This window comes from Notolabrus celidotus, chromosome 6 (assembly GCF_009762535.1).
Source record: "Notolabrus celidotus isolate fNotCel1 chromosome 6, fNotCel1.pri, whole genome shotgun sequence".
Classification (NCBI taxonomy): domain Eukaryota; kingdom Metazoa; phylum Chordata; class Actinopteri; order Labriformes; family Labridae; genus Notolabrus; species Notolabrus celidotus.
In genome coordinates, this window is record NC_048277.1 from 556,795 (window position 1) to 1,104,882 (window position 548,088).

General features: G+C 42.1%; 4 protein-coding genes across 6 annotated transcripts; 2 read left to right on the forward strand and 2 right to left on the reverse strand.

Moving 5' to 3' along the window:
• Positions 1–154,172: 154,172 nt before the first annotated feature.
• galnt18a (UDP-N-acetyl-alpha-D-galactosamine:polypeptide N-acetylgalactosaminyltransferase 18a) lies at positions 154,173–486,433 on the forward strand. Its single transcript, XM_034686506.1, has 11 exons — positions 154,173–154,682; positions 329,641–329,845; positions 330,047–330,213; positions 343,835–344,021; positions 392,086–392,283; positions 399,866–399,980; positions 419,142–419,327; positions 422,356–422,493; positions 433,063–433,158; positions 465,126–465,290; positions 484,706–486,433. Exons 1-11 carry the CDS (start codon positions 154,439–154,441, stop codon positions 484,850–484,852), a joined length of 1,848 nt encoding a protein of 615 aa, XP_034542397.1. The 5' UTR covers positions 154,173–154,438; the 3' UTR covers positions 484,853–486,433.
• On the reverse strand, positions 455,249–456,900 carry LOC117814923. The gene is made up of 2 exons (XM_034686505.1): positions 456,678–456,900; positions 455,249–456,614 (listed from the first exon to the last, which is right to left on the reverse strand). Exons 1-2 carry the CDS (start codon positions 456,689–456,691, stop codon positions 455,330–455,332), a joined length of 1,299 nt encoding a protein of 432 aa, XP_034542396.1. The 5' UTR covers positions 456,692–456,900; the 3' UTR covers positions 455,249–455,329.
• Positions 486,434–519,518: 33,085 nt separating the features above from the next.
• Positions 519,519–522,442, forward strand: zgc:162634 (uncharacterized protein LOC555881 homolog). Its single transcript, XM_034686317.1, has 2 exons — positions 519,519–519,794; positions 521,569–522,442. Exons 1-2 carry the CDS (start codon positions 519,592–519,594, stop codon positions 521,711–521,713), a joined length of 348 nt encoding a protein of 115 aa, XP_034542208.1. The 5' UTR covers positions 519,519–519,591; the 3' UTR covers positions 521,714–522,442.
• A 1,905-nt stretch (positions 522,443–524,347) lies between these two features.
• LOC117813771 lies at positions 524,348–540,215 on the reverse strand. Of its 3 annotated transcripts, none has more exons than XM_034684803.1 (3): positions 540,166–540,215; positions 530,700–532,119; positions 524,348–524,911 (listed from the first exon to the last, which is right to left on the reverse strand). In XM_034684803.1, the coding sequence occupies exons 2-3, from the start codon at positions 532,113–532,115 to the stop codon at positions 524,774–524,776; spliced, it is 1,554 nt and encodes a 517-aa protein (XP_034540694.1). In that variant the 5' UTR covers positions 532,116–532,119; positions 540,166–540,215; the 3' UTR covers positions 524,348–524,773. The 3 variants fall into 3 exon arrangements, with proteins under 3 accessions (XP_034540694.1, XP_034540693.1, XP_034540695.1); XM_034684802.1 differs by lacking the exon at positions 540,166–540,215 and adding an exon at positions 539,863–540,114; XM_034684804.1 differs by lacking the exon at positions 540,166–540,215 and adding an exon at positions 539,863–540,121 and having other exon boundaries at positions 524,778–524,911; positions 530,720–532,119.
• Between the last annotated feature and the right edge of the window lie 7,873 nt (positions 540,216–548,088).

Consider the following 548,088-nt stretch of genomic DNA (forward strand, 5'->3'; position numbering starts at 1 on the left):
CTCCGATGAATCCCCTTTCCGATTGTTTGGGGCATCTGGAGGAAGGCTTGTTCGGAGAAGACGAGGTGAGCGCTACCATCAGTCCTGTCTCTTGCCAACAGTGAAGCATCCTGAGACCATTCATGTGTGGGGTTGCTTTTCGGTCAAGGGAGTGGGCTCTCTCACAATCTTGCCTAAAAACACAGCCATGAATAAAGAATGGTACCAGAACGTCCTCCGAGAGCAACTTCTCCCAACCATCCAAGGGCAGTTTGGTGATGAAGAATGCCTTTTCCAGCATGATGGAGCACCTTGCCATAAAGCAAAAGTCATAACAAAATGGCTCGGGGAACAAAACATTAAGATTTTGGGTCCTTGGCCAGGAAACTCCCCAGATCTTAATCCCATTGAGAACTTGTGGTCAATCCTCAAGAGGCGGGTGGACAATCAAAAACCCACAAATTCTGACAAACTCCAAGCATTGATTATGCAAGAATGGACTGCCATCAGTCAGGATTTGGTCCAGAAGTTGATTGACAGCATGCCAGGGAGAATTGCAGAGGTCTTGAAAAAGAAGGGTCAACACTACAAATATTGACTTATTGCATGAATTCTGTGTAATTCTCAATAAAAGCTTTTGATACTTATGAAATGCTTCTAATTGCATTTCATTATACCATAGAAACATCTGACAAAAACACCTAAAAACCCTGAAGCAGCAGACTTTGTGAAAATGTAATATTTGTGTCATTCTCAAAACTTTTGGCCATGACTGTACTTCAAAAACAGCTCCATTTTCTGGCCATCCCTTTTGAAGGCTGGGAAAACGAGGGAAAGAAGTTGCTCGGCTGTAAGCCGGCAAAGATTGAAAAATATATGTGCAAACTCAGGGCTGTGCCTGTGTCCTTTACATTATGTCCCAACACAGTAACTTATAAACAAGATGTAACTGCAGCTTTCAAGATAAGACCTAAACTCCCAGACTAGATTTAATTCAGGGGAGATAAAGTAAAATGAATGTTTAAAGAAAATGCAAAAACTAATTTACTCTTAATTCTCTTTGTGGAGTCCCGCAGGGCTCTCACACCTTTTGTACCTCAATTAACTGTGTGTCATGTGGTTGCTTCACCTTAATGTCCCAAACTTTCACTGTGATTTTCAAAACTAACAAGTCGCTCTCTCACAACTTTATGTCAGAATGGAGATGGCTCTGCCAAGGGGAATTTATGAAATCCTTGATAGTTAAGCATCAAAGAGCAGACTGATGCATTAAAACGGGCTCTGATGAAACTCACTGGAAAAGTTGCTTGTACTTCTCATAAAAATGGCAATTTATTTCTCAAAGGAGACAGAGTGCAATGCATCAAAGAATGTATACCATGCCATAAAAATCAATGCCACGATATGCAGCCGAGTGAACAGAAAGACAAACTACCTTAAACTTAGTTTGTCAGCATGTCAGAGGATTATTTTGTGTTATTATTTAGGATTATTTAATGTTTCTCAACATCATCAGTCACACTGTCCCTTAATGAGGTTGAAGAAATGATCCCAGTGAATGATCACTACTTACTGTATTTCATATTTACAGGCATCTGATTGATTCAAAACCAGGCCTTCCATAACTCAGCTTCACCTGTGTCACTTCTCCAGACCAATCTGTATGACAGCATCTCACATTTTCTCATTCTTTTCTGTGAAGTTTCTCTTTTTGTTCTAGTGGTGATACAGTTCTAGTTCCTGGTTCTTTACCTGCTTGTCAGTGCTTTCCATCCCACTGAAGCTTTTAGGCATTTCCCTCTCATTTGCTACAGGATCAGAGTGACTAAGAGGCTTTTCCACTCAACTCAAAGTCAAAGCAGAGGGGTGGAGTGTTCTCTTAATTGTGCTGTGTCTGTATATTTGAATACTGCCTCTTTTTCTTGCTTCTTTCCATAATTTAAAAAAAAATTCTACTCATAGTTTAATACGTCATTTAGCCATACCTGATAAATGTGCCGTACTTAAAGGGGACATACATAGCAGCAAACAGGAAGGTGTACAGTACAAGAATCTCAACAAGAATATATATTCTATATATATATATATATTCTATATATATAGATTTCCACATTAAGATATCATGAGAGCGTTTCCTCAGTTCGTTCAGTAAATTATTTAGATTTTTTATTTAATCGTTTTGGTAACACTATACAATAAGGGTCCCTTAATTAGCGTTAGTTAATGCATTATTAAGCATTAATTAACAGTTTAATAATAGTTTAATAATCGTTATAATGTATTACCTAACATTAACTAACACATTAGCTAATGCATTAATAAGCAGTTAATTAATGTCCACTGCTCAGAGTTAGTTAATACATTATAAAGCATTAATAAAAGTTACAAAACTTAATTAGTTAACCATTAGTGAATGCTTTCTGGACTCTTATTGTAAAGTGTAACACATGCATCACTTAAGTAACACATTATAAATGCTAAACTGCCTCATAAGCATTACTTAACCATAATTAAGCATTAGTGAATGCTTTTTGGACCCTTATTGTAAAGTGTAACACATGTATCTCTTAGGTACTGATGCAAAATGAGTTGAAATGTAGTTGAAGCAACACATAGAAAGAATTTAACACATTTTATTTAGAATAAAACAGATAATCACAGATAACATCTCAACTGGCACAGAGAAGTACGGTGGCCCTGAGAGCTCACAGCACTGCAACTTAAGAAAACACATGCAAAAAGACAAAACACAAGAAAATTAAGAAAACATCTTCACCAATTTGACAACACATGCGCAGCATTTAGAAAACGCGATGCAAAGACAACAGCACTACACATTAAAAAAAGTGCTGCAAATAGACAGCAACACAACAGAAGTGTTTCCAGAGGACACTTAAAAGTGATGCACACGCTTATGCTTATGCTTATGAGGCAGTTTAGCATTTATAATGTGTTACTTAAGTGATGCATGTGTTACACTTTACAATAAGGGTCCAGAAAGCATTCACTAATGCTTAACTAATTAAGTTTTGTAACTTTTATTAATGCTTAATAATGTATCAATTAACTCTGAGCAGTGGACATTAATTAACTGCTTATTAATGCACTAACTAATGTGTTAGTTAATGTTAGGTAATACATTATAACGGTTATTAAACTATTATTAAACTGTTAATTAATGCTTAATAATGCATTTACTAACGCTAATTAAGGGACCCTTATTGTAAAGTGTTACCCGTTTTTATTACTATTGTTGCATATTGTGTTGTTAACCTTAGGATTGTGGGGTGGGTTTGGGGTCGGGGCTTGGGCTGGGATTTTTTTCTTAATGTATTCTATTTGAAGTTGTTTTTCTTGTACAGCACTTTGTGTCACAATGGGTACGGTTACATGATGTTTTTTAATTCTGAATTAATAATTCTGAATTAAATAATTCAGAATTAAAGTTTTCTCCCACGTGTTTACATGGATATAGTAATTCCGAATTGAGGTTTACATGGAAAACACGTTTAATTGTTTTTATTTAATTCCTCTTAACGTCTGGGGGTTGGGAAGGGTTCTGGTTGGACAGTGGCGGGCGTGACGTATTTACGTTTACCGGAAGAAAACAGACTCCAGTTCCTGCTTCTTTCATTTTCGGTTACAACATGGAAGACCACACAACAAGTTCAATTTTCACTTTGATTTTGACTGTAGTTGTTAAAAAGCAGCTCGACACAAACGTACTGCTTCCCTTTCGTCAGCTGAGGAGGAGAAGAGAGATAGACAACCGGAGAAGGGAGGTGGAAGACCGGACTGTGGCGATTCAAAGCCGGTTAGTGCAACGCTGCTCTACCTCAGCCTGGAATATGTGCCCGCCAGCGCGGAGTATGTACGTCATCGCGACAGGACAAGAGAACGAGCATGCGCAGAACGACCGGAATTAATTTAAAGCGGAATGAACGTATACATGATCGAGGAATTATTCAATTCAGATTTAAAATCAGAATAAACCAGACACTTACATCAGATTTAAGTTTAATTCGGAATTATCATTTTCATTCAGAATTAGGTGTTTACATGGTCATTTTAAATCTTTTTAAAGAGGATTTAATCTTAATTCAGAATTAAAGAGGAATTAAAAGTCTCATGTAAACGTAGCCAGTGTCATTGTATGAAAAGCGCTTTTTAAATAAAGTCTGATTGATTGATTGATTGATTGATATAGAAAAACATGTCAATCAAAGACGACAGCTTGGCCATAATCCTCCTGTCAGCTACCACCTCCACAGGGTCCAGGACTTAGCTGGCCTTCTTCACCAGTTAGTTCAGTCTTGCTCTCCTGTATCCTGTCTTCTCACAGCAGGTGAAATCCTTCCGATGTGGCGTTCATGTCCTGTGTGACCAGAGCTGTTTCGGTACTTATAAAGGGATAATTCACTTATTATAATTGTAGGTTTGTCAGTAGCTCGGCAGTTGAACTGGAATGGAAGCAGGGACAACTCTCCCAGTTCTTCTGCTTGCAACACACTGATTAGCTGTTTGGGTCTGCTAGCTTGGAGAGAGACAAAATAATACTACACTAACATATGAGCGACAGGGCCAATGACATGCTGTTTACGGCAGACACAGCAGACATCGTTACGAGCTGGAGTTTACAGATCAGACAAGACTCAAAGGACCAAAAGAAGGGAGGAGAACTTCTGAGCTCAATGGAGAGCAGGAGAGATTCCAAGTTACGTGATGGAGCCGGTGTGTGAACTGTGAGCCCATGCACAAGGGCTGAGAAAACTACTGCTGCCATGAGAGAGAACTGGTAATGACAGTATTTCAGGATTCAAGATTCCTTTATTTGTCATTTTCATGTTCACATGAAAACGAAATTGGTTCGCTCTGTGAGTGAACTGCACCAGGTTCAAATTGATTGGGAGGCAGGACTTAATGTGATTCATGACCAGCCGCTCCAAGCATTCCATGGCTACAGGGGTCAAGGCCACAGGGCGAGAGTCACTCATGGAGGCTGGATTTGATGTCTTGGGAAGAGGTACTGTACTATGGTGGCATTTTTGAAACAGATAGGCACTCTGGCTTGGCCGGGGGAGATGTTGAATATGTCTGTGAAGATGTTCTTCAGCTGTTCTGCTCAGTCCTTTAACACACGACCCGGGATGTGATCTGGACCAGCAGCCTTACGAGGGTAAACTTAGTAAGTTTTCTCTGTTTAATTCACCATGCTCTCTTTTATCCTGATAATCACAGTACTGCTGAAATGAATGAAATGACCACTGAACAAAAAGAAAAACACAACTTTTACATGATCTGAGTGTGTCAGCAATGTGACAGTTCCTCTACAGTCCTCACTGAGTGTGTCAGTAATGTGACAGTTCCTCTACAGTCCAGAATCAGAATCAGAATCAGAATCAGAATCAGCTTTATTCGCCAAGTATGCTTGAACACACAAGGAATTTGACTTTAGCAAACTGTGCTCTCTTTGTACAAGGCATAAGAATAGGAATAAGAATAAGAACTACAATAAAAAATAAAATAAAAATATAATAACAATAACATCAGCTATAAATACAAAGAAACAACAAATAGGCTTGACTAATATGTACAGGCTAAAATAATATGATAAAGTGCAGTGGTGAGTTGCAGAGGTAGTTTTACATTATAAAAATAGAAGTTAAATAATACAAAAAATAGAAATATGGAATTCTGCTTGAGAATTGTTGCATTGTGTATCTACATGTATATTTACAGAGAGTATTTATCTGACAGGTATGACACTGTTATGGTTTAGTGTTCATCAGAGTGACAGCCTGGGGGAAGAAACTGTTCTTATGGCGGGTTGTTTTGGCGCACAGTGATCTGTAGCGCCTGCCGGAGGGGAGGAGTTTGAAGAATTTGTGTCCAGGGTGTGAGGGGTCAGCGGTGATGCTACCTGCCCGTTTCCTGGCCCGGGACCAGTACAAGTCCTGGATGGGGGGCAGGTCGACACCGATGATTTTTTCTGCAGTCCTTATAGTCCGCTGCAGTCTGTGTTTGTCTAGTTTGGTTGCAGAGCCAAACCAGACAGTGATGGAGGTGCACAGAACAGACTGGATGATGGAGGTGTAGAACATGATCAGCAGCTCCTGGGGCAGGTTGAACTTCCTGAGCTGACGCAGGAAGTACATCCTCTGCTGGGCCTCTTTTCTGATAGTGTCTATGTGGGAGGTCCACCTCAGGTCCCGGGAAATAGTGGATCCAAGGAACCTGAAAGAGTCCACAGTAGACACAGTGCTGTTCAGGATGGTGAGGGGGGGGATTGGGGGGGGGCTTCTCCTGAAGTCCACTGTCATCTCTACCGTCTTGAGCGGGTTCAGCTCCAGATGGTTCTGACTACACCAGAGAGCCAGCTGTTCCACCTCCTGTCTGTAAGCAGACTCGTCTCCGTCCTGGATGAGACCGATGACGGTGGTGTCGTCTGCAAACTTCAGGAGTTTCACCGAGGGGTCCCCTGAGGTGCAGTCATTGGTGTAGAGGGAGAAGAGCAGTGGGGAGAGAACACATCCCTGTGGGGCGCCAGTGCTGATGGTCCGGGTGCTGGATTTGATGCTCCCCAGCCTCACCTGCTGTCTCCTGTCCGTCAGGAAGTTGGTGATCCACTGACAGATGGAGGCCGGCACTGTGAGCTGGGTGAGTTTCTGGTGCAGGATGTCTGGTATGATGGTGTTGAAAATAGAGTGTGTCAGTAATGTGGATCTGACATTAGCTGAGGCTGTTTCCCATCCTACTTTCTTTTACTCCTGATGCATATGTTGCACACCCAAACTAGGTGACCACTTTTGTGTTTATATAATGACTCTGAAATAGAGCGGAACTTTAGGTGGAACTGTTGACGCCGGAGCGGTTGTGACCCGGTTGGGGGTCATATGTGGGGAACACTTCCGCCCACATCTCAGACTCATTCTGGAGGACAAATGATTATCCTGTGTCTTCATTGTTCCCAGTGTTACCTGTATCTTACAGGTTGGTTACATGTTTACCCTCAGAGCACTAAGATATATACAAGTAACTTCTGTGTAATTTCTAAAGTGTTTAAGAGTGTTTATTTAGCAAAACAGATAGTTTGAAAGTCGTGGTATTTTCCCACCACAGGCACAGGCTTTGCTAGGCTGCCTGTCTGCCCCTCGTGCAAAATAAAAGTTTGTATACTAGAGTTTTGTCTTGCAGACACGTCACTAGGTTTGTCAATACTAAGAAGGAAGGCTCCCAATACTATTAACCCATGTGGAGTTAGATAAGTAGAGTTTTATAAGGTTTTTTTACTGAAGGATGTTATTGTAGGTAAAGAATGTAATGTACTCTCATCTGTGAGAATCTGAAACTGAAATATGTATTTGTCTATGTTCTAAGTGTTACAAAAGCTTTTGAATAACAGACTCATTCTGGATGACAAATGATTATCCTATGTCTTCCTTGTTCCTCAGTGTTACCTGGATCTTACAGGATTCATTTTTGTTGCGGCAACATTCCTGGGATTCATAACACATAGAAGTCCAGAATCTCTTCTGCAGGCTGCTCCATGCTGATTGGGAGGATTGACTTTGCTTTACCTTTGTGAATAAAACAGTATAACCACTCAATGTAAAAGCAGCTCTGCTCTGTCCTCACCACCATCATTATATCTAATTATTATAAAAGGCTCAGTGCAGGGCCAGTCCTTTGCTAAGAATGTTTCTTTTCCCCAAATGAAGTGGTTTCAAGCTGTGCATTGTGATCACACAGACTTCAAGTCATCTCTGCACAGGAACTTCTGACAAAGGAAACCTTTGTAGTCAAATGAACTTACATCCATTCATGCAAGGAAACTTTGGTGCAAGCATTTCATTTATTCAAAGATGTGTATAGTTTGAAAGTTTTACCAGTCCTAACACTGACATTAAAGGACCAAATCTACCTGGAAGATTTGACTCTCCACCTCACTGAACTATTCATCTATTCAAGTATTTTATGTTCCTCTAGGGTTCATTCTCTCTCTCTCTCTCTCTCTCTCTCTCTCTCTCTCTCTCTCTCTCTCTCTCTCTCTCTCTCTCTCTCTCATATATGTATATATACACATAGACACATATATATATATATATCTTACCCGATCTAAACCCGGCTGAGAACTTGTGGTCAATAATAAAGGAGATAATTTACAGTGATGGTGAGAAATACAGCTCAAAAGAGCCTCTTTGGAAAGCCATACAAGGAACAGGTCACAGAGTCTGCAGAGAAGTCATCAGAAACCTCATTAAATCATGTACTTCCTGCGTCATCAGAAACCTCATTAAATCATGTACTTCCTGCGTCAGCTCAGGAAGTTCAACCTGCCCCAGGAGCTGCTGATCATGTTCTACACCTCCATCATCCAGTCTGTTCTGTGCACCTCCATCACTGTCTGGTTTGGCTCTGCAACCAAACTAGACAACCACAGACTGCAACGGACTATAAGGACTGCAGAAAAAATCATCGGTGTCGACCTGCCCCCCCATCCAGGACTTGTACCGGTCCCGGGCCAGGAAACAGGCAGGTAGCATCACCGCTGACCCCTCACACCCTGGACACAAATTCTTCAAACTCCTCCCCTCCGGCAGGCGCTACAGATCACTGTGCGCCAAAACAACCCGCCATAAGAACAGTTTCTCCCCCCAGGCTGTCACTCTGATGAACACTAAACCATAACAGTGTCATACCTGTCAGATAAACACTCTCTGTAAATATACATGTAGATACACAATGCAACAATTCTCAAAGCAGAATTCCATATTTCTATTTTTTGTATTATTTAACTTCTATTTTATAATGTAAAACTACCTCTGCAACTCACCACTGCACTTTATCATATTATTTTAGCCTGTACATATTAGTCAAGCCTATTTGTTGTTTCTTTGTATTTATAGCTGATGTTATTGTTATTATATTTTTATTTTATTTTTTATTGTAGTTCTTATTCTTATTCTTATGCCTTGTACAAAGAGAGCACAGTTTACTAAAGTCAAATTCCTTGTGTGTTCAAGCATACTTGGCGAATAAAGCTGATTCTGATTCTGATTCTGATCAGTTTACAGTGACCTCTGACCCTCACTGAAAGAAAAGGAGGTTATATTGGACATTTGAGAAACACTTTAGATTTGAAATGTTTTAAAGACTGGAACAGTTTTATTTTGTAAACAAATGTAAAGAAAACAGTTGTTTTTGTTGAAGTTTGAAAACAGTTGTAGTAAATATTATTATTTTCAATCAATAGAACATTTAAAATGGTGCCTAGTTTTTCATTTTCACAAGTTATATGCTCATATCACCAACTTGCATAATAATTTGGCACGCTCATTTCTGCAGATTCTGCATTTATTTAAAAATACAGCCAACGTACTTTGAAAAGAATCATTTTAACCACACAGTTAAAGAAATATATTCACTATCTGACTTCTTGACAATTTTGAAAATGACTGTTAACATAGTTTTTGAAATATTCACAAAAATGCAACTTACCTAACAATTGTGCATGCAGTGTATATATATATATATATACATATATATGTCTGTCTCACTTTCTCTCTCTCTCTCTCTCTCTCTCTCTCTCACACACACACACACACACACAAAGAAGCAAAAACAGCCTCTGAGTATTCACAGATCATTAATATGTAGAGCTTTGTGTTGCCACACACACACACACGTACACGCACACACACTCTCTCTCACACACACACTCTTACAGGCAGAAGTGCAACAGATCCACCTTGTGAGCGACCTCATGGGTGCAGATCACATTAGGATTTGTTTACAGCCGAACACTTTGAGGTTTGCACTCGCTCATCTACATCTACACAGTCGAGCTAAAAACAGACAGTTCACCTGAGGTCCCTTGTTATCAGTTACCATGGTTAACGCTGCCTTAAATGACCCACCAGGTTAACTTCACACCAAGTTGTTAAATAGGAGTTTTTATCAGATGTTGAGTTGCACCGTTCAGATTTAGAAAGACCAGGATGTGATGTGTAATAAATGAATACAGCTAATCTGTGGAGGAGTGCACGTCAGAATGAACTGTTTTGGATGAGTTTGAGGACAAACACTCCAAACAGCTTCTCTCAGGTATCAAACCCTGAGTGACACACGCAGGAAGAATTTCACAACTAAACCCAAATGAACAGATCAGGCAGGTATTTCAGGTTGTGCACTGGCGTTCTCAGAGGTTAGGGATATCAGAAAAAAGATCCTTACAGAGACAAGGCTTCAGAAAACAATTACTGTGATGAAATGTGTTATTTCAAAATTTTACTTTTTGATTCAGTTCAGAAACTGATTTTATTAATTTGGGTTATTTCACATTGTGGAATAAAGGCTTGTTTTAGAAAACCCATCACAATCACTAAACACTTAAAAACAAAAGATGCTTTTGTGGCAAGATAGGGAATTACACTCCTTACCGTGGGGGGGCAGTGTGGCTCTTAATCACTGGGAGGTCGCCTATGAATTCACCTGTAAAGGTGGTACCTGTGACTCCGTGCATAAACAATTCACGTCAGCCTCACCAACGCCTAGGTAATATACAAGCGGGACTGCAGGGCCCTTGGTTTGAACAGTATGCCTATGAAAAATTTCAGGATCCAGGTGTTCAGGGGTGCAAGCAGCCAGAGGCCAGCCCAGTCCTACTTCTCCATGTCTGTCTGAGGGCACCGCAGCCACACCCCATACAAGGCTGTGTGGTTTGATCTGTCCCTCTTCCATGCTCCTGTGCATGACAAACGGCAGACCTGCAAGTACTGCAGCAGGAAAGGGAACATTGTGAGGTCGAAAGTGGTCTGCGATGTCTGCAAGGTCCACCTCTGCATGAATGCAGAGCGTAACTGCTTCGTTAGTTACCATCACCATTATAATGAGATATAATCCTGCCCAATGTACCTCTTTGACCTCCTCCACATAAAAATAGTCGTAGTCTCAGGTCCTCCTCTTCCACCCAACTCACCCTCCCACCTGCTCACTTGACCACCATGGGGTCGAGAGCCTTCAGCCGCTCGGCTCCCGCCTCTCGAACTCTCTCCCCATGGATGTAGAAAATTCCACCTCACCCACCACCTTTAAATCTCGCCTCAAGACTCACCTTTTCCACTAAGCCTTCTCACTCTAATCTGTCTCTTTGGGACTGAAAGGACTTCCCTTCCCCTTTCATTTTTCTAATATTGTATTTTTAGTCTATTGTATTTATGTATTTACTTGCTGTTGAGTGTTGTTTTTATTATTATTGGTATGTTGTAAGGTGACCTTGAGTGTCCAGAAAGGCGCCTATAAATAAAATGTTAAAAATATATATTATTATTAATGGGATATGTTGCAAGTAACTGTAAAGTGCCCATGTTATGTTCTTATGTTCTTATGTTATTAAATAAATGTTCTTATGTTCTAATGTTGTTAAATAAATGTTCTTATGTTCTAATGTTGTTAAATAAATGTTCTTATGTTCTTATGTTATTAAATAAATGTTAGAATGTTCTAATGTTGTTAAATAAATGTTCTTATGTTCTAATGTTGTTAAATAAATGTTCTTATGTTCTAATGTTGTTAAATAAATGTTCTTATGTTCTAATGTTGTTAAATAAATGTTCTTATGTTCTAATGTTGTTAAATAAATGTTCTTATGTTCTAATGTTGTTAAATAAATGTTAGAATGTTCTAATGTTGTTAAATAAATGTTCTTATGTTCTAATGTTGTTAAATAAATGTTCTGATGTTATTAAATAAATGTTCTTATGTTCTAATGTTAAATAAATGTTCTTGTGTTCTAATGTTGTTAAATAAATGTTCTTATGTTCTAATGTTGTTAAATAAATGTTCTTATGTTCTAATGTTGTTAAATAAATGTTCTTATGTTCTAATGTTGTTAAATAAATGTTCTTATGTTCTAATGTTGTTAAATAAATGTTCTTATGTTCTAATGTTGTTAAATAAATGTTAGAATGTTCTAATGTTGTTAAATAAATGTTCTTATGTTCTAATGTTGTTAAATAAATGTTCTTATGTTCTAATGTTGTTAAATAAATGTTCTTATGTTCTAATGTTGTTAAATAAATGTTAGAATGTTCTAATGTTGTTAAATAAATGTTCTTATGTTCTAATGTTGTTAAATAAATGTTCTTATGTTCTAATGTTGTTAAATAAATGTTCTGATGTTATTAAATAAATGTTCTTATGTTCTAATGTTAAATAAATGTTCTTATGTTCTAATGTTAAATAAATGTTCTTATGTTCTAATGTTGTTAAATAAATGTTCTTATGTTCTAATGTTGTTAAATGTTCTTATGTTCTAATGTTGTTAAATAAATGTTCTTATGTTCTAATGTTGTTAAATAAATGTTCTTATGTTCTAATGTTGTTAAATAAATGTTCTTATGTTCTAATGTTATTAAATAAATGTTCTTATGTTCTAATGTTGTTAAATAAATGTTAGAATGTTCTAATGTTGTTAAATAAATGTTCTTATGTTCTAATGTTGTTAAATAAATGTTAGAATGTTCTAATGTTGTTAAATAAATGTTCTTATGTTCTAATGTTAAATAAATGTTCTTATGTTCTAATATTAAATAAATGTTCTTGTGTTCTAATGTTGTTAAATAAATGTTCTTATGTTCTAATGTTGTTAAATAAATGCTCTTATGTTCTAATGTTGTTAAATAAATGTTCTTGTGTTCTAATGTTGTTAAATAAATGTTCTTATGTTCTAATGTTGTTAAATAAATGTTCTTATGTTCTAATGTTGTTAAATAAATGTTCTTATGTTCTAATGTTATTAAATAAATGTTCTTATGTTCTAATGTTGTTAAATAAATGTTCTTATGTTCTAATGTTGTTAAATAAATGTTCTTATGTTCTAATGTTGTTAAATAAATGTTCTGATGTTATTAAATAAATGTTCTTATGTTCTAATGTTAAATAAATGTTCTTATGTTCTACTGTTGTTAAATAAATGTTCTTATGTTCTAATGTTGTTAAATAAATGTTCTTATGTTCTGATGTTATTAAATAAATGTTCTTATGTTCTAATGTTGTTAAATAAATGTTCTTATGTTCTACTGTTGTTAAATAAATGTTCTTATGTTATTAAATAAATGTTCTTATGTTCTAATGTTAAATAAATGTTCTTATGTTCTAATGTTAAATAAATGTTCTTATGTTCTAATGTTGTTAAATAAATGTTCTTATGTTCTAATGTTGTTAAATAAATGTTCTTATGTTCTGATGTTATTAAATAAATGTTCTTATGTTCTAATGTTGTTAAATAAATGTTAGAATGTTCTAATGTTGTTAAATAATGTTCTTATGTTCTAATGTTGTTAAATAAATGTTCTTATGTTCTAATGTTGTTAAATAAATGTTCTCATGTTCTAATGTTGTTAAATAAATGTTCTTATGTTCTAATGTTGTTAAATAAATGTTCTCATGTTCTAATGTTGTTAAATAAATGTTCTTATGTTCTAATGTTGTTAAATAAATGTTAGAATGTTCTAATGTTGTTAAATAATGTTCTTATGTTCTAATGTTGTTAAATAAATGTTCTCATGTTCTAATGTTGTTAAATAAATGTTCTTATGTTCTAATGTTGTTAAATAAATGTTCTGATGTTATTAAATAAATGTTCTTATGTTCTAATGTTAAATAAATGTTCTTATGTTCTACTGTTGTTAAATAAATGTTCTTATGTTCTAATGTTGTTAAATAAATGTTCTTATGTTCTGATGTTATTAAATAAATGTTCTTATGTTGTGATGTTATTTAATAAATATTTCTTTTACCGTCCATGATTTTTTACTGTATTTCCCATATAAACTGTTCTTTTAATTATTTTTTTTACCCCTACAGGACAAGGAAACATATTTGATAACTTCGTTGACTACGATTTTCTACATGAAAATGAAAAAAATTTGAAAAATGTCACAAATGAGAAATAGTCTTTTTATGTCCTCCAATACCACCCACGCCCTTTAAAGGGTTAATCCGTGCAGGTGGCCGCGCAGTGGGAGGCTCTCCCGCTGGATACGAAGGCATGACACAGTGTTTCTCATCGATACCCGTCACAGACCAACCGCGGTCACGCTGTGACCGGCCCCGGGTTACAAACACCCCGTGGGTGACAGCGGTACGGCCGCTGGGAATCATCACACCACCTAAACGCTATATGGCACAGTGCTTCTACATCACACATGCCTAGCGTGTAGCATAAACAGGCGGTTAGCATCAACAAATAATAGGCTAATGAACGTGAAGGGCTAACGTGGTGTCGCACTGTCCTCTTGGTGGCGACATCATGTCACACATGACAACAGACCAGCATGTCATATACACGAGCCCGTCAGTGAACATTGAAGGCTTATTAATGACAGTATCAATAACAATATCAATTTTAACAGAAGAAAAAATGAAACGTTTTCTCCTTAGAAAAGCGTTAGGCTGATGTGCCCTGTTAAGGTCTTCAAATAACTACAGCTGACATCATTTGACCCACCCAGTGCAAATCTTCATGCCTCTCTTACTATATGTTGAAAAGTAGTACTTGAAAAGTTTGAATGTTGACCTTAAAAGTCCTTGAAAAGTTCTTGAATTTGACCATGAAAAAAGTGTACGGACCCTGCATATAGTTCAGAATATTATCAATCAATCAATCAATCAATCAATCAATCTTTATTTGTATAGCGCCAAATCACAACAAACGTTATCTCAAGACGCTTTTACAAACATAGGAGGTCCATAGACCACACTATGTCAAATTATGAACAGAGACCCAACACCAAGACAGGATAAGACTCAGTCTGACCCCACCTTAATCCACCATGAGCATTGCACATCGCAGTATTTAGCTAGTTACAGTGGTGAGGAAAAACTTCCTTTAACAGGCAGAAACCTCAGGCAGAACCAGACTCATGTTAGACAGCCATCATGCCTCGACTGAGTTGGGTCTGGAAGACAGATAGAGGGGAGTAAAAGAGAGAAGTGATCGTGATGAGACGAGTCGTAGAAGATGTTGCCGCTGGAGTCCAGCACGTCCGTATCAGCTGGAGTCCAGATCGTCCACAGCAGGAGGACGTCTACGGCAGCTCAGAGGAATCTACAAGACAATGGAGCTCAGGGACTCCAGAAAGGTCTATGGTTAGTAACTTTAATGGGACAGGCAGAGTTAAAGTAAGTGATGAAGGGGTTGGGGGGAAGGGGGTGAGCTAGGATCCCAGTGTGTCAGTGTGCCAGTTCCCCCGGCAGTCTAGGCCTATAGCAGCATGACAAAAGCTGGTCCAAGCCTGATCCAGCTCTAACTACAAGCTTTATCAAAAAGGAAAGTTTTAAGTCTACTCTTAAAAGTGGAGAGGGTGTCTGCCTCCCGGACCCTGACTGGTAGATGATTCCAAAGGAGAGGGGCCTGATAACTGAAGTTTCTACCTCCCATACTACTTTTGGAGATTTTAGGTACAACTAGCAAGCCTGCATGTTGGGAGCGTAGAGTTCTAGAGGGGTAATAGGGCACTATGAGCTCTTTAAGATACGAGGGTGCCTGATTTTTAAGGGCTTTGTAGGTTAAAAGAAGGATTTTAAATTCTATTCTACATTTTATTGGGAGCCAGTGTAGAGAAGCTAACACTGGAGAAATGTGCTCCCTCTTCCTAGTTCTAGTCAATACTCGAGCTGCAGCGTTTTGAACTAGCTGAAGAATCTTTAGAGACTTATTGGGGCAGCCTGATAAGAGGCAGTTACAGTAATCTAACCTGGAGGTAACAAATGCATGGACTAGTTTTTCTGCGTCGCTCTGAGATAGGAAGTGTCTAATTTTAGAAATATTGCGCAAGTGAAAATAGGCTGACCTTGAGATTTGCTGAATTTGGGAATTGAAGGATAAGTGCTAGCTATGCCTCAAACAGCTGTAAGCATTAAGACCCTGGTTCTATTCAAACCTCTTGTCACCCCCCCTTTGCCCTTACAACACCTCCCACTCACAGTCACCTTCAGACAGACTCGCATACACATATGCACATACAGTACATTGAAACATGTCAGTATTGAACCTGCATCCTTCACACACACACACACACACACACACACACACACACACACACACACACATACACACACACACGCTTTTTTGTGACACCAAAACCTTTAAACTGTGACGCTAATGACGCTAATCTCTTTTTTATCTTTATCAAGACGCGATTATTCGCGAGAGGAGGGGCATTGAATGGTTAAGCGGGTTATGATAAAGGGTGCAAGGCTAACTTCCTACTACAACCCATAGGTGGATTCAAGACAGTCAAAGTTTTTCACCACTCAGCAGATAATCCTCCTCGCTCTCTGTCCTCACAGTGAGCTCCTGTTTATTCCTGATCCCATAAGAACAGGTAGAGTCACAGAGTTCAGGGAAGCTGCTCAGAGATAGAATCTCCGCTGGAATATACCAGGTGATCAGGCTGATTGCCGGTTGCTGAAACAGTATGGTTTCCTATTCTTGTAAAGTCCTCAGTCTCTGCTTCAACTTGTCACTTTATCAATGAGGAAATTGCCTCATATGCAACAGTTTTAGAAGCAGTAATTGTGCCCGCAGTCCACGGCAGCCTTGCTCCACTAATGAATTAGCTCTTTTCAGGTAAATTGGGTTGTCAAAGTTAATATGAAGCAGGGAAATAGAGAGCAGTACGGCTGACAGAGCAAGGGAGAAAGAAAGTGTGAACAATCCCATAGGTGCAGGGTTTTGGTACTAAGCCTCTGGGAGTCTACCTGTTTAAGGAGCAAGTGTGTTGAAATGCACAATTAGATCAGACCTGACAGCAAAGATATACATAGAACAGGGTTGCCCAAGAGAATCTGTTTTGAGTATAGTGACCATTCGATATCAATTCATCAAACTGTATCCCATGTCTTTGTTTTCTAATGTCAACAGAGATGGCTGCACTGGACCATCCACATGTGTGAGAGCATGCATTCTTAGCAAAGACAGCCCTGAAAGAAATGGCATTATGCTCCTTTTTAACATCACCTTAAGGGAACCTATGCAGTGTAACCCTTGACTAATTCCATTGAAAAGTGGAAAAGTGGGAGAAAATGTGTTTTTTATCACCTGATGATTCGAAAGTGTCGTACAAATAGTGTCAACAAACCACGAAAGGTTTCTCCGGAGGCAACATTCATTTGTTATTTCTTTAAAATGAGAGTCACAGAATTGAAAAGATCATTATAAAACATGGCTCTACCAGGCAGTGTTAAAGATGCTATCGTTCACCCTATTGCCTTATACCAGGTAATCCTCTCTCTCTGAGGACCTTCACTGTTAATCTCTCCGCTGCTGTATGGTCCTGTGTACCTAAGGCTTTTCTTAAGCCCCCACTGCAGATAAGTCCAGAGAGAAAACTTGGAGGAAGGAAAATCATGCTTGTTCTTTTATCATACTTTTATCACATCCAACAGGTTAAAGCTGGGGTTGGTAGTCAGATTTAGATACACTTTTTGTTATACTGTTTAAAATTATCTTTATGTCCCGATGACTATAAATACATAATGTGTTCTTTAAAAAGAGGTAAACAAAAAGCTGCTATCTACAGTCATGGCCAAAAGTTTTGAGAATGACACAAATATTACATTTTCACAAAGTCTGCTGCTTCAGGGTTTTTAGGTGTTTTTGTCAGATGTCTCTATGGTATAATGAAATACAATTAGAAACATTTCATAAGTATCAAAAGCTTTTATTGAGAATTACACAGAGTTCATGCAATAAGTCAATATTTGCAGTGTTGACCCTTCTTTTTCAAGACCTCTGCAATTCTCCCTGGCATGCTGTCAATCAACTTCTGGACCAAATCCTGACTGATGGCAGTCCATTCTTGCATCATCAATGCTTGGAGTTTGTCAGAATTTGTGGGTTTTTGATTGTCCACCCGCCTCTTGAGGATTGACCACAAGTTCTCTATGGGATTAAGATCTGGGGAGTTTCCTGTCCAAGGGCCCAAAATCTTAATGTTTTGTTCCCCGAGCCATTTTGTTATGACTTTTGCTTTATGGCAAGGTGCTCCATCATGCTGGAAAAGGCATTCTTCATCACCAAACTGCCCTTGGATGGTTGGGAGAAGTTGCTCTCGGAGGACGTTCTGGTACCATTCTTTATTCATGGCTGTGTTTTTAGGCAAGATTGTGAGAGAGCCCACTCCCTCAGGATGCTTCACTGTTGGCAAGAGACAGGACCGATGGTAGCGCTCACCTCGTCTTCTCCGGACAAGCCTTCCTCCAGATGCCCCAAACAATCGGAAAGGGGATTCATCAGAGAAAATGACTTTACCCCAGTCCTCAGCAGTCCAGTCCCTGTACCTTCTGCAGAATATCAGTCTGTCCCTGATGTTTTTACTGGAGAGAAGTGGCTTCTTTGCTGCCCTCCTTGACACCAGGCCTTCCTCCAAAAGTCTTGGCCTCACTGTGCGTGCAGATGCACTCACACCTGCCTGCTGCCATTCCTGAGCAAGCTCTGCACTGGTGGTGGCCCGATCCCGCAGCTGTAACACCTTCAGGAGACGGTCCTGGCGCTTGCTGGACTTTCTTGGGCGCCCTGGAGCCTGTTTGGCAACAATTGAACCTCTCTCCTTGAAGTTCTTGATAATTGGATAGACGGTTGACTGAGGTGCAATCTTACTCGCTGCTATAAACTTCCCTGTTAGGCCCTTTTTGTGCAATGCAATGATGGCTGCACGTGTTTCCTTGCAGGTAACCATGGCTAACAGATGAGGAACAATGGTGTCATGCACCATCTTCCTTTTAAAGTGTCCAGTCACTCAATCATGACAGATTGATCGCCAGCCTTGTCCTCATCAACACCCACACCTGTGTTAATGTGTGTGACACCTGTGTGTCATTGAAATGATGTTAGCTGGTCCTTTTGTGGCAGGGCTGAAATGCAGTGGAAATGTGTTTTTGGTGATAAAGTTCATTTTCAAGGCAAAGAGGGACTTTGCAATTAATTGCAGTTGAGCTGATCACTCCTCATAACATTCTGGAGTATATGCAAATTACCATTATAAAAACTGAAACAGCAGACTTTGTGAAAATTAATAGTTGTGTCATTCTCAAAACTTTTGGCCATGACTGTACAGCCGGAGTAAACCAACCAATCCCTGCCATCAGGAGCCAAATGATGAAACCAATCAAATCCTGTCCTGCCGTTCTGCCCGCCTCCTGCAAAGCTGCATTTCATGTGTATTTGTGTTTTTACCTTCCACTATGAGAATGTTTTGGTGTTTTCTTACCGCTGAGTGAGACATGAGTTGACGTAGTGCAAAACACAAACCATGTGCCGAGGACCGGTTTTAAATCAGTCACCATCATATGGTCGTGAATCAGTGACCCTCGTGCTTGTGAGTGGTTAGACAGAGTCCTGCGGAAATGCTACATTCAAATTCATGCTAGTTTTCTGTGACTACCAACCCTAGCTTTAAAACCCCGTCATGGCTCCAGTCCTTGCTCTCAGGAAACATCACTGCAGCCTCTGGAGGCAGAGGGAACAGTGGCTGAGCTGGCAAGTGAAGACTCGCCTCTGACAGCTGACATGCAATGCAGGAAGAAACCATGAAGTACCCGGTGTGGATGTCCCCATGTACTTCACAGGGTTCCCACGCGTCCTGGAAAAACGGGAAAACCTGTAAAACAGTTGACCAGTTTTCCAGTACTGGAAAACACCTGGAAAATGGGAGAAAAAGTAAAATGTCCTGGAAAATCACAGATTGTCCTGTAAAATGACTCCAACATGACTGTGTGTGATCTAACAAGGTTAAAAAAACATCCCCATTCAACATCTGTGGCCATTTTTGTCATTCAGATCTATTTAGGTCAATTTATGCACTGATCCTCTGATTATTATTATTATTTATTTATTTCAGTAAGGCAGCTTCCAGAGTCCTTTGCAGGCTCTTTTGTTTTTTACTTAGCTAATTTTATATTTTTTGAGAAAAGAGAAAGCTGAGAAGAGAGTTGCCCATCATTGAAGTGTTGTACGTCTGTGATTGCATTATTCTATCATCAATTTGCCATCATTTTTAAGAATGTAAGAGATGATTTCATCGATAAGCCATAGACTGCATATCTTCAATGTAGACTTCCACTGAGAGGAACATATTAGACTATTTAGGAACTAAATTAGGAACTAAATTTAGACTGTCATACCAACTTGATCATCACTGAAAATGTCCTTGAAATGTCCTGGAAAATGATCTCTGGAAAAGAGTGGGAACCCTGACTTCAGCATCCTGATCATTTATTTCAATAAATACAAAATGCTTTTCAACAACAAATTAATAGATCATGAAAACTTGAATCCTGTAAATAATAAGACTAAAACAATGCATTTCATTACAAATAAATCAACCAGATGATCAAGAAGTTAAATTAAACCCTGACATTGAGCACACTTTTCTAGTCAATTGTTCCTAACCTTCTATGAATCATTGCAAAGACAAAAGTATAAAATGATGAGCAGTTTGTGTGTTTATCTATATACAGTATATATATATATATATATATATATATATATATATATATATATATATATGAGTGAGTAGTTTGGAATCTGGAGAGATTTAGCAGGACCCTGACACGATGCTATGAGGTCTCTCACCCTCCAGCCCTCCTGTACCTCATGCTATGTTCCATTTTTTTTTTCTTTTAAATTGTATTTTAGCCACTCATGTACAAAAAAAAACATACATACATACATACATACATACATACATACATACATACATACATACATACTTAAGTGTCGAGTGTCCAATATGTTGAGTGCTGTTGACATACATTTAAAGTTTTATAGTACAGTGAGGGAGTGTGAGTACGGTTAGGGGACATAAAGGGAGAGGGGTGTTTGCGTGTGTGTGTGTGCCTGTGCATGTGCGTGTGCGCATGTGGTGTGTCTAAGTAAAAGAAGTTGGTCTATGTGTTTGGGTTAATACTGTGGATTGGGAATCAGGCAGTTATAGAGGTAAGTTTATTGATGAATGTAGACCAGGTTTTAGAGAAGCCAGCTGACTTGTGATTGAGAGAGGCAGAACGTTTTTCTAGGGATATATTTTCCATTGAGCAATATTGATGAGCTGTTTTGATTTCCAGTTTAGGAGGATTGTTTTCTTGGCGATAGCTAGAGCTGTGAGTAGTGCACTAGATGTAGGCCACAATCCTCCGTGTATTGTTTTAAAACAGCTGTGGATTGTTTGGTTCTAATGTTTCCTGTGGGATTTGATCGGTCTATGGATGGTTCTAGTACTGTTAAAATCCCCTCCTATTATTACCTTGCTATGTTCTTTGAAGAGTTTACTTGATGTGTCGTCTGCGTGTTTTAGATTAAAGGGGACATATCACGCTTTTTTCATCAATACATATTGGTCTAAGAGGTCCCCAAAATATGTCTTTAAAGTTTATGCTCAAAAAAACACTTTGAAATCAGATTTTGGCATGCCTGAAAAACCCTCTTCTTCATTCCTCATCAGAACACTCTGTTTTCTCTCTGGCAGCAGGACCTTTTCTGAAGGATTGGTCACAGATTCTGTGTTTCTTGTTGTTTTATTTGTCAGTATGTCGACGTGTGTCTTGGTACACAGCTACAGCTACAGCTATGAACATATAGCTATGTGGCTATGCTAACTAGCGCTAGCACTTATCCATGACAAATAAAAATCATCCACTAGATCTTCAAATCTGCAGACGTGGGGAGTAAAACCGACCTTTGTGTTTATTAAGACAGCCTACAACTAGCATGCCTCCCTCCTAAGCTCCTTGTTAGCACACATTTGTGCAGGTAATGAAAAACAGAGGAGGGGTTGAGTTGTATTTTATACAGGCTCGTTTCACACACATTTACAGAAAGGTGGAGAAATCAGAACAGGGGCAGAATGGATTTTTTTCATTCTCGGGGGGTTTGTAGACATGCCAGGGACACATATTTCAGGTAGAGAACCATTAAAAAGTCCATTTTGCATGATATGTCACCTTTAATTTATAGATTTAGGATTTTCTTCTTTCACCTCTCCTGTCTTTTCTCTGCTGCTATTTTTCCATTTTGGTTTTCATACCGTAAAAACAAGCCAACGTCCAAATAATGAGACTCCTTTCTGTGCATTGATATAGTTACATTTGGTCCTTCAGTGTTTCGATTATGGTTAAACTCCACCAGATCAATGTTTGGTCTGCCTCCACTTAATCACAGCACCGGAGCTGATGGTTTCAATTCTAGTCAATGCGTTTACTTCCACTCTCCCTCCTCCTTTGCGTTGAGGCATCCAGCCATTCAGAGCTCTCTGCAACCGATAGGCAAACTTCTCTCTATCCGTCTTACCAGACCCAACTCAGTCAGTCAACTCAGAGGCAGATGGCTGTCTAACATGAGTCTGGTCCTGCTCGAGGTTTCTGCCTGTTAAAGGAAGTTTGTCCTCTCCGCTGTAACTAGCTAAATACTGTGAGGTGCAATGCTCATGGTGGATTAAGGTGGGGTCAGACTGAGTCTTATCCTGTCTTGGTGTTGGGTCTCTGTAAGTAATTTAACATATAGCCCTTTTCGACCGAGGCAGTTTCAGGGCCGGTGTTCAATTGAGAACCAGTTTTTCGTGTTTTGACTGCGAGTTCCAGAGCGGCTCCAACTCTTTGCTGGTCTAGAACCGCAAACGCAGGGATACTTGTTTCCTCCATTGTCCTGCAGCGAGAGAATTAAAGAGACTACTGGATTCCAAGGCAAAGCAGTGGTCGGCTGAGGAGACAAGCTGCCGTTGTCCGCCATCGTTGTTGTTGTAAGGGAAAGTTCGCACTTCTGACGTCATGACGTGCCTCTTCCACGGGTTTGAGCGGGCGGAAATACTGGTGCCGCGCTGGTTCGTGGGTTCAACCAGCTCTGAACCAGTGCGAGCACCAGCCATGAAATACAACCCGATTCACATTGGTCACAAAGAGTTAATAGAGTGGTCTAGACCTCCTATGTTTGTAAAAGCGTCTTGAGATAACGTTTGTTGTGCTTTGCTGCTATACAAGTTCAGCATGAGAAACCATGGTGGTCTACAGGTAAGGAGTAAACCACCTTAGTAGTACTACAGATCCAGAGTCAACCCTGAATTTACCTTAATAACCGCAAATCCGGCTTCATAATATATCCCTCTGGAGTCAACAGGTCAGGGTTTTTTTAGAGGCTGATAAAGACAACATGAAAGAGGACCCAGCATGGAGTCTGAAAACTGCTGATTCAGTACTTACCCTTGGGGAATCCATGGTCTCGTGACTCCAGCTGTCCAGCTCTGTGCTGAGTTCTGAAAACACAGCCGGTGGGTGTTGACAGAATAGGGAACGCAGGGCCAAACCGCAGTCAAGCAGAGACGGACCGGACACAGATCTGGTGGAAGTCCGGAGCCACATCCCGTGTTGTGCATGAATGGGCTAATAAGTACATTCATTGAATGGCAGCCAATTTCCTCTGGCAGCCAACAGGTGAGGGAGACAGAAAATCAAGCTGAATGAAAATCAACTCAACGGTTACTCAGTGTGTACTTTTAATTATTTGTTTGAGATGTTTTGACAAAAGCCTTGAACTGTTTCATCTTAAATGCAAAGATTACATGTGTTTTGTATAAGAAGTTATGAAAGTAATAAACTTAATGTTGTGTTCTTTTGGCCTTGATAAGTTTAAAGTAATATATGAAGGCACTCTTCAATCAAGTGAGCTGGGCCTCCAATTATGGAAAACTCGTTATCTTAACACCTTCAAAACTGCTGCGTTATGAAAAAATTCACCCCCGTACAGTGTGTGCTGATAGAGAAATGAGCTATTCCATCCATCCATCCATCCATCCATCCATCCATCCATCCATCCATCCATCCATTTTCTTCCACTTATCCGGGGTCGGGTCTCGGGGGTAGCAGTCCAAACAAATTGACCCAGACATCCCTCTCCCCGGCGACACTTTCCAGCTCCTCCTGGGGAATCCCGAGGCGTTCTCAGACCAGGCGGGAGATATAATCCCTCCACCGCGTTCTGGGTCTACCCCGGGGCCTTCTCCCGGTTGGACGTGCCCGGAACACCTCTAAAGGGAGGCGTCAGGGAGGCATCCTTATCAGATGCCCGAACCACCTCAGCTGACTCCTTTCGACGCGGAGGAGCAGCGGCTCTACTCCGAGCTCCCTCCGGATGTCCGAGCTCCTGACCCTATCTCTAAGGCCGAGCCCAGACACCCTTCAGAGGAAACTCATTTCAGCCGCTTGTATCCGCGATCTTATCCTTTCAGTCATGACCCACAGCTCATGACCATAGGTGAGGGTTGGAACGTAGACAGACTGGTAAATCGAAAGCTTCACCTTCCAGCTCAGCTCCCTCTTCACCACAATGGTGGCTGACGCCGCACCAATCCGCCTGTGGATCTCACGCTCCATTTTACCCCCACTCGCGAACAAGACCCCGAGATACTTAAACTCCCCCACTTGGAGCAAAGTCTCACTCCCCACCGAGAGAGAGCAATCCACCGTTTACCGGCAGAGAACCATTGCCTCAGACTTGGAGGTGCTAACTCTCATCCCAGCCGCTTCGCACTCAGCTGCAAACCGCCCCAATGCCCGCTGGAGGTCCCCGCTCGAGGAAGCCAACAGAACCACATCATCTACAAAAAGCAGAGATGAGATTCCAAGCTCCCCGAACTGGAGACCCTCCTCCCCCAGGCTGCGCCTTGAGATCCTGTCCATAAAGATTACAAACAGGATCGGTGACAAGGGGCAACCCTGGCGGAGTCCAACACGCACCGAGAACGCGTCCGACTTTGTGCCAAGTATGCGGACACAACTCTCACTTTGGTCGTACAGGGACCGGATAGCTCGCAATAGCGGCCCCCGAACCCCATACTCCCGCAGTACCCCCCACAAGAGCCCCCATGGTACACGATCGTAGGCTTTCTCCAAGTCCACAAAACACATGTAGACTGGATGGGCAAACTCCCATGCCCCCTCCAGGAGCCTCGCAAGGGTAAAGAGCTGGTCCATTGTCCCGCGGCCAGGACGAAAACCACATTGTTCCTCATGTATCCGAGGTGTGCTGATAGAGAGATGAGCTATTCAGGATACATTTTATGAACCAGGCTGTAATCAGGTTTATTTCTGCTGTAAAGATCCTCTTTTTTGAATGTGTGTGTATGTGGTTTCTGGTACTTTCGGAGTCAGTCTCAAGTGGACACTTGAGGAACTGCATTTTTCAAAAACAGATTTCAATCTGTAGGGCAGTGGTTCCCAAAGTGGGGGTTGCTAGACAACAAGCAGAGGTCATGAGATGCCTTTAAAAATAAAAAATAAAAATGATAATGATAAATAACCATATTTTATTAATTTTGTAAAAACATATGCATACCTAGTAGTTAAGAGGAAATGAAATCATGCAATTAAAAATGTTTAATCAGTTTTCAACATTTTCATTGGTGTTGACACATGACCCCTGAGGGGATTACGACAGTGATGTGCAGCAGGTCAATTTACAGCAGCACAGGAAACACAACAACCTGTGCCTGTAAGTGGGCAAATTTCCCTCAAGTTTTACCAGCAAGATTAAATAAGCTTCTGGCCAGTAGGAAAGGGGATACCCACAGCTTTCTAAGGCGGCTATGGATGTACAGATGCCTTTTGGCTCTACCCACTTATGCAAGAAGACTTTCTCAGCCCTGACTAACGTGGAGGATGATCTCTGAGTGGCCCATCTCTAAAATTAAACCCAAAATGGACTTGCTCTGTTCCATGCATAGTGTCCACTCATCTCATTAGGTGAGTGTGAAGTTGAAATAAAAGTATTATTGTGTAAAATGCCTACAATGTGAGTTTTCACATGAAAACACTAACCATGTACTCTATGTACACGGAAATCAAGTGCGTCTGTTTGCTCAATACTGTCTGTCCACGCAGTGCTACAGCCTATACATGGTGGTAACTTGTATTGTGTAATAATATGATGTTTGTTAAACATACTTTACTTTAACTTAAAATCAGGCCAGTGACGTATGGAGAGAAAAAAAAAGTAAATACACTACACCACCAGACCAGTAGAGGGCGGTAAAACAAAGAGGAATGCCATTCATCACAGATGACAGCATAGAAGCAGACGGACAGGCAGGTATCATTATGAGCAACACAACAGTTAGCCTGTTAGCATGAAGAGACTCAGCTGGTCTGTTTTAGATGGTGCTATATTTCATCACAGATGGATTCACTGAATCAACACGTGAGAGGAGATAAGCGCGAGTAGCAAAGACGTTTCAACACGGCTTTAAAATCCTTTGGAACTCAAAATGCCGTGGCAGAGATCGGCCGGTGTTTTGGTTTAAACAGCGACCCTGTTAACTGGAGACTTTCAGCCGGATGCATCCCTCATAAACGTCTTTAGACCATCATTAAATATCTGATGAGGATATTTTGAAATCTTAATAAAAACTAAACTAGTTTACATTCCCAGGAACTCTCTCTGACATGTTCAGCTGAAGGTCTCCAGTTTACAGGGTCACTTTTAAAACCGTAACACCGGGAGAGACGCATTCACGGTGGGCTGAGAGAAGACTACTGTTACAAGCTGCTAAATCAAGAGAATCACAGCTTCTTCTTTTGAAAAGTACACACACATACAAAAAAGATAGAACAAATAAAAACTAATGAAAGAAAGAGAAATCAAGTGAATCACAGATGTGTGTGATGTTATTGTGGACGGCGGAATAAAAACACTGTGGTTAATCTACCAATCAGACACGTTCAGCATTGCAGGCCCTGCCCCCGAAAGTCCTGGGACCTTTGAAAAGTACTACCCCCCTACGAGGGCTTTGTAGGGGGGAGATTATCTACCCTTGAACTAAATTTAGACCCAGGGTCGACTGGTCGAAACGCAAGTAGTTCAGGGTTAAGGCCCTAGTTCAGGGGTAAAGTTGCTGCGGTTGAAAAACACCTTTTGGCACCATTATTTTGGGGGCGTGGTCTGAAAAGTTTGAGAACCCCTGCTTATGGGACCTGTAACAGCCTATTCAAGCTAAAGACTGTTTAACTCAAATAATGAAGACAACTTAATTAATTATTAAAGTCTGCAACATATTAACATCTTGCAAAATATTCATAGTGGAAATATTTGAAAGCACTTTGTATGATTGTATTTTTTAATTAATTTCCCATAAAAGCACTCACAGCAACGTGATGGCTGGGGTGACAATTTAAAGCACTGATCTGTTAATCTCAAAAGACACACTGCTGTCCAGCCCGCTGTTGAGCATTTTTGAAGCTAAAGTGAATGTGATCTTAATTTTTAAATTTTCATTATAATCTGGTTTCATAATCTCAGATTGTAGCCCTGACACTTATGTCCACCATATGTGAGAAATGGACCTGATATTAAGGTGATTAGAAACAGCTGCAGATAAATCTAAAAGGACAGAGCTATAATTTGACTGTGTTGTGTGACTTCAGGGAGGAACTACTGACTCTTGATAAAGACAGCATGTGTGACAATCTGATCCAAAACATCAGCAGAGCAAGAAGTGTGCTTGTGACAAAATCATCGTTTTGCATTTCAGCTCTGATATCCAGAATCATGTCGAGCTTGGTGATACTTTTTTCCAGTCTTAGCTCAGCCAGTCACATGTTCTCACTCCAGTAATGAGGCAATGAAAGAAGTGACAACAGAGCTGTCAGTGGTAACACACTGATTATCATGAGTGTAAAAACCAGCAGAGTGTTGATGGAGACCATATTAACTCCAGCCTATTCCCCACACGCAGTGAGCTCTATATCAAATCAGCTTTATTAGCTGTCAGATACGTTCCAATCAACACTTGTCGACTCAAAATAATAACCTTCAAATGTCACCATGTTTCAACACTGGAAAAGTTACTGTGTGAACTTATAAATATCTGGAGTTGTAATTAATCTTGCCATGTGCCGAAATGTTGTCACTGCTTCACAAGGCTAAGAGTCAGCAGCCATGTAAGAAGTGTAGTGAGGCTGCACTCTGCCCAATGATGCTATAAGCCTGAAGATAACAGGCTTTCAATAACAACACCAACATCTTGATCTTTAGCAGTTTTTTTTTTTTTACATGTGCACCATTAAAGTTGAGTGTTTGAATGTACAAACCTTTGCTCAGTCTCATTTAGTTACTGTATACATTGTTCAAGTACATGTGGAATCTATACTCGTTTGTGGTGGGTTTATTCTAGAGCAGTATGGACCAATCACACAAGAGCAGGCTCCAGTGTATACAGGAAATGGATAGAGACATGGAAAGTATAATGCAATATCTAAGTGCAGTGCAGTGCATTTGCGCATGCGTCGAGCCGCCAAGTTGGGTTATGAACCGACGCTACACTCTTTAGATTCAGTTCACTTTTAACCCCCTCTTTTACTGGGTGTACATTTTGTTAATCAGTTCTCTAGATTACGGTGGCCCTGAAGGACAAAATAAATTTACAAAAGATAAGATAAGATAAGATAAGATAAGATATTACTTTATTGATCCCCCGGGGGGGAAATTCAGTTGTTACAGCAACCCAGACATAAGTACAATCAAGAAAGAAGTTTCAATAAGTACAAAATAAGATAAAAAAATAAGTACAAAATAAAAATAAAAAATAAAACAAAAAATAAAACAAAATAACATAAAATAAATAAAAAATAAAATAAAATAAAAATAAGTAAAATAAAATAGATAAATAAAGCTAGAATACAATTTAGATATATGCAATGTTACAAATGGAATTTAAATTAAATAGCAGTAATTACAGGCAGTATTAAAAAATGTTTCAGTAGTGACAGGTTGACATGGTGTGATTATGGTTGGTAATGACAAATTAAGCAATAAATAGAAAGAATATTTGTATGTAATATGATCATGGGTTGTACTTAGAATAGTAATGTAATTTAACAAAATATAATAAAGCAAGATAATTATATAATACAGTATATTATACATTATAATGCCAGCAGCAGTCAAGAGAGAGTTCAGGATGGGATGATGGAGTGTGACAGACAGAGCAGGGATGTTATGGATCTGTTCAGGGGAGGGGGGGGGGGGGGGGGGGCATGGTGCAGTCTGTGGCCTCCTCAGTCTGATGGCAGTGGGCACAAAGGAGCGCCTGAAGCGTTCAGTCTTGCACCGTGGTGGAATGATGCGCTGACTGAACGAGCTCCCCATCAGCCACAGCTCATCATGGAGAGGGTGAGAGGGGTTGTCCAGGATGGCTCACAGTTTGTCCATCAACCTCCTCTCAGCCACTGACTCCAGACTGTCCAGTTCTAGGCCAACCACAGAGCGGGCCTTCTTAACCAGCTTGTTGAGCTTGCTGGCCTCACCCGTCTTGATACCTCCACCCCAGCACGCCACAGCAAAGAAGAGAGCACTGGCCACCACAGACTGATAGAAGGTCTTCAGAAGCCTGCTGCAGACACTGAAGGACCTGAGTCTCCACAGGAAGAACAGTCTGCTCTGTCCCTTCCTGTAGATGGCATCAGTGTTGGTGGACTAGTCCAGTTTATTGTTTATTTGGACCCCAAGGTACTTGTATGAGTCCACCCTCTCCACTTCCTCCCCCTGGATGATGAAACATCTTTACAAAGTTGGAGACAAATTTAAACATTTTGGAAAATGTTTTTTACTTTTCATAAAACAAAATTACAAAATCAAAAAAACACTTTTACAGCGGTGAGACATTTTTACCAACAAAGTAATAATTTTACCATTTCTGAAACAAATTTAAATTCTTTTTAAGCGGAAGTCTGAATTCTGACACATGATGAAGGTTTTCCGGAGATATGATGCTCTTTCGTCTGAGGTCTGACACCTCACTCTGGGACCTGAGGATGTCCACAAGTGGGCTCCTACACTTCGTGTAACGTCCGCTCCATTTGGTTTCTCACCATCAAAACAAACTAAATGACCCTTCACTCGACCACTTCCGGTATTTGGTACATTCCCTTTCCGTAAAAATGAATGTAAATTTGTTACAGAAATGGTAAACGTAGTATGGGAGGTAGAACCTTCAGTTATCAGGCCTCCTTTGGAATCATCTACCAGTCAGGGTCCAGGAGGCAGACACCCTCTCCACTTTTAAGAGTAGGCTTCAAGCTTTCCTTTCTGATAAAGCTTATAGTTAGAGCTGGATCAGGCTTGGACCAGCTCTTAGTTATGCTGCTATAGGCTTTGACTGCCGGGGGAACTGACACACTGGGATCCTATCTCACCCCCTCCCCCAAACCCCTCATCACTTACTTTAACTCTGCCTGTCCCATTAAAGTTACTAACCATAGACCTTTCTGGAGTCCCTGAGCTCCCTTGTCTCGTAGGTTCCTCTGAGCTGCCGTAGACGTCCTCCTGCTGTGGACGTTCCAGACTCCAGCTGATACGAACGTGCTGGACTCCAGCGGCAACAGCTTCTACTACTCGTCTCATCACTATCACCGCTCCCTCTCTCTCTTATTCTCCTCTATCCCTCTTTCCAGACCCAACTCGGTCGAGGCAGATGTCTGTCTAACATGAGTCTGGTTCTGCTCAAGTTTTCTGCCTGTTAAAGGAAGTTTGTCCTCTCTGCTGTAACTAGCTAAATACTGCAATGTGCAATGCTCATGGTGGATTAAGGTGGGGTCAGACTGAGTCTGATCCTGTCTTGGTGTTGGGTCTCTGTTCATAATTTGACATAGAGTGGTCTAGACCTGCTCTGTTTGTAAAAGAGTCTTGAGATAACGTTTGCTGTGATTTGGCACTATACAAATAAAGATTGGTTGATTGAAAAGTGTTCCGTCGTTTGTAAAATTGTCTCACAACTTGTAAAAGTGTTTTCTTGATTTTGTGAATTTGTTTTCTTAAATGTAAAAATGTTTTCCAAAATGTATATTTGTCTCCACCCCTGTCTTAATCCCATCACTTTGCTTATTATCATTGTCTCCTCCATGGAGTCTGTCTCCTGCTCTCTCGACATCATACCAACAAATCTCCTCAAACAAGTCTTAGCCGCTTAATAAAATAACAGAATTCAGATCCTTTAGTCTTCAATAATCATAGACCAAAATCAAAACTCCCATTTCTTTCAAAACCCTAGAAAAAGTTGTGTTTCATCAATTGCTCTCCCATCTGACTCAAAGTTGCTTATTTGAAAAGTTCCTGTCTGGTTTCAAGGTGCTTCAAAGTACTGAATCAGCACTACTGAAAACAACAAATTAACTTTTACTAGCTGCTGACTCAGATAACTGCTCCATTCTGTTACTCCTTAATCTAACTGCAGCCTTTGATAAAGTTGATAATGGTACTCTTATTAATGTGTTACCACAGTGGGCTCTGGCTCTGCCTTGAACTGGTTTTCTCCAAATCCATCCAACAGATCCTTCAGTGTCTCTGCTATAACTCAACCTCTTCATCTGAACCCATTCCCTGTGATGTCCCCCAAAGCTCCATACTCGGTCCAATCCCCTTCTCCATCTATTTGCTTCCACTAAGGCCAAATAATTCAAAACATTTCTTTTCATTGTTACATATATGATATGCAACTCTACCTCCCTGACAACCCAACAATCCCACCGACCTCAAAGACTCTCTTCTAGACGTTAAATCATGGAAGGCTGCATATTTCCTTCAGCTGAATGACAATAAAACAGAAGTGATTTTATTAGCTCCACTGCGTCTGATCAATATTATTTCACCTCATCTTGGCTCACTGGCCCCCTCCATAAAACCTCCAACCTTGGAGTCCTATTTGTTCAGGATTACAATTTGACAAGCAAAACAACCAAGAAGTAAAAATAAGTTTAATGTAGCTCCGCACCATCTCCAAACTCAGATCAATTTGAAGCACTTCAGACCTGGAAACAATTATCCATCCCGCATTGATTACTACGACTCTTTATACTTTGGTATCAACCAAACCCCCCCCCCCCCTTTATCATAGAACTCTTGTCCCCAAATCACCCTGTCAGACAACTCAGATCCCACCAAAACTTTCTGTCTGTCCAGATCTCTCAGACAAAGAGTTTTGGGCCTTTTCTATCTCTGCCCCAAAACTGTGGAATTCTCCCACTGTCAGTCATCTGATAATTTATTAATCTCCATAAACAGTCATCTGCATGCAAATTTGTAACATGTTCTGAATGAGCATGAGTGACAAGTCTGTGTGACGCCATGTCCAAAAAGCTGATCATGTCAGATTTCTTGACTCCCTTGAATGTATCAGCAAGTATTGATCCGACCTCCATTCAGTAAAGAAGCAATTTAAAAGTTGTTTTCTTCAACTCGGTTGTGTTGTTTACCTTCAATCAATCAATCAATCAATCAATCAATCAATCAATCAATCAATCAACCAACCAACCAACCAACCAACCAACCAATCAACCAATCAATCAATCAATCAATCAATCAACCAACCAACCAACCAACCAACCAACCAACCAACCAACCAACCAACCAATCAATCAATCAATCAATCAATCTTTATATAGCGTCAAATCCCAACAAATGTTCTCCTCTTTCCAAACAGAGCAGGTCTAGACAGTACTCTATGTTCTATTATTAAAAAAGACCCAACATCAAGACCGGATCAGATCCAGTCCCATCTTCCAGACAGGACTCAGTCTGATCTCATCTTAATCCACCATGAGCAGAGCACTTTGCAGCATTTAGCAAGTTACAGTGGCAAGGACAAACTTCCTTTAACAGGCAGAAACCTCCAGCAGGACCAGACTCATGTTAGACGCACATCTGCTGAGACCGTGTTGGAGAGAGGGATAGAGGGAGATGAAGAGAGAGAGAGATGATAGTGATGAGACGGGTAGCAGCAGCAGGACGTGACCCAGTAGATTTTTTTAATATGACATTTTTTCATACCTTAATTTAATTTTTATACAATCTATTGAAATACAATCCTCTAATCACTAACAGTTTTTTAAGAAGTTCTCTACATGAGCCATATATTCAGACCAAGTAAGCCACTGCCACTGCTACACAACTAATGACTGCTGCTTTTTCTACTAGAGTTGAGTCATGCTGCTTCCTGTGCCTGCATCTATTCAGAGTCACCTACTCCTGGAACAGGTCTCTTTAAATCTATTTGAAACTTCCTTGGGGTTCCTGTCTTTTTCTCAGAATGAATGTATGCACATAGTATATGGCAAGCTTTGAACAGTTAAGTTTAGGGCAAAATGTTGAACTTGTTAATAACTATTCACAATAGTATTCCAGGTCTGGACAACTGACACAACAAAAACTCCCCCCAAAGTGTATTTTTTTTAATTTATTAGTTTATTTGACAGGGGCCATGCAAAACAAAAACTGTCAAGCCAGAGTTAGCTATAAGCTAATTTTCATCTGTGGTCCCTGGGCAGGAAGATGTTAACAAATGTACAATACAAACGAAAAAAACATACTAGCATTTAAAACAATACATAGACTACTCAACACAGTCCATCACTAATAACAACACATTTAAAATTACATTTCATTGTCTCTAATTTGATGCATTCAGATGATCACATGATTGTTTTTCCTTGAGCCATAATTTCAGTTTACTTTTAAAAACACTGAGGCTTGTACAGTCTCTAATGTGAGTCGGGATTGAGTTCCATTTTCCTGCTGCTCTGACTGAAAATGCAGACTGTCCAAATGCAGTCTTCCTACGTTTAGCTGAACAGTCTCCTCTTGTTGATGCCCTGGTCTCCCTAAGATTGTTCCTGCAGAGTAACACACATTGTTTAAGTGGTGGTGGGGCCTGATCATTAATTAATTTATACATCAGACACATATCTACATAACAAAAAAAACTGTCAAGGGTCATTAAGTTATATTTCGTAATGATTTTACAGTGGTGGTACTTCCTTGGTTTTTTTATCTAGAGTTTTCAGTGACTGTTTGTAGAGGGTGTATAGTGGTTTTAGAGTGGTTGCTATATAAGGTACATACAATCCGGAGTTAGCATTGGATAGACAGCAAACAGCTTAGATTGGTTACATTTATCAGAGTGAGTATAGTGATGAAGCAGAGAGCACCAATCCTTCAAACTGGCAAGACTGTAGAAAAACAACAGACTTAAATCCCACTTCAGCTTTATTTAGAAAGAAGCTGGAGGCATTGGTGTAGTGCTGGGCGATAATTTAATAGCAATAATTATTTTAACATAATTTAAATTGATATATATGAAAAATGTTAGGTAAAAATTCGATATAAATAAACCTGTAATTACACCTCCCAACCACTTACAATAGAGGGGGCGCTAATGAGCCTTAAACACTAGTTACCACCCAACATTAGACAGAAGAAGACTGCATTGAACAGCCAATCATGTCGCAGGATGAGAGGTAGGCGGGGTTTGGAGCGGAATGTAAACACAGCTGAAATGAGCGACAGCGACACTGAAGAAAACTGAAAACCTAGCAGCTCAAAGCAGAGTCGTTAGTCTGACACTGAGTCGACTCTGTGTTAACTATTAACTTCATACACTTCATTAAATCTACTTTCAGGATGTGAGGAAAGGAAGAGCACAGAGACAACTTCTGCTGTGAACACGTTCAATGTCCACTACGACCGTAGGACAACTGAACACTGAATAACCGTGATGCATTCACTGCACTGTGGGAAACAACATCACTCTGCCTGTAACCCTTAGTAACCTTAAAGGGGAGAGTACAACTCAAAACGATCCTCTATAAACTGATACACAGAATACAGTTTGATATATCTTTGTTGTAAATTTAAATCAAATTATGGAAATAATCTCAACCTGAGAAAAATAAGAATCTACAAACTAAAACTTCACAAAAATCTCATCTTACATTAAAGACCTGCTTCCTGTTAGCACCGTCAGAAATGATGGATTCAAGAAGTTTAACTTTAAATGAAATAATGATTTGATATTTATTGTGATAATTAGCGATATCAACTGATATGAAATATTTGATCGTGATAACATCATTTTCAATATCGCCCAGCACTAATTGGAGGCACTCTTCCCTGAGGTAGGACTAAACATGGGGATTACAAATGACCATCACCAGGTTGACTGAGGGCTAGGAGACCTACATTTGGAGATGTTCTTTAGTTTATTTTAAGACAGGCTGAATGAGATAACTACTCCTCCACACCCATCAGTTGACTCTCACCAGCAAACCATCAAAAACATGTGTAGTGCAGTGGCTGCGGATGCAATGAAGGAAATAATAACTTTACTTTTTGGACATCTCTGAGGAAAAATGCATTTTCCCATATATTTACCAAAATCTGCCAAGTTTAAGGACAGCTACATTTTCATGTCATTACAGATGCCTCTGCTCCTCCTGTTGTTTTAGCACTGGCTTGCATTTCCCTCTCTATTAACTGCAAGAGCCCTAAGGATTTATTCCACATTGGACGAGCTGCTGTTCTTTCCTCGATTAAAACCCTGGTTGTCAGCAATCAGAACCGTTCCTGTGTTACAGCTCAGCCTGCCAAGTTGTTTTCCAAGATGCTCATTTTTCCCCCCAAGAGCAAAGAGTAATGATGAGCAACTGAGTATTAGATCAAGTAAACTTTGCCCAAAGCGCTTACACAGACAGGTCCAGAGCCAATCTGTAAATGGTGATACCAGACTGTTGGTGCATGATGTTGGTGTAAATTGAATTGTCTCTACAACATGGTTTGCCATAAACTTTGGTACAGACTATCATGGTATATAGAGGACCCCTTTGTCCAAGAGGATCCCCTGACTCCCTACTCAGCACCACAATTAGCCTGACATCATAATGTTATTATTGAAAGTTTGGTATTTGGTGAATTAATTGTGAACAACTTACTTTAGTTGCCTCAGAATATTTGACTTTAGATGGAGAACGAGGACATTTCTGGTTTAGGGCAAACAATTAGAATATTCATTGCCATGAAATTTGGAGCAAAAATGTTGCTATCCAAAATATCCCTACTGACATCCACTACCATTTAAAAGTTTGGACACACCTTCTTATTCAATGTTTTTATTTATTTTAATTATTTTCCACATTGAAGATTAATACTGAAGACATCAAAACTATGAAATAATCTGGTTTTGCCATAATCTGGATTACAACAGTAGTCAAATAGGGCTATCCATTGTGTACTAACCCTACCTCTGAACAACACAACTGATGGTCTCAAACACATTAAGAAGGCAAGTCATTCTACAAATGAACTCTTGACAAGGCTCATGTTCATTAGAAACCATTCCAGGAGACCACTTCATGAAGCAGACTGAGAGAATACCAAGAGTGTGCAAAGCTGTCATGAAGGAAAAAGGGGGCTACTTTACAGAATCTAAAATATAAAACAGATTCTGCTTTGTTTAACACTTTGTTGTTCATTCAATAATTCCATATATGTTCTTTCATAGTTTTGATGTCTTCAGTATTAATCTACAGTGTTTACAATCATTACAATAAATACAAACCCTTGAATGAGAAGGTGTGTCCAAACTTTTGACTGCTAGTGTATGTAGCTTTTTTTTTATTTCTCTTTAAATAACTATGTATGACAAATTTACTGCAAAACTGTTAGCATTCCTATCAGCCTCAGCAGGACTTTGTTTGTAGTTCTTAGTGTGCAGGTATTCATTAAACAATTAACAGGCTAGAGAGAAAACACTGCTGTTCTGGCTCTGATAACTCTGGGCCTCATTAGTATTAGTACAGTGCACTTATGTGCAGACACAAAGTCTATCAAAAGTCTCCTGAGCTGTTACAGCTGACTGAAAGCTGACCCAGCTGGGATCAGCTGCTGCTGCTGGCATCAGGAACCGCCTTCTAACCACATGACACTCATAATAGATACTTTTTTTTAATATAGACATTTTATTCACAAAAAGATAAGGAAGTAATAAAACATGCACTTTTCCACTCCACTCCACTTTACTATGTTAAGGAAATGATCTATGCAGTATCAGGTAACAATCGAAGCTTACCTATATCAGAATCAGAAATACTTTATTTATTCCACCGGGGGAAATTCAGTCATTACAGTTGTTCTATACACAATAAGTTAAACAACTACAATAATAAGCTCTGTATAAAATAAATACATGGTTGAAGTCCCCGGAGATCAGGAAGAGGGCACTTTGGTGGTCTGTCTGGAGATCAGGAAGAGGGCACTCTGGTGGTCTGTCTGGAGATCAGGAAGAGGGCACTCTGGTGGTCTGTCTGGAGATCAGGAAGAGGGCACTCTGGTGGTCTGTCTGGAGATCAGGAAGAGGGCACTTTGGTGGTCTGTCTGGAGATCAGGAAGAGGGCACTCTGGTGGTCTGTCTGGAGATCAGGAAGAGGGCAATTTGGTTGTCTGTCTGGAGATCAGGAAGAGGGCACTCTGGTGGTCTGTCTGGAGATGAGGAAGAGGGCACTCTGGTGGTCTGTCTGGAGATCAGGAAGAGGGCACTTTGGTGGTCTGTCTGGAGATCAGGAAGAGGGCACTTTGGTGGTCTGTCTGGAGATCAGGAAGAGGGCACTCTGGTGGTCTGTCTGGAGATCAGGAAGAGGGCACTCTGGTGGTCTGTCTGGAGATCAGGAAGAGGGCACTTTGGTGGTCTGTCTGGAGATCAGGAAGAGGGCACTCTGGTGGTCTGTCTGGAGATCAGGAAGAGGGCAATTTGGTTGTCTGTCTGGAGATCAGGAAGAGGGCACTCTGGTGGTCTGTCTGGAGATGAGGAAGAGGGCACTCTGGTGGTCTGTCTGGAGATCAGGAAGAGGGCACTCTGGTGGTCTGTCTGGAGATCAGGAAGAGGGCACTCTGGTGGTCTGTCTTGAGATCAGGAAGAGGACTCTCTGGTGGTCTGTCTGGAGATCAGGAAGAGGGCACTCTGGTGGTCTGTCTGGAGATGAGGAAGAGGGCACTCTGGTTGTCTGTCTGGAGATCAGGAAGAGGGCACTTTGGTTGTCTGTCTGGAGATCAGGAAGAGGGCACTCTGGTGGTCTGTCTGGAGATCAGGAAGAGGGCACTCTGGTGGTCTGTCTGGAGATCAGGAAGAGGGCACTCTGGTGGTCTGTCTGGAGATCAGGAAGAGGGCACTCTGGTGGTCTGTCTGGAGATCAGGAAGAGGACTCTCTGGTGGTCTGTCTGGAGATCAGGAAGAGGGCACTCTGGTGGTCTATCTGGAGTCTGGCTATGGCAGCGTTGAGAATGTTGGACGCCGTAGTCTGGTTGGCAGAGGGGGGATGTAAACAGCTACCAGTATGACATGTGAGATCTCCCTGTGCAGATAATATGGTCAGAGGCCAACAGTGCTCTCGCTGCTGTTAAGAAGTCCAGTACCCACAGGTAGATGTTCTCCTGTATGCCCAGGTCGGATGTCTTGGAGAGCAGTCAGTCTGGTATTAATGCAGAGATGTAGCCCAGTGGAGATGGCGTCGTCCGTCGACATGTTGGTCCTGTGTGCAAACTGGTGGGGGTCCAAGGTGGGTGGCAGAGCAGCCTTGATGTGTTGCTGAACCAGTTTCTCCAGACACTTCGTGATCAGAGGTGTCAGCCTGTAATCATTGAGGGATGTAAAGACAGTCTGCTTTGGAACTGGTACGATTGTTGATGTTTTCAGGCAGGTGGGGACTGAGCACTGTAGCAGAGAAAGGTTCAAGAAACTTGTAAAGACTCCTCCTAACTCTGCAGCTCAACCTCTGAAGACCCGCCCGGGACATCTCAGGGCCAACTGCTCTCCGTGTGTCGATCTCATGGAGTGCGCATGTCACTTCTGCAGACTGGATGATAAGGGCCCAGCTGTTGGTTGCTGGAGTTGGGTCGATGATCGTTACTGTCCTCTCCACCTCTATGTTGTCTTCACTGCAGCGTAGGAGCTGCGGCTATCCAACCAGCTGAACTCTAACTTGTACAAAGACGACTTGAGTCATCGTCATCTTCAGACACAGATAGAGTGAAAACTGTGATAGACAATACAAAAAAAATAAAAATCACAATTTGCTGACTTCACCTGTTTCTCACAATGCAATTACATGAAATAATATGATGACATAATAATACATTCCCTTTCTATATACGACAAATTAAATGCTTTTTAAATGTAAATAATACATCAATAATATTTCAACCTTAACTTATCAGTAAAACTATGAAATACATCAGTTATGCACTTACGTCATTGCGTCTTTGGCGTGTCAGAAAAGGAAGAAACAAAGCCATGTGCTCTCACTGAGCTGACTCTCTGGAAAGGACAAGAAAAAAGTTGCAGTCTACAAACATCAGATGCATCTTAACCTCAATAGAACAGGACATCACAAATCCACTAAACACCCACCTCATCCCACTCCCCTAAGGGCACAGATACATGGCACTGAGGTGAGGTCGCCCTGGCAAAAGCCTGATCCCCTGCTGTTATAGCGACCCTGAACAACAGGCCTCGCTGAATGATACGACTTTGTTTGTTTGAGTGTTGATGCCTTTGCTGATGGTTTGTTGAGCTTACAGTGTATCTACCGTGAATGTCTTTGTCTATGTCTGTGGAAACGCAGAAGGTGCTGTGGAAAAGAATTTCCCCAAGGGGACAATAAAATCTAAAGTCTAAAGTCTAGCATGACCAAATGACCTTCAAAATAAAAGTGGACTTGTCAAAATAAAAGTCTAAACAATCTTTTGCCTGAAAGGCAACACAACCGCAAAGCAGCCAAAGAACTGGTTGAGCTGCTCTGCCACTAAAGCGCTGTTGCTGTTGAGGCTGCTGGTGTTATTCTGCTTGGTGATGTGACGTATCCCCTGTCATGTCCAGCCTAGGTCCAAGTTGCAGAAGTGGTCCTCAATCCTTCACTTGTAGGCTGCTTTTTCATCCCCGATTCCCTTTTTCAGGATGGCCCTGGCTGCACTGTACTGTTGCGAGTCACCAGAACAGAAGGCAGTGTTGCGGGCCTTCAGCAGGAGTTGTACATGTGTGACGTGAGGCACCGGGCTTGTATGTGAATCGGCAACGCCACCTGGGGGAATTTCACCCCTGGGAAATATTAACCATAAATTTAACTTGCTAACTGAAAGCTACAGGTTCAAGAGACCATTGGGCAGAGGCAGGTTACAATTTGAAAACTCTTTATTTCAAGACATGGTTCTTTTTAAAACACACAATATAATATTCAAACAACCCCAAACAAAACAATACTGAAGTAACTAAACTCACTCAAATAAATCCAAACAAATCAATTAAGGAAAACAACCAAAGCGATGAAAATAAACACACTCATGCAAATCAAAATACTGAATCAAATAACGGAATGCAACATAACCAAATAAAAATAACGGTCACAGTCTGCTCACCTCCTCCCCTCTGTCAGTAATTTTCCACTCTCCTTGCCTCTGCTCCACTCTGCTGGCCAGCCACGCCCCCTCATCAGGCAACCCAGTTCACCTGCACACTCACCTGCTCCTCATCTGCAATCAAGCCGGTTTATAAGCACCAGCCACTCTCCACTCCTTGCCAGATTGTTCTTTGACCTCATGCAAGACTTTCCAGCGTTCTTCTCCGGACTGATCTCCCGTTGCCTGCCCGTGACCATCCCTCCTCGCCGCTTCCCAGGAAAACACCTACGCCTTCTGTCCCTGACAGGTTCTGCCTGTCCGTCCTCGTGGCCGTTTGGTGTCCTGTCCTCCTGTGGAGTTCGAGTGAGTCTGTTCTTCAACTCCCTCCAGGATCTGTCTGTCACCGGCGCTTGATTCGTCAGGCTGTCATCGAGCCCAGAGAGACTCGATTCCCTACCTGTGTTCGAGGTACAGAGACTATTCACCTGTTGCTCGTGTCTATTGATGAACTGTTCAATAAAGGTCATTACCAACTGATCTCTTGGTTTCCGGTACTGCTTGTGGGTCCTAACTCAACCCGTTACAGTACAATCTGGCCAAGAATGGACCCAGCACATCCGGAATCGCCACAAGCTCGCCTGGGAGGCGTTGAGAGCGCAGTTCAGCGACACGAGGCTATGCTAGCTTCCGCCGAGGTTCGGCAAGCAGCCAGCCGCCAGGAATAGGCGCTAGCCATGTTAGCGTCTGAAGTGCAGCAACTCACCGCAGTCCTTGCTCAGTCCGCGGCTCGATTCCCTACCTGTGTTCGAGGTAGAGAGACTATTCACCTGTTGCCCGTGTCTATTGATGAACTGTTCAATAAAGGTCATTACCAACTGATCTCTTGGCTTCCGGTACTGCTTGTGACTCCTAACTCAACCCGTTACAATAATCACACTCATGAAAATGAAGAGAAATACAACAAAATACCCACAAACAACAGATTAACACAAAATACCTGAATTAAGGAAAAGGAAAATGAATGACTCAAAACCAATATAAAGAAACAAACAACCAAACCCAACATAAAGCAATGCACTATTAAAAGTGAAGAAACCTGCACGCAGCCGACTGATGACCGGGCTGCAGAGCGCTGAGACGCCCCTGCTGCTGACGCGCAACTGCGTCTCCAGCAGATCGGGGAGTAACCGTGCGAACAATGTCCTCCTGTGCAAGAGGATTAACAGTTCGTACAAAGGATCAGGGTCACTACGTCCCCTCTGTCCGATCCTGGATCTTTCATGTAGTTGCAGTCAGAACAAACAGCGCCAGCTGAGTCCAAGGCTGGAGGAAGAGCCGAGTGAGGGCCTGCCGCTCCAATTCACTGAATTAAACAAAAACTACAGTCAGTGTGCAGCAGGGAACCACGGACACAACCAAGGCAGGCAAGAGCCACTTACCTCAGGACACGAGACGCCAAACACAAGGATAGGCTCCCATAGAGCAACTTGTCCACCATGGCAGCCAGTCAGCCTCAGCCACACTGCAACAGGTGCAGGGAAAGTCACAAAGACGCACAGAGCGCACACACAATGGATAGACAAACGGAAAGGCGTTTTGCCTGAACAGGTGATTGTTCAGCACCAGATTGAATCCTGGTCTGATGATCCAAAACCACGCACACCGCAGACGCAGAGCCACACCGGGAAGTGGACGGGAGCGGGAGGAGAGGGCGAGCAATCACTCGCACCTGTATATATAGATGCCCATGGTGCTGCCACAATCAGCGCAGTGGCAAAACCTGGCACAGTGCCAACAGTGGCCGGGAGGTAAACAACCTCCGGTCACACATGCCTGGTCATCTATGGTGTGTTAGGAAACACAGATGTGTTTTGTGGTGTTGACATTGTAGCTCACCCTCTTCCCCCCAACCCCTTCATCACTTACTTTAACTCTGCCTGTCCCATTAAAGTTACTAACCATAGACCTTTCTGGAGTCCCTGAGCTCCCTTGTCTCGTAGATTCCTCTGAGCTGCCGTAGACGTCCTCCTGCTGTGGACGATCTGGACTCCAGCTGATACGGACGTGCTGGACTCCAGCGGCAACAGCTTCTACGACTCGTCTCATCACTATCACCTCTCTCTCTTACTCCCCTCTATCTGTCTTTCCAGACCCAACTCAGTCGAGGCATGATGGCTGTCTAACATGAGTCTGGTTCTGCTCAAGGTTTCTGCCTGTTAAAAGGAAGTTTTTCCTCACCACTGTAACTAGCTAAATACTGCGATGTGCAATGCTCATGATGGATTAAGGTGGGGTCAGACTGAGTTTTACCCTGTCTTGGTGTTGGGTCTCTGTTCATAATTTGACATAGTGTGGTCTAGACCTCCTATGTTTGTAAAAGCGTCTTGAGATAACGTTTGTTGTGATTTGGCGCTATACAAATAAAGATTGATTGATTGATTGATTGATTGATTGTCCATACAGCATTGTATGTACACCAGTACAGAGGAAGTGTAAATGTCAATGTTGTCCTCAAATATAGCCCAGTGAGTGCTATATTTGAGGACAACAACATTAACACCAAAGTCATGTGCTTTACACTTAATGAGAATCCTACAGAGATAACTTTCACCAAGCCCAGCAGTATTTACTGACTCAGAATGAGGTTGTAGTGAGGTTAGACCCTTCTTGTTGACTTCTGAGCACGGCCGTTCACCAGGGCTTGTTTTCAGTCTGGACTCAGTCCATTAAGCTGGTCATTGTGACTGAAGAAGCCATCCATTATCTCCTACTGAACAACAACATACAATCACAACAATATGTATTCTTATCAAAGAAGATGAAAAGTGAAGATTAGGAGTGCAGCAGATGACTGATTTATCTTTACATCTTATTTTATATGGTTATAAAGTTATGATAAACTATTTAGTACATTAACAAAACATACACTATATTTGCAAGGTGTGAGTTCATGAGGTTTTATTTTTGCACTAATGTCTTCTTTGCACACTTTCTTCTTATAGAGCACCACATGATTGAACACCTACAGGCCTTTTTTACATACAACATGTTGACATGTCACCCTCAGAAAAATATAGGTATACTGACACAACATCATGTCTCACAGTGACACTTTAATATAACAAAGTCGTTAACATATCATCTTAACACATGTTTTGACAATTGTGATTTCCATGCATGCATTGTATTTATTCATTTATATATTTCATTGAAAAAATTGAAGAACAATACCAAAAAATGATGCTCAATAACAAGAGCCAAGATAAGACTTGGGAGCTACTTGGGGTTGGTAATCAGATTTAGATCCACTTTTTGTCATACTGGTTAAAATGATCTTTATGTCCTGATGGTAATCAATACATGATGTGTTCTTAAAAAAGAGTGAAAAAAAGCTGCTATCTACAGCCAGAGTAAACCTGGGAAAACACCAACCAATCACCGTTTTTTGGGTCCCAAATTTTAAACCAATCAAATCCCGTCCAGCCGTTCAGCCCTCCTCCTGCGCGTACATTTCCCCGGTGTGCACTCCTCCGAGTCCCCGTCTCCTGCCTCTACTTCCCCTGACTCTATTTACTGCCCCTCTCGCTCGTCCTCGGGCCTGTCCCCTCTGACCTAATGAGGTGCTTTGCTCAGGACTGTAGTCCGGATCAGAGTCTAAAAAGCTCTCACCAACAAGCAGAATAATTAATGACGTTCAGTAAGTCCTACAGAAAATATATATTTATTGTAGCGTCCGTCCGGACGCTGTAGTGATGACGAGCCGATTCGTGAACACGTTGAGTTTTAATAACCGGTCACTGTCGGCCGTGATCACGCCAACCAACAAAACAACAATCAATGTTTGAATGAATGAAGAACTTCTCCTCTTGTCTCTCCTCTCTCCCACTCGCACACTCTACACCTCTCCTGATGCCTTCACTGACCGACAACACTGTAGGAGTTAAGGACATCTACACTGAACACATTTAACAAACAGTAGAGTTGTTACAGTATTATATGTGTTATAACTTTTCTCCTGATATCGTGTCACCATGACAACTGGATACTGCTAGCATGCTAGTTGTGAGTACTAACAGCAGCCATGTTTGTTTGTGTTTTTAACTTTCAGTATGATAATGTTTTGGTGAGGACCGGTTTTGAATCAGTCACCATCATATGGTCGCAAGTCAGTGGCGCTCGTGCATGTGAGCGGGGGGGGGGCGTCGTTTTGGAGGAGCTCCAAGGGAGGAGGGGAGGGGTTAGACAGAGTCCTGAGGAAAAGCTACATTCAAATTCATGCTGGTTTTCCGAGACTACCAACCCTAGCTTTAACTAACCACAAACTTTAGTGAGAAGAAATGTGCCAAAAAACCTGTTTGTGGAGTGAGCCAACAAATAAAAACATTCAACATGAAGACAAAGTATTAACTTAGGACAGTTTTAGACACAACTAAAGACATTAAAGGGGTTAAAAAGAGATTGGTTTTGAAAACAATGAAAAAAAAGAATTGTGCAAAAGTAGGGAGAATCCATGTGTACGTATTAAAACATGAGTTACACTCAGGATCAGACTCATCATGCTGCATTGCTTAACTGACCGAGGGAACTGTGTGGTGTGTTTCTTCAATGAGTTGAAGTTGGTGCAAATTCTAATATGACTTGGTAAACTGTTCAAACAGTGAGGTCCTCTGTATCTGTTTGTTAACCGACCTTGTTTGGTAAAGATGGATCTGAGAGTTAAACTAAAATACATGTTGAAGGCATACTGGGAGTATTTTTGAATATACTGAAAGACAAAAATATTAATGTATAAACTGTTAAGATCAAATATGGGGAGTATAACGACTGAACCAACTGGAGAATGTGATCACTTTAATGAATCCTTTCTGCAGCGACAAACACTATTAAAGAGGTTTTCAACCGCAGGAAATTTATAGTACTTTTCAAAGGTCCTGGGACTTTCAGGGGGCAGGGCCTGCAATGCTGAACATGTCTGATTGGTAGATTAACCACAGTGTTTTTATTCCGCCTGCCGTCCACAATAACATCACACACATCTGTGATTCTCTTGATTTCTCTTTCTTTCATTAGTTTTTATTTGTTCTATCTTTTTTGTATGTGTGTGTACTTTTCAAAAGAAGAAGCTGTGATTCTCTTGATTTAGCAGCTTGTAACAGTAGTCTTCTCTCAGCACACCGTGAATGCGCCTCTCCCGGTGTTCCGGTTTTAAAAGTGACCCTGTAAACTGGAGACCTTCAGCTGAACGTGTCAGTGTTTGTGGAGTTTACACAGCTGTTGAAACACAGAGGGAGTTCCTGGGAATGTAAACTAGTTTAGTTTTTATTAAGATTTCAAAATATCCTCATCAGATATTTAATGATCGTCTAAAGACGTTTATGAGGGATGCATCCGGCTGAGAGTCTCCAGTTAACAGGGTCGCTGTTTAAACCAAAACACCTGCCGATCTCTGCCACGGCTTTTTGAGTTCAAAAGGATTTTAAAGCCGTGTTGAAACGTCTTTGCTACTCGCGCTTATCTCCTCTCACGTGTTGATTCAGTGAATCCATCTGTGATGAAATATAGCACCATCTAAAACAGACCAGCTGAGTCTCTTCATGCTAACAGGCTAACTGTTGTGTTGCTCATAATGATACCTGCCTGTCCGTCTGCTTCTATGCTGTCATCGGTGATGAATGGCATTCCTCTTTGTTTTACTGCCCTCTACTGGTCTGGTGGTGTAGTGCATTTACTTTTTTTTTCTCCATATGTGACTGGCATGATTTACACAATCTACCAGGGACTTCAGACCACTGTCGACACAAAAGACAACAATGGGGGTGCACAGGAACCTTTTAGTTCAGGGTAAAGTCTTGGTTGAAATGTACCTTAAGGTTACTTTTAAAGGTGCTAGCCCAAACATTGTTGCAGAAAGAGATAGACGGATAGATCATAATGTAAGACAGATTGAGGAGGATTTTTCTTGGTAACAGATGCCTTATCCTTCTGATGACTACAATGCTCCTTGCTATTTCACTAGTGATATGAATTATGTGAATTTTCCAGATTAGCTTTCCTTGAAAAAGAACTGCAAGACATTTTGAGATTCAAACCCTCTCTACCATTATTGGCACTATGTATAGAAGGACAATTGTTATTTTCTTGATCGTTCCTTGATGTCAACTTCATGTATGCACAACTATTGATGCTGAGTGATAACTTGTTTGCTTTTTTTTTTCTTTTTTTTTTCTCTTTTTTTTCTTTTTTTTTCTCTATTTTCTTTCTTTTTCTTTTTTCCTCTTGTCTGCATATATATTTCTGGTTTGTGTCATGTTTGTCACAAACTGTCAAATATTAATGCAATTTATTCTTGCAGCAAAAGAAAAGAAAGAAAGCCTTTTTCTTCTGTGCTTGTGACTGTGTGCATGCAACCATCACCATCCCTCTTAGAACTCTGGCCTATCTTTTATTGACAGCTAATATCATGTTCTGTAAAAGAGGGCGTGCACACCTAGGTGGGCCAAAAAAAATAAAAATAATAAGAGAAAGTGAAAGAAAGATTACATAAGGATATACAAAGGGACAGGGAAAGAGAAGGAGAGAGAGACCTAACACACTTAGATGGAGAGGGACCATCTCACCATGATGCCAAAAAAAAAACTCAGTGGGGTGATACCAATGATTAAGCAACCCTTAGTGTCCACAATCATTACTGAAGCTTGGGTTGCAGAGGGTTGCCGCCGTGCTGTGTTCTATTTGTGTAACGAGACCACCACTGGTGCAGATGAAACCACTTGGGTCAGATCAGCCGAGCGGTACGGCTCGGCACCCGGGCCGCGAGAGCAGTCAGACCGAAGGACCCAACCCGCTGCGGGAGACCCAGGCCAGGGGACAAGCCAAGGACCCAGACCGGAAGCAAGCAGGTACCGCCAGAGCACCCAGGGCGACCCCCAGGTCACCCAGTAGGAGGAAAGGGGGGCGAGGGGGGAGAGATCCCGCAGCCCCCCCAAGGGACACCCCCACAACACCGCCCCCACAGCCCCCCAAGACGGAGCCAAAGGAGCCACCAGGGCCGAGGGGGCCCGGCACCGGGAGTAGACAGCCAGGCAGACGGGCAGGACCAGGACCAGAGCCGTAGCGCACTACTGCACCACAATCTGCCCCCCCCCCCCCAGTATAAAACCGGTCCACCCAACCCACACACCCCACCCCATGTCTTTACCTATATCAGTATCTAGTGAGGTTTGCTTTAAATCAGGGGTCAACTTTACTGAACTTATTGTTCATTTTTTATTAACCAGCTTCTATCCCTCTTTGCCCGATAAAAACCCCACATCAAAAATCAGATATAGTGTTATTCCTTGTTGAACAGTAGCTTACGGAGGGTTAATGAAACTAATTGCACTTTTTCTTTCACTGACATCACACAAATGTTTTTGTTTTTTTCTACATTTTTAACCCTTAAATGACTAGGAAGCTGTGTCACTGTGAAACAGTGCTCTCCAATATTCATCTTTGTCTTTATCTGTCTTGTGTTGCCCTAAAGCTTTTTTTTTGTGGCCAGCAAACATAGAATGCAAGTAAAGAGCTTATTTTAACCTGACTTGACCCTGTGTGGACTAAAGCTGTCCCCAAAGCCTGCCTCATTAATCAACTAGACAATCCCCTCAGTTAAAACTCATGTCGTTAGGTGAGTCACACTGATGTTTTTTTTTAGCAGTGTCATTGTACCTTAGATAGAAGAGCAGGTTGGCAGGCTGTAGATTTTAAGGAGTCTAAAGCTGTTACAAAATAACCCAACTACAAACTTAAGTGTGATAGAAACAGCAAACCATCAGTGTGATATTGTTAGACTGATGATCCTTGAAATGTTAGCTGTCAATTTGACACTTGAAATTGCTTTAATTAAAAAACAGAAAAATATGCCTGTATGTAAAAATTGCCAACAACTACTTCATAATTATATTTGAATGTAGTTAATGTGTCAAATGTTTCATTTATAGCCATGAGGATAGTCTTGAGGCACCACGACAACGAAAATGCCAACAGTCTTGCAATAGTCGAAAGCAGGGGTTCCCAAACTTTTCACCCCACGACCCCAAAATATAGGTGCTAAAGACTCGTGACCCCCACTGTCCCTCAAAGTGATTTAATGTGTCTTCATTTAGCTGGTCTGCAGAAAATGACCCTACCTATATGAGCATGTGTCTGTGTTTCCTGTGTTGTTATGAATGAACCTGCTGCTGCTGATGCTTTTGATAATTAACTGTTCACTAACCCTAAACTTAGGAGTCATCTGGAAACAAAGAAAGGAAGAAAACTCATTACATTTTATATTTCCTTGGTTTTATTTCAAGGTTAGCATCTATTTCTGTCAGTTTCATTACTATAATGGGTAAAATGTACTATTTTTTAGATAACTTAAAAAAAAAAAAACATTGTGGAAGACATCTCACGACCCCATTTGTCTCTCGCGACACCCAAGGGGATCCCGACCCACACTTTGGGAACCCCTGGTCTAAAGCAGGGGTGTCAAACATATGGCCCACGGGCCAAAACCAGCCCGCCAGTGGTTCCAATACGGCCCCATACGACTTCCCAAGGTGAACAAATGACAGTGAAGACATTAACTGCAATCTTTGAATAAAACTAACTACTGTTTCAGATTTGTCCTCTGGGGGTCGCATACAATCATAGTTCTGACGGAGCGCACCTGAACGACACCCCTGCATAATCCAGTGGAAATTCATAGACTTGTTAGAGCACTTCAAGATCCAATCAACACTACCATTTTCATATCTCTAAACTTGAAACAGCAGGAGCGGTGGATCAATCTTTTTCTAAAAAAGGAGCCACATATTGTGCGGGTGCTTACCACACATGCGCGTACGTCATAGGTGCGCTCCGTCACTACTAACACTAGCACTACACCCCTTCATACAACTGGAGCAGGGGGTCCATAATAATCAAGTTTACCTTCTTCTTCCTTATTGTAATTTATCTGATATTTTGCTGTAAACATCACACTGTGTCAGGTGACTGGGTAACCTGTGTGCTCGGTGTGTTCGCAGCATATTCAGCCCATTAAGAGACTCATCATGGAGAAAAACTTACCTTTAAATATTCGTTCTATATCTTCTTTTCCCTTATTTAAAAATTATTTGTTTTCCCATTTCAAAACAAACTGTCTATGTTTTCAGTAAAGCTCTCACTGTTCCTCTATTTCCTTTACTTATTTTTTATTCTCCTATATATATTTTTTATTTTTTTTTTTTTTTATGACGATTATTGTTACAATTTTTTCTTTGTTTGTTTCATCAATGCTCCTTTAGTTTAGTTTATTGAATTGTATTCTATTCTGTCCTTGACGATTGTACCTTGTTTAAGGTTGTACCAACCCGTTTTTTTTTGTTGTTGTTGTTGTTGTTGTTGTTGTTGTTGTTGTTTCTGTCGTCAAGTTGGTCTATTGTCTGACTGTTCGTGTTTTTTTTTTTGAGTGTTTTTTGTTTGTTTCTTCTCTTCTGAAGGATTCATGTTTTGTTGTATATTTTGTATTGCACTGTTTTCTATTTGCTATTGTCTGTCTGGGACCCCCTCTAAAACGAGATGGTACATCTCAAGGGGTTTATCCCAATAAATAAAATTTCTTCACAAAAACACAACAGCTGTTTTTGTAAAAAGATAGTTCATGTTCATGTGATGTGAACTTTTTGCATTAAAACAAAGGGACACATTGTGAGTTTTTGTTATTATGTTAAGATTTTACTGGTCTGGCCCACTTCAGATCAAATTGGGTTGTATGTGGCCCCTGAACTGAAATGAGTTGGACCCCCTTGTTCTAACTGATTGCTTCTGGGTTTTTTGGTAACACTTTACAATAAGGGTCCCTTAATTAGCGTTAGTTAATGCATTATTAAGCATTAATTAACAGTTTAATAATAGTTTAATAACCGTTATAATGTATTACCTAACATTAACTAACACATTAGTTAATGCATTAATAAGCAGTTAATTAATGTCCACTGCTCAGAGTTAATTAATACATTATAAAGCATTAATAAAAGTTACAAAACTTAATTAGTTAACCATTAGTGAATGCTTTCTGGACCCTTATTGTAAAGTGTAACACATGCATCACTTAAGTAACACATTATAAATGCTAAACTGCCTCATAAGCATTACTTAACCATAATTAACCATTAGTGAATGCTTTTTGGACCCTTATTGTAAAGTGTAACACATGTATCCCTTAGGTAACACATACGCTGAAGCAAAATGAGTTGAAATGTAGTTGAAGCAACACATATACAGAATTTAACACATTTTATTTAGAATAAAACAGATAATCACAGATAACATCTCAACTGGCACAGAGAAGTACGGTGGCCCTGAGAGCTCACAGCACTGCAACTTAAGAAAACACATGCAAAAAGACAAAACACAAGCAAATTAAGAAAACATCTTCATCAATTTGACAACACATGCGCAGCATTTAGAAAACGCGATGCAAAGACCACAACACAATACATTAGAAAAACGTGCTGCAAATAGACAGCAACACAACAGAAGTGTTTCCAGAGGACACTTAAAAGTGATGCACACGCTTATGCTTTTGCTTATGAGGCAGTTTAGCATTTATAATGTGTTACTTAAGTGATGCATGTGTTACACTTTACAATAAGGGTCCAGAAAGCATTCACTAATGGTTAACTAATTAAGTTTTGTAACTTTTATTAATGTTTAATAATGTATTAATTAATTCTGAGCAGTGGACATTAATGAACTGCTTATTAATGCACTAACTAATGTGTTAGTTAATGTTAGGTAATAAATTATGACGATTATTAAACTATTATTAAACTGTTAATTAATGCTTAATAATGCATTAACTAACGCTAATTAAGGGACCCTTATTGTAAAGTGTTACCGGTTTTTTTTTCAGAAAATGTTTGGTTGTGGTGCGACAGCTTATACACAGTGGAGCTTTTACTCAGGCCACAGTTATCGTTTCTCATTTATTCTTAAACACCGCGCCTTCCTAATCAGTGTGGCTGCAAGCTCCTTTGCGTGTTTGGAACCACAAATATATTTTTGGCACCTGGAAGTGCTCCAAATCTGGATGGATTCAGATTAAGACCTGCCTCACCTCATCCTTCTTTCTCTCTGCTCAACAACAGTGAGTCACGCCCCAACTATAAATCCCTGCTCCAGTCAAGGACAGCGCTGTAATTAACACAGAGATGGGGGGATGTGTGAGGAAAACCAAGAAGCTCTGCGTGTTTGTGTGCACACGTGTCGAAGCACCCTGACAAAATAAGAACTGTCACATCAATACTCTGAGGATTGAATAGACTGTCGTCAAACATGACGTACAGAGAACAAACACTCTGCTCAATGCCAGAGGTTTGCTTCTGCAGCAGCTGGAAATCCTTCATGCTGGTTTATGAGGTTTTGTTCTGAGAAATAATTCCTACGACATATTGTCACCATTTCTGTAACTCGTCTGCTTATATGTATTTGCCCGTCTCCACCCCAGAGCTGATAGAACTAAAGAGTGATGTGGTTTTGGAAAATACAATGCATGGAAGAGCAGAGATGTCCTTACATGGGGTCAATGTGCCTTCAGAATAATGCAGCAGGGTGCATCCTCTGTCAGGCAACGTTACGCTCTCAAAATTTCATACATTTTGAGCCTTCATTGCTGCTCTTCGTTATTTATATGACAAGCCATGCTAACAATGACGGAGGGAACTGCCCTGACTCTGTCACATAGCATTCTCTAGTCCATCAAAACCATAAAACAAAACAAAACCCTCATCTCCTTAATAATTATCAATTATAATACACTGTTCACACTAGAATACCACCATACTGATCAACCCCGTCTGTACTGCATGGGTTGCACAATTTAAATAAAGACTCTTAGTGTGACCTTGACCTATCACTACTCCCTCTCTCTCTCTTATTCTCCTCTATCCCGCTTTCCAGACCCAACTGGGTCTCAGCAGATGGCTGTCTAACATGAGTCTGGTTCTGCTCGAGGTTTCTGCCTGTTAAAGGAAGTTTGTCCTCTCCGCTGTAACTAGGTAAATACTGTGAGGTGCAATGCTCATGGTGGATTAAGGTGGGGTCAGACTGAGTCTTATCCTGTCTTGGTGTTGGGTCTCTGTTCATAATTTAACATAGAGTGGTCTAGACCTGCTCTTTTTGTAAAATAGTCTTTGTTAGGGGTGTGAGGGTGAACCCAAAAGCAGCACACTGGAGCCCGGAGGAAACAGCAGGTAACAGTCTTGAAGCTGGTTTCGCTGTGTGGAGGATCAGGCTGGAAACAGACGAGGAGCAGGCAAATCTCTTGGTCGGGGACAGAAGGCTGAGGTAGTTACCAGGGCAGAAACGAGGAAGGAAGGTCGGGGACAGGCAGGGTCGAAACCGGGAGATCAGTCCGGGGAAAAGTGCTGGAGAGTCTTGCATTTGCAGTGAGAACAATCTGGCACTGAGTGAGCTGAAACCGGGACTTAAATACTGGCAGCAGGTAATGAGAAACAGGTGATTTGTGTTGGCTTAATGAGGAGAGTGTGGTTCAGGTAAACGAAGGGGAGTGGAAATGTAGTGGGCTGAGAGGCTGAGCAGGTGTGGCAGGTGATAACTGTGACAGTCTTGAGATAACGTTTGTTGTGATTTGGCGCTATACAAATAAAGATTGATCCATTCATTCATTCATTTTAAAAACTCGAAACTAAGCAACACCTTTGTGAGATGCTTTACTGTGAAAATCTTTAAGCATTAAGATTTTTCTGTTGATCTTACATTGCATTAGAAAATGTTGAACTGACCCTTAAATTTACTTTGTTGGCATCTTCCTACCTATGTGCTGGACTTTCTTGTGCATTTGGACTAGTCCCTCTACAAAAAAGCACAAGAGGAACTAGAAACACTCATGATGATGATGTCTCCCATTACATTTGTGTGTCCTTGTAAGAATGCATGAACAATAACAATGTAATCAATTGTATTATTAGTCATAACTGTGCCTTTCTCTGCAGGGCTGAGTCAGAAGCTTGTCCTTAATAGGATATGGCCCACACAGGTTTTTACACAAACTCATTCCTTATTTGAATGAGCAGAATAGAGGTAAGGACATACTATCTACTTATTTTAGTGGAGGGCATTTTGATGTTCACTTACAAGCCAATGCCATTGTATGGTATTAAAAGAGTTTATTTTGAAAATGTTTGAGAGTGGAGGTAGGGTGGGATTACAGAGGGACACCGGGACTTCCACCAGATCTGGTGCGGTCCGGCTCCGTGTTCTCTCGTCCGTCAACACCCACCGGTTGTGTTTTCAGAACGCAGCACGGAGCAGGACCTCAGGACAGCTGGAGTCATGTGACCGAGGTTTTCCTGCAGTAATCACTGCATCAAGGATTCTCCTCCTCCTCTTCTCATCCATGTTGTCTTTCTGGTCCTCTGAAAACCTCTGACCTGTTGACTCCAGGCCTGGCTCCGCTCATCATGACTTTGGTTTGTTGTTGGAGTTAAGTGAAATACGATCTGGTGATAACACAGAGTGTTTTATTCTGAAAATTAACCGGATGTTTTCATTTTGTTTTGGTGAAACCTGACTTCCTGTCCCGCTCCATCTGCTCTGTTGAGATTGATGCGTCGTGCTCCGGCATCCAGCTAAAATAGAAGTCTTCCGTATCTGATCCGGAGGACTCAGACCTGCCGGACCAGAGACCCATTACACAACGAGTTAAAGAGGAGGCATTCTGTTACTGAAGCTCTGCTATGTAACTTCATTAAACTGTTGACCAAATGTTTATTATTTCAGGATATAACTCTGTGGTTTCACTGTACAAAGTAAAGCATAAAGATTCTCTCTGAACCATAGTGGACAACAGTATATTTGGGTAAAGTACAAGCACACTGAATCAGACAGTGGACACACAACAACACAAAATTTCATTAGAGGAAAGGTATTACTGTTTTATGTTTTAAGAAGGGCCCGCAAGGGATTCATTTTCAAATCATGATTTAGAGTTTCAATCATTAAGTTAAATCAATCACATTTTAAATCTGATGTTTAAAATTAATTTCAAAATTAAAATTCAAAATTAAAATTCAAAATTAAAATTCAAAATTAAAATTCAGTTTCAAAACTGGTTTCAAGTCCATAACAGCAAAGTAAAGCTATTCTTACCACTGTCTTGATTTGGAAAATAAATAGACATTATGAAATACATCTAATGAACTTGACTTTTAGATTTATTACCAAATAAATGCTCCAATGTCACACTCACGCACCAAAATCCAGTGATCCCATTATTTGCACTCTTCAGGAGTTCCAGTTTGGTTTCTGTCTCTGTTTTGAACAGCTCCTGTATGTATGAAACTACTGTTCTGACATAAATACATAAATCTAATCCAAATAACAATAAATAAATACCAAATAGATAAATAGATATGAAAGTGAGAGAAAAAAAGATATACAGTACATACATATGCATATATACATGCATGAACTGCATATGCAAACACACACACACACACACACACACACACCTAAGCGTACAGATGTTGTTGATGTAGTACGATTGAAGGTATAACTAAAGGTGAATTATTAAAATAGAATGCATATAATACGACAACGAGCGCCAAATCACAACAAACGTTAAGGGTAATAACTGAGAACAGGTCATGGCTTTACTCCACACTGTTCTCATTAACACAGTAAACACATGCAGGAGAGGAAGATGTGATCAGTGTGTGAGGCAGCCGGGGCCATGTCTCTGCGCTCCGTGTGCTCCATACAGCAGTCTTTATTAAAAGTATAACTACACTCAGTGACTCTGCACAGTGTTAAAATCATTGAAAACATGACTGTCACTTTGCTCTGTGGCTGATTTACATCTTCTGATGTTACTTTGGTTTTTGCCTCCAGACGAACACGTTGGAATACGGCCCATTTTGATCCTCTACAATTTGGAGAAATGTAAAGGTGAGACAAAGCTGATTAAATATTTGATAAACTTTAAGACATGCTTTTATCTTTTAATGACAGCTTATTGGAAACGACTCACCACAGACACACATACAAATAGAATATGTAGATTTTAGTGATGATGGTGACACGGGTCTGTTAATGTTGTTATTCAATGAAATGAAATGTGTGAAAGGCATTAAAATAGAATTTGACTTCAGTTGTCCCTCTCACCAACTGCGTCACCAATCTCCCCCTGCCTCTAAAATGTTCGTACGCCTGGGTCAGATTTTGATTACCTGTAGTCACATTTTCACGTCAAGTTTGTTTTTTATAAATCACAAACTTGGCTTGAAAACCAAGTTTTGTGCATAAGCAACGTTTATAAACGAGACCCCTGCTCTGTTTGGAGAGTCTTCAGATAACGATTGTTGGGATGTGCTGCTTTATAAATAAAGACTGATTGATTGATTGATTGATCATTGTCATCAACATCATCACTCGGGTCAATCATTATCAAGTGTGCTGGTGTTCAAGTGTTTGGCCTTTGCTTTCTCCTACAGGGATGTGTTCTCTCCCCACTGCTCTTCTCCCTCTACACCAATGACTGCACCTCAGGGGACCCCTCGGTGAAACTCCTGAAGTTCGCAGACGACACCACCGTCATCGGTCTCATCCAGGACGGAGACGAGTCTGCTTACAGACAGGAGGTGGAACAGCTGGCTCTCTGGTGTAGTCAGAACCATCTGGAGCTGAACCCGCTCAAGACGGTAGAGATGACAGTGGACTTCAGGAGAAGCCCCCCCCCACTCCCCCCCCTCACCATCCTGAACAACACTGTGTCTACTGTGGACTCTTTCAGGTTCCTTGGATCCACTATTTCCCGGGACCTGAGGTGGACCTCCCACATAGACACAATCAGAAAAAAGGCCCAGCAGAGGATGTACTTCCTGCGTCAGCTCAGGAAGTTCAACCTGCCCCAGGAGCTGCTGATCATGTTCTACACCTCCATCATCCAGTCTGTTCTGTGTACCTCCATCACTGTCTGGTTTGGCTCTGCAACCAAACACAGACTGCAACGGACTATAAGGACTGCAGAGAAAATCATCGGTGTCGACCTGCCCCCCATCCAGGACTTGTACCGGTCCCGGGCCAGGAAACGGGCAGGTAGCATCACCGCTGACCCCTCACACCCTGGACACAAATTCTTCAAACTCCTCCCCTCCGGCAGGCGCTACAGATCACTGTGCGCCAAAACAACCCGCCATAAGAACAGTTTCTTCCCCCAGGCTGTCACTCTGATGAACACTAAACCATAACAGTGTCATACCTGTCAGATAAATACTCTCTGTAAATATACATGTAGATATACAATGCAACAATTCTCCAAGCAGAATTCCATATTTCTATTTTTTGTATTATTTAACTTCTATTTTTATAATGTAAAACTACCTCTGCAACTCACCACTGCACTTTATCATATTATTTTAGCCTGTACATATTAGTCAAGCCTATTTGTTGTTTCTTTGTATTTATAGCTAAGGTTATTGTTATTATATTTTTATTTTATTTTTATTGTAGTTCTTATTCTTATTCTTATTCTTATGCCTTGTACAAAGAGAGCACAGTTTACTAAAGTCAAATTCCTTGTGTGTTCAAGCATACTTGGCGAATAAAGCTGATTCTGATTCTGATTCAGATCAAAAAGGACTCTGCAGATAGGATGGACTTTGATCACTCATTCCACCAGAAGAAGAGAAGTGTCCAAGTAGTGGCTCAGGTTCCTGTTGGGATTGGAGTACCAGCTGCCTGTCATTGGCAGAGCATAACGGGCTGGAGGGGATGCAGACCATGACGAGGGTGTTCAGGTAGGCAGGAGCTATTTCTGTTGCAAGAAACTGGGTTCTGAATTTGATGCAAGGAGCCAGTGAAGGGACATGAACAGCAGAGGGACAGGTACTGTTTTGGATTAAGACCAGTCACTGTTCCATTCTGGATCAACTGCAAACGTTTGAATATGCATGTGTTACGGGTCCCAGGCATGGTGACCACAATAACACAAAGAACGATATCTGTAGAATAAAAGTAGAGTCTCAGAACAAGAAGAAACAGGAGCACCCGTATCTTTCTCCAGTCTCTTTAATTTCTTCAACCATATACATTTTACATTCAGTGCATTTCCTTGTCCTGTTAATATAAAGCTCTAGAAACCTAAATAAAGTTCCTTTGCCACAATAGGCATCTGTAACCACTCAAAACTGTTTGTTATCAATGCCTCAAACACTTTCAGGGGAATTACAGACTTGACTTACAGATCACATAGGGCACCTTTAATCATTCATTGACTTCAGTGAACATAGTGCAAAACTGAGGATTACTCATCCAAACTCATCCCAACATTACAATCTGTCACTCACAGAAGTAACACACAGCTGAAAGCTTTCATTTATAGCGATTTGAGCCACTACTAACCTGTAGAATAAAAGTAGAGTCTCAGAACAAGAAGAGCCAGGAGCACTCGGATCTTTTTCCAGATTGCGTCTGAAGGGGGGGGGGGACAGGAAGTCCGTCCACACCAGGGTTTGGGACTACAGTGACAAAGGTTCCGCTTACAGTTTCTCTCTCTTTCACTCACCAATATTCACACAGGACTACATCTCATAAATGTAAAATAATACTTGTCTCGATTATGAGAGCATATTTGTAAAAACTAAGTGCTTATTAAGCAAAGTTCAATTATTCAATTCACAACAAATGTGGTTGCACATATTTGGGTGCACCACACACTCCCCAATAACAAAAGTGGCTCCTGACACTTGACTTATATACCTCAGTGCTAATAAAGATTTAATTAAGTCTCTTAATAAAAATCCCTGGAATGTCCACTTCAAGTGTCTTCCATCTTAGATAGATAGATAGATAGATAGATAGATAGATAGATAGATAGATAGATAGATAGATAGATAGATAGATAGATAGATAGATAGATCTTTATTTGTCCTTAATAAGGAGATTTGTTGCCACCGTCTGTACAGGAATACATGTATGAACACAATAACTATAAACATCCACCCAGCCTCACAGCAATGGTGCACCACATCCCACGAATATACACACCAGACACATATATGCACACCGAACACATATGAACACACTGGACACATATGAACACACCGGACACATATAAACACACCGGACACATATAAACACACCGGACACATATAAACACACCGGACACATATAAACACACTGGACACATATATGCACACCGGACACATATAAACACACCGGACACATTACAGTGGCGTTCTGTTTAGCAGTGCTATGGCCGATGGGACGAAGCTTCTGCCAAACCGGGCTCGCCTACAGTAAGGGGATCTGTATCTGCGACCGGAGGGGAGTAGTGTGAAGACTGAGTAGAGGGGGTGTTGGGGATCCAGTGTTATAATCTGTGCTCTGCGTATGATGGCTCTGTTGTTGAGGTCAGACAGGTTGGGTGTGGGGAGGCAGATGATTTTGGTGGCAGTGTTTGTGGTGCGTATGAGTTTGTTTTTGTTGGAGACAGTTAGCATGTCGTAGTAGCAGGGGGAACAGTAGAGGAGAATGGGTTGGATGATGCTTTGGTACAGTAACAGTAGAAGGTGGGGGGCGACAGAAAGTGCTTTGAGTTTGCGGATGGCAGAGAGTCTTTGTTGGCAGCGTTTGTGAATGTCAGTGGTGTGTTGATCAAAGTTGAGTTTACTGTCCAGGGTGAGTCTGAGATATTTGAAGTGATCCACTATTTTGACTGCTTGATTGTTGATGTGGATGGGGTTGTGGGCCGGGCTGTGAGTGCTGGAGGAGTGAATGACCAGTTCTTTTGTTTTTGAAATGTTCAGCTGAAGGTGATTGTCCGTGCACCATAGTGTGAAGTGGGAGATGGAATCCTGGTAATTTAGAACAGAGTTATTGTCATTAAGGAGGGCAAGTATGGCAGTGTCATCAGAGTATTTGAAATATGTTGTGGTTGTTGAGGGGCTGATGCAGTCATTAATGTAGAAGGTGTACAGGAAGGGCCTCAGGACACAGCCTTGAGGGGCACCGGTGTTGGTGATGGTGGTTGATGATGTTTTTGTGCCTACTCTGACTGCTTGTGGTCTGTTGCTGAGGAAACTGTGTATCCAGTGGATGAGAAGTGGAGAGACGTTGAGATGGTGGTGTTTACTGATCATCTGGTGACGTTGGATGGTGTTGAAGGCAGAACTGAAGTCGATGAAGAGAAGTCTGCCAAAGTTATGGGGTGATTCGAGGTGTTGCAGGAGGGAGTGAAGGAGGCATGCCACAGCATCCTCAGTCCCCCTTTTGGCCTTATAGGCAAATTGATGCTGGTCCAATTGCGGTCCGACTATTGGGAGGATGGTGTTAAGGATCGGTTTCTCCAGGCACTTCATGATTAATGAAGTGAGTGCAACAGGTCGGAAGTGGTTGAGTTCGGAAGGGCGAGATTTTTTGGGTACTGGTATGATGGTGGAGATTTTCCATGATGTTGGTTGGTTGGATCTTCAAGTTCATGTGCAGTTTAATAGCAAGGGATAGCATACGAGAATGGTAGGTAAGGGTTAGGGGGTAAGAAGGGGGGGGATAGAGAGAAGGATAATACTGGAAAGGATATGGTGCAGACTGATGGACATCGACAGCATTCACTGAGGGACAAGGCTGGTAGGCTTCTTGGTGAGGTTGAGGTACTTCCCAATCGTTGTCTGGTTGAGGTAGGTCTGTGTCTTGTTCATTTTGTCCTTAGATTACTTGTTCCTCAGGTTCAGGTTATACATGAACTCCTTCTACTCATCGTGTCTCGCTTATCAAAGTCTGCTTTGTGACTCAACTTGAACTGGTTCAGCTGGACGTGGACTCTCTTGCAGATATCTGGGAAGAAAAAAAATATAAACTGTAATAAGTTTTCTGCCTTTCTTTGTTTCCAGATGACTCCTAAGTTTAGGGTTAGTGAACAGTTCATTATAAAAGCATCAGTAGCAGAATCAGAATCAGAATCAGAATCAGCTTTATTCGCCAAGTATGCTTGAACACACAAGGAATTTGACTTCAGTAAGCTGTGCTCTCTTTGTACAAGGCAGAATAAGAATAAGAATAAGAACTACAATAAAAAATAAAATAAAAATATAATAACAATAACATCAGCTATAAATACAAAGAAACAACAAATAGGCTTGACTAATATGTACAGGCTAAAATAATATGATAAAGTGCAGTGGTGAGTTGCAGAGGTAGTTTTTACATTATAAAAATAGTAGTTAAATAGTACAAAAAATAGAAATATGGAATTCTGCTTGAGAATTGTTGCATTGTATATCTACATGTATATTTACAGAGAGTATTTATCTGACAGGTATGACACTGTTATGGTTTAGTGTTCATCAGAGTGACAGCCTGGGGGAAGAAACTGTTCTTATGGCGGGTTGTTTTGGCGCACAGTGATCTGTAGCGCCTGCCGGAGGGGAGGAGTTTAAAGAATTTGTGTCCAGGGTGTGAGGGGTCAGCGGTGATGCTACCTGCCTGTTTCCTGGCCTGGGACCGGTACAAGTCCTGGATGGGGGGCAGGTCGACACCGATGATTTTCTCTGCAGTCCTTATAGTCCGCTGCAGTCTGTGTTTGTCTAGTTTGGTTGCAGATCCAAACCAGACAGTGATGGAGGTACACAGAACAGACTGGATGATGGAGGTGTAGAACATGATCAGCAGCTCCTGGGGCAGGTTGAACTTCCTGAGCTGACGCAGGAAGTACATCCTCTGCTGGGCCTTTTTTCTGATTGTGTCTATGTGGGCGGTCCACCTCAGGACCTGGGAAATAGTGGATCCCAGGAACCTGAAAGAGTCCACAGGAGACACAGTTCTGTTCAGGATGGTGAGGGGGGGGAGTGGGGGGGGGGCTTCTCCTGAAGTCCACTGTCATCTCTACCGTCTTGAGCGGGTTCAGCTCCAGATGGTTCTGACTACACCAGAGAGCCAGCTGTTCCACCTCCTGTCTGTAAGCAGACTCGTCTCCATCCTGGATGAGACCGATGACGGTAGCAGCAGGTTCATTCATAGCAGCACAGTAAACACTTGCTGAATGGCACTTTAATGCGTTTACTTGCAATTTTGTATAACTTATTTGTGCTCTTGTGATGTATTGTTGTTTTCATTGTCATGCTATCATGATGTACTGTTTCCATCAATTCTGTATTGACCTGCCGGGGGACTGCGGATAAAAACTAGCCTTATGGCTAACTCTGGCATATTTACATTGATGCAATGCTGCAATGTTCATTAATAATCACTGTACCTTTAATTAAATAAACAAAAAGTAAAAACACAGACACATGCTCATATAGGCTTATTTTCTGCAGACCAGCTAAATGAAGCCACATTAAATCACTTTGAGGGTCCTTGGGGGTCGCAGGTCTTTGGCACCTGTATTTTGGGGGTAGCAGGCTGAAAAGTTTGGGAACCCCTGATATAGATTACACCTGGACACCTTGAATACCTCTTTTTGACCAACGTGAACCGGGTTGTATTTCCGGGCTGGTGCTTGTGCTGGTTCAGAGCTGGTTGAACTCGGGAACCAACACGGCACCCGTTTGTTTTTCCGCCCGCTCGAGCCTAGATTTACGTGACCGCTTTCCCCAGCAGCGCTAGCGTGAACTTTCCCTCACAACAACTACGATTGCGGACAACTGCAGCTTGTCTCCTCGGCCGACCACTGCTTAGCCTTGAAATCCATTAGTCTCTTTTATTTTTTCACTCCAGGACAATGGAGGAAACACGTCTGGTTTGTGTTTTTGATCGACACCACACATGACCAAGCAGTTACTGTCATCTGCTGGTCAAATGGCGAATCACATAAAACCTGATGCAAAGAATCTTGGCGTCTGGTTTCACAGCAATTTAACATTTGAACAACATATCACAAAACTTGCACAGTCGTGTTTTTACCACCTCAGAAACATTTCTAAAATTCGGTCCGTTTTAACTTTTAAAGACACTGAGACGATTTTACATGCTTGTATCTCATCACGCCTGGACTATTGTAACCGTCTTTTTAGCAGCCTGCACAACAAATCCCTTGATTGTCTCCAGAATGTACAGAACTCAGCTGCCAGGGTTTTAACCAGAACCAGAAAATTCGACCACATCTCTCCGGTTTTAGCTTCCTTGCACTGACTCCCTGTATGTTTTAGAATTGATTTTAAGATTTTACTGTTACTTTTAAAGCCCTGCATGGTCTTGCTCCGAGCTTTATAGCAGACCTTTTAACACCCTATGAGCCGACACGTACATTGAGATCCTCGGGCAGAGGTTTACTGTTCATTCCAAATACTAAAATGAAAACAAAAGGAGACAGGGCGTTTGCTGTGAGGGGTCCGACACTCTGGAACCTCCCGCCCGCGGAGATCAGGTCTGCTGAGTCAGTGAGCTCTTTTAAATCCCTTCTTAAAACATATTTTTTATCACAGAGCCTTCCCAGATTTTATCTGAATTTTATTTGACTTTATTTTATTTTAACCATCTTAAGAAATATATTTTGGAAGAATTATATTCCTTTGGAGTTCTTTTAAGGGAATTTTTAAAATATGTTTTATTTCTTTATCTTGACTTGTGTGTTTTTTATGATCTGCCTGTTTTATTTTGCTGCCCAGGTAAAGCACTATGTAACCTGGTTTTGAAAGGTGCTCTACAAATAAATTATTATTATTATTATTATTATTATTATTATTATTATTATCTCCATATATTGGTCTAATCTGGTCATGACAGATGGAGGCTGAAATGGACATTGTGTTCTGGACACCTCAAAATACTGCAAACACTCACTTTGTGTTTTACCTTGTACACACATAAATATGTTGTTGTGTGGATTCATTCTCAAGTCAACTCTTTCTCTCTCCCCATAATTAATATGAGTCTTCTAATTACAGAACTAGCAGCTCATGATCCCATGTGCATGAGTGCAACAACAGATCCACCCTCGGATTCACACATGCATGCACACACTCTCACACACGCTGACACACATACACACACACACACAGGTTTGCACTGCCTTGGATAACATTGTTCGCATTTGAAGGGTTGAGTCGATAAAATCAGTGACCTTCAAATTTGATGTGTGTGTGTGTGTGTGTGTGTGTGTGATAGATTTCAGTGTCTAAAGTGCTAGAAAGGGACAGTCAATACGTTTCCTATCAGACCATGAAGTACCTCTCTCTATCTTCCTGCTGCTGACTGCCTGGATGTGAAATATGTCTCTAGCTATTTCATTTTATAAATTAATACTAGGGTTTAAAAGTAAAGGAAACAAACACATCTAAATTCAAGAAGTATTAGAAAACAGAAATGAGCATTAGAAAATGTTGGTGACAAATAAACAAGGCATAACTAGAAAGGACCAATCGGTGAAGAGTTTCTGGCACACACTAACAAACAATGACTGTATACTGTCATGTCAACAGAAGCCGTATACAGCCACTGTTTTATGTAAGTAAAGCTGGACATTAATGATATCAATATTTAAAATGTGATTCTACCTGACGACATACTGTATGTTGACATTACACAGGGTGAAGCAATTTGAAGGAGAAATATGAAGTGTTGTGAGTGAACGCCTTCACAAATGAGCAAACATCCATTCTCCATGATTAAATGAATTGATTGTGCAGAAGTCATGAAAACCTTTCAAAGTAATCCAATTAGTCAAATTCTTAGAATTAAAAAAAAAAAGAAAAAGTTAAAATCATTTTGTGTTTAATAAATTAATAGTTACCATAATTGTCCATGTAATATAAAATTGAATACATTTTATGTGGTTGTTGGGGCAACATATCTCTAATATGCAGACGTGGGTAGAGTAAACCGAAACAGTACTCAAGTAAAAGTACTGTTACTTTCTAATGATGTTACTCAAGTAGAAGTAAGAGTACTCATAGAAATAAGTACTTGAGTAAGAGTAAATAAGTACCTAAAAAAAAATCTACTTAAGTAGTGAGTAACTTGTGAGTAGTATCATATATAAAATTGTACTGTATTGGAAATGCTAATACCAATGTGAAGTGCACACTGCCTTTAATAAAGTGACATAAATAGGAAAATGCCAAAATGAATGCTGTGAGGCATGGTTTACTTTCAAACATTAAAGAAAGAGAAGCTGCAATGTGCACAAACTAATGTACCCGCTTTCATTTTTTAAAACAAGCTAGAACTTCAAACTGTCTGAGATGTGATCAGAACTCCAGAACATCAATACTCCAACATTACAATAAAAAATATATCTATGCTTTCCAAACTTTCTTTTTTAACCTTTAACTTATTTTCAGTACATCTTACTTAAAAACATAACTTGAAAATACTAAAACAACTTGGTTGTGTTTAAAAAGGCCATGAACTCAGTCCTGAAGAATCTCTCTGAGGTGACTGTTGAGCTTCAGAAGCAGCTGTTTTTATTAGCATGCTACCTTACTGCTCTTATAAGTTAGTTTAGATTACTTTCCAACATTTCTAACATGCTTTTAAGATTTTATGTTAACCAGTATGATCCTTAGCTTACCTAACTGATAACTCACCATGACATGCTTTTAAGATTTAATATTAACTAGTATGATCATTAGCTTACCTAACTGATAACTCACCATGACATGCTTTTAAGATTTAATATTACCCTGTATGATCCTTAGCTTACCTAACTGATAACTCACCATGACATGCTTTTAAGATTTAATATTAACCAGTATGATCCTAAGCTTACCTAACTGATAACTAACTATAACATGTTTTTAAGATTTAATATTAACCAGTATGATCCTTAGCTTACCTAACTGATAACTCACCATGACATGTTTTTAAGATTTAATATTAACTAGTATGATCATTAGCTTACCTAACTGATAACTAACTATAACATGCTTTTAAGATTTAATATTAACTAGTATGATCATTAGCTTACCTAACTGATAACTAACTATAACATGCTTTTAAGATTTAATATTAACCAGTTTGACCCTTAGCTTACCTAACTGATAACTCACCATGACATGTTTTTAAGATTTAATATTAACCAGTATGACCCTTAGCTTACCTAACTGATAACTCACCATGACATGTTTTTAAGATTTAATTGTTCTATAAGCTCAAGATTTCCACCGTATAGATAAAGTAAGCAGCGCATAATGTGACTGTTTCTCCTAGTCATTTAGAAGTTATGAGAGAGTCTGGATGTTGGGTACAGGGTAAACATGTTCCTCCAAAGGGGACGCAGGTATTACGCAGCCTCTCTCCCCAGCTGTAGGTGGAGGCGGGGGCGGAGCTACTTCTCCGTTCATTCAGTGTTGAGGCTATTTATAGCTCTGGATCAGAAGGAGCTGCGTGAGAGATCGGCTGAGTATAAAACATATAAAATGAAGAAAAAAAGGAACGGTAAAAGTAGCGACTGGACAGCCCAATGTAACGAAGTAAAAGTACATATTTTTTAACACAAATGTACTTGAGTAGGAGTAAAAAGTACTCTGCAAAACAAATACTCTCAGAAGTACAATTTTTTGAAAAAACTACTCAAGTACATGTAACGGAGTAAATGTAACTCGTTACTACCCACCTCTGCTAATATGCCTGAACAGGTTTTGTTTACTACCTGTATGTTACGTTATTTTCTCCCAATGTTACATCTCTTCCTCCTTGAATTGATGTTAGAATCTGATAAATATGAATAACACTGTGTATATTTAATGTAATAAATAGAATTGTATGATATATTGATTGTTCCTGTAGTTTTAAGGTTTTTTGATGAATATGAAAATGTTTTACCTGTTTGCCAGAATTAGAAAAATGTGGGTGTTCTATTTATATACATGAATAAAAACAGTAAGTGTTTTATATTGAATGTATGTTAACCCTTTTAGTACTCACATGAGATAAGATATACTTTATTGATCCACTTCTTGATCAACACGTGAGAGGAGATAAGCGCGAGTAGCAAAGACGTTTCAACACGCCTTTAAAATCCTTTTGAACTCAAAAGGCCGTGGCAGAGATCGACCGGTGTTTTGGTTTAAACAGCGACCCTGTTAACTGGAGACTTTCAGCCGGATGCATCCCTCATAAACGTCTTTAGACGATCATTAAATATCTGATGAGGATATTTTGAAATCTTAATAAAAACTAAACTAGTTTGCATTCCCAGGAACTCCGTCTGTGTTTCAACAGCTGTGTAAACTCCACAAACACTGACACGTTCAGCTGAAGGTCTCCAGTTTACAGGGTCACTTTTAAAACCGGAACACCGGGAGAGACGCATTCACCGTGGGCTGAGAGAAGACTACTGTTACAAGCTGCTAAATCAAGAGAATCACAGCTTCTTCTTTTGAAAAGTACACACACATACAAAAAAGATAGAACAAATAAAAACTAATGAAAGAAAGAGAAATCAAGAGAATCACAGATGTGTGTGATGTTATTGTGGACGGAGGGAGGAATAAAAACACTGTGGTTAATCTACCAATCAGACATGTTCAGCATTGCAGGCCCCCCCTCGAAAGGCACGGGACCTTTGAAAAGTACTACCCCGGGGGGGCTTTTTAGGGGGGAGATGATCTACCCCTGAACTAAATTTAGACCATGGGCTCACCAGTCGAAACGCACGTAGTTCCCTGGAACTAACTCTTCAACTCTTAGTTCTGGGGTAAAGTCCTTAGTTCTGGGGTAAAGTCCTTAGTTCCAGGTTAAAGTCCTTAGTTCCGGGGTAAAGTCCTTAGTTCCAGGTTAAAGTCCTTAGTTCCGGGGTAAAGTACTTAGTTCCAGGTTAAAGTCCTTAGTTCTGGCGTAAAGTACTTAGTTCCAGGTTAAAGTCCTTAGTTCTGGGGTAAAGTCCTTAGTTCCGGCTTAAAATCCTTAGTTCCAGGGTAAAGTCCTTAGTTCCGGCGTAAAATCCTTAGTTCCAGGGTAAAGTCATTAGTTCCGGCGTAAAGTCCTTAGTTCCAGGGTAAAGTCCTTAGTTCCGGCGTAAAATCCTTAGTTCCAGGGTAAAGTCATTAGTTCCGGCGTAAAGTCCTTAGTTCCAGGGTAAAGTCCTTAGTTCCGGCGTAAAATCCTTAGTTCCAGGGTAAAGTCATTAGTTCCGGCGTAAAGTCCTTAGTTCCAGGGTAAAGTCCTTAGTTCCAGGTTAAAGTCCTTAGTTCCGGGGTAAAGTCCTTAGTTCCAGGTTAAAGTCCTTAGTTCCGGGGTAAAGTACTTAGTTCCAGGTTAAAGTCCTTAGTTCTGGCGTAAAGTCCTTAGTTCCGGCGTAAAGTCCTTAGTTCCAGGGTAAAGTCCTTAGTTCCTGCGTAAAATCCTTAGTTCCGGGGTAAAGTCCTTAGTTCCGGCGTAAAATCCTTAGTTCCAGGGTAAAGTCATTAGTTCCGGCGTAAAGTCCTTAGTTCTGGGGTAAAGTCCTTAGTTCCGGCGTAAAGTCCTTAGTTCTGGCGTAAAGTCCTTAGTTCCGGCGTAAAGTCCTTAGTTCTGGCGTAAAGTCCTTAGTTCTGGGGTAAAGTCCTTAGTTCCGGCGTAAAATCCTTAGTTCTGGGGTAAAGTCCTTAGTTCCAGCGTAAAGTCCTTAGTTCTGGCGCAAAGTCCTTAGTTCCGGCGTAAAGTCCTTAGTTCTGGGGTAAAGTCCTTAGTTCCGGCGTAAAGTCCTTAGTTCCAGGGTAAAGTCCTTAGTTCCAGGTTAAAGTCCTTAGTTCCGGGGTAAAGTCCTTAGTTCTGGGGTAAAGTCCTTAGTTCTGGGGTAAAGTCCTTAGTTCTGGGGTAAAGTCCTTAGTTCTGGGGTAAAGTCCTTAGTTCTGGGGTAAAGTCCTTAGTTCCAGGGTAAAGTCCTTAGTTCCAGGGTAAAGTCCTTAGTTCTGGGGTAAAGTCCTTAGTTCTGGGGTAAAGTCCTTGATTCATGTTGAGCCCAAAATACAGCTATGGATAATCAAGGGACTAAATCTAACCTCTGTGATGCCGGGTTTATTCCAACCTGTGAATGAGAGCAGATAGCAGTGTAGTGCCTGTGACGGAGGGCGGAGCAGAGAGACACACAGCAGGCACCTTCCTGCATGTTTGTGCAGAGGTGAGGACAGGTTCACTCCAGAGTTGCCAACTCCTCAGTGAGCACAGTAGCTATTGGCTGTCCTAAAAGTCCCTAGAAGTCTCTAAATGACGTCATCACTTAATTTGAATAACTGTAATTATAATGGACGCTGCAGGAGAGACGAGTAACGTTGAGGGAGAAACATAAAGAGGTTAAAAAGCACTCTAAATATGTTAATAACTACACTTAGGAACCTCCAACAAATCAAAGTAAACATTACATATTTCAACCAGAACATGTTCAACATGTTTATTGTTTACAATCTACATGAACTATCTAAAGGACCATAAAGAGACAGGAGGCGGGATCAGCCAGCGGTGTCTTCGTACATGTGTGAGACATTAACAGTCTGGATGCTGAGGGGTGAACGCCTCCTGCTCTGAATGCAGCTAGGAGGGACTCACAGCAGCATCCACTGCTTGTTGAGTAAGAACGATACATGCTTTCACATCAGTCTCTAAAGGTCTTAACACCAGAAAAAGTCTCTAGGTTTATCGCGAGTCGCTTTTTTGAAAAAGAGTCACTAGAGGGGTCTGAAAACTCTCTAAAGATAGAGACAAAGTCACTAAGTTGGCCACACTGGTTCACTCCTTCTTTAGTGTTCTCACTGGAAAATGACCAGATGATATGTTTTATTCTCATTTTGTTTTCTTTCTCTCCATGTTGACTGCTGCTCTCTTCTCTCTTTCTGTACTTATAGTAGCTTTAAGGGTAAAATCATGACTGTGGATCTTTTTTCTTTTTCAGAAGCAGTACTTATATTAAAAGTATATTTAACAGTGATTATATCATGTTGAAAAGTATTGAGGATCAAAAATGTTGACCTTTGTCTCTGATAACTGTCACGTGACACCTACCTGACAGAACACGCAACACAGCTTCTGGTTTAGGCTCTTATAATGTCACGCATTGACTACTGCAACTCTCTACTGCAAGTGATCCAGAACGCAGCAGCACGTCTGGTCTTCAACCAGCCTAAGACAGCTCATGTCACTCCCTTGCTCATTTCGCTACACTGGCTTCCAGTTGCAGCTCGCATCAGATACAAAACTCTAATCATGACTTACAAAGCAGTCACCAAAACCGCTCCAGTTTACCTGGAACCCCTCATCCAGGTCTACTGCCCTTCTCGCCCGCTACGCTCAGCCTCTGAAAAGCGCCTAGTGCTTCCAGCACACAAGGCCTCAAAATCAAAATCACTAGCTGGACTCTTCTCCTCTGTTGCCCCTAAATGGAGGAATGAATTGTCCAGCTCCATTCGATCTGCAGAGTCCCTCTCTACTTTCAAAAGACAGCTAAAGACCCAGCTCTTTAGGAAGCACTATGCACTTAGCTAGACTGTTCTCCACTGTTGTCCCCAGTGGCAGATCATGTCCTCAAGCCACAATTGACTCACACTGTCCTGCTCTACTCTGGGAATCTGTGTTCAGCTCTTGAGTGACCCAGCACTTGGTACTTTGGTCATTATTGTGGTGATGTTAATTGTTGATGATGATAATGAAGGTCTTAAATGGTTTGGTTGCTTCAGTTTCGATGTTCCTTACTTACTTTTGTGCATTGCCTTTACACTGCTTGGCAGTACCTGCACCCAAATGGACTTGAGGCACTTTGTTACTCTTACTGATCTTGTTTCCTCTTGTCTAGATCTTTGCTTGTGTTGTTCTTGTTCCCGTATGTACGTCGCTTTGGATAAAAGTGTCTGCTAAATGACATTGTGACATTGTAACATAGTAATTAAGGCCCACAGAGGTCTTGAAAGCAAAACAAAATCTATTCTAATTCCGGACTTATAATAACAAAATAAAAATACCTGGGCCTGCTTTCACTTGGTTTTAAGTCCACTTCTGTTTGCTGTAAGAACATCCATCAGCTCTTTCATAAATGAAATAATAATAGCAAACATACAATTGTAAGACACACTCAAAGCTTGTTCTGTTAGCTCAGGGTAGAAACATCAGTTGATCAACATGCTCAGGTTTAAGGACACTTCTTTGAGCTATGTCTGCAGCAGTTAAAAAAAAAAACCTCTCTGCAGCTACAATTGTACCTGTTCTCTTTGTATTTTTTTTCTTTTCATCCACTGCCTGAACATCTAGTGACGAAGGCGAGCCCTGTCTTTCGGGAGGAGAAAATGCCTCTCCAAATAAATCTGCAAGAGCACAGGTGGAGTCCATTTTGGTGGGAGAGGAACCACTCTCAGCCTCCTCTTGTTCTGATACAGGCTTCTGGTTGTTCTGAAATCACAACATAACATGCTGCTAGTACTATAACCAAGCCCACATGATATTCATAACTGCACTGGATAAGTCTCATATCAATATGTTATACTGCACAGTGAAACACACTGAATCTGTGTTCAGCTCTTGAGTGACCCAGCACTTGGTACTTTGGTCATTATTGTGGTGATGTTAATCGTTGGTGAAGATAATGGAAGGTCTTAAATGGTTTGGTTGCTTCATTGTAGATGTTCCTTATTTGAATGAATGAGGAATGAATTGTCCAGCTCCATTCGATCTGCAGAGTCCCTCTCTACTTTCAAAAGATAGCTAAAGACCCAGCTCTTTAGGAAGCACTATGCACTTAGCTAGACTGTTCTCCACTGTTGTCCCCAGTGGCAGATCATGTCTTCAAGCTACAGTTGGCTCACACTGTCCTGCTCTACTCTGGGAATCTGTGTTCAGCTCTTGAGTGACCCAGCACTTGGTACTTTGGTCATTATTGTGGTGATGTTAATTGTTGATGATGATAATGGAAGGTCTTAAATGGTTTGGTTTCTTCAGTTTAGATGTTCCTTACTTACTTTTGTGCATTGCCTTTACACTGCTTGGCAGTACCTGCACCCAAATGGACTTGAAGCACTTTGTTACCCGTACTGATCTTGTTTCCTCTTGTCTAGATCTTTGCTTGTGTTGTTCTTGTTCTCCTATGTACGTCGCTTCGGATAAAAGCATCTGCTAAATGACATTGTAACATTGTAACGTGTACCCCTACAGATTTACAGAAACAAAACAGCTGCTCTTTCATTTTAAAGGACTCTCTCTCTCTTTACATATGAACAGAAGAAATCCTCCAGAGAATAATGCAGCTGATTACGACAGGCTGATCACAGCATTTCACAGCTTAGAAGAACTCTGTTGCGTCATCCACTCCATACTCCTAGGACTCTCAAATTCATTTACCCTCTGCCTCCCTTTCTTCTCATATTCAGTGTCATTTGCTAAATCATATATGCCTTTTTCATCTTCTTCCTTTCATGTTTCCTTTCTTTGATTGATTGTCTGTCTCATCGTTGTGACATCTACTCTCACTTTGAGTTTCCGACAAGATGGGGACTAGATTTTCCTTTTACACTTTGGCAGCACCAATTTTCTTCTCCGATGAGATGATGTAAAAGTAATTGCACATTTTCTCCCTCTCTCGTGTGAATGTAATGCTTGGTTGGAATAGCCAATAGGTAGCAGGAAGGGTTGATTGCCTTCAATCTCTTCAAACAAGTCCCTGTTATATAAGAGTTGACTTGATCAGCAGTCACAGAAGCTTAATTTCACGAGCAACCCATGAGCCATGGTGGGAAACTCAAGCACTGAAATTATAAAATCAAGTAATAAACTTCTGCGCTGGTAATCTGACCTTCTGTGGATCATTACCTTTGAATCCTGTATACTTCAGTGATTGCAGAGCGTTGCTTTGGGTCAGTGTTTTATGCTATCTCAAACATAGCTTGAGCTTTTAAAAAGGATTTCCTGTGAGGTTTGTCATTGGCTTTATAATAATAATAATAATAATACCTAAGTTTTATATAGCGCTTTTAAATAACTCAAAGACGCTTGACAAATAAATAAATAAATACAAATAAAGACATACAAGACAAGCAGACGACAAGGGAAGAGGTGGAAAAATTAATGTGAGGGGAATGCCTGTTTGAAAAGGTAAGTTTTTAACTGTTTCTTAAATGAAAGGAGTGAGTCAGAAGCACGGATGTGTGGGGGGAGAGAGTTCCAGAGGGTGGGGGCGGCTATGGCAAAGGCCCGGTCCCCCAAGGTACGGTGCTTGGATTTAGTGATGGGAGTGAGGAGGTTGGAGTCAGAGGATCGGAGACGGCGGGAGGGGTGGTAGTACTGGAGAAGGTCAGTGAGGTATGGGGGGGCCAGGTTATTGAGGGATTTGTACGTGGTGAGCAGGATCTTGAAATGGATGCGCTGTTTTACGGGGAGCCAGTGGAGCTGTTGAAGGACAGGGGTGATGTGGTCTCTGGAGCGGGAGTGGGTGAGTAGCCGGGCAGCAGAGTTCTGTACGTATTGTAGTTTTTGTAGATGGGAGGAGGGAAGACCATACAGGAGGCTATTGCAGTAGTCGAGTCGTGAGGATATAAAAGCATGAATTAGGGTTTCAGCAGCGGATTTGGAGAGAGTGGGACGGAGGCGGGCGATGTTGCGGAGGTGAAAGAAGGCAGTTTTGGTGATGTGACGGATGTGGGGTTGGAAGGAGAGAGTCTGATCGAAGATGACGCCAAGGTTCTTGATCTGAGGGGAGGGGGTGACTGAGTGACCGTCTATGGAGAGCTTGAAGTCCTGGGCGGAGGGGAGGAGGGATTTGGGGCCGATGATGATGATTTCAGATTTGTTACTATTGAGTTTTAGAAAATTGGTGGTCATCCATGATTTTATTGCAGATAGGCAGGTGGTGAGGGTGGAAACAGTGGCAGCGCTGATTGTTTTGGTGGAAAGGTAGAGTTGGGTGTCGTCGGCGTAACAGTGAAATTGGAGTCCATGATGGCGAATGATGTGACCAAGGGCTAGGATGTACAGAATGAAAAGGAGGGGACCAAGCACCGAGCCTTGAGGGACACCATGGGTTACTGAAATGGAGTGGGATGAACAGTTGTTAATGGAGATGAATTGCTGTCTGTCTGTGAGGTAGGATGAGAGCCATCATTTATCCCTCTGAACCCCTGGTCACAGCTGTCACCTTTAGTTTTGCGAACACTGGCATGTGTCTTTGCAGTAATGCACTCTGTTTATACCAGTATTACACTGAAACAAGGCTACTTCCCCTGGTAGTAGAATTCCAAAATGACATCGATCTGAGCTTCTGTTTATTTGTGTGTTTGGATATTTTAGGAAAATGTAGCTGGACTTAATTTACATCAAACTCAACTACACACAAACCCTAATGAATGTCAAGTTTATTTAAGCACTGACTTATAATATAAAGAACACTTCCATCTCCTCCCACTGTGAGGAAGTAAAGCATCAAGTAACAAATGAAAAGTTAACTTCTCAGTATAATAAAAGCTTCACGGCACACATATTTCAGGACGATTAATTCGACATGTACTTTGATTTTCTAATCTGACATGACCCATTTGTTAACACTGAGGAAGCAGGCTTAATGACCTGCACTGCAGCCAGTCACCAGGTGGAGCACTTGACATTTTAGCTTTCAGTTGTGCCATCAATTTTTTTTACATGAAAGGGGGTCAAAGATAGGGGTGTAATGATTATTTTTAACAACGATTTGATTCATATCATGATTTGTGGTTGCCGACACGATAAAAGGACGATATGGTTCATTTAGAATGATACGATCTGAAACGATTCAGTGACTTATATATACAATGCAGCAATTCTCCAAGCAGAATTCCACATTTTCTATTTTTTGTATTATTTAACTACTATTTTTTTAATGTAAAAACTACCTCTGCTACTCACCACTGCACTTTTATCATATTATTTTAGCCTGTACATATTAGTCATGCCTATTTGTTGTTCTTTAGTATTCATAGCTGATGTTATTGTTATTAATTTTTTATTATTTTTTTTATTTTGTAGGTCTTATTCTTATGCCTTGTACAAAGAGAGCACAGTTTACCTAAGTCAAATTCCTTGTGTGTTCAAGCATACCTGGCCAATAAAGCTGATTCTGATTCTGATTCTGATTCAGTGACTTGAAATCAATTCAGTAACTCTTTAGCCAAAAATTCAACCAGTGTGACTGTGAAATAAATACATTGATACTGGACAGTCCTAGAGTCCTGTTGTTGTCATGATGTTTTTGGCCCGAGCCCAGTTTTGTCCTAGTCTCTGACTAAACATGTTGGCGAGGCCTGAGGCTTCTGCAGAGCTGATGTTACCTTGATGAACGCTGCAAGGTCGACGTGGATGATCGACGTTGTCTGAAATCCCATGGCGCCTTAGTAGGTGGTTGGATAGATTTGTAGTGTTGCCGTGGTAACTTTACTTGACCTTTACATATCCTACAAACAGAGAGCGACTTATTTAGAACATCTCCGTCTTTGCAAAAGCCAAAGTCTGCTGGCTGTGTGGTGATGACATCACAGACAGGCAGCCTGAATTGAGTAACGTTTAATGTCTTTATCATTAAAAGTGTAAAAAAAAAACCTCTATATGAAGTCTGCCGTGCTGAAATCCAATGTGTTTTGCCGAGCAAGCATTAAAGGGGACATATCACGCTTTTTTCATCAATATATATTGGTCTAAGAGGTCCCCAAAACATGTCTTTAAAGTTTATGCTCAAAAAAACACTGAAATCAGATTTTGGCATGCCTGAAAAACCCTCTTCTTCAGTCCTCCTCAGAACACTCTGTTTTCTCTCTGACCACGCCCCCTCAGGAAGTGGATGTGCCTCGGCTCTCCAGCACGTTGATCTAATGTTTACATGTTGGCTGAATATACACGGCTGCTCACAGATCACGTTACTTCAACCCTCTGAATCTGATCCTGATGGAGAGGCGCCTGTAGCAGGACCTTTCTGAACGATTGGTCATAGATTTAGTGTTTCTTGTTGTTTTATTTATCAGTATGTAGACGTGTGTCTTGGTACACAGCTACGAACATGTAGCTATGTGGCTATGCTAATTAGCGCTAGCACGTATCCATGATAAATAAAAATCATCCACTAGATCTTCAAATCTGCAGACGTGGGGAGTAAAACCGACCTCTACCAGAAAGGCAGCACGACCTTTTATGAAGGATTGGTCACAGATTTAGTGTTTCTTGTTGTTTTATTTGTCAGTATGTCGACGTGTCTTGGTACACAGCTACAGCTACAGCTATGAAAATGTAGCTATGTGGCTATGCCAATTAGCGCTAGCACTTATCCATGATAAATAAAAATCATCCACTAGATCTTCAAATCTGCAGACGTGGGGAGTAAAACCGACCTCTGCCAGAAAGGCAGCGGGACCTCTCTGAAGGATTGGTCACAGATTCTGTGTTTCTAGTTGTTTTATTTGTCAGTATGTCGACGTGTGTCTTGGTACACAGCTACAGCTAGGACATGTAGCTATGTAGCTATGCTAACTAGCGCTAGCACTTATCCATGATAAATAAAAATCATCCACTAGATCTTCAAATCTGCAGACGTGGGGAGTCAAACCGACCTTTGTGTTTATTAAGACAGCCTACAACTAGCATGCCTCCCTCCTAAGCTCCTTGTTAGCACACATTTGTGCAGGTAATGAAAAACAGAGGAGGGGTTGAGTTGTATTTTATACAGTCTATGGGCTGAACAAGCTCTGAGCTCTGACTCTGTTACAGACCGGATATTGTTGTTACGTAACAAAAACACTGAAGTCTGAAACGGCTGGTTTCACACACATTTACAGAAAGGTGGAGAAATCAGAACAGGGGCAGAATGGATTTGTTTCATTCTCGGGGGGTTTGTAGACATGCCAGGGAAACATATTTCAGGTAGAGAACCATTAAAAAGTCAATTTTGCATGATATGTCACCTTTAAACCAATAAAGGTTGATATATTTTGTTTTTACAATCACACTATGGTTCACCCAATTGGTCATAGTGTAACTAAACAAGTTTATTATGAAGTAATCTATGCATGGTAATGGAGATATACAAACTCACACTCCCAGTTGTATTGAGGTCACTTCATGTCACCATCCAGCCTTTTTCTGCTCCTGTCAGTGATAATGATCATCTTGGCTGGTAGTATAGGGAAAGTAAAAGTGTTGGTAAGCTGTACAGTGGTGCTGAGTATGGCAGAGTGTTGGGGAGATGGGGCTTAATGTTGCTGTTCAGGGAGCTTTGTTTTCTCATGGGCATTACACAGTCAGGCTAACAGGACGCAACAGCTGACAATTACCAGCTGAAAGGGGAAACCCAAAATCAAATGGCTAAGGGAAGATTTGAAAAGTGTTCCTACAGCTTGTTTTCATGTCTGGCTTGCTCATTTTTAACATGGGTTTTGGTTGTTACTGTGAAAATGAAGTAATTCCATTTCTGAAAAGCCACCACTGTCACTGTCTGATGATTTCATGATGATTGCAGCAATTCAGAACAGTGCAGCTAAGGCACCATGAATAGAAACTGTTCTATCAGGATTTTTGAGCCAGCTCACTTTGGAAAATGTTGTGTATTTAAACAATGAATAAAATCTTAAGTCAGTGTCGAGGTAAGTTATCCAGGATGCACCCGTACAGCCCAAACAGATATTAGTTAAACTGCTGTCTGATCAACTCAGCAGCTGCTCTCACACAGTCACCAAACCTCGTCTGTGCAGAGAGCCACAAACACACGAGGACACATTTACTGAGGAATACTGAGCACTCTGATCAAGAGAGAGGAGAACTATGTGTACAGGCTTGATAGGTCTGGCTGTGCCATCTCAACTTCAATAAGCTTGCGGGGTGAATTTGTTCTAACGCGACAGTTCAGAAGATATTAAGATTACAAGTTTTTGCCCAAATAAGGACATGACTGGCTTGACTGACGGGGGACACATAGCTGTTGGCTAGGAGGCTCAAACCCCGCCTCTTTAATTCACACTAAGTTAGGTTGAGTTCAGCATTTTCAATATGGCTCCCACTGACGATCAGCTTCAAAACAGCACTCAGAAACAGATGGATGACGTCTAGGGATGTCAACAGTTAATGGAGTATGGATTAATGATTAATATAAACTTACTCAAACACTTTTTTTTGTTTGGATTTTCCATCACGTGGAACAAACATCACATGGTCTCATATTTGGTTCAGCTGTCAGGGAGGTGTTTGAAGTTTAAAGCATGTTTGGATCAGCTGACTGAAGGTGTTGATCACAGCAGAGGCGCTCAGCTAAGGTCTGTGGCTGAGTGACAGGTCTCCATGAGCGCTTCTTTTCTCCACCGCCGGTCTGATTCTGACCCGGTTCGGCTCCCGGCTGACACCTGACCACGTTCACATGCTTATTCTTCTCAATAAGAACGAGTAGACAGAAAACTGGACACTGTGAGTCTGAAATTTGTTTCTTTTCAGTTCTCTTGTTGAAGTCTGAGCCTTCACTTTTATGACTGTTTGTCTGCAGAGATTATGAGCCTGCTCCACACGTTGATATTCAGCATGTTTAACATTTTGAACACCTCAATACAATCCGTAGATATTCAATACTGTCAGTTATATACATTTTGACATGAAGGATAATTTGATTCAGGGGAAAAAACACATTTGGCATTGTTTTTGATGGAAAGCATTTCCGTTTTGTTTAATGATAAATCGATAATTGATCGTTAACATTTCCAAAGATTGATCACAGAAAATACTTGAAATTTACCTCACGAGTGACATGATAGATACTACATCAATTATTTATATAGTCTATGCTTGTAAAAAAAAGGTTTAAGTTAAAAAAAAATGTTTCTTTACAGAACAACTCCAATTCCATAGATGTTGGGACACTGTGTAAAATGTAAATAAAAACAGATTTTAATGATTTGCAAATCATTTAAAGCCTATTTAACTAAAACAGGTGCAAAGACAACATATCAAATCTTAATTCTAAAAAAATGTATTGATCTATTGAAAATAAATACAATTTGATCCAAGCAACACTTTTCAAAACAGTTCGGACAGGGATGTTTGTGTAACAGGTTCTATACTGCATTGGTCCACTTGCTCTAGTGTGAGATGTATGTATTTACTTGAACTTTAAAGGGTATAGAATAGAATAGAATAGAATGTACTTTATTCATCCCCGAAGGGGGAAATTCAAGAAATAAAATATTAAATTAAATATGGTATTGTATATACTTAATGGGTAGCCGTAATACTTTGCCAGTATATGAGAGACATGCCCGTGGTGAGTGCGGCACTGTGTGCAAAACCTGTGTATTAATGTCTGTATTCACACATTATGGACTGGAGAAGCTCTGTGTTCAGATAACTTTCATTGAAATAAGGCCTGGCTGGGTTTACATTATTTTAGAAGTGTTTACTCCCCTCTATCTGTCTTTCCAGACCCAACTCAGTCGAGGCATGATGGCTGTCTAACATGAGTCTGGTTCTGCCTGAGGTTTCTGCCTGTTAAAAGGAAGTTTTTCCTCACCACTGTAACTAGCTAAATACTGCGATGTGCAATGCTCATGATGGATTAAGGTGGGGTCAGACTGAGTCTTACCCTGTCTTGGTGTTGGGTCTCTGTTCATAATTTGACATAGAGTGGTCTAGACCTCCTATGTTTGTAAAAGCGTCTTGAGATAACGTTTGTTGTGATTTGGCGCTATACAAATAAAGATTGATTGATTGATTGATTGATTAATATGCCCAGATGTTTTTTTTTTATCGAAAATAATTTGTACTTGGCCTCGGACTGGGCGGACTCCACATTTTAAATCATAGTTAGCATGCTAACATTAAATCGCGTTATGTTTTTGGAAATCTAGACGGTCATCTCATGCAAAGGACACTTACAAAAACTATAACCTAAATGAGTGTATTCATCTTATGTCTAGTCAAAAATATCCTGTTACTCTTACTACAAGACATTTTCACCTCAGTGAGAAGTTTATGAAGAGAATGTCATTTTATGTCAACTGTGGGAGATCATAAATTTGTATGCACTTTAGAGAATCTGAAACTGAAACAGATATAACATAAATATAAGTGTTACTAAAGCTTAAATCAGAGACTCATTCTGGATGACAAACAGAGTTTCCTGTGTCCTCATGTTACCTGAGTTTTACCTGTATTTTGCAGGATACATTTTTTTTTGCTTTGGTACCATTCCCGGGATCAGTAACTAATACTGTGACAGAGAGGTTTATTAGAGTTTGTTGAGGTCAAAGATAAAACAGCAGCCAGCCTCTCTAACAGCATTAAAAGTGTACTGGACCCACTGAAGCAGGGAGATGATCACTCAGACATATGACGGTGCGGCTGTAATGAGTGGGAACATCTGTGGTGTACAGACATTAACGAAAGAGACATACCGTGTGCCCAGTTTGTTCACTGCTACACCCACAGGCTAAACCTGACTTTGCAACAGCTTTGTTCAGTGAGGACGAGCATCCTGAAGGTGATTTAACTGCTTTTGCAACTTTTTTCTCTGGCTCACCAAAACGTGTGGTGGCACTCGCTGAGGCTACACAGAGACGCATCCCAAAACCACCTGCAGTGAGGTGGAACTTTAAAAGCAGAACTGTCAGTGCAGTTTGGGAGAACCGCACTGCCCTGCTCCAATGCATGGAGGACATAAGCACACACCCAGGATGGGATGAGGCCACCATAAGCGAGGTCTTTCTACAGCTGTTGGAAATGTTTTCTTTGCTCATGCCAGAAGTAGATGTTTTATACAACACTCTACAAAAACGGAGCATCGACACACCTGGGGTCAGCAGTGTGCTCACCCGCTTCAAAGACAGTGTACAGAAGATACAGGAGCAAACTGATGAACTGGCCACCACCATTCATGACGGAGCTGACACACTAAGTCGGCGCGTATCCAATTATCACGAGTTGCTTTTGTTTTGTGTTTTGTTGTTTTCTGTCAATTTCTGTTTTGATTCTGTGGATTGTCCTTGTGTTTCTTCCCTGTTTGGTGTTCTGTATTGGTTGTGTGATCTTTGTCTTGTGTTTTTTCCCTCAATGTTGATTGTCCTCACCTGTGCCTTGTTGGTCTCACCTGTGACCTGTTACTCATTACCCAGGCTGTACGTATATAGTCATGGCCAAAAGTTTTGAGAATGACACAAATATTACATTTTCACAAAGTCTGCTGCTTCAGGGTTTTTAGGTGTTTTTGTCAGATGTTTCTATGGTATAATGAAATACAATTAGAAGCATTTCATAAGTATCAAAAGCTTTTATTGAGAATTACACAGAATTCATGCAATAAGTCAATATTTGCAGTGTTGACCCTTCTTTTTCAAGACCTCTGCAATTCTCCCTGGCATGCTGTCAATCAACTTCTGGACCAAATCCTGACTGATGGCAGTCCATTCTTGCATAATCAATGCCTGGAGTTTGTCAGAATTTGTGGGTTTTTGATTGTCCACCCGCCTCTTTAGGATTGACCACAAGTTCTCAATGGGATTAAGATCTGGGGAGTTTCCTGGCCAAGGGCCCAAAATCTTAATGTTTTGTTCCCCGAGCCATTTTGTTATGACTTTTGCTTTATGGCAAGGTGCTCCATCATGCTGGAAAAGGCATTCTTCATCACCAAACTGCCCTTGGATGGTTGGGAGAAGTTGCTCTTGGAGGACGTTCTGGTACCATTCTTTATTCATGGCTGTGTTTTTAGGCAAGATTGTGAGAGAGCCCACTCCCTTGACCGAAAAGCAACCCAACACATGAATGGTCTCAGGATGCTTCACTGTTGGCAAGAGACAGGACTGATGGTAGCGCTCACCTCGTCTTCTCCGAACAAGCCTTCCTCCAGATGCCCCAAACAATCGGAAAGGGGATTCATCAGAGAAAATGACTTTACCTCAGTCCTCAGCAGTCCAGTCCCTGTACCTTCTGCAGAATATCAGTCTGTCCCTGATGTTTTTACTGGAGAGAAGTGGCTTCTTTGCTGCCCTCCTTGACACCAGGCCTTCCTCCAAAAGTCTTCGCCTCACTGTGCGTGCAGATGCACTCACACCTGCCTGCTGCCATTCCTGAGCAAGCTCTGCACTGGTGGTGGCCCGATCCCGCAGCTGTAACACCTTCAGGAGACGGTCCTGGCGCTTGCTGGACTTTCTTGGATGCCCTGGAGCCTGTTTGGCAACAATTGAACCTCTCTCCTTGAAGTTCTTGATAATTGGATAGACGGTTGACGGTTAACCATGGCTAACAGATGAGGAACAATGGTGTCATGCACCATCTTCCTTTTAAAGTGTCCAGTCACTCAATCATGACAGATTGATCACCAGCCTTGTCCTCATCAACACCCACACCTGTGTTAATGTGTGTGACACCTGTGTGTCATTGAAATGATGTTAGCTGGTCCTTTTGTGGCAGGGCTGAAATGCAGTGGAAATGTGTTTTTGGTGATAAAGTTCATTTTCAAGGCAAAGAGGGACTTTGCAATTAATTGCAGTTGAGCTGATCACTCCTCATAACATTCTGGAGTATATGCAAATTGCCATTATAAAAACTGAAACAGCAGACTTTGTGAACATTAATAGTTGTGTCATTCTCAAAACTTTTGGCCATGACTGTATAGTCTCTGTGTTTCCTTCCTTCTGTGTCAGATCCTTGTCTCCAGTGTTTTTAGTTCAACAGTCAGTAAGTTTTGGTTTATTCAATTCTTATTTTTAATCTGCATTTTGGGTCCTCTACTGTTTTTGGTTGCTGCACCGTGACACCAACACAGTGCGAGTGATGAAGGAGGCATGCGGCACAGTCATCTCCCAAGTGGAACAGAGGTTTTCAGAGAGTGACCACTTGATCGCTGCAAAGCTGGTTGACAGCTCCTATTTTCCACAGTTTGTCCTGTCACTCCCCACATCTGAGCTAGATTGTGCTGTGAAACTATGGCCTGTTGGAGTTGAAGTCTGAGCTGACTACTCTGTACCAACACACCAAGCTTCACAAGCATAAGGCCGCCCTGTTTCTATTTACGTCCTTCTCTGCTAACAACTTACATGAGAATTTTGCTGAAACAGTCATGCTGCAGAAAGTCATCATCACAACTCTGATGACGATCCACTGCACCGCTTTGGGGAGTAAAATTGTATTCAATTATTCTGATGGAGGTATGTGAATTGTTCACTTTTGCTGGACTGATTGATTAAAATTGCGACTAGAGTCCTTTTAGCACTTATCTAAGAAGCTGTTGCCATGGAAAAGATATATATCCCTAAAATATGTATGTGTGCTTCTATGTGGTCAGCAGGGAACTGTTATTTTTGCTGTTCATGAGGATGGAATATTGTGTTCCCAATCTAGGCTTGTGACAATAGTCCCCCCCCCCTCTCTCTTTCTCTGTGTGCAAGATGTGATACAGCAAGTCGCTCTGCAGAGTGTTTTGTGGAGTCATGAATGACCCCTTGACATGTAAACAAACCTACATTAGAAGCTAGAGTACTGTAGTTTTCCAGGTATGTGGCACATGAAGTTGTTATGAATATAAGGGGTAGGTGCCCCACCAATATTTCACATGCAGAGATGCCACTGACTGTAATTACCATTAAAGAGAAATATTGCATTGATAACTCTCAGTGGGTTTGACACTAGAGACAACACCTTTTACATCCAACACAGCATCTATAACCTGTTGTTCATTAATCAACATTCCTGCAGCTGGGGCGCATGGGGCGCCGTTTGTAAAGTTGTGCACACTGAAAATAACAGCTAGCCTCCAAAACTGCCTTTAAAACATTTACGGTGGACAGACTGGTTAGGATATCTGTATTGCTTTATGATGCTTTTATTTTGGTACTAACGGGGCCCAATACAAATTCACACTGCCGCCGAAAGGAAGTACCAAAATAAAAGCTTCATAAAGTGATACAGATATCCCAACCATAGTCTGCCAGTACTGACTCCTACGGGTTATAGCTGAACTGCCAGCCGTAAAAATGCTGGATAGGCAGGTTTGGAGGCCACTAAGAGATATCACAACACTCAGAGACAGAACTGACCCAGTCTATGGGACGGACAAGGTACTTGCTATTGCTAAGTCTGTATCGCTTTATGAAGCTTTTATTTTGGGACTTCCACTAGGCGTCAGTGTGAATCTGCATATGAGCTAAATATTTAGAATCAGAGCGACATTTAACATTTAGATTTAACATTTGGGGCCAATCCCAATTCTCCCTGTTGACCTTTCCTCTTTGTCTTACCCCTTTGTCTAAAAAAAGCCCCTAAGATAGATAGATAGATAGATAGATAGATAGATCTTTATTTGTCCTTAATAAGGAGATTTGTTGCCACCGTCTGTACAGGAATACATGTATGAACACAATAACCATAAACATCCACCCAGCCTCACAGCAATGGTGCCCCGCATCCCACAAATATACACACCAGAGACATATGCACACACTGGACACATATAAAACACACCGAACACATATGAACACACTGGACACATATATGCACACCAGACACATATAAACACACTGGACACATATATGCAGACCGGACACATATGAACACACTGGACACATATATGCACACCAGACACATATAAACACACTGGACACATATATGCACACCGGACACATATAAACACACCGGACACATTACAGTGGCATTCTGTTTAGCAGTGCTATGGCCGATGGGACGAAGCTTCTGCCAAACCGGGCTTGCCTACAGTAAGGGGATCTGTATCTGCGACCGGAGGGGAGTAGTGTGAAGACCGAGTAGAGGGGGTGTTGGGGGTCCAGTGTTATAGTGCGCGCTCTGCGTATGATGGCTCTGTTGTTGAGGTCAGACAGGTTGGGTGTGGGGAGGCGGATGATTTTGGTGGCAGTGTTTGTGGTGCGTATGAGTTTGTTTTTGTTGGAGACAGTTAGCATGTTGTGATGTAGGCGGGCTGTGACGTAGGCAGATGCGACAATTGTTTATTCACTTCCAAGATAGCGTCTCCCATGATGTTACCCTTTGCTTGGGCTCTTCTGGTTTTCTTTCGTCTGACTGTGACACGCAGAAGACAGTTAAGAAGACAACGTTTTCTGCGCAACCTGCGAGTGCTGGTGCATCAGCTTACGGTATGTAACACATGTTTCAATGTGTGTATTCACATTTCTTCTAAAGCTAATGCACAAGAAAGCCTGCAAACAATTTGCTAAAGACAGCAGACTAAGGACATGGATTACTGGAACCATGTCTTGTGGTCTGATGAGACCAAGATAAACTTATTTGGTTTAGATGGTGTCAAGCGTGTGTGGCGGCAACCAGGTGAGTAGTACAAAGACAAGTGTGTGTTGCCTACAGTCAAGCATGGTGGTGGGAGTGTCATGGTCTGGGGCTGCATGAGTGCTGCCGGCACTGGGGAGCTACAGTTCATTGAGGGAACCTTGAATGCCAACATATACTGTGACATACTGAAGCAGAGCATGATCCCCTCCCATCAAAAACTGGGCCACAGGGCAGTACTCCAACATGATAACGACTCCAAACACATCCACAAGACGGCCACTGCCTTGCTAAAGAAGCTGAGGGTAAAGGTGATGGACTGGCCAAGCATGTCTCCAGACCTAAACACTGTTGAGCATCTGTGGGGCATCCTCAAACGGAAGGTGGAGGAGCGCAAGGTCTCTAACATCCACCACCTCCTTGATGTCACCATGGAGGAGTGGTTTAGACATTAATGGCTGTGTGTTGGGTTATTTTGAGCGGACAGTAAATTTACACTGTTATACAAGCTGTACACTGACTACTTTACATTGTATCAAAGTGTCATTTCTTCAGTGTTGTGCCATGAAAAGATATAATGAAATATTTGCAGAAATGTGAGGGGTGTACTCACTTTTGTGAGATACTGTATGTCCATGTTAACCTGGCTAAAAAGTAGCTCACCAGCTGCACCCCCCTTTCATGTTACCGTAATGGCTGGTATTTATACATACGTTTTTGATGTATTTAATGGAATCAGTTCTGTAATATAGCTTATGATGCAATTTGTAACTCACACTCTTTCATTACGTCATGTGTTAGCAGTATAGCATAAGTAGGCTACATGCTATGTACTGAGGGAAGGTATACGTAAACGCCGCTCTGCCATCTTGTCAGCGGGCGTGGTGTATCATGCTAGACATTTATATTTATATTTAACATTTATATTTATATTTAACATTTATATTTATATATAACATTTAGATTTAACATTTATATTCATATTTAGCATTTAAATTTAACAGTGATTTCAACTTGATATATTTTTCTCAACAAAATTAAATGTGAAGAAGATCACAAATATTCCTCTAAATGTGATAAAAAAAATTACTTTTAAAAAGTCACTCTACATTTTTATGAAGTTTTGGAGCTAAATGTGGAGAATTGTTGCTGATATTTTCAGTGTGAACAACTTTACAAACGGCACCCCATAGCTTTAATGATGCTGATGTGTTTTACCTCTGTATATATGATATGATATATGATATGAAGTACACAAGATGGTGTGAATGATTGTCATTACTACGGCTGTAATGGTTTTATTAGTTTACATTCAGCATATGCTTCACTTGACAGATCTGAATCTGATTCATCCATGCGCATGTGTGGTGTGTGTGTTAGTGTGTGTGTATGTGTGTGTGCGTTTGTGTGAGTTGACTGTTCATGATGTAAAATAAAAAACTAGAAGAGTTTTAAGAGTGACGGGGTGGAATAGGACAGATGGGTTGAGAACAAAGAGAGAAAGGGAGTTTTACTGTTAACTCAGTCAACCTCTCCCTGAGCCTCTAAAGAGCTTCTCCTCTGACTCATGACGACTGCCAGTCACAGAGCCTAGGGATTGAAACAGAGGAGTCTCTGGTGTCTTACTGAGAATGAAGATGGAGAATGACTAGGCTTGTGTAGTCATGTGTATGTAAGAGTGACTGTGATAGAGAGATTCAGCAGAGAGAGAAAAAGGAGCCCCATGTGCAGCATTCCTCTCAACACTGGAGGACTGCAGGGACTTGGTGGAGTCTGGATGAGACAGTTTGTCCACAGGGAGAGCACGTGGAGAGGAAAGGCAAAACCAGGGGGACCCACACTGGGCTCAGCCAGTTGTGACACATTCCAAATGAAATTCATTATCCCAAATACCATCATGCAAATGAAGGACAGGTCACTTGGGGCTTCCGGCAATGTACATTTGGGAGTCGTGACTCGACATGCCCGATGGGCCAGCTGTGGGCTCAGTTTAGTAAAAACTTTAACATGAGGCTCTGACTCCCCCTGTCCTCGCTTTTAATAATAATAATAATAATAATACATTTTATTTATAAAAGCGCTTTAAAAGGTTCTCCAAGCGCTTTACATGAAAATACAATTATACAATAGGAAGCAAAAGGAGAACAGTGCAAAAAAGCAAAGAAAAGCAAGGCAGCAAAATAAAACAAAACAAGAAAAAAAAAAAAAAAAAAAAAAAATCAATCAATTATAGTTTAAAAGCCTTTGTAAATAGGTGTGTTTTGAGTCCGGATTTGAAGTTGGTGAGTGAAGGAGAGAATCTGAGGTGTTGGGGGAGAGAGTTCCAGAGGGTGGGGGCAGCGACAGAGAAGGCCCTGTCCCCCCAGGTTCGGTGCTTGGGTTTGGTGAGAGGGGTGAGGAGGTTGGCGTTGGTGGAGCGGAGGTTGCGGGAGGGATTATATGGCTGCAAAAGGTCGGTGAGGTAGGAGGGAGCTAGGTTATGGAGGGCTTTGTAGGTGATGAGTAGGATCTTGTACTGTATTCTGAAGGGGATGGGAAGCCAATGGAGGTTCTGGAGGACTGGGGTGATGTGGTCTCTGGAGCAGGAGTGAGTGAGGAGGCGTGCAGCTGAGTTTTGTATGTATTGTAATTTGTTGAGGAGGGTGTTGGGTGAACCGTAGAGGATGCTATTGCAGTAATCGAGTCTTGAGGTGATGAAGGCGTGGATGAGAGTTTCAGCTGCAGTGAAGGAAAGGGAGGGGCGGAGACGGGCGATGTTTTTGAGGTGGAAGAAAGCGGTTTTTGAAATATTGTTAATGTGTTGTTGAAAGTTAAGTGACTGATCAAAAATGATACCAAGGTTACGGATGTGGGTGGATGCTGAAACAGTGGATTTATCAATAGTGAGTGAGAAGTCTGGGCAGGTGGAAGTGAGGGATTTTGGGCCTATGATGAGAATTTCGGATTTGTTACAATTGAGTTTGAGAAAGTTTGTTTGCATCCAGGAGTTTATTTCAGTGAGGCAGTTTGTGAGGGTGGTGTGGGAAGCAGCGGTGATGGATGTGGTTGAAATGTAAAGCTGGATGTCGTCGGCATAACAGTGGAAATGGAGGCCGTGGCGGCGTATGATGTGACCAAGAGGGAGCATGTAGATGATGAAGAGGAGGGGACCAAGGGGACCAAGGACCAAGGTTTTAGTTCAACTAAAACTACATGTGCCATACGTACATTTTTGTAGTGATTTTTGTGAATATTACATCACCTCGGTGTGACCAGTAATCAATATTAGTTAGATTACAGTTATGTAGTGTAATTTCAATCATCAGGAAAATGAGAACGATGCAGGGGTGAAGTTCTGTCCAAGAAGCAACACCTCCTGTATGATCTCTAGAGTGAATAAAGGAGGATCAGCTGAGAGATCATTCATTTGTCATAAAGTGTTACTGAAATGTTACTAATGCTAACAGAACCGTGTTCATCTTAAAGCTAGGATTCATTATTTATAGGGATGTAAGGAAACACTCAACTCACCATTCGATTTGAATCCAAACTTTTGGTTCACAATACGATTCACTCACGATTCTCTAACGTTTGTCAAGAAAACTGGATTGAACTCTAAATTTAAATAACTATTATTTGATTTCAGTCCTCAGATATGGACAGTTGGGATATATATTTGTTCTCTTATATTTCTTTGTAAACAAAGTCATCCTTTTTCATTTTGAAGGTGTGTTGGAACTCAAATAAAACCACTGCACACTTTTTTTCAGCACCTTGAAAAAAAAACTCAAACTGAGCGTACAAAAATACCTTGTTGGAACATTTCAGAACAATTCTAGAGAAATGGAAAGTGAACAACTCCCAAATTAGAAATTAAATATTCAAACAAATAAGGTCAATCTCTTAAATAAACAAAAGTGCAGCTTCTGCTCCTGGCTGTGAATTGACATGTTGTTCTTCAGGAATATCAGCATATCTACATGTTCAGGCAGCAGCTGAGACCTCTGGACATTCACCATGTCCCCTGCTGTTGAAAAAACTTTGTCACTGGGGACAGAGGTGGCTGGTATAGAGAGACATGCTTTTGCTAGAGGAGACAGCAGTGGGTACAGCTGAGAGTTTTCTTTCCACCACCTGAGTGGACAGCTTGTGAGTGGAATGGCTATGCCAGTTCTGTACTTATCCACTTCTGCCTCAATCCCACTAGTAGGCTGTGGTGCTGCTGGTTCAGCAAAAGTCCCTACAAGGAGATCCTCCAGTGCTGTCTTCTTGAGAGGAGGTTGTTCCACTGCAGCTCTGTTCTGTGTCCTGTGTCTGTCTGGTCAACAGGCTGTTCTGCTACAGATGTGGGGACACTGGCTTGCTGGACACTTAGCTGGCTGGACACTGGTGCTGGCAGGCCTCTCACCTGTTCTCTCTGCTGTGGCATGGGACTGTATAAATAGCACAGACAAAACAACACTAATTAAATCACAACAGAGGGCTCCCATCTTGTCAACACTGAAGCAACAATAGGACAAAATGTAAAAAATAATTTAAGTTCATGTATGGGTGTTAGAAATTGAAAGTCAAAGTTATTACCTGGCTATTTTGCAACAGCACAGCCTTCTTTTTAAAGGTGACATATCATGCAAAATGGACTTTTTAATGGTTCTCTACCTGAAATATGTTTCCCTGGCATGTCTACAAACCCCCCGAGAATGAAAAAAATCCATTCTGCCCCTGTTCTGATTTCTCCACCTTTCTGTAAATGTGTGTGAAACCAGCCGTTTCAGACTTCAGTGTTTTTGTTACGTAACAACAATATCCGGTCTGTCACGGAGTCAGAGCTCGGAGCTTGTTCAGTCCATAGACTGTATAAAATACAACTCAACCCCTCCTCTGTTTTTCATTACCTGCACACATGTGTGCTAACAAGGAGCTTAGGAGGGAGGCATGCTAGTTGTAGGCTGTCTTAATAAACACAAAGGTCGGTTTTACTCCCCACGTCTGCAGATTTGAAGATCTAGTGGATGATTTATCATGGATAAGTGCTAGCGCTAATTAGCATAGCCACATAGCTACATGTTCATAGCTGTAGCTGTAGCTGTGTACCAAGACACACGTCTACATACTGACAAATAAAACAACAAGAAACACTAAATCTGTGACCAATGGTTCAGAAAGGTCCTGCTGCAGGCGCCTCTCCGTCAGGATCAGATTCTGGATCAGATTCAGAGGGTTGAAGTAATGTGATCTCTGAGCAGCCGTGTATATTCAGCCAACATGTAAACATTAGATCAACGTGCTGGACAGCCAAGGCACATCCACTTCCTGAGGGGGCGTGGTCAGAGATTAAACAGAGTGTTCTGAGGAGGACTGAAGAAGAGGGTTTTTCAGGCAGACCAAAATCTGATTTCAAAGTGTTTTTTTGAGCACAAACTTTAAAGACATGTTTTGGGGACCCTTTTAGACCAATATATATTGATGAAAAAAGCGTGATATGTCACCTTTAAGCCTGCAGAACACATCATGGCGCTGGTCTTCATCTAAATGGGGCAGAGCTCAAAATCTGGGAACCAATGCAGTGCATTCCAGCAGGACGTTGTATTCCCTAATGTACCTGTTTGACAGGTTGTTGAGTATAATCTTCTTCATGTTGGTTGGAGTGGTGGAGTCTTCTCTGTTAAATGACATGCTCTGCTCCATCAAGCGCTTGAGAGGGACAATGAGAGACACTGTGGGATTGTTTTCATCACACAGCACTGTTGTGGCTTTTTTCAGAGGTTTAAGAAGCCTCACTATGTCTTCAGCATCACTGATGTCTGTGCTATCCAGAGTGTCAGCTTCACGGGCATTACATCGGATGTCATTGTCGTTTGACCCGTGTGGGTTTCGAAAAGAGGACACGTCTGAAGAACGAAACTCGACATTTCTAACTCACTGGTTAATACATGAGCCGCGATGGTCAGATAACTCTGGGTCGCCCTGGAGGTCCAGCTGTCCTTTGTTATAGAAATGCTATCTGCTTCCCTCAGAGTCTCAGTCACCTTTGATTTAGTTTCCATGTAAAGCGCAGGCATTACAGACTGACTGAAATGAGGACGTTATGGGATATTTAGGCTCAGACTTCATGATGCTGAACAAGCGGAGGGAAATGCAGATAGCGCCCTCTACAGTCATGGCCAAAAGTTTTGAGAATGACACAAATATTAATCTTCACAAAGTCTGCTGTTTCAGTTTTTATAATGGCAATTTGCATATACTCCAGAATGTTATGAGGAGTGATCAGCTCAACTGCAATTAATTGCAAAGTCCCTCTTTGCCTTGAAAATGAACTTTATCACCAAAAACACATTTCCACTGCATTTCAGCCCTGCCACAAAAGGACCAGCTAACATCATTTCAATGACACACAGGTGTCACACACATTAACACAGGTGTGGGTGTTGATGAGGACAAGGCTGGTGATCAATCTGTCATGATTGAGTGACTGGACACTTTAAAAGGAAGATGGTGCATGACACCATTGTTCCTCATCTGTTAGCCATGGTTACCTGCAAGGAAACACGTGCAGCCATCATTGCATTGCACAAAAAGGGCCTAACAGGGAAGTTTATAGCAGCGAGTAAGATTGCACCTCAGTCAACCGTCTATCCAATTATCAAGAACTTCAAGGAGAGAGGTTAAATTGTTGCCAAACAGGCTCCAGGGTGCCCAAGAAAGTCCAGCAAGCGCCAGGACCGTCTCCTGAAGGTGTTACAGCTGCGGGATCGGGCCACCACCAGTGCAGAGCTTGCTCAGGAATGGCAGCAGGCAGGTGTGAGTGCATCTGCACGCACAGTGAGGCGAAGACTTTTGGAGGAAGGCCTGGTGTCAATGAGGGCAGCAAAGAAGCCACTTCTCTCCAGTAAAAACATCAGGGACAGACTGATATTCTGCAGAAGGTACAGGGACTGGACTGCTGAGGACTGGGGTAAAGTCATTTTCTCTGATGAATCCCCTTTCCCATTGTTTGGGGCATCTGGAGGAAGGCTTGTTCGGAGAAGACGAGGTGAGCGCTACCATCAGTCCTGTCTCTTGCCAACAGTGAAGCATCCTGAGACCATTCATGTGTGGGGTTGCTTTTCAGTCAAGGGAGTGGGCTCTCTCACAATCTTGCCTAAAAACACAGCCATGAATAAAGAATGGTACCAGAACGTCCTCCGAGAGCAACTTCTCCCAACCATCCAAGGGCAGTTTGGTGATGAAGAATGCCTTTTCCAGCATGATGGAGCACCTTGCCATAAAGCAAAAGTCAGAACAAAATGGCTCGGGGAACAAAACATTAAGATTTTGGGCCCTTGGCCAGGAAACTCCCCAGATCTTAATCCCATTGAGAACTTGTGGTCAATCCTCAAGAGGCGGGTGGACAATCAAAAACCCACAAATTCTGACAAACTCCAAGCATTGATTATGCAAGAATGGACTGCCATCAGTCAGGATTTGGTCCAGAAGTTGATTGACAGCATGCCAGGGAGAATTGCAGAGGTCTTGAAAAAGAAGGGTCAACACTGCAAATATTGACTTATTGCATGAATTCTGTGTGATTCTCAATAAAAGCTTTTGATACTTATGAAATGTTTCTAATTGTATTTCATTATACCATAGAAACATCTGACAAAAACACCTAAAAACCCTGAAGCAGCAGACTTTGTGAAAATGTAATATTTGTGTCATTCTTAAAACCTTTGGCCATGACTGTACAGTTTAAAAATAATATACAGATACACATTTTGTTGAATCGATTTTAATCCACCCTTATTTGAATTGATTTTTTACCGTCTTGTGATATATCCTTACATCCTTAATTATTTACCATTTCAATCTAAACATCCAATGTTTCACATGGAGAGCTGACGGCAGGATTAAAACAAGGGAATACAGGGAAGAGACTTTTAGGACGCAGGTCATTTGACATCAAGCAACAGTCTGAGAGAGGTCTCAGCTGCTTTCTGGCCAGCAAGGTCCTACAGCCAGATACCCCAAGTTTCCACTACCTGCTATTATTTTTCCTAAAAGCATTTAGTTGACGAATCAATTATTCACTGTCACCCTTGTTTGTTGGCACCACTATTACCTTATTCCTAAGACCTTTGAAAATCAGCATGTCTATGTCCCTTCTGGATTTAATGGCCTTTTTCAGAGCTGAATCTCTATGTTTCATAAGTTTCTTTACATTTTCGTTTAGCCAAGGTAGATAACATTTCCTTTTAGATTTTTTCTTGACTTCCGCAGTAAATTTATCCCTTACAGAGTTAATTTTACAAGTGAAACAACAACTCACGAGGTCCTCAGAGGTGATTAGATCATTCCATCTTAATTTATTAATTTCATTGTCAAATGCAGCTTGATTACCTTTTGGTATCCTACTGTAAAAGACATTTGTACCAGTTTGTTTGGTATGGTGGAATCTATTTTTAGTCAATTTCCTGGCAACCAGGGTCATATTATGATCAGACAAGCCAGCAGTGGCGGCTGGTGGAGTTTTCTCCAGGGGGGGCTATAACTCCAAAATAGTACATGTTTGCTTGCTTTTTGGTAAATGTCTGAGGTATCACACCAGTGTATTTACATACACGAAAACAGCAAAAGAAACATTATAATGTCATGTACTGTTCTATTTTTTGTACATGAATTTTGCTCTTCTTTCCTTGAGAGAAGCAAATTTCTCAATGACTCTATGGTTAAAGTCAGGGATGCTTTTGACAAGTTTCTTCTCCATAGAGAGCATGGCCAATGCATTGAGACGATCCTGTGACATTGTGTTCCTGAGGAAGGTCTTGATTCTCTTCAGTGTTGAGAAGCACCTCTCAGATTCAGCTGTGGTCAGAGGAGTTGTGATGAGGATATTCAGCAGAGCCACAGTCTCTGAGAAGGTGTCCTGAAGATTGTTCCCAATGAAGAGCTGGTACAGAGCCACAGCACCACTGCAGCTCCTGAACTCATCATTCCCGTAAATTAGAGCCAGTTCAGTTTTCAGCTTGTTTTTGTTCAGCACTGGGTAAGCCTCCATGGTGATGTTCAGTGCTGCTTCAGGGAACTGGCTCTGGTACTGCTGGAATCTGTCTGCCTGCAGCAGTGTAGCACTGATCAGATGATTTGTGAAGGCAAATCGGTCTCTTGCATGGCCCAAGATAGTGTCACATACCTAAAAAATAAACGCACCAATTTAATGCAATATGGAGATGGCTATAAATCAGCTTTCCAATATATATATGACTTAGTAATAATATCTAAAAACTATTTATTATATGAATATATGTGCTCATTTAATAGCAACCATGCAAATTAACATATCACCTCTATAAAATTTGTACAAAACTGTGCGTAGGCATCAGATTTCAAATTGTGATTCATTGATTTTATGTTCAGTTGTTCTTAAATGTAATTGTTACGGAGCTGTCAATCAAATAATTAGATGAGTGGTGTCCTGCAGCGCTTAAGATCCGCCCCTGCAGACAGGAGATGATTTTGCATTTTCCTACAGACAGTCAGAAGTTTATAAGTAGTAATCATCTTGTGCCTTTTGGTGTGCGTCTTTCAGTTTAAAGTGAGTCACTTGTTTAGTTGCATTATATTTATCCTGTTCTGTTATTCTAGTATTGTGAGTAGTTTCATACACCAAGGAAATTATCTTATAAATCAACTTCTGCAGGACAGTTGTTTTATATGTAATTCACGTTGTAGTGTTACAGTAAGAATGATGCTAATATTGGTCGATTCGATTCAATTGTCTTGCTGCATCACCTGTAATAGATAAGTGACCATGGTGATGGTGTCTCATGACTGCAGTATTCATGCAACCACTGGTGCAGTAGGCTAAATAGCTACAGTAGATCATTGATTAATCAATCAATCAATCAATCAATCTTTATTTGTATAACGCCAAATCACAACAAACGTTATCTCAAGACGCTTTTACAAACATAGGAGGTCTAGACCACTCTATGTCAAATTATGAACAGAGACCCAACACCAAGACAGGGTAAGACTCAGTCTGACCCCACCTTAATCCATCATGAGCATTGCACATCGCAGTATTTAGCTAGTTACAGTGGTGAGGAAAAACTTCCTTTTAACAGGCAGAAACCTCAGGCAGAACCAGACTCATGTTAGACAGCCATCATGCCTCGACTGAGTTGGGTCTGGAAAGACAGATAGAGGGGAGTAAGAGAGAGAAGTGATAGTGATGAGACGAGTCGTAGAAGCTGTTGCCGCTGGAGTCCAGCACGTCCGTGGCAGCTGGAGTCCAGATCGTCCACAGCAGGAGGACGTCAACGGCAGCTCAGAGGAATCTACGAGACAATGGAGCTCAGGGACTCCAGAAAGGTCTATGGTTAGTAACTTTAATGGGACAGGCAGAGTTAAAGTAAGTGATGAAGGGGTTGGGGGGAAGAAGGTGAGCTAGGATCCCAGTGTGTCAGTGTGCCAGTTCCCCCGGCAGTCTAGGCCTATAGCAGCATGACAAAAGCTGGTCCAAGCCTGATCCAGCTCTAACTATAAGCTTTATCAAAAAGGAAAGTTTTAAGTCTACTCTTAAAAGTGGAGAGGGTGTCTGCCTCCCGGACCCTGACTGGTAGATGATTCCAAAGGAGAGGGGCCTGATAACTGAAGGTTCTACCTCCCATACTACTTTTAGAGATTTTAGGTACAACTAGCAAGCCTGCATGTTGGGAGCGTAGAGTTCTAGAGGGGTAATAGGGCACTATGAGCTCTTTAAGATACGAGGGTGCCTGATTTTTAAGGGCTTTGTAGATTAAAAGAAGGATTTTAAACTCTATTCTACATTTTATTGGGAGCCAGTGTAGAGAAGCTAACACTGGAGAAATGTGCTCCCTCTTCCTAGTTCTAGTCAATACTCGAGCTGCAGCGTTTTGAACTAGCTGAAGAATCTTTAGAGACTTATTGGGGCAGCCTGATAAGAGGGAGTTACAGTAATCTAACCTGGAGGTAACAAATGCATGGACTAGTTTTTCTGCGTCGCTCTGAGATAGGAAGTTAATAAGATTTGTGTTTACCATTTGTATAAGCTGTGTAAGCTAATCATTGTCTCAGTACTTATTTAAAGAGGTGTAGATATTATTCATGTATCACCAATTAATGTGTGTGTAGTAATGATGTTACATGCTCGCCAGCAGAGGGCGCTGTTACACTGTGTATAATGCTTGTTAACAAATAATCTGTCAAATAATAGCATTACTATTCCTGCCAGTTCACTAGTGTTGTTTCTAGTTTGTTATGGTGTAACATAATTCATATACTTTTTAATATTATGCCAGCCTGTAGATCTTTCTGTATTGTTATTATTTGTAGAAGCTTCTATCTCACCTCTGTAGCGACCCTCTGAAGATCACCTGGGCCCAGTGTGCGGCGTTTCTTGGCCAGCTGAGATACACTGCCAATGTGTTCTCCACAGAGAGTAGGGAGGGAATCTCTGAACAGAACCAGAAGAGAAAAGTTAAGCTTTAGATGCCAGGTAAAATAACAAGAAATGTTAAGTTGTTCAAGCATCATAGAGATTAACACAATATCAGTAATATTAAACAGCACAACATACAAATTAATTTACCTGATCTTCTGTATGTTGTCTGTGAACTGCTGCGTGATTCCCTGAACGAACACAGAGTCGATGGTCCGCTTCTGGAGCTGGCTGTAGAGAATGTCCACATGAGGCATGATGAGGTGAAACAGTTTCAGGAAGAAGCTGAAACTGTCATCCTCCAGTAGCCTCACAAACTCTCCAGCTTCTCTCACAGTGGTAGGATCAAACTCTCCTGAGTCCCTGATGGTTTCAAAACACTGGAGCAGGTCTTCTTTGTGCTCAAAAACAGTGTTCACAGCTCAGCTGTGGAAGTTCCACCTCACTGTGCTTGCTCTTGGGAGTCTGTGGGCCACCACTCTATCAAGCACACTGGTTCTCTTTGGAGATCTTGAAAAAAAGCCAGAGAATCCAGCCAGGTCGGAGAAGAAATTCCTCACTTTTGAGAGATGGGAAGTCACCTGCTGCATGATAAGGTTGAGTTGATGAGCATAGCAGTGGACATAGTGTGCATTCACATATACATCCTGGACCTTCTTCTGCACACCACCTGTGGTTCCTCTCATGACACTTGCACCATCATATGCTTGGGCGATGAGCTTGCTCTTCTGGTCATCGGGGAGAATGAAGCTCAATCTATCCAGAAGTTCTGTGGCAATGGAATCAGCTGTGGCACTTTGGAGAGGCATGAACTCAAAAAACCTCTCTTGGACATCATGGGCTTTGTCAATGTAGCGGATCACAAGCACCAGCTGACACTGAGTGGAAATGTCCGTTGTTTCATCAGCCTGGATGGAGATAAAATCTGCACTCCTGATCTCTTCAATGATGCACTCTCTCAAAACTGACAGCATGCAGTCAAGGAGTTCATTCTGTACAGTCTTAGATGTTCCCTTAAACACAGTGGCAGTCTGCAGGTGCTCATGTAGAACTGTGTCCAGTGATGCTACAAAATCCACCAATCCTCTAAAAACACCAGGATTTCTGAGCTCTCACTTTCATCATGGCCACGCAGGGCAAGTTCAAATGCACCACAGAACTTGACCCAGTCTATTATTTTACATAGGATGTGCCTGTTTTTGTCAACCTCCTCATTGTGCTTACGGATCCCCATCCTGTAGCCTTCATCAAGTTGACATGATATGTTTATTTTTCCAAACATTGCTAATCGCAGTGCGTTTTCCATGTGGATCCCAGTTTGTTCATGCCTCTTTAACTTTTCTGAAAAGTGCTTTAAATCAGTGATACCTGTCTTTATCCATGCTGGGTCAGATCCTGACGTTTGAAAAAGGAGGCAGGGAAAGCAGAATAATGCATTAGCATCACTACATGCAGTTAGCCAAGCCTTGTTGCTAAACCAGGTCCTGGAAAAAGACCGGGTGTATTGTCTCCCTCTGTCTTTGGACTGATGATTAATGATGATGTTGGGCTGATCAGGTCCACGCTCTTTCACACCGAGCTTCTCCTGGTACGTTCTCCTCTCAAAAGGTGATGTTTTGAGTGACTTCACTGAATTATTTAACTTCTCTGTCTCCATTTTGCTTCTCTGTCCGATCGTCTCCTACTCCCACGGCTCAAGCTGTCAATCAGCCACGCTTGATGACAGACAGCTGTGACGTCGGCCCTATGGCGGGAGGGTGGTGGTATGTAAATCAAGCTGCATTCAGCTCTGGGCGCAGGGAAGGTGCGCCTCGACACGGCCCTATCTCTTGTATTGAAGAGGAGCTACTGCGCATGTACAACTTTTAACGAGAGTCTATGGCCAAAGATTTCTGCGCCCCGGAGGAAAACCGGAGAAAACCAGTCTATGGGGAAAACCCATGGGGAACATACGTCACCAATCAGACAACACAGATGAACGAAACAGCTTTACTAATAATTATTTAACTATACAATATTAATCTTGCTCATTTTAAAATATATATACATACAGTTCAGAATATTATTTTATTATTTCATTTTTTTTTTTTTTTAATGTCTTGTGGTGGGTGGTGGGGCGGCGCCCTAGCGCCCCTATTGGCCAGCCGCCACTGCTTGTTGTGCACTTTAAGGTTTAAAGGTTATTCATGGAGGAGGTTCTACAGGACAACAGAGATTATTTTATGATTGAGCTCTTTCTCTTCATTCTGCAGAAACAAACTTCACACTTTGACAGCCGTCTGTTTTGGAGGCCGCTGCCGTAGTTTAGTGTCAGACACACTGTAATTTAGCCATAAAGAAGAAAAATGAATGTTTATTTTAGTATTTTCAGTATGCATTTATCATTTTGTGTTTATATCATCATTATTGAAAACAGGTCATCATAAACAGCGGCTCTGTCTGCACAAAAATATAAGTTCACGAGTTTACAGACGTGTGAGGGTTTTTAATCTCTTGTGGTGAGTGGTGGGGCGGCGCCCTAGCGCCCCTATTGGCCAGCCGCCACTGCAAGCCAGTGATCAAGTTATAACTTTTAGTAATTCTCTCTGGTTTATTTGTAAATATCAGGTCCAACTGTGTACTAGAGGTTTTGGAAATCCTTGTTGGCTCTTAAATCAACTAATCTAAATTATATTTGTCTGTGATGATTTTTATCTTTTTCCTCTTTGATTTATCGGCCCAATTTAAATTAAAGTCACCCATCAGGATTAACTCTTTGTTATGATTGCATTCTTTCATGATTTGTGTGAGCTGAATGTATAATTCGCAGAGTGGGGTCTGTATAGTCCTACAATAGTAAATTACATTTGTTTAGACATAATTATTTTCAATGCTACATATTCAAGAGTATTAACCAGTCCCTCCAGGAAGTTGCGATTTCGCGATCGCAACTATCAATGCAAATTCAACCAATCAGCGCGATTTTTTTCACGGCCCTGCAATTTTTTAGAATCACCGCAACTTTCCCGCAAATTTGACCAATTAGCTCAATCTCAGCCCCTGCATGTCATCGGTTTTGTCATCAGTTTGACTTCCTTGGAACATAAACATAAGTCCTCACTTGATCGGCACTTTTCAACAACAAAACACGCACAGAGAACGGATGAAGAGAGAGGACAGCAGGCAGGACAAGTGACCATGACAACGTTGTTATTTATAGATTGAGGGGCTCAGTGTTAGCTTGGTCTCTACCTGCAGCAGGTGTGCTTTATGAACCAGCTCTCCTCACCTCCATGCATCTGTGTCATCTTTATTGAGGATTTTTACCCCCGGTGTGCGTTAGTGACAAAGACACAACCGGCAGACGTCTGTTTACTATTTGATGTTTGACGTTGTTGCCGCTATTACCGTAAAAAGCTCTGCGTCTACAGCTTGATTTAATCCAGTTTGGTGAAACATCAGACACATTCAGTAAGTTTTGATCAACTCCTTGTCATCAAAGATGCAGATTCATTTCAGAGTGCGTGAACTGACTGTGCATCAGTCCCTGCGAGGTGCATTCAGGGACCGTCGTAAATGTGCAATACAGTCCTTTCATGGCATTTTTCTGTGAATCAAGAGAATCAAAATACAGTCAGTGGCCACATCATGAATGCTTTCTAAAAACAACTGTAATTTAGCGTATTTACTTGCCCCTGAGATGTTATTGGGGGACAAAAGCAAAAAAAAAAATCGCAACTTTCACCGCAATTTTTTCAAAAAGCTGTCGCAAATTCAGGCTTTTTGGGACGCAACAATCACAAAAAAATCCTGCGAAATCCTGGAGGGACTGGTTAACAGCTTCAAACATAACACGTTCACATTTGATGTCGTCCTTTATGTAAATAAGCACCCCTCCGCCCCTTCCTTCACTATCTGCTTTAATGGGGAAACAGCACCCCGCTGGTCAGGGCTCTTTTTATACATCGCGGCCCGACCATGGTGCAGAACACAGGAACAGATCGTATAGTATCCAAATAGGTTCTGGTGAAAGCCGTTGGCTGGTATATTTAGCTGACATTTAGCGGCAGAAGGACAGTTTTTAGCCGATTGGAACGTGTGGTGATCATGCTGACTTCCATGGCACAGGTGATCTGCAGTGATTGCTCCAAACAAGCAGAATCCCACAGGTAGTGCAACAATGAGCAGCAGAAGTAAAGTGAAAAGCACACCGTGAATCTCAGTCCGGATCTTGACTTTACTGAATTTCAGAGAATTGCAGCGATTAAAAGAGACTTTGTAGGTTTTATCAAGAGAGGAGCAGCCTTGGTGTAATAAAATGTGTGGATCTGCAGGACCTACCTAGCTGCGTCTCCACTCTGCATCTCCACTCTGCCGCCGATGCAGCGTGTAGCTGTGCACCCCTCAATCCCAAAGCATTACACCATAGAAACTTTATCCGTCTGCCAGGAAAGCTGAAAGCAAAGAAATGGGAACATTTCAGATTTTTGCAAAAAAAACAGGAAGAAACTTGGACATGAGTCATGCTGTATGCAAGCTATGCAAAAACAAAGTAAAGCACTGCAGCTACATGACAAACCTCTGTCTACATATGACCAGACACCATCCTGATCTGCTGCTAGCTACAACAGGTATGCCTACACAGGGCCAGTGTGTGCCTTCCCAAACGAAACTGTACGAAGCTTTTAACTCTGAAGTGTCCTTCGACTTCTCCTTGGGCTCACAAGATCACAAAAGCACCTTTATTCTTTATTTGTAAAGACTTACGTCCCTACGGCGTTGTTCATAACGGAGGCTTCAGGCAGCTGCTTAAAGAGCGTGAGCCGCGCTATACAATCCCCACTTGTCAGTTCATTACAGAAACTGCAGTCTATGCAGATGTTAGAGCAGTGACCAGAAAAAATATATTTTGACAAACAGAGTCATCATTACATGTGATGCATGGACGTCGAGAGCAACCCAGTCATTTGATAAAGCTTATAGTTAGAGCTGGATCAGGCTTGGACCAGCTCTTAGTTATGCTTCTATAGGCTTAGACTGCCGGGGGAACAGACACACTGAGATCCTATCTCACCCCCTTCCTCCCAACTCCCTCATCACTTACTTTAACTCTCCCTGTCCCATTAAAGTTACTAACCATAGACCTTTCTGGAGTCCCTGAGCTCCCTTGTCTTGTAGGTTCCTCTGAGCTGCCGTAGACGTCCTCCTGCTGTGGACGTTCCAGACTCAAGCTGATACGGACGTGCTGGACTCCAGCGGCAACAGCTACTACTACTCGTCTCATAACTATCACTGCTCCCTCTCTTCTTATTCTCCTCTATCCCTCTTTCCAGACCTACATATCTTTTGATATGTAACGGTTACATGCCACCATATTTCTCCTTGAGGGGAAATGGTCTCGCCGTTTTAAAGACCAGAGCCCTGTTTGACAGCCACACCTGGTCAAATATAGCAGATCTGCTACAGGACCTGTAGGCTTGCTGAAAAGGATCCAGCCTTGGTGACAGACAATGCATCCAATATGATGATAGCGGCAGAAGTCGCAGTTAAGTTAGTGCATGTGAAATGCTTTGCGCACAGCATTAATTTGGCTGCTCAACGTGTGCTGAAGTTACCCACTGTTTCCCGTCTACTGGGAAGAATACGCAGCATCTTGGCTTCTTTTTTTTTTAGGAAAAGCAGACCCGAGCCATGTCCTGAAAGCACAGCAGAAACTTCTCAATCTCCCCGAGCACAAGCTCATGACAGATGTTGCTACAAGATGGAACAGTGCCTGTGATAGGTTGGAGCAGTTCTTAGAGCCTGCAATATGCGCTGCGTTGCTCTCCACTGAGGTGTGGAAGAATGCCCAAGAGTTATGGGCTTTAACTGAAGCGGACCTGGCCTGTGCTGAAGATGCGGCTAAAGCCCTGAAGCATAATAGTTGCAACAAAAGTCATGTCGGAAGAAAAGACTTCAACACTGTCTGTTCTAAGCCCTTCCTGTGCATGACCTCAGCACTGATCCACACTTTGATGCACTGTCTTTCTTGGAAGAAGATGGGAGACAGGACATCTACCCCACTATGGAAGCAGAGGCTGCAGAGGCCGAGGTCTCAGGTAAGGATTTAGTTATATCATTTATCACTATTGAATATGTGCCATGTGTTTCACTGTGCAGTATAACATATCGATATGAGACTTATCTGGTGCAGTTATGAATATCATGTGGGCTTGGTTATAGTACTAGCAGCATGTTATGTATATATACAAGAGGAGGCTGAGAGTGGTTCCTCTCCCACCAAAATGGACTCTACCTGTGCTCTTGCAGATTTATTTGGAGAGGCATTTTCTCCTCCCGAAAGAAAGGGCTCACTTTTGTCATTAGATGTTGAGGCAGTGGATGAAATGAAAAAAAATACAAAGAGAACAGGTACAATTGTAGCTGCAGAGAGGTTTTTTTAACTGCTGCAGACATAGCTCAAAGAAGTGTCCTTAAACCTGAGTATGTTTATCAAATGTTGCTTCTACCCTGAGCTAACAGAACAAGCTTTGAGTGTGTCTTACAATTGTTTGTCCGCTATTATTATTTCATTTATGAAAGAGCTGATGGATGTTCTTACAGCAAACAGAAGTGGACTCAAAACCAAGTGAAAGCAGGCCCAGGTATTTTATTTGTTATTATAAGTCCAGAATTAGAATAGATTTTGTTTTGCTTTAAGACCTCCGTGGGCCTTAGTGTTTTAAAAATATCTCTATCTGCAAGAACACAAGAAGAAACAATATGTGAATTGGTTGCTGTTTTAGGGCCACTTTAATATTTTATAAAACATTGTTGTATGTGTTTATAAAAAGGTATATTCTTTATAATATGGTATAGCCACAAATATAAGTGGATTCAAAGTCAAGTGAAACCAGAGGGGTATACTACGAAGCAAGTTCAACATATCCTAGATATCTTCTCCTGATCCGGCTTCACTGAACCGGACAAAGGAGATCACGTTAAACTGTCACACAAAGCTGGTTATCAACATGTTGAGTCAATCCAGAATTACCCTGAGCGCGTTCACATGAATGAGGCAGAGAAGACAACATGTGACCAATCACAGACACGGACAGTCTGCTGTCAGTACATAGACACATTTTTTAAACACTGCACTGATATTAGAAAAATATGAAGAAGTTAAACACATAATCTAGATTAACTTCAACACAGCTGTGATTGAAACATGAAGAAAGAACTGAGGGATTAGACAAAACTGTTTGAATGCACAAATCACGTCTTAGTTCTCATCATTAGTGCAGATATCTGACAATAACAACTGTTTATTCTTCATTAGATATATCTGACTATAATAACTCTGTTTATTCATCATTAGATATATCTGACTATAATAACTCTGTTTATTCATCATTAGATATATCTGACAATAATAACTCTGTTTATTCATCATTAGATATATCTGACTATAATAACTCTGTTTATTCATCATTAGATATATCTGACTATAATAACTCTGTTTATTCATCATTAGATATATCTGACTATATTAACTCTGTTTATTCATCATTAGATATATCTGACTATAATAACTCTGTTTATTCATCATTAGATATATCTGACTATAATAACTGTTTATTGATCATTAGATATATCTGACTATAATAACTCTGTTTATTCATCATTAGATATATCTGACTATAACAACTCTGTTTATTGATCATTAGATATATCTGACTATAATAACTGTTTATTCTTCATTAGATATCATCATCATCATCATCATCATCATCAATCTTTATTTGTATAGCGCCATATCACAACAAACGTTATCTCAAGACGCTTTTACAAACATAGGAGGTCTAGACCACTCTATGTCAAATTATGAACAGAGACCCAACACCAAGACAGGGTAAGACTCAGTCTGACCCCACCTTAATCCATCATGAGCATTGCACATCGCAGTATTTAGCTAGTTACAGTGGTGAGGAAAAACTTCCTTTTAACAGGCAGAAACCTCGAGCAGAACCAGACTCATGTTAGACAGCCATCATGCCTCGACCGAGTTGGGTCTGGAAAGACAGATAGAGGGGAGTAAGAGAGAGAGGTGATAGTGATGAGACGAGTTGTAGAGGCTGTTGCCGCTGGAGTCCAGCACGTCCGTATCAGCTGGAGTCCAGATCGTCCACAGCAGGAGGACGTCTACGGCAGCTCAGAGGAATCTACGAGACAATGGAGCTCAGGGACTCCAGAAAGGTCTATGGTTAGTAACTTTAATGAGACAGGCAGAGTTAAAGTAAGTGATGAGGGGGTTGGGGGGAAGGGGGTAGTCTAGGCCTATAGCAGCATGACAAAAGCTGGTCCAAGCCTGATCCAGCTCTAACTATAAGCTTTATCAAAAAGGAAAGTTTTAAGCCTACTCTTAAAAGTGGAGAGGGTGTCTGCCTCCCGGACATATATCTGACTATAATGACTGTTTATTGATCATTAGATATATGTGACTATAATACCTGTTTATTCATCATTAGATATATCTGACTATAATAACTCTGTTTATTCATCATTAGATATATCTGACTATAATAACTCTGTTTATTCATCATTAGATATATCTGACTATAATAACTGTTTATTGATCATTAGATATATCTGACTATATTAACTCTGTTTATTCATCATTAGATATATCTGACTATAATAACTCTGTTTATTCATCATTAGATATATCTGACTATAATAACTCTGTTTATTCATCATTAGATATATCTGACTATAACAACTCTGTTTATTCATCATTAGATATATCTGACTATAATAACTCTGTTTATTCATCATTAGATATAACTCTGTTTATTCCCTGACATTGATCTCTCTCTCTGATTTCATCTTGTGTCGTGTGTGACAGTTTTAGACTTAATATTTCAGCTGCAGTCCTGACGGTATCAAACTGAGCGCTGTGCTTAAAGGACTAATACAAATGTGAACATGATTCAAAGTGATAAGCACGCGGAATTTTATATTTAATACAGTAGTCCTACAACAACTTCTTCTGAATAGCTTATTTTAGACTTTAGATATATATATATATATATATATATATATATATATATATACATATATATACATATATATATATATATATATATATATATTTATATATATATATATATATATATATATATATATATATATATACATATATATATAAAATCATACAGGTAGACTAAGTGTGTACTGCCAGTCTCTTCTCCACTGCGGGCTTGACCCCTCCCCTCGCGATCAGCTCACAGAGCTCCGTGGTTGAGCGAGCTGATTGGTCAGTGGGTGGAGTTTTCTCGAAACTGATCCCTGATCCTGAGCAGGTTAGGAGTTCAGCATCAGTAACCATGGTGATCTACCCTGATAAGGAGTGATCCACCTTCGTAGTACTGAATATCCAGAGTTAACCCTGAAGTTACCGCAATAACCACAACTCCGGCTTCGTAGTATACCCCTCAGGGTGGCATTGGTGTAAACAATAACAAAGGATGAAAGTTATAGAGAACAAAGACAATACTATTTTAATTTGAAGTTTTTATTTGCATTTGATAACAGCTCTGGAATTATAAACAGAATATTTTTTTAGTTTGCCTGGACTCTCAGGGGGCCTGAATTTTAGGTGTTTTAAGTAGGATCCCTAACGCTGTGTTTACACTGTTTTTCACAACAATAAAGAACATCTATTGTTGTAAATACTGCATAGGATATGGTCATTATCTACAATCAATGTGTATCGTATCGTGTAAATACCATAGACTGCAATGGCGAATAATTGTTGTGTACCGTGTGTACGTGTCCCTACCAATCTCAAACGATGGCTGAAATGTCCCCACCAATATAAAGGCTGAAGGAGAAAAAAATGCGCTTCATGCAGCACACAAAGGGTTAAATCCTTTCCCTCTTTGGCTCCCAAATACGTCTTTGAGACTGTTCTGTTTTTTGATTGGCTTAGCTCCCTGTAGGCTGTTTTGCTTGCAGGTTTTGTCAGTGCACTCGTGTCTGAGGATGTCTGCAGGCAAGAAAAGGAAGATGGACACTAGAAGCTATTTCAACAAACAAAGTGTAAGTCACCAGAGGAAAGTAGTCCCCACTCATAGGCAACAGCTAATGAATGAAAAACATTGTTTCTGTTGCAGCCGGATACACAGGCGGACGTTGGGAGGACGTTTTTCTTCTTTCAACTTCATTCATGGTAAATGGACTTGTACTTATATAGCGCTTTTCTAGTCTTTCTGACTACTCAAGGCGCTTTTACACTACTTGTCACATTCACCCATTCATACCCATTCATCCCCATTCATCCCCATTCACTCACTGATGGTAGAGGCTGCTACAGTAAGGGACCATCAGTGTTAGCTAATCTCATTCGTACACATTCACACACCTCTGAACAACAGAGGGAGCAATTCGGGGCTCAGTGTCTTGCTCAAGGACACTTCGGCATGTGACTGCCGGAGCTGGGATCGAACCGCCAACCTTCCGATTGATAGACGACCGACTCTACCCACTGAGCCACAGCCGCCCCTTTATGTCCTCAACAAAGATGTAAATTACTCAAAACTCCTTCTCGGCTCCACTTCACGGCTGTTTGGGATACTTACGCTTCTTTCTCTATCTGCTTCTCTCAACAGCAACATTCTTCCTCTCACAAAACTTCTGTGAGTTGTTTTGCCCATTACTCACAGGCGCCATCTAATGGTGTAAATAATACAGTGCATGTGAACTACATGAACATCAGCTGCTTGGAACACTGCAGGCCAGGAGAGCAAGTTAACTCATGAACTGAACGGCTGTTTTCACAGTACTGACCGGGGACTTTTTAAAGGTGACATATTACGCTCTTTTTCATCAAAAGATATTGGTCTAAGAGGTCCCCAAAATAATGTCTTAAAAGTTTATTGCTCAAAAAAACACTTTGAAATCAGATTTTGGCATGCCTTTAAAACCCTCTTTTTCAGCCCTGCTCAGAACGGTCTGTTTTCTCTCTGACCACGCCCCCTCGGGTAGTGGATGGGCCCTCGGCTCTCCAGCACGTTGAGTTTACATGTTGGCTGAATATACACGGCTGCTCACAGACCCACGTTACTTCAACCCTCTGAATCTAATCCAGAATCTGATCCTGACGGAGAGGCGCCTGCAGCAGGATCTATTTAGTGTTTCTTGTTGTTTTATTTATTAGTATGTCGACGTGTGTCTTGGTACAGCCACGAACATGTAGCTATGTGGCTATGCTAACTAGCGCTAGCACTTTACCATGAAAAATAAAAGTCATCCACTAGATCTTCAAATCCGCAGACGTTGGGAGTAAAACCGACCTTTGTGTTTATTAAGACAGCCTACAACTAGCATGCCTCCCTCCTAAGCTCCTTGTTGTGTGCAGGTAATGAAAAACAGAGGAGGGGTTGAGTTGTATTTTATACAGTCTATGGGCTGAACAAGCTCCGAGCTCTGACTTCAGTTAAAGACCGGATATTGTTGTGACGTAACAAAAACACGGAAGTCTGAAATGGCTCGTTTCAGCACACATTAACAGAAAGGTGGAGAAATCAGAACAGGGGCAGAATGGATTTTTTTCATTTTTGGGGGGTTTGTAGACATGCCAGGGAAACATATTTCAGGTAGAGAACCGTTAAAAAGTCAATTTTGCATGATATGTCACCTTTAAAGACTCTTGCTCTGACTTAGATGAGCTGACTTCCACTGTGTCAAGCTATATCACCTTCTGCGAACAAATAATTATTCCAAGGAAGACAATTACACTGTACCCAAATAATAAACCCTGGGTCAGTAAATCGCTTGGGACAGTTCTCAATCAGAAAAGACTAGCTTTTCACCAGGGTGACATCCATCAATCCAGAGTAGCTCAAAAGTTGGTTAAAAAGGAAATAAAGCTAGCCAAAGTTAAATTCAAAGATAGGGTCGAGGATGAACTTAAGAATGGTAATTCTCACAGTGCCTGGAGGGGAATTAAAACCATGGTGGGTGTTCAGGACAAAAAAAGGGGAGTGTCCAACTTTGATAAGTTTGATAAGCCTGACTCCATTCTAGCAAGTGAGTTTAACCAGTTTTATTTGCGGTTTGATTCACAGGATTTTAGTGATGAACTGGGTGAATTCAGAGCTGCTTCAGAGGGAAGTTATATACAGATTGATGAAATTGATGTCTGGAGAACTCTTGAGCAGACAAAAGTGAGGAAAAGTCATGGGCCTGACTGTATCAGAGGCCGATCGCTTAAGAATTGTGCCTTGTTTTTGAGTGGTATCTTTACATTTATTTTCCAAACTTCTTCATCACAGAATAAGGTTCCTGCATTATGGAAAGAATCTACTGTGGTACCAGTAGGCAAGGTGACATCTCCAAGAGGCCTGTGGCGCTTACCTCCTTAGTTATGAAAGGTTTTGAGCACATTGTAAAACTAGCATAGTAACTATGTCTAGGGGTATAATTGATCCCCTCTAGTTTGCTTATCAAGCAAGGAAGGGGATAGAGGATGCTACAGTGACATTACTGAATCTTTTTGCCGGGCATCTGGAGGGCCAAAAAATGCATGCACGGTTATGCGTTGTTGATTTCTCGTCAGCTTATAATTGCATGCAGCCCCACATTCTTGCTCGCAGGCTTTCCAAATTACCAGATTTTGATTTTGGCACTATTTGTTGGCTGGTCAACTTCTTAACAATGAGGTCCCAGAGGACCCGTGTTAATGACACTTTTTCTTCAGCCTTAGAGTGTTCCACAGGCTCTCCTCAGGGGTGTGTTCTATCACCCCTGTTTTTTATGCTTTACACAAATGAATGTCAGAGTAAGTTTGAGTCACAGTTCTTAATTAAATTTGCTGAAGATTCAGTAATAGTCAGCCTCTTGCAGGACCACGAGGTGGGTCACGGTCCAGTCCTGGAAAGTTTTATTAAATGGCGTGATGAATCTTACTTGCATCTAAATGTCTCATAAACAAAGGAAATGCTGATTGATTTTAGTCAGAATCAACCAGTCAAGGCACCAAGTGACATCAATGGATCTGCTGTTAAACCAGTGAATCAGTATAAATACTTGGGGACAATTCTTGATGACAAACTGACTTTTAATGCAAACACTGATAAGAAAACATGATGCCATTTGAAAAAAGGCCAATCAGACACTCTTTTTCTTGAGGAAGCTGACTTAAAAATATTGTATTCATCTTTTATTGAGTCTGTTTTAACTTTTACAATGACCTCTTGGTTTGGTAACCTCAGCATCTTTAACAAAAACAGGTTAGATTACATTGTCAAAATCTGCTGAAAGATCGTTGGCACTAATTTTAATGATCTTGGCCATCTCTATCAAGTGAGAGCCACTCAGAAGGCAAAGGACATCCTTGAAGACCCTCACCACCCCCTTTATTCAGAGTTTAGACTTTTACAAACAGGGAGGAGGTTCACTTATACGAGGAGGGCCAGATCAAACCGATATCTTTATGTTTCAACAGCTGTGTGAACTCCACAAACACTGACACGTTCAGCTGAAGGTCTCCAGTTTACAGGGTCACTTTTAAAACCGGAACACCGGGAGAGACGCATTCACGGTGGGCTGAGAGAAGACTACTGTTACAAGCTGCTAAATCAAGAGAATCACAGCTTCTTCTTTTGAAAAGTACACACACATACAAAAAAGATAGAACAAATAAAAACTAATGAAAGAAAGAGAAATCAAGAGAATCACAGATGTGTGTGATGTTATTGTGGACGGAGGGAGGAATAAAAACACTGTGGTAAATCTGCCAATCAGACACGTTCAGCATTGCAGGCTCCGCCCCCAGAAAGTCCCTCTGGGACCTTTGAAAATTACTACCCTCCTAGCAGGGGCTTTTTAGGGGGGAGATTATCTACCCCTGAACTAAATTTAGACCCTGGGTCCACCGGTCAAAATGCACATAGTTCAGGGGTAAAGTTCCTCTGGCCGAAAAACACCTTATGAAAGAGTCTGATTGGACTTGCACTAATTTCATTTTCATTTTTTGCACAAATTTCATTTTCTTTTCTTCTTTTTTTTTTTAAGTTATATTTTGGGGATTTTACACCTTTATTCTATAGAGGAAAGGACAGTGGATCGTGTAGGAAACTGGGAGAGAGTGGGGAAATGACATGCAGGAAAGAGGCCGCAGGCTGGATTTGAACCCGGGCCAACCACTACATGGGCGCGCAACTTAACCATTAGGCCAAGTCTGTTCCCGCTAATTTCATATATATATATATATATATATATATATATTTTTTAAGTTATATCTTTGGCCTTTTTCCCTTTATCTTATAGGACAGCTGAAGAGAGACAGGAGAATGTGGGGAGTAGAGAGCGTGGGAAGACATGCAGGAAATGGTCGACCGGCCGGGAATCGAACCGGCGACCCCTGCAACGAGGACTGTAGCCTCTGTACGTGGGGCACTTCGGGCCTGATCTACTAAGATCCCAAATAACGAGTGCTAATTTGTGTGTGAAAATTATAATTTTGCACGTGTTATTTCTGGGCGTGTTGCGGGTGATCTGCTATGACTGCATGCGCAAATGATAACAAGTGCAAAAGTGGTGAGGACCGCCCTATTTTACGAGGATTTTGCGTGTGCTATCGGCTGTCACCATGGAGAGTTTGAGAGAGCAGAGTGGTCTTAAGCGATAAATGAAGTTTGAAGTCATGGAGTTGGAGATCTTTGTGGAGGAGGGAAATAAACACATCGGTGAACTCCAGCAGAGACATCTCAGCGTTAGAAACACGATGTGGGAGGCCATCTGTGAAAAGGTGAATGATGTGAGAAAAAACAGAAGATCTGCTGATGAAATAAACGCATCTACTCTACTCCAAAACGCAATCAGTGTTTTGATGGAGTTTAGAGAGCGATTTGATGAGACTTAGTCTGCCACTCTTGCTCTAGAAAAGTTAGGCGTCACTTGGATGAAGACAGTCGCCTCACTGTCCCAGGGAGCAACTTTCGGGTGAACGTTTTCAATGCCTGATATCATCATCCAGCAACTGTCCCAAAGATTCACCAGCTTAAATGGAACTGGGAACATGTTTGAATCAATTCACCCCAACACACTGCTGCAAGTGTGACAGGTTAAAAAGCATTATATAAGTTAAAAAGATTAAAAAGCATTATATAAGTTAAAAAGAGTTTAAAAACAGTTTATTAAGTTCATTGTTTATAAAAAAAAAGCTAAAATCTACATTGTGTCTAAAAACAAAATGATTTCATAAGTTCTAGAGAGTGATTAAAAATCATATAGAAACATTTAGGTCATTTGAAATACATAAAGTCAGTCAATGGTTAAAAACAAACAGTAATTACGCTAAGAGTGTTTAAATATACTGTTTACTATGTTTTCTATTGTTTAAAAGTAAGATTTATTCATGTTGATCTGTGATCTACTTAGTAGTCTGTGTCAGATGTTCATCTGTGATCCATTGCTTTGGTCTCCACCTGCAGAGCAGGGAGATCGCGCTCTTTTCATTATTCTATTAAACGCTCTGGATGAGGAAACACACCACGATCACGCTCGTGATTCTTTCTTCACTTTTTCCACGAGTGTAACACAAGCACGAGATGAGGAGTTACGCAGAGCTGCCTGGCGCAGCTCAGTGAGCGCTCATTCTCCAAGTTAAAACTAACTAAAAACCCCTTGATGAGCACGATGGGACAGAATAGACTGAGTGGACATGTCATGTTATCTATTGAGAATGACAGATCAAAGAAAATGGACATACAGTGCATCGTGGACAAGTCCGCGGAGCTTAAGGCTCGTCCAGACAGTGGTGAGTAGGCCGAGTACTTCATATTGATTTTTTGTTTGTATGTGAACATGTGAGCCACTGTGCCAATTTGACTAAACTGTATAGCTGTTGATACAGTGACCTACTGTGCTCTCATTATATGAACAAGTTAAAGTGGGTGTCAGAATGATGGGGTCGCTATCCGTGGTGCTGAACTGCTTTGAATTTGTGTTGTTTTATTATTATTTTTTTGTTCTCTTGGTTTGATTGAAAATGTAGTAATGTTGTGGGCATGTTGTAAAGCGATGTTATGATGAGCTTTACAGTGACCGCAGCCATGTGTGTGTAACGCTGTGCCAGTTTGCACCTGCCTTTCAAACGTGCTAAATATAGACGCCTGCATGTATTCTGCATATTCATGAAGGCAAACACGCTAAATGGATAGCGAGTGCTATTTTGCTCATTTGAAAGACGAAATCCTTAGCGCACCCGGTTAGTACATCTGCTTTGCGCGTGCTATCAAGTTTGCACGTGTTTTTATACACGCAAACCTTTAGTAGATCGGGCCCTTAGACCGCTAGGCCACCAGCGCCCCTGCTAATATCATGTTTTAACTCAAGGATGTTTTATTTTGTTGCAGAGAAGAATATTTGTGTCTCACAACAGGTCTTTACATTTTAGAAATATGTTCTTAATTAGAAAATAGGAAAAAGATATCAAAGTTGATATTATGTTGAGTGGAAGTTGATGTATTTGACCCTTTCTGACTGTGTTAACTTTCTTTGTGACTGTTACAGGATCACTGACAGAACATCTTGTTTTAAAGCACAATCCCTCTGAAGTACGGTAAAGTTAGAAGAGACAGTCCATGGGGGGTTTTATGGAACAGCTCACTCTCTGTTTGTGATGGATGTTCAGTGTGTGAGCATCCTTCACTGTATCTAATTAAAATGGTCTACAGTAAGCAGAGGTGTTGATTCATGCTTCTTCCTCTCAGTGGGAATGAGGCTGTGCTGTAACAAAGGTGTGAACTCGATGTTTTTCCTGCTATGTTTTGACAGCTGAACAAAAAACTCAATAAAATTCTCTAACAATGTACCTCAAACTCCCTCTTGTTGAATGTGTCTGTATATGTTGATCGGTCCACACAACATATTTTTGCATGCACAAAAGCTTCTGTTAATCAGAGGATGACTTTGTTGAGCAGCCAAGAAAGAAAATGACAAGTGTGGCAGACACACAGGTAGATCATTCTTTCATGATGGAACCCAGGGACAGAGGATGAGCCAGCTTTTATAACAACCACATTATAAATCTAAATGCAAGAGAATTGTGGACTAGTTGCAGACAATTGATCATAAAAATGCCAGTGGTGTCTGGAAAGAACAGCACTCTGATCTGTAAAGAGCTTGGAAAAGGTTCCAAGGCCAGCAGTGCCGGCGTTACCTAAAATGAATTGAGTAGACAAGCGGGAATCAAGCAGCTGTTTGTGTTTCCTGTCAATCCCCCAGACTCCTCTGTGGATGCATCAGGGTGAAGTCTTAGCAGTCTTAGAGAAGCTGACAGCTCTGGGGAGGAGGAAGATTATGGTTGTGTAGAATCTCCCCAGGGGGAAGTTTGCAAGGCTGACTGGAGTGACAGACATCCAGTCAGCTACATGCAGCTTCTTCATGAAGCCATTTGACAGCAAATTACCTGCTCAGTGGTGCAGACAGAACGCTGCAGCAAAGCTGAGGCATGTGAAAAGGCAGAAAACCAGTTTCTACCAAAGTTTTTGAATGACGTCATTGTAGAAAGTAATGGACAGCAATGAAGGGTGAGTGTGTTGAACTGAGCCGAGCAGTTACGACTGGTCGTTTGAGTATGCCTGTTAGCAGTTGTTCTTTTTAATTTTGAGTTCAGACTGCTCTCAGTATGTCGTCAGGTGACCTCTACAGAAATGTGCAGAAGTCCTTGTTAAGTTTCTCTCAAGACACTACCACTTACTATCCAATCAGGGGCAGCTGTGGCTCGGTGGTCTGTCATCTCTCACTCAGACAGGCGGAGTTCCATTGTCCAGACACTGAACTTGAAACTGCCTCCTGGTGTCATGTTCTTTGACTTCTCTGGTGCTTTTGACACCATCAGGCCAGATCAGCGATGCAGGTGGAGGCTCCTCTCGTGTCCTGGATCGTTGACTACCTGAAGGGCTTACCTCAGGATGTTCACCTACAACACTGTGTGTCAGAGAGAGTGGTCAGCAACACCGGGGCTCCACGGGGGGACAGTCCTGTCTCCTTTCCTCTTCACCCTCCACACCACGGACTTCAACTACAACACAGAGTCCTGCCCCCTTCAGAAGTTCTCTGATGACTCTGCTGTAGTTGGATGCATCAGGAAGGGTGAGGAGGCTGAGTACAGGGCTGTGGTGGGCAACTTTATCACATGGTGCGAGCAGAACCACCTCCAGCTCAATGTGACAAAGACCAAGGAGCTGATTATGGATCTGAGGAGAACCAAGGCACCAGTGATCCCCGTTTCCACCCAGGGGGCCAGTGTGAAAATTGTGGAGGACTACAAGTACCTGGGGGTGTACTTGGACAAAAAACTGCACTGGGGCAGGAACACAGAAGCCGTCTTGAAGAAGGGCCTGAGCTGCCTCTGCTTCCTGAGGAGACTGAGGTCCTTCAACATCCGCAGGACGATGGTGAGGATGTTCTCTGAGTCTGTGGTGGATCAGTGCTCTCCTGTTTGCTGTGGTGTGCTGGGGCAGCAGGCTGAGGGGAGCGGATGCTAACAGACTGAATAAACTGATCCGTAAAGCCAGTGATGTTGTCTGGGTGGAGCTTGACTCTCTGACGGTGGTGACATAGAGGACTCTGTCAAAGCTCCACACCATCATTGACAAACTCCGCCACCCTCTCTACAACGTGCTGCAGGAGCACAGGAGCACATTCAGTGAGAGACTCATTCCCCCATAATGCACCACAGAATGCCACAGGAAGTCATTCCTGCCTGTGACCATCAGACTCTACAACTCCTCCCTCTGATGACTGAACAATAACCTGTACTCTGTACAATAACTGTACAATACACTGTGTAATATCCCTGCCACGTTAACATCCTGTATATATCACCTTCATTCCCAGCGCTTTTGTATATACTTTATTATTACTTTATTTTGTTTGTATTTATATCTTATTTTAGTCCTTCTTCTATTAATATTTGGACTTTTTGTTCATATTTCTGATTCTGATCTGTGCTGATGCATTAACGGGATTAGTTTGGACAGATGAGTGCTTAACATGGTAGCCTCTTCCACTGTAGATGCACAGCACTGTTCCTCTTATGGAAGTAGTTGCTAATACAGTGAAATTGAGTTGTTCTTGGGATAGAAGACTGAGAGATCGTATGCCGAAGTTTCCGTCACCTCCTTAAATCACGATACTGCTCTTGGTAAAGGGGCTGATCCAGGGCTTGGGGTCTGTTTTACATTAGCACTGCATGAGCCATAAACACCGGCCTGACACTGACACCAAGCTCTCCATCATGCCCACTCTCTCTTATACATGCTGAAACCAAGCAGCAACCTCTGGTCTAAAAATGTGAGGCCAATGCGGAAGTGCTAAATACTGCAGTTCATCGAGGATCCACTTGGGGCTGGCTCTGGAAGTACCAGAAACCACATACACACCAATTCATAAAGCTGATCTTTACAGCAGAAATAAACATGTTTACAGCCTGGTTCAAAAAACGAGTGTAGACTGGATAGCTCATTTCTCTATCGGCACACACTGTACTGGGGGTGAATTTTTTTCAAACGCAGTATTTTGAAAGATATTAAGAATACGAGGCTTCTAGTGATGTGTCATGATCAAAAGCATCAGCTCTGAGAGCATTATTATTATTATTATTATTATTATGATGATGATTATTATTATTATTACTATTATTATAAAAAAGTTTGATTAAAATATTAAACAAAAGTAAGAATGGTTTTGTAACAGAATAAATGCACAAAATTAGGCAATTATAAGGCTTCTCCTAAAAAGACTGTACATAAAAGGGTTTTCAACACAAACCATTAATTTTTGCAAAGTTAAGGTAAAAAATACAGCTACAAAAGATCCTATATTAAGAGACGTTGGGGAGTCAAAAGGGCCGGCCCTTTTTTGGGAGCAGAGTCAAAAGATCTGGCTCTCTGAAAAGAGCTTAACTTCCCATCAAAAGAGACCTCCAATGAGAGGCACAGCTGAATTGATTGACAGGCGGGAACACTGTAGCTGTTGGCGAGGAGGCTCAAAGTCCGCCTCTTTACTCTTGACAGCATGTTGAGTTCAACATTTCCAATATGTCTGCCGCCGACAGTTTGCCTCAAAACAGCGCAAAACAGAAATAGATGGGTGACATCACGGATACCACGTCTATTATATATACAGTCTATGGGTGAAACAGACACACACTAACTCGAGTACAATCATGAGTACAAGTGACACTGATGATCATGCCTGAAGAAACAGGGGCAGACTGTGCAGTCTCCATGCATGACAGCACACAGCCATGACATTCAGCAGCAATAACAAGTTTTACAGCACAACTTTAAATTAGAAAACCTCATTTTACAGGCACCAAGTAACACAACATTATCTTTCCACTGTGCATCATCAACAACCTCAGTGCTAATCTGCAGCCCTTCAAAACATACCTTTAAATAATCTTGGGACATAACCCAACTTCTTTGTGCCCTGCAACTCACTTTCAGAGTCAGAATCAGAAATACACAATAAGTAAGAATATCAAATAATACTAATAGAATAAGTAATTAATAAGATATAGATACAAATCCAATAAAAATAAGGGTTAATAAAAGTATGTACAGAAGACAAAATAAGCTTTGTATGAAATAAATCCATGGCTGAAGTCCCCGTAGATCAGAAAGAGGGCACTCTGGTGGTCTGACTGGAGATCAGGAAGAGGGCACTCTGGTGGTCTGTCTGGAGATAAGGAAGAGGGCACTCTGGTGGTCTGTCTGGAGATCAGGAAGAGGGCACTCTGGTGGTCTGTCTGGAGGTCAGGAAGAGGGCACTCTGGTGATCTGTCGGGAGATCAGGAAGAGGGTACTCTGGTGGTCTGTCTGGAGATCAGAAAGAGGGCACTCTGGTGGTCTGACTGGAGATCAGGAAGAGGGCACTCTGGTGGTCTGTCTGGAGGTCAGGAAGAGGGCACTCTGGTTGTCTGTCTGGAGATCAGGAAGAGGGCACTCTGGTGATCTGTCAGGAGATCAGGAAGAGGGCACTCTGGTGGTCTGTCTGGAGATCAGGAAGAGGGCACTCCGGTGGTCTGTCTGGAGATCAGGAAGAGGGCACTCTGGTTGTCTGTCTGGAGGTCAGGAAGAGGGCACTCTGGTGGTCTGTCTGGAGATCAGAAAGAGGGCACTCTGGTGGTCTGTCTGGAGATCAGGAAGAGGGCACTCTGGTCTGGAGATCAGGAAGAGGGCACTCTGGTGGTCTGTCTGGAGATCAGGAAGAGGGCAATCTGGTGGTCTGTCTGGAGATCAGGAAGAGGGCACTCTGGTGGTCTGTCTGGAGGTCAGGAAGAGGGCACTCTGGTGGTCTGTCTGGAGGTCAGGAAGAGGGCACTCTGGTGGTCTGTCTGGAGATCAGAAAGAGGGCACTCTGGTGGTCTGTCTGGAGGTCAGGAAGAGGGCACTCTGGTGGTCTGTCTGGAGATCAGGAAGAGGGCACTCTAGTGGTCTGTCTGGAGATCAGGAAGAGGGCACTCTGGTGGTCTGACTGGAGATCAGAAAGAGGGCACTCTGGTTGTCTGACTGGAGATCAGGAAGAGGGCACTCTGGTGGTCTGTCTGGAGGTCAGGAAGAGGGCACTCTGGTGGTCTGTCTGGAGATCAGAAAGAGGGCACTCTGGTGGTCTGTCTGGAGATCAGGAAGAGGGCACTCCGGTGGTCTGTCTGGAGATCAGGAAGAGGGCACTCTGGTGGTCTGTCTGGAGATCAGGAAGAGGGCACTCTGGTGGTCTGTCTGGAGATCAGAAAGAGGGCACTCTGGTGGTCTGTCTGGAGATCAGGAAGAGGGCACTCTGGTGGTCTGTCTGGAGATCAGGAAGAGGGTACTCTGGTGGTCTGTCTGGAGATCAGAAAGAGGGCACTCTGGTGGTCTGACTGGAGATCAGGAAGAGGGCACTCTGGTGGTCTGTCTGGAGTCTATCTATGACAACATTGAGAACGTTGGATGTTGTAGTCTGGTTGGCAGAGGGGGGATGTAAACAGCTACCAGTATGACATGTGAGATCTTCCTGTGCAGATAATATGGTCGGAGGCCCACAGCGCTCTCGCTGCTATCCCGGTCTGCCCGGACAGTCTGGAAGCCGTCAATGGAGACGCTGTGGTCGGGAATATCCTGATGCAGCCACGTTTCCGTGAAGCACACCATGCTACATTCCTGAAACTCTGTCTGACTCCTGGCTAGTCCTGTTAGCTCGTCCATCTTATTATCCAGAGATCTCACGTTGCCCATAATGAGAGAGGAGAGACACGGCTTCTATCTCCTCTATAAACCTCCATCCTCTTATACCAGCTCTCCTCCTCGTAGCTCTATGCCTCCTCTGCCTCCATGCGTCCTAAATCTCCAGAGTTCTGAAGGAACATCCAGCGGCCTGAGCTGACGAGCTGGCCGGCTTCAGCTCAACCAGCTGAGCATGAGTAAAAACCATAGAGTGTATAAATAATGGACGTAGTATCCGTGACATTACCCATCTGTTTCTGAAGAGGCCAATCGTCGGCAGCAGCCATATTGTGGCTGTTGAGTGGTTGTGACGTAAAGAGGCGGGCTTTGAGCCTCCCACCCAACAGCTACAGTGTTCCCGCCTGTCAATCAAGTCAGCTGTGCCTCTCATTGGAAGACTCGTAATCTTAATATCTTCAAAATTTGCCACGTTAGAAAAAAATTCACCCCCGTACAGTGTGTGCCGTCTTTTGTACCAGGATGTAAACATGTTTATTTCTGCTGTAAAGATCATCTTCTTTGAATTGGTGTGTATGTGGTTTCAGGTACTTCTGGAGACAGCCTCAAGTGGCTCCTCGATGAACTGCAGTTTTTAGCACTTCCGCATTGGACTCATATTTATAGGCCGGAGGTTGCCGCTTAGTAAAACAAAAACAAAGCAGGGTTGTAAAAGTTAAAGTAAAAAATACAATTAAGAAAAAAGAGAATTCTTTACTCCTTACAATCTTATCAATCTTTCTATTTTCCTCTTCTCATATTTGGAATGCATCGGAAGATATTCAGTAACCATCGTACCTTCAATCTTCCCACACAAACATTAACCCTCACAAGACACACTTTTTTTTTTTTTTTTTTTTAAGTTATGTTTTTGGCCTTTTTGCCTTTATTTTATAGTACAGCTGAAGAGTGACAGAAAATGTGGGGAGTAGAGAGTGGGGGAAGACATGCAGGAAATGGTCGACCGGCCGGGAATCGAACCGGCGACCCCTGCGACGAGGACTGTAGCCTCTGTATGTTGGCGCTTAGACCGCTAGGCCACCAGCGCCCGAACACAAGACACACTTTTTGTTTATTCATTTATTTTTACATGTGTTTATATATAATATTATTTCATTATTTATTTATTTATTTTATGTATTAACATCCTGAAATTAACAATCAGGACTTTGCCATCCAGTCTTATCTGTTTCATTATCATTATTGATATGAAATATTTATTTACATTCCTATTATTATTTTTATTATTTTGGATTTCTCCCTCTTTCATGGCTTACTTTGTAAACGTTATTTCTGCTCTGTTTTTTCTTTTTTTTGAACATCAATTGATTTTCTTTGTTTGTCTCTTTTGTTTGTTTTGTTTTGTTTTTTCCTTGGATTTTCCTCTTAGTATTAGTGTTACTATTATTACCACTTCTCTGTCTGTCTGTCTGTCTGTCTGTCTGTCTGTCTGTTTTTTTGTTTTGTTTTTTCGTCCATATTGGTGCCTTGTTTTCACTTGGTCATCCTTTCTTGTAAAACACATTTATTGCACAGTAAAAAATAAAAAATATATAAAAGTTAAAGTTGGTAATATCATTGTGAAAATAAGTCTACAACTCTCACCAACGAGGCCAAAGAGAAGAAAAATCAGAAAGATTTGTGCTACTTAACAAACAACAGGTTGGACGTGACCTTGTTCACTTTGCAGCATGGGTTTAGACTGAGCACTTTGGATCGTCCTAAAAGGGTGTAGTCTCATTTGGATAAGAATTGAATAAATATCTGCAAAGAGGAGCACTTGATGGATGTCACTGCTGTGATAAAGCATCAGTAATGTTATTTGTTCTGTTTTATCATTAGCTGTTGATAATAAGGTGTGATGTAAGAAATGATGGTGCTCAGATAGGAGAGATGATGCTAAGAAGTCAGAGGGAGTCAAGGCAGGAACACAAGTCCCTGTGGTGCCCCGTCCCAAAGTATCTCCTCTGTAAAACTCTATTTCTGCTCTGAGCTGTCGATGTGATGGGATGATGTGACAGCCAGTTAATGGAGGACCATGAGGCTTAGCTTACAGTCTGTCTGTTCACGTGTACTGTACAACATTTGAGGGGAAGTGGTGACGACAGCAGTTCAAATGGAGAGCTGAATCATAATAGCCAATGACTAATAGACATCACTGTGCTGCTTGTCACATTATATTCACTGCAGCCAGAACATCAGCACATTTAGACACCAGGAGAAGTGGGCAGGGGATGGGAACAGGTAATCAGGGGGACATTTCTGCTCTGATAAGCATGACTTGGTGAAATGTTTGACAGGATTTCCTGTTTTATAAAAGAGGGCAAAAACAAAAATCCAGCATTTTTTGGGGTAACATGCATGTCATCTGTTATTTATTTTACAGTATTAGTGAACGCTGTACTGACATTCATCTTTTTCAGAAGATTTATTTTATCATCACAAATTGAAATGACATTTCTTATTTTATGTTCCTAACTAACCTTCATGGAAAGGACAGCTGAAGAGAGACAGGAGATGTAAGGAGCAGAGAGCAGGAGCAGACATGCAGCAAATGGTCGAGGCCAGGAGTCGAACGAGTGACTGCCCTGACAGGACTTTGGCCTCTGTACATGGGGTGCACGCTTAAACTACACAACCAACAGTGCCCCAGTAACCTCATTCTAACAGTAATCACCTGATTCATACACCTGTTTCCACATTCTCATCAAATATTCCTTTAGTTTAAGGTGTATACCAGCGGTGTACAAAGTACTTGAAAGCCATACAAGTGGCCTTCACATTACATCACATGACCTTCTTTTAAACCACAGCTGACACAGATACATGAAAAACAGTATTAGTGCAGGTTGTCATCTACAGTCATGGTCAAAAGTTTTGAGAATGACACAACTATTAATTTTCACAAAGTCTGCTGCTTCAGTTTTTATAATGTCAATTTGCATATACTCCAGAATGTTATGAGCAGTGATCAGCTCAACTGCAATTAATTGCAAAGTCCCTCTTTGCCTTGAAAATGAACTTTATCACCAAAAACACATTTCCACTGCATTTCAGCCCTGCCACAAAAGGACCAGCTAACATCATTTCAATGACACACAGGTGTCACACACATTAACACAGGTGTGGGTGTTGATGAGGACAAGGCTGGCGATCAATCTGTCATGATTGAGTGACTGGACACTTTAAAAGGAAGATGGTGCATGACACCATTGTTCCTCATCTGTTAGCCATGGTTACCTGCAAGGAAACACGTGCAGCCATCATTGCATTGCACAAAAAGGGCCTAACAGGGAAGTTTATAGCAGTGAGTAAGATTGCACCTCAGTCAACCGTCTATCCAATTATCAAGAACTTCAAGGAGAGAGGTTCAATTGTTGCCAAACAGGCTCCAGGGCGCCCAAGAAAGTCCAGCAAGCTCCAGGACCGTCTCCTGAAGGTGTTACAGCTGCGGGATCGGGCCACCACCAGTGCAGAGCTTGCTCAGGAAAGGCAGCAGGCAGGTGTGAGTGCATCTGCACGCACAGTGAGGTGAAGACTTTTGGAGGAAGGCCTGGTGTCAAGGAGGGCAGCAAAGAAGCCACTTCTCTCCAGTAAAAACATCAGGGACAGACTGATATTCTGCAGAAGGTACAGGGACTGGACTGCTGAGGACTGGGGTAAAGTCATTTTCTCTGATGAATCCCCTTTCCCATTGTTTGAGGCATCTGGAGGAAGGCTTGTTCGGAGAAGACGAGGTGAGCGCTACCATCAGTCCTGTCTCTTGCCAACAGTGAAGCATCCTGAGACCATTCATGTGTGGGGTTGCTTTTCGGTCAAGGGAGTGGGCTCTCTCACAATCTTGCCTAAAAACACAGCCATGAATAAAGAATGGTACCAGAACGTCCTCTGAGAGCAACTTCTCCCAACCATCCAAGGGCAGTTTGGTGATGAAGAATGCCTTTTCCAGCATGATGGAGCACCTTGCCATAAAGCAAAAGTCATAACAAAATGGCTCGGGGAACAAAACATTAAGATTTTGGGCCCTTGGCCAGGAAACTCCTCAGATCTTAATCCCATTGAGAACTTGTGGTCAATCCTCAAGAGGCGGGTGGACAATCATAAACCCACAAATTCTGACAAACTCCAAGCATTGATTATGCAAGAATGGACTGCCATCAGTCAGGATTTGGTCCAGAAGTTGATTGACAGCATGCCAGGGAGAATTGCAGAGGTCTTGAAAAAGAAGGGTCAACACTGCAAATATTGACTTATTGCATGAATTCTGTGTAATTCTCAATAAAAGCTTTTGATACTTATGAAATGCTTCTAATTGTATTTCATTATACCATAGAAACATCTGACAAAAACACCTAGAAACCCCGAAGCAGCAGACTTTGTGAAAATGTAATATTTGTGTCATTCTGAAAACTTTTGGCCATGACTGTATTTATACCATAAAGGGACACTTTGCTGTACTTTGAAGGAAACTGTCAGTGTCTGCAAACTTAGACAGAAAACAAGGATACTTGCATCCAAATGCTTGGCACTCCATCGCTCTGCTTTGATCTGCAGCAATTTTGAAAAACAAGCACATCCAAGAAATGGAAATCAATCATTGCGTTCACTTATGAAGTTGGAACAAACTTTAAAATGAGGCCTTGTGAATCAAATATGAAAAAGAGGACAAGTGGATAACACATTTCTCTCTTCATATTTGTTCAGAAATACATTTTGGTGGACTGCAGCATTTGAATAAATGACAGTTCTGTCCTTATCTCTTAGACAGGATACAGGACTGTGTGAGTGGGCATAGTGTCAGCTGTTGAGAACACACCACCCTGTCTTAAAAAGGATTGAATGAAGGATTTGGATATTGGACTTGTCTTTCAGCAGGATTACTGAATGTATGAAAGAGAAACCTTTGGAAGTAGGGGTGAGCCCGACTAAGGATTTGCTTAGTGGAATCTGATTCATCAGATTTTGCCCATAGTCGACGAATAGTGGAATGTTTGTTGTTTTTCCTTATTGACCCAAAGTCTGCATGATGGTGACCGCATGACAATATTACACATAACCCTTTACAATTAAGAGACTCATAGCTTAAAGTAAAAGGGACAACAGAATATTATAAGTATAAAACTGAGATTTTTTAAATCTATATTACAAAAACAACGAGGTGATGGAGAGAAACCTCAAATAAGACCACCATCCATTAAACATGGAACAACGCACCACTATAGAATAAGGAATCAGGAGATATTTAAACAGTGTTCACACAGAGGAGAGCAGCACTGTGGAGGGTAGTTTGTCCAACTTAAGACTAAACATTTGTATTATGTTCAAAATCAAACCTGAACCAGCTAAAGGGTTTTTAAATCTCTTATCAGAACCTTTTAAAACAGTCTTTCATCTCGTCTTTGTCCGCTTGAGTCTTTTCAGACTGTACGTGAGGAAAACCATCGTGTGTACGGGCAGAAGTGCGCTCCTGTCTTTGTTGACTGTAAATCCTGTCTTTGAGAATATCCTCTCTGATGGTGTGGAGGTGGATGGGATGCTGTGGATTGTTTTTGAGGCTTCAGACAGCTTTGGGTCTTCCTCCTGGTTCTTTTGGCCCCGTACAGTTTTTGTGTGGTCCGGTAATCCTTGATCTCACAGCCCTCTTCATGAAGCTGCTCCTCATCTTCATCACTAGTTTTTAGGATCAACTGAAGTTTTATTTCCTGACATTTTGAGCTGCCATGAATGTAGAAAGATTTAAAGACCAGCTGAGGTACGTCTGCTCCACAGGTCCCGCTAAATGTGAGAGTCCACCTTTAATTACCAGGGGAGATTTAATTACCACTTTAAGGAGATTTAACACTTCAAGAGCTGTTCTCAGAATTACATTAAATAAGTCTATACCTATATAAAATTAGGCTAAATGAGACACTATTTTTACAGGAAACAGGAAAATAATGTAAAATTAGACATTGAGCACCCCCATGGTTTGAATGGAATGATCCACGTTTCATATGCAAATATTCCACTATGAGATTGGCAGTTGACTAAGGCTTGTTAGAACGAATCGTCCAATATTCGACTATTTGGGGTCACTCCTATTTGGAAGTCCAACCACTTTATTAATTTTGTAACATTTCAAACCTTGGTTGAAATGTGTTTGTTTGTGTCTTTGTTTGCTGTAACTGAGAGGCACACTGACCTTAAGACTTGTAGAAATATACTTATTCATACTCTTCCTAATGTCCCTGTCACACCTTGACGATTTAGCCAGCGCATTCCCGACGTATCAAAATGACTCAAAAACGCTGACATACGCTGACTTATCAATATTTTTTTCAGTTTTGGGCGTATACATATCATATTCATATCTTCTGCCCAACTATAGTCCACTTGTTCAAAGTGTGCAGCAGTGTAATAACACAGACAAAGTGTATAAAAAGGCTGCTGCTCGTTAATGAGGATGTATACATGTTGAAATGAGATGCTCTTCATTGGTGATTAAAAAAGGTGTGTGTTATTAAAAACTCTGCAGTCTCTCTTTGGAAGAACATGATGAGCCGTGGAGAGTGTCAGAGGAGTGAAACCAGCAGGAACACAGCCTCTGCTCTTTACAGGAAGTTACACTTATTGACTGCAGTGCTTTCTAAAACGTCACATTTTGAACTTCATTGAATTCAACAACAGCAGCTTTATCATTGAACACCAGCAGACTCTGACATGCTGGCTTCAGCTTCTGTTTCAGAGGCTCTGCTGTTTGACACTGAGTGAGGGCTCCAAGGCTTCTCACACACACACACACACGCAGACACACAGCTCCACGTGTGTGAACGTGTGTCAACCATCGCAGAATGCACCTACAACGTATGGCAGGCGTATGCTGGTCGTATGATCCATTTGCTGCATACCTACTCGCTGTACTACGACGTATACCAGCGTGCTTCATTTTTATATACGCTGGTTAAATGGTCAAAGTGTGACAGGGCCATAAGACTTATTGAGAAGACCAATACCGCTTTAGTCTCTGACTACCCATATGAGTATGGTTAGGAACGCTTTATCACTTTCATTCAACAAACAGAGCAATACATGTTAAATGAAGTGCATCTATAACATTGCAATGTCCCTAACAGATACAGTGCTGTGAAAAAGTATTTGCCCCCTTCCTGATTTTTTATATTTTTGCACATTTTTCACACTTAAATGTTTCAGATCATCAAAAATTAATATTAGACAAAGATAACCAGAGTTAATACAAAATGCAGTTTTTAAATTAGGATTTTATTTATTAAGGGAAAAAAGTTATCCAAACCCTCCTGACCCTGTGTGGAAGAGTATTTCCCCCCTCTTCCTAAACCTAATAACTGGTTGTGCCACCCTTGGAGGAAATTACTGCAATCAAGCGTTTGTGATAACAAGCGATGGAGTCTTTTACTTCTTCCGGAGGAATTTTGGCCCACTCTTCTTTACAGGTCTCTTTCTTATTGTGGAATCATGGACACTGACCTGAACTGAGGCACGTGAGGCCTGCAGTTCTTTAGAAGTGGTTCTGGGTTCTTTTGTGACCTGGATGAGTCGTTGCTGTGCTCTTAGAGTAATTTTGGTAGGCCGGTCACTTCTTGGAAAGTTCACCACTGTTCCAAGCCTTCTCCATTTGTGGATAATGTCTCTCACTGTGGTTCTCTGGAGTCCCAAAGCTTAGAAATGGCTTTGTAACCCTTTGCAGACTGATAGATCACAATGACTTTGTTTCTCATCTGTTCTGGAATTTATTTGGATTGTGGCATGATGTGTTGCTTTTCTATTTCTTTTAGCCCACACTTTGTCAGAAAGGTTCTATTTAAGTGATTTCTTGATTCAACAGGTCTGGCAGTAATCAGGTCTGGGTGTGGCGAGTGGAATTGAGCTCAGCTTTCCAAAAAAATCAGGTTTATCACAGTTAATTTGTGATTTAACAGGTACTTTTTCACACAGGGTCAGGTTGGTTTGGATAACTTTTTTCCCTTAATAAATAAAATCATCATTTAAAAACTGCATTTAATGTTTAGTCTGGTTATCTTTGTCTAATGTTAAAATGTGTTTGATGATCTGAAACATTTAAGTGAGAAAAATGTGCAAAAATAGGATAAATCAGGAAGGGGGCAAATGCTTTTTCACAGCACTGTATGTTGAATAAAAATGCCAATATCAAACGTATCATTGCCTTTGCATCTCATAAAGCAGCTACACTTGATCTAAAGAAAATCCTTTCTAGCAGAGGTCATGATGTCAGGTAGAAAACTGAATGAGACACTCATGAAAAAAGTATTATCACTTTTTCTTGCAGGTATACATTCATGCTAGGGAGTCGAATATGGCAGCAAAGCATGATTCAATGCCTGTATAGATCAAGGGCATTCCATTTCATTAGACCTCCTGACTGACTGCAGAACTTTTAGTTCCATTAAAGACTCTTTCTGGCAGAGACTCAACTCCTATAAAACTATGTTCTCTGCAATCCATATGGTCTGATTTTAGTAAAGGCCTGAACACTTCTGAAGGTACAGCTGCCCTGACATGAAACATGTGCCTCAGAAAATATCTAGGATTTATTGAAAACATGTCAAGTTGTAAACCCATATCATAACAAAGATTTGAATCATTTGAACAGGACTAAGAGTGCTTCATTTGATATATTTAGCATCTAGCAGCAACTGTTTCAGAGATAGACTGAAAAACGGGCTCCAAACGTGTGTGGAGATGAAGACGCACTGAGATGAGGAGGCTGATAAATTATTAAACGATAAACTCAAGTACTTGTGCTCTGAGATTTCTTAACCGGTGCTCTGCCCCTAACTGAAACTCATTAGCAAAGGTCTTCATGTCTATTAGTGTTAATCAGGGTGAAAAGATTGTGTATTTGTTCTGCAGCCTGCTTAGAGCACAGAAACCTTTTCTCCCTGTGTCCCCACCGAGTCGTACAGAGCATGGCAGGTTAGCCGTATGGGCACAGAACCCAGAACTGGTGTGGGACTCATCTTCAGCCCAGGAGTTTCATGGCTCAGACAAGCCCACTTGAGTTCAGTCTGTCACTGGAAACATGTCATTGTAGTTATACTAGTATATACGTCAGAATAAAGCACTATCCTCCATGACCTTGTTATTCATGGTGTATATCAGGGGTGTCAAACTCAAATACACAGAGGACCAAAATAAAAAATTTGGAGCAAGTCAAGGGCCGGACTGGTTTAATGTTTATTACAAAACTTATTGAAATTAACTTATTGCACATATTAAACATTGAACTAGCAAAGCTTAAGTTTTTGCCTATAAACATTTAAAAAATGAAAAATATGTTGCATTCATTTCTTATTGCTCAAAAATGTCCTGTGGTAGTGAGAAAAAGTGCAAAAAGGAAACATATTAAAGCTCAGTCTGCTGCTCTGTGATGCACACTAGTCTAAGCCAGATACTCAGCATCTCATTTTGGATGCAAGTTCATCAATGTTTGGGGTCAGGCTCTGAGCTGTGAAGGTGTTCATCAGTAAGACGACTCCTGTGAGATGTTTTGTTTAACTTCATCAAAGAGAACAGTTGTTCACATAGGTAGTCTGGCAGCACGGAAAATGGCTCAAGTTTTCTTGCAGCATCTGCGTCTCCCACAGGCGCTGCTTGGTTTTAAAAGCCCTCACTGCAGCGTCTGTGATCCCACGGCCCCGCCCCTGAAGCTGCAGGTTGAGCGCATTGAGATCGATTGAGATGGCTCGTGATGTCACACAGAAACGCCACTTCACACAGAAACTTTGTACCACGGAGCTCTGTTGTGTCTTTCCCTTTGCTCTCCATGAATTGACAGATCTCCTCACGCAACTCGAAACACCTTTACAGCACTTTTCCTTGGCTTGGCTTGTTTATTGTATTCATACATGTATTCCTGTACAGACGGTGGCAACAAATCTCCTTATTAAGGACAAATAAAGATCTATCTACCTATCTATCTTAGCCATCGCACCTCTGTGTGATGGGGCAAGTCACCATATGCTGAACCCAACACCTCCAGAAAAGACTTGAACTGGCGCTGATTTAAACCTATGGCTCTTATGAAGTTAACTGCTCATGTTATGGTGCTCATCACATTTTCCATTCTCAAGGCTTTGCCACACAGCGATAAGTGATAAACTGTCAGCTCACCTGCGCTGTTTTCCTCCCGCATCTTCTCCCGGATTCTGCCCACTAATCCACTCTTTTTCCTGCACTTTGCGGGCGCTCATCCGTCGTCAGTCCCACACGTTTATCCAAAGGCAGCCTCGTTTCATTTACACATCTGGATACCTCTTCAAAGAGATCTTTCCCCGTAGTTGTGCCATGCATTGATCTTAATCCTAAAGTTCCTCTGTTGCGCACATGCATATACTCTGCCTCCCACCTGTCTTGAACCCCCCTGAAGTCCACCTTTCATTTAGCCGTTTTTGGGGGAGAGGGATATCTGAAAGTTGACTGCAGGCTACTAGCTTCATAAGGCTGATGATGAGCGGAGTCGGGTAACGGCTCTCGCGTGCGGGCCCTCGATTGACATGCAGTGCATTGTGGGACTTGTAGTTTTAGTGGTGCTTGCAAAATACCGTCGGGCCAGCTCTATAAATAATTTGATATTATCTCGCGGGCCAAAGATAATGCCACCGCGGGCTGGACTTGGCCCGCGGGCCTTGAGTTTGACACATATGGTGTATATTATCAAAAATCATTGTTGCACATGAGTTCACAATTGTCATTTATTTGAATATGAACATTTTTCTGCAACATCAGCCTTTCTCAGTGTAAATGAACATAAAGGCCTCCAGGTGCTCTACAAGACTAACTACCTCATTAAAACTGTCCTATAACTACGACTTACCATAGGATTATGTTTTTATCAAGGGGAAGTTTCCTTCCTTAAGTTTTCATCATTTTTTTTCTTTTCTTTGCTTGGTGGCTCTTCCTCATTATAACCCCCAATGTATACAGGATGTGCCGCGTTGTGTTATGGCTGCACCGCGCAGCCAATACGTTCCTGTTCTTATTACATAATGCCTTTTGGTTTACAGTACAAACAGGGAGAGTGCAAGATAGAGAGGAAGAGGCAGAGAAAGAGCAGGATGGAGTCAGGAAAGAGACAACAAGACCCCGGTAAGAAAGTAAAAGGTATAATACAATAACAAGTTATAATGCTAAGACAACTTCTGTTATTCTGCATTCATTACAGTGAAAGTCCCACTGATTTTACATCAGAAGACAGTGGTCCCGATCTACTAAAGGTTTGCATGTACAAAAACACGTGCAAACTTGATAGCGCGTGCAAAGCAGATGTACTAACCGGGAGCACCGAGGATTGCGTCTGTCAAATGAGCAAAATAGCACTTGCTATCCATTTAGCGTGTTTGCCTTCATGAATATGAAGAATACATGTAGATCATCAAAACGCGCAAAACACTGGGAGGAGGAGATGCAAATGTAATCATTTAGCACACGCAATGTGATTTATCAAACCTGAAGCAGATAGCGGGCGGTGTTTTTGTGTCTATATTTAGCATGTTTGAAAGGCAGGTGCAAACTGGCACAGCGTTACGCACACATGGCTGCGGTCACTGCAAAGCTCATCATAACAGCGGAGCTTACAAGTATTACTACAGTTTTTACATACAGTTATGTCATTTTGAAGTCAATCAAACGGACATGAAGTCTAACAAACCAAGAGAACAACACAAATAAATAAATAAAACAACATAAATTCAAAGCAGTTCAGCACCACGGATAGCGACCGCATCATTCTGACACCCACTTTAATGTTCCAACTAATGAGAGCACAGTAGGTCACTGTATCAACAGATATACAGTTTAGTCAAATTGGCACAGCGGCTCACATCTTCACATACAAACAAAAAATCAATATGAAGTACTCGTCCTACTCACCACTGTTTGGACGAGCCTTAAGCTCAGCGGACTTGTCCACGATGCACTGTATGTCCATTTTCTTTGTTCTGTCATTCTCAATAGATAACATGACATTTCCACTCAGTCTATTCTGTCCCACCGTGCTCATCAAGGGGTTTTTAGTTAGTTTTAACTTGGAGAATGAGCGCTCAGAAGGTGCAACGTTGACGGGAAGAGTAAAAAATAAAAGCAGGGACAGGCCTCATCAAATTGCTCTCTAAACTCCATCAAAACACAGATTGCGTTTTGGAGCAGAGTAGATTTGTTTATTTCATCGGCAGATCTTCTGTTTTTTCTCACAGCATTCATCTTTTCACAGATGGCCTCCCAACTTCACCGATGTGTTTATTAAACTATGTTTGGCAACATTTTTTAGAATAATGGGTAAAATAGGCAACTTTAGATCATTTGAAAAAGAAAAGAAATTCTGGAAGACATCTTGCGACCCCAAATTAGTGTCTTGCAACCCCCCAGGGGGTCCAGACCCACACTTCGGGAACCACTGCTGTAGACCTTTGGGAATTAAGATATACCATCAGATCCCAAACTAGTGTGGCTAGTATAATTAGTGATATAATTGAAAAACAACTGTTCGGCACTTTTTAAGTGTTTAAACACGTAGTTAGCAGCAGAGTCCGGTCATTTCCCCGTAGCCTGTAGCTATGAAAAACACTGATTGCGTTTTGGAGTAGAGTAGATGCATTTATTTCATCGGCAGATCTTCTGGTTTTTCTCACAGCATTCACCTTTTCACAGATGGCCTCCCAAATCGTGTCTCTAACGCTGAGATGTCTCTGCTGGAGTTTACTGATGTGTTTATTTCCCTCCTCCACAAAGACCTCCAACTCCATGGCTTCAAACTTCATTTATTGCTTAAGACCACTCTGTTCTCTCAAACTCTCCATGGTGACAGCCGATAGTACACACAAAATACTCATTAAAGGGCGGTCTGCACCACTTTTGCACTTGTTATCATTTGCGAACGCCGTCATAGTAGATCACCCGCAACACACCCAGAAATAACACGTGCAAAATTATTATTTACACACACAAATTAGTGCTCGTTATTTGGGATCTTAGTAGATCAGGCCCAGTGTGTTGATATACTTAACATCACAAATACTGTGTGATTTACCATCATTACCAGCATACTGTGTCATTTTCTTGTTCAATACAGTATGTTTGTGTGTGAATGTCAGTACAGAGAGTGGAGAGGTTAGAGAAAGAGACAGCAAGAGTAGCAAGAACAAGGCAGGAAAGCCTGAGTCACTGCAGTGGAATCCACAATGACCTCTCATGTGAAGCCATCAATTTTCAAAAATGCTTCCTCCCAGATCCCCTCTTGATTGTTCTTACACATGGCTTTATTTATTAGATTCTTCATCAGTGTTCAGTAGAAAATAATGTGTGTGTTTGTGTGTGATTGTCTGCTATAGTTCAGTGAGTGTCTATTAACCAAACACTCTACAATTGGTTGTCTGTATAATTTTATTGCCAATGTTGCAATGATGCAAAACAGCATATTTTCTCTGTTTTCATATTTGGGATTTTTAAACTCATACTATTTAGTATTATTGTTGTCAACAAAAATCTCATAGGAAAATATGGCTTCAATGAAATTAATGTTTTTGCGGGAGTAATGATAGTTTTCAGTCACGTGACCACCGCAGCATACTGAAGTGCAAAAAAGACCGTAGTAACATTACAGCTTCCATTCATTCAGACATGTAAAACCGTCTCTCCCTTCCCTCATCACTAAATATGAACCTTCTCCTTAACTAACCTAAGATCACTTTATCACCACACTGTCAGGATAAAAGACTCCAGCTGTGAAAACAGACGTTATTACTAAGATAGCATTAGCTGGTCAGTTAGCGGAGTCGTCAAGTTCCTGCTGGAGTTGTTTACATCGGTCCACACAGCGGCGATGTCAGGAGTACTACATCCACTAAACATACTATAATTAAAACACTCTGTGTTTACTTCTACTTACCGTTAGTGAAATGTTCAAAGCTCAAAGACGTGTGGACTTCTATTGTTGTTCTGTTTCCTCAGCTGGGACACAAGAGCATCTAATATAATGAATCCACATTTCCCCCTCTGAGGGTTTTATTTCTCAGATGGGAATCTTAAAGGGATATTTCAGTGTTTTTGAAGTGTGGTTGTATGAGTTTCATATCACTAGTAATTGTAGGAGCCATAACGGACCCCGCTCAGCTTGGCCCCTGTAATGATAAACTGCAGGAAAAACAGCAGCAAGCTAGGCTACAGTTTCTGCAGACCAGGTCAGTCCTACCAGGTAATTCAGCTCATTTTGAAAGACTCTGACCCGAGCACTCATCTTGGTGTAGGTGTACGCTCTACTTGTGATTTTATTCACTTTGACACCTGTTTGTTTTTGTTACAATGTTACAATGTTACAATGTTACAATGTCATTTAGCAGACGCTTTTATCCAAAGCGACGTACATACTAGAACAAGAACAACACAAGCAAAGATCTAGACAAGAGGAAACAAGATCAGTAAGAGTAACAAAGTGCTTCAAGTCCATTTGGGTGCAGGTGCTGCCAAGCAGTGTAAAGGCAATGCACAAAAGTAAGTAAGGATGTTTTTTTGTTTTTTTTGTAATAATAAAATAAGGAACATCTACAATGAAGCAACCAAACAATTTAAGACCTTCCAAATAATATTTTTGTATTATTTGCAGACACAACACAGACATCCTCCTCTCCCTGCAGCACACTGATCAGCTGTTCAGGTCTGCAGCTTCATAGTGACAAAAATACAACCAAACTTAATAATGAGTGTTTCTGACCACACCAATGTCATGCCGTTTACTGCACACACACGTGGACACCTTTATGAACTGGAGTTTACAGAGGAAAAGATGATTCAATGCACGGGAGGAAAAAGAGGAGAAACTTCTGAGCCAAACTGGAGAGCAGGAGAGATCCAGAGTTACCTGGTGGTGCAGGTGTGTACTGTACACTGTGAGCTAATGCACACAGTTTACACACAATGAACTGAGAAAACTTCATGCTGTCACAAGTAAGACTTAACGATAGTCCCTCTAGACCAGGGGTTCCCAAACCTTTCAGCCCACGACCCCTACAATATAGGTACCAAAGACTTGCGATCCCCGCTAACCCATGAAGTGATTAAATGTTGTTTCATACTTAATTTAGCTGGTCTGCAGAAAATTAAGCACCTACATGCACACCTGGCTGGATTTCCTGTGGCACTGTGAATTAACTTGCTGCTACCGATGCTTCTATTAATTCATTGTTAACTTATCCTAACTGGAGGAGTCATCAGGCAACAAAGAGAGACAGAAAACTAAATAAGAATTTTTAATTGTGCAAGATTTTGTTTTAAATTAAACTATGTTTGGCAACATTTTTTAGAATAATGGGTAAAATAGGCAACTTAAGATCATTTGAAAAAGAAAAGAAATTCTGGAAGACATCTTGCAACCCCAAATTAGTGTCTTGCAACCCCCCAGGGGGTCCAGACCCACACTTCGGGAACCACTGCTGTAGACCTTTGGGAATTAAGATATACCATCAGATCCCAAACTAGTGTGACTAATATAGTTAGTGTCATAAAACCCATACAACCCCACTTCAAAAACAATGAAATATCCCTTTAAGAAGCAGAACCCGGGCTTGTCTCCTCGTCATATAACTGAAAAACTACTGTAAACACGTAGTTAGCAGCAGAGTGCGGTCATTTCCCCGCAGCCTGTAGCTATGAAAACACTGATTGCGTTTTGGAGTAGAGTAGATGCATTTATTTCATCAGCAGATCTTCTGGTTTTTCTAACAGCATTCACCTTTTCACAGATGGCCTCCCAAATCACGTTTCTTCTGGCAACACTGAGATGTCTCGACTGGAGTTTACTGATGTGTTTATTTGCCTCCTCCACCAAGACCTCCAACTCCATGGCTTCAAACTTCATGTATCGTTTAAGGCCACCATATGAACACACAGGACACATTACATGGGCATTTTGTTTAGCAGTGCTATAGCCGACGGGACAAAGCTTCTGCCAAACCAGGCTCGCCTGCAGTAAAGGGATCTGTATCTGCGGCCACAGGCATGCTTTGCGTGTGTTGTGACCAAGCAGCAACCTCCGGTCTAAAAATATGAGTCCAATGCAGAAGTGCTAAAAACTGCAGTTCATCGAGGATCCACTTGAGGCTGGCTCCAGAAGTACCGGAAACCACATACACACCAATTCAAAGAAGATGATCTTTACAGCAGAAATAAACATGTTTACAGCCTGGTTCAAAAGATGAGTGTAGTCTGGATAGCTCATTTCTGCACACACTGTACGGGGGGGGGGGGGGGGGGGAAACTTTTCATAATGCAGCAATTTCTAAGATATTAAAGGTGACATATCATGCAAAATGGACTTTTTAATGGTTCTCTACCTGAAATATGTTTCCCTGGCATGTCTACAAACCCCCCGAGAATGAAAAAAATCCATTCTGCCCCTGTTCTGATTTCTCCACCTTTTTGTAAATGTGTGTGAAACCAGCCGTTTCAGACTTCAGTGTTTTTGTTACGTAACAACAATATCCGGTCTGTCACGGAGTCAGAGCTCGGAGCTTGTTCAGCCCATAGACTGTGTAAAATAATACTGAATCCACCCTCCTGTTTTTCATTACCTGCACAATGTGTGCTAACAAGGAGCTTAGGAGGGAGGCATGCTAGTTGTAGGCTGTCTTAATAAACACAACGGTCGGTTTTACTCCCCACGTCTGCAGATTTGAAGATATAGTGGATGATTTTTATTTATCATGGATAAGTGCTAGTGCTAGTTAGCATAGCCACATAGCTACATGTTCGTAGCTGTGTCCCGAGACACACGTCGACATACTGACAAATAAAACAACAAGAAACACTAAATCTGTGACCAATCCTTCAGAAAGGTCCTGCTGCCTTTCTGGCAGATGTCGGTTTTACTCCCCACGTCTGCAGATTTGAAGATCTAGTGGATGATTTTCATTTTTCATGGATAAGTGCTAGCGCTAGTTAGCATAGCTACACAGCTACATGTTGTAGCTCCAGCTGTAGCTGTAGCTATAGCTGTAGCTGTAGCTGTGTACCAAGGTCCTGCTGCCTTTCTGACAGAGGTCGGTTTTACTCCCCACGTCTGCAGATTTGAAGATCTAGTGGATGATTTTTATTTAGCATGGATAAGTGCTAGCGCTAGTTAGCATAGCCACATAGCTACATGTTGGTAGCTGTGTACCAAGACACACGTCTACATACTGACAAATAAAACAACAAGAAACACTAAATCTGTGACCAATGGTTCAGAAAGGTCCTGCTGCAGGCGCCTCTCCATCAGGATCAGATTCTGGATCAGATTCAGAGGGTTGAAGTAACGTCATCTCTGAGCAGCCGTGTATATTCAGCCAACATGTAAACATTAGATCAACGTGCTGGACAGCCGAGGGCGCACCCACTTCCTGAGGGGGCGTGGTCAGAGGGAAAACAGACCGTTCTGAACAGGGCTGAAGACGAGGGTTTTTCAGGCAGACCAAAATCTGATTTCAAAGTGCTTTTTTGAGCATAAACTTTAAAGACATGTTTTGGGGACCTCTTAAAAAAGCGTGATATGTCACCTTTAAGATTCCGAGTCTTACAATGAGAGGCACAGCTGACTTTATTGACAGGCGGGAACACTGTAGCTATTGGCTAGGAGGCTCAAAGCCCGCCTCTTTACGTCACACTCGCTCGACAGCAGTTATGTTGACGCTCGACAGCAGCAATATGGCTCCCGCCTGTTGCCTCAACAGGTGTGTGTAGTTTCTACAGGGGAAGAATGATCTGGAGGTAAGAGAGTCATTTTTGATCAAGACAGTATTTGGTTCAGCACTTAATACAACTGCACATTAATGGCGACATATTATACCCCTTTTCAACCATTTAATACAGTCCCAATGAAACGTCCTCGCCATGTTTCAATCCAAATATTATATAAACAAGCTCCAGAGGAGGTTTTGAACGTTCTCAAAACGGTCAGTTTTAGTGTCTTTTAAAATCCACTGAGCTCCTTCTCACCCTGCCCCTCTCTTCCACATGGTGTGCCAACATGAAAAGAGCATTGTGTTACCATAGTAACTCTTTAGTGCGCCACAAATCATGGCTGCAGGAGACGGCACTGTCCGGCCTCATACGTTTGAACCGGAGTCGGATGTGAAGGCAGAATTCAGGGGTGCTCCTGATGACTTTAAAGATTGAAATAAAGTAAACGATGAAAACGTCTCCTCTCCGACACATTCTCTGGGACATTATACAGAATGACATAATGTTATTTTAATAACCAATAAAAACCTAGAGTAACACGCAGCTCCATATCCAGAGATGCAGTGTCTCGCAGAGTATGATTATGAACATATTCATTATTAGTTCCATCCATCCATCCATCCATCTTCTTCCGCTTATCCGGGTCCGGGTCGCGGGGGCAGCAGTCTCAGCAGGGAAGCCCAGACACTCCTCTCCCCGGCCACTTCCACCAGCTCTTCTGGGAGGATACCGCGGCGCTCCCAGGCCAGCTGAGAGACATAGTCTCGCCAGCGTGTCCAGGGCCTTCCCCGTGGCCTCCTCCCAGTCGGACATGCCCGAAACACCTCCCCAGGGAGACGCCCGGGAGGCATCCTAACCAGATGCCCGAACCACCTCATCTGGCTCCTCTCGATCCGGAGGAGCAGCGGCTCTACTTTGAGCCTCTCCCGGATGTCTGAGCTCCTGACCCTCTCTCTAAGGCTGAGCCCAGACACCCTGCAGAGAAAGCTCATTTCGGCCGCTTGTATTCTCGATCTCGTTCTTTCGGTCACTACCCACAGCTCGTGACCATAGGTGAGGGTCGGAACGTAGATTGACCGGTAAATTGAGAGCTTTGCCTTCTGGCTCAGCTCTCTCTTCACCACGACAGACTGGTACAGCGCCCGCATCACTGCAGACGCCGCCCCGATCCGTCTGTCAATCTCCCGCTCCCTTTTCCCCTCACTCGTGAACAAGACCCCGAGATACTTGAACTCCTCCGCCTGGGGCAAAGACTTTATTAGTTGATTCATGAATTTAAAATGTAAATGTGATTTTCTGTGTTACTGTGTAAATGTGTTGTATTGCTGATAAATGTAAGATATGAAGCAGATATAGCTTCAGAGCTTCTGTCCAGTTTATACGCCGTGAAGAATACCACTGGCCTAACTGGCCGACATAACAGACATTCAAAAAAGCCTACCGTAAATTCAGCATCCAGCCAAATGTAAACGTGACATTGTGGCGGAAATCTGAAAATGAAAGACTCAAACTACGACGGTTTGTCTTTGTGAGCTTTATTCCAGTCTTCAGTGAGCTTTGCATAGCAGTCAGCTGGCAGCGTGATCTAACAAGCGAGACAAGGTCTGCTCAACTGACCCAGAATGAAGATTCAACAGGTTACTTATTCTCTTCAGAGTATAAGATGGACGCATTGTTAGACACATTCAAAGAGCTGTGAGACAGACCAGAGAGCTTTTTAAGACCCCTGGCTTCCTGGTCACCTTCGTGACTTCTCACCCTATGGTCTGCTCCTCAGCCATGCCAACAGATAACAATATATAAATCACAGAAGGTCTGGTGTGTGTGTGTGTTTCTAACTTCAAATCAAAACAGGAATAACATTCTATCATGTCTGTATTTTCCCCCTCACAATATTGTCACATTGTAGCGGTTCCTGCTCATTAGAGTAAATCCATGACAGGCTTTAGGGTGTCCCTGAAGGTGTGACTCTGAAGGTGACGGTGGAGGTACCAGGTGAGGAGGCAGGTATAATTACAATAACTGGCCTTGTGACGTCTTGAGGCGAAATTCTGAACGGACCGTCTGATTATGAGTGATCAGACTCAAGTGGACCATTAATTAAGGACTGGGTGGGCTTATTTCACATTAAGTGAGTGAGTGAATACTCCAGACACCCACTGATATGTGCACAATACCGAAAAGTGGGGTTTTTCATGGTATGTCTCCTTTAAATGATATGACTTATAGTGGACCCACTATACAATCATAGCTATCTAAACAATAGTTGATAGACACATCATCTCCTTGTTGTCTCTGTTAATAGTAGTGCCAGGGGCCTGTATGGAGGAGAAACCAGCCACACTTGTACCAGAGGGACGATTTCTCTGTTCCAGAGCCCCAGCTGCTTATATTAAAACATATACAGCCAGCCTGTGTTCATCCAGCATGTTCCTGCGTATGTCTGGAGATCCTGCGTGTAACCATGGTCGCATTGTTTACATACGAGATCAGCTGTTAGCAGCCCGTATCACGTTGATGCCAAACGATGTCAGGCCTGGTGTTTCCTGTGAGCTGAGGAGAAGGAGGCAAGGACGACGTGCTGGTACTGAGGTGCAAACTAAGAAAAGACGACATGGCCTTAGTGTTTGGCTCGGCCCTACTCGTTGGGGGCCCATCGGGGCTGGGTGGGTGGCTGGTGTCCCTGTCACCCTCCGTCCCCCTGCTGTCCCCTCCCCTGTGGGGGCCTGGTCCGCGGTTTCCCGAGGGTTCCCTCGCGGTCCTCTTTGGGGGGTGTTACTACGGCAGCCATTGGGGACCCTCCATGCCCCCCGCGGCCTGGTCCATCAGTCGCGGGGCGTGGCTGGGGGGAGTGGTCGGGACGGCTGGGGGCGGCGGGGGGGATTAGCCCTGCCCCCTCCGTCCTTCCCCCACTCCGGCGCACCGGTTGGCGGGCTCTGGTCCGGGTCCTGCCCAGCTGCCTGGCTGTCTGCTCCTGGTGCTGGGCCCCCTCGGCCCTGGTGGCTCCTTTGGCTCTGTCTTGGGGGTCTGTGGGGGCGGTGTTGTGGAGGTGTTCCTTGGGGGGGCTGCGGGATCTCTCCCCCCTCGCCCCCCTTTCCTCCTGCTGGGTGACCTGGGGGTCGCCCTGGGTGCTCCGGCGGTACCTGTTTGCTTCCGGTCTGGGTCCTTGGCTTGTCCCCTGGCCTGGGTCTCCTGCGGCGGGTTGGGTCCTTCAGTCTGACTGCTCTCGCGGCCCGGGTGCCGGGCCGAACCGCTCAGCTGATCTGACCCAAGTGGTTTCATCTGCACCAGTGGTGGTCTTGTTACACAAATAGAACACAGCACGGCGGCAACCCTCTGCGACCCAAGCTTCAGTAATGATTGTGGACACTAAGGGTTGCTTAATCATTAGTATCACCACACAGAGTTTTTGGAGTCATGGTGAGATGGTCCCTCTCCATCTAAGTGTGTTAGGTCTCTCTCTCCTTCTCTCTCCCTGTCCCTTTGTATATCTTTATGTAATCTTTCTTTTACTTTCTATTATTTTTTTTGGCCCACCTAGGTGTGCACGCCCTCTTTTACAGAACATGATATTAGCTGTCAATAAAAGATAGGCCAGAGTTCTAAGAGGGATGGTGATGGTCGCATGCACACAGTCACAAGCACAGAAGAAAAAGGTTTTCTTTCTTTTCTTTTGCTGCAAGAATAAATTGCATTAATATTTGACAGTTTGTGACAAACATGACACAAACCAGAAATATATATGCAGACCTAAGAGAAAAAAAAAAGAAAGAAAAGACGACATGGACCTATCCTTCCATCCACCGTTATGGGGAATGTAAGATCTATCTACGATAAGGTGGACGAGCTAACCCAGCACCAGAGGGAATACTGGCAAAGTAGCATCATGCTAACAGAGCTAACACCGGACATGAACGCCACATTGGAAGGATTAATCCTGCTGTGGGCGGACAGGATACAGGAGAGCAAGACTGAACTAACTGGTGAAGAAGACCAGCTCAGTCCTGGACCCTGTGGAGGTGGTGGCTGACAGGAGAATTTTAGAATTATATTCATACTTATTTTCTATATATATTCTTGTTAAATTCTTGTACTGTACACCTTCTTGTTTGCTGCTGTAACTCCATGAATTTCCCTGCTGCAGGATGGAGTATCTTCTTATCTTATCTTCCTCCAGCCTGGTCAAAAAAACATTCTTATCTTCATGAAGCAGGACCCATTAGTCTGTGATGTTAATCTTTTCCTCTCGGTGTACCTTAAGATTACTTAATGCTTTACCTTAAACAAGAGTGGACAGTCTCCATCTTCTGATACTAGATCACCCTCTCTGCTCATTTTGACTTTACTTAATAATTATGTAAGACCACTGTTTCTATCTTCTTTATTTTTATTGACAGCAGCAATGCATAAGTGTAAAAAACAAATAAGTATCACTCAACATGACTGCAGACCTGGGCCCTGTGACAACTTCACCAGGAGAGTCTCTTTTCTTCCAGCGTCTTGTAGAACGCCTCGTCACTCTCTATAAGTGGCACAGCCGTTAAGAAGAGAGAGCACTGATGGAGCCTTAATGTAAAGAGCAGCAGGTAACAGAGTCTTCAGAGATCAGTCAGGTTGCAGGCTGAGATGAAAGATATTTTCAAAAAGGTCCTTTTTCTTTTTAACTTACCAGCAGCTTCATTAAAAGGAATAAACCTTACACCAGACTGGACTTGTCTAAAGCACTCTGGTCTTCACCTTTAGTTAACATTAATCCTGTTTTACTCAGCCAGCCTCCAAGATAAGACAAAAAAAGAAACTCAAGTACTTCAATTAAGTTTTGGCATTTCATACCACCATCCAACATGTGCCAGGCTTTCCTCTCGCCATTTATTCAAGCTGATTGTCCTATTAGCTTGCAGCACAGGGGGCCGCAGCACTCATCCTTCCTTCAAAGCAAACACTTGTCAACACGAAAGGCTTTTCAATTGATCCACCAGCAAACTGATTTAATGAAGGCCTTGTTGCAGCTAGGCATGCCCCCACATAATGAGCACAATGTTGTCTGAACAACTCGGAGGGATGATGTCCGCTGGTATCAAACTGAGATGTTATGCCAAATGACAAGGGTATTCTGGCATGGGTCCCCTGGCAGCCTTCTTTAAGTCTTCGGATGATGAAGTGTGTCACGTCACCAGAGATCCAGATGTAGGCTGCACTTGGCATGAGCTTCTTTTCAGGATGTTTTAGCTGTCTCTTACAAAGCCACAATTTATGACAATATAAGAAGTCAATATAAAGTCTATGAACTGCTTCATGGTCAACCAGTGTTTAAGAGCAGCGTAGACTGGTCCCCTCAGTGACCTGAACTTTGTAGGCAGGTTAGAGTTATGGTGGTACACAGTTAATGCTCTCTGATTCTGGCTCATCACTAGACTGGCATTAAACCTTGAATGTAATTTGATCATAAAATCTTGTTGTGATCAAGTCCTGGTAATTTCACAGAAAACCCTTATCCACAAAAAACTGATTTTCTACATTGGTGTCAGGGAGCAGGGACATGTGTGGTTCCTTTTCTGGCATCACTGAAATGAGACTAAATGTTTGCAGCCCCTCCTGTGCTCCTACATTTGTATTGAACATATTGATCCCCCTCGGCCTGCAGTGTTGTGTGAACACCTGAAGATATGGTGTGTTAAATATCTCTGGAAGGCTGCATGTTCAAGACTTCTTTTTCTTTCTCTGTAAAGCAGACAGCTGCTCCGTTCTAAAAAGGCCCCATTGTGATCTCTGCTACTTCATGAGCAAACACAATCCAGCCTTCAACTAAAGTGTCTCTATACAGTAATCCACAACAAGAAATCCAAGACTGGATGGCTTTTTGGGATTATTTTTGTAAGGTGAGAACGTCCACTTAGCCTGACCCACTCCAACAGATCTTTTTTTTTTGAAATTCTTTATTTTGTTATTGGACAGCAGTTTGTTGTACAGAGCATTGACATATAAGAGTGAATAATATTCATTTCCTCTGCAGTCCTCCGTTTTTTATGATTATTGGAACTAAATACAACCTGGGAGAGACGATATGTATACACTTATTGGGAGCCAGAAACATTTCAGAGAGAGATAAGTAACAGAAAATCACACAGAAAAAACAAATAAGCATGTAATTAGCTAAGACAAGACAGCATCACAGGGTCCCTGAGTGGTATCATCCACAAAATCTGTCTGTAGGGGTTTTACATAGTTAGTCCAGTTTTATAAATACATCCTTCTGAAGTCGTAAACAGAAAGTAATCCTTTCCATAACATAAATATCATTTACTATACCGATCCAATCCTGTATTGTGGGAGGTTCAGGAAGCAACCAGCGCCTCGTAATTTTACAATTACGCTTTTTTACAAGCACAAATCAAAATGGCGAACAGGTATCTATCAACAGGCCTCGTCTGAAAATCTACATCTCCTAAAAATAGTACAGTAAATTGTAGGGGCATGTCAATATTAAATATACTTTTTAATATTCTGTTGAACTCAATCCAGAAGGGTTTTAACACTGGACATTCCCAGAATATATGCCACTGGTCTGCTTCCTGAAATCCACACAACCTCCAACACTTTGAGTCCCCTCCTGTAAAATGAGCTTTTTGCTTTGGTGTGATAAAGAAACGGATCAAACACTTCCATCCAAATTCACGCCAAACATGAGAATTCACTCCCTCCAGGATTTCGCGGGATTTTTTTGTGATTGTTGCAGCCCAAAAAGCCTGAATTTGCGACAGCTTTTTGAAAAAATTGCGGTGAAAGTTGCGATTATTTTTTTTTTTTGCTTTTTTCCCCCAATAACATCTCAGGGGCAAGTAAATACGCTAAATTACAGTTGTTTTTAGAAAGCATTCTTGATGTGGCCACTGACTGTATCCTGATTCTCTTGATTCACAGAAAAATGCCATGAAAGGACTGTATTGCACATTTACGACGGTCCCTGAATGCACCTCGCAGCGACTGATGCACAGTCAGTTCACGCACTCTGAAATTAATCTGAATCTTTGATGACAAGGAGTTGATCATAACTTACTGAATGTGTCTGATGTATCACCAAACTGGATTAAATCAAGCTGTAGATGCAGAGCTTTTTACGGTAACCACGGCAACAACGTCAAACATCAAATAGTAAACAGACGTCCCCCGGTTGTGTCTTTGTCACTAACGCACACCGGGGGTAAAAATCATCAATGAAGATGAGACAGATGCATGGAGGTGAGGAGAGCTGGTTCATAAAGCACACCTGCTGCAGGTAGAGACCAAGCTAACACTGAGCCCCTCAATCTATAAATAACAACGTTGTCATGGTCACTTGTCCTGCCTGCTGTCCTCTCTCTTCACCCGTTCTCTGTGCGTGTTTTGTTGTTGAAAAGTGCCGATCAAGTGAGGACTTACGTTTATGTTCCAAGGAAGTCAAATTGATGACAAAACCGATGACGTACAGGGGCTGAGGTTAAGGTAATTGGTCAAATTTGCGCGAAAGTTGTGCTGATTGTAAAAAATTGCAAGGCCGCGAAAAAAACGCGCTGATTGGTTGAATTTGCGTTGATAGTTGCGATCGCGAAATCGCAACTTCCTGGAGGGACTGAGTTATGGTGGTACACAGTTAATGCTCTCTCATTCTGGCTCATCACTAGACTGGCATTAAACCTTGAATGTAATTTGATCATAAAATCTTGTTGTGATCAAGTCCTGGTAATTTCACAGAAAACCCTTATCCACAAAAAACTGATTTTCCACATTGGTGTCAGGGAGCAGGGATGTGTGGTTCCTTTTCTGGCATCACTGAAATGAGACTAAGGCTGTTTCCGAAATCGCCTACTATACTAGCAGTATGTACTGATATGTCCAAAATTCAGTATGTAGTAAGTAGTATGTGAACAAGAGCAAAATCTGCAGTATGCCAAAACTCCCCGGATGTCTACTGATACGGGAAAATATCTCAGTGTGCATCAGACCAGTCTGCCTCGCGTACTGTTTCCCATAATGCACAGCGCTCGTTCTGCTTTTTCTTTTTCCTCATTTTTTGACAGGAGGAAATCTGTTTTTGGGTGCTGTGAAAGTTATCAAATTACATATAAACTACTTCCTAACTTTTTAAATCATAAATGGATGCTAAATAAGCTTTTTATTTATCGGCTTCGCCGTTGTTTACTTCCGCTTTCCGAAACCGGAAATCCAGCGAAGTCTGGCTCAGCATGCTGCATGACAGATCGGACAGAACAGTCATACTACATACTAAATTCAAACGCAGTATGTAGTAGGCAATACCTACTGCCTACTACATTAGTAAGTAGTATGTAGCAGGCCGTTTCGGAAACAGCCTAAATGTTTGCAGCCCCTCCTGTGCTCCTACATTTGTATTGAACATATTGATCCCCCTCGGCCTGCAGTGTTGTGTGAACACCTGAAGATATGGTGTGTTAAATATCTCTGGAAGGCTGCATGTTCAAGACTTCTTTTTCTTTCTCTGTAAAGCAGACAGCTGCTCCGTTCTAAAAAGGCCCCATTGTGATCTCTGCTACTTCATGAGCAAACACAATTCAGCCTTCCACTAAAGTGTCTCTATACAGTAATCCACAACAAGAAATCCAAGACTGGATGGCTTTTTGGGATTATTTTTGTAAGGTGAGAACGTCCACTTAGCCTGACCCACTCCAACAGATCTTTTTTTTTTTTAAATTCTTTATTTTTGTTATTGGACAGCAGTTTGTTGTACAGAGCATTGACATATAAGAGTGAATAATATTCATTTCCTCTGCAGTCCTCCGTTTTTTATGATTATTGGAACTAAATACAACCTGGGAGAGACGATATGTATACACTTATTGGGAGCCAGAAACATTTCAGAGAGAGATAAGTGACAGAAAATCACACAGAAAAAACAAACAAACATGTAATTAGCTAAGACAAGACAGCATCACAGGGTCCCTGAGTGGTATCATCCACAAAATCTGTCTGTAGGGGTTTTACATAGTTAGTCCACTTGGTCCAGAGTTTTATAAATACGTCCTTCTGAAGTCGTAAACAGAAAGTAATCCTTTCCATAACATAAATGTCATTTACTATACCAATCCACTCCTGTATTGTGGGAGGTTCAGGAAGCAACCAGCGCCTCGTAATGGCTTTTTTCCAAGCACAAATCAAAATGGCGAACAGGTATTTATCAACAGGCCTCGTCTGAAAATCTACATCTCCTAAAAATAGTACAGCAAATTGTAGGGGCATGTCAATATTAAATATACTTTTTAATATTCTGTTGAACTCAATCCAGAAGTGTTTTAACACTGGACATTCCCAGAATATATGCCAGTGGTCTGCTTCCTGAAATCCACACAACCTCCAACGCTTTGAGTCCCCTCCTGTAAAATGAGCTTTTTGCTTTGGTGTGATAAAGAAACGGATCAAACACTTCCATCCAAATTCACGCCAAACATGAGAATTCACCCCATCCAGGATTTCGTGGGATTTTTTTGTGATTGTTGCGTCCCAAAAAGCCTGAATTTGCGACAGCTTTTTGAAAAAATTGCGGTGAAAGTTGCGATTTTTATTTTTTGCTTTTTTCCCCCAATAACATCTCAGGGGCAAGTAAATATGCTAAATTACAGTTGTTTTTAGAAAGCATTCTTGATGTGGCCACTGACTGTATTTTGATTCTCTTGATTCACAGAAAAATGCCATGAAAGGACTGTATTGCACATTTACGACGGTCCCTGAATGCACCTCGCAGCGACCGATGCACAGTCAGTTCACGGCACTCTGAAATGAATCTGCATCTTTGATGACTATGGCTGTTTCCGAAATCGTCTACTATACTAGCAGTACGTACTGATATGTCCAAAATTCAGTATGTAGTAAGTAGTATGTGAACAAGAGCAAAATCTGCAGTATGCCAAAACTCCCCGGATGTCTACTGATTCAGGAAAATATCTCAGTGTGCATCGGACCAGTCTCCCTCGCGTACTGTTTCCCATAATGCACAGCGCTCGTTCTGCTTTTTCTTTTTCCTCATTTTTTGACGGGAGGAAATCTGTTTTTGGGTGCTGTGAAAGTTATCAAATTACATATAAACCACTTCCTAACTTTTGAAATCATAAATGGATGCTAAATAAGCTTTTTATTTATCGGCTTCGCCGTTGTTTACTTCCGCTTTCCGAAACCGGAAATCCAGCGAAGTCTGGCTCAGCATGCTGCATGACAGATCGGACAGAACAGTCAGACTACATACTAAATTCAAATGCAGTATGTAGTAGGCAATACCTACTGACTACTACATTAGTAAGTAGTATGTAGCAGGCCGTTTCGGAAACAGCCTAAATGTTTGCAGCCCCTCCTGTGCTCCTACATTTGTATTGAACATATTGATCCCCCTCGGCCTGCAGTGTTGTGTGAACACCTGAAGATATGGTGTGTTAAATATCTCTGGAAGGCTGCATGTTCAAGACTTCCTTTTCTTTCTCTGTAAAGCAGACAGCTGCTCCGTTCTAAAAAGGCCCCATTGTGATCTCTGCTACTTCATGAGCAAACACAATCCAGCCTTCAACTAAAGTGTCTCTGTACAGTAATCCACAACAAGAAATCCAAGACTGGATGGCTTTTTGGGATTATTTTTGTAAGGTGAGAACGTCCACTTAGCCTGACCCACTCCAACAGATCTTTTTTTTTTTTAAATTCTTTATTTTTGTTATTGGACAGCAGTTTGTTGTACAGAGCATTGACATATAAGAGTGAATAATATTCATTTCCTCTGCAGTCCTCCGTTTTTTATGATTATTGGAACTAAATACAACCTGGGAGAGACGATATGTATACACTTATTGGGAGCCAGAAACATTTCAGAGAGAGATAAGTGACAGAAAATCACACAGAAAAAACAAATAAGCATGTAATTAGCTAAGACAAGACAGCATCACAGGGTCCCTGAGTGGTATCATCCACAAAATCTGTCTGTAGGGGTTTTACATAGTTAGTCCACTTGGTCCAGAGTTTTATAAATACGTCCTTCTGAAGTCGTGAACAGAAAGTAATCCTTTCCATAACATAAATGTCATTTACTATACCAATCCACTCCTGTATTGTGGGAGGTTCAGGAAGCACCCAGCGCCTCGTAATGGCTTTTTTACAAGCACAAATCAAAATGGCGAACAGGTATTTATCAACAGGCCTCGTCTGAAAATCTACATCTCCTAAAAATAGTTCAGTAAATTGTAGGGGCATGTCAATATTAAATATACTTTTTAATATTCTGTTGAACTCAATCCAGAAGGGTCTTAAAGCTAGGGTTGGTAGTCTCAGAAAACCAGCATGAATTTGAATGTAGCATTTCCTCATGACTCCGTGTAACCCCTCCCCTCCTCCCTCGGAGCTCCTCCAAGATGACGCCCCCCCCCCCGCTCACATGCACGAGCGCCGCTGATTCTCGACCATATGATTGTGACTGATTAAAAACCGGTGCTCACCAAAACATTCTCATAGTGAAAGTTAAAAACACAAACAAACATGGCTGCTGTTAGCACTCCCAACTATCATGCTAGCATTATCCAGTTGTACTGGTGACACGATATCAGGAGAAAAGTTATAACACATGTAATACTGTAACAACTCTACTGTTCGGTAAATGTGTTCAGTGTAGATGTTCTTAATTCCTACAGTGTTGACAGTCAGTGAAGGCATCAGGAGAGGTGTAGAGTGTGTGAGCTGGAGAGAGGAGAGACAAGAGGAGAAGTTCTTCATTCATTCAAACATTGATTGTTGTTTTGTTGGTTGGTGTGATCACGGCCGACAGTGACCGGTTGTTAAAACTCAACGTGTTCACCAATCGGCTCGTCATCACTACAGCGTCCGGACGGACGCTACAATAAATATATATTTTCTGTAGGACTTACTGAACGTCATTAATTATTCTGCTTGTTGGTGAGAGCTTTTTAGACTCTGATCCGGACTACAGTCCTGAGCAAAGCACCTCATCAGGTCAGAGGGGACAGGCCCGAGGACGAGCGAGAGGGGCAGTAAATAGAGTCAGGGGAAGTAGAGGCAGGAGACGGGGACTCGGAGGAGTGCACGCCGGGGAAATGTACACGCAGGAGGAGGGAAGAACGGCTGGACGGGATTTGATTGGTTTAAAATTTGGGACCCAAAAAACGGTGATTGGTTGGTGTTTTCCCAGGTTTACTCCGGCTGTAGATAGCAGTTTTTTTTTCACTCTTTTTTAAGAACACATTATGTATTGATTACCATCAGGACATAAAGATCATTTTAACCAGTATGACAAAAAGTGGATCTAAATCTGATTACCAACCCCAGCTTTAACACTGGACATTTCCAGAATATATGCCAGTGGTCTGGAAATCCACACAACCTCCAACACTTTGAGTCCCCTCCTGTAAAATGAGCTTTCTGCTTTGGTGTGATAAAGAAACGGATCAAACACTTCCATTCAAATTCACGCCAAACATGAGAATTGGTACATTTCCACTGGAGTCTACACACATCTAACCAAACCTCATTTGGTACTAACAAATGACCCTCTTTCTCCCATTTCTCTTTGATATATCCTGTGGTTTGTGGTTTCTTTACCATAAAGCCCTTATAAAGTTTAGAAATTACTCCTTTATTTGAGTCATTTTTGTAAGCGCTTATAAATCTCAAAATTGGATCATCAAAGTCTGGTAGGTATCTGTAAAAATCTGATTTTTCAAGACCATGTTTACTTTTCAGGTATTCAAAATCTTTCATTTGGCCCTTTTCTGTTATTGAAAAATAAGTTGTAATGCCTTTTGAGATCCATAGTTTGAATTCATGGTCCATTTTATTGGGTTTGAATCCAGGATCATGAGCACACCACTGGAGTATTTGTATTTTATCTGTTAATCTATATTCTTCTTTAATTGTATTCCAAGTTTTCAATTGGTCTTTGATCCAAGGATTTTATATATTGTCCACAAATCCATCTAGATTTTTGTGGGCCAATACTGCATGAATTGGGGGGAGAGAGGGAGAGAGTTCAATGTCTTTCCACCTGGCTTGAAATGTTGGGTTACAGATGTTAAACTCCAACAGATTTTTAAACTCTTAAAATGCTGAAGATATGAGACCCCACACGTAAACTAGCTTCCTGAATGGTCATTGTTTCATTCTACATGTATAGAGTGCTTGCTCGGCTGCTCTCACGGTTCCCCCCACAGACCAAGATATCTGCTCTTATACCGTCTCGCTCCTGCTGGACAACTTCATCTCATCACACCTGTGTCTGACATGTACATTGCAGGAGACATGTAACATGGGAATACAAGTCCTGCCTATTCCCTAAATCCACTAGTCCATGCATTTGTTACCTCCAGGTTAGATTACTGTAACTCCCTCTTATCAGGCTGCCCCAATAAGTCTCTAAAGATTCTTCAGCTAGTTCAAAACGCTGCAGCTCGAGTATTGACTAGAACTAGGAAGAGGGAGCACATTTCTCCAGTGTTAGCTTCTCTACACTGACTCCCAATAAAATGTAGAATAGAATTTAAAATCCTTCTTTTAACCTACAAAGCCCTTAAAAATCAGGCACCCTCGTATCTTAAAGAGCTCATAGTGCCCTATTACCCCTCTAGAACTCTACGCTCCCAACATGCAGGCTTGCTAGTTGTACCTAAAATCTCTAAAAGTAGTATGGGAGGTAGAACCTTCAGTTATCAGGCCCCTCTCCTTTGGAATCATCTACCAGTCAGGGTCCGGGAGGCAGACACCCTCTCCACTTTTAAGAGTAGACTTAAAACTTTCCTTTTTGATAAAGCTTATAGTTAGAGCTGGATCAGGCTTGGACCAGCTTTTGTCATGCTGCTATAGGCCTAGACTGCCGGGGGAACTGGCACACTGACACACTGGGATCCTAGCTCACCTTCTTCCCCCCAACCCCTTCATCACTTACTTTAACTCTGCCTGTCCCATTAAAGTTACTAACCATAGACCTTTCTGGAGTCCCTGAGCTCCCTTGTCTCGTAGATTCCTCTGAGCTGCCGTAGACGTCCTCCTGCTGTGGACGATCTGGACTCCAGCTGATACGGACGTGCTGGACTCCAGCAGCAACAGCTTCTACGACTCGTCTCATCACTATCACCTCTCTCTCTTACTCCCCTCTATCTGTCTTTCCAGACCCAACTCAGTCGAGGCATGATGGCTGTCTAACATGAGTCTGGTTCTGCCTGAGGTTTCTGCCTGTTAAAGGAAGTTTGTCCTCTCCACTGTAACTAGCTAAATACTGCGATGTGCAATGCTCATGATGGATTAAGGTGGGGTAAGACTGAGTCTTACCCTGTCTTGGTGTTGGGTCTCTGTTCATAATTTGACATAGAGTGGTCTAGACCTGCTCTGTTTGTAAAAGCGTCTTGAGATAACGTTTGTTGTGATTTGGCGCTATACAAATAAAGATTGATTGATTGATTGATTGATTGAATACTTCAAAAATGGATTAACGTTCAGTTCTAACACTTTAAATATATATAATAGTATGTAAATGTGACTCTAAATATCATAGGTAGAACATTTTTGTTGATTTGGGTTATCAGAGGCTTCAAGTGTTAATGAGGAGCTCATTTCAGTGGAAACAGGTTCAGTTCATCTGGTTTAAACATCCTATTAAAGTTTCAAATGTCCTTCTCATGCAGCACATTTGTCTCCTTTTTGAAACAGAGTGAGGGAGAATAAATATGGCAGTGAGACAGACAGACTGACAAATAGACAGATAGTCAGTGAGACAAGATTGAAAGCAGCATAGAGCAGAGAGCCTTAATATTTCAGATCTGATGCATTATTTATACTCCCGGCTAGTCGGCTGAATCTGCCAGAGTGCTCTTGGGTGAATGGAGAGTTTTCGATTCACCACCACGTGTGTGTACGTGTGTATCTGTGTGAAATGTGTGTGTGTGTGTAGGTGTGTCTGTGTGAGCGTGTGTGCGTGTGTGTGTGTGTGATTGGTGAAGCAGTGGATGAAAGACAAAGATGAAAGCAGCAGCCCAGAGGCTTTAACTGCGAGATCCATCTGTTGGTGGTGTGAAGCTCAGAAGTTACTTTAGCTCACAGGTAGGTACCCTAGGTGGCCAGTGATAAGCTCTCTCTCTCTCTCTGTGTGTGTGTGTGTGTGTGTGTGTGTGTGTGTGTGTGTGTGTGTGTGTGTGTGTGTGTGTGTGTGTGTGTGTGTGTGTGTGTTCATAAGAAATCAAGGAGGCAGGGAAGTGAATCACATGAGAGGCATCTTGGAGCAAAGTCATGAGGTACATACATATTTACTCAGACGCTCGCAATACACACAGCTTGGGACTGTGCTGAAGTGATTACATGAGGCCAGGAGCTAAAATCACAATTCTAATAAAGAAAGACATCACAGAATAAATATGAACAATCCTACAAAGCCTTCCATTGACTCAAAGTAAACCTCCATGCTGTAGGTTAAACATGGGACAGGTTTAAAGAGTCTCCCTAAAGCCCACATTAATTCCCTTTGGCACGAGAAACATGCCATATTTCATTTCATTCTATTTTTATTTTATTCTATTTTTATTTTATTCTATTTTATTTTACCTTTATCTTTACTATTATTATTGTAATCATATTTTTATTGTTGTTTTCCTTGCACTTTGGAACATGTCAGCTTAATTAGATAGAAAATGTAGGCTAGGCTTAAAGCTAGGGTTGGTAGTCTCGGAAAACCAGCATGAATTTGAATGTAGCTTTTCCTCATGACTCTGTCTAACCCCTCCCCTCCTCCCTCAAAGCTCCTCCAAAACGACGCCCCCCCCGCTCACATGCACGAGCGCCGCTGATTCTCGACCATATGATGGTGACTGATTCAAAACCGGTCCTCACCAAAACATTCTCATAGTGAAAGTTAAAAACACAAACAAACATGGCTGCTGTTAGTACTCACAACTGTCATGCTAGCATTATCCAGTTGTCATGGTGACACGATATCAGGAGAAAAGTTATAACACATATAATACTGTAACAGCTCTACTGTTTGTTAAACGTGTTCAGTGTAGATGTTCTTAATTCCTACAGTGTTGACGGTCAGTGAAGGCATCAGGAGAGGTGTAGAGTGTGTGAGTGGGAGAGAGGAGAGACAAAAGGAGAAGTTCTTCATTCATTCAAACATTGATTGTTGTTTTGTTGGTTGGCGTGATCACGGCCGACAGTGACCGGTTATTAAAACTCAACGTGTTCACGAATCGTCATCCCTACAGCGTCCGGACGGACGCTACAGTACATCTACATTTCTGTAGGACTTACTGAACGTCATTAATTATTCTGCTTGTTGGTGAGAGCTTTTTAGACTCTGATCCGGACTACAGTCCTGAGCAAAGCACCTCATCAGGTCTGAGGGGACAGGCCCGAGGACGAGCGAGAGGGGCAGTAAATAGAGTCAGGGGAAGTAGAGGCAGGAGACGGGGACTCAGAGGAGTGCACGCCAGGGAAATGTACGCGCAGGAGGCAGGCAGAACGGCTGGACAGGATTTGATTGGTTTAAAATTTGGGGAGCCAAAAAACGGTGATTGGTTGGTGTTTTCCCAGGTTTACTCCGGCTGTAGATAGCAGGTTTTTTTCACTCTTTTTTAAGAACACATTATGTATTGATTACCATCAGGACATAAAGATCATTTTAACCAGTATAACAAAAAGTGGATCTAAATCTGACTACCAACCCCAGCTTTAAATAAACATTTTGCTTCTGCCTTTTCAGTCATCACTTAAAGGTGACATATTACGCTCTTTTTCATCAAAATATATTGGTCTAAGAGGTCCCCAAAACATGTCTTTAAAGTTTAATCTCAAAAAAACACTTGAACACACTGAAATCAGATTTTGGCATGCCTTTAAAACCCTCTTCTTCAGTCCTCCTCAGAACAGTCTGTTTTCTCTCTGGCCACGCCCCCTCAAGAAGTGGGTGTGGCCTCGGCTCTCCAGCACATTGATCTAATGTTTACATGTTGGCTGAATATACACGGCTGCTCACAGACCCGCGTTACTTCAACCCTCTGAATCTGATCCAGAATCTGATCCTGACGGAGAGGCGCCTGCAGCAGGACCTTTCTGAACCATTGGTCACAGATTTAGTGTTTCTTGTTGTTTTATTTGTCAGTATGTCGACGTGTGTCTTGGTACACAGCTACAGCTACAAACAGGTAGCTATGCTAACTAGCGCTAGCACTTATCCATGATAAATAAAAATCATCCACTAGATCTTCAAATCTGCAGACGTGGGGAGTAAAACTGACCTTTGTGTTTATTAAGACAGCCTACAACTAGCATGCCTCCCTCCTAAGCTCCTTGTTAGCACACACGTGTGCAGGGAATGAAAAACAGAGGAGGGGTTGAGTATTATTTTATACAGTCTATGGGCTGAACAAGCTCTGAGCTCTGACTCTGTTACAGACCGGATATTGTTGTTACGTAACAGAAACACTGAAGTCTGAAACGGCTCGTTTCACACACATTTACAGAAAGGTGGAGAAATCAAAACAGGGGCAGAATGGATTTTTTTCATTCTCAGGGGGTTTGTAGACATGCCAGGGAAACATATTTCAGGTAGAGAACCATTAAAAAGTCCATTTTGCATGATATGTCACCTTTAATACATGACTGTTGCTTTGTTGAAAGTGTCTGCACTGTGAAAATGATTGTGTTATATAATGACTGAATACATTCTACTACTATTACATTATGCATTTTAAATTCTATAATTATTTTCCTGCTAAATATCAGTGTTATTACCATGTTATTAATGTTCTTTTAGATGTCATTTTTATTTTAAAACACAGGAAACCTGTAAAACATGAAGCTGGATGTCAGTTGTCTTTCAGTGTATGTGTGATGTGATTGTTGGAGTTGGTTACAATACAAGGAGCACCAGTTCAAATCTTGCCCAGGGCACCATGTCGGTTAGGGCCGGCTCTGTCTTATCTTCTATCTTAAAAATGACACACAGCTGTTCTAAGTTCGCTACAGTCCGCTACAGGTGCTGTGCATGTGCTGCACCACACCTGCATCTGGAGTAGAAGTACACGCAGTCAAAAAACCTGCACACACCAGCACAGAGCTCTCTTTACATAAAAGCACCTGTTTCCTTTCAGGGACCTCACGGCGCCCATCAGTCACTGCTGGGTCGATGTACTTCAGTTTCCTTGGATTGCCCCTCTCCCCTCCTCCCTCCTCCTCCTCCTCCTCCTCCTCCGTGTACTCTCGCTGTGAGGGGGCAGGCAGAGAGGAGCAGAGCCCGCCCCCTCCCCTCCTATTGGCCTGTGCGAGGACTCCAGGCTGGCGGGGGGTTGCAGCGCTGCGTCTGACAGCTTTGCAGCGGCTGAGCGCAGCTTGAGTCGCCGGCTGCTCAGCGGGGTTCCTCTCTCCTTGTTGTTATTATCAGAAATATTCTCATTAACGGCAGGAAAGCTTTCCAAGCCCGGATCCCAGGATTCAGCAATGCCTCAGCCGGGATTAGAGAGCGCAGAGGCTGACTGAACGCACAGCATCGCTTCGTTGTAGTTTCGTTCGGACACATTTCTCGAGTGCGTCTCCTCCTCCTCATCCACCTGCCTGCACGCGTCGGGAACCAGAAGCCCATGGAGGGATGTCGTGATGCTGTGCACAAGGAGAACTAAAACTTTGGTGTCGACATGTGTGATCCTGAGCGGCATGACCAACATCGTGTGTCTCCTTTATGTCGGCTGGATCACCAACTATGTGGCCAACGGGGGTCCCAAAGTTGGGGAGAGCGGCGGGGAGGCGGAGAGAAAGTTGGAGGAGGACAGTAAAGGGGAAACACTGAGGATTATCGAGAGGCTGGACCGGCTGGAGAGCGTCGTCAATGAGCACATCAAAGGTCAGCACAGTTTTTCTGTTCAAAGCCTCCAGAGAGGTCCCAGGTTTATCTGAGTTTACACACACTCCCTTTAGAAACACAGTTTGAAGCAACCCATGTCCATCATCCATTATCGGGTCATCTTCATAAACAAGACTCTGAGTACTCAGGGCTTCTTGAAATAGTTTCTGGATTGTGATGTTTCCTTCCTTTCTCTTGACACGTGTAATCAGCTTTGATCCTTTTCCTCTCATTCTACTGGTGTGGAGTAGGAAGTCATTACTCAGCCTTACTCTTACTCAGCTGCAGCAGAGAACAGATTTGAAATATCTCAGAGACTTTTCATGCAGTTGAAATCCACCTTTCAGAGACCAAGTGCACACAGAGTTCAGAAAACACAAAGTGATAAAGTCAAGAGATAAAACGAACAGTTGTAACATTGATTGAGTTGTGGGAGACATATTAGAAGCAGTCTCAGTTTCTTATATTTCTAATCCCATACTTCAGATTATTTTATTTAGGTTCAGAGAATGATTAGTGATTCTTTACACTTTGAGGAATTAGGAAATTTAGACTTTTTTGAGAGCAACGCCACCAACAAACAACAGACTCTAGTTCAGTGGTGTCCAAACTTTTTTCAAAGAGGGCCACATTTGATGTTGTCAGAATACCTTAGGGCCAGTGGCTCCTACTGAGACTTAGGACTCCTAAAAGTTATATATGAAATATTTATTTAATAACAATTATTTTACTTTTTATCTCAATAAATCAGTAACTAGGTAGACCCCAGTTCTCCACAAGTCACACAAACATTAGCAAACTTTATCTTCTGGAGGAAAATGTTTTTCATTCATTTTCCTATCAGAATCAGAATCAGCTTTATTCGCCAAGTATGCTTGAACACACAAGGAATTCGACTTTAGTAAACTGTGCTCTCTTTGTACAAGGCATAAGAATAAGAATAAGAATAAGAACTACAATAAAAAATAAAATAAAAATATAATAACAATAACCTTAGCTATAAATACAAAGAAAAAACAAATAGGCTTGACTAATATGTACAGGCTAAAATAATATGATAAAGTGCAGTGGTGAGTTGCAGAGGTAGTTTTTACATTATAAAAATAGAAGTTAAATAATACAAAAAATAGAAATATGGAATTCTGCTTGGAGAATTGTTGCATTGTGTATCTACATGTATATTTACAGAGAGTATTGATCTGACAGGTATGACACTGCTATGGTTTAGTGTTCATCAGAGTGACAGCCTGGGGGAAGAAAGTGTTCTTATGGCGGGTTGTGGGAGGAGTTTGAAGAATTTGTGTCCAGGGTGTGAGGGGTCAGCGGTGATGCTACCTGCCCGTTTCCTGGCCCGGGACCGGTACAAGTCCTGGATGGGGGGCAGGTCGACACCGATGATTTTTATCCGTTGCAGTCAGTGTTTGTCTAGTTTGGTTGGCAGGATCACAATCTCCATTTCATCACACTTCTTTTTCATGTTGTTTTTAAGACTGTTCTGATCAGCAGACAGCATTTTAAGAACACAATCATTCTTTTCCTGTGTTCTAAACAATTTTTATGCACCAATTTTGCCTTTTCTGGAAGATGTCCTAATTTTGATCTTGTCTTGTATCCTCTTTTGTGTCTTCTGAACTTTGATGGACATTCTCACATCATGATAAAAGCATTAATTTGAAAACCTGTCAACTTTAAGAGTTCTTGTGTTTCTTCTTTACTGCTGTCTTGCAGAATTCCCAGTGCTTTGGCTTTATACGAGTAGTCCATGAAGCTTTTTGAGACGTTTCTGGATTGACTTTAGTTTTGTGTGTGCGCTTGAAAGAAACTGCAAATGTACAGATGATTCAGAATGTGATTAATTTCTGTGCTATAAAATAACACATTTTAAGATGGAAGCTTGGGGCCATAAATAAATGGACCTTAGGCCGCGATTGGCCCCCGGGCCGCACTTTGGACACCCCTGCTCTAGTTCAATGATTTGGTGTGCAGCTGCATGTTGAAGAGCGGAAGCTGCATGTGTGTGACACCTGGTGGATTCCCTCGAGTGATGCCACCTGAGTGGGTGTGGGGTTAACATGAAAACAAACAGCTATGGAAATAAACTGCTCTTGATGTTTGAGAGGACTGAGCTGACCAGATCTCTGTAGTCTGCTCCTCATCACCAGGACCAGGTTAGTCTCTGATATCATAAGACAGGGGTTCCCAAAATGTGGGTCGGGACCCCCTGGGGGGTTGCAAGACACAAATGGGGGGTAGTGAGATGCCTTCTCAAAAAAAAAGTTATCTAAAAACAGTACATTTTACCCATCATGATAAAAAATATAGACTTTGACTCCTAAGTTTAGGTTTAGTGAACAGGATGGAACAGGAAACACAGACACATGCTCTTATAGGTAGGGTCATTTTCTGCAGATCAGCTAAATGAAGACACATTAAATCACTTTGAGGGACAGTGGGGGTCGCAAGTCTTTGGCACCGATATTTTGGGGGTCGTGGGATGAAAAGTTTGGGAACGCCTGTCATAAGACACCCTAGCTCCAAGCTTTCATGTGTGGAGATGCATTGTGGGTAGAAGTAACCTTGCAAACCTAGCAGCTCAAAGCAGAGTCGTTAGTCTGACACTGAGTCGACTCTGAGTTAACTATTAACTTCATACACTTCATTAAATCTACTTTCAGGATGTGGGTAAAGGAAGAGCACAGAGACAACTTCTGCTGTGAACACGTTCAATGTCCACCATGACTGTAGGACAAGTGAACACTGAATAACAGTGATGCATTCACTGCACTGTGGGAAACAACATCCCTCTGCCTGTAACCCTTAGTAATCTTAAAGGGGAGAGCACAACTCAAAACAATACTCTATAAACTGATACACAGAATACAGTTTGATATATCTTTGTTGTAAATTTAAATCAAATTATGGAAATAACCTCAACCTGAGAAAAATAAGAATCTATAAACTAAAACATCACAAAAATCTCATCTTACATTAAAGACCTGCTTCCTGTTAGCACCGTCAGAAATGATGGATTCAAGAAGTTCATCAGAAACTAAATCCAGATCCAAACTAACAAACTGTCTTCAACTTTCACTCAGGAGCAAAAATCTGACTTCACATTTAAATGAAATCATGATTTGATATTTATTGTGATAATTATTGATATCCACTGATATGAAATACTTTATCATGATAACATCATTTTCAATATCGCCCAGCCCTAAGTTGAACATACATCTTCTGTTAGCTAGCTGCTTGATTTGGACTCAGCCATAGTGCCTGCAGGACAAAAGAGGAACAGGTGAATGTGACAGACAAAGGTTTCCATCACCTATTATAAGATAAGCTCAGATCACCTGTATTGATCTCTTCCTGGGAATGATTCACTGCAGCAGCTAATGAAAAAGAGTCCCTGCAGGTTGGTCACAAGCCCGTCAGGGAGTCCTGTCGGAGCTGGTTGTTGCTGTATTTAGATTCTTCAAAGTGAGTGAAGTATCCAGTCCTTTGATAGCGAGTGTCCCATTTTAATGTAAGATTTGCATCATTGCCCCATTTATAGCCCTCTCTGGCCAATTCTTAAAGTCCAACCCAAATTCAGGAATCAGATTGAGTCATTGGTCTAACAGTGGTATTCAGGTCAGAGCTGGATCAGCTGGATCACGTCAGTCTGTAACCACCTTCTATCAGACATCACATTAGCACGTTTTACTATCAGTGGGAGAGGTTAGTGCAGTTCATTCATAAAATGTTCAAGTTATACACACACAGAGCTACTAGTATCCCCACCTGGGCCTCCATGTTTTAATTCTCCTCCTCAGAGCGATACAGTGAGTCAACACACATTAAGAAGTGGGACAAACTCTATCCTGTTCTAAATGGGACAGCACACCGCTCGCTAACTGAAGGACTGTAGGAATTAGGAAAATATGCTCTTTGTTGCAGAGCTGTGATGATGAACATGACGAGCGCTCCTCTGGCGCACAGCTAGAGAACACCATTTCTTGGACTGATAAGGCCTTCATTTATCAAACATCGCAGAGTAAGACTGTTAAGAACATTCTTCTAATCAGAGGGATTGAATGAATACTGCAGAGAGAGCAAACATCATTTCAGATTCAGAGATACATTTCTGCTGACACACACATTCCCACATGTACACAGTTACTAACAGTACTTTGGATTCTCTGTATCTTTGTACTGAGTCACTGAACAGTTAGGCTCCCTGTGATTTGTTGTTTTTGAAGTTACATTTTTGGGCATTTTCCCGTTTATTGGACAGGAGAGCTGAAGAGAGACAGGAAGTGTGGGGAGCAGAGAGCGGGGGGCAACACATGCAGCAAGTGGTCGAGCCAGCAACAGCTGAGACGAGGTCTGCAGCCTCTGTATTAGGGATGGGCAATGATTTTCGATTATTCGAATATTCGTTCACTTTGTAAAAATCGAAGAGTTACTACGAATACTTTCTCATTTTAAAGGTGCAAGTTTTCATAATGGTCATGAGCTGTGGGTCATGACCGAAAGGATAAGATCGCGGATACAAGTGTCTGAAATGAGTTTCCTCTGAAGGGTGTCTGGGCTCGGCCTTAGAGATAGGGTCAGGAGCTCGGACATCCGGAGGGAGCTCGGAGTAGAGCCGCTGCTCCTCCGCGTCGAAAGGAGTCAGCTGAGGTGGTTCGGACATCTGATAAGGAGGCCTCCCGGACGCCTCCCTTTAGAGGTGTTCCGGGCACGTCCAACTGGGAGAAGGCCCCAGGGTAGACCCAGAACGCGATGGAGGGATTATATCTCCCGCCTGGTCTGGGAACGCCTCGGGATTCTCCAGGAGGAGCTGGAAAGTGTCGCCGGGGAGAGGGATGTCTGGGTCAATTTGCTTGGACTGCTACCCCTGTGACCCGACCCCGGATAAGCGGAAGAAAATGGATGGATGGAAGTTTTCATAATTTTTACCGGTGCCTGGATGTAATACGGTATTCCCGCCTGACGGTGGCTGAGGGCGTCTTAAAGAAAACAGAAGAAGAAGAATGCTGACTGCATTAAATAGCAAAAGAAGAAGAATACATTCACGGCAGTCGCAGCGCCTTTTCTCTGTTCCTGAATCTCACACTTCTACACACGGATTTCCAGAGACTGAGCATGGCTGTATAAATTAAACACACACGCCACACTGCGTCACAGAAACACTGACATAAAGATCCAGACAGATGCTGACAGTGCCCACGACTAGCAGCACCTTGTCCTGCTGCTGCAGACTGCCACACAAACGGGCTGTTAATAGGACAGGTGTGTGTGTGTGTGTGTGTGTGTGTGGGGGTGATTATTCGAATAATCGCCAAATAGGTGCCGATGATTATAGAACAGTATTTTGGCTTGAAATACCCATCCCTACTCTGTACATGGGGCGCACATAAACCCCTCCCCCTGTGATTATTTTAACCCCGTCAACTTTGACAAACTTTGCTTGCATCAGTTCTGCTGTTACATCAGTACTCACCAGTCCCTCCAGGAAGTTGCGATTCCGCGATCGCAACCATCAACGCAAATTCAGCCAATCAGCGCGATTTTTTCGCGGCCTTGCAATTTTATACAATCAGCACAACTTTCCCGCAAATTTGACCAATTAGCTCAACCTCAGCCCCTGTCATCGTCATCAGTTTCATCATCAACTTCACTTCCTTGGAACATAAATGTAAGTCCTCACTTGATCGGCACTTTACAACAACAAAACACGCACAGAGAATGGATGAAGAGAGGGGACAGCAGGCAGGACAAGTGACCATGACAACGTTGTTATTTCTAGATTGAGGGGCTCAGTGTTAGCTTGGTCTCTACCTGCAGCAGGTGTGCTTTATGAACCAGCTCTCCTCACCTCCATGCATCTGTCTCATCTTCATTGATGATTTTTACCCCCGGTGTGTGTTAGTGACAAAGACACAACCGGGGGACGTCTGTTTAATATTTGATGTTTGACGTTGTTGCCGTGGTTACCATAAAAAGCTCTTCATCTACAGCTTGATTTAATCCAGTTTGGTGAAACATCAGACACATTTAGTAAGTTTTGATCAACTCCTAGTCATCAAAGATGCAGATTCATTTCAGAGTGCCGTGAACTGACTGACTGTGCATCAGTCGCTGCGAGGTGCATTCAGGGACCGTCGTAAATGTGCATGTTAGAATGACCCTTTAGCGGCTGGAGGATACAGTAGGCATGACGAACAAAATCATAGGCGGTGGTTCAGGTGTACCACATACGGGTTTATTGCACAGACAGCCACAGTGACATCAGACACCAACCAACAACGACCCAGACAGATTATAACTGGCACCTTTTATAGTGTGGCACTAATTGGCCTCCTGGACCAAACCATCTGGAGGTGTTCACAAATTATTTATTCTGCTCTCCCTTAACTTAGACCCCTTCCCCTGTTTCTGACTTTATGTCCACAATATTAACCACATTTCATAATTCCCACATTTCCTAAAATACATCTAAAACATGCCCTTTAATTAATTCTCCTGCACCGCCAAATTCAGACTCCCCCCTGACGAATTTGTGCTCTGGTCCCACCCCGGAACCTTTATCTGGGCGTCCGTTCCTCGGGGAATCTTTTAACCGGAACACCCTGGAGCGGACACAGAACAGCAACCCCAGGTAAGTCAAACAAACAATTTCGACCTATTTGCACTACTACTATCACCTCTCTCTCTCTCTTACTCCCCTCTATCTGTCTTTCCAGACCCAACTCAGTCGAGGCATGATGGCTGTCTAACATGAGTCTGGTTCTGCTCGAGGTTTCTGCCTGTTAAAAGGAAGTTTTTCCTCACCACTGTAACTAGCTAAATACTGCGATGTGCAATGCTCATGATGGATTAAGGTGGGGTCAGACTGAGTCTTACCCTGTCTTGGTGTTGGGTCTCTGGTCATAATTTGACATAGAGTGGTCTAGACCTCCTATGTTTGTAAAAGCGTCTTGAGATAACGTTTGTTGTGATTTGGCGCTATACAAATAAAGATTGATTGATTGATTGATTGATACCGCCCTGGCACATTTTAACGTTAATACAACCACGCACATATTCCTAAACACTGCACACATGATTACTTAGTGCTGACGTTAAACATCGTCTCGCGGAACCTTCTAACTCTCCTCTCTTCTTCAGGTGGAGCAGCGCCCCCACGCCAGCAACCCCCGGACCACTACACCTCAACCACACACTATGGTTTGCCTAACTCCGGCTTAATTCCTTAATCAATAAATAACAACAACAAATACGCAATGTGCAAATGTACTGTGCAAAGATCGCTAATAAAGTGCAAAGTGCCATCTATACTGTGTGCTGTTTATTAAAGTGCCGTGAGCCCAAACCCTTGTGCAATATTTACAACACAACAGCCGTCCATCATGAGTAACGAAGGCTCTTCGTTACAGTGCAATGTAGTCCTTTCATGGCATTTTTCTGTGAATCAAGAGAATCAAAAACAGTCATAGTGGCCACATCAAGAATGTTTTCTAAAAACAACTGCAATTTAGCATATTTACTTGCCCCTGAGATGTTATTGGGGGAAAAAAGCAAAAAAAAAAAATCGCAAATTTCACTGCAATTTTTTCAAAAAGCTGTCACAAATCAGGCTTTTTGGGACGCAACAATCACACAAAAATCCTGCAAAATCCTGGAGGGACTGACTCACACTCAAACACTCAGCACTGAAAAACAAAAGTGAAGTTGGTTTCAAAATACATTTAATCTGACTCGGGACAGAGGCACAGTGAAGCTGGTGGTGAAACTCAAAGTGCAATACTTAAGCAGTCATTTTACACAAAGTATTTTTAATGTATGCTAATGAATGGACATTCATTCATCAAACAGACAGCAGGGTATTTCTCTTTCATGTACTTAATTAAACCCTCAGTCCTAATGAATTTTAAGTTTCTCTATGTGCCGAGCATTTTTAATGTAAATCATCTACATTTGAACAGATGCCACAGAAAATGGATGAACCAGTTTTTGTTAACAGAAACGTGGACTACCATGCTCTGTATGTCGCTGCACTGGTAGCTCAGGTAGTAACAGGAAGTAAAACCCGTTATTAAAGACTGTTTGGTCAGAGTGTCAGGATACGACTGGCATCAACTAGCAGCGCTCTGTTTGGGCTCCTGACAGGGAATACAGAGTTTGGAAGTTATTCAGTATTTGTTTCTTAAAGGTGGTGAATGTGAAACATCATCTTCTGTGGGTGAGGGATAAGATGTAATGAGGGATAAGAACCTTGCACACACACCTGTGTGAATTGATCAACACCGTCATCAGTATTTTTGTAATGCAGCATTTTAAACCCTCCAAACCGTCTCTGTGCAGAAACATGTTTGTGTGGTACAAAGCGCTCTGGTTTCGAACGTGCAGAATGGCAGACTGGTGCTGTTCAGAAGTACTAAAAGAATCTGCATGGGCTTCAGGGTTACAGAGGGTGAGTAAATTTAGCCGGCAGAGTGTTTGGCACACTCCTCCTCGTCACTCTGCTCAGTCCTCGGAGCTGGAGCCAGATTATATTATCAGCCAGGGGGGTGATGTGTTTATGTGCTTTTGCTTTGTCACTGATACAATAAGACCAGACTTCAGCACTGCACATGCACACACACACACACACACACACACAGCGTTAGGTAGGCAGCAGAAAAAAACAAAACACAGTGCACTTGGATTTAAATAAAAAAGTTTTTTCCCACCTACATTGAAGCGGAGGCTGACTCAGGAGTTTAGTTGTTCATGAAAAAGTGTTCCATGACAATATTAAGACTTGAGCACTGAGTGTTCCTGTTCCTCTGAAAAGAGGAAGGTTGCACAGTTCCATTCATTAGCTCTGTGTTGTTGTAAGTTTTCCACCTTTGAGTCCTGAATAAAAAAGGTTTGTGTTCTTCACAGAGCTGTGTCTCTTCTTGGATGAACAAAATGCTGCCCGGATTACAAATTCACCTTTAGGTTACTGAACTTTCACCTTTTTTTAACTTCTACTAACTGACCTCACAAAAAGCTAATTATGGGCAATGATTTTTGAATATTCTAGGCAAGGCAAGGTAAGGCAAGGCAGCTTTATTTGTATAGCACATTTCATACACGAGGGCAACTCAATGTGCTTTACATTAAAACATTAAAAGCATTGGAAACATTCAGACAGGCATAAAAGAACATAATTATAATGACAAATATGATAAAACAGAAAAGAAAAGGAAAATTAGAAATATATTAAAAATTACATTAAAATTTTAATTTAAAGTGAGTTAAAATGAGCTAAGATAGGAAGGCAGTGGCAAATAAAAAATCAGAATCAGAATCAGAATCAGCTTTATTCGCCAAGTATGCTTGAACACACAAGGAATTTGACTTCAGTAAACTGTGCTCTCTTTGTACAAGGCAGAATAGGAATAAGAATAAGAACTACAATAAAAAATAAAATAAAAATATAATAACAATAACCTTAGCTATAAATACAAAGAAACAACAAATAGGCTTGACTAATATGTACAGGCTAAAATAATATGAAAAAAAAGGCCTTAGTCTTTGATTTAAAAGAGGTGAGAGTTGGAGCAGACCTGCAGCTTTCAGGGAGTGTGTTCCAGATATGTGGTGCATAATGACTAAATGCTGCTTCACCATGTTTCCTTCTGACTCTAGGGACTGAAAGCAGACCAGTACCTGATGACCTCAGAGGTCGAGGTGGTTCATAAAGTAACAGCAGATCAGCAATGTATTTTGGGCCTTCTAATATTTGTTCACTTTGTAAAAATCAAAGAGTTACTTTGAATATTTTCTCATTTTAAAAGTACAATTTTTCATTGTTTTTACTGGTGCCCTAATATGGTATTCCTGCCAGACGGTGGCTACAGAGCGTCTTCAGGCTGTTTGAATGCTAACTGCATTAAAAAGCAAAAGAAGAAGAAAACATTAGAGACAGTCGCTGCGATTTTCTCCATTTCTGAATCTCACACTACTACACACGTATTTCCAGAGACTGAGCATGGCTTTAAAATGTACACAGACACGCCGTGTCACAGAAACACCGACATAAAGATTGAGACAGATTCTGACAGTGGGGGGGATTTTGGCTTGAAATACTCATCCCCAATATAAAAGCTCTCAAAGTGAATTCAAGATGTCCACAGATATGAAAATGTCTGCCCATATGTACGGACGACACATTGATGCATTAATCATGAGAACTGTCACGTGTTAACAATGAGCTTCAACATGGTTTCCATGGAAGGATTTTGTAGTGTCAGAAACAGACTGTATTCTTGGTGTCATTGGGTTTGTAGAAGTGAAGCATGGGGTACTGAACTAAACATTTGTTTCGGGACCCACAGCAATGCTAAGTGTTTAAAGATTCTCTCTTTGGTCTTTTAAATCATTAAAGACTTCCAAGGCTCCTTAAACCCTTTCCCCTTGTTAGGAATGTCTTTCTCCACAGCATGTCACAAAAGCTTTTAGAGCCTCGAACAACTAACTTAAACTTAAACTTAAACACCATCAAGGCTGACAGGAGAATCATTGCTATTGTGGACATGTATCTCTAAAATGTGTAGTTTAGTGACACTGAATATCTTCTGTTGGGTGTATTGAGTCCTGAATTATATTAGGAAGCCAAAAAAAAAACCCTAATAGGGCACATAGATACATTTGGCATTGTCGTTGTCTGTGCTAACAGAACCCAGCTGGTTATAGTTTTTAACATGACTTCAATGTTTACATACACTACCAGTCAAAAGTTTGGAAACACCCTCTCATTCAAGGGTTTGTATTTATTGTAATGATTGTAAACTCTGTAGATTAATACTGAAGACATCAAAACTATGAAAGAACATATATGGAATTATTGAGTGAACAACAAAGTGTTAAACAAAGCAGAATCTGTTTTATATTTTAGATTCTGTAAAGTAGCCCCCTTTTTCCTTCATGACAGCTTTGCACACTCTTGGTATTCTCTCAGTCTGCTTCATGAAGTGGTCTCCTGGAATGGTTTCTAATGAACATGAGCCTTGTCAAGAGTTCATTTGTAGAATGACTTGCCTTCTTAATGTGTTTGAGACCATCAGTTGTGTTGTTCAGAGGTAGGGTTAGTACACAATGGATAGCCCTATTTGACTACTGTTGTAATCCAGATTATGGTAAAACCAGATTATTTCATAGTTTTGATGTCTTCAGTATTAATCTACAATGTTGAAAACAATTAACATAAATAAAAACATTGAATGAGAAGGTGTGTCCAAACTTTTGACTGGTAGTGTATAATAATTATAATTAAAAAATGATGCTAAATAGTTTGTTAAAAAGGAATTCTCATGTCATATTTGATTCTATGTATATTTGCATGAATATGTCAGAGCTACATGGAACACGATACAAGGATTCAGTGTGAGCTGGCTCAGCAGAACGAGGAGTCCTGGCCCTGCTGATGGTGTCAGGTGGCCCTTGCCTGGTGCCATGTTACATTGCCTCTGTGCTGAAGCAGAGGCTTAGTGAGGAGAAGATTTGGGTTATGAAATGATTCCCGTTTCAACACATTTGTTTCCAAACAGCAGGACCTCATAGGTATGAAAACAACACATTGATCAGGAGCATGAGAGGAGCTGTTTCTTTGCCACATTCAGGACTTTCTGTCAGACTTGTATCTTGACAGTCTGTTTCCTCACAGGTGCTGTTGTGTTTTATTCCATGTTCTGCATTGTTTCTCTCTTTAATGCCAAGCACAAGTCTTATTTTTAGTCATCTCTGTATGAATCAATGCGAGTTGATGTATGTCGACAGCTTGCTGAAGAGGAGGAGTGTGCAGGGTGGAGGTGGGACTTCTGAGACCCTGTGTGTATTTATGTGTGCGCCGCAGTCTAAGTTGTGTGCGTGGTGTCATCAAAGATGCATGGCAGTGGTGTGAGATCTGTGTGGATGTCACAGCCTGTGAATCTATCTGTGGATAATATCCCATCTCTGTAATCATACTCAGATCAGTGTGTTACAGCTGCCACGACACTGCAGCACACAGGTGCACCGACACATCTGTGCAGAGGAATCAATCCTTCTCCCCCTGCCAGCTGCTCCGTAAGACGTTTGAGTTTAATACGAAGTAATGCAGATAAAAAAGTGCAGAGAAAATACTAATGTAAGTGGACGTTGAAAACTGCTGGATCATCCCTAGAGATACAGGGCTTACATATTAAATCAAGTGTGACTTCACCTTCTGTTAATGTTAAAGAGCTGCCCTCCCTCCCTCACTTGCTCTCTCCCACCACTGAATGCAAAGGAAAGGTACCGTACGGTTTGAGATCATTGGAAAGTTCATTCCTGTCCCCTTGTTTTGGCCTGTCAGGTTGAGGAGGTGTGACGCTCACATTACCAGGAGTGTAACTGTCTTCAGATTAAAACTTCATGACTCTGTTACACCTCCTCCACGTGACTTCATTACTCTTATCCCTGACAACAGGATGCAGATTATGAAGTCGTGTTCCAGGGGAGCTTTCAGGAGACATGTTTGGGGACCTCGAGGCAAGATCTGGACTCCAGCTGATACGGACGTGCTGGACTCCAGCGGCAACAGCTTCTACGACTCGTCTCATCACTATCACCTCTCTCTCTTACTCCCCTCTATCTGTCTTTCCAGACCCAACTCAGTCGAGGCATGATGTCTGTCTAACATGAGTCTGGTTCTGCTCGAGGTTTCTGCCTGTTAAAAGGAAGTTTTTCCTCACCACTGTAACTAGCTAAATACTGCGATGTGCAATGCTCATGATGGATTAAGGGGGGGTCAGACTGAGTCTTACCCTGTCTTGGTGTTGGGTCTCTGTTCATAATTTGACATAGAGTGGTCTAGACCTCCTATGTTTGTAAAAGCGTCTTGAGATAACGTTTGTTGTGATTTGGTGCTATACAAAATAAAGAAAGATTGATGATTGATCCAAATTTAACTTCTTGCCCCACTTGCTAAGAACTGAGAACATAAAAGTCCTAAAATCAGATGGACATATGTATTTAGGCGTTTTTCAGCTGGAGGAACTTTACCCCTGGTCCCAGGGTCTAAATTTAGTCAGGGGTAGATTATCCCCCCCCTAAAAAGCCCCTGCTAGGGGGGTAGTACTTTTCAAAGGTCCAGGGACTTTCGAGGGGCAGGGCCTGCAATGCTGAACGTGTCTGATTGGTAGATTAACCACAGTGTTTTTATTCCTCCCTCCGTCCACAATAACATCACACACATCTGTGATTCTCTTCATTTCTCTTTCTTTCATTAGTTTTTATTTGTTCTATCTTTTTTGTATGTGTGTGTACTTTTCAAAAGAAGAAGCTGTGATTCTCTTGATTTAGCAGCTTGTAACAGTAGTCTTCTCTCAGCCCACCGTGAATGCGTCTCTCCTCCCGGTGTTCCGGTTTTAAAAGTGACCCTGTAAACTGGGGACCTTCAGCTGAACGTGTCAGTGTTTGTGGAGTTTACACAGCTGTTGAAACACAGAGGGAGTTCCTGGGAATGCAAACTAGTTTAGTTTTTATTAAGATTTCTAAATATCCTCATCAGATATTTAATGATCGTCTAAAGACGTTTATGAGGGATGCATCCGGCTGAGAGTCTCCAGTTAACAGGGTCGCTGTTTAAACCAAAACACCGGCCGATCTCTGCCACGGCTTTTTGAGTTCAAAAGGATTTTAAAGGCGTGTTGAAACGTCTTTGCTACTCGCGCTTATCTCCTCTCACGTGTTGATTCAGTGAATCCATCTGTGATGAAATATAGCACCATCTAAAACAGACCAGCTGAGTCTCTTCATGCTAATAGGCTAACTGTTGTGTTGCTCATAATGACACCTGCCATTCCTCTTTGTTTTACTGCCCTCTACTGGTCTGGTGGTGTAGTGCATTTACTTTTTTTTACACAATCTACCCGGGACTTCAGCCCACGGTCGAAACGCAGACAACAATGGGGGCACAGGAACCTTTTAGTTCAGGGGAAAGTAGTTCTGGGGGCTAAAAGACCCCGGAACTCTTGGTTGAAATGCACCTGTAGAGATCCTGAAGTAACTGTGTTGGACCCATTTCCAATTAAGTCCTGTTAAAAGGAACCAAACTGAACTGGTTTTGTGCATTCCTTTATCTTCTCCACTATTTGATTTGATTTAGAGACATTATGAAAAACACTGAACACATGAGTATCACACATAAGGAAACACAAACAGTCTTTGTGTCTATGTGTTACTCACAGTCCAGCTGTGTCTGCTTCACTGTCACAGCACAGCCAGATCACACAGATGACCGAACATATTGGCTTTAAAGACTCATGCTAACCAGACTGGCACCACTCTTGTTTTTTGAGTATTGCAAAATCCATGCACATGTCTCCAAAGACAGAGGTGTGTAGAGAGGGGGCATGGACCCTCCTTGAAATGTGATTGGCCACCTCAGAAGCTTTGATTGAATGTTTGCTTTGTCAGTGGCAGTACTTGTGTTTAAGTCAGCTATTGGAAGCTTTCTTTGCATTTGAATGAAAAACATTTTCTTTTGTTGGAACTTTATCTGTATTGCTATCAGCCCTCATTTTCACAAGATTAGATTACATGTTAGTTTCAACCTTAACCTCTGCACCTCCTGCCATGTAATAGCTGCCATTCATGGTCCTGAGGGTTATGTCCATTTCTTTATCATTTCTTTATTTATTTTTCTCTATCCTTGTAATTTTTTTTCATTATGATTATACTGAGTTTGCTCTGAGGCTGAAGGGAACCAATGTCTTCTTTGTTGCATAGCTAGTTTAGACTCCACAGCCCTGCCCCCTCTGGACCAGGAGTAGTTTCAATCATTCTTCTGTGGAGCTCTGCGTTATGATCCATAAGCAGGACCTGCTTTTTGGGAGGTAAGTAAGTAAGTAAGTAAATTTTATTTAGTATAGCACCTTTCACAGAATAAAGTCACAAAGTGCTTCACAGGAAAATATCCAACACATTAAAAGAAACAGACCATAGCATAAATAGAACATTAGTCTGAACACAGTGAGTCGAAGGCCTGTTTAAATAAATGTGTCTTCACAAGTTTTTTAAAGGCGACAACAGATAAAGCAGAACGGACATTTACAGGAAGAGCGTTCCACAATGTCGGTGCCACAACTTCAAAAGCACGGTCACCTTTTGTTCTTAAGCGCGCTCGGGGGACAACCAGCAAGCCCTGGTCAGAAGACCTGAGTGGCCTACTGGCAAGGTAGGGGTGGAGCAGGTCGACGATGTATTCAGGAGCCTGACCATGCAGAGCTCTATACACGAAAACGAGAACTTTAAAATGAATCCTAAATTTAACTGGAAGCCAATGTAGGGAAGCTAGAATCGGAGTGATGTGGGTTGTCCGGCTGGACTTGGTCAACAGCCTTGCAGCAGCGTTCTGGACTAATTGAAGACGATGGAGGGACGATTTACTGAGGCAGGTGAAAAGTGAATTACAATAGTCCAGTCGTGATTAAACAAAAGCGTGTATGATCATTTCCAGTTCGGGATGTGACACAACAGACCTGAGTTTGGCAATGTTTCGTAAATGGAAGAAGCATAACCGGGACAGCTGTTTTATGTGGTGATCAAAGTACATGGACTGATCGAATATAACTCCAAGATTTCTGAGTTTAGACTGGACAGCAGAAGAGAGGGGACCAATACACTGAGCAACCCTGGAAGCTATAGTATCAGAACCAACAATAAGGACCTCCTTCTTGTCAGCGTTTAGCTGCAGGAAGTTGTCAGCCATCCAGTCCTTAATGGCAGTCAGACAATCAAGCAAAACGATCAGCTTGTCTGTGTCATCAGGCCTAAAAGACACATACAGCTGGATGTCATCAGTGTAACAGTGATAAGAAATACCTTTGAATTTACTGATAATGTGACTCAAGGGCAGCAAATACAAGGCAAATAATACAGGGCCCAATACAGAACCCTGAGGGACACCACAGGAGAGAGCAGCAGTTTCAGACATGTATGGACCAAGTGACACAGAAAAACTCCTGTCAGAGAGATAGGAAGAGAACCAATCCAGGGCGCTCCCAGAGACACCTACCCACTGCCTCAGCCTCTCAGTCAGGATACAATGATCAACCGTATCGAGGTCCGCTCAGAAAGATAAACGAGTGATATAAAATATGTCTTACAACCAGTAGGCACATGATGAAAACAAGACTGAAATGATTGTGTTTGAATCCAGTGCTGCATGTAAGGCCACAATATTGGGCTTGGGCTCCCTGCAACCTTACTTGAAACCCTCAGGAACTGATCTTGGTGTTATAATGGAGGATGATTTTAAATTAGATAAACAATTCTGTTGTCAGATCTTTTTTTTTTTTTTTACCATTTGAGGCTTTTATCTAAGATTAAATCGGTTTCATCTTTTCATGATTTTGAGAAAGTGATACATGCTTTTATTTGGACTCATCTGGATGACTGTAACGTACTTTATGTAGGTGTTAACCAGGCCTCCCTGCCATGCCTACAGCTAGTCCAAAATGCTGCTGCTCCACTTTTAACTGGCGCCCGTAAGTGAGAGCACATAACCCCCCCCTTCTTCCACTGGCTCCCTGTTCATTTTAGGATTCATTTTAAGATTTCATTGTTTTCATAAATCTTTAAATGGAGTAGCTCCACAGTATATTTCTGACCTCCTGCAAAGCAACACCCCCGCAGGATCTTTGAGGTCTACTGGACAGCAGCTTCTTGTGGTCCCTAAGACCAGGCTGAAAACCAGGGGTGGCCGTGCCTTCTCGGCAGTGACCCCCAAACTGTGGAACAAGCTGCCCCCCCATGTTAGATTGTCCCCAACATTAACGTCTTTTGAATCCCGTCTTGAAAAATATTTTTACTCCTTGTCTTTTAACCCAGCGTGAGAGTTATGTGGTCTCTGTCTCTGTCTGTTCTTTTAATGGATTTGTATTTTCTCTTACAGGGTTTTTATCAGATTTATTTTTTTGTGTGTGTTTTTAAACTATTTTTAAAGTGTTTTATATGTTTTATTATGATTCTCTTATTTTATTCTGTTTTATTTTCTGACAGCGTTTTATGTTCTGTTTGTTTTGACTTATTTTACCTCACTGTGCAGCACTTTGCTAAACATGATTGTTTTTTTAAATGTGCTGTATAAATAAAGTGGTTTGGATAAGGAAAATGTAAAGTATAACCAGACCATGCCATAGATCTGGGGTTCCCAAAGTGTGGGTTAGGACCCCCTTGGGGGTCTTCCAGATTTTTACTTTTAATTTTGAAGTAATCTAAAATGGCAAATTTTTTACACATTATTTTAAAAATCTTAACACAAATAGTGTAATTTGAAATAAACCTTGCAAATACAAATGTTGAGTTAGTTTTCTGGCTTTTTTGTTGCCAGAGGTTTGGGTTAGTTGACAGTTAATTATCAAAAGCATCAGTAGCTGCAGGTAAATTCAACAGCACAGGAAACACAGACACATACTGTATGCATGCAGGTAGGCTAATTATCTGCAGACCAGCTACATTAAGTCTTTGGCACCTATATTTTGGGGATCGTAGGCTGGAAAGTTTGGAAACCCCTGCCATAGATGACCTTCTCTTATTTGTCCATTCACAATTTGCCTTTTCTCAGTTTTTGGTTTCAGAAGAACCTGCCAGTGTTCCTTTATCAGCCTCACTCTCATGATCTCACGGGTCAAGCACACAAACAGTATGTTTTTCAGATCGGTCTATCACAATCTGAGAAGTGATAACTGCTGTTCAGCAGAATCCTGCAGGGTGACAGAGATCCTCTGTCTGTGTTTGAGCCATAGGATGGATTAGGGATGTCAACAATGAATCGAGTACTGATTAATTGATTTGCTAAGAACTTACTCCAACACATTTTTTTGTTTTGATTTTCCATCACGTGGAACAAACATCATGTGGTCTCATATTTGGTTCAGCTATCAGGGAGGTGTTTGAAGTTTAAAGCATGTTTCATGTGAATCAGCTGACTGAAGGTGTTGATCACAGCAGAGACGCTCAGCTGGGGGCTGCGGCTGAGTGACAGGTCTCCATGAGCGCTTTGTTTCTCTGGCGCCGGACTGATTCTGACCCGGCAGCGCTCCTGACTGACACCTGACCACGTTCACATGCTTATTTTTCTCAATAAGAAGGAGTAGACAGAAAACTGGACACTGAGAGTCTGAAATATGTTTCTGTTCAGTTCCCTTGTTGAAGTCTGAGCCTTCACTTTTATGACTGTGTGTCCACGGAGATTATGAGCCTGCTCCACATGTTGATATTCAGCGTGTTTAACATTTAACACCTCAATACGATCTGTAGATATTCAATACTGTCAGTTATATACATTGTGTCATGAAGGAAAATTTGATTCATGGGAAAGACACATCTGGCATTATTTTTGACTTGGAAAATGTTTAGTTTTTTTTAATGATTAATTGATAATTGATCGTTAATATTTCCAAAGATTGATGAGGGAAAATACTTGAAATTTACATCCCTAGGATGGATCTAACTGAGTGGCACATCAGTAACACATTCATCAGACAGGAAACAGACATGGCTGATGAGTCTTCATCTCATAACCGAACCATGCAGCGTTGTTCTGTACGTGCAGTTCTTTGTGAAAAGCTTCACTTAGAGAGAAAAGGCTGGATGCTGAGACGCCTGAGTCAGACAGGAGTTTGTGTCTGAGCTGCTCAGAGAAGAAAACTGCTCTGTTGACTCTGTTCAGGCTGAGTTTCCAAGGACACGGCTCAGAACTGCTGGCATCTTGTTGAAATAAAACTTCTTTGTCTGAAACAATACGTGGATGTGAGATTGAGGTTTCAGCAGCTGGATGTTCTTTTAAAGGTGACATATCATGCAAAATGGACTTTTTAATGGTTCTCTACCTGAAATATGTGTCCCTGGCATGTCTACAAACCCCCCGAGAATGAAAAGAATCCATTCTGCCCCTGTTCTGATTTCTCCACCTTTCTGTAAATGTGTGTGAAACCAGCCGTTTCAGACTTCAGTGTTTTTGTTACGTAACAACAATATCCGGTCTGTCACGGAGTCAGAGCTTGGAGCTTGTTCAGACCATAGACTGTATAAAATAATACTGAATCCCTCCTCTGTTTTTCATTCCCTGCACACATCAATCAATCAATCAATCAATCTTTATTTGTATAGCGCCAAATCACAACAAACGTTATCTCAAGGCGCTTTTACAAACATAGGAGGTCTAGACCACACTATGTCAAATTATGAACAGAGACCCAACACCAAGACAGGGTAAGACTCAGTCTGACCCCACCTTAATCCATCATGAGCATTGCACATCGCAGTATTTAGCTAGTTACAGTGGTGAGGAAAAACTTCCTTTTAACAGGCAGAAACCTCAGGCAGAACCAGACTCATGTTAGACAGCCATCATGCCTCGACTGAGTTGGGTCTGGAAAGACAGATAGAGGGGAGTAAGAGAGAGAGGTGATAGTGATGAGACGAGTCGTAGAAGCTGTTGCCGCTGGAGTCCAGCACGTCCGTATCAGCTGGAGTCCAGATCGTCCACAGCAGGAGGACGTCTACGGCAGCTCAGAGGAATCTACGAGACAATGGAGCTCAGGGACTCCAGAAAGGTCTATGGTTAGTAACTTTAATGGGACAGGCAGAGTTAAAGTAAGTGATGAAGGGGTTGGGGGGAAGAGGGTGAGCTAGGATCCCAGTGTGTCAGTGTGCCAGTTCCCCCGGCAGTCTAGGCCTATAGCAGCATGACAAAAGCTGGTCCAAGCCTGATCCAGCTCTAACTATCAGCTTTATCAAAAAGGAAAGTTTTAAGTCTACTCTTAAAAGTGGAGAGGGTGTCTGCCTCCCGGACCCTGACTGGTAGATGATTCCAAAGGAGAGGGGCCTGATAACTGAAGGTTCTACCTCCCATACACATGTGTGCTAACAAGGAGCTTAGGAGGGAGGCATGCTAGTTGTAGGCTGTCTTAATAAACACAAAGGTCGGTTTTACTCCCCACGTCTGCAGATTTGAAGATCTAGTGGATGATTTTTATTTGTCATGGATAAGTGCTAGAGCTAGTTAGCATAGCCACATAGCTACATGTTCATAGCTGTAGCTGTGTACCAAGACACACGTCTACATACTGTCAAATAAAACAACAAGAAACACTAAATCTGTGACCAATCCTTCAGAAAGGTCCTGCTACAGGCGCCTCTCCGTCAGGATCAGATTCTGGATCAGATTCAGAGGGTTGAAGTAACGTGATCTCTGAGCAGCCGTGTATATTCAGCCAACATGTAAACATTAGATCAACGTGCTGGAGAGCCGAGGCACATCCACTTCCTGAGGGGGCGTGGTCAGAGAGAAAACAGAGTGTTCTGAGGAGGACTGAAGAAGAGGACTTTTCAGGCATGCCAAAATCTGATTTCAAAGTGTTTTTTTGAGCATAAACTTTAAAGACATGTTTTGGGGACCTCTTAGACCAATATATATTGATGAAAAAAGCGTGATATGTCACCTTTAAAAGTTTAATCTGGTTCTGTCACAGTGTGCAACTCACACAAGGAACTCCAACATCTTTAACAGCATTAGTTATTAATCCATACAGACAGCATGCATTTTAATATGATCAGAATACATCTTTATTAAATATTAGAAAACTCATCCATAATGTGAGCTTAAATCCAGACTTACCTCTTGGTATTTGAAGTGATCATGTAATACACACTTTCCTAGTTGGTTTCCTTTTATTACTCATTGTATGTGTTCATGCACAGTCAGGAACAATGATGCCACAGTATTTGGGTTTAAAAGATTTTTCCTAGGGTGTAAATAATCTCAGTTTATCAGTACAAACCACTTTCAGCTCCCTGGCATGTTGGCTCTGTAGACTCATGTTGTTCTCTAACTGGTGCGTTATCTGTGTCAGAAATACATGAAGTTAAGAAAGAGCTTATGGATACAGCTCAGATATCAGCACTCCTCATTTGATCTGTTCAAGGTCTCCTTATTTAATTCATCTCATATTTAATTTGATTTCTTTCTGACACAAACATTTTCAAACTCTGACGTTTCTCTCTGAGTTTCAGTTCAGCTTTGGTCAAAGGCCATGTTCGCCAACAGAATTCCTCACAGATTTATGGAGATTAAAGTCTTAAAAGTTAATTTGCACACTCCAGCTAGTGTTCCGCAGCAAGTTATCCATCATCAAGTCGTGCAGAAAGCTGCCAAAATCCACATTTATCCTTCTTACTTGGTTGCTCACATTTGCTCATTGTGATAGAGCAAAAGTTTCCTGCTTACTAGGCTGAAGTCTGTCTCCACTGAAGGTGCTGTTCTGTATTCACAGAGTCAGTTAGACAATATCAAACTGTCAAATGGGTGAACTGATTAAATCAATAAAGCGAAAGAGCAGCTAAACATCTGATTTCAGCTGGAGAGTACCTTCTCCACATACTCAGAATCATTGAAACCCTGAATGCTGCAGGCTGATCAATAGAGCCGTCCAACCTAGCAGAGAAGCATCTCATATGAAACCTATCCATTAAAGGTTTTTAATCTCAATGAGTCTCTTACCTGGTTAAAGAAAGAAAGAAAGAAAGAAAGTGACCTCGTTACTGTCAGTAAAATGTGCTCAATCCTTTTCTAATGGAGTTCAAACTAGTAGTGGGTGATATTGAAAAGGATTTTATTGCAATCAAATATTTTATATCAGTCGTGATCGAAAATTATCACAATAAATATCAAATCATTGTTTCATTTAAAGGTAAAGTCAGAATTTTGTTCCTGAGTGAAAGTTGAAGAAACCAGACAGTTTGTTTTGTTAAATTTACAACAAAGATATCTCAAACTGTATTCTGTGTATCAGTTTATAGAGGATTGTTTTGTGCTCTCCACTTTAAGGTTACTAAGGGTTACAGGCAGAGTGATGTGAAACCTGACAGTTTGTTAGTTTGTATCTGGATTTAGTTTCTGATGAACTTCTTGAATCCATCATTTCTGACGGTGCTAACAGGAAGCAGGTCTTTAATGTAAGATGAGATTTTTGTGAAGTTTTAGTTTGTAGATTTTTATTTTTGTCAAATTGAGGTTATTTCCATAATTTGATTTAAATTTACAACAAAGATATATCAAACTCTGTATCAGTTTATAGAGTATAGTTTTGCGTAGTGCTCTCCACTTTAAGGTTACTAAGGGTTACAGGCAGAGTGATGTTGTTTCCCACAGTGCAGTGAATGCATCACTGTTATTCAGTGTTCAGTTGTCCTACGGTCATGGTGGACATTGAACGTGTTCACAGCAGAAGTTGTCTCTGTGCTCTTCCTTTACCCACATCCTGAAAGTAGATTTAATGAAGTGTATGAAGTTAATAGTTAACACAGAGTCGACTCAGTGTCAGATTAACGACTCTGCTTTGAGCTGCTAGGTTTTCAGTTTTCTTCAGTGTCGCTGTCGCTCGTCTCAGCTGTGTTTACATTCTGCTCCAAATGTCTTTAAGCCCCGCCTACCTCTCACCCTGGAACATGATTGGCTATTCAATGCTGTCTTCTTCTTCTGTGTAATGTTGGGTAGAAACTAGCGTTTAAGGCTCATTAGTGCCCCCTCCATTTTAAGTGGTTGGGAGGTGTAAATACAGGTTATTTTTTTTATTTTTTTTTATTTTTTTTCAGAGCACCACATTCAGACAGACTTCAACAGTTTTACATCATTTTCAATCATCATGACATAGAATTTTCAATCAGTTCACAGTCTGTCAATGTCCATATCTGTCCCTCTTTTCATCGTCCATCTCCAGTGCAGTGCTCCCCCTTTTTTTTTTCCCCCCTTCCCTAGGGTCTCAAAAACAATGAAAATAAATGATTTACCTGGTAGACAAGTAACAAGATTCAAAGCAAATTCAAATATATAGGTCATGTGTTGAATTTCAGGTCAATTTATGTCGAAGTTTTATCAAACATTTATTATATTTATATAGAGAAAAATTATATCACGATAATTATCATTATTGAATTATCACCCAGCACCAGTTCAAACTACATTTGTGTGTTCATCGTGTTGCTTTTATTTAACTTCTAAAATGCTATCGATGGGTGTTTTGTTGATCGACATGTTACGTTATTTAGCTGCATGTTGCATTTACTCTAATGCAAAATTATTTAGTGAAATCCAGTAGAATATTTTTTTTTGCTTTAATTCACCACGACTTGACTAAAATGATCAAAACATCTACTGAAGTTGGTGTTAAAATCATAGTCCGTATTAATAATGGACGTGGTATCCGTAACGTCACCCATCTGTTTTTGAAGCGCTGTTTTGAAGCCAATCGGCGGTGGCAGCCATATTGGAAATGTTGAACTCAAAATAACTACTGTTGAGCTAGTGTGACGTAGAGAGGCGGACTTTGAGCCTCCTCGCCTGTCAATCAAGTCAGCTGTGCCTCTCCTAATGGAAATCTCGTAATCTAAATATCTTCAAAATGCTGTCAATCAACTTCTGGACCAAATCCTGACTGATGGCAGTCCATTCTTGCATAATCAATGCTTGGAGTTTGTCAGAATTTGTGGGTTTTTGATTGTCCACCCGCCTCTTGAGGATTGACCACAAGTTCTCAATGGGATTACGATCTGGGGAGTTTCCTGGCCAAGGGCCCAAAATCTTAATGTTTTGTTCCCCGAGCCATTTTGTTATGACTTTTGCTTTATGGCAAGGTGCTCCATCATGCTGGAAAAGGCATTCTTCATCACCAAACTGCCCTTGGATGGTTGGGAGAAGTTGCTCTCGGAGGACGTTCTGGTACCATTCTTTATTCATGGCTGTGTTTTTAGGCACGATTGTGAGAGAGCCCACTCCCTTGACCGAAAAGCAACCCCACACATGAATGGTCTCAGGATGCTTCACTGTTGGCAAGAGACAGGACTGATGGTAGCGCTCACCTCGTCTTCTCTGAACAAGCCTTCCTCCAGATGTCCCAAACAATCAGAAAGGGGATTCATCAGAGACAATGACTTTACCCCAGTCCTCAGCAGTCCAGTCCCTGTACCTTCTGCAGAATATCAGTCTGTCCCTGATGTTTTTACTGGAGAGAAGTGGCTTCTTTGCTGCCCTCCTTGACACCAGGCCTTCTTCCAAAAGTCTTCGCCTCACTGTGCGTGCAGATGCACTCACACCTGCCTGCTGCCATTCCTGAGCAAGCTCTGCACTGGTGGTGGCCCGATCCCGCAGCTGTAACACCTTCAGGAGACGGTCCTGGCGCTTGCTGGACTTTCTTGGGCGCCCTGGAGCCTGTTTGGCAACAATTGAACCTCTCTCCTTGAAGTTCTTGATAATTGGATAGACGGTTGACTGAGGTGCAATCTTACTCGCTGCTATAAACTTCCCTGTTAGGCCCTTTTTGTGCAATGCAATGATGGCTGCACGTGTTTCCTTGCAGGTAACCATGGCTAACAGATGAGGAACAATGGTGTCATGCACCATCTTCCTTTTAAAGTGTCCAGTCACTCAATCATGACAGATTGATCACCAGCCTTGTCCTCATCAACACCCACACCTGTGTTAATGTGTGTGACACCTGTGTGTCATTGAAATGATGTTAGCTGGTCCTTTTGTGGCAGGGCTGAAATGCAGTGGAAATGTGTTTTTGGTGATAAAGTTCATTTTCAAGGCAAAGAGGGACTTTGCAATTAATTGCAGTTGAGCTGATCACTCCTCATAACATTCTGGAGTATATGCAAATTGCCATTATAAAAACTGAAACAGCAGACTTTGTGAAAATTAATAGTTGTGTCATTCTCAAAACTTTTGGCCATGACTGTATTTGTCCTTAAAGGGGTTCATTGGTTCACGTTCTCACAAACAAGTACTCAGGTCAAAGTGACCTGAGAGGGAAGTTGGCACTATACGTGGTGTTACCTGGTTTCCCAAAAATCAGATGTTCCCGGTATTTGTCCTTAAAAAGGGGTTCATTAGTTCACTTTCTCACAAGTAAGTACTCAGGTCAACATGATATGAGGGGAAAAGTTGGCACTACACGAGGTGTACGTGGTTTCCCAAAAACCACAGATACTCAGGTCAAGTTTGTTTGGGGCGCTTCTTGGGTTTGGGTCTGTCTGTCTGTCCAGGATGATCAGAGATGTGAGCTGTATGCTGTATCTTCAATAAACCTGCAAAGGCTGCAAGCTGATCCTGTCTTTGTGTTATTTAAGGAATAAGTTGATTAACCATCGGGAAAATGGACAACACAGTTTTTAGCACTTCCGCATTGGCCTCATATTTTTAGACCGGAGGTTGCCGCTTGGTTAAAATGAGAAAAATAAGGCTTTGATTTATTTAGAATAAGGTGCCTGACACCCAAAGAATCTGTTAAAGAACGACTGTTCATGAAATCAGCTCATTCTTATGGCAAAAACCAAAACCAAACAAATGTTTGACCTACTTTTGATTAAAAGAATCTCATGTGACTTAATATAAGCCTTAATATACCTGACAACTCCAGACAAACATTATTTCAGGAAATTACAAGCAAAAGTAAGACCTGAATTGCTTGTAATGAGTTCTAAAATCTAGCCTTGGGTTAAGCAAAATGCACTTGTTGAGTTTCTTGAATGAGGACATTATTCATATTCGTTGCACATATTTGATAATCATTTATTGCTTCCTGTAGTCAAACGGTATCTCATTTTAAACCACATTCAAAGCATTCTAAATTGACAAAGTAAGGCATGATTGCGTAACATGTTCGACTTCATTAGCTGAGTTCAGAATTTGCATGCCATCAGTCCTGCTTTTTAAATAAGGTCTTTATTTATATCATAACAAGCACACATTACACACCCAACAAGGGCACACTAAGTGCAGGTACTTTTCTGAGAAATGCTAAGCAGACCTTTTAAACTCTTTGATGTTCCTGTTTGAGCTGCACTCGTGGGGTCATTAGAGGAGGTGATGGTGCTCATGGCAGTCAATAAACACCCTGGCACTTTTCATGTATAAGCACACACCCACGGGAGATTCATAATGGACTTAACCGTCACCACAGGGTCTCTGAAGTGGTGTGTGGGCCTGACCTGACATACATGTGCACACTGAAATAAGAACAAGTCATGCACAAAGACACACGAGACAAGACAGAGGAACACAGAGGTCTCTTTCTAATCCCAATCCAGTAAAGAGCAAGCTACTAACTCAGCCACTCATGCATACACTTGTCTCATTCTATAAGCATGCAGTGTAAGAGGTATGGGTTTACTATGTTGTCTCGTAGGATGTAGTGATTTGAGATCTGTGTTTGTGCTCCCACACCCCACTTTTCCTCCCGTCTTTGCCAGCACGTCATCATTTGCAGGAGATGACTTTCTCACGATGGAGCCTGTTCACATTTCACACACGATGTGTCCAACATGGAATCTAACACTTAGTGAAGTTGCCACTGTCACTCACCGTCTTCCAAATCTCCCACTGCAGATTTCCCTGGGGCTGCATTATGAGTCCACAGGGAGGCTTGGTGCTGCCCCGCAGTCACATTCCTCCAGTGAGGCTTGGGGGAGACTGTTGCAGGGTGTAATAAAGTTGTCATCTGGCATCTGCAGGACACTGTAGCTGACAGGTCTCTTCTTAAAGTGGCAGCGTTTCTGAAGCGTGGATTGGTTACACAAAAATGTGACGCCAAAGTTGTAGTGGAGAATGAAGTGTGGCAAGGGGAGTGAGAAGAGTAAATTGGAAATAGATAAACCAGCAACGCATCAGGGGACTTATACCCCAGGAAATACGAGACAAACTTTGAATGCTATTCTTGTAAATTAAAAAGGCACACAGGTTTGTTACTGAGGAGAGCACAGACAGGCAGACTACACTGAGGAAGGTGCAGGGGTGCTTCCACTTAGTCACCTGGGTGTAGCCAACCTCACCATGAATCCTCACAGCAAACTTTTAGCACAGTCTATTTGTGTCCCAGTGCACTTAAATCACATGCAAGAGAGAACCGTCCCGATGGGTGCAGGCCTGCCCCGCACTACAAGACTTTTACAGTCTTAAAAAAATGTGTGAATGTGAGAGACTCCACACATGATGACGAATAATGACAACAGCAGCAGTTTATCTGCAGGTTGACCACCTCCTCTCTCCTCGATCCTCAATCCTCTCCCCTCTCTCCTCCAAGCAGTGTCAAGAGCTTTGGAATGCTCCTTAGCATGGCGGGTCTGTGAGTACTTCCGGTTTGGCTGAGGACTGAGGAGACATCATTTAAGGTCACTTAGATCCAGTAATGTTGGATCTAAGTGCTGCTTTAGATACAGTGGATCACACAATATTGTTAGATATGTTTTACCTCTCCCGCCTCCCTTCCACCCCCTTATTTTAATGCACCTCACTAGATACTGATATAGGTAAAGACATGGGGTGGGGGGTGTGGGTTGGGTGGACCGGTTTTATACTGGGGGGGGGCAGATTGTGGTGCAGTAGTGCGCTGCGGCTCTCCCCCCTCTCTCCCGCCCCCCCATCCGCCCCCCCTATTTTAATGCACCTCACTAGATACTGATATAGGTAAAGATATAGGGGCGGGGGGGCGGGTTTTATACGGAGGGGGGGGGATTGTGATGCAGTAGTGCACTACGGCTCTCCCCCCTCTCTCCCGCCTCCCTTCCTGCCCCCCCTATTTTAATCCACCTCACTAGCAAACATACATACAACAAAAAAACAAACAAAACAAAATTCAAATCATATCACACACACACAGTTCAGGTTTGGCGGGGCCTTAGAGTTTGGCTCGGCCCTACTCGTTGGGGGCCCATCGGGGCTGGGTGGGTGGCTGGTGTCCCTGTCACCCTCCGCCCCCCTGCTGCCCCCTCCCCTGTGGGGGCCTGGTCCGCGGCTGCCCTCGGGGCCGGGTTTCCTGGGGTTCCCTCGCGGTCCTCTTGGGGGGGTGGGGTGGTGCGCAGCTGGGGGGGTGTTACTACTGCAGCCATTGGGGTGTCCCTCCATGCCCCCGCGGCCTGGTCCATCAGTCGCGGGGCGTGGCTGGGGGGCGTGGCTGGGGGGAGTGGTCGGGCCGTCTGGGGGGGGCAGGTGGGATTGGCCCGGCCGCCTCCGCCCTCCCCCCGCTCCGGCGCGCCGGTTGGTGGGCTCTGGTCCTGGCCCTGCCCGTCTGCCTGGCTGTCTGCTCCTGGTGCCGGGCCCCCTCGGCCCTGGTGGCTCCTTTGGCTCCGTCTTGGGGGGCTGTGGGGGCGGTGTTGTGGGGGTGTCCCTTGGGGGGGCTGCGGGATCTCTCCCCCCTCGCCCCCCTTTCCTCCTACTGGGTGACCTGGGGGTCGCCCTGGGTGCTCCGGCGGTACCTGCTTGCTTCCGGTCTGGGTCCTTGGCTTGTCCCCTGGCCTGGGTCTCCCTCGGCGGGTTGGGTCCTTCGGTCTGACTGCTCTCGCGGCCCGGGTGCCGAGCCGTACCGCTCGGCTGGTCTGACCCAAGTGGTTTCATCTGCACCAGTGGTGGTCTCGTTACACAAATAGAACACAGCACGGCGGCAACCCTCTGCGACCCAAGCTTCAGTAATGATTGTGGACACTAAGGGTTGCTTAATCATTAGAATCACCCCACAGATTTTTTTTTTGGCATCATGGTGAGATGGTCCCTCTCCATCTAAGTGTGTTAGGTCTCTCTCTCCTTCTCTTTCCCTGTCCCTTTGTATATCCTTATGTAATCTTTCTTTCACTTTCTCTTATTTATTTATTTTTTTTGGTCCACCTAGGTGTGCACGCCCTCTTTTACAGAACATGATATTAGCTGTCAATAAAAGATAGGCCAGAGTTCTAAGAGGGATGGTGATGGTTGCATGCACACATTATTATGATTATTTCTGATCTGATAAGATTAGAGAACTGGGTAGGAGTCTCAGGGAATGTCCTCAAGTGGTTCAAATCATATCTTCATGACAGGAAGTACTTTGTCTCCATTGGTGACTGTGTGTCAGATCAAATGGCCGTAACATGTGGGGTTCCACAGGGCTCCATATTGAGACCCCTGCTGTTTAATCTCTATATGCTCCCTCTGGGCCAAATCATACAAAGTAATAAAGTAGCCTATCATAGCTATGCTGATGATAGCCAAATATACATCTCACTAACACCCGGAGATCATGGACCTGTTAATCTCTGTCATGGCATTGAGCAAATGAATGACTGGATGCAACAGAATTGTCTCCAGCTGAACAAAGATAAGATGGACATTAGTGTCTTTGGGCCACGTAAAGAAAGACAGAGTGTCAGCTCTCACCTTCAGTCCCTCTCCCTGGTAGCTAAGAGTCAAGCAAGAAATCTTGGAGTCATCCTGGACTCAGATTTAAATTTCAAGGCTCACATCAAATCTGTCTCTTCTTCTGCTTTTTACCATTTGAAAAACATAGAGTTAGAGGAATGATGTCACAGACAGACCTTGAGAGGCTGGTACATGCATTTATTTTTAGCAGATTAGATTACTGCAGTGGTCTGTCAAAACAAGCTGTTCAGCATCCTGTCAATCATAGATAGATAGTTCAAAGTCAATCTGTTGGGGTATAAGTCTCTCTGTGGCTCAGCGCCAAAATACATCTCTGACATGCTTGTGTCATACGAACATCTGGGGCTGGCCTACTGACCAACCCAAGAGTCAGAACAAAGCATGGAGAAGCAGCATTTTGTTATAATGCAGCACAGACCTGGAATAACCTCCCAGATAGTCTTACACAAGCCCGGACTCTGACCACTTTAAAGTCCAGACTGAAAATGTTCCTCTCTCACGCTGCTTACTCTGCTCTCTAATGGAGCCAAACTCATTTTTAAACCTTAGTTTTTACTTCTTTGAAGTTTCTTTGAACTTCAAACTTTTGAAGTTCCCATAAATTCTAATGTTTTTTTCTTTTAACAAACTGAGTTTTAATGAAATATTTTAATTAATGTTGCTTTTTTTCTTTCTTGATCTTCTATTTTAAATTATTTAATGTTTTGATGCTTATGTTCACTTAATGTCATATTTCTTCTAACGCTGTTAATGTTACTGTTTTGTATTTAACTCCATAACACACTTGGAATTGCTCTTTGTATGAATGCTAATTCATGAATAAACTTGCCTTTCCAACTGAACAGTTATCAACCAGCTCTTGAACATAGTGAAGCACTTAGCAGCTAAAGAGATAAATATTCCCCAAAACAATCAACAAGTACTACTTCAGGAGTACTCAAGGGACCAACAGTTTTATTCACAAGCATTGCATTCACAAAAAAAGCAGTGTTTTCCCAAGACGGCAAAAAAATCAGTTAATATCATTCCTGCTTTTACTGAGCTTCTGCAGAGTTAAATGATGAACATTAGAAACCGTTAATGTTTGCTGTTTCCTTTATTCTTCCTCTAAATGATCTCAAACTGGTGGCCATTTGATCAGCACAGGCATGTCAAATAATGTGTATAGCAATGCCCACACAGAAGAATCCTCTCAAAACATGACTGTTTCAAAGGACTGCTCCACAGGTGAGGTGACAGAAGACTGCACTCACGCTTCTTTGAGTTTTCTTGTATTTTGAGTCAGTGTCACAGCGGATGATCTGACACAGAGTTTTAATTCAGTTCCTATCCGGAGCCCTAACTCCCTCTGATGTGTCCCAGTCCCTCTCATTTGCTACAGAGCTCCCTCTCTCTGTTCCTTGCCCTGATCAACAATGAGATCAAAATAATGAGGCATGATCATTTTTGACTCTTCCATTTCACTGATTGTTGATTCATAGAGCGACTGCTGCTGTATTTGTCCTTTTGAGTTCTTGAAGTGACCACTTTGGAAAGTCTCCAACCCGCCATATACCTTGCAGAGTTCATTATAGCCACCAGGGCCCCCTCGGCCCTGGTGGCTCCTTTGGCTCCGTCTTGGGGGGCTGTGGGGGCGGTGTTGTTGGGGTGTCCCTTGGGGGGGCTGCGGGATCTCTCCCCCCTCGCCCCCCTTTCCTCCTACTGGGTGACCTGGGGGTCGCCCTGGGTGCTCCGGCGGTACCTGCTTGCTTCCGGTCTGGGTCCTTGGCCTGGGTCTCCCTCGGCGGGTTGGGTCCTTCGGTCTGACTGCTCTCGCGGCCCGGGTGCCGAGCCGTACCGCTCGGCTGGTCTGACCCAAGTGGTTTCATCTGCACCAGTGGTGGTCTTGCTACACAAATAGAACACAGCACGGCGGCAACCCTCTGCGACCCAAGCTTCAGTAATGATTGTGGACACTAAGGGTTGCTTAATCATTAGTATCACCCCACGGATTTTTTTTTTGGCATCATGGTGAGATGGTCCCTCTCCATCTAAGTGTGTTAGGTCTCTTCCTCCTTCTCTCTCCCTGTCCCTTTGTATATCCTTATGTAATCTTTCTTTCACTTTCTCTTATTTTTTTAATTTTTTTTGGCCCACCTAGGTGTGCACGCCCTCTTTTACAGAACATGATATTAGCTGCCAATAAAAGATAGGCCAGAGTTCTAAGAGGGATGGTGATGGTTGCATGCACACATTATTATGATTATTTCTGATCTGATAAGATTAGAGAACTGGGTAGGAGTCTCAGGGAGTGTCCTCAAGTGGTTCAAATCATATCTTCATGACAGGAAGTACTTTGTCTCCATTTGTGACTGTGTGTCAGATCAAATGGCCGTAACATGTGGGGTTCCACAGGGCTCCATATTGAGACCCCTGCTGTTTAATCTCTATATGCTCCCTCTGGGCCAAATCATACAAAGTAATAAAGTAGCCTTTCATAGCTATGCTGATGATAGCCAAATATACATCTCAGTAACACCAGGAGATCACGGACCTGTTAAATCTCTGTCATGGCATTGAGCAAATGAATGACTGGATGCAACATAATTAAGAAAGACAGAGTGTCAGCTCTCACCTTCAGTCCCTCTCCCTGGTAGCTAAGAGTCAAGCAAGAAATCTTGGAGTCATCCTGGACTCAGATTTAAATGTCAAGGCTCACATCAAATCTGTCTCTTCTTCTGCTTTTTACCATTTGAAAAACATAGAGTTAGAGGAATGATGTCACAGACAGACCTTGAGAGGCTGGTACATGCATTTATTTTTAGCAGATTAGATTACTGCAGTGGTCTGTCAAAACAAGCTGTTCAGCATCCTGTCAATCATAGATAGATAGTTCAAAGTCTATCTGCTGGTGTATAAGTCTCTGTGTGGCTCAGCGCCAAAATACATCTCTGACATGCTTGTGTCATACGAACATCTGGGGCTGGCCTACTGACCAACCCAAGAGTCAGAACAAAGCATGGAGAAGCAGCATTTTGTTATAATGCAGCACAGACCTGGAATAACCTCCCAGATAGTCTTAGACAAGCCCGGACTCTGACCACTTTAAAGTCCAGACTGAAAACGTTCCTCTCTCACGCTGCTTACTCTGCTCTCTAATGGAGCCAAACTCATTTTTAAACCATAGTTTTTACTTCTTTGAAGTTTCTTTGAACTTCAAACTTTTGAAGTTTCCATAAATTCTAATGTTTTTTTCTTTTAACAAACTGAGTTTTAATGAAATATTTTAATTAATGTTGCTTTTTTTCTTTTTTGATCTTCTTTTTTAAATTATTTAATGTTTTGATGCTTATGTTCACTTAATGTCATATTTCTTCTAATGCTGTTAATGTTACTGTTTTGTATTTAACTCCATAACACACTTGGAATTGCTCTTTGTATGAATGCTGGTTCATAAATAAACTTGCCTTTCCAACTGAACAGTTATCAACCAGCTCTTGAACATAGTGAAGCACTTAGCAGCTAAAGAGATAAATATTCCCCATGTGTTGCTGGAACTGCAGCAACTCCAGAGGGAAATGAAATATGAAAATGTTGTATCAAGTGCTTAGTGCTGCCCCAAAACAATCAACAAGTACTACTTCAGGAGTACTCAAGGGACCAACAGTTTTATTCACAAGCATTGCATTCACAAAAAAATCAGTGTTTTCCCAAGACGGCAAAAAAGTCAGTTAATATCATTCCTGCTTTTACTGAGCTTCTGCAGAGTTAAATGATGAAGATTAGAAACCGTTAATGTTTGCTGTTTCCTTTATTCTTCCTCTAAATGATCTCAAACTGGTGGCCGTTTGATCAGCACAGGCATGTCATATAACGTGTATAGCAATGCCCACACAGAAGAATCCTCTCAAAACATGACTGTTTCAAAGGACTGCTCCACAGGTGAGGTGACAGAAGACTGCACTCACGCTTCTTTGAGTTTTTTTGTATTTTGAGTCAGTGTCACAGCGGATGATCTGACACAGAGTTTTAATTCCGTTCCTATCCGGAGCCCTAACTCCCTCTGATGTGTCCCAGTCCCTCTCATTTGCTACAGAGCTCCCTCTCTCTGTTCCTTGCCCTGAACAACAATGAGATCAAAATAATGAGGCATGATCATTTTTGACTCTTCCATTTCACTGATTGTTGATTCACAGAGCGACTGCTGCTGTATTTGTCCTTTTGAGTTCTTGAAGTGACCACTTTGGAAAGTCTCCATCCCGCCATATACCTTGCAGAGTTCATTATAGTGTATGTTGGGCCTCCTGCATGTCCTTTCTTTTCACCTGACACCCCTGTGACCTGAACTCAACCCCCCATGCATCCCAGCCTAGAGCAGGGGTTCCCAAACGTTCCAGCCCACGACCCCCAAAATATAGGTGCCAAAGACTTGTGACCCCCACTGTCCCTACAACAGATTACATTTTGCTTCATACTTAATTGATCTGGTCTGCAGATAATTAGCCTACCTGCATACATACAGTATGTGTCTGTGTTTCCTGTGCTGTTGAATTTACCTGCTGCTACTGATGCTTTTGATAATTAACTGTCAACTAACCAAAACCTCTGGCAACAAAAAGGGCAGAAAACTAACTTAACATTTTTATTTGCAAGGTTAATTTCAAATTAAACTACTATTTGTGGAGATTTTTACAATAATGTGTAAAAATACGCCATTTAGGATTACTTGACAAAAAAACAACCCCCCCCCCCCCCCGATACATAAATGGGGGGTCACAAATGGGGGGGTCGCAAAATGTCTTCCAGATATTTTTAATTATTATTTATCTAAATAAATGTATTATTATTATTATTATTATTATTATTATTATTGTTATTATTATTATTATTATTATTATTATTATTATTATTATTATTATTATTAATATTAATGATAATTTTAGTTTATTTACCTTGTTTTCTTATGTTTATCTTCCTTCTTGTTAATAATTATTATTATTTCTTTATTATTATTATTATTTATTTATTTTGATTTCTTTATTTTTTCTTCTCTTTGTTGGTTTTGTATTACTTATATATAGTTTGTTAACTTGTGGTGAACAAAGAAATACTGAAAAATGCAATAAAAAAGTTGAATGACAAAAGTTATCAAGAAATAGAATTTTTTTTTCCCATCATAGTTAAAAATATTGACAACAATAGTAGCTAACCTTGAAATAAAACCTTGAAAATATAAAGTGTAATGAGTTTTCTGCCTTTCTTTGTTTCCAGATGACTCCTAAGTTTAGGGTTAGTGAACAGTTAATTATTAAAAGCATCAGTAGCAGCAGGTTCATTCATAACAGCATAGGAAACACAGACACATGCTCATATAGGTAGGGTCATTTTCTGCAGACCAGCTAAATGAAGACACAGTTTGTCTGATTTGCAGACTCTTCTTACCTGCGGTGGATCGGAGACGGACCTGACAGGGATCTGGTTGATGTCCTGTGACAGTCTTTAGTCCTCTGTTGCACAGGTATCACATTATTAATCATACACCATTTAAGGAGCTTGCAGGAGCTTCATTTCTGTTCTGTTAAATATCAACCTTTTTCAGTTGTTCCTGATTCCACCACAGTTACTGACTTACCTTTTTGTAATATCATCAGAGTTTCACTTCCAGCTTCACAGACTGGAGCTGTGCCTTCTGCTTCCCTGCAGCTACACACCAGCTTTGGGCTCACAGGGAGAACTTCACACACAGTCAGATCTTCCCCAGTGCTGATAGAGACATCACACAGAGTTCAGGGACAGGCAGGCAACTGTTGTTAAAGAACACTCATGGAAACTTTGTGAACTGATGCCTTTCAAAGTTCTGTGTGGATCAGTCTATTTTCACATTTTAAGTCTTCACTACATAAATCCGACATATCAGGGTCATCGCTAGTGAACTTGGATCTGTAAATCTTGACTCTTGACCAAGCGGCAACCTCCAGTCTAAAAATATGTGGCCAATGCAAAGTGCTAAAAACTGCAGTTCATAGAGGATCCGCTTGAGGCTGGCTCAGCAAGTACCGGAAACCACATACACACCAATTCAAATAAGACGATCTTTACAGCAGAAATAAACATGTTTACAGCCTGGTTCAAAAGACAAGTGTAGTCTGGATAGCTCATTTCTCGATCAGCACACACTGTACAGGGGGTGAATTTTTTCATAACGCAGCAATTTCAAAGATATTAAGGTTACGAGTCTTCCAATGAGAGGCACAGCTGACTTGTATGACAGGCGGGAACACTGTAGCTGTTAGCGAAAAGGCTAAAGGCCCGCCTCTTTACCTCACAATAAGTTTGGTTGAGTTCAACATTTCAAATATGGCTGCCGCCGCCGCCTGGCCTCAAAACAGTGCTTCAGAAACAGATGGGTGACATCATGGATACTACGTCTATTATTTATACAGTCTATGGTCTTGCTTGGTCCCCTCCTTTTCATTCTGTACATCCTACCCCTTGGTCACATCATTCGCCATCATGGACTCCAATTTCACTGTTACGCCGACGACACCCAACTCTACCTTTCCACCAAAACAATCAGCGCTGCCACTGTTTCCACCCTCACCACCTGCCTATCTGCAATAAAATCATGGATGACCACCAACTTTCTAAAACTCAATAGTAACAAATCTGAAATCATCATCATCGGCCCCAAATCCCTCCTCCCCTCCGCCCAGGACTTCAAGCTCTCCATAGACGGTCACTCAGTCACCCCCTCCCCTCAGATCAAGAACCTTGGCGTCATCTTCGATCAGACTCTCTCCTTCCAACCCCACATCCGTCACATCACCAAAACTGCCCTCTTTCACCTCCGCAACATCGCCCGCCTCCGTCCCACTCTCTCCAAATCCGCTGCTGAAACCCTAATTCATGCTTCTATATCCTCACGACTCGACTACTGCAATAGCCTCCTGTGTGGTCTTCCCTCCTCCCATCTACAAAAACTACAATACGTACAGAACTCTGCTGCCCGGCTACTCACCTACTCCCGCTCCAGAGACCACATCACCCCTGTCCTTCAACAGCTCCACTGGCTCCCCGTAAAACAGCGCATCCATTTCAAGATCCTGCTCACCACGTACAAATCCCTCAATAACCTGGCCCCCCCATACCTCACTGACCTTCTCCGGTACTACCACCCCTCCCGCCGTCTCCGATCCTCTGACTCCAACCTCCTCACTCCCATCACTAAATCCAAGCACCGTACCTTGGGGGACCGGGCCTTTGCCATAGCCGCCCCCCACCCTCTGGAACTCTCTCCCCCCACACATCCGTGTTTCTGACTCACTTCTTTCATTTAAGAAACAGTTAAAAACTTACCTTTTCAAACAGGCATTCCCCTCACATTAATTTTTCCACCTCTTCCCTTGTCGTCTGCTTGTCTTGTATGTCTTTATTTGAATTTATTTATTTATTTGTAAAGCGTCTTTGAGTTATTTAAAAGCGCTATATAAAACTTAGGTATTATTATTATTATTATTGACCTGCATCTTGACATATCGTTTAACATGCCAACATGTGGAGCAGGTTCATAATTTAGGTTCACATGACCTGCTGACATATTGTCATGAAGACTGAGGCTCATACAATGTGGAATCGCTGCAACAAGAGAACTGAACAGAATGTATTTCAGACTCACAGTGTCCAGTTTGCTGCCTACTTTTTGCTCTAAGAAAAATAAGCATGTCCACATGGTCAGGTGTCAGTCAGGAGCGTGGCCGGGTCACGATCTGTCTGGCAGACACACCTTCTTAGAAGGCACTGATGTTACTGTCAGTTTTGAAAGTCTTGGAAATCTCTCCTCATTGACTGTCCATCAATGTGTCAGCTTTGTATCCAGAGATCGGGCAGGGTCCGAAAAACGTACAATCTCTGTTTCTGTGTCAATGCAGATTCAATTGAACTCAATTCAAAATACTTTATTCATCCTCAGGGGGGCAATTAAAAGGCCAGAGAGCAGTGGTTTAAGAACAAGGTTAGATCAATAACTGCACAGCAGCAACATAATGCATCACGTTCACAAAGACACATACATTTATCCAGAAATATAAAATTTAAATTTAAAAAGAAGTGTGGGGAATATGCTGTGGTTGTGGTTGGATAGAGAATACATTAACTGAGGTAAACATATTCATCAGCAGAAAGAATAAGGGAGTAATGCTGGGTGGGTAAAGAGGTCAAATGAACACAGTGCACAGATAACATCAAGTACACCTGGAGAAATATGTAAACAGCATGTAAAAAAACTAATACTGAATAAATAAAGAGGATAAAGTGGTCACAGAACAGAAACACACAGTAACTAATATGTAACAGTGGCAGGAGTGACTGTGCAATGCTCTCCCAAAAGCACAGCCATCGCAGATATACACAGCTGCAGCCCTGACTGAGTATCTCCGCTGGGTGGTTAGCACTAAAACATGCTTCATCCCTAAAACACCACCCTGATAGCTACATGTATTTTACCACACATTATTGCCTCTAAAAAAAAATGTGTGTTCGAGCATGTTCTTGGTCATCAATCACTCAATAATCGATTAAATGTTAATATCCTTTGTGCACACACATGGATGGATATCTGTCATGGACAATGCCGGAGCAGCCTGCTCCTCCTAGCCCCACCCCCTCTGCTCTCTACTGCTCACACACACCTGCAACCTGTTGGTTAATCACTCCCTGGTATATAAGCCAGCCAGTTCCTTTGCTGGTTGCCAGATTGTCATGTGTGCTCCTGCCTGTTTGTGTTTCGGCCTGCTGTGTGTTCTTTTGTCTCCTTGGAATTCGACCACTGCCTGTTGGCTTGTTTTTGGATTTGCCTGCTGTGAATAAATCCACTTTCTTCCTTAAATCTGCTCTTGGGTCCTTCCTGAACTGTGACAGATATCATTCATTTACTCTTTCTGTTACACAAGTTATTTCTACTTTAAATAGCAATAAAGGATCATACAGATAATACAACACTGAGTGGCAACATTTCATTCACCTAGCTTATTTCTTAGGGTGTTAGTCAAAGGTCAGAATTGAAAGAACTTACAAAATTGCAAGCAAACTCCAGCACCCTCTAGAGCTGTGAGGTATTACTATTGATGGCCACGTTTTGGTATCAAAGCGTATCCAATGTTCTTCATTTTAAAGTACCAATCAAAGACGATGAGCTTCATTCAAATGCAAGAGGGCTGATATCAGCCTGTAGTAACCAAGAGGCAACCTCCGGTCTCAAAATATGAAACCCATGCGAAAGTGTTATAAACTGCAGTTCATCGAGTGTCCACTTGAGGCTGGCTGCAGAAACACCAGAAACCACATACACACAAATTCAAAGAAGACGATCTTTACAGCAGAAATAAACATGCTTACTGTCTGGTTCATAAAACAGCTTGGCTCTACGTAGCTCATCTCTCTATCAGCACACACTGTACGGGGGGTGAATTTTTTCATAACATGACTGTTCAGAAGATATTAAGATTACGAGTTTTGCCCAAATAAGGACATGACTGACGTGATTGACAGGTGGGAACACATAGCTGTTGGCTAGGAAGCTCAAACCCCGCCTCTTTACCTCACACTAAGTTTGGTTGAGTTCAACATTTCCAATATGGCTGACGCCGACGATCGACTTCTAAACAGCGCTCAGGAACAGATGAGTGACGTCACAGATACTACGTCCATTATTTATACAGTCTATGGTAGCAACACAGCCCAAAAAGTCCTGCCACTAACATAGCAAACACCCAACAATGGCGTAGGATCTTATGGTGGCCAATCAGATTCAATCAGGGGGGGCATAACACCCTTAACCACCCCTCTGGACTCTCCCCTAAATAACTTCAACCTTGCATGACATGTAAGCAACCAAAGAAGTGACAGCATGAAACTTGAGAGTGAAATCCACCCTCCTGAGCAGCAGTGACTCAGGAGGGCCTCATCAGATGGTGTTGCAGGGCTGGAGTGAGACAGGAAGGATAAGTTGTCAAATGTCAGAAGCCTGAGCCACCAAGATAGTCTGGAGAAAAACACTCTGCTTTATCTTTCTGAGATATTTCTGTGAAGATTAACTTTCATTGTTCTCAAACCTCAGGGGTCTATTTGACATGAAATGTATCACCACAAGTCCTCCTCCAGTCTCTGGTCACCTTCTTCATGTTCTTGTTTTTTTTATATACAGATTGTAATCATTGTTGGTTTTACATAATTAAAGTATCTAGTGTTTCCTGCCCGTGCATCCTCTAAAGTTAGCTGAAGAGAGTGATGAGAATAGCTGACAGAAGAACAGAAGCTCATCATTATGTTTTGCCTGTGACTCACACAGACCATTGATGTTGTGTGCTGCAGGATCTCATCCACATACAGTCTTTGATTATCATGCTAGGTACACAATGCAAAGCTAAGTCCGCACTGCGACACAGATGTTTGGGAAACTGTTGAAAGAATTGGCTAGTGACAGCAAAGAGATTCATTTTCATTAGAGAAACAACAGTTCAGACTGGAGAGTACAGCTTTGGCTAGCTTTCCTAATCTTTTAAAAATACCTGAGTTATATTTTTCAGTTGACTGTCTCATCAATATCCCTGGGATTGTTTGTGATTGTGGGAGTGACTGACACTCTGATGTCTTGACTGAAATAAATCAGGTAATTCTTTAAGTATGACCATCAGAGGAGTGCAGACTCTGCTATCTCTGCAAACAGTATGCATGGAAACAGCTGGAAGACATTCCTGAGAGGTAAGAGTTGATGAAGTGGTTGATTGAAACATTTTTCTTTGATTGTCTTAATACTATCAATAAATTTCGGTTGACTAAAAAGAGCTTCTGTAGTAAACTGCTCAGCCTTACACTAACTTATTCTGATACAATACACAGGGGTTCCCAAAGTGTGGGTTGGGACCCCCTGGGGGGGTTGTTAGATGTCTTCCAGAAATGTTTTTTTTTTTAAGTTAAAGAAAAGTAGTACATTTTACCCATTATGATAAGAAATATCAACATAAATAGTAGCTGAACTTGAAATAAAACCTTGAAAATATAAAGTGTAATGAGTTTTCTGCCTTTCTTTGTTTCCAGATGACTCCTAAGTTTAGAGTTAGTGAACAGTTAATTATCTAAAGCATCAGTAGCAGCAGGTTAATTCATAACAGCACAGGAAACACAGACACATGCTCATATAGGTAGGGTCATTTTCTGCAGACCAGCTAAATGAAGCCACATTAAATCCCTTTAATGGGAGAGTGGGGGTCACAAGTCTTTGGCACCGATATTTTGGGGCTCATGGGCTGAAAAGTTTGGGAACCCCTGCCCCTAGACTGTACTAAAGATGGACAACATGACAGTACCCCAAAAGTGAGGCCAAAATAGGCACTGACAGGCTGCAGCACTGGTTGTAAAAGCTGCCTCCTGCATGTTAAGGAAGGGATAATGTTTGGTTAGAAGGTTATTATGGGAAAAATTATCCTGACAGGGTGAGACAAGACACCGACTTGAAGTGTCTCACCCTGAAGGGGTTCTTTTAATAATAAAGATGATTTTATTGATTTAAATGATTTATGTTGCAGTTTTTAAAAATAGTCCCAGTGATTCCTCGTCAGTGATCGTTCCATGTTGATGGATTCTTCTCTGCCTGTTTTGGTGGATTGAACATGAAACTGTCCTCATTCAGCTCTCCTTCTTCTCTGAGCTCTGTGGTTCACACACCTTTAAAAAGAAACTAATGTCACAACTTTGAACCCTGCTGCTATCATCACCACCACTCATGGTTTAACTTTCTTTGTAGAGATCACTAACCTAAAGTTTCTCTCACCTGCTCCGCTCCTTCATCATATTGATGGACAGGATCCAATATGTTAACATCATAGCCTGCTGATTTAGCATGCTAACTGAGGCTAACGTTTTAGCCACATTGCTTACCAATATGATGCTAACTGAAGCTAACAGTTTCCCCTAACCTCACGGTCTATGGTGTCAACAAGCAGAAGCTAAATGTGTCTGAACTCTTCTCTGTGGATTGATTTGACATGACGTGTGATCAGTTTGTCTCTGGTGTTGATCATGTTAGTGAAAGTCAATAACTGCTGTCAAGGGGTTTGGACCAATTAGAATCAAGCATCCTACACAACCGGAAGATCAGTAAGAGAGCTGGGTAATAACAGATCTGAAACAGGGGGATGAAGTGTGAATAAATGCAGCTCCGGCATGAACATGAACATTAACACAAGAGTCAGTCAACTTTCTAAAACTGTGAAAGTCTTCTTCAGGAAGCTTTCATACTTCAGACTGTGCGTACCTGAGGGATCTTTGATGTTTTAAACAGAAGTTAAAAGTGTGATTTGGTTAGCAGAAGGGGAGGGACTTCAATAGCACGGCTCCTCTAGTCAATCTCTACAGCTCAGACTCCGCCTCCAAAACAACACGAGCTCAGTGTATCCTCACTTGCTGCAGGGGAGATCTTGGCTTTACTTTGTATAATGGGAAATAAAGTCCAAATGATTCCTCTTAGGGATGTCAACAATTAATCAAGTATGGATTAATTGATTGTTAAGAACTTACTCGAACACATTTTTTTGTTTTGATTTTATAACACATGGAACAAACATCATGTGGTCTCATATTTGGTTCAGCTATCAGGGAGGTGTTTGAAGTTTAAAGCATGTTTGGATCAGCTGACTGAAGGTGTTGATCACAGCAGAGACGCTCAACTGGGGGCTGCGACTGAGTGACAGGTCTCCACGAGCGCTTTGTTTCTCCGCCGCCGAACTGATTCTGACCCGGTTGCGCTCCCGGCTGACACCTGACCACATTCATGCTTATTTTTCTCAATAAGAACGAGTAGACAGAAAACTGGACACTGTGAGTCTGAAATATGTTTCTGTTCAGTTCCCTTGTTGAAGTCTGAGCCTTCACTTTATGACTGTATGTCTGCAGAGATTATGAGCCTGCTCCTCACGTTGATATTCAGTGTGTTTAACATTTTGAAAACCTCAATACGATCTGTAGACATTCAATACTGTCAGTTATATACATTGCATTTAAAAAAAATGATTAATCTATAATTGATCGTTAACATTTCCAAAGATCGATCATAGAAAGTACTTGAAATTTACCTCCCTAGTTCCTCTAAATCAGGGGCGTCAAACTCATTTCAGTTCAGGGGCCACATACATCCCAAGTTGATCTGAAGTGGGCCGGACCAGTAAAATCATAACATAATAACCTATAAATAACAAAAACTCTGACCCGGGAAACCCGGCCCCGAGGGCAGCCGCGGACCAGGCCCCCACAGGGGAGGGGGGAGAGCCGTAGCGCACTACTGCACCACAATCTGCCCCCCCCCCCCCCCCCCCCCCCCAGTATAAAACCGGTCCACCCAACCCACACCCCCCTCCCCATGTCTTTACCTATATCAGTATCTAGTGAGGTGCATTAAAATAAGGGGGTGGAAGGGAGGCGGGAGAGGGGGGGGGAGAGCCTTGGTGCACTAATGCCCCATCATCTGCCCCTCCCCCCTGTATAAAACACGCCCACCCATCAGCAACCCCAACCCTATTGTCTTTTTTTTTTTTTTTTTTTGTCTAACTGTTCTAGTGATGTGCATTAAAAGAGGCAGGGCCCGTCTGCGGCAAGCCCACTCCAGGGGGCCCTAGGGCGGTGGCTCTCCAGCAGTCCCCGACCTCCCCAGCCCCACCCACCAGCCCCCCCAGCCCCACCCACCAGCCCCCCAGCCCCACCCACCAGCCCCCCCACCCCACGATAGACAAGGCCCACAGCCGCCCGGCAGGGCGTGGCACCCGACCCGAGATCCCCCCCAGTATCCCACAGGGAGGCAGGGAGCCCACAGCCAGGGAGGGGAACCCGGCACCACGTGATGCCCCAATCCAACCCCCGCCTCAGGCCGCACGAGCAGAGTAGGCGCAGCCGGCCAGAGGAGGGCCAAAACCAACCGGGGAGACCAGAAGGGAAAGGCAGGCCAATGAATGGACCCGTCCCCTGCCCCCACCACCACCCCACCACCACCACCACGCCGGCCGGCCAACCCCAGTCCAGGACACCGCCCGCCCAACCCGCCCACCCGCCCCCGGTACCGAACCCCCAGGACCCAGGAGGCCCCCCAGGCCCCGCCCCAGGCAGCCACAGGGACAGAGCGCAGAAGCGTCCAGAGGGGGAACCCAGGACCAAACCCCACAACCCCCCCACCTCCCCCACCTGTAGAACCAGAGGCCGCGCAGGCACCCGGCAGGCACCGCCAGCCCCCCGTCAAAAGGCCCCGAGCCCAACCACAGGCCCCAGCCACCTCTTTCTACAAAAACAGCTGTTGTATTTTTTGCCGTGATGAGTCTCATAGTGGGCTGAATATTTTACTCTTTAAGCCCTGAAACTTGCTGCGAACACCAAACACACAGGTTACCCATTCACCTGACACAGAGTGTAAAGTTAACTGCAAAAGAACAGATAGATTATAATAATGAAGAAGCTAAAGTTGATTATTTTGGACCCCTCAGCTCCAGCATGAACAGTGTGCTTGCTGGACAGTGTTGTAGGCAGGGGTGTAGTGCTAGTGTTAGTAGTTAGTTGATCATCGTATAGTGCTCTAAAAAGTCTTAATGATATCAACCAGATTTTGCAAACAGCAAGTCATCTATTTTCTCACTTTGAGAAAAAAAGTGCCGTTCAGGTGCGCTCCGTCAGCACTATGATTTTATGCGACCCCCAGAGGACAAATTTGAAATAGTACTTACTTTTTTGAGAAAATTGCAGCTAATGTCTTCTCTTTAATTTTTTCACTTTACAAAGCTGTTCCACGGGCCGGATTGCAACCTCTGGCAGGCCGGTTTTGGCCCACGGGCCGCATGTTTGACACCCCTGCTCTAAATGATGACCCTATACCAGAGGGTTACTTTAGCACAGCAGATTTTCTGTGTCTGTTGAACTTAGAGCCACTGTTGAGTGTGATAGTCACAGGTAGGATTGTAAATCACATTATTGTCATTTTTTTGTCATTTTAGTGATAACTGAATCCTGATTCATCATCATTACTGTAAAATGCCAGGAACTATTAGAAAGTTTGCTGTCATCAGAGCCTGTCACTGTCACTCAGTGTCTGTCAGCCAGCAGAAAGCAGCAGCAGTAAGGTGTCAGCTCTTCAATCCCTCCAGGCTTAGTGTAAACTCCTCTGGAGGAGTGTGAACACAACTTTCTCATTCTTTTGTTTTGTTCTGTGACTCTGTTGGAATGATAGCGGACTGACTGATTTGTTGTGATACACTTCTGCCTGCCAGTCACAGAGCAGGCATGGTGTTATGATGAAGGCTTGTCTGAACACAGGATTTACCAGCGGATGAATATGTCTGTTTTACTTACCATGACCTCAGGTCTCCTGAATCTGTCATGTTGGCTCTTGTTGATGTGACGTATGCAGACTGCAGTTCTGCATACAGCAAAGACATATACGTAGATGTTGTCCTCCAGCATCTACAGCTTCATATTACATGCTGGAACTCTTCGTGGTGGGAAGAGGTTATCATGGAGGTTATGGGAAAAGCATCAGAATTCTTTTGATGTGTAGCTCGCAGTGTGCTGCTGCTGCTCACGGTGGTACAAGCTGTACAGAAACAAGCCAGCACTAATCTTTGCCCTGAGGCTTTTTCCCTCTAGCAAAGGCTCCACATGGCATGTTAAGAAGACCTAGACTCCTCCAATCAAACAGAAGCTAGGTTATAAACTCTGCCTGACATTACTGAGTTATGATCATAAAATAGACCAATGTCTGGTGTCCTAAAAATGATTAGGTCTTAATCAGGTATTGCTCTATGATCTGCTGCACCTACTGAAGTATCACTGAGTACAAGACAACATCACGGCAGGAAGATAGTGAGTTAGAGATATATGAATACTGGGCATTGAGAGCTGCTTATTAGAAAACAGCAGACCAGGTTTTACATTTTAAAAGAGGTGTTCCAGATTCAACTGAGCCCTGTATTAAAGTTTATATTTGGGTTAATCATAGCGCCCCCTGTGGACCAGGTGGGATATGACATCTCTGCTCATTTTGTCCAATGCATAGGCAGTGTGTTTTCTTTTTGGACACAGAATCTCATCCTGGTTTTTGGAATGGTCAGATGGGTCTCTCATTGGCAACCTTTCTACTGGACATTGAAAGCATGTTAACCCCAATTTACACAGGATGTGCCACGTTGCGTTAAGGCTGCGCAGTGTGTATGCTCCGTCCGACGGCTTGCGCCCCGCTACACAGGACACATGTTTAGGGTGTAGCTCCAGCTCAGAGCAGCCAGGATCAGCTGGGTCCAGCATAGAGAGAACCACATACAAACAACAGGTTACAGAGCCTTTCTGTGGTTGAATCATTTGGATAGTATTCCATTACTTTTGTGCTTCAATCATCACTGAGCTGATGCTGCAGAACTATAAAGTTTCAATTTTGCCAGTTTAGATAAGTTTAATATGAATAATTATATTTCATTGTACTGTTACCTTCTGACACAGTGATCATCTTAAAGTCCTGTTACCTTCTGACACAGTGATCATCTTAAAGTCCTGTTACCTTCTGACACAGTGATCATGTTAAAGTCCTGTTACCTTCTGACACAGTGATCATCTTAAAGTCCTGTTACCTTCTGACACAGTGATCATCTGAAAGTCCTGTTACCTTCTGACACAGTGATCATCTTAAAGTCCTGTTACCTTCTGACACAGAGATCATCTTAAAGTCCTGTTACCTTCTGACACAGTGATAATCTTAAAGTACTGTTACCTTCTGACACAGTGATCTTATCTTAAAGTACTGTTACCTTCTGACACAGTGATCTTATCTTAAAGTCCTGTTACCTTCTGACACAGTGATCATGTTAAAGTCCTGTTACCTTCTGACACAGTGATCATCTTAAAGTCCTGTTACCTTCTGACACAGTGATCATCTTAAAGTCCTGTTACCTTCTGACACAGTGATCATCTTAAAGTCCTGTTACCTTCTGACACAGTGATCATCTTAAAGTCCTGTTACCTTCTGACACAGTGATCATCTTAAAGTCCTGTTACCTTCTGACACAGTGATCATCTTAAAGTCCTGTTACCTTCTGACACAGTGATCATGTTAAAGTCCTGTTACCTTCTGACACAGTGATCATCTTAAAGTCCTGTTACCTTCTGACACAGTGATCATCTTAAAGTCCTGTTACCTTCTGACAGCCATAACAGTTAAAATCTTCTCACAGTCAGTGCAAAAAAAAAAAGAAAACAGTCTAAAGGTTTGAAAAACATAATATAAAGATTTGTTATTAAAATGTATTTTATCCATCAGACATAATGACACTCATCTGTACTGAGGACAAGGTGCTCACCAGCTTTGCTTTATCAACAGGAGGCAGAGTTATCATATTGGTTTGTTGAACTTCCTCTCCTCATCAGCAGAAGCTCCAGTGTTTGGCTGTTAAATGTGTTCGTCAGCTGAGGTTGCTTGGTAACGTCACCCTGACATGATTGAAAGCACCAAGCTATACATCACTCTTCAGGGGGACAACACAGATCCTTGACCTGCTGTCTGCTCTGTGTGTTAACCAGCAGAAGCTGAAGATACTTCTTTAGTTAGCGGTAAAAATCAATCTCTCTCGTGCTTCTCTATCATATGTCTCATTCACCCTTTCATAACCACACTCTTACAGTAGTATAGGGGCTGTTATGTGAACTGCTCATCAATAACAATCACATTCACACACTCTTCGCTACACTCTGACATGCAGACTGCAGGAGGGTAGAACTACCAACTTAGAGATTGAGAGATGACTTGGCAAAAGCTGAATGAATCTATATTCTGACTGGCTCAATTACATGTAGAGTAAATGTAAAGACGCGAATAGACATGAGTAGTGGTCTGGCGAAGCGAATCAGGCAATGCTAATGGCACAATTCTGCACGAATGATTCGCAAGAGTTCAAATATCTGAACTTCAGCGAATCTATCACGCCACGGAAGCCAATCAGCATGCAGATCACCCAGTATCCCCAAACTCTGTGACTCTACCTGTTTTTATGGGATCAGGAATAAACAGTGTAAATTGGGGGTAACGTGTGTCCGCTGCAGGGAGGACAGAGAGAGAGGAGGATTATCTGCTGAGTTGTGAAAAACTTTATCTGTCACTTGAATCCAGATATAGATTGTAGTAGGAAGTTAGCTCCGCCCCTTTAGCATAACCGGCTTCCCCATTCAATGTCCGCGGGCTCAATCTTGTTTCATAACAACACAACAGACTAGTGCCGTGTGGGTATCCCCCCTCCCTAAAAGTAAAGAATAGTAAAGTAGCAACTAAACATTCCTAAAAATACTGATACTTAAAGGGAGAGTAAAACTAGAGAAGCCCGGTCACATGTGCGACCAAGCTGTCTGGTGTGAGGGATTTTATCAGGTGAGCTTACGTTCAGTTTGACCTGTAAATAAAGCTGTCTGACAATCAGTCCAAACTAGGGATGTCAACAGTTAATGGAGTTTGGATTCATTGATTGTTAAGAACTTACTCGAACACATCTTTCGGTTTGGATTTTCCATCACGTGGAACAAACATCATGTGGTCTCATATTTGGTTCAGCTATCAGGGAGGTGTTTGAAGTTTAAAGGTGACATATCAGGCTTTTTTCATCAAAATATATTGGTCTAAGAGGTCCCCAAAACATGTCTTTAAAGTTTATGCTCAAAAAAACACTTTGAAATCAGATTTTGGTCTGCCTGAAAAAAACTCTTTTTCATCCCTGCTCAGAACACTCTGTTTTCTCTCTGACCACGCCCCCTCGGGAAGTGGGTGTGGCCTCGGCTCTCCAACACGTTGATCTAATGTTTACATGTTGGCTGAATATACACGACTGCTCATAGACCCGCGTTACTTCAACCCTCTGAATCTGATCCAGAATCTGACCCTGACAGAGAGGTGCCTGCAGCAGGACCTTTCTGAGCCATTGATCACAGATTTAGTGTTTCTTGTTGTTTTATTTATCAGTATGTCGACGTGTGTCTTGGTACACAGCTACTAACATGTAGCTATGTGGCTATGCTAACTAGCGCTAGCACTTATCCATGATAAATAAAAATCATCCACTAGATCTTCAAATCTGCAGACGTGGGGATTAAAACTGACCTTTGTGTTTATTAAGACAGCCTACAACTAGCATGCCTCCCTCCTAAGCTCCTTGTTAGCACACACGTGTGCAGGTAATGAAAAACGGAGGAGGGGTTGAGTTGTATTTTATACAGTCTATGGGCTGAACAAGCTCCGAGCTCTGACTCTGTTAGAGATCTGCAGACGTGAGGAGTAAAACCGACCTCTGCCAGAAAGGCAGCAGGACCTTTCTGAAGGATTGGTCACAGATTTAGTGTTTCTTGATGTTTTATTTATCAGTATGTCCACGTGTGTCTTGGTACACAGCTACAGCTACGACATGTAGCTATGTGGCTATGCTAACTAGCACTAGCACTTATCCTTGATATGTAAAAATCATCCACTAGATCTTCAAATCTGCAGACATGGGGAGTAAAACCGACCTCTGCCAGAAAGGCAGCAGGACCTTTCTGAACGATTGGTCACAGATTCTGTGTTTCTTGTTGTTTTATTTGTTAGTATGTAGACGTGTGTCTCGGTACACAGCTACAGCTACAGCTCGACATGTAGCTATGTAGCTATGCTAACTAGCGCTAGCACTTATCCATGAAAAATAAAAATCATCCACTAGATCTTCAAATCTGCAGGGAATGAAAAACAGAGGAGGGGTTGAGTTGTATTTTATACAGTCTATGGGCTGAACAAGCTCCGAGCTCTGACTCCGTGACAGACCAGATATTGTTGTTACGTAACAAAAACATGGAAGTCTGAAACGGCTGGTTTCACACACATTTACAGAAAGGTGGAGAAATCAGAACAGGGGCAGAATGGATTCTATTCATTCTCGGGGGGTCTGTAGACATGCCAGGGAAACATATTTCAGGTAGAGAACCATTAAAAAGTCCATTTTGCATGATATGTCACCTTTAAAGCATGTTTCATGTGAATCAGTTGACTGAAGGTGTTGATCACAGCGGAGACGCTCAGCTGGGGGCTGCAGCTGAGTGACAGGTCTCCATGAGCGCTTTTTTTCCCTCCCCCTCTCGACTGGTTCTGACCCGGTAGTGCTCCCGGCTGACACCTGACCACGTCAACATCTTCTCAATAAGAACGAGTAGACAGAAAACTGGACACTGTGAGTCTGAAATCTGTTTCTGTTCAGTTCTCTTGTTGAAGTCTGAGCCTTCACTTTTATGACTGTATGTCTGCAGAGATTATGAGCCTGCTCCACATGTTGATATTCAGTGTGTTTGACATTTTGAACACCTCAATACGATCCGTAGATATTCAATACTGTCAGTTATATACATTTTGACATGAAGGATAATTTGATTCAGGGGAAAAAACACATTTGGCATTATTTTTGATGGGAAACGTTTCCGTTTTTTGTAAATGATGAATTGATAATTGATCGTTAACATTTCCACAGATCGATCACGGAAAACACTTGCAATTCCATCCCTAGTTCAAACCTCTTAATAACAACCTGACTAATGTGTCCAGAGCTCAGCTTACAAACATACTTTTATATTTATTTCTAAGCCATCACATGACGGAGTATCACATCAGACTCATTGAAGGCAAAGATCTTATTTGTAACAGGAAATAACTGTTTACATGACTTCTTTCCTTTTCTGTAGTTTTCCCATTAGGTAATCTTTTTTATTGATATCACTAACAAGTGATCATAGCTTTTTATGCAGAACTCTCCTACATAGTGAGATCTGTTGATTTGACTAAATGCTAAAGCACACATGCAATGTGCAATTCAGTAGAGTTCGTAATGCAGAAACGATGCAGTACATGATGTTTAAAACATTGGAAGACTAACAAGAACAGTAACTGCTCGACTGGAGTGGTATTGATTTTCTTAACATTAAAACAGAAATCCAAGCATTACCTGAGCTCATCCCACAGAGCTGCTCTACAGCTCTCCTCTGTCTTTGTGTGGGTTTAATCCTCCCCCAAAGAGAGGAGCTGTAGGATTCAGAGCTCTTGCATCACTTGGCACAAATGCAGAGATGTTTTTATTCCAGATAGATGATCCTTGCCTTTTAGTTGTGAAGATGAACTAAGATGTGAGCTGGCCACCCACTGTCATTCTTTGCCATCTGAGGCCTGCAGCAGCTTGCAGTCCCCCGAAGACCGTACAGCAACCCCTCCTGGCCTTCAGATCCTTCAAGCGTCTCTGTACTGTCAAGTTTCAAAGGAGTGTTTGATTATTGAATGCCTTTGGCCTGAAGGATATCCCACATCCCAATCTCTCAATCTACTGCTCATATCTTTCTAGTGGCTCTGACCTGAATCTATTTAAGGGGGCTTAGGGTTTCTGTAGATTTTTAAAATGAATTCAGAAGAAGACACACAGCAGTCTGCTGCGAACCAAAACTGCTCTGTGCTGTTTCATGACTATTTGTATCTACGTGTAGTGAAAATGAAACAGAATAATCTCTGTATTTAAATCAGTGTCTAAAGTTCACATTGCTGAATGTCTTTTAATTCTGTACTTAGGGCCGGATCTACTAAGATCTCAAATAACCGGCGCTATATTACGTGTGCAAACTAAAACATTGCACGTGCTACTTCTGGGCGTGTTGCAGGTGATCGCGGGGCATTTTGTTTTTGGTAGTTTGGGGCTGAATGTTCATATAATCATCAGCTGGGCAGTCAGTGGGCTGCAGATTTTCTTCGTCCACTTTGCATGTTCATCTGCCTCTTGCACTGGTATCAGTGTCTGAATCCATCTCAAAACCATTGTCTCCATTTGTGATGGCATCAATCCCATGCTGCACACTGTAGAGAACATATCTCTTTGTTGGTGGCATTCTGAAATGGAAAAAGTAAAACAAACAAATTAATAATAAATATGTACGTAAGCGAGTAAGACAGATGAGCATATATTCTCCAGGCTAAATGTATCCTAATCTGACTTTCACATTCCACCAAATTTACACAATAGTGTGTGGATGGCCTGTTAGGGTCTCTACTTATCATACTAAAAGGGAACACTTCACATCCCCACATTCCAGAACATTCTCACCTCTCCCTGAACAATACAACAAGCAACCCCCCAAAACATTCAGAACCTGTTTCTGCCTACTCTAATGCAACAAGAAGCTATTTGGGCTAAAAAACAAACCCCAGGATCAGTTAAATTATATACTTCAACTGTTAATTATTTTAAACTGATGAGACATGGATGCAGTTTGAAATACTGCTACATATAGAATTTCATATACGGCAACCAAAAATAATTGAATCAATTATTGTCTAAACTCAACATTTTAACAGAAATCACATTAATAGTTTGTATTAACAGTAATCATCATATAAATTATATTTCTAAAGCATATCTGTTCATATGTGAACATGTGAGAAGTACAGTGTCCTCATGGAATGTGTCAGGTGTCACTGCTATTTTGACTAACACGTTGACCCAGGGTTGTAGAATTACAACATAGACATAACATGCTCAAAATCACATTGGATGAATGAATTCCACAATAACTAAGTATAATCATGTTATAGACATTGTAATCATCATCAAAAAAAATATTAGAGACATTTTACTCACTTGAATCATGGAAAATCCAGTCCAATAAAATAAAGAGATGAGTCTGGAGAAAAGTCTGCAGGTTGTGTGAGTTCATGGCTCGCTTGCCGGACCTATGAACACATTGACCACCCAATGACAATGCAGGGTGAAACAATGGACCCATTGACCATGTAAATGTGGACTTTAAAAAAAAAAAACTTTTTGATTTAAAAAAATTAAATATCTGAAACTGATGTTGTAATATTACAACTGTGGGTCTTACAGGGTTAAATGAGGATTTTGAGTGTGCTAAATCGGCTGTCCCCATGGATAGTTTTGGAAAGCAGAGTGGCCGTAAACGAAAAAAATGAAGTTTGAAGCCATGGAGTTGGAGGCTTTTAGTGGAGGACGCAAATAAACACATCGGTGAACTCCAGCAGAGACATCTCAGCATTTTTTGGGAGGCCTGTGAAAAGGTGAATTCTCTGAGGAAAAACAGAAGATCTGCCGATGAAAAAAAAGATGAAGAACATTTAATTAGTTCAAAAGTCTGCCAGTCTTGCTCTAGCTGCTTAATTGGGGAGTAGTTCTCCAAGTTAAAACTAATTAAAAACCCCTTGAGGAGCATGGTGGGACAGGAGAGACTGAGTGGACTTTACAGAGCAAAAAAAATGGACATACAGTACATCGTGGACAAGTCCGCGGAGCTTAAGGCTCGTCCAAACAGTGGTGAGTAGGCCGAGTACTTCATATTGATTTTTTGTTTGTATGTGAAGATGTGGGCTGCTGTGCCAATTTTACCAAACTTTATATCTGTTGATACAGTGACCTACTGTGCTCTCATTAGTTGAAAAAGTTAAAGTGGGTGTCAGAATGATGCAGTCGCTATCCGTGGTGCTGAACTGCTTTGATTTTGTGTTGTTATTATTTTTTATTACAAGAAAATGCAGTGTTGCAAGGAGTTTCTCCATAGGTGATATGGCATATGGCTTTTTGTGACTGCAGCCATTTGTGCCATTTTCATCTCCTCCTCCCAGTATTTTGCACGTTCTGATAATCTGCATGTATTCTGCATATTCATGACGGCAATCACGCTAAATGGATAGTGAGTGCTATTTTGCTCATTTGACAGACGCAATCCTCGGTGCTCCCGGTTAGTACATCTGCTTTGCGTGCGCTATCAAGTTTGCACGTGTTTTTATCCACACAAACCTTTAGTAGATCAGGCCCTTAATGTAGGAGAATTTAAAATCAGTGTTTAGACTTTGTTTTTTGTATTTCATGTTGTTAAAGCAAAAGGCAGAAAATGAACCCTGCACTTACACAAAGCTGTTTGTAGTACACAGATAGGAAGTGTTGGTTTAAATGACTGTTATCATTAGGGCTGTGTTTCTCATTCTCTCAAACAATTTCACACTTAGTTTGATACGCTGCAATCTGATGTATAATTTAAAATAACTAAACACCCTGGGATTCAATGCTGTTCAATTTACCCACAAAACACTTTTAGGGGGAATAACATGAATCACTACCACGGCTGTTCACTCTCAGGCCTCTTTCACACATGCGCTGTCTACACATTTTCAGGAAATCTGCTCCTGAAATGTTACAAATTTGCTTGTTCATGCACAGCAGCGTAACATTAAACTGTGATGGATGCTCATGTGCAAACATCAACAGAAGTGCACACGCACACACACAACCACTGCAAACCATTTTCAAGCAGACAATCTATGTCACCCTGTAGAGACTCATAGGACCACTATCATCCAAACCAGCCAGTGATCAGAACCACAGACACATTTATCTACACTCAGTCGAACCTCTCCAGCTACAAAGCATTTCACATATCTCTGGACAACAGGTCGCTTACACTGCAGGTTAATACGCATTAAACACAGTCAAATGAAAAGCACAGCAGCTTTCTGTCCACTCATGATGGATGATCCCAATATATGCTATACAAAAATTATATTTCTAAAATTGAAATTTAATCCCACTCCATAACAAGGAAAAGCCTGTACTCGTGTATTAGAAGTTCACCCTATTGATCTATCCTGTCCAGTCTATGCTGTCACGTCAGTTTACTAAAAATGATGCACATAACAGGTTGTCTAATTATTTTTCTTTTTGTTTCATTTGAATTCACAACTTTTCAAATGACATGGAGTCATAAAGTCATGAATGTATAAGTCAGCATTTCCCAGCAAGCCTTTGTTTCTTAACTATTGAAAGGAAATCAGCTAGATAATGTGGGTGATTAGTATAAATGATATTCCTAAGGGATACAATAAAGTTTAGTTATACTTAAAGGTGACATATCATGCAAAATTGACTTTTTAATGGTTCTCTACCTGAAATATGTTTCCCTGGCATGTCTACAAACCCCCTGAAAATGAAAAGAATCCATTCTGCCCCTGTTCTGATTTCTCCACCTTTCTGTAAATGTGTGCTGAAATGAGCCGTTTCAGACTTCAGTGTTTTTGTTACGTCACAACAATATCCGGTCTGTCACGGAGTCAGAGCTCGGAGCTTGTTCAGCCCATAGACTGTATAAAATACAACTCAACCCCTCCTCTGTTTTTCATTCCCTGCACACATGTGTGCTAACAAGGAGATTAGGAGGGAGGCATGCTAGTTGTAGGCTGTCTTAATAAACACAAAGGTCGGTTTTACTCCCCACGTCTGCAGATTTGAAGATCTAGTGGATGATTTTTATTTATCATGGAAAAGTGCTAGCGCTAGTTAGCATAGCCACATAGCTACATGTACGTCGACATACTGACAAATAAAACAACAAGAAACACTAAATCTGTGACCAATGGTTCAGAAAGGTCCTGCTGCAGGCGCCTCTCTCCGTCAGGATCAGATTCTGGATCAGATTCAGAGGGTTGAAGTAACGCGGGTCTGTGAGCAGCCGTGTATTTTCAGCCAACATGTAAACATTAGATCAACGTGCTGGAGAGCCGAGGGGATATCCACTTCCTGAGGGGGCGTGGTCAGAGAGAAAACAGACTGTTCTGAGGAGGAATGAAGAAGAGGGTTTTTCAGGCAGACCAAAATCTGATTTCAAAGTGTTTTTTTGAGCATAAACTTTAAAGACATGTTTTGGGGACCTCTTAGACCAATATATTTTGATGAAAAAGAGCGTAATATGTCACCTTTAAATAAACAGATACAAATAAAATGACTTAAGACAGATTCAACACTGGCTAGAAGAAATGTTGAAATAAGAAATGGCGCATGCTTTGTGGGAAGTTTTAGATAGCTTGCTCTGTCAGCACATTCCTTCATGCCCGTCAGTACGCTGCCTCTCATCTGACATTAGCACAATGAGGACAGATGTAGAGGTTTGTCCTCGGCCCTGCTTAATGTGGTGCATTTCACGGCCTGCGACGCCTACACTCACGCCAACGTTCACACATGTCCCTCGAAGTGTTCCCTGTCAGATGAAGGTGGTAGAAAGTAGGATGAGTCTGTGGAGGCAGAACATGACATCAGAAGCATGCTTGGGAAGCCCCAGTGTAATGTTGAAGACATTAACATTAACAACAGAGACCTAAACGATGGTTTCATTTTTTGCATTTATCAACACTATAGGCCTGATCTACTAAGATCTATCTGGGATCTATCTATCCCAGATAACGAGCGCTATATAAAAAATTGCAGGTGCTATCAGTGGGCGTGTTGCGAGTGATCTACTATGGCTGCATGCGCAATTGATAACAAGTGCAAAAGTGGTTTGGACCACACTATTTAAATGAGGATTTTGCGTGTGCAACTGGCTGTCACCATGGAGAGTTTGAGAGAGCAGAGTGGCTTTAAAGTGGAAAAATGAAGTTTGAAGCCATGGAGTTGGAGGTCTTGGTGGATGAGGGAAATAAACACATCGGTGAACTCCAGCAGAGACATCTCAGCGTTGACATAAGAAATGCGATTTGGGAGGCCATCTGTGAAAAGGTGAATGCTGTGAGAAAAAACAGAAGATCTGCTGATGAAATAAAATGAAGATGGCAAGATATCCACAGGAGAACAAAGGAAAAACTTTCCCTTGATAAAATCTTAGCGCATTTGAATCGTGATTTCATTATTTGAAAAGTGTTTTTGTAAGTTGTCCGTCATGACCGTAAAAATAATGTCTATCTCTTTTTCCTTAAATGGAGAATCTTCATCAGATGTCTGACAATCCCAGCCGTACTCCTCAAATCAGCTCAGACCAGAAAACGCCTCAGCAGAGCCCCGCAGGCGTCCAGATTGTAATGATGACATTGATCTGGAGTTGCTGCAGCAACAAATAAATCAGACGGATGGGTTACAGGCCCTTGGTCAGGAGGTGAGAGCTGTGTCCAATGTGGCGCACGCCCTCCGCCGGGACACTCGGGACATTGTTGTGCACAAGAGGCAGCTGGTCAGTGCTGTGTCTGGGCTGACAATGGCCGTCAATGCCCTGGCAACAGTTGGGAGGTCATTCAGTGGCAGTTCTTTAACTGAGCCGCTGGTGAATAAAGAGGGAGGGGAGAGCACAGGAGGTGAACGTTCATTACGCACGGGTGGACACTGTAGGACGCCGGCACTAACTGCGATGGTGCGCTGGAATGATCAAGATGCAAGAAAGTGCAGTGTTGAAGGAGTTTCTCCAGAGGAGATATGGCATGGCTCCTTTTTGTGACTGGCTCCAAATCAGCCCTTAATCAGGTCATACAGCAGATCAAAGATGGCATTGCTGGATAGACGATATGTCTCGACTATTTTTATTTCTGACAGTCCAAATATGTTGACACGGGCACAGAGGATTGTCTCTCTTCGTTGTCCGTCATTGCACCTATGCCTCCTTCTCGCCACAGTGACCGCAGCCATTAGTGCGTAACGCTGTGCCAGTTTGCACCTGCCTTTCAAATGTGCTAAATATATACCCAAAAACAGCGCCCGCTATCTGCTTTAGGTTTGATAAATCACATTGTGTGTGCTAAATGATTACATTTGCATCTCCTCCTCCCAGTATTTTGCACGTTCTGATAATCTACATGTATTCTGCAATGTTGTGTTTACTATTAACCATTAAAATCATCTACGGTTGATTAGAGCAATAATATCTGTGCAGGTGATTGGTCAACAGCATTTTTATTCATATCTTAAAAACGTTATACTTAAGACTTTACTTTCCTGATTTGTTTCAGTCAAGGTGAAGAGAATCACCATTACCAAAGTCATGAACGTCTTCATGAACATATTTAAGGCTGCTGAAAATGTTTGTCTCTGCCAAAGTGGTGGACTTGTTAATTAACATCATCTTTGAGGTAGCCATGTGTTTTTGCTAAACCAAATACTGTAAATATATGAAGTAATTCTCTGAATGGCTTTAGCTTGCCTCTTGGAATGATAACATCATTTTTACTGAACTGCACCTGACTTTTGTTTACCTCAGTCCCCTTGCTTCAAACAGTGTGTTGTTCATATTTCTGTGAAGACACATGTCTCTGTAGGAATATGTGGACCTTACCTTAGATACTGCGAGTAATTAGCCCGGTTTGAAATAGCATGGTGTTAATGCTAATAAGCTCATTAGCACGAACTGCTCCGCGTGGTGAGCTTCCTGTCAGTACAGTGTGTTCTTTGTCAGAATCGCTGCATGTTCAGCTGAGTATTGATGCAGTCATATTCCTTTGAAAAACTGCAAATGTAATAGTCATCTTTCAGGCAGCACACGCTGTGATTCAATGTCCCTGTGCAGGTAAACATCAGCAGGTATTCAAATGAGGAACTAAGTGGGTAGCCAGGTAATACATGGAGCAAGGTTTTTTGAAAGCAATACAGATGATCTTCCTAAATGAATGCATCATGGGTTGCATCCGTGTTTCGGTGTCTGGTGGAGGTTTTCAATATGTATTTCTACACCACTGACAATTCTCTGTATGCCCTCCCTGTGTTTACACATCTCATTTTGTCTTCATCACTACAGGCGAGTATTCAAGGCCCACATGTTTCTCTGCTGCCTCATGGGATCATTCTTTTCAGATATATTATTTGGTCTCTTATTTTAACACACATAGTTTCTGCGACTATCATAAAGGATGCACTCTTTCATGAATGAACATGATTTCAGGTAACCTGTGTTTAATAAGTCCACCTCATGTTTGGACTCCTTTCTCCCCTGTAGTCCTCGGTGCCGTCTGGCAGCTCTGTTCTGGTGTGGAGAGCCTTCAGCTCTAGTGCTGCTGTCTGCAGCAGGTTCATTTCCCTGAACAGTTTCTCTTTGGTCCCGATCTCACAGCCGAGCTCACGTCTGTGTTTTTATTTTTAATCCCGGGTTTCTGTATTCACATTGTGCCCTGTATTTTAAGACAGGATACCCATTAATGTAATAATTCCCAAACACTTTTTGTAATTATGTGTTGTTGTTGTTGTTGTTGAGCTCATTTAAAGAACAGCAATAAGTTGTCTTGGAGACATTTTGTTATTACTGCAGTAATTAGCAGTAAGTAAATGACCTAATTATCATAGCTGGTTATGTTAGGTATTTCATGGTGATTATGGAGGCTCATTAGACAGTCTCAGTAGTCCCTGTTTGATACGGACATGGAGAACACGTCAGCCAGCTTCTGCAGAGAATGTCTCTCATACTACAATGTTTAAAAAAACACTCAAGCATCTCCAATATACAGAAACCTGCCTCCATAAACTGCCACAAGGTCAAAGTGAGAGAGAACCTAAGGAAGAGAAATGATGGAGAGAGACCCTCTTTCTAAACAGACAGACATTCACACATACGCAGTTACGTATGCAGAGGCAGGGAGTTGAATTGTGGGTAAACATGAGGGTACTGCAGAGGGAGAGGAAGAAGTACTGTTGGCATATTGACCAGAAAAATAACTGGTTATTTCCTCATGGAGCCTGTGGAACTCTGTTAACCCCAAAGGTTTATCAGTAATCTGTATTCACCACACTGCAGCCCTGCAGGGTCTCTGTAAGCAGAGACAGATGGAGTGACAGATGACTCATACCAGCGAGTGGACTACAAACTGAAACTGCATGGATAGAAGTTGGTGTCATATTTGAATATTTGAAATATAAGGAGGATTAAATTGGAGATTGATGTTGGTTGGGTCATGACACAACCTCCCTACCTTACCTTAAAGCTGGGGTTGGTAATCAGATTTAGATCCACTTTTTGTTATACTGGTTAAAATGATCTTTATGTCCTGATGGTAATCAATACATAATGTGTTCTTAAATAAGAGTGAAAAAAGACACTATCTACAGCCGGAGTAAACCTGGGCAAACACCAACCAATCACTGTTTTTTGGGTGCCAAAATTTTAAACCATTCAAATCCCGTCCTGCCGTTCTGCCCGCCTCCTGCGTGTACATTTCCCCGGCGTGAACTCCTCCTCGTCTCCTGCCGCTGCTTCCCCTGACTCTACTGACTGCCCCTCTCGCTCGACCTCGGGCCTGTCCCCTCTGACCCGATGAGGTGCTTTGCTCAGGACTGTAGTCTGGATCAGAGTCTAAGAAGCTCTCACCACGGGGGCTCTGACAAGCAGAAGAATGAATGACATTCAGTAAGTCCTACAGAAAATGTAGATGAATTGTAGCGTCCGTCCGGACTCTGTAGTGATGATGAGCCGATTCGTGAACACGTTGAGCTTTAATAACCGGTCACTGTCACACCAGAGGCTTCAAAACTTCTGGGTTCTAAGTTTTCAAAAACCCTCCATAAGTCCAGGACAGGACAGGAATGTTTTTGTAGTTAATGGGACGTACTGTGTCTCATTATAATGCGATGCATTGTTGTTTCCTAACAGCAGGTCTTTCCAGGGAGTCTGCCTCAGTCTGGCATGGGAATGTTTCCAACCACCCCTCTTGCTGCTGAATTATGAATGATCTGAGCAAACCATTTGAGCGCACAGGGTGCTGCGACTTTCTCAGAAAATGCACTTCTTGAACAGTGATTGGAACTGAAATGAAGCGAGGCACTGCTATGTAAAGACCATTGTTGCCGCAGCAACTGCTCTCTGTGTGGTTCACCCGTTTTAGCCTGACTAGCTGTCAGTCACTGAAGGGATACAATGCAATCTCTCTTCCACACATGGATGTGGAATCACTGCAACTTCCCAAGGTAGGATGAGGGGCTTTGCATGAGTGGAACATTGAGTTTAAAGTGTTGTGAAATTGAATCCTCCTCAAGGTGAATAACACAAAGTAGGTCATAGCACAGCAAAGAATGACTTTACTGACTTCATGTTGATTGGCTACTTAACAAGCCAGTATTTAATTTACCGTACAGACATTCAAACATGAATCCAAACGAGATGCTGCCCTTTACCTGTGAAAGCCACCTGCAGGAGTCTGAGGGAAGGACTGACAGCAGGAGTTGCAGGGATATTTCAGCGACAGAAAATTGTCAGCTGCAATCCTCGTCAAAATCAACCGGCCTTCAAATAGAATGATAAAAGAGAAGAGGAATAAGAAGAGCGACAACACAGGGGACATCGGGAGGATAAACAGATGAGGGAAACAGGGATGCAGGAAGAAAGGAGGCTGTATAGACAGGAGTAGAAGCGAGTGTGTGTGTGTGTGTGTGTGTGTGTGTGTGTGTGTGTGTGTGTGTGTGTGATCAAAAAGGAGATAGAGAAAAAAAGGGAGAATGTAGAAATTGAAAGAAAGAGAGTGAGAGAGAGTTTCAATCTGTCTCTGGAGAATTACCTTCCTTGTTGATGCCCGGGCTCGGAGATAATCAGGTGTTGCAATTCCACTTCCCAGAGGATCCCAAGAGCAGATTACAGAACAATAAGTCTCTCTCTCATTCTCACACAGGAACACACTTTCCCTGTGTCTCTGTCTCTGTCTTTAGCTCTCTCTCTCTCTCTCTCACACACACACACACACACACACACACACACACACACACAAACCTGCACATGCACACATTCTTCCAAATCAGTGTAAACATGGTAGTGTCCTCTTCAGTCCACATTAATATCCCAAATCCATAAAAAATAGTCTGCATATATCTCTGCATGTGTGTGGGTGTGTAAGAGTGTGCCGTCAAGGGGGGGGGAGGGGGGATGCTAATGCCATATGACCATTAATGTGAAATGTGGGTGCACACCTGCAGTGCAGTTATGCATGTGTGTGTTTGATGGTATGTGTTTGAAGCAGCAACAGGAGGAAGCAGATGATCAGTGTTTTGTGTCTTCAGGGAGAAAAATCTTGTCTGCTCAGCTAGTAAGAACGTAAGAACACACACACACACACACACACACACACACACACACTCTCTCACACACACACACAAACACACTTCAATACTTCCCCCTGGCTGCCTACAAGATATGAACAGCAGGGTGTCTTTCTGCCTCTGTGATGCCGATGTGTGGACTTCCATGCACAGTTATGCTAAGTGTGTATGTGTGTGTGTGTGTGTGTGTTTGAGTGTAATGAGGATGTTTTTGGTCCCTGTTGCACACTGTATTTTATTCCAGGTTGGAAAACGGTATTGCTTAAGCTCAGTAATGAACAGTTTCTTTAATGTTTGTCTCTGAGCCTTGAGGAAACGCGAGTGCTATTCTGCCTCTTCTTTGTTTTCTTACAGCCTTACTACATCGGATAAACACTCCCCAATTTCCTGAATCCTCTGTGAAGCAATTATCCTGAAAAAAAGTAATGCATGCCTAATGGTATACAACCCCATTTCCCCAAAAAAGTTTGGACAGTGTGGAATGAAAATAAAATCAGAATGTGACGGTTTGCAAAACATTAAAACTCCTCTTGAATTTGATGTAGCACAAAGACCACATATCAAATATTAAAGCTGAAAATTGAATTATCTGATGCAAGGAACCCATTTCAAAAACAGTATGAACATGTTCACTACTCTGTTTTAACCATACAGGTACTACTTGGAAAAATTAGAATATCCTGAAAAAGTGCATGCATTTCTGTAACTCAACTTTAAAGGTGAAATGTACATATTATATAGACAGTCTGTGAATCAATATATTTCAAGCTTTTATTTGTTTTGATTTTGCTGATTAGGACTTGCAGCTTCAGAAAACCTCAAATTCAAAAACTCAGAAAATTAGAATATTGCTTGAAATCAATAAAAAAAAAAGGATTTTAAATACAAAAATGTCAGGCCATGAATTTGAATGTAGCATGTCCTCATGACTCCGTCTAACCCCTCCCCTCCTCCCTCAGAGCTCCTCCAAAACGCCCCCCCCCCCCCCGCCCCCCCCCCCCCCCGCTCACATGCATGAGCACCGCTGACTTGCGACCATATGATGGTGACTGATTCAAAACCGGTCCTCACCAAAACATTCTTATAGTAAAAGTTAAAAACCCAAGTAAACATGGCTGCTGTTAGTACTCACAACTGTCATTCTAGCATTATCCAGTTGTACTGGTGACACGATATCAGGAGAAAACTTTGAGGATCTCCTAAATCCAGCCAACACGTCCTTCGAGGAGGAGGCAGAGTCTGAAGACCCAGCGGAGGACTCGTCCATTTCCTTGGCAGAGGTCACTGAGGTAGTCAAAAAGCTCCCCAGTGGCAAGGCGCCGGGGGGTGGATGAGATTCGCCCTGAGATGCTGAAGGCTCTGGACATTGTTGGGCTGTCGTGGCTGACACGCCTCTTCAGTGTCGCGTGGAGGTCTGGGACGGTGCCTGTGGAGTGGCAGACCGGGGTGGTGGTTCCCATTTTCAAAAAGGGGGACCGGAGAGTGTGCTCCAATTATAGGGGTATCACACACCTCTCAGCCTCCCGGGAAAAGTGTACTCTAGGGTGCTGGAAAGGAGGCTCCGACCGGAGGTCGAACCTCGGATACAGGAGGAACAATGTGGTTTTCGTCCTGGCCGCGGGACAGTGAACCAGCTCTTTACCCTTGCGAGGCTCCTGGTGGGGGCATGGGAGTTTGCCCATCCAGTCTACATGTGTTTTGTGGACTTGGAGAAAACCTACGATCGTGTACCACGGGGGCTCTTGTGGGGGGTACTGCGGGAGTATGGGGTTCGGGGGCCGCTGCTGCGAGCTATCCGGTCCCTGTACGACCAAAGTGAGAGTTGTGTCCGCATACTTGGCACAAAGTCGGACGCGTTCTCGGTGCGTGTTGGACTCCGCCAGGGTTGCCCCTTGTCACCAATCCTGTTTGTAATCTTTATGAACAGGATCTCAAGGCGCAGCCGGGGGCAGGAGGGTCTCCTGTTCAGGGAGCTTGGAATCTCATCTCTGCTTTTTGCAGACAATGTGGTTCTGGGAACGCCTCGGGATTCCCCAGGAGGAGCTGGAAAGTGTCGCCGGGGAGAGGGATGTCTGGGTCAATTTGCTTGGACTGCTACCCCTGCATCCCGACCCCGGATAAGCGGAAGAAAATGGATGGATGGATGGATGGATGGATGGATGGATGGATGGATGGATATATAAATATATCTACAGTATGTTTATATATACATATAAATATGAATATACATAACACAGTAAAAAGTATGTCTGTTTCATTTTGGTGTGTGGCCTTTCTGCCTTTTTCAATTACATCTGGGTGTTTCAGTGTTGTGCAAGTCATCCCATTCTGCTCTATTTTCATGTTACAGTGTCCCAACAAGACAGGAGAGAGAGAGAGAGAGAGAGAGAGAGAGAGAGAGAGAGAGAGAGAGAGAGAGAGAGATTGGTTTGAACTCAGGATGTCACACTTAGAAGCATGGTGCCTGAGCTAGCAGAGCAACCATGACGCCCTCTAAATGGATCTTTGGGTTTCGTGGCTCATGTTGGATTTCCCCTGGTAAAATGTGCAGCTCTGCAGGACCTCAACGTGCTGAATCAACCCACCTCTGTATGCAAAGTGTCAGAGAGGAAACATTCAAGATATGGAATCATTTCCAGGTTGTTATTGCTGAAATCACCAAGAACCGACACATCACTCCCGTGCTCGCCTGTTAACATTAGATATCATTTTTTTCTTGTGTTGATTTCAAGATTTTATTGAGTACTTTTAAACTGATAACTTGTTCCAAAGTATTTAAGATATCTTTTAACCCCCTATGTTCCTGGGCGGGCTCTCAGATCAGTGGATGCAGCTCTGCGGCTTATGACATAAGGTGACCAGGCTTTCTCAGTTAGAGCTCCAAGACGGTTGAACTCTCTGCCATCAACAATAAGACATTACCACAACTTCAGCTGCTTTTAAACTCACTCAAAACCTTTATATAGAAGAAGGCCTTTCTGAACCATTAAATCAAGGTCATTTCTCTGCTTTCTGATAACCTGTTTGTCCTGTCTGTTCTACAGGCGCTGATTTTACTTTTCTACATGTTTTTTGTAAAGCACTTTGTAACTTTGTTAGAAAAGGTGCTGTATAAATAAAGCTTATTATTATTATATTGTCATATAATAATAATATTAAAAATAATAATAATAACAACAATCAAAATATTATTATTATTATTATTATTATTATTATTATTATTATTATTATTATTGCTATCATTGACATTATTATTATTATTATTACTATTATTATTATTATTACTATTATTATTATTATTATTATTATTATTATTATTATTATTATTATTATTATTATCAGAATTATCCATCCATCCATCCATCTTCTTCCGCTTATCCGGGTCCGGGTCGCGGGGGCAGCAGTCTCAGCAGGGAAGCCCAGACACTCCTCTCCCCGGCCACTTCCACCAGCTCTTCTGGGAGGATACCGAGCCGCTCCCAGGCCAGCTGAGAGACATAGTCTCGCCAGCGTGTCCTGGGCCTTCCCCGTGGCCTCCTCCCAGACGGACATGCCCGAAACACCTCCCCAGGGAGACGCCCGGGAGGCATCCTAACCAGATGCCCGAACCACCTCATCTGGCTCCTCTCGATCCGGAGGAGCAGCCGCTCTACTTTGAGCCTCTCCCGGATGTCTGAGCTCCTGACCCTCTCTCTAAGGCTGAGCCCAGACACCCTGCGGAGAAAGCTCATTTCGGCCGCTTGTATTAGCGATCTCGTTCTTTCGGTCACTACCCACAGCTCGTGACCATAGGTGAGGGTCGGAATGTAGATTGACCGGTAAATTGAGAGCTTTGCCTTCTGGCTCAGCTCTCTCTTCACCACGACAGACCGGTACAGCGCCCGCATCACTGCAGACGCCGCCCCGATCCGTCTGTCAATCTCCCGCTCCCTCTTCCCCTCACTCGTGAACAAGACCCCGAGATACTTGAACTCCTCCGCCTGGGGCAAAGACTCCCCTCCGACCCGGAGAGGGCAGGCCACCCTTTTCCGACTCAGCACCATGGCCTCAGACTTGGAGGTGCTGATCCCCATCCCCGCTGCTTCACACTCAGCTGCAAACCGTCCCAGCGCGAGCTGGAGGTCACCGCTCGATGGAGCCAGTAGGACGACATCATCTGCAATTATCAGAATTAGTATTACTCTTATTTTCATTATTATTATTGTTATTTTATCATGATTCTTCTTCTTATTATTATTACTATTATTATGATCATCATTATTATTGTTATTATTATCATTATCATCATCATCATTATTATTTGTATTATTATTTGTATTATTGTTATTATTAACATCATTCATATTATTATTATTATTTAAATTATTTGTATTATTATTATACAATCCCATGGTTGGACTAATTCAGCCTGGTTGGTAACATATTTTTGAAGTTGTTTTTTTCTCTTTAGCAGACCATTGTTATAACAGTCAGGTTGGTGTGAGGGATGCAGCTCTGATCAAAGAGGTGTCTTGAATATTGTTTGTCTGCAGAAAGAAAGTGGTAAAGGTCATAAAGCTTTAATGGGTGAAGTTTAGGGGACTTCTTTGCTACATAAAATGAGAACTGAATGCTGTCTTTAATAACCGAATCCACTTGAAAAATGTAATGTGTTCTTTAAAAGAAAGATGGTCAAGTCCTCGTCTCAATCATCTCCACATATGGCGCTGTCTTTTCCCCCTGAAAGAGATTCTCATCTTTCTTAGACTGAGATCAATGTGAGGAAACCATCAATCACTCCATCATTTCACCCGACTGTGGCGAAGGTCAAACCCTCCTGATGCTAATCTGTCTGCCTACCTGCTCGTCTGGCGGCCTGTTGGTGGGATCAGCCGTGGCCTCTATTTCCACCATCTGACAGACTGTAGATTGTGTGCAGCAGCAGTGGTTTATGCGTATGAAATTGGCTTGCTATGGCTGGGAATGTGATTTAAAGGGGCATTTTAGGTCATTTGAGTTGTTCAGATTTAATAAAGTGCCAGAGTGCCAAACTGAGTCATATGATTCAGCTGTGCAAAAATGCACTAACAGAGAATTCTTCAAGGTGAATAGCCAATGCAGACTTCTAATTTCTTTACAGCTTTTTAGATAAGGGAAGGCATGAGGGTTTAATTCATATTTCACTTCTTCAAGACTTTCACCTCACCCAGCTATGGCCTTTAAGCAGAGAGATTTAAAACTCTTATTTCTTTAGGAGTGGTCTCCTAATGAAGGCTTAGGCTTTCCATGTCTCCCAGACATGCACACATCTCTGCACCATCCACATTCTTCACATCTCAAATCAGACCTGGAATCCACTGAGACTAAAACTCCATTTCCAAGGACATCTCATGCCTGTGGAAATGATATGCCCTGAAACATTGAAGCATAATGCACACACCTAACAGGACTCTAGAGTGGTGAATTGCTCTACCTATTCTGTGCTCCTACATGGAACCAATCAAGAGTGAATCAGGATGACAGACAGAGACACTGCAGCCACCGCACAGACAGGATCAGTGTTCTTATTAAAGAGGAATTACAGGGTAATGGCTCAGCTTAATGCTTTAAAACAAAGAGATTGTATGGGTTCTTGTCAGAGGTGACGGGTTAGGTTAGCGGGTTTTGCCCGAGTCATTGGGAGGTCAAAGGTTTAAAAAACGTCTCTGAAAATTTGGATAATAAGCTAAGAAATAATGGATTTGTAGTTGCATGCATGAAAACAAAGTTTTTATTGAGATATAATCAATCAATCAATCAATCAATCAATCAATCAATCAATCAATCAATCAATCTTTATTTATAAAGCCCAAATCCCAACAAATGTTCTCCTCAGACTCTTTCCAAACAGAGCAGGTCTAGACCGTACTCTATGTTCTATTATTAACAAAGACCCAACATCAAGACCGGATCAGATCCAGTCCCATCTTACAGACAGGACTCAGTCTGATCTCATCTTAATCCACCATGAGCAGAGCACTTTGCAGCATTTAGCAAGTTACAGTGGCAAGGACAAACTTCCTTTAACAGGCAGAAACCTCCAGCAGGACCAGACTCATGTTAGACACACATCTGCTGAGACTGTGTTGGAGAGAGGGATAGAGGGAGATGAAGAGAGAGAGAGAGATGATAGTGGTGAGACGGATAGTAGTAGTTGCAGCAGCTGGAGTCTGACACGGCCACAGCAGCAGAGATCCAGAGGAACCTACGAGACAAGGGAGCTCAGGGACTCCAGAAAGGTCTATGGTTAGTAACTTTAATGGAACAGGAAGAGAGAAAGACAGGATCCCAGTGTGTCTTTACTTTAATAACTTTAATACACATCATCTCTGGCCACATCACTGAGTTGCTTACTTGACATATGTCCACAAATCCTACCATACCACTAATAACAAGACCTATGGAAGGACATTCACTGTGCCTGAATGTTGTTTGCCAATAAACCCTCCCAACCTGTGCTCAGACGAAGGGAGTGGAGGGGAACAGTACCTCTTATCTGCTAGCCATTGAAGGACTGTGATAGCTCCCAAAGCTGATAAATCTACTGTGTCACTGGATGTAACAGACATGAGGCTAATATTTAAAGTCTCTTCTCACTTTAGAGATTCATCTTGATTCAGCTGTATTAAGCTGTTCTGTTACATGTCTGGATCTCTCCTGCTTAAATGTTACAAAATCTATAGGATCACTTAACAAGTAGAAGAAGTGGTCAAGCAACAACACAACTCTGCATATGCCCTGTTGAGATTTAAACAGACTCAGTGGGTAGAGTGGGTCGTCTATCAATCAGAAGGTTGGCGGTTCGATTCCCAGCTCCGGCAGTTACATGCCAAAGTGTCCTTGAGCAAGACACTGAGCCCCGAATTGCTCCCTCTGTTGTTCAGAGGTGTGTGAATGTGAACGAATGAGATTAGTTAACACTGATGGTCCCTCACTACTTAGCAGCCTCTACCATCAGTGAGTGAATGGGTATGAATGGGTGAATGTGACAAGTAATGTAGTCCCCGCACTGGTAACACTTTACAATAAGGGTCCCTTAATTGGTGTTAGTAAATGCATTATTAAGCATTAATTAACAGTTTAATAATAGTTTAATAACCGTTATAATGTATTACCTAACATTAACTAACACATTAGTTAGTGCATTAATAAGCAGTTAATTAATGTCCACTGCTCAGAGTTAATTAATACATTATTAAGCATTAATAAAAGTTACAAAACTTAATTAGTTAACCATTAGTGAATGCTTTCTGGACCCTTATTGTAAAGTGTAACACATGCATCACTTAGGTAACACATTATAAATGCTAAACTGCCTCATAATCATAAGCATAAGCGTGTGCATCACTTTTAAGTGTCCTCTGGAAACACTTCTGTTGTGTTGCTGTCTATTTGCAGCGCTTTTTTTAATGTGTAGTGCTGTTGTCTTTGCATCGCGTTTTCTAAATGCTGCGCATGTGTTGTCAAATTGATGAAGATGTTTTCTTAATTTGCTTGTGTTTTGTCTTTTTGCATGTGTTTTCTTAAGTTGCAGTGCTGTGAGCTCTCAGGGCCACCGTACTTCTCTGTGCCAGTTGAGATGTTATCTGTGATTATCTGTTTTATTCTAAATAAAATGTGTTGAATTCTTTATATGTGTTGCTTCAACTACATTTCAACTCATTTTACTTCAGAGTATGTGTTACCTAAGAGATACATGTGTTACACTTTACAATAAGGGTCCAAAAAGCATTCACTAATGCTTAATTATGGTTAAGTAATGCTTATGAGGCAGTTTAGCATTTATAATGTGTTACCTAAGGGATACATGTGTTACACTTTACAATAAGGGTCCAAAAAGCATTCACTAATGCTTAATTATGGTTAAGTAATGCTTATGAGGCAGTTTAGCATTCATAATGTGTTACCTAAGTGATGCATGTGTTACACTTTACAATAAGGGTCCAGAAAGCATTCACTAATGGTTAACTAATTAAGTTTTGTAACTTTTATTAATGCTTTATAATGTATTAATTAACTCTGAGCAGTGGACATTAATTAACTGCTTATTAATGCATTAGCTAATGTGTTAGTTAATGTTAGGTAATACATTATAACGATTATTAAACTATTATTAAACTGTTAATTAATGCTTAATAATGCATTAACTAACGCTAATTAAGGGACCCTTATTGTAAAGTGTTACCAAAGCGCTATATAAGTACATGTCCATTTACCATTTACCACTTCATAATAAAAAGTTATGTTTGTACAACAGGACGAGGAGTTTTAATGACCTGTAGTGGTCCACATGTTTACAGTTCATGTGGTGGTGTGGTTTTATTCTGATAAGTTTCATTGGGACTGAGTGGAAAACACATTTTCAGAGCGGTGCTTCTGAGTCTTTAAATGAACGTGAATGATTTAAAAATGGACCTGCAGTCAACAATCTAATGACAAAATCAATAAGCTAATTGATCTTTGATGTTGAAGAGGCCCATTCTATTGAACAAAGTGTGAGCACATCTTTCATAAAGCTGTGCAGCCTGGCTGACAGTAATCACTCTCTCCCAACCGGTGGAAATGAGCAGCTAAATCCAGCTTAGTGGCATATTTCCCTTTGTGGTGGAAATATGATCTGCTGTATGAAATTCTTCTCGGAACCATAAATCCTCTTAATGCTCTTTTTATATCTCACACATTGATTTTTAGTGACATGTGACTTTCATTCCAGAATCAGTGTCTAATTTTAAACTACTTTATAATGTGGGGTGTTCAATAAGGACTCTCAGGGGTGCTGTGTTACCATCAGAGCTTGATTTGTGATTGTCCAGCAACGTCTCAGGGTTCCTTTCGTAAGTTTTCAGGTTGTACTGACTTTTTTTTTTAATACAGTCTACATAAAAACCTTTCATTCAGTAATAGGCTTGCAGTAATGGAACAAAGTGTGTGTTTGCCTGTGTCTAATTTGTGCTTCAACATTTACTTCTCTTTATTTTTATGGCTTTGATAAAGTGAAGAGGTTAATTCCTTAAGTTTGTCAGGTGAAACAGTTCATTCTTTAATTAGGCAATAGTCAATCAAGGTCTGCGTAGCTCCTGTACCTATGCAGAGGCCTATGCATGTAGCTGACGTGCACCTCCTCCAAAATGTACCTGTAGAATCAACCCCTTTCATTGGTCGGCTCGGCGGCTGGTATTTCTGGAATTTACAGCACTTCTGGTATCCCCGCTCATCGGCCCCTCATCAGCCGTGTATTTCATCTCCTCCTCTCTATTCTTCAAAAGTAAACAGAGATCGTAGCGGGGCCAGAAGCAGGTGACCGGCTATCAGAGAGACCACACTGCCGTCAAGCGTTTCGGAGGAGAATTGCTGCGGCGACACGGACACATCGACGCACAAGTATGTGGAGCTCATGTCCGCGTCAGCCCCTGCTGTGTAGGGGAGACGCAGAGATATAAATAGGCCTTCAGTCTTCCCCCACCTTAATCCATCATGAGCATTGCACCTCGCAGTATTTAGCTAGTTACAGTTGAGAGGACAAACTTCCTTTAACAGGCAGAAACCTCCAGCAGAACCAGACTCAGGTTAGACAGACATCTGCCTCGACCGAGTTGGGTCTGAAAAGAGGGATAGAGGAGAATAAGAGAGAGAGGGAGCGGTGATAGTGATGAGACGAGTAGTAGTAGCTGTTGCCGCTGGAGTCCAGCACGTCCGTATCAGCTGGAGTCTGGAAAAAAAATCAGCTCCAAAAATGGATAGTTGAATCTTCTGTGTGTGTCACAGTGAACAACTATCACGCCCACGTCTTGATTGAGGAGACACCACAGCTCACATCATGACGTGGGCTGTGACGGGTCATTTAAAGCAGCATGCTCACTCTTTGTAAGCTAACAAACTGAGTTCCGTCGTTGTACCATTACAGTTAGTAATGAAACATAGCTGCTAGTCATTACATTACCACATAACTCTGTATAATATTTTACATTTTACATTTAATATTTAACACTTCCTCTTCTTTTGAAGTTTTGTTCAGAACCCGCCTTGCTTCTGCTGTTTGACTACCGGGTCAGGGCTTGGCATGGGATCTGTGGACTTTACACAGAATAATTAGGCCAGTTGGGGATCAATTTAGCTGTACACATACAAGAGACAATTGATCCTCTATTGCATTATCTAAGAATGTTAGTCCAACTTTGAGAAATGGCTTAGTTCAATATCAGAGGGACTAACATGTAAACATGTATTTTAAGAGTCCAACTGAACTGTTGGAATAAATCCTTTCTATTTAACATCATCTATACTGAGTTGGAGACTTTATCTTGACATAACCTCAGAGATAAAGAAGGGTTACTGCGGCTCAGTGGGTAGAGTAGGTCGTCCCTCAATCTGAAGGTTGCCGGTTCGATCACAGTCACATGCAGAAGTGTCCTTGAGCAAGACACTGAACCCCAAATTGCTCCCTCTGTAGTTCAGCACATTCACAAGTAAATGTGTATGAATGAGATTTACACTGATGGTAATAATAATAATAATAATAATAATAATAATAATAATAATAATAACTGGGATTTATTTAACGCCTTTCAAGAAACCCAAGGTGGCTTCACAGGGTCAGGTAGGGGGTCTGGGGGGTAGGTGGGGACAACACTAGCTAATGGGGAAAGGCCTTGAGGAAAAGGTGCGTTTTGACTGCTTTTTTAAAACTGTTTTTAGGTGGTAGAAGGCCAACTTGGTGACAGATTTGATGTATGACTGGAAGGAGAGGGGGGAGTCAAGGATGACACCCAGGTTGCGGACTTCAGGAGGGGGGGGGGGATGGGGGATGGAACAGCCATCCACATGGAGGGGGAGATCTCCAACCTTCCTGAGCAGTGGCTTGGGGGCCTCAACCATGAGCTCCGTCTTTTTACTGTGGACTTTGAGGAGTTTATCAATCAATCAATCAATCAATCTTTATTTGTATAGCGCCAAATCACAACAAACGTTATCTCAAGACGCTTTTACAAACATAGGAGGTCTAGACCACTCTATGTCAAATTATGAACAGAGACCCAACTTCAAGACAGGATAAGACTCAGTCTGACCCCACCTTAATCCATCATGAGCATTGCACATCGCAGTATTTAGCTAGTTACAGTGGAGAGGACAAACTTCCTTTAACAGGCAGAAACCTCGAGCAGAACCAGACTCATGTTAGACAGCCATCATGCCTCGACCGAGTTGGGTCTGGAAAGACAGATAGAGGGGAGTAAGAGAGAGAAGTGATAGTGATGAGACGAGTATTAGAAGCTGTTGCCGCTGGAGTCCAGCACGTCCGTATCAGCTGGAGTCCAGCACGTCCGTATCAGCTGGAGTCCAGATCGTCCACAGCAGGAGGACGTCTACGGCGGAGTTTAGATGTCATCCAGGTTTTGATGGAGTGGAGGCAGACGACCAGAGACTGAGGGGGAAGCTGGGTGGATGTTGAGGTGCTGGTTTAGAGCTGAGTATCATCAGCATAACAGTGGAAATTAAGACTGTAGTGACGGATGATCTGACCGAGTGGGAGAATGTAGATGGTGAAGAGTAGGGGGCGGAGCACAGAGCCTTTACTATAGCAGCCTCTACCATCAGTGAGTGGATGTGGTGTGAATGGACGAGTAGAGTAAAAGAGCTTTGAGTGCTCAGAAAGAAAAGAGATATAGAATTATGAGTCTTTTTTACCATTTTCTCTTTGCTGATCTTGTCCTGTAAAATAAACATAACATCCTGCTATCTTTCAGTCGTCAAAGGATTCACTCAGCTCGAATCATTGCTGTGGAAAATGTATAAAAATGCTTTTTCTGTCAGCTGTCTTATCAGACACGCACCTGATGGCAGACATTCCAAATAACTTCACTGATGAAGTAAATCTCCTTAATGACCACGTTGTTTCCTTAATTAGTCACAGAGGGGCATTGATATTAGTTTCAATCTGTTTCATAGACAATTAAATACTCACAACAGAACAATGAATCACATTAAGCAGGCAGAAAAATGGAAGTGCAGGTATTTGATGGAAAATACACAAATCCACTCAGGGTGGACTGAATCTTGACATTCAAAGGGCAGCCTGAACCTCTGCTGTGTCCTCTGCAGCTCCTTTATCTCAAGCAATTTTGAGTTGTTGTCAAGACAGCCAAAGTAATGCATCAAGTAGACCTGAAGAAAAACGTAATTGATTTTAAAACCTAAATTTGAGTCTATATGTATCTGTTGAAGTGAAATGACTCCAGTCCTCACACAACTTGATGGTAGTGCTGGAACCAACAGGATGGTGCTTACTGTTTCACCACAAAGAAATACACATAATTAAAAGTTCCCAGCATGCAGTTTGGCAATTTCTAAAGTTATTACGTTTGGAAGAGAGAGAATTTGAGTGATTTAACACTTTCACCATCAGGGTGTTAGTACTTATACAAACTGCTTCTCTGTTGGAGTGTGCTGAAATCGTTTCTTTGTCAGCAAAAGGTTCTTTGTATGATGAGGTAAGGAAACGCTTATTTTCATCTTGGAACAACAAGAGAAGAAACAGAGCAGAAGACTCTTTTTAGGCATTTTTTGACCGGAGGAACTTTACCCCTGAACCTTGTGCGTTTGGACCGGTGGACCCAGGGTCTAAATTTAGTTCAGAAGTAGTTAATCTCCCCCATAAAAAGCCCCTGCTAGTGGGGTAGTACTTTTCAAAGGTCCCTGCACTTTCGGGGGGCAAGGCCTGCAATGCTGAACGTGTCTGATAGATTTGATTAGATTTGATTTCTCTTTCTTTCATTAGTTTTTATTTTGTGTGTGTACTTTTCAAAAGAAGAAGCTGTGATTCTCTTGATTTAGCAGCTTGTAACAGTAGTCTTCTCTCAGCCCACCGTGAATGCGTCTCTCCCGGTGTTCCGGTTTTAAAAGTGACCCTGTAAACTGGAGACCTTCAGCTGAACGTGTCAGTGTTTGTGGAGTTTACACAGCTGTTGAAACACAGAGGGAGTTCCTGGGAATGCAAACTAGTTTAGTTTTTATTAAGATTTCAAAATCTCCTCATCAGATATTTAATGATGGTCTAAAGACGTTTATGAGGGATGCATCCGGCGGAAAGTCTCCAGCTAACAGGGTCGCTGTTTAAACCAAAACACCGGCCGATCTCTGTCACGGCTTTTTGAGTTGAAAAGGATTTTAAAGCCGTGTTGAAACGTCTTTGCTACTCGCGCTTATCTCCTCTCACGTGTTGATTCAGTGAATCCATCTGTGATGAAATATAGCACCATCTAAAACAGACCAGCTGAGTCTCTTCATGCTAACAGGCTAACTGTTGTGTTGCTCATAGTGTTACCTGCCTGTCCATCTGCTTCTATGGTGTCATCTGTGATGAATGGCATTCCTCTTTGTTTTACAGCCCTCTACTGGTCTGGTGGTGTAGTGCATTTACTTTTTTTTCCTCCATACGTCACTGGCCTGATTTTCACAATCTACCCGGGACTTCAGCCCGCGGTCAAAACGCAGACAACAATGGGGGCACAGGAACCTTTTAGTTCAGGGGAAAGTAGTTCAGGGGGCTAAAAGACCCGGATCTCTTCATCGAAATACACCCTATTTTCAGCAGGTGTAACTTATCAATTGCCAACTTGCCTTTGAGGCTTGTTGACAGTCAGTGTGTGTGATTTTCCTTGTTCAGGGTTTAAAGCTTGAACCGTCAAATATTCAGCCAATAAATAAGAGTTATATGTGTTTCAAATTTTTCAAAGCTGCTAATTTTTTCCAGTTAAATTGTGATTTTACTGGCTTCTAAACTTGACATCTGTCTATGACTCTGTAGCAGAACACAGTCATTTATTTGATTTAGGAAATGTCAGTGATTGAGGGCTCGGGTTGAAGTACAGGAGGCTGTTCTGGAAAATGATTTAGGTGCAGTCAAGAAATAATTAACAAAATCATGTCATCATTTTTTGGAGCATAAACTTGATTTAAATGCTGAAATAATGAACAAACCATGAACTAGTTCTGTTGAAAGTAATTAAACCATTTCAGCCAGTACATGCTTGCATGGTTTAAAATGACCAGTAATCGTGTTAAGTCTGCAGGTTGTCTCTAAACACCGTTGTATTAGCCTACCTCTGATTGAGTTTTCCATATTAAAGCATTCAAAGACCATCTCAGATGTGTTAACGAGTTTCCCCCTGCTGGTCATCCTAATTGGACTCATATGCTTGATGTGTATGTGTTTTTATCCCACTGTTTCTAACGTGTTCCTCTCATGCACTGCTGTGGATCACTGAACACGCTTATCTACATGATGTTGTTGTTTTTACTCTGGGATGAATTTCAGTGTGAACACAGCTGGTCATATGATATACATGACCTGAAGGATGCTAACCTTGTTGAATGTTTTAGTGTGTCATTGTGCTGCACCCCTTTTCCATGAAGAAAAAAATCTCATTTTCATTGATGGGCTTTAACATGTCAAGCTTCAGTGACATGCAAATGGTAATGACATACATGTTTACATTCATTCATCCATGTGTTGCTATTGAGGTCCAATATACAGTGGGGCAAAAAAATATTTAGTCAGCCGCTGATTTTCCAAGTTCTCCTACTTAGAAAGATGAGAGAGGTCTGTAATTTTCATCAGAGGTACACTTCAACTATGAGAGACAAAATGAGAAAAAAAGAATCCATGAAATCACATTGTAGGATTTTTAAAGAATTTATTGTAAATTATGGTGGAAAATAAGTATTTAATCAATAACAAAAGTTCAACTCAACACTTTGTAACATAACCTTTGTTGGCAATGACAGAGGTCAAAGGTTTCCTGTAAGTCTTCACCAGGTTTGCACACACTGTAGCTGGTATTTTGGCCCATTCCTCCATGCAGATCTCCTCTAGAGCAGTGATGTTTTGGGGCTGTCGTTGGGCAACACGGACTTTCATCTCCCTCCACAAATTTTCTATGGGGTTGAGGTCTGGAGACTGGCTAGGCCACTCCAGGACCTTGAAATGCTTTTTACGGAGCCACTCCTTCGTTGCCCGAGCGGTGTGTTTGGGATCATTGTCATGCTGGAAGACCCAGCCACGTTCCATCTTCAATGCTCTCACTGATGGAAGGAGGTTTTGGCTTAAAATCTCACGATACATGGCCCCGTTCATTCTTCCCTTAACACGGATCAGTCGTCCTGTCCCCTTTGCAGAAAAACAGCCCCAAAGCATGAGGTTTCCACCCCCATGCTTCACAGTAGGTATGGTGTTCTTGGGATGCAACTCAGCATTCTTCTTCCTCCAAACACGACGAGTTGAGTTTTTACCAAAAAGTTCTATTTTGGTTTCATCTGACCACATGATATTCTCCCAATCCTCTTCTGGATCATCCATATGCTCTCTGGCAAACTTCAGACGGGCCTGGACATGTACTGGCTTAAGCAGGGGGACACGCCTGGAACTGCAGGATTTGAGTCCCTCTCGGCGTAGTGTGTTACTGATGGTAGCCTTTGTTACTTTGGTCCCAGCTCTCTGCAGGTCATTCATCAGGTCCCTCCGTGTAGTTCTGGGACTTTTGCTCACCGTTCTCATGATCATTTTGACCCCACGGGATGAGATCTTGCGTGGGGCCCCAGATCGAGGGAGATTATCAATGGTCTTGTATGTCTTCCATTTTCTTACAATTGCTCCCACAGTGGATTTATTCACACCAACCTGCTTGCCTATTGTAGATTCACTCTTCCCAGCCTGGTGCAGGTCCACAATTTTCTTCCTGGTGTCCATGGACAGCTCTTTGGTCTTGGCCATGGTTGAGTTTGGAGTCTGACTGTTTGAGGCTGTGGACAGGTGCCTTTAATACAGGTAACGAGTGGAGGACAGAAGAGCTTCTTAAAGAACAAGTTACAGGTCTGTGAGAGACAGAAATCTTGCTTGTTTGTGGGTGACCAAATACTTATTTTCCACCATCATTTACAAAGAAATTCTTTAAGAATCCTACAATGAGATTTCCTAGATTTTTCTCATTTTGTCTCTCATAGTTGAAGTGTACCTCTGATGAAAATTACAGACCTCTCTCATCTTTCTAAGTGGGAGAACTTGCAAAATCAGTGGCTGACTAAATATTTTTTTGCCCCAATGTGCATGTACAAATCATTATAAATATCCAAAAGATGAGAAAGGTGACTCTAAACAGTGCAGCTCCCAACACTGTTTTTTTTATTGTCACACTTTCAGCTCTGCAAACCTACAGACCAGAAAAGAACCAACGAGGAAAGCCTTGTTGATTTTCTCTTTGAGCAGCCTACACATAGCTGACACGTCCAGATGCATGATTCATCTTTAGGCTTAGTCTCAAGGTCAGGAAGATGTTTGACACCAGTTACAGTAAAAGAAAAAAAAAATAGAGAGGAAAAAGAACGAGAGGACGTTGTCAGATCAAAGTTTGTAAGACTATGACCAATTGGCCACGGTACACAGTGTTAGTGTTTGAACCTACACTACCAGTCAAAAGTCTGGAAACACCTTCTCATTCAAGGGTTTGTATTTATTGTAATGATTGTAAACACTGTAGATTAATACTGAAGACATCAACACTATGAAAGAACATATATGGAATTATTGAATGAAGAAAAAAGTGTTAAACAAAGCAGAATCTGTTTTATATTTTAGATTCTGTAAAGTAGCCCCCTTTTTCCTTCATGACAGCTTTGCACACTCTTGGTATTCTCTCAGTCTGCTTCATGAAGTGGTCTCCTGGAATGGTTTCTAATGAACATGAGCCTTGTCAAGAGTTCATTTGTAGAATGACTTGCCTTCTTAAAGGTGACATATCATGCAAAGTTGACTTTTTAATGGTTCTTTACCTGAAATATGTTTCCCTGGCATGTCTACAAACCCCCCGAGAATGAAAAGAATCCATTCTGCCCCTGTTTTGATTTCTCCACCTTTCTGTAAATGTGTGTGAAACCAGCCGTTTCAGACTTCAGTGTTTTTGTTACGTCACAACAATATCCGGTCTGTCACGGAGTCAGAGCTCGGAGCTTGTTCAGCCCATAGACTGTATAAAATAATACTGAATCCCTCCTCTGTTTTTCATTACCTGCACAAATGTGTGCTAACAAGGAGCTTAGGAGGGAGGCATGCTAGTTGTAGGCTGTCTTAATAAACACAAAGGTCGGTTTTACTCCCCACGTCTGCAGATTTGAAGATATAGTGGATGATTTTTATTTGTCATGGATAAGTGCTAGCGCTAGTTAGCATAGCCACATAGCTATATGTTCGTAGCTGTAGCTGTAGCTGTAGCTGTAGCTGTGTACCAAGACACACGTCTACATACTGACAAATAAAACAACAAGAAACACTAAATCTGTGACCAATCCTTCATAAAAGGTCCTGCTGCCTTTCTGGCAGAGGTCGGTTTTACTCCCCACGTCTACAGATTTGAAGATCTAGTGGATGATTTTTATTTATCATGGATAAGTGCTAGCGCTAGTTAGCATAGCCACATAGCTACATGTTCGTAGCTGTGTACCAAGACACACGTCTACATACTGATAAATAAAACAACAAGAAACACTAAATCTGTGACCAATGGTTCAGAAAGGTCCTGCTGCAGGCGCCTCTCCGTCAGGATCAGATTCTGGATCAGATTCAGAGGGTTGAAGTAACGTGATCTCTGAGCAGCCGTGTATATTCAGCCAACATGTAAACATTAGACCAACGTGCTGGAGAGCCGAGGCACATCCACTTCCTGAGGGGGCGTGGTCAGAGGGAAAACAGAGTGTTCTGATGAGGAATGAAGAAGAGGGCTTTTCAGGCATGCCAAAATCTGATTTCAAAGTGTTTTTTTGAGCATAAACTTTAAAGACATGTTTTTGGGACCTCTTAGACCAATATATATTGATGAAAAAAGCGTGATATGTCCCCTTTAATGTGTTTGAGACCATCAGTTGTGTTGTTCAGAGGTAGGGTTAGTACACAATGGATAGTCCTATTTGACTACTGTTGTAATCCAGATTATGGTTAAACCAGATTATTTCATAGTTTTGATGTCTTCAGTATTAATCTACAATGTTGAAAATAATTACAATAAATAAAAAACATTGAATGAGAAGGTGTGTCCAAACTTGTGACTGGTAGTGTATGTCTGTGAAGGCTCTCTCTTTGAACCTATATTGATGGCAGAATAATCTGAACCATCAATCAAACAAACCAATAAACACACCATGAATGAAACACAACCTTCAGTCTCTGCGTTAACTCTTGTTTTGGTTGAAGCTGTAATGTGTTGTCAATTTCATCTGATTAATTTTAAAAGCTGCAGCCAGCGTGTGCTCTGCACAGCGGAAATGATCTGTGCTCACTCTAGCAGTGTTTTCACAGCTTGCACCTCACCGTGTCTCAGATCTGTCCCAGAAGTGTGTCTCCATCTGCCCTGCAAGAACACACTCCGGGCTGGTTTTTAAAGGAGTCTGTATCCAGCTGCTGTCGAGTTGAACAGAGTAGATTGACCCAGACAGGAAGTCAGACTCAGGAACAGCATAGAGTGTCGTCTGATCAATTCAGAAATGAAAGTTCTGCTAAGATCAGACTTTTGAAATATTGCTTTCTTTTTGGATGTATTGAAAACTTGGTACCGGCTTCTTTTCTGGACTGATGGCTCCTGATCTCTTTTAAGAAATGTTATTTTATGAAAGATAACTTTGACACAGCCTTGGAGGAAAAGTAAGGAACGTTTGTAAATCCTTACTTTTGCTTCATGATTACTTTTTAATCCTGTCATGTACAATCTCTCAGCATCCAAAATAATTGTATTTTCAACAGGGAGACTATCACAGCTAGTAGAATCTTCCCACTGTTGTGCCTTTTGATTGGCAAGCTGCCTTTGGAAATGTGTGGCTGCGAACAATAGAGCAAAGAAAGAAGGTTGCACCCAGACCTCCTTAACTGAGCTGAACATTAGAAGCCATTGGGTGGTGTTTATTTGCCTCAACTGCAAGGATTCAAGGTTTTTTATTGTCATACCAATACAAGCTGTCGCATGATATGGAACGAAATGTTGTTTCTCAGGTCCCGTATTAAGCCAAAAAAAGAACATACAATTAAGGGAAGACATAATAATAAATGTAAAAATATAAATACAAACATAAATATTGTGCATAGTGCAATTGAATGTGCAAATGTACAGTGTGCAAGTTTTGAGGTTTATTGTACTGTTCATGTCGGAGTCTGTATGGCTGGGAGTGGCCGAGACTACAGAGCACCACCAGAGTTCAGCAGTCTTACAGCCTCAGGAAAGAAGCTGTTCCTCATTCTGGTGGTTCTGATCATGATGCTCCGCAGCCTCCTGCCTGAGGGGAGAGGAGCAAACAGTTTGTGTGCAGGGTGGGAGGTGTCCTTCATGATGCCAGAGGCCCTTTTCCTACATCTGCTGGTGTAAATGTCAGTGGTTGGTGGTAAGCTGTTCCCTACAATCCTCTGTGCGGCCTTCACCACCCTCTGCAGAGTCTTCTTCTCTGCAGCAGAGCGGCTGCCATTCCACACAGTGATGCAGGAGTACAGGACGCTCTCCACCACACATCTGCAGAAGGAGTTCAGAGCTGAGCTCCCAAGTCCTGCACGCCTCAGCTTCCTAAGAAAGTAGAGGCGCTGGTGGGCCATCTTAACCAGACAGGAAGTGTTCATTCTCCAGGTGAGGTCCTCAGAAAGATGTATTCCCAGGTACCTGAAGCTGGGGACCACTTCCACAGCTGCTCCTTCGATGTGCAGGGGAGGGGGTTGGTGTCTGCCCTTCCTGAAGTCCATGATCATCTCCTTTGTCTTTTTGGAGTTGATGCAGAGGTTGTTCTCCCTGCACCAACCCTCCAGATTTTCCACCTCCTGTCTGTACTGGGACTCATCGTTGTTTGTGATGCGTCCCACCACAGCTGTGTCGTCCGCAAACTTAACAATATGACAGCTCGGGTGTTTTGCTAAGCAGTCATATGTCAGTAGGGTGAACAGGAGGGGGGTCAGCACTCAGCCCTGGGGGGGAGCCAGTGCTGAGGGTGACAGAGGAGGAGGAGATGTTGTGGATTTTAACAGCCTGCTTCCTGTTCGAGAGGAAGTCCAGGACCCAGTTTCCGATGTAGGGGCTCAGTACGAGAGTTGTGAGTTTTTGTACCAGAGTCTGTGGTATTATTGTGTTGAAGGCGGATGTGAAGTCCAGGAAGAGCAGTCGAACATAGGAGTCTTTGCTCTCCAGGTGGGTGAGGGCCGTGTGCACCACAGACGAGATGGCATCATCAGTGGAGTGATTTTTCCTGTATGCATACTGATGCGGGTCCACAGTGACGTTGATAGGGCTCTTTATGTGGGCCATGATCATTCTCTGGAAGCACTTCATGACTATCGGGGTAAGGGCTACTGGTCGATAGTCATTCAGGCCTGTCACTGTGGAGCTTTTGGGTATGGGGATGATGGTGGCAGTCTTTAGGCAGGTAGGTACCTCTGCCTGTGAGAGTCTCTCTTTTTATTCCTGAATCATGTTAAACATTGTACGACTTAACTTAAACCTAACACACTTTGCCTTCATGATAGCTTTGTCTTTTGCCTTTTAGCTCAAGGCTGCCGGCTCAAGTTCTGTCCAAACAACTCGAGTTGTTTCTTTCAAGCAGTTATCTGTTATTGTCTCAGAGGTGCTCATTCCAGGATTTTGCCAGTTTGGACAGTGAAGTTCTCAAAAAACAAACACCACTGACAAATCCTGCTCACTCTCCGGTTTGCATCGTCCACATTTGAACAAATGGTGAAGGTTTATTTGGAATGATTATTTACAGTCACAGCTGCTCCATGTTGAAATATGTCTGAGCATTTCTCATTAAGCACTGGGTGGATGTGTACTTTGCACCTAGCTGCCTTTGAGTCCTCAATGACTGAAGTTTGGGGGAAAGAAAAAAGACAAGATGATGAATTCATTTGTCAGTTGATGGTGATGAGGCATGTGTAAGCAAATTAGAGCCCAAGATTCACTTTCAGAATAACACATCATGTTCAAACAGCACTCTGATTCGTGTTAGAGCATTGGTTGAAACACATGCAGGAAACGCACGACTGTGTATATAAAATAATGAAGCAACATCAAACACAGTCCAAGGTTTTTGAGAATTTCCCGGATCTTGTTCTTCTTAAAAACACCTTCTGAAGATTCTTTGCAGCAGTATTGAATTTGATAACCTCTCTCTGGCTCTTGCAGTTCCTCAGCTCTGTGTATTTTTTTATCTTGGTCTGTGCAAACAGACTGAGATCCACCTGGTGCATTAAAGAGCTGAACTTGTTTCCAGTTTACTTTGTTTAAAAGAAGATATGACTTGCACAGAATAGCTTGCGATGTGTTCTCTTTATCTGATGTTCTGTATCAGAGGAGCTTGTCACATTTGCTGATGCAAAGACGCAGGTGAAGTAAACACTTCCTTAAAGGTGACATATCACGCTTTTTTCATCAATATATATTGGTCTAAGAGGTCCCCAAAACATGTCTTTAAAGTTTATGCTCAAAAAAACACTTTGAAATCAGATTTTGGCATGCCTGAAAAGTCCTCTTCTTCAGCCCTCATCCGAACACTCTGTTTTCCCTCTGACCACGCCCCCTCCGGAAGTGGATGTGCCTCGGCTGTCCAGCACGTTGATCTAATGTTTACATGTTGGCTGAATATACACGGCTGCTCAGAGATCACGTTACTTCAACCCTCTGAATCTGATCCTGACGGAGAGGCGCCTGTAGCAGGACCTTTCTGAAGGATTGGTCATAGATTTAGTGTTTCTTGTTGTTTTATTTATCAGTATGTCGACGTGTGTCTTGGTACACAGCTACGAACATGTAGCTATGTGGCTATGCTAACTAGCGCTAGCACTTATCCATGATAAATAAAAATCATCCACTAGATCTTCAAATCTGCAGACGTGGGGAGTAAAACCGACCTCTGCCAGAAAGGCAGCGGGACCTTTTATGAAGGATTGGTCACAGATTCTGTGTTTCTTGTTGTTTTATTTGTCAGTATGTCGACGTGTGTCTTGGTACACAGCTACAGCTACAGCTACAGCTACAGCTATGAACATATAGCTATGTGGCTATGCTAATTAGCGCTAGCACTTATCCATGATAAATAAAAATCATCCACTATATCTTCACATCAGCAGACGTGGGGAGTAAAACCGACCTTTGTGTTTATTAAGACAGCCTACAACTAGCATGCCTCCCTCCTAAGCTCCTTGTTAGCACACATTTGTGCAGGTAATGAAAAACGGAGGAGGGATTCAGTATTATTTTATACAGTCTATGGGCTGAACAAGCTCCGAGCTCTGACTCCGTGACAGACCGGATATTGTTGTGACGTAACAAAAACACTGAAGTCTGAAACGGCTGGTTTCACACACATTTACAGAAAGGTGGAGAAATCAGAACAGGGGCAGAATGGATTTTTTTCATTCTCGGGGGTTTGTAGACATGCCAGGGACACATATTTCAGGTAGAGAACCATTAAAAAGTCCATTTTGCATGATATGTCACCTTTAAATCAAACTCAAATCAGCAGCAGTCCTGACTACCCATGACTTTAGGCCCGGTGCCATTCTGGTGCATGAGTTGTATAATAAGTTACAGAGCACTACAGTTGTTCCCAACACTGACTTTATTTTCCAATCTCAGAAGTTACAGCTCCTGGCCTTGTGTCTGTGGTGATAAACAAAGCCAGAGCACTTGCCCAGAGTGGAATATCTCTACAAACCTTTGACGTTAGCAAAACACTCTCTCTTTTTATTCCTGACAGAGAAAGCCAACAGATTTGGTGAAACATTAGAAGACAAACTGACTCTGCTGACATGTTCGTGTGTTTGTTCTGTTGTACTGCACCCAAAGCCTTTAGCCAAACCTGAAGCAGCTTTTACGCCTCTCTCTGAGTCACACAGTTGAACATGAAGGAGCAAACACTTATATTGATCATTTAAGCACAGATTATAGTGCCAGACAAACTCTTTCCCCTCATAACGAGGAGACACAAACACACCAAGCCCAGCAGCTCATGAATCACTGGATGCACATTATACCCTCTGTGCTGGAGGGGCATTTTCACCCAGCAGTACTGAACATTTTCACTTTACTGTTTCTTGTAATTCACAACACAACGACTGCTCCTCATCCCTCTCAGTGTTATCCCTGTAAACCCTGGTTCTGTTCATCTTATCTGAGGGTGTTTGGTCTCCTTAAAGCATTACAAGCATCAGCTGTTTCTCTTGACCGGAGGGTGTGCTGGGTCAAATAGAACAATAATACGTTGGTTGTTTTTGATGTTACTGAATAAAATCTCCTAAGAATCCTTTTTAAGGTTTTAAAGGACACTTTTTTTTTCTCAAGTTATATTTCTGGGCCTTTTTGCCTTTAATGGATTGGAAGCTGAAAAGAGACAGACAATGGGGAGTAGAGGGCAGGGAAGACAAGCAGTAAATGATCGAGGCCAGGAGTCAAACCTGTGACCGCCGCGTCGAGGCCCATAGCTTCTGTACATATGGCACACGCTTAAGGCTGATTTATACTTCTGTGTCGAATTGACGGCATAGCCTACGCCGTAGGTCCACGTAGCTCCCGTACTTACTCAGAGGCTGTAGCTGACGTGCACCTCCTCCAAAATGTAACTACCCGTAGAATCACGGCAGGCCCTGTGATTGGTCCGCTCGGTGGCATTGTATTTCCTGCATTTACAGCACTCTGAGATCCCCACTAATCGGCCGCTCATCGTCCGTGTATTTCCTCTCCTCCTCTGTATTCTTCATGTAATCATGTCTGCATGATAAACAGCAACATGTATCAGCTGGAGATTAGCATAACACGCTCTGAATCTCTGTGGAAAAGTAAACAGAGATCGTAGCGGGGCCAGAAACAGGCGACTGACTATCAGTGTTTGGGCGGAGAATTGCTGCACGACACAGACACATCAACGCACAAGTATGTGGAGCTCATGTCCGCGTCAGCCCCTGCTGCTTAGGGGAGACGCAGGAGTATATACCAGCCTTTAGACCTCCAGACCAGCGGTGACCCAAAACAAATTATTTCAAACTTTGATAAAAGTTTAAACCCCAAACCTGCATATAGTACAACAGCAATAAGAACAGAGATCTTACTTTTTCTTTTTTTTTTGGTATTTTTCTGGAGTTTTGAAAGCGAAATGTTGTCCCATGTAGAATGATGTTACACAACATAACAATGGCAAGAGTGGGACAATATTTCAAGACTCCAAAGACTGGTCTCTTTCCCAAATGTTAACATAGTGTTATAAAAAGAAGAGGTGATTCAACACAGTCAATCAATCATCAGTCAATCAATCTTTATTTTTATAGCGCCAAATCACAACAAACGTTATCTCAAGACTCTTTTACAAACAGAGCAGGTCTAGACCACTCTATGTCAATATATATCTAATCTATCAGAATATATATCTAAAAAAGAAATGTTCATCAAAGACGACAGATTGGCCATAATTCTCCTGTCAGCCACCACCTCCACAGGGTCCAGGACTGAGCTGGCCTTCTACCCCAGTGTGTTCAGTCTTGCTCTCCTGTATCCTGTCCGTCCACAGCAGGTGAAATCCTTCCAATGTGGCGTTCGTGTCCGGTGTTAGCTCTGTTAGCATGATGCTACTCTGCCAGTATTCCCTCTGGTGCTGGGTTAGCTCATCCACCTTATCGTAGATAGATCTTACATTCCCCATAACGCTGGGTGGAAGGACAGGTCCATGTCGTCATTTCTTAGCTTCATCCTTGCCTCCTTCTCCTCAGCTCACAGGGAACATCTGGCCTAGCATCGTTTGATGATGACAAACAATGACGAGCATGCTATGTCCTAACTGTATATTGAAACGTGTTAAAATCAGCGTATACATTTCATCATACAGTAATACTTTTTCACTTTCAACATTTGTTTCAAATATGTTGTATTTGCAACAGTTTCATTAATTATAGGTTTTAAATGATTTTCAAATCATAATAATTTCACACAGCATCTCAGTTTTGGGGGATTGGGGTTGTAAGCACTGAGGTGAAGCGACAATGCTGTTTTTGAAAGTCTGATTTGTAAGCAGCAGTCCAACAACTGTTGTTTTCAAAAGTGGTGGCTGTGGCTCAGTGGTAGAGTCAGCTGTCTCTCAATCAGAGGAAAGGGGGTCAATCCTGAGCCACAAAATCAAAGTGTTCTTGTGCAATGCAGTTAACCCCAAAACTGCCCCCAGTAGCTGTGCAGGCCAAATGTGAATGGGATTAGTGAATACAGGCGGCCGCTTACATAGCAGCCTCTGCATCGGTGAGTGAATGTCAGTCCCTCCAGGATTTCGCGGGATCTTTGTGTGATTGTTGCGTCCCAAATAGCCTGAATTTGCGACAGCTTTTTGAAAAAATTGCGGTGAAAGTTGCGATTTTAATTTTTTGCTTTTTTCCCCCCAATAACATCTCAGGGGCAAGTAAATATGCTAAATGACAGATGTTTTTAGAAAACATTCTTGATGTGGCCACTGACTGTATTTTGATTCTCTTCATTCACAGAAAAATGCCATGAAAGGACTATATTGCACATTTACGACGGTCCCTGAATGTACCTTGCAGTGACAGAGGCACTTGACAGGCAGTTCACGGCACTCTGAAATGAATCTGCATCTTTGATGACTAGGAGTTGATCAAAACTTACTTAATGTGTCTGATGTTTCACCAAACTGGATTAAATCAAGCTGTAGATGCAGAGCTTTTTATGGTAACCACGGCAACAACGTCAAACCTCAAACAGTAAACAGACGTCCCCCGGTTGTGTCTTTGTCACTAACACACACCGGGGGTAAAAATCATCAATGAAGATGAGACAGATGCATGGAGGTGAGGAGAGCTGGTTCATAAAGCACACCTGCTGCAGGTAGAGACCAAGCTAACACTGAGCCCCTCAATCTAGAAATAATAATGTTGTCATGGTCACTTGTCCTGCCTGCTGTCCTCTCTCTTCACCCGTTCTCTGTGCGTGTTTTATTGTTGAAAAGTGCCGATCAAGTGAGGACTTACGTTTATGTTCCAAGGAAGTCAAATTGATGACAAAACCGATGACGTACAGGGGCTGAGGTTAAGGTAATTGGTCAAAGTTACGGGAAAGTTGTGGTGATTGTATAAAATTGCAAGGCCGCGAAAAAATCGCACTGATTGGTTGAATTTGCGTTGATAGTTGCGATCGCGAAATCGCAACTTCCTGGAGGGACTGGAATGTGGTGTGAACATACACTGTATAAATAATGGACGTAGTATCCGTGACGTCACCCATCTGTACCTGAGCGCTGTTTTGAGGCCAATTGTTTGCGGCAGCCATATTGGAAATGTTGAACTCAACATAACTTCTGTCGAGCGATTTTTGACGTAAAGAGGTGGGCCTTTAGCCTCCTTGCTAACAGTTACAGTGTTCCCGCCTGTCAATCAAGTCAGCTGGGCCTCTTATGATGGAAAACTCGTAATCTTAATATCTTTGAAATTGACGCGTTGTGAACCCCCCCCCCCAGTGTGTGCCGATCAAGAAATGAGCTATCCAGACTACACTCGTCTTTTGAACCAGGCTGTAAACATGTTTATTTCTGCTGTAAAGATTGTCTTCTTTGAATTGGTGTGTATGTGGTTTCTGGTACTTCCGGAGCCAGCCTCAATAATCCACAATGAACTGCAGTTATCGGCACTTTTGCATTGGACTCATATTTTAAGACCGGAGGATGCCGCTTGGTTGTCCATCCATCCATCCATCTTCTTCCGCTTATCCGGGTCCGGGTCGCGGGGGCAGCAGTCTCAGCAGGGAAGCCCAGACACTCCTCTCCCCTGCCACTTCCACCAGCTCTTCTGGGAGGATACCGAGGCGCTCCCAGGCCAGCTGAGAGACATAGTCTCGCCAGCGTGTCCTGGGCCTTCCCCGTGGCCTCCTCCCAGTCGGACATGCCCGAAACACCTCCCCAGGGAGACGCCCGGGAGGCATCCTAACCAGATGCCCGAACCACCTCATCTGGCTCCTCTCGATCCGGAGGAGCAGCGGCTCTACTTTGAGCCTCTCCCGGATGTCTGAGCTCCTGACCCTATCTCTAAGGCTGAGCCCAGACACCCTGCGGAGAAAGCTCATTTCAGCCGCTTGTATTCGCGATCTCGTTCTTTCGGTCACTACCCGCAGCTCGTGACCATAGGTGAGGGTCGGAACGTAGATTGACCGGTAAATTGAGAGCTTTGCCTTCTGGCTCAGCTCTCTCTTCACCACGACAGACCAGTACAGCACCGCATCACTGCAGACGCCGCCCCGATCCGTCTGTCAATCTCCCGCTCCCTTTTCCCCTCACTCGTGAACAAGACCCCGAGATACTTAAACTCCTCCGCCTGGGGCAAAGACTCCCCTCCGACCCGGAGAGGGCAGGCCACCCTTTTCCGACTGAGCACCATGGCCTCAGACTTGGAGGTGCTGATCCCCATCCCCGCTGCTTCACACTCAGCTGCAAACCGTCCCAGCGCAAGCTGGAGGTCACTGCTTGATGAAGCCAATAGGACGACATCATCTGCAAAGAGCAGAGACGGAATCCCAAGGCCACCGAACCGGAAACCCCCCGCCACTTGGCTGCGCCTAGAAATTCTGTCCATAAAAGTTATGAACAGAACCGGTGACAAAGGGCAGCCCTGGCGGATTCCAACCCCCACCGGGAACGAATTTGACTTACTGCCGGCAATGCGAACCAGACTCTGGCTCCGACAATACAGAGACTGAATGGCCCGTAGCAACAGGCCATCCACTCCATATTCCCGGAGCACCCTCCAAAGGATACCTCGGGGGACACGAGGGTGGTCAGAAGACTCTAAAGCGCACCGTAACATATCTAACCATTTTATGGTTCTATTGTTCTAAAATAAAAGTGGATCACAGTTAAAGTTCAAGGTCATTATGTAGTCTTCCATTTTACTACCTTGGAAGTTATTCCTGTCATAAGATCAGATCATGTGTGTTCGTCGTCTCTTCTTTTTGACCCTGTTTAAACAAAATGATAACTCTTTTCACACAATGTTTTTTAGCAGGTTTTCCACCAGTCAGATGAAATGTGATCATATCACTCAGAACTGCTCTGAATGTTAGCACGTTTAGCTGTTTATGTTTTAAAGAATCTGCCGTAAGGAACATTATCTCTCCCAGCTGCATTTCCATGGTGAAACATTAGTTCTCCTTGGTTGGATCTGCTAAATATATGGTGTTAAAAAGATCATAGCTGATGATGTGCATGTGTGTGTGCAGGAGAAGGTCCACAGGCATTCACAGGCTGGCAGGGGTCCCTTACATCATGTGGAACTTGTCAGCTGTCGTAGTTTTATCTTCCGTTTCACTCAAGATGACAGCTTGTGACGGGGGAGCTGAGGACATGAACCTTCACAGGGCCCTGTGCATCTTTGTGTTCTAGAGATAAACAAGGAAAGAGGGACAACTGGGGAGGAAAAAAAGGGGAGTGAAAGAGAATGACAGCTTAAGATGAAGGAAGAACACTCGAGAGCCCAAATCACAGAGGAGGACAGATCTGCACGCTGAACAGGGAGAAGCCTTTTACGTGCTGTTTGTCAAATACATGATCAGGTGATGTTGTCGTGTGAAACAAGTCGATCCACATGCACTCAGAATCAATAACCTCTTCTATCTCATTTTCATGGTCATTTCTAAGATAAAATCCATACTTCCATTGGTTTTTGTGTTACAGTTCAGTATTTGCCTCTTGTTGATAATTAACTTCACCATCAGTCTGTATGAGATGGATTTTAAACGCATCACATATTCAGGATCCTGGAGATTCTCTATCCAGTATTGAATCTGATCCTCTGTGTTTTCCAATATTCTATAAGTATAGATATGATTGTGTAACGTGTTCACCTACAAGGAGACTTCAAATAGCATTGAAACTGAGAACATGATGAGAACCCCACAGGTCCTGCATGTCATCAGGGAGAGACTCAGACTAGAAGCATGTTGACTTCATGTTCATCTCGTGTTACCAGCGCACATCACATCCACCTCTTGCTGACAGTCAGGAGAATATCATCATAACTGGTAGGTTGAAGGGCTTGTTGGCTTTGTCTCTGCTATATTTATGTCACAGGCATGAATAATGAAGTGCCATAGAACTTCTAGAATGATTTTCAAAATAAAGGTCCAATCTATTTCTTTAACTACAAGAACAACAACGAGAAGAGAAACCCTGTGAAGAACACGTTCATTGTGAATGACTAATACAATAACTCTGGCTGATATTAGACGCTCTGTTGTTGAGATACTACAGAGGATATGTATATATATTGTAAATAATCATATTGTGTCAATATCTGCATCATATGCAGTGGTAGAGGGTTTTAAAACACTTATCCATATTTCAGTTGTATTTTTTATTCAGTGTTAGTGTGCACACAATGCTCTACAGGGAACAGCATGTACAGGAAAAATAAGACATCAAGAGGTTAGAGATGCCAATGAAATCAACAGCGGTTGATGAAAGTCTAAAATAGAAACCCCTGAGGAATTAGCTTTGGTTTGTGATCGACAGCAATATTCCTCCTTTTAAAGGAATAGTGATGAGTTTTTGGAAATACAATCTGCAGTGCATGGAGGAATAACGGCCTCTTATAACAACATAGTTGTAGTCACAAGGTTTCCACATTCCTGCATGGCTCCAGTGACTAGAAAGGAAAGAGTTCAGATCAAGCGGCAACTTCCAGCCGCGAGAATTGAAGCCAATAGGGAAGTGTTGAAAACTGCAGTTCATCAAGTGTCCACTGTCACAAAACCTCATGCCCAATAAGTCTGCCCAAAATCTGAGTGTCATGATCGATGACCAGCTAACCTTCAAGGTTCATGTTGCCTCGATTGCTCGGTCCTGCCGTTTTTCCCTCTATAACATCAAGAGGATCAGACCCTACCTGGCAGAACACGCAACACAGCTCCTGGTTCAGGCTCTTGTGATGTCACGCATTGACTACTGCAGCTCTCTACTGGCAGGCCTCCCTGCATTCACAGTTAAACCTCTGCAAATGATCCAGAACCCAGCAGCACGTCTGGTCTTCAACCAGCCTAAGACAGCTCATGTCACTCCCCTGCTCATCTCGCTACACAGGCTTCCAGTTGCAGCTCGCATCAGATACAAAACTCTAATCATGACTTACAAAGCAGTCACCAAAACCGCTCCAGTTTACCTGGAACCCCTTATCCAGGTCTACTGCCCTTCTCGCCCGCTACGCTCAGCCTCTGAAAAGAGCCTAGCGCTTCCAGCACACAAGGCCTCAAAATCACGAGCTCGACTCTTCTCTTCTGTTGTCCCTAAATGGAGGAATGAACTGGCCAACTCCATTCGATCTGCAGAGTCCCTCTCTACTTTCAAAAGACAGCTAAAGACCCAGCTCTTTAGGAAGCACTATGCACTTAGCTAGACTGTTCTCCACTGTTGTCCCCAGTGGCAGATCATGTCTTCCAGCTACAGTTGACTCACACTGTCCTGCTCTACTCTGGGGATCTGTGTTCAGCTCTTGAGTGACCCAGCACTTGGTACTTTGGTCATTATTGTGGTGATGTTAATTGTTGATGATGATAATGGAAGGTCTTAAATGGTTTGGTTGCTTCATTGTAGATGTTCCTTATTAAAAAAATAAAATAAAATAAATTCCTTACTTATTTTTGTGCATTGCCTTTACACTGCTTGGCAGTACCTGCACCCAGATGGACTTGAAGCACTTTGTTACTCTTACTGATCTTGTTTCCTCTTGTCTAGATCTTTGCTTGTGTTGTTCTTGTTCTAGTATGTACGTCGCTTTGGATAAAAGTGTCTGCTAAATGACATTGTAACATTGTAACATTGTAACATTGTGTAACACTTGAGGCTGGCTTTGGAAGTACCGGATACACATACACACCAATTCAAAGAAGACGATCTTTACAGCTGAAATAAACATGTTTACAGCCTGGTTCAAAAGATGAGTGTAGTCTGGATAGCTAATTTCTCGATCAGCATTTTTTTTAATAACGTGGCAATTTCAAAGATATTTAGATTACGAGTTTACAATATGAGAGGCATAGCTGATTTGATTGACAGGCAGGAACACTATATCTGTTGGCTAGGAGGCTCAAAGCCCGCCTCTTTACGTCACAATCGCTCGACAGAAGTTATGTTGAGTTCAACATTTCCAATATGGCTGCCGCCGCCGATTGGTCTCAAATCAGCGCTTCAGAAGCAGATGAGTGACGTCACAGAGACTACATCCATTGTTTATACAGTCTATGGTTCAGACACCATTAAATTGTCCAGTAAAGCTGCAGCAGAACAGAATAAATGTATTGCATTTACAATAATCTGTGTTGAAACCAGGACATGTACTGTAATCCATTACACTTAGTCTCACAGAGTGTTTTAAGCAGATGACAGGGTTACATCAGTAACAGGAGCTTTGAGGTTGCAACATCCTAGAGATAGTAACATGAATGATAACAGCAGTGACTTTCCTCCACCAAGCAACACAGCCTTTAAAGATCCTGATGTTAGGGTTCAAGTGTTGGTGAAAAGACTGAACCACTGTTTGAAAATCCTCTAATCTCTCTCCTTCAGAGCCAAAATGAAGCAAGACTTTTATTTGTGCACGTGGCAGATCAGAATCTATGGATCAGGTTTCTGTGGAATGAACTGGGTGTCACTGCAGAAACAGCTTCTATTTTAGCCTCTTTTTGCACTGACTGTCAGAGCAAAATATCCCAACATGCATGTTCATACGCTGAATGCTAACAGGGGTTTGTGAAAACAATCAACTTGTCACAGTTTTTTTATGAAACAGTTTTGTGATTCAATTAATGTCTAAACGGAGAATTGGCAAAGCTGAAGACTTGTTTGTTTGTTTGTTTGTTTCGTGTTTGGTGGTGAGGCTTCCTAACTTTAAATTTATATCATCCAACTTGCAAGAATTTGTTAAACAATTCCCTGACTTCAGTTAGATCTTTTTTGAAATTGAAACTGTTTGAATGAAACTGTGCTGCCAATCTTTTAGGTTATATAATATATAAAGGCATGTGAGGAGTTTTGACTGATTATAAAACAATCAGTGTGTTGTGACGTATGGACTAGTGGAGATTCACTCATCTGGAATACATGGGACCCTTTGATTCTATCTCTGAGCAGCTTCCCTGAACTCTGTGACTCTACCTGTTTTTATGGGATCAGGAATAAACAGGAGCTCACTGTGAGGACAGAGAGGGAGGAGGATTATCTGCTGAGTGGTGAAAAACTTTGTATGTCACTTGAATCCAGCTATGGGTTGCAGAAGGGAGTTAGCTCCACCCACTTTAGCATAACTGGCTTCCCCATTCAATGTCTGCAAGCTCAACCTTGTTTGGTAACAACAGACTAGTGTGCAGTGGGAATCCCCCCTCCCTCTCATGAAAATTAGCATCTTGGGCACTCATGCACACGCAATTTTGATGTACTGATTAATACTAGGTCAGACATCAACATTCAACAAGCCACCTTTACAGTTCTGTAGAATACAGAAGACAAAGGACTGTCTCTCAGGCAGGTGTCCTGCAGACAGGTTTAGGGTTGAATTGATGAACGCCTTTGGAGGGGTTCATCAAACATGAACCAGTAGAAGTGGCTAATTTTTGCTCATTATTTCAACATTGTGGACCTCCTGTTGACATTTACCTTGACTTTGGAGACTTCTTTTAGATCTTGGGATGCTGATATTTTTGTACAAAAATTTCGTGTGTCAAGGTGAAACTGGCTTGGGGTGCTGTGCATTTGTAAATGAACTTGTACCTATATTGTGCTTTGCTAGTCTTTCTGCTCACTCCAAGCTATTTTACTCTACTCGTCACATTCACCCATTCACACCACATTCACTCACTGATGGTAGAGGCTGCTCACCGTCAGTGTTAGCTAATCTCATTCATACACATTCACACACCGCTGAACATCAGAGGGAGCAGTTGGGTCTCATTGTCTTGCTCAAGGACACTTTGGCATGTGACTGCAGGAGCTGGGATCAAACCGCCAACCTTCCGATTGATGGACGGCCCACTCTACCTACTGAGCCACAGCCGCCCTTTAATGAATACATTTTATTTATAGGCGCCTTTCTGGACACTCAAGGTCACCTTACAACATACCAACAATAAAAAAACAACACTCAACAGTAAATAAAACATAAATACAACAGAATAACAATACAACACGAGAAAAATGAAAGTAAAGTCATGATGATAGTGAAGGTGAAGTCATTCCAGTCCCACAGAGACAGATTAGAGTGAGTAGGCTTGGTGGAAAAGGTGAGTTTTGAGGCAGGATTTGAAAGTGGTGGGAGAGGTGGGGACTTTTGTAAGTCCTGGGGGACAGAGTTCAAGAGGCGGGGGGGCCAAGCGGCTGAAGGCTCTCAACCTATGGTGGTCAAGCGAGCCGGTGGGAGGGTGAGTTGGGTGGAAGAGAAGGACCTGGGACTACGGATGGGTATTTGGGTATGGAGGGGCTCCATGAGGTCCTGAGGAGCTCGGTTGTTGATGGCCTTGATGGTGAGGATGCAGGCAGCAGGATTCTGAACCAGTTGAAGTTTCTGGATGGATTTGTCTGGTAAACCAAAAAGAAGGGAGTTGCAGTAAACTAGACGGGAGGTGACCAGGGGTGAACCAAAATGGCAGCACTGTTGGGGGAGAGAGGCGGACGCAGGGGGCACTATCAGGCCTGATTCTCCTCACCCATGTTTGAGAACACAATTCTCATCAGACCAGATTCATGTGCAAACTTTCATGACTCATTGGGTCAGGTAAGGCAACCAAATTATTATTATTTTTAACCTTTATTTAACCAGGTAGGTCATTAAGAACAAATTCTTATTTACAGTGACGACCTGGCAAAAGGCACAGCCTTTTGAGGGGTAAAGGGTCAGAGATAACAGTAATAATAAAACAAACACATAAAAGACAAGTAAATTAATAATCACTCTCAAAGTTGTGATCTTTAGGAGTACAATATAGCTCTGTCATTAATTAGTGCTCAGGTCCAAATCAGACATACACAGCAAGAGTCATATTTAAAGTGACTTCTATTACACCTGTGCTTTGATACTGATGACATCGAGGGAGTGGCTTCATCATGATTTGTAACTAAATTCAAGACAGTCCAGCCGCAGACCTCCACTCTGAGATCCCCTCCACCGTCAGGATTAAGAGAGTGGAGGTCTGCAGCTGGACCCCTCTCACTAAAGTTGTGAATCACATGTTGCAGAGCTGAAGTGAGAAACCTGAAGAGAATGAAACTGCACAGGATCCCGTCAGGTTTCTCTAACCCTGGCTTTGAGCTGGTGAGACCCAAATATATTTTCATGAATGTGTGTGTGTGTGTGTGTGTGTTTGTGTGTGTGTGTGTGTGTGTGTGTGTGTGTGTATGCATAGTACTGCCGACCCATCTGTGCGTTCCAGATTACTGACCATAATCTTAATCTCTCTCCTGATAACCAAATACTGACCTGACATCTGTCCCCTCCCTGCACTCCTCTCTGTGTCTGCAGTTTTCATTCATTTTTTTTCACTCTTGCACCGTGTTTTGTCGACTGAATGCAAAGCAGCATAAAGTGAGTGCTTTTTGATGGGCAGACTCACAGAAAGGCCCCCACCCCCCCCCTCGTATAAAGACAGTCTTCTGCACAGAGACCAAAGAAAGCTTTTGGAGAGCAGTCATTCATTCTCATAACAGTTTCCTATGAATTTTTATTTTTCTCTGTACTGCAGGGAAGAGGAAAAGTTTGCTTGCATCCTGAAATTTGACCTAACTCATATATTTAAGTGAAGAGAAACTAACTGCATTAAGCGGTGCTGAGATCATTTAGAATCTGGAATGAGCCTTTAAAAGCTGCAGGACAGATGAAGAACCAAGACATCAGTCTCTTCTAAGATGCTCATCAGGTTCCCTGGAAATGGGATTCATGAGCATCTTGTGAGACATGACCTTCTTTTTTAAGTTACCTTTTTTGGGCTTTTACACCTTTATCTGGAGACGACAGGACAGTGGACAGAGGAGGAAACTGGGAGAGAATGAGGGAATGACATGTGGGGAAGGGGCCACAGGCTGGAATTGAAAACAGCCCTAATGGGCGTGCGATTTGACCATTACGGCCAAATTCCACCAGATCTGTGTCCGGTCCGTCTCTGATCTGTTGATGCACCAATTAAGATCTATTCAAGACAATGTGTTAACTTCCACTGGATCCGCTCTGTTGTGTTCCGGCTGCGTCTCTGATCCAGCAGGTCGGAGTCCTCCGGATCAGATACACAAGACTTCTATTTTTGCCGGATGCCGGAGCACGACGCATCAATCTCAACAGAGCAGATGGAGCGGGACAGGAAGTCAGGTTTCACCAAAACAAAATGAAAACATCCGGTTAATTTTCAGAATAAAACACTCTGTGTTATCACCAGATCGTATTTCACTTAACTACAACAACAAACCAAAGTCATGATGAGCGGAGCCAGGCCTGGAGTCAACAGGTCAGAGGTTTTCAGAAAGACAACATGGATGAGGAGAGGAGGAGGAGAATCTTTGATTAAGTGATTACTGTGGGAAAACCTCAGTCACATGACTCCAGCTGTCTGGAGGTCCTGCTCTGTGCTTCAGTCTGAAAACGCAACTGGTGGGTGTTGACGGACGAGAGAGCACGGAGCTGGACCACAGCAGATTGGAGACGGACCGGACATGGATCTGGTGGAAGTCCCGTGGTAGGCTAAGCCTGCGCCTGAAAGACATGACCTTTAAAAAAAACACATAATGAGGGTATATGTATCCTGTTTTTAAAGGCCCTGTGAGGAGTTTTGAACTGGCTGAGAAACAGACTGAAAATTATACTGATGCCTCTTGATGACCTTCAGCAGCAAACAAGACCATTAGCAGCAACACTGACACCTTCTCTGTTGTCATTTTAATGCATGAAACCACCCTGAGGGGGTAGGTGTCAGACCAGATGATGGACATCTCTCTTCAGAAACAGCCTTTCTTTGACTGTTTTCATGGAAAATAATCACATTGCCTGATAAAGTTGACTGTTAAAAGACAACAGGATGAGGTTTTTGTTGAAAACACTACTTTTGCATGTATAGGACAAGTGATAAGAGGTGTCACTTTGTCCCAAGGGGGGCGCCAGAATCAATACAAAACAGAAGTTCCTCACAGCAGCTTTAATAAAAAATAATGTGTAGGTTCTTTAATCAGGACGGTCCTGTGTGATAGACTTAAAGCAACATGTTGGTACCCATCATAAACCTGGAGCAGGAAAAGAGATTTAGTTTATGAACAGAAATGTTTAATACATATCTTTTATCTAATTATAGCTGCAAGGCATTACTAAATCTTCATTATGTATAACAGTTCTGATATAAACAGCATGTTTGATTAAAGATAAAACTGCAATTTGTGAATACAGATAGCCTTTTGTCGCCTCATGTAAGATTCATTTCTCCTCGCTGATTCGACACTGTGCAGCTCTGCCCGGGGGGAAGACGACCACACACACGGCATCCGTGCTTTCCTCTGAAATCTCTGTGTTTTTATGGTATTTATTATATAGTTTGCTGTGAATTGGACATAAATGGAGGGCATGATGTAGTGTGTGTCACATTCAACCCTGATTGAAAACACAGCATCGGGATCCTGCTGTCCAGCTCAGGGTGATTCCTTGATTTGTGGGCATGAGGGGGAATTCAATTGCTCTTCTGAACTTTTCCTAAATAGTCTTCATATAAATCTTCAACAGGCTTCAATTGCAGCCTTAAATCAAAGTAAATCTATCATGAAGACACAAATATAGCCAGCTATTATACAGGCAAATATCTTTTATATTTTTTATTATTAAAATCTCTAGATGTTTTATATCCAAAGGAAGAAAACTACACACAATTATGACCCACATCTGTTGTATTTAGGGATGTACATTTTAAGTCTACCGTGATCGATTTTTGGAAATGTTAACGATCAATTATCGATTAATTGATAAAAAAAAAACATTATTATTCTTTGTCCAAAACAATGCCAAATATGTTGTTTTACCCCTAAATTGTATTTTCTATAGCAACAAAATGCAAATAACTGACGGGATTGAATACGGGTACATGTTTGACACGCAGATTATCAACGATCAGGCTCATTAAAATATTCTCCACGGACATAATCTTATAAAGTGAAGACTCATAATACTAACAGTAAAGTACTTCAGACTCACAGTGTCCAGTTTTCTGTCTACTCGTTCTTATTGAGAAAAATAAACATGTGTATTCGATCAGGTGTCAGCCAGGAGCGCAACCGGGTCATAATCAGTCCCGCTGGAGAAAAGCTCAGACAGCTCTGATGTTGCTGCTCTGTAAACATCGCGTACCTGAATTCCCACCTGTCTGTTGCCTTTGTATCCAAAGGTTGAAATGTCCTGTTTAAAGCTGTCAACCTTTGTGTCCGTGTTGTTGTTGGCAGCAGTTTTGTATTGATCCTCTTTTAAAAAGCGCACGTGGAGACCTGACGCACAGCCGCAGCCGCCAGCTGAGCGTCTCCGCTGTGCGCAACACCTTTAACAGCTGATTCACATCCAAACATGCTTTAAACTTCAAACACCTCCCTGATAGATGAGTGTAATATTAGACCACATGATGTTTGTTCCACATGATGGAAAATTGATAACAAAAATGTGTGTTTCGAGTAATTTCTTAACAATCAATTAATCAATAATCGATTAATTGTGGTCATCCCTAGTTGTATTCCTTGCCTCTTAAAATACAGTTAGGCCCAGAAATATTTGGACAGTGACACAATCTTCATGATTTGGGCTCTGCATGCCACCACATTGGATTTGAAATGAAACAACTACAACGGAATTGAAGTGCAGACTTAAAGGTTTAATTCAAGGGGTTGAACAAAAATATATGATTAAACATGTAGGAATTGTAGCTATTTTTATACAAACGCTCCTCATTTCAGGGGCTCAGAAGTAATTGGACAAATAAACATAACCCTAAGTAAAATAATACTTTTCAATATTTTGTTGAGAATCCTTTGCAGGCAATGACTGCCTGAAGTCTGGAACCCATGGACATCACCAAACGCTGGGTTTCCTCCTTTGTAATGCTTTGCCAGGCCTTTACTGCAGCTGTCTTCAGTTGCTGCTTGTTTGTGGGTCTTTCTGCCTTTAGTTTTGTCTTGAGCAAGTGAAATGCATGCTCGATTGGGTTGAGATCTGGTGATTGACTCGGCCATTGCAGAATATTCCACTTCTTTGCTTTAAAAAACTCCTGGGTTGCTTTTGCAGTATGTTTTGGATCATTGTCCATCTGTACTGTGAAGCACCGTCCAATCAACTTTGCTGCATTTGGCTGAATCTGAGCAGAAAGTATATCCCTATACACTTCAGAATTCATCCGGCTGCTTCTGTCTTTTGTCACATCATCAATAAACACAAGTGACCCAGTGCCATTGGAAGCCATGCATGCCCATGCAATCACACTGCCTCCACCATGTTTTACAGAAGATGTGGTGTGCTTTGGATCATGAGCTGTTCCAATTCTTCTCTGATTAATGGTTTGCACCTTGTGGTGAATCCTTTGTATTTACTCTCATGAAGTCTTCTCTTTATGGTAGACTTAGATACTGATACACCTACTTCCTGGAGAGTGTTCTTCACTTGAGTGGATGTTGTGAAGGGGTTTTTCTTCACCATGGAAAGGATTCTGCGATCATCCACCACTGTTGTCTTCCGTGGACGTCCAGGCCTTTTTGAGTTCCCAAGCTCACCAGTGCACTCTTTTTTTCTCAGAATGTACCAAACTGTTGATTTGGCCACTCCTAACATTTCTGCTATCTCTCTGATGGATGTCTTCTTTTTTTTCCAGCCTCAGGATGGTCTGTTTCACCTCCATTGAGAGCTCCTTTGACCGCATGTTGTGTGTTCACAGCAACAGCTTCCAAATGCAAACGCCACAATATATACAGTCTATGGTGTGAACACAGACAAGAAATTCACCCCAGATTTTCACCATAAAACTCACCAGGAGCAGGTTAGATGGGGTGATGTTGTTTATATCGTGTGACTGCTGCATGACTCGTGTAATGGAACCGCTTCTTACTCTGACCTGCTCACCATCATGTTAGTTTCCATTTCAGTTTAGAATTTTTTTCTAATGCGACGGTTCAGTAGATATTAAGATTACGAGTTTTTTGCAAAAATAAGGATATGACTGACTTGACTGACTTGACTGACAGGCGAGAACACATAACTGTTGGCTAGGAGGCTCAAACCCCGCCTCTTTACCTCACACTAAGTTAGGTTGAGTTCAGCATTTCCAATATGGCTCCAGCCGACGACTGGCTTCAAAACAGCGCTCAGGAACAGATGGGTGACGTCACAGATACTACGTCCATTATTTATACAGTCAATGGGAGTAACAGGGAAACAAAACAGCAAAATGACAGTGTCTGTTGCAACACCATCACCTCTTAAAACTCCTAAAGCTCGGGAGACTTTCACCCTGAACACAGAAAAGAAAAGGGCTGCCTTTCCAAAATCTGCAGATCATGCGTGTGGTGGGAGTGTGTGAGTAATGCATGAGCGTTCAAAAAGAAGGCACGCTGGATATTTCTCTTTAAACTGTGACGTTTAACTTAACAGTCCAAAGTTACAGCCACACTTGTGATTTTTCTCTCATTCAGTCCCTCATCTTGAAACCTTTCCCCTGGAACGCTTCTTTTTCTTGCTCTCCCTCTCATCTCTTTTATTCCTCTTCTCTCACCACAAAGCCACTCTTACCATTTTTCCATGGTAACCGCCTGCACATTGAACCGATCTTAATACTAGTTCTATCTGCAACCAAGACAACATAGGACTTGAATGATATTTTCAATGGCATAGTGTGAATTTAAAACAATGATTTTAACTTTGAAAGATGATCGCTGAATAAGAATCATGAAAGGGATAGTCTGTTTTATAAGTGGGACTGTATAGACATTTTTCGACTGGAGGAACTTTACCCAGGAACTATGTGCGTTTCGACCGGTGGACCCAGGGTCTAAATTTAGTTCAGGAGTAGTTAATCTCCCCCCCTGAAAAGCCCCTGCTAGGGGGTAGTGCTTTTCAAAGGTCCCGGGACTTTCAGGGGTCAGGGCATAACATCACACACATCTGTGATTCACTTGATTTCTCTTTCTTTCATTAGTTGTTATTTGTTCTATCTTTTTTGTATGTGTGTGTACTTTTCAAAAGAAGAAGCTGTGATTCTCTTGATTTAGCAGCTTGTAACAGTAGTCTTCTCTCAGCCCACCGTGAATGCGTCTCTCCCGGTGTTCCGCTTTTAAAAGTGACCCTGTAAACTGGAGACCTTCAGCTGAACGTGTCAGTGTTTGTGGAGTTTACACAGCTGTTGAAACACAGAGGGAGTTCCTGGGAATGCAAACTAGTTTAGTTTTTATTAAGATTTCAAAATATCCTCATCAGATATTTAATGATGGTCTAAAGACGATTATGAGGGATGCATCCGGCTGAGAGTCTCCAGTTAACAGGGTCGCTGTTTAAACCAAAACACCGTCCGATCTCTACCACGGCTTTTTGAGTTCAAAAGGATTTTAAAGCCGTGTTGAAACGTCTTTGCTACTCGCGCTTATCTCCTCTCACGTGTTGATTCAGTGAATCCATCTGTGATGAAATATAGCACCATCTAAAACAGACCAGCTGAGTCTCTTCATGCTAACAGGCTAACTGTAGTGTTGCTCATAATGACACCTGCCATTCCTCTTTGTTTTACTGCCCTCTACTGGTCTGGTGGTGTAGTGCATTTACTTTTTTTTCTCCATACATCACTGGCCTGATTTACACAATCTACCCGGGACTTCAGCCCACGGTCGAAACGCAGACAACAATGGGGCCACAGGAACCTTTTAGTTCAGGGGAAAGTAGTTCTGGGGCTAAAAGACCCCGGAACTCTTGGTTGAAATGTACCTGTAGAGATCCTGAAGACACTGTCTTGGACCCATTTCCAATTAAGTCCTGTTAAAAGGAACCAAACTGAACTGGTTTTGTGCATTCCTTTATCTTCTCCACTATTTGATTTGATTTAGAGACATTATGAAAAACACTGAACACATGAGTATCACACATAAGGAAACACAAACAGTCTTTGTGTCTATGTGTTACTCACAGTCCAGCTGTGTCTGCTTCACTGTCACAGCACAGCCAGATCACACAGATGACCGAACATATTGGCTTTAAAGACTCATGCTAACCAGACTGGCACCACTCTTGTTCTTTGAGTATTGCAAAATCCATGCACATGTCTCCAAAGACAGAGGTGTGTAGAGAGGGGGCATGGACCCTCCTTGAAATGTGATTGGCCACCTCAGAAGATTTGGTTTGCTTTGTCAGTGGCAGTACTTGTGTTTAAGTCAGCTATTGGAATATCCTCATCAGATATTTAATGATCGTCTAAAGACGTTTATGAGGGATGCATCCGGCTGAGAGTCTCCAGTTAACAGGGTCGCTGTTTAAACCAAAACACCGTAATGATACCTGCCTGTCCGTCTGCTTCTATGGTGTCATCTGTGATGAATGGCATTCGTCTTTGTTTTACTGCCCTCTACTGGTCTGGTGGTGTAGTGCATTTACTTTTTTTTCTCCATACGTCACTGGCCTGATTTACACAATCTACCCGGGACTTCAGCCCACGGTCGAAACACAGACAACAATGAGGGCACAGGAACCTTTTAGTTCAGGGTAAAGTAGACCTGGGGGCTAAAAGACCCTGGAACTCTTGGTCGAAATGCACCTTATGAGGTACCTGTCTAGTAAGTAGCTACAGGGGACCCCGGTCAGCTCAGCCTCTTTGTAAAGAAAGCATCTAGAGAACTGGGACGAAATCTAGACTAGTCATTTTTCAGCATTTTACTTTTCATTTAGAAAGCCCATATGTTTTTGGACACCTTTATGAGCTGGACTTTACAGAGGAAGAATGAGACTCAACAGCCTGTAGGAGAGAGGGAGAAACTTCTGTGCTAACTTGGCTTTATAGAAGTGTGAGAGGCCCGGCCTGTTAACACCGATCGGCAACCTCCGGTCTAAAAATATGAGTCCAATGAGGAAGTGCTAAAAACTGGAGTTCATAGAGGATCTGCTAGAGGCTGGCTCTGGAAGTACCGGAACCACATACACACAAATTCAAAAAAGCCAACATTTACAGCAGAAATAAACATGTTTACAGCCTGATACAAAAAATGATTGTAGTCTGGATAGCTCATGTCTCCATTGGCACACACTGTCACGAGTCTTCCAATGAGAGGCACAGCTGACTTGATTGACAGGCGGGAACACTGTAGCTGTTGGCGAGGAGGCTCAAAGCCCGCCTCTTTACCTCACAATCGCTCAACAGCAGTTATGTTGAGTTGAATATGGCTGCCGCTGCCGATTGGTCTCAAAACAGCACTTCAGAAACAGATGAGCGATGTCACAGATACTCTGTCCATCATTTATACAGTCTATGGTTAACACACAGCAGGAGGGCCACATACACACACAAGACTGATGCTACACATCCCTACCTTCCCCTCCGAATCCAGCTCTGTTACTACCTCTGAGGGAGGAGCAGGGGCAGAATGACTTTGACCACCATTATGCCTTCGTGTGTTATTGCAGATGAGGTCGCTTTGAAATGGCAGTATGTAAGCGCCTTTAAAATGACCTGAGTTATGTAGTAGAGCTGACCCAGCTGTCTGCAGGGATGGATAGCCTAGCTGCCATTCCAGTTCTCTCTCCCCTTTGTCAACAGAGGTGCCCTGCTGACTGGCATCCTATGTGGGTGATACATCTGCTGTTCTACTATTGGCAAGTAACTCATACAACCCCCCTTAGAAAAACAACAACAACAACAAAAAGCATTTCATTATCAGAGCAATCAGTTTATCTTTTCAATAAATGATGACTAGTCAACTTTAAACATAGGCATCAGTTCTGTCTCCGATCTCAGATATGTTGTCAACAGCATCCTCAGTTGTGTAGGAAAGAGCAACTCAGGGAGATTTCAGGGACAGGCTGTGCTAAAACTTTTAGAATGGTCCGTCGTGTATGTAACCAAAGGTTTCATGAGCAACTGTCAAACATTGGGGGGCAAACAGTCGTTAAAGAACCAACAGAGACTAGAGCAGACTCAGCTGCAATCATACCAAACTCCAGTGGATGTAAATGTTTGGGTTGATGAGCACTTTTTTAAAATGCTCACTTTTTATCTAAGAAGTTCTTTAACTTGAGTCTGGGACTTGCACACTTTCCCTCAGAGCCATGGAAGACCAGATGGCCCCTGCTTGCTGCAAAAAGATAATGGTTAGTGCAATTTAAGAGCGTTTACACTAATCATCAGTGAATGATGGAGCAAAATGAGAAAGATGCTCATTCTGATATCACTGAGGGCTAAAGTGAAGGTAACTTTATCTGCTTACTGTCATTGCAATGAAAGGGTCAAGATAGTTCCCCGCCTTGTGTCAATGCAGAGTAATGAGGTGCATGTTTGAACTACATTGAAGAAAAGGCATTTTGGAGCAGGAATCAGAATATAGTGAAAAGGACCAAATCCCCTCTGCTGCTGTGAGAACACTGCAGGGCTCGTACCTCTGTGCTCTTCTGGCTTCTCTGTCTTCAGGCTCCAAAGATGTGATTGAATGTTTCTGGTGCAGCCAGCACCTCCACGTACATGTCAGCTCCCGAGGTTTATCTCTGCCTGACTGACTCTGATGAGCTTTAAAGGCGATTTTCTCAGGTTTTTTAAGAGACTTTGGAGGGTCCGCCGAGAGACATATTTGGAAGAAGACCGTGTCAAGCACAGCAGAGCAAACACTTAGAAAACACTCAGCAGCCGAGACGAACCCCAAGGTTGTGTCGGAGGGATGAAATGTCGATTTTCATTTACAGAAAATATGAATGATGTGCCAGAGCTGTCCTTTCTTCAAGTGAAGTCAAGAAGCAAAGCCGCTCTTAGAATGATTTATGGCTCTGCCTCTTTCTGGGACTCTCAGAGCTAAACCAACACTGGATTACTGTTGCTATTCACATACTGTACACACAGGCACAAGAACACACACACACACCTATATAAATACAATCCCCTGATGAGCACACACATGCACACAAACACACACACACACACACACACACACACACACACACCCACACGCACACATACATACATATCCTCATAGATACAGGCAGTGCAATTACTCGCTTGGTCTCAAACATGTGTAGTCTGCATAAATAAGCAGTCTCTAAAGACCACCTGTCTTTAGTAATCTAACCCCAAATACATCACACACTATGTGTGTGTAAATGTGTGAGGAGAAAGTTACTATGGTTTGAGATGGAGTAATAAGTAGAGCCACTCACACACACCAGTCACACGGAGAGTGTGTATGTTTCCACACATTAGATTAAGTCTATCTTCAGATGTTCAGATCACAACAAGCTAAAGCTACGTCACCCACACACACACCTGCTGTAGACACACACACACACCAGAACAGCTGTGCCCCATCACACATCTTGACTCATCAAAGACACACTCTTTGGTCCTTTTCTTAAAGTCGGGTGCTCCTCCATAAAGTCTTAGGTTGCCTTTGTGTCCTTGTTACAGGATGTTGCACAAACCGCTTTCCAGTCTCTCTTCAGATCCCAGCAGTTCTCTCAGCACATGCCCCGAGGTTGTTGTCTGGACTATATTTAGGACTACATGAATCACTTACAATCTCAGCACACAGCTTCATTTGGTTTTCAGCTGCAGTTTGTATGGTAATGTTGTTGTCCAGGAAGCCAGCCTTTGAATACAGGGGAGGAGATGATGATGCCTGAGGCAGCCTTTAAACCTCTTTAATGCAATCTGTGTCAGTTCATGTTGTTAGGATCTGAAACCTGCAACTATCTGTCTTGTAAAGAGTTTTTTGGGGGGCAAAGGTGCACCTTAATAAAGGAGAGAGCGTTCTTTTTGTGTCACCAATAGTTTCAGGGAGACATTAGCTTCTTTTTGCCACTTGTGGCTACAACAGTAGACATTTACTAGAAGCTCTCTTCCATTGGCTCGCTACATACTCATGTGAAATGATGTCAACAAATAAAAAGAGGACAAATAAAGAGTTGTTGGAGGGTAGTTAGAGAGGTCCATGTGAAGACATTTATTTAATGGGATAAACTTCTTGAGATGTGTCACCTTGTTTTAGAGGGAGCCCCAAACTTCTTTGGCTGCAAATGGTCCCATCAAAAGAAAACGATCTGAACTTCTGAATGAAAAACTTGAAGTGAGAGGTATTAAACACTGTTTCAAACAATCAGGATAGTTCAAATGAAAGCATTAAAAAATAAATTGATACCAGTGAAAATGTCGTCTTATGTCTGGAGGGAGCGACCCGAGACTGTCAAACATTATGCAGTGGTGTGTGAATAAAGAACAACCTAATATAAATCTGCTGTCCATTGCAAATAACACTGAGAGGATGAAGATTAGTTTTAGTTGCATTTTTATAAACCATGTCGGCATAATCGATGATGGGTAAAATAAGTCACAAGTCTTTTTACGAACATTGAATGTAAAGCAATGCCTGGATCGATACAGGACACCGATACTATAATTGACTTTCTCAATAATATTCTCAATATACGTTTTAATATTTAGTTCAGAGTCAATCCACAGACCTAGGTTTTTAAATGTATTAACATGTACAAGATATCTGCCATCAATACATTTAAGCACCAATGATTGAGATTTTGTTTTTGACTTGAGGTTTTGACGCACTCCAAACAGCATGGAATAAGCAAGTGGAAACCTCCTGTCTAGAAGTATGAGTCCAATGAGGAAGTGCTAAAAACTGTAGTTCATCGAGGATCCACTTGAGGCTGGCTCCAGAAGTACCTGAAACCACATACACACCAATTCAAAGAAGACAATCTTTACAGCAGAAATAAACATGTTTACAGTCTGGTTCAAAAGACCGGTGTAGACTGGATAGCTCATTTCTCTATTAGCACACACTGTACGGGGGTGAATTTTTTCATAATGAAGCAATTTGAAAGATATTGAGATTACAAGTCTTCCAATGAGAGGCACAGCTGACTTGATTGACAGGCGGGAACACTGTAGCTGTTGGCCAGGAGACTCAAAGCCCGCCTCTTTAAGTCACACTCGCTCAACAGCAGTTAAATGGCTGCCGCCGACGATTGGCCTCAAACAAGCGGCAACCTCCGGTCTCAAACGATGAAGCCCATGCGGAAGTGATATAAACTGCAATACATCGAAAATCCTCTTGAGGCTGGCTGCAGAAACACCGGAAACCACATAGACATGAATGGGAAAAAGACGATCTTTGCAGCATTAATAAACATGTTTACAGCCTGGTTCAAAAAACGGCTTGGCCCTATGAAGCTAATCTCTCTAATGGCACACACTGTACGGGGGGTGAATTTTTTTCTAACGTGACGGTTAAGAAGATATTAAGATTATGAGTTTTGCCCAAATAAGGACATGACTGACGTGACTCCCGGTCGGGAACACACAGCCATTGGCTAGGAGGCTCACACTACGTCACACTCTGCCCAGTTGAGTTCCGCATTACCAATATGGCTGCCGCCGTCGATTTGCTTCAAAACAGCTCTCAGGAACAGATGGGTGACGTCACGGATACTACGTCCATATTTTATACAGTCTATGGCCTCAAAACAGCGTTCAGAAACAGATGGGTGAGGTCACGGATACTACGTCCATTTTTTATACACTTTATGGGAATAAGTTAGCTTTATTATATCTAACCCTGTGCGTTTGGTGGCTGATGAGGCCTAAGGTATTACATTGATGGAAAACATATTCAAAATAGGAATACAGGACATTCTTGTCCTCCCTCGTGGGGAGGACATCCACACGAGGGAGGAGAAGAATGTTAGAAACAGGGTTAGATATAATAAAGCTAACTTATTCCCATAGACTGTATAAATAATGGACGTAGTATCCGTGACGTCACCCATCTGTTTCTGAAGAGCTGTTTTGAGTGGTCGGGCCGTCTGGGGGGGGCAGGGGGGATTGGCCCTGCCGCCTCCGCCCTCCCCCCGCTCCGGCGCGCCGGTTGGTGGGCTCTGGTCCTGGTCCTGCCCGTCTGCCTGGCTGTCTGCTCCTGGTGCCGGGCCCCCTCGGCCCTGGTGGCTCCTTTGGCTCCGTCTTGGGGGGCTGTGGGGGCGGTGTTGTGGGGGTGTCCCTTGGGGGGGCTGCGGGATCTCTCCCCCCTCGCCCCCCTTTCCTCCTACTGGGTGACCTGGGGGTCGCCCTGGGTGCTCCGGCGGTACCTGCTTGCTTCCGGTCTGGGTCCTTGGCTCGTCCCCTGGCCTGGGTCTCCCGCGGCGGGTTGGGTCCTTTGGTCTGACTGCTCTCGCGGCCCGGGTGCCGGGCCGTACCGCTCGGCTGATCTGACCCAAGTGGTTTCATCTGCACCAGTGGTGGTCTTGTTACACAAATAGAACACAGCACGGCGGCAACCCTCTGCGACCCAAGCTTCAGTAATGATTGTGGACACTAAGGGTTGCTTAATCATTAGTATCACCACACAGAGTTTTTGGCATCATGGTGAGATGGTCCCTCTCCATCTAAGTGTGTTAGGTCTCTCTCTCCTTCTCTCTCCCTGTCCCTTTGTATATCCTTATGTAATCTTTCTTTCACTTTCTCTTATATATATATTTTTTGGTCCACCTAGGTGTGCACGCCCTCTTTTACAGAACATGATATTAGCTGTCAATAAAAGATAGGCCAGAGTTCTAAGAGGGATGGTGATGGTTGCATGCACACAGTCACAAGCACAGAAGAAAAAGGTTTTCTTTCTTTTCTTTTGCTGCAAGAATAAATTGCATTAATATTTGACAGTTTGTGACAAACATGACACAAACCAGAAATATATATGCAGACAAGAGAAAAAAAGAGAAGAAACAAAAAAAGAAAAAAAAAAAAAAAAAAAAAAAAAAAAAAGACTCGGAATCTCAATAACTTTGAAATTGCTTCATTATGAAAAAATTCACCCCCCGTACAGTGTGTGCTGATAGAGAAATGAGCTATCCAGACTACACTGGTCTTTTGAACCAGGCTGTAAACACGTTTATTTCTGCTGTAAAGATCGTTTTTTTAATTGGTGTGTATGTGGTTTCAGCCAGCCTGAAGTGGATCCTTGATGAACTACAGTTTTTAACACTTCCTCATTGGACTCATATTTCTAGACAGGAGGTTTCCACTTGCTTATTCCATGCTGTTTGGAGTGCGTCAAAACTTCAAGTCATAAACAAAATCTCAATCATTGGTGCTTAAATGTAATGATGGCAGATATCTTGTAAATGTTAATAAATTTAAAAACCTAGGTCTGTGGATTGACTCTGAACTAAATTTTAAAACACATATTGAGAATATTATTGAAAAAGTCAATTATAGTATCGGTGTCCTGTATTGATCCAAGTAAGTAGACTGAGTGTGTTTGCACCACAATTACACTTGGATCTTGAGACTTGGCCTGAGAAATCTACAACCTGTGTCCCCTCAGTTAAATACTTATGAATTATTCTAGAACTGTTGTCTGTTTTCCTCTCGTCCCCATCACTCTCACTCCCCTCTCTCTCCCACCTGAAGGGGTTGAGGGTTACCATCTGCCCTGGCCAGGTTGTTCCCTGCTGGGCCTGCTGCTCTTCCTTGAGGGCTCCCTCACTGGGGAGGGGGCAGAAGAGGTTAATTAGCCATAATGGCTACCTCCAGCACACATGAAGTGAAGTCAACACCACTCTGCCACTCGGCTGCTGTGCATCAGCTGAACATGTTTGCACTGATTTAACTCACCTCTCTGTTTGTGTGAATCTGTGTGGACTTAAGTTGTGTTGCTCATATACTGTATACAGACAAGTATTTATAGTTAATATGATAATTTAATGCCTTGTGGGTTTTTAAAGCTTAATGTTTTATACTTTGCATGTGCTCGTGATTGGTGGTGTCTGTTATTTTAAGACACAAACATAGTCAGGGCTCAAAATTGCAACCATTTTGGTCAGATATGCTCCCAAAATGTTATCTGTGCATCCTCAAAATATTTTTAGGAGCATTTGTGCAAGTACAAATAATTGTTGCAACATTTCTTTTCCATTTGTTATAATCCGGCTTTGAGGCTGTACCAGAACAGGAGACAAGACAAGGGATGTGCAATCGTAACTTGGAATTTATTCCAAAATGATGAAGGGAAATAATGGAAACAAGGTCAGTGAGTGAAAAGAAAGGAGATGCCCTTAAAGGGAGTGTAAGAGCTGATGGGAGAGACCAACACACCGATGAGAGGAGGCTTTATCCTGACAGCTACACGAGCCCAGGTGTAGCTCACCACCTCGATGACGACCCTGGATCTGAAAGATCGAGAACAAACAGTAACACAGGAACACCTAGTGAGGTGGAGGGGTCATCACACACTTCTCAGTGACCGCTGGTTGATTAGTAATGCCTGCTAAGAAACCCAGTGTTATGATGTTAGTCAAGACCATAGACCAGCCCTATTCAATTATTGGCCCGCGGGCCACATGCGACCCGAAAGCAACCCTCAAGTGGCCTGAAAGCAAGCTTGTTAAGCAACCACTGTTCCCCTTACGCTTACTTAACCAATCAAACGTGAACTTTTCATTTTGAGCTTTCAATGCAGAGTTTGTCAAGTGACCAGGCTCTGCGCACGCGCCGCTCGGGTGGCTGCTTGTTGCAGCGGCTCTCTCTTCGTTGTTCTTTTTTCATATCTGTTTAGTTCTCTTTGTATTTGGAGCCTGTCATGACTTTTAATGACTCATTTGTTGGCCATAGACACCAAACTGGCTACGTTTGCAGTGGTGTTTTTACTATTTTTGTTCCTGTCTGTGTCCTGAGATCCTGCGTGTATCCATGGTAACATTGTTTAAATACGAGATCAGCTGTTAGCTGCCCGTAGCATGTTGATGCTAAACGATGCTAGGCCCGATGTTCCCTGCGAGCTGAGGAGAAGGAGGCAAGGACGACGTGCTAGTACTGAGGTGCAAACTAGGAAGGGACGATGTCGACCTGTCCTTCCACCCACCGTTATGGGGAATGTAAGATCTATATATGATAAGGTGGACGAGCTAACCCAGCACCAGAGGGAATACTGGCAGAGTAGCATCATGCTAACAGAGCTAACACCGGACACGAACGCCACATTGGAAGGATTTCACCTGCTGTGGGCGGACAGGATACAGGAGAGCAAGACTGGACTAACTGGTGAAGAAGGCCAGCTCAGTCCTGGACCCTGTGGAGGTGGTGGCTGACAGGAGGATTATGGCCAATCTGTCGTCTCTGATGAACTTTTTTTTTTTAGATATATATTCTGAAAGATTAGATATATATTAACATAGAGTGGTCTAGACCTGCTCTGTTTGTAAAAGCGTCTTGGGATAACGTTTGTTGTGATTTGGTGCTATACAAATAGAGATTGATTGATTGATTGATTGATTGATTGATTGATTGATTGATTGATTGATTGATTGATTGATTGATTGATTGATTGACAGAGAGCTAATTAGTGCAGAATCAGAGGAGGGGAGGGAAGATGAGGAGAACACTGAGGGACTTTCTTCATCGGTAAGGTTGTGGCACATGTAACTTCTGAAGTTGGTGTTTGTGACAGTGATGTGTTGAATGTGGATGCACCAGGAGCAGAGAAGGATCCCAGTCTTCAGAGAGAGAGGCTGAAACACTGTGAAAATGGCATGATGCGCTGCGTTCACTGTGAAGCCTGTGGGACGGAGGTTGCAGGTAACATAGCGAATCCACACATTTAAAGATTGAGAGCTTTATCAAAAAGTTGAAAAATGTCAGCACTTGCAATACAGTTCAAAACTTTTATTGTCAGAAATTGAAAGCAGCTTAAAAAGACGCAAGCGTTTCAGCCGGGATCAGCCAATGAGCAGATCCCGGAAGTGCTGAGCGGACCAATCACAGGGCTTGCGGTCTGCATTGAGTTGACACGTTGTTACATTTTGGAGGGGGTGCACGTCAGCTATGTGCGTAGGCCTCTGCGTAGGTACGGGAGCTGCACAGACCTCTGCTGTAGGCTAAGCCATGGATTCGACGCAGAAGTATAAATCAGGCTTCACACTTCATGCCAGATTCATGACATGGCTGTATTAAGTACTTGACCCTCCACAACCCACTCTCTATAAATTACCCTTTACTTATTGCACAGGTTTCATATTCAAGAGTACTTTTTGAATGTGAATATGAACTCTTCACAGTCCTGAGTTGATATCACTCACAGCAGCACATGTATGAGAGTGTAACGGAGGCCACTGAATTAGCATGAAGGATTCATTCATGAGAAAAGTTAAAGTGTGAAAATATGAATGTTTGAGAAGATGATAATGAAGAGAAGAAGACAGAAGGATGATTTTGAAGCGTTCTTTGTCTTGAGCTGTGTGTGGATGCTGTGTCTGCTCCAGGAGTGTTCATACTTTGACCTGAATCACGACAGAGACGTAGCTTCTTCCAAACAGGAGCTTCAGCGCTGACTTTCACTGTCTGATAGGGCTTCACAAACTCCTTGGCAGTTGAAGCGATGTGTTCATTAAAGCAGCATGAATATTGATACAACCATTCAGATTGAAAAATATCAGACCTGTCTTATTTAGTACAACGTGTGAGTGTGGACTGAAATAAGGCTTGAAAGATTCCATGTGATTTCTCTGCTGTTATAAAAACAGATTTCAGTCTCATGCAAGCTAAAAACTATTTGCTTCAGGCCACTTCTGCCTGCAGTCATAATGTAGTGTCACTCCTACACAGCAGAGCACAAGCCAACAGAAGTTCTTTTATACGTGAGAGTACTGTTCTCCAAAGGGCAGAGGAAACAGGAGAGGAGGTGAGAGAAAGGCAGACAGATGAAGTACCAGAAGAAAGAAGAGAGGGAGGAAGAAAAGCTTTATGTTGACACCGAGCTGGCAGTATGAGGAAAGAAAACGAGAAGGGAGAAACAAGATGAAGACTGAAGCCGGGGAGACTCTGAGCAGACAGGGTTTGTCTTGAAGGCATTACAGCTGATTGATAGAATGAGAGCTTGTCTGGAATCCAAGGCAGGGTGTCATGTCTCTGAAGAGAGCCAGGCTGCAGAGGAAGGATGCAGAGGGCTGTTCAGACACAGAAGACATGTGCATCTGCCCATCTTTCTCTCTTACTGTCCACAACACTGTCAGTGTCTGTCTGTGAAATGTGAGTCTGTCAGCTTCTCCCTGATGATCAGAGGTCTCTGGACATATCAAATTCAGGACACTGAGAAACACTCTGAGGTCTTTACTTGGTAATGTCTTACTGTTAAAAGGTTTTTTTTTAAAATCTAACAGTGATTACTGTTTAAGCTCATCATACTCTTGCATCTGTTGTTCCCACTATTTGTTTGAATATAACAGTTTGAACATGAAACTAGTGCTGGGTGATATTGAAAATGATATTATCCCAGAGGAAAATGTTACTGCTCAAGCCCATAGGAAAAGAAATTTAGAGAGGAGATCTCAAAAGTGTTTCAATTGTGTCTCCTAGACAACAATGAGATCTGTTTGAAAGCAAAATGAGACTACAGCTTATGTCTCCTGTTTCTCATTCTTGCCTCCAGAAAAAAAGTTTCAAAAAGTCTCAGCTTAGTCTCCCTTTCAGTTCAAAAGGAGATCTCGTCAAAATCTGAAATGATTCTCAGGGATTTCTCAAGTGTTGTGACTCCTTTTGAGCTCAGGTGGAGAAATCAGGGAGCTCTCTCAATCTAACCTCATCCATTTGTTTTTGTCAGACTCAGTTTTTGTGTCTCAAGCTGAGCTCAGATGGAGCAAAGAAAGAGCCTGAGCTCATCTTTTCATGAACATTAATAGTGTCCTGCAAAATTAACATCTCAATGTAATTGTCCACAAAGTTACAATTCTCATTAAAACATTTGAACCACTTCAAGATCAGATATTTAGATGTGAAATGATCTCTTCTTTGACTTCACAATATGGTCCTTTCTTTACAAGTCTGTTTGGAACAAAACAACTTCACAAAGATTTAGTGGATTTGAGAGAAATTGCAAAAGATAGAGATTTCATACCAGGTATGACAGACCATTTATTTAAAATATGGGCCGCAAAAGGGCTGACCAGATTTATCCAGATTGTTACAACTCAAGAGATTGATTGGCAGAAGCACTGGTGGCCTAGTGGTCTAAGCGCCCCACATACAGAGGCTACAGTCCTCGTTGCAGGGGTTGCCGGTTCGATTCCTGGCCGGTCAACCATTTCCTGCATGTCTTCCCCCGCTCACCACTCCCCACATTTCCTGTCTCTCTTCAGCTGTCCTGTCAAATAAAGGCAAAAAAGCCCAAAAATATATTTAAAAAAAGAGAAGAAAATGAGCCGTTAATGAGATCTCTCATTTAAGTCTCAAATAAGACTCATGTCATGGTCTCAACTATTTCTCCTAGTGAATTTTAGGAGAAACTAATGAGAAACTAATGAGAACAATTTGAAACTTAAATGAGGGTGAAGTGAGAATCTCAATTTGGTCTCCGGAGACTTAGAAGAGAAAGCCTTGAGCAGTAACATTTTCCTCTGGGATCACAATAAAATATATCTAGTCGATATCGTTAATTATCACAACAAATATCAAATCATGATTTCATTTAAAGTTAAAGTCAGATTTTTGCTCCTGAGTGAAAGTTGCAGACAGTTTGTTAGTTTGTATCTGGATTTAGTTTCTGATGAACTTCTTGAATCCATCATTTCTGACGGTGCTAACAGGAAGCAGGTCTTTAATGGAAGATGAGATTTTTGTGAAGTTTTAATTTACTTATGTTCACACCATTGGAACTTTTTTTAATCTTCCTCAGTAGAAAAATCAATGACCTTCTCCAGCTTGCACAAAATGATGAGATAAACATGTTGGCTGGCACTGAAAACTGAAGCTGTTTCACCTCCGTGTTAAAACACCTGCTCTGGCTAGAATTCAAAATGGATTTGAGGACCGGTTGATTGATTGACCAGGGGACTCCGCTCTGTGCCCTCCACCACCTCCAGAGCTTTATCTTTCTTTCAACTGCTGAAGGAGAGTTAGCAACAAGCTTGGTGTTCACAAGAGTAAACTGTGAAACTTTTAACAGTCCTTTGGTTGAAATATCAAAGATCTTTATTCAGCTCATCCCGTTTAATGAACCAACAGTATGAAAAACATCAGTGGTGGGCAGCAGTATGTAGGTGTCTGCTTCAGAGTGGTGCTGATAAACTCGTGACAGGTTGAAAGCCAGTATGATTCAGAATGGACAGATGAGTCAGTCTCCTCTATCAGGGTGTTACAGTGGGGAAGCAAATCTATCCCACTGAAGGGTCCCCTTTTATATTGATCCAGGTGTGACGTAAACCCCAGTTCAGCAAAAGATGCTGGGCCGGGGAGCTCTGTTGAGGTCGCACCTTGTCCTCACATGTAGGTGATGATTCATGTTGCTTACAAACTAAAGATCTGCTGCTGTTATCACTAAATGTTCAGGGATACGGGATGATCAGAATCTAAAACTGACATTGTTGGTTCCTACATTGTCTTGAGTCTTGGGAAAGCTCGAATCATTTTTGTGACTTGATTCTCAAAACTGTGTACGTGTGCAAGTGACAAAACTGCCAAAAACTAGAGAACAAACCCTGACAATTATGTCTCGGTCCATAAATAGATAAATCAGTCCCACATGAACAAAATATATTTCCTGCTGAAAATAAAAATGCAAATGTTGCAGACTTAAAGCCTCTGAAAACATAAATGGAATATTAAAAATTCATATAGAATATCAAAATGTAATGTGTAATCAAGCTTCAACAAAAATCTGAGTGAAAATAAACATCCACAACTCTGAAAAAACTCTGTTCAAAAACAGCTACTTTTACAGGTCAGAGCATTTCTCAGGACTGTGTGGGCGTGGCCTAACTCTTAGATTGACAGGTCAAGAGAGAGTTCACAGCCTGCATGTTTGAGCCGTCTGACTGAATCTAAAGACATCAAAACTCCAGAATCTGAAAATGATTCGTTTACAATGTTCTCTGAGTGCTGAAAAATCTGAAATCCTTCAGAATCAGGACTTCTATCATTTATTAGTTTTATCACTACGTAGTCTCCGGGGCATCAGGACCATGGGACGCCCGGAGCAGAGGAGGCTGAAGTGTAGTATGTGAACGCAGAGGAGCTCGGCTCTGGGTGTCGGGCGGAGCTGTTTGTCTAAACTCTGAGCTGTTTGGGGAAAGTTATTGAACCGGTCCTGAGGATAGTTAGTGAACCGGTCCTGGGGAAAGTTAGTGAACCAGTCCTGAGGAAAGTTAGTGAACCGGTCCTGGGGAAAGTTATTGAACCGGTCCTGAGGATAGTTAGTGAACCGGTCCTGGGGAAAGTTAGTGAACCGGTCCTGGGGAAAGTTATTGAACCGGTCCTGAGGATAGTTAGTGAACCGGTCCTGGGGAAAGTTAGTGAACCGGTCCTGGGGAAAGTTAGTGAACCGGTCCTGGGGAAAGTTAGTGAACCGGTCCTGGGGAAAGTTAGTGAACCAGTCCTGGGGAAAGTTAGTGAACCAGTCCTGGGGAAAGTTAGTGAACCGGTCCTGGGGAAAGTTAGTGAACCGGTCCTGGGGGAAAGTTAGTGAACCAGTCCTGAGGAAAGTTAGTGAACCAGTCCTGAGGAAAGTTAGTGAACCGGTCCTGGGGGAAAGTTAGTAAACCGGTCCTTAGGATAGTTAGTGAACCAGTCTTGAGAAATGTTAGTAAAATGGTCCTGGGGAAAGTTAGTGAACCGGTCCTGGGGAAAGTTATTGAACCAGTCCTGAGGATAGTTAGCGAACCGGTCCTGGGGAAAGTTAGTGAACCGGTCCTGGGGAAAGTTAGCGAACCGGTCCTGGGGGAAAGTTAGTAAACCGGTCCTTAGGATAGTTAGTGAACCGGTCCTGAGAAATGTTAGTAAAATGGTCCTGGGGAAAGTTAGTGAACTGGTCCTGGGGAAAGTTAGAGAACCGGTCCTGGGGGAAATTAGTGAACCAGTCCTGGGGAAAGTTAGTGAACTGGTCCTGGGGAAAGTTATTGAACCAGTCCTGAGGATAGTTAGCGAACCGGTCCTGGGGAAAGTTAGTGAACCGGTCCTGGGGAAAGTTAGCGAACCGGTCCTTAGGATAGTTAGTAAACCGGTCCTTAGGATAGTTAGTGAACCGGTCCTGAGAAATGTTAGTAAAATGGTCCTGGGGAAAGTTAGTGAACAGATCCTGAGGAAAGTTAGTGAACCGGTCCTGAGGAAAGTTAGTGAACCGGTCCTGGGGAAAGTTAGAGAACCGGTCCTGGCGAAAGTTAGTGAACCAGTCCTGGGGAAAGTTAGTGAACTGGTCCTGGGGAAAGTTAGAGAACCGGTCCTGGGGGAAATTAGTGAACCAGTCCTGGGGAAAGTTAGTGAACTGGTCCTGGGGAAAGTTAGTGAACCGGTCCTGGGGAAAGTTAGTGAACTGGTCCTGGGGAAAGTTAGTGAACTGGTCCTGAGGAAAATGAGTGAACTGGTCCTGGGGAAAATGAGTGAACCGGTCCTGGGGAAAGTTAGTGAACCTGTCCTGAGGAAAGTTAGCGAACCAGTCCTGGGGAAAATGAGTGAACCGGTCCTGGGGAAAGTTAGTGAACCGGTCCTGGGGAACTGAGCCGAGCATGTGCGGGACTGCTTTAGTCACTTGGCTGTGGCTCAACTCAACCGGGTCCCAAAGTTTCCCCTAATCACCTCAGTTATGAAAATCGAAGAATGACAACAAGCTGTCACCTTCAGGGGGGGATATGCAGACAGGGACACACGAGCACAGCGGTGCAAAGAGCAGAGAGACAGCTATACAGACAGATTACAGACAGTACGTGATTAGCAAAAAAGCTAACAGCTAAGACAACACTGAGGGGAGCTGGTTGAGACTTCAGGAGACGGTCTGAGCAGGAGCAGAGTAGTTTTGTTGAACCTGTGTGCACGTGACTCAGTGTTTCATTTCTGATTGGTTGGATATTTATGACGCAATAAATATAAGGTTAAACCAGCCCCCTTAAAATCCAGTGTGTAAACATGTTAAAAAACGTAATTGAACATATTTGAAAAATGGATGGAAGTTGAGTTCTAATATTTTTACATAGTTTTTAGTATTTACATATGGTCTGAAATAGGTAGAACATTTTTGTTGATTTGGGTTACCAGAGGCTTTAACAAGTTAGCAACCTCTACTCTCTTAAATAGAGCAGAGGTTGCTGCACCACACTTTTCTGGTTTCAGCTCAGGCCTATGATTAAACCCAGGACACAGCCTACACCCATTTCTTCTGTTTTACACCTCAGTTACCAAAATATAGACCTGAACGATACCCACAAACAAAGAGGTTTTTTGGGGGGGGAATTTTTTTGAAACTTGGTCTACCATGTCAAAACAGCAAACGACTATCTTTGCCTTTCCCTGCTCCCCTGAGAACCTGATTATTACAATGACTTACTTCAGTACATTTCAGAAGTGATCTGATGTTTACAATGAAACGACTGATCAATCATTTATTTCAAAGTGATTAAAGATTAAATACACCCAAACGTTTTAGAGCACATGATCACAGTGTTTTAGTGGAAGCTTTGTGATCATTTGACTGAGATACATATGATAATGAAGTGGATGTCCTGCTGAACACAGACTCTGTCACATCATATGTTTTCATGCCTGCTGCTCTGTTGTTGAAACCTTGAGTAGTGACAGAGTTCACTGTGAAGCACATTTTACACCCCGGAGTCTTCATCAGATTCTGCTCATGTCAATGTGAAAACATTTCAGCGTCAACAGATTGGTGAGAGCCAGAGGGATTATGGGTCAGGGGGGATTACATCTGCACTCTGTTCCCTCCTCTTCAGCCACTTTCATCGCCTCCTTTCACTGTCCACTCATCCCTTCATCCCTTACTCTGTTATCTTCTCTCTCTACTAACCACCTCTCTCCTCTCTCCCTCTCCTGTTTCCCCCTCCCCCTGCCTCTTGCAGTCTTTGGCATGCTGCCTTGTCCATGCCACCAGTAGGTCACGGCTGACAGATGGTTGGCTTGCAAGGGTTGAGGCAATAAGACATTGTGCAGAATGAAACAGGATGGGCCCCATACATTATCAAGACTTAAGGCTGGGTCTCATTTCTAACCTTTCCTCTTCCTCTGGGCACTCTGATGGACTCTGTGTTAGAAAGCTGTTTTTTGGGGTTGTTTGTTTTTTGCTTCAGGAGTGCAGTGACATTTAGAATTCCCGCATGATCCTTCTCTTCAGCAGAGCACTGGTCACATTTTGGGAGAGTGAAGTAGCCTACCATCAGAAGGACTTGTTTTTTCTTCTTCCCCATGGTCTGACAAGTGCCTGCTGAGGAAACAAACTGTAAGTCAAAATGTCACTACATCCGGTGAAACAGGATTGTTGTGTTGTGCGTGTTCAGCCCCCGCTTTGACAAAACGCAACCCTCTTTACCACAAGAACCACTCTGGAGCAACAAACGTAAGCACCTCTGTCAACAGGAAAGAGATAATAGAGTGACTGTGTGAACATGCCATATGCCAAAAACAAAGCCAACCCAAGGATGTGTACTGTCACCTGTATGAAAGCATTGTTCGCCTCAATGGACAGATGTTGTTGTTTTTGTAGTTACAGAAGCACACAGTCCACAGCAGGACCATTCTCATTATTACCCAAAACACAACTCCATGTACTGCTCATAGCTCTATCTAGCACTACCATTACCCTTCCCATCAGCGACAGGCAGCTGTAGGCAGAGCAGCCCAGTCAGGCAGTTATAATCCAGTCCAAACTCCAGCCTGAATCTTTCCCTCTACCCCAATCTGTCCTCTGCCCATGCACAACACCAGCAGCTTCTCTCAACATGCACGACACCAGCAGCTTCTCTCAACATGCACGACACCAGCAGCTTCTCTCAACATGCACGACACCAGCAGCTTCTCTCAACATGCACGACACCAGCAGCTTCACTCAACATGCACGGTAGCCGGGTGAAATTACACAAGTTATGCATTTTTTTAAAATCATTGTTTGGGTATAAAGAGGCTTGTGGCAGTGATTAGGGTCTGATTGCGCCCCTCTAATTTTGAACTCAAACTTCATCCATATTTACTCATACACTTAATCAATCTTTATTTGTATAGCGTAAATCACAACACACACTATCTCAAGACTCTTTTACAAACATGTCAAATTATGAACAGAGACCCAACACCAAGACAGGATAAGACTCAGTCTGACCCCACCTTAATCCACCATGAGCATTGCACCTCACAGTATTTAGCTAGTTACAGTGGAGAGATCAAACTTCGTTTAACAGGCAGAAACCTCGAGCAGAACCAGACTCATGTTAGACAGCCATCTGCCTCGACCGAGTTGGGTCTGGAAAGAGGGATAGAGGAGAATAAGAGAGAGAGGGAACGGTGATAGTGATGAGACGAGTAGTAGAAGCTGTTGCCGCTGGAGTCCAGCACGTCCGCATCAGCTGGAGTCTGGAACGTCCACAGCAGGAGGACGTCTACGGCAGCTCAGAGGAACCTACGAGACAAGGGAGCTCAGGGACTCCAGAAAGGTCTATGGTTAGTAACTTTAATGGGACAGGAAGAGTTAAAGTAAGTGATGAGGGAGGGGGGGGGATAGGATCCCAGTGTGTCAGTTCCCTAGGCAGTCTAAGCCTATAGCACCATAACTAAGAGCTGGTCCAAGCCTGATCCAGCTCTAACTGTAAGGTTTATCAAAAAGGAAAGTTTGAAGCCTACTCTTAAAAGTGGAGAGGGTGTCTGCCTCCCGGAACCTGACTAGTAGATGATTCCAAAGGATAGGGGCCTGATAACTGAAGGTTCTACCTCCCATACTACTTTTAGAGACTTTAGGTAGGACCAGCAGGCCTGCATGTTGGGAGCGTAGTGTTCTAGAGGGGTAATAGGGCACTATGAGCTCTTTAAGATATGAAGGTGTCTGATCATTAAGAGCTTTGTAGGTCAGAAGAAGGATTTTAAATTCTAGTCTAGATTTTCTGGGGAGTCAGTGTAGAGAAGCTAACACTGGAGAGATGTGCTCTCTCTTCCTGGTTCTAGTCAGTACTTGAACTGCAGCGTTTTGAACTAGCTGAAGAGTCTTTAGAGACTTATTAGGGCAGCCTGATTAAAGGGAGTTACAGTAATCTAACCTGGAAGTAACATTCTAGCTGTTCACTACCGTTTCATTTCAATCCACATAAGTCCAGGGCATATTGGGTTTATTTTTAGAGGCTTAATTTGTATAGACAAAACAACAAAGTGTCAAATTAAACTAGTTTTTTTTCCCTGTTAAAAGTATAAACAAGTTGGAACATAGCAAAACTTGCAAACTCTAAAAATGTCTGGGCTAAATATGCTAAATGAAGTATAACGAGGGCAGTGGGGGACTGATTCTTGTGTGAGTTTGTCACTGTGATTTTCTTTGTAAGTTCCATTGAATAATACATGAACATACAAATACATTCAGTTTGAAGTTCATAAAATGGTTTCTGGTCAATTAAAGTCCCTGTTGCAATAAATAAACCAACTACCAGGAGATTATTATCACTAGCTAGCATCAAATCTCCCTCGTGTCTATAAATAAGGAATACTACATTAGCCATTTTACACACACGAGGATCCCATCTCCTTAAAGCCTCACACTAAGTTCCTGATGTTATAGAGCCATAATAATTTCCAGTCTAATGAATCCTGGACGTCAGAGAACCAGGCTGGAACTGCTGGAGATGCACTCCTCTCTGGAAAAGTGCTGACAGTGCCAGGTCTGGGATCATAAATATAGCAACAGGACTGTCAGGACTGCTTGGGGAAAGAGGTAGCGCTTGAGTTTACAGATGTAGCAGGTTTGCATGTCTCCTGTCTCATTTGCAATAATGTGGGATATCACGGAGCCAGTAATGCCACCCTGCTAACACACACCTACTGAACATCACTTGCTGTGAGAGGTACACTTGTCTTAATTAAGTCAGGGAGGTGTGTGTGTGCGTGTGTGTGGGGGGGGGCAGGGAATCATGTTGATGTCAGACAATTTATAACGCTGTATGAGTCTGAAGATGTGCAGATGGTGGAAACCAAGGGAGACAGCAGCGCAGTGTGTTTTGTAATGCCCTGGTTTATTATGGGAGCAGGTGAGGCTTTTAAAGACAGGATAGGAGCTCGGTCTGTTTTTGGGGGCCTGATCTGAGTTAAAGTCTCTCTGGTTGAAAGGTGGACAGACGCCGTCCTGTATGTCAATTATGAACTACAATTTTCAGCCAATGCTTGGTAGAATAGCCTGATTGTATTTTCACAATGATTCCAGTCATTTTTGCACGGATCTTTTTTTGTTTACAACTGAAACTACAAACAATTTTAGTCCTTAGAAAGGGAAACATGAAGGCTACTATGGCGTGAAATTGCTGGCAAAAATGTGTGCAAGCAGATGAGATCCTGGAATCCGCATGCAAATCAGAGAGACCATGCAGGAAAATTATCCTTGTGAGCGCTTACACATCACTCACATGCAACATTTCTCTGCTGAAGAGAGCAGGTGTTCATCCTGAGAGAGGAAAACTACTTTTAGAGCACGTGCAGAAGTGAACTGAGCGCTCACAGGTTTAATCTGCGCACGCAGCGGCTTCCCCCGCGCTCTGGGCCCCTCCTGCTCACAGGTAACAGAGCTGCTCACGCTCCAGTGTATTTTAGTTTGGTCAGTCAGGGGGCGGGCACAGTGGGTGTGCACAGTCACCATGGAGTGTGATTGGCTTCAGAGATTGAGTCCTTCTGTTTTCTGATTGGACAGTTTTTTTTTCTTTTCATTGTGTTTGTTGTTATCGTCCGTCTCATACACATGGACATGAGACGCTGCTATTGACGAGCTCCTTGGCTAATCTTCACAGATCAACATCTTCACTTGTAATTCTCTAAAGTGGAGACATTTCCTCTTTAAGACTGGTTTATACTTCTGCATCTCCCCTACGCAGCAGGGGCTGACTTGGACATGAGCACCACATACTTGTGTGTCGATGTGTCCGTGTCACGCAGCAGTCCTCCATCGAAACTCTTGAGAGCAGTGTGGTCTCTCTGATAGTCGGTCGCCTGCTATGATCTCTGTTTACTTTTTCCACATAGATTCAGAGCGTGTTCTGTTAATCTACAGCTGATACATGTTGCTGTTTATCATTCAGACATGATTACATGAATAGAGAGGAGGAGATGAAATACTAGCCGCCGAGCGGACCAATCACAGGGCTTGCGGTCTGCGTTGAGTTGACACGTAGTTACATTTTGGAGGAGGTGCACATCAGCTATGTGCATAGGTACGGGAGCTATGCCAACCTCTGGCATAGGCTACTCTGTAGAAGTATAAATCAGCCGTTAGTCCCCCCAAAGCTGGAACTTGGACCAAACTCTGTCATCTATAGTTTGGACCACAGCTATGACGTGTCTCTGTTACATTAGCTTAGCATTAGCTAGACCTCTATGGGCCCGATCTACTAAAGGTTTGCGTGTATAAAAACACGTGCAAACTTGATAGCGCGCGCAAAGCTGACGTACTAACCGGCAGCACCGAGGATTGCGTCTGTCAAATGAGCAAAATAGCACCCGCAAATCATTTAGCGTGTTTGCCTTCATGAATATGCAGAATACATGTAGATCATCAGGACGCGCGAAATACTGGGAGGAGAAGATGCAAATGTAATCATTTAGCACACACAATGTGATTTATCAAACCTGAAGCAGATAGCGCGCGCTGTATTTGCATCTATATTTAGCACGTTTGAAAGGCAGGTGCAAACTGGCACAGCGTTACGCACACATGGCTGCGGTCACTGTAAAGCTCATCATAACATCGCTTTACAACATGTCCACAAAAGCTGGGCTTACAAGCATTACTACATGTTTTAGTCAATCAAACCAAGATAACAAAATAATAATAATAATAATAATAAAACAACACAAATTCAAAGCAGTTCAGCACCACGGATAGCGACCACATCATTCTGACACCCACTTTAACCTTTTCAACTAATGAGAGCACAGTAGGTCACTGTATCAACTGATATACAGTTTAGTCAAATTGGCACAGCGGCCCACATCTTCACATGCAAACAAAAAATCAATATGAAGTACTCGGCCTACTCACCACTGTTTGGACGAGCCTTAAGCTCTGCGGACTTGTCCACGATGCACTGTATGTCCATTTTCTTTGATCTGTCACTCTCAATAAATAACAGGACATGTCCACTCTGTCTATTCTGTCCCATCGTGCTCATCAAGGGGTTTTTAGTTAGTTTTAACTTGGAGAATGAGCGCTCACTGAGCTGCGCCAGGCAGCTCTGTGTAACTCCTCATCTCGTGCTTGCAGCAGTGTGTTGGGGTGAATTGACTCAAACATGTTCCCAGTTCCATTTAAGCTGGTGAATCTTTGGGACAGTTGCTGGATGATGATATCAGGCATTGAAAACGTTCACCCGAAAGTTCCTCCCTGGGACAGTGAGGCGACTGTCTTCATCCAAGTGACGCCTAACTTTTCTAGAGCAAGAGTGGCAGACTAAGTCTCATCAAATCGCTCTCTAAACTCCATCAAAACACTGATTGGGTTTTGGAGTAGAGTAGATGTGTTTATTTCCCTCCTCCACAAAGATCTCCAACTCCATGGCTTCAAACTTCATTTATCGCTTAAGACCACTCTGTTCTCTCAAACTCTCCATGGTGACAGCCGATAGCACACGCAAAATCCTCGTAAAATAGGGCGGTCCTCACCACTTTTGCACTCGTTATCATTTGCGCACGCAGTCTTAGTAGATCACCCGCAACACGCCCAGAAATAACACGTGCAAAATTATTATTTGCACACGCAAATTAACGCTCGTTATTTGGGATCTTAGTAGATTAGGCCCTATGTGTTAGGTATGGCACTGTGGTGTTCTGTAACTTAGACCTTTGTTTGGATGCATATTAGAAATGAGTTTATTCTCCTTCTGGTGTTTGATGGAGAAGCGTGATTTTGATATTTAAACATCAGTGAAAGGTGAAAAATGTTAGCCCAATAATATACTTTTACCCTGTTCTATTCATGTAACTGTGCTGTGTGAGAATTAACCCTGCAAAGAAAAGTCATTGCAGTGAGATAAAACAAGACATTTATGGATCTGATTTTTGCGGGATCATTTTGTCAGTGATTTCACACCATAGCTACAATTCAAACTTTATTTTGAAAGCACTGATGATTGCTCTTTCTAAGGAAATACTCAGAAAAGTCTGTTTTATATTTCAACAGTTACTTGGCTGACAGGCTAGCTGTCCACCTGGACTCCACTGCATTTATATATGCTGTTGTTTGTTTTTCGAATTTTGCTTAACCAACCAACCAACCTCCAAGCTTTTATCTCTGTGACACCACTTCAAGAGCTTAATCCAAAGCCGTCTCAGCACGTCTCATTTTAGAACAAACCAACCCGTCCCAACAGAGACCTTTCTCCCTCAGAGACCAGCTCTGAATGCATCCCGCACCAGAATGAATAATATATGAATCCCTGTGGAAGTGTGGGGAGGGTGTACGCAGCCCATTCTCTCATAGTCTCACAATGTACAGATCCATGTATGTTGTTTTATGTGTGTGTGTGTGTGTGTGTGTGAGAGAGAGAGGGAGAGAGAGAGAGAGAGAGAGAGAGAGAGAGAGAGAGAGAGAGTATATGTGCGTGTTTAGCAGTGTGTATTGACTGTCCAGTCACATCCTCTCTCCCTGCTATCCGTACTGCTGAGGTCATCTCAGTCTTCGCTCCCCGCGGGTCAACACATTATCTAAATGATTTAATATCACTGCAGGCACCCCGACCCTCTCCTGTCATTGTGCTGTGGAGCAGGGAGACTAAGCACCCTAGGATGAATACTGAATACTTAATGGTTTGTTTCACTGCTTCAGTAACAAAGGTTTTATGTATTACACAGATCATCAACCCATTCCCTTTGTAGTAATGTATTTAATATTGGTAGTTTTCATCAAAACGCCATTGACACAACCGGATGTAATCTGCAGTTTCTGTAAGTGAGCTGGGAAAGTTTTATGTGACTTTGGTACGAATGTGAGGATTATACTTTAACCTGTCAGAACAATGTCACAGTGTGATAAAATGTGATAAATGAATAAGAACCTGCACAACCCTGTCCTCAAGATTGGAATCAGAAACTGTCTGAATTTTTATTTCCAAACTTTTTTGGAGCAAAACTATTGAGTGTATTTCAGACCCTGGAGAATACTGTGAATGCTCTCAGTCTTCTGCTCCATTTTTTTGTTTCATTAAATTCATCTTTGTATTGATTTGGCGTCACACAGCAGCAGCTGGGGAAAGTGCTTGTGTTTGCTGTTGGGCTTTCAGGGCTCTGAACACCTAGGTATATAACAGCATATAACCCATGAAACAAGGAATGCAACTATTTAAACATCAAGAGGAAAGTTAAAGTCATAAAACAACAAAGATATCCTACCGCCAAAGTCTACAGAATGTAAGTTGTAGTCTAGCCTATCATCAATGTCAAATTGTTCTTTTTAAAGCTGAGTGAAATAAAACATGACTCATATTTCTGCAACTTACATGCAACAAATTGAGAAGTATTGCTACGACCTGTGTTTTGAAATAAGCACTCAGAGTCTGGTGCAGGAAAAAGCCAGAATAAGAGCTGAACCTTCAAAGTGTTTGGTAAACGCCGGTGTGAGGCTTAGCGAAGGTGTTAGCATGCTAACAGTTAGCACTGAGAAAGAATTCTAAAACTTGAGGTTTGCTTCATCTTGTAGGCGGCTTGACACACTCCAGAACATGGCCTTCTGATGTGGAGTTTGATCTGACAGATAGAGTCAGTTTATCATTGATAGGTACCCTGAGGTGGGCTTTGTACCAGATTACAAAGAAACCTTCACTATCACCGCTCCCTCTCTCTCTTATTCTCCTCTATCCCTCTTTCCAGACCCAACTCGGTCGAGGCAGATGGCTGTCTAACATGAGTCTGGTTCTGCTCGAGGTTTCTGCCTGTTAAAGGAAATTTGTCCACTCCACTGTAACTAGCTAAATACTGTGAGGTGCAATGCTCATGGTGGATTAAGGTGGGGTCAGACTGAGTCTTACCCTATCTTGGTGTTGGGTCTCTGTTCATTATTTGACATAGAGTGATCTAGATCTAGACCTACTCTGTTTGTAAAAGCGTCTTGAGATAACATTTGTTGTGATTTGGAGCTATACAAATAAAGATCGATTGATTAATTGACCTTTCTTCAAAGTTGTTGAGGCATTTAATCTGTGTCGTGGTGCAAAGGGATCACCTGAGTCATTTGGGTCCATCAGCTATGGGAACCATAACATGCAACACGCAAACAGATGTACTAACTGGGAGCACCGAAGAGTGCGTCTGTCAAATGAGCAAAATAGCACTCGCTATCCATTTAGCGTGTTTGCCTTCATGAATATGCAGAATACATGCAGATTATCAGAACGCACAACACACTGGTAGGAGGAGATGCAAATGTAACCATTTAGCACAAGCAATGTGATTTATCAAACCTGAAGCAGATAGCGGGCGCTGTTTTTGTGTATATATTTAGCACGTTTGAAAGGCAGGTGCAAACTGGCACAGCGTTATGCACAAATGGCTGCGGTCATTGTGGCGAGAAGGAGGCATAGGTGCAATGATGGACAACGGAGAGAGAGAATCTTCCGTGCGCGTGTCGACATATTTGGACTGTCAGAAATAAAAATAGTTGAGACATATCGTCTATCCAGCAATGCCATCTTTGATCTGCTGGATGACCTAATTAAGAGCTGAGTCACAAAAAGGAGCCATGCCATATCTCTTATGGAGAAACTCCTTCAACACTGCATTTTCTTGCGTCTGGATCATTCCAGCGCACCATCGCAGTTAGTGCCGGCGTCCTACAATGTCCACCCGTGTGTAATGAACGTTCACCTCCTGTGCTCTCCCCTCCCTCTTTATTTGCCAGCGGCTCAGTTGAAGGACTGCCACTGAATGACCTCCAAACTGTTGCCAGGGCATTGACGGCCATTGTCAGCCCAGACACAGCACTGACCAGCTGCCTCGCGTGCACAACAATGTCCCGGGTGTCCCGGCGGAGGGCGTGCGCCACATTGGACACAGCTCTCACCTCCTGACCAATGGCCTGTAACCCATCCGTCTGATTTATTTGTTGCTGCAGCAACTCCAGATCAATGTCATCATAACAATCTGGACGCCTGTGGGGCTCTGCTGAGGCGTTTTCTGGTCTGAGCTGATTTGAGGAGTGCAGCGGGCACTGAAATCTGATGAAGATCCTCATTTATGAAAAAAGATCTAGACATTATTTTTACGGTCATGATGGACAACACTTTTCAAATAATGAAATCACAATTTTTTCCATTCTATGTTCAACGAGACACACAAAGCTAATTCATTTTGAACTAATTAAATGTGTCTAATATTAGAAATGCGCTGAGATTTTATCAAGGGAAAGTTTTTCCTTTGTTCTCCTGTGGATATCTTGCCATCTTCATTTTATTTCATCAGCAGATCTTCTGTTTTTTCTCACAGCATTCACCTTTTAACAGATGGCATCCCAAATCGCGTTTCTTCTGTCAACGCTGAGATGTCTCTGCTGGAGTTCACCGATGTGTTTATTTCTATGTGTCCGGTGTGTTCATTTGTGTCCGGTGTGTACATAGGTAGGATGAGGCGCACCAATGTTGTGAGGCTAGGTGGATGTTTATTGTTTATTGTGTTTATACATGTATTCCTGTACGGACGGTGGCAACAAATCTCCTTATTAAGGACAAATAAAGAGCCATCTATCTATCTTTTTCCCTCCTCCACCAAGACCTCCAACTCCATGGCTTCAAACTTCATTTTTTGTTTGCAGCCACTCTGCTCTCCCAAGCTCTCCATGGTGACAGCCGGTAGCACACTCAAAATCCTCATTTAAATAAGGAGGTCTGCACCACTTTTGCACTTGTTATCATTTGCACACGCAGTCATAGTAGGTCAACCGCTACACACCCAGCATGTGCAATTTTTTAGTTTGCACACGCAATTTAGTGCTCGTTATTTGGGATCTTAGTAGATCAGGCCCTTAATCCCATATCTCCCACAATGTCCATGATGAGTACAACTCAACAACTCCAATCTCTCTGATATACATTCACATTCCTCGACAATGAACACGAGATTACCCTGACAGCATCTTTATGACATCGTGTTATTCACAGAGAGGTCACAAAACTTCTCAGTTCAACAAAAGATGTAGAATAAAAGTGTCCCTTTTCACGATACATCTCACTCTACTCTGAATTTCTCTGTCGTGAATTTATAACCACACTGAAGTAAAGAAGGAAGACACTCTGACATAGGTACTGTTATTTAGATAGGGCCAAACATTTAGTGGACAAACCCATCTGCAGTCCTTTTAACTTGTAAAGTGAATTTGTGCTTCGTCGGTGCAGCTCCTCCAACAAAGGTTGGATTAATAAGCTCTCAGGGCCACTAAACTTCTGGAGGTGTTTGCTGGATTTTATACAGCCTTGGTCTTAAAAGTTTAACTGAACTTTGAAAACCTTGTACCTTATGCTCGGAGAAAAGTTCTTTTTTTATTTTAGAAAAACTGATCTTAGGAGGGCACATCAATACATGGAGAAAGAAAGATAAGTGAGGAAATATTTAGCTGCTTTTAATGTCTCTGCCCTAACCTACATTCATGATGAGGTCTCAGAAATACACTGAATATGAATGTTTTTTCTGTCAATAGCCCCTTTGTGTAGAAACCTTGAGGTTTTGTATGTTTGATGTTGCATGGAATCGAACATGAATTGGTTGAAAGGTCTAATTGATCCTCTGAATAAGACTATCAAAGAACCATGATGGTAGTTTAAATGGACTTGCTGCTTGACTGTAGAAATAGTCCACTTTGGCAAGTGGACTGGTGGCTGGAGAGGTGCTGGTTCACTTGCCTGGGCACTACTGAGGTGCCCTTGAGCAAGGCACCGAACCCCCAACTGCTCTGGGTGCGCTGGTTGATGGCAGTATCCTCACTCTGACATCTCTCCCTAAGCATGTTCACTGCATGTGTGTGCATTTGTATGTATATACATTGATTACTCTCATAAATCAATGAGTCAGAGAGCCTTTACTGTAAATGATGACACGTATGGATGCAGGTCACATGGATTATTTGATCGCTTTAAAGGTGACATATCATGCAAAATTGACTTTTTAATGGTTCTCTACCTGAAATATGTTTCCCTGGCATGTCTACAAACCCCCCAAGATTGAAAAAAATCCATTCTGCCCCTGTTCTGATTTCTCCACCTTTCTGTAAATGTGTGCTGAAACGAGCCGTTTCAGACTTCAGTGTTTTTGTTACGTAACAACAATATCCGGTCTGTCACAGAGTCAGAGCTCGGAGCTTGTTCAGCCCATAGACTGTATAAAATAATACTGAATCCCTCCTCCGTTTTTCATTACCTGCACACATGTGTGCTAACAAGGAGCTTAGGAGGGAGGCATGCTAGTTGTAGGCTGTCTCAATAAACACAAAGGTCAGTTTTACTCCCCACGTCTGCAGATTTGAAGATCTAGTGGATGATTTTTATTTATCATGGACAAGTGCTAGCGCTAGTTAGCATAGCTTCATAGCTACATGTCGTAACTGTAGCTGTGTACCAAGACACACGTCTACATACTGACAAATAAAACAACAAGAAACACTAAATCTGTGACCAATCCTTCAGAAAGGTCCTGCTGCCTTTCTGGCAGAGGTCGGTTTTACTCCCCATGTCTGCAGATTTGAAGATCTAGTGGATGATTTTTATTTATCATGTATAAGTGCTAGCGCTAGTTAGCATAGCCACATAGCTACATGTCCGTAGCTTTGTACCAAGACACACATCGACATACTGATAAATAAAACAACAAGAAACACTAAATCTGTGACCAATCCTTCAGAAAGGTCCTGCTGCAGGCGCCCCTTCATCAGGATCAGATTCTGGATCAGATTCAGAGGGTTGAAGTAACGTGATCTCTGAGCAGCCGTGTATATTCAGCCAACATGTAAACATTAGATCAACGTGCTGGACAGCAGAGGACACATCCACTTCCTGAGGGGGCGTGGTCAGAGAGAAAACAGACTGTTCTGAGGAGGGCTGAAGAAGAGGGTTTTTCAGGCAGACCAAAATCTGATTTCAAAGTGTTTTTTTGAGCACAAACTTTAAAGACATGTTTTGGGGACCAATATATATTGATGAAAAAAGCGTGATATGTCACCTTTAAGTAAAGAAGAGCAGACTTCTTAGAGCTGCAAAGGAGAACAGAGTGCCTTAAATGAAAACTCAAATCACAGAGTTACCATTAAGGAGACAGCACAGAAACATGGTTTGCCTTGTTTTGGGGCATTGTTGCCTTTCTTAAAGTCTGACTGTTGAGAACAGACAGGACATGTGAGGAGTACAGAGTGAGGGATGACATGCTGCAAAGGGTCATGGCCAGGAGTCAGTCAGTGACTCCTGATACTATAGCTCATGTACATTGGGCACTAGTGTTGGGAGTATTGTGCTACAAAGTAACTTAATTACAGTAATGTATGACTTTTTGCTGTAAGGCAGTAATGTAACGCATTACTAATAAAACAATCTGTAATATTATACCCGTTACAAAGCTCAGTGGCCTAATGCGTGTTACAATGCATTTCTGAGGTCAGCGCTGGGACCATCGACAAAAAAACTCCATGAGAAGCTTAGCTTTCCCGTGGTCAACTCAGTGTGTTTCTGTGACATCCAGAGGGTCTTCTGTGCCTCTGAGAAGATCAGTGTATTTTCAGAGACTACCTGGATCCCGTCCGTCCAAAACCAAAGGTAATCCATGATTTATGGATAAATCTGATTAAAATATGATTATTCCTGCAGCTCATGGAGCTAATAGAAGGCTGACATGTTTGTTTTGGACAGTCAACCAATCACTGGCTGTGTCTGTGATCAGATGACCCCTGGGGCCGTCTCAGACCAATAAGAGATATGGGTTTACAGCCCACTCATACGTAAGAGAGGGGAAAAAATGTCGCACACAGGTAGAGCGAGCAGTGAAAGAGAGAGAGAGAGAGAGAGAGAGAGAGAGAGAGAGAGAGAGAGACAACAAACTTCAAGATAAAAAGGTTAAAAAAAAACTATTACTGTAAATAAAATGGCTTCAAAGTGCAAATGTACTGAAGTTAAGTTTAAAGGGGACATATCACGCTTTTTTCATCAACATATATTGGTCTAAGAGGTCCCCAAAACATGTCTTTAAAGTTTATGCTCAAAAAAACACTTTGAAATCAGATTTTGGTCTGCCTGAAAAACCCTCTTCTTCAGTCCTCCTCAGAACACTCTGTTTTCTCTCTGACCACGCCCCCTCAGGAAGTGGATGTGCCCTCGGCTCTCCAGCACGTTGATCTAATGTTTACATGTTGGCTGAATTTACACGGCTGCTCAGAGATCACGTTACTTCAACCCTCTGAATCTGATCCAGAATCTGATCCTGACGGAGAGGCGCCTGTAGCAGGACCTTTCTGAAGGATTGGTCACAGATTTAGTGTTTCTTGTTGTTTTATTTATCAGTATGTAGACGTGTGTCTTGGTACACAGCTACGAACATGTAGCTATGTGGCTATGCTAACTAGCGCTAGCACTTATCCAATATAAATAAAAATAATCCACTAGATCTTCAAATCTGCAGACGTGGGGAGTAAAACCGACCTCTGCCAGAAAGGCAGCAGGACCTTCTGAAGGATTGGTCACAGATTTAGTGTTTCTTGTTGTTTTATTTGTCAGTATGTCGACGTGTGTCTTGGTACACAGCTACAGCTACAGCTATGAACATGTAGCTATGTGGCTATGCCAATTAGCGCTAGCACTTATCCATGATAAATAAAAATCATCCACTAGATCTTCAAATCTGCAGACGTGGGGAGTAAAACCGACCTTTGTGTTTATTAAGACAGCCTACAACTAGCATGCCTCCCTCCTAAGCTCCTTGTTAGCACACATGTGTGCAGGTAATGAAAAACAGAGGAGGGATTCAGTATTATTTTATACAGTCTATGGGCTGAACAAGCTCCGAGCTCTGACTCCGTGACAGACCGGATATTGTTGTGACGTAACAAAAACACTGAAGTCTGAAACGGCTGGTTTCACACACATTTACAGAAAGGTGGAGAAATCAGAACAGGGGCAGAATGGATTCTTTTCATTCTCGGGGGGTTTGTAGACATGCCAGGGAAACATATTTCAGGTAGAGAACCATTAAAAAGTCAATTTTGCATGATATGTCACCTTTAAATATGTAGGATATCTTTATTACCAGACTTTGACTTTGTCTGCTTTTGTGATTCTGACAGTCATTGTTACTTATTGCATTGCGCCATGAGCCTTCACTGTGCCTATTAAATTAAGTTGTTAGTAGCCTTAGGGCCTACACAGTCATCATGCTACACCACATCACCCTTCACTGGATTTATAATTAGCTGCAATAAACTTTATTTTAGCATTTTAGAATGCTCGTCATACTTCTGCAGTTATTTTGGTGAAAGTAACATTGTGACATTTTAAGAAGACATTTCAGGGCTTGTGTGATACAGTCAACTTTTCTTAAAGCATATTTGGAGAACAGATTCAGTGCTGTAAGAGTGTATTCATCAGAGACGTGATGTCGAGCTCTGAGTTTGTGGAACAAGTCTGTCTACTTGTTTTCTGGTGGTTTCAGCCAAGGACACTGTGCCGCCTGAAGCGTTTCCCTTCACCAGCCCACAGCTCCCTCTCTGTCCCCCTGTCTCACATACACAAACACAACATGCTCACACACAGAGCAGGGCACAGTACCGGTCCACTGACCCGCAGTGGCTGTCGGATTTTCCCTGATGTCTCTCATGCAGATGAATCAGAGCGAGAGAGAATAAGGAAGGACAGGGACAAGTGACAAGGCTATCCGAGTAGACAAGACATGGTTTTTTTTCCCTCTTCGTCTGAATGGTTACAACATAAAAATCCTGTGGGTGCTGTTGATAATATGCAGACTCACCTAAAAATCTTTGTTGAAATATGTTTAGCGGAAGACTAACAGCCAGACAAGGCTACGAACTGAAGAAGAGCCTGGAGCGTGAGCTGTGACAGGAAGGAAAGAAGAAAAGAAAATTGCTGTTCAGAAGTAATATAAATGTGCAGTAATGAGGAGGACTTATTTTTTGAAGGCCAGGAGCAGTCACCTTGTCATTGTGCATTATGTTTCTGCCAAACATTCCCTTTTAGCGACTGCTTACAGCACCAAGGGACAGAGTACCAACAAACAGAATGTCCTTCACCAACTCTGCATCCCTGTCATGGCTCCTGCTCTAACAAATACCATCAGGATTCAGCAGCAGCAAGCACATTATCGATGGGCGTCTGTCGGCTACATTTAATAAAAGTCCCCATGGCCCATGCAACACTTTCAATGCAAAAAAGTAACAAATATTTGGATCAGACAGGATGGACCTTGGACTTGTGTACATCTCTGCATTTTAAAAAGCCTCAGCAGAATTGTTCAGACACCCTGGCAGCTAATGTCACAGCCTGTGTGCGAGTGAAAAATACAGCAGCTTTGTCAGCGCCACATGAACAGACTTAGCCAGAGCAGCAAACAGAAGAGTGATATTCAGATCACAGCAGGCATGGATCATTGTGATGTTACAATGCCCAGAACCCACCATGGCCTTTTCATTGAAAGCTCAGAAAAAAAGAAATAAGGCTCTGCAAATGTCAAAGGGGCACAGGGTGCACTGTAACCTTTATCCAAGTCTGTCTGCAAACAGTAGGAAAGCTACAACAGAGAAACTTCTCCTTCACCCTTCCTTCAACACCTTGACCTGTGCTGGCCTGCTACTGATACAAGCACAAATAATTTGTGTAGAGTGAGCTGGGTAATGAGAGCAGAGGAAACACATGATGAATACTGCAGTAACACTTTGCATCTGTTTTCAGAGCAAAGCTTGAAGCTAATTCAGGTGACAAAAACATTGAAATCAAACATTAAATCCATGTGCAAGTACCCTCGACCCTGCATCACATATTTAAGGCAGGGCTGTCAAACAATTCCTTTGTAATCATGATTAATTGTAGAATTGCGATAGTTAAAAGAAATGAATCTGATTTTTAATCACAGTTTTAAATTCCATCATTTTGCATTTTAAAACAGTCTTTAAGTCCATATTAACAATGTCAAGTGACTCTTGCCAGTGTCTTGATTTGAAGATCAGATGGATGCAATAAAATGTACACTATGATCTTGACTTTAAGGCTTATTATTCAAATAAATGTTGTACTGCTGCACCAGTATGACACCATGACTAAAGGCTGATTAATACTTCTGCATCACCCCTATGCAGCAGGGACTGACCATAGACTGTATAAGATATGGACGTAGTATCCATGACGTCACCCATCTGTTTCTGAAGAGCTGTTTTGAGGCTAATCGGCGGCGGCAGCCATATTGCTTCTGTCGAGCCAGTGTGACGTAAAGAGGCGGAGTTTGAGCCTCCTAGCCAACAGCTGCAGTGTTCCTGCAGGCAGCTGTGCCTCTCATTGGAAGACTAGCAAGGCAAGGCAAGGCAAGGCAAGGCAAGGCAAGGCAAGGCAAGGCAAGGCAAGGCAAGGCAAGGCAAGGCAAGGCAAGGCAAGGCAAGGCAAGGCAAGGCAAGGCAAGGCAAGGCAGCTTTATTTGTATAGCGCATTTCATACACGAGGGCAACTCAATGTGCTTTACATTAAAACATTAAAAGCATTGGAGACATTCAGACAGGCATAAAAGAACACAATTAAAATGACAAATATGATAAAACAGAAAAGAAAAGGAAAATTAGAAATATAATAAAAATTACATTAAAATTTTAATTTAAAGTGGGTTAAAATAATCTAAGATAGGAAGGCAGTGGCAAATAAAAAAAGTCTTAGTCTTTGATTTAAAAGAGGTGAGAGTTGGAGCAGACCTGCAGCTTTCAGGGAGTGTGTTCCAGATATGTGGAGCATAATGACTAAACGCTGCTTCACCATGTTTCATTCTGACTCTAGGAACTGAAAGCAGACCAGTACCTGATGACCTCAGAGGTCGAGGTGGTTCATAAAGTAGTAGCAGATCAGCAATGTATTTTGGGCCTAAACCATTCAGTGCTTTATAAACCATCAGCAGGATTTTAAAGTCTATTCTCTGACAGACAGGAAGCCAGTGTAGAGATCTAAGAACTGGAGTAATGTGGTCTACTTTTTTGGTCCTTGTTAGGACTCGAGCAGCAGCATTCTGTATGAGCTGCAGCCGTCTGATGGACTTTTTAGGGAGTCCTGTAAAGACCCCGTTACAGTAGTCTAGTCTGCTAAAAATAAATGCATGGACGAGTTTTTCTGCATCCTGCTGAGACATAAGCCCTTTAATCCTTGATATATTCTTAAGGTGATAGTAGGCTGACTTTGTAATTGTCTTAATGTGGCTGCTGAAATTAAGGTCTGAGTCTATGACTACACCAAGGTTTCTGGCTTGGTTTGAACATTTCATCGTTGCAGATTGGAGCTGAGCAGTAATCTCACTATCTTCTAAATTGCCTTGTTAGAAAAAAATTCAACCCCCTCACAGTGAGAGGACATCGAGGAATGATCTATCCAGACTACACTCATCTTTTGTACCAGGCTGTAAACATGTTTATTTCTGCTGTAAAGATCAGCTTTTTCCCATTCATGTGTATGTGACTTCTGGTACTTCCGGAGCCAGCCTCAAGTGGATCCTCCATGAACTGCAGTTTTTAACACTTCCTCATTGGACAATAATTTCAGACCGGAGGTTGCCGCTTGGGACTGACGCAGACATGAGCTCCACATACTTGTGTGTTGATGTGTCCGTGTCGTGCAGCAATTCTCCTCTGAAACTCTTGAGGGCAGTGTGGTCTCTCTGATAGCTGGTCATCTGCTTCCGGCCCCGTTAGATCTCTGTTCACTTTTCCACAGAGATTCAGAGCGTGTTCTGTTAATCTACAGCTGATACATGTTGCTGTTTATCATACAGACATGATTACATGAAGAATAGAGAGGAGGAGATGAAATACACTGTCGATAAGTGGGGATCCCAGAAGTGCTGTAAATGCAGGAAACACAATGCCGCCTAGCAGACCAATCACAGGGCTTGCAGTCCACTTCGATTCTACGGGTAGTTACATTTTGGAGGAGGTGCATGTCAGCTTCGTGCTTAGGCCTTTGCGTAGGTACAGGAGCTACGTGGACCCCTGTTGTAGGCTACGCTGTCAATTCAATGCAGAAGTATAAAGCTTCAAAGTGCTTATTCTGTGAAATACAGTGTTTGCTTTTAAGGATAACACTGTAATAATTTTAGAAGTTTGCAGGAGTGCATGTAAAACATGTCTAATCAGTGTCCGTATGGTTTGCAGCTAACCTGAGATCATTTTGATTACTCACTGACGTCCAATCATCCCTGCTCACTGCGACAGCATTTGCACTTTGCAGGAGTTCCTGTATGTGTGAAACTATCGTTCTCCATGATGCGAAGCTGGTCCTGGAACTAGAAGAAAGCTAGAACTGGTCACAACTGTTTACTTCTGGGGCGCCGTTGTCCCAGTGGTTTATGCGCTGTGTCTACAGAGGCCATAGACCTCACCGCAGCAGTTGCTGGTTCCATTCCTGGCCACCTGCAACTGCTGCATGTCTTCCTCCACTCTGTACTCTCCACATTTCCTGTCTCTCTTCAACTGTCCGATCCAATAAAGGAAGAAAAGAAACGACTTCAATTTAGTTTCAGCACCGAAACATTGCCATTAAAGGTGACACGTCATGCAAAATTGACTTTTTAATGGTTCTCTACCTGAAATATGTGTCCCTGGCATGTCTACAAACCCCCCGAGAATGAAAAAAATCCATTCTGCCCCTGTTCTGATTTCTCCACCTTTCTGTAAATGTGTGTGAAACGAGCCGTTTCAGACTTCAGTGTTTTTGTTACGTAACAACAATATCCGGTCTGTCACGGAGTCAGAGCTAGGAGCTTGTTCAGCCCATAGACTGTATAAAATAATACTGAATCCCTCCCCCGTTTTTCATTACCTGCACAAATGTGTGCTAACAAGGAGCTTAGGAGGGAGGCATGCTAGTTGTAGGCTGTCTTAATAAACACAAAGGTCGGTTTTACTCCCCACGTCTGCAGATTTGAAGATCTAGTGGATGATTTTTATTTATCATGGATAAGTGCTAGCGCTAGTTAGCATAGCTACATAGCTACATGTCCTAGCTGTAGCTGTGTACCAAGACACACGTCGACATACTGACAAATAAAACAACAAGAAACACAGAATCTGTGACCAATCCTTCAGAAAGGTCCTGCTGCCTTTCTGGCAGAGGTCGGTTTTACTCCCCACGTCTGCAGATTTGAAGATCTAGTGGATGATTTTTATTTATCATGGATAAGTGCTAGCGCTAATTGGCATAGCCACATAGCTACATGTTCGTAGCTGTGTACCAAGACACACGTCTACATACTGATAAATAAAACAACAAGAAACACTAAATCTGTGACCAATGGTTCAGAAAGGTCCTGCTACAGACGCCTCTCCAAAACAGAGTGTTCTGATGAGGAATGAAGAAGAGGACGTTTCAGGCATGCCAAAATCTGATTTCAAAGTGTTTTTTGAACATAAACTTTAAAGACATGTTTTGGGGACCTCTTAGACCAATATATATTGATGAAAAAAGCGTGATATGTCCCCTTTAAACTTTTTATTTGCATGTTGGACGGTGTGCAGGATTCTTGCAACTCAAAGTGAAAACGTACCATTCATGACTGATGTTTTTCAGGCAGATGCTGCAGTGGCTTACTAAGCAAAGAGCTTTGGATTAATAAAAGGTAGCATATTCATTTCAGTCCTATCTAATTGCAATTAACACAGTACTGGTGATAGCCCTAATTTAATGTTTAAGTTTGAGCTCAAACTTAACAACTCAAAGATTTAGTTACAGTCTACCATGTACAGAAACAATGGAACACTATTTTAAAGATGCAGTTACAACCTTTAGTCACATAGGGTGATGTTGGACTGACCCTGCAAAATTACTGACTGAAAAATAAAAAGCAACATGGCTGACATCTAAGCCCAAAGACAGTGGAAGAAAAATGTAACTCCACCAAAATGTATTCTTCGCATCCATGGGCAGACTGAAAAGCTTGAAGAATATCAGGCAGACAGACATTCACACACACAACACAGGACGAGATATTACAGATTGGTAAGGGTATAGTGAGAAATACTGCCCAGTGAGTTCTCAGGTGTTTTGTGTGTTTTAAGTGCAACAATGGCTCTGGGGTAAAGATCTTTTTTTAAGTATGCTTGTGTGCAATGTAGAGACCCTGTGGAGGCGACCAGAGGGCAACAGTTCAAACAGATAATGTCCAGGTTGTGATGTGACCCTGAGGATACTGCAAGCTCTCCTGAGGCAGCGAGCTGTATAAATGTCCTCCAGGGAGGGCAGAGGGCTGCAGAGATGACCCTGTGGAGAGCTGTTCTATTTGCAGAGGAGCAGCTGGAGAACCATGCAGAGGTGCAGTAGCTCAACACTCTCTCAGTGGAGCAGCGAGAGGACAGCAGCAGTTCTGGAGCTAACACAGGACTTCTACCAGATCTGTGTCTGGTCTGTCTCTGATCCGCTGTGGTCCGGCTCCGTGCTCTCTCGTCCGTCAACAACGCAGCACAGAGTAGGACCTCTGGACAGCTGGAGTCATGTGACCGAGGTTTTCCTGCGGTAATTACCAAATCAAGGATTCTCCTCATCCATGTTGTCTTTCTGGTCCTCTGAAAACCTCTGACCTGCTGACTCCAGGTCTGGCTCCGCTCATCATGACTTTGGTTTGTTGTTGTAGTGAAGTGAAATACGATCTGGTGATAACACAGAGTGTTTTATTCTGAAAATTAACCGGATGTTTTCATTTTGTTTTGGTGAAACCTGACTTCCTGTCCCGCTCCATCTGCTCTGATTGATGCGTCGTGCTCCGGCATCCCTTTCTGTCCTTACTTAGGACCTGCACTTTCTGTAGTTTCACTTCAAGATATGTATTTTACTGAATTATTTCTTATTCTTGTTTATTTACAGTACGTGGCAATTTTTTTAAGTTTCTCAAAGAATCAAGTTTAGTTGAAAATGGATGAAAATTCAAACCATTCACAAAACCTGCAGACAAAGATTGATCAATTGTTTCCCTAAATATCTGCAGTGGAACCAACTGGACCACCACCGCACAGAGATGATGAATCTCATGGAGTTGTCAGTTATTTGACATAAAGTAACGAGTAACGACTCTTTTATAATTATAACTGCATTATTGAATCTCAACAGACACATGAAGCTTGTTTTACAAATCATTGTAATGTTAAAGGTGACATATCATGCAAAATGGACTTTTTAATGGTTCTCTACCTGAAATATGTTTCCCTGGCATGTCTACAAACCCCCCGAAAATGAAAAAAATCCATTCTGCCCCTGTTCTGATTTCTCCACCTTTCTGTAAATGTGTGTGAAACCAGCCGTTTCAGACTTCAGTGTTTTTGTTACGTCACAACAATATCCGGTCTGTAACGGAGTCAGAGCTCGGAGCTTGTTCAGCCCATAGACTGTATAAAATACAACTCAACCCCTCCTCTGTTTTTCATTCCCTGCACACATGTGTGCTAACAAGGAGCTTAGGAGGGAGGCATGCTAGTTGTAGGCTGTAACACAAAGGTCAGTTTGACTCCCCACGACTGCAGATTTGAAGATCTAGTGGATGATTTTTATTTTTCATGGATAAGTGCTAGTGCTAGTTAGCATAGCCACATAGCTACATGTCGTAGCTGTAGCTGTAGCTGTGTACCAAGACACACGTCGACATACTGACAAATAAAACAACAAGAAACACTAAATCTGTGGCTAATCCTTCAGAAAGGTCCTGCAGCCTTTCTGGCAGAGGTCAGTTTTACTCCCCACGTCTGCAGATTTGAAGATCTAGTGGATGATTTTTATTTATCATGGATAAGTGCTAGCGCTAGTTAGCATAGCCACATAGCTACATGTTCGTAGCTGTGTACCAAGACACACGTCGACATACTGATAAATAAAACAACAAGAAACACTAAATCTGTGACCAATGGTTCAGAAAGGTCCTGCTGCAGGTGCCTCTCCGTCAGGATCAGATTCTGGATCAGATTCAGAGGGTTGAAGTAACGCTATCTGTGAGCAGCCGTGTATATTCAGCCAACATGTAAACATTAGATCAACGTGCTGGAGAGCCGAGGGCACACCCACTTCCTGAGGGGGTGTGGTCAGAGAGAAAACAGACTGTTCTGAGCAGGGCTGAAGAAGAGGGTTTTTCAGGGAGACCAAAATCTGATTTCAAAGTGTTTTTTTGAGCATAAACTTTAAAGACATGTTTTGGGGACCTCTTAGACCAAGATATATTGATGAAAAAAGCGTGATATGTCATCTTTAAGGGTGAGGTGAGATAAGATGCTAAAACCTTTGAGCATGTTGCATCTGCTGCCTCTACCAACCCGTAACCAGTTACAGCACTTTCAAAAAGCTGATAAGCAATGGGTAATCTAGTCAATGAGAAGTTTTTCTTCTAGAAGTTGGTGAGTTTTGAAGGCAGTAAACACTCAAAGTAATCAATGCCTTCGATATAAATCAGCCACAAATAGATTTAATGTGGTCCTTTCCAAGCATGAGGAAATGAGCAGCTCAATTTACAGCATTCAGCCTTTTATTAGCTCCAAGGAAACACATCACACACTACCTTTGATTTATGTAGTGGTGCTCAGTGACTCTGCACGTGTGTGTGTGTGTGTGTGTGTGTGCCTGTGCCTGTGCGTCTGTGTGTGTACGCTAAAATGAGGTGTGACTCATGTTGGCACCTTATCAGTATGATTAGCATGACTATAAGACGCCGTGATGGATATTAGCTTGAAGCTGTGCGGACAGACCAGCTCGGAGCACACAAAGAGCCTCTCTGCATTTTTATGTGATTGATCCACAAATCCAAAGGAGAGATATTTCATTTACCGACATAAAGCATGTCTGTTTGTGGAGGGTTATTCATTTTTATCTCATAGACTCAAACTCCTGACTGTGCATTGTGCCGCAGCACAATAAAGACCACAAAGAGGGTTTATGAGGCTGTTACATCTAAGTAAGTCGGTATGAGAGTCTGACATGCAGGCTGTTTGTTGTTGGTTACACTGTACAAGTCAGTGGAATGAAATCAATGAACAGCTCTTGGAGAGATTTCCAACTGAAGAGCCTTGTCAATACAGTTGGCCTCTGAGGTCCTATTGTTGGATACCCATGTTAGAATAATGCCAGCAAAACCAGCCGGCTTAAAACCCATCATGGGCTGATAAAGAAGGACATGTAGTGTACTTTGAGAAGGCATCAGAATATTTGGAGGAGGAATTCATTTCTGCAGGTCCTTACCTCAAACGGCAGACTGACAAAGAGACAAATTTTATGACTCTGTTATTGTGAGCCTCTTACATGAAATGGAGCAGGACCATGGCCAAGTCCTTGATGACTTTGTGCACTGGTGTGACCGGTCCTTCCTCCAAATGAATGTGGCCAAAACCCAAAGAACTGATTATCCCTTCTTCTTCTTCTGCCCCACCCCCATGTGTGAGTAAAGGCTGATTTATACTTCTGCGTCGAATTGACCCACGCCGGGGGTCCCCATAGCTCCCGTACCTACGCAGAGGCGTGCACCTCCTCCAAAATGTAACTAGGTGTAGAATCGATGCGGGCCGCAAGCCCTGTGATTGGTCCATTCGGCAGCTTGTGTTCCCGCATTTGCAGCACTTCCGGGATGCCCGCTCATCGGCCGCACATCGGCCGTGTATTTCATCTCCTCCTCTCTGTTCTTCATGTAATCATGTCTGTATGATAAACAGCAACATGTATCAGCTGTAGATTAACAGAACACGCTCTGAATCTCTGTGGAAAAGTAAACAGAGATCGTAGCGGGAAGCAGGCAATCGGCTATCAGAGAGACCACACTGCCCTCAAGTGTTTCGGAGGAGAATTGCTGCGCGACACGGACACATCGACACACAAGTATGTGGTGCTCATGTCCACGTCAGCCCCTGCTGCGTAGGGGAGACGCAGAAGTGAAGGGTGAGCCAGTGGCAGCAGTGCAGAAATATCAGGACACAGATTAAATGCCACAACAACTTTGAAGAAAGGTCAATCAATCAATCAATCAATCAATCAATCAATCAATCAATCAATCAATCAATCAATCTTTATTTGTATAGCTCCAAATCACAACAAACATTATCTCAAGACTCTTTTACAAACAGAGCAGGTCTAGACCACTCTATGTCAAATTATGAACAGAGACCCAACACCAAGACAGGATAAGACTCAGTCTGACCCCACCTTAATCCATCATGAGCATTGCACCTCACAGTATTAAGCTAGTTACAGCGGAGAGGAAAAACATCCCTTTATATAAATAGCTTGGAACTGTACTTGATGCTAAGCTAAATTTTTATTTGAACACTGATCTGATATGTAAAAAGGAAAACCAGCGGTTGCTCTTTTTATGAAAGTTGCGATGTTTTAACGTGGATCTCTCCATGGCAAAGGCCATAGTTATGGAGTTACATGAGGAGTTTCAGATGCTGCCGTCTGGGAGAAGGTTCAGTCTTCAGGTGCAGAGGTTGCAATGTGTGGAGTTCTGTAGGGTGTATTGTTTTGCTTTGTACTGTGTGGACTACTGTCTGTAAAGTGAATTTTCCCTCGGGGACAATAAAGTTATACTCTACTCTAAAGTGCTGCATTGGCTTTAGCATCCACAATAAACTGAGCGGTTCCAACAGAACCAGTCAAATCTTTGAGCTCGGGGTACAACTACAAACTGTTCAAGCAGATATCAGAGGCAGGAAAACTACAAGCAGTAAAGGAGTGGAAAAAACACAAGTACAGAAACATATTTTGGGCTCTCGACCCTTTAAAGTTCTACCTATCTGAAACCCTTAGAATATCCTGAAATCTCCCTTCAGTACATGTGACAGTTAGAGACAACAAAACAAGGACCCAGACTTAATTTAAGATTTAATAACAAAACTTACTAAAGAAATCTAAATTCATTAGAAACACAGGGCACAGAGGAGAAGCGCAGGAAAGACAGTGAACTAACATGGGAGAGGAGAAACACTGGAACTAAACATACAGGGCAACCAACACAGGTGTGACACCACACAGGTGAAACTAATGAGCACAATCAAAATGTAGGGAAACACAAGTGCAGGAAGTGGAACTAAGGGACACACAGGGATCGAGACCTACAAAATAAAACAGGAAACACAATACAACAGGATCACTGATGGGGTGTTCACACCAAACACAAGTAAAAGGTGACATGTGGTGTGACATATGGACCAGCAGAGATTCACTCATTTGGAATATATGGGACACTTTGATTCTATCTCTGTGCAGCTTCCCTGGACTCTATGGGCCTGATCCACTAAGATCCCAAAGAGTTCTAATTTGCGTATGCAAATTATAATATTGCACAAGCTATTTCTGCGTGTGTTGCTGGTGATCTACCATGACTGCATGCGCAAGTGATAACAAGTGCAAAGGTGGTGCGGACCGCCCTATTTTAATGAGGATTTTGTGTGTGCTACCTGCTGTCAAACACATCAGTGAACTCCAGCAGAGACATCTCAGTGTTGCCAGAAGAAACGCGATTTGGGAGGCCTTCTGTGAAAAGGTGAATGCTGTGAGACTTGTGAAAAACTTAATCTGTCACTTGAATCCAGTTATGGGTTGTAGTAGGAAGTTGGCTCCGCCCCCCTTAGCATAACCGGCTTTCTCATGACGTCCGTACAGCTTTCAGCCTACTGAGGTTGTTCTTCTTTAAACTTGTACCCTCAGGTTCGTAGGCCACACAGTTAACTTGAGAATCTGTCTTCTTACCAGGCAGAAAAACACTCACCACTACAAACACAACACTCAGTGCACACTTGGAGTTCTTTGGTATTAAATGCAGGCACTTCCTTCAGCAGGTTATCTCTTTCACCGTTTGAACGTATTCATTGACAGACATCACTGAGCAGACATTTAGTTCAGACACTTTGAGATATCTTTGTGACGTAACCCACATGTTGATGGCACACTTTAATGGCCATAGAATAATGACATCATCTGTCTTTCAGTGTTCCCTATTAGCCTTGCTGTCAGTACTGAGAACGATCTCACAGGAGAAGATCACACTGAAGTTACTGTGGAAGGTAAAACATAAAGAGCTGCTTTAATCCAGGAGACACAAAGGACTGAAGAGACAGAGTGATATAACCTGGGGTAGTAAAGTAATAGACCTCACACTTCATTCACTCGTTGGACTACCGGTGGAGCGAGGGCGTACTGAGACCTGTATTATTGTGACCCAAAGGAGTAACATCTTTCGATTTAAAACAGTGTGTTACTGGTTGCATTAGAGCAGCAAAGTCCCTAAAGACTCCAGAACACCTGAAATCTCTTCAAAACAGAAAAAGTAAACAGACTGTGTTGCCTTGAGAAGAAACTTCTGTTTGTCTGGCCTCATACACATGAAGTATCAGAGCCAGTACCTGTATCAGAGCCAGTACCTTGTACCCAGGTGTTTTGTCTGAATGGTTTCAGGGGCTTGGCTGGCTGAGCATCTGTTGCTCCTTTGTGATAGTTAAACAGAGCCTCAATCCTTGGATCTCCTCGGCTGTCTTTGATGCGGTTTGCCTTTGTTTTTGTTTTCTCTGAACGGGTCATCGCTGTCACTCATCGCTTGTCGCTTGCCAGGTAATGAACACCGGATCAGTCTTCAGCCTGGATGTTCATTTAAAGGTGACACGTCATGCAAAATTGACTTTTTAATGGTTCTCTACCTGAAATATGTTTCCCTGGCATGTCTACAAACCCCCCGAGAATGAAAAGAATCCATTCTGCCCCTGTTCTGATTTCTCCACCTTTCTGTAAATGTGTGTGAAACGAGTCGTTTCAGACTTCAGTGTTTTTGTTACGTAACAACAATATCCGGTCTGTCACGGAGTCAGAGCTCGGAGCTTGTTCAGCCCATAGACTGTATAAAGTAATACTGAATCCCTCCCCCGTTTTTCATTACCTGCACACATGTGTGCTAACAAGGAGCTTAGGAGGGAGGCATGCTAGTTGTAGGCTGTCTTAATAAACACAAAGGTCGGTTTTACTCCCCACGTCTGCAGATTTGAAGATCTAGTGGAGGATTTTTATTTATCATGGATAAGTGCTAGCGCTAGTTAGCATAGCTACATAGCTACATGTCGTAGCTGCAGCTGTAGCTGTGTACCAAGACACACGTCGACATACTGACAAATAAAACAACAAGAAACACTAAATCTGTGACCAATCCTTCAGAAAGGTCCTGCTGCCTTTCTGGTAGAGGTCGGTTTTACTCCCCACGTCTGCAGATTTGAAGATCTAGTGGATGATTTTTATTTATCATGGATAAGTGCTAGCGCTAGTTAGCATAGCCACATAGCTACATGTTGGTAGCTGTGTACCAAGACACACGTCTACATACTGATAAATAAAACAACAAGAAACACTAAATCTGTGACCAATGGTTCAGGAAGGTCCTGCTACAGGCGCCTCTCCGTCAGGATCAGATTCTGGATCAGATTCAGAGGGTTGAAGTAACGTGATCTCTGAGCAGCCGTGTATATTCAGCCAACATGTAAACATTAGATCAACGTGCTGGAGAGCTGAGACCACATCCACTTCCTGAGGGGGCGTGGTCAGAGAGAAAACAGAGTGTTCTGAGGAGGACTGAAGAAGAGGACTTTTCAGGCAGACCAAAATCTGATTTCAAAGTGTTTTTTTGAGCATAAACTTTAAAGACATGTTTTGGGGACCTCTTAGACCAATATATTTTGATGAAAAAAGCGTGATATGTCACCTTTAAAGTATAATGGTCAAAATGTCAGTTGTATACGGTGATCTGTTCAAATCTGTCTCCCTTTTCCATTTAGCTGAAAATATGAATTTGTTCATCCTGGCGGATCAAATTCTGTCCTCACTCTGTCCTCACCTCTTCTTTCCCTCCTCCCCACAACCCTGCTGTTTTCCTGCTGTCTACTAATTGGCTTCCCAAAGCCACAGTAACAGGTTTTTCCTCCCAGTGTCTCCAGGGTCCTTTTTTTTAAGAGAACATGCGTGCCCTTCTGTTTCTCTGATTAGAACCCCAGAAGTTGAGCATATTGGACAATTAGAGCGAGCAGGCCGCCACAAATGCAAATCTCCTGTCGAAGGGAGAAACCTTTTCAGTCTGTTGTGATTCTAAACGGCTGCATGTCAGAACATGCTGATGTATATTTCAAGTGAGGGGTGCTGGATTGTTTGGAGGAAGTATTTCATTTGCATAAAGATGACATTTCACTGGATCTAATTTATTTATTGTTTACAGATATTGTTGTGCGAGAGGTCACACAGGAGAGTGTGGCTTTCTCTGTTTTCCCAGGACACTTTCCATCAGCTGCTGCAAACATTTTCCTTTCTCTTTGCTCAACCTGACTGCACTAACTTTACAGCATGAAAACTGTCTGACTGTTTAATACATGATTGTACATCCCTGATCCACCTCTATATGTGTAGTTATTATTTAGCCTTCTTTAGCCTCTGATTCATTACACGTTATGAAGTTACTTAGAATAGCATTACTGTAACTCCACTTCTCACTGCGGTAACTGTCAGTGTGTCTGTTGAGATTCAATAATGCAGTTATAATTATAAAAGAGTCGTTACTCGTTACTTTATGTCAAATAACTGACAACTCCATGAGATTCATCATCTCTCTGCGGTGATGGTCCAGTTGGTTCCATTGCAGATATTTAGGGAAGCAATTGATCAATCTTTGTCTGCAGGTTTTGTGAAAGGTTTACATTTTCATCTGTTTTCTACTAAATTTGATTATTTGAGAAACTTAAAAAAAAAGGAAGCATGGGTGTAACGGGCAAATTCCACTAGATCCATGTCCAGTCCGTCTCTGATCCACCACAGCACCAGATCTGATAGGTTTCTATTCTAGTCAATGTGTTAACTTCCACTAGATCCGCTCCGTTGCGTTCCGGCTGCGTCTCTGATCCGGCAGGTCGGAGTCCAGATTCACAAGACTTCTATTTGCTGGATGCCAGAGCACGACACATCAATCTCAACAGAGCAGACCGAGCGGGACAGGAAGTCAGGTTTCACCAAAACAAAATGAAAACATCCGGTTAATTTTCAGAATAAAACACTCTGTGTTATCACCAGATCGTATTTTATTTAACTACAACAACAAACCAAAGTCATGATGAGCGGAGCCAGGCCTGGAGTCAACAGGTCAGAGGTTTTCAGAGGACCAGAAAGACAACATGGATGAGGAGAATCCTTGATTCAGTGATTACAGAGGGAAAACCTCGGTCACATGACTCCAGCTGTCCAGAGGTCCTGCTCCGTGCTGCGTTGTTGACGGACGAGAGAGCACGGAGCCGGACCACAGCGGATCAGAGACAGACCAGACACAGATCTGGTAGAAGTCTCATGTTTGCTCCAGAACTGCCTGAATCCTTGATTCAGTGATTACCACAGGAAAACCTCGGTCACATGACTCCAGCTGTCTGGAGGTCCTGCTCTGTGCTGCGTTCTGAAAACACAACCGGTGGGTGTTGACGGACGAGAGAGCACAGAGCTCCGTAGCGGATCCAAGACTGACCGGACACAGATCTGGTGGAAGCTCTTCTGAGTGTCATGCCAAATAATTTTGTACAGATGCTAATCACTCCCAATGTGTCCAAACAAACCTATTCATCCCCACCACGAGGATGGTATTTGTGGGAGTGAGTGAAAATGAAAATAAAACTGCTTAGTGCTAAGGAAATGATGTGCTGTATGATGGTGATCACAAAGCTAACAGCCTCTCAGGGCTCATGCTTTGAGTGTTGACCTTAATGCTTTACAACAAATTACAAAGACTTTACGACGCAGTGCTGTAGCCTCGAGAAGAGAAAATCCTGTGCACTGCTCTTGCTCAGCATCACCATTTATCAGAAAATCACACCACATTTGGGCCCCTCTGGACCTTTGTCAGTTGTGATCTCAAAAAATTCCCACAACCACAATTTCAAGTAAACAATGCTGTGCACAGGAGTGGGACAATAGGTGTAAGTGTGAGTGCCTCTAATGAATCAGCAGTGACATGAGCAAAATTCTTACCAACAGTCTACATCCTGGGCCCTCAATAGGCAGCAGGCCGGCCTGATGGCCGCCTATTTGTGGCCTCTGAACTGTTATTCCTTCTCTATGTGTTTCTGGTTGGGTCAGCACAGATATGACGGGACTTCTCTCCATGTCAACAGTACAAAGACAGCCTGTTACTGGGTCACTCAGTTCACTGCTGCAGTGTCATTTTTAACTTTCACTTTTGTTTTCTGAGCCGTTCTCATGTTGACGAAGCAGCAACCTCCAGTCTCATAATAAGAAGAACATGTGGATGTGTTATAAACTGCAATTCATGGAGAATCTGCTTGGCAGAAACACCAGAAACCACATACACACCAATTCAAAGAAGATGATCTTTACAGCAGAAATAAACATGTTTACAGCCTGGTTCAAAAAACGGCTGGATCTACGTAGCTCATTTCTCTATCAGCACACACTGTACGGGGGTGAATTTATTTCTAACGCGACGGTTCAGAAGATATTAAGATCACAAGTTTTTGCCCAAATAAGGACATGACCGAGTTGACTGACAGGCGGGAACACATAGCTGTTGGCTAGGAGGCTCAAACCCCGCCTCTTTACTTCACACTGAGTTTGGTTGAGTTCAGCATTTCCAATATGGCTCCCGCCGACGACTGGCTTCAAAACAGCGCTCAGGAACAGATGGGTGACGTCACGGATACTACGTCCATTATTTATACAGTCTATGGTATTGACACTGCCAGCTGTAGGAGTCTTGATCTCATGAAAATGACGTGTTCCAAGTTTGCTGCTAAAAGAAAAGTGGACAGAGAAAATCGGCAATTCAAAGAAGAATGGAGTGAAAAACATTCATTCATTCTCCCTCCAACCAGCACAAGACCCATGGGCTTAATAGGAGACTTTAGCTGTGATGAACTCCTGAGATGCTTGAATCACCCTAGGACACACATACATTTCTCCTTCTTTCTTGTGCTTCCTTTGTGTTTATATTTAAAAAGTGTTCTTAACCCCTTCTTGATATATTTGTTTTGGATTCAGGACAGTGGTCATGTTTTGTTTTATTCAACTATTTATTTTAATTTACGTCAAAATGGTAATTACATTTTATTTGAGTTTGTATTTTTGTTTTTGTTTTGAATGAAAATGACATTTTTTTTTTAATATTACAGTATTAACACATGTGGCCTGACTGACCTTAAAGGTGACATATCATGCAAAATTGACTTTTTAATGGTTCTCTACCTGAAATATGTTTCCCTGGCATGTCTACAAACCCCCCGAGAATGAAAAAAATCCATTCTGTCCCTGTTCTGATTTCTCCACCTTTCTGTAAATGTGTGTGAAACGAGCCGTTTCAGACTTCAGTGTTTTTGTTACGTAACAAAAATATCCGGTCTGTCACGGAGTCAGAGCTCGGAGCTTGTTCAGTCCATAGACTGTATAAAATACAACTCAACCCCTCCTCTGTTTTTCATTACCTGCACACATGTGTGCTAACAAGGAGCTTAGGAGGGAGGCATGCTAGTTGTAGGCTGTCTTAATAAACACAAAGGTCGGTTTTACTCCCCACGTCTGCAGATTTGAAGATCTAGTGGATGATTTTTATTTACCATGGATAAGTGCTAGTGCTAATTAGCATAGCCACATAGCTACAATGTTCATAGCTGTAGCTGTAGCTGTAGCTGTGTACCAAGACACACATCGACATACTGACAAATAAAACAACAAGAAACACTAAATCTGTGACCAATCCTTCAGAAAGGTCCTGCTGCCTTTCTAGCAGAGGTCGGTTTTACTCCCCACGTCTGCAGATTTGAAGATCTAGTGGATGATTTTTATTTATCATGGATAAGTGCTAGCGCTAGTTAGCATAGCCACATAGCTACATGTTCGTAGCTGTGTACCAAGACACACGTCTACATACTGATAAATAAAACAACAAGAAACACTAAATCTATGACCAATCGTTCAGAAAGGTCCTGCTACAGGCACCTCTCCGTCAGGATCAGATTCAGAGGGTTGAAGTAACGTGATCTCTGAGCAGCCGTGTATATTCAGCCAACATGTAAACATTAGATCAACGTGCTGGAGAGCCGAGGCACATCCACTTCCTGAGGGGGCGTGGTCAGAGAGAAAACAGAGTGTTCTGATGAGGAATGAAGAAGAGGACTTTTCAGGCAGACCAAGTGTTTTTTTGAGCATAAACTTTAAAGACATGTTTTGGGGACCTCTTAGATAAATATATATTGATGAAAAAAGCGTGATATGTCCCCTTTAATAAATAGACCTTTGACTCATTGAAAAAATGATTTGTGGCCCTTTAAGATTTGAATTTGAGTACCCCTGGTCTACATGATGAAAAAGGATTACAAATAACAGGAAACAGGAAGAGACACAAGATAAACATGATGAAGAGAGATCACAGTACATAGTTGAATGTTGTGTACAAAACCACGAGCAGAGATTTGGAATCTTATGAATGAAAACATCAGCCTCGCAGCTTTCAGGAATCATTCAGAAAAAATAAAAATAGGAACTACAGTTCACCCTATATTAAAGTATTGATTTAGCATGTGGTTAATTCATCCACGCTCTGTAACTATGACCCTTGGCCTGCCCCGTGGGAAATCAGGAAGTGGTGCAGCAGTAATGTTGTGGAGAGCAGGCAGAACAAACCTCCTTGGGCAGAAATGGATACAGAAATGGGTTCAGCCTCAAAGCCCTGCCAGATGGTTCTCTCAACAAGACCTGCGTTATTTGCATTTACTGTCTTTGGAAATTGAGTTACCACTGGAATACATTTAGTCTCAAATACCACTTGCTGGCCAAACACACGCAGCTGATGCGCTGAGCCCTCCTCTCGCTTGCTAAAGTTGTTGAGGTGTCTCTGTTGCAAACTGTCCGGTGTGGCCTTTAATCTCCCCGTGTGAGGTTAGACACAAGTACACCGTGTTAGAGGATTAGCTTGTGTGAAGGATCCAGAGAACGGAAACACCTTCTCATTCAAGGGTTTGTATTTATTTTAAATATTTGAAACACTGTAGATTACTGTCTTTGATCTTTATTGTAGTTTCTGTAGGAAGCAATGTTTCTTTTTCAATAACAGACAATTCAATTGGATAGCTCCACCTTATACATCAACCATTGTAGATGAAGGTTTATGTGCAGGTTAAACACTGAAGATAGACTACTATCAGTGAGCTGGAGGGGGGTGAGAGAAGGTGTATGTCTTTGTAACTGTTTGGACTGAGCTACACTACCAGTCAAAAGTTTGGAAACACCCTCTCATTCAAGGGTTTGTATTTATTGTAATGATTGTAAACACTGTAGATTAATACTGAAGACATCTAAACTATGAAAGAACATATATGGAATTATTGAATGAACAACAAAGTGTTAAACAAAGCAGAATCTGTTTTATATTTTAGATTCTGTAAAGTAGCCCCCTTTTTCCTTCATGACAGCTTTGCACACTCTTGGTATTCTCTCGGTCTGCTTCATGAAGTGGTCTCCTGGAATGGTTTTGAAGTATCTGATAGTTAATAAGTAACTGACGTAAAACAAGTCAAAGAGAAACCTATGTTGCCCCAGACATTCAAGGAATTTTGGTTGAGACCCCCTTCCAATTTAGTGACATGCATGGACAAGTTTTGTAACCATTAGGCTAGCAGAGCCCAGGAGGGTATAGTAGATAACTAGAGATCAAGATAAGTTTGGGCTTTGCAGTAGGCTATGTCATTGGCTCAAAGACCTATAAAAGGTGCTGGTCAACAGCACTCTGGGAGTCAGCAGATTTGCAGAGCTGTTCTCCCAAGCATTCCGGGTGCTTGTTCGATACTGGTTTTGTTTTCTTGTAATAACAGTATTACTATGCAAGCAAGCCAGTGTCACGAAGATTCCTTCTGCATCTATACATCTCGGGCAGTCAAGATACAACAGTTTCTAATTAACATGAGCCTTGTCAAGAGTTCATTTGTAGAATGACTTGCCTTCTTAATGTGTTTGAGACCATCAGTTGTGTTGTTCAGAGGTAGGGTTAGTACACAATGGATAGTCCTATTTGACTACTGTTGTAATCCAGATTATGGTAAAACCAGATTATTTCATAGTTTTGATGTCTTCAGTATTAATCTACAATGTTGAAAAGAATTAAAATAAATAAAAAACATTGAATGAGAAGGTGTGAACAAACTTTTGACTGGTAGTGTACATTGGTGAGTTAAATTCTCCATCACTCAAAGACTGTTCCCCTGATCCTTCACACAAGCTATTATTTGTCACCACCAGTACTTTATGTGTTCCATCTATAGGTCCCGCTCCATGGCATGCCATAGATTCTGATCATTCAAACCATTTGAGATAAAGTTTTGCAGAGTGAATATCCAGTTTAGCTCCCTTCTCATCTTATTGAGGATTCGGTCACTGTCTCCCTGGCAGCGTGACTTCTGTGATGAGATTTCAGATTTGAAGTCTCTCTCCAAGGCTACAGTCATACCTCCCACACACTCCGCGTCATTGGAAAATTAGATGTGCTTTAAGTATTAACACACATATCACTGTTTTGACACTCCTCAGATTAGAAACATGAATAGATGTTTAGAGATCTATTATCAAAAAGTGATCCAGATGAATCAGTATACATATTTTGTATTAATCACACACACTGTTTTCATTTGTTTAACATGTTATCTCTTTAACCACAGACTGTATAAATAATGGAAGTAGTTCTTGTGATGTCACCCATCTGTTCCTGAGCACTGTTTTGAAGCCAATTGTTGGGGGCAGCCATATTGGAAATGCAGAGCTCAACCAAACTTAGTGTGAGGTAAAGAGGCGGGGTTTGAGCCTCCTAGCCAACAGCTATGTGTTCCCGCCTGTCAATCAAGTCAGTCATTTTCTTATTTGGGCAAAAACTCGTAATCTTTTTTTTTTTTTTTTTTTTTAATACTCTTTTTTATTGATTTTTCAATTTTTTAAACACAAACATTGTAACAAAATAAAACAAAACACATAGAAAACATAAAAAGTCCCACCCCAAACTAACAAAGAGCGCTGCGCTGTACATATACACAAGACAAATAAGTAAATGAAAAGACGACAGGAGACAGGTAAACATAGAGCACATATAAGAAATAAATGAAAGGGCAAACATTCCTTATCCTCCAGGCACATATGATAGGTTATGTCTTCAGCAAGAAGGAATGCAGTGGTTTCCAGATCCTCCAGAACTTGTCTGGTTTTTGATTAAGGTCATGAGTCAACTTCTCGAGGGGAATAAGAGCAGAGATCTGTGATATCCACATGTCAACTGAAGGGGCCTGGGGAGTAGACCACCGCAGTAAGATACATTTTTTGGCCAGAAACAAAAGAATTGTCAACAAAGACGTAGTGTCCGAGTCAAAGGAATTGTCTGGAGCGTGGTTAAATAGACAGAAAGAGGGAGTCAGCGAAAGCTGTTTACCAATCGCCTTCTGGATCACAGAGTGAACTTCCCTCCAGAAAGTTTGAATGCGGTCACAAGACCAAAACAAGTGAATAACTGTACCTTTATGTATATTACATTTAGAACAAAGATTGGAAGTGTCAGGGAACATTCTCTGGAGGCGAACCGGTGTGTAATAGGTTAGGTCCTAGCCAACAGCTATGTGTTCCCGCCTGTCAATCAAGTCAGTCATTTTCTTATTTGGGCAAAAACTCGTAATCTTAATACACTTAATATCTTAATATAAACATGTAAACTGAACTAGTGACTGTGTTGTTACTTATATCGGACTGGTTCATGTTTGTATCTCAATCCGTATTCTTCAGACCAAATATGATGTTTCCTCAGGAGGTAACTTACTGCGAATTAAAGGAGAAGCTCTTACAACTGTTTTAATCAAGTCGTACAAATCTTGTGAGCTTATTTTCACCCTTTCATCTCATCCTGAGATAGAAAGTTAGATAGTTTTGGTCTGAGATTGGAGAACTTAATGTTGTTTGTGTTGGAAACAGAATCTTAATTTTTCTTTACCCTTTACTCTCCAAGAAATGCCCTTTACAGCACTCCTGTTGTCCTGCCCCTATGAGACAATAAAACCTTATCAGTAGGGCTGCAATGCAATTAGTGGAGTAATGGAGCCGGGAGGGAGCCGGGAGGAAGCCATATGGGCTGACAGGAAGACCCACTCACTCTCTATTGATTTGTGGAAGTGGATGACTTGGAGAATCAAGCAGTCAAGATGCGATGAAGACATAAACTACGCTCAATCTTGTATGCTCCCAAACCTGTGTGTGTGTGTGCGTGTGTGTGTGTGTGTGTGTGTGTGTGTGTGTGTGTGTTGTCCAGTGCATGTGACTCACATATTTTCTCTGGCTGTGTAAGTATTTGTGTGGGTGTGTATTTGTGCATCGTTTGAAAGCAGTGATGGGTATTTTGTTTTGCCAAGCTGCAGAGAGAAACACTGCATTTTTTTCCATTTGCAAACACACACACACACACACACACACACACACGCACACACACACACACACACACACACCATAGGCAGCGAATGACAGCCATTGTTGAGGCCATCACACAATGCTGACAGCGAGATGGGGGAAAATGATGTCTGATAGTTTTAAAAGGTTGTTAGTCGGGTAAAGAAGGGGAATGGTTTGATAATGGAATCTGCCTCTGTGATCTTTAATCTGCAGCCTGTCAAGCTTTGTGTTGGAGAGACAACAGAGAGAGAGGAGCCAGAGGAGGAAACACTCTGCATTATTCTGCTCAGTAAACACTGAGGTGAGGGTTATCAAAGCGAGGAGTACACATTTAGATAAGTCGGCTTGCACAAGGAAATTGCAGATAGAAATTTAAATACTGGAGTGTATCTTCTCTGCTGGTTTGGAGCTGAATAACTGTTTTACATGCCAGTCTCAGCAGAGTCTGATTTTCCACAAGAAATATGAAAGAGTAAATCTGAGGTTTATGTACTGATGACCATGTATACTTTTAAAGGGACATTTAAAGACTGTTGTAATCCAGATTATGGCAAAACCAGATTATTTCATAGTTTTGATGTCTTCAGTGTTAATCTACAATGTTGAAAAGAATTAAAAGAAATAAAAAACATTGAATTAGAAGGTGTGTCCAAACTTTTGACTGGTAGTGTATGTTTGCGTCTAAGTTGGCTACACTGAACATGTCTTGACCCCAGATCTGTACTTACCACACAAACCTGAGATTAGTATTGATCCTCTCTCCTGAGAATAGAACGCAAGTAAGCAAACAGCTGAATGCTGAACCATTTTGAAATCCATTACTAAAGAGGAAATGTCAATTTAAGGCCTCTCCTTGTTCTTGCTCCTTGTGTTTTTATGTCCCCACCTGTGTCTCTGCTCACACTGAAGGCACAGATTTGACATGTCCAGGTGTGATCCACTGAACACACTCTGCATCATGAGGGTTAAAGGGAAGACAGAGATCACATCTGCTCGCTGCTTGATTTAATGAATCACGTGTGAACTTTGGTACAAGTCTGCAGAGCCTCATTTCTCACATCTAAACACTTTCCTGTCAGCGTGTGTGTGTGTGTGTGTGTGTGTGTGTGTCTGTGTGTGTTATTGTACACCAAGATTCAAAAGCACAACATTCACTAGTTTCCTTGACCTTGGGGATGAGCAGATGGATTCGTGTTTTGCCCCAGCTGGGGGCAGCAAACACTTTGCAAATGACTCTTTGGTGAATGGGGACTCATGGAAAAGGCACCTTTCTGTGAGCCATCGCTAGCTTTGATGTGAAAAGAAGCCATCATGTGATTGGAGGGGAATCTGAGTCAGTGCAAAAGGCAAATGAATTGCCTGTGTTTTCCCTTTTGCCTCTTTAAATATTGGAACACAAAAGGCTTTCGCAGGGAGATAATGTTGGAGGGCTGCAAAGCAAATGAGATTCTCTCCACGAAAAACAAATTCTTTCAAATCCCCGGGTGTGAGTGGGTGTGTGTTTGTGTTACAAGTGCAAAGCCTGCTGGGATAGGTTCCTGCAAAGCTAAAGCCACAGTAAGCGTCTCAATGCGGGGCTGATGAGCAACTTGAAAGTAGACTGAGGAGGCATGGAGGTCTAATTGAGTGTTTTTACATCCACATACTGTTTTGCAAATTGGGCTCTTGTCCCATTTAAGGTCTTGATCAGTTTAAGCTGTTTATGTGCATCTTTATCACCCACACGTGAATCAATGGGGCAGAGCAAACACAACATTCATGATGTTACAGGGTGATTTAATGTGGAGGATGAAAACAAACACTAGACAGTTGATGTAACTAAACAGTGGGTATCCCTGCTTTCACTCTGTCATAATAAGAGCTGATTGCAAACAGGATTTGAACTCCAAATCTCCAATCTTTCCCTCTCAGCATCAACTTTCATTTTCTCTGATTAGTGTGAGTGAATGTGGGCAGAGTGCACGCTAAGTGTTTATTCGGTGAGTCTTATGAAAGTAGCTGAGCTGAGGCCAGGCTTATCACAAAGAGGTGAAAAGAAAGAAGAAACTGGAAGCATCTGTCATGCTGACTCACAGACGGCAGAGCAGGAATTCTTCCTCCCTAAACAAGACCCAGCCGTGAATCATCTTTACAGCCTCTGAGCATTTCCCCCCTCCACATAAACAGGCCTCTGGTTGCATGTTAATAATGTCAGCTCTGTCCTCAAAAGACATCTGCATCACTTCTGATGACTTTTTATTGTTCCTCTGAATTATTAGACACAACCCAGTGGAGGATGTCAGTGCCAGTAAGCATGTCGATGGAGATTGACAGTCAAAGGCCATGTCAGGCTTTGATTTATACAGATTTGCTCAAAGTTCAGATGAGATTTTCATATTATTTTGGTTCCTCTTTATCCCTCCAACTGCATCATAAATCCTTACATCATCTGACACTCCATCTCCCCCCTCTAACAGATGACTGTCAATCAAAACTCAGCTGTCAGCAGATGTGCCAAGCGCTTACATGAAGCTGTTACCTAACAAGCAGGAGGTGTGCAGGGGGCTGATGAAAGTTTACATCAAACTAAACGAGAATTTATTTTCACGACCTGCAGATCAAAACAGAACTATTCAGCACAGAGGTATTTTTGTCCTGCTTTTATAACGGGGCTTGTAGCAGCCATGGTGACGGCAGATACAATCAGAGTATTCTCAGAACTTTTCAGCTCAGGCTGTAAGTATGTACACAAAGGTTTAACCAGCAGGACCACATGGTCCAGGACTGGGATCAGCTGATTGCAGATGTAACAGTGGACGTAAACCTGAGTTTTTTCAACTATATTTAAAGCCATCCAGGTAAACATTTTCAAAAGCCTAGCTTTACTACAGATATTAGTTATACTTTTTCTGTTGCTTAGCGCCGCTCGAGTGGCTGCTTGTTGCAGCAGCTCTCTCTTCATTGTTCTTTTTTCATATCTGTTTAGTTCTCTTTGTATTTGGAGCCTGTCATGTCTTCTAATGACTTATTTGTTGGCCATCAACACCAAACTGGCTACGTTTGCAGTGTTTTTTTTGCTATTTTTGTTCCTGTGTGTGTCCGGAGATCCTGCGTGTATCCATGGTAACATTGTTTACATACGAGATCAGCTGTTAGCATCCCGTAGCATGTTGATGCTAAACGATGCCAGGCCCGATGTTCCCTGCGAGCTGAGGAGAAGGAGGCAAGGATGATGTGCTGGTATTGAGGTGCAAGCTAAAAAAGACGACATCGACTTCTCCTTCCACCCACCGTTATGAGGAATGTAAGATCTATCTACGATAAGGTGGACGAGCTAACCCAGCACCAGAGGGAATACTGGCAGAGTAGCATCATGCTAACAGAGCTAACACCGGACACAAACGCCACATTGGAAGGATTTCACCTGCTGTGGGCGGACAGGATACAGGAGAGCAAGACTGGACTAACTGGTGAAGAAGGCCAGCTCAGTCCTGGACCCTGTGGAGGTGGTGGCTGACAGGAGGATTATGGCCAAGCTGTCGTCTCTGATGAACATTTCTTTTCTATATATATTCTTGTTGAAATTCTTGTTCTGTACACCTTTTTGTTTGCTGCTGTAACTCCATGAATTTCCCCGTTGTAGGACGAATAAAGGAGTATCTTATCTTATCTTATCTTATCTTATTACATACTATAGGACTTCTTAATTGTGATTTTTTTCAGTCTGGGAAAGGATTTGTCAAAATGGACAAATTATTGATCCAAAAGCTAGAATCCATGATCCTTCCAATATTTAAAATTTCAGGGGGCAGGGCCTGCAATGATGAGCGTGTCTGATTGGTAGATTAACCGCAGTGTTTTTATTCCACCCGCCGTCCACAATAACATCACACACATCTGTGATTCACTTGATTTAGCAGCTTGTAACAGTAGTCTTCTCTCAGCCCACCGTGAATGCGTCTATCCCGGTGTTCCGGTTTTAAAAGTGACCCTGTAAACTGGAGACCTTCAGCTGAACGTGTCAGTGTTTGTGGAGTTTACACAGCTGTTGAAACACAGAGGGAGTTCCTGGGAATGCAAACTAGTTTAGTTTTTATTAAGATTTCAAAATATCCTCATCAGATATTTAATGATCGTCTAAAGACGTTTATGAGGGATGCATCCGGCTGAGAGTCTCCAGTTAACAGGGTCGCTGTTTAAACCAAAACACCGGCCGATCTCTGACACGGCTTTTTGAGTTCAAAACTGTGATGAATGGCATTCGTCATTGTTTTACTGCTCTCTACTGGTCTGGTGGTGTAGTGCATTTACTCTTTTTTTTCTCTCCATACGTCACTGGCCTGATTTGCATAACCTAACATAACAACTGGGAAGAAACAGAAACCTTTTAGTTCTGGGTAAAGTAGTTCTGGGGGCTAAAAGACCCCGGAACTCTTGGTCGAAATGCGCCTATAGTGCAGTACCTAGAAATATTTGTCACCTGATTGTGCCTTCAAAGTCAAGACTTAACTGTTAGTTTAAATTCATTGTTTAGCTTTCAAGCCCTCAATCATTGTTGTGGCTCTCTCTAACGTTTCCCAAAAACAGCTTGTTTGGTTAAAGCTCCTAAAGGGGACTTTGTCCACCCTACACAGCACCGAACAGCAGATGGACACAGTACGGGCCTGAACCACAAACATATTGCAAATAAGAAAAAAGGATCCTGTTGATTTCACACAGCACACCTTGAGGGTTTAATGCGCCACAAACTACTCTGCAGAACAGGAAGTATTTTCTGTGCACTGATGCTGTTTCCTCATATTCAGATATATCATTATGCATTCATATTGGGAAAAACTGGCCCTTGGTCCCAACACATCTTAACTACAAACACCAGCATGAGCAGACACAGTTTCTTTTTCAGTCTTCTGAAAGTTGTTGGTAACCGCACAACAGTTCCACCTCTGTATGACTTCAAATGATATACCTGTACAGAGATCCTGTTGATATTTCTGTTGCATGACTATCATTGTTCAAATACATATTTAAATGAGTCTGGAGCAGTCCACAGCACAGACAGGAACACCTTTCCACATGTGCAGTCAGGCTTTTTAACTGAATCAGCTGCTCTTGCTGGCTCATTCCACCAAGGATCCTTGAGGATGAGAGTGCATAACGCAGCTCTGCTCCACAGAGAGTTACCAAGCTGATGGATCATCTCCTTCGTTAGAACAAGAGCAAACTGCACAGAGCTCCACATCTTCATGGATGTGTTTTGGATTAAATATGTTGCAGCCAAGCGGCAACCTCCGGTCTAAAAATATGAGTCCAATGCGGAAGTGTTAAAAGCTGCAGTTCATCGAGGATCCGCTTGAGGCTGGCTCCGGAAGTACAGGAAGTCACATACACATGAATGGGGAAAAGACGATCTTTGCAGCAGAAATAAACATGTTTACAGCCTGGTACAAAAGATGAGTGTAGTCTGAATAGCTAATTTCTCGACGTCCTCTCACTGTGAGGGGGGTGAATTTTTTTCTAATTCGGTAATTTAGAAGATATTGAGATTACCAGTCTTCCAATGAGAGGCACAGCTGCCTGTGGGAACACTGCAGCTGTTGGCTAGGAGGCTCAAAGCCCGCCTCTTTACGTCACACTGGCTCGACAGAAGCAATATGGCTCCCGCAGCCGATTGGTCTCAAAACAGCTCTTCAGAAACAGATGGGTGACGTCACGGATCCTACGTCCATATTTTATACAGTCTATGGTTGCAGCCAAGAACACAGTCGGACACTGGACGGACGTTTCACTCGTCTCAACTTTATTTTACCTTCACTGAACTCTTTCAACATATTCTCCAGCTGCTCACAGAACACTGCAGCTTCTTGCTAACAGCATCTTGCAGTAACAACGAACAATATAAAACTCTTCTTCTCACAAGTCATCTGTGTATTGCTCCGTTCCTGACTATCAGGCACCACCTAGTGGTGTAAATAATACAGCGCATGTAATCACATGTCGACATCAGCTGCGAAATTAATACTGCAGTTCAGGAAAATACCATAACTTTCTCAATTTCGAAACACAAAATGACATATCCAACGATAAAAAAATCCAGAAAGACTTATTAAAACCAAACAAATACTTATAGGGTCCCTTATTAACATTGTCAACTCAATAATCCTTGTTGGATCTCTCACAAATTGTTATGGATTGTAACCAGGACTGGACCCAAAAGTAGAACTCAGGCAAAGATTGATTGTGAATATACATGTCTTTTATTTGGAGTCAGCCATGTGACAATGGCGGCGCTGTGTGAGGCAGGAGTGACGTCCACCCTGTGGTAATGGCGCCATGGGTACAGAGCGGAGCAGTCCCTCTCTCCGGCGTACTCACACAGAGGGAAACAGGAGCTCAGGCAAAGGCAGGCAGGTTCAGCAGCAGACAGGGAAGCGATCAGCACAAGAGCAGGAAGCATGCACGGCAATCTCTGCAGCAAGACGGAAACACACAAGGACGTCAGCTAAACACACAAAGACAAGCAAAAGTTAAATACTGAGGAGCCACGGACTCAGAATACCACTGAAACTGAAGTGCGATCTGGCGATGAGTAGGAGGAAATCCAGAGGCTTTATAGTACAGTCATGGCCAAGCGCTCACCTCGTCTTCTCCGAACAAGCCTTCCTCCAGATGCCCCTAACAATCGGAAAGGGGATTCATCAGAGAAAATGACTTTACCCCAGTCCTCAGCAGTCCAGTCCCTGTACCTTCTGCAGAATATCAGTCTGTCCCTGATGTTTTTACTGGAGAGAAGTGGCTTCTTTGCTGCCCTCCTTGACACCAGGCCTTCCTCCAAAAGTCTCACTGTGAGTGCAGATGCACTCACACCTGCCTGCTGCCATTCCTGAGCAAGCTCTGCACTGGTGGTGGTCCGATCCCGCAGCTGTAACACCTTCAGGAGACGGTCCTGGCGCTTGCTGGACTTTCTTGGGTGCCCTGGAGCCTGTTTGGCAACAATTGAACCTCTCTCCTTGAAGTTCTTGATAATTGGATAGACGGTTGACTGAGGTGCAATCTTACTCGCTGCTATAAACTTCCCTGTTAGGCCCTTTTTGTGCAATGCAATGATGGCTGCACGTGTTTCCTTGCAGGTAACCATGGCTAACAGATGAGGAACAATGGTGTCATGCACCATCTTCCTTTTAAAGTGTCCAGTCACTCAATCATGACAGATTGATCGCCAGCCTTGTCCTCATCAACACCCACACCTGTGTTAATGTGTGTGACACCTGTGTGTCATTGAAATGATGTTAGCTGGTCCTTTTGTGGCAGGGCTGAAATGCAGTGGAAATGTGTTTTTGGTAATAAAGTTCATTTTCAAGGCAAAGAGGGACTTTGCAATTAATTGCAGTTGAGCTGATCACTCCTCATAACATTCTGGAGTATATGCAAATTGCCATTATAAAAACTGAAACAGCAGACTTTGTGAAAATGTAATATTTGTGTCATTCTCAAAACTTTTGGCCATGACTGTAGAGGGTTGATTAGTGAATGGCTTCACCTGGTGCTGCCTGTTGATTGGAAACCCCGCCTGCATTCACCCACAAGAAACAAACAAGGGGAAGAGACACAGGAGGAGGAGTAACAGACAGGGAAATGACAAAACACACACACAAAGAGGGAGAGGGGAGGGCTGCCATGATGAGGATCATGACACAAATATTGTCATTATGCTTTGAATACTTGACCTTGAAACAGAGCAGGTAGTGTGGAGAAATGGTGCTTGTGCAGCTGATGGCTGTTCTTCAATAAATTAGAAGATATTTTCTGACAGCTATCACCAAGCATTTCATTGGAGGATGGTAATCCTCCAATGAACTGTAGTTCTTCAGGAGCTGGTTGAGACTTAAACTAGTCTGTATCAGCACTGAAACTTTGTCAAAATGTGGACATCAATACAGATTTTGATTAGAGCAGAGTCTAAATAGTGCTTTATTCCTCAGTATAAGGAGCAAAGATGAAACACAGGAGCTATGAGGAGCAGAACAGAGTGAAACTGAGCACAAACAGTCGTAAAAATAGACGAGGCCTGATTCTGTAAAAAAGAAAAGTGTTGCACAACACCTTCTGTCTCTCACCTTACTTTTCGGTTTCCACTTGACTGTACCACCCTGAAAACCCTCTCCCCCCACACAGTGTGTTCGTGACACCAGCTGAAGTGTGGGAGAAGATGCAGACAGTGTGGTACACATAGATTCGTGCATCACATCTTTGTTCCCTGGTGTTTTCACACCAACACAGAGACTGCATTCAATTCCTCCCAAGAGACATGTTTGAAAACAAGAACTGAAGACAATATGGAAACCTCTAAAACTACATTAAGAACTATGAATGAGAAAATGATCATTTTTAAAACTCTGTTTGGTATCTTTTGATTTCTGGATCGCAAAATAAAAACATTGCCTCACAGCAAATGTGACATTTAGTTCCTCCACGCTCTAACAAGCAGATGGTAATGTGCTATATAAATTTAAATACATTACATATTTCAGCCGTAAGCTGTTAAGCTTAAATTCTTGCACAGTTTCAATTTGTAAATTCCTACTTAAGTTATTAGAGCAGATGGAATTGGGCATCAGAATAAAAGCATGTTTAGGTTTGCATTCCTTTATCAGCCACTCTGCAGACGAAGGAGAGAAGCTGACGTGAGCTGTAGCTAGTTCAGGCCCAGCAGCAACCACCGGTCTTGAAGCCACTGTGAAGGTGTCAAACACTGCAGATCCTCAAAGGCTGATTTATACTTCTATGTACACAGCAGTGGTCGACGCAGGCATGAGCACCACATACTTGTGCGTCGATGTGACCGTGTCGTGCAGCAATTCTCCGCTGAGACGCTTGAGAGCAGTGTGGTCTCTCTGATAGCCGGTCGCCTGCTTCCGGCCCCGCTACGATCTCTGTTTCCTTTTCCACAGAGATTCAGAGCGTGTTATGTTAATCTACAGCTGATACATGTTGCTGTTTATCATACAGACATGATTACATGAAGAATAGAGAGGAGGAGATGAAATACACGGCCGATGAGCGGGCATCCCAGAAGTGAACACAAGCTGCCGAACGGACCAATCGCGGGGCTTGCGACCCGCGTGGATTCTTCGGGTAGTTACATTTTGGAGGAGGTGCACGTCAGCTACGTGCATAGGCCTCTGTGTTGGTACAGGAGCTATGCGGACCTCCAGCGTACTCAGCGGACTCTCCTCCATAGGCATCACTAATACACCCCTCAACTGGTTTCATTCATACCTTTCAGGCCGCACTCAGTTCATTCAACTTAAATCATTCACCTCCCATCCAGCCCCCGTCACCACAGGTGTGCCCCAGGGCTCTGTCCTGGGGCCCCTGCTGTTCATCATCTACCTCCTCCCCCTTGGTCACATCTTCCGTAAACATCATATTCACTTCCACTGCTACGCGGATGACACCCAGCTCTACCTCTCCACTAAACCTGACTCCTCACTTCCACCTTCTTCCCTCACTGATTGTCTCCTTGAAATAAAATCTTGGTTCACCTCAAACTTCCTCAAATTAAACAGCAATAAGACTGAACTTCTTCTAATTGGCACAAAATGTACATTAAACAAACTCCATAACTTCTCTATTCCCATCGACAACTCGCCCCTCTTCCCCTCCCCTCAGGTTAAGAGTCTGGGTGTCATCCTCGACAGCACCCTCTCCTTCACCTCCCATATCAACCACGTCACCCGGTCCGCCTACTTTCACCTCCGCAATATTAACCGTCTCCGTCCTTCACTCACTCCCCACTCCACCGCCATTCTTGTTCACAGCCTCGTCACCTCCCGTTTGGACTATTGCAACTCCCTCCTGTTTGGCCTCCCCCACAAAACCCTCCATAAACTACAACTGGTTCAAAACTCAGCCGCCCGTATCATCACACGCACCGCCTCCATCCACCACATCACACCCATCCTGCAACAGCTCCACTGGCTCCCCATCACACACCGGATCAACTACAAAATACTTCTCCTCACCTTCAAATCCATACACAACCTCGCCCCTCCATATCTCTCTGACCTCCTCCATACTGCCACACCCGTCCACACCCTCAGATCCTACTCCTCCATCCACCTCACTGTCCCCCCTGCTCGCCTTGTTAACGTTGGGAGCAGAGCCTTCAGCCGCTCTGCTCCCCAGCTCTGGAACTCTCTCCCACCTGACCTCCGTAACACTGACTCACTCCCACATTTTAAATGCAAACTCAAAACCCATCTGTTTAAACTGGCTTACTCCATCTGACCACAACTCCTCTGTCCATTCACTTCAAACTTTTTAAATTGTGTTTTATTTCCTGTTTGTCATTTAAACTCTGTTTGTTTTTAATGTTGTAAGGTGACCTTGAGTGCCAAGAAAGGCACCTATAAATAAAATGCATTGTTATTATTATTATTATTATTATTATTATTATTATTATAAATCAGGCTTAAGTGTCCTCTTGAGGCTGACTCCAGAAGCACTAGAAGCCACATTCACAGCTACTCAAAAGAGCTGATCTTTACAGCAGAAATAAACATGTTTACAGCCTGCTCTATGGTCACACATTGCACTGGGTTGGATTACTTAATAAGTCATTATTTTTGAAGATATTAAGATTACGAGTTTTACATAGTAAGAGTCAGGCTGACTTGACTGACAGGTGGGAACACTGTAGCTGTTAGAGGACACAGACAGCCAGCATCAAACCCCTGTGCCTCTTGTTATGTTGACCAAAAGTTAGGTTTAGTCAGCTTTTCCAATATGGCGACCACCATTGATAGGCTTCAAAGCTCCCCCTCAGAGACCCATGGGTGACGTCACAGAAACTGCATCCATGTATTATACAGTCTCAAGCTGCACTAAGTGAGAACATGGCATGGTTTATTCTCTCAATCACCTCTCAGTCACCTGGCAGACAGCCACCATCAAACCCCTGTGCCTTGTGTTATGTTGACCAAAAGCTAGGTTTAGTCAGCTTTTCCAATATGGCGACCACCATTGATAGGCTTCAAAGCTCCCCCTCAGAGACCCATGGGTGGCGTCACAGAAACTGCATCCATGTATTATACAGTCTCAAGCTGCACTAAGTGAGAACATGAGATGATGTATTCTCTCAATCACCTGATAAACATATCCTCAAAGTTGGCATTCATTCTAAGCTGTGAGATTTCCCTCTGCTCTGTCATTGGCACCACTCCCCTGCATCAGTGCTGCGCTCATTCTTTAAGCCCCATCACCTCTTGACATCCACCTGCAGGCTCTGACCAGGGATTTACAATGTTACCTCATCACTCATCAAATCCCTGCATGTGAAATAAAACTGTGGAGTGAGTGTCAGAGCCTAGATGCCAAACACAGCTGGACCTTGGTCCTGTCCCAGTGTCTGAGCATGTGTGGGCGGGTTGGAAAGCCGGTCAGTGGGGTGCAGCTTCTGGCATGCTGAGTCCATGGCACGTCAATCCTGTAGCTGGAGGACAAGGTGAGAGTCTATGTCACTCAGCAAAGCGTCCCATTCCTAATCCACCAGGTCACGAGCTGTCTGGGTCTGATGTTGCGTGTTTGGTTGTGTGTGTATGTGTTTAAGAAACTGACTTGGTGTCTTTGCAAATAAAAGAGGGTGTCCCTGCGAGCTGATGTGACAGCGCTCAGTGTCGTTTACAGATGAACACCAACTGTCACAAGCCCTTTATTATCTTGTTTTCCCTATCACTTCTGCTGCCTCGCCTCCTTCTTCTCTCTCATACCTCGCCACGCAAACTGTCTGCACTTCTATTTTTTCACTCCACTAACTCCTCTGGCTTTGTCTCTTTCTAATCCATCACTAATTCCATCACTTCCCAAATATTCGTATCTGTTTTTTCCTCACTCTGTCTTTCCTGCTATCTGAGGAGAATGACACATACCTTATCTCTGTGTTTCCAAAGATTATTTACAGCAGCAGCGGTCCGTTAGAAACCCCCTCCCTCCCATGTTTCTTTCTGTTTCACATCCCTCTGTCTCTGGATCATTCCTTTCTGCTGGATGTGTGTGTGTGTTCGTGTGTGTATGTGTGTGTGTGCGTGTGTGTGTTTTGTGTATGTAATCACAGCTGAGCAGACACTGACTGCCAGCCAAGTTTCTATCCAAACCAAGGGTATCACAGGACAAAGTTCCCACTGTTTACCACCGCGTAAAGGTTGTGATGCCAGACTGAGAAATGAGCAGCACTTGACCTTTGACCCCTCCCCCGTGTGTCTGCGTCTGTGTGTGTGATTTCTGTGTGGCACTAAAGGAGTACTAGTACAAATATAGAGTTTGTGTGTGTGGTTTGTTAGAATAAATACATCGTTGAGAAGAATAACAGAGATCCTTTTTGCATTTTAATAGGCACACCACGTCCCAGCAGCATACGAGCATTGTCACACTGAGTCACATTGTGCAGCATCAGCCCACAGCACAGACTATATAAGACATAGATGAAGTCTCACTGACCTCAGCCATTTATTCTCAAGCAGAGTTCTGAATCAGCGGTGGCCATATTGAAAATGCTGACTTAACCTAACTTTCAGACGAACTAACAAGAGGCAAAGAGGGAGATGAGTGTCGTGAGTTCACACACTACGAAGGGAAAAAATACCTCTTTTTGACCAACGTGAACCGGGTTGTATTTCCGGGCTGGTGCTCATGCTGGTAAGAACTGGATGAACTCACGAACCAGCGCAGAAGCCATTTGATTTTCTGCCCGCTGGAGCCCGTGGAAGAGGTGTGTCATGACCTCACATTTCCTGGTTAAATAAAGGTTATAGATAAAAATAAATAAATGCATAAATGTGATCGCTGATGCTTGCTCACATCACATGCACACATTGTATCATCAACTGTTCAAAAACCATTCAGTGTTCTCTCTGTGGAGTGATTGTACAGTCATGGCCAAAAGTTTTGAGAATGACACAACTATTAATTTTCACAAAGTCTGCTGTTTCAGTTTTTATAATGGCAATTTGCATATACTCCAGAATGTTATGAGGAGTGATCAGCTCAACTGCAATTAATTGCAAAGTCCCTCTTTGCCTTGAAAATGAACTTTATCACCAAAAACACATTTCCACTGCATTTCAGCCCTGCCACAAAAGGACCAGCTAACATCATTTCAATGACACACAGGTGTCACACACATTAACACAGGTGTGGGTGTTGATGAGGACAAGGCTGGCGATCAGTCTGTCACGATTGAGTGACTGGACACTTTAAAAGGAAGATGGTGCATGACACAATTGTTCCTCATCTGTTAGCCATGGTTACCTGCAAGGAAACACGTGCAGCCATCATTGCATTGCACAAAAAGGGCCTAACAGGGAAGTTTATAGCAGCGAGTAAGATTGCACCTCAGTCAACCGTCTATCCAATTATCAAGAACTTCAAGGAGAGAGGTTCAATTGTTGCCAAACAGGCTCCAGGGTGCCCAAGAAAGTCCAGCAAGCGCCAGGACCGTCTCTTGAAGGTGTTACAGCTGCAGGATCAGGCCACCACCAGTAAAGAGCTTGCTCAGGAATGGCAGCAGGCAGGTGTGAGTGCATCTGCACACACAGTGAGGCGAAGACTTTTGGAGGATGGCCTGGTGTCAAGGAGGGCAGCAAAGAAGCCACTTCTCTCCAGTAAAAACATCAGGGACAGACTGATATTCTGCAGAAGGTACAGGGACTGGACTGCTGAGGACTGGGGTAAAGTCATGTTCTCTGATGAATCCCCTTTCCAATTGTTTGGGGCATCTGGAGGAAGGCTTGTTCGGAGAAGACGAGGTGAGCGCTACCATCAGTCCTGTCTCTTGCCAACAGTGAAGCATCCTGAGACCATTCATGTGTGGGGTTGCTTTTCGGTCAAGGGAGTGGGCTCTCTCACAATCTTGCCTAAAAACACAGCCATGAATAAAGAATGGTACCAGAGCGTCCTCCGAGAGCAACTTCTCCCAACCATCCAAGGGCAGTTTGGTGATGAAGAATGCCTTTTCCAGCATGATGGAGCACCTTGCCATAAAGCAAAAGTCATAACAAAATGGCTCGGGGAACAAAGCATTAAGATTTTGGGCCCTTGGCCAGGAAACTCCCCAGATCTTAATCCCATTGAGAACTTGTGGTCAATCCTCAAGAGGCGGGTGGACAATCAAAAACCCACAAAATCTGACAAACTCCAAGCATTGATTATGCAAGAATGGACTGCCATCAGTCAGGATTTGGTCCAGAAGTTGATTGACAGCATGCCAGGGAGAATTGAAGAGGTCTTGAAAAAGAAGGGTCAACACTGCAAATATTGACTTATTGCATGAATTCTGTGTAATTCTCAATAAAAGCTTTTGCAATTGTATTTCATTATACCATAGAAACATCTGACAAAAACACCTAAAAACCCTGAAGCAGCAGACTTTGTGAAAATGTAATATTTGTGTCATTCTCAAAACTTTTGGCCATGACTGTAGAGTTCAAGGTTGTATGGTTAGTTTGTTTTTGTCATTTGAGCTTGGGTCCCATGTCTCAGACCACACTGAGGTTAAAATCTATTGACTCTTGTAGGGAGCACCTGGCTTCCCCCTTTTAAAGGTTTTTTATTGTTGTTGTTGTTGTTGTTGTTGTTGCTACCACTTGTAATTATGTACATTTTGAAAAAGTAGTTTTGACTTCTGTTTCTGAGCAGATTTGGTTAGACAAACTAGAATGACTCCGAGAGCAGCTTTCTGTCGTTTCATCCATTGAGGTCATTTGTGTCTCTTAAAGCCGGGCTCTGAAAGGAGCTTCCCTAACCACGGCTTACTGTTGAATCTCTCTGCTTCTAGATATTTGTTCATTACTTCTATTTATATTTCATGTAAAGCACACACACACTACTGTAGGAACTGTATGATAGACACGCACACAAAGATAGAGAGAGAAAGAGAGAGAGAGAGAGAGTCTCTGCCATTGTCCCTCTTGATTCCCCCTGACTTCCACAAAGCTACACTGTGCCCTGCAGCCATGAAGGAAAGGGTAGCTGGGTCATACTAAATTAATGATGAAATGTGTCGTGCAGGGCAGGGCAGGACAGGACATACTCCTTCTGTTCCTCTGCTCTCAACTCGACCATCAAAAACACTTCACAGGTGTAGGTGCCCAGCAATGTGTCTGCCTTTTTCCCTTCAGAGAATTTGGCTACACTGAGAAACCTTTCAGAGTCCACTGTGTTATTCATGCTGTTCTCCGGTGCTCAAAAGCTCAGTGTATGAACTAAAAGCATCACACACATGAAGGTTTTTTTCCTTGCAACATTCCTCTCTCTGCAAAATATCAGCTCAACAGGGTGCTCAAATGAGGCAGCTCAAAACTCCTCAACACTTCAGGTGTGTCACAATGCATTTGTTACCCAGATGAGTGAAACACGAAATCATTTGAGGTGCTTTTAGTTTGCTTATTATGAAGCTGCGAGGGAGTTGGCATTTCATACCCAGAGCATCCTGCATGTGATTGCCAAAGGGTGAAGTACTGCTCTTCAAACTAATAGAAAACCCATTCAGCTCCAGAAGGAGAGGAGGCACTCACAGTACTTCAGCAGGAGGGCAAGAAATAGATGTGTGACAGACTTGAGCCTGAATCTTTAAATGAAACTAAAGTGTAACACCACAGAGGATGGATATATGGGAGCCATTGTAACTACAGTAAGAGGACTAATATCAGTCTAAAGGCTGATTTATACTCCTGCCTAGAATCAACGGTGTAGCCTACACTGGAGGTCCGAGTAGCTCCAGTACCTACACAGAGGCCTACGCACGTAGCTGACGTGCACCTCCTCCAAAATGTAACTACACGTAGGATCGATGCAGACCACAAGCCCTGTGATTGGTCCGCTCGTCAACATTGTGTTTACGCATTTACAGCACTTCCGGGATCCCCGCACATTGGCCGTGTATTTCTCCTCTCTATTCTTCATGTAATCATGTCTGTATGATAAACAGCAACATGTATCAGCTGTAGATGAACAGAACACGCTCTGAATCTCTGTGGAAAAGGAAACAGAGATTGTAGCAGGGCCGGAAGCAGGCGACCGACTATCAGATACCCCATTTGACAGAGTCAGTTTCAGGGCCGGTTTCGAGCCAGCACTCAATTGAGAACCAGTTTTCATAATTCGACTGAGAGTGAACCGGCTCCCGGCCAGGAAAACCTGAACCAGAGCGGCTCCAACTCTTTGCTGGTTTAGAACCATGAACCGCTTACGCCAGGCTGAGGGGTGAGGGGTGGGGTTGCTGTGATCAAAAACACAAACCAAACATGTTTCCTCCATTGTCCTGCAGTGAAAAAATAAAAAGAGACTAATGGATTCAAAGGCAAAGCAGTGGTCGGCCGAGGAGACAAGCTGCCATTGTCCACCATCATTGTTGTTGTGAGGGAAAGTTCACGCTAGACTGCTGGGAGAAGCGGCCACATAAAACTGACGTCATGACGTGCCTCTTCCAAGAGCTCAAGTGAGCGGAAAAACAAACGGGTTCACGAGTTCATCCAGCTCCAAACCAGTGCGAGCACCAGCCTGGAAATACAATCCGGTTTACGTTGGTCGAAAAGAGGTAAGAGAGACCACACTGCCCTCAAGCATTTCGGTGGAGAATTGCAGCACGTCACGGACACATCGACGCACAAGTATGTGGTGCTCATGTCCACGTCAGCCCCTGCTGTGTAGGGGAGACACATATTTATAAATCAGCATTAAAGCTGGGGTTGGTAATCAGATTTAGATCCACTTTTTGTCATACTGGTTAAAATGATCTTTATGTCCTGATGGTAATCAATACATGATGTGTTCCTAAAAAAGAGTGAAAAAAAGCTGCCATCTACAGCCGGAGTAAACCTGGGAAAACACCAACCAATCAGCCTTTTTTGGGTCCCCAAATTTTAAACCAATTAAATCCCGTCCAGCCGTTCTGCCCTCCTCCTGCGCGTACATTTCCCCGGCGTGCAATCCTCCGAGTCCCCGTCTCCTGCCTCTACTTCCCCTGACTCTATTTACTGCCCCTCTCGCTCGTCCTCGGGCCTGTCCCCTCTGACCTGATGAGGTGCTTTGCTCAGGACTGTAGTCCGGATCAGAGTCTAAAAAGCTCTCACCAACAAGCAGAATAATTAATGACGTTCAGTAAGTCCTACAGAAATGTATATGTACTGTAGCGACCGTCCGGACGCTGTAGTGATGACGAGCCGATTGGTGAACACGTTGATCTTTAATAACCGGTCACTGTCGGCCGTGATCACACCAACCAACAAAACAACAATCAATGTTTGAATGAATGAAGAACTTCTCCTCTTGTCTCTCCTCTCTCCAGCTCACACACTCTACACCTCTCCTGATGCCTTCACTGACCGTCAACACTGTAGGAATTAAGAACATCTACACTGAACACGTTTAACAAACAGTAGAGCTGTTACAGTATTATATATGTGTTATAACTTTTCTCCTGATATCATGTCACCAGTACAACTGGATAATGCTAGCATGACAGTTGTGAGTACTAACAGCAGCCATGTTTGTTTGTGTTTTTAACTTTCACTATGAGAATGTTTTGCTGAGGACCGGTTTTGAATCAGTCACGATCATATGGTCATGAATCAGCGGCGCTGTTGCATGTGAGCAGGGGGGCGTCATTTCAGAGGAGCTCCGAGGGGAGGGGGGGGAGGGGTTTAGACGGAGTCCTGAAGAAATGCTACATTCAAACTCATACTAGTTTTCCGAGACTACCAACCCCAGCCTTAAGTCTATTTGTTTGATCACAAGGTGAACACACATTTTTAGACATAATGTAAATGTTGTGTGCAGCGTAGTGAATGAAAAAACATTCATAATAGCTGCACTAACAATCAATCAGTCTTTATTTGTATAGCCCCAAATCACAACAAATGTTATCTCAAGACTCTTTTACAAACAGAGCAGCAAACATCTGATTAAAGTTGATTTTTCTCACCTCAAAGAGTAATTCATATTCTGTCTGTTAATAATTCAGACCATCATCAGAGAGTACAAACTCTGCTGTAGGGCTGTTTCATATTTTAGGTGAGACATTTATCGGCAGTTATGAGAGTGTAGTTTGTAATGTACGTAAGAGCTGATTCAGGGTCTTTTAGGAGTCATACGTTTCATATTAATGGCTCGACGCGTTCCTCTTTTTCAACACCTGTACGCCTGGGTCAGGACTTCTAGCACCCCCCTGTCTCATGAATATTTGATCCTCGTAGCTGATGACCTTCTTCTAGTGACACTCAGATTCTGCATCTGTTTTACATTGTGACAAGAATTTTGCATTATATTCCCAAATCCATGTTTTGAATCATGACTGAGCATGAATGAGTGAGCATCTTACTGTGTTTGCACACTATTACTCACATCCAATATAAATATCTCAAACCACAGAGTGTGCTTTCTCTTGTTTGCAAATATGTTTTGTTTTGTGTGTGAACAGGCCTCAGGCAGGTTTTCTGCACTCGTTCTTCTGCACTCTGCATGAGATGTGACTTAGTGCTGAACACAGAGAGCTACAGCACTGAAGGAAAGAAGCTAACCCGGTGCCTGTTAATGGATTTGTGTCCACCTCTGCAGAAACAGATTGACGGAATGTTAGACTGACTTATTTGCAATGACAATGAAAATCTGTGTTATTGTGAGTGGTGTTTGTGCTCCATCCTTCCCCCTCCTGTGCAGTTGGAATTACTCTCTCAGCTGTCAGTAGAGGGGTATTGTTTGATAGCTGCACAGCGTATAGTCCTCAGTCACAGTCATGTTGCCGGCACAGCTCCAGGAACAGGACTGGAGGAAGTTCATTTGTTCTTAGATTTCTCAAAAGTTGACATCAGGTAGCTGTCAACACGGCGCTCCAGGATGGGTCTGAAATGTGAATAGAACGAAATGAAGCTCATCAATCCTCTCTCTCTCTCTCTCTCTCTCTCTCTCTGCCCACAGACGCCCCTCAGAAAGACGGTGAAGATGCTTCCTCATCTGACTCTGCCTCAGACTCCGCCTCCTCACTGTTCGATCACTGGGGTCACGACCTCGGCCCAGAAAGTAGAAGGGTTGCCCTTAAGAAGTTCCGCTACTATGGCTACAACGGCTACCTGAGCGACCGCATCTCCCTGACTCGGCCTATCCAAGATTTACGACCGGACGGGTCAGTGGTCTGATCAATACTTGCTCTGTTAATCAATGCTTCAAGATGATGGGAATATTTGCTTATATGGATTTCACCCCTGGTGTGATGATGTAATTGTTTATGTTACTCTCTCCTCTCCTCTCCTCTCCTCTCCTCTCCTCTCCTCTCCTCTCCTCTCCTCTCCTCTCCTCTCCTCTCCTCTCCTCTCCCCTCTCTCAGGTGCAGAAACATCTCATACTCATCAGATCTTCCTCAGCTCAGCATCATCTTCATCTTCGTCAACGAGGCCTTGTCGGTGTTGCTCCGCTCGGTCCACACAGCCATCCAGAGGACTCCGTCCCACCTGCTGAAAGAGATCATACTGGTAGATGATCACAGCAACAGCCGTAAGAATTACAACATGAACCGCTTTGTTGTTTTCATCCAGCAGCCGGTTCAGAGGGATGGACCGCATGTTCAGCTGTCCTGAACTTTAACCTTTGCCCCAAAATGGTGCTTTTGCTTTCACATGCATTGATGTATACCTCCTGCCAACCACAGGGAGTTAACCCTTTGAGCCCGGGATAAAAGGGAATCCTGAGATATCTCTGGGCAGCATCTCTTTCCTACAGCGGTCACATCTTGACTGTAGGTCTCTTATGAATCCATCCATCCATCTTCTTCCCCTTATCCGGGTCCGGGTCTCTTATGAAGTTTTATTTCAATATTTTATGTTGAGGTAGCAATAATAAAACATTTTAACACCTTTTAAATTAAATTAAGAAAAAACGAAAAATACAGACAAACATACAAGTCAACAGGAAGTAATACTAAATGAACAACTGCCACTCTGAAGGAGTCCATTAATGTTATACCGTCATTACTTTTGTTTGTTTCTTCGATATATTGAAGAAGGGGAACCCAAGTCTTGTTGTATTACCCCAGATTATTTGCTAGCAAGAGCCAAATTCTCTCCATGTGAGAGAGTTTCACCATTTCTTCTAACCACACTTTGACAGGTGGAGCCTTTGCTTTTTTCCAAAACATTAAGATGAGTTCTTCGGCTAAGATGAGTCCGTAGGATAGCAGATGCTGCTGACTTTTATTAAACTGGAAAATCTGATCAGAAACTCCAAACAGCACAAGAAGGGGGTCAGGTTTCAAAATGACATGCTACATTTCTGACACAGTGTCAGGTTCAAAGACACATCTATCAACAAAGAATCACACAAGAGACATCAGTTCGCATGTAAGAAACTTGCAAGGAGAGCAGAGAAGGGTTTACACTCTTCCCTAAACTCTGATCCTTCTCTTGCAGACCTTTCTTTTTATTGGAATAGGAACGCCCTAGTTACAATAGTGGCGAGTAAGCATAAAGGGAGGGGTTTTGAGGCTTCTCACACACACTAACATTGCTCATTCATTACTATATGTGTATGTGTTGCGCAGGTGCGATCCATCACGAGGCACACTGTCCTTCCTCCTTTGGCTTGTCCTCGGATTGCCCTGCTTAAGGTCAAACGTTCAAGGAACATGAAGTAGATTATACAGCATAGTTATGCAACACATGGTTTTTGTAGAAACCAAATCATACTGGTTTCAACTATAAAGAACTTCTCCTTTTCAACCACAGACGAACTTCTCCTTTTCTGTAGAACAGTTCAGACTGGTTTCACCTGCAAATGAACTTCTCCTTATGAAGACATTTCAGACAGTATGATTAAAACAGTATGATTAAAACAATATGATTAAAACAATATGATTTAGACAGTATGATAATCCTATATACAGAGTGGACAATTATTCTAACTCACAGTATTGAATATACTCAACCAAAACAGAGTTAATTCTGGGCAGTTAAAAAATCTATGAAGAAAGTTTGCTTCTCTGCTATGGCATTCGTCACAGAGTGGGGATACATCCGGAAAAAATGTATGTAACTTTGTTTTAGTATAATGAAGTCTGTGAACTATCTTAAATTGAATAAGGCGGTGTCTAGAGTTGGCAGTGTTTATGCATGTTGACTCTCCTCTTGCTCTTGTTGACTCTGACTAAAGTGCTCTCAGTTGGACTTACAATTTAGATGATTAGATGTAATTGGTTAAGTAACAAGTGACTGTAAATATAGATTTGTAAAGAAGAAGCTGATAAATCTTCATATAAATATCTCCATGTTACACTTTAGTCTGTTATTCATCAGTAAAAACCATAGACTGTGTAAATAATGGACATAGTATCCATGTGGTCACTTGTCTGTTTCTGAAGCGCTATTTTGAGGTCAATCGGCGGCGGGAGCCTTATTGGAAATGTTGAACTCAACATAACTGCTGTTGAGTGATTGTGACATAAAGAGGCGGGCTTTGAGCCTCCTAGCCATAAACTTCAATGTTCTCACCTGTCAATCAAGTCGGCTGTGCCTCTCATTGTAAGACTCGTAATCCCAATATCTTTGAAATTGCCACATTAGAAATAAATTCAACCCCTGTAAAGTGTGTGCCGATCAAGAAATGAGCTATCCAGACTACAGTCATGGCCAAAAGTTTTGAGAATGACACAAATATTACATTTTCACAAAGTCTGCTGCTTCAGGGTTTTTAGGTGTTTTTGTCAGATGTTTCTATGGTATAATGAAATACAATTAGAAGCATTTCATAAGTATCAAAAGCATTTATTGAGAATTACACAGAATTCATGCAATAAGTCAATATTTGCATTGTTGACCCTTCTTTTTCAAGACCTCTGCAATTCTCCCTGGCATGCTGTCAATCAACTTCTGGACCAAATCCTGACTGATGGCAGTCCATTCTTGCATAATCAATGCTTGGAGTTTGTCAGAATTTGTGGGTTTTTGATTGTCCACCCGCCTCTTGAGGATTGACCACAAGTTCTCAATGGGATTAAGATCTGGGGAGTTTCCTGGCCAAGGGCCCAAAATCTTAATGTTTTGTTCCCCGAGCCATTTTGTTATGACTTTTGCTTTATGGCAAGGTGCTCCATCATGCTGGAAAAGGCATTCTTCATCACCAAACTGCCCTTGGATGGTTGGGAGAAGTTGCTCTCGGAGGACGTTCTGGTACCATTCTTTATTCATGGCTGTGTTTTTAGGCAAGATTGTGAGAGAGCCCACTCCCTTGACCGAAAAGCAAGCCCACACATGAATGGTCTCAGGATGCTTCACTGTTGGCAAGAGACAGGACTGATGGTAGCGCTCACCTCGTCTTCTCCGAACAAGCCTTCCTCCAGATGCCCCAAACAATCGGAAAGGGGATTCATCAGAGAAAATGACTTTACCCCAGTCCTCAGCAGTCCAGTCCCTGTACCTTCTGCAGAATATCAGTCTGTCCCTGATGTTTTTACTGGAGAGAAGTGGCTTCTTTGCTGCCCTCCTTGACACCAGGCCTTCCTCCAAAAGTCTTGGCCTCACTGTGCGTGCAGATGCACTCACACCTGCCTGCTGCCATTCCTGAGCAAGCTCTGCACTGGTGGTGGCCCGATCCCGCAGCTGTAACACCTTCAGGAGACGGTCCTGGCGCTTGCTGGACTTTCTTGGGCGCCCTGGAGCCTGTTTGGCAACAATTGAACCTCTCTCCTTGAAGTTCTTGATATTTCGATAGACGGTTGACTGAGGTGCAATCTTACTCGCTGCTATAAACTTCCCTGTTAGGCCCTTTTTGTGCAATGCAATGATGGCTGCACGTGTTTCCTTGCAGGTAACCATGGCTAACAGATGAGGAACAATGGTGTCATGCACCATCTTCCTTTTAAAGTGTCCAGTCACTCAATCATGACAGATTGATCGCCAGCCTTGTCCTCATCAACACCCACACATGTGTTAATGTGTGTGACACCTGTGTGTCATTGAAATGATGTTAGCTGGTCCTTTTGTGGCAGGGCTGAAATGCAGTGGAAATGTGTTTTTGGTGATAAAGTTCATTTTCAAGGCAAAGAGGGACTTTGCAATTAATTGCAGTTGAGCTGATCACTCCTCATAGGAGTATATGCAAATTGCCATTATAAAAACTGAAACAGCAGACTTTGTGAAAATTAATAGTTGTGTCATTCTCAAAACTTTTGGCCATGACTGTACACTCGTCTTTTGTACCAGGCTCTAAACATGTTTATTTCTGCTGTAAAGATCAGCCATTATGAATTTGCGTGTATGTGGTTTCTGGTACTTCGGGAGCCAGCCTCAAGCGGATCCTCGATGAACTGCAGTTTTTAACACTTCCCCATTGGCCTCATATTTTTAGATCGCAGGTTGCTGCTTGGTAAAAAAGCTGCTTGGTTCATTTAAGAGAACACAAACAATAAGGCATCTAGTTATTGGCTCAGGCTTCCCGAAGTCTGGTTCATGTTTTGGATTCTAATCATTAAAACAAACTAGTTATAATGTCAGTAAGGAACTCATCCATTTAACACCAAAATATAGAAAAAGTGTGCTTTGTCCAGCTATTTTAATGAACTAATACCAGACCATACACCTGCAGCAAAGTCCATGAGTGTACAGCACTGAGCAACAGTGTGTTCTATTTCTAATGAACCAAACTTCAGAAGACTACAAAGTCTGACTTTACAGCTCATCCTGTCTCTGTAGAAGGTGAAATAGTTGTTAGTCTCCTGCTGTTGTTTGCTCTCACAGCACCACAGCTCAATGAAAAACACAGCTTGTTTAATTCACTGTGTCCTCTCACATTAAAGGCTAAAGAGCCAGAGGTGAATAATTACAGGAGGTACTGACTCCAAGCAGGTGAGCTACAGCTGAGGCTGTTTCTATTTACCCACTTACTTTATATTCTGTGGGTGGAGCACGGAGATCAGGACGTGTGCAGGCTGGAGCTGCCGTGTATGAAAACAGATTAAAACTTATTACAACAGTGGCGGTAAAAAGCTGCGGCCCGGTGTTAGTAATTGCTTCACATACTGTGGAACATATTTCACTGCTGCCAAATCTATAATTACCATTATGATAAATCTGTCGTCGACTGTGTCTGCAGATTTCATGGGTCTCTCTCTGCTTCTCTGTTCTTCAATAATACAGTATATCAGAGTTTAGTAATGGTAGCTGCACGGGGGGAATGCTGATTAAGTGGAGAACCCATTGGGATAAATAGATTCAACATTTACCTCAAATTGTGTCATCCTAGTTCATTACAGCTGCTGGAGTTAGCAGCTCGTTGAGAAATAGGGTTTGATGCTTTCTCTTTACAATGAAGCACAAAGGCATGGTGGCATGAAGAAGTTAATTGATGGGAAATAACTGAGAGTGAAAGTGCATGATCATTACAGGAGCGTATTGATCGTACATGCAGTAATTATGCCAAATGAGGGTCGAGTCAGGCGGAATGAATATGGAAGTGGAAGTTCAGTCACAATCATTATACGTTGCCACTAAATCAGAGTGAACAGAGACATCAGTCGTTGTATTTCTAAAGATTCAAAGTGCAGGTCAAAGGTCAGTCAGCCATGCCAGCCCACATTAAAACCACAATGACAGGACTCTACAGTACTCTGTCTTTCTGTCAGCAATATCTCCACATTTTAAGTTTCAATTCTTACGATCACATTTAGAGGAAAAGGTTTCAGATTGTTTCAACTGCACTTCATCCACATAGGGCCCGATCTACTAAAGGTTTGCGTGTATAAAAACACGTGCAAACTTGATAGCGCGCGCAAAGCTGACGTACTAACCAGGAGCACCGAGGATTGCGTCTTTCAAATGAGCAAAATAACACTCGCAAATCATTTAGCGTGTTTGACTTCATGAATATGAAGAATACATGTAGATCATCAGAACGCGCAAAATACTGGGAGGAGAAGATGCAAATGTAATCATTTAGCACACGCAATGTGATCTATCAAACCTGAAGCAGATAGCGTGCGCTGTTTTTGTGTCTATATTTAGCACGTTTGAAAGGCAGGTGCAAACTGGCACAGCGTTACACACACATGGCTGCGGTCACTGTAAAGCTCATCATAACTTTACAACATGCCCGCAACAGCTGGGCTTACAAGCATTACTAAATGTTTTAGTCAATCAAACCAAGAGAACAAAATAATAATAATAATAATAAAACAACACAAATTCAAAGCAGTTCAGCACCACGGATAGCGACCGCATCATTCTGACACCCACTTTAACTTGTTCATATAATGAGAGCACAGTAGGTCACTGTATCAACAGATATACAGTTTAGTCAAATTGGCACAGCGGCCCACATGTTCACATACAAACAAAAAATCAATATGAAGTACTCGGCCTACTCACCACTGTCTGGACGAGCCTTAAGCTCCGCGGACTTGTCCACGATGCACTATATGTCCATTTTCTTTGATCTGTCATTCTCAATAGACAACATGACATGTCCACTCAGTCTATTCTGTCCCATCGTGCTCATCAAGGGGTTTTTATTTTAAATTTTATTTTTTTTTTTCCTTTTTTATTTTTATTTTTTTCTTTTCTTTCTTTTTTTTCTTTCTCTTGTCTGCGTATATATTTCTGGTTTGTGTCATGTTTGTCACAAACTGTCAAATATTAATGCAATTTATTCTTGCAGCAAAAGAAAAGAAAGAAAACCTTTTTCTTCTGTGCTTGTGACTGTGTGCATGCGACCATCACCATCCCTCTTAGAACTCTGGCCTATCTTTTATTGGCAGCTAATATCATGTTCTGTAAAAGAGGGCGTGCACACCTAGGTGGGCCAAAAAAAATAAAAAAAATAAGAGAAAGTGAAAGAAAGATTACATAAGGATATACAAAGGGACAGGGAGAGAGAAGGAGAGAGAGACCTAACACACTTAGATGGAGAGGGACCATCTCACCATGATGCCAAAAAAAATCCGTGGGGTGATACTAATGATTAAGCAACCCTTAGTGTCCACAATCATTACTGAAGCTTGGGTCGCAGAGGGTTGCCACCGTGCTGTGTTCTATTTGTGTAACAAGACCACCACTGGTGCAGATGAAACCACTTGGGTCAGATCAGCCGAGCGGTACGGCCCGGCACCCGGGCCGCGAGAGCAGTCGGACCGAAGGACCCAACCCGCCGCGGGAGACCCAGGCCAGGGGACAAGCCAAGGACCCAGACCGGAAGCAACCAGGTACCGCCGGAGCACCCAGGGCGACCCCCAGGTCACCCAGTAGGAGGAAAGGGGGGCGAGGGGGGAGAGATCCCGCAGCCCCCCCAAGGGACACCCCCACAACACCGCCCCCACAGCCCCCCAAGACGGAGCCAAAGGAGCCACCAGGGCCGAGGGGGCCCGGCACCAGGAGCAGACAGCCAGGCAGACGGGCAGGACCAGGACCAGAGCCCGCCAACCGGCACGCCGGAGCGGGGGGAGGGCGGAGGCGGCAGGGCCAATCCCCCCTGCCCCCCCCAGACGGCCAGACCACTCCCCCCAGCCACGCCCCCCACCCACGCCCTGCGACTGATGGACCAGGCCGCGGGGGCTTGGAGGGACACCCCAATGGCTGCCGTAGTAAACCCCCCCCAGCTGCGCACCACCCCACCCCCCCAAGAGGACCGCGAGGGAACCCCGGGAAACCCGGCAGCCGCGGACCAGGCCCCCACAGGGGAGGGGGCAGCAGGGGGACGGAGGGTGACAGGGACACTAGCCACCCACCCAGCCCCGATGGACCCCCAAAGAGTAGGGCCGAGCCAAACACTAAGGCCCCGCCAAACCTGATCTGTGTGTGTGTGATATGATTTGAATTTTGTTTTGTTTGTTTTTTTGTATGTATGTATGTTTGCTAGTGAGGTGGATTAAAATAGGGGGGGCAGGAAGGGAGGCGGGAGAGAGGGGGGAGAGCCGCAGTGCACTACTGCATCACAATCCGCCGCCGCCCCCCCCCGTATAAAACCCGCCCCCCCAACCCTATATCTTTACCTATATCAGTATCTAGTGAGGTGCATTAAAATCAAGGGGTTTTTAGTTAGTTTTAACTTGGAGAATGAGCGCTCACTGAGCTGCGCCAGGCAGCTCTGCGTAACTCCTCATCTCGTGCTTGCAGCAGTGTGTTGGGGCGAATTGACTCAAACATGTTCCCAGTTCCATTTAAGCTGGTGAATCTTTGGGACAGTTGCTGGATGATGATATCAGGCATTAAAAACGTTCACCCGAAAGTTGCTCCCTGGGACAGTGAGGCGACTGTCTTCATCCAAGTGACGCCTAACTTTTCTAGAGCAAGAGTGGCAGACTAAGCCTCATCAAATCGCTCTCTAAACTCCATCAAAACACTGATTGCGTTTTGGAGTAGAGTAGATGTGTTTATTTCATCAGCAGATCTTCAGTTTTTTCTCACATCATTCACCTTTTCACAGATGGCCTCCCAAATCGTGTCTCTAACGCTGAGATGTCTCTGCTGGAGTTCACCGATGTGTTTATTTCTCTCCTCCACAAAGATCTCCAACTCCATGTCTTCAAACTTCATTTATCACTTAAGACCACTCTGTTCTCTCAAACTCTCCATGGTGACAGCTGATAGCACACGCAAAATCCTCATTAAAATAGGGCGGTCCTCACCACTTTTGCACTTGTTATCATTTGCGCACGCAGTCTTAGTAGATCACCCGCAACACGCCCAGAAATAACACGTGCAAAATTATTATTTGCACACGCAAATTAGCGCTTGTTATTTGGGATCTTAGTAGATCAGGCCCTTAATGTGATTTGATGGAACCCATCAGCCATGACATGAATCATTAATCACCTCTTCACAGTGACACCTGGGAGTGGGTGGGGCACACTTTGTCATTGAAGATGGTGTGTAAGGGTCAGATTGCTGTGGTTAGAGAACTGGATCCAAAACTGCAGTTCTTGTGGGGCATTTGTGATCTACAGTTGTCATTACCGACCACATGTGGTCCAAGGAAGGAATACTGAGGAACCAGTGACAGGGTCATAGGAAGCCATGGATTACTGGTATGTGTTGGGAGCTATGGCTTGCCTGTGTGGTCTGATCCAACAGAAGAGCTACTGGCGCTCAAACTGCTGACCAAAAATGAATGCTGGATCTGATAGAAAGGAGTCAGAACCAGGGCCATGTAGTCTTCTATACACAATTAAACGTCATCACCCTCTCTGGTTGACATATTCATGTTTCAATCAATCAATCAGACTTTATTTATAAAGCGCTTTTCATACAATGACACAGTTTGGTACTGTTGGCCAAACTTTGGGCATGTCTTGTGTCTGAACTGTAGCGCAGCCACCCGCCACTAGCTTGAGCTATACCTCCAGTTGAGGACGACTACCCCCAGTTGTAAACAATCCCAGTTGACAGGAGGCTTCATGTAGAATTTTTTGTCATAGTTTGATCTAGAACATGGAGATAAAGTTGTCTGAAGTCTGTGTCTGGTTAACTCAAACGGGGCAATGCTTAACGAACACAGGCACGGGGTCGTTATCGTGCATGGAGGACTTCAAACCTCGCGAGCTGTGTTCAATAAATCATGCTACAGTTTGAGTTCCTTCTCTGAGTTTGTTCTTGCCTAAAGACTAGTCAGCTATAGCCAGAACTTTAATATCCATTTACAGGACTACAAAATGAGTGGCTTTGGAGCATCCCTTGTCAGAATACACAGGGCCTCACAGTTTGAACTGGTCTAGTTTGGTTTAAAACTGGACCTGAGAGCAATGAAAGGAGGTGACCGGGAGCAGCACTACAGTGTTGACTGGCCTCAATACTCCCCACCTCAATCCAATCAAGCATCTGTGGGATGTGGCGAACAACCAAGTCTGATCCACTGGCCCCACCTCACATCTTCAGGACTCAAAGGATCTGCTGCTTGGTGCCAGATCTCACAGCACACCTTCAGATGTCTAGAGGAGTCTCTATTCTGGTGCTGACTTGATGACAGGGGGACCTACATATTCTTAGGCAGGTGGTCATAATGTTATGGCTGATGCAATTTGATGTATTTTGTAATAATTCAATCAAACTGTTACCTTACGCGACACCTTCACAAGCTATCGTATCAAATTTTTTGATGCTTTTTAATCAAATTGAACCGTCTGTGGTAACATCAGGTTCAGTTTCTGACTTTGACATCGTATTCAGTCATATTTTAATGGATCTGTAGTGGAAGACTTTGTATAGATCTGCTTCATGAACAAAGGGACTGAAGGAAAAAAGAGGTAGACTGAATTTAAAAGACTGAAGGAACCAAAGGTTCAAGAAAGGCTGAAGATAAAGACACACTGACACTCCCACTGGATGTTCAGGGGGAGCTGGAAACAGCAGTGTGTGCATGCTCCTGTTTATTAAAAGCAGCTCAGAGGCACATGAAGCCCAAAAAGTCCCTCTCAATTACTCTGATCCTGTAGATATCTTCCCCACAGAGAAAAACTTCAACAGCACTTTCATTTACCCAACTCACCAACCGTCGTGGCTCTGGAGTATTATGGGGAGAGAAATATCTGCTTTCGTAGATTTTGAAACTTACAGACTTGGTTAAATAAAGTCAGTTTCAAAGTTTGTTCAGCAAAACCAATCTCTGGTCTACCGACGTCTCTGTTGTATGTTTGAAGACTAATGAAAGTCTTCTGGGTCAGTCTTTGTGTGTCAAAAAACAGCCTGGTAGTTGTATTTCTACAGGGTCTGACCACTTCATCAAATTGGCTTCAAAGCTTGGCACACATCCTCTGGGCTTTAAGCACGCACGCACGCACGCACGCACGCACGCACGCACGCACGCACGCACGCACGCACGCACGCACGCACGCACGCACGCACGCACGCACGCACTGTATGCTTCAATTCTGTGTGTTACAACTTTTTGGTGATGAACAGAAAGTATAGTTTACATGACAGTGAAGGCTGAGCATGACTAACTCTAGCCTGATGTGTGATCCAAGACTCAAACCAACCCTGTAAATCCTGAACCATCAAATAATTGCCAGCAAATTCTACTTCTTTGAAAATGGAGTGTTTATTGGACCTTCTGACAAATAGATAACAATGAATTAAATAGAATTATGAGTTTTAATTTGTATCATATTTGATACATCAGGAATTCTGGTGCAATTCTTTTGATCAACGTTTCTTCTTTGGGTATTTTAACATGAATGTTAATGAAGGTTAATAAAGGTGACTTGGCTTTTGGAGCCCTGGGTGCTGCTGGCAGATAATAACTCAAGCCAGACTAAGACGTGGAAAAAGCAAAATGTTAATCTCAAGTCAGGGTTCTGTATTTCTGATATTGGAGGATTTAACAATCACTTTTTCTTAGTTGCTGTCCATTCCTTGCGAGGCTAGTAGACAAGATAACAGTGAATAATTTAGTTTCCATTTAACTCAAACATTATTCTTGAAGAGTAAGACATGTTGATCCAGTCAGGTGACAACACGTACGTTCAGGTATTCAGATACCTTGATTGTAAAGATATAGGCTCTCCTGTCAGACCGAGGTTGGCAGCTCCCTCATGATGTTTTAAATGGAGAAAATGCTCCAGTTGTTTTAAAGGCTGCTATATTGAAATAACATTTCACAGTGTTGACCAGGCTCCTGAAAATGAATCAGGTACATGTAGGTGAAACTGATTTAATGACTTGATTTCACGTTCGGAAGAAACCTTGCATGTTCACAATAAGGTGCTTTTCTATACTCCTTGTTTCTGTTTTAAATGAGCCCATCTTTCTTCCAGGTCCGCTGCAAACTGCAGCTCATTAAAGGAAAACAGAAAGACTAGAGAATCTAGGCTGATGGTAGTAATGAATAGAGAAAGGAAAGATGCAGCCGTAGCCTGCAGGCAGGATTACAACACAGAGATCACCGCGAGGAAACGAAGATGTCTGCTGTTCAACTGTGGGAAGTCTGTGTGAATGTATGCTCGTGTGAACATGCATTACTGTGTGTGTGTGCGTGTGTGTGTGTGTGCGTGTGTGTCTATCTGTCCGTCTACCTGAGTGTGTGTGAGACAGGAAATCATTCAAGGATGAAAAAACCAAAAGGTTCTCCCGTATGAAGCCAAGAAGAAACAGAATCATTATGTATTCAATGTGGGGGTTGATTCTGTCACAGCACTCTGTTGTTGTTTTTCACGTGAACTCTTGATCATCTGCTGACCACTTCTAAAAGCAAAGAGATGCTATTCCTTTTTTCTTTTCTTTCATGGCTTTTATATCTGCTGTTTACATCACATCTGAAAAATAGTGGCATGTTAGCAGGAGCAATGTAGGTGCACTCTGCTTTTAGCATGTACTTTTAAAGCACAAAAACCCAGCCTCACAAAGCGGTCACCATGACTTGCTGTCTAGATAATTCTCTTCTCAATTATTTCAATCTATTGTTTTATACTCTTGTAGCAAGAGTAGTTCAAGAGTAATGGAGCAAAAATAAAGAATCAATTCAAAAAAAGTAAATATGAAAATAAGAATACAAAAATAAAGGTATTTACAAATGTTAAAAATGGTGAAAATAGTTGTTATTACAGGTAATAAACCAATGTTGTTCAGTAGTGACATGGTTTGCTTATTAAAGACTATGCAATATGAATAACTGAATATATATGGGACTGTATTATGTCTGTATGCAGACAAAAAGAAAAGTAAAAAGTACTATATAATAATAACATGATCAGTTCCAATAAATAATAAAATATATAACAAATTATTATATTACACTATATAATATAATATGTATAATAGTAATAATACAATTATACAGTACAATTTATTAAAAATGTAGTATAAAGTATATAAATATATATAAAGTATAGTATAATATAATATAGTGTAATATAATGTATTATAATATAATATATCTGTTATTTAATATAATATATTATAATATAATATGATATAATAATATAATGTTAAACAATGTAATATAAAATTATGTTATTAGTATGATATAATATGATATAATATAATACAATGTAATATTATATAATATAATATATTGTAATATAATGTTATATAATGATATAGTGTGATATAATGTAATGTGATATTATATAATAAAATGTAATATAATTTAATGTTATATAATATAATATAATAAAATATAATGTAATATAATATGATATAATTTGATATAGTATAATCTGATATAATATAATACAATATTATATAATGCGATATAATATAACATAATATAATATAACATAATATAATAAAATGTAATATAATATAATAAAATATAATGTAATATAATATAATATAATACAATATAATATAGTTAAGTATAATTTGTATTCTAATATATTGTTGGATCATTAGAGGGTCAGTACAGAATGAGTGAATACAGTGAGACAGTGCAGGGATGGTATGAACGTGTTCAGAGGGAGAAGTAGGGGCGCTGCAGCGTGATGACAGTCTGTGGCCTCCATTGCTGTTGAACAGTCTGATTGCGGCGGGCACAAAGGAGTGCCTAAAGCGTTTAGTCTTGCACTGTGGGGGGATGATGAGTTGGCTGAAAGAGCTCCCTATCAGCCACAGCTCATCGTTGAGAGGGTGAGAGGGGTTGTCCAAGATGACTTGCAGCTTGTACTCCATCCCACGGACTCCAGACTGGTCCAGTTCTGGGCCAACCATAGAGCGGGCCTCCCTCACCAGCTTGTTGAGCTTGCTGGCCTCACCCATATTAGTCTCTGGTGTTCTGCTACTAAAACAGCCTTGAGTTTCCTGTTTCCTGGATCTCTACCAGAACATAACCTGGCTCTTCTGCTAAGTCAAGCAGAACCAGAGACATCCTGACTTTGTTTAGCTAATGCTCCAAAATGCTTGATCCTGCATCTCACATCTCACAGCAATCCCATCAGGGTTATCTGATCAGAGCTCAAAAAGCTGCTTTTGTAACATTTGTAATGAGTGACCATACTGAGGGACATGTGGAAGTTAAGTACTGTTGCAAACTGAGAAGAACTATAAAAGCTTACTTTTTAAAAGCAGTATAACTGTCCTTCCAAATCAGTGACTCTGATAGATACGTTTTGATCTCAGAGTTTCATTGAGCTTGGTCAGGTCACTGCAAGTTTGTTTCAGCGTCTAAACATATGTTTGTTTTTTGTCTTTTGTTCTCTGAACAGTGGAGCTGAAAGAGCATCTGCAGAGCTCTGTGGATGAGACCAACGCTCAGCATGGCTCTGGGTTCATCAAGGTGGTCCACCATGACAAACAGGAAGGACTGATCAGGTCCAGAGTCAGTGGATGGAGGGCTGCCTCAGCTCCTGTCGTCGCCTTGTTTGACGCACACGTGGAGTTCAACACTGGATGGTGAGCAGCTGCCTTTTGTTTCTCAATATCAGTGTCTGTATGAACATACGTTTATGCACTATGATGCTTAAGGCGCATTTCGACCAAGAGTTCTGGGGTCTTTTTGCCCCCAGAACTACTTTAACCTGAACTAAAAGGTTCCTGTGCCCCCATTGTTGTCTGACCGCAGGCTGAAATCTCGGGTAGATTGTGCAAATCAGGCCAAATCACAGCTTTGAAATCCTTTGAACTCAAAAAGCCGTGGCAGAGATCGTCCGGTGTTTTGGTTTAAACAGCGACCCTGTTAACTGGAGACTTTCAGCCGGATGCATCCCTCATAAACGTCTTTAGACCATCATTAAATATCTGATGAGGATATTTTGAAATCTTAATAAAAACTAAACTAGTTTGCATTCCCAGGAACTCCCTCTGTGTTTCAACAGCTGTGTAAACTCCACAAACACTGACACGTTCAGCTGAAGGTCTCCAGTTTACAGGGTCACTTTTAAAACCGTAACACCGGGAGAGACACATTCACGGTGGGCTGAGAGAAGACTACTGTTACAAGCTGCTAAATCAAGAGAATCACAGCTTCTTCTTTTGAAAAGTACACACACATACAAAAAAGATAGAACAAATAAAAACTAATGAAAGAAAGAGAAATCAAGAGAATCACAGATGTGTGTGATGTTATTGTGGACGGAGGGAGGAATAAAAACACTGAGGTTAATCTACCAATCAGACACGATCAGCATTGCAGGCCCTGCCCCCTGAAAGTCCTGGGACCTTTGAAAAGTACTTCCCCCCAAGCAGGGGCTTTTTAGGGGGAGATTATCTACCCCTGAACTAATTTTCGACCCTGGGTCCACCGGTCCAAACGCACGTAGTTCAGGGGTAAAGTCCTTGCGGTCGAAGAACGCCTTTACTGTCTTCTGGCTCACATGGTCCCAGATGGCAGCAAGTGGTGACCAGGACTCTTGAAGGTCTCCTCATTAACATGCTCATGTTCATCTCTCCTGCTGCCTGATGTTAAAGGGAAAGTCTGTTCATATTCTATCGTATGTTTCAAACTAACATATTGATTCTTCAAAGAACACTTCATGACGTGCTTTAGTATTAGGTATTGATCACCTCATGTTGTAATGATTAGCAGTTCATTCACTACTGTAAGTGTATTCAACACAAATGGGTGCCCTGCTGTGATCACTCTTTGTAGAGGCAGCAGTGAGCGTTAGGACAGACAGAGAAGAAAACTGTTGATGTCTTTAGAGCTGGAGTGTTGGCATGCAGTAAGCCGGCACTTTCTAAATGAGGTTGCTGGTAAAATGTGAAAACAGGCATCATGATGATATGAGGGCATTATATTTTCACTGATCAGGCAGTGAAGCTGCAAAGAATTTAAAAGTTAGAGGCACAAAAACGATTTAGTAAGCCGGCTCATGGAGAGAATATTGTGTTTACCTCCTCTTTTTTATGTTCCATGAAGACCGGGTGTGTCTGTCACCCATTTTCTTATCAAGTTATTATTTGAACAGGTGCAAACTTTGAGTTCCAGAGAGCCCCAGAAGCAGCTGTGACATATGTATTAGTATTTTGTGTTGCAGAGTAAGACAACTGTGAGAGAGGCTGGCAATGAAGTGATTTAATCCCAGACTCCCTGGTGTAAGACGGAGAAGCAGAGGTTGGGTGAAATATCTTATTAAGTAAGCGAGGTTGTTCTGGTCCAGGAAGACCTAATTAAACCTGCACCTCTGTGGTGTTTCTCTTTGACCGTCCTTACAACAACCTGCATACTCTAAAGCAGCCTCACCAATGCCAGGTGTGAAGGGATGCTCAAACTATGAGATCATTTTAGCCTCTCTGATGACTAGTGATCTAAGCATGTCACTGAACATAGATGCAACAGCTACCTTTAAATAGGTGTTCGTGCTGTAATCTGTAATATTAAATTCTTCAGTCATTACGCTTTCATGATGAATGAAAACATCATTTTAATCTCAGTTCAAGACAGTTATAAGACAGATATAGGACTACTGCTACGATGGTCTTCAGTCTGTAAGGGTGGAGGGGCTCCTTTCAGATCCCCTGCCTCTTTCTATTGGTGTCCCACAAGGGAGTTTATTGGGACCTACACTGTTCAACATTTATGTTAATGACATTGCCCTTGCAGCAGGTGATTCTCATGTCCATCTATATGCAGATGACACCATTATTTATACGTCTAGTTCCTCCCTGACCACAGCACTGTCCACATTACAGGCCAGTTTCCTTAGTGTCCAACATGCTCTCATGAGGCTCTATTTGGTTTTAAATTCCAATAAAACTAAATGTATGGTTTTTAACAAAAACATACCATTGCCCAACAGGCCCCTCAAAATCTCCTCCCTGGATGGGTTGGAGATTGAGTTTGTTGACTGTTACAAATACCTAAGGATCTGACTTGACAGCAAACTTTCTTTTGAAGCACACATCAACACACTACTCACTAAGGTCAAATCTCGTATTGGTTTTCTTTATCCCAACAAATCCTCCTTCACACACTCTGCTAAACAGCTTCTGGTTCAGATGACAGTCCACCCTATTCTTGATTACGGGGACATAGCCTACAGGTCTGCTTCCAACACTCTCCTTCACAAACTGGATGTCATTTACCACGCTGCTATCCATTTTGTCACTGGAGCCCCATTCACCACTCACCACTGTCACCTGCACTCTCAGCTGAGCTGGCCCTCACTCCACTCTCGCAGACAAACACACTGGTTTCTATTAATTTAAAAATCCCTCTCTGGTAAAACCCTGTTCTATCTACAGTCACTAATCAAACTTCACAGCACAAACCGTAGCCTGCGCTCAAGTAGCTTTATCAAACTCATCCCACCCAAAGCCCGGACCTCCTTTGGTCGCACCTCCTTCCAGTTTTCTGCTAAAAACTAATACACCCCATAACTCAACATCACTGCCCTTGCTTTTAAATTGCTCTTAAGTTGTTCACTGCTGTCATATTTTTGTATTGTATTGTTCTGTCTCTAGGTCTCTCTGTATGTCCTCTCTGTTTTTTTGTTTTGTCTTTTATTTATTGTCATGCCACCTGTGTTGCCTTCTCGCCCAGGTCGTTTTTGCAAATGAGAATTGGTTCTCAATTAACTCACCTGGTTAAATAAAGGTTAAATAAATAAATAATTACATTGCATTATTTTAAAGTCTGATATTAACCACATCATTTACCATACAGATCAGGTTCATTATCTGTTTTAGCTCAAACATACTGAAAAAAAATTAATTCCATGCCAAACATATCATATTTGATACATGAGTTTCTGAGACCTCTACATCATCAGTGTGATATATTCTTTCAGTAGAAAACCTGATGTCTACAATCAGATACATGCAGTGCACGGATAATCCACCAGGTGTGAGTAATTCATGCACCAGAAGGACGTCACTTGAGACATCCAACATGTCAGCTGTGGATCAGAGACCCACTCAAGCTTTTTCAGGGATATTTTTACCAAGTTTGAAAAAGTTTGGATGAAAAAAACTTTGAAATTGTTCCTGAAACTTTAAGAGGAATAGTTAAATACTGAACAATTCAGAGAAGAAATATAAAATAAATTAGTTTTTTTTGTTGTGTAGTAGATACAGAGTAGGTATGACGTTCTCGTGCAATATGGAAAAAAATAATTTCCAGGTTTGAAATTACTTTGGGAAACATTTGAAGTAAACTCAAAGTTGAATGTGCTAAAAATGTGTTTTTATATGTTTTAGTTTGTTTAAAAAGAGGAACTTTGAGCAAAAAATTTGCACCAAAATGCCTGACGTATCAAATATGACACAAATTAAAACTCATATATATAAATTGTTATTTAATTTTTTTTTTTTAATTTGTCAGAAGGTCCAATAAACACTCCCTTTTCAAATAATTTGAATTTTCTGGCAATTTTTATGATGGTTCAGGCTTTACAGGGTTAAAACATGTAATGTTTCTTTTTATTTCATATAAATATTTTTGGGTAGACATAATCAATAAAATAAATTGCTTTAAAGTGGAAGTGGATTACAAACTACATGATACTGACACAAAGTATTTAAAACAAAAAAAATTTTTTACAACTTGTTTGTATTAAAAAACCCAGTCATATATACATTTGTGGGGATCAATAAAGTAATATCTTATCTTATCTTGAGAAAAAGTGAGTGTTGGTAGAATGACAGGTTGGTAAAATATCAGCAGACAGGACCTTCACAGTTTCTACAGACGGCTGGTTAAAGCTGGGTTGGTAGTCAGATTTAGATCCACTTTTTGTTCTACTGGTTAAAATGATCTTTATGTCCTGATGGTAATCAATACATAATGTGTTCTTAAAAAAGAGGTAAAAAAAAGCTGCTATCTACAGCCGGAGTAAACCTGGGAAAACACCAACCAATCCCTGGCATCAGGAGCCAAATGATGAAACCAATCAAATCCCGTCCTGCTGTTCTGCCCGCCTCCTGCAGAGCGTACATTTCCCTGGCGTGCACTAGTGATGTGCGGATCGATACTGAAATATTGATACTTCCTATACCAGATCTTTATCCTCTAAAATGGATTCTCAGATCAGAATATCGATACTTTTGATACTTCAGTCATTTGAGGCGATATATATCATTAACAGGAACACAGTGGAAAGTAACTAAACCATTGAGATCTTGTTTAAATGATACGCAGTTGGTGGGAACTTCTAGTTCTAGTTCTTTATAATTAAAGAATAATTTATTTTAATGGTTTTATTGTTTTACTTCTTTTCTTTTTTTGTTTGTGTTTAAAACACCATTTTCACATATTTTGTATGACTGTGTCCTCTGTTTGGTTTTTCTGTTGTATTAGCTCGGCTGTATCATAAATGAGGCCGCTACCTCGATATACTTAAGACTGTAAAATAAATAAATAATAACTCAGAAATACACTACTTTTTTTTAGATTTACCAGACACATTAAGTGTATTTGCACAAAGTATTGGTATCTGATCGGTATCACCGATACCAGCCTGAATTTTACTCAGTATCGGATCGGAAAGGAAATCGGTGGTATCGAACATCACTAGCATGCACTCCTCCGAGTCCCCGTCCCCTGCCTCTGCTTCCCCTGACTCTACTGACTGCCCCTCTCTGACCCGATGAGGTGCTTTGCTCAGGACTGTAGTCCGGATCAGAGTCTAAAAAGCTCTTACCATGGGTGCTCTGACAAGCAAAAGAATTAATGACATTCAGTAAGTCCTACAGAAATGTATATTGTAGCGTCCGTCCGGACGCTGTAGTGATGACGAGCCGATTCGTGAACACGTTGATCTTTAATAACCGGTCACTGTCGGCCGTGATCACGCCAACCAACAAAGAAACCACCAATGTTTGAATGAATGAAGAACTTCTCCTCTTGTCTCTCCTCTCTCCCACTCGCACACTCTACACCTCTCCTGATGCCTTCACTGTAGTGATGTGTCGGTCGCGAACGCACACATTTAAAAGGCAGAGACTGTTCACGGCAGAGGGAAGACTGCAAGGTGAAAGTGTCATCAATCAGGGTCCACAAAAAACCTGCAAAGGCACATTAGAAGTGTCTGTGAAGGTTCTCAGTCATCCAGGTCATGGACATTAGAACTGTTTATCCATCAGTGCAATAAGTGAAGAATAAAGACAGTGAAGGGAACCTGCTGTTAATGAAGGTGTTTCAAAGTTTATAAATAATATACATACAATCAGAGATTGGACCTTTTTGTCTAATTGAGATGAGTCTTGTTTTTTGTACTTTATAATTTAATTTCTGTAGAACTCTGCTCCATGTTGAGAATATAAATAAAGCCTTTTAAATGATACACATTTGATATAATGTATGTTTTTTACAATAGTAATTCATTTTACATATAATTTAACATTATTTTAGGTAATACAGTCATTCAAACAAGAACAAATCTGAGGAGCCACTTGGGAGCCAAAAGAGCCGGCTCTTTGTAGTGAGCCAAGCCAAAAGAACCGGCTCTCTAAAAAGAGCCGAAATTCCCATCACTACTTCACTGACTGTCAACACTGTAGGAATTAAGAACATCTACACTGAACATGTTTAACAAACAGTAGAGCTGTTACAGTATTATATATGTGTTATAACTTTTCTCCTGATATCATGTCACCAGTACAACTGGATAATGCTAGCATGACAGTTGTGAGTGCTAACAGCAGCCATGTTTGTTTGTGTTTTTAACTTTCACTATGAGAATGTTTTGGTGTTTTCTTACCGCTGAGTGAGACATGAGTTAATGTAGTGCAAAACACAAACCATGTGCTGAGGACCGGTTTTGAATCAGTCACCATCATATGGTCGTGAATCAGCGGCGCTCGTGCATGTGATCGGGGGTGTCGTTTTGGAGGAGCTCCGAGGGGAGGGGGGGAGGGGTTGGACGGAGTCATGAGGAAATGCTACATTCAAATTCATGCTAGTTTTCCGTGACTACCAACCCTAGCTTTAACACTGAGTCTGGTTCTGCTTGAAGTTTCTTTAACCGTCAACAGTAAAAAGTGGAAATTACACAATCATTTCTGTAAAACCTGCCGTTTCAAACTTCTTACCTTTCATGCTTTAATGTGTTAAGAGTAACACATTACAGTTCCTGTGAGGAATACTTGGTTTGAGTCCATTTTGGCACCCCCTGTGGTCAAACGGTACCTCTTCCCTTTGCTGATTGTGTTCTGTGCAGGTGCAAGTAGTGTGTAGAACTACTTTTTTTAACAGCCAAATGTTCCTTGTTGATTTTCTTGGCTGTGGAAAAATGAATAAAAACAGTTCCAGAATCGTGCTGTGAGTACCTCCACCCACCTCTGAGAGGTTAAGGTATTAAAGTAACCAGGGTGCGATTTGTGAAAAAACAGTAGGGGGATATCTAAAAAAAATGTCACAAATTTTGGTAAGCATGCAAACAACAATAAGGAATATTCCTTTTTCTGAAACAACCTCTCTCCAACACATTAACATTTAGCCATTATGTATTTTAATTAGTTAATGTATTCACATAAGTAATCAGTTATCACAAAATTACAATAGATGTCAAAACATAAATTATATTCCTATGATATTAATAATTGTATTAATCTAGAATAATGAACTTAAAGTATCTAACATTAGTTATAACATTTAGAATTAAATTAACAACTTTAGAACATACAACCTAAACTATTCTAACAAGTGCCATGCCAGTGTAAGATGAGATTTCTCACCAAATAGTCCTTATTTCATTCTAATTTTATTTGTATCATTGAGTTCTTTAGTGAAGTTCAAAAGACGTATATTTCATATATTGCACTGCCTCTTTAAGGTTGCTCAGGGTGACATGGTTTTGAGTTGAAGTGAAGGTGTCACGAGTTCGATGTGCTGTTGTCCTACGTTGATGAAGGGTCATTAAAGGCATCACGACCCACAGCAGAAGTTGTCCCGTGGTCTTTCTTCCCCACAGCCCTCAAGTGTGATTTAATGAAGTTTCTAGTTAACCCTGTTGAAGTTGAACAGTTCTGAAGAGATACTTAAACAAGTTACAGCGTTACACTCATTTTGTCATTCAACTTTTTCACAGTTTTAGCCATCCTCCCGTTAATATAAGTTAGATCAATGTGCGTTCCTCTCTCCATCCATCAGAGGCTCCACGCAACCACCTACCACCAAGCTTTGGCAGTAGGGAGAGGAGGGCGGAGGCATAGGTGAACATAAAGCTGCATCTTCCACCTGTGGAATCTCCAGAGATGCTGGCAGCTGGATGTCGTTATCCCTCACATTATCTGTTCTTGACTTTTTCAGTTCAATTTTTGCTGAAAAAAATGAGGAAATGCTTTGTTGCCATTTCATTTCAGTAGACATCTAAGTAAACTTAGAACGTAACCTAAACTATATTGTTTTTATTTATATTTGTTCACTTGTCAGGAGGCGGGTCGGTTGGCACTATCTGCTGGCGGTAGGAAATGAATTAATATTACCAGAGGGGGGAATGAGACGTATCCCCCCCAGGAGATGAAAACTGTACAACCAGAGGGGGGGATGTAAAAATCAGAGGGGGGGAAATCCCCCCCTCATCCCCGTTGGCAATTTGCACCCTGACTTTAACCCAAGATTTTGACCTTTCCACTTGTATTGGATTAATATTTGACCAGGAGGAGTCTTTCTGTGTGGAGTTTGCATGTTCTCCCCGTGCATGCGTGGGTTCTCTCCAGGTACTCCGGCTTCCTCCCTGAGTCCAAAAACATGCACTCCAGGTTAATTAGTTACACTAAATTGCCCTTAGGTGTGAGTGTGTGTGTGAATGGTTGACTGTCTTTCCATGTTTTCCCTGTGATTGGTTGGCGACCTGTCCAGGGTGTAACCTGCTTGCGCCCAAAGTCAGCTGGGATATGCTCCAGCCCCCCGTGACCCAAAACGGGATACGTGGTCAAGACAATGGACGGGTGGTCTACAAACCCAATTGCACACCAACAAGGCTGATAAATCAAAATAAGTAAATGAGTGTTTCTGTATCAGTGAAACATCAAGATGAATGGAACACCCCCATCAACACATTATATAAGAAGGTTCAAGGTTCAAGGTTCAAGGGCCTGAATTCAAACCCTGATATCTTCACTGTCACAAATATGAGCAGTTTAGTGTCCTGAGGAAGAAGCAGGATCGCTTTAAGAAAACTGCTGTGAAACCAAGCAGCACTGTCTGCTGTTTGACCTCTGGAGCCAGATTTAGTTTTACAACCAGAGGGGGGGATGTAAAAATCAGAGGGGGGGAAATCCCCCCCACCCCCCCCAGCAATTTGCACCCTGAAAGTAACTGTAAAGAAATAAACAGTCTTTGTACTAATGTTCTTGTTCCCTTTATAGGTTATATAGAGGTATCAGTATTCATCAGATTAATTTCAGTTAAAAACTCCTCACAGGAGCTTTAAATACCTGTGAAAGGACCTTTTTCCTGGTGCTGTCACTGGGTATTTGCATCTTGATTGTTCAAAGAGTGTGATCTAGACTTCCTCTTTCTCAGAACGACAGGATCCAAATAAGTTAGTTTATATTTCTTTCCATTTTTAGACATTGAGAACCAAAAGAAGCCAGACACTGTTCTAACAGTGACACATGAGAACATAGTGATTTCAGCTTCCCTTCACAAGAGATGTCTTTGGGTTCTACTTCTTGGTTCTTTGCTGTGTAGCAGATTTGTGTTTCTGTTCCATCAGAAATCGAAGCTGACACCAACAGATCATGCAAGTTTTGCTAAATACTTCTGTGTTGATGCTTTGAGGGGTCAAATACTAAAGTGGTTCTACTTTGTGGGCAACACCATTATGGTCAAGGACTCGCAGTATGTTGTTTGGGATCACACGGCTCAGCAACATTTAAAATGTCAAGAAAGAGGACTTTCATTAAAGTTGATGTTTTGTGAACAGTGATGGGACTGGCTGCTCTCTCCTGTGATAAATTTGTTGTTTTCGCTGTGCTCCAAAGAGTAATTACAGTTCAGCATTACAGTGGACAGAACAATCTGCTGTAGAGAGCAGTGTTGGAACAGGGACAGCATACTGTGACTCATGCAGCTGAACGGATCCTACACTAGCTGTAGGACAATACGTCTTTACGTAAGACCTGATGTTTGCACATTTGTAACAGCTCTAACTGCTTTATGATTACCATTATCAAGCATCCAAAGAAACAGAGTTTAAATATGACAAGTAGGTTTCAAGAAACTGAGTATTAGTGACACCTCAGTGTGCTAGGGACAGAGTGAGGCCTCGGTGTTGTTGATATGGTGGCCAATGGACTGCATGTAGCTGCTGAGACTGATATGTTACACTGAACAAAAATACAAACACAACTCTTTTGTTCTTGCTCCCATCTTTCATGAGCTGAACTCAAAGATCTCAGACTTTTTCTACGTACACTAAAGGACTATTTCTCTCAAATATTGATCACTAATGTGTCTAAATCTGTGTTAGTGAGCACTTCTCCTTTAACCAGATAATCCATCCACCTCACAGGTGTGGAATATCAAGATCCTGATTAGACAGCATGGTTATTGCACAGGTGTGCCTTAGGCTGGCCTCAATAAAAGGACACTCTAAAATGTGCAGATTTACTGTACTTGGGGGGTCCAGGGGGGTCAGAAAACCAGTCAGTGTCTGGTGTGACCACCATTTGCCTCATGCAGTGTAACACATCTCCTCACACAGAGTTGATCAGGTTGTTGATTGTGGTCTGTGGAGTGTTGGTCCGCTCCTCTTCCATGTGCCATGTTGCTGGATATCTGCAGGAACTGGAACACGCTGTCGTATGCGCCGATCCAGAGCGTCCCAAACATGCTCAATGGGTGACATGTCTGGTGAGTCTGCTGGCCATGCAAGAACTGGGATGTTTTCAGCTATCAGGAGTTGTGTACAGATCCTTCAACAAGGGGGCGTGCATTATCATGCTGCAACATGAGGTGATGGTCGTGGATGAATGGCACAACAACGGATATCATCACAGTATCTCTGTGCATTCAAAATGCCATTAATAAAATGCACCTGTGTTCGCTGTCCATAACATACGCCTACCCAGACCATAACCCCACCGCCACCACGGGCCACTCAATTCACAATGCTGACATCAGCAGACCACTCACCCAAACAATGCCATACACTCTGTCTGCCATCTGCCCTGTGCAGTGAAAACCAGGATTCATCCGTGAAGAGAACACCTCTCCAAAGTGCCAGACGCCATCCAATGTGAGCATTTGTCCACTCAAGTCGGCTACAACGATGGACTGCAGTCAGGTGGAGACCCCAATGAGGACGACGAGCTGCACTCAGGTGGAGTCCCCATGTGAGGACGACGAGCTGCAGTCAGGTGGAGACGCTGATGAGGATGATGGACTGCAGTCAGGTGGAGACCCCGATGAGGACAATGAGCTGCAGTAAGGTGGAGACCCCGATGAGGATGATGGACTGCAGTCAGGTGGAGACCCCGATGAGGACAATTAGCTGCAGTCAGGTGGAGACCCCGATGAGGACGATGAGCTGCAGTCAGGTGGAGACCCCGATGAGGACGATGAGCTGCAGTCAGGTGGAGACCCCGATGAGGACGATGAACTGCAGTCAGGTGGAGTCCCCGATGAGGACGATGAGCTGCAGTCAGGTGGAGTCCCCGATGAGGACGATGAACTGCAGTCAGGTGGAGTCCCCGATGAGGACGATGAGCTGCAGTCAGGTGGAGACCCCGATGAGGATGATGAACTGCAGTCAGGTGGAGTCCCCGATGAGGACGATGAGCTGCAGTCAGGTGGAGACCCCGATGAGGACGATGAGCTGCAGTCAGGTGGAGTCCCCGATGAGGACGATGAGCTGCAGTCAGGTGGAGACCCCGATGAGGACGATGAACTGCAGTCAGGTGGAGATCCCGAAGAGGACGACAAGCTGCAGTCAGGTGGAGACCCTGATGAGGATGATGGACTGCAGTCAGGTGGATACCCAGATGAGGATGATGGACTGCAGTCATGTGGAGACCCAGATGAGGACAATTAGCTGCAGTCAGGTGGAGACCCTGATAAAGATGTTGGACTGCAGTCAGGTGGAGACCCAGATGAGGACAATTAGCTGCAGTCAGGTGGAGACCCTGATGAGGATGATGGACTGCAGTCAGGTGGAGACCCTGATGAGGATGATTGACTGCAGTCAGGTGGAGACCCTGATGAAGACAATTGCTGCAGTCAGGTGGAGACCCAGATGAGGACAATTAGCTGCAGTCAGGTGGAGACCCCAATGAGGACAATTAGCTGCAGTCAGGTGGAGACCCTGAAGAGGATGATGGACTGCAGTCAGGTGGAGACCCTGATGAAGACAATTGCTGCAGTCAGGTGGAGACCCCGATGAGGACAACGAACTGCAGTCAGGTGGAGACCCTGATGAGGATGATGAGCATGCAGTCAGGTGGAGACCCCAATGAGGATGACAAGCTGCAGTCAGGTGGAGACCCCAATGAGGATGACGAGCTGCAGTCAGGTGGAGACCCCAATGAGGACGATGAGCTGCAGTCAGGTGGAGACCCTGATGAGGACGATGGACTACAGTCAGGTGGAGACCCCGATGAGGACGATGAGCTGCAGTCAGGTGGAGACCCCGATGAGGACGATGAGCTGCAGTCAGGTGGAGACCCCGATGAGGACGATGAGCTGCAGTCAGGTGGAGACCCCGATGAGGACAATGAGCTGCAGTCAGGTGGAGACCCTGATGAGGACGATGGACTGCAGTCAGGTGGAGACCCTGATGAGGACGATGAGCTGCAGTCAGGTGGAGACCCCGATGAGGACAATGAGCTGCAGTCAGGTGGAGACCCTGATGAGGACGATGGACTGCAGTCAGGTGGAGACCCTGATGAGGACGATGAGCTGCAGTCAGGTGGAAACCCCGATGAAGACGACGAGCATGCAGTCAGTTGGAGACCCGTAAGGGCGACTACATGCAGAGGAGCTCCCCTGAGAAGGTTTCTGACAGTGTGTGCAGAAATTCTTTGGTTATCAAACTGATTTTTGCAGCAGCTGTCTGGGTTGCTGGTCTCAGACCATCTGGAGGATGCTGGATGTGGAGGTCCTGGGCTGCTGTGAATACACGTGGTCTGTGGTTGTGAGGCCGGTTGGATGTTCTGCCAAATTCTCTGAAACACCTTTGGAGTCGGCTTATGGTAGAGAAATGAACATTCAGTTGACGGGCAGCAGCTCTGGTGGACATTCCTGCAGTCAGCATGCCGACTGAATGCTCCCTCCAAACTTGTGACCTCTGTGGCATCGTGCTGTGTGATAAATCTGCACATTTTAGAGTTTCCTTTTATTGAGGCCAGCCTAAGGCACACCTGTGCAATAGCCATGCTGTCTAATCAGCATCTTGATATGCCACACCTGTGAGGTGGATGGATTATTAAAGGAGAAGTGCTCACTAACACAGATTTAGACACATTAGTGAACAATATTTGAGAGAAATAGTCCTTTAGTGTACGGAGAAAAAGTCTGAGATCTTTGAGTTCAGCTCATGAAAGATAGGAGCAAAAACAAAAGAGTTGTGTTTGTATTTTTGTTCAGTGTAACATATCAGTCTCTGCAGCTACATGCAGTCTACTGGCCACCATATCAACAACACCGAGGCCTCACTCTCACACTCCATCACTTCCCTTTTTTGTCTTTTCATCATGCTGTAACTGGATGGCTTATTGGAACACAACTTAGTGTTAACTGGTCACTAGCTTTCCAGCTCTTAATGAAGCATATCAAAGTCTGTTTAGAAGTGTTTGAAAGGCTGTATTTATCTGCTGTTAGTGATAAGGCTCTATTTAACATCACCTGCAGCAAACTGTACCGGGAATTGGTGAGATCTGTGTAATCTACCTTTTGTCAATGTCTTGTTACAAAATGAACAGCCGACCTCAATGCATCAAACTGATCAAGGTTCATAGTGAGGAAGATGTTCATCCTTCACTTTGTTTCATGTTTTTAATTGAAAGACTGAATTGAAGACTGGTAGGCTGGTTCTGATGATACCACAGCCAATCAGGTAGAGAAAAGCTGGGTTCCATCATAGCCTTCACTGTAACTATCAAAGCTATTGTGTTGCCTCTTGATTAAAAAGTATCACTCCATCATTGGCCTTGCTACACCGATAATGGTGGCTGTCATAACCAGGGCCACAACACAACAATCTGTCATTCAGACATTTAATGGAAACTCAAAAAGCATTAATGGTACAGAAAGATGAATGGGGTGGTGAAGGTGGCTGAAAGCTGACATCTGTTAGGCTGGTCTGAGAGGACACACAGGAGACGGAGAGGGATGAGGAGAAGATGGATGGGTCAAAGAAAGCGAGGGGAGGGATGGATGCAGAGATCTGAGACAGGGTGGAATGAGGCGACCTAGTATAACTGCAGGCGCTTAATTCATCCAAACTCACGTCTACGCTGCCACCAGCTCACCTGTGGGCATGAATGGAGAGAGCTCAACAATCCAACCAGCTCCCTTCATGGGGGATTCATTTGCCAGCATTCATCAGAGTAAAAGTGCATCCAGTAATACGGATGACTGTGATATACTGAGGGGAGGGACAGATGTGTAAAGAAGTGGATCCTCTACTACAGGGGATTCTTTATAAAATGACATCAATCAGTCAATCAATCACTCTTTGTCTGTTAGGACTCAGTCAATCAATCAACCTTTATTTGTATAGCACCAAACCACAACAAACATTATCTCAAGACTCTTTTACAAACAGAGCAGGTCTAGACCACTCTATGTCAAACTATGAACAGAGACCCAACACCAAGACAGGATAAGACTCAGTCTGACCCCACCTTAATCCACCATGAGCATTGCACCTCACAGTATTTAGCTAGTTACAGAGGAGAGGACAAACTTCCTTTAACAGGCAGAAACCTCGAGCAGAACCAGACTCATGTTAGACAACCATCTGCCTCGACCAAGTTTGGTCTGGAAAGAGGGATAGAGGAGAATAAGAGAGAGAGGGAGCGGTGATAGTGATGAGACGAGTAGTAGTAGCTGTTGCCACTGGAGTCCAGCACGTCCGCATCAGCTGGAGTCTGGAATGTCCACAGCAGGAGGACGTCTACGGCAGCTCAGAGGAACCTACGAGACAAGGGAGCTCAGGGACTCCAGAAAGGTCTATTGTTAGTAACTTTAATGGGACAGGAAGAGTTAAAGTTAGTGATGCTCTTAATCCCCCATGAGCAGAACACTTTGCATAATTTAGCAAGCTACAGTGACAAGAACAAACTTCCTTTAACAGGCAGAAACCTCCAGCAAGGGTTAGGACATCAGGATTGTTTCATTTAGACAGATGTGAAAGAAATATTCATAATTAATATCATTTTGACTCATCCATTCATTCATTCAATCATTCATTCATTCATTCATTCATTCATTCATTCATTCATTCTTTCATTCAACCATTATTTCATCTCAATGACTCATTAAGGGCATGCCCTTATTTACAATGGTTTTAAGAGAACGATCAAGACGTGCATGAACAAATAAACACAAACCCAATAATAATAATAATAACAATAATGATAATTGTTCAATAATTAAATGATCACTGGAAGCAGAAAAGCAGGGAAGAAAAGACAAGCAAGCAGAGAAAAGGGAGCACAGTTGGAAACGGTTCCATTTGTGAAGAAAGTAGTTATTGGTCATGGCTTTAAACTAACCTGTGGTACTGATTGAATTGAGTTTTAAACTAAAAGATGTTTATTACGTTCCTTAATTTTCAGCAAATCACTGGAGCGAGTACTATAGTGAGTACTGGACCAGGTCAATAAAGTAGTGATGTAGGACGCCATGTTTCAAGAAAGAGCTCTGTAGATAAAAAGCAGCCAGTACCCATCACGTCTGACTGCTAACATCAGACCTTCACCAGAGCCGCTGCGGTCCGTCTCTGTGCTCTCTCATTGGTCAACATTCACCGGCTGCGTTTTCAGAACGCAGCACGGAGCAGGACCGCCGGACAGCTGGAGTCATGTGACTGAGGTTCTCCAACGGTAATTACTAGGGATGTAAGGATACACTCAACCAAAGATTTCGATTTTGAATCCTGAGTTTTGGTTCACGATACGATTCACTTAAGATTTTCAAGAAAACTGGATTGAACTCTAAATTTAAATAACTATTATTTGATTTCAGTCCTCAGATATGGACAGTTGGGATATATATTTGTTCTCTTATATTTCTTTGTAAACAAAGTCATCCTTTTTCATTTTGAAGGTGTGTTGGAACTCAAATAAAACCACTGCACACTTTTTTTCAGCACCTTGTAAAAAAACTCAAACTGAGCGTACAAAAATACCTTGTTGGAAAATTCTGAACAATTCTAAAGAAATGTAATGTTACAATGTTACAATGTCATTTAGCAGACACTTTTATCCAAAGTGACGTACATACGAGAACAAGAACAACACAAGCAAAGATCTAGACAAGAGGAAACAAGATCATCGAAATAAGGAACATCTACAATGAAGCAACCAAACAATTTAAGACCTTCCATTATCATCATCAACGATTAACATCACCACAATAATGACCAAAGTACCAAGTGCTGGGTCACTCAAGAGCTGAACACAGATTCCCAGAGTAGAGCAGGACAGTGCGAGTCAACTGTAGCTGGAAGACATGATCTACCACTGGGGACAACAGTGGAGAACAGTCTAGCTAAGTGCATAGTGCTTCCTAAAGAGCTGGGTCTTTAGCTGTCTTTTGAAAGTAGAGAGGGACTCTGCAGATCGAATGGAGCTGGCCAATTCATTCCACCATTTAGGGGCAACAGAAGAGAAGAGTCGAGCTCGTGATTTTGATTTTGAGGCCTTGTGTGCTGGAAGCACTAGGCTCTTTTCAGAGGCTGAGCGTAGCGGGCGAGAAGGGCAGTAGACCTGGATGAGGGGTTCCAGGTAAACTGGAGCGGTTTTGGTGATTGCTTTGTAAGTCATGATTAGAGTTTTGTATCTGATGCGAGCTTCAACTGGAAGCCAGTGTAGTGAGATGAGCAGGGGAGTGACATGAGCTGTCTTAGGCTGGTTGAAGACCAGACGTGGTGCTGCGTTCTGGATCATTTGCAGAGGTTTAACTGTGAATGCAGGGAGGCCTGCCAGTAGAGAGTTGCAGTAGTCAATGCGTGACATTACAAGAGCTTGAACCAGGAGCCGTGTTGCGTGGTCTGTCAGGTAGGGTCTGATCCTCTTGATGTTATAGAGGGAAAAACGGCAGGACCGAGCAATCGAGGCAACATGAACGTTGAAGGTTAGCTGGTCATCGATCATGACACCCAGATTTCGGGCAGACTTAGTGGGCATGAGGTTTTGTGATCCAAACTGGATATTGATCTGTGGGTCCACAGTGGGACTGGCTGGAATGATAATAAGCTCAGTCTTGGACAGGTTGAGCTGTAGGTGACGTTCCCTCATCCATTTAGAAATGTCAGCAAGGCAGGATGAGATCCGAGCTGAGACAGTTGTGTCGTCCGGTGGGAAAGATAGGAAAAGCTGTGTATCATCTGCATAGCAGTGATAGGAAAAGCCATGGGAGCGGATCACTGCACCAAGTGATTTGGGGTAAATTGAGAACAGGAGGGGACCAAGCACTGACCCTTGAGGTACCCCTGTTGATAAGCCATGCATATTGGACACTTCTCCTCTCCATGATACTCTAAAAGATCTCCCTGTGAGGTAGGACTGGAGGGCAGACCCTGAGATACCAAGTGAGGAGAGTGTAGAGAGGAGGATTTGGTGGTTTACTGTGTCAAAAGCAGCAGACAGATCCAGCAGCAAGAGAACTGAGGACTGACCCGCTGCTTTAGCCATACGCAACGATTCTGTTACCAACAACAGTGCAGTTTCATTAGAGTGGCCCCGCCTAAAGCCAGACTGATACTGATCAAGTAGATCACGGTTCTGTAAGTATTCTGAGAGCTGGTTGAAGACTTTCCCAAATGAAAGTATGAAATATTCAAACAAATAAGGTCAATCTCTTTAAATAAACTAAAGAGCAGCTTCTGCTCCTGGCTGTGAATTGACATGTTGTTCTTCAGGAATATCAGGGAAAGACAAAATGCTGCCGTACCTCAGACTGGAAACACAAAGGTGCATCCTGACCTGCTCGGTCTTCACCTGCTGCCTCCATGTCTGTTATGATCAACTCAGTGAGTGACGACAGAGCAGACAAGAGACTTCATGACGCTAAACAAGCGGAGCGTAATGCAGATAGCGCCCTCTACTGGTTAAAAATAATATTGCAATACAAATTTTGTTGAATCGATTTTAATCCACCCTTATTTGTATCGATTTTTTATCGTCTTGTGATATATCCTTACATCCCCAGTCATCACTGATTCAAGGATTCTCCTCCTCCTCTCCTCATCCATGTTGTCTTTCTGGTCCTCTGAAAACCTCTGACCTGTTGACTCCAGGTCTGGCTCAGAGCCAATCAGCGGCCGATGTGAGTGGCGGGGGATGAGATCTGGTCAGTTACCTGTACTTGGTCCAGGTTTGGCGTAGAGTTGAATTGTCATGTGAGTCTGGCAATGGAGATGGTATAGAAAATGTTTGCAGCTATTGCATGGCAGCCAGATGGACCATGATGAATACCGTCTCTTTCAGTCATTTACTGAAAGTAAATGGTTTTGTGGGGCTGGATTCTTGATTAAGAACATTAATCAACTGTCACCTGCACACACTGCTGTTCAGTATGTTCTGCTGCCACAGCTTGATTTCTCTTGATGTGGGCAATGCCTGTTTTAACAGTTTAATGAACTGCCAACATGCTAGGTATCATTCTTGCTGCATATCCCAGTGCAAAAGCCACTTTCCAAATAATGAATGTGGGCGAGCGATATCGCCCCTCGGTTCATGTGTAGCAGGCGTGTTTGTCTGCTCGCCAGGTGATAAGAGGTTCACTCGAGTCCCTGCTCCTGAATTCAAATCTACTCCTTTAATTTCATCACCTGTTTCCCCCTTCAGCTGGTGTTTAACTCAACATGACACAAACACATGAACTGGCTTTGAATCCTTTCCTGGTCCTGGTCTTACTCTAATATGATGAAACATTTAAGACGTATGCTCTTCACAGCACATCATCTTGATTAGTCTTTTTAGCTTGTTGTTGCATTCACTCGCATTTTAATTACCATTCATTTTCAAGCTCTCACTCCTGGCCTTCCACAGCATTGACTATAAATAATATATGATTATTTTTACCATCAATTTGTTTTCATTTATTACAATTTATTGAATCATTATTAAATTATAATTTATTATTATATAAGTATTATTAAAATATGTATTAAATAATATTTATGGATTCAATTTATTAATGTATTAATATGTATTTAATTACTATTAAATCATAATGTATTATACTATAATAATTAACAATTATATAATGATTAATTACAGATTTATTTAATCATATTTATGGATTCAATTTATAAGTTGTTATTAATTATTATTATATATTATTATTATTATTATTATTATTATTATTATTATTATTATTATTATTATTATTATTATTATCATTATTATAATTTTCAAAAAAAAATATTGGGATTATGTGAGGACCATGTCTTATGTGAGGACCATGTCTTATGTGAGGACCATGTCTTATGTGAGGACCATGTCTTATGTGAGGACCGTGTCTTTTGTGAGGACTGTGTCTTATGTGAAGACCATGTCTTATGTGAGGACAATGTCTTATGTGAAGACCATGTCTTATGTGAGGACCATGTCTGATGTGAGGATCATGTCTTATGTGGGGGCCGTGTCTTATGTGAAGACCATGTCTTATGTGAAGATCATGTCGTATGTGAGGACCGTGTCTTATGTGAGGACTATGTCTTATGTGAAGATCATGTCTTATGTGAGGACCGTGTCTTATGTGAGGACCATGTCTTATGTGAAGACCATGTCTTATGTGAGGATCATGTCTTATGTGAGGACCATGTCTGATGTGAGGATCATGTCTTATGTGGGGGCCGTGTCTTATGTGAAGACCATGTCTTATGTGAAGATCATGTCGTATGTGAGGACCGTGTCTTATGTGAGGACCATGTCTTATGTGAGGACCATGTCTTATGTGAAGATCATGTCTTATATGAAGATAATGTCTTATGTGAGGACAATAACTTATGTGAGGACCATGTCTTATGTGAAGACCATGTCTTATGTGAGGACCATGTCTTATGTGAGGACCATGTCTTATGTGAGGACTGTTTTATGTGAGGACCATGTCTTATGTGAGGACCATGTCTTATGTGAGGACTGTTTTATGTGAGGACCATGTCTTATGTAAGGGACCATGTCTTATGTGAGGACCATGTCTTATGTGAGGACCATGTCTTATGTGAGGACCATGTCTTATGTGAGGACCATGTCTTATGTGAAGATAATGTCTTATGTGAGGACCATGTCTTATGTGAAGACCATGTCTTATGTGAGGACCATGTCTTATGTGAGGACCATGTCTTATGTGAGGACTGTTTTATGTGAGGACCATGTCTTATGTAAGGACCGTGTCTTTTGTGAGGACTGTGTCTTATGTGAAGACTGTGTCTTATGGGATGACCATGCCTTATGTGAAGATCATGTCAACATTTTCACTCTTTAAATAATTCATGTAGTCGATCAGATATCAGTATCAGGGTTGTACCAAGTGTTCAAATTGCCAACATTTCACTCTTTTTATGATGATAGCGGCAAAAATGGCAAACATCAAATATTAAACAGACGTCCCCCGGTTGTGTCTTTGTCACTAACACACACCGGGGGTTAAAAATCATCAATGAAGATGAGACAGATGCATGGAGGTGGGGCGAGCTGGTTCATAAAGCACACCTGCTGCAGGTAGAGACCAAGCTAACACTGAGCCCCTCAGATAAGAACTCAACCTGTCACAGGAAGTCATCACGCCATCTTTAAAGACGCACAGCACAGGGGGAAACATGGATTCTTAAGACCGATGATCCACCACTAATGTTTTCATCTGGTCCGCGTCTCGTCAACGAAATCAAAACATATTTTCATCAGAGTTTTTATTATCAGTTATGAACTTTAGCTCGTCATCGTCTCGTTTTTGTCATAAAAAAATGAGTCGTTGACAAACATTTATCATCATAATTTATGATGATCATGTCTTACAAACAGACATGTTGACACCCAGCAGAGATCTTCCCTGACGGTCCACAGTATGAAATGGGAGCAGTAGTTAATTAGGGAGCTCATTAGGAAAGTTGGTTCTGTTTAACCCGTCACAGTGATGAGGCGGCTGCACTTCATACAGAGTTCTCCTTCACAGCAGTCACTGGAAAGAAATCACAAGGTGTTTTCTGTAAAACACAAATTCCATGTCAGTCTCTCCGTGCAGCGGACACTTGATCACCTCAGGGTGTCCTCTTCAAACACTCAGACACAACAGCACTGCTGTGTACCTGTTCATCTTTGTGACGGCCTGAAAACCAGCACACACTCTCACCTGACTGAGAGCGCACACACAGGGACAAGTGCAGTACTTGTTCTGGTAGGTAACACATTCATGCTTGTTTGCTTTGTTGCTTTTCTACATTTTCTACACACACACACACACACACACACACACACACACACACACACACACACACACACACACACACACACACACACACACACACACTCACACTTCATTATCATGCCAGAATTGGATTCAAAATAACACGTGTTGCTGCTGCGGATTAGACAAGACACTTACAGGGTTTTTAACCCCTCCACTCCTCCACCCACTCAAACTCTTTCTCCTTTTCTCCATCTCTCTGTTTCGCTTTCACTCTCCATCTGTATCTCTCTCTCTCTGTCGTTCCTCACACACAAACATGCACAGAACCCACACAAACCTCCCACAGATTACCACAAACAGGTTACTGGTCTATGACTAATGATATTATTCTGAGCAGAGAAGCAGAGCTCAGCTGGAGACAAACTCTTTTTCCTCTACGCTCATTTTAAGCCCCTGTGAGGTGTTTTTAGCTGCTTGTGGAACGTACTGAAGCTAATACTGATTTCTCTTTATGACTTACAAAAAACATGTAGGACCAACAGCAACAAGACGGATGACTTCCATCCTGTGATTTTTCATGCCTGAAACTGCTGTGAGGGGTAGACGTCAGTCCAGACACTTGACAGCACACACAATGTTTGCAGCATTGTTTTTAGCAGTCTCTAATCTCTGTTGATAATAGTTCAACTTTTGAAACATTTGCATACTTTTCAATGTCACTTCTTGATCAATGACCAATCAGAATTAAGAAGAGGTGGGACTTCTGAAGTCACCTTGGTGAGAAGCAGGGTTCACAGAAGAACATCTAACCACACTTGTTTTTTCAGGTTTCAGGTATTTTCAGGGAACAGAATCAGAATCAGAAATACTTGATTTATCCCAGGGGGGGAATTCAGTTATTACAGTTGTTCTTGTACACAATAAGTAAGAATATCAAATAATATTAATAAGAAGAAAGTAATTAATACGATATGAATACAAATACAATGAAAAAAATGATGATAAAAGTTTGTTCAGAAGACAGAATAATAAATCCATGGCTGAAGTCCCAGGAGATCAGGAAGAGGGCACTCTGGTGGTCTGACTGGAGATCAGGAAGAGGGCACTCTGGTGGTCTGTCTGGAGATCAGGAAGAGGGCACTCTGGTGGTCTGTCTGGAGATCAGGAAGAGAGCACTCTGGTGGTCTGTCTGGAGATCAGGAAGAGGGCACTCTGGTGGTCTGTCTGGAGATCAGGAAGAGGGAACTCTGGTGGTCTGTCTGGAGATCAGGAAGAGGGCACTCTGGTGATCTGTCTGGAGATCAGGAAGAGGGCACTCTGGTGGTCTGTCTGGAGATCAGGAAGAGGGAACTCTGGTGGTCTGTCTGGAGATCAGGAAGAGAGCACTCTGGTGGTCTGTCTGGAGATCAGGAAGAGGGCACTCTGGTGGTCTGTCTGGAGATCAGGAAGAGGGAACTCTGGTGGTCTGTCTGGAGATCAGGAAGAGGGCACTCTGGTGGTCTGTCTGGAGATCAGGAAGAGGGCACTCTGGTGTTCTGTCTGGAGATCAGGAAGAGGGAACTCTGGTGTTCTGTCTGGAGATCAGGAAGAGGGAACTCTGGTGGTCTGTCTGGAGATCAGGAAGAGGGCACTCTGGTGTTCTGTCTGGAGATCAGGAAGAGGGAACTCTGGTGGTCTGTCTGGAGATCAGAAAGAGGGAACTCTGGTGTTCTGTCTGGAGATCAGGAAGAGGGCACTCTGGTGGTCTGTCTGGAGATCAGGAAGAGGGCACTCTGGTGTTCTGTCTGGAGATCAGGAAGAGGGAACTCTGGTGGTCTGTCTGGAGATCAGAAAGAGGGAACTCTGGTGGTCTGTCTGGAGATCAGGAAGAGGGCACTCTGGTGGTCTGTCTGGAGATCAGGAAGAGGGCACTCTGGTGGTCTGTCTGGAGATCAGGAAGAGGGAACTCTGGTGGTCTGTCTGGAGATCAGGAAGAGGGCATTCTGGTGGTCTGTCTGGAGATCAGGAAGAGGGCACTCTGGTGGTCTGTCTGGAGATCAGGAAGAGGGCACTCTGGTGGTCTGTCTGGAGATCAGGAAGAGGGCACTCTGGTGGTCTGTCTGGAGATCAGGAAGAGGGCACTCTGGTGGTCTGTCTGGAGATCAGGAAGAGGGCACTCTGGTGGTCTGTCTGGAGATCAGGAAGAGGGCACTCTGGTGGTCTGTCTGGAGATCAGGAAGAGGGGACTCTGGTGGTCTGTCTGGAGATCAGGAAGAGGGGACTCTGGTGGTCTGTCTGGAGATCAGGAAGAGGGCACTCTGGTGGTCTGTCTGGAGATCAGGAAGAGGGAACTCTGGTGGTCTGTCTGGAGATCAGGAAGAGGGCACTCTGGTGGTCTGTCTGGAGATCAGGAAGAGGGCACTCTGGTGTTCTGTCTGGAGATCAGGAAGAGGGCACTCTGGTGGTCTGTCTGGAGATCAGGAAGAGGGCACTCTGGTGGTCTGTCTGGAGATCATGAAGAGGGAACTCTGGTGGTCTGTCTGGAGATCAGGAAGAGGGCACTCTGGTGGTCTGTCTGGAGATCAGGAAGAGGGCACTCTGGTGGTCTGTCTGGAGATCAGGAAGAGGGCACTCTGGTGTTCTGTCTGGAGATCAGGAAGAGGGCACTCTGGTGGTCTGTCTGGAGATCAGGAAGAGGGCACTCTGGTGGTCTGTCTGGAGATCAGGAAGAGGGCACTCTGGTGGTCTGTCTGGAGATCAGGAAGAGGGCACTCTGGTGGTCTGTCTGGAGATCAGGAAGAGGGCACTCTGGTGGTCTGTCTGGAGATCAGGAAGAGGGCACTCTGGTGGTCTGTCTGGAGATCAGGAAGAGGGAACTCTGGTGGTCTGTCTGGAGATCAGGAAGAGGGCACTCTGGTGGTCTGTCTGGAGATCAGGAAGAGGGCACTCTGGTGGTCTGTCTGGAGATCAGGAAGAGGGAACTCTGGTGGTCTGTCTGGAGATCAGGAAGAGGGCACTCTGGTGGTCTGTCTGGAGATCAGGAAGAGAGCACTCTGGTGGTCTGTCTGGAGATCAGGAAGAGAGCACTCTGATGGTCTGTCTGGAGATCAGGAAGAGGGCACTGGTGGTCTGTCTGGAGATCAGGAAGAGGGCACTCTGGTGGTCTGTCTGGAGATCAGGAAGAGGGCACTCTGGTGGTCTGTCTGGAGATCAGGAAGAGGGAACTCTGGTGGTCTGTCTGGAGATCAGGAAGAGGGCACTCTGGTGGCCTGTCTGGAGCAGACATGGGCAAACTACGGCCTGCGGGCCATATATGGCCCGTTAGGCTTTTTAATCCGGCCCGCTGAACTTGTCCCAATTATAGTAAAAACCCATGGATGTGTAATAAACCTCATTCATTTCCCTTTTTCACCCTTTCCCCTGCAATACCCTCATTTCCCCAATAGATGGCACACTAGTCTAGACACATTGACCTTTGTTGGAGTGTAACTTTCCTGCTGCCATGTCTGCCCTTCTGTAAAAATGAGCGGACCAAAGAAAAGAAAAGTGGACACTGAGTGCCGAGTGTTTAAAAAGGAGTGGACAACAAAATATTTTTTCACTGAAGTCCGATCAACGGCTGTATGTCTGATATGCCAAGAAACAGTTGCAGTTTTCAAAGAGTACAATATCAGCCGTCACTTTGCTACGAAGCATGCTAACTACGCTAGCAAGCAGTCAACACAAGAACGGGCGGCTACTGCTCAGAGGTTGGCAGCTAATTTACAAACTCAGCAGAATTTTTTTCACCGACAAACTGTGATTCAAGAGTCAAGTACCAAGGCAAGTTTTTTGCTGGCATTCAAATTAGCAAATGCTAGCAAGCCTTTCTCCGAAGGAGAGTTTTTGAAAGAATGCATGGTAGAGACAGCAGAGCTCTTGTGTCCGGAGAGCAAAGGCAAGTTTGAAAAAGTCAGTTTATCACGCAGGACAGTGACTCGCCGTGTGGAGCTGCTTGATGAAGATATAGTCAGCGAGTTAAACAAAAAGGCGGAGTCCTTTAAGTTATATTCACTAGCACTGGATGAAAGTAACGACATAAAAGACTCTGCTCAGCTCCTAATTTTTATCCGAGGGATTAATGACAGTTTTGAGATAACGGAGGAGCTTTTGAGCATGGAATCGCTGAAGGGGAAAACGTGAGGAGAGGACTTATATGAACAGGTGTCTGCTGTCATCGAGAGAATGAAGCTGCCTTGGAGTAAACTTGCCAGTGTCACCACGGATGGATCGCCAAATTTAACTGGACTAAACGTCGGGCTGCTGAAAAGAATCCAGGATAAAGTGAAAGAAGAAAACCCTGACCAGGATGTTATTTTTCTTCACTGCATCATTCATCAGGAGTCTCTGTGTAAGTCTGTATTACAGCTGAATCATGTCGTGGATCCAGTTGTAAAACTGGTTAACTTCATACGAGCAAGGAGACTTAAAGGTGACATATCATGCAAAATGGACTTTTTAATGGTTCTCTACCTGAAATATGTTTCCCTGGCATGTCTACAAACCCCCCGAGAATGAAAAAAATCCATTCTGCCCCTGTTCTGATTTCTCCACCTTTCTGTAAATGTGTGTGAAACGAGCCGTTTCAGATTTCAGTGTTTTTGTTACGTAACAACAATATCCAGTCTGTCACGGAGTCAGAGCTCGGAGCTTGTTCAGTCCATAGACTGTATAAAATAATACTGAATCCCTCCTCCGTTTTTCATTACCTGCACAAATGTGTGCTAACAAGGAGCTTAGGAGGGAGGCATGCTAGTTGTAGGCTGTCTTAATAAACACAAAGGTCGGTTTTACTCCCCACGTCTGCAGATTTGAAGATCTAGTGGATGATTTTTATTTGTCATGGATAAGTGCTAGCGCTAATTAGCATAGCTACATAGCTACATGTTCATAGCTGTAGCTGTAGCTGTAGCTGTAGCTGTGTACCAAGACACACGTCAACATACTGACAAATAAAACAACAAGAAACACTAAATCTGTGACCAATCCTTCAGAAAAGGTCCTGCTGCCTTTCTGGCAGAGGTCGGTTTTACTCCCCACGTCTGCAGATTTGAAGATCTAGTGGATGATTTTTATTTATCATAGATAAGTGCTAGCGCTAGTTAGCATAGCCACATAGCTACATGTTCGTAGCTGTGTACCAAGACACACGTCTACATACTGATAAATAAAACAACAAGAAACACTAAATCTGTGACCAATCCTTCAGAAAGGTCCTGCTGCAGGCGCCTCTCCGTCAGGATCAGATTCAGAGGGTTGAAGTAACGTGATCTCTGAGCAGCCGTGTATATTCAGCCAACATGTAAACATTAGATCAACGTGCTGGAGAGCCGAGGCACATCCACTTCCGGAGGGGGCGTGGTCAGAGGGAAAACAGAGTGTTCTGATGAGGAATGAAGAAGAGGACTTTTCAGGCATGCCAAAATCTGATTTCAAAGTGTTTTTTTGAGCATAAACTTTAAAGACATGTTTTTGGGACCTCTTAGACCAATATATATTGATGAAAAAAGCGTGATATGTCACCTTTAATCACCTTCAGTTCATTGCGTTCCTAGAGGAAACCGATGCGGATCACCAGGACTTACTTTACCACTCTCGTGTCCGCTGGTTAAGTTTGGGGAAAGTGTGTCAACGAGTGTGGGAGCTCAAAGAGGAGATTCGCTCGTTTTTGGAGCTAATGGGGAAATCCGACGAATTCCCTGAGCTGAGCGACACGGACTGGCTTTGTGACTTTGCGTTTGCTGTGGACATATTGTCACACATGAATGAGCTGAACGTTAAGCTGCAGGGGAAAGATCAGTTTGTGCACGGCATGTACACAAATGTGAGAGCCTTCAAATCCAAGCTGATTTTATTCTCCAAGCAAATGTCAAACAAATCTTTCGCTCATTTTCCCACACTGGCCATGCAGAAAGAGGCCACCCGAAACGTGAAGAAATACTGCAAATCACTGGACGACATGCACAGAGAATTCTGCCGTCGGTTCTCTGATTTTGAAAAAATTGACAAGTCACTTCAGCTGGTGTCCTGTCCCCTGTCACAAGACCCCGAAACAGCACCGCATGAGCTGCAATTGGAGCTGATCGATCTTCAGTCTGACTCCGTCTCACAGGAGAAGTTCAACTCTCTTAAACTGAATGACTTTTACGCTTCACTTAACGAAGCCACGTTTCCAAACCTCCGGAGGACGGCACAGAAGATGCTGGCATTGTTTGGCTCGACCTACGTGTGTGAGCAGACTTTCAGCGTCATGAACATCAACAAAGCCCGTCACAGATCCCGGTTAACTGACCAACACCTCAGATCTATCCTGAGAATTGCTACGACAAAACTAACTCCAGACTTTGATGCACTGGCAAAAAAGGGAGACCAACAACACTGTTCCCACTGAAATGTGAGTTTCTCTTCTGTGTTATGAAAAAAATGCATATGGAAAGTTTGGAGGAGCGTCTTTTAATTAAGAGCGATGTGCGCATTTACGCACAGCAGCGGTACAGTAGCTTAATTAACACGCCGCACATCGCTCTCAATTTAAAGACCCCTTTCTAGTTTCTGCTGCAGGCAGGATATTTAATACAGTCTATCTCTCAGGACAATCCGTACATTATTTTAAAACAATTAGAAATTATTGAGCTTGAGTATTTCAGAATCAGAATCAGAATCAGAATCAGCTTTATTCGCCAAGTATGCTTGAACACACAAGGAATTTGACTTTAGTAAACTGTGCTCTCTTTGTACAAGGCATAAGAATAGGAATAAGAATAAGAACTACAATAAAAAATAAAATGAAAATATAATAACAATAACCTTAGCTATAAATACAAAGAAACAACAAATAGGCATGACTAATATGTACAGGCTAAAATAATATGATAAAGTGCAGTGGTGAGTTGCAGAGGTAGTTTTACATTATAAAATAGAAGTTAAATAATACAAAAAATAGAAATATGGAATTCTGCTTGACAATTGTTGCATTGTATATCTACATGTATATTTACAGAGAGTATTTATCTGACAGGTATGACACTGTTATGGTTTAGTGTTCATCAGAGTGACAGCCTGGGGGAAGAAACTGTTCTTATGGCGGGTTGTTTTGGCGCACAGTGATCTGTAGCGCCTGCCGGAGGGGAGGAGTTTGAAGAATTTGTGTCCAGGGTGTGAGGGGTCAGCGGTGATGCTACCTGCCCGTTTCCTGGCCCGGGACCGGTACAAGTCCTGGATAGGGGGCAGGTCGACACCGATGATTTTTTCTGCAGTCCTTATAGTCCGCTGCAGTCTGTGTTTGTCTAGTTTGGTTGCAGAGCCAAACCAGACAGTGATGGAGGTACACAGAACAGACTGGATGATGGAGGTGTAGAACATGATCAGCAGCTCCTGGGGTAGGTTGAACTTCCTGAGCTGACGCAGGAAGTACATCCTCTGCTGGGCCTTTTTTCTGATTGTGTCTATGTGGGAGGTCCACCTCAGGTCCCGGGAAATAGTGGATCCCAGGAACCTGAAAGAGTCCACAGTAGACACAGTGCTGTTCAGGATGGTGAAGGGGGGGAGTGGAGGGGGGCTTCTCCTGAAGTACACTGTCATCTCCACAGTCTTGAGCGGGTTCAGCTCCAGATGGTTCTGACTACACCAGAGGGCCAGCTGTTCCACCTCCTGTCTGTAAGCAGACTCGTCTCCGTCCTGGATGAGACCGATGACGGTGGTGTCGTCTGCAAACTTCAGGAGTTTCATCGAGGGTGCAGTCATTGGTGTAGAGGGAGAAGAGCAGTGGGGAGAGAACACATCCCTGTGGGGCTTCAGTGCTGATGGTCCGGGTGCTGGATTTGATGCTCCCCAGCCTCACCTGCTGTCTCCTGTCCGTCAGGAAGTTGGTGATCCACTGACAGATGGAGGCCGGCACTGTGAGCTGGGTGAGTTTCTGGTGCAGGATGTCTGGTATGATGGTGTTGAACGCAGAGCTGAAGTCCACAAACAGGATCCTAGCGTAGGTCCTGGGGGAGTCCAGGTGATGCAGGATGTAGTTCAGACCCATGTTGACTGCATCCTCCACCGACCTGTTTGCCCGGTAGGCAAACTGCAGGGGGTCCAGCAGGGGGCCTGTGATGTCCTCTCAGGTGGCTTTCGTTGGGTAATAATATGTTTTGAATGTTGAAAGTGATTCCATTGATCTTTTCCAGTAAATGTTGATTTCTTTAACTTTGCACCTTCAATTGAAATGTATAAAAAACAGACGCAATCTCCAGGTTTGATAAATTACATTGCGTGTCCAAATGCTCCTGGCCCGGCCCCTCTGTCAAATTTTAGAACCCATTGTGGCCCGCAAGTCAAAAAGTTTGCCCACCCCTGGTCTGGAGTCTATCTATGGCAGCATTGAGAACGTTGGACGCTGTAGTCGGGTTGGCAGAGGGGGGATGTAAACAGCTACCAGTATGACATGTGAGATCTTCCTGTGTAGATAATATGGTTGGAGGCCCACCGCGGTCTCGCTGCTATCCCGGTCTGCCCGGACAGTCTGGAAGCCGTCAATGGAGACATTGTGTCGGGAATATCCTGATGCAGCCACGTTTCTGTGAAGCACACCATGCTACATTCCTGAAACTCCGTCTGACTCCTGGCTAGTCCTGTTAGCTCGTCCATCTTATTATCCAGAGGTCTCACGTTGCCCATGATGAGAGAGGAGAGACACGGCTTCTGTCTCCTCTCCATAGACCTCCGTCTTCTTATACCAGCTCTCCTCCTCGTAGCTCTATGCCTCCTCTGCCTCTATGTGTCCTAAATCTCCTGAGATCTGCAGGAACATCCAGCGGTTCGGTCGAAAAGCCGGCCGGCTTCAGCTCAACCAGCTGAGCATGAGTAAAAACAAAAACAAAGCGGGGTTGCTGGGCAACAGTAATGTGAGTAAAAGTTAAAGTTGGTGATTTCATCGTGAAAAACAGTCCACAACTCTCACCAACGGAAGGCCAAAAGAGGTCATAACTTCAACAAACTGCCAGAGAGAAATCTGACAAGGTTTGATGAAGAAAAAATAAGAATCAGAAAGAAGAATGAACGAAGAGGAGCGACTCTAACAGGCTGCATGCACGGTTGGTGCATGCTGGGAACAGGTCTAGAGCTGCTGCTCGCTGTGTGACATGATTTCCATCAAATGCAGAGCATATCATAATATGAAGCATAAAGAACATTTTAGATTAGACTTCAGGGTCACTACTAACCAAAGCAGAAGTGCTAAAATGTGATGGTCACAGCCCCTGCCTCTCAATCTGTCAGTCTTTCTCTTTCTCTTTTCCTTTTTCTGCCGCTTTCCCTCTATCTTTTCCCACTTTCTCCATCCCTCTAATCCCCCTCTCCCTTTGCACCGTCCTGTGCTGTGAGAGTCAGGCACTCAAATGCAAATTATACTTTTTATTGTTCCTTATTTTCAGGGAATTGAGAAATTACTGTATAATTAGGAACAAAGCTGTAAACGCTCAAACAGCAGAATTGTCACGACCACACATTACAATTATCTGCAGTGTTCTCTAATTTTAGTTAGACACGGGTAATTATAGGCTATTTAATGTTACAGACCCAGTCTGACTGTAATCACAATCACCCTAACTCTGCTCTGCCTTTATCATGAAGCCTCCTCTGCTAGTCTTGTCCTCTTACAAGAAGAAGACTGGAAATACAATGATGGCATGATAAGAAATACACGGTGGTGTACGGGGATCTACAGAAACATGAGACAGGTTAAAAGAGTTTGTTGGACAATATGGCCGACGTGGCTGTGGAAAAAAGCACAAAATCAAGAAGAATGCATTTACATGTATTTTGTAATTCATAGGGATTATCAGGATTATCAGGACCAGCCAATGGCTGGCAAAAAGTGGTGTTTAGTATATTTATGCTAGTTTAATATTGTACACGAGTAAGATTTTTAAGGTACAAATACATTAAGAATCTGTCTTGAGTCAATTTTTACTTTAGTTTAGTTCTTGTGTTTCATGCCTTGGTTCCTCCCTGTGTTTATTCTGTATTAGTTCTCCTTTGTCTCTCTTCAGTTTTTAGTGATCCACGTCTCTTGTCGTGTTTTCTTAGTCCAGTCTTGTGTTTCCTGTTTTATTTTTGTAGTTCTGAATCCTTGTGTTTCCTGTTTTATTTTGTAGTTCTGAATCCTTGTGTTTCCTGTTTTATTTTGTAGTTCTGAATCCTTGTGTTTCCTGTTTTATTTTTGTAGTTCTGAATCCTTGTGTTTCCTGTTTTATTTTGTAGTTCTGAATCCTTGTGTTTCCTGTTTAGTTTTACGTCATGCCCTTGTGTGTTTCCCTCCTCTTTGATTCCCCTCATTAGTCTCACCTGTGTCCTGTGTTCACACCTGTGTTGATGACTCTGTGTATTTAGTCCCTCATTAGTCTCACCCGTGTCCTGTGTCCACACCTGTGTTGATGACTCTGTGTATTTAGTCCCTCATTAGTCTCACCTGTGTCCTGTGTCCTCACCTGTGTTGATGACTCTGTGTATTTAGTCCCTCATTAGTCTCACCTGTGTCCTGTGTCCACACCTGTGTTGATGACTCTGTGTATTTAGTCCCTCATTAGTCTCACCTGTGTCCTGTGTTCACACCTGTGTTGATGACTCTGTGTATTTAGTCCCTCATTAGTCTCACCCGTGTCCTGTGTCCACACCTGTGTTGATGACTCTGTGTATTTAGTCCCTCATTAGTCTCACCTGTGTCCTGTGTCCTCACCTGTGTTGATGACTCTGTGTATTTAGTCCCTCATTAGTCTCACCTGTGTCCTGTGTCCACACCTGTGTTGATGACTCTGTGTATTTAGTCCCTCATTAGTCTCACCTGTGTCCTGTGTTCACACCTGTGTTGACGACTGTGTATTTAGTCCCTCATTAGTCTCACCTGTGTCCTGTGTCCTCACCTGTGTTGATGACTCTGTGTATTTAGTCCCTCATTAGTCTCACCTGTGTCCTGTGTCCTCACCTGTGTTGATGACTCTGTGTATTTAGTTCCTCATTAGTCTCACCTGTGTCCTGTGTCCTCCCCTGTATTGATGACTCTGTGTATTTAGTTCCTCTGTTTCCCCTGTCCCTTGTTGGATCATTGTTCGTCTTCCCTGGGTTCTTAGTGCCCTTGTTTTTCTGTGGATTTGTTTGGATTAATTTTTATTTTGTCGATCTCGGGTTTTTCCATCAGTTTTATTTTTAAGTCTGGATCTTGGGTCCTCCTTAAGTCTTTCCCCCGTTGTGACAGAATCTCTTTTTGAATTGACTTTTATTGTACTTCTTCATACAACCCCTTCTTCTAAATGTTGTTAGGGACAGATATTTAGTGAATGAAGTCACATACAGAGCATTCATTTAAATGTGATGTAATCTGATAAGCCTAACCCAAGAAACCTGTATAACAACTGAAGCCCCCCCTCCTTACAGCGGCTATAACTCATGTAGACCTAATGTTCATCGTCTTAAATGTCAAATAACATCAGAGATATTTATCTTAGAACAATTTCTCCTTATCAATCACCAATCAACTAATCTTTATTTGTATAGCACCAAATCCCAACAAATGTTATCTCAAGACTCTTTTACAAACAGAGCAGGTCTAGACCACTCTATGTCAAATTATGAACAGAGACCCAACACCAAGACAGGCTAAGACTCAGTCTGACCCCACCTTAATCCATCATGAGCATTGCACCTCACAGTATTTAACTAGTTACAGCGGAGAGGACAAACTTCCTTTAACAGGCAGAAACCTCGAGCAGAACCAGACTCATGTTAGACAGACATCTGCCTCGACCGAGTTGGGTCTGGAAAGAGGGATAGAGGAGAGTAAGAGGGAGAGGGAGCGGTGATAGTGATGAGACGAGTAGTAGTAGCTGTTGCCGCTGGAGTCCAGCACGTCCGTATCAGCTGGAGTCTGGAACGTCCACAGCAGGAGGACGTCTACGGCAGCTCAGAGGAACCTACGAGACAAGGGAGCTCAGGGACTCCAGAAAGGTCTATGGTTAGTAACTTTAATGGGACAGGGAGAGTTAAAGGAAGTGATGAAGGGGTTGGGGGGAAGGGGGTGAGATAGGATCACAGTGTGTCTGTTCCCCCAGCAGTCTAAGCCTATAGCAGCATAACTAAGAGCTGGTCCAAGCCTGATCCAGCTCTAACTATAAGCTTTATCAAAAAGGAAAGTTTGAAGCCCACTCTTCAAAGTAGAGAGGGTGTCTGCCTCCTGGACCCTGACTGGTAGATGATTCCAAAGGAGAGGGCCCTGATTCCAAAGGAGAGGGGCCTGATAACTGAACGTTCTACCTCCCATACTACTTTTAGAGACTTTAGGTAGGACCAGCAGGCCTGCATGTTGGGAGTGTAGTGTTCTAGAGGGGTAATAGGGCACTATAAGCTCTTTTCTTCCCACTCCTCTTTTTGTCCTCTTCTCTTTCCCTCTTACATGTAGTTGTTTTTGTGCCTGATGTAATTTACCCATTTATTAATGTAAATATGATCACCTCCTATAACAGTTACCTGTTATATGAACAGTGATGATGTGTATTTCATGGTAAATGATAAATGGAATATCTGTTTTCTTTCTGAGCACTCAAAGCTCTTTCACACTACTCGTCACATTCACCCATTCACACCACATTCACTCACTGATGGTAGAGGCTGCTACAGTGAGGGACCATCAGTGTTAATCTCATTCACACACATTCACACACCGCTGAACAACAGAGGGAGCAGTTTGGGGTTCAGTGTCTCACCAAAGGATACATCAGCATGTGACTGCAGGAGCTGGGATCGAACAAAATGAGATACGACCATCTCTACCCACCCGTGTGTCATTCAAGTGTATTTATTGTAATTGATCGTGGAGCAGGCCTCTGCCCTTTGCAGTAAAGACAGTGGCCAGTCTTCTTCTCTGGTGATAGGAAGTGTAAGCTACTGTAAGCTAGAAAGAGCAGGGTATTAGCTGATCTTCCTTTGTAAAGTTAAAGTTTAAAATCAGTGTTATCGGTGCTCTGAGAGGCGACTCATAACCACCACACTACGCCACCATATCTCCCTCCAAGTGCTCCAGAGCAGCAGACAAACAGTTCATAGATGTAAGAAATGACCCTCAGTCTCACTGTGAGAACGCTGTGACCTTTACCTTCACTTGGCATGTGTTACTTTGCAGTGAAGGTCCCGATAATTGGGCGCCCACCAGATCTAAATTTGTATCCATTAACAGGATGTCAGGGATCTTCTGGGTGGTCTCACTGTATGTATTCATGTGTTTGATACTTGTGTGTGTGTATAGAAATGGAGGCGCTGAGCCAGAGGCAAGGTTTACTTCTTAATGAACAATCAGTGTGCAGGATAAAAGCGTCCCTCCTCCACTCTGATGTTGGGACGTTTGATGTTATTACCGTAGAACTCTGAGGGGCTGAATGGATAAAACATGAATGATAGTGAAGTACGAGGCTTTGTTTGTGTTTGCTCTCAAGGGACGTGCAAGTGGAATTTAAATTTAAAGGGCAGCCTTTGGCAGTTTTCCCACAAGACTAAGATTGTAAAGACACAATCTTTCTCTCATGTCTTTTCAAACCAGTGGTGCAAAGTCACTTTTTATGATCATGTGTGGGATTTTCACAGTTTACAAAGATATTATTTTTATTACTGTCTGTAAGTATTAAAGTAGAGTGGGCACGTGATGGGGATGTACATATCTGTCCCCCACTGTTCCTGGACTCTGAAACGTTATCTTCTTAAGGCGTTTTCGACCGCAGGAACTTTACCCCTGAAGTACATGCATTTCGACTGGTGGACCCAGGGTCTAAATTTAGTTCAGGGGTAGATAATCTTCCCCCTAAAAAGCCCCTGCTAGGGGGGGAAGTACTTTTCAAAGGTCCCAGGACTTTCGGGGGGCAGGGCCTGCAATGCTGATCGTGTCTGATTGGTAGATTAACCTCAGTGTTTTTATTCCGCCCTCCGTCCACAATAACATCACACACATCTGTGATTCACTTGATTTCTCTTTCTTTCATTAGTTTTTATTTGTTCTATCTTTTTTGTATGTGTGTGTACTTTTCAAAAGAAGAAGCTGTGATTCTCTTGATTTAGCAGCTTGTAACAGTAGTCTTCTCTCAGCCCACCGTGAATGCGTCTCTCCCGGTGTTCCGGTTTTAAAAGTGACTGTCACAGTTATCACCTGCCACACCTGCTCAGCCTCTCAGCCCACTACATTTCCACTCCCCTTCGTTTACCTGAACCACACTCTCCTCATTAAGCCAACACAAATCACCTGTTTCTCATTACCTGCTGCCAGTATTTAAGTCCCGGTTTCAGCTCACTCAGTGCCAGATTGTTCTCACTGCAAATGCAAGACTCTCCAGCACTTTTCCTCGGACTGATCTCCCGGTTTCGACCCTGCCTGTCCCCGACCTTCCTTCCTCGTTTCTGCCCTGGTAACTACCTCAGCCTTCTGTCCCCCGACCAAGAGATTTGCCTGCTCCTCGTCTGTTTCCAGCCTGATCCTCCACACAGCGAAACCAGCTTCTCAACAGACATTATGTGACCGGGTTAGTAAAGACTGTTAACTGCTGTTTCCTCCGGGCTCCAGTGTGCTGCTTTTGGGTTCATCCTCACACCCGTAACAGTGACCCTGTAAACTGGACACCTTCAGCTGAACGTGTCAGTGTTTGTGGAGTTTACACAGCTGTTGAAACACAGAGGGAGTTCCTGGGAATGCAAACTAGTTTAGTTTTTATTAAGATTTCTAAATATCCTCATCAGATATTTAATGATGGTCTAAAGACGTTTATGAGGGATGCATCCGGCTGAGAGTCTCCAGTTAACAGGGTTGCTGTTTAAACCAAAACACCGGTCGATCTCTGCCACGGCTTTTTGAGTTCAAAAGGATTTTAAAGCCGTGTTGAAACGTCTTTGCTACTCGCGCTTATCTCCTCTCACGTGTTGATTCAGTGACTCCATCTGTGATGAAATATAGCACCATCTAAAACAGACCAGCTGAAGGCTGATTTATACTTCTGCGTTGAATCGCCGGCGTAGCCTACGCCGTAGGTCCGCGTAGCTCCCGTACCTACGCAGAGGCCTACGCACGTAGCTGACGTGCACCTCCTCCAAAATGTAACTACGCGTAGAGCCGACGCGGACCGCAAGCTCTGTGATTGGTCCGCTCGACGGCTTTGTCTTTCCCGCATTCACAGCACTTCCGGGATCCCGGACATCGGCCACACATCGGCCGTGTATTTCATCTCCTCCTCTCTATTCTTCATGTAATCATGTCTGTATGATAAACAGCAACATGTATCAGCTGTAGATTAACAGAACACGCTCTGAATCTCTGTGGAAAAGTAAACAGAGATCGTAGCAGGACCGGAAGCAGGCGACCGGCTATCAGAGAGACCACACTGCCCTCAAGCGTTTCGGAGGAGAATTGCTGCGCGACACGGACTCATCGACGCACAAGTATGTGGGGCTCATGTCCGCGTCAGCCCCTGCTGCGTAGGGGCGACGCAGAAGTATAAATCAGCCTTGAGTCTCTTCATGCTAACAGGCTAACTGTTGTGTTGCTCATAATGATACCTGCCTGTCCGTCTGCTTCTATGGTGTCATCTGTGATAAATGGCATTCCTCTTTGTGTTACTGCCCTCTACTGGTCTGGTGGTGTAGTGCATTAACTTTTTTTTTCTCCATACGTCACTGGCCTGATTTACACCATCTACCCGGGACTTCAGCCCACGGTCGAAACGCAGACAACAATAGGGGCACAGGAACCTTTTAGTTCAGGGTAAAGTAGTTCTGGGGGCTAAAAGACCCCGGAACTCTTGGTCAAAATGCACCTTATATGCTCAGTTGGCGTACCCAGAGTCTGGCAGTATTTAAATCAGTCTGAGTTGTTGTTTAGTTAAAACTATAAACCAGATGTGATGTGATTTGAGGTCCAGAGAGCTGAGGGTTTGTAGGTCGGTTGTGCTACAGAAAGCCTCCTTTCCACTGAAGTTTGACTGAATAAACTGCTGAGGATGGCTACGTTTAGAGGTTTCATTTTAATATTGTTTTAGAAAATCTGTTCTACTGAAGCAAAGCTGTCATAGTTTCCTGAAGAATCCCAAAACCTGTTTTATTTAAATATCTGGGCCTTCATAACACATTACTACAAAGGCCCAGTCTCCATCGCTCTTTCAGCACACAGCTGCTCCACAGATCAGACATTTCCTTCCAACCATCATAGAATACTTTCAAGAAGACAAGGAAACAACACAAAACAAAGGTGTTTGGTCATATTTAGCATCATATGAGAGCAGTATCACACATCTCATCTCAGTGTAGGTGCTGCAGACTATGGGGAATATCTGACATCCGTTAGCAGCCAAAATCTGTTAGCATAATGAAGCTGAGTGTGTCTGTGCTTTGAGCGGTGGGCTCAGACTAAGTCCTGTCAGACGGTGTTGAAGACTGAGGTGTTCCATCTATTAGATCGTAATCTTCCATTACTTGCTCTGACTGTCATCGTTGTTTTAATGCTGAGCCATGAAATCTCTCCAAAGCCTGACAGTATTTTCAACATGAGTACAGTGCATTCATATGCATCTATCCATTTCCCCTTATATTAAAATAGCATCAGACAAAACCTACAAAACATACTTCTATGACAGATTTGTTGATTCAGTGGTGTCTTATTTAAGGGATAGTGTGTAATAAGTCTGTGATTATGCAAAAAATAATCAGGGTGAGAAAAGGTCATGTTGGGGTCTGTAGCGAGGTTCTCTTCTCGTTAACTCACGTTTCGAAAAACACATAGGCGTAGTCAGGACATTGAAGTGATTATTTATTGGTGCCGGCCTCAGTGCAATATATTTACAAAGAACAAAAAACTCAAAAGACGATTTACAAAAGAAACAATCAAAAACAGGGTCAGTGGACAGACACTGCTCAAGAAGCCACCTCCTTCTCTTACCAGGCGAAAGACAAACTGCCCCGAGGGAACTCAACACAGCCCTCTTATATAATGCTGACTCCTCCCATGGGCGTCACTAATTATCAAATGATTTTTACAAACATTACGTTCTAACAATTAGTACATCCATAAAACAAACAATACTACAAACCCCAACAACAATATATTTATCACAATCTTTGGCAGTACTTTACCTTACCCTAAACCACTTTTTCAGGGGGTAAAATATACCAACAAACAAACAATTTATTTCCACACCCATGTGGCACTTTTCGCCCCCCATAGGCCCTACTTAATACGCGGAAACGGGACGCTCCGTTTCCGCGGGTTCCCCGCACCCAGGAGGTTGGTGATGCAATGTGTGAGTGTATTCGTAATAAAACAATAGGCCTTCAGGTGTGCACCCCCGGCGACGCTACGTAACGGAGAGGGACAGTGGACTGCTGGAGTGGGTGAGAAGAGGGAAGCTGACTGGAGGGAAAGTTTGGTGTGTGTGTGTGTGTGTCTGTGTGTGTGTGTGTCGGCTTGTCTGCCAGTGTGTCTCTGCGCACACTGCGCTCCATTTAGTGACGGTGCCGCTCCGTCACAGGGTCTTCAATCAATCAATCAATCTTTATTTGTATAGCACCAAACCACAACAAACGTTATCTCAAGACTCTTTTACAAACAGAGCAGGTCTAGACCACTCTATGTCAAATTATGAACAGAGACCCAACACCAAGACAGGATAAGACTCAGTCTGACCCCACCTTAATCCACCATGAGCACACCACCTCACAGTATTTAGCTAGTAACAGCGGAGAGGACAAACTTCCTTTAACAGGCAGAAACCTCGAGCAGAACCAGACTCATGTTAGACACACATCTGCCTTGACCGAGTTGGGTCTGGAAAGAGGGATAGAGGAGAATAAGAGAGAGAGGGAGCGGTGATAGTGATGAGATGAGTAGTAGTAGCTGTTGCCGCTGGAGTCGAGCACGTCCGTATCAGCTGGAGTCTGGAATGTCCATGGGACGACAAGGGAGCTCAGGGACTCCAGAAAGGTCTATGGTTAGTAACTTTAATGGGACAGGGAGAGTTAAAGTAAGTGATGGGGGTGTTGGGGGGAAGGGGGTGAGATAGGATCCCAGTGTGTTAGTGTGTCAGTTCCCCGGCAGTCTAAGCCTATAGCAGCATAACTAAGACCTGGTCCAAGCCTGATCCAGCTCTAACTATAAGCTTTATCAAAAAGGAAAGTTTGAAGCCTACTCTTAAAAGTAGAGAGGGTGTCTGCCTCCTGGACCCTGACTGGTAGATGATTCCAAAGGAGAGGGGCCTGATAACTGAAGGCTCTACCTCCCATACTACTTGTCTCACACTCAAAGGATTCTATGTTGCATAACCAATATGACTTACTATGATTGATCCTGCTCATTATATATGGCTACCAACTCAAAATAAGAACAAGTTTGAACTCAGTTTTACTTTATGGATGAAGTTATTGATATAAAAATGATTTATTCATACAGCTAAAAAAGAGTCCTTTAATTTTGAAGGTTGGCAGAGCTTCCCCTGTAACTGTATTCCTACCAGGACACTTACGGGTCAAATTATCTGTTTTTTTTATTTAGGGTAAAGTCTAAGCATCCTGCTTTACGGTTATGAAACACATTATTATTATTATTATTATTATTATTATTAATAATAATAATAATAATAATAATAATAATAATAATACATTTTATTTATAAAAGCGCTTTAAAAGATTCTCCAAGCGCTTTACAGGAAAATAAAATAAAATTATACAATAAAAGCAAAAAAAGACAAAAAAAAACAAAAAAAAACAAAGAAAAGCAAGGCAGCAAAATAAAACAAAACAAGAAAAAAAAAATCAATCAATTCTAGTTTAAAAGCCTTTGTAAATAGGTGTGTTTTGAGTCCGGATTTGAAGTTGGTGAGTGAGGGAGAGGGCTGCATGGTGGTGCAGTGGGTAGCGCTGTTGCCTCACAGCTAGAAGGTTCCTGGTTCGAATCCCCGTGTGGAGTTTGCATGTTCTCCCCCGTGCATGCGTGGGTTCTCTCGGTGAACTCCGGCTTCCTCCCACAATCCAAAAACATGCTCAGGTTGATTGATCACTCTAAATTGCCCGTAGGTGTGAGTGTGTGCATGAATGGTTGTCTGTCTCTCTGTGTTAGCCCTGTGATTGGTTGGCGACCTGTCCAGGGTGTACCCTGCCTTCCGCCCGAAGCCAGCTGGGATAGGCTCCAGACCCCCGTGACCCCTAACGGGATAAGCGGTCGAGATAATGGATGGATGGAGTGAGGGAGAGAATCTGAGGTGTTGGGGAAGAGAGTTCCAGAGGGTGGGGGCAGCGACATAGAAGGCCCTGTCCCCCCAGGTTCGGTGCTTGGGTTTGGTGAGAGGGGTGAGGAGGTTGGCGTTGGTGGAGCGGAGGTTGCGGGAGGGATTGTATGGCTCTAGAAGGTCGGTGAGGTAGGAGGGAGCGAGATTGTGGAGGGCTTTGTAGGTGATGAGTAGGATCTTGTACTGTATTCTTGAGGGGATGGGGAGCCAATGGAGGTTCTGGAGGACTGGGGTGATGTGGTCTCTGGAGCGGGAGTGAGTGAGGAGGCGTGCAGCTGAGTTTTGTATGTATTGTAATTTGTTGAGGAGGGTGTTGGGTGAACCGTAGAGGATGCTATTGCAATAATGGAGTCTTGAGGTGATGAAGGTGTGGATGAGAGTTTCAGCTGCAGTGAAGGAAAGGGAGGGGCGGAGACGGGCGATGTTTTTGAGGTGGAAGAAAGAGTTTTTTGAAATATTGTTAATGTGTTGTTGAAAGTTGAGTGACTGATCAAAAATGATACCAAGGTTACGGATGTGGGTGGATGCTGAAACAGTGGATTTATCAATAGTGAGTGAGAAGTCTGGGCAGGTGGAAGTGAGGGATTTTGGGCCTATGATAAGAATTTTGGATTTATTACAATACATTAAACATTTTCATTCTAAAAATGTGTTTTTCATTTAACATTCTTTACAGATGCAGACATTGTTGAGGTCCTCTTCCTCCTACTTTTCTGTACTCCCATGACCCTGCCAAAGCCCTTGCTTTGTTTGCCATTGCTTCTGGTGTTATCTTCAAACTGGTCGACGTCTCTTTCACGCTGCTCCTTCTGTGTTTTAACAACCCTTGTTCATTTCTGCTCTTTTCTCCCACCTCCTCGTTCTTCTCTGCCGGTGACTACTCAGCCTTTAACCACCAATCCAAAGTCTTTTGCCGTCCACATAAACTAGGAGGAATATTAAATCTTTCCTTCATGTTGTCTTCGGAGTAGGGCTGGGTATTGTTAAGAACCTCACCGTTCCATTTGATTTTGATTCTTTAGGTTGCGATTCGATTCGATATTGTTTTAAAAGCTTCGATGTCGATTCTGTAAGAAGTAGAAATACACAAATAATCAGAGTACCAGTATCAGTGGTGCGTGTGATGGTCGGTGAGGTTACTCTAAAGTCCACAAATTGAAAAATAGGCTCCAAGAACCATGGCTCTGATTTATAAACCTGTTAGATCTGCTTGCATGTAACTCCCTGGTGCAGCTGACTTCAGCAACACCTCAGTACAAACATCACCAACATCACCTCTGTGACAGCTGTGCAGGCTCCCCACTGGCCTTCCTGTGTGTATTATTACTCCCACAGCTCTGCAGCTTCAAAGTTAACATCCATCTAATAGCCTGATCAAAGACTGTGCTCATTGGCTTAGAGCTATGTTTCCAGAGACTGCAGCATCATCGCCTGATCAGAACAGATACGCACCATGTCAACACTTCATTTGGGACAGACTGGTCCGATCCGGCCCATTTGTAAAGGCATTTCATCACGATGGAGGGGGCTGTTTATGCTGCTTGGTATTTGGATCTTGTGAACATTTGATCCAATGTCTTCCTCACTGTGCATATCCACTTCACGAGTCTAGGCTTCTGTTATCCCTGATATTGATGGAAACATGGCCGGAGCAAATAAAAACGAATGTGGTGCCAACTTTTTCACCAGAGAATTTGAAATAACTTTAGACTTTTGAATGTCTTTGAGTTCAATTACATTCAAAACAAACAAATAAATCAATAGATGAGTACTGACCAGAAAGAAGAGAGAGCACATCTCTCCAGTGTTAGCTTCTCTACACTGACTCCCCATAAAATCTAGACTACAATTAAAAATCCTTCTTCTGACCTACAAAGCTCTTAATGATCAGACACCTTCATATCTTAAAGAGCTCATAGTGCCCTATTACCCCTCTAGAACACTACTCTCCCAACATGCAGGCCTGCTGGTCCTACCTAAAGTCTCTAAAAGTAGTATGGGAGGTAGAACCTTCAGTTATCAGGCCCCTCTCCTTTGGAATCATCTACCAGTCAGAGTCCGGGAGGCAGGGGAACTGACACAGCCGTAGACAGCCTGCTGCTGTGGACGTGCCAGACTCCAGCTACTACAACTACTACTATCTGTCTCAACCATAGACTGTATAAATATGGACATAGTATCCGTGACATCACCCATCTGTTTCTGAACGCTGTTTTGAAGCCAATCGTCAGTGGCAGCCATATTGCTGCTGTCGCGCGATTGTGACAAAAAGAGGCGGGCTTTGAGCCTCCTAGCCAACAGGTACAGTGTTCCTGCCTGTCAGTAAAGTCAGCTGTACCTCTCATTGGAAGACTCGTAATCTTAATATCTTTGAAATTGCTGTGTTAGAAAATAAAGCACCCCCTGTACAGTGTGTGCTGATCGACAAATGAGCCATCCAGACTACACTGGTTTTTTTGTACCAGGCTGTAAACACGTTTATTTCTCCTTTAAAGATTGTTGTCTTGGAATTGGTGTGTATGTGGTTTCTGGTACTTCCAGAGTCAGCCTCAAGCAGATCCTTGATGAACTGCAGTTTTTAGCACTTCTGCATTGGACTCATATTTTTAGACCAGAGGTTTCCGTTTGATCTCACCACTATAATCTCTCTCTCTCTTCATCTCCCTCTATTCCTCTCGGGATAGAGGGAGATGAAGAGAGATAGATGGCCTCGGCAGATGTGTGTCTAACATGAGTCTGGTCCTGCTGGAGGTTTCTGCCTGTTAAAGGAAGTTTGTCCTTGCCACTGTAACTTGCTAAATGCTGCAAAGTGCTCTGCTCATGGTGGATTAAGATGAGATCAGACTGAGTCCTGTCTATAAGATGGGACTGGATCTGATCCGGTCTTGATGTTGGGTCTTTGTTAATAATAGAACAGAGTATGATCTAGACCTGCTCTGTTTGTAAAAGCATCTTGAGATAACATTCCTTGTGATTTGGCGCTATACAAATAAAGATTGATTGATTGATTGATTGATTGATTGATAGGATTCAGATCTCCAAAGTCACAGACATGAGGAGGAGAATGTATGGTGCAGGGCTGAGTGGGGGAACATGTAGCGCCTTCAGGTGTCATTGTTTTATTTTTATCTCTAACACATTATGAACAGTGACAAAGTGGCAGCAGTGTTTGTTTACAAAAGGATGGAGGGAATGGGTTCTTTTGCTGTTTTTGGAACAACTGTGTGCCTGTCAGATTAAATACTTGATGCATAGTCAGGCACGTCTTAATTGGATCTCTTCCATTTGGCGTCCATGAAAATTGTTAAATTGAAATCTCAAGGTGATTTTAATCTGCACATGTCAACATCGCAAAGGCTCAAGTTGTCTCTTCTGTGGACTGTGGAGTTATGGAGGAGCCTCTCCGTTGACCACCCCTGAACTTCCTCTCAAATGTAACCTTTGAAAAAGAACTGCTAGACTCAGTGAGTAAACTCCAGTCACTAGAGGATTTACCATGGCAGACACACTTTAATCCACTCTGCCTGAGGAGTTCAGGCCTTCACTTCTTCAATTGGTGGATTCCTTATCCATTTTTGCCTCACTACTAAGCTTCCATCACAGGCTTTCCATCTCTCACATTCTCTTATTTTTCTCCTGTTTAGCTCCTGTTGTATTTCTTAACACTTGTTATCCTTATTCTTATTAGTTGTAAAGTCGCTTAATATACCTTCACTCCACACAATACCTGACATTAGTCAAAGTAAAGAGAGGTTGTAAAAGTTTTGTTTCTGTAGATGTAAGATGCATTAATCGACTTTTCCCTACAACTAAAACCATTACCACAGGCTGATACTTAAACAACCACCACCATGTCTCCGGCTTTTAACGCTGTTTTTTTTAACACAGCTGCTGACTTACACTTCCCACTGACACAGAGTTCAATAATCTCCCCGACAAACACAAGAGATAAAAGGAGAATAGACTTGTTGTGGTCTCCTTTAATGCTTTGTTGCTCGGCTACTTGCTTACAGAGGGTTTTATTGGAGTTTTTCCTTCACTCAATACAACTGTCTGCTGCTGCTGCTGCTTGAAACCATGTTGTGGCCGCACTCAGACATGCAGACGCAAAGACTGAAGGGGCCACAAATTATGAATGAAGCCCATGCATCATGTCTTTGTCCACTGCAGCTCACAGACTCTAAAGAGACGGAATAAACTTTGAAACTTTAAATGATATCTGCAAAAATATCCTCTGTCCTGTGAAGGAAAATGACAAAGAGCCTTCTTCAGGAGCCCAAAGACTGTCCAATGATGACAGGAAACATGAGCAAGAGCCTTTCATTGAAAAATGAATAATACTGGAAGTTGTCTTTAAATTCAAACTGGCATAAACATCTCCAAACTTGACGTTATTGTGGAGCCTTGTCGACATGAAATGCAGTAAGACCTACTGCAGGCTGGCTTTCTTTCATGAGCAGCTGGTCCCTTCTTTCCACCCTGCTCCTCCATCTGCCTAAGTCCAACATGAATTGCTTGCAAAGACAAAAATATCTCCAGAGATATTCCTTTTGACACAAGTTGTCAGTGGTTATGACACAATGCTTCTTCTCATTCATTTACTTTGGTCTGGTCTTTTTCCAGCTCATGTAATCAGGCTTGTATCTGACCTTTTGGTACTGACTGCATAACTGTTGTAAGTACATCTTTGTTACCGTGACTTCTCTGCAGCTTTCTCTTAAAGCTCCAGAGAGGTACTCTCAGTTTGTATCAAAGTTTGCTCCCCCTGTGGACAAAGAAATATCTCTTATTTAACTTATCACTCTACTTTTATGAGTAGACTTCATACTTTCCTTTTTGATAAAGCTTATAGTTAGAGCTGGATCAGGCTTGGACCAGCTCTTAGTTATGCTGCTATAGGCTCAGACTGCCAGGGGAACAGACACACTGGGATCTTATCTCACCCCCTTCCCCCCAGCCCCCCCATCACTTACTATAACTCTCTCTGTCCCATTAAAGTTACTAACCATAGACCTTTCTGGAGTCCCTGAGCTCCCTTGTCTCGTAGGTTCCTCTGAACAGCTCACAGGGGTTTTAGGATACTTAAATGTTGTTCTGTTCATATGGATGTCCAGTCAGATTTGATTTGACATGTTTCACTTTAAAGTGCTGAGCCATTTTGTGCAGACTCTATAGGTTGAGAAAGCAGTGGTTCCCTGCAGGGCCAGCTGTACTTGCAGAGCCTACATGTTTCAGAATGCATTGTTTGTGAGCCGCATTGGTTGAACTGTTTGTCCTGAACAGACTCTGCATTTGTTTGTTGGGATGTCTTTGATGTGTTTGTTGCCTTGTGTTGGCTACACAAATAAATGTTTTGTTAGAGGCTAGTACTTCAAACTGAAACAGCCTGACTCTGCCGGTCCTCTGACTATGACAAATAGCAGAACAAGAGTCCCCTGAAGAGAGAGAATATACGACCTCTGATGCCAGTTGTCCCTCATTTTCCATCTCATTTGGTTTGAATGTGTTATTTACATCCTCTGTGACAGGGGTTCCCAAACTTTTCAGCCCTTGACCCCCAAAATATCGGTGCCAAAGACTCTCGACCCCCACTGTTCCTCAAAGGGATTTAATGTGTCTTCATTTAGCTGGTCTGCAGAAACTGACCCTACCTATATGAGCTTGTGTCTGTGTTTCCTGTGCTGTTATGAATGAACCTGCTGCTACTGATGCTTTAGATCAGGGGTGTCCAAAGTGCGGCCCGGGGGCCAATCGCGGCCCAAGGTCCATTTATTTATGGCCCCAAGCTTCCATCTTAAAATGTGTTATTTATAGCACAGAAATTAATCACATTCTGAATAATCTGTACATTTGCAGTTTCTTTCAAGCGCACACACAAAACTAAAGTCAATCCAGAAACGTCTCAAAAAGCTTCATGGACTACTCGTATAAAGCCAAAGCTCTGGGAATTCTGCAAGACAGCAGTAAAGAAGAAACACAAGAACTCTTAAAGTTGACATGTTTTCAAATTAATGCTTTTATCATGATGTGAGAATGTCAATAAAAGTTCAGAAGACACAAAAGAGGACACAAGACAAGATCAAAAACAACATGAAAAAGAAGTGTGATGAAATCGAGATCGTGATCCTGCCAACCAAACTAGACAAACACTGACTGCAGCGGACTATAAGGACTGCAGAAAAAAATCATCGGTGTCGACCTGCCCCCCATCCAGGACTTGTACCGGTCCCGGGCCAGGAAACGGGCAGGTAGCATCACCGCTGACCCCTCACACCCTGGACACAAATTCTTCAAACTCCTCCCACAACCCACCATAAGAACAGTTTCTTCCCCCAGGCTGTCACTCTGATGAACACTAAACCATAACAGTGTCATACCTGTCAGATAAATACTCTCTGTAAATATACATGTAGATACACAATGCAACAATTCTCAAAGCAGAATTCCATATTTCTATTTTTTGTATTATTTAACTTCTATTTTTATAATGTAAAAACTACCTCTGCAACTCACCACTGCACTTTATCATATTATTTTAGCCTGTACATATTAGTCAAGCCTATTTGTTGTTTCTTTGTATTTATAGCTAAGGTTATTGTTATTATATTCTTATTTCATTTTTTATTGTAGGTCTTATTCTTATTCTTATTCCTATGCCTTGTACAAAGAGAGCACAGTTTACTAAAGTCAAATTCCTTGTGTGTTCAAGCATACTTGGCGAATAAAGCTGATTCTGATTCTGATTCTGATTCTGATTCTGATTCTGATTCTGATAGGAAAATAATGAGACAATATTTTTCCCACATTGCCAGACCCGAATGAAAAACATTTTCCTCTAGAAGAAGATAAAGTTTGCTAATGTTTACGTGACTTGTGGAGAACTGAGGTCTACCTAGTTACTGATTTATTGAGATAAAAAGTAAAATAATTGTTATTAAATAAATATTTCATATATAACTTTTAGGATTTCTAAGTCTCAGTAGGAGCCACTGGCCCTAAGGTATTCTGACAACATCAAATGTGGCCCTCTTTGAAAAAAGTTTGGACACCAATGCTTTAGATAATGAACTGTTCACTAACACTAAACTTAGGAGTCATCTGGAAACAAAGAAAGGAAGAAAACTCATTACACTTTATATTTTCAAGGTTTTATTTCAAGGTTAGCTACTGTTTTTGTTGATATTTTTTACTATAATGGGTAAAATGTACTATTTTTAGATAACTTTTGTCATTCAACTTTTTTTTATTGCATTTTTAAGTTTTTCTTTGTTCACCACAAGTTAACAAATTATATATAAGGAATACAAAACCAACAAAGAGAAGAGAAATAAAATAAATACAAAAAAATACAAAAATAATAATAAACAAATAATAATATTTAACAGTACAAACAAAAAGGATGATAAACATAAGAAAACAAGCTAAATAAACAAAAATAAATAATTAGATTAAGAATAAGAAGAAATATTTTTAGATAACTTAAAAAAAAAAAACATTCTAGAAGACATCTCTTGACCCCCCATTTGTGTCTCGCGACCCCCCAGGGGGCCCCGATCCACAGAGTGTGGACCCTGCTCTGGAACCCTGTTCTATGAGTTCTAGAGAGCTCTGAAGTTTACTCTGTATCCCTGCACAACAATTCTTTGTCATCATCTATTAAACCCTTCCTTTCTGTGCCGTCTTCTCACAGGGCAGAACCTATCCTGCAGCGGATAAAGGAGGACCGGACCCGGGTGGTGTCTCCGTCTTTTGACAACATCAAATACGACACCTTTGAGATCGAGGAGTACCCGCTGTCTGCTCAGGGCTTCGACTGGGAGCTGTGGTGCAGATACCTCAACCCACCAAAGTCCTGGTGGACACAACGCAACCACACAGCGCCTATCAGGTACGAGCAGCAAGGGCTGCACGACTCTGAAGAAGAGTGATTTCAAATCATCAAAAGGAAGAGACCTGTGAGGTGTTTTAAGAATATCATGAAGGAGTGAGACACTCGGAGAATAATCAGACAGAGCTGTGTGAATTATTAATCGCTGACTTGAAGCATATTTAAGCAGGGTTGATAACATCACTTACTATGCTCATCATTTTTACATTACATCTTTCTGAACACCAATTCCCTTGAATGATCATTACGTATTTAATAAGTGCAGTGTCAATATTTGGATCCATTGAAGTCCTGAGGGTCCAGCACGGCCTCAGAGAACATTACGTGTTACACAATACTCATCAGACACAGTGAGTCACTGCTCCAGCAGGTGATATCTGTCAGCACTATTACAGCACATCTGAAGCTACCTACAGTGTAATAGATATAATGATACCATTCTTCAATGCCACCAAAACAATGGGAGCATGAGGGATGAAGATGGCTGAGACAGGCTGTAGAAGGGACAGGAAAAGAAACAGCCTCCTCACCATTACCTGGAGAGGGTGAGATCTCTGCGGTTCATGGGGAGCAGGTCATTGATGCAGTGTGTATAGATCTGTACAATGACAGGAGGACGTGTCCTGCTCGATATTGTAATGGAGGAAGATGAATGCTCCCAATTATCTGTTTCTTTATCTTCTTTCAGTACTTTTTATCACAGGTGCAATTTGTCACTGGCTTTCTTCTGAAGGAGCGCTTTAGAATTGTCTGTGTTTAAAGAAAGAAAAACTTTCTGCAGAATGTACAAATCTTTTTCTCATTAGACTTTATCTCTTCTGATTAATTAAGAAAGCACAGTGCCTCAATCCGAAACACCCTCCAGAGTACCGAGCCCTTTCACAGCCTGCTCGTCACGTTTACATCCGGTGTCAGATATTTGATGATGAAACTGGAAGTTATTGTTCCACAGAGACTATGTTTGTTCTACTTGTTGAATGGTTTCATCAATTACCTGAGATGAGTTGATTTGATGTGGGTTTGTTCACAGTAGACAAAAAGAAAAGAGACAGAGACAGGGCAGAAAAGACTGAAGGGGTAAAGTCATAAAAACTGCTGCTACACTAGAGTCATCTACAAAATGCCAGATGGTCCATGAAGTGAACTGTCACTGAAACGCATATAGAGCAGGTGAAAGGGGGACAGACTCTGACAGAGGATCTTAAAAAGTAAACTTGAGGCTTACCTTTTTAATCTAACTTTTAATGTGGATTAATTTACTTTTAGCCCTGGACTGCATTATTATTATAATCATTGCTTTAACATTTATTCATCTTATTTATTCATCTTTTTTATCTTATTTATTTATCTTATTTATTTATTTATTTATCTTATTTATTTATCTTATTTATTTATTTATTTATTTATCTTATTTATTTATTTATTTATTTATTTATTTATCTTATTTATTTATCTTATTTATCTTATTTATTTATTTATCTTTATTTATTTATTTATCTTTTTATTTATCTTATTTATTTACTTATTTATTTACTCATTTATTTATTTATTTATCTTATTTATTTATTTATTTATCTTATTTATTTATTTATCTTATTTATTTATCTTATTTATTTACTTATTTATTTATCTTATTTATTTATTTTATTTATTTATCTTATTTATTTACTTATTTATTTACTTATTTATTTATCTTATTTATTTATTTATCTTTTATTTATCTTATTTATTTATTTATCTTATTTATTTATCTTATTTATCTTATTTATTTATCTTATTTATCTTATTTATTTATCTTATTATCTTATTTATTTATCTAATTTATCTTATTTATTATCTTATTTATTTACTTATTTATTTATCTTATTTATTTATTTATCTTATTTATTTATCTTATTTATTTACTTATTTATTTATTTATCTTATTTATTTATCTTATTTATCTTATTTATTTATTTATCTTTATTTATTTATTTATCTTTTTATTTATCTTATTTATTTACTTATTTATTTAACTTATTTATTTATTTATTTATCTTATTTATTTATTTATCTTATTTATTTATTTATTTATCTTATTTATTTATCTTATTTATTTATTTATTTATTTATCTTATTTATTTATTTATTTATTTATCTTATTTATTTATCTTATTTATCTTATTTATTTATTTATCTTTATTTATTTATTTATCTTTTTATTTATCTTATTTATTTACTTATTTATTTACTCATTTATTTATTTATTTATCTTATTTATTTATTTATTTATCTTATTTATTTATTTATCTTATTTATTTATCTTATTTATTTACTTATTTATTTATCTTATTTATTTATTTTATTTATTTATCTTATTTATTTACTTATTTATTTACTTATTTATTTATCTTATTTATTTATTTATCTTTTTATTTATCTTATTTATTTATTTATCTTATTTATTTATCTTATTTATCTTATTTATTTATCTTATTTATCTTATTTATTTATCTTATTTATCTTATTTATTTATCTAATTTATCTTATTTATTTATCTTATTTATTTACTTATTTATTTATCTTATTTATTTATTTATCTTATTTATTTATCTTATTTATTTACTTATTTATTTATTTATCTTATTTATTTATCTTATTTATCTTATTTATTTATTTATCTTTATTTATTTATTTATCTTTTTATTTATCTTATTTATTTACTTATTTATTTACTCATTTATTTATTTATTTATCTTATTTATTTATTTATCTTATTTATTTATTTATTTATCTTATTTATTTATCTTATTTATTTACTTATTTATTTATCTTATTTATTTATTTTATTTATTTATCTTATTTATTTACTTATTTATTTACTTATTTATTTATTTATCTTATTTATTTATTTATCTTTTTATTTATCTTATTTATTTATTTATCTTATTTATTTATCTTATTTATCTTATTTATTTATCTAATTTATCTTATTTATTTATCTTATTTATTTACTTATTTATTTATCTTATTTATTTATTTATCTTATTTATTTACTTATTTATCTTATTTATTTATCTTATTTATTTATTTATTTATTTATTTATTTATTTATTGTATTCATCTGATCTTGTTAACTCTACCCTATTTTTAACTTTTCTTTCCACTCTTACTTATTTTATTAATTTTACTGTGTTGATTTTATTTTATTGTGAGGTATTTTATTTATAATCATGCCTTCTATAATTGTCCCGCTGCTGTTGTTTTCTGTCTCTGTTATTTAGTGAAGCACTTTGGGCTGCATGTTTATATGTATGAAAGGTGCTTTATAAATAAAGTGGAGTTGAGTAGGACCCTCTTCTGGTTAGACAAGACCCCCCTACTCACTTAATGAATCAATCATTTCACACCAAATATTGATTTTAATAAGGATGTAAGGATACACTCAACCCACGATTCGATTCGAATCTCGATTTTTGGTTCACGATACGATTCACTCACGATTCTCTAACGATTTACAAGAAAACTGGATTGAACTCTAAATTTAAATAACTATTATTTGATTTCAGTCCTCAGATATGGACAGTTGGGATATATATTTGTTCTCTTATATTTCTTTGTAAACAAAGTCATCCTTTTTCATTTCTAAGGTGTGTTGGAACTCAGATAAAACCACTGACCACTTTTTTTCAGCACCTTGTAAAAAAACTCAAACTGAGCGTACAAAAATACCTTGTTGGAACATTTCAGAACAATTCTAGAGAAATGTAAAGTGAACGATTCCCAAATGAAAGTATGAAATATTCAAACAAATCAGGTCAATCTCTTTAAATCAACTAAAGAGCAGCTTCTGCTCCTGGCTGTGAATTGACATGTTGTTCTTCAGGAATATCAGGGAAAGACAAAATGCTGCCGTACCTCAGACTGTAAACACAAAGGTGAATCCTGACCTGCTCGGACTTCACCTGCTGCCTCCATGGCTGTTATGATCAACTCAGCGAGTGACAAGAGAGCAGCACAAGAGACTTCATGATGCTGAACAAGCGGAGTGAAATGCAGATAGCGCCCTCTACTGTTTAAAAATAATATCCAGATTAGGGATGACCACAATTAATCGATTATCGATTAATTGATTGTTAAGAAATTACTGGAAACACACATTTTTGTTATCAATTTTTTGTCACGTGGAACAAACATCATGTGGTCTCATATTACGCTCATCTATCAGGGAGGTGTTTTAAGTTTAAAGCATGTTTGGATGTGAATCAGCTGTTAAAGGTGACATATCACGCTTTTTTCATCAATATATATTGGTCTAAGAGGTCCCCAAAACATGTCTTTAAAGTTTATGCTCAAAAAAAACACTTTGAAATCAGATTTTGGCATGCCTGAAAAACCCTCTTCTTCAGTCCTCCCCAGAACACTCCGTTTTCTCTCTGACCACGCCCCCTCAGGAAGTGGATGTGCCTCGGCTCTCCAGCACGTTGATCTAATGTTTACATGTTGGCTGAATATACACGGCTGCTCAGAGATCACGTTACTTCAACCCTCTGAATCTGATCCAGAATCTGATCCTGACGGAGAGGCGCCTGCAGCAGGACCTTTCTGAAGGATTGGTCACAGATTTAGTGTTTCTTGTTGTTTTATTTGTCAGTATGTAGATGTGTGTCTTGGTACACAGCTACGGCTACAGCTATGAACATGTAGCTATGTGGCTATGCTAATTAGCGCTAAATCATCCACTAGATCTTCAAATCTGCAGACGTGGGGAGTAAAACCGACCTTTGTGTTTATTAAGACAGTCTACAACTAGCATGCCTCCCTCCTAAGCTCCTTGTTAGCACACATGTGTGCAGGGAATGAAAAACAGAGGAGGGGTTGAGTTGTATTTTATACAGTCTATGGGCTGAACAAGCTCCGAGCTCTGACTCCGTGACAGACCCGATATTGTTGTTACGTAACAAAAACACAGAAGTCTGAAACGGCTGGTTTCACACACATTTACAGAAAGGTGTAGAAATCAAAACAGGGGCAGGATGGATTTTTTTTTTTCATTCTCGGGGGGTTTGTAGACATGCCAGGGACACATATTTCAGGTAGAGAACCATTAAAAAGTTCATTTTGCATGATATGTCACCTTTAAAGGTGTTGCGCACAGCGGAGACGCTCAGCTGGCGGCTGCGGCTGTGCGTCAGGTCTCCACGTGCGCTTTTTAAAAAGAGGATCAATACAAAACTGCTGCCAACAACAACATGGACACAAAGGTTGACAGCTTTAAACAGGATATTTCAACCTTTGGATACGAAGGCAACAGACAGGTGGGAAATTCTGGTACGCTACGTTTACAGACCAGCAACATCAGAGCCGTCTGAGCTTTCCTCCAGCTGGACTGATTATGACCCGGTTGCGCTCCCGGCTGACACCTGACCGAATACACATGTTTATTTTTCTCAATAAGAACGAGTAGACAGAAAACTGGACACTGTGAGTCTGAAGTACTTTTCTGTTAGTATTATGAGCCTTCACTTTATAAGATTATGTCCGTGGAGAATATTTTAATGAGCCTGATCGTTGATATTCTGCGTGTCAAACGTGTGCCCGTATTCAATCCCGTCAGTTATTTGCATTTTGTTGCTGTAGAAAATACAATGTAGGGGGAAAACAACGTATTTGGCATTGTTTTTGACGTAAGAATAATAATGTTTTTTTTAATCAATTAATCGATAATTGATCGTTAACATTTCCAAAAATCGATCACGGAAAATACTTAAAATGTACATCCCTAATTCAGATACAAATGTTGTTGAATCGATTTTAATCCACCCTTATTTGTACCGATTTTTACCGTCTTGTGATATTTCCTTACATCCCTATATCTTAATGATCAAAAATGTTTATGTTTCATAGGTTTAAAATAATGTGTTCTGTTCACAGTTGAGCAGAGTCCATGGTAACAGTTGACTCTGTTGTCTGCTGAACGACAGCTCACTTTGTTACTGACATTAACATGATTATTTCTTTAAATATGCTAACTTTGCTGTTATAGCTCACATGAAACCAAGCGGCAACCTCTGGTCTAAAAATATGAGTCCAATGCTGCAGTGCTAAAAACTGCAGTTCATGGAGGATCCACTTGGGGCTGGCTCTGGAAGTACCGGAAACCACGTACACACCAATTCAAAAAAGCCGATCTTTACAGTAGAAATACACATGTTTACAGCCTGGTTCAAAAGACCAGTGTAGTCTGGATAGCTCATTACTCGATTGGCACACATTGTACGGGGGTGATTTTTTTCTAATGCAGCAATTTCAAAGATATTGAGATTACGAGTTTTCCAATGAGAGGCACAGCTGATTGTGGGAACACTGTAGCTGTTGGCTAGGAGGCTCAAAGCCCGCCTCTTTACGTCACACTCGCTCGACAGCAGCAATATGGCTGCCACCGACGATCAGCCTCAAAAAAGTCCTTCAGAAACAGATGGGTGACGTCACGGATACTACGTCCATTATTTACACAGTCTATGCATTAAACTCAACATGAAGTTAACAAGGTGAATGAGACCGCATGAATCAGCAGATAGAAACAGGTTAAAAATAACCTGTGACTGTCAGAGTCTGTGACGTTTCCTGTATTCAGTTATCAGTTTGACCAATCAGAATCAAGTATTTGACAAGGCCATGAAATTAAAATTGGCACATTATTCATTATTCCTTAATTGGCCAATCAGTCAGGAGCCCTTCCATCTCTGGTCCTGACCATGAGTAGATTGAAGATTTAATACCATGCTTTCTGTTCGATGACCTATCTGTAGTTTTGTCAACAACATCTGATCGCTGACTTTGATTGGGTCTGAGATGCTTACGTTGGCTCTGTAGGTCGCATCTTTAAAGTTTTCTCAGAGAGCCAAATCGTCAGCATCTTCTTTTTATCACAAACTTTAACCTGCGTACCGATTTGACCCCAGAGCTTTTTTTTTTTCAGTCAGAAGGATGGTAGCGTTAAATGTGAAGACAGAAACTCTGATACTTCATGCATTTCCTGGGACTACATGTGCTTTCATCTGGAGGCGGTGGAGGGAAGAATATGTTGGGAGCCAGTAGTGGGAGCATTTTGATTTTCCAAGTTCCTGGTCGTTTGCCAATCTGTGTTCCCGCAGGGAGGAGAAAAACACCCAAACAAGCTGTTTTGCAGCACTGCTGTATTTGAGATTGATACAAGGCGATGTGTGGGACTGACAGCATGAATACTAATAGAAGTTATTTTTCACTTCTGCTGATTTGGTTTCATGGTGATGAAAGATGTGTTTGCTTTCACCCCTGATTTCCTGTAAATGTCCTGAAGTGGCTGTGGGGTGTGTGGGATTCGTTTTGACAGCAGGATCTGTTGTAAGTGTGATCCATGGCGGAGGTCTATCATGAAAGCCAAAGTCTTATAGAGCTTTAGATATGCTTGAAATGTACAATGCTGGGCCTGGACGCTCAGTGTGGGTTTAATATGGTTTAGGAATGCTTTAGAACCCTTGCTGTGTATTTGACTTGAAATGTTTCTACCTCTTTTTGTTCTCAGACCTATTCTCTCTTTTCTCTCCATCTTCTATTTCAGGAGCCCTGCTCTGATTGGCTGCTTTGTGGTCGACAGGAAGTACTTTGAGGAGATTGGCCTGCTAGATGAAGGCATGGAGGTTTATGGTGGAGAAAATGTGGAGCTTGGGATCAGGGTGAGTCTGAGCCTGGGTACCTGTATGTTGTACGCTGCACACCCTTGGCAACCACATGCATGCACTATGTTGTTCTCACATCTAAGCATCCTGCCCTCCATATTCACAGAGCTCTGGAGAACTCATTTCTGTCCTGAGGCATCTGCTCCTGTCAGCATGCTGATTGAACTATATGTGTGTAGCATGCAGAAAAAGACCTATGACCTCTCTTTTGACAGAATGGAGGCTTTATCAGTCATTCACATTATTCAGACTTCAGTCTGACACATGCATTCTGAGTAGATTACTAATGATATAACAGCCAACAAATCAGCCTCTAACAGTGACGTAGTTTAACCACATGACCCAACATACATTATGATCAATGTAATTCTCCTGCTATCTCAATCGCATTGCAATTAGGGATGTCAATTTGAAGTATTCTCTGCTATCAATCTTTGCAAATGTTAACTATAAATAATCTATTAATCATTAAAAACAAGGGCCAAATGCGTTTTTTCTACTGAATCAAATTTTCCTTAAATCAATCAATCTTTATTTGTATAGCGCCAAATCACAACAAACATTATCTCAAGACACTTTTACAAACAGAGCAGGTCTAGACCACTCTATGTCAAATTATGAACAGAGACCCAACACCAAGACAGGATAAGACTCAGTCTGACCCCACCTTAGTCCATCATGAGCATTGCACCTCACAGTATTTAGCTAGTTACAGTGGAGAGGAAAAACTTCCTTTAACAGGCAGAAACCTCGAGCAGAACCAGACTCATGTTAGACAGCCATCTGCCTCGACTGAGTTGGGTCTGGAAAGAGGGATAGAGGAGAATAAGAGAGAGAGAGATGATAGTTATGAGACGAGTAGTAGTAGCTGTTGCCGCTGGAGTCCAGCACGTCCGTATCAGCTGGAGTCTGGAACGTCCACAGCAGGAGGACGTCTGCGGCAGCTCAGAGGAACCTATGAGACAAGGGAGCTCAGGGACTCCAGAAAGGTCTATGGTTAGTAACTTTAATGGGACAGGGAGAGTTAAAGTAAGTGATGAGGGGGTTGGGGGGAAGGGGGTGAGATATGATCCCAGTGTGCCAGTGTGCCACTATGAGCTCTTTAAGATATGAAGGTGTCTGATCATTAAGAGCTTTGTAGGTCAGAAGAAGGATCTTAAATTCTATTCTATATTTTATTGGGAGTCAGTGTAGAGAAGCTAACACTGGAGAGATGTGCTCTCTCTTCCTAGTTTTAGTCAATACTCGAGCTGCAGCGTTTTGAACTAGTTGAAGAATCTTTAGAGACTTATTGGGGCAGCCTGATAAGAGGGAGTTACAGTAATCTAACCTGGAGGTAACAAATGCATGGACTAGTTTTTCTGCATCGCTCTGAGACAAGATGTGTCTAATTTTAGAAATATTGCGCAAGTGAAAAAAAGGCTGACCTTGAAATTTGTACTTAGCAGCACAATGTATATAACTGACGGTGTAACATAGCTCTGGATCATATTGAGGTATACAAAATGTTAAACACACTGAATATCAACGTGTGGAGCAGGCTCAAAAAGAATCTCAAAGAAAGAATGATTGTAGAACTCATATGTGCACTGACAGACACGGCACAGAAAAATATTTACTATGCACGAACATATGGTTCAAAAAAAGGGGAACACATAAACCGACACAGGACAGTCTGTCACATTAGCATTAGCATCCTCGTGGCTAGCGGCAGCTGCCGTTCTCTATTCATAGTTTTCAGACACGTGGCCCCCACAGCCTGGAGGGTGAAAAACGTAGTAACATGACGGCTTCCATTCATTCAGACGTGTAAAACCGTCTCTCCCTCCCAAAAGTTCACTGTGAAGCCTCATCACTCAATATGAACCTTCTCCTTAACTTACTAAAGAACAGTAGAACACTTTATCACCACACTGTCAGGATAAAAGAGTCCAGCTGTGAAAACAGACGTTATTACTAAGCTAGCGTTAGCTGGTCAGCTAGCGGAGTCGTCAAGTTACTGCTGGAGTTGTTTACATCGGTCCACACAGCGGCAATGTCAGGAGTACTACATCCACTAAACATACATGAATTAAAATACTCTGTGTTTACTTCTACTTACCGTTAGTGAAATGTTCAAAGCTCAAAGACGTGTGCACTTTGATCCTTGTTTTGTTCCACCAGTGTGTGACGTCACGTGAAAACTATGACTACCAGCATGCTACTTGATAGCTAGTAGCATGCAACTCAACTCAACTCAACTCAACTTTATTTAGAAAGCACTTTAAGAACAACAGCAGCTGGACACAAAGTGCTGTACAGAAACATAATGGATAAAAACAAACAATAAAATCATAAAATCAATAAGAACAATAAGATAAAATAAAGTTGAAAAATAAAAATAAAAATAAAAAGGCACTGAAACAAGAGCAGGGTCTCATGCTGAGTCGAAAGCCAGGGAATAAAAATGGGTTTTAAGACGAGTTTTAAAAGTGGACAGTGAGGGGGCTTGTCTGACGGCTAAGGGAAGATCGTTCCACAGTTTGGGAGCAGCGACAGAAAAAGCCCTATCCCCCCTGAGCTTCCGCTTGGACCTCGGTACCTCCAGGAGCAGCTGATCAGCTGACCTGAGGCACCGAGCAGGGGCGTAGAGATGGATCAGCTCAGAGAGGTAGGGCGGGGCGAGACCATTTAAAGATTTAAAAACAAATAAAATAATCTTAAAATGGACTCTAAAATGCACAGGCAACCAGTGGAGGGAGGCTAAAATGGGCGTTATGTGCTCCCTTTTACGTGCTCCAATTAAGAGGCGAGCGGCTGCATTCTGGACCAACTGGAGACGTGCGAGGTAGGACTGACTGATTCCTAAATAAAGTGCATTGCAGTAATCCAGCCGGGATGTGACAAAGGCATGGATTACTGTTTCAAAGTGCTGTCGTGCAAGGAAAGGCTTCACCTTTGCCAGCTGCCTAATGTGAAAAAAAACTGGACTTTACTATAGAGCTGATCTGCTGATCCATCTTAAAATCACTGTCAAGCTTAAAACCCAAGTTTGAGACTTTCGACTTAAAATAGACGGCCAAAGGGCCCAGATCAACCGGAGGGACTTCACAAGGGCCACTGGGACCAAACACCATTACTTCTACTACTTTTTTCATTGAAGTTTAGGAAGTTCAAAGCCATCCACGCAACAAGGCGTGTTTCGCTCTCGCTGTCACTCCCAATATTTGCACTCTCCGTCTCGCAGCCGGATTATGTGGTTGTGAATCACGCACTGTCTCGTGAGAGTTGCGTTCAGAGCAGCCTGGGATTTAAGCGTGCTGTAATGATGCACACCAGTTTCTTGGTCTCATACAGCAGAGCTTGTAAACCAGATTATGAGTTTTACAACAATGCTAGCTGGATTAAGTTAAAAGGAATAAACATAACACATATTTTAGTTATTTTCTAAATTACTTATTTGTGTTAAAGGAAAAAAAACATCAATGTGCAGCCCAACTGTCTTGTCTGTTGTGCAACTATTATCTAGGCAAACACACGTATCGGATCAGGACTCTGTATCAGCAAATATTCAATATGGAAAAAGCGGATTGGATCAGGGGCCAAAAAAGCTGATCAGGACATCCCTAGTATTTGGTTAGCTGTCAGTTGTGAACGCAACCGGGTCAGAATCAGTCTGGTTGCAGAGGGAAAAAAGCACTCTTGGAGACCTGGCCCACATCCCCCAGTTTAGCATTTCTGCTGACCGCAACACCTTCAGTCAGCTGATTCACATCGAAACATGCTTTAAACTTAAATCACCTCCCCAATAGCTGAACCAAATATGAGACCACATGATGTTTGTTCAACCTGACCAAAAAATGGAGCGCCGCCTGCAAGCTAGTTCAGGCAGACAACTCGAGCCGCGCTCATCATACTGACACGTCACCACCTCTCCATCAGCTGATCTCAACATCCTCATTCGGCGGTCTATTTAAACGGCAAGCCTCCTGTCTCTGCCTCTGCTTGCAGTGCTCCTGCTGTTCTGCTCAGTGCTGTGTGAAGTTTGTCCCCACCTCCTCCCCGGCTTCCACCTGCGGGCTCCGAGGGGGTTAGTCCTATCTCATTGCTCCTAATGTCTACATTTAAATAATCTACGAGGAGTAATGAAATTCGGAGCCCACATGCCAAACACAATACTGTATGCTGCAATAAACGTATTAAGTAAAAGTGAGTTGTCTGACTGAAAATGTGTTAGAGTAAGTTCTTAACAATCAAACAATCGATACTCCAATAATCGTACGCATCCCTAAATGCAATCTCTGACAGCATTTAGCAAAAACAAGGTATGTAAATATTGCACACTAGCTTGACAGCTACAACATTAACAGTTAATGTGATTCCCACAGAGAGAGGTCTCTGTACACCCACTGCTCCCTTGAGACTCTAAATCATCCCTGGAGGAAGCAACTGTTGGAACAGCTCTGACTCTGAACAGACACATGAGGCATCCGAGGGAAACTGTTGACTCAGACAAAGTGCAGAGTGATTTACAGCTGAGTGTCAGTGAAGAACATGTTTGATTATCAGTGTGGGTAAGACCGGCACTCAACCGAGCCACTGGGTTAGGAACACATCAGACTCTGAAGAGTGACTGATTGTCTCAGGCTTCACTCTGTCCAGATTCAGTAGACAGCTGTGGACAAGTGATTAAAGGAAACCCCAGGCTGGAGACTGATCAATGATTATTTATCTGTGGCCTCAGTCCTGAAAAAGAAAACGTATGCTTCACTAAAATCACAGTCTCTTAGACGTCCTGTCTGTTGTGTCCAGTTGTGAGGGGTACACATCGTACCTTTGGATGCTGCACACCAACTCACCCTGTCCTGCGTCTCTTTCATTCAACCCAACCAGCAAAAAGACAATTCAGCATCAATTAACTGTAGAAGGACATAAAATAGATGTGCTGGAAGCGTGATGACATATGGCTGGGTAGGAGGTTGTTTGTTTTATACTCTGAAACTCTCATATGACGAGCCAACACCACATTGTTATTATTTCTCTTTGTTGCTATTTTTAGGCACCTGAAGAAATAACCTGCTGCTCAAACTCAACATTACAAACATGAAATACATGCAACTAAGAAAAGATGAGGTAAAGATTCCTCTAAATTACAAGAGCAGCATAGTCCTCAGAGGGGATGAGTGTCACTGGTTTAACAACTTTAAAAGGTGCATTTGGACCAAGAGTTCCGGGGTCTTTTAGCCCCCAGAACTACTTTCCCCTGAACTAAAAGGTTCCTGGTCCCCCATTGTTGTCTGTGTTTCGACCGCGGGCTGAAGTCCCGGGTAGATTGTGTAAATCAGGCCAGTGACGTATGGAGGAAAAAAAGTAAATGCACTTCACCACCAGACCAGTAGAGGGCAGTAAAACAAAGACGAATGCCACTCATCACAGTTGACACCATAGAAGCAGACAAACAGGCAGGTATCATTATGAGCAACACAACAGTTAGCCTGTTAGCATGAAGAGACTCAGCTGGTCTGTTTTAGATGGTGCTATATTTCATCACAGATGGATTCACTGAATCAACACGTGAGAGGAGATAAGCGCGAGTAGCAAAGACGTTTCAACACGCCTTTAAAATCCTTTTGAACTCAAAAAGCCGTGATCGCAGAGATCAGACGGTGTTTTGGTTTAAACAGCGACCCTGTTAACTGGAGACTTTCAGCCGGATGCATCCCTCATAAACGTCTTTAGACGATCACTAAATAAGTGATGAGGATATTGTAGTGGCAACTTTTAGAAAAAACCTTCCTTGCCACTTCTGCGGGACGTGATCTTTCTGACTCGTGCGTTGTAAAATAGGTTTACTAAAAAAGGAAATGAATGCCGTATAAAATTAAACAAACCGAGAATTTATTAAAATTATAGACAAACAAAATCACTTCTCTCGTCGCTATTAACTTATATATTTACAAAAGCGACAAAACTATACAAACCAAACAAAGCTACGGTTAGAAAAATATGGTGCTCCTTGTCCTGCTCAAATGAAAGCACACATTGCCTCGCACATGCTCAGTAGCTCCCACTTGGCAGCACCACTTACATGCAGCATGACAATTAAAGGCACGCACACACTCAAATAAATCTATGGCTCTAACAGATATTTTGAAATCTTAATAAAAACTAAACTAGTTTGCATTCCCAGGAACTCCCTCTGTGTTTTAACAGCTGTGTAAACTCCACAAACACTGACACGTTCATCTGAAGGTCTCCAGTTTACAGGGTCACTTTTAAAACCGGAACACCGGGAGGAGAGACGCATTCACGGTGGGCTGAGAGAAGACTACTGTTACAAGCTGCTAAATCAAGAGAATCACAGCTTCTTCTTTTGAAAAGTACACACACATACAAAAAAGATAGAACAAATCAAAACTAATGAAAGAAAGAGAAATCAAGTGAATCACAGATGTGTGTGATGTTATTGTGGACGGAGGGAGGAATAAAAACACTGAGGTTAATCTACCAATCAGACATTGCAGGCCCTGCCCCCAGAAAGTCCCTGGACCTTTGAAAAGTATTACCCCCTAGCAAGGGCTTTTTAGGGGGGAGAAGTTCTACTGGCTGAAAAAAAGACAATGATAGAGACTCCTTTAGTTACTTTGCTCTCTGGAGTTCATAAAGTGAGCGCTCAGTGATCAGGAGTCAGGCTGAATCTGTGCATGGCCGTAAAAATCTATTGATGTTCTTACTTGTTGGTAACATAGGCTGTATATGTGTCAGTGAAGCCAATGCAATTAGAGTTCCCCTCCTGACTGACTGCAGTGGTCATAAATCCCGCCTCCTTCATTTGAACAGGAGGAAAAAGAGTCAAGTAGAAAGTTGGGGTGAGACATGTCATTTAAAAAAGGTTTGTGTTATCATAGTTAGTTCTTATCATGCTGATTTTGGTTCAGAAGTTTGGTTTTAATCCAATATTTGATCATAAAAAGATGATTGATTGATTGATTGATTGGCAGCTCTGTTGACCCCTGCAGCATTCCTTACAGTATGAGTAGAGTAGAGGAGGAACAGAGAGAGGAAATGTTGTTGACCATAACCATGAGTGTCTGCTTCAAAGCACACAATAACCTGTTCTGCTGTGGACTGTATCAACATGAGGTATCTTTCACTTTATATATGTATAAGTCTGATGAGTGTTTCCGTGAGCAGAAGGTGTGTGCTGTCAGTCATGTGGCTCCACCAGCCAGATCACTTCTGCACATGCTTTGGCTGCAGATGCACAACATGCCATCCCTATCAGAGAAGTGTTCGGCTTCACATCTTACAGTGGGAGGAGCATGAAGGCGTGATGTCCATACTAATATTCAGTCATTGGACTGTTCCCATTGGGTGTCTTTTTTCCTCTGATTGAACATGACTTGTATTTTGCCTCATATTAAAACAGTTCCAGGACCGACTTGATGAAAGGGTCTGTATTCTCTTTAGTCTTGCACAGCCTTCTTTATGTTTTGATATAAGACGCAATAGATTAGATTAATTATATAGTTAAATAGTTTTTGAGTTTGTTCGGTATCATGCAAGAGGCAAAATGTATTTTTAATGGATATGCAAATAACTGCAAGACTAGCAAAGTGTAGATTTGACACTCAAGCAGGCTTTGCTGTTGAAAATAGATGTCAGTTCAGAGTGTTCAGGGTCCCTTTTCAGTACAGTACAGCACTATTAGAGTGCACAGTGAAATTGTAGAAGTAGCATCGTTTATGTAGAGGGACTCAGTAGGGAATGTGACTAAACTGCTGAATCAGCAGGCCATCTATCAGCATCCTACGAATGAGTCTTGCAGTTCCCTCTGTCATTTCATGTCCCACAACCAGCTCCCTCACTGCAGATTCCCCACTCTGCTGCTGAGTATGAGTCCTTGTGCTGAAGAACAACAGGCTTACAGCGTGGCTCTGTTGTGTTGCAGTGATGGCAGGAGCTGTTCTGAGTTCACCCTCAGCTGAGATAAACAAAGGATGCTCATTATAGGAATTATGGCACCCTAAATATTCCTTTTAAAAGGGCTTTGAGCAAATGTCATAAACTTTATATCACACCGTGAATTTAAATGACCGATTCTGCCAAAGGTTTAAACTGTCCTGTTGTTTGTGCACACTTTGCTGCTCTGGCAGTAATGTGTCCTTCTCTCACTCACAAAGAGCTTTTGTTCAGGGCTCATCCTTGACTCTCTCCATAGGAAGCTTGAATGTCAGCACCTATGTGAACCATCATGAATCACCTTATGGCTTTCTCACAGTGCTGTGACCATAAGGTCTTCTGCAAAGACCACAGAGGTGAGTCTCTATTATAGAGTTCTTTGGCGTATGATCCCCCAGTAGTACAAATCGCTGGAACACCTGTTGTCTGGAGCGCAGAGGATTGCTGACTCAATCATAAGCAGCGAGACTACGAACAGCTTGTCTCTCTGCAGGAGGATCTCACCACCGCCGCCTCGACCCCAGCCATCTGTGTTGTTCTGACCTGCATCAGATGCTCCCTCCAGCTGTCAGCAGCTCTGTCATCGTTTAGCTCATGCACTTAGAGAGGGCCAGGAGTCATGTACAGTGCTGCAGATCAGTCACCCTGTGCTTCTCTCTGCAAACTCTTGAACTGAAATGAACCCAAATGGTGGAGAGACACTTCAAAGCTACTGTTGAGTCCGGGCAGGCTGCAGCTGAACAGATTTACCCCCATCTATCTAACTGTGTGTGAGGTTTCCAACAGCTGAAGAGCAACTAAAGGTTAGCAAGAAGATCAGCCAAAGAGTGACATTTACTTTTCTAGAGCAAACACTGCTGGTGCCACGGGGCCTGACATCAAACCAGCTCGCCTAAACCCACATAACACACATCATTATTGTCAGTTATCTCACACCGAATACTTCCAACTATGAACACATCAAGAGTGACACCAAAAAGTCAATATTTCTATTTCTTTGCAAAAAGAAGCCGACTGCGTTGCTGAAGAGTCCTCTGCAGATCAATGATTCTGTAAATCACAAGTGAGATTTTGACAGAATCAGTGCTGGTTACGTGTCCCAAGGGTGTTTTTCTTACTCTAACTAATTCATCATGTGTTGAGTTCAACCTAAGGTTTAAATGAAAAAGCAGCCAGGATGTTCTATTTTCTATCATTCATGTTTTTCAGCCTTTTGTTATCAGCGACGTGATTTTGTTCTCTGGGTTTGTGCAGAAGCTCGTCTCGGTATCTCCGGCCTGCAAGCTCCCGTTGTGATAAAGATTGCTTTCATGAAGCTTCATCTACGCCGAGGCAAAATATTTTGCATGTTTTGTGTTCATTGTCTTTTTTTTTTTTTTATCACAACAGGCGGTCTTCCTCGAAACGATTCATAATTCACTACTTGATTCATTGTTGCTTTTCACATTTATTTTCTCATTAAAACTTCAAAAACACGAGTCCGCCTGCAAGATTTGTTCAGCATTAAACCAAAGACGACAGACTGAGACACAATTAGGGATGTAAATGTGCTGCGGTTTTTTTTGTCACATACAAACGAGAAACAAGTTCCACACGTTGGATGTCAACACTTGCAAAGTGCGACTCGTCAACGCTGTAATCATGTTCAGAAAGAAAAATCAGGCACCCTCGTATCTTAAAGAGCTCATAGTGCCCTATTACCCCTCTAGAACTCTACGCTCCCAACATGCAGGCTTGCTAGTTGTACCTAAAATCTCTAAAAGTAGTATGGGAGGTAGAACCTTCAGTTATCAGGCCCCTCTCCTTTGGAATCATCTACCAGTCAGGGTCCGGGAGGCAGACACCCTCTCCACTTTTAAGAGTAGACTTAAAACTTTCCTTTTTGATAAAGCTTATAGTTAAGCTGGATCAGGCTTGGACCAGCTTTTGTCATGCTGCTATAGGCCTAGACTGCCGGGGGAACTGGCACACTGACACACTGGGATCCTAGCTCACCTTCTTCCCCCCAACCCCTTCATCACTTACTTTAACTCTGCCTGTCCCATTAAAGTTACTAACCATAGACCTTTCTGGAGTCCCTGAGCTCCCTTGTCTCGTAGATTCTTCTGAGCTGCCGTAGACGTCCTTCTGCTGCGGACGATCTGGACTCCAGCGGCAACAGCTTCTACGACTCGTCTCATCACTATCACCTCTCTCTCTTACTCCCCTCTATCTGTCTTTCCAGACCCAACTCAGTCGAGGCAGATGGCTGACTAACATGAGTCTGGTTCTGCTGGAGGTTTCTGCCTGTTAAAAGGAAGTTTTTCCTCACCACTGTAACTAGCTAAATACTGCGATGTGCAATGCTCATGATGGATTAAGGTGGGGTCAGACTGAGTCTTACCCTGTCTTGGTGTTGGGTCTCTGTTCATAATTTGACATAGTGTGGTCTAGACCTCCTATGTTTGTAAAAGCGTCTTGAGATAACGTTTGTTGTGATTTGGCGCTATACAAATAAAGATTGATTGATTGATTGATTGAGAAAAACAGCGGCTGCATGACCCTGTTTTACCCGTAAAAGGCTTTTAAAAGGGAGGAAGATAACAGACAAAAAGAGGAGGACTCCAGAAGCTGTTATTCTCTTTCCTCCCTTTATTTCACTACCTCTATCTTCACTCCATACTTTCCTCACTTTTATCCCCCTCACCTTCTCTGTTTTATGCTTCCCACTCTTTATAAATCTCTCTCCTCTCTCCCTCTTTCTCTCTCGACTGTCCGCTTTTTTCTCGCCCTCTTCTCTATCTGGCTCTGCACACCCACACACTCAGACATAGATTGTTGGTTATGCTCGAAGAATAGCTCCTCATACTGGAGCCCGTGTTGTAAATCCTTTATAGGGAACGTTGAGGTATTTCTGAGGGGAGCGTGTATTATCTCTGAATTTGGCTCCTGTCTGCGCTCCTACCTGGGCGCCAAGCCAGCACTACAGTTTCACTGTTGTTCAGCCGTCGCTCTCTGCTTTGGAAGGATACAGTGAAGGAGGCCAGCCGGCAGAAGGGATTATAGCACAAACACACAGAGTGCACGACTGGAGAGGAGAGAAGAGGGGTTTCTCTTTAAATAAACATTCATCAGGGCTTGCTTGGTTGATGCAACAAAGGCGACTGAAGTCATGAGAGCTGGAAATTTGTGTTGCATCTGTTGACTCAAGATGGTGAAGTCAACCTCTAGAGGCTTTATTTTCAATAAATCCACACCTACTGACTGCTACTAAGCATCTCATCTCCTTTAGAGACATGTATAAGCAGTCTGAAAGGCAGTGAGAGCTCACAAAGTGAAACTTCTTCTAAGTGGATCAAATCAAACTGGATTGATCATTTACATAAGAGGACTGACTGAAGCATCAGTTGAAGTGAAACTGCTGAAAGTAGTTCAGACAGCGATGAGTTCCTCTCATACAAACTGTGTCTTTGAACTTTTCTGTGGTACAAACAAAGAGAAGAGAGCTGCTCTTTGTTTTCCTGCATGATCAACTATCTCATCATGGAGAACACTGGGAGTGCTGTGAAGGAAATAAAGGAGGAGCAGTTAAAAGAAGTCAGTGGATTTGGATGAGGAGAAATAAACCCAGTCGGGGGCCAAGACAGAGGAAAGGGTTCATTTCCTTCTCTCTCCTCTCCTCCTTCATCAACACGAGGGAGTGGGTAGGGGTGGAGCGTACAGCCTGACACGGGACTTCCACCAAAGGGTTCATTTCCTCCTCCTCCTCTCCTCATCCATGTTGTCTTTCTGGTCCTCTGAAAACCTCTGACCTGTTGACTCCAGGCCTGGCTCCTCTCATCATGACTTTGGTTTGTTGTTGTAGTTAAGTGAAATACGATCTGGTGATAACACAGAGTGTTTTATTCTGAAAATTAACAGGATGTTTTCATTTTATTTTGGTGAAACCTGACTTCCTGTCCCGCTCCATCTGCTCTGTTGAGATTGATGCGTCGTGCTCCGGCATCCAACAAAAATAGAAGTCTTGTGTATCTGATCTGGAGGACTCCGACCTGCCGGATCAGAGATGCAGCCGGAACGCAACAAAGTGGATCCGGAGGAAGTTAACACATTGACTAGAATAGAAACCTATCAGATCTGGTGCTGTGACAGATCAGAGACGGACCGGGCATGGATTTGGTTGAACTTGGTCGTGACCCAGCAGGCTTCTTACTCTGGCTCTGCTTTCCCTGTCCTCTTTCTTACATCTCTTTCTCTCTCTCTTCCTCATGGAAATGGGGAGTAGGGGGAGGTGGAGTGTGCGGCCTAGAGCCTGATTTACAAGACTTACAAGTATGTGGAGCTCATGTCCACGTTGACCACTGAGGCGTAGGGGAGACACAGAAGTATGAACAAGGAAAAACCTTGTAGTGATCTCCAGCATAGAAAGACTTCTCACCCTGACTCTACCTTTCTTTACCTCTTTTTAACTCCCCTCTTCAGACTTCTTTCCCCTTCACTTAGTCTTTTTCATTAGTGCACAACTACCTTGTGTTTATTTTAAAACCTCAGAGCATCAGATATGTTGGTTAAGATCATAGACTGTATAAAATATGGACGTAGTATCCGTGACGTCACCCATCTGTTCCTGATAGCTATTTTGAAGCCAATCGATGGCGGCAGCCATATTGGAAATGCAGAACTCAACCAGGCAGAGTGTGACGTAGTGTGAGCCTCTTAGCCGACAGCTATGTGTTCCTGACCGGGAGTCACGTCAGTCATGTCCTTATTTGGGCAAAAACTTGGAATCTTAATATCTTAGAAAAAAATTCACCCCCAGCACAGTGTGTGCTGATAGAGAGATTAGCTTCATAGGGCCAAGCCGTTTTTTGAACCAGGCTGTAAACATGTTTATTAATGCTGTAAAGATCGTCTTTTTCCCATTCATGTCTATGTGGTTTCTGGTGTTTCTGCAGCCAGCCTAAAGCGGATTCTCCATGTATTGCAGTTTATAACACTTCCGCATGGGCTTCATCATTTGAGACCGGAGGTTGCCGCTTGGTTAAGATGTGTTTTTCCTATTTCCATTAAAAATGGGTCCAAACTGCCAAAAGGCCCCGAGACAGGATCAGAACTGCTCAACCTCTGTTTCTGTTTGAGGTTGTGGTTATCCAATCCAGAACTACAAAACAATAGTCACCCAGAGCATCTGACTTTATATGATATTATTTAAACCCTGTTATTAGGCGACTGTCTTACTGATCTTCCTGCTGGGTAAGATGCTTGATTCTGAATGGTCCAAACACCTTGACAGCGGTAATTGACTTTCACTAAGATGAGCAGCACCAGAGACAAACTGATCACACGTCATGTCAAATCTATCCACAGAGAAGAGTTCAGACACATTTAGCTTTTGCTTGTTGACACCATAGACTGTAAGGTGAGGGGAAACCGTTAGCTTCAGTTAGCATCAACCATTTGATTTTTGCATTTAGTCATCAAAGACTTGTTGATAATCAGTTACTAAAGATTAGATCTATTAATATTACTTCAGATTATTATTTATTACCAGGGCTGCAGGTTGCAAGGAACCACTCTGTAAGTGAGTTTTAAATGTAGGCCTGATTCTTTTCTTTTTGAAACACAAAGAGTTGACTTGTATTGGGTGTAAAGAGTTACTAGCCCTTTGAGAAGAACACAGACCCATAAGCTGATGTGAGTTGGACCTTGACATTTAGCTGCCATACAACATAAATCCTTGACTTCAATGATGCATTTAAACACATCTTATTGCAACACATTCACAACAACTACAACAACTTAATGCTGGCAAAAGCCAAATTTTATTTTGCAGTGAGCCACAGCTGTTGATGCTTGGGCTTATTGTCTTTGTTCTTTGTTCTATTTATTTTTCTTGAAAGGTTTACAGAACCAAGAGATGATTCTGTTCCTCTTGGTTTCCTCTGTATGGACCTTCTCTCTGGTTCCTGCCTGCTGCTCCTGGGCATGCAGCTCAAGCTGGGTCAGCTCTCTGCCTGGTTCTGTTGTTTCCCTCTTGATGGGGATGTTGAGGCTGTATGGGGTCTCGTCTCCTGGCTTTGTGTCCGGCGCAAAACTCACAGATGGCTTGAGATAGTTCATGATCTCTGAAGATATGAGACTACAGGCTGACAAAGCAGCCTGAGCGTCCTCCATGAGGTCTTCTCTCTTCAGGCGGGTGTTCGGCAAAACATCTCTCAGTCTGGCTTTGATTGGCCGATGCAGTATCCTGCTAATTTTGACCTCTTCTTTCGGGTCTTTGAGGCGGTTGAGGTGTTTAAGAAAGATTCGGTTCTTCTCGTACTTCTTAGCCTCCTTTTGGAGCAACATGTGGATGTGCTCCACCATCTCATCATCAAAGTCCTGGCTCCTCTGGCTCCTCGGTGTGCAGAAGTTTGGGGGTTTAAAGAGCTTCAACAGGACTTGTTTGATAGTGGATTGCTCCACCACAGCTCTGTTAGTCTGCAGATTTTGTTCTGCAGTATCATCTGCAGTTTTCTCCTCCTCTTCAGGATCAACCACAAAGTCCTTTTCATCCCCAGACTCAATGTCCTGGATGGACTGAACAGGCTCAATAAGAGGTTTCTGGCTCCCCAGGATCTCCTCGTCAGATGTTTTTGGGACAGTGACCACAGCAGGGACTGAAAGGCTTGAAACGTCTTCCACAGGGGAATTGTTGAAGCTGTCGTAGCTCTGAGCCTCAGCTCTCTGCATACTGGAGTCTGTGATCTCAAGGATCTCCTCGTCAGATGTTTTTGGGAATGCTCTCTGGAAGACCTTCATGCGTCTTATCCAGGGTCCATACTGCTCCAACATTTCCTCCTTGATGTTTTCAGGAAGAAACTGGGAGAACAGCATGCCGTCTTCATCAAAGGGTATCTGTGGGGGAATCCACACATCTTCAGACTGGTCCTTGTAGATTTGAAGGACAGACTCAATGATTTGGTCCGGAATGAAGCTCAGGAGTGCCGGGTCTTTGTTCACCACTAGCTTCCTTATCCTGTGCGTTGTCCCAAACCTCTCCATGACGCTGCAGACGAGAAACGCGACAACTTTCCAAACCTCACAGGAAGGAGGAGGGAGGTCTTCGTCCACAGAGACACCAGTGTCTTTCCTCAGGGTCTCCAGAGTTGTTTCACTCAAGTGGAGACAGTGTGTCAGCAGTTGTTGTTGGTCTAGATGAGCACTACTGTATCTTTCCAGAGGGTGCAGCTTCAGTAGCAGCTGGACCAGCAGATCCTCAACCAGGTCAGTGCTGACAGTGACCACAGCAGGGACAGAAAGGCTGGAAACGTCTTCCACAGGGGAAGCGTTGAAGCTGTCGCCGGATTGAGCCTCAGCTCTCTGCATGTTGGAGTTCATCATCTCAACAAAGTGGATACCAGTGAAAGTTTGCAAGAAGCAAAAGTTCAAACACAATCGAACACAACGAGCAGACACGATCAAACAGTGACTTGCTTGTAGAGAGGGTTTGTGTGAAATGAGACATTTGAAATGTTCTCCTGAAACAGTGTTGGTACTGTGACATCATAAAGTTACATTATTATAGAATGTGATGATATCACAGTTGCATTGGCTAGTTCATATATTGCACTGCCTCTTTAAGGTTGCTTAGGGTTACATGGTTTTGAGTTGAAGTGAAGGTGTCACATGAGTTCGATGTGCTGTTGTCCTACGTTGATGAAGGGTCATTAAAGGCATCACGACTCACAGCAGAAGTTGACCCGTGGTCTTTCTTCCTCACAGCCCTCAAGTGTGATTTAATGAAGTTTCTAGTTAACCCTGTTGAAGTTGAACAGTTCTGAAGAGATACTTAAACAAGTTACAGCGTTACACTCATTTTATCATTCAACTTTTTCACAGTTTTAACCATCCTCCCGTTAATATAAGTTGGATCAATGCACATTCCTCTCTCCTTCCATCAGAGGAAAAAAATGAGGAAATGCTTTGTTGCCGTTACATGTCAGTAGACATCTCACATTACGTTGCTAGTAAACTTAAAACGTAGCCTAAACTATATTGTTTCTATTTATATTTGTTTACTTGTCAGGAGGCGGGTCGTTTGGGAATCCCCCCCCCCCCCCCCCCCCCCCGGCAATTCGCACCCTGCTGCTAACCATACATTATAGAGAGAGAGCGAGAGAGAGAGAGAGAGAGAGAGAGAGAGAGAGAGAGAGAGAGAGAGAGAGAGAGAGAGAGAGAGAGAGAGAGAGAGAGAGAGAGAGAGAGAGAGAGAGAGAGAGAGAGAGAGAGAGAGAGAGAGAGAGAGAGAGAGTGAGCAGCAGCAGCAGATGGGAAGAGGTGAAAAATAGAGAGAGAGTGAAAGAGAGAGAGAGAAACTGCAGCCAAGATAGAAACCTTGCCACACAGTGGGCCCTTAGGTGGGGCCAGTTGTCCTAACAAGCACCTGCAGAGCCAGAACAGACAGGTCAGTAATAGAGCTCGACAGGAAGACACCACAGGAGTCATCACAGTGTGAGAAATGAACTAAAAATAGAAGTTAAAGTATTCATGGACACACTTTCTATTCTGTTAAACTGAACAGATATGAAAACTGTGGAGTCTTATTCAGATGGTTCAGTTTATTACATAGAAAGAGAAAACCCTAAACTGCTCCCTCTGTAGTTCAGCAGTGTGTGAATGTGTGTGAATGAGATAAACACTGATAGTTCTTACTATAGCAGCCTCTACCATCAGAGAGTGAATGTGGTGTGAATGGGTGAATGTGACGAGGAGAGTAAAAGAGCTTTGAGTGCTCAGAAAGAAAAGAGATATAATACAATAATATTAATACATTTTATTTATATAGCACCTTTCAAAACACAGTTACAAAGTGCTTTACACCACGGGGACAAATACACAGGCAGATTAAAATAGAATTAAAAGCATGGAAAACATTAGGTGTAGGACCTGAACTGGTAAAAGTGTGTGGAAAAATACAGTGAGGTTGTGCTGAAATTACAGTGAAGAGAACAGTTGAGTCAATAAAACAGTAAAATTGGATTCAGAGTAAAATAAATTAAAAACAAATTAAAATCTAAACAAACATAAAATTAAAACAGGCAGTCAGCAAGTTTACTCTAAAGATGCCTTCCTATGAAAGTTCAGTTTGAGCCGGCCTCACTTCTTCAGGTAGGGCGTTCCATAGCTGCGGGGCCCTGACCGAAAGCGCCCTGTCATCTTTAGAGACGCGGCGAGCTGATGGAGCTGAGAGGAGAGATGTTCCTAAATATATATCATCAATATATATTGGTCTAAGAGGTCCCCAAAACATGTCTTTAAAGTTTATGCTCAAATAAACACTTTGAAATCAGATTTTGGTCTGCCTGAAAAACCCTCTTCTTCAGTCCTCCTCAGAACACTCTGTTTTCTCTCTGACCACGCCCCCTCAGGAAGTGGGTGTGGCCTCGGCTCTCCAGCACGTTGATCAAATGTTTACATGTTGGCTGAATATACACGACTGCTCACAGACCCGCGTTACTTCAACCCTCTGAATCTGATCCAGAATCTGATCCTGACGGAGAGGCGCCTGTAGCAGGACCTTTCTGAAGGATTGGTCACAGATTTAGTGTTTCTTGTTGTTTTATTTATCAGTATGTAGACGTGTGTCTTGGTACACAGCTACGAACATGTAGCTATGTGGCTATGCTAACTAGCGCTAGCACTTATCCATGATAAATAAAAATCATCCACTAGATCTTCAAATCTGCAGACGTGGGGAGTAAAACCGACCTCTGCCAGAAAGGCAGCAGGACCTTTTATGAAGGATTGGTCACAGATTTAGTGTTTCTTGTTGTTTTATTTGTCAGTATGTCGACGTGTCTTGGTACACAGCTACAGCTACAGCTATGAACATGTAGCTATGTGGCTATGCTAATTAGCGCTAGCATTTATCCATGACAAATAAAAATCATCCACTAGATCTTCAAAATTGCAGGCCTGGGGAGTAAAACCGACCTCTGCCAGAAAGGCAGCAGGACCTTTTCTGAAGGATTGGTCACAGATTCTGTGTTTCTTGTTGTTTTATTTATCAGTATGTCGACGTGTGTCTTGGTACACAGCTGCAGCTACGACATGTAGCTATGTAGTTATGCTAACTAGCGCTAGCACTTATCCATGATAAATAAAAATCATCCACTAGATCTTCAAATCTGCAGACGTGGGGAGTAAAACCGACCTTTGTGTTTATTAAGACAGCCTACAACTAGCATGCCTCCCTCCTAAGCTCCTTGTTAGCACACATGTGTGCAGGTAATGGAAAACGGAGGAGGGATTCAGTATCATTTTATACAGTCTATGGGCTGAACAAGCTCCGAGCTCTGACTCCGTGACAGACCGGATATTGTTGTGACGTAACAAAAACACTGAAGTCTGAAACGGCTCATTTCACACACATTTACAGAAAGGTGGAGAAATCAGAACAGGGGCAGAATGGATTTTTTTCATTCTCGGGGGGTTTGTAGACATGCCAGGGAAACAGATTTCAGGTAGAGAACCATTAAAAAGTCAATTTTGCATGATATGTCACCTTTAATAGATCTGTGATGTATGATGGGGTGAGTCTATGTAGAGCTTTGAAAGTGATGAGTAGAAGTTTAAAATCAATCCTGTACCTAACCGGTAGCCAGTGAAGGGATGTGAGAATGGGGCTGATATGGTCTTATCTCTTGGTGTTGGTTAATAGTCTGGCTGCAGAGTTTTGGATGAGCTGCAGGTGAGAAATGGATTTTTGACTGAGACCAGAAAACAGGGAATTGAAATAGTTCAGACGTGATGAAATGAAGGCATGAATTACTTTTTCAAGGTCTGAGTTATATATAGAAGTACAAGTCCGTTTACCAATGACACAGTTTGGTGGTCATTTTTCTGGAATGCTCTGTCCGATAACTCAAACTAACTTGAGATGAATGTTGGTGAAACTGCTCAAACATGCCTGAAACGCAACCTACCAGTGTTTGATGTATGGAGACTCTCTCTGTCATAGGCCTGTCATGACCCTAGCTTAGTCTTTGCAAACATATTAAACATCCCCCCCTGTCAACAAACATCAGAGTCAGCCTCACTGTTCTCCTGTGATACCTGTTCATGCTAATTCAATCAAGCACTTCTATTTAGAGGATTAAAACTGGCATGTTGACAAGCACTGAAACATCTTCCCCTTCCTCTGGAGGTCCCTGAGTAAGTGTATACTGTTTGTGTGTATATGTGTGTGTGATTTAGGTGTGGCAGTGTGGCGGCAGCGTGGAGGTCTTGCCCTGCTCAAGGATTGCACACATTGAGCGTGCTCACAAACCCTACACGGAGAACCTGACCGCCCACGTACGTCGTAACGCTCTGAGGGTGGCCGAGGTCTGGATGGATCAGTACAAGAGTCACGTCTACATGGCCTGGAATGTTCCACTACAGGTAAACAGAAGTGACACGTGTGTGTGTGTGTGTGTGTGTGTGTGTGTGTGTGTGTGTGTGTGTGTGTGTGTGTGTGTGTGTGTGTGTGTGTGTGTGTGTGTGTGTGTGTGTGTGTGTGTGTGTCCTCTTTGTGTGGGAGGTTGTGTGAAATCATAATTGCAAACATGTTTATTTTTGCTCTGAAAACCACGAATCTCCTAGCAACCATGACTGGTGTCTAACACGGGAGATAATTGTCTGTGAAAAACACGGTTTGACGACATCTGTGGAATAAAGTCATTTACATTTTAATTAAGTGGATTCATTTTAAAATCGGGCCACTGACTCAGACTGAGTGTGTTATTTGGAGGTTCTTTAAAATCCTCATGACCCTGCTCTGAGGCAGGCTGAAGGGTTCACACTCTTAATTGTTATTGTAGATTCCTTCATTTTTTAGGTGTGTTCTAACTAATCATTTTATTAAAAAATTAAATCAATGTTTTTTTTTCTTTTGAAGTCTTTTGATCATGAGAAGAAGAAGTTCACTTTGACGCTGCTCAGTACATGGAGGCTGAGTCAGAGATGATTTTACATAAAGTGACTCATAAAGCTCATTTTCAATATCGCCCAGAACTAGGTTGAAAAAGAATCTGATTTTATAAAACTGGATTTAGTTTCTTCACCACAAAGGTGTGTGTGGTGAAGGGGGAGCTGAGTCACGAGGCAAAGCTTTCAGGTCCTGAAAGAAAGAACAAGATCTCAGATACAAGTGGCTGAAATGAGCGAGCGTTCTCTGAAGGGGGTCTGGGCTCAGCCTTAGAGAGAGGGTCAGGAGCTCAGACATCCGGAGGGAGCTCGGAGTAGAGCCGCTGCTCCTTCACGACGAAAGGAGTCAGCTGAGGTGGTTCGGGCATCTGATAAGGATGCCTCCTGGCCGCCTCCCTCTGGAGACAAAGACTTCGGGGTGGACCCAGAACTCGGTGGAGGGACTACATATCCCATCTGGCTTGGGAACGCCTCCGGATTCCCAAGGATGAGCCGGAGGACGTTGCTGGGGAGAGGGATGTCTGGTTGCACAGACTGCTGCCTCTGCGACCCGATTTAGTTTCTATGAAATATCATTCGTCCCTAAATTTAAATGTGAATCCACATACTCATGTTCTTTTCAGTTTTTCTGGTTTAAAATATTGAATCCATTGTCTTTAGAGTCTGAAACAAAAGAGAATCCTGATCAGTTGTTGATTCATTTTCAGGTAACATTAGTCAGCACTGATCTCCCGTCCCTCACCCTGAAATACATCTGTTCTCTTGTTAATTTGCATGAATTACTGCCTCTTCATCCCCTTTTCATTCCATGTCATCCGCCTATAATGCTGAGTATTCCTTATTTCAGACCTCTCTCTGCTGATAGACTTTCACACCCTCATTCTGTCATTAGTCAAAACACTTCTTAGTTTGTTGTCAGTTGAAGTCAATTCGAGTCAAGGTTGAGTTATATAGCATATTTAAATCAGCTGAATCAAGCTTCAAACACAATACCAGTAAAATATGAGTAGAGAAAAATAATAAGATAAGATATTACTTTATTGATCCCCCGGGGGGGGGAATTCAGTTGTTACAGCAACCCAGACACAAGTACAATCAAGACAGAAGTTTCAATAAGTAAAAATAAAATAAAATAAAATAAAATAAAATAAATTGAAAATAAGTAGGGGTAGGGGGTTGTCAGTGGTCAGCGTGGTGCAGTCTGTGGCCTCCATTACTGTTTAACAGTCTGATGGCGGTGGGCACAAAGGAGCCACAGCTCATCATGGAGAGGGTGAGAGGGGGGTTGATAGGGGGGTGAGAGGGGTTGAGAGGGTGAGGGGGGTTGATAGGGGGGTGAGAGGGGTTGAGAGGGTGAGAGAGGTTGAGAGGGTGAGAGAGGTTGAGAGGGTGAGAGGGGTTGAGAGGGTGAGAGGGGGGTTGATAGGGGGGTAAGAGAGGTTGAGAGGGTGAGAGGGGTTGAGAGGGTGAGAGGGGTTGAGGGGGTGAGAGAGGTTGAGAGGGTGAGAGGGGTTGTCCAGGATGGCTCACAGTTTGTCCATCAACCTCCTCTCAGCCACTGACTCCAGACTGTCCAGTTCTAGGCCAACCACAGAGCGGGCCTTCTTTACCAGCTTGTTGAGCTTGCTGAACTCACCCGTCTTGATACTTCCACCCCAGCACGCCACAGCAAAGAAGAGAGCACTGGCCACCACAGACTGATAGAAGGTCTTCAGAAGCCTGCTGCAGACACTGAAGGACCTGAGTCTCCTCAGGAAGAACAGTCTGCTCTGTCCCTTCCTGTAGATGGCATCAGTGTTGGTGGACCAGTCCAGTTTATTGTTTATTTGGACCCCAAGGTACTTGTATAAGTCCACCCTCTCCACTTCCTCCCCCTGGATGAGGACTGGGGCTGGGGGCCTCCTGTTCCTCCGGTAGTTCACCACCAGCTCCTTAGTCTTGCTGATGTTGAGCTTCAGGTGATTGCTGTCGCACCACGCAATGAAGCTTTCTATCAGTCCTCTGTACTCCTCCTCGTCATCTTCACTGATGCATCCAACGATGGAGGAAAACTTCTGGAGGTGGCAGGAACCGGAGTTGAAGCGGAAGTCGTAGGTGTAGAGGGTGAAGAGGAATGGCGCCAGAACAGTCCCCTGGGGGGCGCCGGTGCTGCTCGTGACCACCTCAGAGGTACAGCCATTCACTCTGACGTACTGCGGCCGTCCAGTGAGGTAGTTCACGATCCAGTCTGTGGTGTCCGGGTGAAGCTGCATAATAATGGAAACAGAATGAGTGAAAAATGTCAGGATGTCAAGCTCAACTGAGAGCTGGATCTGAAGCAATGATTTCAAAGGTAGACCACAGGAGCACCCACTGCTAACGCTCGTGTCATTCTTAAACTGAGGTGCTCCAGATTCTGCAGATCTCTTATTCCTCTTGGTTTCCTGTGATGCACTTGTTGCCCTTTTTGCGTTTCCCAAGACATTTTGCAATTGAAATGTGTTTGCATTTATTTTCCTTTTAGAACTCAGGAATCGATATCGGGGACATTTCCAAGAGAAAGGCTCTGAGGTCCCGACTCCAGTGCAGACCATTCAGCTGGTTCCTCACCAACATCTACCCGGAGCTGCGATCATACAGCGACACAGTTGCTTATGGAGTGGTGAGTTCACCTTTCCCTCACCTCTGAGACTTGTTGAACATCAACCTGTAACCCTGCTTTGTCTCAGTGCAACGTCACTCTTCAAACACAGCTCTTGGTATCAGAGCATAAAGGTGCCCATAAGAACAAGTATGTAAAGTGGAGACAGTTTAAGAAGCGCTAAAGCACACTTTAAACTCCAACCCTCCGAGTGCTGTGCAGACAACACACTGTACCAAGTATTCAGGAGTATTTGAATTAAGATGAAAATGGAGACACTGCTTCAGCTTCATCAACAATTCATTAGCTTTTGTTGTGGCAACAAATCAGCAAGGATTTTTTAAAAAGTGTTTCATGTGTCTCTGAGCCCGTCACATTTCAGCCAGAGGCAACAGACGGTTCACTGGCAGCTCAACAGGTTTTACATGCTGTGATTAACCCTTAAACTCCTACGTGGACATTTTGTTTGATTGTTCTTTAAGCTTCTATCTGGAGATGTGGGAGCAGCAGAGCACAACGTGGACTTCTTAACCGGTTGTTGAAACTGAGAACGACTATGTTTGCAGGACGTGAATATCCCAGTTTTGTTTGTTTGTGGTTTTTGTTTGGGGGTTTTGCCTTTAATGGATAGGACAGCTGAAGAGAGACGGGGAAGGTCGGGAGTAGAGGGCGGGGGGAGACATGCAGGAAATGGTAGAGGACGGGAGTCGGAACCCACCACCGCTACGATAAGGACTATAGCCTCTGTAATCAATCAATCAATCTTTATTCGTATAGCTCCAAATCACAACAAACGTTATCTCAAGACTCTTTTACAAACAGAGCAGGTCTAGACCACTCTATGTCAAATTATGAACAGAGACCTAACACCAAGACAGGATAAGACTCAGTCTGACCCCACCTTAATCCACCATGAGTATTGCACCTCGCAGTATTTAGCTAGTTACAGCGGAGAGGACAAACTTCCTTTAACAGGCAGAAACCTTGACCAGAACCAGACTCATGTTAGACAGACATCTGCCTCGACCCAGTTTTGTCTGGAAAGAGGGATAGAGGAGAATAAGAGAGAGAGGGAGTGGTGATAGTGATGAGACGAGTAGTAGTAGCTGTTGCCGCTGGAGTCCAGCACGTCCGTATCAGCTGGAGTCTGGAACGTCCACAGCAGGAGGACGTCTACGGCAGCTCAGAGGAATCTACGAGACAAGGGAGCTCAGGGACTCCAGAAAGGTCTATGGTTAGTAACTTTAATGGGACAGGAAGAGTTAAAGTAAGTGATGGGGGGTTGGGGGGAAGGGGGTGAGATGGATCTCACTGTGCCAGTGTGTCACTTCCCCCTGCAGTCTAAGCCTAAAGCAGCATAACTAACAGCTGGTCCAAGCCTGATCCAGCTCTAACTATAAGCTTTATCAAAAAGGAAAGTTTGAAGCCTACTCTTAAAAGTAGAGAGGGTGTCTGCCTCCTGGACCTTGACTGGTAGATGATTCCAAAGGAGAGGGGCCTGATAACTGAAGGTTCTAGTCAGTACTTGAGCTGCAGGTATGCTTCCTTGTCCAATGCGGTGGCAGTGACTGGCTGACCGGTCAGAACTGAGGACATGTATGATATACTGTATACTATTCTCTAGGTGCTGCTGGACATGATGTGGATACAACAAATCTGCTGCATGATGTTAGCATTAAATAGTGCTAAGCCTGCAATAAACCACAGGGATCTATCACAGGCACCTGCACCGATGAGATGCAGTAATCACAAACCAGGACTCAAGTGTTTATCATGTGTACAGGGATGTGAATAACCAGGGAGGGGATCTGCAGTCAGGGAACATAATGTTACTTCATCAATCAATCAATGAGAGCGATCACTTTCTCATTACTCATAGTGGATTAGGATTAAAAATATCATTCTTGTGACTAAACTTTTCCATTTGGACGTAACTTCTCCAAACATTTGAAGCTGCACAAACTTAAACTTTTCCATTAACCTCAGAACACACTGCAAGAGCTCTCTTTAATTCACAGGAACGACGCAGTATTGGAAGGGTGAACCTTTTTATACCACTTCATTTCTGCATGGTTACTCTTCTCTTCAGCTATCGGCTGGGGGAAGATTTTACATAATTGAAAAATGACAGTAATCTGTTGAAAGCTGCACAGAATTATCCCGATGCTGACTGCTCCTGCTGATAGAGGAAGAAAAATGAGTGCTCCTCGACAGTCCAAGAACTAGCAATTATTAATTTCCGTTTTGATTGTGATTGTTAATTGCAGTCTCAATGCAACCTTTAGTTAGTATAACTACGGTGCAGAGGATCTGTATAGTGCAGTTCTAACCTGTGTTCTGCAGGGAATACAGTCTGAAATCAATTATGATTCAGAAGCTATTTCCTTTAGGTTGAAAAGGTCATGTGCTTTCAGCTTTATTGACTTCAAGGCTGCCACTGCAGAAAGACTGAGTTCTGAATTGAGAAGAGGAGTAAAGGCTGGCTCCACTCAAACATCAGCTACAGCTACAGCTCTCTGAAACAGTCTCTGTGACACCTCTTGTGTTTGTTGTTCGATAAATACTTCAATCACTGTGGAGTTATTTGTTGACACGACTGAGCATGTGCGGGGACTCTGCTTTTCGGAGTGTGAGATGAAAGTGTCGCCACAGTGTCATCTGAGAGATGTAGATATGAAGTTTACATATTTGACAAAAACAAAGTCTCACAGGAAATCGCAGTTTGAGAAAACACAACAAGTGTTCTGGTGTGATGCCATCTGTGGATGCTGTTTATTCACTTATCTCTTATTTAACTTGAAACACAAGCTGGAGGATTTGCACTGCTCACACACTGTGAATACTGAACGATGGGGGAATGTTTTACTGATACTATACTTGTTGGACCAATAAAAAATTAGGCACATCGTAAAAGTGCCCTAAACTTGAACCAAACAGCAGTTTTCCCATTGCTGCCTCATCTCCCACACCAAGGAAGAAGCCTTATGTTTAGCTGATTTAGAAATACTTGGAGACTTTCAACACAGTCTTAAAGAAGATCCCCAAAGATGATTAAAAAACAGCCAACACACATTAATTAATCAGATCAATGGGTCCAAAAACTGTTTATATCATTTGTTTAAAACAAGCCTTGTTTATGCCTGACTTCCTGTTTAGTTCCAACATCAGCTGTAGTGTTTTCCTAATACTAGGTTACTACAGATGTTTTACACACTAACACATGTATATTTGGTCCCTTTGCAAGTAAACTAATACCATTGAATCAATTTCTGTTTGTGAACCTGCAAACTGTAGACAGTTATTAAACACCTGCACTTCCTTTTTGGTGCTATAGAGCACATTTTTACCTGCTAGCATTCTAAACTACAGGGAATGTTGCACTCACACCAGACATGAACGATCGCGCTATTCCCTCATTACAGACGCAAATACAGACGAAAGAATGCTTTGTGTTTACTCACTCTATTTGCGCAAAAAAGTTGCGTGTACATGAGTGCTCAAGATGTGAATATTCATGAGAGGGAGGGGGGTACCCCACGCCAAACTAGTCTGTTGTTAACAAGGTTAAGCTTGTGTACATTGAATGAGGAAGCTGATTATGCTAATAAGCAGGGCGGAGCTAACTCCCTACTAAAACCCATAGCTGGATTCAAGTGACATACAAAGTTTTTCACCACTCAGCAGATAATCCTCCTCCCTCTCTGTCCTCACAGTGAACTCCTGTTTATTCCTGATCCCATAAAAACAGGTAGAGTCACAGAGTTCAGGGAAGCTGCTCAGAGATAGAATCAAAGTGTCCCATATATTCCAGATGAATGAACCTCCACTGGTCCAGACGTCACATTTCACGTCCCCAGGTGATCTGCACGCTGATTGGCTATTGCGCCGCATTGGATTGGCTGGAGCTCAGATGTTTGAACGCGTCGCCAGACCACTACTCGCATCTATTTAGGTCTCTACATTGACTTTACATGTAATTCATTTGAATGATTTTATTCAAGTTTGGTGTGAACACCCCATAAGAGTGTTAAAGGTGACATATCATGCAAAATCGACTTTTTAATGGTTCTCTACCTGAAATATGTTTCCCTGGCATGTCTACAAACCCCCTGAGAATGAAAAAAATCCATTCTGCCCCTTTTCTGATTTCTCCACCTTTCTGTAAATGTGTGTGAAACCAGCCGTTTCAGACTTCAGTGTTTTTGTTACGTAACAACAATATCCGGTCTGTCACGGAGTCAGAGCTCGGAGCTTGTTCAGCCCATAGACTGTATAAAATAATACTGAATCCCTCCTCCGTTTTTCATTACCTGCACAAATGTGTGCTAACAAGGAGCTTAGGAGGGAGGCATGCTAGTTGTAGGCTGTCTTAATAAACACAAAGGTCGGTTTTACTCCCCACGTCTGCAGATTTGAAGATCTAGTGGATGATTTTTATTTGTCATGGATAAGTGCTAGCGCTAATTGGCATAGCCACATAGCTACATGTTCATAGCTGTAGCTGTAGCTGTAGCTGTAGCTGTGTACCAAGACACACGTCGACATACTGACAAATAAAACAACAAGAAACACTAAATCTGTGACCAATCCTTCATAAAAGGTCCTGCTGCCTTTCTGGCAGAGGTCGGTTTTACTCCCCACGTCTGCAGATTTGAAGATCTAGTGGATGATTTTTATTTATCATGGATAAGTGCTAGCGCTAGTTAGCATAGCCACATAGCTACATGTTCGTAGCTGTGTACCAAGACACACGTCGACATACTGACAAATAAAACAACAAGAAACACTAAATCTGTGACCAATCCTTCAGAAAGGTCCTGCTGCAGGCGCCTCTCCGTCAGGATCAGATTCTGGATCAGATTCAGAGGGTTGAAGTAACGTGATCTGTGAGCAGCCGTGTATATTCAGCCAACATGTAAACATTAGATCAACGTGCTGGAGAGCCGAGGGCACATCCACTTCCTGAGGGGGCGTGGTCAGAGAGAAAACAGAGTGTTCTGAGGAGGACTGAAGAAGAGGGTTTTTCAGGCAGACCAAAATCTGATTTCAAAGTGTTTTTTCGAGCATAAACTTTAAAGACATGTTTTGGGGACCTCTTAGACCAATATATATTGATGAAAAAAGCGTGATATGTCACCTTTAAACATCATCATCTCAGCATTCTGACTGTGGTTATCCTTGAATTCAGCATTTAGCTTTAAGTTGCTGCAGGAATCAAAGTTATAATTCACATAATCACCTGCTCAATGTATTAGTCCACTTATTACCCAGCTAACAGCTAAAGCTTTGAACAAGTTGACACAAAATATTGATTTAAAGATGATTCTATTCATTTATAATTGTTTAATGTATAAAGCTAAAAAAAACTCCTTCCTCACTACCTCCAGTTTATTCTTATCTGATCAAATTAGAAATAAACAGAACATTTACCTTTTTGTTACGAACATCATCCTGCTTTAGTGTTATACATCATATTAAATTTAACATGTTCATTCAAAGTCAAATATTGGTGTTTTGTGTTGGTCTTCTGAACAGATACGTGTAAGGTCCGCTTCCTTGAAACTGTTCAGTCTGTTTTTTCTTTCCACTCAGCGGTCCTGTAACGCTGCCAAAGTGTGTAGCAGTTCATCATGTCAGCATTTTCATCTACTTGTGTGTTTTTACATCCCTTGAAAGTTTATACTGTTTCCATATTTGACAGGTCAGACATAAACCACAGAAGTGTTGTGGTCTCTGAGTAAAATGAGAGTCATGATAAAAAGATCCTTCCTGTTTTTTATTGAGGCCATTGGGAAGTCGCAGATAGATTTAATAAGAGCTGTGTGATCTGGTTGCCCGTGGCATTGCTCTCACTCTTCAGACTGAATAACCTTTGTCAAGGGGTTTTGAACCAATCAGAATCAAGCATTTAATAGAGCTGGGTGATTAGTAAGATAGCCTGGTAACACTTATCGAAGCAGAGTCAGAGGCGTGACAGCAGCTAGAGAAGTTTCAGTGGGTGGAGGTGGTGGAAGGCAGGAAGTAGAGGGAGATGGAGATAGTTCTGTGAGTAGTGGGTAGGGTGACTGATCACTATTTCTCCAAGCTGTCTGTGAGAGAGATTAGAGGGAAATGAAGGTCTTTCCTTCTGCTCCTCCATCATAAACTCAAATATTGCCCCTAACTTAGGAGTCTGAGTATGAACCATGGGGAGATGCAGCCAATAAGCCCTTTCTTTCATCCTAAGATATGAATTTATCTAACATTTATGAGGAATGGTTCAGAGTGAATAGGTCTGATGGAAAAACATGAGTTTTCATTTCTAATCACCACTTTCTGAAGGTCGCTTGAATTCAAGTCTCGTTGCTTGCAGTGCTGTGGTGGTACAGCTGCACAACATGAACCCAGAAAGATGAACTTTTGACTCACAAATTCAAGCTCTCTGACTGCATGCATTCAAATAACTGAAGTAAAGTCAACACTGCTGAAGCTGCTTTGAGGGATTCATTCATGTTCACTGTAACCTTACTAGTGGTTGTAATCACAGAAGGATCACGAGCAGTGACAAATCTGCAGAGAGTTATCCTCTGACTCTGAGGTTCAGCTGCCTCTTTTATTCCAAATGGTTTTAAAGCACATTTTCTGATGGCAGAGCGTCAAGACTCTTATCACTATGTTTCCAGCAGCAGGAAGGAACTTTTTACAGAAAGAATAAAAGCTCTGATGAACCCTCACTGCCCAGGACTAGGTACAGATGAGTACAAAGGTGTTTTTCAACCCCAGGAACTTAACCCCGGAACTACAGGGGTAGATAATCTCCCCCCTAAAAAGCCCCTGCAAGGGGGGTAGTACTTTTCAAAGGTCCAGGGACTTTTGGGGGGCAGGGCCTGCAATGCTGAATGTGTCTGATTGGTAGATGAACCTCAGTGTTTTTATTCCTCCCTCCGTCCACAATAACATCACACACATCTGTGATTCTCTTGATTTCTCTTTCTTTCATTAGTTTTGATTTGTTCTATCTTTTTTGTATGTGTGTGTACTTTTCAAAAGAAGAAGCTGTGATTCTCTTGATTTAGCAGCTTGTAACAGTAGTCTTCTCTCAGCCCACCGTGAATGCATCTATCCCGGTGTTACGGATTTGAAAGTGACCCTGTAAACTGGAGACCTTCAGCTGAACGTGTCAGTGTTTGTGGAGTTTACACAGCTGTTGAAACACAGAGGGAGTTCCTGGGAATGCAAACTAGTTTAGTTTTTATTAAGATTTCAAAATATCCTCATCAGATATTTAATGATCGTCTAAAGACGTTTATGAGGGATGCATCCGGCTGAGAGTCTCCAGTTAACTGGGTAGCTGTTTAAACCAAAACACCGGTCGATCTCTGCCACGGCTTTTTGAGTTCAAAAGAATTTTAAAGCCGTGTTGAAACGTCTTTGCTACTCGCGCTTATCTCCTCTCACGTGTTGATTCAGTGAATCCATCTGTGATGAAATATAGCACCATCTAAAACAGACCAGCTGAGTCTCTTCATGCTAACAGGCTAACTGTTGTGTTGCTCATAATGATACCTGCCTGTCCGTCTGCTTCTATGGTGTCATCTGTGATGAATGGGATTCTTCTTTGTATTAGTGCCCTCTACTGGTCTGGTGGTGGAGTGCACTTTTTATTTTCTCCATACTTCACTGGCCTGATTTACACAATCTACCCGGGACTTCAGCCCGCGGTCAAAACGCAGACAACAATGGGGGCACAGGAACCTTTTAGTTCAGGGGAAAGTAGTTCTGGGAGCTAAAAGACCCCGGAGCTCTTGGTCAAAATGCACCAAAATGACCACAAACTCTGATGTTCTCGACACTTCTGTGGATTATCAGTGAAAACTGCCCCACAGACTGTGCTCTCTGATAACAGCAGACTAAATGAGCTGCATGATTAACACACAGGTCTCTGTTAGAAAACATCTGTTACCTCACCACGCAGCATTGTTATAGATGAACTGTCCTTGGAACTCATGAGGAGACGTAGAATACAATCAGACCCACGTTACATCGGCTCTCCTCTGTTATTTCTCTCTATCATCACTGTTTCATTGTAGAAAACTGATCAACCTTTCTTTAATCACAGCTCTGACTGGTGCTGTCTCAATCTCTTCCTTGTCATGCATTCAAAAATCAAATGTATTCTCCTTTAGTGAATAAATATGGATGCTGTATATTCATAATTCCACACACACTCCACTGTAACATGAAGAATGACATGAGAAATAAGTCATACAATTCAGTTTGCAAGAGACACAGCAAAAAAATATTAAATCAGACGGATGGATAGTGATGTGAAATGTAAACAGAGCCAGAGACACATTTAAACTGATTCATTGTCTTGTGTTAAACAGTACACTGTTTTCTACACCAGTCTATTATACTATTTTTGATAAAGTCGAATTAAGGAGAAACCTGCAATTCAAAGTGTACACACACCACCCTTCTTGAAATATTACTCTGCAGCTGCCAACATAATAAAAGGTGAAGGGTAGTGTAAAGTGTTTGTATGACTTTCTCCTGCAGGCACTAATTAGCCTGCAGTGGTTCCATTTGTCCTCACTTTAGCCTCACAACCAGAGGCCTGGAGTGCATCACTCTGTCATAATGGACTACTTAATAATGCAGGGATGGAGAGAAAGAGAGAGAGAGAGAGAGAGAGAGAGAGAGAGGGATGAGAAGACAAAGTAACTTCTCTTCTCCATAAAGTATGTAAAAAGAAAAGTTCCATGTCTATAAATAAACTAGAGATGTATGTTATTTGCCTACATGTCTGTGTGTGCATTCCAAAAGGATGATATCAGCTCTGTGTCTCCATTAACTTCATTCTTTGAGTGAAGAAAAGTTTAGTCAGTTCAGCAGTCAGACCTCCAGGAAGTGCACTTGCTCAATCAATCAATCAATCAATCGATCAATCAATCAATCAATCAATCAATCAATCAATCAATCAATCAATCAATCTTTATTTGTATAGCTCCAAATCACAACAAACGTAATCTCAAGACTCTTTTACAAACAGAGCAGGTCTAGACCACTCTATGTCAAATTATGAACAGAGACCCAACACCAAGATAGGATAAGACTCAGTCTGACCCCACCTTAATCCACCATGAGCATTGCACCTCGCAGTATTTAGCTAGTTACTGCAGAGAGGAGAAACTTCCTTTAACAGGCAGAAACCTCGAGCAGAACCAGACTCATGTTAGACAGACATCTGCCTCGACCGAGTTGGGTCTGGAAAGAGGGATAGAGGAGAATAAGAGAGAGAGGGAGCGGTGATAGTGATGAGACGAGTAGTAGAAGCTGTTGCCGCTGGAGTCCAGCACGTCTGTATCAGCTGGAGTCTGGAACGTCCACAGCAGGAGGACGTCTACGGCAGCTCAGAGGAACCTACGAGACAAGGGAGCTCAGGGACTCCAGAAAGGTCTATGGTTAGTAACTTTAATGGGACAGGGAGAGTTAAAGTAAGTGATGAGGGGGTTGGGGGGAAGGGGTGAGATAGGATCCCAGTGTGTCACTTCCCCCGGCAGTCTAAGCATATAGCAGCATAACTAAGAGCTGGTCCAAGCCTGATCCAGCTTAACTATAAGCTTTATCAAAAAGGAAAGTTTGAAGCCTACTCTTAAAAGTAGAGAGGGTGTCTGCCTCCCAGACCCTGACTGGTAGATGATTCCAAAGGAGAGGGGCCTGATAACTGAAGGTTCTACCTCCCATACTACTTTTAGAGATTTTAGGTAGGACCAGCAGGCCTGCATGTTGGGAGCGTAGTGTTCTAGAGCGGTAATAGGGCACTATGAGCTCTTTAAGATATGAAGGTGTCTGATCATTAAGAGCTTTGTAGGTCAGAAGAAGGATTTTAAATTCTAGTCTAGATTTTATTGGGAGTCAGTGTAGAGAAGCTAACACTGGAGAGATGTTGTAGTCAGTACTCGAGCTGCAGCGTTTTGACTTCCAGACGGATGTGTCTCTGTGAAAAGTACATTTTGACTTTTCTATAAATTAAATCAGGATGCATTCATGAGGACCTTTCAGATTAAAATGATTTATAAAAGGTTCATCTTGGTCTTTCGGGTTTCATATTTTGCCTGTTGTGTGTTATTGTATCATCATTGTTGTTATAATTGTTTTTGTATTGTCATTTTGTGACAGACTTTGGATGATGTCATTTCTGTGGATTTGAATTTCTTGTTTGCATGAGTGGACTCCAGGAGGAGAAGTTGCTGCCTTGGTAACAGGCAGCAACTACAGGATCAAAAACAAAACAATGAGTCCTAATAAATCTTCAGGTTTGGAGGTGAACAGATGATGTCCAAAGGTGTTTCTTTGTTTTGTCTCCCGTGTCTGTGTGAAAGATAAAAGCAGACATCTCTGTCAGCCTAAAATCACATTAAGTGAGGCAAGGGTTTTTATGGAGTTGCAAATTTCCTAAACATGCGAGTAAGCGAGGTACCCTTCTCTTCTTCCCTTTCTTTTATCTCATACACCTGTCAGAACACTTTAACTAAGAGATTCATCCTGATTGGAAATATATAAGTCATTTTTTTCTCTTTGTCTCTTCGCTATCTCTCCTCTTTCAAGCTGAAGAACAGTCTAAGAGACAACCTGTGTTTGGACCAGGGACCGGACACCGACAATGTCCCCATCATGTACCTCTGTCACGGTATGACACCGCAGGTCAGTGTGCTCTTATTCTCTCCAAGTTGTTGTATTGTATCTGTTCTGTTTTTTTCTGAACCCATACAAATGACTGATCACTCACAGAGATCTGAGGAGCGCCTGTCAGCAGCAGATAATTGGGCTCCTCTGACGTCTTTGTTTTTCTAAATCATTCAGAGGTTTAGAGAGAGCAACAATTGCATAAAGTTGCGTTATAAGTGCAGAGTTGGGCCGGTGATATCTCTTTGTTCTCTACACAACAACAAGGCTATGAGAGGATAAATTCATATTATCTTGTAGGTTACAACCTCAGACCATGAAAACATTATGAGGGTATAAACGTGTCTGAAAGATTTTTATTGTGTGTTTTCATGGTGTTAAGAAGAGCAGAAAACTGATTAAACCACATTTAAATACTGTCTTAAATTATATTGTGAATGTTTCTGATAAACTGTGCAATTTCAAATTCATTTTGAGCAATTTGAAGTCGTGTTTGTGTCCACCTGATGTACAAAAAGCTTCTCAGAGCTGTTTGCTATAACTACAGTCATGGCCAAAAGTTTTGAGAATGACACAAATATTACATTTTCACAAAGTCTACTGTTTCAGTTTGTATAATGGCAATTTGCATATACTCCAGAATGTTATGAGGAGTGATCAGCTCAACTGCAATTAATTGCAAAGTCCCTCTTTGCCTTGAAAATGAACTTTATCACCAAAAACGCATTTCCACTGCATTTCAGCCCTGCCACAAAAGGACCAGCTAACATCATTTCAATGACACACAGGTGTCACACACATTAACACAGGTGTGGGTGTTGATGAGGACAAGGCTGGCGATCAATCTGTCATGATTGAGTGACTGGACACTTTAAAAGGAAGATGGTGCATGACACCATTGTTCCTCATCTGTTAGCCATGGTTACCTGCAAGGAAACACGTGCAGCCATCATTGCATTGCACAAAAAGGGCCTAACAGGGAAGTTTATAGCAGCGAGTAAGATTGCACCTCAGTCAACCGTCTATCCAATTATCAAGAACTTCAAGGAGAGAGGTTCAATTGTTGCCAAACAGGCTCCAGGGCGCCCAAGAAAGTCCAGCAAGTCCCAGGACCGTCTCCTGAAGGTGTTACAACTGCGGGATCGGGCCACCACCAGTGCAGAGCTTGCTCAGGAATGGCAGCAGGCAGGTGTGAGTGCATCTGCACGCACAGTGAGGTGAAGACTTTTGGAGGAAGGCCTGGTGTCAAGGAGGGCAGCAAAGAAGCCACTTCTCTCCAGTAAAAACATCAGGGACAGACTGATATTCTGCAGAAGGTACAGGGACTGGACTGCTGAGGACTGGGGTAAAGTCATTTTCTCTGATGAATCCCCTTTCCGATTGTTTGGGGCATCTGGAGGAAGGCTTGTTCGGAGAAGACGAGGTGAGCGCTACCATCAGTCCTGTCTCTTGCCAACAGTGAAGCATCCTGAGACCATTCATGTGTGGGGTTGCTTTTCGGTCAAGGGAGTGGGCTCTCTCACAATCTTGCCTAAAAACACAGCCATGAATAAAGAATGGTACCAGAACGTCCTCCGAGAGCAACTTCTCCCAACCATCCAAGGGCAGTTTGGTGATGAAGAATGCCTTTTCCAGCATGATGGAGCACCTTGCCATAAAGCAAAAGTCATAACAAAATGGCTCGGGGAACAAAACATTAAGATTTTGGGCCCTTGGCCAGGAAACTCCCCAGATCTTAATCCCATTGAGAACTTGTGGTCAATCCTCAAGAGGCGGGTGGACAATCAAAAACCCACAAATTCTGACAAACTCCAGGCATTGAATATGCAAGAATGGACTGCCATCAGTCAGGATTTGGTCCAGAAGTTGATTGACAGCATGCCAGGGAGAATTGCAGAGGTCTTGAAAAAGAAGGGTCAACACTGCAAATATTGACTTATTGCATGAATTCTGTGTAATTCTCAATAAAAGCTTTTGATACTTATGAAATGCTTCTAATTGTATTTCATTATACCATAGAAACATCTGACAAAAACACCTAAAAACCCTGAAGCAGCAGACTTTGTGAAAATGTAATATTTGTGTCATTCTCAAAACTTTTGGCCAGGACTGTAGACTAGACAGTGGATATACTGTATATTTCACAGTGTTAATAATCAGCTGTTGTCTCTGGGATGTCTCTGACCTCTGGTAACACGCCCTGCTGTAGGAAACCGAGTTAATGCTGTACAACTATTGAATTTTAATTCTTTGAAAATTGAGTGTTTATTGGACCTTCTGATGAAAAAAAAAAAAAAAAATTAAATAACAATTATCATATATGACTTTCAATTTTTATCATATTTGATTCATCAGGTATTTTGGTGTAGATTTATTACTCAAGGTTTCTCATTTTTTTAAACAAACTAAAACATATAAAAACAACATTTTTAGCCTATTAAACTTTGAGTTTCCTTCAAATTTTTCCAAAAGTAATTTCAAACATTTTACATACAGAAATTATTTTTTTCCATATTGCACGAAAACGTCATACATAATGTGTAGCAAAACAACCTAATGTATTGTATATTTCTTCTCTGAATTGTTCAGTTTTTAGTGGAAATCAATGAACAAAAGATAATTATTTACTAGGGAGCCATGGCAAACATTCAACCAGTCATCAATCATCATGATACAGCAGGTTACATATATAAAAATACAATATACTTTATAAATATCTCAATGTCTACTCTAAATATACCTCATTATGTCATTTAAACATGATCTTAAATAATAAAAAGACTGTATGTTGCTTTATGGAATAATGTATGAAATGTAATAAAATGATGATTGACAGATCTCCACATTTAATGACCTTATAAACCTGCTGTATTAATTTTGATTCACACATTTCAACATGGTTTGACTATAAATGAAGTAATGAAATATTGACTAGTTTAATATTGCATCAATCCAGTAACTATTCCTCTTGAAGTTTCAGGAACAATTTGAAAGTTTTTTTTCATCCAAACTTTTTCAGACTTGGTAAAAATCTCCCTGAAAAACCTGGAGTGGGTCTCTGATCCACAGCTGACATTTTGGTTGTCTCAAGTGACGTCCTTCTGGTGCATGAATTACTCACGCCTGGTGGATTATAAGTGCACTGCATGTATCTGATCGTATACATCAGTTTTTTTCTGAAAGAATATATCACACTGATGATGTAGAGGTCTCAAAAACTGATGTATCAAATGTGATATGCTTGCAGTTATGTTTCTTGATTTTGTAAAAGTTGCTTAAACTATGTGTAGGTCTGCAGTGAAGGTAACTGCTGGTAGTAATCCTCTGTGAGGATAACAAAGTCAATGGAAACCTTTTTTATGTAAAAAACAATATTGGTGTGAGTGCAGCCGTGAACAGGAGGAAACAGCACAGTTTGTATTCAGAGTTATAATGTGGATGAGTTTCAGAAATGATGCTGGCTCTCTGCATATTGGAGCATCAGTAATATTGTAACAGTGGGAGCCTATGATTTACATAAATGAAAAAGTCACATTTCCATAATGAGCACACGGGCTAATTAGAACCCAGATCTAGAAGGAAAAGCAACAAAGAGCTAATATATCACCTTGCCATAATAACATTACTTTGTCAAGTGCTGCTTTTCAGAGGAACTTTTCAGCCGCAGCCAGAGAAATATCTGAAAGTACTTTCCAAGTGGCTGAGGCCAAACAACAGCTCTATCAGCCTTCTGTGAATTAAAGGCCATTTACTTCTAAAGGGGCAGTAAATTCTCCACTCATTGCCCCTTTAATAGAGGCACGGGAAAAATAACTTTAAAGGCCAAGGGAGTGCGACTGTGTGTTTCCACGTTTCACTGAAGTGCTCTGTTGCTTGACAGAATTAAAAATTCATATTTTACAGTCCTCATTATTCGCTGGCTGTCATGAAAAGAGCTGCATAATCAGAAGCAGACTCCAGTACAAACCCATCCTGGCTTCTGAAAGAGCTTTCTGAGAACACTCCAACCCTCGTCTCCTTTGTCAGTCGAGTTAATGTCTTTGACCGCAGCCTTGACGTTGGATTCCAACTCTTTGTCTGGGTCATACAATCCAGCCTCGGCTGCTGAAGTGGCTGTGTTGGCGTTTCTGTGTCCTTTCTGTATTGAAGCCTTTTACAAACACTGATCAGCAGTTGCTGATAAGGAGATGGAGTGGCATTTTAACTGTTAAGCCTCTATCCATGTCTTAATTCATAATATTAAAATACACAAAAAGGAGGGATGGGAAAAAGCCACAATGTAGGGTCTAAAACTCAATGTATTTATAATTCAAATATAATTGTTAGTGTGCTAAACTGTGCTTTTAAGCACTCAGGATAAATGACTGAAACAGATACAGTACTGTGAAAAAGTATTTGCCCCCTTCCTGATTTCTTATATTTTTGCATATTTTTCACACTTAAATGTTTCAGATCATCAAAAATTAACATTAAACAAATATAACCAGAGTAAATGCAAAATGCAGTTTTTAAATGATGATTTCATTTAGTAAGAGAAAAAAGTGATCCAAACCCTCCTGACCCTGTGTGAAAAAAGTATCTGTTAAATCACAAATTAACTGTGATGAACCTGATTTTTTTGGAAAGCTGAGCTCAATTTCACTCTTCACACCCAGACCTGATTACTGCCAGACCTGATAAATCAAGAAATCACTTAAATAGAACCTGTCTGAAAAAGTGAAGTGGGCTCAAAGATCTCAAACAGCAACACATCATGCCACAGAAATTCCAGAACAGATGAGAAACAAAGTCTAGAAAGGGTTACAAAACCATTTCTAAGGCTTTGGGACTCTAGCGAACCACAGTGAGAGACATTGTCCACAAATGGAGAAGGCTTGGAACAGTGGTGAACCTTCCCAGGAGTGACCGGCCTACCAAAATTACTCTACGAGCACAGCGACAACTCATCCAGGTCACAAAAGAACCCAGAACCACTTCTAAAGAACTGCAGGCCTCACTTGCCTCAGTTCAGGTCAGCGTCCATGATTCCACAATAAGACAGAGATCAGAAAAAATGGCTTCAATTGTAGAGTTATGAGGCGAAAACTATTGAAGCATATATGTAACTAAATTAAAATGAAAAAGCAAATTTGAAAATTAAATTGCATTAACAGAAATGCTTTTTAATTTTCTAAATTTGTGTCTATTATTTGACTAATAGATAAAATTAATATTCAATAATTCTATTTGCAATTTCATTTTCATCTTCAACAATGCTAATTATGTTACACAATTAAAATGAAAAAGAAAATGACATTTGCTTTTTAATTTTCAAAACATGCCCCGCTAAATTAGTATCATAATAATAATAGTAATTCAAATTAAAAAGAAAGTTTGGCGGATGCGCTCCCAATATAATGGTTAGGGAAACACTGTCCGGTATCAGGCTGAAGTCTTACACAGCATGCAGTATAAGACCACAAGTGATACATATACGCACTTTAAAACATATCACCCAGGCTAAAGCTGCCCACAGCTACAGGAACAACTCTGCTCTGCAACCAAAGAGGACACTCGTGCTTCCCTCTTGTGTGGGCGCACGCTCACACACACGCATACGTGAACATATGAACCCAGCCAAACGTGGTATGGTGAAATATATATTTCCATATGAGGCACAGTTAAAACAAATGTGATGTGCTTTAGTGTTTTAAGTGAAAAAATGATGTTATAAATATTTCCCAAGAGACCCCCCAAAATTTTGCAGTTGAGGCTTTCAGGGGGTCTCTTGTGTCAATTAAGGGGTCTCAGACCCCCCTAGACCCCCCGTAATTCGCACAGTGGCAGGGAGGCACAGTCAGTCTCCAGTCTCACCTGGCTAACCAGGTGGAGCAGAGAAATGTTTCTGAGTTAGGCTCTGTGACCAAGTCGAACGCATCATAGAGACTCTGGCTGAATATTCAGCTGTCACGGACACAGATACTAACCAGGATTCCCTAACCCAGCTGTAATCAGTCCTCGATCGATGCACTGTGTCAATGACAGGACCCAGAAGGGGATGACCAGCCATTAACATCCCCTTCGCCTTCGCCAAACAGCTCTGCAATCTCCTTCACTAAAGCCATCTAACAAATAATGTTCAATGATTTCGAAGGGGATGTTAATGGCTGGTTGTCCCCTGACTGATAACAGGTTGGTTAGGGCATCCTGGTTAGTATCTGTGTCCGTGACAGCTGAATATTCGTCCAGAGTCTCCATGATGCGTTCGACTTGGTCACGGAGCATAACTCAGAAACATTTCTCTGCTCCACCTGGTCAGCCAGGTGAGACTGGAGACTGACTGTGCCTCCCTGCCAAAGAACACCATGCTCGCCGAAGGTTCAGTGAGCTGAGGAAAGGAACATGCAGAGCGCCACAACAGACTCTTCTTCTGTGGATCTCTTTAGCTGACAGATCGCACCAGCATTAAAGAGCACACCTCCAGCTACCCGTACTGGATGCCCATGTGTAGGTAGAAACGGTCTGCGAGGTGAAGTCTGACATCACTTTCCTGCGCCCTGCATATTGCGATTTTATTTTGGAGTTGGTTTCAAGCGGCAACCTCCGGTCTAAAAATATGAGTCCAATGCGGAAGTGCTAAAAGCTGCAGTTCATGGAGGATCCACTTGAGGCTGGCTCCGGAAGTACCAGAAGTCACATACACATGAATGGGAAAAAGCTGATCTTTACAGCAGAAATAAACATGTTTACAATCTGGTTCAAAAGACCAGTGTAGTCTGGATAGCTCATTTCTCTGTGAGGGGGGTGAATTTTTTTCTAACTCAGCAATTTCGAAGATATTGAGATTACTAGTCCTCCAATGAGAGGCACAGCTGCTTGCAGGAACACTGCAGCTGTTGGCTAGGAGGCTCAAACTCCGCCTCTTTGTGTCACGCTGGCTCGACAGCAGCAATATATGGAGCCAAAACGATGACTTTAATGTTTGGTGTTGAAAATAAAATTTGGCATTGAAAACACACTCTGAAACTATAAAAAAAACCATTGGCATTGAAACACTTATATTGAAAATAAAATTGTAACGGCATCAAAACAGGTATTGGCATTGAAAACGTTTCATTGAAGTTAAAATCACAAACATCAAATTTTATATCATTTAATTTATAGCAGTTTTTGCATTCTAATATTTTTTTCAATGACAATCATATTGTATTTATTTGATGTCACTTTTTTTTCAATGACAGGTTTTTTTTTCGATGACATTTTTCTTTTTTCGAATGCAGTTCTTTTTCAATGATTGAATTTTCAGTTCCAACTTTTTGTTACCGTTTTGGTGTGGAGGGGAGGGTTTGAGGGGAGGGGCTAGGACAGCGTGATTTACAAATCATTTAATCATTTGCATAATTTTCAGTCACGTGACCACCGCAGAAGCCTGGAGTGCAAAAAAGACCGAAGTGACATGACTGCTTCCATTCATTCAGACGTGTAAAACCGTCTCTTCCTTACTGAAAGGTTACCATCAAACCTCGACACTAAATATGAACCTTCTCCTTAACTTAACCGAGAACACTTCATCACCAGACTGTCAGGAAAAAAGAGTCAGACTGTGAACAGCCATGTTATTACTAAGCCAGCATTAGCTAGCGGTGTCAACATGTTAGCATCAGAGTTGTAGACATCAGTCCACGCACTGCAACGATGTCAGGAGTACTACATCAACTTGATTCATACAATGATTAAAATACTCTGTGTTTACTTCAATATACCGTTGATGAAATGTTCTTTTAAAGATGTGTGGACTTTATCATTGTTTTGTTCCCTCAGCAGGGACAACAGAGACAATCATTGAAAAAGAACTGCATTCGAAAAAAGAAAAACGTCATCGAAAAAAAATCTGTCATTGAAAAAAAAGTGACATCGAAGAAAAATAATATGATTGTCATTGAAAAAAATATTAGAATGCAAAAATTGCTATAAATTAAAATTTGATGTTTGTGATTTTAACTTCAATGAAACGTTTTCAATGCCAATACCTGTTTTGATGCCGTTAAATTTTTTTTCAATATAAGTGTTTCAAGGCCAATGTTTTTTTTTTCAGTTTCAGAGTGTGTTTTCAATGCCAAATTTTATTTTCAATACCAAACATTAGTCATCATTTTGGCTCCATACAATATGGCTCCCACCACGATTGGTCTCAAACCAGCTCTTTAGAAACAGATGGGTGACGTCACGGATACTGCGTCCATATTTATACAGTCTATGGTTGGTTTGGATTTTGTTACACATTTAGCGGGGCAGCTTTGAAAACGAAAAAGCAATGTGCTTTACTTTTTCATTCCAATTGTGTTACAAAATGTGCGTGCTTGAACATGAAAGTTAAAATAAAAAGGGAGGATTGCCTTTTCATTTTATTTTTGAGTGAAAAAATGTGTATTCATTCTGAAAATTAAAAAGCATTTCTGTGAATGCATTTGAATGATCCAAAACACACCAGCAAGTCCACCTCTGAATGACTTAAAAGAAAAAATGAAGGTTTTGGAGTGGCCTTGTCAAAGTCCGGACTTGAATCTGATAGAGATGCTGTGGTATGACCTTAAACTGGCCGTTCATGCATGAAAACCCTCCAATGTGGCTGAATTAAAACAATTCTGTAAAGAAGAGTGAGCCAAAACTCATCCAGATGTAAAAGACTCATCAGTTATCGCAAACACTTGATTGCAGTTATTTCCTCCAAGGGTGGCACTACCAGTTATTAGGTTTAAGGGGGAAAATACTTTTCCACACAGGGTCAGGAGGGTTTGGAAACTTTTTTCCCTTAATAGATAAAATCATCATTTAAAAAACTGCATTTTGTATTATCTCTGGTTATATTTGTCTAATATAAATTTTTGATGATCTGAAACATTTAAGTGTGAAAAATGTGAAAAAATATAAAAAAAACAGGAAGGGGGCAAATACTTTTTCACAGCACTGTATACTGTATGTATTCAGCCAGCAGCACCCAAAACAAGGCCTGTGGGCATATTTTATTCAAGCCTATATTTTGAGACACAAGCAAGTTTAAGGCGAGCGTTCTCTGTGAGCAGACATTAAGCTGCAGTAATTTTCGACAATGAAAGGAAGGTAATGGAAAGATGATGTCTTCACACTCATTTTCAGCTTACTGGGAGAGAAAAATGACTTTTAGATTGCTATAATTTACACAATTACTTGCCTTCAGTTATTGGGGTATTTGAGGTTTTCCTTGAGTAAGTCAAGATAGCAGCAGAAAACACAGTACAGGATCAGCAAGGGGAACTAATCACTTTGTAGACTGGAGATATTTAAGCTTTTAGAATCAGGCATGCAGATATTACAGATACTGCAGATATTACACAGCACAGAAAATGAAAGATCTTTTCTCTCCTTTATTATCCTGCACCAGCGCTGTAAACAACCATGGATTAGAGAGTGTGTGTTTATAACTGATGATAAATCCATGATCTCTCCTGGTAATGAGTATTCTCACCCATATTCATGCATAATAAATCTCCCTGCATTAGCCTAATGAAACTTCAGGCTTCAGTGACTAACCCTGCTCAAACTGACACATGGTAGTAAAATACTTCTGCTTTATAAAACAATGTATTCAGTATATGGATCTGAACATTTATTTAAGACCTGAAAGGAGATGCCATGTCTGAAGGTTCAGAGACATCGGTGATAAACAGCCTCAAGATGTAAAGTGAGCAGAAGCAGGAAGAACTGTTTCATAACGGACATCAAATATTTCTCTGCTCTTCTATCACGCTTTTATCACTCTTCATTTTTTATTCTTTCTTTATGTGCAGTGGCTTTTGTAATGTGATTCCCCCCGGTCCTCCTTATTCCTCATCCAGATCCTTTTTTCTGATTCGACCAATTCTTTAGATCACCTCTGAGTCCTCTTCTTTCAGAATGGAACCACTGTTTTTCCGTGTGTGTGTGTGTGTGTGTGTGTGTGTGTGTGTGTGTGTGTGTGTGTGTGTGTGTGTGTGTGTGTGTGTGTGTGTGTGTGTGTGTGTGTGTTTGTGTAGTCCAATGGAATGGATGGATATGGCTTTGAATACCTGATGATCTGTTGAATGTCAGCGATGCATAACTTAACTCAATTTCCATTTCAGACACCTCGCAGAGATGAGGAAGGTAAAGTAGGATGAAAAAAGGAGAGAGAGAGACAGAGAGAGAGAGACAGACAGACAGACAGACAGACAGACAGACAGACAGACAGACAGACAGACGGCCATATTCCACCAGATCCGTGTCTGGTCCGTCTTCGATCCCTCTGATCGGTTTCTATTCTAGTCAATGTGTTAACTTCCACTGGATCCACTCCGTTGCGTTCCGGCTGCGTCTCTGATCCGGCAGGTCTGAGTCCTCCGGATCAGATACACAAGACTTCTAATTTTGCCGGATGCCGGAGCACAACGCATCTATCTCAACAGAGCAGATGGAGCGGGACAGGAAGTCAGGTTTCACCAAAACAAAATGAAAACATCCGGTTAATTTTCAGAATAAATAAAATAAAACAATAAAACACAGCCTGATCTACTAAGATCCCAAATAATGAGCGCTAATTTGCGTGTGCAAATTATAATTTTGCACGTTCTATTTCTGGGCGTGTTGCGGGTGATCCACAATGACTGCGTGTGCAAATGATAACAAGTGCAAACGTGGTGCAGACCGCCCAATTTTATGAGGATTTTGCGTGTGCTATCGGCTGTCACCATGGAGAGTTTGAGAGAGCAGAGTGGTCTTAAGCGATAAATGAAGTTTGAAGCCATGGAGTTGGAGGTCTTTGTGGAGGAGGGAAATAAACACATAAGTGAACTCCAGCAAAGGTGAATGCTGTGAGAAAAAACAGAAGATCTTTTTTTTTTTTTTTCTTTCTTTTTTTTTTTTTTTATTCTTTTTCTTTAGGTCTGCATATATATTTCTGGTTTGTGTCATGTTTGTCACAAGCTGTCAAATATTAATGCAATTTATTCTTGCAGCAAAAGAAAAGAAAGAAAACCTTTTTCTTCTGTGCTTGTGACTGTGTGCATGCAACCATCACCATCCCTCTTAGAACTCTGGCCTATCTTTTATTGACAGCTAATATCATGTTCTGTAAAAGAGGGCGTGCACACCTAGGTGGACCAAAAAAAATAAGAGAAAGTGAAAGAAAGATTACATAAGGATATACAAAGGGACAGGGAAAGAGAAGGAGAGAGAGACCTAACACACTTAGATGGAGAGGGACCATCTCACCATGATGCCAAAAAAAAAATCCGTGTGGTGATACTAATGATTAAGCAACCCTTAGTGTCCACAATCATTACTGAAGCTTGGGTCGCAGAGGGTTGCCGCCGTGTTGTGTTCTATTTGTGTAACGAGACCACCACTGGTGCAGATGAAACCACTTGGGTCAGATCAGCCGAGCGGTTCGGCCCGGCACCCGGGCCGCGAGAGCAAACAGAAGATCTGCCGATGAAATAAACGCATCTACTCTGCTCCAAAATGCAATCTGTGTTTTGATGGAGTTTAGAGAGCAATTTGATGAGGCCTGTCCCTGCTTTTATTTTTTACTCTTCCTGTCAACGTTGCACCTTCTGAGCGTTCATTCTCCAAGTTAAAACTAACTAAAAACCCCTTGATGAGCACGGTGGGACAGAATAGACTGAGTGGACATGTCATGTTATCTATTGAGAGTGACAGATCAAAGAAAATGGACATACAGTGCATGGTGGACAAGTCCGCGGAGCTTAAAGCTCCTTCAAACAGTGGTGAGTAGGCCGAGAACTTCATATTGATTTTTTGTTTGTATGTGAACATGTGGGCCACTGTGCCAATTTGACTAAACTTTATATCTGTTGATACAGTGACCTACTGTGCTCTCATTAGTTGGAACAGTTACAGTGGGTGTCAGAATGATGCGGTCGCTATCCGTGGTGCTGAACTGCTTTGAATTTGTGTTGTTTTATTTATTTGTTTGTGTTGTTCTCTTGGTTTGTTAGACTTCATGTCCGTTTGATTGACTTCAAAATGACATAACTGTATGTAAAAACTGTAGTAATGCTTGTAAGCCCAGCTGTTATGATGAGCTTTACAGTGACCGCAGCCATGTGTGCGTAACGCTGTGCCAGTTTGCACCTGCCTTTCAAACATGCTAAATATAGACACAAAAACACCGCCCGCTATCTGCTTCAGGTTTGATAAATCACATTGCGTGTGCTAAATGATTACATTTGCATCTCCTCCTCCCAGTATTTTGTGCGTTTTTTATGATCTACATGTATTCTTCATATTCATGAAGGCAAACACGCTAAATGGATAGCGAGTGCTATTTTGCTCATTTGTCAGACGCAATCCTCGGTGCTCCTGGTTAGTACATCTGCTTTGCGCGCTATCAAGTTAGCACGTGTTTTTATACATGCAAACCTTTAGTAGATCGGGCCCTCTGTGTTATCACCAGATCATATTTCACTTAACTACAACAACATACTGGAGAAATATGAACCAGGTTGAATTTGACTTTAGACAGGACCTTTTTGTTGACTTCAAATCTTCTAGCAGTATAAATCTGCTATCTATTCAAAAATCTACTGACTTCAAAAGTGTTAAATTATTTCCACATCATTTTCACCATCTTGCACATTCACTTTTTGGCTCTTGGTAAGTTAAATGATCTGAAATTCAAGGTCTAAAGCTCACAGAGTGAAGTGAATCGTGGCATGTCTGACCACATTTTGCCGGTCTGGGCACTAAGTGAGGTTCAGGGTGCAAAAAGGGTTGGATTAAGTCCCTAAATTATTAAAAAGTATGATTTGGGCATATCATAAATCAGATCAATAAGTGTATCTGCTATATTCCCTTTCAGAGCCAGGTGTGCCTGCAGGCAGAGCCGGTACATTTAACTTCTCCTCCTTCAACTGTGCCCCTGAATCTCTAGAAAACACACACAGGTCAGGGTATGAGTTATATCAATGTATGGATAGATGTATCCACAGAAACAAGTCCTCCGAACAGCTGAAACAATCAGGGATTTTCAAAATTAACAGACGTGTACATTTACACACAAGGCACAACAGCAGAGCTTTATTAATAGTATAAAACTCTTGACAGTACTTGGCAGTATCTCATGGTGACTAACATCTGTGAGCTTTACATGAAGGAAAGGTTGCCTGTTATTTAGTAATTTTATGTGCATTTGGACCAAGAGTTCTGGGGTCTGTTAGCCCCCACTAGTTTGCATTCCCAGGAACTTAGTTTTTGGCCTGTGCAGGGCTGAGGTGAAGCAGGCATGTGAGGAAATGGTGGTGACGGTGTCCTTGTAGTCTTGCAGCAATAGAGCGACCCATTATAAGAAGCAGTATTATGATTTATGGGGATGAGGGAAAAAAAACTTGTCTCCAAGCCCTGTTAGCTATTAAAAGTAAAGTTGTGCACACTGAAAGTAATAGCTACAATTCTCCTAAATATTTAGCAAATGTGCAAATTCACACTGCTGCCTAGCAGAAATACCAAAATAAAAGCTTCATAAACAATACCAACTTATCTTGTCCGTCCCATAGACTGGGTCAGTTCTGTCTCTGAGTGTTGTGAAATCTCTTTGTAGACTCCAAAACTGCCTTTAAAACATTTACAGTGGGCAGTCCAGCTATAACTCATAGGAGTCAGTACTGACAGACTATGGTTAGGATATCTGTATCACTTTATGAAGCTTTTATTTTGGTATTTCTGCTAGGCTGCAGTGTGAATTTGCATATGAGCTAAATATTTAGGATTGCAGAGCAACATTTAACATTTAGATTTAAAAATCAACATTTAGATTTAAGATTTAGATTTAAGATTACAGATTTAGATTTAGCATTTAGATTTAACACTTAGCATTTAGATTTAGATTTAGCATTTGGATTTAATAGTGATTGTTACTTCATATTTTTTTTCACAACAAAATTAAATGTGAAGATCACAAATATTCCTCTAAATGTGATAAAAAAAAAGTGACTTTTAAAAATGCACTCTACATTTTTATGACGTTTTGGAGCTAAATGTGGAGAAATGTAGCTCAGTGTGCACAACTTTACAAACGACGCCCCATACCCTCTAAATACCACAAAGGTACTGCACCTCTAGGTTAAGTCTTTTTTTTTTAAGTTATATTTTTTGGGCTTTTTGCCTTTATTTGATAGGATAGTGAAGAGAGACAGGAAATGTGGGGAGCAGAGAGGGGGGAAGACATGCAGGAAATGGTTGACCAGCCGGGAATCGAACCGGCAACCCCTGCGACGAGGACTATAGCCTCTATATGTGGGGCGCTTAGACCGCTAGGCCACCAGCACCCCTCTAGGTTAAGTCTTAAGACCAGGTTTTTGTTGGTCTAAGGTGCAGACACTCTTTCTTCCTCAACAGAGCAACACGCCACCTTTGAGTCTGACCACACCTCATTTTTAGACACAGCACACCCACGGGCACTAACATGGTTGCAGGTTCACTCACTTTCACAGAACACGGACACTGGGTGTCAAAATGATGAATGTGTTGTGTAGAAAATAACAATGGAACTTGCTCTGCATGTTAAAACGCTTTGCACCGGGTGCATTGTAGAGCCCTGGACCACATTGTTCTTTGACTAAGGTGAAAACACTTCCTCTTCCTCAAGACACCAACACGCCACCTCTGAGCCTGACCACAACGAATCATAAGGCAACTTGCACTCTCTTGTAGCCTTCAGTGGCATATGCCTAACTCCTATAATGTTAGATTCATTGTTGGGTAGGTATTGACTGTCATGCCAAGCTGTCAATAATTTACATTTCAAACAACTTCTCTGTTTTTATAAGGTAAAATTAACTCCTTAATCTGGAAACTCATCAGCTATAGTCAAACAAAGTCATAGCCTGGAGGGGGATCACCAAGGCTTTCTGACAGACAAGCAACTTGAGATGCAAAGAGGAGGATTCTATAGACATGGTCAGCACACCAGTTGTTCTCAAGATGCATGCAGATATCTGTTTATAGAGTTTTAATAATAATAATGTATTTTATTTATCACGCACTTTACATTTGGAGCAAATCTTAAAGTGCTACAGGGCATAATAGAAGGGCAGTAAGAATAAAAACAAGTAAAAGCAGCAAGGAAGGTAAGACAAAAGCTATGGGGAATAAAACCAGGGAAATAAAAACTGGGGAAATGTGCTCTGAAACAGAAACGTTTTTAGTCCCTTTTCAAAAGCGTCGGTGGTCTGTGGTGCTCTCAGGTGGTCGGGGAGGGGATTCCACAGTCGCAGGGCAGCGGAGGAAAAAGCCCGGTCTTCCATAGTGCGGGGTCTGGTGTGAGGGCAGTGGAGGCGGTTGGTGCTGGTAGAGAGGAGGGTTCTTGTAGTGGTTTGTGGGTGTAGCAGTTCTTTCAGGTATGTGGGGGCGTGTCCATGGATGCGCTGCTGTGTCAAGCAGAGAGATATTGAATTTGATCATGTATGAAACCAGGAGCCAGTGGAGTGAATGCAGGATGGGTGTAATGTGTTCGTGTTTGTGCACTCTCATCAGGACCCTGGCTGTGCAGTTCTGGATGAACTGCAGCCTTTGAAGGCTGTTGCCAAGGATCCCGATAAGAAGTGCGTTGCAGTAGTAAATCCTGGAGGAGACAAAGGCATGGACCAGTTTTTCTGCATCAGGGAGAAAGAGTGTTTGGAGATGTTTCTGAGGTGGAAGAAGGAGGTTTTACAGATGTTTTTGATAAGTTAATAAGAGCAAAGTCAGATGAAAACTGATTGGTTCTGAGATGTATCACGGCTAATGTATTCTGCCCATTTTGCTCTCCACATGGACACCAAAACCAGCAGGCACACACGTACTACTACTTTACCACTCAGACTATCCAAAAACCTGAACACTTTGCACACACAGATGTGTCTCTTGCTGTGGTCCTGATCTGCACTATTACTAGCCATGCAAACATCCCTTGCTTTCTATGGACAGAACCCTGTCTGCATCACATTTGATACTTGTTGGAAAAACCAAATGTGTCTGCTGAATCAGGGACTAATTTCAGGCCAACACAATGCTGTGGGTGACAGCATTTATTTGACAGAAAGCTGAGAAATTGCAGTGGAAGCTAAGTGGGTAATAGAAATCTGATCTGTGCCTCAATATTGGTGCAGCCCTGTTAAGAAGATTGGTTTGTGGCTGGATCAATATGGTCTGAAAATTAGACCTTTGAGGCTGTTTACCAGGGCAGCATTCATGAGGGTGTGTGTGTGTGTGTGTGTGTGTGTGTGTGTGTGTGTGTGTGTGTGTGTGTGTGTGTGTGTGTGTGTGTGTGTGTGTGTGTGTGTGTGTGTGTGTGTGTGTGTGTGTGTGACTCTCATATCTTTAACTCTGTGGGGGCATGTTTGTCTCTTGCGAGATGGGGGCACTCTGAACAGAATTTCCTTCCTTATTATCCTGGTTACTTTTAGGACTTGGTCCGCGGCTTCAGACTGTCTGTGTTGAGGCGTTTTTCGACCACAGGAACTTTATCACGGAACTACGTGCGTTGCAACTGGTGGACCCAGGGTCTAAATTCAGTTCAGGGGTAGATAATCTCCCCCCTAAAAAGCCCCTGCTAGGGGTGTAGTACTTTTCAAAGGTCCCAGGACTTTCGGGGGATGCTGAACGTGTCTGATTGGTAGATTAACCTCAGTGTTTTTATTCCTCCCTCCGTCCACAATAACATCACACACATCTGTGATTCTCTTGATTTCTCTTTCTTTCATTAGTTTTTATTTGTTCTATCTTTTTTGTATGTGTGTGTACTTTTCAAAAGAAGAAGCTGTGATTCTCTTGATTTAGCAGCTTGTAACAGTAGTCTTCTCTCAGCCCACCGTGAATGCCTCTCTCCCGGTGTTCCGGTTTTAAAAGTGACCCTGTAAACTGGAGACCTTCAGCTGAACGTGTCAGTGTTTGTGGAGTTTACACAGCTGTTGAAACACAGAGGGAGTTCCTGGGAATGCAAACTAGTTTAGTTTTTATTAACATTTCAAAATATCCTCATCAGATATTTAATGATCGTCTAAAGACGTTTATGAGGGATGCATCCGGCTGAGAGTCTCCAGTTAACAGGGTCGCTGTTTAAACCAAAACACCGGTCGATCTCTGCCACGGCTTTTTGAGTTCAAAAGGATTTTAAAGCCGTGTTGAAACGTCTTTGCTACTCGCGCTTATCTCCTCTCACGTGTTGATTCAGTGAATCCATCTGTGATGAAATATAGCACCATCTAAAACAGACCAGCTGAGTCTCTTCATGCTAACAGGCTAACTGTTGTGTTGCTCATAATGATACCTGCCTGTCCGTCTGCTTCTATGGTGTCATCTGTGATGAATGGCATTCCTCTTTGTTGTACTGCCCTCTACTGGTCTGGTGGTGTAGTGCATTTACTTTTTTTTGTCTCCATACGTCACTGGACTGATTTACACAATCTACCCAGGACTTCAGCCCGCGGTCGAAACGCAGACAACAATGGGGGACCAGGAACCTTTTAGTTCAGGGTAAAGTAGTTCTGGGGCTTAAAGACCCTGGAACTCTTGGTCGAAATGCACCTTTGTATGTTATTACATATTAAAACTATGGATCAAATGTAGTAAATGAGAGTTCTGTCAGGTACAGTAGGTGTCGGGCTGCAAAATGAACCAGAATATTGAACTTGTGCATTAGTGTGTGCAGAAGTAAATAAGCTCCTGGACATCTTGTAGCAGAATTTGATGTTTATAAGAGTACGGGAGAAAAACTCAGCCAAGCTTTGATTCAGAGAAACCAAGCAGCAGAACAAGGTTAATTAAAGATTAAGTAAAACACAACCTTACCGCTTGGGACAGAGAGAAAGTTTATTTCTTAGCACTGACTTTTTGCACTTTACACTTACCAAGGAGGACATTGATTTATGATTCCTGGGAAAGTTGGTACAGTATTAATGATTTTCAAGTGTTATTTCAGCAGGGAGGTGGTTTCACACAAAGAAAACGCAAACCAATTATCAAACTTTAAAAGCTTTAACGAGTACTTTGTGTGAGCTTGTTTGTATTCAACAAAAGGACCCAATTACTGGACTTTCTTTAACTTCAACTTTGTCAAAACGGATAAAAACCTGTCTGTCAGTTTCTACCTATCAGCAGGAAAACAAACACACTCAGCCTTCCTGTGGGATCAGAGCCCATCTTACTTCTGTGCAGAATATTATGGCAAGGTGTTTTCAACCAGGTTTTACTTTCACTGAAGCCAGTCCATTATCTGGATCACTGACAGGCACGGGTTCTAAAATGGAGATATTGCAGCGGTTGTCATTGCTGTAATCTGTTTCTGTCTGTAAGCCTCTGCAGTCTGATCAGTGCACATCCCCGTTAATGAGCCTTCTCTCACTTCTGAATGATTGTGTGAGCTGCAAAGTAAGAAACAGAAAGTTTTGGGCTTTGTTTTTTGTGGTGTGTCATCTGGATCTATAAATTGAATCTTTTTCTGGATTTTAACCTCATTGTCTGCTTGATCTCTTAAGCTGTCCCCCTTTAAATCTTTCCGCTCCACTCATCAGATGAACCTCCTCGTTAGTGCAGAGTCGACTCTCCAGCTGTTGGGTGTGCTGTGTGTGTATGTGTGTGGGGGGGGGCATTGTGTTGTCCCCTCGCCACAAGAGCAGATGGTTGGGGGAAACACCAGTGATTAGTCTGTCAGACAGCATCCCTCGCTGTCTGTAATGAGCCCCACTGCAGCCTCAGCAGGAGCTGGTCGTTGTTTTCATGGTTAAGAAATAGCTGTGGAAGTAATCTGTCTGGTGCATCCAGGGGTTGATTGTGTCATTATCTTTGGGGACGACTCAAAAAGGAAAAAAAACTGTCATAAGCAGGTGAAAACAAAGTGGATGTCTGACTCCTGTAGCCTCTAAATCTGGGTCATGAGCAGTAACTTCCAGGACAAACCCCCACTCCAGTTATACAGCTCTTATTAATGAGCACCAAATCATAAAGACATTATCTCAGGACACTAAACAGAAAGAGCATGCTGTGACCCATCATGAATCCACCACCTTCTCTGGTCCAACACTTTGAGACACAAGCAGGGAAAACACTTTCTCTTAACAGCCAGAAACCTCAAGCAGAACCAGACTCAGGTAGATCTGAATGTCATCTGCTAACAATAGCAATATCCCCATGAACCAGTCTGTAGCAGTGGTGAAATCAGAGTCCTCATGTCTGAAAGTAACCATGCTGAAGTGCCCTCATGGATTCTGCTGTAAATCTTTATGCAAATTGCTAAACTCCCTTTCAGTGGAAAACACATGAAGGTTGTTCTTGTAGAAGCCCCTCCCATGTACGAAACACAAAGAAGGGCCCTCTGGACGCCCTAACAGTCATGCCCTTTTCAGTAAATATCAATCAATCAACGTTATCTCAAGACTCTTTTACAAACAGAGCAGGTCTAGACCACTCAATGTCAAATTATGAACAGAGACCCAACACCAAGACAGGGTAAGACTTCTGTTTTCATCACACTGCTCTCGTTAAGCTGCATCGAAGGCCCTCGGTCCACGCTGGATGAAATGAAATCAAAGTTTTTTGGAGGTTTAACATGAAAAGAAAAATGTTTTGTCAGTGAACTTAGATGATATCTCTGGTTTATCAGATTAAGGGTCTTATTTTGTGCTTGGAGCCATTATTTCAGTAATAGTAACATTATATTGATCAAGTTAATAGGTCAGTTAATATGTGGAACAAAGCAGTATGGTCCAAACAGTGTCAGATGGACTCCAAACAAAAGGATGTATGAAGCTGTCTGAACATTTTCAGACAAACCGTGTTATTCAGACGTATTTAGAAGAGAAAACGAAGGCAACTCTGAGATAACCACTCAAACTTCTGGTCTACTCTGGTCCTGAAGAGCACTGGGTTGTGAGCATGTAGGGTCCTCCTTATAGCATGAAGTCTGATAACTCAACCAGAAAAGTCACCCGGGGCAGCTTTCAAACACTGCTCTGTTCCCTGTGAGCCACTTTCATTAGAATGAACCCACTTCAAATCCTCAAATATGTGATGTCACAGGTCATGTATAGTGAGCAGGTTGCTTTAACAGACTGGAACCCCGACAGAGTGGGCAGGCCCTTTCCACATGTATGGGGATGTTTTTGAACATGTTTTTTTTTCTCTGTGTTTTGTCCTCACGTCCTCACGGAGAGTTTAAGGTCACTGAAAACTCAGATTCTCAAAAACACCTTTAAAGATGGAGATTTGTTTTAAAACTCCATTCTGTCGTTTTTATTTGTTGTGCATGATCAAAGATGGTAGGGCTATTAGTTAGCTTACGTCTGCTCAGTACTGTTAGGTTTGATTGCATGTTTGGAAGGAAACCTTGCTGTTCTTCATCTTTAAACCCCCGTCAGAGGGTGAATAATATCAAACTCAATCCATTCTTATTCAATCAGTCAATCTTTATTTGTATATTTGTGTATTTGTATAGTGCCAAATCACAACAATCATTATCTCAAGACTCTTTTACAAACAGAGCAGGTCTAGACCACTCTATGTCAAATTATGAACAGAGACCCAACACCAAGACAGGATAAGACTCAGTCTGACCCCACCTTAATCCACCATGAGCATTGCACCTCACAGTATTTAGCTAGTTACAGCAGAGAGGACAAACTTCCTTTAACAGTGTATCTCAGCTCCGTTTCAGGGAGCTGAGACCACTCCACTAAAGATACGTGTCGAGTCTACTTTTGACGGAGCCCGCGCCCCAGCATGCGTCAAGCTGGACAGGAAGTCAGGCACGAGGATCACATGCAACATCAGCCAATTTCAAAAATAAAACACCATATACAGACTCCCGACCGTTTAAAGATCGTGTAGATCAGAAATACTCATCGTTATGGATGTAAGCAGGGTGTGATTTGTGAAAAAAACAGAGGGGGGGATATCTCCCAAAAAATGTCATGAATTTTGGTAAGCTTGCAAACAAAAATAACTAATATTCCCTTTTCTGAAACAACCTCTCTCCAACACATTAAAATGTAGCCATTATGTATTTTAATTAGTTAATGTATTCACATAAGTAATCAGTTATCACAAAATTACAATAGATGTCAAAACATAGCAATTCTCACCCTCACTTTAACCCAAGTAATAATCTAATGGAACAATTTCCACTTGTATTGGATTCATATTTGACCAGGAGGAGTCTTTCTGTGTGGAGTTTGCATGTTGTCCCCCTGCATGCGTGGGTTCTCTCCAGGTACTCCGGCTTCCTCCCAGAGTCCAAAAACATGCACTCCAGGTTAATTAGTGACACTAAATTGCCCTTAGGTGTGAGTGTGTGTGTGTGAATGGTTGTCTGTCTTTCCATGTTTTCCCTGTGATTGGTTGGCGACCTGTCCAGGGTGTAACCTGCCTTGCGCCCAAAGTCAGCTGGGATATGCTCCAGCCCCCAGTGACCCAAAACGGGATACACGGTCAAGATAATGGATGGGTGGTCTACAAACACAGTTGCACACCAACAAGGCTAATAAATCAAAATAAGTAAATGAGTGTTACTGTATCAGGGAAATATCAAGATGAATGCAACACCTGCATCAACACATTATATAAGAAGGTTCAAGGTTCAAGGTTCAAGGGCCTGAATTCAAACCCTGATATTTGAACTGTCACAAATATGAGCAGTTTAGTGTCCTGAGGAAGAAGCAGGATCACTTTAAGAAAACTGCTGTGAAACCAAGCAACGCTGTCTGCTGTTTGACCTCTGGAGCCAGATTTAGTTTATGACCATTTGATTTTTGCATTTAGTCAGCAAAGACTTGTTGATAATCAGTTACTAAAGATTATATCTATTAATATTACTTAGGATTATTATTTATTACCAGGGCTGCAGGTTGCAAGGAACCACTCTGTAAGTGAGTTTTAAATGTCGGCCTGATTCTTTTCTTTTTGAAACACAAAGAGTTGACTTGTATTGGGTGTAAAGAGTTACTAGCCCTTTAAGAAGAACACAGACCCATAAGCTGATGTGAGTTGGACCTTGACATTTAGCTGCCATACAACATAAATCCTTGACTTCAATGATGCATTTAAACACATTTTATTGCAACACATTCACAACAACTACAACAACTTAATGCTGGCAAAAGCCAAATTTTATTTTGCAGTGAGCCACAGCTGTTGATGCTTGGGCTTATTGTCTTTGTTCTTTGTTCTATTTATTTTTCTTGAAAGGTTTACAGAACCAAGAGATGATTCTGTTCCTCTTGGTTTCCTCTGTATGGACCTTCTCTCTGGTTCCTGCCTGCTGCTCCTGCGCATGCAGCTCCAGCTGGGTCAGCTCTCTGCCTGGTTCTGTCGTTTCCCTCTTGATGGGGATGTTGAGGCTGTATGGGGTCTCGTCTCCTGGCTTTGTGTCCGGCGCAAAACTCACAGATGGCTTGAGATAGTTCATGATCTCTGAAGATATGAGACTGCAGGCTGACAAAGCAGCCTGAGCGTCCTCCATGAGGTCATCTCTCTTCAGGCGGGTGTTCGGCAAAACATCTCTCAGTCTGGCTTTGATTGGCCGATGCAGTTTCCGGCTAATTTTGACCTCTTCTTTCGGGTCTTTGAGGCGGTTGAGGTGTTTAAGAAAGATTCGGTTCTTCTCGTACTTCTTAGCCTCCTTTTGGAGCAACATGTGGATGTGCTCCACCATCTCATCATCAAAGTCCTGGCTCCTCTGGCTCCTCGGTGTGCAGAAGTTTGGGGGTTTAAAGAGCTTCAACAGGACTTGTTTAATAGTGGATTGCTCCACCACAGCTCTGTTAGTCTGCAGATTTTGTTCTGCAATATCATCTGCAGTTTTCTCCTCCTCTTCAGGATCCACCACAAAGTCCTTTTCATCCCCAGACTCAATGTCCTGGATGGACTGAACAGGCTCAATAAGAGGTTTCTGGTTCTCCAGGATCTCCTCGTCACATGTTTTTGGGAACGCTCTCTGGAAGACCTTCATGCGTCTTATCCAGGGTCCATACTGCTCCAACATTTCCTCCTTGATGTTTTCAGGAAGAAACTGGGAGAACAGCAGGCCGTCTTCATCAAAGGGTATCTGTGGGGGAATCCACACATCTTCAGACTGGTCCTTGTAGATTTGAAGGACAGACTCAATGATTTGGTCCGGGATGAAGCTCAGGAGTGCTGGGTCTTTGTTCACTACTAGCTTCCTTATCCTGTACGTTGTCCCAAACCTCTCCATGACGCTGCAGACGAGAAACGCGACAGATTTCCAAACCTCACAGGAAGGAGGAGGGAGGTCTTCGTCCACAGAGACACCAGGGTCTTTCCTCAGGGTCTCCAGAGTTGTTGCACTCAAGTGGAGACAGTGTGTCAGCAGTTGTTGTTGGTCTAGATGAGCGCTACTGTATCTTTCCAGTAGGTGCAGCTTCAGTAGCAGCTGGACCAGCAGATCCTCAACCAGGTCAGTGCTGACAGTGACCACAGCAGGGACAGAAAGGCTGGAAACGTCTTCCACAGGGGAAGCGTTGAAGCTGTCGCTGGTTTGAGCCTCAGCTCTCTGCATGTTGGAGTTCATGATCTCAACAAAGTGGATACCAGTGAAAGTTTGCAAGAAGCAAAAGTTCAAACACAATCGAACACAACGAGCAGACACGATCAAACAGTGACTTGCTTGTAGAGAGGGTTTGTGTGAAATGAGACATTTGAAATGTTCTCCTGAAACAGTGTTGGTACTGTGACATCATAAAGTTACATTATTATAGAATGTGATGATATCACAGTTGCATTGAATTCAGGCAGCAGCCCTGTCCACTTTGTCTCTGTTTGTCTCTTTAGGTCTTTTCATGTATATCTTAATGGCACTCTCAAAGCAAAGCTTGTCTCCTTAGTGATGAAAACATGACCTGTATACCACACAATAGGTCTCTGTCCAGGATTTGAACCCTAAACTATATCACTGAAAGCACGCAGGTCCTGCCACCTCACCACAGTCCTGCCTGGCACTGCATATCTAACTGAGATTTAGGTGTTTTCATTGAAACATTTTTAAAAGCACATGTTGAAAAAAATGTTTCTCACATTGAAAGCTTCGGTCCAGGATGTGAACCAAGAATTATCTTGTTGAAGATTGTCAGTGCTAACCACCACACAATTGACATGCCTGTAATGATCAGAGTTCTTTGGCCAAACTAATCAGAAAGACTACCATCCTGTAACTGTTCCTAAAGTCATCACATTACATGTTATCAGAGTACTCCCACAAAAGCATTCAGATTACATCTAATCAGAGTCCTTTTCCCATTTTATGATGAAAACTTAAGTAACTTGTAGGAATGGTAGTATCCTCTCTCTGCCCTATATAAATATATACTAGGGGTGCAACAATACGTGTATCTGTATCAAACCGTTGGATACAGTGGTCACGGTTCGGAACGTCCTATGAACTGAACGATACGCAATTTTATATTTATTTGATCAACTTCTGACGAGGCGCTCTGTGCTGAAAGTTCAGAGGATCTGTGCTGACTCCTCCGGGCTGCATTGTCGAGTGCAGGTCCACTGAACTGCACGCTCCTCCCACATTCATTCAGTCCAAGCTGGTCACGTTTGTTATAACTGTGCTTCATATGGAAATATATATTTCACCATACGACGGTCTGCTGGGTTCTAATGTTCACGTATGTGTGTGTGTGAGCGTGCCCGCATGAGAGGGAAGCGCGAGTGTCCTCTTTGGTTGCAGAGCAGAGTTGTTCTGTGGTCCTGTAGTGATGCTAGACTGGGTGATGTGGTTTTAAAGTGCGTACATGCATTACTTGTGGTCTTACACTGCATGCTGTGTAAGACTAAATTACATTCATATGATATTAATAATTTTATTAATCTTAGAATAATGAACTTAAAGTATCTAACATTAGTTATAACATTTAGAATAAATTAACAACTTTAGAACATACAACCTAAACTATTCTAACAAGTGCCATGCCAGTGTAAGATGAGATTTCTCACCAAAAAGTCCTTATTTAATTCTAATTTGATTTGTATCATTGAGTTCTTTAGTGAAGTTCAAAAGATGTATATTTCATATATTGCACTGCCTCTTTAAGGTTGCTCAGGGTGACATGGTTTTGAGTTAAGGTGAAGGTGTCACATGAATTCGATGTCAACTACAACAACTACAACAGGACTTTAAGATGATCACTGTGTCAGAAGGTAACAGGACTTTAAGATGATCACTGTGTCAGAAGGTAACAGGACTTTAAGATGATCACTGTGTCAGAAGGTAACAGGACTTTAACATGATCACTGTGTCAGAAGGTAACAGGACTTTAAGATGATCACTGTGTCAGAAGGTAACAGGACTTTAAGATGATCTCTGTGTCAGAAGGTAACAGGACTTTAAGATGATCACTGTGTCAGAAGGTAACAGGACTTTAAGATGATCACTGTGTCAGAAGGTAACAGGACTTTAACATGATCACTGTGTTAGAAGGTAACAGGACTTTAAGATGATCACTGTGTCTGAAGGTAACAGGACTTTAAGATGATCACTGTGTCAGAAGGTAACAGGACTTTAAGATGATCACTGTGTCAGAAGGTAACAGGACTTTAAGATGATCACTGTGTCAGAAGGTAACAGGACTTTAAGATGATCACAGTGTCAGAAGGTAACAGGACTTTGAGATGATCACTGTGTCAGAAGGTAACAGGACTTTAAGATGATCACTGTGTCAGAAGGTAACAGGACTTTAAGATGATCACTGTGTCAGAAGGTAACAGGACTTTAAGATGATCACAGTGTCAGAAGGTAACAGGACTTTAAGATGATCACTGTGTCAGAAGGTAACAGGACTTTAAGATGATCACTGTGTCAGAAGGTAACAGGACTTTAAGATGACCACTGTGTCAGAAGGTAACAGGACTTTAAGATGATCACTGTGTCAGAAGGTAACAGGACTTTAAGATGACCACTGTGTCAGAAGGTAACAGGACTTTAAGATGATCACTGTGTCAGAAGGTAACAGGAGAACAAGTAGAGCAGAATTATTCATGTTAAACTAAACCTGCAGAAACTAAACTTTATAGTTCTGCAGCATACTCAGTGATGATTAAAGCACAAAGTAACAGAATACTCTCCAAATGGTTCATCCACAGAAAGGCTCTGTAACCTGTTGTTTTAATGTAATTCTCTCTATACTGGACCCAGCTCATCCTGGCGCTACACTTCAAACACGTGTCCTGTGTAGCAGGGCGTGCGCCGTCAGACGGAGCAAACCTGACAGAACGTGCCACCACGATCCCTATATCAGTTGGGCGTCAGATTCTCAATATTTCCTGGGAGGGGACCCCCAGACCCCCGTCTTGTTACCCCTTCATTTAAATGAACTCTAAACTGTGAGTACCAGGGTTTTTTTTTTACCCCTGACCCTGCAGGTCCATAGCTTACAGGTTTTCTCTTGTCCGCTCCTGTAAATGTGCACATCTGTCAGGAGAGATTGCTATCTGTCTAACACAGCGCTGTGCTAATCCTTCTGTTCGAGGTACTGAGATGCTGTGACAAGAGAGGAGACGGTATTAAGCCCTCTGTTGGAAGCTGAACATCAATCTATTGACAGATGCGAGTTTAATCGCTCCTATTAGCCCGTACGCACAAACACAGAAAAAACAATCCTGATTTATAAGCATCCAACAGACTGAAGTCCCTCACTCATATGCACGTCCATGCACACATCAGTCTGTGCTGTGGTCTGTCTGAAGGCCAGCTTGAAGGCTCTCTGACCGGGGATAATGGCTCCTATTTAAAGGTGTCCTGCTTCTGTAAGACAGTCATCCCTCTCATCAGGGACCTCCTCACAGTTCTTTGTAAACACACATCCACAGAGCACACAGGTTTCTGTTTGTGTGCAGACTGTTTCTTTACACCTTGTTTTCTATTTCCTCTGCATGCTTTAACGTCACAGGTCATTCTTGGAGTTTGCTTTATCAATCAATCAATCAATCTTTATGTAGCCTTCCCACCACTCTGTTTGTTTGAGATGTGAAATAGTATCTTATTAGAACGATGGGAGGTAGGGTTCGATTATTTTGGTTAAAGGTAGCTACCCAAAGGTTTACCTATATGACAGGTTAAAGTACTCATACATCAATCACATGAAATAAACTTTAAACCCTGCACTGTGTTTTTTGTTCACTTAGCTAAAATAAACTGACCCCAGACAACAGTTTTATAACAGAAAATAGTAAAGTTTACTTAAAGATTCTGCATGACAGTTTTTTTATATTTGCAAACAACAGAAAATATCAACCGAGAGCTTCGTTAACCCGAATCTCTTCTTTCAAATGACTCAACCTTTAAATACTCTTTTTAAACCTATGTTTTTAGCTCTAAACAAATCTCACATGAACTCAATACCTGTTTATTACCATCAGAACTGTATTCAAACACGTAAACTCTCACAGGTTGAATAATAACTGTACCTGAAACTCTTACTGACGACTTGAATGAATCCTTTACACTCTGAACATGCACACATGGGCCCCATACACTCGCTCATACACCCACACACACTCAAAGAAAAACCCCGTTGCAGGCCTGTGATTCTCGGACGCGTTGCGGCCGATGTGACTCCTTACTCCAGTAATGATGAGCGAAATCACATACCCTCAACTCCGGGATTCTCCTCTTTGCTCAGTAATAGTCCAGGGGAAAAAACAAACTCACAGACGCGGGAACGATCCTCTCTCCACGGCAGGATCGCGGCAGGAATCGCGGCTGAGTTGGTTCAGTCTCCTCCTCTCAGGCAAGGGAAAAAAACGTGCAGGTGGCTCACCGCGGCACTAAGACGTCCTCTCGATCGCAGAGCAGGTGTCCAGTCCGTGGGAAACTCACAGTTCACAGAATCAACGCTCGCTGGTCCTCATGGAAACAAAACACACAGAAACAGCGTGCGACTCTAATGGAAAATCCTCTTCATCCTTCTCGGTCAGCGGCTCCGTCGTCGCAGCTCCGACGTCGGACCTCCGGCTCGGTTTAAGTTACAGTCTTTTAGAACACACACAACTCCACTAACTTCAGGCTAAATGAAAAATGTGTGTCGCATCATACTCGTAACGATGCTTCAAGTTCTTCAAGCTTACAACTACACAATAAACTTGTTAACACCAACTAACAGCTAACATCTCTCTGCTTCGCTGCTGTCCACCATTTTTCTCTACTCGTCACTGTTAGCCTTGATCTGAGCGTTTCCTCTGACCAATCACAAAACAGAACAACCTGACGTGTCCACTCTCGCGACACTTTGTTACTTTACCTCTTTTTCACAACAATACTTAGAATACATTTGTTTTATGATAAATCCCTTTTTTATGACTTTTCTTCACTTTTTATTCCTATTTTCTTTTACATATATATATATATATATATATATAACCATAACATTTATGAGAACATTACATGCAGGACATTCAAACTTTTAACCCTTTATTTTCCACCGGGCTACATTTATTTGTATAGCGCCAAATCACAACAAACGTTGTCTCAAGACGCTTTTACAAACATAGGAGGTCTAGACCACACTATGTCAAATTATGAACAGAGACCCAACACCAAGACAGGGTAAGACTCAGTCTGACCCCACCTTAATCCATCATGAGCATTGCACCTCACAGTATTTAGCTAGTTACAGTGGTGAGGAAAAACTTCCTTTTAACAGGCAGAAACCTCCAGCAGAACCAGACTCATGTTAGACAGCCATCATGCCTCGACTGAGTTGGGTCTGGAAAGACAGATAGAGGGGAGTAAAAGAGAGAGAGGTGATAGTGATGAGACGAGTCGTAGAAGCTGTTGCCGCTGGAGTCCAGCACGTCCGTATCAGCTGGAGCCTGGAACGTCCACAGCAGGAGGACGTCAACGGCAGCTCAGAGGAATCTACGAGACAAGGGAGCTCAGGGACTCCAGAAAGGTCTATGGTTAGTAACTTTAATGGGACAGGAAGAGTTAAAGTAAGTGATGAAGGGGTTGGGGGGAAGAAGGTGAGCTAGGATCCCAGTGTGTCAGTGTGCCAGTTCCCCCGGCAGTCTAGGCCTATAGCAGCATGACAAAAGCTGGTCCAAGCCTGATCCAGCTCTAACTATAAGCTTTATCAAAAAGGAAAGTTTTAAGTCTACTCTTAAAAGTGGAGAGGGTGTCTGCCTCCCGGACCCTGACTGGTAGATGATTCCAAAGGAGAGGGGCCTGATAACTGAAGGTTCTACCTCCCACACTACTTTTAGAGATTTTAGGTACAACTAGCAAGCCTGCATGTTGGGAGCGTAGAGTTCTAGAGGGGTTATAGGGCACTATGAGCTCTTTAGAGTCTGATTCTTTGTCTCATCCTCTCCTGCTCTGTATCTGTACGGGGGGTGGGTTGAAACTACTTAAGGTGTGTTTCATTTGCCTCACTAGACATTTTTCAAGCTTCAAATCTGGGCCAACATTTGCATTCATTACCATTTTCTTGTTTTGTTCCTTTTTTTTCAGGTATGATAATTTCCTTCTCTTATATTCAGCCAGGATTACTTTACCATCCCTGACCTTTCTTCTCCTCCCTTCATCTTTTTGCCACTGACGATCTTCTCCTCCTTTTCTCTTCCTTTTGTGTTTTCCTCTTAATTAGACAGCTTACACATGGGCTGTTTATTTCTCGCAACACTGAAGTGAGAATCTTATTTAGAAACCTGGGAAATGTTACAGGTGAGGAAATAGAAAGAACGTATTGCATTCAGAAATGATCCCCTGAGACGCCCTGCTCCCTGCTGCTGATGACTGAACTCACTCTGCATACAGGACACAGCTTGGCATTTGCAAAGGTGCAGTTTGACGAAATGAGAAGCAGCCGATGTCTCAGTCTGGGTTTAGTTTATTTTGATGAAGACCAATAAATCAATCTTTATTTATAAAACGCCAATCACAACAAACATTATCTCAAGATTATTTTACAAACAGAGCAGGTCTAGACCACTCTATGTCAAATTATGAACAGAGACCCAACACCAAGACAGGATAAGACTCAGTCTGACCCCACCTTAATCCACCATGAGCATTTCACCTCACAGTATTTAGCTAGTTACAGCAGAGAGGACAAACTTCCTTTAACAGGCAGAAACCTTGAGCAGAACCAGACTCATGTTAGACAGCCATCTGCCTCAACCGAGTTGGGTCTGGAAAGAGGGATAGAGGAGAATAAGAGACAGAGAGGGAGCGGTGATAAGGATGAGATGAGTAGTAGTAACTTTTGCTGCTGGAGTCTAGAACGTCCGTATCAGCAGGAGTCTGGAACGTCCACAGCAGGAGGACGTCTACGGCAGCTCAGAGGAACCTACGAGACAAGGGAGCTCAGGGACTCCAGAAAGGTCTATGGTTAGTAACTTTAATGGGACAGGGAGAGTTAAAGTAAGTGATGAAGGGGTTGGGGGGAAGGGGGTGAGACAGGATCCCAGAGTGTCAGTGCGCCAGTTCCCCCGGCAGTCTAAGCCTATAGCAGCATAACTAAGAGCTGGTCCAAGCCTGATCCAGCTCTAACTATAAGCTTTATCAAAAAGGAAAGTTTGAAGCCTACTCTTAAAAGTAGAGAGGGTGTCTGCCTCCCGGACCCTGACTGGTAGATGATTCAAAAGGAGAGGGGCCTGATAACTGAAGGTTCTAACTCCCATACTACTTTTAGAGACTTTAGGTAGGACCAGCAGGCCTGCATGTTGGGAGCGTAGTGTTCTAGAGGGGTAATAGGGCACTATGAGCTCTTTAAGATATGAAGGTGTCTGATCATTAAGAGCTTTGTAGGTCAGAAGAAGGATTTTAAATTCTAGTCTAGATTTTATGGGGAGTCAGTGTAGAGAAGCTAACACTGGAGAGATAAAAATACATTTTAAATAAATAAAGTAAACTATAAAGTTTACTTGAGCTGCAGCGTTTTGGAATAGCTGAAGAGTCTTTAGAGACTTATTAGGGCAGCCTGATAGAAGTATTATAGTTCCTGACAGAGAATCTCCACAACCAGGGTTATGCTAGGTAAAAGAGCTAAATGCCTCTCTCTCTCTTCATCTCCCTCTATCCCTCTCTCCAACACGGTCTCAGCAGATGTGTGTCTAACATGAGTCTGGTCCTGCTGGAGGTTTCTGCCTGTTAAAGGAAGTTTGTCCTTGCCACTGTAACTTGCTAAATGCTGCAAAGTGCTCTGCTCATGGTGGATTAAGATGAGATCAGACTGAGTCCTGTCTGTAAGAGGGGACTGGATCTGATCCTGTCTTGATGTTGGATCTTTGTTAATAATAGAACATAGAACTTTTGGTCGCCACAAATCAACATATAAGTTCATCACTGTGCATCCTGAATATATGTATTTCATTGGTTTGCTTCAAAATTAAATGCAGGCTTTGCAAGAGCCACAACTCAACCACTGTGATTGATAGAGCTCATGAGTAATCCAGTTTTCACCTGGACTATGACTACTACCTTTTCTAACCTCACAGGTTTGCTGACACTTGTTGGTTCTGACAGCTTTGTGTAAATCATTGAACTATAGGACATGATGCACGGTTGAACTAACTATAGACTCCTCTGTGGAAAATGACGGTGGCAAAACTTTCAACACACTGCATTAAGGAAATTAAGTAGTAATCCTCGTGAGATAAAATGAATTATTCCTCAAGGATTTAAATTCATTACAGATTATTATCTTGATATCCCTTTAGTTCTTTGAGATGTTGGTGGTGTTGAATTCATTTGCTGTTGGACATAAAACTTTGAACTCTGTGTTAATAATTTCTGATAAAAATAGGCTGTGATTTTTTGAATTGTACAACACACACTAGAAAAGATGATGTTAGCAGCCTGCGGCATATTGATGTTTTTACACAACATAAGACAGCAGAGTTTTAGCATCAGATGCTCACTACAAACAGAGGCTCCTGGAGACTCATATCAAACATGTGTGGAAAGCTCTCCCTCTTCAGTACTTGTGTTTGTCATCCAGCAGAATGTCTACTACACCAGCTCGCAGCAGCTTCACCTGGGAGTGCTGAGTCCCACCATCGACGACGACGACAACAAGTGTCTGGTGGATGTGAACAGCAGACCCAGACTGCTGGAGTGCAGCTACGCAGCAACCAAACACATGAAGCTCACCTGGACCTTCAGTCAGGTAAATAGCTGTGAAACAGAAGACTCTCAGTCCTGCGTTGAGGTCTGTGCAGCAGGACTTCCTGTGCACATGAAACTTTGATTTATTGGTTTGCTAATATTTACAACGTATGTAGCCACATCGTTCTGCTAATTCCTGCCTGAAAGCTGAAAGGTTAACTGTGCAATCTTTCAGCTCAATTGAAGGAGATTGATTTTTACCACTTTGCCTCTGAGTCTAAGTATCACCTCTTTGATAGAGCAGGGTTCATTCTTTAGCGTTTTCATATGATAGTCGTTTCAAAAGCACTTCTTTTGGCTAATGAGCTTTCACAAATCCACAGCTTCTGTCTCTAAACGTCTGTCTCTGTCTTATTTTAATCTTCACACTTTTAATGTTGTCCTACAATGTGACACATAAGTAGAGGGAGCCTGGATAATTAGTATAAAGAAGACTACTGTATTCACGCCTGAGGCATCTCTGGTCCGTGTGTGTGAGTGTGTGTGCGCACAAGTGAGTGCATGTGCTGTTTTTCCCCAGACATCAGACTGAATGAGAGAGTTACTTAACCATCATTCAGATCATCTCTCTCACCCACTGTCCAGTCTCCTCAGAGGACAGTACCTCACCATCCTCCAGCTCTGCAGCCTCCTCGGGGGTCTGTAGCTGCTGGGCACACTGGCAGGAGATTCTGCCTCTAATTAGCATGGGCCAGATTCTGAATCTCACTCTCCCTTACGTCAGGAGTCACAGAGATGAAACCCATTAGGCCCAGCCCTGTGGGGTTTTGGAAGAGAAGCCTATTTTCTGCTTTAAAAAGTTTGTTGGAGAAGTAGAATAAGGCCTGAGAAGAAGTACGTCCCTTCCCTGTACAGAGATGAGATCACAGATGTATGAAATATTCAGAGGGAAGTGGAAAAAAACAGGAGAAGTTTAACATTGAGACAGATTTCTCAGGACACACTCACTCAGCATAGAGTTGATCCCTGGTTCTTCCTTTCTTGTTATTTCTCCTCAAACAGACCAAGTCCACGCTTTCTTCACTGACAGTAAACACAGCACTGATATGTGTCCTGAGTCGGTTCTCTGAATTTTAGGGCTGCAGTCCACCAAAGAAATTCATCATGGACTGAAGCTCCGCCCACTAATCCACCAATCATAGGCCGTTAAAAAAAAACATCTGAACGTTCTCTCCCAACCAAGCTGCAACCTCTGGTCTTAATATATGAGTCCAATGCAGAAGAGTTAAAAACTGCATTTCCTCGAGTGTCCACCTGAGGCTGGCTCCGAAAGTACCGGAAACCACATACACACCAATTCAAAGAAGACGATCTTTACAGCAGAAATAAACATGTTTACAGCCTGGTTCAAAAAAGGAGTGTAGTCTGGATAGCTCATTTCTCAGTTTCCCACACATACTGTAGGGGGTGAATTTTTTCATAACGCTGGGTGACGTCACAGAGACTACGTCCATTATTTATACAGTCCATGCTCTCAACCTAATCAGAGACAGTGTAGTCAGTGCTGGCTGGCTGGCATTTAAATGAACTGTAAAATAAACAAAGCAAGGTTTTTTCAGCATCATAACTTATTTATTTTAAAGATATATATAGACAATGATACGTATTTGCTATTTCAGCATCGTCCATTTCTGTGCTTTGAAAGTGTGCAGAATAGTAACCAGAAGAAATCACAGTCAGTTCATCTTTTTCTGTGATGCATTGAAGAGTATTTGAAAGGACATGATTGTCAGAGCCTGACAGGGAAACAGTGATACACACTTTAAAATACTTGATTTGTTTCTATGCTTTGGGATCTACTGGGAACCAGTCTGCAGTCAACTGGATCATCATCCATCCCTCAGGCTGACTGTGGAGATGATTGACACTTGAGAGTGACTGGTGGGTGTGGCTTAGCCAACACCCCTAGCATCCTGGAGCAGAGATTACTGCTCATTTTGAAACCTAATCTTATACTTGGGTTTTTTTATTTATTATTATCTTAATGTGGCTGTGTGGTGTCAAGCATATGTCTGTTGTGTGACAACCTCAGAAGACACATATTCTCAACTAAATGGAAAAATGAACAGGTGTGATTATATGACCAATAAGATTTTGTTGGGACGAGAGCTCATTGACCAACTCATCGACCAACCGACTGGAGGATGTCAGCCCTGTGTGTTGGGATAACATAAGTGTATTAGTCTTGCACTGTAAAGTCAAACAAGTTAAAGTGACTCAAAGTGTTTGTGGTAAATGATTACATCAGAGTTTTGAAGTAGCGGAAATACAATTTTGGAGTAGAACTGAAATTATAAAATACAATTTCAGTTAACTCAATTGTTTTCTTTCTTTTTGTTATTTTCAAGTTTCCCCAACTCAAATTTATTAGTTACATGTTTTATATTTTTAATTCATACATAGATGAAACTGAGTCCATGTCATGGTTTGGTTAGTTTAGTTCTTGTGTTTCATGCCTTGGTTCCTCCCTGTGTTTATTCTGTATTAGTTCTTCTTTATCTCTCTTCAGTGTTTAGTGATCCATGTCTCTTCTTGTGTTTTCATAGTCTAGTCTTGTGTTTCCTGTTTTATTTTGTAGTTCTGAATCCTTGTGTTTCCTGTTTATTTTGTAGTTCTGAATCCTTGTGTTTCCTGTTTTATTTTGTAGTTCTGAATCCTTGTTTCCTGTTTTATTTTGTAGTTCTGAATCCTTGTGTTTCCTGTTTTATTTTGTAGTTCTGAATCCTTGTGTTTCCTGTTTTATTTTGTAGTTCTGAATCCTTGTTTCCTGTTTTATTTTGTAGTTCTGAATCCTTGTGTTTCCCTTCATTTGTGAATCGCCTCATTAGTCTCACCTGTGTCCTGTGTTCCCAACTGTGTTGATAACTGTGTATTTAGTCCCTCATTAGTCTCACCTGTGTCCTGTGTCCACACCTGTGTTGATGACTCTGTGTATTTAGTCCCTCATTAGTCTCACCTGTGTCCTGTGTCCTCACCTGTGTTGATGACTCTGTGTATTTAGTCCCTCATTAGTCTCACCTGTGTCCTGTGTCCTCACCTGTGTTGGTGACTCTGTGTATTTAGTCCCTCATTAGTCTCACCTGTGTCCTGTGTCCACACCTGTGTTGATGACTCTGTGTATTTAGTCCCTCATTAGTCTCACCTGTGTCCTGTGTCCTCCCCTGTGTTGATGACTGTGTATTTAATCCCTCATCTCACCTGTGTCCTGTGTCCTCACCTGTGTTGATGACTGTGTATTTAGTCCCTCATTAGTCTCACCTGTGTCCTGTGTCCTCACCTGTGTTGATGACTCTGTGTATTTAGTACCTCATTAGTCTCACCTGTGTCCTGTGTCCTCCCCTGTGTTGATGACTGTGTATTTAGTCCCTCATTAGTCTCACCTGTGTCCTGTGTCCACACCTGTGTTGATGACTGTGTATTTAATCCCTCATCTCACCTGTGTCCTGTGTCCTCACCTGTGTTGATGACTGTGTATTTAGTCCCTCATTAGTCTCACCTGTGTCCTGTGTCCTCACCTGTGTTGATGACTGTGTATTTAGTCCCTCATTAGTCTCACCTGTGTCCTGTGTCCACACCTGTGTTGATGACTCTGTGTATTTAGTCCCTCATTAGTCTCACCTGTGTCCTGTGCCCACACCTGTGTTGATGACTCTGTGTATTTAGTCCCTCATTAGTCTCACCTGTGTCCTGTGTCCACACCTGTGTTGATGAATGTGTATTTAGTTCCTCATTAGTCTCACCTGTGTCCTGTGTCCTCACCTGTGTTGATGACTGTGTATTTAGTTCCTCATTAGTCTCACCTGTGTCCTGTGTCCACACCTGTGTTGATGACTCTGTGTATATAGTTCCTCATTAGTCTCACCTGTGTCCTGTGTCCTCACCTGTGTTGATGACTCTGTGTATTTAGTCCCTCATTAGTCTCACCTGTGTCCTGTGCCCACACCTGTGTTGATGACTGTGTATTTAGTCCCTCATTAGTCTCACCTGTGTCCTGTGTCCACACCTGTGTTGATGACTCTGTGTATTGAGTTCCTCATTAGTCTCACCTGTGTCCTGTGTCCTCCCCTGTGTTGATGACTGTGTATTTAGTCCCTCATTAGTCTCACCTGTGTCCTGTGTCCTCCCCTGTGTTGATGACTGTGTATTTAGTCCCTCATTAGTCTCACCTGTGTCCTGTGTCCTCACCTGTGTTGATGACTGTGTATTTAATCCCTCATTAGTCTCACCTGTGTCCTGTGTCCTCACCTGTGTTGATGACTCTGTGTATTTAATCCCTCATTAGTCTCACCTGTGTCCTGTGTCCTCACCTGTGTTGATGACTCTGTGTATTTAATCCCTCATTAATCTCACCTGTGTCCTGTGTCCACACCAGTGTTGATGACTCTGTGTATTTAGTCCCTCATTAGTCTCACCTGTGTCCTGTGTTCACACCTGTGTTGATGACTCTGTGTATTTAGTCCCTCATTAGTCTCACCTGTGTCCTGTGTCCACACCTGTGTTGATGACTGTGTATTTAGTTCCTCATTAGTCTCACCTGTGTCCTGTGTCCACACCTGTGTTGATGACTCTGTGTATTTAGTTCCTCATTAGTCTCACCTGTGTCCTGTGTCCTCACCTGTGTTGATGACTGTGTATTTAGTTCCTCATTAGTCTCACCTGTGTCCTGTGTCCACACCTGTGTTGATGACTCTGTGTATTTAGTTCCTCATTAGTCTCACCTGTGTCCTGTGTCCTCACCTGTGTTGATGACTCTGTGTATTTAGTCCCTCATTAGTCTCACCTGTGTCCTGTGCCCACACCTGTGTTGATGACTGTGTATTTAGTCCCTCATTAGTCTCACCTGTGTCCTGTGTCCACACCTGTGTTGATGACTCTGTGTATTGAGTTCCTCATTAGTCTCACCTGTGTCCTGTGTCCTCCCCTGTGTTGATGACTGTGTATTTAGTCCCTCATTAGTCTCACCTGTGTCCTGTGTCCTCCCCTGTGTTGATGACTGTGTATTTAGTCCCTCATTAGTCTCACCTGTGTCCTGTGTCCTCACCTGTGTTGATGACTGTGTATTTAATCCCTCATTAGTCTCACCTGTGTCCTGTGTCCTCACCTGTGTTGATGACTCTGTGTATTTAATCCCTCATTAGTCTCACCTGTGTCCTGTGTCCTCACCTGTGTTGATGACTCTGTGTATTTAATCCCTCATTAATCTCACCTGTGTCCTGTGTCCACACCAGTGTTGATGACTCTGTGTATTTAGTCCCTCATTAGTCTCACCTGTGTCCTGTGTTCACACCTGTGTTGATGACTCTGTGTATTTAGTCCCTCATTAGTCTCACCTGTGTCCTGTGTCCACACCTGTGTTGATGACTGTGTATTTAGTTCCTCATTAGTCTCACCTGTGTCCTGTTTCCACACCTGTGTTGATGACTCTGTGTATTTAGTTCCTCATTAGTCTCACCTGTGTCCTGTGTCCTCACCTGTGTTGATGACTGTGTATTTAGTTCCTCATTAGTCTCACCTGTGTCCTGTGTCCTCCCCTGTGTTGATGACTGTGTATTTAGTCCCTCATTAGTCTCACCTGTGTCCTGTGTTCACACCTGTGTTGATGACTCTGTGTATTTAGTCCCTCATTAGTCTCACCTGTGTCCTGTGTCCACACCTGTGTTGATGACTGTGTATTTAGTTCCTCATTAGTCTCACCTGTGTCCTGTGTCCACACCTGTGTTGATGACTCTGTGTATTTAGTTCCTCATTAGTCTCACCTGTGTCCTGTGTCCTCACCTGTGTTGATGACTGTGTATTTAGTTCCTCATTAGTCTCACCTGTGTCCTGTGTCCACACCTGTGTTGATGACTCTGTGTATTTAGTTCCTCATTAGTCTCACCTGTGTCCTGTGTCCTCACCTGTGTTGATGACTCTGTGTATTTAGTCCCTCATTAGTCTCACCTGTGTCCTGTGCCCACACCTGTGTTGATGACTGTGTATTTAGTCCCTCATTAGTCTCACCTGTGTCCTGTGTCCACACCTGTGTTGATGACTCTGTGTATTGAGTTCCTCATTAGTCTCACCTGTGTCCTGTGTCCTCCCCTGTGTTGATGACTGTGTATTTAGTCCCTCATTAGTCTCACCTGTGTCCTGTGTCCTCCCCTGTGTTGATGACTGTGTATTTAGTCCCTCATTAGTCTCACCTGTGTCCTGTGTCCTCACCTGTGTTGATGACTGTGTATTTAATCCCTCATTAGTCTCACCTGTGTCCTGTGTCCTCACCTGTGTTGATGACTCTGTGTATTTAATCCCTCATTAGTCTCACCTGTGTCCTGTGTCCTCACCTGTGTTGATGACTCTGTGTATTTAATCCCTCATTAATCTCACCTGTGTCCTGTGTCCACACCAGTGTTGATGACTCTGTGTATTTAGTCCCTCATTAGTCTCACCTGTGTCCTGTGTCCTCACCTGTGTTGATGACTGTGTATTTAGTTCCTCATTAGTCTCACCTGTGTCCTGTGTCCACACCTGTGTTGATGACTCTGTGTATTTAGTTCCTCATTAGTCTCACCTGTGTCCTGTGTCCTCACCTGTGTTGATGACTGTGTATTTAGTTCCTCATTAGTCTCACCTGTGTCCTGTGTCCACACCTGTGTTGATGACTCTGTGTATTTAGTTCCTCATTAGTCTCACCTGTGTCCTGTGTCCTCACCTGTGTTGATGACTCTGTGTATTTAGTCCCTCATTAGTCTCACCTGTGTCCTGTGCCCACACCTGTGTTGATGACTGTGTATTTAGTCCCTCATTAGTCTCACCTGTGTCCTGTGTTCACACCTGTGTTGATGACTCTGTGTATTTAGTCCCTCATTAGTCTCACCTGTGTCCTGTGTCCTCACCTGTGTTGATGACTCTGTGTATTTAGTACCTCATTAGTCTCACCTGTGTCCTGTGTCCTCCCCTGTGTTGATGACTGTGTATTTAGTCCCTCATTAGTCTCACCTGTTTCCTGTGTCCACACCTGTGTTGATGACTGTGTATTTAATCCCTCATCTCACCTGTGTCCTGTGTCCTCACCTGTGTTGATGACTGTGTATTTAGTCCCTCATTAGTCTCACCTGTGTCCTGTGTCCTCACCTGTGTTGATGACTGTGTATTTAGTCCCTCATTAGTCTCACCTGTGTCCTGTGTCCACACCTGTGTTGATGACTCTGTGTATTTAGTCCCTCATTAGTCTCACCTGTGTCCTGTGTCCTCACCTGTGTTGATGACTCTGTGTATTTAGTCCCTCATTAGTCTCACCTGTGTCCTGTGTCCACACCTGTGTTGATGACTCTGTGTATTTAGTTCCTCATTAGTCTCACCTGTGTCCTGTGTCCTCACCTGTGTTGATGACTCTGTGTATTTAGTCCCTCATTAGTCTCACCTGTGTCCTGTGCCCACACCTGTGTTGATGACTGTGTATTTAGTCCCTCATTAGTCTCACCTGTGTCCTGTGTCCACACCTGTGTTGATGACTCTGTGTATTGAGTTCCTCATTAGTCTCACCTGTGTCCTGTGTCCTCCCCTGTGTTGATGACTGTGTATTTAGTCCCTCATTAGTCTCACCTGTGTCCTGTGTCCTCCCCTGTGTTGATGACTGTGTATTTAGTCCCTCATTAGTCTCACCTGTGTCCTGTGTCCTCACCTGTGTTGATGACTGTGTATTTAATCCCTCATTAGTCTCACCTGTGTCCTGTGTCCTCACCTGTGTTGATGACTCTGTGTATTTAATCCCTCATTAGTCTCACCTGTGTCCTGTGTCCTCACCTGTGTTGATGACTCTGTGTATTTAATCCCTCATTAATCTCACCTGTGTCCTGTGTCCACACCAGTGTTGATGACTCTGTGTATTTAGTCCCTCATTAGTCTCACCTGTGTCCTGTGTTCACACCTGTGTTGATGACTCTGTGTATTTAGTCCCTCATTAGTCTCACCTGTGTCCTGTGTTCACACCTGTGTTGATGACTCTGTGTATTTAGTCCCTCATTAGTCTCACCTGTGTCCTGTGTCCACACCTGTGTTGATGACTGTGTATTTAGTTCCTCATTAGTCTCACCTGTGTCCTGTGTCCACACCTGTGTTGATGACTCTGTGTATTTAGTTCCTCATTAGTCTCACCTGTGTCCTGTGTCCTCACCTGTGTTGATGACTGTGTATTTAGTTCCTCATTAGTCTCACCTGTGTCCTGTCTCCACACCTGTGTTGATGACTCTGTGTATTTAGTTCCTCATTAGTCTCACCTGTGTCCTGTGTCCTCACCTGTGTTGATGACTCTGTGTATTTAGTCCCTCATTAGTCTCACCTGTGTCCTGTGCCCACACCTGTGTTGATGACTGTGTATTTAGTCCCTCATTAGTCTCACCTGTGTCCTGTGTTCACACCTGTGTTGATGACTCTGTGTATTTAGTCCCTCATTAGTCTCACCTGTGTCCTGTGTCCACACCTGTGTTGATGACTGTGTATTTAGTTCCTCATTAGTCTCACCTGTGTCCTGTGTCCACACCTGTGTTGATGACTCTGTGTATTTAGTTCCTCATTAGTCTCACCTGTGTCCTGTGTCCTCACCTGTGTTGATGACTCTGTGTATTTAGTCCCTCATTAGTCTCACCTGTGTCCTGTGTCCTCCCCTGTGTTGATGACTGTGTATTTAGTCCCTCATTAGTCTCACCTGTGTCCTGTGTCCTCCCCTGTGTTGATGACTGTGTATTTAGTCCCTCATTAGTCTCACCTGTGTCCTGTGTCCTCACCTGTGTTGATGACTGTGTATTTAATCCCTCATTAGTCTCACCTGTGTCCTGTGTCCTCACCTGTGTTGATGACTCTGTGTATTTAATCCCTCATTAGTCTCACCTGTGTCCTGTGTCCTCACCTGTGTTGATGACTCTGTGTATTTAATCCCTCATTAATCTCACCTGTGTCCTGTGTCCACACCAGTGTTGATGACTCTGTGTATTTAGTCCCTCATTAGTCTCACCTGTGTCCTGTGTTCACACCTGTGTTGATGACTCTGTGTATTTAGTTCCTCTGGTTCCCCTGTCCCTTGTTAGATCATTGTTGGTCTCCCCTGTACCGGTACAGCGGTTTGGCGTTGTCTTTCCTCGTCACTTGGCGCTTCATGAAGCACAGCCATTGTAGTTTTTCAAGTGTGTGAAGACTTACGTGTTGACGTTAATGACGTCATACGCAGCGTCCCTCTGTACACTCCAAAGTTGTTATTTGGACATGGATACTAACTCAATGAAATGGATCCACATATAATTAAAACAACATTAATCGTTCTGATAACTCCATAATTCATTGTTGGTTCAACTAAAGAGCTGATTTAAAGGTTATGCCTCAATACAAGTAAAGTTTTCAAAGCCTCAGTGATGATGATAGGATTTTTGAAGCTCCATCAATTGACACTCAAATCATAACATACTCTTACTTTCAGTTCATGTTCAGTATTAAATCTCCTCTTAGCCTTCAGATACTCATTTGTTACTTTTCTAAACTTTGTCCATCTGTTGCTGGTCTTTGCCGCTGACATCAATCAGAAGAAATCATCAATCAAAATGAGAAAGATGCATGGAGGCCGAGAGAATTGAACCCTTCATGTACCTCAACCAGGAGAGACACAGTTTGAAGATTAAATGTTATTTATTACAACGAATAATGGGGATCATTTTGTGAGTGTAGGATGTGTGAATTTGGCAGCAGAAGAAATCCCCCTAGAGTCCAGACACTGGTGGTGGTTGATAAATCCTAGGAATTGAAGACTTGCAGAGACCAGGTGGAGATGGGGAGGTGGAGGGGTGTGCGCCATCAATGCAAAAAGGAACTAGCTGGAGAGAGAGACGCATTTAAAAAGACATCAGAGAGTTGATAGGCTGCAGGCCGGAGCATGCAGATTAGTCCTCTCATGTCTCGTCAACAGAAACAGAAACAAAACACACACTGATCAGAGTTTTTATAATCCATGATGTACTTTTAGCTCGCCATCATCTCATGTTTTTCAAGGACATGGTCATCAACCAACATTTATTTTTTTCATATTCTTTAACAAAATGAACACTGGTCTGTGTTTGTATAATGATGAGTTAACAGTTAATGTTTCTGTGAATCCAAAACATTGAGCTCAAACAGGCTGAGCTGCTCCATGGAGCTGAAGGGGACTGTAGAGACGTTCATCATTCTCTTTCACATTACACTAAATGATTTGGCTACTTGTTAATATAAGTTCTGTAAATACACTTCATATTACATTTTCTACTCATTTAGAACAAAGTGCTGGCACATTAAGCAACACATTGTTTAACCAAGCAAATAATTAAAGTCATCTAAACTGTTAACAGAGCTGATGGCACATCTGCTGATTTATGATCACACTTAGATAATATATGCAATGTAGTTTATGCTAATCAGGATGCACCAATCCACAGCATACAGATCAAACAACACACCTCGCTTAACAAAGTAGATTTACTCACTCACCATGAATGTGTGTTTATAGAAGATACGGCCACAAAGAAGTGGGCTGGGGAGCTGACACAGATGGAGACAGATGGAGACGAGAGAGGAAGAAAGCACAAAGAAGAAAGATGCAGGTGGTGCCAAATAAAGAGGAAAAATGCAGAGACTACAGGAGGAAGAAGAAGAAGAGGACAGGAGCTATGGAAAGCCATTGTTGGTGAATAAAAGGAAGAACACCTGAAGAGGGTAGCAAGCAGAGAGAAGTGGAAGAGAGAGAGAGAGAGAGAGAGAGAGAGAGAGAGAGAGAGAGAGAGAGAGAGAGTGCAGCAGCTGGGAAGAGGTGAAAAATAAAGGAGGGCTGGAGGAGGGCAGGCAACGTTTCATGTAAAGCGGGCAGTCAGTTTTTGTGAATTATTGATGAGTGGATCTTTTACAATATTGAACTGAGCTGGACCCTGAGGGAATACTCATCAATAGAGAGAATAAAAGAAGTAGAGGAGGGCAAGGAAAGAGAGAGAGGAAGAAATCTGCCCAGCAGCAGGTCGGACTTTTTGATGCAGCTGGTAGTATTTTCTGACAATGGAGGATTTTCTTCTGTTGTTTTTTTCCTTCTGTAGGCTGCTTTTATGTGTCCTTTGATGGACACCACTTACCTTAAGGCGGCCCAATAAAACCTTTCATTTTGTAGACGTTAAGCACTTCGTGTTCATTAGACTCAGTACCAAACAAACAGGAGGGCAGTGAGCAGCAGGCCTGCTTGCAGAGTGAAAAGAGTTTGCTTGCGGATAGGATCAAAGTGAAGACGTCGAGAGCAACAGCAGTTCTTAATATTGATCAAGGCAAACTGTTTAAATTCATACGAGGATGAGCAAAGCAGTTTGTGAAGCTGTCACAGTGACTTGATGTGACGTACAGACCTTCTACTCTCCTTTGCTGTCATGGTTTGACTGCTCTGTTCACGCACCATGAGGATAATCAGGCTCTTTTCAGATGTAGAAAAGGATGGATGTTATTTAAGCCACACCATTAGAGAGATCTCACTTAAGTTCAGAGAGTTGGATCATGTTCAATTCATTATAATCAGTAATTTATAACTTCTCCCAGCCAAGCAGCTACCTTCTCAGGGCCTGAGCACTGCAAATACCCACTCCTGTTTTCTTCTCACTCTGCACACACAGCTGGGGCTTCAGCCAGTAACATGTTGGAAACTCTTAATTGAATGGCTGTGTCTGACTCTACCACCAAATTTGAGTGTTTGACACATTTGTGAAGCACAAATATTACCCTCTGCTTGTGATGTACTGTGTATAAAAGAAGATTTGTGTTTACATTTTGAGAATGCACAAATGTATTGCCATGTAGTTTTCCGAGTCTTTGAAGTTCAATATCTTTGAGCAGATGGAAACTACTATTTTTCTTAGAAGTGCATGTCAATCAGCTGAACAGGCTGCACAGAGTCCATGATTTACATGCTTTATAACACATGTCACAATCAGAATCAGAAATACTTTATTTATCCTGGTGAGGGAAATTCAGGCATTACAGAGCTCTTATATACAGTGTGTAAAAAAGATAGATATTAAAAGAAGAAGGAATAAAAACAAATATACAAATAAAAAAAAAATACAAATAAAATAAAATAAGGATCAAACAAAGTAAAATAAAGATCAAATAAAATAAAGATCTAACAAAATAACAACATATAAAGATTAAATTAAATAAGATAAAGATCACATAGAATAAAATAAAGATAAAATAAAATAAAGATAAAATAGAATAAAATAGAATAAAATAAAATAATAAAGTTTATACTGAAGCGCAGAATAGTTAGAGTTAGCTATGTACAGAAGCACTGGGAATAAAGGAGATATACAAGGATGTTAAGGGATATTGCAGTCTTCTGACTCCATGTAAAAATATATATAAAGGAAAATAGGTAGATAGAAGTGGATCAATCAATACACAGGGGCCAGAGGTTAAATATAAATACAGAACAACAAGCAGTGTCATTAAACTGCTTCAGTAGCAGCCACTTTAGGAGGATATCAGTGACCCTGTCACTGAGGGGGAGAGCACTGTAGGAGGGGATATGGATGGGACTGAGGCCAGCTTGCCAGCCAAAGAGAGGATCTGTAGGCAAAAACCCAGAGTTGTATGGCCAAGGGCAAATGACAGGAAAGAGTGGGAGACTGTAAATAGGGATCTGACAATGATGTTGGATGGGCTAAGGGGAGCAGAAGTAAACAAACTAGAGAAGATTGGAGACATAATTTATGCATACGGTTTTGAAAGATTTGGGACTAATGATAGAAACCGGGTGGAGAGTCTGCAGCCAGGTCGGTCCAGGAGACAGAGGGAAGTAGAGAAGTTAGTCAAGGAGAGGAGACAGCTCAGAACGCAACAGCAGAGAGAGAGAGGGAATCAATGTTCTGCAAGAAAGAGATAAGAAACAGGTTAGCAGCAGCAAGGAGTTCTAACTCCCCACCGGCTGCAAGGCAGCCAAAGGCCGACTGGAGTCCCCTACCGGGTTTATAAAAGTGCGCCTAATGTGCTAAGATTCTTGTGGAGGTTATTTAGAATAGTATGGGTTAAACAAGTCAAGCCAAAAGCTTGGTGTAGAGCAGGGGGGGGATCTTAATTCCTAATGAGAAAGAGTCCTCAGGTTCAAATCAAAAAGTGGTAGAGGATGCAGTGCTGTGGTCATAGATTTCCTCTTACCATTGATGAGTGCAGTGTTGAATGAATGATTTAAAAAGATGCAGAAAAGGTAAAGAAGGGCTGTTTCTTCAGTGTGCTGATAGTCATCTGGTCTGACCTCCCCTACAGGCTTCAACCGTTAAAAACTGCAGAATAGTAATCGTCTTTCTTTTTGCAGATGGTTTTAGTTTCAATCTGCTTCACCACCAGTTCAGAGCTCCTCACAGGGGCTTTAGGTAAGCTTGTAAACATGATTAATTTTATAATAGGTGGAGTTTTTTTAGTATAGATAAGCTTTGCAAGCTTTTAAATGAGTTGCATTGGAACAAGCACACGATGCTGGGTGCTTCAGGTGTATATGCACCTTGTCTTACTCATCACATCCTGTGAGGTGAATGACTTAGGGACTGAGCGTCTAGCTGACAGATTGCCTGGCTCTCCGGCCGACTCATTGCCTGGCGGTCTGATGGTGTTCTGGCTGACTGGCTGTCTGACCGACTGATTAACTAGCGTTCCCGCCTTAATAGCAGTGAATCAATAGTGTGGTCCAACTCTGCACTCTGTAGAATGACAGACGGGCTCACCGCTGAACTGAGGACAAGGTGTTGGACGGATGCCAAATTTTTGTCTGCATGGGTATGAGTGTGCATACGTGCGTGTAAGAGATTGTGAGAACAAGAATATGTGTGTGCTTGTATATGCTTTAACTCAGCTGCTGTACAATCACTCTGAGCTGCCCTCCTCTGGGAAGCCAAGAGGCACAGCACAGACTTTTAAGTACACTTGTTGGAAGTCACTCAGGAGGTCGAACACTTAGAGAAAGCCAATGACAGGTGTTCAGCATAGAAGGTAAAAAAGATCATTGTGAGTACTTTAATGTCTCTCAAGTTCTTTTCTTGCACCATATACAGTAAGAGCCATCAGAGAGGCCTCCATTATGAGTCTCTCCTGCTATGATGTCCCATTAGCGGCCCACTGCAGCAGCCAGAGTGAAAGCTGAAAATGTCAAACCCAGAGCTGCAGAGCTCACACTGCGTCTGAAAGCAAAAAGCAAGCATGGTGGGTGTCTGTGCACTGCAGTAAAGGAAAGCCATAAAGGCTGAGGCCTTAGTTTGATTGTGGAATGCTAAAGAAGTCCTCTCTAAAAGCTTTTCAAAAGACATGTTTGGTTTGGCTCACAGTGTTCTTTACACATGCATTCACATTGACACACATGGAACTGTTATAGAAAATGAGACCATAGAGAATTATTTAACATCCAACAGATGCAACATAGATATACACGTGTTGATATTGTGCATCCTTTAGAAATACTAACCTATTTCCCTCTCTTTGTTGAGTTGCATTTGGACCAAGAGTTCCGGGGTCTTTTAGCCTCCAGAACTACTTTCCCCTTAACTTAAATGTTCCTGTGCCCCCATTGTTGTCTGCGTTTCAACCGCGGGCTGAAGTCCCGGGTAGATTGTGCAAATCGGGCCAGTGACGTATGAAGGAAAAAAAAAGTAAATGCATTACACCACCAGACCAGTAGAGGGCAGTAAAACAAAGAGGAATGCCATTCATCACAGATGACACCATAGAAGCAGACGGCAACACAACAGTTAGCCTGTTAGCATGAAGAGACTCAGCTGGTGCTGTTTTAGATGGTGCTATATTTCATCACAGATGGATTCACTGAACTACCCCTCTAGCAGGGGCTTTTTAGGGGGGAGATTATCTACCCCTGAACTAAATTTAGACCCTGGATCCAGTGGTCGAAACGCACATAGTTCCTGGGTAAAGTTCCTCTGGTCGAAAAACGCCTTTGCTCTGTTTTACTCTTTACCAACACTAAACCTGTATTATGTAGTTGCATTCTGCCTTATGTTAACAAGCTAGATGCTAACTGTGTCTGTCCCCCTCTCTTACTGAGAGAGAAATATAAAGTACACCAGGGATATGGAGCTGTTTACTGAAAGCAGCTGCCTGGTTGCGAGAGCAAATCTTAACAGTAATATGTGAGCCATAACCTAAACAAAGATATAAAGATGCACTAAAAGGCTTCAGGAGATCTTTAGGGAGCTGCACTGTGTTAGTTTGTCGCTGTGACCTTCCTTGTGCTTTCATTAAGTAATTGTCCCAAACATTAAATCCACTGTTATTGTAGAAACATTGACCCTAAGCCACCTTGTTAAGCAGTTACATGAAACATGTCTCTGTAGAGCCGCTCATCACTCTCATCAGAGTTCGATTTCCGGCAGCAGACACAGACTTCCTCCAGTGAATGAATGACCACCTTGTCATTTGAAATTAATAAACCTTGATGGGGACAGGGCTATCCACACAGCACACTGCACATTTCATTTAGAAAAACTGTGACCTAGAAACTAAATTTATCTCAAAGGATGACATGCTGTCAGGATCTGTCTGACAAAGCTCTGCAGATGAGAGTGACTGATTGATGAGGTGTCAACAGTTTCCAGCTTCTCTTATTCCCTGGGGGAAATCCTGCTGATAATTGGTTCAAACTCCTCCAGAACCTTTGAATTTCTGTTAGACTTTGTAGTGACGGTTCTGTTTGTCTAATGAAGATAGACAGGCTGTCATTTTACAAGGAGACTGACAAAGAGACATGCAGCCATGCTTTATATCTACAGAAGAAGCTGTTAACACATTACTGATAAAGTAAAAGCAATGTAAAGGTGGGTGTACCTGAACACTTTGACAGCTGCTTCTTAAAAACTGCATTCATGAGAGTCAAGAGGCTGAACCAGAACAGTGAGGACCAATCAATCAATCAATCAATCAATCAATCAATCAATCAATCAATCAATCAATCAATCAATCAATCAATCAATCAATCAATCAATCAATCAATCAATCTTTATTTGTATAGCACCAAATCCCAACAAACATTATTTCAAGCCTCTTTTACAAACAGAGCAGGTCTAGACCACTCTATGTCAAATTATGAACAGAGACCCAACACCAAGACAGGATAAGACTCAGTCTGACCCCACCTTAATCCACCATGAGCATTGCACCTCGCAGTATTTAGCTAGTTACAGAGGAGAGGAAAAACTCCCTTTAACAGGCAGAAACCTCGAGCAGGACCAGACTCATGTTAGACAGCCATCTGCTGAGACCCAGTTGGGTCTGGAAAGAGGGATAGAGGAGAATAAGAGAGAGAGGGAGCGGTGATAGTGATGAGACGAGTAGCAGTAGCTGTTGCCGCTGGAGTCCAGCACGTCCGTATCAGCTGGAGTCTGGAACGTCCACAGCAGGAGGACGTCTACGGCAGCTCAGAGGAATCTACGAGACAAGGGAGCTCAGGGACTCCAGAAAGGTCTATGGTTAGTAACTTTAATGGGACAGGAAGCGTTAAAGTAAGTGATGTCTTCATAACTCTCATAAGATGGACCTCTCTGATTACTTGTTGAAGAGGTGCACTCATCCAACTCTACTGATGATCATTAACTGGCTGAGTGGGTTTGGAGAGGCTTCACATTCTCTCTGCCTCATGTGAAGGCGTTTAATAAAAACTTGAACTTCATTTAAAGAGTTTTAACGTCTCGTCATAATCAAACAGGGTTTCTCTCTCTCTCTGCACAGCCTGGTTCTGGATTTCATTAATTCATCAGATCGAGTAAAAAGAGGTTAAATGATGCAAATCCATTATGAGGATCTCAACCGGATTCCCTCTCATCCCTCTCTCTCTCTCTCTCTCCGGGACTGTGTGTGTGTGTGTGTGTGAGAGGAGGATCATGTACATGTGTGGGACACCAGCGAGCGGACGCTTTGTTCTCTCAGAGAGTCCACCTACACATGGTGTCCAGCTGATGTGTGGGCAAACAGCTCCATGCAGCAGCAGCAGCAGCTGTGTACACAGACCGTGAGAGGATCGATATCCTTTCAGGGGGCTGGAAGCCTCAAAGAGGACCGGACTGTGTTACTGTTCTACACGAGGCTGCTTTCTTATTGTGTTTGTAGTGTGGTCAACCATTTCCAAAGAGGAGTTAGCAGCTAGATTCAGCCAGAAAAACACAGAACAGTGTGGTACACCAGCTCTCCTCTCAGGCCAAAATACTCATCCTGTGTGTGTACGTGTGTGTGTAGGAGTGTGTGTTATTCCAGGAGATGTAAAGCATATTGATTTGTGAAGCACAGCAGCTTTCCTAAAACCCACCGCCAGTTTGACACAAATGAATGTTGTCTCTTCACTGCCTGAGTTCAGGCTCATTAAAACATATTACTGTTCTTGCCATATCACTAAGGGCCTGCTTTGAGTGCCAGAGTATTGTTTAAAAGGGCGAAGATGTACAAACCCACACACACACACACACACACACACACACACACACACACACAAACACACACACACACACACATACACACAGGGACATACACACACACACACAACAGAGAGGTAGGGGCTCATGTGAAGTAAAAACAAGCCTCTTATTCAAAGTGACATTGCTTGGAACGAATAGAGTGTGTACACACTAAGATACCATGCAAACACACACACACACACACACACACACACACACACACACACACACACACACACACACGCACACACACACACATTATTTGCATTCCTGCACAATTTCCCTCTGTCTCCTTCAATTTAATTCGCTTCAGTATGCTCCAATATTCTATAGGCTTTATTGGCACAGTTCTTAGATCAGGAGTATTGCCAAAAACTCTGAATACCAATAAAATAAAAGAAAGCAATACCCAGCTTATTATAAAATCAAAAACCAGATACTGGTCTACCTTTAGAATCTCAACAATCAGAATACTCTGAAAAGAAAAATGCGATTCATCAGTGATTTAAGAAAAAGAAGTGTTATTGTCGACTCATTCCACTGATAACTACACATCTATCTCTGAATATTACAATGTCTCATTTGCAGTTTGAGTAAATCACTATGCTAACAGTAGAGATAACATGTATCTCGGGCTAGTTCAGGACATGCAATCACAATCATGGAGAACAGACGATCATCTTCAACCTGGTCAAGGAGTGTAGGCTACAGAAGGTCACGGCTGCTCACAGAGAGCTGCATGAAGCTGATCAATGGAACGCTGAGTGGAGGGGAGACTGTGGTGGGAGGTGTAACAGCCACAGAGATGATTGCAGACTTGATGGGATGGGCTCAGGAGGAAAAGAAAGTCCACTGTAGCTCAGTGGTCCAAAGTCCTCTTTAAGATGAAAGTTAGCATTTCATTTGTAAATCCATGTCATGGAGTCTGGAGGAAGAGAGAAGAGGCACAGAGTCCAAGGTCTTTGAAGGCCAGAGCGAAGTCCGTGATGGTTTGGAGTGCCATGTCACCTGCTGGTGTTGGTCCTCTGAGGCTGTTTTTGAAACGGCCTGCTACATACTCCCTACTAATGTAGGTAAGGTGTCTGCCCCCCGGACCCTGACTGGTAGATGATTCCAACACATCCCACATATCATGTGTTGCTTGGTGTACTTGATGAGTGAGCATTTTTAAGTAGTAAGCACTGGTTTGCTACAGTGTGGAGTCCTGCCTTCAGTCTATTATATGAAACTTTGAGATAAGGGGCGCTAGATATCATTCCACAAGATCAGAGACTGAACAGCAGTGACTCTGCCATGATGTAGCTCATATCATTGGCAGCATACATCCAGCAGATCATCAAATCCATGTTCAAATGGACTCGACTGTCAAACTTTGATAACAGGTTATATACGCTGAGCGGCGTACAGTGAACAGACGTCTGTTAATGCATGTCTTGGTGTGTGGTCGAATGTCTGTGTTCTGTTCCTCTTGTCTTTGTTGGTTGACTGGATTTAAAATGTTTTATCATTTGGATGTGGGTGTATATTTGTTTTATTCATAACACTGATTTTAAATTAAGATTACAGGATATTCACTTAAGAAGAAGTAATTATTTGTGTTTTTTGGTGGTTACATATCAAACCTTGGTTTCAGTATCTTCCAAAGCCTCACTTTTGCTGTGTTTACTTATTAATCCATTTCAAACTGTAAAATCCCTCCTTTTATTTTTTCCTGCAGAGCAAAATGTCCTCACATGCTTCTGAATATGACAAAAATAGGTTGAGCAGCTTGAGTAGACACAAAACAGAGCAGGATTATCTATCTGTAATCATTTTTATATCTATAACTGCATCCCCCTGACTTCATTTTGCTAAACTGCACTGTATTTCTCTCTCTCTCTCTCTCTCTCTCTCTCTCTCTCTCTCTCTCTCTCTCTCTCTCTCTCTTTTCTCTCTTTAGGGTGGCTCCATCCAGAACATTGACTCTCAGCGTTGTTTAGAGCTGGTGGAGAGCAAACAGTCAGAGTTCACCTTCCAGCTTGCCATTCAGGATTGCACCAATCAGAAGTGGACCATCACCAACATACTGACAGTCCTACCGCAGTGAACACACTGACACCAGTCTGCCACTGGAGCACCGTTGTTGTGATGGATGGCGAAGGATTTCTGCTGCTTTAAATCTAAAACCCATACTGACCCGCGGCTGCCCGTCACAGAGTCCTGGTGCACTTAACAAGAATTAGATTCCAGACAGAAAGCAGCTAACGTGCTGACCTAGGCAGCGAATTAAGAGTCCAAAAAATGAGCTGTGATGCCAGACCTCTTTCTAACGAGAATCTGCACAGGAAAAGATGTTCTTCAATCAGACACGGACCATCAGTAACCTAATAACCGTTTTATACCAATGACCTGAGAGAGGAGACATTCACAGATGGAGCCGAGGCTCTTAAAGCTTCCCTCTCTGAAATCCTGATGAGAAATATAGTCACTTGTTCTTGGGGACAGGCTCATGAAATCATGTAAGCACTCCGGTTATTGCAGGAGCAGGGCTGAGATGAATTCTGGGTCCCTGTCCTCGGTTTAAGATAGGGCATGTACTTTCTCAGTCACAGCACACAATCAGCATAACAGATTGCGTGAGCAGGGTTGCAATAGTTTAGTGTGCAGAGAGGATTGCAGGCTGCGTGAATAGTGTTTTTACAATGAAGCGGCTGATTTGTTACAGGAATGATGTGCAGTAGACAGGTTCTGAGTTATTAGACTTACAGACCAGCTGAACTCAGAGACTAGAACAGATGCTGCAGATTTCCCCAGTATCAAGAAAGTGAGGATAAAATGGAGAATAACCACAGAGTGATTTAAAGTGGCATTGTAAGGAAACTCTTTTCATCAAAAGTTTCACGGCGTGCTTGGGAATTCATTTGATCGCAAGCGGAGCCGTCAATCATCCGCAGACGCCATCTTTATGGGTTCAGCCACAGAGCAGGAGATTCATCCGGAAAAGAAGATTTTAAACTCCGAGCTCCTTTAATACCAGCGCCTAACACGACTCTGGCTCATGCAGCACTGATAAGTCCTAAGCAGACCTGTGTGAAAGGAGGAAAGTGAAGTGGAAACTGTGAGGTTTAAAGAAGATGAAGCACACCTAGGAACCCAGACAAGGTCTGATTTCAATGTAAGCACATCAGTCCAATAACAACAGCTCTCAATCAGGTGATCCCTGAGCGTCAGACAGGATATGATAAAAGGAAAAGATCAGCCCTAGAGTGTATAACCCACTCTGATTTTATTTACCTATTTCAACAATTTAAAACATTTCTTTTATGATATACCCGTGAGGAGCATTCAGAGAGCCACCAGAGGTCTAATAAAGCTGACACAAGCAGATGTCAATTAAACTCAGTCTCTAAACTCCCACGCTCTGCACACAAACGTCTATTCAGGCAAAATGTTTGAAAATGAATGTGTGGGTGTGAATGAAAACTGAAGTCCAGGTATTTGCCATCTTATTTCCAGGGTCTTCTTTAAAAGCACCTTTTGAATATCAATATGAAAGGCTGACCCTGATTACTTCAGCCAGGAAATGCAGCAGTCTTGTGTTTTCATCACACCGCTCTCTTTGGCCCTCGATCCACGCTGGATGAAATGAAATCAAAGTTTTTTGGAGGTTTAACATGAAAAGAAAAATGTTTTGTCAGTGAACTTAGATGATGTTTATGGTTTATCAGATTAAGGGTCTTATTTTGTGATTGGAGCCATTATTTCTTTCAGTAATAGTAACATTATATTGATCAAGTTAATAGGTCAATTAATATGTAGAACAAAGCAGTATGGTCCAAACAGTGTCAGATGGACTCCAAACAAAAGGATGTATGAAAATGTCTGAACATTTTCAGACAAACCGTGTTATTCAGACGTATTTAGAAGAGAAAACGAAGGCAACTCTGAGATAACCACTAAAACTTCTGGTCTACTCTGGTCCTGAAGAGCACTGGGTTGGGAGCATGTAGGGTCCTTATGTGTTCAGGCAGCCAGCATGAAGTCTGATAACTCAACCAGAAAAGTCACCCAGGGCAGCTTTCAAACACTGCTCTGTTCCCTGTGAGCCACTTTCATTAGAATGAACCCACTTCAAATCCTCAAATATGTGATGTCACAGGTCATGTATAGTGAGCAGGTTGCTTTAACAGACTGGAACCCCGACAGAGTGGGCAGGCCCTTTCCACATGTATGGGGATGTTTTTGAACATGTTTTTTTTTTCTCTGTGTTTTGTCCTCACGTCCTCACGGAGAGTTTTAGGTCACTGAAAACTCAGATTCTCAAAAACACCTTTAAAGATGGAGATTTGTTTTAAACTCCATTCTGTCGTTTTTATTTGTTGTGCATGATCAAAGATAGTAGGGCTGTTAGTTAGCTTACGTCTGCTCAGTACTGTTAGGTTTGATTGCATGTTTGGAAGGAAACCTTGCTGTTCTTCATCATTACACCCCCGTCAGAGAGTGAATAATATCAAACTCAATCCATTCTTATTCAATCAGTCAATCTTTATTTGTATAGCGCCAAATCCAAACAATCATTATCTCAAGACTCTTTAATAAACAGAGCAGGTCTAGACCACTCTATGTCAAATTATAAACCCCACCTTAATCCAGCATTGCACCTCGCAGTATTTAGCTAGTTACAGTGGTGAGGAAAAACTTCCTTTAACAGGCAGAAACCTCGAGCAGGACCAGACTCATGTTAGACAGCCATCTGCTGAGACCCAGTCGGGTCTGGAAAGAGGGATAGAGGGGAATAAGAGAGAGAGGGAGTGATGATAGTGATGAGACGAGTAGTAGAAGCTGTTGCCGCTGGAGTCCAGCACGTCCGTATCAGCTGGAGTCTGGAACGTCCACAGCAGGAGGACGTCTACGGCAGCTCAGAGGAACCTACGAGACAAGGGAGCTCAGGGACTCCAGAAAGGTCTATGGTTAGTAACTTTAATGGGACAGGGAGAGCTAAAGTAAGTGATGAGGGGGTTGGGGGGAATAGGTGAGATAGGATCCCAGAGTGTCAGTGCTACAGTTCCCCCGGCAGACTAAGCCTACAGCAGCATAACTAAGAGCTGGTCCAAGCCTGATCCAGCTCTAACTATAAGCTTTATCAAAAAGGAAAGTTTGAAGCCTACTCTTTAAAGTGGAGAGGGTGTCTGCCTCCCGGACCCTGACTGGTAGATGATTCCAAATGAGAGGGCCCTGATAACTGAAGGTTCTACCTCCCATACTACTTTTAGAGACTTTTAGACTTATTCGCCACTATGAACACTGTTCTCAAATAACCACTTCCTCAAGAAGACCCTGACAGACTGATAACATATTATTACCACCTACTGGCAGTGGGCTGGCTGTAGGAAGTTGTTTTTAACTGTTTTCTTTGTTGTTGAGTGGACATGGAATTATTTCAGGACAGCTCTGGTGTGGACAGGATCCTTTTGAAAATGTAAACATCAGGATATAGGCTCACTCTAAAGGGGTTCCTCTGCTGTAACAACCCTCTCACTATATTACATCTGGCTTATTACATGGAAACTTACATAACCAATCAATAATATTGCATTCACTTTTTGTTGAAGAATGATTTCATTGCTTTAATAATTTTTTTTATTTTTCATTGAGAATAGCCTTTCATGCATCCTTCAAAGGATGAATCTGAAGACCGGTTGTGTCACAGCAGTGCGTCAAAGGCTGCACCATTTCCAAGGCTACATCAAAGCAGCTTACAAGGTGCATCCATCAGGGGCCAACATATCCCATGATTCTTGCAGAGGAATTCAAATGAGCTGATGGACTCTCATGGAGTAATACATGCTGGTTTATGTTTCAAGGAATAGTGAGTGATACTAATGTTTCAAAAGACAGGTGATGCAGTGAAACTTGAACAAGGATGGTGGTTACAGCTAGTTAGCCAGCTAGCTAGCTAGCCAGCTAGTTACCTGTTACCAGCTGAAAAGGGGGGCATCATGTGGTACAGACCAGGGGCTGGATCAGCTGGTTGGCATTAGTTAGCTGGTATGGAGCAAACAGCACTGTATGAGAATGGTGAAGTATTTTACAGTCTCAGAAATGGAGTCAAGAGGAAGATAGAGTACAGCCTGCCCATCTACACTTTATAGAGAAGACATAATGAACATCAGCTTCAAGACCAGTTTCACCTGACAGACCCCAGACAAGACCAAGCAGCAACCTCCGGTCTAAAAATATGAGTCCAATGCGGAAGTGCTGAAAACTGTAGTTCATCAAGGATCTGCTTGAGGCTGGCTCCAGAAGTACCTGAAACCACATACACACCAATTCAAAGAAGATGATCTTTACAGCAGAAATAAACATGTTTACAGCCTGGTTCAAAAGACAAGTGTAGTCTGGATAGCTCAATTCTCTATCAGCACACACTGTACAGGGGTTTCATAACGCTGCAGTTTCGAAGATATTGAGATTAAAAGTTTTCCAATGAGACGCACAGCTGATTTGATTGACAGGCAGAAACACTGTAGTTGTTGGCGAGGAGGCTCAAAGCCCGCCTCTTTACGTTACACTTGCTCAACAGCAGTTATGTTGAGTTCCACATTTCCAATATGGCTGCCACCGCGATTGGCTTCAAAACAGCGCTTCAGAAACAGATGGGTGATGTCACAGATACTATGTCCATTATTTATGCAGACTATGGACAAAAACTGTCATGATGCTAGCATTAGCAGGCATCAGCAGCCTTAAAGGTGACATATCACGCTTTTTTCATCAATATATATTGGTCTAAGAGGTCCCCAAAACATGTCTTTAAAGTTTATGCTCAAAAAAACACTTTGAAATCAGATTTTGGCATGCCTGAAAAGTCCTTTTCTTCAGCAGTCCACAGAACACTCTGTTTTCCCTCTGACCACGCCCCCTCAGGAAGTGGATGTGCCTCGGCTCTCCAGCACGTTGATCTAATGTTTACATGTTGGCTGAATATACACGGCTGCTCAGAGATCACGTTACTTCAACCCTCTGAATCTGATCCAGAATCTGATCCTGACGGAGAGGCGCCTGTAGCAGGACCTTTCTGAACCATTGGTCACAGATTTAGTGTTTCTTGTTGTTTTATTTATCAGTATGTCGACGTGTGTCTTGGTACACAGCTACGAACATGTAGCTATGTGGCTATGCTAATTAGCGCTAGCACTTATCCATGATAAATAAAAATCATCCACTAGATCTTCAAATCTGCAGACGTGGGGAGTAAAACCGACCTCTGCCAGAAAGGCAGCAGGACCTTTTATGAAGGATTGGTCACAGATTTGTGTTTCTTGTTGTTTTATTTGTCAGTATGTAGATGTGTGTCTTGGTACACAGCTACAGCTACAGCTACAGCTATGAACATGTAGCTATGTGGCTATGCTAATTAGCGCTAGCACTTATCCATGATAAATAAAAATCATCCACTAGATCTTCAAATCTGCAGACGTGGGGAGTAAAACCGACCTTTGTGTTTATTAAGACAGCCTACAACTAGCATGCCTCCCTCCTAAGCTCCTTGTTAGCACACATTTGTGCAGGGAATGAAAAACGGGGGAGGGGATTCAGTATTATTTAATACAGTCTATGGGCTGAACAAGCTCCGAGCTCTGACTCCGTGACAGACCGGATATTGTTGTTATGTAACAAAAACATGGAAGTCTGAAACGGCTGGTTTCACACACATTTACAGAAAGGTGGAGAAATCAGAACAGGGGCAGAATGGATTTTTTTCATTCTCGGGGGGTTTGTAGACATGCCAGGGAAACATATTTCAGGTAGAGAACCATTAAAAAGTCCATTTTGCATGATATGTCACCTTTAACTTGACAGTCTGGGGTCATCATGACATCTATAGTTTATTTCATGACTAAGTTAATGAACTCCTGTGACGTTTGGAGTTATGGTTTTGTGGTTTATAAATGAATCTGAGTTAGAGGATACCGAGCAGACAGCATCAAAGCGATGTGACAGAAATGAAGTTTAAGAGCTTCTAAAGCAGCAATAACAACAACAACGACTAAACGTCATCTGCAATTCAAAAGTGACAATCAGAGCTGTTACGAGGAGAGGGAGATAATGTTGAATTGTTTTGATCGTTATCATTTGAACACGCTGCTCCTCTGACATGACACCATCAGTTCTGTCATACACTCTTTGTTTCTGCTCTTATTGTTTAATTGACTTTAATTTTTGTCACTTGTGGAAATGAATACTTCATTTCAAGTGTTAGCATCAAAGCCAAGTGATGCTAAGAGGTATATGTGCAGAAGAGCCCCGATTCTGTTAGTGGTCAATGTGAGACACCTGGAACCGAATCAGATCATATCATATCACACCAAATCCTCCTTTACTGAATGAACCGCCCATGAGTCAAATCTGAGCCGACAAGGTTCAGATCAGATCACCTTGTTTGGGAGAGATTTATATCCTTACTCTGTTATTAAAGGATCATTAAACTGGAGACTTCCACTGAAGGAAAACAGGACCTCGGCACCCTCTCAGTCTGTGACATCTACTAGTTTATTAATCAGTCTGTAACACCACCACACCCCCATCATGTGCTCTGTGACGTTTTCACTTCATCTAGATTTCTCTGTCATAGCCTACACTTTGTGTCTTTAATCTCTGTTTTCTTTTCCCCACTGTTTTCATCTCTTTTCTTGTTTTCCATTCAGAAAACAAAGAGAAGTCTCATTAACCAGACTTCTTCATGTGTGTTGATATGATAATAGTTAGTCCTCTAGAGCCTGTGATTAGAGCTGCATACCCAGCCTAAGTCTGTTCTTCATATCAAGAAATAACAGTCACATTATCCAGTATTTGACTCAGCTTTATAAAACTCTTAAAGCCTCTGGAAACATAAATGGAATATTTAAAATTCATGTAGAATATCAAAATGTAATGTGTAATCAAGCGTCAACCAAAATCTGAGTGAAAATAAACATCCACAACTCTGAAAAAACTCTGTTCAAAAACAGCTTCTTTTACAGGTCAGAGCATTTCTCAGGACTGTGTGGGCGTGGCCTAACTCTTTGATTGACAGGTCAGGAGAGAGTTCACAGCCTGCATGTTTGAGCCGTCTGACTCTGAATCTAAAGACATCAAAACTCCACAATCTGAAAATGATTCATTTACAATGGTCTCTGAGTGCTGAGTCACAAAATACTTCAGAATCAGGACTTCTATCATTTATTAGTTTTATCACTCCGTAGTCTCCGGGGCAACAGGACCATGGGACGCCCGGAGCAGAGGAGGCTGAAGTGTAGTATTTGCACGCAGCGGAGCTCGGCTCTGGGTGTCAGGCGGAGCTGTTTGTCTAAACTCTGAGAGTTAGTGAACTGGTCCTGGGGAAAGTTAGTGAACTGGTCCTGGGGAAAGTTAGTGAACAGGTCCTGGGGAAAGTTAGTGAACCGGTCCTGGGGAGAGTTATTGAACCGGTCCTGGGGAAAGTTAGTGAACCGGTCCTGGGGAAAGTTAGTGAACCGGTCCTGGGGAGAGTTATTGAACCGGTCCTGGGGAAAGTTAGTGAACTGGTCCTGAGGAAAGTTATTGAACCGGTCCTGGGGAAAGTTAGTGAACCGGTCCTGGGGAAAGTTAGTGAACCGGTCCTGGGGAAAGTTAGTGAACAGGTCCTGGGGAAAGTTAGTGAACCGGTCCTGAGGAAAGTTAGTGAACCGGTCCTGGGGAAAGTTAGTGAACCGGTCCTGGGGAAAGTTAGTGAACAGGTCCTGGGGAAAGTTAGTGAACCGGTCCTGGGGAAAGTTAGTGAACCGGTCCTGGGGAAAGTTAGTGAACAGGTCCTGGGGAAAGTTAATGAACCGAAACTGGGGAAAGTTAGTGAACAGGTCCTGGGGAAAGTTAGCGGACAGGTCCTGGGGAAAGTTAGTGATCCGGTCCTGGGGAAAGTTAGTGATCCAGTCCTGGGGAAAGTTAGTGAACCGGTCCTGGGGAAAGTTAGTGAACCGGTCCTGGGGAAAGTTAGTGAACCATTCCTGGGGAAAGTTAGTGAACCGGTCCTGGGGAAAGTTAGTGAACAGGTTCTGAGGAAAGTTAGCGAACAGGTCCTGGGGAAAGTTAGTGAACTGGTCCTGGGGAAAGTTAGTGAACAGGTCCTGGGGAAAGTTAGTGAACAGGTCCTGGGGAAAGTTAGTGATCCGGTCCTGGGGAAAGTTAGTGAACCGGTCCTGGGGAAAGTTAGTGAACCGGTCCTGGGGAAAGTTAGTGAACCGGTCCTGGGGAAAGTTAGTGAACAGGTCCTGGGGAAAGTTAGTGAACTGGTCCTGGGGAAAGTTAGTGAACTGGTCCTGGGGAAAGTTAGTGAACCGGTCCTGGGGAAAGTTAGTGAACAGGTCCTGGGGAAAGTTAGTGAACAGGTCCTGGGGAAAGTTAGTGAACTGGTCCTGGGGAAAGTTAGTGAACTGGTCCTGGGGAAAGTTAGTGAACTGGTCCTGGGGAAAGTTAGTGAACAGGTCCTGGGGAAAGTTAGTGAACTGGTCCTGGGGAAAGTTAGTGAACAGGTCCTGGGGAAAGTTAGTGAACAGGTCCTGGGGAAAGTTAGTGATCCGGTCCTGGGGAAAGTTAGTGAACCGGTCCTGGGGAAAGTTAGTGAACCGGTCCTGGGGAAAGTTAGTGAACAGGTCCTGGGGAAAGTTAGTGACCCGGTCCTGGGGAAAGTTAGTGAACCGGTCCTGGGGAAAGTTAGTGAACCGGTCCTGGGGAAAGTTAGTGAACAGGTCCTGGGGAAAGTTAATGAGCCGGTCCTGGGGACACTCAGTGAACCGGTCTTGGGGAAAGTTAGTGAACCGGTCCTGGGGAAAGTTAGTGAACCGGTCCTGGGGAGAGTTAGTGAACTGGTCCTGGGGAAAGTTAGTGAACCGGTCCTGGGGAAAGTTAGTGAACCGGTCCTGGGGAAAGTTAGTGAACCGGTCCTTGGGAAAGTTAGTGAACAGGTCCTGGGGAAAGTTAGTGACCCGGTCCTGGGGAAAGTTAGTGAACAGGTCCTGGGGAAAGTTAATGAGCCGGTCCTGGGGACACTCAGTGAATCGGTCTTGGGGAAAGTTAGTGAACCGGTCCTGGGGAAAGTTAGTGAACCGGTCCTGGGGAGAGTTAGTGAACTGGTCCTGGGGAAAGTTAGTGAACCGGTCCTGGGGAAAGTTAGTGAACCGGTCCTGGGGAGAGTTAGTGAAGCGGTCCTGGGGAAAGTTAGTTAACCGGTCCTGGGGAGAGTTAGTGAAGCGGTCCTGGGGCAAGAAAACCCAGTGTGAAAACATGTTAAAAAACGTAATTTAACATATTTGAAAATGGATGGAAGTTGAGTTCTAATATTTTACATAGTTTTTAGTATTTACAGATGGTCTGAAATGTCATAGTTAGAACATTTTTGTTGATTTGGGTTACCAGAGGCTTTGAGACGTCTATTGCAGTAAGGATCTGTTGCAGGTTACTGAGCTTCTTCCTTGTTTAAACTGAATATCTGACTTGAATTACCTCGATGTCTGTTGGCATAAAACTTCAACAGATTCCTGACGTAGTGAGATAAAGGTTACAGCCAGACTGAATGCTCTGTTAGTTTATGTTTAAACTTCCCTGTGACCTCTCCATGAGTCCTCTGTGGTCTCACTGTGGGACCAGGAGCAGGTTGGGCCTGCTAGCCTCCTGTCTTTTAAAGGAAGCAGCACCTAAAATGTTTTTTTCATGGCACTCTCCTCCTACACAAGCTCCAACAAGGTCAAGCCCTCTCTACGTGGGCTGTTAGCGGGGTTAGCTGGAGAAACAGGACTTTGCTGCTGAATGGTGCAGGAGTAGAATCAGGACATTAGTAATATAAAGGAGAGGACTGAACATTAGGAAAAGCTTTTTTTATCATCCCTACAGATGGACCATATCTGACAGGAGAGAAGCATCCAGAGAAGTGGATTTCTATACCCTATTATTTATCTTTTCTATAAATGCTGTGTTCCTTTGAAGCCCCGGATCATGGCTATTCACGAGATAGTAATTCCACAAGGGCATTGTAAGCAGGTACACTGGTATTTCTACACTTCTTGAGTCTTCAGGGAAGTTAGAGAGCTAAATTCTTCTCTTCACATTCATGTCATCCAAAGAAATATTAGATATAATATTACATAATCCATATACTGACTAGAAAGAGTTATCAAAGCCACACTTCTGTCATGTGATGGGATGAATCTCTAAGAGGATTGAACCTAAAAAGAGTGTTTTCTTTGTTTAATATTCATGTCCTCCATATATTCTTATTATTTCCTGCTGATGTTTCTGTGCTCCATACAGACTGAACATTAGTGACTGAGACACTCCAGTGCCTGGGCGTATGTTTTATGTATGACTAAATTTAGCTTTCCTGATTTGACTCTTGCACATACTCCTGATGAATCATTTGCATTTTCAAAGTTCTCCAAAAGTTCCATGTTTTCATGAAGCTTTTAATTAAATATCACTGCTTTGCAATCAATCACCCAATTATTCAAAGCTCCAGCCTTCAACAATCTCAATCAATAATTCAACACAAAAACAGGATGAATCTATTTATTATTCATCCGGCTCTTATGCATCTGAAAGTTTTCTGTTCCAATCACAGCTCACTGAGCTACCAATAACAGCGCTGAGAGAGGTAACCTGTGGAGGACTGGAACTGTGTGTCTTCTATCGGCTACTGTGTAGCATCTGTTACCAAGCCTTTGTTGATCTTCTGTTCTTTTTGTGGCTCAGGTTTGTAGATCCTGAAATCTTTGAAGTATCTCAATTTTTGGGAAGCTGTTAATATATCAAGTCATGAAAATGTCCAAGCTATTTTATTAGTGTATTTAAACTGAATATTTATAAGTACCAACAGTAAAAATGAAAATGGCAAAACGTTCCCTGTGTGGCCTCCTTCTTTCAGCCCTGCAAACACTGAACACTAAGCAGCTAGTTAACACCAAGCGGCAACCTCCGGTCTTAAAATATGAAGCACATATAGAAGTGTTATAAACTGCAGTTCATCAAGCGTCCACTAGAGGCTGGCTGCAGAAACACCAGAAACCACATACACACCCATTCAAAGAAGACGATCTTTACAGCAGAAATAAACATGTTTACAGCCTGGTTCAAAAAACTGTTTAGGTCTCTACCGGCACACACTGTACGGGTTGAATCAGTTTTAGAAGATATTAAACTTACAAGTTTTGCCCAAATAAGGGCATGCCTGACTTGATTGACAGGTGGGAACACTGTAGCTGTTAGCGAAGAGGCTCAAACCCCGCCTCTTTACCTCACACTATGCCTGGTTGAGTTCAGCATTTCCAATATGGCACCCGCCGACGATCAGCTTGGATAACACACTGTGAGTGTCTTTCATTAAAGCTCCTGTGAGGAACTCTGTTTGCCTTAGTTGTGGTGACCCCTGTGGTCAAAGCAGATTTTGACTTCAACGTAGTTATTGTTTCTCCCTGCTTTCTTGAACAGTCAGTCATATCTGAGAATCTTTGTCGCAGGACATATCTTTAAAAGGTTATTTCTGCAGCATGCTGGTAATCAGTTTGTGTGACACTTAAATTTAACCATAAAGAAATAATAAATACTATTGCTGGAAGCTACATTTGCTTCTGTTATTGTTAAGATACATAAAGCATGACTTTCAGTTTTTTTGGCAGGATCATCAGACAGAGGAAAAAGAGAGAATTGAATGAATGTCAAACAAGTAAAAAGGAATCTATCTGTCTGCATCCTGCTTCAGACTTCCAAACTTTGTACCCCATGTTACTGCCAGATAATAAAGTTCTTGCTTTAGGTTAAACTAGGTTTGAATATCTGAAGGCAGTGGCAGTTGGTGGAGTTTTCTCCAGAGGGGGCTATAACTCCAAAATAGCAAGCAAACATGTACTAAGGTATCACACCACAGAACTTGACACAGTCTATTATTTTAGATAGGATGTTCCTGTTTTTGTCAACCTCCTCATAGTACTTACAGATCCCTATCCTGTAGCCTCCATCAAGCTGACATGAAATGTTTACTGTTCCAAACATGGTTCGTCACAGGGCATTTTCCATGTGGATCCCAGTTTATTCATACTTCTTGGTCTTTTCTGAAAAGTGCTTCAAATCAGTAACACCTGTCTTAATCCATGTGGGGTCAGATCCTGACGTTTGAAAAAGGAGGCAGGGAAAGCAGAATAAAGCATTAGCCTCACTACATGCAGTTAGCCAAGCCTTGTTGCTAAACCAGGTCCCGGTGTACAGTCTCCCTCTTTCTTTGGACTGCTGATTAATTGTGATGTTGGGCTGATCAGGTCCGCGCTCTTTCACGTGGAGCTTCTCCTGGTACGTTCTCCTCTCAAAAGGTGAAGTCTGAAGTGGTTTCACTGAATGATTTCATTTCTCTTCCTCCATTCTGCGTCTCTAACCGATCGTCTCCAACTCCCGCGGCTCGATCAGGCTCGACCTGTCGATCAGCCGCACTTTATGACAGACAGCTGTGACGTCGGCCCCACGGCGGGAGGGTGGTGGTATGTAAATACAGCTGCATTCAGCTCTGGTTGCAGGGAAGGTGCGCCCACATGGTCCTATCTCTTGTATTGAAGAGGAGCTACTGTGCATGTACAACTTTTAGCCAGAGTCTATGACCAAAGATTTCTGAGCCCAGGGCGACAACATGTCACTAATCAGACAACACAGATGAACCAAACAACTTTACTCATCATTAACTATATCATATTTATCTTGTTCATCTAAAAATATATATACATATAGTTCAGAATATTATTTTATTATGTCATTTTATTTTCATTTTGTTTATGTCTGGTAATGTGGTGGGTGGTGGGGTGGCGCCCTAGCGCCCTCTATTGGCCAGCTGCCACTGTCTGAAGGTTCACTGACACCAAGGTATCTCTGAGTGTCATCTAAAAGGCAACTGGACTTGTAAAGCGTCTTGAAGAAGCATGTCTCTGATCTGAAAGGCCTCTTCTGTTCACTGCTTGATCCTAAAGGCTAACTGGACATCATCTGTTCAGATGAGAGGTACTATAAATGGTAAATCTGGGTTTTTTTAACTGATCAAGGATTAGCAATTTGAGCTGATAATCTCACCCCGATCATTATTGGACAAACAAACACACACACACACACACGCACAAACACACACACACACTCACACACACACACACACACACACACACACACACACACAGCCAGATTACTAGAATTCACTGGAGCACCAGAGGAAAGGCTGCTTCGCTGAAGCACCAAGTCTTGATTTATAAAGAAGGATGACCATCTTTGAGAGTGAAAAACACAAAAAGGTGACGGTGAAGGGGGTTCAATTTGAATTCATGGCTTTGGAGAACCAGCCCGTCTCCGTAGTGGATGATGATGCAGGTTCTTGTCATCTTTTGGCTCCATGATATGTCCTGCCATCTTCATTTCAGACACTACCTTCTCTGAGCGGTGCAGCAGAGTTTATGAGAACATTCAAGGTGATTGACCACATGACGAGACCACTGTTAGTTTGGCAACAGGTATTTGGAGCTGTGCACACTGCACTGACTCCTCCACTGTTTCAGCGTGCAGGATTGCATGAAGACCAGTTATGTGAGTCTCATTCAGCAGAGGATGTCCAACAGACAACATGAGAGTTTTTAAAAACAATGCTAGTTGGACTGAGATGACAGAAATACGATGAAGACATCTTTTAGTTATTTTGTTTACTTTAGTTCCTTATATAAACAAAAAATAACAGTGTGTACAAGTATCAGACTGGGACTCTGAATTGGCAGATTGTCAGTATTAAAAAGAAATGGATCTGGACCAGGAGCCAAAAAAAACTAATTGGGACATCTCATGTTATTAACCTAAGAAACTGATAACAACCACTCATCATGGTTCCTGCCAACAGCTGGCCTTTATAGACAAAATAAAGAGAGAACCCAGAAAAAGTTGTGTTTTTATCTCCCACTTCTTGAACAGATGCTGAAAGATAATGAAGTATCTGATAGGAAATAAGGACCTGGTGTAAAACAAGTCAAGGAGAAACCTATGCTATCCCAAACTCTCAAGGAAATTAGATTGAGACCCTCTTCCAATTTAGTGACATTCATGGACAAGTTTTGTGACCCTTAGGCTAGCAGAGCCCAGGAGAGTGTAATAAATAACTAGAGGTTAAGATAAGTTTGGACTCTTTAGTAGGCTATGTCATTTTCTAATAATATAAGTACCTTAGACGGCATTAGTCTGGCATCCAGCACCTCGGCTAGGAATCTAGGAGTCCTATTTGATCAAGATTTATCCTTCAATTCCCAAATTCAGCAAATCTCAAAGTCAGCCTATTTTCACTTGCGCAATATTTCTAAAATTAGAAACTTCCTATCTCAGAGCGACGCAGAAAAACTAGTCCATGCATTTGTTACCTCCAGGTTAGATTACTGTAACTCCCTCTTATCAGGCTGCCCCAATAAGTCTCTAAAGATTCTTCAGCTAGTTCAAAACACTGCAGCTCGAGTATTGACTAGAACTAGGAAGAGGGAGCACATCTCTCCAGTGTTAGCTTCTCTACTCTGACTCCCAATAAAATGTAGAATATAATTTAAAATCCTTCTTTTAACCTACAAAGCCCTTAAAAATCAGGCACCCTCGAATCTTAAAGAGCTCATAGTGCCCTATTACCCCTCTAGAACTCTACGCTCCCAACATGCAGGCTTGCTAGTTGTACCTAAAATCTCTAAAAGTAGTGTGGGAGGTAGAACCTTCAGTTATCAGGCCCCTCTCCTTTGGAATCATCTACCAGTCAGGGTCCGGGAGGCAGACACCCTCTCCACTTTTAAGAGTAGACTTAAAACTTTCCTTTTTGAAAAAGCTTATAGTTAGAGCTGGATCAGGCTTGGACCAGCTTTTGTCATGCTGCTATAGGCCTAGACTGCCGGGGGAACTGGCACACTGACACACTGGGATCCTAGCTCACCCTCTTCCCCCCAACCCCTTCATCACTTACTTTAACTCTGCCTGTCCCATTAAAGTTACTAACCATAGACCTTTCTGGAGTCCCTGAGCTCCCTTGTCTCGTAGGTTCCTCTGAGCTGCCGTAGACGTCCTCCTGCTGTGGACGATCTGGACTCCAGCTGATAAGGACGTGCTGGACTCCAGCGGCAACAGCTTCTACTACTCGTCTCATCACTATCACCTCTCTCTCTTACTCCCCTCTATCTGTCTTTCCAGATCCAACTCAGTCGAGGCAGATGGCTGTCTAACATGAGTCTGGTTCTGCTCGAGGTTTCTGCCTGTTAAAGGAAGTTTGTCCTCTCCACTGTAACTAGCTAAATACTGTGAGGTGCAATGCTCATGGTGGATTAAGGTGGGGTCAGACTGAGTCTTACCTTGTCTTGGTGTTGGGTCTCTGTTCATAATTTGACATAGAGTGGTCTAGACCTGCTCTGTTTGTAAAAGCGTCTTGAGATAACGTTTGTTGTGATTTGGCGCTATACATATAAAGATTGATTGATTGATTGATTGGTTGGCAGACCTATTAAAGGTCAACAGCATTCTGGGAGTCAGCAGATTTGCAGAGCTGTTCTCCGAAGCATTCCGGGTGCTTGTTTGATACTGGTATTGTTTTCCTGTAATTAACGTATTACTATGCAAGCAAGCCAGTGTCACGAAGATTCCTTCTGCATCTACACATCACGGGCGGTCAAGATACAACAATAACACATAACATATGTTACCTTATACGGAAGCCCTAAAAGGACATGATTTCATACATTTTATTTTTGCAACTTATTTGTCTTGTTATCTCAAGATAACAAACTTTGTTTTTTCGAGATAAGGAGAAGAATAAGAAGAGAAAACAGAGAAAATAAAATGTGTTTAATCATGTTGTTTACGGGAGCTCTGTACTAAACATAAGAGGAGCACATTTATACATATGTTAAAGGTGACATATCATGCAAAATGGACTTTTTAATGGTTCTCTACCTGAAATATGTTTCCCTGGCATGTCTACAAACCCCCCGAGAATGAAAAAAATCCATTCTGCCCCTGTTCTGATTTCTCCACCTTTCTGTAAATGTGTGTGAAACCAGCCGTTTCAGACTTCAGTGTTTTTGTTACGTAACAACAATATCCGGTCTGTCACGGAGTCAGAGCTCGGAGCTTGTTCAGCCCATAGACTGTATAAAATAATACTGAATCCCTCCTCTGTTTTTCATTCCCTGCACACATGTGTGCTAACAAGGAGCTTAGGAGGGAGGCATGCTAGTTGTAGGCTGTCTTAATAAACACAAAGGTCGGTTTTACTCCCCACGTCTGCAGATTTGAAGATCTAGTGGATGATTTTTATTTGTCATGGATAAGTGCTAGCGCTAATTAGCATAGCCACATAGCTATATGTTCATAGCTGTAGCTGTAGCTGTAGCTGTGTACCAAGACACACGTCGACATACTGACAAATAAAACAACAAGAAACACTAAATCTGTGACCAATCCTTCATAAAAGGTCGTGCTGCCTTTCTGGCAGAGGTCGGTTTTACTCCCCACGTCTGCAGATTTGAAGATCTAGTGGATGATTTTTATTTATCATGGATAAGTGCTAGCGCTAGTTAGCATAGCCACATAGCTACATGTTCGTAGCTGTGTACCAAGACACACGTCTACATACTGATAAATAAAACAACAAGAAACACTAAATCTGTGACCAATCCTTCAGAAAGGTCCTGCTACAGGCGCCTCTCCGTCAGGATCAGATTCAGAGGGTTGAAGTAACGCGATCTCTGAGCAGCCGTGTATATTCAGCCAACATGTAAACATTAGATCAACGTGCTGGAGAGCCGAGGCATATCCACTTCCGGAGGGGGCGTGGTCAGAGGGAAAACAGACTGTTCTGAGGAGGAATGAAGAAGAGGACTTTTCAGGCATGCCAAAATCTGATTTCAGTGTTTTTTTGAGCATAAACTTTAAAGACATGTTTTGGGGACCTCTTAGACCAATATATATTGATGAAAAAAGCGTGATATGTCCCCTTTAAGTAGGTCATGGAAAGGCCTGTTATCAATGTCTTCAACCGTTTGTTTTGTTTCTTGTTTTTGGAGGGGCATTTGTTCCAGTGTATAAGCTTATCAAAAAAGGAAAGTTTGAAGCCTAATCTTAAAAGTAGAGATTCTAATTTAAAAATCAGATGAGATCTCGAGATAACGATAAAATTAACTCATTATCTGGGAAAAACAGAGAAAATAAAATGTATTTAATCGTTTCTTTTTAGGGCTTCCGTACAGGATTATTTGGACAAGTCAACTCACACATCTTCACTCTCTTGGGCAATCTTTCCTCCCTTAATCCCAGATACTCAGTCCCCGCCTTGTTTGTTGTGGATCATGTTTTGAGGGTCAGTTTTTGAAGCAGAACTCTGATGATAAAGGAGTCATTAAACGTTGTCTGGTAAGAGAAATGTTTCACATCGTTTCACTTTATCACATGAGGTTAGGGATGAAGACATAACTAATCAATCATGTTTTGAGGAAGGTAGTGGAAAAATATTGTTCAGCACATCTAATCAATATTAAATTTATAATGATTGAAGTCTCATTCATTCTGTCTCATTACAAAGCGGTTTGCCTGAATCTACTAAATAGTATATGGGCTTCAAAGCTGTGTGTCTTTGGGGACTTCGGGCGTTTTCCTGAGTGTCTGCGTCTCGGCTGAACTTGGATTTGACATCATGAAACATGTATGAGATGGCACTCTGCGAGCGCCGCTAACATCAATCCCAGTAATGCTGCTGTTTACTCTGCCGCCGTCTCATAACAGTGGCAGCCTTCATTTGCATGCACACACACATACACACACACACATTTTGTAATTTATGTCACCGTTTCACAACATGGATTGAAAGAGAAGTGGAGGGTAAGTGTGATTCATGATTCTCAAGGTGTTAACAATGTATGGGGCAAAGCATTGGATGTAATGGATTTAAGGTAATCTCATTATAAAAAGGTGGATGTGTTCCAGCATCATGCAGATTAATCTAACACACCCAGATAGCATTGAATTACTGGGATGTTCTCATTTTCATGCTTTAAAGCTCATTTAATAGATATTTATTCTTGTATTAGTCTTTCCTTTCTGTGACCTCATTTTCTGATCTTACATTTTTTAAGATGATGTTTCGGTAGATTTAAAAAGTTGGGTATGAATATTTAACCTTTTAAACTATTGTTATATAAATATAATTGGTAACACTTTACAATAAGGGTCCCTTAATTAGCGTTAGTTAATGCATTATTAAGCATTAATTAACAGTTTAATAATAGTTTAATAATCATTATAATGTATTACCTAACATTAACTAACACATTACTTAATGCATTAATAAGCAGTTATTTAATGTCCACTGCTCAGAGTTAATTAATACATTATAAAGCATTAATAAAAGTTAAAAAACTTAATTAGTTAACCATTAGTGAATGCTTTCTGGACCCTTATTGTAAAGTGTAACACATGCATCACTTAAGTAACACATTATAAATGCTAAACTGCCTCATAAGCATTACTTAACCATAATTAAGCATTAGTGAATGCTTTTTGGACCCTTATTGTAAAGTGTAACACATGTATCTCTTAGGTAACACATACACTGAAGCAAAATGAGTTGAAATGTAGTTGAAGCAACACATATAAAGAATTTAACACATTTTATTTAGAATAAAACAGATAATCACAGATAACATCTCAACTGGCACAGAGAAGTACGGTGGCCCTGAGAGCTCACAGCACTGCAACTTAAGAAAACACATGCAAAAAGACAAAACACAAGCAAATTAAGAAAACATCTTCATCAATTTGACAACACATGCGCAGCATTTAGAAAACGCGATGCAAAGACAACAGCACTACACATTAAAAAAAGCGCTGCAAATAGACAGCAACACAACAGAAGTGTTTCCAGAGGACACTTAAAAGTGATGCACACGCTTATGCTTATGCTTATGAGGCAGTTTAGCATTTATAATGTGTTACCTAAGTGATGCATGTGTTACACTTTACAATAAGGGTCCAGAAAGCATTCACTAATGGTTAACTAATTAAGTTTTGTAACTTTTATTAATGCTTAATAATGTATCAATTAACTCTGAGCAGTGGACATTAATTAACTGCTTATTAATGCATTAGCTAATGTGTTAGTTAATGTTAGGTAATACATTATAACGGTTATTAAACTATTATTAAACTGTTAATTAATGCTTAATAATGCATTTACTAACGCTAATTAAGGGACCCTTATTGTAAAGTGTTACCATATAATTATTACTATTAAAAGGATCTGTCCTTATATTATACTGTGTTCCAAATTATTATGCAGATAAACTTTTCTTGAAAATCTGGAAGACTGATGTTCAGAAAGAGATAGTGTTTTAGTCTGATGTATTTAAGGCCTTGTGCTTTAACTAAACCCTTTGTGCTTGAATCTAAAAAGCTTTCTAATATTCTTTATCACAGACCACCTGTATATAGGTGTGCCACATTATTATGAAAATCCTATTCAACTTTGACCACAGGGAACAAAAGTGACCTGACCAAAGAGGAAAAGAGTCAAACTGTCAAGAGTCTGAGGGAATCTATCAATGATATAGACAAGAAATGACAGTGTGACCCCCTAACCATAAAAAGATATGTTCAATAAGTCAGGATTAGAGAAAACCCAGAGGAGAAGAAGCCTGTTGAACATTATCAAAGTGAGAAGTGTCAAGAATCAAACCAGAGGTTGATCAAAGACCCTTAGCTACCAGTCAGGCTGTTTTTTTAAAGCTGTGGGGCTCAATGATGTACCCAGGTCTACTCCATGTAGGACGCTAAGACGAGTGGCAAAAGTCCAAAAGGCAAAGAAAAGATCTCCACTGAAGAAAACACATCATGAAAAACGACTGGAATGGACTCAACAATACATGAAGGCCGACTTCTCCGAAGTTATATTCACTGATGAGTGCCGGGCAACCCTTAAAGGACCAGATGGGGGGGCATCTGGTTGGATATCAAGTGGCCATGCTGCTCCAACTCGACTATGACGTCTACTCCACATGAACTCCTCTTAACTTCCAAATGTGAGGAATTCTCCGTTTTCTTCAGAGAAAAAGTTTTTCATATTGGGGATAACATCCTAATTTCTCACAACACCCCTGATCCACTTCCAACTTTATGCAATCTCACTACTAGTTATTCAATGTCCACCATTTCCCTAATTGATTCTAAAACTCTGAAAGAAGTCATTCAGTCTCTAAAGTCATCCACCTGCTCCCTAGATCCTATCCCCACGAAGCTGTTCAAAGCTGTCTATCGTTGTTTTATAAATAACCTTGTAAACATTATTAATGCTTCTCTACAGATGGGCATCTTCACTGCTTCTCTTAAGTGTGCTATGGTCACACCTGTGCTAAAGAAAAGTGGCCTAAACCCATCCATAGTTGACAACTACAGACCAGATCTCAAATGTCCCCTTCATCAGTAAAGTATTAGAAAAAGTGGTTTACAATCAACTAAACAATTACCTTTCAACCCACAACTTATATGATACATATCAGTCTGGTTTTAGAACAAATCCCAGCACTGAAACAGCACTGGTAAAAGTCAATAATGATCTTAGAATAAACACTGATTGCCAAAAAACACCAATTTTAGTCCTGCTTGATCTTCCAGCCGCCATTGACACCGTTGACCATACAATCCTGATTCAAAGGCTTCATGACTCAGTTGGCTTGTCAGGTCCTGTTCTCCACTGGTTCTCATCCTTCATAAAAGGAAGGCAGTCTTACATTTCAATTGTCAACTTCAAATCTGCTATGTCACAAGTTACCTCAGGGGTTCCACAAGGGTCAGTCCTTGGCCCGCTCCTCTTCACTCTATACATGCTCCCACTCAGTACAGTCATGAGAAAACATAACATTTCTCATCATTCATATGCAGACGATACACAGTTATATATTTCCTTCTTATAAAATGATCTCAGTCCTGTCAACAAACTACTAAACTGCATAAACGAACTGTTGGATGACTTCAAACTTTTTAAAACTTGACTCAGAAAAAACTAAAATATACTCGTCGGCGGCCCAAAACCCCAGAGGGAAAACATCCAACTACATCTTATTTCAATTTCGTTAAAGCGATGTGAGCAAGTCAGAAATCTTGGTGTAATGTTAGATTCCAACCTTCACTTTGATTAACACATTATTAATATAACAAGAACATCGTTTTACCATTAAAAAAATCATCTCCAAACTCTGATCATTCATACCCCAAACCGATGCAGACAAATTAGTCCACTCATTCATTTCAACCCGGTTAGATTATTGCAACTCACTGTACACAGGTCTATCCAAACACTCCAGAGCACGGCTCCAACTCATTCAGAACACAGCAGCTAGAATCCTGACACATACAAGAACATTTGATCATATCACCCCGGTTCTCAAAACACTTCACTGGCTCCCCGTTCAGTACAAAATCCTATCACTAGTCCATAAAGCACTCAATGGTTCAGCTCCTCAGTACATCCCTGACTTTCTCACAGTGCATAACCCGACCAGGATCCTTAGGTCAGCAGGTGAAAGTCTTTTAAATGTGCCCAGAGTCAAATCAAAGTCTGGTGAAGGGGCCTTTAGTTACTGCGGTCCTTCTCTCTGGAACAAACTGCCTGCTGACCTCAGGTCCATCGTTACTGTGTCCACTTTTTAAAAAAAAGACTCAAAACATATTTATTTTCTCAAGCGTATGAATGATATAATGAGTGTTGTGACTGGATGCATGTGCAGCAACACTTGCTGTTTGTTTGATTGCTGTGTCTGATGTATGTTGGGTGTATCTATTGTTTTCTGTTTTTATTCTATTTATTTTTCTAAAAATGTTTTTATGTTTTTAATTCTCCATGTTAAGCACATTGAACATATGTGTAATGAAATGTGCTTTATAAATAAAATTGCTATTGCTATTGCTACAAGGCTGTGGTGGTGTTTCATGTTCTGGGCTGTCATTGTTGATGATGAACTTGTTGGTCCTTTCTGGGTTCAGGAGGATGTAAAAGTTTCCTTCCATGGAGGAAAAGACATTCAGCTAAAGTGAAGAAGATGCTTGTGTTCATGCAGGACAATGCATCGTCACATGCCTCATGTTATTCCCAGGACAGGACGGCATCTCAGGGCTTTAAAGAGGATCGCCTCATGAACTGGCCTGCCTGCTCAACCGATCTCAACCCGGCTGAGAACTTGTGGTCACCATAATTTACTGTAATGGTGAGAAATACAGCTCAAAGAGCATCTTTGGAAAGACATACAAGGTGCAGCTCACAGTGTCTGCAGAGAAGTCATCAGAAACCTCATTAAATCAGTTTACAGTGACCTCTGACCCTCACTGAAAGAAAAGGTTATATTGGACATTAGAGAAACACTTTAAATTTGAAATGTTTCAAAGACATTAATAGTTTTATTTTGTATACAAATGTAAAGAAAACTGTTGGTTTTGTTGAAGTTTGAATATATGATATTACTATATATTGCTATATTTGTAGTAAATATTATTTTCAATCAATAGAACGTTTAAAATGGTGCCTAGTTCTTAATTTTTACAAGTTATACGCTCTTATCATCAACTTGCATAATAATTTGTCACTCATTTCTGCAGATTCTGCATTTATCTGAAAATACAGCCGAGGTACTTTGAAAAGCATCATTTTAACCACACAGTTGAAGAAATATATTCACTATCTGACTTCTTAACCAATTTGAAAATGACTGTTAACATATTTTTTAAATATTCACAAAAATGAAACTTGCATAATAATTTGGAATGCAGTGTATATACAGCATGCAGAACCGACCTTTTCTCAAACTCTGGTCTTGACCTGTGGTTGAGGACACTTGCCTGAGGACTTGATACTAAGAGCTGAAACACGGACTTGACTCAGCTAATATGAGACTTAATTTGAGACGTGAGAATAGACAGCTTTACCACAGGCTGATCAGATCCGTGTCTCAAATGAGATCTTTCAGAGGGACTGTCTTCACTCTTCACTGTTATTTGCAAGTGATCAGATCTGATTTGTGTGTCAGAAGTCATTAACCTATCTGCATGGGCTGCCGTGGTGATGATGTGGTCTGCATCAGTGACTGTGCCCTGGTTATGAAATGGAGAAGTCTCACCCCTCCAGGCGATTACACTGTCACGTCACATTACAGAACTCTGTCCCACAAGACCAAGTCAGCAACAAACTCTGTGTTGTCCTACAAAGCCCTTACATGATCCTTACATGACTCTGCATTTGGTGTCTCCTCTCTATGTCCCGCATTTACACCCCTTCTGGGATCCCCACGCATCGGCCGTGTATTTCTTCTCACGCTCTGTGGAAAAGTAAACAGAGATCATAGCAGGACTGGAAGCAGGCGACCGGCTATCAGAGAGACCACACTGCCCTCAGGCGTTTCGGCGGAGAATTGCTACGCGACACGGACACATCGACGCACAAGTATGTGGTGCTCATGTCCACGAGGGGAGACGCAGAAGTATAAACCAGCCTTTAGTATTGACTTGTTTGTATCTGTAGTTGGGAGCCAGGAAATAAGCAGGATTGCATAGCGACCACTACGACGAGGATCCCAGCCTCAGCACATGGGACGCACTTAAGCCTCTAGGCCAGCAGCCGTCAATAGGCAACCCCCGGGTCGTATCCGGCCCGCCGGCCGTCTTATTGTGGCCCCTGAACTTTTATTCCTTCACTATATGTTATGGTCGGGTCAGCACGTGAATATGTCTCCATGCCAATGCGACACTGACAGCCTGTTCCTGGGTCAATTAGAGTCCACTGCTGCGAGTGCAAGTTTTAACTTTAACTTTCGTTTTTGGAGCAGTTCTCATATTGGAACTTTGCCAGCAGTCGGAGCCAAGATCGCATGAAAATGACATGTTCCAAGTTCGCTGCTAAAAGAAAAGTGAACATGGGAAATCTACAATTCAAAGAAGAATAGAGTGAAAAATTTGCATTCATTCTCCCTCCAACCAGCACACAATCCATGTGCTTAATATGCAAGGAGAATTTAGCTGTGGTGAAAATTTCTATTTTTTTTTCTAATTTCGGCATTATGATACGAAGCATAGGAATTTTGAGGAGACATTTCCTCAAAATTCAGAGGTAAGAACAACAAAAATAAAGGCATTGAAATCTTCATACCAAGCAGCAAGCAGGACTCGACACATCTATGACACAACAACAAAAAGCAACAGAGTGCTCACTTAGAGTGGCATGGATTTTGGGTAAGCACAAGAAGCCATTCTCAGATGCAGAAATAATAAAAGAATGCATGACTGAAGTGACGGACACAATGTTTGAAGGCAAACAAAAAGAGGAAATGACCGCTAAAATTAAGCAAACCCCCCTCCTTTATATTTATTTTGGATTCATGACAAGGGTCTTGTTTTGTTTCATCTAACTATTATATAAGTATTATATTTTATTTTAGTTCATATTTTTGTTTTTGTTTTGAATGAAAAGGACATTTTGTTTTGAATATTACAGCATTATTGCAGGTGGCCTGACTGACCTAATGGACCTTTGACCCATTCAAAAAAATCTTTGTGGCCCATTAAGATTTGTATTTGAGTATCCCTGCACTAGGCCAACGGCGCTACAGGACCATCAATCAATCAATCAATCAATCAATCAATCAATCAATCAATCAATCAATCAATCATCAATCAATTAATCAATCAATCTTTATTTGTATAGCGCCAAATCACAACAAACGTTATCTCAAGACGCTTTTACAAACAGAGCAGGTCTAGACCACTCTATGTCAAATTATGAACAGAGACCCAACACCAAGACAGGATAAGACTCAGTCTGACCCCACCTTACTCCACCATGAGCATTGCACCTCACAGTATTTAGCTAGTTACAGTGGAGAGGAAAAACTTCCTTCAACAGGCAGAAACCTCGAGCAGAACCAGACTCATGTTAGACAGACATCTGCCTCGACTGAGTTGGGTCTGGAAAGAGGGATAGAGGGGAGTAAGAGAGAGAAGTGATAGTGATGAGACGAGTAGTAGTAGCTGTTGCCGCTGGAGTCCAGATCGTCCACAGCAGGAGGACGTCTACGGCAGCTCAGAGGAATCTACGGGACAAGGGAGCTCAGGGACTCCAGAAAGGTCTATGGTTAGTAACTTTAATGGGACAGGCAGAGTTAAAGTAAGTGATGAAGGGGTTGGGGGGAAGGGGGTGAGCAATGATCCCAGTGTGTCAGTGCGCCAGTTCCCCCGGCAGTCTAAGCCTATAGCAGCATGACAAAAGCTGGTCCAAGCCTGATCCAGCTCTAACTATAAGCTTTATCAAAAAGGAAAGTTTTAAGCCTACTCTTAAAAGTGGAGAGGGTGTCTGTCTGCCTCCCGGACCCTGACAGGTAGATGATTCCAAAGGAGAGGGGACCATGTATAGTTATGTAAAATAGAATCCTGACTGGGCGAGCCAACACCCTGACACGGAGCAGAGGAGTCTCATCTGATAATGCCACCAGTTTGGGTTGCAGTAAAGGATTTTGGCTCCTCAGTCTAAATGCTCAGATTAAAACTTTAAGTAGTTAAGAAATAAAAGAGATAAACACTCAGGGAAAGACTGGAGAGGAAAGAAAAGTAGAAGTGTAAATGGTGCATTTTGTCCAGAGTAGTTCAGCTAAACTTGGAGCAGATGTGTGGGCCTCACAGCCTCAAAGGATATACTAATTATCACCTCCAGGCAACATCCTGCTCTCTCTCTCGCAGGCCAACTCTCTCTATTTCTTTCCACTGCTTCACTTTATTTTCATCTCTGCTGGACCCAGAGATGGACTCACTCAGACCTCATCCTAAGCTCTCCTTTTTCACAACACTACCTCCCCCTCTTTTAATAGATGCCATTATAGAGAGGCTGCATCTTCACTAAAGAGCTCTCCATCCTTTAACACAGAGCCTTCTAAAATGATTGCAGTGATGCATGAATACACTCAGGCATCCAAGTAGCATCAGCTTTGTCCCCATAAACCATAAAACATCCTCATGGATGACTTTCCATGACAGCTGCACCTGCACACATACTGTACGACAAGTCATTAAAGCCTGTCATCACATCACAGATACTGTAAACCTAACAGATTCAATGAGGGGTGAGCATGCATAATACACACACACAAACACACACACACACACACACACACACACACACACACACACACACATCCAATGAAGTAGCACTGGCTGAGTGATTAAAGCCTGTGATGTACTCTGGAGCCTTTATAGAAACTGTAATGATGCAGCGTTAACCTCTGCTTCTACCTCATTGGCTCATACTCTTGCTGAGCTGATGCAGGGACCCGACTGAGGGTTATAATACCATACCACTGTTGCCAGGGGACCACAGAGGCTAAAATAGAGGAAAGGATTCATTGGCTTTTTTGCCCGTCCATCAATCAGGTGCCCTGCCATGAACAAAGCTTTCATCATTATTGGCTGTGCATTGAGTTGGCTGGAAGAAGGAGGAAGTGTGGGAGAAAAGAGAGAGTTGGAAATGGGACAAAAGGCAAACAGGGAGATCATAGGAGTAAGGAGAAAGATGGGAGGGCATGAGGAGGCGGATTAAGGGTCCATGGGAGATGAGAAAAGCAGTGGGAGATGAAGTCCTTGGGGATCTGATTATCAGATTAAGCAGAAAATGCTACATCATCAAAATCTCAGCATAGAAATGAAAGGTTTCCTTGTAGGAAAAAAAAAAACTAATCTCCTGTTTCTAATTGGATCAAACCCCCGCTCAGCATGGACACCATCATAAGTCAGAATGGAAGGACTTTGAAATAGCGTGTACCCAATGATTTACAATTCTTCATTTGTGGGCCTAGTTCCTGCAGGCCAAAGACGGGGGGCTCAGTGATGAATCATATTCTCATTTCTATCCTTATTTGTGTCACGAGTGGAGATAGATTTAAAAAGTAATAGCTTTGTTGCAGTTTGCATAATATTACTTCTGCTTTTCAGTCCTGAGGGAGTTACTGACTAACAAGTTAATCCCAACGAAACAAAGGAAATAAAGGATTTTACTGTCGGTGCTGCAGAAACTATGGAAAGTATTTAAACTATGGGTAACACTTAACAATAATGTAATGTGTGTGTGTGTGTGTGTGTGTGTGTGTGTGTGTGTGTGTGTGTGTGTGTGTGTGTGTGTTTATATACTATATATATGTATATGTATATATACACACACACCATTCAGTTTGTTCTCAGAAATATGACATTTTAAAATTCAGCCTGAGAGGCTGTTCATAGGAAATGATCCTAAAAAAACCTTATATGTCCAGCAAATGTTGGAGCCGATTTATTATTTGAATTAACATTGTTATTATTATCATTTATATAATGCTAAGGTTAACTCATTTTGAATTATTATTGTTTATTTTGTATTTTGTTTCTCACATCCCTCCTCCTGCCCAGGCTGTCCTCCTCCCCACTCCTTTGATTAGGGAGTCAGGCCACCTGGCTCCAGGTGTGTTTTTCCTTTGTGTGCAGGAGTGAGGAGAGTGAGGAGTGAGACAGTTTTTCAACCACACGAAATTATGCTGAATTACGTTTTCTTTTTCTGAAAGTCAACCCGGAGTATATTTTCGTTAATCTGAATAAATTCAGATATTTCTTTAAACCGAAATCTCCGCGAGTGCTTTTTATTTATTTAATGAGTTCTTAAGCCTCCTCCTCACGGACTACTCTTTTTATATTTTGACATTTTTCTGGATAATAAGAGTAGCCATAACATGAACTGATGTATGAAGTAACTGTTAATTACCATACCTTAACTAATGATGTATTAAACACGTTGTCATTATATGAAGTCAGACAGGATCATTAGTTTATGGTGAACAACAGGAGTTACTTATTAATTCATACAGAAGTTCATCATGAGTCATGCATTACTTCAACATGACTTCAGCATTATTTCACTAAGAACTGTTCCATTATTGTAAAGTGTTACCAAACTATGTAAGCATGTCAGTGGTAACTTATTTAAGATTATTCCTAATTTGTTGAGTACCGTCCACGCTGTTAAAAGGATTTCAAGGCAACTGTCTGCACTAGACTTCTGAGTTTTGAGGCTAACTAGAAATCTTAAATTTGAGCCAACTGATGAGTTTTTGTTGAGATAACTTATCATTCATACACTATATTACCAAAAGTATTCGCTCACCCATCCAAATGATTAGAATCAGGTGTCCTAATCACTTGGCCTGGCCACAGGTGTATAAAATCAAGCACCTAGGCATGCAGACTGTTTTACAAACATTAATGAAAGAATGAACCGCTCTCAGGAGCTCAGTGAATTCCAGCGTGGAACTGTCATAGGATGCCACCTGTGCAACAAATCCAGTCGTGAGATTTCCTCGCTCCTAAATATTCCACAGTCAACTGTCAGCTTTATTATAAGAAAATGGAAGAGTTTGGGAACAACAGCAACTCAGCCACGAAGTGGTAGGCCATGTAAACTGACGGAGAGGGGTCAGCGGATGCTGAGGCGCATAGTGCAAAGAGGTCGCCGACTTTCTGCACAGTCAATTGCTACAGAGCTCCAAACTTCATGTGGCCTTCAGATTAGCCCAAGTACAGTACGCAGAGAGCTTCATGGAATGGGTTTCCATGGCCGAGCAGCTGCATCCAAGCCATACATCACCAAGTGCAATGCAAAGCATCGGATGCAGTGGTGTAAAGCACGCCGCCGCTGAACCATAGAGCAGTGGAGACGCGTTCTCTGGAGTGATGAATCACGCTTTTCCATCTGGCAATCTGATGGACGAGTCTGGGTTTGGAGGTTGCCAGGAGAACATTTCGGACTGCATTGTGCCAAGTGTGAAATTTGGTTGAGGAGGAATTATGGTGTGGGGTTGTTTTTCAGGAGCTGGGCTTGGCCCCTTAGTTCCAGTGAAAGGAACTTTGAATGCCTCAGGATACCAAACCATTTTGGACAATTCCATGCTCCCAACCTTGTGGGAACAGTCTGGAGCGGGCCCCTTCCTCTTCCAACATGACTGTGCACCAGTGCACACAGCAAGGTCCATAAAGACATGGATGACAGAGTCTGGTGTGGATGAACTTGACTGGCCTGCACAGAGTCCTGACCTGAACCCGATAGAACACCTTTAGGATGAATTAGAGCGGAGACTGAGAGCCAGGCCTTCTCGACCAACATCAGTGTGTGACCTCACTAATGCGCTTTTGGAAGAATGGTCAAAAATTCCTATAAACACACTCCTCAACCTTGTGGACAGCCTTCCCAGAAGAGTTGAAGCTGTAATAGCTGCAAAAGGTGGACCGACATCATATTGAATCCTATGGGTTAGGAATGGGATGGCACTTAAGTTCATATGTGAGTCAAGGCAGGTGAGCGAGTACTTTTGGTAATATAGTGTATGTAGTGTAACTTCAAGTTTTGGGTTCTATATACTAAGAAGTGAAAGTTGTGCCAACTTATTATTGTTTGTTCAGAAAATGTCCCTTTGTTACTTTAGCTAGCTTATGTTCAAGGTGGCTAACTATTGGTAATGACCATGTCTTATTAAACTAACTAAACAAATTAAAGTGACAGTAACCGGTAATCAACTCACCATCAGCTGACCAACTGTAAAGCTAGAGTTTCAATACAATACTCAAACTAAACTGTCACCTTTAGGGCGATCAAATCCACACAGGACAGGAGAGATGGAGCCACATGTGGGGAATTGAAAGTGTGGATGAAGGCCCCTGTAGATTTGAGTTGGAGACCCCGTTCTTTGCCTGAAGCAGACTCTAATAATTTAGCCGAGCCTCAAACCCATAATTTCAATTTTTGCCAAGCTAACTTATGAAATGAGACCAACTTTACAAACTTCATACAGGTAGTTGAGATAACTACTTTGATGTAGTTTGAAACAAAATTGAACATTTTTTGTTTACTTAACCAAAAAATCTTTTTCAGACCAACAAGTTTAAGTTTTAATTTTTACAGTGCAGTCTCAGCACCAGTTGCTTGAAAAAACAACAACAATATAGACACATCAAATATAACCAGCAAGCTTTGAAAGCTCCGTCGAGTCCATAACAGTTCTTGACTACTGCAGGCGTCCACAAAAACCAGAATGGCAAACTTGAAACACAGAGCCTGCAGAGGCCTGGGAAGTCTTTACCAATAACCTCTCTATCTCTGCTCGGGGTGAACTGCTCTACAAAGGTCAGCAGAGGTGTGGGATTGATAAAAGCCTTGTCAGATATTTCTGTAGAGAGTGGGCTCGACGAAGAATCCTTCAAAGGAAGCGGTGCTGGCTGTGAAAAGCCCCGTGCTTTAGCTGCTACTGAGAGTGGGACGTCTGCACAGCTGCCTTCCAACACGCCGCTTTCTCCCACTTGCGGGGAACTACAGAGAGGCATAAAAAGAAGCTGCTGTGAATTGTGCATCGCTTCCCCGCCTCTGAGGATCTTCTATACACAAAGAGCACACTATGGATGGAAAATATAACACATAAACAAATTCCCAAACTGGGACACCGGAAGCCTGAGCACAGATTCTTGAAGCTCTGATGCATTGAGCCAATGTAAGGCAATGATGCTGGTTAAAACCAGAGAGGCATTCATGTTGATGTGAGAGAGATTATGAGAGAGATTACGGGGATCCTTTCCCCTGCCTGGAAGCTTAGAAGTTATTAGTGTTGTAACAACTCTGGCAGGGACCCACTTACTCCCCTGCCAAGTCCCTCCTGTTGGTCAGGGGGCTGTGGCTTTTTGTACCTGTCAGTGTTTTCATTATTTCTATGTATACGACTTGAGACCAGGACTGTCCTCAGCAACTGTTCTGTAAGAATGACTTCAACCCATCAGGCCCAGGCTGGGATTCACAGAGTCACCCTGATGTCACCACTCAACCTAACGTTACAGCAACATGATTAGGCCTTTTTCAACCAGAGGAACTTTACCCCGGAACTACGTGCGTTTCGACCGGTGGACCCAGGGTCTAAATTTAGTTCAGGGGTAGATAATCTCCCCCCTAAAAATCCCCTGCTAGGGGGTAGTACTTTTCAAAGGTCCTGGGACTTTCAGGGGGCAGGAAAGTAGTTCTGGGGGCTATAAAGACCCCGGAACTCTTGGTCAAAATGTACCTATTCTGTGAAATGCAGCGCAACCCCAGTATAGGACAGAGACCTCATGTCAAGTTCAGTTAGAAGATACAAAGGAGGACAAATAAAGGAGATACTATCAGCCAGGCTTAGCCTATGTTTGGGTTTCCATGCATCCAGCTCATGGAAAAAATATGAGCAGCTTAATGTTCAACTTTCTCCCCTGGCTGCTTGTGTACTTTGTCTGTCTGCTGTTTGATGAAAGGCAGTTCATGTACATTTGGATTAGCCTGTGGGTGTGTCGCTATGAGCCCCTCCTAGAAAGGTTAAAGTCATTTCATCTAAATCAATCAATCAATCAATCAATCAATCAATCAATCAATCAATCAATCAATCAATCAATCAATCCTTATTTGTATAGCGCCAAATCACAACAAAGTTATCTCAAGACTCTTTTACAAACAGAGCAGGTCTAGACCACTCTATGTCAAATTATGAACAGAGACCCAACACCAAGACAGGATAAGACTCAGTCTGACCCCACCTTAATCCATCATGAGCATTACACCTCACAGTATTTAGCTAGTTACAGTGGAGAGGACAAACTTCTTTTAACAGGCAGAAACCTCGAGCAGAACCAGACTCATGTTAGACAGACATCTTGCCTAAAGCTCTGAAATAGTTTTGTAACTTTTAACTTAGAGTTATATCTAACAACATTTTCCACTGATGCTGTTTATGTCACCATAGAGTTTAACAGTATGCACTCCTTTCTGCCCGTCCCTCTCTTTATTAATATTGGGATTCGCCATTGCTACTTGTATCATGTCCAATGTCAACCTGTTTCCATAAGAACCACATACCTGTGAGAAACATTGTTTATTAAGAGTTACTATGAACAGAGACATTCAAAGAGCATCATATAGTTTTTATATACTCTTCTTATTGTGGGGTTTGAAATGATCCACATGTTATTCTGTTGAACACAGTTATGTTCTAAGATTTTTTTTTTAACTTATTACCTTAAAAAACATTTCTGATTGAGAATGAAACATTTTACATGTGAAACAAGCATCATGTGACTTTTATCTCTGAGCTTTTAGGATACTTGGCAATACTAAAGTCACCCCCTGATACTGTTTCATGACCTGTATGATTTTTGGCTGACAGGCCATGCTAACATATTCTTTATAAAACATGTGACAGCTCTATTTGGCCTGCCAACGGCTCCAGTTTGATGAAACATGCAAGATTCAACAGGATAATAAAAAATACTCTCTGTGATAATTAAACTTTGAGTCAACAGAATTGTAAATGTAAGTAATTTTCTCTTTTCATTAGATGATGACTTCTTCCCACCCAGACATCAATAACAATCATCAGCCAACCACTTAATCCTTTGTGCAACAGAACATTGCGCTGCATTTTGGCTGGAACAACTCATCCTCTCTCAGTATTTTTTTACCCACAGCTCCATGGAGCACGTCAGGGGTGATGGATACCTTCCATGAGTAAACAGAAAAAGAATGCACAGCTACAGCACCACACTGGTGTATTCAAGGCCTGGCATTTAGCAGGAAAAACTACATTAGCAGGGTTGTCATGTACAGAGCTGTGGGATATATTACAGCCAGAAGCAGTTTTAAAACAAGTTGGGACCCAGCCAAGAAGTCTCAAAGCAATATCTTCAGCCATATGGACGGGGAACTGCATTCTGCTCTCACAGGCACAGTGCTCTCTAACAATATTAAATATTGTATTGATATAACCTGGTGGGAAATCAAAATCAGTGACTGATGTGAAACTCACAAATGATGTACCTCTCACAGATTTTTTCCTCTTATTACCTTTTAAAATACTGTTGTCTCATGTTTTCTCAAATAAGAAATAGTAAAATGCACTCATCTTCAATCAAATCAAATAATTCATGATGATGATGATGATGATGATGATTTAGTGACTTGAATAGTTCTGCTGAATACACCAATGCAGTATGGGGCGCACTGTTGTGCACACTGAAAATAACAGAATCAATTCTCTACATTTAGCTCAAAAACATCATAAAAATGTAAAGTGAATTTTTAAAAGTCACTTTGTTTATCACATTTGGAGTTATATTTGTGATCTTTTTCATATTTAATTTTGTTGTGAAAAATATATTAAGTTAAAATCACTGTTAAATCTAAATGCTAAATATAAATGTTAAATATAAATCTAAATGTTAAATGTTGCTCCGTGATCCTAAATAGACTATGGTTGGGATATCTGTATGACTTTATGAAGCTTTTATTTTGGTACTTCTGATAGACGGCAGTGTGAATTTGTATTGGGTGCCGTTAGTATAAAAGCTTCATAATGCTAAAGATATCCTAATCATAGTCTGTCAGTACTGACTCCTACGGGTTATAGACGGACTGCCTGCTGTAAATGTTTTAAAGGCAGTTTTGGAGTCCACAAAGAGATTTGACAACACTCAGAGACAGAAGTGACCCAGTCTATAGTACGGACAAGCTAAGTTGCTATTGCTAAGTCTGTATCGCTTTATGAAGCTTTTATTTTGGTATTTCCTCTAGGCTGCAGTGTTAATTTGCATATTAGCTTAATATTTAGGATCCCAGAGCAACATTGACATTCCATCCATCCATCCATCTTCTTCCGCTTATCCGGGTCCGGGTCGCGGGGGCAGCAGTCTCAGCAGGGAAGCCCAGACACTCCTCTCCCCGGCCACTTCCACCAGCTCTTCTGGGAGGATACCGAGGCGCTCCCAAGCCAGCTGAGAGACATAGTCTCGCCAGCGTGTCCTGGGTCTTCCCCGTGGCCTCCTCCCAGTCGGACATGCCCGAAACACCTTCCCAGGGAGACGCCCGGGAGGCATCCTAACCAGATGCCCGAACCACCTCATCTGGCTCCTCTCGATCCGGAGGAGCAGCGGCTCTACTTTGAGCCTCTCCCGGATGTCTGAGCTCCTGACCCTCTCTCTAAGGCTGAGCCCAGACACCCTGCGGAGAAAGCTCATTTCGGCCGCTTGTATTCGCGATCTCGTCCTTTCGGTCACTACCCACAGCTCATTGACATTTAGATTTCATATTTAGATTTATATTTAACATTTAGATTTATATTTTAGCATTTGGATTTAACAATGATTTTAACTTTAAATATTTTTCACAACAAAATTTAATGTGAAGAAGATCACAGATATTCCTCTAAATGTGGAAAAAAAAAGTGACTTTTAAAAATTCATGCTACATTTTTATGATGTTTTGGAGCTAAATGTGGAGAAATGTAGCTGTTATTTTCAGTGGGCACAACTTTACAAACAGCGCCCCATACTGCAGCTCATATTGTTAAAGAGTTATTTCTCTTTTTTATGGCTCCATGGATTTCATAGAACAGTCAGCCTGACGGCAGTGAGGTGAACAGTGCAACACTGCCACCGTGCGGACACATGGGGAAACACACATTTCTACAGCTCATATTCACAACCAGGAAATAAACATCTCCAACAGCGTATCAATGTCCTATACGTTTATTCTGAATATTAACAACGTTTGAAACACTTTTTAAATAGAGGTTATCGAAGAATCCCTCAAACGGAACTAACGAGTATAACCTGATTTGACATGGAGGGGACGCATATCGCGGTGGCACAGTCGAGCTAGTGCTTCCTGTTTGGAGGTTGTTATTCAAAGCAGAATCGGTCATGTTTCTGAGTGCTGTGAGCAGACTGGTGACACAGACAGCTCGTGTTCACCTGTATGCAGACTGTACACCTGTGATCAGGAGATTAACACCCTCCGCTGTGTCTGTCAGGAGCCTGTCTGACCTGAAGGACGGGGCGCAGCAGCCCTTTGACACCTCCCTGCTCCAGGTCCTGGTCTGCCCGCTGTCTAAGAAGCCTCTGAGGTAAGACCCCACCACGCAGGAAACTGAGAGGATTAAAGGTGGTTCAAGACCTAAAGTGGAGTATAAACTGTCTTAATAACCTTTAAAGACGTGTATGTAGATCATGTCTAAGCAGTTTAAGACTTTATAGTCCATAAAAGCGTCATGTTTGGGTTAAATTTGGATTAAATATAGCTTTAATATGGACCAACTGATTAACCATCTTATAATAGTCTTATTCCATCTTACTTTATCTATTATGTAGTTCAAACTGTAGTCACTTCTGTAAGTATATACTGTCATATTTTAAATAATTAGAGACACACATATATCTATATTATTTATTCAGTTATTATTAACATAATTATTAATAATATATTTCTTTAATTTATTGTGGGTTATTTGTTTTGTTTATTTAATTATTATTTGATCTTATCTTGTGATTTTTACAGATTACCTCTCAGCATTTAAATATTGTATTCTGTTTTACTTTACTGTATTTACTTTTAGTGTGGCATCTTAGATTATTTTAATGGTTTAAGATTTTAGTGTTTTATAATCTTATTAATCTATTTTATTTTGGTGAGTTTTATTTCCTGTGTTTAGTTTAACATCTTATTTTACCTCCAGTGTTTCCTCATTAAGATATCATGACAGTTTCCTCCCTTCATTCAGCAAATTATTTTTTATTTTCATTTATGTTTTATTATTATTTATTATAATAATTATAATTAGTAGTAGTAGTAGTAGTAGTAGTATTTATAATTTATTCTAATTAGTAGTAGTAGCAGTAGTATTCATTATTATTATTTATTATTATAAGTAGCAGTGGTGTTCATAATTATTATTAGTGGTAGTAATATTAGTATTTATTATTATTATTATTATTCATTATTTGTAGTAGTAGTAGTATTTATTATTTATTCTAATTAGTAGTAGTAGTAGTATTCATTATTATTATGTATTATAAGTAGCAGTGGTGTTCATATTTATTATTAGTTGTAGTAATATTAGTATTTATTATTATTATTATTATTCATTATTTGTAGTAGTAGTAGTATTTATTATTTATTCTAATTAGTAGTAGTAGTAGTAGCAGTAGTATTCATTATTATTATTTATTATAAGTAGCAGTGGTGTTCATATTTATTATTAGTTGTAGTAATATTAGTATTTATTATTATTATTATTATTCATTATTTGTAGTAGTAGTAGTATTTATTATTTATTCTAATTAGTAGTAGTAGTAGTATTCATTATTATTATGTATTATAAGTAGCAGTGGTGTTCATATTTATTATTAGTTGTATTAATATTAGTATTTATTATTATTATTATTCATTATTTGTAGCAGTAGTATTTATTTATTTATTTTCTATTTTTTGTTGCTTATATCATGTTCTTACATATGGATTGTGGGTTGGGTTTGGAATTTGGATTTGGGATTCTATTTTTATTATTTCATGTTCAGCACTTTGTGTTACAATGTCATTGTATGAAAAGTGCTGTACAAATAAAGTCTGATTGATTGATTGTTTATTGAGGAATCTGTTTATATCTCCCCAATTTCATAGCAAGCGATTTTGATCTGATTCTGTCACCTTCAGGTCAGGGTCTTGTCTCACCCTGTCGGGATTCTCTTTCCCATAACCCCCTGCTAACCATACATTATCCCTTACTGAATCCCAGAGTCAGCGTCACAGGTTAAACTTAGGTTAAGATGAATTTAATGTTAGAAAACTGATTGCACATGTTGCAGATCATATAAGAATAATACTTGACTGTCCCTCCCCAGGTATGATGCTGACACCAACGAACTGATCAACGAGGATCTTGGCATCGCCTATCCCATCATTGACGGTATTCCCAACATGATCCCCCAGGAAGCAAGAATGGTACATAAGGAGTCTGGCACCTCGACTGACCCGGCTCAGGACTAGAAACTCAATCACAGCACCATCAGCTGACCAGAGAAACACACACTGTTGTTTTAAAGGGAGGTTCCCTGGATGAGGCAGTGTGTCTGTAATACTGTGATCTGATCCATTGTGCTACACTGAAGACCTATCCTTAATTCTGTTAACCTGCAGGCATGTTCTCTCTGTCTATGATGGTGGGGCTGGTCCCCATAGTGTCTCTCTGTGGTTTGTTCTACTCTGCTGCAGTGGATGAAAACTTCCCTCAAGGCTGCACCAGCAGCAACAGTCTGTGTTTCTACAGCCTGCTGCTGCCGGTCACCATCCCCGTCTACGTCTTCTTCCACCTCTGGAGCTGGATGGGGATCAAGCTCTTTAGACACAACTAGGCCCCTCTGACCGGCTGGGGTTCAGTCATACTTCAGTCCACTCCTATAGTCTGTTGAAGTAGCTTCTACTGTTGGACCCAGCTGTACTGCTGTAATAAATACACTTTGATTGAGATACCAAGGATGTAAATACATTACTGGACATGACTGAGCTACAAAGAACAGTCTGATGTTTAACACTTCCTGTCACAATGGGTCCATGTTGGAGGTAGCCATGTGGTTTTTGAATGCACATTACTGGTTCTGGTTGTGAGGCTGCAGGGAGGTTGACAGACGGAGAAGATGCTGCGTGTTAATGTGGCTGTTGTATGAATAAGGTCTCTGTTCTTCTGAAAAGTGATTAAAGGGCTTCCCTAAAACTCAACATGAGCATTACAGTTCTTGACCCTGTGGTATGTTTTACATTGCATGGCATGACAAAGCTACAGACTGCATTCAGATGTTAATGCAGCAAGAAATACAACTGACAGTCAGAATTAGGGATGTAAGGATATATCACAAGATGGTAAAAATCAATACAAATAAGGGTGGATTAAAATCGATTCAACAACATTTATATCTGGATATTATTTTTTAAACAGTAGAGGGCGCTATCTGTATTTCACTCTGCTTGTTCAGCATCATGAAGTCTCTTGTCTGCTCTCTTGTCACTCGCTGAGTGGAGTGTAAAAGCCATGGAGGCAGCAGGTGAAGACCGAGCAGGTCAGGATGCACCTTTGTGTTTACAGTCTGAGGTACGGCAGCATTTTGTCTTTCCCTGATATTCCTGAAGAACAACATGTCAATTCACAGCCAGGAGCAGAAGCTGCTCTTTAGTTGATTTAAAGAGATTGACCTTATTTGTTTGAATATTTCATACTTTCATTTGGGAATCGTTCACTTTACATTTCTTTAGAATTGTTCTGAAATGTTCCAACAAGGTATTTTTGTACGCTCAGTTTGAGTTTTTTTACAAGGTGCTGAAAAAAAGTGTGCAGTGATTTTATTTGAGTTCCAACACACCTTCAAAATGAAAAAGGATGACTTTGTTTACAAAGAAATATAAGAGAACAAATATATATCCCAACTGTCCATATCTGAGGACTGAAATCAAATAATAGTTATTTAAATTTAGAGTTCAGTCCAGTTTTCTTGTAAATTGTTAGAGAATCGTGACTGAATCATATCGTGAACCAAAAATCTGGGTTCAAATCAAATCGTGGGTTGAGTGTATCCTTACATCCCTAGTCAGAATAAGTCTGCTTTGACTTCATGAGGAGCTAGATTTACTTTCAGATCTGTCACCTATTCTAGATGTGAAGTGCTTCTTCCATGAGATTAGCTGCTGTGTGCTTTAACTGGCTAAGCTTGTATGTTGTTCTTCTGAGTACTGATAAAGAGCTTGCTTGAAAGCTGAATGATTTTATTTTACTATGACAACATACAAAGAGAGTCTGTATTGACAAGTTTTGTAAATGTCAATGTCGTGTTGTAAATCCCAAACATTAGGTCACTACATATGCCAAACCAACTCATGGTACTCTGAATGTTCACACACACTACCAGTCTAAAGTTTGGACACACCTTCTCATTCAATGTTTTTATTTCTTTTAATTATTTTCAACATTGTAGATTAATACTGCGACATCAAAAATATGAAATAATCTGGTTTTACCATAATCTGGATTACAACAGTAGTCAAATAGGACTATCCATTGTGTACTAACCCTACCTCTGAACAACACAACTGATGGTCTCAAACACATTAAGAAGGCAAGTCATTCTACAAATGAACTCTTGACAAGGCTCATGTTCATTAGAAACCATTCCAGGAGACCACTTCATGAAGCAGACTGAGAGAATACCAAGAGTGTGCAAAGCTGTCATGAAGGAAAAAGGGGGCTACTTTACAGAATCTAAAATATAAAACAGATTCTGCTTTGTTTAACACTTTTTTCTTCATTCAATAATTCCATATATGTTCTTTCATAGTTTTGATGTCTTCAGTATTAATCTACAGTGTTTACAATCATTACAATAAATACAAACCCTTGAATGAGAAGGTGTGTCCAAACTTCAGACTGGTAGTGTAGCTCTTAATGTTTCAGGAGAAATGAAGGGTTATTGTTTTGTTATGAAACAAATATATATACATGCGTTTGCACAAAGCTTTGGGTAGAAATGAATAAAAGATATATGCATTAAATAAAGAGATCTCCCTTGATAATTCAGAAACAGTTGAAACTTGAAAGTTGCACATCTTGCAGTTTGTTCAATAAGAGAAACACCGTCTCCATACAATAAGTTCATTTTAATTGTTAAAGACTTTTTTGCAGAAACAACAAAACACAACTAACAGATATGAATCACAATTTGATGTCTTCAAAGTCCAAAGAACTGTTAAACCAAAGCTGATATCTAAGTGGAACACTTGGAGTGTGCAACAGAAACACTCTGAGAACAACGTTAAAGAACAGTCTTACATGAACTTTAACAAACCTGTGAGTAAAGTCGTCCTGAAACTACCAGAAATATGTGTCTGTTCTGGAGGAGGTCACTCTGGGAAACTTCTCAAAGACTGAATGACTATCCTTAGAGAGTGACATCACATTTTCAGACCCAGTTTCAACAGTTGAATTGTATTCTCCCTATAAATCTCAAACCTGGCTTCTCTTTGAGCTCAGCTCCAAACACTTCCAAACGCTGAGAGGAATCTTCAGTGAGCCTTTTTGCTCTTCACCTCTCTGTTGCTCTGAGCCGCCTTCATCAGGGGAGACTCCGGCCTCGGTGAGTGGCCCTCTCCCTTTGTCTTGAAAAAGAAGGACTCATTGAGTCTCATCTGGACTGCTCGGACCTAAAGACAAAAAGTCCTTTTGTTACTACACATTGACATAAACTCAAGTTATCTTATTTACACATTATCACAAAAAATATCACTGCTTAGATTACACATCAGTTCCAAAGACAAAGACACATTCAGACCTTCCTGTACTCGCTCAGGATCGTTCCTCTGGGCCAAGGGGTTACTGAGGATACACATCTTAGAGGCGGGTCTACATAGTTTCTCATTTGAAATGTTTCAGTTCTTAAATACATGAAGTGTCTTTAATAACAACAGTTATTACCAGAGTGTCTCCTGTTTGTGACTGAGATGTAAATCACCTAAGGTCCCTGTGAGGCAGAAACCTTGTATCTCTGTACTTTGATCAGTGCTGTTGATCTTCCTTTATGTCTGTCAGTAGCTTTATAAATATTTATATGGAGAGAATATTGTGTCTTTAATATGCAATCAAAAATAATGGATTTGAGAACAAAAAACAATTTTGCAAACAAAATTATGATTTGAAAAATATGAAATAATGCTATGAATAAAGGAAATATATTTGTGAAAAAAAATGTATCTTTATAAATCCACTCTTTTTTTGTTACAAACAAAATTATTATTCTCACGAACCACAGATTCGTTTGCGTTTCCAGTTTTTGCATTTGCGTTTCTACATAACTGTCATGGGCGGGACCTCCCCTGAGAGATGCAAGAAGCCTCCTGATTGGTCAGTCTCACTCAGAGAGACGGTGTGACAACTTCCGCCCCAACAAGTTGTTGCCGCGAAGGGAGACATATCAACATGGAGAAACAGGTACGTTTTGCGTAACATACCTGTCTATTTTCTGTCTTATTGGTGCTTTTAAGGTTACACTTGTCGTTCGTTCTTCCAGTGTTTTTTTCCCCTAACCGTTTTAGACGGCGGTATCAGACATTAACACCTAACACGCTGTGTGCTCGTCATAAGTGACTGACTTTATTACCGCCCGGCTTTAGTGACAGTTATCCTAATTTCATAGTTATCGGCCTGTTTATAAATAAATAAACAAACTTTTTCATTAGATATACTATCAGAACAAATCAGGAGGCGTGTGTGTGGATTGTTGAGGGTCATTCCTCCTTTAAGTTAAGTAAAAAGAAACTAAAAGCATAAAAGGGGCCATATTTTCACTGATCTTTAACCCTTAGGGTTTGATCATGTTTTGTTTATCACTGTCGCTGGTACCAGAAAGCAGCATCAGGAAGCAGTTTACTGAGGTAACTGTTATTATGACTGTTTTCACTCATGGAGAATAATTTCCCTTGTCTTCACAGGAGGATGGAGAACCATCCTGATGGACCTTGTTCTGATAGTATATCTAATGAAAAAGTTAATTTATTCATTTATAAACAGGCCGATAACTATGAAATTAGGATAACTGTCACTAAAGCCGGGCGGTAATAAAGTCAGTCACTTATGACGAGCACACTGTTACGGCTGTGTAAAGGAGAGCCAGAACCCAGATGCCGAGTCGAACAAAAAATGTTTATTTTCCAAAAGATAACAAACAGAAAATCACCTTGACGGGAAACGAGAACAAAAGGTAAAAAAACTAACTAAGGGTGTCCAGGAGGGAAAAAACTCACTACAAACAAAAACTAGAGAAACAACGCTGAGCACAATACTAATACAGAAGATCTTTACGGGAGCGAGGACACACGAGACACAAGCATGAGCGACAATCTTCTGGCACTGAGGAGAATTTGGAGCAGGCTTAAGAAGCCGGGCTGATTGCGGGATGAGAGGCAGGTGTGTCTAGTGAGCCTCGCTCCCGTGGAGATCGGCCCCGCCCCTCTGCATGTACCTGCTGAGGAAGAAAGAAAAAGGATCAGGAGGGAGGGCAAAACACACACAAAAAACCAGACCCTGACACACACAGCGTGTTAGGTGTTAATGTCTGATACCGCCGTCTAAAACGGTTAGGGGAAAAAAACACTGGAAGAAGGAACGACAAGTGTAACCTTAATAGCACCAATAAGACAGAAAATAGACAGGTATGTTACGCAAAACGTACCTGTTTCTCCATGTTGATATGTCTCCCTTCGCGGCAACAACTTGTTGGGGCGGAAGTTGTCACACCGTCTCTCTGAGTGAGACTGACCAATCAGGAGGCTTCTTGCATCTCTCAGGGGAGGTCCCGCCCATGACAGTTATGTAGAAACGCAAATGCAAAAAACTGGAAACGCAAACGCAAAAACTGGAAACGCAAACGAATCTGTGGTTCGTGAGAATAATAATTTTGTTTGTAACAAAAAAAGAGTGGATTTATAAAGATACATTTTTAATCACAAATATATTTCCTTTATTCATAGCATTATTTCATATTTTTCAAATCATAATTTTGTTTGCAAAATTGTTTTTTGTTCTCAAATCCATTATTTTTGATTACATATTAAAGACACAATATTCTCTCCATATATTTAAAGAGCTTGTGGTTGGATCTGATGCTGTGTCTTGTTTTGTGAAAAACACATGTTTTTTTTCCTTAGAAAGTAGTGATTTTTGGGGGATTTAAGCCAGACATACGTGCTGGGAAAGAGGATTTTTATAGATTCTTGCAGATACACAACATTTTTCATAAAGAGGTGGGAGCTCCTGACTTTGCAGAACCATCAAAAGTAACACAATTATTCATAGACGCTTAGAACTCAAAGGATGTCAGAGGCATTATTGGTAAACTGTACAAAGAATTTACCCTTCTGAATAAGAACACAACTACTTCTATAAGACAGCGCTGGGAAAAAGAGGCCAACACTGTGATATCTGAAGAAATGTGACTTCAAATATGACAAACTCAATCCACATCCACAAGTTCTTTTTTTCTGGAGAGATTTCTGTCAGAAGAATGTTATTGTTTTTTTATAACTCCTCATCAGAAGTCCAAATAAAGTGGGTCACAGTATTCCTGCTGGAGGGAGTGTGGAGCAGTTTCTGCTGACTTTGTTCATGTTTTCTGGTCTTGGCCATTCCATCAGCCTCTCTGGAGAGGTTTGGAACACTTCATCTCAGAGAATTTAGGAATAGCATTTGAATCTTCTTTCATTTTTGTGTACCTCTGGAAAATACCTGAAGGCCTCAGAAAGAGACACACGTATCTTCTGAAGATTTTCATGGCTGCAAGTAAGAAAGCAATAACACGAGGCTGGCTTCAGAAGAACTCTCCCACCATTACACTACTAAGAAACATTATTGACTCTGTTCGCAGTATGGAATAAATGACTGTTGCTCTAATGTAATGTCCTAGTCCTCACTTGTTCAATGTTATATGTTCATTTAAAACAAAAATCTAAATGAAAGGTTTTTAAAAAGTAGTGATTTTGGAGATACCAGGTTTCTGTCTGATGGTGAATGTATACGAGCTTGTTCTTCTACATTTTAGCACTAAGTAAATCAGGAACAGAGACTTCAGGTCTTCAGAGGAACAAATAAAGGGTTAGATCAGGGCTGCTTAATGCCTACAACCAAAGTAGTATAGTTTACTTGCGGGGGAATGTAAAATTCTTTGAATAGAAAATATAAACGTATTACAACATTAATTCTACACACTACATGACATACTATTGTGTCTATATTTGTATAAGCACATATCTTTTGGGAAGGCTGTAGTCCCAGCAGACATGTATCACCAATGTTTACCCAAGCAGGAGTTCATTGGACGAAGATAACAGAGTGATAAGCTGCAGAGCTTATTTAGCTGTAGCTAAATCTTCATGTCCAAGTCTATATTAAGATGTATGTAGACTGAGTCAGACTGTTCAGGTAAACAACAGCTCAACATTAGCAAGGAGAACTACATCCTTCACAGGTTGGTGGAGTATAAAGTCATCTTTGTGCCGCTGATTCAAGTCGCACTTCAAACTTTGAGGAACATCCCTCATCTTTGTCTCATCCTTTCTTTGTGGTTTATATTTTTAGCACATGATGTTCCAGGAGGTCCAAAGAAAAGCTGGCCTGCAGTTCATAAACAAAGTGCATGTTTTTATGCATAGTGTGGTCTAGACCTCCTATGTTTGTAAAAGCGTCTTGAGATAACGTTTGTTGTGATTTGGCGCTATACAAATAAAGATTGATTGATTGATTGATTGATTGATTGATTGATCCCTCTTCAACCTTCATCTGACAGAGCTGATTGAACATTATATTGATACAGGTAGGGCTGGGCAATAATTTGATACCGATAATTATCCTGATATAATTTTTCTCAACATAAATATAAACAATGTTTGATAAAAATCTTGTATAAAGAAACCTGTAATTACACGCCCCAAGCACTGGACAGGGAGGGGGCCCGAATGTATCTTAAACACTAGTTGCCACCCAACATTAGACAGAAGAAGAAGACGGCATTTAACAGCCAATCATGTCGCATGATGAGAGGTAACCTCAACCTGAGAAAAATACGAATCTACAAACTAAAACTTCATAAAAATCTCATCTTCCATTAAAGCTAGGGTTGGTAGTCTCGGAAAACCAGCATGAATTTGAATGTAGCTTTTCCTCATGACTCTGTCTAACCCCTCCCCTCCTCCCTCGGAGCTCCTTCAAAACGACGCCCCCCCGCTCACATGCACGAGCGCCGCTGATTCTCGACCATATGATGGTGACTGATTCAAAACCGGTCCTCAACAAAACATTATTATAGTGAAAGTTAAAAACACAAACAAACATGGCTGCTGTTAGTACTCACAACTGTCATGCTAGCATTATCCAGTTGTCATGGTGACATGATATCAGGAGAAAAGTTATAACACATATATAATACTGTAACAGCTCTACTGTTTGTTAAACGTGTTCAGTGTAGATGTTCTTAATTCCTACAGTGCTGACAGTCAGTGAAGGCATCAGGAGAGGTGTAGAGTGTGTGAGTGGGAGAGAGGAGAGAGGAGAGGTTCTTCATTCATTCAAACATTGATTGTTGTTTTCACGGCCGACAGTGACCGGTTATTAAAACTCAACGTGTTCACCAATCATCATCCCTACAGCGTCTGGACGGACGCTACAGTACATCTACATTTCTGTAGGACTTACTGAACGTCATTAATTATTCTGCTTGTTGGTGAGAGCTTTTTAGACTCTGATCCGGACTACAGTCCTGAGCAAAGCACCTCATCAGGTCAGAGGGGACAGGCCCGAGGACGAGCGAGAGGGGCAGTAAATAGAGTCAGGGGAAGTAGAGGCAGGAGATGGGGACTCGGAGGAGTGCACGCCGGGGAAATGTACGCGCAGGAGGAGGGCAGAACGGCTGGACAGGATTTGATTGGTTTAAAATTTGGGGACCCAAAAAACGCTGATTGGTTAGTGTTTTCCCAGGTTTACTCCGGCTGTAGATAGCAGCTTTTCTTCCTTCTTTTTTAAGAACACATTATGTATTGATTACCATCAGGACATAAAGATCATTTTAACCAGTATGACAAAAAGTGGATCTAAATCTGATTACCAACCCCAGCTTTAAAGACCTGCTTCCTGTTAGCAGCGTCAGAAATGATGGATTCAAGAAGTTCATCAGAAACTAAATCCAGATACAAACTAACAAACTGTCTTCAACTTTCACTCAGGAGCAAAAATCTGACTTTACATTTAAATGAAATCATGATTTGATATTTATCCTGATAATTATTGATATCCACTGATATGAAAAAAATGATTGTGATAACATCATTTGTAATATCACCCAGCTCTAGATACAGGCTCTTAATTGTTAACTCTACAGGACACGATTAATGTCAGATAATTGGTGGCAGCAGAGTGAAGAGTGGGTGAGTTCTCATACAGTGTTACCTGAACCAGGTCCAGCTTGCCTGTGCGAGAGGACTGCTGGCTGTCCTCGCTGGAGATGGTGGTGTCTGCAGACTTGTTGTCGGACTCTGACTGCGAGCTCCCGGCTCTGTCACTTCTGGGCTCTTTCAGCACCTCTATGGTATCCGAGATACAGGAGGGATGCAGGTTTTTATGGTTGTCACTTTCAGTCTCTCCTGAAACAGAAAATGTCTTCACTGACAGACAATTCCCCGGATCTCTTCTGGCCCTGACCGGCAGGCTCAGGTCCAAAGGTTTGAAGTCCTCCTCAGAGAGTACAGCTCCTCCATCTTTTTGGCTAAATTTGAGGTATGAGGAGAGTTCAGTGGTGTAGAAGTTTTCTGTCTGTGTGGAAGTGCTTGTCATGGACACTTTGGGGGGCCTGATCGACTGACGACAGGTAGTTGACTGTTGGCTGGAAGACAGGGACTTGTTCTTTGACTTTGAGACCTCTGGGGAGGGGAGTACAACAACCGGCTCCAGGAAAGGATGGACCACTCTGGGCTTGGTGTAGATGGGACGTGGATCTTTCTTTCCTTTAGCATGGATTGTGTGTGACTGGAGAGAACACCTCTCCTTCCTCACCATCCTGTCCTCTTCTCTTTTTTCAGTGGGGAGTACCCGCTCTGTCTTTGGGTTCTGCACATGCTCAGTGGTCTCTCTGTGGTGCTGATAGAAATGTGTGTCCTGTGAACGTTGAAATGAGTCTCCATAATGCTGCTCCATCTGTGCCATGGCTATATGGCTGGCTTCATCACTGGAGGGCTGGGAGGGGGGAGCTCTAAAGGTCTTCTGGGTAATGAACAGGTCCTGGCTGTTTATGTCCTCACTGCTGCACTGAGACTCATTGTTGTGTGGTGTCATGGTGACCTGGGAGCAGCTCTCCCTCACAGGTTCACTCTCTGAGAAGAGGCTCTCTTTGGGAGACTGCTGAGATGAGGACACACATGTGGGACGTCTGACTCGGATGTAGCCTGGTGACAGATCAAATGCAACCTTCTTTTTCCTCCTGTCTTTCTTCTTGGGGTCTTCAGTCAGACCATCACGTTGTAGCTTGTCTCTGTTGAGTGGATTCAGGGTTTGGGGCTTCCCAGCAGGCTTTGCTTGTCCACCACTGCCCTGTGCTACCACAAAACTGTCATCTGGTTCAAGAGCCAATCTGTGTTTTCCCTTCTTCTTCTCCTTTCTCTCTTCTTTCCTGCTCTTCATCACCTCTTTAAATTTGGAGTTCTTCTTCTTCTTCTTCTTCTTTCTCTGGGTGGGCTTGTCTGTCTTCACGGCCGAGTTGTTTTTGTTTTTCGGCCTCTTTTTGTTCTCTTTGGACTCCTTTCCTCTCTTTCTTTTCCCAGGTGTTATCCATGATTCCCAGAAGGAGTCCATGTCCTCAAAGTCACTCATGAGTCTGTTCACAGGAGAGACAAAGGGTGCACAGATTTAGAAGCTCTGGAGTACATCAACTTAAACTTAAGAAACACAAGATAGAGACGGTACAGCTGATTTATCCTTCTGTGTCTCTCCTACGCAGCAGGGGCTGACGCTGACATGAGCACCACACACTTTCACTGCTTCGCGGATGACACCCAGCTCTACATCTCCAGCAAACCCGACTCCACTCTCCCACCCTCCTCCCTCACCCTCTGCCTCTCTGAGATCAAATCCTGGTTCACCTCCAACTTCCTTCAACTCAACAGCAATAAAACAGAACTCCTCCTCATAGGCACTAAGTCCACCTTATCCAAAGCCGACAGTTTCTCCCTCACCATAGACAGTTCAACAGTGTCCCCCTCCCCTCAGGTAAAGAGTCTGGGTGTCATCCTCGACAGCTCACTTTCTTTCAACTCTCACATCGATAACATAACCCGGTCTGCATACTTCCATCTCAGCATCATCAACCGTCTCCGCCCCTCTCTCACCCCCCTCACAAATCCCTCCATAAACTTTAACTGGTCCAGAACTCTGCAGCCCGCATCATCACTAGAACCCCCTCCTTTCACCACATCACCCCCATCCTCCAGCAGCTCCACTGGCTCCCGGTCAAACTCAGAATTAATTTCAAAATCCTCCTCTACACATTCAAGGCCATTCACAACCTCTCCCCTCCGTATCTCTCTGATCTCCTCCACATCGTCACCCCCTCTCGCTCCCTCAGGTCTTCCTCCTCCCTCCACCTCTCTGTGCCCCCCGCCCGTCTCAGCACCATGGGGAGCAGAGCTTTCAGTCGCTCTGCTCCCCAACTCTGGAACTCACTCCCACCAGACATCCGTAACTCTGACTCACTACCCCGGTTCAAATCCAAACTTAAAACTCATCTGTTTCAAACTGCATTCCCTGTCTAATTGCACTGTCTCATTTTAACTTGGTGTAACTGTTTGTTTTTATTTATTTCATCACGTTGTTTTTATTTATTGTGTTTTAATCTGTCTGTAAAGTGACCTTGAGTGTTTTGAAAGGCGCTTCTAAATAAAATGTATTATTATTATTATTATTATTATACTTGTGCGTTGATGTGTCTGTGTCACGCAGCAAATCTCCTCTGAAACACTTGAGGGCAGTGTGGTCTCTCTGATAGCTGGTCGCCTGCTTCCAGCCCCGCTACGATCTCTGTTTCCTTTTCCACAGAGATTCAGAGCGTGTTATGTTAATCTACAGCTGATACATGTTGTTGTTTATCATACAGACATGATTACATGAAGAAGTGCTGTAAATGTGGGGAATACAATACCGCCAAGCAGGCCAATCACAGGGCTTGTGGTCTGCATTGATTCTATGGGTAATTACATTTTGGAGGAGGTGCACATCAGCTACGTGTGTAGGCCTCTGTGTGGGTACGGGAGCTAGGTGGCTACACTGTCGATTTGAGGCAGAAGAGAATTTCTTCAAATGCATTCTGTTACTCATCGATGATACTATTACAGAATATCTTCAAGGGTCTGTACCAAAACAAAGTATCATAGGGGATGTCTTCAATTTTCAGTCTACATTTTTGGAATTATTTTTATGTAAAGACACACTCACCCTAAGAAACAAGGATCTATATTAAATCAATCAGTACCTTATTGTTTTGTCCTATTGTTGAGTTTTCTGACTCATTATGTGTTATGTGTTTTAGGGGTGACCCCAAATAGTCGGATATTCGACGATTTGTTCTAACGAGCCTTAGTCGACTGCCAATCTCATAGTTGAATATTTGCATATGAAACGTGGATCATTCCATTCGAACCATGGGGGTGCTCAATGTCTAATTTTACATTATTTTCCTGTTTCCTGTAAAAATAGTGTCTCATAAATCCTATTTTGATATAAATATAGACTTATTTAATGTAATTCTGAGAACAGCTCTTGAAGTGTTAAATCTCCTTAAAGTGGTAATTAAATCTCCCCTGGTAATTAAAGGTGGACTCTCCCATTTAGCGGGACCTGTGAAGCAGACGTACCTCAGCTGGTCTTTAAATCTTTCTACGTTCATGGTAGCTCAAAATGTCAGGAAATAAAACTTCAGATGATCCTAAAAACTAGTGATGAAGATGAGGAGCAGCTTCATGAAGAGGGCTGTGAGATCAAGGATTACCGGACCACACAAAAACTGTACGGGGCCAAAAGAACCAGGAGGGATACCCAAAGCTGTCTGAAGCCTCAGAAACAATCCACAGCATCCCATCCACCTCCACACCATCAGAGAGGATATTCTCAAAGACAGGATTTACAGTCAACAAAGCAAGGAGCGCACTTCTGCCCGTACACACGATGGTTTTCCTCACGTACAGTTTGAAAAGACTCAAGCGGACAAAGACGCGATGAAAGACTGTTTTAAAAGGTTCTGTTAAGAGATTTAAAAACCCTTTAGCTGGTTCAGGTTTGATTTTGAACATTATACAAATGTTTAGTCTTAAGTTGGACAAACTACCCTCCACAGTGCTGCTCTCCTCTGTGTGAACACTGTTTAAATATCTCCTGATTCCTTATTCTATAGTGGAGCGTTGTTCCATGTTTAACAGATGGTGGTCTTATTTGAGTTTTCTCTCCTTCATCACCTCGTTGTTTTTGTAATATAGATTTAAAAAATCTAAGTTTTATACTTATAATATTCTGTTGTCCCTTTTACTTTAAGCTATGAGTCTCTTAATTGTAAAGGGTTATGTGTAATATTGTCATGCGGTCACCATCATGCAGACTTTGGGTCAATAAGGAAAAACAACAAACATTCCACTATTCATCGACTATGGGCAAAATCTGATGAATCAGATTCCACTAAGCAAATCCTTAGTTGGGCTCACCCCTAATGTGTTTATTCACTTAGTTGGATTCAGTAGATCAGGGGCGTCAAACTCATTTCAGTTCAGGGGCCACAAACAGCCCAGTTTGATCTGAAGTGGGCCGGACCAGTGAAATCACAACATAATAACCTATAGAGAAGGACAACTCACAATGTTTCCCTTTGTTTTAGTGCAATAAGGGACATTCTGAAAATGTTCACATCACATGAACTATCTTCACACACAGTGTGATGTTTACAGCAAAATAACAGATAGATCATAATAAAGAAGAAGGTAAACTTGACTATTATGTTTGCTAAGACTCTGTGACAGCCTGGGGCCTTACTGAGGAATCAGCATCCTTCTTTACTTTGTGTTCTGACAGTGCTGGTGTTCTCTCACGTCATTGGAAACACTCACATAGTTGTTCTGCATGGCTGAGATACACAGACTTTGACTTCCCACTCATTCATTGACGTTTTCCAGAAATGTGTGAGTTACCTGAGCACACAGTAGCTTTCATTTCTGCCCTGTCTGCTTTTACACATCCGTCTGTTCAGCAGCGTCATCATGTAGTTTTGTCTTGTATCTTTTAGACACAGGTTACACTTTTACTGTGAGTGTGAGTGTGAGTGTGTGTGTGAGAAGTGCATCAGGTCTCATCACTTTCTATTGTGAGGTTTTATTCATCACTTCTAACATCAAGCTCAGGCACAAGGCAGCAGACATGATAAATGTTCTCTGCTCCTGTATAGACTCAGTGAATCCAGACTTCACATCAATATAACGACCGGTCAACAAGTTGTTTTTCTCAAAGGTTAGAATACATTTCCATAGAGTTCTCACCCGTCCTGTTGGCTTGATTATGGTGTTTACTATAATCTGTGAGTCAATCTGGGATGTCCATTAAATTACAGCTCATATCTGAGGTAGTCATACAGGGTGAATCAGGGTGACTGGGACATACGGTTGAATGGGACAGGCTTACAGAGAAGGAGATATATTCTTGTCTGCTTAATGAAAATGAACACTTTTGTTTCTGAGCCCTAGCAGAGTTATCTTACTATTAAAATGACATGTAGTCATTGGTGTGACATCATGTAAATGGGTGGAGCCAACATAAACCAGGAAGCAGAGCCTGCAATACATGAGGTAAGTAAGAAGACAGAAGCTAATGCTAGTTTTTTCATGAGGTCATAAAATAGTCAAAGCTAACATACTGGACCAAACTTTAATGAAAGCTTGGACTGAAACTAAATCAGTAAAAATGAAGTCTAAATTATATTTCTGTTTTTGGTTTTTGCTTATTGTTATGTTGTCCCTCTCACCCAAACATGGATTAGGTGAGAGGGACTGTGCTTAAAAGGTTTGTCTAATAATTAAAATGATGAATCCTGTAATGAAATATCATTTTGTAAGTTCTTCTTCTTTATGCTCTAGATCAGTGGTTTGAAACCTCCTGATGTGTCGAATCAACCACAAAAACACAATATGAAGAATTATTAGAAAGAAGTGGACACATCTCCATGCTCTATGGGGCTGCAACATGGCATTACCTTTTTGGAGAAAGGTGTTGAAAAGTTTTGAAGGCTGGCTTAAACAACCTCTTCCAGAGTCTCCTCAGTTGTGTCTTTTAGGGGACTTTTCTCTAGTGCCATCTGGTGTTACCAAAGCAGAATCTGCACTGATAATAACAGGCTGTATTAATGCAGCTAGGCTTATTCTCTGTAATTGGAAGAGCCCACACAAACCAGAGTTTAAAGAGTGGTTCAGACTCATGGCCCAAACTGCTGCATTTGAAATCATGATCGCCAGATTAAATAATGCACAAAGCAAAACTAGCCAATTATGGAAAGCTTTTCTGACTTCAATGGGGGAAGAAACATCCTAGAGAGGACACAATGTACTAAGGGGCGGGGCTTATATACCCACGGTTTGTATATAATGTCAAAGAATGTGTGTACAGGTGTGTAGATGAAATTAAGAAATATAAATTATTGAACAGTGTTACTTATTGACACTTAATGTGGGGCTGCCTTTTAGTGTTGTTGTTTTTTGTTTTGTTTCTGTCTCTTTTGTTTGGGGGGGGCGTCTGTTTAGGGTTTTTGTTCTGTTTTTTGTCTTTTGTTTTTTGTCGAAAGACCAAAAAAAAATTGGCTATGTATCATTTATAGTGAATGAATTTCTTGTGATGAAGTCAATAAAAACTTAAATAACAACAAAACAAACAAAAAATATGGCTAAGTTTTAATCCTATAGCTAGCTGTCACTTAGCAAATGATAGCTAGCAAAATCTTAGCTGGCCCATTATACCTTATTACACTGACCTAGCCAAATGTAACAGTGTAGCCTAGCCCTCTTTAATGATCCAGAACTTTGGAACTGTTTTTTTTAAACCTCAATTACATTGTGTCCAGTGATTTTAGACATAACACATTTGTTCACTTCATTTTTAATTGAAAGTATTTTCTTAGACCTTAATAAAAAGTATTGCATATATTTTAGATTTTTATGTGATGTATTGTGTAATGTTAAGAAAGGTTTCTTCGCTGTATGAACTTTGGACTGTTAATCCTGGAAGAATAAAGTTCTACAGTAATGTGTCTATACTATATTTATATAATATAATTAAGTATATAATGTTATATTTTATAATGATAAACTTGAGAAAGAAAATCTACATGTGAAAAGAACCAAAGTGTGATTTATAATGTGCAACAAATATACTCACAATGAGTATAATAAGAGTCAATAAGAGATTTCACAACGCTCAGAGACAGAACTGACCCAGTCTATTGTATGGACAAGCTAAGTTGCTATTGCTAAGTCTGTATCACTTTAAGAAGCTTTTATTTTGGTATTTCCGCTAGGCGGCAGTGTGAATTTACATATCAGCTAAATATTAAAGGTGACATATCACGCTTTTTTCATCAATATATATTGGTCTAAGAGGTCCCCAAAACATGTCTTTAAAGTTTATGCTCAAAAAAACACTTTGAAATCAGATTTTGGTCTGCCTGAAAAACCCTCTTCTTCAGCCCTGCTCAGAACAGGCTGTTTTCTCTCTGACCACGCCCCCTCGGGAAGTGGGTGTGGCCTCGGCTGTCCAGCACGTTGATCTAATGTTTACATGTTGGCTGAATATACACGACTGCTCACAGACCCGCGTTACTTCAACCCTCTGAATCTGATCCAGAATCTGATCCTGACGGAGAGGCGCCTGCAGCAGGACCTTTCTGAACCATTGGTCACAGATTTAGTGTTTCTTGTTGTTTTATTTGTCAGTATGTCGACGTGTGTCTTGGTAAACAGCTACGAACATGTAGTTATGTAGCTATGCTAACTAGCGCTAGCACTTATCCATGACAAATAAAAATCATCCACTAGATCTTCAAATCTGCAGACGTGGGGAGTAAAACCGACCTTTGTGTTTATTAAGACAGCCTACAACTAGCATGCCTCCCTCCTAAGCTCCTTGTTAGCACACATGTGTGCAGGGAATAAAAAACAGAGGAGGGGTTGAGTTGTATTTTATACAGTCTATGGGCTGAACAAGCTCCGAGCTCTGACTCCGTGACAGACCGGATATTGTTGTTACGTAACAAAAACACGGAAGTCTGAAACGGCTGGTTTCACACACATTTACAGAAAGGTGGAGAAATCAGAACAGGGGCAGAATGGATTCTTTTCATTCTCGGGGGGTTTGTAGACATGCCAGGGAAACATATTTCAGGTAGAGAACCATTAAAAAGTCCATTTTGCATGATATGTCACCTTTAAGGATCGCAGAGCAACACTTAAATCTGGGGTTTGTAGTCAGATTTAGATCCACTTTTTGTTATACTGGTTAAAATGATCTTTATGTCTTGATGGTAATCAATTCATAATGTGTTCTTAAAAAAGAGGTAAAAAAAAAACGTGCTATCTACAGCCAGAGTAAACCTGGGAAAACACCAACCAATCCCTGCCATCAGGAGCCAAATGATGAAACCAATCAAATCCCGTCCTGCTGTTCTGCCCGCCTCCTGTGACTTTTAAAAATTCCCTCTACATTTTATGACGTTTTGTAGTTAAATGTAGAGAATTGTAGATGTTACTCTCAGTGTGCACAACTTTACAAACAGCGCCCGATGGAAAAGAACCAAAGTGTGATTTATAATGTGCAACAAATATACTCCCACTGTCCTAAATCAGTGAGATGTGCTGTCACATTCACCCAAAGAGTCTGTCCCATTTATCCACATTAACCAGAAACAAAGGGGTTGGGTCAGTTTGTACAGACCTGTAAGCCATGCCTGTTTGGAAAATGATACAACTGTCTTCCCTTCTTAAATGGATGATTAACATCTACAGTGTTACACAAATGTATCATGTGTTGGGCTTTTCTTAAAGAAAGAAAGCAACAATGTTACCAACCATGAGGTTTTGAATCCACTTCCTGTGAGAAGTGGTCACTTGGGCCTGCTTTTTGAATACAGAATCATTTGTCCCTTTTACCTTGCCTCACTGTTAAAATGACTGTTACCTGTTGGTACTGATGTTTCTGTACAGTGTCTTCACTGTGAAGTCTCTCTGCTCACATGGGAAAGACATTATGATAGAGGATGCTAGAATATAATAAGTGGAACTGAGGAAGAGGTAACGTATGTGTTACATCATGTAAAGCAGTGTAAAGTCGAGGTTTGAACCATGATGAGTTCTGAATCTAGCTTCAGTCCTCAGATAAACGGAGCAAACGGACGCAGAGCCGGGTACAAACTCTCTGGAATAACTGCAGCTCGATATTATTTCAACTATTCTACAACAACTCGTGATGAAGGAGAGCGTTACACATGTATAAAGTGATACAAACATGATTTAACACCGGGATATTCCTCTGATTTCACACTCACCTCAGCCGGAGGATTCAACTTCAGCGCGTAAACTTCACTTCAAAGAGACCGCCTCTGCTGTAACACTTCATGATGCGTTCAAAGACCACTTTTAACGACAGGACTACAGAGAACTAAGACATCTCCTGCCTGGTTAATAAGCCTGCATCCTACAATACTCAAAGAAGAAATATTACACTACTGAGGAGACCAAGACCTTCACTATAAAAGCGGTGTAAAGTAGGCCCATTGCTCTTTGCATTAAGGGGTTAATTAACCATTTAAAATTATTCAATGAAACAGTGGGCTAGCAACACTACATACCATAACTTTTCATGCTGATGCTTCCGTCTCACTCACAAGTCAGTTTTCCAACAGAATCATGAAGTCAAAAAGTTCATAATGATACCACTAGATGTCGCAGTGCACCATTATTACTCCTAATCTGATACTATGGGACACCGTCCAATGTTGTGTGGATAATCACTCAGTGGAACAGGGGTAGATGTGCCTTGTCACTGTTTTTTATTTTTTTAATTCTTGAAAACTTGAATAAAATTTTTCGTTTTAAGATAAACGTGCTGATGGAATGAATAATATAAAGTTAACTCAGCCTACTGCAAACCAATAATAATAATAATAATAATATTATTATTATCATGAGATTATTATTATTATTATTATTATTATTATTATTATTATTATTATTATTATTAATAATAATAATAATAATAATAACAATAATGATATTATTATTATTATTATTATTATTATTATTATTATTATTATTATTATTATATCATTATTAGTAGTAGTATTATAATAATATCATTATTATTATTAGTATTATAATATTATTATTATTATTTTTATTATTATTATTATACATTTTCTAAATAAAGTTACAAAGTTACAATATATATATACAAGTTTACACACCCTGTAACTAATAATTGTTTGAATCACCTTTTGATTTTATTACAGCACTCTGGTTTTTTTTTTAGGAGTCTATTAGCATGGCACATCTTGACGTGGTGATATTTTCCCATTCTTCTTTTTGAAAAAGCTCCAAATCCATCAGATAGTGAGGGCATCTCCTGTGCACAGCCCTCTTCAGATCACCCCACAGATATTCAACTGGATTCAGGTCTGGACTCTGGCTGGGCCATTCCAAAACTTGAATCTTCTTCTGGTGAAGTCATGCTTTTGTTGATTTGGATGTATGCTTTGGTTTGTTGTCGTGTTGAAAGGTGAAATTCCTCTTCATCTTCATCTTTCTAACGGAGGTCTGGAGGTTTTGTGTTAAACTGACTGGTGTTTGTAACTGTTCATGCTTCCCTCCACCTTGACTAAGGCCCTGGTTCCAGCTGAAGAAAAACAAGCCCAAAGCATGATGCTGCCCCCACCATGCTTCTCTGTGGGTCTGGTGTTCTTTATGTGATGTGCAGTGTTGTTTTTATGACAAACATACCTTTTGGAATTATGGCCAAAAAGTTCAACCTTGGTTTGATCAGACCATAAAACATTTCATGCTTTTGGGAGACTTCATGTATGTTTTTGAAACATGTTGCCAGGCTTGGTGTTTTTCTTCATAAGAAAAGTCTTCCGTCTAGTCACCCTACCCATAGCAGAAACATATGAAGAATAGGAGAGATGTTGTCACATGTAGTACACAGCCAGTACTAGTCAGAAATCCCTGCAGCTCCTTTAATGTTGCTGTAGGCCTCTTGGAAGCCTCCCTGACCAGTTTTCATCTGGTCTTTTCATCAGTTCTGGAGGGATGTCCAGTTCTTGGTGATGTCCCTGTTGTTCCATATTTTCTCCACTTGATGATGACGGTCTTCACTGTGGTCCATGGTATATCTAATGCCTTGGAACATGTTTGTACCCTTCTCCTGACTGATACCTTTCAACAATGAGATCCCTCTGATGCTTTGGAAGCTCTCTGTGGACCATGGCTTTTGCTGTAAGAGGAACTGAGGACATGTGATGAAACTCCTCCTAGAACAGCTGATCTTTATTGGGATTAATCAAAGTCACTTTAAATTATGACAGGTGGATACTGACTACTGTTTGTCATGAGTTTGAATGTGATTGGTTCATTCTGAACACAGCCACATCCCCAGTTATAAGAGGGTGTGTGCACTTATGTAACCACATTATTTCAGTTTCTTATTGTTTATCCTTCCCCCTGAAAGATTTAAATTTTTGTTTCAGTTGAATTGTTCATGTTATAGGTCACATTAAAGGTGGAAAAAGTTCTGACATGATTTATCTCTTGGTCTCATTTTTCTACATAAAAAACCTGGCATTTTAACAGGGGGGTGTAGACTTTTGATATCCACTGTATATATTAATAATAATAATAATAATAATAAATACAAAAAAGTAAAAAAAGAAAGGAACTACAAAGTACTACAATGCATCATAAGACATCAAGAGCAGAATAAAATGATATGAAGTAGTTATGAAGGCCTTTTTTAAAGAAAAGTTTTAAGAAGCAATTTAGAATTACAGACCGAAGTAGCACGCCTTATTTCAGCTGGTAAGTCGTTTCACAGTTTAGGAGCCCGGACAGAAAAAGCCTGAAAGCCGTTGGACTTCAAACGGGTAGATAAAGACAACATTTAGGCTACAGTCAAATGTTCCTAGATCCATAAAAATGCAAGTCAAGCTTGTTTTACTGTTTTCCTTGTGAATTCATATAAAAAGAAAATAAAGGACAGGATGTTTGCAACTTTAAAATTCTTCCTTCCATTTCTCCATTATGAGTGTTGTCAGTGTAATCATTTCTCTTTCTCTCAGCCACTTTATAGTATCCGCTTTCATAAACACTGCCCATAGCACCATAACACTCAGGAGGCCGTCTGTTGTTGTGATTCCTTCTCTTCCTGTGACTCTGGATTAAATCATTTAAAGAGGAATGTCCTAAGAGTGACCAAGAGTTGACTCAGACCCCTTCTGCAAAATTGTCTTGTTTGAAACAGTAAAATGTTGGGTTATTATGAATAAAGTTTGAAAGGAAATTAGTCCACACTCCCTCCTGGACAAATAGGAGGCAAATAAGCCCTTTCTGCATTAATATTACAATGTAATTATATTAAAAACAAAAGTAAAGTACTTCACTATCATGGAGAAAATAAGGTACTACATCTCTTATAACAAGATAACAAAATATTGTCTCATCTTCTTGCTGATACTGTTGATCAGAAATCAGGAGTGCCATGCCATCAAGTATGAATGTCATCTTGAGAACTGTAGAGACTGTTTGAGCCGAGCGTGTCAGAGAATCTTTATATTGGCATTACAGTAAGTGTTATTTGAGCAGCTGCAGGATGAAGCAGAATTGATTTGAATACAGCTTGATTTGATTTGAATGATGGGAGCTGGTTTAAAGTCTCAACTATAGCTCAAGTAAAATAAGACTGTCTTCTCCAATGAAGGAACTGCAGCACTCAGAAGAGAGGATTTATACCTAGACTTCATGTTCACTTAAACATTAGATTATTGAGGAAGAATATTCTTTAGAATAAATCTCTCTCTATTTCATATTTATGTTTTCCTCAATTAAACAGAAACATGTGCAATCTTGGCCTTCCTTTGCATCCTCACCAACCAGCATTTACATTTCCAGGAGGTTTTTTTAATCTAAAAGTTGTGTCAAAAGTGTGGAGTATGCTAAAGTGGCAGCTAATATAAAGCCATAAATTGAAATAAAAGCAGCATGAGCATATTGTATGTTAAAGGGGAGGTTGCAGCTAGACTTGAATTCAGACTGATTCAGACTAGACACTGTATATTAAGATTAAAGAGCTGGTCCAAGCCTGATCCAGCTCTAACTATAAGCTTTATCAAAAAGGAAAGTTTGAAGCCTACTCTTAAAAGTAGAGAGGGTGTCTGCCTCCTGGACCCTGACTGGTAGATGATTCCAAAGGAGAGGGGCCTGATAACTGAAGGCTCTACCTCCCGTACTACTTTTAGAGACTTTAGGTACGACCAGAAGTATAATATTCCCCTACATTTAACATCTGATGCTGAGCAACAAGAAAGGTAGTTGATAGGCTGATGTCTTCCAGCTGTTGATCAGGTAAATGAACATGAAGTGGAGAAGAAGAACATGCATGCTCTGACTGTAATCCTAACAAAAAGACTTTAGTATATCTTCACAGATTTGTCAATAACTCATCAGGAAACACTTTGCATATCAGTTAGAGCTGAGGAGCTGGACGATTTACATAGGCCTAATCTGACAGCTGGCTGTAATCTGAGTGCTGAGGGAATATCTTCAAAGTTCAATACCAAAAAGAGATGCAACAAAATTAATCAATAACTTCACCCTGGATAGACGTCCACAGAATTCCCTCACACATCAATGGTCTCCAATGGTCCAGCTGGTTAAACTTCATCAATTAGCTCGGGAAAATATGCTTTCAAATCATTTGGGGGCCATATCTTACTTTTAAACCAAACCCCCAGTGTAGATGGTTTGTGCATTTTAGTCTCTACACAAGCCAAGATGAAGAGTTTGAAGCTCTTCTTTACAGCAGCCTGATTCAAAGTGCAATGTTCATCTTTTCCTCTAAAATCTCATCAAAGCAGCAAATCCAGTTCAGTCAAATTTTTTTATTTCATTTAACCTTTATTTGACCAGATGAGAACCCATTGAGATCAAAACTCTTTCACAAGGGTGTCCTGGCCAAGAGGTCAGCAGCACACGTCAGAATAAATAGTACAGTTCAATAGTATGGAGCATATGTACAGACAGTATATAGAAACTATCAATCATTTAAAAGTGAGACTAATTTGCAGTTAAAGTGCAGTTTGTGAACACAAAACAGCATTTTTAAAAACACAGGCACTGTTCTGGGGTCTGTCCTTCTTTAAGATGGAGCCAAAGGAAGTGAAATAAAATCAGACAATTTCAAATCCTTCTGAAGTTTATTCCAAGCAGTAGGAGCAGCAAAACTAAACACTCTCTTACCAAACTCTGTCCGAACACGGGGAACACACATTTGTAAGATGTTGGAGGAGTGCAAGGCATAGTGGCTTTTTGATCTTTGTAGGTACACCATAGACTGTATAAAACATGGACGTAGTATCCGTGACGTCACCCATCTGTTTCTGAAGAGCTGTTTTGAGACCAATCGGCTGCGGCAGCCATATTGCTTCTGTCGAGCCAGTGTGACGTAAAGAGGCGGGCTGTGAGCCTCCTAGCCAACAGCTGCAGTGTTCCCAAAGGCAGCTGTGCCTCTCATTGGAAGACTGGTAATCTCAATATCTTTGAAATTGCCGAATTAGAAAAAAATTCACCCCCATCACAGTGAGAGGACATCGAGACATGAGCTATTCAGACTACACTCATCTTTTGTACCAGGCTGTAAACATGTTTATTAATGCTGCAAAGATCGTCTTTTCCCCATTCATGTGTATGTGACTTCCGGTACTTCCGGAGCCAGTTTAAGAGGATCCTCGATGAACTGCAGCTTTTAACACTTCCACATTGACTCATATTTTTAGACCGGAGGTTGCCGCTTGAGGTACACACACAGATAAGTTGGGACCAAGCCAAGAAGAGATTTATTAATCAGACAGAGCCGGTGTGTATGCCTGCATACACTCAGGGATGGCCAGTCAGCTTTGATGTAAAGTTCACAGTGATGAGTGAGGCGTGTGCAACCCATGACGAACCTCAGAGCACAGTGATAGACACTATTTAAAGACTGCAAACATTTAGCCGAGGCTCCCAAGTACAACACATCACCAGAATCTATCAGAGGCAGAAAAGCTGTAGATATGAGAAGTTTCCTGGCTCTGAGGGAGAAACAGGATCTATTTCTGAAGAAGAAGCCTAGTTTCACTCTGAGTTTGGAGACCAGGCTGGCTATATGAGACCCCAATGAAAGCTCCAGAAACCCAAGTATTTATACGTAGTAACAAGTTCTATGGGTTTCTCTTGTGAAGTCACGACCAAGGGGACGTTTTCTGGTGACTCACTTGAGTTAGAGAAAAGCATTAGTTTGGTTTTGTCTGCATTCAGGACCAGTTTTAGTTTCAGTTGATGAGGCGGAACAACATCAAAGGCAGACTGTAAACCTCAAAAGCCTGTCATCAGCATACAAGTGATACCAGGCAATACCAGGCATTTGACAAGTTATCACACAGATTATTGACATGCAATGAAGTCAGGTTGTCGTGATGGCCTGGTGTGGTGGTGCCTGGTGGCGGTGACTGCAAATGATGGTGCACTGCCATATTAGGTCAGAGGGTTCTGGGAAAAGAGGGTCAGGCTGTAGTAGAGAACCGCCTGTTAGCATATGAGCTCACTTGCATTCTAAGGTTGACCCCTCACCCTGTACAATAAATCCTGACAATCAGTGTATTTACTGACAGACATAAGCACTCCTACATGGGTTAATACTTCTTTAGGCCCTTTGTCAGGGCTCGTGCACTAATGCTTTGATTTTCAAACACATTCACTCTGTCATCACCAAACTATGTTCTCACGGGCAACATTTAAGAGCTCCAACAATGTCAGTGTCCGACAGATCAGTCAATGTAAATGAATGTTAATCGGAATGCCACTGTTATGATAGAGCTATGAGCTTGTGATGTCTGATAGTGTTTTAGCTCGCTTTGATGACCCCAAGTGGCCAAATATACACGTAGCTGCAGCTTTGAGAATTTCTATTTAATGTCTTATTTTAAACTCAAAGTAAATCACACAGAAAGTCCTAAATCCTCCATTCTCAGGTGTTTCCATAAATCCACTGGGTATAATCTTTTGTCGCACTCTCTGCATGAAGCCCTGCACTTGTGTTGTCTTTGAACTCTCTCCTGAGTGACTTGAGACATCAGCATCTGTGAAATGTTATTTATCTTCCCTGTCAGCCTTCTCAGGACATGCCGTCACCCTCTATGAAAGTCAGAGCCTAACCTGAAATAGCAGTCCCCCTCGACTTATTTACTCCCCTGTAACTATTCTTAAACCTCTGGGACCTTCTCTCTTCACTGATGCACCTGACTTGCTGTGAAGACAGGGTTAATGATGGAGCTGAGCAACTTAGCCATTCTATTCATCCAGGATAAATGACCTTATTCAGCTGTTACATATTATCTACTGTGTGTTTCTGTTCTGTGACCACTTTATCCTCTTTATTTATTCAGTATTAGTTTTTTTACATGCTGTTTACATATTTCTCCAGTTGTACTTGATGTTATTTGTGCACTGTGTTCATTTGACCTCTTTACCCACCCAGCATTACTCCCTTATTCTTTCTGCTGATGAATATGTTTACCTCAGTTAATGTATTCTCTATCCAACCACAACCACAGCATATTCCCCACACTTCTTTTTAAATTTAAATTTTAAATGTATATTTCTGGATAAATGTATGTGTCTTTGTGAACGTGATAATGCATTATGTTGCTGCTGTGCAGTTATTGACCTAACCTTGTTCTTAAACCACTGCTCTCTGGCCTTTTAATTGCCCCCCTGGGATAAATAAAGTATTTTGAATTGAGTTGAATTAAATGGTCTCTTATTCTCCTCTATCCCTCTTTCCAGACCCAACTCGGTGGAGGCAGATGGCTGTCTAACATGAGTCTGGTTCTGCTCGAGGTTTCTGCCTGTTAAAGGAAGTTTGTCCTCTCCACTGTAACTAGCTAAATACTGCAAGGTGCAATGCTCATGGTGGATTAAGGTGGGGTCAGACTGAGTCTTATCCTGTCTTGGTATTGGGTCTCTGTTCATAATCTGACATGAGTGATCTAGACCTGCTCTGTTTGTGAAAGAGTCTTGAGATACGTTTGTTGTGATTTGGCGCTATACAAATAAAGATTGACTGATTGAATTGAATGATTTTGTTTACAGCTCACCTTGGTACAGAGGCTCTTTGTACTTTGTTTTCTTACTCTGACTTGAAGCCTCCTGCCTTGTTGCATTCCCATGCACCTTACTGCCTTTGCATGCCATGAGTAACATGCTCAACGTGAATACAGCATGAGGTAATGAGGACGGCATGGTTTAAGTCCTAAGCTAAGTTCAGAGGTCAATGTGTTCAGCGGGTGTCATCTAAACATGCCGTGGCCACAGGGGTCTGTAATAGTATCACGGGAAAGCAGGCGCAGGTCAGTGACTGTGAAGAGCTCCGGTCACCGTTTACCGTAAATCTCATAAAGTAGCTATGTAAACAACTTGGATCACTGAAAATGCCAGCAGGTTGTTTTTGGTGTAATGCTGCAACCACT

Coding starts and splice junctions, on each gene's coding strand:
- LOC117813771 (XM_034684803.1), bottom strand. CDS start 532,115: ATGAGTGACTTTGAGGACATGGACTCCTTCTGGGAATCATGGATAACA. Junction 524,912..530,699: donor GCAAGCTGGACCTGGTTCAG/GTAACACTGTAT, acceptor TTTTGTCTTTAG/GTCCGAGCAGTCCAGATGAG.
- zgc:162634 (XM_034686317.1), top strand. CDS start 519,592: ATGTTTCTGAGTGCTGTGAGCAGACTGGTGACACAGACAGCTCGTGTT. Junction 519,795..521,568: donor CTGTCTAAGAAGCCTCTGAG/GTAAGACCCCAC, acceptor GTCCCTCCCCAG/GTATGATGCTGACACCAACG.
- galnt18a (XM_034686506.1), top strand. CDS start 154,439: ATGCTGTGCACAAGGAGAACTAAAACTTTGGTGTCGACATGTGTGATC. Junction 330,214..343,834: donor AGATGATCACAGCAACAGCC/GTAAGAATTACA, acceptor TTCTCTGAACAG/TGGAGCTGAAAGAGCATCTG. Junction 399,981..419,141: donor ATGTGGAGCTTGGGATCAGG/GTGAGTCTGAGC, acceptor TGTGTGATTTAG/GTGTGGCAGTGTGGCGGCAG.